This window comes from Phascolarctos cinereus, unplaced genomic scaffold (assembly GCF_003287225.1).
Source record: "Phascolarctos cinereus isolate Bilbo 61053 unplaced genomic scaffold, phaCin_HiC Scaffold_4;HRSCAF=312, whole genome shotgun sequence".
In the NCBI taxonomy this organism is placed as follows: Eukaryota; Metazoa; Chordata; class Mammalia; order Diprotodontia; family Phascolarctidae; genus Phascolarctos; species Phascolarctos cinereus.
The window spans coordinates 449,563,918-450,035,044 of NW_027555847.1; the positions used below are offsets into that span (position 1 = coordinate 449,563,918).

The 471,127-nt window shown below is 38.0% G+C and overlaps 2 protein-coding genes and 2 pseudogenes across 5 annotated transcripts; 2 read left to right on the top strand and 2 right to left on the bottom strand.

Moving 5' to 3' along the window:
- The first annotated feature begins 158,364 nt into the window (after positions 1–158,364).
- TPD52 (tumor protein D52) lies at positions 158,365–292,757 on the top strand. 4 transcript variants are annotated; one of them, XM_020976207.2, is made up of 8 exons: positions 158,365–158,781; positions 264,064–264,179; positions 272,143–272,291; positions 273,611–273,712; positions 274,809–274,835; positions 287,503–287,544; positions 289,653–289,701; positions 291,033–292,757. In XM_020976207.2, exons 1-8 carry the CDS (start codon positions 158,763–158,765, stop codon positions 291,144–291,146), a joined length of 618 nt encoding a protein of 205 aa, XP_020831866.1. In that variant the 5' UTR covers positions 158,365–158,762; the 3' UTR covers positions 291,147–292,757. The 4 variants fall into 4 exon arrangements, with proteins under 4 accessions (XP_020831866.1, XP_020831863.1, XP_020831864.1 ...); XM_020976204.2 differs by lacking the exon at positions 158,365–158,781 and adding an exon at positions 249,932–250,222; XM_020976205.2 differs by lacking the exons at positions 158,365–158,781; positions 274,809–274,835 and adding an exon at positions 249,933–250,222.
- Positions 277,328–282,226, bottom strand: LOC110200818 (myosin light polypeptide 6 pseudogene; annotated as a pseudogene).
- A 9,343-nt stretch (positions 292,758–302,100) lies between the features above and the next one.
- MRPS28 (mitochondrial ribosomal protein S28) lies at positions 302,101–464,331 on the top strand. The gene is made up of 3 exons (XM_020976208.2): positions 302,101–302,383; positions 330,997–331,178; positions 464,031–464,331. The coding sequence occupies exons 1-3, from the start codon at positions 302,174–302,176 to the stop codon at positions 464,194–464,196; spliced, it is 558 nt and encodes a 185-aa protein (XP_020831867.1). The 5' UTR covers positions 302,101–302,173; the 3' UTR covers positions 464,197–464,331.
- On the bottom strand, positions 305,410–328,696 carry LOC110200822 (protein NDRG2 pseudogene; annotated as a pseudogene).
- Positions 464,332–471,127: the final 6,796 nt, after the last annotated feature.

Below are 471,127 nucleotides of genomic sequence, written 5' to 3' on the forward strand. Positions count from 1 at the left end.
AAGCATCGAATGAAATAACAGGTAGAAAAGTGCTTTGCAAACTTTGAAATGTGATGTAAATGCTAGTGATGATGTTGATGATGATGATGAGAAAAGTCAAACATTGTTTCTTAATAGATTTTTTTTCTCCCAATTACATGTAAGGATAGTTTTCGACATTCATTTTTATAAGATTTTTGAATTCCAAATTTTTCTCCCTCTCCTCCCTCTCCCCAAGATGTCAAGAAATCTGATATGGGTTACACATGTGCAATCATGGAAACATTTCCACATTAGTCATGTTGTAAAAGAAGAAACAGAACAAAGGAAAAAACTGTGAAGAAAAAAACGAAAAAGAGAGAGAAAATAGTATGTATGCTTTGATCTGCATTCAGACTCCATAGTTCTTTCTCTGGATGTGGACAGCATTTTCCATCACAAGTCTTGGAATTGTCTGAGATAATTGTAGTGCTGAGAAGAGCTCATAGTTGATCATCTCACTTTGTTGCTGTTAAAAGGCAAACATCATAATGGGAAGAAGTTCCCTATAGAACTTTGTCTTCCAAGGGTGTTGAGGAAGTTAATTAATAAAAATGGAGGTAAGTAGGGTTCTGTTCTAAGGGTTTCAAGAGAAGGGGAAAATGGGAGGATAAAAGGAACATGCAAATATGAAAAAGGAAAAAGAAGGTAGCACTTATTCCTCATAATTGAGGTGCATGAGAACAGTATGAATATACGAAGGGAGAGGTAGCAGGAATGGGCATCAGATGAATCTCACCCTTATCTGAACTGGGACAAAGGAGGGTTGGACACACACACATACACACACTCATACAATCAGTTTGGTGTAGCAATAGATCAAACTCTGCAGAAATAGATGAGTACATAGAGGAGAAGGATGATCAAGAGAGAAGATAATCCTGGCGAAGGAATACTTACAAGCAAAACAAACTTCCTGATCCTGAAGTGAGCATTAAAAAAAAAAACTTTAAAAAAAGAATTGGAAATTAAGAGAGTGCCTGTCAATCGGGGAGTAGCTGAACAAATTGTGATGAGCATAATCGAATATTATTGCAAAAAAATGATGCAAGTGATGATTTCAGATGATTTTAGAAAATATGAGCTGATTTAGAACAAAGTGAGCAGAACCTGAACAGTTTATAGAGGGACAACAACGTCGTAAGGAAAAACAACAAACAAAATTTTGAAAGACTTAAGAACTCTAATCGAAACAATGAGCAACCATGTATGAATTATGACCAATCAGGTATTATGAAACGTTACCCACCTCCTGAGAGAGTGCTGATACACTCAAGGTATAGAAGGCCACATAAATTTTTCAACATGGCCACTGTATTGATTTGTTTTTCATGATCATACTTATTTGTTACATATAGTTTTGAGGCTTTTTTTTTCTATATTTAACTAGGGGGACATGACAAGGCAGATTGAGAGAGTGGGAGTTATGGTTGTGCAGTTGCTAAAACACAAAGAAAACAAAAAATAGGAAGTCCATTGAAATTTCTAAAAAAACTTTTCAGAGGAGTACAAAAGAAAGTTCAGAAGGAAGCACAAACAAGCAGAACAGTTTTGAAAGTTAAGTTGAACATCAACAACATATTAACAACATATATCTACATATATTATCTATAACTGGTATAGAATAGAGATTCATGGTTTCATATACAATCCTTTTTTTTGTTCTATTTTGGATATGGAAATGTGTTGGGGTGGGTTGTCTGTGTTTGTTAGGTTCAGAATTTTAAAAATATAAAATGAAACAACATACAAAATATCTCTGGCAACCTTGGAAAGAACAGTTTAATTTGAGTGGTGGAGTGAAAAGTCATATTACAAGAGATGGAGAGAAATAGAATAGAGAAGTATCTCACTTGTAGAGAAATGAGGGACACAAGAAATTATAGGCATTCTAAATACACACACACACACACACACACCACACACACACACACACACAGAGTGGTCTGCTGGAATCAGCCTATTTTGGCTTGCATTTACACCTCAGTGTTACTCAATTGGTTTCAGTCATGTCTGACTTTTCATGACCCCATTCTTTTTTAAAATTTTTTTTTTAGGCAATTGGGGTTAAGTGACTTGCCCAGGGTCACACAGCTAGTAGTCAAGTGTTTGGTCTGAGGTCACATTTGAACTCAGGTCCTCCTGACTGCAGGGCCAGTGCTGTATCCACTGTGCCACCTAGCTGCCCATCATGACCCCATTCTTGGCAAAGATGCTGGAGTGGTTTGTCATTTCCTTCTACTGCTCATTTTACAGATGAGGAAACTGAGTCAAACAGGTTTAAGTGACTTGCCCAGAGTCACACAGCTAGTAAGTGTCTGTGGCTGGATTTGAACTCAGGAAGAGTTTTTCTGACTTCAGGCCTAGCACTTTATTCACTATGTCACCTAGCTGCCCCATCTATACCTCAGAAATTACCTACAAATGAGAGCTTGATTTATTGCTTTGTTGATTGTCTAGACTCAAGAAAGATATGGAGAAAATGTTAATGCAGATTAAACTTAAAAATGCATTGTATGTACATTTACAGGGTTGGGGAGAGGAGAGTCAGTTAAATATTTACCAGTGTACCTCTGCATAAACATATCCAGAATATATAGTGTAGAAAGACTTTTTTCCCTAGGACTTTAGTTATGAAATGGAAAAAATTCTTCAAATGATATCTTGAGGGTTTGGCAAGGTCAAGTGAAAGGTTTTTAAAGATAGAGGAAACCTAGAGAGCTTATAGGAAGGAAGGAAAGAAGGAATTGATAAAGAAAGACAATGATGAGAGAGAGAGAGAGAGAGAGAGAGAGAGAGAGAGAGAGAGAGAGGGGGGATGATCAAAGATACAAGTTCCTAGAGATGGAAAAGGAAAGTTACTAGCCTGAATAAGAAGACCACCTCTTCCTCTGATATGACAGCAAAGGAAAAGAAAATGGGAGAAGATTATGAAGGAACTTATGGCATAGAACTGGGCAGAAGAGGAAGCTTAGGACAGGTGACTTCAAGTTTTTTAGTCAACATGGTTGTATGACTCTCCAGCAATATCCATTAGCATGCAAGTAGGAATTTAGAAGGCAGATTGAAACATTTATTAAGCTCATGGTTTGCCTGACTATGCATATACAAGGGTTTTGTTTTTTCTTCCATTTTTTCTTTTTCTCTTTTGGTGAGGCAATCAAGGTTAAGTGACTTGACCAGGGTCACACAGCTAGTAAGTTTCTGAGGCTGGATTTGAACTCAGGATCTCCTGACTCTCAGGCTCGTGCTCTACCCACTGCACCACCTCACTGCCCCCTTTGTCTTTTTTTTTCCAGTGGGAGAGGGATGTGGGAGAGAGTTTTGTTTGTTGAAAAAAAAAATAATTTTTTAAAAAGTAGGAGTGCAATTGTGCTGTAAGAAATGATGAGCAGGCAGACTTCAGAAAAACCTGGAAAGACTTGTATGGACTGACGTGGGATGAAGTGAGCAGAACCAGGAGAACATTGTACACAGTAACAGCCACATTGTGCGATGACTAATATTGATAGACTTAGACTTTCTCAGCAATGCAAGGATTTAAGACATCTCCAAAGATCTCCTGATGGAAAATTCTGTCCACATCCAAAGAAAGAACTATGGAGTTTGAATATAGATCGAAGCATACTATTTGCTGTTTTTTTCTTCTGTTTTGTTTTGTTTTCTCTTTCCTCCTATTGGTTCTAATTCTTCCTTACAACATTACTAATGTGAAAATATGTTAAATAGGAATGTATATGTATAGCCTATATCAGATTGCATGACGTCTTGGGGAGGAAGATGAGGAGGAGGGGGAGAAAAATTTAAAACCCCAAAACTTATGGAAGTGATTGTTGATAAATTAAAATAAATTAATAAAAAAAGTATGTCTGAGTGAAAGTTGGAGGGAATCTTTGTCTAACAAAATTATACAAATAAAAAAAAGTAGGAGTGCAATTCAGGGTTGGGGTATGAGAAGGGATGAACAATGAGAAGACGATGTATACTTGATTGACTTAACTGTAAAGTCAAGATTTCACTCTCTCTAGCTAAGCTCTGGCTTTCCCATCCCTGGCAGATCTGTCTGCTCCCTGTTACAGGCCCAAGTCCAAGGCTCAGATCTACAATAGCCAGCCCTGACTCAATCAATCATCTTCAAGTACCTTGTCCACACCTTCCCTGGGGAGGTCTCTTCAGAGGTAGAACAAAGGACAAAACATCCTGCCCTCCACCGTCCCCCAACTTCCATCAAGCTGACCAGGCTGCTCTTATGTACTGCACCTGGAAGATTCATCAAGCATCTCAGTGTTGATGTCCACACCTAGTACAGAGAGATCTCTTTAGACACTCCTGGCTGTACTCTCACTAGAACCACAGTTTTTCGTGAATGGTATTGGGCATATAGCATATAATTTAAACTACAGCTAGACTGATCAAGCCTCAGTTATTAACTGGCTTATGATTCCCCCAAGTGGGAGATTTCCTAGAGAACTTTCTCATTGTGAGACAATCTTACTAAATCCTTTTGTGAAAACTTAGCCTTAAAGAAGTAAAAAGGTTTGGAAAAATGAAACTAGTCTTCATTCTTCAGCAAGTTGACATTAATTTCTTCAAGAAAGGGAAAACATTGACCAAACTGGCCAACAATTAGAGCTGAACCTGAAAAGGAACTTATGTAAATCAATGATTGTCCTCACCCCTCAGATAAAACAATAGGCTGTGCAAAGAACTTGGGCAAATAAGCTTCTTTATTTGTGTATGGATGTCTGGAGACCAGGAAGCTAATACCTCCTTATGCTTCCTGTACTTTGTGATAGGTAATAAAAAGATTTGATTTGTAATAGTGGAAAGAGCACCTCCTCTGGAGACACAGAACCTAGATACAAAGGTCCCCTCTGAAGCTTGCTGTCTGTGTCACCTTGGGCAAGTCATTTACCTTGTGAGGACCTCATTTTCTACTTTTGTAAAATGAAGGGGGTGGATAAGATCACTTCTGATTTCTCTTCTAGCTCTAGAGCTATGATGCTACAGTATAATTTTTCCTTAATAATAAATGTGTTGTTCAACCATGACCGACTCCTTATGACTGCAGTTGAGGTTTTCTAGGCAAAGATACTAGAGCGGTTTTGCCATTCCCTTCTCTAGATCATTTTACAGATGAGAAACTGAAGTAAACAGGGTTAAGGGACTTGCCCAGAGTCACACAGCTAGCAACAATAATAATAATAGCTGGTATTTATTAAGTGTCTCTGATGGGCCAGACATTGTACTAAGTGCTTTACAAATTTTATCTCATCAGATCCTCACCACAACCCTGGGAGGTAAGTACTTTTATTATCCTCATTTTACAGTTGAGAAAATTGAGGCAAACAGAGGTTGAGTGACTTACCCAAGGTCGTACAACTAGTAAATGTAGGAGACTGGATTTAAACTCAAGTTTACCTGACTCCAGGCCCAGTGTTCTATCCACTGCACTAAGAGGTGGATTTACTTGACACTAATATCCAGTACCAACCATCTATATCTTAAATAAAATTAATGGTGATTATGAAACATATAAAACATTGATAAATGTTAGAGTATATCTTAGAGATAGTTGTTGAAGTAATGAGTCAATGTGGCATAACAGTGTACTAGACTTGGGATCAAAAGATTTGAGTTCTGATCCAACCATTCTAGAGAGCAAGTTGGAACTATGCCCAAAGGGCTATCAAACTGTGTATACCCTTTGATCTAATACTGCTGCTAAGTCTATATCCCAATACCATTGCCAAGTCTAAATCCCAAAGAGATTTTAAAAAAATTAAGGGAAAAGGACTGATTTGTACAAAAGTATTTAGAGCAGCTCTTTTTGTGGTGACAAAGAATTGGAAATCAAGGTGATGCCCATCCATTGGAGAATGGTTGAATGAGCTGTGGTCTATGATTGTTATGGGACATTATTGTGCTTTAAGAAACGACAAGCAGGGGCAGCTAGGTGACACAGTGGATAGAGCACCGGCCCTGCAGTCAGGAGGATCTGAGTTCAAATCCGACCTCAGACACATAACACTTACTAGCTGTGTGACCTGGGGCAAGTCACTTGACCCCATTGCCTAGCCAAAAAAGAAAAGAAAGAAATGACAGCAGGATGATTTCAGAAAAACTTGGAAATGAACTGATGCAAAGTGAACTGAGTAGAACCAAAAGAATGTTCTACGCAGTAACAGCAATATTGTACAATGAAGGATTGTGAATGACTTAGCTCTTCTCAGCAATACAATGATCCAAGACAATCCCAAAGGACTAATGATGAAGCATACTATTTGCCTCCTGAGAAAAAATTGATAGTCTCAATACAGACTGAAATACGCTATTTTTCACTTCCTTCCTTCCTTCCTTCCTTTCTTTTTCTCATTCTTTTTTTAATTCAAATTTTCTTGCACAAAATGACTAATATGGAATTGTTTTACGTGATTGCACATGTATATCCTATATTAAATTGCTTATCATCTCAGGGAAAGGGAAGTGGAGGGAAAGAGATTAATAGAATTTGGAACTTAAAATTTTTTAAAAATGCTAAAAAAGTTGTTTTCACATGTAATTGGAGGGGAAATAAAACATCATTTTTTTTTAAAAAAGATCTGGGTTCAAATCTCACTTCCAACACTGAGTAGTAGTGTGATTCTGGACTTGTCATTTAGACTATCAAAGGCTGAGGTTCCTAACCTGTAAAATGTGGGTATTAATGCATCTGCTACCTACCTTGTGGGCTTGTTGAGAGAAAAATGCTTGGCAAGCCTTAAAGCACTACACAAATGTCAGTTATTAGTAAGTTGTAACCATTTGGAAATTCTCAAAATTTCATAAAGCTACCATTGCTTAATGTTAAGTCTGCTAAGTTTAGAGGAAATAATGCGCTAATTCAAACTATTTTGGATGGACTTTACTCATTATCTTTATTGTCAGTCAACAAGCACTTATTAAGTGCTTACTATGTACCAGTTTATGTGCCAAGCACTGAGATGAAAAAACTAAGTCTCTGCCCTCGAGGGACTCACAGTCTAATAGGATGACAACATGCAAATAATTGTACATACGAGATATATATACAAGTCAATGGGGGGACGACACTAGCCACGGAAAAGGTCCCCTGCAGAAAGTGAGATTTGAACTGAGTCTTAAAGTCTTTTTTTGAAAAACTTTTTTCTTGTTCTTTTGATATTTAATTTATGGAATAAAACAAGCATTTCCTAACAGAGTACAATAAAAAATAGATGATTGCATATGCAACTGCAAATCTACCATGTACAACTTGCTATTTCTTCTAAATATACAACAAAGTTATCATGTAAATTCCTTTTTTTCCTTCCCTCCCCCTGCCTCACCCTAGAAATGGCTACCATTAGACATAAATAGGTATAAATATGTAAAATTAGAGTCTTAAAGTCTTTTTTTTTTTTTGGTGAGGCAGTTGGGGTTAAATGATGTACCCAGAGTCACACAGCTAGTGAGTGTTATGTGTTCTGAGGCCAGATTTGAACTAAGGTCCTCCTCACTCCAGGGCTGGTACTGTACCCACTATGTCACCTAGCTGCCCTTAGAATCTTAAAGTCTTTTTTAAAAAAATTTTTTTTTGAATCTTAAAGTCTTAAAAAAAAAAATTCTGAGTCTTAAAGCCAGAAGACAGAGGTGAGGAAAGAGGGCACTATAAGAATGGGGGACAGCCCCTGAAAAGGCAGAGTCCAGAGATAAAGGATTTTGTGCAAGGAACAGCAAGAAGCCAGTGTAGCTAAATAACAGAGTACTCCGGGGAGTGGGGAGCAGGGTGGCATAAGATGTAAGAAGAATGGAAAGGTAGGAAGGGGGTAGGATATAAAGGGCTTTAAATGCCATCAGAGGATTTTATATTTAATCTTGGAGCTAACAGAAAGCCCCTGGAGTTTGAGTAGGGGGGGTAACATGGTCAGAACTTGGCTTAGGAAATTCACTTTGGCAGCTGAATAGAAGTTGGATTGGAGTGGGAAGAGATTTAAATCAGGGAGGACAATCAGCAGACTACTGAAATAGCCCAGGCTCAGGGTGATAAGGGCCAGAATCAGAGTGGCAGCTATTAGAGGGAGAAATGGGAAAATAAAAAGGTAGAGGTATCTCCAGGGAGATGTGAAATTTCAAGACTTTGTAGCAGATTGGTTATGTGGAGTGAGTGCAAGAGAAGACTCACTAAGACGCTAAGAATGGTACTAAGGGTGAAAGTCTAGGTATCTGGGACGATGTCATGCCCTTTTTTAGCAAGAGGGGAGTTTGGAAGAGAGGAGGAATTTGGAGGAAAGATAATGAGGTTTATTTTGGACATATTGAATTTGAGATGCCTACATTGTGACTAGCTTGAGATGTGTTGAGAGAGGGTTGGAGGTCAGAAGAGACTAAGGCTGGATAAAGATCTGGTAATCACCTGCATAGATGATAAGTGAACTTATGGGAGCTGAGGAGATGTCTAAGGGAGATAGTTCAGAGGGAGAAGAGAAAAGGGCAAAGGCCAAGCCTTGTGGGACACCCCACAATTAGTGGGTGTGACCTAGATGATAATCCAGCAAAAGAGACTGAGGAGGGGTCAGGTGGAGAGCCAGGAGAGAGTAGTGTCACAAGGACCTAGGGAGGACAGAGTCTCTAGAAAAGGATGATTGTCAGCATCACATGCAGCAGAGAGGTCAAGAAGGATGAGAATCGTGAAAGCCCATGAGATTTGGCACTGGGGACTTTGAAGAGAATAATTTCAGTTAAATAGGAGAGAAGCCAGATTGCAGAAGGTTCAGAATCAAGTAACAGAGGAGGAAGTAGAGTATAAATGGCTTTCTAGGAGAGTTTAGCAAAGAGAAGGAAAGATACAGGATGAGAAGTAGCAGGAAGGGTAACATTAAGTGAGGCCCTTTTAAGGGTGGCAGAGACATAGTCATATTTGTAGGTATCGGAGAAGCCGCTAATAGATTGGGGGAGATTAAAGATTTGTGAGAAATTGAGATAGAAAGGATAATCTAGAAAGGCTGGAAAAGACAGAATGGGATCAAGGGTGCATATAGAGGGGTTTGCCAAGGTAAGGAGAAGGGCCACCCTTCCATGTAATATGGAATGAAGGAAAAAGGAAGGGAATGAGCCTTCTTTAAGCTCCTAGTATGTGCCAGGTATTGTGCTAAGCATTTTACAGATATTATCTCATTTGATCCTCCCAACAACATTGGGAGTAGGAGGTGTTATTATTATCATCCCTACTTTAAAGTTGAGGAAACTGAGGCAGACAGAGGTTGAGTGACTTGCCCAGGATCACAAAGCTAGCAAGTGCCTAAGACTGAATTTGAACTCAGGTCTTCCTAACTTCAGGCCCCATGTATGAGGAATTATATGAGATATGTATAAGGAGTGTTAGGATTTTATTGTCTTCCTTACTTGTCAGGTTGTGTAACCTTAGTCTCTTTCTCTCTCTGGGATTCAGTTTTCTCATCTGTATGTAAAGGAGCTTAAAGTCTGAAAAGGTTTTAAATTTTGCTCATCTCATGCACAATAAAGAGAAAAATGTGACTAGGCAGAGAGAATATAAAGAACTGGATTCCTGAGCTTAACTTTGTCTCCATTCTTCCTTTCTCTCTCACTCATCTGCGTGGGATAGTGAAAGGGAGTTTGGAATTGAGAAACTGGAACACCTCACATCCCTGAGCCCTGGAAGTTTGTTGGGAAAGCAGCCTATGGAATGGAGGCTGATTTGGTATAGTGTACCTGTTGGGGATTAAAGCCTGAAGGCCTAAGGAATGCCCATTCTAAGCACCAGTGAGGTTTTTGAGGGAGAGACTTAAGCCCTATTGACCAGGAAGTAATGGGCAAAAACTTAATTAAGACAAAAAGTACAATATAGTTGGCAAGGGGTGACCCTGTCCTAAGTTCTAAAGAACTTGGCACCTGGGTCCTAAATTGTCCTTCTGGAAATGAAAAAACAAACAAACAAACAAACAAAAAAACCAAACCAAACAATCTGGCCAAGACTCTGAAAGAATGAGAAAGGCCACTCCCTGAGGAAGATAGCTAGAAAGGGTTTTTTTTGTTTTGTTTTTTTCCAAGAAGAACTTTAGTTGGCCCATAGCTGAGTATGTTAAGAGCATTGCCTTTCTAATAAAGTTGTAGAAAGCCTTGGGACTTTGAAATAAAAGAGCATGGCAAGGCCCATTCTTCTCACGAGGAACGTGTAGCGCTTTAGCCAAGGCAGATACTGGGCGCGCAGAGAAGATCCACCAGCGTGCGGCCAGTGAACCCTAGCTGGATGGCAGGCAGCGGAGCCCGGAAAGCACTCTTCTACAATGGATCTGCATTCAGTGGCACAGACTATGCACCCAGGGTAGACCAGATAAGATCAGGCCCAACAGCAAATGTACAAGAATATCACCAGAAGTCTTCACCATCCCAGCAGTATTACAGGGTTGAACTGCACATTTCCACATGTTCTTTGGATATATCTACTATTAAAATGTGAGCAGGGATTGTTTAGTTCATTGTCTTTGCATTCCCCAGGACCTACATAGTAACTGGCACAGAATAGGCACTTAATAAATACTCGATGATTAATATACATGTGCCCTTCCACATGTACACCTTAGCCACATACACTTTCTACATATGTGTCACTTTATTTGGGTTCTCTAAATATGTTCTTATTGCTGCTGCTGCTGCTGTTTGTCTTTCGTTCTGGAAGAGGACCATGACATCAGGAAGGTGATGCCCTGACAACAAGTGAATTGGATTTAAGTGAGGGAGGGCTGTGGGAAGTCACCAGCCTCACTTTCTCCTCCAGAGCCATCTGCATCCAGTGCTGAGATATAGATCAGAACAACTGGAGATGGCCCAGGATGCAGTGGGGATCTCTGGACTTTTCAAGCTGGGGTCCTCAATGGGTCCCAGTTTGACTAAGGCAAAGCCTATGCAGTGATTAAGGCTTAATAAGAAATGAAGCAAAGAATGGCCTCTTTAAAAAAAAAATAGATCTGAGAGGGGACGACCCTCAGGATTTCTGGCCAAAACAGAAACAATTGCTATCTACATTCATTCTGAGCCAATCTGGGCCCAAACAATAATCAAGTAGGGCTTGGACCTATTATTGGCCAATCAGTGAAAACCAGAGTGATTTGGGGTTAAGGGTAGCCTTTAAGAGAAAAGGAGAAAAAAAAGTTTCAGAGGTCAAAAATTTATATTCCCTTTGGGAAAAAAAAAGAAAAAGGAAGGAAGGAGAGAAGAAAGAAAAGAAAGGAAGAAAAGAAAGAAAGCTGTGTTGCCCAACTGTCCAGTTTCAGTTTGGTCCCCAGTAGGCAGTTCTTTTTCTATTCACAGAGGTTGCTGTTCATCCTTCATTCTGGAAGAGGCCCATGACCATGATGATCATGACCGTAACCATGACCAATCCCATCTCCAGTTGTCTGATCTATATCTGGTCACTGGACCCAGATGTCTCCAGAGGTGAAAGTGAGGCTGGTGACTTTGCACAGCCCTCCCTCACTTAAATCCGATTCACAGCATCACTTTCCTGGTGTCATGGTCTCTTCAGAATGTCCTTATACTGACAATGTATATATTTTGGGGAGAGTTCAACCTAGGTTTATGGAGATAACATCTTATTTTTATTTTTCTTACTATGCTATTTAATTAGATGCCTTCACTTTGAAATAATTATTCTCTCTGATTAATAAAGGTAAACACATTGGTAAGGGCTTGTGAGCTACATTTTTAAGTGTCTATGGACACACAGAATACCATTAATCTGGGGTAGCCTTTTCTCAGGGAGCCACACTACTATTTGAAGATGAGAAAGACAGGTGCTACACTGTCATCTGAGGAGGATAGACTATAACAAGGGTTATCAAATTGTGGTCTAGAGATCCATGGGGATCCTCAATACCCTTTCCTTAACCCCATTGCCTAACCCCCCAAAAAATACCCTTTCAGGGTACGTACAAGGTCAAACCTATTTTCATAATAATAAGATATTGTTTGAATTTTTCACTCTCATTGGAGTTTTACAGAGGCTATCAGGCCTGTGAATTAAAGATTTAACTATAAATATGAAGACTGAGTTACTATTTCATCTGCAGAATCATACTCTTACCTTACCAAATGGCCTAATCTACAGACATGGCTGGACTTGCTTGAATTTGCTTATATTCATCTAGTATCAGCACCAACTAGTCACAGAAGATCTTCTACAAGAATGCCTGGCAACATGCAAGTGGTGCTGATATATTCCAAATGTTGAATAACTTTTTGGAATTTCATGATTTATCCTAGAACAACTGGGTCAATATTTGCATTAAAAGCAATTCGCAATTTACGCTTGCAAAAACATAAAGCAATGCCACCTTTCTCACTCATTTTTTAAAAACATAGCTATTCTATAAAATATGTTATTTATATTAACATGTAATAGGTCTGTTATTATTATTTTAAAAATGAAAACAAAAAGTTTTTGAGGATCATTGAACTAGACAATGACTAAAGTCTCTCCTAATTATGATCTTCCTGTAAGACATTCCAAGTCCTTTGCTTCCCCTTTGAGAGACAAAAGCACTAAGACATTGCTACACTTCTTTATGAAAAATGGAGAGTTCTTCCAAAGCCTCTTTTCCCTTTTATTTAGTAACTATCATTTGTGTTTAGACATCCTGGTATTCAATATGGGAAACTTTTCTTTGGATGATAGAAATAAAAATGAGAGAACTTCAGAGGTGAAAGGGGGCCTTGGAGACCATCTTGTCTAGCCTGTCTTGAACAAGATTCTCTCTATAACATAACCAACAGGTCCTCATCCACTCTTTGGTTAAAGACTTCCAGTGAGTGGAAGCCCACTACTTCCTGAATATTCATTCTACTTTGGCACAGCTCTTGTTTTGGAGGAAATCATCCTTAAGTTAAAACTCGATTTGCCTCTTTGCATTTTCCATCCATTGCTTTAATTCTGCTCTCAAAGGCAAGAACAAGTCTCATCTCTCTTTCATGTGGCATGCTTTCAAGTACTTGAAGACAGTTACCGTGTCTTACCTGAGGCTTCTCTTTTCCAAACTGAACATTCCAGTTTCCTCAATTAATCTTCATATGAGGTAGACTCAAGGTTCTCATCATCCCTCCATTCTCCCTCAAATGTTCTCTTGCTTATCACCATTTTCCTGAAGTGTGGTTTCCAGAGATAAACACAATTCACCACAAGTGGTAATGAGCAAAGCAGACTATAGCAGGGCTATCACCTCTCAAATCCTTAACATTATTCCTCCCAATATAGCCTAGGCTCCATGGGGTTCTAGGCTGCCATATTATACTAATGACCTATATTGAGCTTTCAATCCCCTGAAAGACCCAGATTTTTCAAATGAATGATGTTGATGATGATGATGATGATGATGATGATGATAGCTAACATTTCTAAAGGGCTTAGGGGCAGCTTGGTGGCATGGTGGCTGGAGTGCCAGGCCTGGAGTCAAGAAGACCTGAATTCAAATCCAGCCTCAGACACTTACTAGCTGTGTGATTCTGGGCAAGTCACTTAACCCTGTTTGTCTCAGTTTCCTCATCTATAAAATAAACTAGAAAAGGAAATGGTAAACCACTCTAGTATCTTTGCCAGGAAAACCCCAAATGGGGTCGTCATGAGTCACACATGACTAAAAAACAACTGAACAACAAATATAGAGTGTACTATGTGCCAGGCACTATGCTTAACACTTCACAAGTATTATCTTGTTTGATCTTCACAACAACCCTGAGATACAGGTGCTATTATTATCATCATCCTCATTTTACAGATGAGGAGACTAAGGCAAGCAGTGGTTAAGTGGCTTGCCCAGGATCACACAGTTAAAAAGTGCCTGAGACCAGATTTGAACTCAGGTCTTTCCGACTCCAGGCCTAGTGCCCTATCCACTGCTCTACATAACACACTTACCCTGTGAAGTTGAATTTTGAACCCAAATATAAAATTTTATATTTATTTCTATTAAATGCCATCTTTTTACAGTTAGACCAGAATTCTAACCTGTCAAGATGTTTTTAGAGCCTGACCCTGTGATTCAGCATTTTAGGCAGCTCTCCAGCTTCTTGTCATCTACCAGTTTGATAAGCATATTATCATTGCCTCTTTTCAAGTCACTGATAAAAATGTTAAATAGCATAGAACCAGTCACAGATCCTTGGGCTATTGTACTAGAAACTAACTCCTTCCAAATTTCATTAAACCAGTAATGACTTTTCTTTAGTCCAGGCATCCAGGCATCTGACCAGTTTTAAATTCAGCTAACTGTGTAGCAGACTAGCTATTGTCTCTCCATCCTTTCCATACTATAGCATGAGATATTTTGTCAAAAGCTTTGCTAAGCCTATATCTCTTGCATTTTCCCCTGATTTCCACCTTATAACTGTCACAAAAGGAAATGAGGTAAGTCTGGCAGGTGTTGAAGAAGTCAGTCATGCTAATCATGTTGATGATCACTTTCTTCTTTTCAATTTATTTACTAACCGTTCCTTTTATTAAGCATTTTGGAATTTGTCAGAAATTGTAGTCAAGCTTAATGGCCTATGGTTTCTAGACTGCTTCCATCTTCCATATATGTATTTGAAAAATTCTTTAAAAATTTTAAATTGCTATATATTTTTATTGCTTATTTATTTGGGTTTTCATAACTTTCATTTCCCATATTTGGGATTTGGGAATAATTTCTCATCACTTTCTCACAGAGGATATTTCATAGTCCTCTGCCCTCCCCTTTCTATTGAGCCTTCCCTTATAACAAAACAACAACAGAAAAAAATAGTTCAGCAAAATTAACCAACACATCATCAAGTCCAATATGTAGTATACTACTCTCATAGTCTCCCAGACCTGTCATATATGAAAGGAGACATACTTTCATATCCATTCCTTGGGTTAAGTTTTGTTTTTATAATTTTACAGTATTCAGCACCGATTTTTGCTTTTGTTGTTCTTTCTAATTAAGTTGCAATCGTTGTATAGATTGTTTTCCTGGTTCTACTTAGTTCATTTAGAATCAGTTCATATAAGTTTTCCCCTGCTTCTTTGTAGTCATTGTATGCATTATTTTGTTGTTGTTGTTGTTCAGTTGTGGTCCCAACTTTGTGACCCCATTTGGGGTTTTCTTGGCAGAGATAGTAGAGTTTGCCATCTCCTTCTCCAGCTCATTTTATAGATGAGAAACTGAGGTAAACAAGATTCAGTAACTTTCTCAGGGTCACACAGCTAGTAAGTATCTAAGGTGAGATTTGAACTCACAAAGATGAGTCTTCCTTACTCTAGGCCTCTATCCACTGCACCACCTAGCTACCCCGCGTTATTTCTTTTTTTTTTAAGATTAGAACTTAATTAGAACTTTCTTTTTTTTATTAATTTATTTTGATTTACCAATAATCACTTCCATATGCTCTTGAGTTTAAAAATTTTCTCCCATTCCTCCCCACCACCCTCCCCAAGATAGCCCACAATCTGATATAGGCTATTCATATTAAACACATTTTCACATTAGTGATGTTATAAGTAAGAATTAGAACCAATAGGAGGAACCACCAGAAAGAGCAAACAAAACTTAATAGAAGAGAGAAAAAAAGCAAATAGTATGCTTTGATATGCATTCAAATTCCATAGTTCTTTCTTTGGATGTGGATAGCATTTTCCTTCACAAGGCTTTTGGAGATGTCTTAGATCCTTGTATTACTGGGAAGGGTATCCATAGCAGCTCTTTTTGTGGTGGCAAAGAATTGGAAATTGAGAGGATGCCCATCAATTGAAGAATGACTGAGCAAGTTGTGGTATATGAATGTAATGGAATGCTATTGTGATATAAGAAATGATGAACAGGTTGACTTCAGAAAAACCTGGAAAGACTTGTATGGTCTGATGCTGAGTGAAGTGAGCAGAACCAAGAGAATGTTGTACACAATACAGCCACATTGTGCGATGACTAATATTGATAAACTTAACCCTGCATTATTTCTTACAGCACATTAATGTTCCATTACATTCATGTATCATCATCATTCCCCAGTCAATGGGCATCTACTTTGTTTCTAGTTCTTCACTACTGCAATTTGTGCTACTATAAGTATTTTGGTGTGTATCAAGCTTTTTTTTTTTTTAAACCATTAACCTTCTTGGAACACACATTCTTAGCAATAGGATCTCTAGGTCAAAAGGTATGGACACGTTAGTCACTATCTTAGCATAATTCCAAATTGCTTCTCAGAATGGCTGGACCTTAACTAGCTCTACCAAGAATGCATAGTGTCTTCATCTTTCCACAATCCCTCCAACATACATTATACTCATCTTTTGTGAGTAAAACCTTGGAGTTGTTTTAATTTATAATTCTTTTATTGTTAATGATTTGGAATTATCTTTCACATGATTATTAATAGTCTGTATCTCTTTTTCCAAATGTAGGGATAATGTTCTGAGCTCACTCACTAAAAGGGAGGCTAGATACATCTCCCCTTTAGAGTTCTAGGGGCACCTCGGGAGTTTAAGGTGTCTCTTACCTAATGTTTCTGGCTCAAACTCTCATGGGCTATTAGATGGCTGTTAGGTGCCACTGAGTAGCACCTCAGTTCTATTTAACCATTAGCATGAATGAGGTTTTACAAAGAGATATTTACTTCAAAGATATAGCAGGAACAAAAGTACAAATATTTCCTCATAATACTTTGAGAGCTACACTCTTCCCTATCCCACCTTGGTTTCTGAGAAAAATGGGGTCATTCTTAGTTCAGTTTCTATACAACAGTCTTCCTCTCAAGTTCACTTCCAGGTGTAGAATGGCTCCTGGCTAAGTCCTTATCTCAATTATCACTGGGCTGACCAAAGGTCACTCTTGTTCCTTGAGGTATCTATGCTACCATGCTGGCTGTAAAACTTTGACACTGAGATGTCCAGAGGCCCAGATGGTCATTCTTCTGACCTTTCCAAACCTGTAAGTTTGATAGGGAGCCAAGATGGCAGAGTAGCAGAAAGAAGTACAGAGAGGATCTCCTTCCTGCCCCCAAATGTCTCCAAAAAGATATAGAAAACATACCAGACTGAATTCTGATGAGGAAATACAAGAAAAAGTCACAGTGAGTAAATTTTCTAGCCCTGTCCTCAGGGAGCTCATAATCCAATGCAGATCTATACAAAAAAGGAGGCAATGGGGGTAGGGAGAGGCTGACACTTGAACTTCACTCTCATCTGAACTGGTCAAAGAAGGGAGGAATACACATATAGAGTTGGATGCAGAAATACATTTCAATGAACAGGGAAACAGGAATGAAAAGGGAGAAGGGAGAGTTAGAGAGAAGGTGGATTCTGGGAGGAATTAGTCCTAAGCAAAACAAACTCTAAGGATGTACAAAAATATTTATAGCTCTTTTTGAGGTAGCACGTATGAGAATCTGAGGGGGGTACCCATAAATTGGGGAATGGCTAACCAAGTTATAGTATTTAAATGTAATGGAATACTATTGTGTGCTGCAAGAAATGATAAAGGGGATGGTTTCAGAGAAACCTGAGTAGCCATATGAACTGATGCAGCCTGAAGTTAACAGAAGTAGATCAATTTATGCAAAGATAACAATATGGTAAAGACAAACTACTTTGAAAGAATGAGGAGCTCTGATCAGTGTAATGATCAACTATGATTCCTGAAGGCTAATGATGAAACATGCCACTCACTTCTTGATAGAGAGGTGAAGTGCTCAGAGCACAGAATGAGACATATATTTTTTGGACACGGCCAATGTAGAAATTTGCTTTGTTTTTCTGTATGGGTTTGTAACAAATGCTTTGTTTTTCCTTAGTTCTCAGTAAGGAAGAGGAGATGAGAGAGGAGAGGGGGGAAGAGTAAAAAGGTGGATTTTTGCTCATTGAATAAAATAAAATATAATTTAAAAAAAGAAGAAGAAAAACTCATCAGGTTGGAGTCTCCAATTCCTTTACCCCAAATAGAACAAAGCAAATGTTCAGCCAAAGAGTAGAGGCCCATTTCATGGGGTCACATGTTGTCCTTAGAGAGGCAAGAGGCCCTAGGTATGCCATCATTGAAAAGAGCAACTGAAGAGAATGAGTGGCCAAAGTTGATTAAAACTTTTTAAAAGCACTCTAAATTCCATGGCCACAATTGGCAGCATGGCTGCCATGGATCACACAGACTAATGGAATGAACCAGTTACAGAATGTCTATACATCCTCCAAAGTCTTTCCAAGTCTTTTTATTATACTTCCATTATATTCTATCACAACTCTCCAGCCTTTCCACATGGGGAACTGCTGTCAGAGGTGCTCTGCACAGTGCCAGTCTTTATTATACATACAAATTTTATTATACATGCTTATTATACATACAATATTATATACACAAATATTTTAAAATTTTAAGCAATTGAAAACTTACCTACATATCCACATCAGTTAATCATTATCATAATCATCAATTAATAATAATAAATAGTTCGCCATTCGAGTTTTGTATGTATCCATTTGTCTGTCTATGTGGCCTCAGAACTTCATTTTTGACAACTTCCCAACCTTTCTGGGATGATTTCCATTATAGAGTTTTAGGCAATGGCATCCTACTACTCCTTCTCAGAAGCCTTTGAGACCTGCTCTTCCAAAATCTAGGGTACATGTCAACTATTCCTGACACTTGATCACAAATTCTAAGATGGAGTTGTTTCTCTGGTTCCCAATATATTCTCCAAGCAATCATCTTAGTGAGAATCAGAGTCAGAAAAGAAATTTCTCTCTTTAGTTCTTCAGCTTTTTGATAGATAAAATGATCATTAAGATAAGTCAGAAAATTATATGTTGCTCTGCTTTGGGCAGGAAACATGCCTAGATAACTGAAGTCCCCTGTCACAACCACATCAAGCCTGCATGATGGAGTTTGGGAAGCAGGTGGTTTAGAGTAAATCACTTTTGTCTTCTTTCTCTGTTTATTTTTACCCAACTACTTCCTCTCACCAGTTTCTATATTTCTTCACCTGAGTATATTTTCTTAAATACAATACTATTCCACACATTTTACTTTTTTAATCTATCCTATTTGTTTTTTGTAACTCTCCTCTCTGGACTTTTGCCCCACCTTGCATTTTCATTAGTTGGGTCTCCAAAAGGAAGCTGTTACTATCAGGTTCTAAGAATACTCTACGGGCCCAGGGTCCTGCTCATTAACACCCACTAGTATGCTTTCCACTAACAGCAGAAGACTCAATTAACTCTTAGCAAAAGCATTTACTTAGATAGTAGAATGAAAAACAGTAGTTCCAAATATTCCCTCTACCCAGTAAATTGGGACATGCTGTCCCATAGATATACACTGTGTCCATGGGAACAGTGGGCACACACAGGATACAATGGCATTGAGGTGCAGATATAAATAACATACCTGCCAAGGTAACTCACAACACTATAACTAAAGGGACTTTTCAGTAGCCCAATTCTTAATTGCCAAGACTAATTCTCTCTTGAGTCCATCTACATCCTTCTTTGTTGCTTGCTCTCATGCTCCTTGAAGCTGCCTCCTCCCTCAAATCATTGGTTCTCTGTATCAAAGTCTTCGTGAAGTATGTGTCTCTGTTCCTTAAACTGGGTCTTGGATTCTTTCAGACTGATTTTCCAGCTGTTGGATGGAATCTCTCTTTCTGGCTAAGTAGCCGTGATGCTAGATTACATGGTTGATTAATGAGACGGAAGAAGAGGGAAATTCCCTTTCTCTACTGCAAGGGTTTCATTCCATAATTGCTCCAAAGCTTAATTGACTTTCTTTCTTGAACTATCGGATTTCTTTCATATATATAGATACATATGTATGTGTGTGTGAGTGTAAATATATATACATACATATATATATGTAAATATGTGCCATGCCTCTAGATATAAAGCGGGTATGTGTGTGTATTTGTGCATGTATGTGTGTATGTATGTATGTATGTATGTGTATATATTATATATGGGAAGCTAGGTGGCACAGGGGATAGAGCACCAGTCCTGGAGTCAGGAACACATCTTCCTGAGTTCAAATCTGGCTTCAGATGCTTACTAGATGTGTGACCCTGGGCAAGTCACTTAACCCTGTTTCCTTCAGTTTCCTCATCTGTAAAATGAACTAGAAAAGGAAATGACAAACCATTGCAGTATCTTTGCCAAGAAAATCCCAAATGTGGTCATGAAGAGTCAGACATGATTGAAAAAGCTGAACAACAAAACATATTATATGTATATATATGTATATATACATATGTGAGTATGTGTGTATATGCATGTGTGTACATATACATTTATGTGTATGTATATATGTATATATACATGTGTATACACACACACACACACACCACACACACATATACACCATTTCCAGTTGTCTTGATCCAATGGCCATAGTCCTGTAATTCTCTCAAGTTGATCAAAGAACTTCTCATCTGGTTGTAGTAAATAAGAAAATTTGTAATACCTCCTTTATATTTTAAATAAGACATGCCTCTCCAGAGCCACATTCTAAACAGTGATCCTATCCCATCAAGTCTCAGAGAATTTTCCCACCCTGAAGGGGTGGGGTGGAATATCTGTTATGAATCCTCAATGGATTAATCTGACTACATTTGCCCAAAAAGTAGTGAATTATTAAGCTGATTGGAAGCATTTAAAACTGAGTAAATAGACTGCTTTAGGCAAGCAACTAGTTACTTCCAAAGAGACTTGGAGAAAAAATCAGCATAGATCAATAAGTTTGTAGTCTGCACTGTGGGGATTATTCTGCTTTTGGTGGGAGACATCCCCTGCCCCATACCTTCTCATCCCCTCCCACCCCTTTAGCATCTAGGGGCCAGCAGTGACTGCCTAGATGAAAGAAACTCAGGGGAGACCTCCTGAAACAACATGGCTTATGAATTTGAATCATCTGATGGCCTGCCTATAAAGACATTGAGAGCCAGAATGAGATGATTTTTCCATCTCCTTCATTGACTTTGAACACAGGAATAGGCTTTGCTGAAGGGTAACTAGGTGACAATACCCTGCCAAAGACTAGAGCAGGGTAAATGTAGTTTTCACAACTTTGCCAGGGCAATAGTGCAGCTGAGAGTTTTAATGTCATACCTTTTAAATTCCATTTAGTAAATGCATTCTGATCTATACTGTGAGCATGTATTCCCTTAGATCATGTTAAGTTGGGAAGGACAAAAGAATATTAGTGGGGAGCGGGGGCATGAGCCATTTTAATAAAGTCATCAAATAATTGTCTGATAATGATCTTGGCATTTCAAATCCTCAACTGAGCCAAATGGTACCTTGGCTGGTAGCAGGCACTAGAAGGCTGGGAGTGCTTCCTGGAGCATGGGCAAACATCCAGGCAGGCAGCCCATTTCTGGGCATGTGTGAAAGGAGCTTGGGCTGATAGTTGAACTCAGAATACCACATAGTGGCTAATGCTGGGATTGCATTCTGAGTAGCCATTCCAGACCACACCCCCGGGAGGCATAAGTACATTGCTCGTTTTCTCTCCTGCTTACGAAGAAAAAGAACTTTTCTTTAAGTTTGTTTATGATTCTTGGTTTAATTAGTACTTTAAAAAATTACTTTAGATATAAAATTATTATTGGTCAAAACTGCTTTACGGGACAGCTAGGTAACACAGTGGATACAATGCTGGGCCTGGTGTCTAGAAGACCTGAGTTCCAATGTGACCTCAGACACTTGCTAGCTGTATGACCTGGCACATCACTTAACCTCTGTTTGCCTCAGTTTCCTCATTTATAAAATGAGAATAATAGCACCTACCTCCAAAGGTTGTTGCGAGGATTAAATGACATAATTGTAAAGTTCTTAGCACAGTGCATGCCACATAGGAAAAGCTATATAAATGTTAGCTATTATTATTCCACAACACAAAAAAGGTTAAGAACCCCGCCTTAGCCAAAAAAAAAAAGGGGGGGGAGCCAATTGTTATCATTGTCTTTTGAGAAAGGGTAGGCACTGTTGAGTCACCCAGGCTTCTCACTTTTTTCTCTCCTGAGTTTGTTCAGAAAACACCCCTCCTCAGGGGATGGATAAACGTGGTAACTAATCTGGTCAGATAGGAGGAGAGTGGGAGGGGCTGGGTCAGGATGGTTATGCCCACATTCCAAGGATAGGCTCCAGCCAAGAGGATTTAGAAAGATTTCCTTTCTTTTCACCTTATATAGCCAACCCTGCTAGACAGCACAACTGGTTATACTAATATTAATCTTAGTTTACATTCCCAGAGCCCATACGGACAAATAGGAAGAAGGAGAAGGCCATGGTGGGATTGAAATTTTGTTTACTTAATGCAAATGCAAATGTATATACAGACATATTGTGGGTTGACATATACAGAGATATTGTGGGTTGACTTCCAGACCACCAAAACAAAGTAAATATCACAATAAAAGGAGTCACATGAATTTTTTGGTTTCCCAGTGCATACAAAAGTTATGTTTACTTTGTACTGTAGTCTATTAAGTGTGCAATGGTATTATGTTCAAACAAATGTACATAGCTTAATTAAAAATACTTCATTGCTTTAAAAAATTGCTAAGCATCGTCTGAGCTTTCAGTGAGTCATAATCTTTTTGCTGATGAAGGGTTTTACATTGATGTTGATGACTCTTGACTGATCGGGGTGGTGGCTACTGAAAGTGAAGGTGGCTGTGGTAATTCCTTAAAATAAGACAACAATGAAGTTTGCCACATCCATTGACTCTTCCTTCTACAAAAGACTTCTCTGTAACATTCGATGCTATTTGATAGCATTTTATCCACAGAAGACCTTCTTTCAACATTGTAATCAATCCTCTCAAACCCTGCTGCTGCTTTATCTACTAAGTTTATGTAATTTTCTTCAATACTGTTGTATCTAAGGGAATACAGGGAGTCCCGAGCAGAGGAAGAGAGACAGGGGAATGACTGGTTGGTGGAGCAGTCGGAACACACACAACGTTTATCGATTAAGTTCACTGTCTTATATAGGCATAGTTCGTGGTGCCCCAGAACAATTACAATAGTAACGTCAAAGATCACTGATCACAAATCACCATAATAGATATAATAATAATGAAAAAGTTTGAAATATTGTGAGAATTACCAAAGTGTGACACAGAGACGTGATATGAGCGCATGCTGTTGGAAAAATAGCATCAATAGACTTGCTCAGTTCAGGGTTGCCATAAACCTTCAGTTTGCAAAACAAAACAAAACAAATCCCCCAACTCCAATATCTGTGAAGTGCAAAGCACAATAAGATGAGATATTCCTGTAATGATACCCAGATAACTGGGACTACGAATCTTTCCTTCCTCAGTTCCTAAAAGTGAAGGAGGGAGTCCTTTCTCTAGATGTTTAGGGAAGTAATCCCAAGCAATTTTAATAGCCCCACCCAGACTCCGTGGGGGGATTAAAGTGGAAAAAACAATTTGGGGAGAAAAGTGTTTCTCCCCAAAACTCCTAAGCCCCCAGGGAATACTAATGTGCGTGTATGTGTGTGTGTGTGAGTGTGAGATGAATGACCCCGGTAGCTAAGTGAGAAAGGACATAATCTAATGTACAGGGAGATAATTCCTCTTTTTTGTGTCATTGAGGCCTTTGACTGTCTGGTGAAACCTATGGACCCTTTCTCAGAATAATTTTTTAAATGCATAAAATAAAATACATAAGATTGTAAAGGAAAAAAATTATAGTGAAATAGCTGTTAAAACATTAACAACAACCATAACAAATTCTGAACCCCAGGTTCAGAATTTGTTCTAAACACTAGGAGATTTCGTGATGTGAGGCTTACACCCATGAGATCCACAGTATAAGAGAAGTCTCCAGAAACAAAGAAGTCTGAAATTATTCTTCTGAGCTATGTGATACAAATGGACTCAGTTTAGAGATGGACCTGGTCCCCTGGAAATAATAGTGACTGCTATTTGCTGAAAAGTAAGGAGAACTTGGATTGCCTCTGCCTGGTCCAGAACAGCAGGACATGGGAGATGCAGGAGAAGTAACCATAGATAAATAATAGTAACAATAATATCTAATATTTATATAGTGCTTACTATGGGCCAGACACTGTGCTAAGCACTTTACAAATATTATTTTATTTGATCCTCACAACAGCCCTGGAAAGTAGATGTTATTATTATCCCCATTTTTACAGATGAGGAAACTGAGGCAAATAGAGGTTAAGTGACTTGTCTAGGGTCACATAGCTAGTGAGTCTGGGGCTGGATTTGAACCTGACTCCAGGCCTCAAGGAGCCTTGGAAGGAAACTCTGACGTGGAGAAATCTGGGACAAGTCTAAGGTCTGCTTTGGCAAGCCCAAGGCAGTATCGGACTCTAGGGAACACTGCTCCCTGGTAGATACTGCTTCTTTGCCATGGGCTTTAACATTAGTCCAGTTTTTTTCCTGCAGCTTCCAAATGCATATACTCATGCTTTGTGCCTAATGAACCCATGTGCTTGTGAGGGAATATATTTGCCATACTTCAGCGCTAGGGGTGGAGGGACAGATCAGATAGGAAGTTCCATAATAATTTGGGTTTGGAAACCAGGCCAGAGAAGTCAGAACTCAACCAAAGTATACCTGGACTTATTTTATGAAGAGGGACACTGACATAAGGGTTACATACAGATGACTGAGAGTTGACTTAAACTCTAATTAAAAGAAAGAAAAGAACATGCCATTCAGAAATGCAAAGCATAATGCAAGACTTAAGAATCATAAACTATTTCAGTATAATAAATGGTGGAATCTTTCTATGCCAGTTCAAATGAAATAGAGTAGTTAAAATATAGCCCTGAGGCGAATGGTAGAATGTCATTAAAATACTATTGACTCACTGGACCGATATATTTTCACAAGCTTGATGGTGGAAAGCAGGCAGAGAGATAGATCGTTAGTATCAGGTAAGACAGATCTTGTAAAGGATTGTATTCAAAAAGAACAAAAAACTTCCCATTCCAAACCACCAATACTGATACACCTGAGTCAACCTGCAGAAAAAAAGGAAAAACTTATAGCCCATACCAGCTTGTCCCTGTCTTAACGTGAGAAAATTTTCACATAATCAACACACTGTGCCTGATATTTCATAATGCAGAGAGAAATGTGCAGGTATGTGAATTTTATGTGAATTATGAGACCCATGATGATTTCATTAATGAAGAAAGGAGGGTAGTGTGGTAGAAAGAAAACTGGTCTTGGAAGCAGAAGATATAGGTGAGTGTCTTAGCTCCACCCCTCCCTTGACCAAGGCACTTCACTCCCCCAGCTTCAATTTCCACATCTATGAAATGGGAATAATAGTACTAGTTCTGCCCCATCTCTGGTTGTTAGGATCAAATAAGACATGAAAAACTGCATAACTATAGAGTGCTATATAAATATAGGATAATTTTATTATTTTCACATCAATAGGAATGAATTTTTATAGTGCTTACTATATGTCAGGCAACTGTGCTAAGCACTTTATAATTATATATCATTTGATCCTCACAACAACCCTGGAAGGTAGAGGCTGTTATTATCCCCATTTTACAGATGAGGAAACAGAAGCAAACAGAGGTCAAGTGACTTGCCCAGGGTTACCCAGCTAGTTACGTGTCTGAGGTTGGATTTGAACTCAGGTCTTCCTAACTCCAGTCTGGGTGCTTTATCCCCTGTGCCACTAGCTGCCTTATATGTCATTTTTAGTATAATATCTAGAAAAAGAGCAGCTTTAGTAATGCTTGACTATGCCCTTAACTATGCCTTAACTATGTCAAACAATCTCTTGATTACCAGCCTTCAGTTCTCACCATTTCTTTTCAGGGTACCGGCAAATCGAAACACGTCTAGTAAAACTAGGTGAAAGTTGCTCGGTAGCACATTCGATTTGTTCTAGGGAAAAAACAAACAACCTTCTAATACTCAGTTGTCCAAAATTGGAAGGGACTACAAAGGGAGGAAGTAGGAGGTTCTCCAGCACTAGAGACATTCAAGTGGGAGGGGGGGTGCGGAGTGGTGAATGACCACGTCGGGTACGTTGTATAAGGAATTCTTGGCTCACATGTTGGTTGAAGTCGAAGACCTCTGAGGTCTGTTCCAGTTTCTAGATTCTATGATTGTAATTCAAGGTATTCAAGAAGTGGAATGTCCTTACAGTAAGATGGAGCACCAGGCACTAAGAGGGGCCCTGATATGAGCAGGTTCATATACAGATATACCTTCTTTTACTTGATATGTTAAAAAAAATAGCAAAATAAAGTTAATTAAGAGGGCAATTAGTTGCACTACAAAAGGATTCTGTATTTTGCAAAGGGATTTACTGCAGGATTTCTTAAAATTGTGTTTTCATTACACACAAAAAAAATACAAAGTAATGCAAAAGAATTTAGGTTCATAACGCTCAAAGTTTGAGGGGAGAAATCAAACAACAAGCATTTATTATTAGGTCTTACTATGTGCCAGAAACAGGTGCTAAGCTATGGGGAAACAAAGAAACCAAAAACAGTCCCTGTCCCCAAGGAGCTCATTTGAGAGACTCTTCTCTTGTACTCGTGTTCCATTTTTGTCACTAGCTAACTCATTTAATCAGGGGCAGCTAGGTGGCACAGCAAAGAGTGTCAGGCCTGGAGTCAGGAAGAACTGGCCTCAGACACATACTATCTGTGTGACCTTGGGCAAATCACCTAACCCTGTTTGCCTCAGTTTCCTCATCTATAGAAGGCGATGGAGAAGGAAATGAGAAACCACTCCAGTATATTTGCCAAGAAAATCCCAAATGTGTCATGAAGTCAGACATGATTGAAAAAGCTGAACAACAGCAAGAGTCAGACATGACTAAAATGACCGAACAATAACAGCTAGCATAATCTCCCCATAACTCAGTTTCCTCGTCTCTAAAATGAAGGTGTTGGAATTCTGATTTATTCCTTTGTCTCTAACTAGGAGCTAGAAAAGCCTTACAAAGAAGTGCAAAGAAAATTAAACAAAAGTTGAAGGATTAAAGGAAAGAGGCCAGGGAGTCCTAGGAATGATTGTGAAAAAGCCCCCAGTTTATGCCATCTAGGGCCAACCAGGATAGTGAAGGGCCCAGAGATCATACTTAGTAATGGAAGGAAAAAGAGAGACAGGGACAGAAACACAGAGACAGAAAGAGACAAAGAATCAGAGACAGATCTAGCAGGGTGGAAAGGGCTAGGGATCAGAAATGTCGAACACTCTGATGTCATGTTCTGTCTTGTCTCATGGTAATTTGGGTATGTTTCAAATATACAGTTCAATTCAATAAACACTGATGGCCCTAACTGGAATCTTCTCTACTAGACTGCATTAGTTGGCTTTGCTTAACTGTTTTGCTTTGGTACAAGGGAGGGTATCATGGATGACTTGGGGAGGGAGTAGTTATATCAGGAAGGACTAGTGTGGAAAGGCGCCAATTAAACTTTTAAAATAAAATTCAGGTTAAGTAAAGTGAAGGTGTTTTCCACAAGTAAGCTTCAGGACCCCTATCAGAGAGGGGTTTCTATATGAGTAAGGATGGATTTCTATGTAACTTGGGTCTTTCCAGGACAATTACAAAAAATGACTAGATCAAGCCTATGAATAGTTTTGGATTTCCAGGTTGTGGGAAAGTAGCTGCTGGTACACGTAGATCCTAAACTAAGGAAAATGGCAAAACAATGATGTGACTGTAAATTAATGAAATCAAGGTTGATAGTGTCTCCTTATATTCCCAAACATTAAAAAAACAAAACTTTTTTAAAACAGAGAACTATACATAAAATTGGTTTATTTCCCATTGCTTTTTATTATCCATGCAATGTTCAGAGTTCTAACTGCACTTGTTGGATGGATACCAGATCCATACACACACATACATACATACATACACATACACACACACACACACACACACACACACACACACACACACACACACACATCCCGTACCTCACAGGCGGAAATATAAACTTTGGCTTTATTTTTTCACAGCTGGTTGAGATCTCAGGGAGTACTATAAATACCCCTGAAAAATACAATCTTGCTTTTAAAATGCAAATTATGAAATTCTTACCCCAAAGTTCCAAGTGAACTTGACAATATAATATAATTTCTTTATAACTGGATTGGGAAATAGAATTAACACCACATAGGATAATCTACTTATATCAGATTTTTCAGTACATCTGCTTTTCTGGTTTCTAGGACATATTTTGATCCATAGCTTATCCAAATATGTGTTACCATTGGAAGGGTTGTTTGGGTATCTATTAAGTCAGTTAATTAATCACCCCACTTTGCTTAGTACTGATACCTTTTTCAGGTGAGAAAACAGTCTGGGTTGAATCAATCAATCAATCAATTAGAGATTTAAACTAGGTGTGAACAATGTTTGATATCTGAATCGGTCAAAAGCATTTCAACTAGAAGTCAGTTTGAATTGGTTGAAGGACTTGGTCACATTTCACGGGCTTGTATAAAACCGTCAAGCTAATTTGGAATTTGAGATTTCACTATCTGGCATTCAAGAGGAAGGAGTGGGCCCCTTAAAAATTGAGCTAGGAGGGGCAGCTGGGTGGCACAGTGGATAGAGCACCGGCCCTGAAGTCAGGAGGACCTGAGTTCAAATCAGGCCTCAGACCAAACACTTGACACTTACTAGCTGTGTGACCCTGGGCAAGTCACTTAACCCCAATTGCCTTAAAAAAAATTGAGCTAGGAAAAAAAAATCAATGGTATAGGGGCAACGGGCAAAAGCAGAAAGAAAAAACAGAATTCAGCTAATCAAAGGAGAGAGATTAAGGGGGACCATTGATCCGTAGAGGCATCTTGGAGAAGACTGAGGCAAATCACCAGTGGGACCTATTTCTTCAAAGACTGGGGAAAGTTCCAAGAAAAAGCCTACTCTTCCCCCCACCTCCTCCTCTTGGACACTGTAATATGCCCACTTCTTTACCCAAATGTTTCTGGTAGCCTGAATTTTGCCTCAACATGAAGAGACCAGAAGTTAGAGATAAATACAAAGTTAAAGTGGGCAGCTAGGGGGTATAGTGGCCTTCAGTTAGGAAGACCTGAGTTCAACTCTGGCCTCAGACATTTAATTAGCTGTGTGACCCTGGGCAAGTCACTTAACCCTGTTTACTTCAGTTTCCTCATTTATAAAATGAGCTGGAGAAGGAAATGGCAAAACACTCTGGTATCCTTGCCAAGAAAACCCCAAATGGAGTCATGAAGGATTGGTTATGACCGAAATGACTGCACAGCAATAACAACAAATAAATTTAAAGTAAGGCAGAGAACCATATTCTAAATGTGACATTTAGGAATTTTTCTAACTGGGGGTTCTGAACAATTGGGTTTTTACTCCTAACTTTGTGTATAAGCTCTCTAAATCAGTAGTAAAGAGAACCACTTGGACCTGAGAAGCTATTATATTGTCCCTACGCTGAAAATGAGCTAATTATTATAACAGAGTATAGCTGATTACGTCTCCAGAGACAAGAGGGGAAAGAAAGAAAGGACAGGAGCAATTCATTATCTTTCACCCTTCACATGGACACTCACATGGACTAATGTTATACTAGATTGCTAGCTCTCCCTCCATTATTGGATTGTAAGCTTCTGGTAGACACGAGACATTATAAACATTTACTGAATTTGTTGGACAAAACAAATCATAGTTACAGGAGGATACTCAATCTCTAAGTAGCTGATGGTGCTGGACCTAGAATGAGGAAAATGTGAGTTCAAAACTAGCTTCAGGCACTAACTGTGTGCTCTTTGCTTCAGTTTCTTCGATTGTAAAATGGGAATTAAAAAACACCTCCCTGTCAGGATTGTTTTGAGGATTAAATGAGATACATTTGTGAAAGTGTTTAGCCGAGTGCCTTATGAATATAGTGGGTGCTATATATATGTTTATTCCCTTCCCTTTCCTTCCCTTCCCTTCACTTCCCTTCCCATACTTTCCCTTCCCCTCTAAGCATGACTTTCCAGTCCTTTGGACTGGTCTCCAAACAGGCCTTCTACTCACAACTTCAATGGACTCCAGGGGGTTAAAAAAAATGAGAGGGTAGAAGGTGGGTCACTTCCTGCCTTCAGATAGTTAACTGTAGAACTTGTTTCCAATAGAATTCCATATTGCCCCTTTCCCCCATTATTGCCAAATACTGTCCCACACCCTCTACTAGCATTCAGAGACTGATCAGGGCTCTTAACTTTTACCCCTCTGTGGCATCATCTCTCAGTCATTGTAAACTAACCTTAACTTGGGCTGCCACATGAGTAGCTTCAAAAGCAAAATCGGACATTCCCCAGTAGTGCGTCTCTACCCTCTTCTAATCCCCTCTCACCTTTTGGCTGCATCAGGCATCTCAGGAATTAGTGCCCTTGTATAGTTAGTGGTAAGGAAGAATTCTACCCCATTCTTTTTGTTTTCAGTAGGACTGAGTGAGTGGCTCAGAATGAGCACATATGGATGGGTTAGTGGGGAGGAGTTGCAATCTGTATTGCAAATGACTAACTTACCTTTTGCCCCAAACCTATCCCACTCCAGAAGTCCCTATTTCTGTTGAGGGCACTACCATCCTTCTAGTCACTCAGGTCTGAAACCTCATTGTCATCCTCGTTCAGGTCCTCATCATTTACCTTTTGGACTACTGAAACAGCCGCTTATTTGGTATACTTTCCCTTTTCCAATCTATCCCACTCAGCTGCCAAATTGATATTCCTAAAGCATAGGTCTGACCATGGACCTCTTCTACTCAACAAATTCCAATGTCTCTCTATTGATTCTAAGATCCCTGAACTCCCTCCAAGTTTCCCAGCATTTCCACCCCAACAAGAGTTCAGGGAAGCCCCTCTCAGAATTTGTGATAGAAAAGGTGAGGAAAAACAGGTATAGTCAGATATGCACCCTAGGTTTTGGGGAAACAGATTTCATTGAGTTCAGAGGAAGGATAGATAAGATCCCATGGGCTGAAATTCTAGAAAGTCAGCCCAAAGTGGATGAGAAACTCTCAAAAGTTGAATTTTTGAAATCATTGAGGGAAATAATTCCAGTGAAGAGGAAAAACAGGAGTTACCTGAACAGACCAATGTAGATGCCCAGGGAATTCACCAGCCAACTTAGATTTTTTTTTTTTGCCTTTTTTTGATGAGCAATTGGGGTTAAGTGACTCACCCAGGGTCACACAGCTAGTGTCAAGTGTCTGAGGCCTCCAACTTAGATTTTTAAAAGATTATATGAAGAAGATGAAAGGTAGCTAAGGGCAGGTAATAGAAGATGAATATAAAAGCATGACATGTTCCTATAAAAACAGTGCCCAGAGTGCTAAAGTTCAGGATAAGTTGATGTTGGCAAGAACAGCTAAAGGCAATTAAAGGGTGGGTTTTTCAGCTACCTTTAAGCAGGACTATTGGATAAAATAGAATTGATACATAGGACCATTACTTAAAGCTGGAAGGGAATAGATAGACTGATTGATTGCCAATACAGAGGTCATCTAATACAATGGTTCTCTAAGTATAATCCAGGGATGTGTGTGTGTGTGTGTGTGTGTGTGTGTGTGTGTGTGTGTGTGTGTGTGTATGTGCCCAAGACCCTTTCATGAGGGTCCACAAGGTCAAAAATTTTCACAATACAGCAATAGTAAGATAATTTAATCTCTAATAGAGTAAATATTGATAGATATCACCCATATAAACAAAGCTCTTTGGAGTCTTCAATAACTTTTAATAGCATAAAGGGGTCATGAGGCCATATAGTTGGAGAACTGTTGATATAATCCAATTTCTGATGAGGAAACTGAGGCTGAGATGGTAAAGTGACTCCCCTAAGGTTGTATGGATACTAAAAAGCAGAACCAGAATTAGACTCCAGCTATTATAACTCTAAATCTAGTGTTATTTCTACTTAATCAAGCATAAATTTGAAACAAATCTATGTAGAGATAATAATTGAAACCATTAGAGTGGATGAGATCACTGAGAGAGGAAAATAGAATCCAAGACTGAACCTTACTGGAAAACCAACTTAGGGTACTGGAGATGGATGATTATCCAACAAAGAAGATGACCAAGGTGTGGGCAGGCAGGAAAAGAAACAATACAATAGAGGGTTATTACTGTATTCCTTTCAGGAACTTTCTGAGACAGTATGGATTTCAAGAATTTTGTCCTTCTTTCCCCCCAAATCATCAAAATGATCCAGGAATTCCAATATTTTGCCAAATTGTTGTTCATCTTTCATTTTCAGAGGACCAATGCCATCACAGGGTGATCTTCACTTATACATGGATCGAAATGAGACAGAGTTGCACGGTCATCAGCCTCTCTCTCTCTTCCTAAGTCATCAAAGTCCAGAGACAAGACAAAAGTCAAGATGACTGGTGATGGCCTGGGATTCACTGGATGACATTGGCCTCTTCAATATCTGACCAAGCTCTAAGCACTCCATGGTGCTTGCTTCAGCTGCCTTCATGGCTGTTGGAACAAATTGTTCTCCTCCACCCATTCTGCAGGGGAAAGTCTTCACATGCTTGGGGTAGACATCCCCCTAACTCACTGACAGGTTTGAGAGGTCTGTCAGTTACCTCAACCTGGTTTAGCCTGACCGTAGAGACAGTTTTACTGGCATGTGGTCATTGTGCATGCTACAGTTTCTTGGAGCCACAGGTGAAAATTGAGTGAAGGTGGACACCAAAGGTGGAAGAGCAGCCCTGAAAAAGGACTTGCTTTTTGCCAAATACTAACTGAGTGACTCAAGCCATCATGTATTCCAACAAAAACTGAATACTCTAATTATAATAACCTGAAGAAGAGATAAGAAAAGACACTTCACTCCCTTCTCTGCAAATGTAGGGAACAGTGGGTTTGGAGTACCATATATACTGTCAAACTCATTTCATCCTTTGGTTAATTTTGCTGAACTGTCTTTACAGTCTTCTTACTTCTTACTCTCCCCACATCTTCCATCATCATGTTCTCTGCAATCCAGTGACACCGGCCTTCTTACTGTTCTTCTAAAAAGACACTTCATCTGGAATTGCTCAGATCGTGCAAGTCCAAGGTGAAGGTGAAATATCTGCTCAGCAGTTCCATTATACTCCAGAGAAAGTATAATGAGTGCAATGGGCTATATTTGTTTATATTTCCTGGATTTGATTATACATACTTTTAAATCCTTAGCACTTTGCTCATATTTTGTGGGGTGAATTTAAAGGCTGGTCAATGCCTGATAATCCATATGGGATACTGAACACCTTTTTTAGAGTGTACCCAGTTACTCGTTGTCAAATATATATGTTGCTCTCCAAATATAACAATGGTTCAGCTCTTGTGTGGCAAGATCTAGGAGCTAATCTTTCTCACTCCAAAGGAAAATACAATTTCTACATTTTGGGATGAAGCAGGAGAGGGGCTATGGCTGCCTCCCCATATATCTGCAGCATTGATAGCTCCCAGCAGCCATTCAGAAGTTACTTATCTCTCATGACTGACTCACTTGAAGTTTACCAACCATCTCCAAAGAAGAAATCGTTTCTCCCTCACAAAGTTTCAGCTCAGGATTCTCTAAGGCAATCATTAGCCTACTTCCTTCTCCTGCTTTTATTCATATATAGTATAAAATACAAACTCTTTTTTTTACATTTAACATATTCTGTTTTCTCCATAAAGAATCACAGAACCTGAGAGTTTGAAGAGATCTCAGAAACTATCTTATCCAACCCATACATGAAAGGAATCCCTACTACAAAATGCCCCAGGTGCATTTTCTCATCCTTTCTGTAGGATCAAGCTTGATCATTGTAATTACAAGGCATTCAGTTTCCTAATTTTTTGTAGTTGTTGTTATTTCCATTTACCTTGCTACAATCACTGTGGATATTGCTTTCCTGGTTCTGCCTGCTTCATTCCACCATAGTTCACATAAATCTCTTCATGTTCCTCTGTATTTTTTATATTCATCATGTCTTATGGTAGAGTGATATTCATTCACATCCATTTCCTAAAATTTGGGCAGCCATTGCCCAACTGATGGGCTTTTACTTGGTTTATAAGTCTTTGGCTACCACAAAAAAAGTGCCACCATGAATATTTTTTGCATGTACAGGATCTTTCTTTCCGTCTTTGACCTTCTTGGGATAAATGCCTAGCAGCGGAATCCTTATAGTTCTTACAGTTAGTTAAATATGATAGTAGAAAAAGTTCAAGGCTTGAGGTCAGAAGATCTGGGTTTGAATCCTTTCTCTCCTACTTGCTAGCTGCTCAACCTTACAGTTTAATCTATTAAATGAGAAAACTAGATTACACGATCTTTAAAGTCTTCCCCAGCTCATTAGAACATGAGCTCCTTGAGGTCAGAGACCCTGTTTTTTCTTTTCTTTGTATCCCAAGCACTTAATACAGTGACCAGAACATAGTTTGGGCTTAATAAATCCTTTTTGTCTGATTGATTCTATTCATGGGTAAGAAAATCATTGCATCTTTATGTATTAACGTTTGTTTTTAATTTGAAAGTTTAGTATCCAGTGAATAGTTGGATTTAGAGGTACTATTACTGTCCTTTCTCAGTTCTGCATCAGTGTTAGGAAAAAGCCACATAAAAAACTGACTAGCTTGTTGTGTGTTCCTCTTTAATTAATTATCATGTAGCATTGCACACACATGCACATACACACACACACACACACACACACATCATATCCTCCTACTTCAGAATCTTATCAGTAATTTTTCCCCAGTGTAAAAAATGCTGGGAATGGGATTTTCCCAATGGCACCCCAGCAGTTGCTGTTATAAGCACTGGTTATAACTGGTGAGGGTTAGATTACACCTGCTCTGAGAGTCTGATTCCTGGCTCAGAAAGGGGGAGTTTGCGAATTTGAACAACCAGCAATATTGGGTAGAGTGAGGGATTGTTGGACTGTCATGGGGTGAAATGTGGGTGTGGCTGTGTTAGTAACACACCCTATGACTGGCTATCTGGGGAGGATAAGATATAATCTATCTATATATCTATACAATCTATCACATACCCTTTGGGGTCAAACCACGGCCCCTTCTTTAGAGGCTAATGCCCTACTGGACTATAAGCTCTAATAGGGCAGGGAATATGTATCATATGAATTTTGTAACCTCCCTGGGGTGTTAGCACAGTGTTCAGTACACAGAGCTTAAATGTTTGTTCGTCCAATGGAATGGGATCGAATGGAATCCTTTCAGTTCCACCGCAGTTTTTACCAAGGTTAGGAAGATACTTCCCCGTTCAAGTGAAGGTGTATACTCCTAAACTGTTACTCACTCTTTGTAGCGTAACCTGCATTGCCTTAAGCCTTCTAAAAACTGTTTCTATTGCAAAGTGACATATTGAAAAGACGAGACAGCAGCAGCTTCCAGTCCTTCATCTTACCTTGTCCATGGGCGATGAAATGGCTTAACCTGTCAGCTCCTGCCAATGGGCCAGTTCATCTGGTTTTATTGCACTGTTTTACTGCGTGCCCCTATATAATCTTGTCTAGAACTTCCTCTGCTCAGGGGCATGGCTAAAGGCATCCTGTTTAAGAAAGCCCCACCCAGGAGAGTTAGCTCCCTATGGTGCTGGCAGCTGGCCATGCTAATGGGGAGAGGCACATGCTGAGACTATGGCACACTGTCTACTATCCCAGCCTACGTGAGGCTGAGGAAAGAATCTAGGGGAGGAAGGCAATGAAATATTGAAATATCTGGAATCTCTTCATTGAGCTCAGTTGCTGTTTTCATCTCTGCAAAAGAGGAAATAGGGATGGGGCAAATCTGCTGTCCTATTTTGGGGAGAAGAAAGCTCTAGCAGCCAAATATCCACTGAACTCTGTCAAAAGGGAATAGAGTGTGAAAAGAAAATGGCAAGTGAAAAGACAGGAAGTGAACCAAGTAGCAATAATAAACGGGGTGGGAGGGGCCACCCTTCTTTCCCTTACTTGGCTTGTGGGTTTTTTTTCCTCTTTGGGGGTATAGGAATATCTCTCCTTCTATATCTGCTGCTCTATTTCCTCTCACATGGATCTTTAGGATCATAAGACCAAAGCTTTAATATTAGAAAAGAACTTAGTGATCATCTAAGCCTTTTAGATGATCTTAATTTTACATTTGAGGAAACTGAGGCCCAGAGATGTTAAAAGACTTGACCAAGGTCGCAGGCATAAAAGAGATGTGAAACCTAGGACTGCTGATTCTAGAGCAAGCACTCTATCCATTGCACCACACTGCCTCCCTTGCTGTCCTATAGATTCAAAGGATTTCATAGTATATACTAATGATAGGTAGGATATAGAATTTAGAGCCAAAAGAGACCTTAGAGATCACTCCTTCATTTTTTCAGATGAGGAAACTGAGACCAAATGATCATAAGTGACTTGGTCAAGGACAGCTAGGTGGCACAGTTGAATAGAGTGCAGGCCTGGAGTCAGGAAGACCTAAGTTCAAATGTGGCCTCAGACTCTTACTAGCTGTGTGACCCTGGGCAAATCACTTACCTCTGTTTGCCTCAGTTTCCTCATCTGTAAAATAAGCTGTAGAAGGAAATGGCAAACTACATCAGTATCTTTGTCAAGAAAACTCCAAATGGGTTCATGAAGAGTTGGACACAGCTAAAAAATGACTGAAAAGAACAGAACAGAACAGAGTTGGTCAAGGCCACATAGTGAGTAAGTGGCAAATCCAGGGTATGAACCCAAATCCTATGACTTTAAATGCTCTGTCCACTCTAATATTTGAGTCTTCCCATGGGCACCAAAAACTCAAAGGCCTTTTATAGATCATCCATACATAAAAATCCTTTTTGAATTTTCATTTATAGTAAAATTTGGTGCTGTCTGCCTCTCTGGCTTTTAGATTCCCTCAGACCCATTCTCTTCTTGGTGCCATTTATTTAAAATAAAATCAAACAAAAAGCTTTTGTTTATAGCACATGATTTTGGTTTGATTTGCCTGCTATTTCCCAATCACCTTCACAAAGTTTGCTGCTCTGTCTCCAAGATTTATGGGAAAGGTTGACCTATGCCATGGGCAAAAAGCCCGTTATGTGGGTGTTATGGTGGGGGTCGGGGGACTGTAGCTGCAATGCCTAGGGATTTTTTCAAATTTGTATAATGGTTTGAAATTGGGACTAGTATAATGGAAGAAGCTTAGAGTTAGGAGCCCTGGGGTCCAAATTCTGTTTCCAGGCACTGGAGGTAAAATAGTAAAAAAGAAAATCCCTTCCTGTGCACAAGGGGCTTCTTTCTGTTCTAGCAGCAGCAGCAGCAGCAGCAGCAGCAGCAACAATAATCATAATATATAATTATATCAATACAATTATATGTGATATATAAATACACAATAAATAATACAAACATAGGATTATATAGAAATATAATTATGCTTACAAAATAGTAATATAATAGAGGCAATGATCTTTAATATTTGGTGTGATAAAGAGCAACTGCAAGCTCTCTAAAATAAAATACTTGCAATAATAATAGCTAGAATTGTTCTAAGCACCTTCAGGTTTGCAAAGCACTTATAAAGGTTATCTCATTTGATCTCCACAGCAACCTTGTGAAGTGGGTGCTAGTATTCTCATTTTACAAAGGAGGAAACTGAGGCAGATAGTAGTTAACTGACTTGCCTAGGGTCGCACAGCTAACAAATATCAGAAGCAGGATTTGATCTTGGGTGTTTCTAAATCTGAATCTAGCAATTACACCACCCAGGGGCCAACCTCACTTGCACTACGCCTACTAATTTAGGGAGGATTATGAGGAAGCATTTTGCACACCTTAAAGTGCCATGTTATGTTATTCAACTTGTTGAACTGAAAACATTAAAAAAAAAAGCCTGGGAGGCCTGGTTAAACACAAGATATCAGGTAAAATGAATTTAAGACTACAATATAGAAGGACCCAGTCTTACCAGACAGGTTCAGCAACACCTGAATCTGGTCTTGATCCTAGCTTCATTTCTCTTTCTCTCCCTCATCTGTCCTTCCCCTTCACTCATTCCACCTTCCCCTACATCTCATTTGTGATATAAACTTGTGGTTCTCAAGCTTTTCTGTCCCAAAACCCCTTTATACTCTTAGAAATTGTTGAACAACCCTCAAAAGGCTTTTGTTTATGTGTATTCTATCAATATTAGAATGTATAGAAATGAAAGTGTCTTAATAGTATTATAAAACTAGTTTTGACCTCAAGGACCCCCTAAAAGGGTCCACATATTGAGAACCTCCAATACAAACTATCCCCCTTCCTGGAGTTCCCATTCATTCCTCTTCAAGTCACCTTCTCCCCAGTGCTTTTCTAGAATAATCTTCTCTGACCCAGTCACATGAACAACTTTTACTAACTATCCTTAATGCTTCACTCCCCACAAGTTGGTCAGTCAGTCAATAAACATTTATCAAGTACCTACTATGTGCCTAGCACTGTGCTAAGCATTGAGGATGCAAAAAAAAAAAAAGGCAAGAGAAAGCCCCTGTCCTCAAGGACCTCACAATCTAGTGGGGAAACAACAAAGAGTACCACCATCACCATCACAACCTTAGTATTTGTGTCTATTTCTGCTTAGCCATATTCAACTGTCCATAGGCCGACTTTGCTTTGGTCCTTTTTGCTTATAGGTACATGCTGTTTGTGTTTATATTGAATTTGTCGACCAATATTTATTTATCAACCAGTTAATAAGCATTTATTAAATGTTTATATGCCAAGCACTATGCCAGGCACTAGGTCAGGAGTGGGGAACCTGCAGCCTTGAGGCCACACGTGGCCTTCTAGGTCCTTGGATGCCACCTTTTGACTGAATCCAGGTTTTACAGAACAAATCTTTTTATTAAGGGGATTTATTCTGTGAAGTTTGGATTCTGTCAAAGGGCCACACTTGAAGACCTAAAGGGCCACGGGCTGCAGGTTCCCTACCCCTGCACTAGGTATACAAATACAAAAGTGAGACAATCCCTGCCTTTAAGGAATTTACATTTTATGTAGAGAATGAAACATTCTAGCAGATAAGTAAATAGAGGGAATAGAATAAATGCAGAGGGATTTGGGGAGAGGGCACTAACCACTGTGGGAGTCAGAAGAAGCCTTTTTAAGGAGGAGGCAGTACATGAAATGAGCCTTGAAGAGGGCTAGGTATTCCAGGAAGCAGAGATTAGGAGGGAGAGCCTTCCAGGCACAAGAGAAAACCCTGCTAAGACATAGGAACAGGAGGTAGAACATCCTGGGTAGGGAACAGTGAGTCGGTCAGTTTGGCTGGAAGGCTACAGGCATGAAGGAGAGTAACCTTTAATCGGCCTGGAAAGATAGACCGGAGCCAGATTGGGAAGGATTGTAAAAGCCAGCCAGAAGTTGAGATTGAATACATAAAGGCAGGGGCAGCTAGGTAGCACAGTGGATAGAGCACTGGCCCCGGATTCAGGAGGACCTGAGTTCAAATCCAGCCTCAGACACATAATACTTACTAGCTGTGTGACCCTGGGCAAGTCACTTAACCCCATTGCCTAAAACAAAGCAAAAAAAAGAAAACATAAAGGCATAAAGCAGTTTGTCAGACAGCTAAACGGGCATTCCACATTTCTTCTTGGCTCTGTACTATCCCAACAACTCCTTGCAGGTGTACCCATGTCTTCTAGCAAGCATGGTCAAGGCTTTTGAGCTCCTCCCCGTCTGTGGTCATCCTCTCTGATGCAGATACCTCTTTTGTTGCTGGTTGGTACCAACCATAGGACCCAGACTCTCCAAACGCTGGCATTTGCAATGTTGCCTCAAAGCTTGGCTGCATCCATCTTGGGATCACCTACGTCCCCTATGCTCAAGGATGAAAAAGTGAAAAAGGACTCATGGCCTCTGAGATGCAATCTTAAGCTTGCCTAAACCAACTCATGTGATTTAGATGGAATGTGCTTAAAATTCACATTCCTTTTGAGGTAGGGAGAAAGGCAATTGGACCCTAACCCACCACCCCTCATTGGAAAACTAGTGAAAGAAACTGATGTTCTTGGCACAGCTAGGTGGTGCAGTGGATAGAGCACTGGCCCTGGATTCAGGAGCACCCAAGTTCAACTCCAGCCTCAGACATATAACACTTCTTAGCTGTGTGACCCTGGATGAGTCACTTAACTCCAACCCCCCCCAAAAAAAAGAAAAAACAGTGTTCTACATTTTCTAGCAACAGAAAGGAAGAGGGTATGGTATGAATTGTCCTTTTGAAGCTGATACAGGTCTTCCCTCACTGATCTCACAGGACTAAAAACCAATAGCAGGATTGCTTCATCACTCCAAAGCACTGTCTTTGGGACACTGATTATCGGTGGCTGAAGCAGATAGGGCAGCTTTGTCCAGGCTTCTTGGAGTTCAACCCCCATTACACAAATATATCAGAAAAAACAATGGGGAGGTCAGTAAGGGAAGAGGAAGAAAAATAATAATAAATACAACTTTTTAACTAACCTTACATTGACACACTTGTTTGTGAGAGTACATACTGACAGAGGAGAGGGGCACATTCTATGGGGTACATAGCCTTCCTTTTCAGAGCTATCTCTTTTATGCAAACACAGCAAACACAATTCATCATTTTAATTTTGGACCATATTTTCTTGAATAAAGAATTCTAGAGATCCCCAAATGCAACATTATTCTAGTAAAATTCCAGTCATGCTTTGAAGGCAGGAACGGTTTTTCACTTTGTCAGAGCCCAATGCTGTGAACATAGCAGGCACTTAATATGGCACATAATGCCTGGAGTAAGGAGGGCTGACAGAAGAACCTCATCAAGGTTATTAGGGAACTCGTTCAACAGATCCAGCCCTCCACTGATCAATTCTCAAGAGCTTGCAGTACAGAGGCTGTTCCCCAGCATCTGACATGGTTCCTGGCATAGAGAGGAGAGCAAATGCTTATTAAATGAGGGACTACACCTCTGATGCTTAGTTCCCTCAAAGGAGAGATTAAAAGATCAAGACCCCCTTCTTTTTTGTTGTTTTGCTGGACAATGGAGTTAAGTGACTTGACCAGGGTCACACAGCTAGTAAGTGTCAAGTGTCTGAGGCCGGATTTGAACGTCCTTCTGGACTCCAGGGCCAGTGCTCTATCCACTACACCACCTATCTGCCCCTCTAAGATCTTTTGTAACTCAAACTGACATTCTGCTTTCCCTACTATATTCTTTGGTCTCTTTTTATTTCATCATCACTAGCTTATTGGGGTCTACTTTACTTCTCCCTTGCTTTTGTCTGTCTGTCTGTCTCCCTTCTTGTCTGTTCCCCTCTCTCCCTCCTCACCTCTTCTGTCCTCTTCCTTTCTTTTTTTGTCTCCTCTCTCTCTCCCTCCTTTTTCTCTCTCTTCTCCCTGTCTCTCCCTCCCCCCTCACCTCTCTCTTTCTCTGTCTTCTCCCTCCCTCTCTCCCTGTCCTGTTCCCCCTTCTCCTCTTTCCCTTCTATGCTCTACTCTCTCCCTCCTCTCCTTTTTTCTCCCCTTTTTTTCTGTCTCTCTTCTTTCTTCTTTTTTCTCCTTTTTTCTTCATCTTCTCCTTCTCCCTTCTTTTTTTCTCCTCCTCCTCTCTCAGTCTCTCTCTGTCTCTGTCTCTGTCTCTCTCTCTCTCTCTCACACACACCACACACACACACACACACACACACCCCACCCGCTCTTCTCTATCTTTCCTTTTTTCTTTCTTTTCCAGGCCTTCCTCTTTTGTGTTCCTCCACAGTTGCTTTCCTATGTCTCCCACCTCCACTTTTACCTCTTTTTTTGCTGCTGCTTCAGTTCTTAGCAGCACCACCCTCCCAAGCCCCCTCCCCTCCCTTCCACTCCAACTGAAACAATAAGCAGAGATAAAGATTCTAATAAATTTCCCTTCATGGGCCTTTGCTTACTAACCAAATGGAGTAGGAATGTGACTCCAGCGCATTCCAGCTCCATTTAAATACTGTTAGCAAAGAATGAGCTCTTGCACAATTGGGGGGAGTGTTTTATGGCATGTTATTGTTGCTCTTACACATTCAGATTTTCACAGAAACAAAAGATTAATTATTTACAAAGCTGGGCTGAAACTTTCACTGAAATAGTTTCACTCATTGTGGAAAAGAAGGGGGAGGCCTCAGTAAGCATTTCCAGGAATTAAAAAAAAAATAGAACTCCCTTGGCCATTTAAATTCTGTTTTCTCTTTAAACTCCTGGAAGACTTGTTTAGTGTAACTTTAGAGAGAGCTTTTAATTTATTTTGATCCTTCTAGCAAGAAAGGATATAAATAATGGATTGACAAATGTTTTGTTTTCTTTTTTTTAAAATCAGGAGCTAATTTTTTCTCAGCCTCCAAAATATTCTCCTTGTGCACTTGACATAAATACCTCCAGTCCTTCCAGGGCCACGTCAGTCCTCCTCAGTGTGAAAGGCAGGGAGGATTACACTGTAATGAAAAGAGTCAGAGAAACTTGCCAGGGATCCTGGTTCTTCTGCTTGCTTACCTGTGGACCCTTAGAAAGTCCCTTCAGCTCTCTTTCCGCCTAAATTTCCTCATCTGAAAAATTAGGGGGCTAGGAAAGATGACCTCTAAGGGCTCATGCAGTTCTGAATCTATGTTCCTGCAAAAGGAAGTCTGATTATAAATAATCTGAAGGAAACCTAATGTTCTGTTGTTTCAGTCATGTCTGATTCTTTTTGACTCCATTTGGAATTTGCTTGGCAAAGACACTGGAGTGGTTTGCCACTTCCTTCTATAGCTCATTTACAAAGGAGGAGACTGAGGCAAACGGGATTAAGTGATTTGCCCAGGGTCACACACCTAATAAGTATCTGAGGCTGCATTTGAACTCAGGTCATCCAGACTCCCGGCCTGGCGGATCTATTGTGCCATCTAGCTGCCAACAAAGAAGGTTAAAGCACTAATCAGGGGTGGGGAACCTTCAGCCTCGAGGCTACATGTGAAGGTTCCTCACCTCTGCACTAGATAATACTGAGTGTGTACTACTGGCAGGAAACTAAAGAACCAGGCAGAAAATGAGCGGCATAGCAGAAGATTACTACTGCCATTATTTAAATCCATGAGATTATCTAGAAATTAGTTTCCAAAATCAATCATTTTTTAAAACCACTCAGTATTTTTTCTTTCTTTCTCAATTTAACTGAATTAGCTGTGCCCAGATTCTCCACCACTTAGTCATTCATTTACCGATTCATTCACTGAGCCAGTCATTCAGTTAACATTTAATAGGACTGACTGTGTCTAGAACACAGTGTCAGGAGCCTGAGCTTTCAACTGCCACCTCCTTGCTGATGACTACCCCACCTCTCTTGCTCTCCTCCAGCCACGCCTCCCTCCTAACCTCAAAACCTGAATTCCTAAGTGTTTGCCTCACCCCCAGTGCCTCTCCTAGCATTTGAAACTCACCACTTCCAGAGAAGGGCTCATCATCATCTGCCCTCCTCCCCTCAAAACGTCTGCTCTTCCTAATTGAATCGCATTTGTTAATTGGGCCAGTTCAAAACTTTCAAGTCATTCAGTTCAACAAACATTCCTCAAAAGAGTGAAAAGTTTGGGGTGGGGGAGGTCAGTGTAGCGGGCAGGGATATAAACTTGAAGTCTCTCATCCTTTTAGGAGAAGGAAGCCTGTTTACAGATATGGAAAATGCAAAGTAAACTCTCAAAGTTAAATCACCTTCTTTCCTTTCCTCTCCCTCCCTCCACTTCCTTTTTAAGGGGACCTATGATTTCATCTTAGAGAAGAAACCCCTCTACCAAAGAAGATCAGCACCTTCTTTGCAATTTATAGGCCTAATAAAGAGTTGCCTTGAGCTCTGGAAGGTTAGATGACTTGTCTAGGGTAACACAGTCTGAGGGGTACCTTGAATCCAGGTCCTCCTGACCCCAAGGCAGCCAGGCCCCCACTATTCACTACACAATGGTGCCACACCCTAAGCTCTTTTCCATTCCCACAGCCTTTGCCCTGGTTCAGGTACCCATTATTTGCCAATAGATGGTTGTAATAGCCTTTTAACTGGTCATGCTGATTCCAGTCTTTTCCCATTTTCAATCCTTGTGTTTACTGCTACTAGACTAACCTTCCTAGATCACAGTTCTGATATAGCATTCCCCTGTTCCAATAATTTTCAAGAGCACCCCATTGCTTACTGAAGTAAATTCAATTTCTCAGTACGATATTCGACATTTTCATCAATCTGACTTCATCCTGGGTTGGCCCAATCAGATTAACCCCTAAGATCTTTTCCACCTCTAACATTTTATAGTTCTAGGATGCTTTCCTGGCTGTTTATTCGAATATTTCCCTTCACTAATCCGTGTGCCATGGCCAAATTAGACTAATCTACACTGCCCATGCTTTCCCACCTCCTTGTCTTTGCTCTAGTATTTCTCTCTTCCTGGAGTACCACACTCTACCCACCCTATCCCTCTGTCTTTTCTCATCTTCATCTGCGGTGGCACAGTAGATAGAGTGCAGGGCCTGGAGTTGGGAAATACTGAGTTCAAATCCAACCTCAGACACTTACTAGCTATATGACCCTGCATAAATCACTTAACCTTTGTTTGCCTCAGTTTCCTCATCTGTAAAATGGGGTATATACCTCCCAGAGTTGTTGTGAGGATCAAATGAAATAACAATTGTAAAGCACTTAACACAGTGCCTGGTACATAGTAGTAAGTGCATAGAAATGTTTTTATTATTATTATTATTATTATTATTATCATCATCATCATCATCATCATCATCATCATCATCAAGACCTAGGTCAAACCCAGTATTTCCCTTATTTCCATGATGACTTCCCTGAATCACCAAATCAGAAGTGACCTTTCTTTCCCTTGAACAACTCTCAGCACTTAATTTATACATTTCTTAAAACACTCCTCACACTTTGCTATATATTATAATTATCTATACTCATCATCTCCCTTACTAGATGTTAAGAAATTCAGCAGCTATTTAGCATTTACTATATACTAGGTGCTTAAACTAAGTGTACTTCACTAGCCTTAGCAATTCAAAGATGAAAAAACAAAACACATTTCCTGCTTTCAAGTAACTTAGTCAGAATAAACAAAAGAGGCATATATGTAATGGGGGTCTAGCCAACAAGGGCCCAGTGCTGGGAGCAAGTGCAGTGTGCTCTACTGGTGAGCTTGCTCCAGGAAGTGTATGATGGAGGAACAGCCCTTCATTCCCTCCTTTAGAGCACTGAGAGTAGGTATTCTCTGAGACTTTCCTTTTAGCTTTCTATTTAATGGTCTGCTGAGCTGTAACTGAGTGTGACTACAGAAGGCAAGAAGAGATGAAATGTGTCTCCCTGGCAGCTTTTGGGAGAGAAGGAAGCACTGCTATAAGCCTCTGGGTTCGGAGAGAAACAGCGGTGTCACTGCCTTATTTTTCTACTTGGCATCACCATGCGGCTATGAATGCATGGAAATGTTGCTTCTTCTGTCTCTGTTGTGTTTCTTTCCTGATCTTAGGGGAATGGGTATTGGGAGCAGAACAGATCAGGTCCAACCTTATGAACATCAAAAGGATACAACAATTATTAGAAGTCCCTAGTATCATTTACCAATAGCAAAGCAAAGTGACACACTACTGAGGAACAGCCTCCCGGACCCAGTTTAGCACTAAATCAGCCTGGAAACTGAGGCACTGTCCTACAAACAAAGGGGCCAATTTGTCCATCAACTTATACTACAACCAGAAGAGAACTTGGTGGGAGAAATTTTTATAGCAATCACTTTAATTTTAAGCACATTCCTTCCAGAGTCTAAGGTGGCAGATGAAAATGGACTCCTGATTTTGGTTTCAAAAGTTCTTACTATATCTTCTCAGTAAATAGTACTTTGTAAAAGCTAATTGATGTTGATTATTACTGATACTGAAGAGAAAAGATACCAAATTGATATGGGGAAGTGGTAACTCCCATCTCCCTGTTGCCTGCTCACCTGTTGTCCCCAGACTACTGTGACCTTTCAGGGAGTCCTACAAAAGGCCTGGATACAGGTTCCCAGGCTGGTCTGTGTCCTTCTCTAGCTCTTTAGAGGTCTTTCTCAGATTGGACCTATCTTGAATTGCCTTCTGTCCCAATGCCCCCAGGTCTCACCTTTGCCTGCTCCTTCCTGTTGTAAGGTGGCTCCTCTAGATCTTGCAGGACTCAGCTTCTTCACTGATACTCTGCTTAGACTCATTTCTCAATGAGTAGCATTTGCCCACCCCATTATACCCCCTCCCCATTCCAGTGATGCTGAATTCCCCACTGTCATTGTAGAAACCCCATTCCCTATCCCACAATGCCCACTGGCTTGCTCCCATCTCCCTCAACCCTACCCCCACAAATGTCCCATTCCAGATCTCCTTGCCCCTTCTGCTGTGCTCTCTGCAATAGCTGCTCCAGAGTTAACAAGTGTGTTTTCTTCTTAAAACTTTTCCTTTCCTGCACCTTATATTTTTTGTTGCTAAGAGATCTGGTTCCTTAATATTTTTATCCCCTCCCCTCCTCTTCCCTTTCCTTCCCTCTCCTTCCCTCCCCTCCCCTCCCTCTCCCCACTACTTAGTTGAGGGCCTTGATTCATATTACACAAAAATCTGAGGTCATTTGCTGAGATCTCCTCACTCATATCACTTAGGTGCCTCCCCCCACTATCTCCTCTTTCACTAATCTCACATGAAGATGTAGACCTTGTCTTGCTAAGGCAAACCTTTCAACATATATCTTTGATTCTATTCCATAGCAGATTACCCTGCCCCATGAAATCATCCCCACTTTTTCACTAATCTTCAATCTCTATAAACTGTCAGTTTTCCAGCTGCCTACAAGCATGTCCTTGTTTTTCTCTTCCTTAAAGAATGACTCTTCATTCTGTCCTACTATTCCAATAAGATAATGTTCTATATCTCTTCTACGTTTGTGCCTAAACTCTTTGAGAAAGCCACCCACAATGGTTCCTCCACCTTCCCTCCTCTTATTCAATTCCAAAACCTTAGGATTCTTGCTTCTGACCTCATCATTCAATTGAAACTACTTTCTCTGGAGTTCCCTTAATTTCTTCTTAAATGCCAAATCTAAGGGCCTTTTCTCAGTTCTCATCCTCCTTGACCTCTCTGTGGCCTTTGACACTATTAAGCTTCTTCTGGGTACTGTCTCCTCTCTAGGTTTTCAGGACATTGCTCCCTCATGATTCTCCTCCTACCTATCTGACCATTCCTTCTGTCTCATTTGAGAGATCATCTTTTGGGTCATACCTACCAATAGTAGTAGCCATCATTTTTGTAGTGATTTAAGGTTTGTAAATTACTTTACAGATATTATCCTAACTCAGCTCAAATCTCACCTTCTGCAAGAGCCTTTCCCAGTTCCTCCCCTAACCCATTGCTTGAGTCTTTCCTGTGGGGAATTGTTCAGTTGTTTCAGTCATGTCCAACTCTTTGTGACCCCATTTGGAGATTTCTGGCAAAAACACTGGAGTGGTTTGCCATTTCCTTTTCCAGCTGATTTTCCAGATGAGGAAACTGAGGCAAACAAGGTTAAGTGATTTGCTCAGGGTCACATAGCTAGTGAGGTTGGATTTGAACTTGGGTCTTCCTGACTTAAGCCTGGTGCTCAGGCAGCCACCTAGATGCTCCATTTACATTGTATGTTCACAGTTATTTGCATGTTGTTTCTCTCATTAAAATATGAACTACTAGAAGTCGGGCCATATTTTTACCTTCTTTTGTATCCTCAGCACTTAGGATGGAGCCTAGCATATAGCAAGTATTTAATAAATGCTCATTGATTGACTAATAGGTGGCTGCTGATCATTTTGGTGGAAACAGTGAAAGGGGGGGCTTAAGAACAATAGTATTATAGAGACACCCTGACTTCTCAGGGATACTCCTAGACCCTGGAGGGGAGCAGTAAGGTTCAGGAGATTGGATTGGGAGAGTGATCCCAGATCCTATATAAGGACTGCAAGCACAAATAATTAAAATGTGTTAGATGATGATTAAGCAGGTATCAAATGGAGTGTCATGAGTGATTTAAGAAGGATTGTAGGGAAACACATTTAGAGCTAGAAGGGCCAGTGGAAGCCACTAAGGGAAATTAAGATCACTTCTGGCTGGGGAGAGGACAGGTTTCATTGAAGAGGTAGCACCAGAGCTGGATTTGAAAGAAAAGCAGTATTACAATAGGTAAAGATGTGAGGGAAATTTGTTTTAGGCATAGTGGCATATGTGCAAATGCAAGGAGGTAGGAGAGGGCAGGATGAGACCAGGAAACATCTGGGAGATCAGTTTGGCTAGAGTATTGAACATGTGGGGAACAGCGCTGTAAAAGGTAGATTGGTGACAAACTGTGAAGCACCTTATAAGAGTAAAGTAAGCTTTTTCTACTGGCTAGAAAATAGTACTGAAGCATGAATAGGAACGTAGGCAGTCAGGTAGAAACGATGTTGGCTACTTAGTTTAATTTTCATTCTGACTCAAATTGATTCACATGTTATGGCAAAAAGACTCTTGTGAATATCTAACCCTAAGTTAAATGCTTATCTGTAACAGAAGGCTATGATCTCCTACCTAGACACATGGTTAAAAAAAAATCTAATTTTTGTTTGGTGGGGCACTCTCCCTGGATTTTGTTAGCTGGGTATATGACTAAGAGCAGAGTGTCAAGGCCAACAAAACTCTAACTGCTGCAATGCTTTCCATAATGTCTAATGTCTGTAGTTATACACTCCCTTTCAAAAAATAAAATTTTTATTGCCCTTTTTTTACATCCTCTTCATTTTTCAGTGTATAACTTCCTCCTCTCCTTCCCACCGAGCTATTGCTTAACATGAAGAATTTTTAAATGGAAAAAAGAAGTCTGATGTGGGGTTTCACACCCCTGCAAGAAGTGGGAGGAGGCACCTTTTTATATCTCTTCCTTGGGGATAAGCTTGGTCATTACAATTTCACAGCTTTCAGTTTTGTTTGTTTTGTTTTCTCTGTTTTCTGCTGTAGTTATGTATATATTATTTTGCTGGTTCTATATGCTTCACTTTGCATTCGTTTGTTTAAGATTTCCCATGCTTCTCTACATTCATCATGTTCATAATTTCTTACATCAGAGTAATATGACATTACATACATTTGTTTAACGATTTCCCAATTGCTGGACATATACTCTGTCTGCAGTTTTTGCTACTTGAGGGGAAGGAGAAAGAGATAGAATTTGGAACTCAAAACTTTTGTTAAAAATTTATTTTTAGTTTTTAATATTCAATTTTAAAAGAGTTTAAGTTCTGAATTTTCCCCCTCCCTTTCTTTCCCCTTCCCCAAGACAGCATGCAATCTGATATAGACTATACAAGTACAATCATATTAAATATAAATATATACAACATTAGTCATGTTGTAAAGAAGAATCAGAACCAAAGGGAATTACTGCAAGAAGGAAAGAAAAAAGAGAGAGAGAAAGAAAATAGTGTGCTTTGATCTGCATTCAGACTCCATAGTTCTTTCTCTGGATGTGGATAGCATTTTCCATCACGACTCTTTTGAAATTGTCTTGGATCATTGTATTGCTGAGAAGAGCTAAGTCTATCAAAGTTGGTCATCATATAATGTTGCTGTTACTGTGTACATTCATACACCACAATTTGTTCAGTCATTCCCCAATTGATGGCCATCCCTCAATTTCCTATTCTTTGCCACCACAAAAAGAGCTGCTATAAATATTTTTGTACACATGGGTCCTTTTTCCCATTTGTATCATCTCTTTGGGATACAGACCTAGAAGTAGTATTGCTGGGTCAAAGGGCATGCACAGTTTTATAGCCTTCAAAACTTTTTAAAAAATGTTAAAATTGTTTTAACACGTAATTGGGAAAATTTGTACATACATATAATTTTTGAAAGTGCTATTATAAATATTTTGGTGTATATGGGACCTTTCTTTTTGTCATTGACCTTTTTTATCCTTTCTTATCATGTATTTGGGAATAAGACTTTGCTTCTTAGAATTCTGTACCTCAAAATGTTATCCTTCTTTATTCTAAGGAATGTAAAAGAAATTAGCATTGCTTTCTACAGAACATACACATGCAGGCACATTTATATGTAAGTATATTGCTAAGTAAGGCCTTGTTAGGATATCTGTGTATTAGAAATTTATTCCACTTTGCCTTCAGAATCTGAGTTAGCATTTCACTTGTAGAATCCCAAAGGCAAAAAAAAAACATAAGAACCTCTATAGGCCCTTTTTTTCCTCATGAGAAAATAGCCCAAAGCTATTCTCCTGGCACTTTCTGAATAATTGGCATGTATCCTGTAAGGTTTGGAGGAACAATCATTGCTTGCTTTTTGCTTTTATTCACAAAACACACTAAGGTCTCCCCATCTTTTTTCAAAAGGTAAAATGCGCATCTGATCCCAGATGACCCCAGAACACCTGGCATCATAGAAATAAGACTTTCTTCTTCATCTTGTTAGCTAACCTTTAGTAAATCAGGGAACATTCCAGTCCCAGATGCCCCTCCCCCTTGGCCAATTACTGTATTCAAACACTCTGAAGCATAGATCTCGAAGCAGTAGTAGGAGATAACACCTTGTTCCCCACCAATTGCCATCCTGGATTTCCTGAAAAGGACAGAACATTTCAAATAGATCTCAGGGATGAGACTTTTCCTATACAAAAAGAGAAATCTAGACAGTCATCTCAGGAACTACAATGGCATCCTGGTTTGGGGAACAGTCCTACTGTCATCCCCAATCTGGATGAAGATTTGGAGGACAGAAGTATCCAAATTCCCATCTCTAGCCGGCTATCTTAAAAAAACCAAAAAACCAAAAAGCCCTTTTCTTAAAAAAAACAAACCCTTTTTTTTTGGCATGTAAGTTTTATCTATGATTTTTCCTTTCCCATTTCTTATGCAGATATTTGAGGTACCATATAACCAGTCATTGGGAGAGGCATTTGCTGCCAGCTGAAGGAATGGAAATAGTTTGGAGAAAATAATCAATTATCTTCCTCATTAAAAAAAAAAGTCCTTAAGCCTAGGGAGTCCTTGTATTTGCTACACTTAGTGGACCCTAATTTAAATCTTCAGTCTGCCCTTATGTGGGAGATTTTTAGTCACCATACCCTAGCAGACTGTTGTTCTTCCTTCTTTTTTGAAGAGGACCAAGAGGATTTAAGTGAGGCAGAGTATACAAAGCCATCAGCCTTACTCTCTCTTCCAGAGTCATGCAAGTCCAGATGCAAAACAAAAGTCCAGATGACTAGTTATGACTGGGGAATGTAATGAATGACCTTGGCATCTTCAATGCATGACCAAGCTCTAAGTGCTAAACAGCACCTGCTTCAGCCACTTTCACGGCCATTGGAACAAATTGTTCTCATCTACCCATTTGGCTGGGGGAAGTCTTCACATGTTTGGAGTAGACATCCCCTTCACTCACTGATGGATCTGAGACCTGTCAGTTGTCCTCAACCTGGTTTAGCCCATCTGCCCAGACAGTTTTACAGGGTATAACCATTGTACATGCTACAGCTTCTTGGAGCCACAGGTGACAGTTGGGTGAAGGTGGACACCAAAGGTGGATGAGCAGCCCTGAAAAGGGCTTAGCAGGCCCTCACTCCAGACCTCCCTGAACACCCCATATATCCCACCTTAACAGAACAAAACTTAGCCCCTTGGGGATGAAGAAGGTGAAGAGATGATGCCCCCAAATTGGTAGCTAGTGGCTGGTAGCAGGGCACACAACACCTGACAGAGACTACCTTGACCAATAGGTCCCATAAGTCTGAAAGCAGCATGATGATATCACCAAAAACAGTCTTGAACCCCAAGAAGAAAGTGAAGTGCACCTCCCCAAACAGGCCATGTCTGTTGCCCATGTATGTGTTCACTATTAGTGATCCCTATGCATTCCTATTCTCCCCACTGATAATATATATAGACCCTAAGGAGGTCTACAATAGCCCCTAAAGGGACTTGTTCTATTTCAACTTTTCTTACTGTGCTATTTTACTAAATGCATTTGCCTTGAACTAATTGTGTTTTGTGGCAAACTAAAGAAAATGATAGATTAACTAGATGACCTCTAAGGTCCCTTCCAGCTTTATGTCTATGGTCTGAAGGAAGGAAAAATTACAAAGGACATCGTGAAGTATTTTTTTTGTTTGTTTATTGGTCACGACCCATTCTTTGTGACCCCATTTGGGATTTTCTTGGCAAAGATATTAGGGTGGTTTGCCATTTCCTTCTTGTGGATCTTCATCCAGTCAAAAGCATTGCTTACCATTGATGTGAAATCCCAACAAGGTGAGGAAACTGAAGGAAACAGGGTTAAGTGACTTGCATAGGGTCACACAGCTAGTAAGTGCTAAATTTGAACCCAAGTCCTCCTGACTCCAGGACTAGCATTCTACCCACTGTGCCACCAACCCTTGAAAACAAGGATCAAGACATACAAAAGTTAACAGAAATACATAAATACCCACCCAACAAATGACAACTACAAAAATCCTACGTATTTACATATACTAAGAGAAGACCAGAGTGACCAGTGCTGTAGTGGTGAGTCTCAGCCCTGCTCTTTGGTCCGTTGTGTGACCTTGGGGAAGTAACTTTGTCTCTCTGGCTCTCAGTTTTTTCCTCAGTGAAATTAAAAGGGGGAGAGGAGTGAACTATGTCATCTCTAAGGTCCCTTCTAGAGCTACAGACTTAGTCACAAAGAGAAATAATTACCTCTTCCAGGAGGAGACATGAAAATGTTAATGGCTGATTTGGGTTGGATTGGCAATCACTTAACAATCAGTCAACTTGGGCTAATCTGATCAGAACTATTGATGGGGCAAAAGCAGAGGAGAGTCTGGAGGATCAGGATCAACTTTGGTGATCTTAGACCCTGGATTTTTTGCAACTTTCAAGAAAAGAGAACATACTTTTAGTGAGGCTTTCCAAAAGGAATATCTTTTGTAGGATCTTATGTACTCTGCCCCCCATGCACATATTTTTAACACAAGCTCAAATTGAGATATAGTTTGGGAACAAGAAACTCAAAATGATAGCATGATAGATCTATTTGAGTATTGAGTGAATAGAAGCTTTGGGGTGGGGTGGGGGGTCTTAGAGTGTGGAATTTCCCTCTACAGAAGCAGACAAACAACTGTACAAACTGTTTTGTAATTTATAGTCTTAGAATGTTGCCCAGGGCATGGAAAGGTTAAGTGGTCACTGATTCAGTATGTACCACCGAGCCACACTGCCTGTCAAAACAGGCTAACAATCATGTAAAAGGGTTGTGAGAGGGGTGGGAGGGAAGTGCTGAGATTTAATGTTGAACAATTGTTTTTTGTTTGTTTCCTGTAACAAAGGAGGTTGTAATATAACACAACACCATACTGTTTCCTTCTTTTAAACTCTAGGGTTGGAGTGGAAGGAAGGAAAAGAGAAAGAGAGGGAGGGAGGGAAATAAGGGGAAGAAAGGGTGAGAGGAACGAAGGAAAGAAGGAAGGAAGGGAAAGAAGAGAGGGAGGAAGAAAGGGAGGGAGGGAGGAGAGAGGGAAGGGAGAAAGAAAGAATGAAAGGAAGGGAGAAAGAAAAAGAAAGGAAGGAAGGGAGGGAGAAAGGAAGAAAAGAAGGAAGGAAAAAAGATGTAAATATATAATTTTTAGCAATTTCCAAGTTGAATAATTTCTACTGAATGAGGGGAAGCTTCCTTCCCTCTGGTTATAGCTCATTTAAAGGTAGCTTGATTCTCTCATGCGCTAATAATCCTTTACAATTATAAAGCCCTTTACAAGGCAGCTAGGTGGCACAGTGGTTAAACAACAGGCCAGGAGTCAAGAAGATTTGAATTCAACTCTTGCCTTAGACACTTACCAGCAGGGTGACCTGCTAGTCACTTTACTGGGCAAGTCACTTAACCCTATTTGCCTCAATTTCCTCATTTGTAAAATCAGCTGGAGAAGAAAAGGCAAACCACTCCACTATCTTTGCCAAGCAAACCCTAATTGTGGTTGGACATGACTGAAACGACTCAACAATAACAACAGCAAAATAACAACAGCCTCCTAGAATTGTGAGAATCAAGTGAGATAGTATTGGTAATGTGGTTAGCACAGAGCCAGGCAAATAGTAGGAACTTAATAAATGCTTGTTTCCTTCATTTATGATGCCATGTGTATTCCAAATCTGGTAAATAACATCATTGTTAATGTCTAATTAGTTTCCTTTCATAATAAACTTTGGCAATGAATCACCAGTTAGAACTTAGATGTAACTTTTAAATACCATTAGCCAGAACCATAAAAACCTCCATGGGTTCCCAGACATCTGCCTCCTCCTGAATCTACACTAGGACAGACTCTAGAGCTCTCCACACTTGGAAATGTGAGCCTTTCATGTTTACTCTAAAGCAGAGCTAATCTATGGGGACTTGCCAGAATGACAGTTTGGAGGGAGACAAATGGCCTTCCCAATGGACAGAGAGGAAACCTTGTCATGAGGGCCACTACAAGAGACGCTTATGGGGACTTTAGGAATCAGGTTGGTGGTTTGTTCTTAGAGAGTTTGATTTTTGTATTGCGAGTTGTCAATAAAGTTTTGTCACACGCATTGATAAATCATCAGCACTTGAATTCATAACAACAAATCAGTTTTAGGAATGCACCGTTTTTTATAAGACCTGGCAATGGCTTGCTGAAGGAACACTTCTTTATATTCCTAATATGGAACTTGCTATGGAGAAGATAGGAACATCCACTTCAATGGAGTACAGGCTGGCTCTAATTTCAGGCCACACTACCGATACTTCAAGTCAATTGGACACGAATCATCTCCATTCCCCTACCCACCCAAAGCAAGGTTAATAGACCACTATGGTATTTTGGGTGTAACTAGATTTGACTAAGTAACAGAACAGCAAATAGGGTTTCAAGAGCCCAAAAGAATTTTTGGCCCCAAGAGATAAAACAAGATATGATCCTCTCCTGGTGAATTCCAAAGTAACAAACCCAGAGGCAATTCTGGGGGTTGGGTAGAGGAGCCTGGGAGACTTGAAAGAGGGAGGGTTTTACTTTATCCGGAAGGCTGAGCATTAGATAAAACGTTAGTGCAATATTCAACTCAATTCAACAAACATTAAGTGACTAAGGTTTGTTGGTGATGGCTCTGAAGTGGGTGGAGATGGGGGGTCCTAGTACCTAGTAGGTATTTGGAAATGAAGACGATTATGGGGGTAGTGCATAAAAAGCTAATCTTGAAGACCAGCCTTGTGACCTGGGGCAAGTCACTTAACTGTTCAATGATTCAGCCAACTCTCTAAGCTGCAGAAAAGATATTGACCTGCATTGGTAGAGAGAGTTTCCTCACCTGGGAGTTCCCTATAGGGATGAAATCACAGGTCCAGTCCCTATCAATAAAAATATTTTGAGTATGTATTTATTAAGGGTCTACTACGTACTTGGACCTGAGAATGCATTTATAGTTGCCTGCTCTTGCTGCCTCTCCATTTTCTCTTATATTCCCTTTCTTCTTGGGTTCAAATCCTGGCTCCACCTCTTACTATCCCTGTGACCTTGGACAAGTCATCTCTTTTTGGGCTTTAATTTCTTCATTTATTAAAAAAAAGGGGGGGTAGACTAGTTATCCTTTAATCTTTGAGATCTTGTAATTCTAAATCAAAGATCTTTTGATCTTGTAGTCACACCATCCCTATATATATAATATGTATACATACATATATTATATGTAATATATCATATATCATATAAATAAATATATAAATAAATATATTTATATGCAAATATAATATATAATACATATATAACATATAGAATATGTATATACACACATATAGGTATATCTGTATGTATAAATGTATGTATGCATATACACACATTATTTAAGTAAAGCTCTTCACATACTTTAAAGGCTATTATATGAACATCAGCTATTTTATTTGGCTTAAAATAATAATTATAACATTATAGCAATAATAGCTAATATTTATATAGTACCTATGTGTCAGGCACTGTGTTAAGTGCTTTATAATTTTTATGTCAGTTGATCCTCATATCAACCCTGGGAAGTAGGTTATTATTATTTATCACAATTTTACATATGAGGAAACTGAGCAAACAGGTTAAGTGACTTGCCCAGAGTCACACAATTAGAATACCTCGTGGAATTGTATCATACTGAAACCCAGAGCTCCAGGGCTTCGGCAGCATGAGAAATGATGGAAACCTGTTCCTACATAGTCTTTTCCTCCTTCAGGTTCAAATTTAGCTATTACAGTGGGCACATTAAATTAAAGACCATTATTTCAGGCTTTAATAGGCCTCTAGCACTTTTTGTGCTTGTCGTATGGGAAAACAAGTTTGGTTGCAGTAACCCTTTGACCTACACTGCCCTGAAAAGGGTTGGGATGGAATCTCTGGATTCTCTACAGGATTCCAGAGGAGGTGGGGGAGGAGAGCTGTCTTTTCAAAGCAGCACCATAGGCCTCTGGGGTTTTCAGATAGCTTTGCTTTCAGAAACATTCTAAGGAATAAAACTTCAAGGACAGTAAAATCTACTTTGGCCTGCTCCCTGCTTTTGTCCCAATACTGAAGGGAAGGGAGGAGCCTCCCTCCAAAAACAAAACAAAACAAAACAAAATTCTACCACACAAGCTTTAGACGAGTTTAAGAGACCAAATTGGCTGTTGTTGGGTGAAGTAATCAGAGCTTAGGGGGAGTTTAGTAGAGGACTTGAGTGAATTTTCAAGATTGGGATCCTGAGGGATGGAGGTGGGGGTATGGGTTAAAGGGGTGGAGGGAGATTCTAATCACCCCCCCCCCTTTGTAATGGAAAACTACTTCTACTAGTTCCTGAGTCCCAAGTATCTGCTTTTAATGCATCCCCACCCCGAGATAAGCTAACTGACCTCAAAATCCAACCCTTTTTGGTAAAAATAATTGTTTAAAAAACACATGTTGCTGCAGGCTACCTTTAGCCCACCTGGCAAGTCTCTTGCTCTCTACTTCCTTCCCAACAGAGTCACAGACATTTAAGGTCCAGAATTAGCTTATCACTTCTGCCCCTCTTATCCTGAAGGGCAGGCCTGAAATTTTTATTCCCTCTCCTTCAGAAGTGCTGGCCTTTATACACTTCTCAGCTGAACCCTACCCTTTTACAAATTAGCAAAGCAAAACAAAGTCTTATTAAATGTAGATTTGACCTTGAAGGAAAGTTCATTCTGTGGGTGCTCTTTTTACTTAGAAAATGGGCACCACCCCTCAATGGCTCCTTCATGGTTTAGGATTTGTGTCCTTCAGTTCAATGAGCATTTTTATTAAGTGCCTTCTGTTTCTCTGGCACTGTTAGATGCTAGGAATACTAGATTGCAAGTATGTAATTTTGACTGTAATTTAGCTAGTATTTAAATAGCACTAGACCTGTGATTTGCCAATGATGATTAACTAGTAAAGATAAGAGGCAAGATTCAAACCCATGTTTTTCCTAACTCCAAATTCAGGCACTCATTCCACTATCCAGAGTCAATTCTACTGGCTTTAGGAGAAATGAATGTTAAATTTTTAGCATGAACGTTCACACTCTGGAAATCAGCAAATGCTAAAAATCAGGTTTTGATTTATCTTTTTATTAATTGTCTAATACATTTTAGAAAGTAATGGAGAGGGGCAGCTAGGTGGTGCAGTGGATAGAGGACTGGCCCTGGAGTCAGGAGAACCTGAGTTCAAGTCTGTCCTCAGACACATAACACTTACTAGCTGTGTGACCCTGGGCAAGTCACTTAACCCCATTGCCTCGCCGAAAAAGTGATGGAGAAAATGTTTACAATAATTGTAAATATTTTTATATAGAATTTATTTTATTTGTTTTTAATACATTTCTTTAAAATTTGAGTTCAAATTCTTTCCCTTCCTCCTACCCCTCTGGCACTCCTTGAGAAGGCAAGCAATATGATACCCATTATATATAGATGTCATGCAAAACATTTCCATATTAGCCATGTTACCCCCCAAAAGGCAAAAAAAATAAAGAAAGTGAAAAAAAATGCTCAATCTGCACTCAGAGTTCATCAGTTTCCTCTTTGGAGGTGGAAAGCATTTTTCATCCTGAGTTCTCTGGAATTCTCTTGGATCATTGTATACAGTGGAGATGAAACTTTGATGTGTGCCCTGAACATTGTTTCACAAAGCCAGTTTTTTAATTTACCAGCATCCCACTGACTATGGCAAATAGCCTTTCTAACCTTGATTCCTGTTTCTGATGATAACTTTTATACAGCTTGTGTGCACAAGTGATGATAATGTTCCCTGGGCTATGTAGACTCACAACATAGCTTTCCATTTCCCTTTGGGTTCCCTGTAATCTTGATTCTTCTGAAATCACGACATATTGAGATTATCAGCCACATAGCTTCATTGCAGTTCTGATCAACAAGTGTTTATTAATGCTGGGGAGGGGGTTCCCATTCCATACATCAATGTAATTTGATCAGTACAAGTTAATGTTGAAGTTTTAGTGTGTGTCTCCACCCCGATACCTTCATCAGGTGCTGAAGCCTCTTTGAGTGAGAGTCAATCAATGAGTCATTGGGGCCAGAATATAGTCACTAAGTGCTATCTAGCTATTAAGGATTTTTTCTATAACCCGACCACAATTTGTGAATAATTTCTTAAGTAAATTCAGAAGATCATAGGGATTTTTTAATGGAATAAAGATAAATGTATATAAGATATAAGAACCACCTTTTGATTGATTAGGATAATCAGTCATATCCCTCGTATAAAAATAGTAAGTCAGGTCCAGAGTTCTACAATACAGTGGTGAAGGACACCAAGTTCATCAGGATTTGGCCATTTTGGGGGTTGAAGAGGCAAACCCTTGCTCCCACACCAAAGGGCGGAAGGTGGGGGAAAGGATTTTTGCTGTTCTTATTGTTGTTCAGTTGTTTCAGTCCTGTCTGACTCTTCTTGACTCTATTTGGGGTTTTCTTGGCAAAGATACTAGAGTGGTTTGCCATTTCCTTCTCCAGCTCACTAACAGATGAGGAGGCTGAGGCAAACAAGGTTAAGTGACTTGCCCAGGATCAACGCTGCTAGTGTCTGAGGCTGGATTTGAACTCAGGAAGGTGATTCTTCCTGAGGCCCAGGGCTCAATCCACTGGGTCGTCTAGCTGCCACAAAGGATTTTTTATTTCCTCTTTTCCTCTTCCCCCTATTCACCATACCATCCTAAAGACTGGACCAGTAAGAGACAGAAAGCATACTATATAATAACAACAACAATAACAATTACAACAACTAGCATTTTTACAAAGCATTATGTATATTATACACACAAATACACACACATATATGTCTGTGTGTGTGTGTGTATATACGTATATATTTATATGCGCGCGCACACACACACACATACACACACACACACACACACACATACCTCAGAGATGTGAGTTCAGTGTCAGACCACCACAATAAAGTGAATATGGCAATGGGCCTACTAACACTCCTGATATGTTTAAGTCAACTTCACTTGCCTGTTGGCATCTTGAGATAGATTTAGATAAAGAGATGAAATGAGCCATCCAGTTGGTCAGGGGCTATTGGAGGTAGATAGGAAAAGAAGAGAGCATGGCAGTTGGGATGGAAATGATCCTACTGTTCCCTTCAGCCATTTGTTTACCTGTGATATAACTTTTATAGCCAGGTAGCACCCTTAGCAAGATGCAATATGGGCAGAAAATGTGGGGAGATGAGGTAAGGAGTTCTTCAACTCAGGAGGCAGTGAATATAATGGCAAAATCCATATCAGTGCTTGAACTGGTTCAGAAACCACAGCAAGCAGAGGGGCCTAAACAAAGCTGGTAACTCTAAAACTATGTATATGTTGTAGTACCCACAATGATGAGCAAACCAATCTTCCAATATTTTAGCTATATTCACATTTCCAATCCTTGGGGAGGAGAATGAGGTTGTTTGGGTGGAGAGTTTAAAACTTTTGGTCATGTGAACAGGTAAATCAAAATTAATGCTAATTTTAATTAGCAGATGTAAGGGGGCACCTTGCCCCACTTATACCTCAGCAAAGTTGAAGATTGGAAGTGCAAAAGACAGGGATGTTGAAATATAAAAGTGAAGTCTTCTTAGATACAAACATTACACACGGGAGAAAGGATTTGAGGTTTGAATAACCCAATTGTATATGAACTTGACCTGGAACACAGACTATTTCAATAAATTTCCCCCCAGCTATACATTTGAATAAGACCTAGAAAAGAGTCTTGGAAATATAACTTAGCTAGTTATCCTATGTAAAGGCAGGACCCCCAAAAGGAAGAGCAAACTTAGATGAGTAGCAAAACGACTCATCCATAATGGATACCACAGACATAGCAAACTTTATGAAGATCTTCCAAAGAAAGAAAGAAAATCAAAGCCCTACAGTTTTGGAGTTGTAAATTGCCTTGGCCACATGTATTTCCTACATCTGTGCCTCACTATCCTTATGCTGTGAACACATCCACTTTCCTCAAATGATGAGGTCCTTTTATGTGTTTATGAGTGTGCCACAGATTATTTTTTTGGGGGGTGGGGGGAGTTTGAGTCAGAGATGCCTTGTAATTATAATTCTTGTTATATCATTTGAATAATTGCCTATACTAAAGAACTGAGTGTACTGCATGCTTGTTAAAGGGAAGCACACCAGTGGGGGCCCATGAGACAGAGGTTAGATGGATAGGGCTACTCATGGGATTACCCTTAGAACTCTAGGCATAGTAGTAGTCACCCTTCTGGAATATAACTAGTGAAAGAGTGAGCCAATGGGTATAATTGACAGATATCTCACAAATATACAAATCCAGGCTCCGTATCCCTTTCCTGAGTTCTAGTCTTCCATCACCAATTGCCTGCTGGATATTTTTACCCACGTATTCCTTAGGCTTCTCAAACCCATAATGTTTTCCTCAGAATTTACCCTTCTTCCTAACTTCCTTATTTCTGTTGAATATGCCACCATTTTCCAGGTACTCAGTCACAACCTCATCTTCACTATCACTTGCCTGACATATTCAGTAAGTTGCCAAGTCTTTCTAGTCCCATACCCACAACATTTCTCATACCCCTCCCCTTCTTTCTACTCACAGAGTCACTATCTTAGTTTAAACCATTATCATGTCATCTGAAATACTGGAACTGCCTCTTAATAGGTCTCCCTGTTTCCAGGCTGTTGAAGCATTCTTCTATTTCTATTCATTACTTTCCTATTGAATCTATCTTCCACCAGTGACAAATTTATATTTCTAAAACCTGTGCCTGATGGCACTCTTCTAAAGAAGTTTCAATTACACTGTCTTCTGTTTAAAATATATCTGTGTCTATAAAAACTTTATTTGGCTTTTAAAACCTCTCAAAATCTAGCTCTATTCTATTTTTCTAGATTGATTTCATACTAATCTCCTCCTTCCCAAGATGTGTAGTGTTTATTCCAGACAAATTGATCTACTTGCTGTTCCCTATACCTGTCTTGCCTCAACATCTTTCAATGGGTTATATCCCATGCCTAGAATGCTTTACCTTACTTCCCTGAAAAATGGACATAGATATAGGTGCAGATGACATAGTCAGTCATTCAGTCAACCAGCATTTATTAAGTACCCACAAAATACTATTGTGCTAATCACTGAGGATACAAAAAAAAAGTCCCTTTTCTCAAGGAGTTTAAAGTTCAATGTGGATATAGATGACGTAGATACAGATGTAGGTGATGTAGGTATAGGTGTAGATGATGATTTAGGTGTAGGTGTAGATATAAATGTAAGTATAAGTGTAGATGTAGATGTGGGAGTAGAGGTAGATACAGATACAGATGTAGAGTAGATGTAAAAGAGATGACATAAGAGCCTGGTGGATGTTACCTGAGGGAGCAGAGTTCAACAGTGGTTGACAGCCAGCATACACCTAGGAGTTATTGACAGCTTTAGAGGACCAGGCAGCTTGTTGTATACTCCCACAGTGCCACCTACTGGTTACATTTGTTTAATCATATAATGCCTCAAGAAATGTAATGACCTATGTATTTAACTGCTTGCTCTCCTTCTGTGACTAGTAGGTTTTTTAAAGACCTGAAAATACTAAAGTCACTAATCTCATCTGGGAATGGAACTGAGAGGACACTTGGTCTAACCCATACCTGAATACCAATTCCCTCTGAAACATGTTAAACAACCAATCATCCAGCATCCACTGGAGAGTTACAGAAGACTCATTACCTATTGAGACAGTTCAACCCACTTTGGAAATCATTAATTGTTAGGAAGATTTCCTCCCATTAAACTGAAATATGGCCATTTCTAACTTCTTCTAGTTCTGTTTTCTAGGACCAAGCAGAAAATGTTTGTAATGGAACTTCCATCCAAGTCTGGGGTGTTTTGTGTGCTCCTGGTATGTGGAAGGAGATGTAATTTCAGAATGGCAGAAAGAGAAGGGTGAGAATGATGCCATCTGTATACCAAAGTAAGGGATTTGCTGAGTTGGAGCAGGACTTCTTCAGGAAGAGATAGATGAGCAGAGGATGATTTAGGGAGGAGGTAGAGAAGGAACTTTGGAAGCTGCAGACATTTAGGAAAAGCTGTATCTTCAACACACCCATGATTTCCAGCTTGCCTCTCTAGAGGTTTTGGAGAGACAATTTTCCCTTGGGTGAGACTGATGCTTTCCTTTTCTTTGAGCTGATATCTAGTTCCCAAAAAAAGAGCTCATTCACTCTTGGTTATTTTCTTGTATATCCTAATCTACATAATTCCAATTTCTGTTTGCCAGTTGTTTGGTAAATAGGTTTATTCCCTACATATTGTTATTTTTTTTTGGGGGGGGTGCTAGGCAATGGGGTTAAATGACTTACTCAGAGTCACACAGCCAGTAAGTGTTATGTGTCTGAGGTCAGATTTGAATTCAGGTCCTTCTGCATCCAGGACTGGTGCTCTATCCACTGCATCACCTAGCTGCCTCCCTAAACATTATTTTTGATGGCCTTTTGTGTAACTAGTGTTTGGTAGGAAGGAGCTAATCTAAATAAGCTAAATTTAGGCTACTTTTCCCTTAAGAACAATCAAGAAAATGACTTTACTTCCAAACCCCTAAACATCTTATTCTTAGATCCAAGATATTTGAGAGGACAAACTAGTGTAATTCTAGCCCAATACCTTTCTTGGAGATAGGTGGGGAAAAGAAAAAGTGCTTACCCATGTCCTTTCTCCTGCTTCCCTTAAGGCAGAAATTTTGGTCTCCTTTAGAGAGGGGAGGGTTGGATCCAGACATATATCTATGCCACCCACAAACTGCGTATATACATTTATACAACCCATGTGGACATACCTTATACAAATACATAGTTATCTCATGAGTCTACTCCTTTTGCCACATATGACAACCTTTCAAATACTGGAAAGCAGCCTCACCACTAAAGTCTTTTGCAGGTTAAAACCCCTACTTTCTTAACTAGTCCTCCTATGGCATTGTCTCCAACCTCCTCACTCTATGATAGCCTTCCTATAGATGTGCTCCAGTTTATGTATGTCCTTCTATACTGAAATTCTAAAATTGAACTTAATACTTCTGGGGCCTTTTGCTCAGTCCTGCCCCATGGTGATCCATATGTATCATCCCTTTTGCTCTCTCCACCCCTTTCCCACACTGCTACTCAAAGCATCAGGGATTTCGCTGATATTGTCTACAGCACACAAGGAGAAATGTAACTATGGCAGGGAATGCTATCTTCAAGGTTGGAGATACTAGGACTAATGGCCGAAGCACAGTTCTTTGTCAAGGCCAATAGACAAGCCAATTTGCTCTGTTCTACCATGGGCTTGCCAAGGTTGGTCACAATCAGAGGCTCTTGCGAGGGAACAGACAATCAGGACCAGGGAACAAACTGACCTTCCTGAGTTCTAGTTCACACTGGATTGAAATGCGTGCATGTACATAAAGACGGCAAGGGAGTAGCTATATTTGGGAATGGATCAGACTAGACGTCTGGTGAACAAAGGAAATTTGCCTTGAGTTGCCTTCATACTCCTTCTATAGGTTCAGGGCCCCCATGAGCACAGAACTCAAACATTTCTTAGTAATGAATAGCTAGTATTATGGCACTTGATCATCCAATGTTTCAATCATTTGCTCTTGGTGGCTCATACCAGAAATTACCCATAAAACTAATTTTAGTTGTTTCTTATTACTTTGTCTTTCCATCAGCTTTATCTGTATATCCCTAATCAATTGTTTTGAATGTAGTAGCAAAGTCTTCTTCAAGAAAAAAGAAGTTAAGTCCAAAAGAAAATGAAGCGGGGTTCTACACTAAATTTCTAGATCAAGTTTGTGGAAAAGAATAAAAATGGAGGAAAAGTTTCCTGTGGTTTTAGAGAATGATCTAAAACCTACAAAAGTTGATTTTTATTTGTAGAAAATCTTGCACTTTCGGAATATGCTGCTTTTTATTTTCTGTATTGCCTTCCCTCCCCAAATATCTATCTTAGACTTATTATTATAGATATGAATTCAACTTTTACCAGACAGGCCAGTAAACAATGTAACATGCTGGTATAGAGTATAAGATTTCTGGAATTCTTCATAGATGTGGAAAATACATTTTGTTTTTATGTGCACCCAGGGAACTAAATTGTTTTAAAGGAAAATATTTATTAAGTACTTAGTTATAAAAGACATTTTTTCCCTCAAACTAAAGAAACTAACACTTAGCTAAACTTCACCATACTTTAAAATAAAAAATATGTATAATTAAAGTAAAATGAAAAACCACTTTTGGGGGAGATACTGGGATGTTTATAGGTTTCTTTTTTAATAATAAACACATTAAAATAAAATAGGAACTACATTTAATCTGCTTCAGGCCACAAGTTTCATGTTTGACACCTCCACCTCAGTGTATCACTTTTCAGTAGCCAAGTTTTCGCTCTTCTCATGAGCAAAATACACCTGAATTACAAGGCCTCCAGGGAATTCAAATGTCCAGATCAATTACTTCAGTGAATGAGATTGTTGAAAGCTGGCCTAGTGTGCAGAGCTCCTCACATATGAGGGATAGCAAAGTGATTCAGGACAAGATGTCAAGACTGGCTCCTTTGAGAATAGCACCAGAGCCATGCAATTGAAAGGACAGATAGTCTTTCGCTATAACTGCAGGCAAAATATGGGGGTGGTGGTGTATGGGAGTACATGAGCTAGAGTTAGTTTTCCAGAAAATGAAGACACCCTGGACTGTCAGTGGGGAACTGACACAGTGCAAAAAGGGGCCGGGGAGGCCCCATCAACTCAACCTCTACCCCACTTACCTTTACCGAGTCTACTCTTTTTTGTGGGGTGGGACATGAGCCACTATAAAGTTTTGTTTTGTTTTTTAATCTAATCACTGCTGCTTGGAAATTCTTTTGCTCAATGATTACTGACTACCTATCATAGATACTTTTTAAATGGCCAAGAATGATGGTGCATCCTACTGGGGATAATGAGATCAGCAGATTTCTTGAGTCTAGAAATTCTAAGCTGCAGTGGGCTAAGCCTATTCTGGTATCTGTACTAAACTGTGGTTTCTCCCATTGGTTCTAATTCTTTTTACAACACAACTAATGTGAAAATAGGTTTAACATGAAGTATGTGTTGAACCTATATCAATTTACACATTGTCTTGGGGTGGAAGAGGGGAGAGATGGGGAGAAAATTTGGAACTCAAAATCTTATAGAAATAAATGTTGAAAACTAAAAATAAATAAATACATTTATTTTTTTAAAAAAACTGTCTGTACTAATTCTGATATCAATTTGGTGAACCCCAGAGAGGTAGGGAAGAGGGAAGGGCACTTGGTTGCATAAGGAGGGTTAAAGCTCTGAGCTTTGATGAGGTAAAAGTTATGAGCCAAAGGACTGGGTCTGTGAGTACTCTACTTTCAGCCTGGGTGAGAGAGGGAGATCTAGACTATTTTTATAATTTTTTTTATTTTATTAATTCTTTTTATTCTATTTTATTTAGCTAGGCAATGGGGTTAAGTGACTTGCCCAGGGTCACACAGCTAGTAAGTGTTATGTGTCTGAGATCGGATTTGAACTCAGGTCCTCCTGAATCCAGGGCTAGTGCTCTATCCACTGCGCCACCTACCTACCCCTCCACCCCCCCTTTGTTTTTTAACATACTATTGATACTCTTTTAAAAATATATTATCACTTTCCAATGTCTGCTATTCCTACCCTCACTACTAATAGAACTCTCTCTCTGTAACTCTCTGTATCTCTCTTTCTCTCTCTTTCTCAATCTCTCTCTCTCTCTCTCTCTCTCTCTCTCTCTCATACACATACACACACACACGCTCACACACACACAAATAAGGGCAGTCAAGCAAAGCAAATAAAAACATTGGCCATGTTGGACCATGTATTCCTTATTGCAAATCTATAAGCCATCACTTTTTAATTAAGAGGCAGGTCCTCTGGAGTCAAAATTGGCATTAATTAGAGTACTAGAATTTCTCAGTGGTTTTTTTCCCCCTTTATATTATTGTAGTTCTTGTATAAATTGTTCTCTTGATTCTGCTTGCTTTTCTCTGTATGAGTTTAATATAAGCCTTCCCAGGTTTCCCTAAATAATTTTTTTTGTCTTTTACATTTTATTTTTAAAATTTAAACAAGCATTATTTTTTCTCCCTCCTACCTCCCTCCTCCATTGGAAAAAAAGAAAAACACAATCATTGCAACAAATACACATGGTCAAGCAAAACATATTCCATATTGGCCATGTCAAAAAATGTATCTCATTCTACATATTGAATCTATCATCCCTCTGCCAAGAGGTAGAAATGCTTCTTCACTAGTCTTCTGGAACCGTGGTTGGTCATTTCATTTATCAGAGTGCTTAAGACTTTTTAAAAGTTCTTTATATTTATAATGATGTTGTTTTTGTAGAAATTTTCCTAATTTTACTTACTTCACTCTGTATCTATTCATAAGAAGCTTCCCAAGTTTCTCAGAAGAATTCTTTACATTCCTTGTTTCTTGCAGCACAATAATATTTCATTGTATGCATATATCATACTTTGTTCAGCCACTTCCTAATCTGTACAGACTCACTTTCCTTTTGAGTTCTTTGCTACTAACCGTGGTACCTTGGGAAGTTCACTTAATTTTTTTGAGCCTCAACATGACAAAACAGGAAAATGATAAATGTTGGAGAGGATGTGGGAAAATTGGAACACACTAATACATTGTTGGTGGAGTTGTGAAATGATCCAACCATTTTGGAGAACAATTTGGAACGATGCCCAAAGGGCTACAAAAATGTGCATACCCTTTGATCTAGCAATAGCACTTCTAGGGCTATATCCCAAAGAGATCAAACAAATGGGAAAAGGACCCACATGTACAAAAATATTCATAGCAGCTCTTTTTGTGGTAGCAAAGAATTGGAAATTGAGAGGATGCCCATCAATTGGGGAATGGCTGAGCAAGTTGTGGTATATGAATGTAATGGAATACTATTGTGCTATAAGAAATCATGAACAGGCTGACTTCAGAAAAACCTGGGAAGACTTATATGGTCTGATGCTGAGTGAAGTGAGCAGAACCCAGAGGACTTTGTATACAATAGCAGCCACGTTATGCAATGACTAAGAATGTTAAATTGAACCCTTCTCAGCATTACGAGGATCTAAGACATCTCCAGAGGCCTTGGGATGGAAAATGCTGTCCACATCCAAAGAAAGAACTATGGAAGTCGAATCGCTCTCACTTATTTTTACCTTAAGTTGAATTTTGTTTCATCTTTCTGATGGTTCCTCCTATTGGTTTTAATTTTTACTTACAACTTCACTAATGTGAAAATGTGTTTAATGGGTATGTAAATGTAAAGCTTATGTCAGATTGTGCGCCATCTTGGGGAGGGTGGGGGGGGAGAAAAAGGGAGAAAAAATTTTCAACTCAAAAGCATATGGAAAAAAAAATTAAAAATAAAATAAAATAAAATAAAATATTTTTGAGCCTCAGAGTTGTGTTAAGTAAAAAAAAAAGGGGGGGGGGGTAGAGAAAGGAAAAGATTCCTAGAGAAGGTGGAACCTGAATTAGTTTTTGAAGGAAGGAAAGAGCTCCAACAGAAGAAAATAAGTGATGGGATAGGATGGAGTGGGGGAAGTCCATGTAAAGGGACCATATAAGTGAAGGCACTGAGAAGGAAGGAGAAGAGGGGACAAAAAAGAAGCCAATATGCTGGCATATAAATCTACTGACTATTATAAGGCGGCTGACATAGTGAAAAGAGCACTGACCTGGAGCCATGAATCTAGAACCAGAAGGGAACTGAGAGGTAATCTAGTTCAGTCCATTCTTTACAGGGCATGAATCAGGGGCCCAAGGGAGGCTGAGTGATTTGCCCAAAGTTACATCTGTAGCGAATGTCAGAGGCAGAATTTGAACTCACCAGTCTCTACTTAGGAACCAGGATTTTTATTCCACTCTACCACTCTGCCTCAGAGCGCCTGCAATTTGACTTTCTGAACCTTGTATTTAAATTGGCTGAACTATTTTTTTATCTGTGTGTTTTCTGGGTCTTGGTTTCCTCTTATGTAATACAAAAGGGATTGGACTAGAGGATCTCTAAGGTCCCTTCCTGTTCTAAATCCCAAGATCTATTAATGGAAGAAGAGTAGCAATAATTGATAAGGCTGAAAAGATCCACATTTATAATGCCAGAACTTGAAATGCAATTGACCCAAACATGCAAGTCAAGTTTCTTTTTCTGAAATTTAAGCATTCTCAGGACCAAGACCACATCATTGGATTCTTTCCCCATCAACCACCAAGTAAAAGGACCAACCAAAAATTATAACCTGCAGCCTAACCTTAGAGTGTTCTCAAACAATGCAGTTAGCAACCTGGCCACTGGATGTTACTGTTGTTCCAAACATACCATTTATCTGTGAATGATATCTTGAATTTTAAAGGTAGTGCTTTATCAGTCTGTAAGAAGATCACTTCATCCAGGACTTAATTACTTAATTCTTTAATTACTTAGGTAATTAGAGAAAACCACAGTCTAGTGTTTCCAGGAAAAATCCAGATCCAAAATAGGAAACCAGTTCAGAAAGAAATCAGTTACCTAGATCAGCTTTGATTAATGAACACTTTGCTAAGATCATTTTCCTTTGAAGGATACAAAAGTAAAGTATTAATTAGATATCTAGATGAAATAGAATGTCTTACTATAGCAAAAGTATAATTTAAACCAGCATGTTTATGTAAATAGTCATAAGAATCAGAAGTTATTTCTTCTCTGTAAGAGACTAAAGGATCCCAGGAGTGCCACTAGGGAAATTGAGTCAGTAGGACACTCAAAGTGAGAACTAATGGAGTGTGAATTGGGGCCAGTAGGAAGTTACAAGAGAGGCCTTGGTTTGTATACAGGTATGCAGCTTAGCCCTGCTCCCTTTCTGATCTTTTGTGGATTTCATCTTGGAGAGGGGTTTGCAGATTTGACATTTGATCCAAATCTTTCCATGAAGCCAGTGCAACATTCTATCCCATTTGGGTGCTACTTCTGGGGTCAGAGAAATGAGAGATAGGAATAGATAGATAAAGCATTTATAAACTGTTTATTATGTGCCAGGCACTGTACTAAGAAACCAATATAGCTCCTATTCTCAAAGAGTTTCCATTCTAATAGGGGGAGAGAAAACATAAGAAGGAACTGGAAAGTGGAGGGGGACGAAGGGGAATAGAGTATTGCCATGGCAAGACAAGTGGTGGTGAGGAACATAGGAAAAGAACACTGAATTAAAAATCAGTCATAACCTCTGAACCTCAGTTTTTTTCATCTATAAAATGAATGAGTTAAACTAAGTCCAGGCTGCATCCCAAAAGATTTTCCAATTGAATCTGTTTCCACTGATGGATTATGTGAGCTTCCACAATCTCTTTCCCTAAATCCATGGGGAGGGAATGCTGAAATTGCACTCCAGATTCATAATTCTCTTGGTAATAATAACTCACATTTTATAATAGCAACCCACACTGTTATGGAGTTTTAAGGTTTACAACGTGCTTTCTGTGTTACAATCATGTATGGTGGGTATTATAAAAAATTTCCCCATTTTATAAATTAGGAAAGGGAGACTGAGAAGTTAGGTGTACTATGGTCACAAAGATACTAAGAATCAAAGCCAGGGTTATTAACTCAAGTTTCATATTTTAAGACCACTGCTATTTTTTAAGTAAATTTTTATTATTATCTTTCATTTTTATCTCATCTTTACTTCCCAACATATCCCTCATCCTTCCTCCACTGAACCAGCCATCCCTTGATTCAAAGAATAACAAGGAAAGAAGAAAACCAATTGTGCAAATTGGTGTGCAAACATTACATCAAGCAAGTCTGAGAATATAGGCATATTCCTTGAAGAAGAAGGGAGAGAGATTTATATTCTCATTGCTTCTTCAGGGCTTAGCTTAGTCATTACATTACATAGAGTTCATATTTTTTCCCCTTTCCATTTATATTGTTACTATAACTATGTAAATTGTTTTCCTTGGTTCTGATATTTCACTCAGCATCATCTTATATCAGTCTTCCCATTCTTCTTTGAATTCTTCATAATCATTATTTCTCACAGTGCAGTAATATTCCATTGTTTACATACCCCAATTTGTTTAGCTATTTCCCAGTCGATGCACATTTATTTTGTTTCTAGTTCTTTCCTCCCACAAAAAGTGCTCCTCTTAATATTGGGTGAATTTTTTGGGTCCAATATCTTGGATTTCAAGTTCAGTGCTCTTTAAAAAGAAATAGTATTTTTTCCCCACAAAGCTGACAAAATACAAAGTATACTTCTTGACAACAGTCAAGCAAAACAACTCCAAAGAGTGATTGGGACAGATACTTCTCACAGCTATTTTGTTCAGAGGAACTAAGGACCTGTTCTTTTTTTTTTAAAGGCAATTGGGGTTAAGTGACTTGCCTAGGGTCACACAGCTAGTATGTGTCACATGTTTGGTCTGAGGGCAGATTTGAACTCAGGTCCTCCTGACTTCAGGGCTGGTGCTCTATCCACTGCACCACCTAGCTGCCCCAAGGACCTGTTCTTTAACAAGGTTGTATCAAAACTTTCCATGGTATTTAGATGGAGTTTTGTTGCTGTCTAAGGCTGTCTTTATTTATGTAGTTTTAGTTAGCATATATTGTTCATTTACATCTGCTTTCTTCACTCTCCAGTGCTTTCCACTGAACCATGCTGACTGCTCTACAGTTTACAAAGTACTTTTCTCATAACAAACATTTTACTTTGTACCTTCTTTGACTCTGCCAAGTAAATGTTAACTGCCGTAGAATTCCTTTTAGGATCCTTCTCCCAACTTCCTTTGGACTAGTAGGTTAGGTTCTCCAGAGGGCAGTGACTACTGCTTCCTTCAGGATTCTAGAAGTGACTCTAGAATAACGGAATTTCTATTACTTTTGCTTATAAGCCCCCATCAAGTATGTTCCTATATATTGATCAACTTGTTGACATCAATCATCTCTCATGGAGTAGGTATAGCAAGAACAGTAGTTTTTAAATACCCTCCCCCCACACACACACTAGGGGCCATACTATCCCCTTGCACACATACATAAGGTCTCTATAGAGAGTAGCATCAAACTTAAAGTACGAAGGTAAGCACACACGTAAGAAAGACAAGGGGTACTTTGGAACTCTTGGACCTGGGAGTCCTTTTCTCCTTTTAAGGAATTCCCACTGAGCTCACTTCTGAGTAAGGTGTTGTTAATACATGATCCATTCTCATCAGTCAGCTGTGCTAATCATTGCAGAGTAGGCGGTTTTAGATCACAAGTCAATCATTGCTAGGCTAGGTCAAATAGATCACTCAGTTGCTATGCTGGCTTGTCACTAGACTAGGCTATGGCTATTTCCGGTTCTAGTTGCCAGTTGGAACTCTCTAATGGCTTTGGTGGATCTCCTGATCTCACTCCTGTGGGCCCCCCCCCTCTCAGAATGGCACTCCTCTTGCCTAAGATTAGGAAAAAATAAATGGGGAGAAATGTACATGCTTTTAAGTTAATCCGAATTTTAAACATTTTTCTATCACTTTCAAATCTAGACAATCAAGAAAACAAGAACTCAAGCCCTGATTTGTTTGCTTTCTGATTTGATTTCCTTTCTAGAGCTGTTTTGAACTGGCTGTAGCGTTGGTCATGTATGAGATAGAGCAACTGTCCCTCCTGTCCCCACTGGGTAGCTTACAGAGTTTATGCCTGCTCTGTCAGTAAGAAAAAGCACAAAAAGTCAAGGGAGAGGCATAGTAATCCTTTTGTATTCAGATTTAATTCTGGTTCTTACCTCCTGAGTCATCTGCCTTTCTGAAGATTGATGAAACCATTTTGAAGGCTTTTTATCACCAAATAATATAAGCTCCTAAGATATCATGCGTGGTTGAAACCAGCTTCCAAAATTCCTAATGTTAGATTGGCAGTACTCAGAGACTGTTTGAGCTTCAAAAATTGGACCCTCATTGGCTACTCCCCACATTACATTGATGACAAATTCAATTTTCAAAAACTAGTAACTAAACCCCCCTCCCCCACCCTTGCTTCTTTGCAGAGGTGAGAGATTATGGGTATGTAATATTACATATATTGTCATGTTTTCCCCAATATGTGGGTTAGTTTGCTAGACTGTTTTTCCCTCAATCTTTTAAAATTCTTTATTACTAGGACTTGTCTCTAGGAAGGGGAAGGGGTGGGAGGTGGAGAAAGAGACATTGGAAAGTGTAAAGGATATAAAAACAAAAGGTATCAATAATAATTTTGTATTTTTGGAAGGGATTAAAAAGAACACTGGAGGGGTAGCTAGGTGGCCTAGTAAATAGAGCATTGGTCTTAATGGTCAAACCCCTTTCCTCCATGCTCCTAAACTTCTTTAGGTATTTATAATCTTAGAAGGACTGTAGGGGTGGGAATGAAGGGTTAAAAAGAGATAAACAGGATTTAAAACCGACAGCATTTTGGGGATCTTATAAGTTGTGACATCTGACCTGAAGGCAACCCAACAGAGGAACTTCTTAGTGCCTTCCTTCTTCCAGCCCCCATTTCTCTACCTGCCCCTCAGTGTTCTCTTGAAGTTCATCTATAAGTCTTTCCCAGCCACAAGAGCAGCATTAATTCATTCAAACATTTATTAAATCCCTACTGTGTGAGATCAGGGGAGAAAGCTTGGATAAGCAACGTGTTGTTCCTGCCCTCGTGGTGTTTACAATCCAGTAAAAGAGTAGGATATATGTACACACAATTGTACTATGTAACAATACGTATAATCAATTAACAAGTGTTTATTAAGCCCCTACTATGTGTTAGGAACTGTTAATAAGGACAAAAGTGAAACATATTGCTCTTAAAAACTGACATTCATACAATTTTTTAAAGATTTACAAAGTATTTTGCATGCATTATCTGACTCGACCCTCAGTACAACTCCGTGATGTAGCTGTTGTCTCTATGTTACAGTTGCGATAATTGAAGTTCAGAGAAGTGATTTCTCTAGGTGGGATTCCAGCCCTAGTTTCTCTAAATTCAAAGTAACCACAGTCTGTCACTGAGAAATGTTGTCATAATAATAACAATAGCTCACATTTACATAGTGGCTAAGGTTTACAACATACTTCTCTAACAATAACCTTCTGAGCTAAGTGGTATCAGTAATATTGTCCCTATTTTCCAGTAAGGAAACTGAGGATCAGAAACTGTTTAAGGTCACACAGCTATAAGCTTCAGATGTAAAATTTGAGCTCAGATCTCCAAGTCCACCCCTCTTATCTTCTAGGATAAGACACAAGCAGAGATAATAAATAGGGCACTACATGACATGGATGGGGCTCTAGGGAATTGTGAAACAAAGAGCTATATATGAAGACTTAGGACCAGTAGAATGAAGTCATCCAAGATAAGATGTCAGAGACTTATTGTGCTGCCTCTCAGCCTCTCATCTCTCACAGCATTATTTGCATTTGAAAACCTGTCCCCAAAGGAGCAAAGATATTTGTGCATAATGGATGCTTAATAAACATTTATGAACAGTAATAAACATTTATTTAATAAACATCTTTGTTTAGCAAATGTGAAAAAAGAGGGAAAAGTTTTGTTTATTGATGATTATTAAATTAGTAATAAAAATATTTAATTAGAAAACAAAGAGGGAGAAAAGCAATGCAATAAAAAACAAACAAATTCTTTGTGGTGGAATTTCAGACATAAGGATGTGGGGGGGGCACATATTTGGGGGCAGTAGAGCCATCCCAGTGCCACTCAAATCACACCCTGTCACACATAGGACACCACCCATTTCACTAAGGAATTATTGACCTTGTCTGAACAAATAATCAGAGGAGAGCAGATTGTCTTGGCAATTCTGCTGCTGTCCTCCCTCTCCTAGAACTGTAAGTAATTAGGCTTACAGCAGCTGGTGGAGGGCATAGGGCCAGGGAATTAGCTTTAAATTCTATGGGTAGCAGGTGCAGGGACGGTGCTGAGAGCAGGGGATTCATTGTGCAATAATAGCCTGGAGTACTTAAGCTTCCTCCTCATCCTCATGCTGATATTTATCACGTACCTTTCTGTAGGATTGGACTCCCTCCCCAGAGCATGCTGGAAAAATCCTCAGGATTCCAGGCCACTACAGTTTCCAGTTTCCTTCTGCTGCTTCTCTCCTAGAAAAATGCAAAATGTAGATTATTCACAGGCCAGACTCACAGAGACGTGTATGTTGGGGGTGGAGGTGGGGAGTCCAATTCTGCCCTTCTTTGCTGAAGAGACTTTGACTGTGAGTAGGAGGGAGGGGTCTTTGGGAGCAGCAAATGGTCTTAGAGAATCGTGTATTTTCTCAGGGGGTGGGGGTAGACAGTTTATTAAGGAGCTCAAATCTTTTCATTTAAATGGAGGAAGCGAGAGAAAGCTTCTTGAGCCCCGAACATTTCTAACGATGTCTTATTCCAGAGAGGCAAAACAAGGTCCATTCTGTTCCAAGAGTCCTCACCTAAACCTCATTTTTTTTTTGTCTCTGTTTGGGAGCTTAGTCATCTGTATGCATGTCTAACTGGTTATACCCAAATTTGGTTTTCTGAGCTTTAACTTGGGCACTCTCTCTTTTCAGCAAGGAACAAATAGAAATGTCAGCCTTAAATATTACTTCCTAATTACCAGATGAAAACCAGAGGTGACTGGTTGTAACCTCTTCAAGTATTTATTAAGTGATTTGAGATTGAATTTTTTTATTGCTCCTTTTTTAGACACTGTAGCATATACCCAATATTATTTATAATATACCCATATACCCGATATTATTTATAATATACCCATATACCCAATATTATTTATAGTTGCGCTTTTTGTGGTAGCGAAGAACTGGAAGAAAAATTTTGGGTATTCATCAAGCAGGGAATGGCTCAACGCATTATGATATGTGAATGTGAAGTAAAGCACTGGAGATCATTGTCTGTGGATGGATAGAAAGTCTCCAATGTCTGTCTATGTCAGCCCATGGGCCCAGTAGGACTGTGTCTATACCTAAAATTGTGGACTTCCTCATTTTATCCTAGAAGGATGGGAAAGCTGAAATCTTGAGGGAGCAAGGAGAGACAACTAGGGGAAGAGGAATGGAGAGAAGAGAGAGGGGGAGAGGAAGACAAAGGAGAGAAGGGGAGAAAGGGGGAGAGAGGAGAAAGAGAGAGGAGAGAGAGGGGAGGGAGAGAGAGAAAGATAGGGGAAGAAGTAGGGGGAAGGAGAGGGGGAGAGTGAGAGGGAGAGAAGCAAAACTAACCTGTACTTCACCTGAGTCAATTGTATACACAACATGCCACACCCAGAAGGGAGGAAAATACATTTTCTCATTTCTTTGAGACCAAATTTGGTCATTATAATTACATACAGTTCGACGTCTTCCTTTTCTCCCCTTCTTTTCACATTGTTGCTGTCATTATGTTTTCCTGGTTCTGTTTATTCTTTTTCCTTCAATTCATGTAAGTCTCCCTATGCACCTCTATTCTTCATATTCATCATTTCTTATAGCACAGTAATATTCCACTGCTTTTATGTACCAAAATCTATTTAGCCATTCCCTAGTTGATGGGCATCTATTTTGTTTTCAGAGTTTTGTTACTATGAAAAGTGCTGCTACAAATAACTTCACTGTTTATCCCTGCATGTTAAAAACCCTGCACATCCTTCAGGCTTCAACTCCAAGGCCAGCTCTTCTATCAAGACTTTCCTAGTCTCCCACCCCTGAAATACCTAGTTCCCTACTCTGACCTCTCATAGAATTTCTTGTTACTGTCTCAGTTTATTAACATTTATTTAGGTTTCTGATATTGAAAGAAACAAGCAACTAGCCCTTGAATTCCAAAAGCATTTATCAAAGGCTCCAAAACCTATATGCCACAAAGATACCACACGTTGTAAAGGCATTGTAAAGGTGGGTTCTCTCACATCTTGGTCAAGTGTTCCTTGGACCATCCTCAGTTGGGTTTCTTTCACGATTTCCCAAGAATCCAGTCTGTCTGTTTCTAGAGGCATAGTTGTTTTTGGATCCATCAGGTTTCAAGACCAGGGTCATTGTGTAGCTTCACTGGGTGATATGGAGGTATAGTCTTATCATATTCCTGCAGGTAGTCACTCCACATTTTTTAAAGCACCTAATCCATTTATTGGCAGAATTCATGCCATTCCTATGGAAGTTCTGAATTTTTTTATTTTATTTTATCTTCAATTACAAATTCTCTCCCTCTCCCCTTCCTCTCTCCTAAGGCAAGGCAAGAAAAATAAAACTCACTTACTAGCTGTGTAACCCTGGGCGAGTCACTTAACCCCAATTGCCTTAAACAAAAAAGAATATCACTTAGGGGGCAGCTAGGTGGCACAGTGGATAGAGCACCAGCCCTGAAGTCAGGAGGACCTGAGTTCAAATCTGGCCTCAGACCAAACACTAGGCGCTTACTAGCTGTGTGACCCTGGGCAAGTCACTTAACCCCAATTGCCTAAAAAAAATTTTAAAAAACCTCATTACATATATATATGAAATAAAAAAATTTCTACATTAATCATATTCCAAAAGAAAAGCAAGAAAAAGAAACAAATAGAAGAAACTATGCATCAGTCTACATGTTGAGTTCATCACTTCTCTATTTGAAGGTGGATAGCATGTTTCATCATGAGTCCCAGGAATTGTGGTTGATTGTTGTGTTGAACAGAATAACTAAGACTTTCAAAGCTGACTATTCTTACAATAATGTTATTACTGTATAAATTGTTCTACTTTTTCTCACTTCACTATGCATCAGTTCATACAAGTCTTTCCAGGTTTTTCTGAAACCATTCCCTTCATCATTTCTTACAATAGTATTCCACCACATCCATAAATCATAACTTGTTCAAGTATATTTTAATTGGGCGTTCTCTCAATTTTCATTCTTTGCCACCACAAAAAAAAACCCTGCTTAAATATTTTTGTACGTGTGGTCTTCCCCCCTTCTTTGATCTTTTTGGAATATGCATCTAGAAATATTGTTCCTGGGTCAAAGGGTAGGTACAGTTTAGTAACTTTTGGGGCATAATTCCAAATTGTTTTCCAGAATGGTTAGACAAGTTCATAGCTCCACCAACAGAATATTAGTGTAGCTATTTTCCTACATTCTCTCCAGTATTATCATTTTCCTATTTTGTTGTCTTAGACAATTTTATGGGTATGAGGTAGTACCTCAGAGTTGTTTTAATTTGCATCTCTCTAATTATTAAGATTTAAAGCATTTTTTCATAGGGCTGTTGATAGCTTTGATTTCTTCCTTTAAAAACTACCTATTCATATCTTTTGACCTTTTATCAATTGAGGAATGGCTTGTATTCTTATAAATTTGACAGTTCCTGATATATTTATACCAGGAGTTCAGGGTTGGTACAATATTAGGAAAACTATAAGCAAATTTAACCACATTAACAAAACCCAACAAAAATCACAGGATTATTAGAGCAAACCAGCCCCAACCTCCTGCCTCCCTTTCTGGCTGGAATAGAAATTTCCCTTGAAGAGGAGTGGAGGGAGAAGAGAGTAGAGGTGTGCATTCTTCTCCCTTTACTCCACTCCCCAATTGATGGGCGTAGCCTCAGTTTCCAAATCTTTGCCACCACATAAGAGCTGCTAAAAATACTTTTGTACAAATAGGTCTTTTTTCTTTTTCTTTGATCTCTTTTGGATACAAACCTAGTCATGGTATTGCTGGGTCAAAAGGTATACACAGTTTTATAGCTCTTTCGCCATAGTTCCAAATTGTTCTCCAGAATGGTTGAAATAGTTCACAACTCCACCAGTAGTCTATTAGTGTTCTTATTTTTCCACCTCCAATTCAACATTTTTCATTTTCCTTTTCTGTTATGTTAGCCTATCTGATGGATGTGAGATAATTTCTCAGTTTTTTAGATTTGCATTTCTCTAATCAATAGCAATTTAGAGCATTTTCCCACATAACTATAGATAGCTTTGATTTCTTTTTCTGAAAACTAATTGTTTGTGTCCTTTGACCATTTAGTAAGTGGGAAATGGCTCTTGTTTTTATAAATTTGACATAGTTATCTATATATTTATTTGAGAAATTTGCTTTCCTGTTTCTAGTTTCCTGCTTTCCTTCTATTTTTGGCTGCATTGGTTTTGTTTGTGAAAAACCTTTTTGATTTCATGTACTTAAAATTATCTATTACACTTTCTGTGATCCTTTCTATTTCATGTTTGGTCATAAACTCTTCCCTTATCCATAGATATGACAGGTCCATTTTCCTGTGCTCCCATAATTTGCTTATGATATCACCCTTTTGTCTAAAACATGTACTCATTTTGACCTTATCTTGGTATACAATGTGAAACTTGGTATACAAAGGTATAAACTATACCTAGTTTCTACCAAATTGTTTTCTGGTTTTCCCAGAAAATTTTGTCAAATAGTGAGTTCTTGTCCCCAAAGTCTGAGTCTTTGAGTTTATCAAACACTAGGTTACTACAGTCATTTATTACTGTGTATTGTGTACCTAATCTATTCCACGGATGCATCAGCCAGTGCCAGACTGTTTTCATGATTGCCACCTAGTAATATAGTTTGAATTCTGGTACTGCTAGGCTGCCTTGCTTTATGCATTCTTTTCATTGATTCCCTTGATAGTTTTAACCTCTAATTCTTCCGGATGAATTTTGTTCTTATTTTTTATAGAAATATAAAATAATTCTTTGGCAGTTTGATTGGCATGGCACTGAATAAGTAAATTAATTCAGGTAGAATTGTCATTTTTACTATATTGGTTCAGCCGACCCAGGAGCAATTAATATTTTTCCAGTTGTGTAGATCTGTCTTTATTTGTGTGAAGTGTTTTGTAATTGTGTTGATATAGTTCCTGAGTTTGTCTTGGCAGGTAGACTTCCAATTATTTTGTATTGTCTGCAGTTGTTTTAAATGGAATTTCTCTTTCTACTCTTTCTGCTACATTTTATTGGCAATATATACAAATACTGATGATTTATGTTGATTTATTTTTTATCCTGCAACTTTGCTTAGTTGTTGTTTCAATTAGTTTTTTAGTTGATTCTCTAGGATTCTCTAAGTATACTATATATCATCTGTGAAGAGTTATAATTGCGTTTCCTCATTGCCTGTTCTTTGAGGATTCCTACTACTCTAGTTTTACTGTCTAATTACTCCTGTAACTTATTTGATTTTTCCATTAATAATCTGAATGCTCTGTCATTTGATGCATATATATTTAGTGTTGCTATTGCTTCATTGTCTATGGTACCTTTCAGCAAAATGTAATTTCCCTGATTGTTTCTCGTAATTAGGTCTATTTTTGCTTTTGTTTTATCTGAGATCATGATCACTATCCCTGCCTTTTTTACTTCAACTGAAACATAACAGATTCTACTCCAGCCCCTTATTTTAACCTCTGTATGTGTCTTTCTGTTTGATGTGCCCATCTGTATGTAAACAATGTTCCCTTCTGGTTTCTAATCCATTCTGCTATCCATTTCCATTTGATAGGCAAGTTCATCCCATTCACATTCACAGTTATGATTACTGTATATTTGCCCCCATCCTATTTTCTTTTATCTTACTTTCTCCTTTTTTTGCCCATCCCTCCTCAAAAGTCTGTTTTGTTTCTCTCTTTTTAAAAAATTCTTAACTAATATATTTATTTTTAGTTTTCAACATTCACTTCCACAAGATCTTGAGTTCCAAATTTTCTCCCCATCTCTCCCCTCCTCCCACCCCAAGATGGCATGCATTCTGAATACCCCTTCCTCTGATCAGCTCTCCCTTCTATCACCCCACCTCCTCCTCTTATCCCCTTCCCTTTCTATTTTCCTGTAGGGCAGGATAGATTTCTATACCCCTTTGCCTGTATATCTTATTTCCCAGTTGAATGTGAAAATAATTTTTAGCATTTGTTTTGTAAAACTTTGGATTCCAAATTCTCTCCCTTCCTCCCTGCCCATCCACCCTCATTGAGAAGGCAAGCAACTTGATACAGGTTATACATATGTAGTCATGCAAAACACTTCCATAGTAGTCATGTTGTGAAAAACTAACTGTATTTCCCTTCATCCTATCTCACCTCCCCCATTTATTCTATTCTCTCTTTTGACCCTGTCCTTCCTAAAAATGTTGGCTTCTGATTACTCCCTCCCCCAATCTGCCCTCCCTTCTATCATCCCCCTCTCTCTTATCCCCTTCCCCCTTATTTTCCTGTACAGTAAGATAGATTTCCATACCCAATTGAGTGTGTATGTTATTCACTCTTTAAGCCAAATTCAATGAGAGTGAGATTCATTTATTCCCTCTTACTTTCCCCCTATTCCCCTCCATGGTAAAAGCTTTTTCTTCCCTCTTTTATGTGAGATAATTTACCCCATTCTACTTCTCCCTTTCTCCTTCTCCCTGTACAATTCTCTCTCACCCCTTAATTTTATTTTTTAGATATCATCCCTTCATATTCAACTCACCCTGTGCCCTCTGTCTATATATATATATATATTCCCTCCTATTACCTTAATACTGAGAAAGGTCTCATGAGTTATAAATATCATATTTCCATGTAGGAATGTAAACAGTTCAACTTTAATAAGTACCTTATGATTTCTTTTTCCTGTTTATGTTTTCATGCTTCTCTTGAGTCTTGTTTTTGAAAGTCAAATTTTCTATTCAGCTCTGGTCTTTTCATCAAGAATGCTTGAAGGTCCTCTATTTCACTAAATGTCTATTTTTTTTCCCCTGAAGGATTATACAGTTTTGCTAGGTAGGTGATTCTTGGTTTTAATCCTAGCTCCTTTGACCTGTGGAATATCATGTTCTAAGCCCTTAGGTCCCTTAATGTACAAGCTGCTAAATCTTGTGTTATCCTGACTGTGTTTCCACAGTACTTGAATAGTTTCTTTCTGGCTGCTTGCAATATTTTCTCCTTGACCTGGGAAGTCTGGAATTTGGCTATAATATTCCTAGGAGTTTTCCTTTGGGGATCTCTTTTAGGAGGTGATTGGTGGATTCTTTCGATTTCTGTTTTACCCTCTGGTTCTAGAATATCAGGGCAATTTTCCTTGATAATTTCTTGAAAAATGATATATAGGCTCTTTTTTTTCATCATGCCTTTCAGGTAGTCCAATAATTTTTAAGTTATCTCTCCTGGATCTATTTTCCAGGTCAGTTGTTTTTCCAATGATATATTTCACATTGTTTTCTATTTTTTCATTCTTTTGGATTCATTTTATAATATCTTGATTTCTCATGAAGTCATTAGCTTCTATTTGCTCCATTCTAATTTTTAAGGAATTATTTTCTTCAGTGAGCTTTTGGACTTCTTTTTCCAATTGATCAATTCTGCTTCTTAATGCATTCTTCTCCTCATTGGCTTTTTTGACCTCTTTTGCCATTTGAGTTAGTCTATTTTTTAAGGTATTATTTTCTTCAGTGTTTTTTGGTGTCTCCTTTAGCAAGCTGTTGACTTGTTTTTCATGATTTTCTTGCATCACTCCCATTTCTCTTTCCAGTTTTTCCTCTACTTCTCTTACTTGCTTCTCAAAATCCTTTTTGAGCTCTTCCATGGCCTGGGATGGATTATTTTTCTTGGAGGCTTTGGGTGTAGCTTTGTTGACTTTGTTGTCTTCTTCTGCTTGTATGTTTCGATATTCTTTGTCACCAAAGTAAGATTCTATGGTCTGGCTTTTTTTTTTTTAGGCAATTGGGGTTAAGTGAATTGCCCAAGGTCACACAGCTAGTAAGTGTAGAGTGTTTTGTCTGAGACCAGATTTGAACTCAGGTCCTCCTGACTTCAGGGCCGGTGCTCTATCCACTGCTCCACCTAGCTGCCCCCAGGTCTGACTGTTTTTGAGCTGCTTGTTCATGTTCCCAGCCAATTACTTGACTTTTAAATTCTTTGTTAAGGTAGGGGTCTGCTTCCAGTGTGGAAAATGTACTTTCCCAAGCTTCAGGGGTTATGTGCAACTGTTTTCTGAGATACCTGTAAGAACCTGTAAATTTTCAGTTCTTCTGAGGTGGTATGATCAAGGGTGAGGTGTTTACTCCTTTCCTGGCTTGGGCTCTGGTCTGTGAGTGACCACAAGCACTCTCTTCTGCCTTTGAACTGTGAGGATTCCTTTTCTACCACCACCACAAGCTCCACCATGCCTGTGGTCCTCCTTGCCCCAGGACCACCCCAGGACTGCGACTCAGATCCAAGCAGGGCAAAGCAAGAGAATCTTGCCTCAGTACCAGCAAAGAGATCCCTGCAATCTTCCCTCTGATCAGCCACTTGACCCCCCCACACACACACTCCATCTGTGGGCCAAGAGCTCTGGAAGCAGCTGCTGCCTTGGGGCTATGCCAGGACTAGGGCCAGACTGAGCTCCTCTCTTGCTGAGGACCGACAGACCTTCTAAGCTGTCTTTGGCATTTGTGGGTTGAGAAGTCTGGAAACCACTACAGCTGCCTGTGATTCAGTCCTCTGAGGCCTGCTCCAGGTTCTCTGAGGACTGGTGTTTGCCTGCATGCCCACACTGAACTGCGCTCCTCTACCAGCCTGGTGCAATAGACCTTTCCAATCAACCATCCAGGTTGTTTTGGCCTGGAAATTTGTTTCATTCTGTCTTTTTGTGGGTTCTGCTGTGCTACAATTTGTTTAGAGCCATTTTTAACAGGTATTTAGAGGGGTTTGGGGAAGAGCTCAAGCAAGCCACAGTTTTCACTCCACTATCTTGGCTCTGCCCCCATGTCAATTGTCTGTTTTACTTCTGACTACTGACTCTCTTAATTTGCACTTCCTTCTGTCACTCCATTTATCTGTTTCTCCTCCTAACTACTTCTCTGTTGGGTATCCAACTGAGCATACACACACACACACACACACACACACACACACACACACACACACACACATATATATATATATATATATTCTTCCCTCTTTGAGCCAATTCTAATGACACTGAGGTTCAAGTGTTGCCTGCCATTGTTCCCTTCACTGTAAAAGCTCTTCCTTGCATGTCTCTTTTATATGAGAAAATCATCCTTATTCTTCCTCTCCCTTCTCCCAATGCATCTCTCTTTTTTATCCCTTCATTTTTTAAAAAGATCATCCCAACATAATAGACTCACACCCATGCCCTCTGTCTATGTAGATCCTTCTAACTGCCCTAATAATGATAAAGTTCTCAAGAATTATATGTAACATCTTCCCACATAGGCATGTAAACAATTTAATTTTATTAACTCCTTTGTGAATTCCCTTTCATGTTTACCTTTTAATACTTCTCTTGAGTTTTGTGTTTGATTGTCAAATTTTCTATTCAGCTGTGCTCTTTTCATCAGGAATGCTTGAAACCTTTCTATTTTATTAAAATTCATTTTTTTTCTTCTGAAGGATTATACTCAGTTTTGGTGGGTAGTTTATTCTTGGTTGTAATCCTAGGTCCTTTGCCCTCCAGAATATATTCCAAACCTTCTTCTCCTTTAATGTGGAAGATGCTAAATCTTGTGTGATCCTGACAGTGGCTCCATGATTTTTAATGGTTACTTGCAACATTTTCTCTGTGACCTGGGAACTCTGGAATTTGGTTTTATTATTCCCAAGGGTTTTCATTTTGGGATCTCTTTCAGGAGATATTTGGTGTATTCTTTCAATTTCTATTTTTCCCTCTGGTTCTAAAATATTGGAGCAATTTTACTTTGTAAGTTCTTGAAATATGATGTCGAGGATCTTTTTAAAATCATGTTTTTCAGGCAGTACAATAAATTTTAAATTATCTCTCCTGGATCTATTTTCCAGGTCAGTTGTTTTTCTGATGAGATTTCACATTTTCTTCTATTTTTTTTCCATTCTTTTGATTTTGTTGTATTGCTTCTTGATGTCTCATGGAGTCATTAGTTTCCACTTGCCCAATTCTAATTTTTAAGGAACTATTTTCTTCAGTGAGCTTTTGCACCTCTTTTCACATTACTGTCATTTCTTTTCCCAATTTTTCTTCTACCACTTTTATGTCCTTCTTTCACTCTTCCAGGAATTCTTGTTGGGCTTGTGTCGAATTTGAATTTTTTCTATAAGACTTTGCTTATAACTATTTTTACATTGTCTTCTTCTGAGTTTGTGTCTTGATTGTACCTATCACCATGGTAGCTTTTTGTGATCAATTTTTTTTGTGTTGTCTACTCATTTTTCTAGCCTATTTCTTGACTTTGAACTTTATATATTAAAGTTGGGCTCTGCTCACCTGGGAGTGGGGAGGCACTGTCCCAAGGGTCAGGCTTTTTCACATTACTGTTTTTAGAGCTAATTCTGGGCTTTGGAAGTTTTCAGCATTTTTAAAATATTGTGATCCTGGGAGATCCTCCTCTCCTGGTATGCTATTTGGTCTTTACTCAGGAAGGTCCTACACTCCCCTACAGGTGCAAATGCTAGCGCTCCTCTCTGCCCTAGAACTGTGACCCAAAACTCCTGCACCCTTGCAACTGCAAGCACTCCTATCTGCCCTGGCACCATGACCCAGAACTATGCATGGGAAATGGAGTTGCCAAACAGCATCTAGCTCTGTGCCATGACATCACAGGGTCCCCTGTAATCTTGCGTGTTGTCTAATTCCTTTACTGTCTCTGGGCTGAGAGCTCCTGAAGTTGCTGCTACTGTTGTCACTGGCACTTTCAAGGCCCACCACTGGTGTTGCTGCTGCTTGTGCTCTGGATCAGCCCCAACCCTGATGTCACCTTTTAAGTTGTCTTGAGCTGGAAAAATGTCTCATTCTGACCTTTCGTTGGCTATGCTACTCCAGAATTTGATGTGATGCCTTATTTTAAAGTTGTTTAGAGGGGAATGTTAGGAGAGTTTGGCTGAGTTGCTGCGTCTTCTACGCCATCTTGCCCTGCCCGCCCCCACCCTCCCCAGATGCCTATCTTCTTCCATTTTATGGGTGAGTTCATTCTATTCACAGTTATGATAGCTACTGTGTATTTTCTTCCATGGTATTTGCTTATATTTATCCATCTCTTGTTTATCCTGTCCTATCTGGAAGAGTCTGTTTTGGTTTTGATCACTGCCTCCCTTGTCTCCACTCCTTCTTCTCCACCCCCCACCCCAACATTTTCTCTTAAATCCTTGCTCTCTGACTCCAACTTCTTGGGTAAAATGAGTTTCTGAACCCAACTGTGTATGTATGTTTATTCTTCCTTTATTGAATCAGTTCAAATGAGAGTGAGGTTCAGGAGTTGCCCATTCTCCCAGACTACCCCCTCCATTATATAAATTCTTCCTTGAGAGCCGAGTTATGTGAAATCATTTTCCCCATTCTTTCTCTTTCTCCCTCTTCTCACCTCCCTTCCCTAATCTTCCATTTTTCTTTTGAGATCATCCAAACATAATAGAATCATACCTAGTTCCTCTATCTAACTAGGCTCCCTCTAAGACCCTTGGTAATGAAATATGATGTCTTAGCTCTCTCTTTGTTCATGAGTTTGAGGCAGTCCAATGATTCTGAAATCACCTCTCGATCTATTTTCTGGATCATGTGTTTCTTATGAGATATTTCACATTTCCTTCAATTTTTTAGTCTTTTGACTTTTTAAAAAATATTTCTTAATGTCTCCTGGAGTCATTAGTTTCTGTTTGGCCAATTCTAATTTTCAAGGAGTTATTTTCTTCAGTAAGGTTTTATAGTTGTCTAATCAGGCTGTTAAGTCTCTTTTCAAACTTTCTTCCATGGATCTCATTTGGCTTTTAAAATATTTTTTAGATCCTCATTTAACACTTTCTTTAACTCTTCTAAGAATTCTTGTTGGTCTTGTGTCTGATCTGCATTTTTCTTTGTGGCTTTAATTATAGATGTTTTCGTTGTTTCTTGAAGTCATTGTAGTCATTATCTTCTATGTTTGAATCTTGAGCTTCCCTGTCACTATGGTAATTCTCTATGGTTGTGTTCTTCCCCTCCCCCCCCCAGTTTTCTAGCCTACTTCTTGACTTTGGGCTTTATGTTGGTGTTGGGCTCTGTTCACTTCTAAGGTACATGTCTGGCCTGAGCTTCTATCTTTTTATGTCCTTCTGCCATTTTCACAGTTCAGTCTGGGGGCTACAAGTTTTCAGTGCTTCCCAGGTGGTGCGATACAGGGAGATATCTGTTCACTGCCCTCCCGGTCTGAGTTGTGCAAATTGGGTCTGTTGGTTTGTGTATAGTTAAGTTTCAGTAGACTATTTCCAGATTGTCACTTTTAGCCCCCCAGGAGGTTCTATAGGTTCACAGTAACTAAACTGCTGACGCCCCTTTGGTATTGGTCTCCTGCCCTGTTTGTTTCACTGCAGGCTTATGTGCCAAGCTAAAGGTTAGAACTGAGTTGCTGCTCTGCTCCTTGGCTTGGAGCCACACAGCTAAGTTTCTGAAATTTGTTTTTGGCTCAGTACTCAGTTGAGCCTTGTGTTCTCAACTGCTCCTCTCCACCCTGGATCTATGACCTACAACGGGGTCATGGGTGACAGAGCTGCTAAATGGCACCCCTTATTGCTCCCAGGGTTAGTTCAGGGGTCTCCTGGGTTCTCTTTCTGGCCCAGTGCTTCCTGCCCTTATTTTCGTTCTCAGCCCCATTACAGTCCTCGGACACTAATGCTGCTTGTGCTGCCTGGTGCTCCTTGCCAACCCCTTCCCCAGCATCTGCAGACAAAATGATTCACTCTGAGTTTGTTTTGGCTTTCCCACTCAGAAATTATGCTAGTGAATTTCTAGGTTGTTGTGGAGGAAGAGGGCTAGGGAGCCAAAGCCAAAGTGCTTTTTCTTTCTCCACCATCTTGGCGCCACCTGGACAAACCTCATTAGGGTAACTCTGGTCAGTTAGCAGAATGAGTTGTAGCCAGTCTAGAAAGAAAATGCCAGCCTATGATGAAAATTCCCTCGTTGGTCAAACTGGTGAACATTATGAACATGGCAACAGCAGAATGTGAGTGATGAAAACTGAGGGTCATGAAAAAGCTTATCCACCTAATATCATACACATCTGGTATCATAGATGATGAAGAACATCATAAAGCAAAATAACCAGACATCAAACTTTAAATGTAGCAATACCAGGCAATCCTAGAGATTATACATATTATTAATTTAGGATTCTAGCTGTGCCGATTAACTGTGGGCACAGAGAGCTTTCATATTTTGTCTTTCCTCTCTCATTATAATGCACAGGAATAATATATGGCTGCAACAATGCCCCAACTGCCTTTCTGCTCCTTTGCTCATGTCTTCTTTTATAATTATAATTAACCTTATAATTAAGCTTTAAATCAGGGGTGTGCAGGAACTAGCACAAACCAGTGTGTAAGAGTCAAACCTTCCCTGGTCTCATGCCTTGTATCTTCCATCTCAGGCTGATTGGAGTTTCCTCGAGGACTGGATCTCAAATCATCTCACTTTCTCCCACAGTAAGCAATTCATAGTTCAACAGTCTCAGTTGCTACACTAAGTGACTTTTAGGCGGTCAGAACTGGCCTCAGCTGGGTGCTATCCTCTTCCTTCAAGGTTGGTAGAGTGCTACGCAGCTCCCCACATGCATAGTGTCCTGTCCTGGTGACCTATTCCACTCTCTGTGATCCTCACTGGACATTGGGGAGTTCAAAGCCTGCTTTGCCCAGCACTAGTACTTCTGGGTTGTAGCCCCTGGCAGGCTTCTGCTTGTGGAGGGCTGTGACCAAGTTGGCTGTCTAGGCTTGAACTAAATTGTAAAGCCTGGGCACTGGGAAGAGGGAGAAGGAAACAGGGTGCAGGGGTGGGTTGTGATGTAACCTGTATTGTGTACTTAGGTCTGCAGCCTAAATGCTGCATGAAGAGGCATGCTGCAGTAGCATGGGAGGTGGAAAAGGCTGAGTGAGCTTAGGATCAATGAGTGTCAGTTCCTGGGTTGTTGCTTTTTGGGGGAGAGGGAGCAGAGGGTCACCTTCTTTTGAATTCTGGGTATCTTATACCATAGAGATGGCTGAAGTTGTTGTATCTTTGGTACATAATTGCTATTTTAGAGAGATTTGAAAAGTCATAGGGATCAAAGAAAATGTCTAGTCTGCCGTCTTCTCCGGGCTACTTTTCAAGGAAATTTGACTACTTTTAAAAATTAGATGTGTCATCTATTTCACGGACTTTCTTACTATTTTTCACTTTCCAAAGGCTGATAGCCAACAAATCTATTGTTTCCAGATCTGAGTGATAGGAAGAGGATGCTCATAAAGCTATCTCTCACAATGAAAGCTTTCTATAGTCCTTTATAAACTTCCCTAAGGTTGGAAAAATATTGTGCCCTTCTATGATGAGTCTGGCAAAAAGGTACTGCAAAGGCATTCTTGACATTGGTAAATTCCTTCTTTAATATCCTGATGCTTATGAATACCCCCTAGGAAGCCAGCAAGGACATCTGTTTCCTCGCTTCCAACTGTCTTTCCCACTGTGAAGTAGGCAAGTTGGATCCTTATATTGCTAATGAGTGCTGGTCTGCCACCATTATTTCAACTCAAACTCAGGCTTCTGACATTGTCCTGGGGCCCAGTAAGCAGTGAGTGGTGAAGAAATTGTCTTATTTCTTAAAGGGATAAAAGATTGGTTTTGAAACTCCATTTTTAAACTAGAGGAAAAAAAAACCAACAACCCTGTTCAACTGGACATGCCCAGCTGCCCTGGGGAGCAATTCTCCTAGCCATGTAGCATATGACTTAATGGCTGACTGTTCTCCAGATAAAGAGATAACAAGTAGGCAATGGATTGTTAAAATGGAGGTCAGGAGGACACTGTCATCAGGGTTTTAAATGAAAGAAGTACAAACTATGGTCTTGTGGAACTATGGTCTTGTGGAGTGACCAGTGCAAATCGTTCTCACCATCTCTGTGGTTCTAACTATTCTACCATTTCTCCTCTCTGCAATCTTGTCTAAGAACAGTGTACCATTTTTATGTGCTTTTAATTAATTATTTAAAAGGCTATATAACCCCAGTCCCAAAGCCCATTGGTACAGTTCAGACTGTCACAGAAGATATTACAGAGTAGGGAAATAAAAAGATACACTGATCAGACTCATGAAGATGTTACTTCAGTACTTTAGTGAGGAGGGAATAAGAAAAGGGAATAAATATTTATTAAAAGCCTGCTTTGTGCCTGGCACTATGCTAAGCACTTTATAAATATTATCTCATTTGATCCCCAAAACAACTCTGTGGAGTGCTATTATGATTCCTATTTTACAGTTGAGAAAGTTGAGAGAGAGGCTAAGTGACTTGCCCTGGGTCACATAGGCAGTAAGTGTCTGAGGCAAGATATGAATTCATGTCTTCCTGATGCCAGACCCAGCACTCTACCTGCATCTACACCATCTACCTGCCATGGGATTAGGACCAATTGATAACACCAAAGACTGTCATTTCATCTCTTCTTCCCTTTTATGGCCCATAGTTTATATGTTTATGCCAACACTGTCATCCTTTAGGAAGGAGGTCTGTAAGCCCTCACTAAAACAGACACCACCTAGACAGTATGCTTTCCTTCATGACAATTTGAGACTAATCACCCATACTGGGAAGGCATTGGTAGGCCACCACTAAAGGAAGTATCTCTTCCCCTTCTCAGCTGCCTTGTCATTATACATCTGAAGCCTTTTGACTGAGACTTCTCTCCACTTTCTTCATTCAGGAAATGAATGAGAGACACTGTGGAGGCAGCTCTGGATTTGGAACCAGTAGGGATGGATGGAAGTCCTCAAAGAAAATGCAAAGTGTTCTGCCTGCTGCCAAACCACATGGGGATGTTGAGTGACCCCGCTTCTGAAATTTCGCAATGATGTATAATTGAGGGCCTTAATTTCCACTTCAGAACATACATGAGTATGTTTGTTTCTGAACAGACTGTTGATTGGCTGCTGAACTGGAACTGGGTATGCATTCATAAGACACTCACCAGTCAAAGAGAACATCCCTTTTTTTTCACCTGGTTGTACAGAGAGAATGCATGCTATAAGCTAGGTGGGAAGAGGCCTCATGCTCTCCCTACCCAAGCTGACATGTGGCTTGGGTATGTATTGTGCCTCTATTCTTTGCTGCCTTGCATTTTTTCTTTTCTGCCATTAGGTTAAAGAATATTTAATGAAATTAAAAAGGTCAGAGTGGTTGAGATCCACTGAGGGGAGTCCATGCCAGAGTCTGCCAAGAACTGAGTCAGGTCCAATACAGCAGACACTGAGACTTTTATAACCTGTGGTAAGGGAGCTACTTGTCCAGTGATTTGGAAGTGAACTTGATGGGGCAAATATTATGTAGAAGCTATGTTCAATCTGAGGCAATTCTGTCCCAGACACCAAGGTGGTATAGGAGAAAATATGCCCCGAGGTGTTTTGGGGAAATGTTTGTACTTTCGGTCTTGCTATATCTTCTCAGTAAGTATTTCCTTGTAAAAAGTGAATAATGTTAATTGATTAAATGATACTGGGGAGCTGGTGATTAATATTAAGCAGAAGACACCAGAATGGGGGCTCAAGCATTCATTAGAAAGTCATTCCCATTTCTCTGAGGACCACTATTAGAATTAGTAGAGGGAGATATAGCTATCCTAACTCTGGAAACCTGATCTGTGTGCATGGGGGGGAAGAAGCTCTGTAGTGAAATGATACCTCAAACATTACCTTCTTGAGGCCTTCCTCAATCACCCTAGTCAATGGGATTCAGTGACAGCTCCTGCCTTTAAATTACTGTGGTACACATTTTGGCACTTACAGAATCTCAGAGTTGAGAGGGACCCCAAAGGGCATCTAGATCAACTCATGGCTGACAGAGATACCTTCTGCAACATCTACATCAAGTATTTACCCAGTCTTCACTTAAGACTTCCAGTGAAGGGGAAACCCTCTGCCTCCTGTGGCTAGTACATTCCACTTTTGAATTATCTGTACAATTCTTTCATCATTTAATACTTGCTGCCTTAGACCTTACCTCAGAGGCAGGAAGACCTGTGTTAAAGACCTGACTGTCCCATACCTACCCTGGGCAAGTCAATTAACCTCTCAGTGCCCAAGCAACTCTTTAAAACTAAACTCATTGCCTCCATAAAGTTCAAGAGAAGATACCTACCTGCATGAGTAGAAGGAATTCCCTATATTAATAAAATCTGAATTATAGTATTAAAAAAGTTTTGTCTTGTATTGGTATTTATCTTGTGCGTTATATCCTATCTCCTCTAAAAGAGTATAAGTCCCCAGAGGGTAGAGTCTGTGTCTACATTGTATGGTTTCCTGCCCGTCTCTGTGAAGCCCTTCCGTTTCTTCAGAATCCAGTTCTGCTATCATTTCTTCTATAAAGCCCTCTCTGACACTCTCAGCCTCTTGCCCTTGGATGAATTCTCCTTAAATTCCTCATAGCATTTTGTAGCTATTATATCCTCTTTGGCTTCCTAGTTATCTATATACATAACTTGTCCCCTACCCCTTTCCCATAAAAGTGTAAACTCCTTGAGGGTGTTTCATATAAACTCTTTGAAAGCTAGTATCTCTAGAGCCTAGCAATGTAATTAGCAGGCACTTAATAAATGTTTATTGAATTGAAATAAATTAAATAGCAATTCCATAGTGCCTTGCTCAATCACTATTTGTGTTTACTGGGGAAGATATTGAGAGGGAAACTGAGTCAGAGACAAGAGACTTTGTCTAAGGAAACCAGCAATGGAATTGAGAAGGCTCCAGTCTCTTGGTTTCTAATAAAAATGTCACTAAGTGAGGCTGCCTCATTCACTTAGGAATTTAAAACAAACAAGCTTCTCTGCTTATCCATTAGAAAATTAGTTATGCTGCTATCTCCTGAAATGTGCTTGTGTCAGATGAGAAGATTTATATTTAGTCTTTGTATCTCTTTGGCAGACTCCATATGTTCATGTAGTCTTAACCTGTAGAGGCCAATAGCATCTAATACACAGCTCATTCAGTTAGAACCCTTCCTAAAATAAAAACAAACAAGAGCCTTTGTAATATTCCTTTTCTATAGTAATCAACTCACTGTTTTTGTTGAAAGTAATTTTTTAAAAAAATCAGCATTTATTATCAGCTTTATTTGGAGGAGGAGTTACATTGAATCCTGGAAACTCTTAGAAATTTTTGGGAAAAATTGAATATACAACAAAATGAGCCTTTAATTGGCCTTCATTAGAGAAACCTCAGCAGAATATTCCCCCCTAAATTGCTTTTCTTTGTAAGACCCCAAAGTGGAAACCAACATCTTGTACACCAGCCCCTTACACAGCAGAGGTTTTGCACAGTTCCCTTCTGACTGGTGACCTTGGCACTCCATCTGTTAGCTCTACCACTGACTGTGTTTCTGCAGGAAACTTAGATTTTAAAAACCTTTTCTATCTTCAGTGTGGTTTTTAAATGTATTTTACTGAAGTCATCTTGGTTTCATTCTCACAATTAGTTGCCCCAACATAATAGAAATGAAAATTCTTCTTGGTGTTATTTCAGAGATTATATTAAGCTATATTAAGAAATGATGCAAAGACCAGAGAAGAAAACTACACAGTATCCAAGAGTCGTAGGGAGGTTAAACAATTTACTAGAAAAGAATAAAATGGCATTCACGTGGGGGAGAAAGAACAGGAGTTATCATCTTGCTTTCAAGGATGGCAGAATGACAGAGTAGAAATGAGATGAAATGAAGTGTAAAGGAGATACCTAAGAGTGTGAAGGGAAGGTTTGGTGAAAAGTAGATAGAAAATTCAATGTGAAATTACCTATGCATGCAGAGATTACCAAGGTTTACTATATGATACAGAAGGAAGAAAAGAGAGACAGATGGAATGAGGGTGGGGGGAGGGAGGAAGGGAGGGAGAGAGAGGGAGAGAGGTAGAGAGAGGGAGCAAAGGAGAGAGAGAGGGAGTGAGGGAAAAAGGGAGAGGGGGGAAGGAGATGGGGGAGAGAGAGAGAGAGAGAGAGAGAGAGAGAGAGAGAGAGAGAGAGAGAGAGAGAGAGAGAGATTCTCTCTTCTCAGAGAGAAAGAAGGAAAGAAAATGAATCAGGGAGATGAAAGCAGATTTTCTGTCTCTGAGACTTTGGTGAGATATAGCATGTTAGATCCCATTTTCAGTTCTAGGCATCTTGATATTATAATAAAACAAACACATTAAATGGAATGCAAAGAAAGGCAAGAAATCAGAAGAATAGATGAGAGCACTGACTCATAAAAGAAAATGAAAAATAATATTAAAAATATATGGCATAGATCAGGAAAAGAGGATTAAAATTAACTTATTGGTATTTGAAGAGTGTCAGTTTCAAGAAATGAACAATGTTATTTCATTGGAGGTATAAGCAAATAAAAGTAACCCAAATCTCGTGAAAATGGAAACAATAAAATCTATTTTGAAAGCAGATTATTAATCCTATAGAATAATGATTAAAACATGTAATAGTGTTATAGAAATAATAATTATAATAAGAGTACATTTTACATTTATATTAGGGAAACCTATGTCTTGGCAATAAGCTTCTAAAGACAGAGAAAGAGCTGGAAGGGACATCAGAGAGCATTTAGTCAGTTGGTCTGCCCCATTTTGCAGAAGGGGACAGTGAGTCACAGAGAAGTTCACTGATTTTTACAAGGCCACCTGGGATATCCATGGCAGAACTTCAATGTGACTTTCACTCTTCTAACTCTCTTGTTGTAATCAAGTCTTTTTTTCAGTTGTGTCTGACTCTTTGTGACCCCATTTGAGGTTTTCTTGTCAAAGATACTGGAGTGGTTTGCCATTTTCTTCTCCAGTTCATTTTACAAATAAGGAAACTAAGGCAAACAGGGTTAAATGACTTACCCAGGGTCACACAGCTAGTAAATGTGTGAGGCCAGATTTGAACTCAGGTCTTCCCAACTCCAGGCCCAGCAGTCTATCCACTGTGCCACCTAGCTGCCCTCTTCTAACTAATTCCCACTTTTTTGTCACTGTGCTCTGTTGCCTCAAAGGCAGGGTTTGAGGGTGAGCCCAGCATTAAGAGAATCTCTACTAAACCACACCCTTTGTTTCTATCCCTCCTTCCCTTCATACTCAGTTATTTGTAGGGTGGAACTGGGGAGAGGGGAAAAGCAATAAAAGAGGAATACTCCTAACACCTGATGCAAAAACAAGTAGGATACTTCTAATCTTTGAGAGGTGTTTTGTTTTAAAATCTGGTTCCATCTTTCAAGCCACTTGACCTCTCCAATCCTCTGTTTCTAAGTGGTAGAAATAAACAGACAAACTCATCTTTTTTTGAATATTAAAATAATCTGCAGATGGTTGGAAGGCCTAGGTACTGATGGCTAGGAGACTGAAGAACAGGTTATTACAGTAAGGCTGGTTTAAAGTGATTTGAGTCTGAACCAGCATTTCCTCAAAAATTTTTTTTCTTTTCCTGGCATAAGCAATCAACCATGATAGCAACAAGCTATAAAAGCTTTGCATACATAAGTAATTCAGTACTGTCATCAAACAAAACAACAAATTACGATACATATATTCATTAGATGGAGTCATTACATAATAAGAATAATGGTTTCTGCTTTTTGTAGTATTCACCTGGCTGACACTAGGTGGCACCCATATTCTCTGATAGTTAATACTCCCTAACTTCAAGGCAAATAAGGAAAGAAAGAGTGAAGCTCTCTAGATGGAGGGCTCATGGTCCTCTGGGAAGTTACATTCAATTTGGGCCAGTTTCTAGGGCTCAGAGAGGAACTGGGTTCCCTTTGGATCCTCTTACTTGACTAAGTTAGGATCCTTGTCACCAGAATCACAGCATGCCAGCCCTCCTGAGGAAATAGAGCAAGTCCTAGCCTTGATATCTCTACAACCTTAGAGAATCACAAGAACCCCTCTCTGTCCTGGTATTCGAACTACCCTCAGCCCAAATTTGGCTGTGTGGATTTTAGAATGTGAGGCAGAGGCCAGGTGGGGCTGATTGGCTCATTATTATTCTTAGTTTTTTCAGTTGTGTCCAACTCTTCACGATACCATTTGGGGTTTTCTTGGCAAAGATATTGGAGTGGTTTATCATTTCTTTCTTCAGCTCATTTTACAGATGACGAGACTAAGGTAAATGGAGTTAAGTGACTTGCCCAGGACAGCTAGTAAGTGTCTAAGGTCACATTTGAACTCAGGTCTTCCTGACTCCAGGCCTCAATACTTCATCTGAAAATGCATGCAATATTCCATATCACTAGTATACCCCTCATTTATCTATTTAAAAGAAAAAAACATTTTAATTAACACAAATCTATTTTCTCTTCTTCTTAAATCTCATTCTGCTGAAAAAAAGAGAAAAGAAAAATAAATTCCTTGCAACAAATATGTATGTCAACCATAATGTTGTTTATCCTCTGTTTTCAAGAGGACCAATGACATTATAAGGTGATGTCCTGTACATGAATTAGATTTAAGTGAGGCAAAGTTGTACAAAGTCATCAGCCTCTTTCTTCCAGTGTCAATGAAGTCCAGTGGCAAGACAAAAGGTAGGACAGCTGGCAATGGCCTGGGATGCAGTGGATGACCTTAGCATCTTGGATATCTGACCAAGCACTAAGCACTCCATAACACCTGCTTCAGCCACCTTCATAGCCATTGGAACAAATTGTTATTCACCCATTCCACTAGCAAAAGTCTTCACTTGCTTGAGATAGACACCCCCTAACTCACCTACGGAGTTGAGGCCTATCAGTTACTTTCAATCTGGTTTAACCAGCCTGTCGAGATGGTTTTACCAGGATGTGGTCTGTGCCTGCTACAATTTCTTGGAGCCACAGGTTAGAGTCGGGTGGCAGGTGGACACAAAGGTGGATGAGTAGCCCAGAGCAGGACTTGGCAAGCTCTCACACTAGAGGTACTAGTCCTCCCTGAATTCCCCAACCATAACAAACTCCTTCAATGCCTGTATGCACCCTAACTCTATCACCTCTCTGTCAAGAGGTAGATAGCATGTTTTACCATCAATCTTGTGGAATCATGGATACTCATTGTATTGATTATAGTTTTTAAGCCTTTCAAAGTTGTTTGTCTTTACAGTATGGCATATCTTTTTCTCCTGATTCTGTCCTAGAGATCGTTTGGTCACTCTCTGTATCCACTCAATGTCTTATGCCTGATTTCCTTATACTTAGAAATGAACATCAGTTGATATTACCTTCTTTGGAACATTTTGGGCAGTTCTTGCCCTTATCTTGGCTAGAAAGGAGAAACTTAATACTTCGAAATGTGAACCTAGAATGGCAGGGGGTGAGAATTCAAAATGATTTTCATTTACATGGATTTTCCTGTTCTATCAGTCATTAAAATAGATATTGCTGTTGAAATCAGGGTCCCATGAGATCCTAATGCATGGATAGGACTTATGATCTTACAAATATGTTTTATGTTGTAAATGATACTGTAGTTGATAAAAGGGGGTGGTACATTTCATTTATTTTATCTGAAATTGTATTTGTATATTTAAAAAATAATTTATTTCTATCTACAGGGTAGCCCAAGAGTCTTAGCTTTAGTCTATTAAACCCTAAAAGTGCACTAAGATTTTTTAGATGTCCTGTATATTTCTCCTACCTTCCCTACCCAGAGAACCATCCTGTGTAATAAAGAATAAGAAATAAGGAGAAAAAGTAGTTCAGCAAAACCAACAAGCACACTAACGCTGACAATGTATTCAGTGTTCTATGCCTGTAGTCCCCCACCTGTGTAGAGAGGGGAAGTAGGTATGTTTTCTCTTCTCTTTGTCAGGGACAAATTTGATCATTGTAATTACTGTGTTTAATTTCAGCATTTATTTTGCTGTTGTTCTTTCTTTCTACTTTGTAATCATTGTGTGGGTGAGTATATTTTAAAAAGAAACTTTGCTACAGAAAATGGTAGTTTTTAAGTTACTAATAGTTGATTGTATTATAGTTACTTGGATATGAGTCTTTCCTCCTGTTATGAATGAAAAAGCATTTATCAAACACATTCTGTGTCAGGTACTGTGCTAAGTGCTAGGAATACAAAGACAAAAGCAGAGGCTGTACCTGCCCTTGTGGAGCTTACATTCTAATAGAGAAGACAATAAATATAGGGCAGTAGTAGCCAGGGAAGTTGAAGAAACACAGTCCCAGGGTATAAATTTGGATTTGAATGGCTTAGCTTTCTCCAGGCCTGGTCCCTGGCAGCTCAGTTTGGGAGGGTGGAGCAGCAAAAGTAGTAGGGTGGAAGACGACTGGAATGAAGAAGACTTATCCCTAGAAAGAGAGCTCAGACCTGAAAACACAGAGAAGAGAGCGTATACAAGATGAGAGGGTGATGCTAGGCTTGACTCAGAAAGATCTGACTTCAAATTTAGCCTCAGAAACAACCTAGGTGTATGACCTTGGGCAAATCACTTAACATCTGTTTGCCACTAGAGAAGGAAATGACAAACCACTCCAGTATCTTTACTAGGAAAACCCCATAAATAGAGATCAACAGGGTCACAATGAGTTAGACTCGATCAAAATGACTGAACAACAAAAATGTTATAAGATTCTTGATGGTGCAGTCTATGCCCTATCTATCTTTGTATCCCTGGTGCCTACGATGGTACCTTATACACAATAGTAATGAATTCAATGTTGATTATTCAGTCAACAGCATCTATTAAGTGCTTACTGGGTGCTCCCAACTGGGAAAAGAAAACTTTTAAAAATATATTTTAAAATATTTTAATTAACAAAATTCTCTTTTCTTTCATTTTCAGATTTTAACCCCCCATTGGAAAAAGAAAAAATAAAATCTTTCTAATATCTACATCTATATGTATGTATATACACTACAAAAGAAAGTTGAGGAATATTAGGAATTGAAGGTTTTAGCTAATTTGTAAAGATTAGGAAAATAATCTATCACCTCTATGCTAACTTTTGACTCTCTAATAATATAGCATAGAGGCTTTATTACCATGCCTTCAACTGGTACTCATTGAAAAATATTGAAATATTTTGTTTTGGATGCAACAATCACTTCTCAATAAACAAAACCCATGTAGTACCTTCCCATAAAAAGTTATTCCAAGCACATGTTAACAAAAAGAAAGGAAATGTGTGGTTTCTTTTTTTTAAACATTGAATATCTGGAACCAGCACTGGCCATTGTGATTAATCTGAATTTGTTGTTTTTTAATGTTGTTTTCATTTGCATTATCATAGTCATTGCATATATTGTTCTTTTGGTTCTATATCAGTTCATACAAGTCTTCCCATATTTTTTTAGATTTCTTCATATTTGCCATTCCTTTTTGAACAAAAATATTGCACAATACTCATATTAAAACCTGTTCAGCTATTCCCAATTAGTGGACATGTGATTAATTATTATATGGAAGACAATTATTTTGTTACTTGAAGGAAAGGAGAACAAAAGTGAAACAGAGCAAAAGCCACAGACTCAGTTTTCTCCACATGGTTCCTATTATCGTCTGAACCAAGACTGCCGTCATGAGCTTAGCAATGAGTTGAAATGGATTTTCACACTTTAAGTAAAATAAGAGTTAAGAGTGAAAGAATTCAAAACATAGGCTTAAAATGTCTAAGAGCTTCTCTACCTATGTCTGAGATCTGCATCAGAAAAGCTAAAGATAGCCTCTTGGAACTGGCAAACTCTATTGCCCTATAGGGAAGAAGTTACATGACAGTTGAAAGCCAACAAGTAATAGCAACTAGCAGAAATGGTTCAGTGTAAACACTTAGCAGAGAACTGAGACATCCAGGAGAGAGCAATGGAGAACACTCAGCAGAGACCCTCAGCTGAGGAGCAATTCCTCATCTTATTCTAGGGTAGTACCACAGGTCATCTGTACAAGTCTCTGGAGGAATGGCCCACCACAAGGAGGTGAATCTCTCTACTCTTTGATGAACCCCAAGTTGTTAAAGTTGTTAACCTTTGCTAGGTATTCCAATGAGAGTAGCTCTAAAAGTCTTAAGAACCATATAATTTACTGAGGAGTGGGAGGAGGTAGAGGGGAACAGAAGGAGAATGGGAGGTTTCTTAATTTTTATATTCTTAAATATAAATCTTTTCTGCCTTCTTGACTGTGTAGATAAAATCTCTTCCATGTTTTATGCCTTGTGAACCTGTGTACCTGTAAGTGGGAGTTACTGGCCAATCTTTGGCATGTTCTGTTGATGTTCTCAGGTTGATGTTTTCAGGTTCTACCTAGGTGGTAGCAAGTTAAACAAGCTAGTGAGGTGAATGAACTGATGGACACTCATTGTGGAGTTCTTGATACTGATGTTGCTAAGTTTCACCTTGTGGAAGCTAATAAGCCTGAGGAAAGATGTGAGAGGTGTCCCCCAAGTGTACCTGAGCCAATTATGTCATGATAGAGCCTATGACAGAAAGGATGTACAAGAATTAGCTAGGGAAAAGTCCTGTATTGTTCCTTGATTCAAATTTTTGAGGAAATGGACCAATTGGTCCTGCTTTTCACTCCTCCCAGATGAGTTCTCCTACTCTGTATCCATGCCATTGTGGAACTTTCAGGAACTCATAATTGTTTTTTAGAACCAGGAGTTTTAGGTGTATGAGAATTGTTTAATTAATAAAGTGACTCTGAGACAATCTAGTACTTTCACCACACCTCTGTACTTGACTTTTATTGATCTTTAATGTTCTCATTGGTGGTTCTATATAGAAGCTTCTGCCTTTGAAAGATTGGTCTTGGACTTGTAACTTTAATCTTCTGCACTTCAAATTCTATTACTTCTCTGTATGGCAACTTTGTCTCCTGTTATTAGAAGCAGCATAACTGCACCATTGGAGGCAGGGAAAAAACAAATAGTGCTAATGGATTCAGGAGGTATGCCAGCCGCCTTAGTCTAGAGCTGCCTAAGGGTCGGAATTATTTAACTTAGATAAAAAAATAATTTAAGCAATTAGAAACAAGGTTTTAATTGTAGTTATTTTAGAAACTAGCCCTCAGTATACAACATTCACAGAGTAATTTAGAACTTGGAAAAAGAAGAAAGGAGACAGATAGGCTCTTGCCATAACAGAACAATGCAGATGCAGGGGTGAGGCATTCCTGGGCATCCTTCACTTTGTAGTTCCTAGGAGTATCCCCCGGTTGTGGTGTTGAGTTACTCACATTATAGCCACATATTGTGCCAAAGTGGAAATATCCATGATGAATTTGTTATGTAAGTTCAGCAAAGGTTGTGCCCTCTATTCATATTTCCTGTGATCTCTATCATCGCTCCCCTACCCTTCAACAAATAGGGAATACTTTAAAAAACTAAGAATAGGCGGCAAAGTTAATGGCCTCAGACAATACTCTTTTTGATTCACTATGAATAATGAGGATGTTTAATTAACAACAGAATATCTTCTATTTTAGATATGTATTTTCTCCAACCCCAAATTGGGAAAGCAGCATGCTCTTGCTGCTGTAACTATCACCACACTGTAATGACCTGGGTTTTTGGAAAAAAACCTTTAAAATATATTTTAAAATATTTTAATCAATAACATTCTCTTTTCTCTCATTTCCAGATTTTCACCCCTTATTGGAAAAAGAAAAAATAATATCTTTCTAATATGTACATGTTACATATATACAAATAATATCTTTCTATATGTACATATTACAAAGATTTTATTTTTCCAGTGTAATGATTTCCAGTATAATTTCCAATATATGTATGTATGTATATAGTCATAAACATAGTACAAAGATTTTTATTTTCCTTTATTTTATATATGCATATATATGTGTATACACACACAAAGCCACACTTAGTCAAGCAAAACAATTTTTTACACTGACCATATTAAAAAATATGTCTCAATCTACATCTTGAGTCTACCTCTCTGTCAGGATGAGGGTAGTATATTTCATCAAGAGTCCTCTGGAATTGTGTTTGTTATTGTATTGATCAGATTTTTTAAAAGTTTTTCAGTTGTTTGTCTTTACAATGTTGTTATTATATAAATTATTCTCCTGGTTCTGCTCACTTCACTCTGCTTCAGTGTATATAGGTCTATATAAGGTTTCTCTGAAACTACCCTTTTGATTATTTCTTACAGCACAATAGTATTCCACTACATGCCTATATCATAATTTGTTCAGCCATTCTCAAATTAATGAGTACCTTCTTAAGTTCGAGGGGTTTTTTTTGCCACCACAGAAAGAGTTTCTGTAAATATTTTTGTACATACGGGTCCTTTTCCTTATTTTTTTTTTATTTCTTTGGCGTACAGGCCAAGTGGTGGTATTACTGGTTCAAAGGGGTAGGCACAATTTAGTGACTTTTTGCTCATAGTTCCAAGTTGCTTTCTAGAATGACTGGACCATGGGGGACAGTTAGGCAGCACAGTGGATAGAGTACCGGCCCTGAAGTCAGGAGGACCTGAGTTCAAATCCAGCCTCAGACCAAACACTTGACACTTACTACCTGTGCGGCCTGGGCAAGTCACTTAGCCCCAATTGCCTTAAAAAAAAAACAACAAACCAGAATGGCTGGACCAATCCATAGCTCTGCCAGCAAATCAGGTCAAGTTAGCAAACATTTATTAAATGTCTTCTAAGCACTCTGCCAAGCATTGAGGATAGAAGGAAAAACAAAAAACAAAAAACAACAAAAAAAGACAAAAAACAAAAAACAGTCCCTGCTTTCAATGAGTTTATAGTCTAACAGATATTATTCTGTATGTGTTAGTCTAATTAGTATATTGATGTACTTGCTTTTAGGGAGAAGCTTAAAATGATTAAGGGCACTGCACCCTTTCCCCAAAATTATTCAGCCTACTCTTCTCCTTCTGTTAAATTCTGGGCTCAGGTCATTGTCCATTTGCGATGTCTGTAAAAGTTTCGTGTGATGACAAACCAGCTTTAAATGTTGTCCATCAAATTGAATATCTTAGTTTAGACAACAGACATCCTTCATCTATTTAGTTTTCCTGTGTGAATAGTTAGGCAAAACACTGAGATCTCATTTAGGAAACTCTTCAATTTAATGGGGCTTGATGAAATCAGGACAATGTCATCTGCAAAAAAGAGCATCTTGAGAACTTAACCATCTATAAGGGATCTCTTTTCCTTTTGAACTCTGTATTGGATCTCCTCCAAGACATTGGCAAACGCCATTGAAGTATGCATCAATGTAAAAGATCAATGAAAGTTTGTACTAAAATTAATAAATTTGGGCCAAACTGAATTTGTGCTTAGTAATCAAGAATACAATATAAAAATTTAACATACATTTACTAAGTGTCTACTATGTGTAGAGGACTGTGCTAGGCATTGGAGGAAATAAAAAGTTTAGAGCAAACATAATCTGGTGTCAGAATAAGAATAACCTGATATTTTAAAAAAGAGTAAATATCATTAATTCTATACAATATTGAAAAGGAAATCTATTTAGTATTAGCAATTAGTCTTCCCAAACCATCTGACAGAATAGACAACAAATTTCTTCTTAAATTTTCAAAAGATATCAAATGGGTGGACAATTCATCCAGTGAAACAATCAGTACATCTCAGACCAGTGCTATAGTAGGATGGTGAGCTGGGTTTAGAATTGACCAGAAGGAGAAGAACAGACAAAACTATACTTGAAAAATTGTGTAACACTTTAAATGATTTCAGGTGGCTCTTTATTGGCAAAGTTTGTGTTTTTTTTAAATATACCAGTATTCTCTCACTGATAATCAATATGATATGGTTAATAGAAAGCCAGAACTTCTACTTAGGAAGATTTGGGTTCAAGTACCATCTCTGACACACACTGGCTAAGTGACTATGGAAAGTCACTCATCTTTTCAGTGTTCCCAGGCAACTAAGACTGCAAGCTGCAGAAAAGTTGATAATCTGCATTTCTGGAAGGAGTTTCCTCACCACAAATTCCATACAACAATAGAATGACACATCTGGAAGAAAGAAAAGGAAGGAAGGAAGGAAGGAAGGAAGGAAGGAAGGAAGGAAGGAAGGAAGGAAGGAAGGAAGGAAGGAAGGAAGGAAGGAAGGAAGGAAGGAGGGAAGGAGGGAAGGATGGAAGGAAGGATAGAAGGAGGGAAGGATGGAAGGAAGGAGGGAAGGAAGAAGGAAGGAAGGATAGAAGGAGGGAAAGATGGAAGGAAGGAGGGAAGGAAGAAGGAAGGAAGGAAGGAAGGAAGGAAGGAAGGAGGGAAGGAAGGATAGAAGGAGGGAAGGATAGAAGGAAGGAGGGAAGGATAGAAGGAAGGAAGGAAGGAAGGAAGGAAGGAAGGAAGGAAGGAAGGAAGGAAGGAAGGAAGGAAGGAAGGAAATAAGGAATGGAAGAATGGAGGGAGAATTCCTAGCAATGAAACAACAAGACCACAGAAGAATCAAAATGGTTGACCTGAAGGGAAAACTATCTAATAGGAATAAGTAAGCATATTTCAAATGATGACTTTTGTTCAGTAAATATTATAAAGTACATCAAGAACACGTATGACTGTGAAAAGAGATAAGCTGGCCACATATGAGAGAGGGATAACAAATGGACAGTCTAACTATTGCAATGACATTTTTGAAATATTAAAAGATCCATAGGAAAGCTTCTACTTCACTGTATACATCATCTATGGAAGATTTATAGAAGAATATGGACAAAAATTAAAGAGGATGAGGTGGTATAAATGGGTTTCAATAAACACCAGTTGGAAGAATGCCCATACTTATATTGTTGTTCAGTTGGGTCTGACTCTTTGTCATCCTGTGAAGCATAGCATGACAATGTTGTCCATGGGGTTTTCTTGGCAAGGATACTGGAGTAGATTAAGGAAAACAGAAGTTAAGTGACTTCCCCAGGGTCACAGAGCCAGTAAGTGTCTGAGGTTGGATTTGAACTCAGGTCTTCCTGACTCCAGTGCTAGCACTCTATCCGAGGAGCCACCTAGCTCCCTCAGCCCATACTTACTCATCCATTGTAATATTAAAAGAAGTAGGAAATACTTCCTGAAATGTATATAAATTGAAATAATAGAATTAATTTATATAGCATTTCATAGTTGTAAAGCACTTTGAAAATTATTTCATTTAATCCTTCCAACAATTCTGAGGGTTGGAATTACAGTTATTATTATTATAATATCCGTTTAACAGATGAGAAGGCTGAGGCCCAAAGAGAGAAAATGACTTTCCCAAGATCATACAGGTAATGAGTTTGAGGAACTGGGTCTTCAAATTGGGTTTTCTACTTCCAAATATGGTGTCATTTCCACTATTCTGTGCTGCCTTTTTACATGCATTCAGTGTGTATGTGTGTGTGTGTGTGTGTGTGTGTGTGTGTGTGTGTGTGTGTGTGTGTGTGTTTCATGGATTGCCATGGCTAAAGAATATATTACCTAGCAGCCATACTTAGCTAGGCTGATCCTCAGACAGACTTAGTCTGTCACAGGAACAGCATAAGCTGGATCAGATGTTAAGTGACTTGCCCATCACACCACTAGGAAATGACTGAGGTACAATTTGAACTCATTTCTTCCTTTTTAAAAAAAATGTTGTTTTTCAAAATTATTTTATTTTGATTTATCAACAATCACTTTCATAAGCTTTTGAGTTTACAATTTTTCTCCCCTTCCCTCCCCACCACCCTCTGCAAGATGACATGCAATATGATATAGGCCATATGTTTACATTCCTATTAAACATATTTTCACATTAGTGATGTTGTAAGAAAGAATTAGAACCAATAGGAGGAATCAACAGAAAGAGGAAACAAAACTCAACAGAAGAAAAAAAATAGCAAATAGTACGCTTTGATCTGCATTCAAACTCCATAGTTCTTTCTTTGGACGTGGATAGCATTTTCCATCACGAGGCCTTTGGAGATGTCTTAGATCCTTGTATTGCTAGGAAGAGTTAAGTTTGTCAATATTAGTCATTGCACAATGTGGCTGTTATTGTGTACAGTGTTCTCTTGGTTCTGCTCACTTCACTCAGCATCAGACCATACAAGTCTTTACAGGTTTTTCTAAAGTCAGCCTGTTCACCATTTCTTACAGCACAATAGTATTCCATTACATTCATACACCACAACTTGTCCAGCCATTCCCCAACTGATGGGCATCCTAACTCATTTCTTCCTAATGCCAGGTCCAGAACTCTATCCACTGTACCACCTAGCTTCCACTTGAAGTGTATTCAATGCCTTCCTTACATTGGTAGAATCTGATAGAGCTTATATACCACTGGGATATATTTAATCTATTAAATAAACCAGATTAGCAAAATTAGAATAATATCCTGAAAAATGATACCGTCAACCTGTATGTACAATAATCAACATTCACAGAACCTAAGTGGATTCAAGATCTCAACATCAATTCCAAGATAAAAGGAGCTATAAAAATATGAAAATAACAACTTTGTGCCAGTCGTTTAAGGGTGATAAATTTATGCAATTTTACTTTGAGCACGAAATGGATGGAGATAATGCCAATTCATTAGAATATTCAAAAGTAAAGTATCCTGCCAAGTCAAAAACCATGAGGACCAAATTAAATGTCAAATATCATTTTCAAAATCCAGGGAATCAGACAAAATTAAAAATAATATGAGAATTAATCACAAATATAAAAACAGATTATGTCCAGATTAAAAATGTAGGGAAAGAAACAGGCATTACTTTTATAGTGAAAGAAATTAAGATAATTCAGAAAGCCAGGGAATGAGAGTAGACTTATGATTTCATATTATAAGAAACTTCTCGGTAAAGAACCTCCCTCTACCAGTGCAGGTTGGCATAGTCCCTACAATTTATAGCTTCAGAGAGTCACTTCTATCTCTGAGTCAGTTGTGACTCGTCCAGGGGTACATAGGAAGTGTGTATTAGAGGCAAAACTTGATTGTGTCTTCACCTCTCTGAGGTCAGCTCCCTATGTACTCTGTATTGTTGTCTTTCTAAAGACAGTTATAATGATTCAAAATCTCTATGCTTTCAGGAGATCTGAATAAAATTACTAGAGGAATTACTACATACCAATCTACCAGGTAGCAACAAGGTGTTTTTTGTTTTTTAAATGCTGAAAACTGTAACCAAACTGTAATTTTATTTCACTTTGGGTCAAATGGTAAAAAGTGCAAATGTGAGGGGAAACAATACAGACATACAAAATTTAAGGGTTAAAGACCTACAAAATTAAAGTGGCAAAACATATACCTCTTTTCTCTATATTTGGTTTTATGGGGATGATACTCAAGTCAAAACAATTCAACAGATATTAAGTATCTACTATACACTAAATACTGTGTAGAAAAAGACTAAAGCACAATATTTCCTGTCCTTAGGGAACTTAACTTTCTACAACTGGTATGCAACTTGTGAAATTCACTTAATTCAGGAGATAACATAGAGTTAGTTCAGGAATTAAATGGTAAGGAGAAAGCATTGACAATTGAGGGGTTCGGGGATCCCAGAAGTGACAGAGCTGAGCTGAGGCTGGATGGATGATAACTATGTAAAAAAAAAATCAGTCAGTTTACACACATACACACATATTTGATCTGGACCTGTGATTTTTAAAATTGATTTTTTTCAATTAACAAACATTTATTTTCTCCCTCTTTTCCTCTCTCCCTAATGAAGAAAAACAAAACTTCTATAACAAATATAGTCAAGCAAAACGATATCCCATATTGGACATATCCAGAAATGTATGTCTCATTCTATGTATTTAGTACATTACCTGTTTGTCAGGGGTGGGTTGGTAGCATGCATTACCATTTGGACACTTGATTTCAATGGTATAGGAAACTTCCAGTGAGAATTTTCTCTTTATCAATCCAGATTAACAACTTTCCTGCAACTTAGAGTGTTAGAGATCTGCTTGGATCATGTTGTTATTCAATCGTTTTCAGTTGTGCCTAATTCCTCATGACCCCATTGGGGTTTTCTGGGCAGAGATACTGGAGTGGTTTGTCATTTCCTTCTTCCAGCTCATTTTACAGATAAGGAAACTGAGGCAAACAGGGTTAAGTGACTTGCCCAAGGTCGCACAGCCAGTAAGTGTCTGAGGCCAGATCTGAAGTAAGGAAGATACTCTTGTCTTCCAGCGCTTCCCAAGCCCAGTGCTCTATCCACTGTACCATCAAGCTGCCCCCTGCTTGGGTCACTGAGCAGTTAAGTAAGTGCCTTGCTCAGTGTCAGTGTCACTCAACCAGTATGTTTCAGAGGCAGGATCTGAGCCTGTTTTCTGATTCTACAGCCCAATCTCTGTCCACTGAACCACTTAATTTACTCTAAAACTTTAAAAAAAATGTATCATGAACTTCACAAACAACTAACACAAGCATTTCTACATGTATAAAACACAAAGGAGCTCATATATGAAACCTTTGAAACCCTATCACATTACTACAGTTTTAAATTTATTACCTCCTCTTGTTTCTCCTCCCCTCTCCTCTTCACCCTCTTTTCCTTTCCCTCTTCTTTTCTTTCTCTGTTTTTACTCCTCTGGTTCCTTTTGCTCCTATTCATCATCTGGTGATAAACTAGTTCCCTTCCTGTTGGCTGAGAGAATAATTAGTGACAGCCTGAGGGACCCCTCTTTCATCTTTCAGAGTCAAGACTAGTGCCCTCCCTATGCTAGCTAGGTGTTGTACATTTCGGCATAGTGATGACAAGACTAGTTTTAGGTAAAATAAATAAGGAAAGTTGTCTGTGGAGCTCCCTCACCTCCTCTTTCGTCACCTGTATTGCCCCACCTAGCACTGCATACCAATTATATCCTTAGACTACTTATCCTTTATCTATTCTGCTTCCTATTTCCAAAGAGTCTTGTTCTCAGATGTCTAATGTTCTCTAAGGCTTTCATTGATAGCTTAAAATGTTATTCCTATTTATAGTTTAACAGGAGACCCTGGAAGACCCCCAGACTTTTAAGAACCAACTTAATGAATTGTTGGTAAAATTCAACAAACTATAGAGAGTGGGGAAAACCTTTCAAAGTGAGTCAGTGATCTTAGTGCTTATCAAATCACATTATATGTGCCTTAAGAATTGAAAAATTTGGGGCAGCTAGGTGATTCAGTGAATAGAGCACTGGCCCTGGAGTCAGGAAGACCTCAGTTCAAATCCAGCTTCAGACACCTGACATTTAACTAGCTGTGTGACCCTAAGCAAGTCACTTAACCCTGAATGCCTCACAAAAAAAAAGCAAAACAAAAAAAAGAATTGAAAAATTTGATTCATCTTGAGCCCCCAGGCAACATGGGAGAGTGTTTAGCTCTCTTCTGGTCCCTTCCTCTTGACTTTAAATAGCAAGGAAACAGCCTTCAGTAATTTAAACAAACCTGCTCACTTGGCCTCCAAGAGTTTCTGTGAAGCAAAGGGATGTGTCTGCACGTGTTGCTAGAGACTTTACTAAGCCTCTACACCTATGTGAGATGTGAACACAGGAAGGGGGCACACTGAGAGGAGAAAGGCAAATATTATGCAGTCACCATGACTCAAACCAACAGTGAGGATGGAGACACTCTTGGAAGTAGTAAAGAATGGTATATTTCTGATTTACAAGAGAGCGTTTTTGCAAGCCTGTAGGTCATGGGAAGCATAGTAAGAATCTTTCAGAAAAGAAGTACCCTGATTTAGAGCTGTATTTTGAATTCTAATGCCATGTGCTACAATAGGAATTCTGAAGTACTCTTCTATGGATCCATAAAAGCTGACTCCTTGGGAATAAATTAATGCAATCTGCTGATGGGCTACAGAGAATTATAGACAGAATGATATGAAGAAAATGTTGCAACACAGAATACCATTCTGATGCAGTTGGCTAAAGAAGAATGGGCAGAGCAACCTTGCACAGGATAGGGAAGAACGGCAAGAGTGAGCGACAACCCCACTATTTACTGAGAGCTATGGGGGATTATAGGAAGATTCTCAAGCAATATGTGGCCAAAGAGACTATGAAGTGAAATGCTAGTGAAGATTAACCACAAAGGCCTCAGAAGTACCACATGTAAGGGTTGCCTATCGAGGTTATGAATGTAAGTGATACCAGTCAGCAGTTATGTATAAGTAGATGTCTCTATTTCCTACTAGCTTTGGTTTCTTTCACTTGTGGATACAGCTATTCATTTTTTTTGAGCATTGTAAAGAAATGTACTTAAAATGGAAATTGGGTAGAAATATTGAGTAGTTTCATATAGTAAAGTTCCAAGATTGTTTGGATGAAGACAATGAGCCAGAGAACTGAGAAATCCCTAAAGTGTACATAGACTACAACCATACAAAATGTTTTAAGTCTATGAACTTTGTAAATACACAAACATATTCATCCTGTATCATTTCACTCAAGTTTCATGTTTCCCTGAATTCTTCCATGTTTTCCTGAATTGTTCACACTGGGCACAGCAGAAAAGAAAGTGTAGGGCTCAGCCTACCTACTTTTAAAGACACAGGCAGCCAGTCAATGAAGGCTACCCCTATCTGTGTGGTAGGAGGGGGTGAGCTCCACGTTAGACAAACTGGGTGGAGGGTTCTATGAGGTGTTCAGAGAGGAAAAGTACATCCAGTATGAGGGCTTGCTGAGCCCTTTTCAGGGCTGCTTACCCACCTTTGGTGTCCACCTTTTACCCACTCTTAGCTCCAAGAAACTGTAGCATGTACAATAGCCACAGCCTGAAAACAGACTCAGCACGGTTAAACCAGGTTGAGGGTAACTGATAGGCCAAACCCACTGGTGAATTAGGGGCATGTCTACCCCAAGCATGTAAAGACTTCCCCTGATAGAATGGGTAGATGAGAACAATTTGAGCTAGTAGCCTTGAAGGCAACTGAAGCAAGTGATATGGAGCACTTAGAACTCTGTCAGACATCGAAGACACCAAGGTCATCTATTGCTTCCTGGGCCATTGCCAGTGGTTCTAACTTTTGTCTTGCCACTGGAAGAGAGTGAGGCATATGATTTCATGCAACTCTGCCTCACTTAAATCCAATTCACTGGCAAGTCAAAACATCACCTCATAATGTCATTGTTCCTCTTCAGAAATGAAGTATGAACAACAATAAGACAAACTGGTCATGCTCAAAGGCCTCTCAAGACCTGTTCCGTGTTAGAAATGGGCATGTTCAGAGAACCTTGGGTTACATGTGATTTCTGGGACAAAGGGCACAACCAATTTAACAACCTGTCTGGCATAATTCTAAATGATTTTCCAGAATGGTTGGATTAATTCCTATTTCCAAAGCCAGTGAATTAGCATCCTCAATTCAGATATGCAGACAATACCACTCTGATGACAGAAAGTAAAGAAAAATTAAGAAGCCTCTTGATGAGGGTGAAAGAAGAGTATGCAAAAACTGGCTTAAAGCTTAACGTTAAAAAAAAAAACCCCAAGATCAGTCCCATCACTTCTTGGCAAATAGAGGGAGAAGAAATGGAAGCGGTGTCAGATTTTATATTCTTGGACTCAAAGATCACTGCAGATGGCAACTGCAGTGATGAAATTAAAAGATACTTGCTCCTTGGAAGGAAAGCTATGGCAAATCTAGACAGCATACTAAACAGAGATATTGTCTTGCTGATAAAGGTCCATATAGTCAAAGCTATGATTTTTACAGTAGCAATGTACGACCATGAGAGTTGGGCTATAAGGAAAACTGAGCCCTGCAGAATTGACACTTTTGAGTTGTGGTGATGGAGAAGACTTTTGAGAGTACCCTGGACAGCGAGGAGATTAAATCAGTCAATACTTAAAGAAATTAATTCAGATTATTCATGGGAAGATCAAATACTGGAGCCGAAGATTAAGTACTTTGGCCACATAATGAAAAGGCAGGACTCATTGGAAAAGACCCTGATGTTAGGAAAGATAGAAGGCAAAAGGAGAATGGGACAGCAGAGGATGAGGTGGATAGTGTCATGGAAGCGACAAACACAAGCTTGGACAGATTATAAGAGATAGTGGAGGATAGAAGGGGCTGGCATACTATGGTCCATGTGGTCACAGAGAGTTGGACATGACTGAATGGCTGAACAACAACAACAAAGCTTTCCACAGTCCCTCCAACATTGAATTTTTCCATCTTTTTTACTATCTTTGTGAGATGATACTTTGGAGTTATTTTAATTTGCATATTCCTGCATAGTAGTAATTTAGTGAGTTCAAGGGACCTCAAAGACCATATAGTCCAACCTCCCATTCACCAAGGAGGTTTACCATTCACCATCTTTTCTCTGAGTCTCATTTAATCTCCTGAGTACCCTACTGAAGAAGCATATGATTCCATTAAAAATTTTTTTTCTAGGTAGCTGTAAAGACTACAGCATTTCCCTTTTTGGGCACTTGAGTTTTTGTCCTTCTAGACAATGTTTTATGACATCATCTGATCCCTCTATCACAAATTCTTAATCAGCTGTCTCAGCAGAACTATGCTAGGCCCTCCCATTCTCAAAAAGGAGTACCACTTTTCCCCCACTGCCTTGACAGATGAGGAAACTACAGTTTCGGGAAATGAAATGACTTGCTCAAGGCTATACAGGTAACTAAGGTCTAAGGCAGAACAACTTCTGACTCCAGGGTTAATTTTCTTTCCACTCTCCCGTACCATCACCAAGAATTAGGTTCAATGTTAAAAAAAAAAAAGACCTGGATTTTATACCTGGCTCTACTCTTTACTAGCTGTGTGACCTTGGGCAAATAACTTCTCTTCTCTGGACCTTATTTTGTTTCTCTGTGAAATGGGGGCATTGGACAAGTGGATTCTGTAGTGCCATTCCGCTGTAGAACCTGTGATTTCAAGGTTTTCCAGTGACGACCTGCAGAAATGGTCTTAGACAATAAAGGGCATTCTTGTCACTCACCAACCTTTAGTGAAAAACACTACTTGGCTTAGAATAACAGAATTCACAAATTAAGCTCCAATCAACAACATTTTAAAAATAGCGAATTTGCCAAATTTGCTTATTTATTAATGTAACAGTGACTATACTCTCACTGCCTGACAGCCAGGTATGTTATATCTCATCCCTCCTTCACTGTTCTTGGCGAGGGTTGGGGAGGGGAGAGTTATCCATACCATTGATTCAAATCCCCACTAATGGTGTTCCTCAAATTTTAGGGGGCAAAGCACGCCAATTCCTTTCAACCACTTAGCAATCAGATTAGCTTTTACAAAAGGCTATTTATTTCAAGAGCAACTAGGTGGCATAGGGCAGCGAGGTGGCACGGTGGATGGAGTGCAAGGCCTGGAGTCAGGAAGACTCTTCTTCTGGAGTTCAAATCTGGCCTCAGACTCTTACTAGCTGTGTAACCCTGGGCAAGTCACTTAACCCTGTTTGCCTCAGTTTCCTCATATGTAAAATGAGCTGGAAGAAGGAAATGGCAAACCACTCCAGCATCTCTGCCAAGAAAATCCCAAATGGGGTTTTGAAGAGTCAGATATGACAGTGAAAGTGAACACTAAAATACAATTTACTTCAAAGGTATAACAAAAACAAACATGCAAATGTTTCTATTTAGTACCTCAGAGGCATAATACCCCCATACCACTTCAGCCTCTGGAGATGGGAGGGAGATTAGGTTCACAGCTTAGCTCAGTCACAACATAATATTAGTTCTACCAAGTCACAAGTCCAAAGCACCGCATGTGACCACCACAATAGACTTACATCCCAGGACCCTGGGTCCTTAGGACTTCCTTGCTGGGTTGTCAGCAACACCTGGCCCAGAATCCTGGCCTCCAAGTCCCCCATTGCTCAAGATCTTAGGTCAGAGATTCCACTCCCAATTCCTAGAACTGAAAAAGGCAAATAAAACAAGATCAAAATCCCAAACCTATTTCTTGAGGTCACTCAAGGGAAAGGGAAAAGTGGCTCTTCTCTGACAGGCTTATTGCATGCTGTGAAATGAATGTGAATGAATCTTTTACCCTCAGACACTTTGGAAGAGAGAGAGTTTGTGACTCAGTCATGTAGATTTAAAGATACAGGCAATTCCAGAAGGCAATAGCCGAAGGAAGGAGCCTATTCCCTAGCACATAACAGGCCAACACAGAACGTCCACACATGCACCAGCCCTCACAGAAGCAGATCCTTGGCTTCTCCCATGTAGGTGCCTCCTTAGATAGCCTGGGCATGTGCCAAAGCCCATTACTTTAGCACAAAACAAAACTGCAACAGCCTTCATTTCAGATATTCTGCTTAATCCAGATAGTATAAATGAATATCCATTCATTTCACAAACATTTTTTGAACACTTATTATGTGAGAATCTGTACTCTTACTGACTTCAGATGCTGCAACATGGTTTAAAAGTAAATATTTGAGGACTGTGCTGCCTGCTACCACCCTCTCTCCAGTTTTAACTCTCCCAGTAGCAAAGAAAAAAAAAGAAAAAAACTTACAATACTGTGGCTGTTTTTGACAACGTATACACTATTTTGTCCTAAGAGTCCCTCATCTCTTCACTGTGAGGAAGGAGGTATGTCCTATTGTCTATCCTCCAAGACCTTCGCTGGTTTTTCAGTGACTCAGATTTAGACTTCGCTTTAGTGAATGATTCACGTACATTGTTGGAGTCATTTTATAACTTACTCTAAAATAGTTCATGCACATTTTCCTATGTTCTTCTGAGTCTTCATATTTGTCAATTCTTACTACACAATAATATGTTCCATTACATTTATATGCCATATTTTTTTCAGCCATTCCCTAATCAATGGGTTCACACTTGGATATGAGTTCTTTGCTTTCATAAAGAGTGCTGCTATACCATCAATAAAGGCTAAACAAATTGTGGCATATGAAAATAAGCTAATATTGTGCAGAGAAGATCCCAACTTTCATTAGGAATTTCCTTACCTAGGAGTTCCCTATATCAGTAAAATCAAAGGTCCATTTCCTATCCCTTTCTCTAAGAAATGATAAACTCTAATTCAGAGAAACTGGTAAAATTTGTATGAACCTCATAATGCAGAGCAAAATATACATCATGAAGAGAACAGTTTATTAGATGAACATAGTCATAGAAAGGTAAGTAACTTTGAAAGCCTTCAGAACCTTGATCGATATGGTGAGCAATCATGTCTTCAGTGCACATATGATGAAACACCTCCTATTTCTCAATAGATAGGTGATGAACTAGAGGTGTAAAACAAGATACATATTTTCAGATATGATCAATGTGTTGATTTGTTTCATCTTTTTAATTCATTAAAAAATAGGGCACTCTGACAGGATTAGGGGGATAATTTAGTGGGAAATGGTAGAAATATGAAAAAAGGGAAAAGAAAAGTATATCACTATAACAAAATACAAAAGAAAATCAAGAATTTCAGAAGAAACAGAAATGAGATAACATTGTATAAATTAGATAATATTGTTACTAACTTAATGTATACTCCAAAAAAATTTTGTAAAATAAGTTTATAGTTTCACATACATTCCTCCTTTTTCTCCTTTGTTGTTTTTGTTTTTTAAAAAACATAACATTCTTTGAATGTTTTTGTTAATTTTTTTATTTGTTGAATTTATGTTGTTGATTTCTTTGTTCTTTATTCAAAAAACAAATATTTGAATTGAACCTTTGTTTCTTTGACTTCCTTGGAGTATGTGTTCAGATTGCTGGGTCAAAAGGTATAAATAGTTTAGTTTTCTCACCTAATTCCAAGGCGATATACATAATGATTAAGCTACTTTCTCCCTCAACTAATAGGGTATCAGTGTGTCTATGTTTCTACAGCCCTACCAACATCGTTCCCCTCTTTTTCGCTGCTGAATGTGAGAAACCTGAGAATTGTTTTAATTTTCATTTCTCTTACTCTTAGTCATTTGAAGTATATATCCACTGGTCACTTATGATTTGCAAGTCTCCATTAGAAAACATTATCTGGCCACTTATTTATTGGTAAATAGTTATTGGGATTATATATTTACATCGATTCTCCATATATTTTGAATAAAGGGCATTTATCAGTGATATTTGATGTAAATATTTTTCTTACACTACTATTTTTTCTATTTGTATATTATTGATTATTTTTCTCAAATGCTTTTCAGTGTTACATAGTCAAAATGATTGCTTTTATATTTTTATGTTCTCTTTTATTCTTAGTTTAGCTAAGAATTCTGTCCCCTGCCAGAGTTGTGAAAATCCTCAACCACGTTCTATTCTAAATTTTTTTATGGTAGCCTTTTATATTCAGGTCATGCATCCATTCTGAATTTATTGTGATATATGGTGAAATTTTGGTCTCATCCTAATTTCCCCCATACTATTTTCCAGTTTTCCCAGAAGTTCTTTTCAAAACTGTTCCCTATTCCTTCCCTCAGTGACTTACATTCTGGCGTTTATAAAAAAAAAAACAGTTGGGCTAATGTTTTTGGTTGCTTTTAGATTTTGCTAGTGTAGTCTGTTCCCCTCATCTACTTTGTTGATGTTGTTGTTTTTAATCATTATCAAACCATTTTGAAGACCCCTGCTTTATAAAATAATTTGGGATCTCATAAGCAGAAATGATTACAAGGAACAGAGCCTGTGAAAGCTGCTGGCGAAAATGTGGAACTTTCTAAATTCTGATTCTTCCTGTTGAATAGGATGGGAATTGTGGCTAGCAATATAACTAGGTGGTGCAAAGAATTTAAAATGCAGTTGCTTATGATGCTCCTGTCCCTCCTCCCAGTTGATTAGAACAGATTTGGATTTACAAATCTAGGAATCTAATCAGAAATCTTCAGGGAAATTTACTTGGGTCCAGAATGACATTTTTATTTGCATTTGTTGAGAGATAGCATAGTCTTAAAAGTGTTGGGTTGGAGTAAGGAAGGTCTGGGATCAAAACCTGCCATTGACTTTCACTAGCTGTGTGACCCGGAGCAAGGGACCCTTTGTTAGAGAAAATTGCGGTATGGTGGTGGTCAATTTTTACACCTGGAGTTTTCCATGTTGAAGAAATCATAGTTTTCCATACTGTGGAAAAATTACAACTTAAGAAGGATGAAGATTTGATAAATATTGTTAGCTTGAAAATATATAGAATTTTACTTAATGTTAGTGTGTTGCTTTAATGCTTCATATTGCCTTAAGAAGATGTTCTGTAGGGCAAAGCTGGTATAATTACTTTGAGATGTGACAGTTGTCAAGGTAATCATTCTCATGAGGAACTGGGCAATTAAGCATGCAAAATTCATGGAAATCACTGATTTGTAAATAATTTCCACTCTAGTGCTTCAGAAATGCCTAACACTTTTGTTCTGGTTTTCTTTCCTTTTTTAAAGTTGTAATCAAAATACTCAAAAAAAGATTGAGGGAGATGGTGGCAAGTCACATTTCATATGTCACTCATGTTAAATGGCACAACTGTGCTTTAGGTATCTATAGAGAAGTTCCTTTCTTACTCTTGTGTCTATTCCCTTAAAGGAAGAAATAGCAGGTAAAAAGGAAGGAAGGAAAGATGGATGAAAGAATGAAAAGGGGGAAGGAAAGAAAAAAAGAAGGGGGGAATTTAAAAGCATTTATTAAGCACCTGCTATAGTTCTGGAAAACCAAGCTTTGATAAAGGCCATTATGATTCAAATGGAGCTACCCAACTATGTCTTTAAACCCAGATCACTCTGGCTTTCACTGATTGGCCAATAATAGGTCCCAGCCCAAACCTCAACTCTGAGGGTCTTCTCCTCTCAGATTGATTCTTTTTTTTTCTTTTAATAGTATGTTATTTCCTCCCCCTCTTCCAGTTATATGTCAAGAAAATTTTTAGCATTCATTTTTACAAGATTTTGAGTTCTAAATTTTTTCTCCCTCCCTCACCTCCCCTCTTCTGAAAGTGGTAGGCAGTTTGATATAGTTTATACATGTGCTATCATGTAAAAATATTTCCATATTAGTCACAATTGTAAAAGAAGAAACAGACCCAAAGTGGAAAAAAAAACACGAGAAAGAATAGAGTAAGTGAAAAAAATATGCTTAGATCTGCATTCAGAGTCCATCAGTTCTTTATCTGGATATGGATAGCATTTTCCTTTGTGAGTCCTTTGTATTTGTCTTGGATCATTATGTTTCTGAGAAGAGTTGAGTCCTTCATAGTTGACCATCACTACACAACGTTGCTGATACTGTTTATAATGTTTTCCTGGTTCTGCTCATTTCACTTTCCTACAAGTCTTTCCAGGTTTTTCTGAAATCTGCCTAGTCATCATTTCTTATTGCACAATAGTGTTCCATTACATTGATATACCACAGCTTGTTCAGCCATTCCTCAACTGATGAGTATCCCCTCAGTTTCTAATATTTTGCCACCACAAAAATGGATACTACAAATATTTTTGCACATGTAAGTCCTTTCCCCTTTTTTATGACCTCCTTGGGATACAGACCTAGTAGTGGTGTTGCTGGATCAAAGGGTATGCACATTTGATCACTCTTTGGTCATAGTTCCAAACTGCTTTACAGAGTGGTTGGATCAGTTCACAACTCCACCAACAGTGCATTAGTGTTCCAATTTTCCACACCTACAACATTTATCATTTTCCTTTTCTATAATACTAGTTAATCTGATAGGAGTGAGGTGGTGCCTCAGAGCTGTTTTAATTTATATTTCTCTAATCAAAAGTGATTTAGAGCACTTCTTCATATGCCTATAGATAGCTTTGATTTCTTCATCTGAACACTGCCTGTTCATATCCTTTGACCATTTATCAATTGGGGAATGGCTTGAGGACTGATTCTTTTGTGAAGGCAAACCAGGCCAATCTTTTGTCTTAATTCTTACCTAGCCTTTAAGTACTAAATGGGCATTGCCTCAGACAAATGGAGATCTGGGGAAAGGACCCTTAAAAGGGTCAAGGTCTCCCACCGCATCTGGGACTATCTCCAGTTACCTTGACCTATGTCTTGCCACTGGACTCTGGTAACTCTGGAAGAGAGAGTGAAGCTGATGACTTTGCACAGCTCTGCCTCACTTATATCCAATTCACTTACAAGTCAAAATATTACCTCCACTGAAGTCATTGGTCCTTTTTGAGAACAAAGGATGAATAATAATGCCAGAAACCATTAGAAGATAGGGATACAAATTCCAAAGTGAGACAGTCCTTACCCTCAAGGAGCTCCCACAAAGGAGATAAATAGGGAGAGACAATACATATAGGAGAATGGTGGTCAGGTCACAAGATAAGCAAGATGGAGAACTAGGCTTCTTCTCTGTTATCTTCTACCTCTCAGACCTCTTCAAAACAGAAAATATGCACCAAGATAAAACAAAAACAAAAGAAAACAAAACCAAAAAAACTTCCAGTCATCTCTCTCCATGATTTAGGACACCCAGAATCTAAAAGAAGGTAAAAAACCAATAAACCCATGAACTGAGTTTTACACTGAGATTACTCAGCATCCTCTCCCACATTCCACATTTCCTTCTGTGAGGCTCCACTAACTGACCCAGGCAGGTGCCCAACAAAACCCAGCCCCACAACCTGTCCTTTCTCTCTTTCCAGTGCTGTGGATATTTCAGCTCTAGGTTGTGGAAGTCTGCTGGGACCAGGACAGATAGCCAGCTCACATTTGCAGCGCTCCTGACTATAGAAACTCGCTGAGGTCACACAGCCAGTGGTAGGAAGCCTTCTGTGCTACAAAAGATTTCTGCAGGAGAGCCAGGTACAGAAGGAAAGAAGCAAGACATGTTTCTGGGCTTAAAGTAGAGTTCAAAACTACAGCTCTCCAAAGCCCCTCTGCCCAGAACCTCAGAAACCCAAACTACAAAAAACAACCCCATAGCACCAACGTGACTGCTCTCTTAACTGCCAGTGCCAGGCCAGAGAACCAAGGAAAAGAGATAACATGACAGGACACCAAGACAGGACACAGTGTATGCAGAATGGATGGCCCACCATTAAGCTGGAGGAAAGTACTCAGTACCCAGGTGAGGCCAGTTCTGGCCACCCAAAAGTCACTTGGGGTAGAGACCTAGACTGGTATATCATGAATTGCCCAGAGTGGGAAGAGGCTGAGATGCTTTGAGATTCAACCCCTAAGAAAATCACTATTAGAAGGAAGCAAGTCAAAGACACAGAAAGTGAGTGATAGGGGAAAATAAGAGGAAAAATTCTGAAATTACCAAAGATCTCAGAAAGAAGAAAACTCAAAGACCTTGAACATGAGCAGATAAATCAATGGAGAGATCATTAACAGCAGAAAAAAACTAGTAAAACAGTTCAGGAATCTATGAATAAACACTGCAAAACAAAGGAAAATAATCCAACACGATGAGACTGAGGGCCCTGTAGCACTTAAGGAGAACATGGAACCACAATATACTATTCCTGAGTAGTTTAAAAGAGAAATGAGAATTATGAGAGCAGAATTTATGGCCTGCACAGCAAAAATAATGTGTAGAGTAGAAAAAACTCAACTGAATCTCAAATCTGCAACAGAGAGTCTCACCAAAGAAACAAAAGAGAGAAACAATGGACCAGGAATGTGAATATGCAGAAGCAAAGGACAATCTAGAAGAAGACAAGCAAATAACAATAAATTAAAGAAAATATGCTCAGTGTACAAGCAAAACATATGGCTCTCAAGACAACCTAAGACACATAGGTCTTCCAAAAGAATATGATGGGACAAAAAAAATAACATGAGAATGCAGGAAATAATAGAAGAGAACTGCCAGAACTTGTAAACATAGCAAGTGAAATACCAGTTTTAGGAATTCATAGATTGTCTCTAGAAAAGAAAAAAAACTCCAAGACTACAAACTTCAAGACACATAGTAGTAGTTAAATTAAACAATTCATTTCAGAAACAAGTTCCCAAACCATCAGGAGAAAGACCTTCAAGTGCAAAGACTATTCTGTACTCACTAGAAAAAGGAAGAGGGAATAATTTGTCCTGAAAAGCAGTGGGGCTTAGGATGCAGCCCAGAGTGACCTATCCTGCAAATCTGAGCTTAGCCATACAGGACAAAAGATGGACATTCAGTAATAAAGAAAACCAGAACTGAAGAGATTATTTGCTTCTCAAACACCTCAAACAACAGAATTCAGGAGAAGTGAATAAAGGCCGCAGTCAAGGACAGCAATAGAGTGACAACAGAGAGACCAGTAAGAGACTTTTTTTCCTAAAATTTCACAAGGAGACAGGGGTGAAGGAGGAAGAACAGTGCAGGTAATAGTGAAGAGGCAGGCTTAGGGCATTATGGATGGAATCAGAATCTGGAGACACTGTGCCTACAGATGAATCAATGCTTCTTTGTGACACATTTCAACATAGGAATGTGTGTGAAAGGGTGGAGGGGAGCAGGAGGATAGAGATGAAGGTATGATGTGTGCAGGTCAAATCAAGAGCTAGCAATGACAGGAAGGTGACTCTTGTGGTTGCAGTAAAAGAAGAACCAGCAGAGGAATGGTTAAAGAGGAAGGGGAAAAGGAAGGAGGCCTTGCTTTGGTGGTGCGAGGGAGTTCCACTGATGAACGCTCCTATGGGTGAAGAGAAATAGGTTGTGAATGGAGATAGAGAACTAGCAAGAGGTGTGGTCTGGAAGATCTCATGCTTGAAAAGTCTACTTATTCTACTTTGTGAAGGGAGGAGTTGGAACTTCTAGGGGTAACTGGCACCTGGGGGAGCAGGAAGGCATGGGCCCTAGGAGGGAGATTTTTGAGGCAAATGAGGGAAAAAGGTAAGGAGGGTATAGATAAATGGTAGGCTGCATAATCATATGTGTGGTGGGGGAGGGACCCTACCATGGGGCAGTGTCCTCTCTGACATCTACAATAATTGGCATTGTTCAGGAAGTCAGGCACAATGGAAAAGGGTAATCCATGATGCAAGTTCTACAAGGCATTGAGGGAAACTGCCTTAAGGGAAGAGCCTAGAATGGTTATGCATTCCATCACAATCACATACAACAACTTGTTTAGCCACTCCCCAGTTAGTGAACATCCCCTCAATTTCTAATTCTTTGCCACCACTAAAAGAGCAGCTATAAATATTTTTGTACATATAGGCCCTTTTCCTTTTTTTTTTAATCTCTTTAGGATACAGGCCTAATAGTGGTATTGCTGAGTCAAAGGATATACATGGTTTTACAGACCTTTTGGCATAGTTCCAAGTTGCTCTCCAGACTGCTTGAATCATTATACAACTTTACCAACAATGCATTGTTTTAATTTTCCCACATTTCCTTCAACATTTGTCATTTTCCTTCTCTGTCATGTTAAAGAATCTGATAGTTTGTGATAGTAACTCAGTCATTGTAACTTGCATTTCTCTAATCAAAAGTGATTTAGAGCCTTTTTTCATATGACTATAGATAGCTTTGATTACTTTGTCTGAAAACTGCCTGTTCATATCCTTTGACCATTTGTCCACTGAGAAATGGCTCTTATATCTAATAAATTTGACTCAGCTTTCTATGTATTTGAGAAATGAGGTCTTTGTCAGAGTAACCTGCTGTAATTTTTTTTCACAGTAATGATTACTATGTATTTTTCTCCATCTTATTTTCCCTGTTTATCCTGCTCTTTCCTTTCACCCTGTCCATTCTCAAAACTGTTTTGCTTGACTTTTACTTCCCTCAATCTGCCCTCCCCCTTCATATCCTCTTCCCCCTCTACTTTCCTTTGTGGTAAGATAGATTTCTACACCCAACTGAGTGTGTATGTTATTTCTTCTTTGAGCCAATTCCAATGAGAGTAAGGTTCAAGGGCTTCCTCCCCCATTCTCCACTTCCTCCATCTTCCTTTCCACTGTAAAATCTCTTTGGGGCCTCTTTTATGTAAGATAATTTATCCCATTCTACCTCTCCCTTTTCCCTTCTCCCAGTGCATTCTTCTTTCTTACCCTTTAATTTCATTTTATTTGTTTAGATAATCATCTCATCAAATTCAACTCACACCTAAGCCCTCCATCTATGTATACTCCTTCTAACTGCCCTAAGAATGAGAAGATTTTTAGGAGTTACAAGTATCATTTTCCCACGTAGGAATGTAAAGAGTTTATTTAACCTTCTTGAATGCCTTATGATTTCTCTTTCCTGGTTATCTTCTTATGCTTCTTTTGAGTCTTGTATTTGAAAGTCAAATTTTCTATTCAGCTCTGGTCTTTTCAGTAGGAATGCTTGAAAGTCCTCTATCTCATTTTTTAACCCTGAAGCAAAACCCAGTTTTGCTAGGTAGATGATTCTTGGTTGTAATTCTAGCTCTTTTGCTCTCCAGAATATCATATTCCAAAACATCTGATTCTTTAATGTAGAAACTGCTAAATCTTGTTTTAACCTGACTATGGCTCCATTTTATATTTGAGTTATTTCTTTTTGGCTGCTTGCAATTCTCCTTGACCTGGGAGCTTTGGGATTTGGCTATAATTATTTCTGAGAGTTTTCATTTTGTGATATCTTTCAGGAGGTGATCAGTAAATTCTTTCAATTTCTATTTTACCCTTTAGTTCTAGAATATCAGGGCAGCTTTCCTTCATAATTTCTTGAAAGATTATGTCTAGGCTGTTTTATTGATCATGGCTTTCAGATAGTCCAATAATTCTTAAATTATCTCTCCTGGATCTATTTTCCAGGTTAGTTGTTTTTTCAGTGAGATATTTCACATTTTCTTCTATTTTTTCAGTCTTTTGATTTTGTTTTATTGTTTCTTAATGTCTCATAAAGTCATTAGCTTCCACTTGCCCAATTCTAATTTTTAAGGAATTGTTTTCTTCAGTGAGTTTTTGTACCTCCTTTTCCATTTAGCCAATTCTATTTTTTAAGGAGTTCTTTTCTTCAGTGGATTTTTATTCCTCACTTTCCATTTGGTCAATTCTGCTTTTCAAAGCATTCTTCTCTTCATTGAATTTTTATGCCTTTTTTTTTAATCATTTGCCTATTCTGTTTCTTAAGGTATTTTCATCTGTATTTTTTTTTGTGCATCCTTTACCAAGCTGTTCACTCTTTTTTCATGATTTTCTTTCATCACTCTCATTTCTCTTCCCAATTTTTTCCTCTACCTCTCTTATTTGATTTTTAAAATCCTTTTGGAGCTTTTCCATGGACTGGGTCCAGTTCACATTTTCCTTTGAGGCTTTGGATGTAGAAGTTTTGACTTTGATGTTTTCTGAGTTTGTGGTTTGATCTTCCCTTCACCACAATAACTTTTTATAGTCAGGATCTTTTTCTGCTCGTTGATCACTTTCCAACCTTTTTTTTGACTTTTTAACTCTATGCTGAGAGTAGAGGGGCACCATCCCAAGCTTCAGGTGTTTTGTGCAGCTGTTTTCAGAGGTACTTCTGGTGACCTGTAAGTTTTCTGTTCTTCCAAGGTGATATGATCAAGGGAGAGGTGTGTTGACTTCTCTCCTGGCTTGTACTCTGATCTGTGAGTGACCACAAGCACTCTTTTGCACCCTGGAACTGTGACCAGGGTTCCACCTTCCCTAGGTTTGCAAGCTCTGGTGTGCTAGTGCTCCTTCTCAGCTGAGACCCAGGACTGCAGATCTAAGATCTAAGTATGAGCACTGCAACAGAGTCCTGTCCCTGGTGCCAGCCAAGAGACCTCTACAATCTCCTTCTGAACAGTTGTCTGACCACCTTCCTGTCTGGGAGCTAAGAGGTCCAGAACCTGCCAATGTTGCCACTGATTCAGTTGCCATCAAAGCCTGCTCTTGGTTTGCTGGGACCTCCTGCATTGGATTGTGCTCCTCTCTCTTACCCTGGTGCAAAAGACCTTTCCTGATGACTTTCTAAGTTGTATTGGGCTGGAAAACTGTTTCACTCCATCCTTTTGTGGGTTCTGCCACTCTAGAATTCATTTGGAGGCATTATTTAAAGGGATTTGGAGGGGTTTAAGGTAGAGCTCAGGGGAGTCTGTACTTTTTCTCTGCCATCTTGGCTCCCCAGTCTACTTCTTGATTTTGGACTTTAGGTTAGAATTGGTCTCTGTTCACTTCTTGTTGGGGGGAAGGCCTGAGCTTCTCCTTTTTATATCCTTCTGCTTTCACAGCTCAATCTAGGGGCCTGGAAGTTTGTGGTGCTTCCAATGTATTGTGATCTGGGGAGAGGTCTAGTCACTACCCTCCTAGTCTGTACTGTGGTCCTCACCCAGGTAGGGATCCCACTTTCCTGTGACTGTGATTGCTCCTCTGTGTCCTAGAACTACAACAGAGTATGGATGATAAAGGTGCCAAATGGCGCCCGATGCTGTTCCCAGTGCTAGTAAAGGGATCTCCTGGGATCTTTCTGACTAAGCATTCAGGTTTTTTACCGACCCTGAGCACTGCTGTTTCACAGTCTGAAGCCAGTGCCACTTCTGCCACTGTGCTACCGCCAGCCCCTATCTCAGTGTTGGCAGATCTCTATTTCTGTTTTGCTAAACTACCTTGGGCTAGAAAAAAATGGCTCACTGTGACTTTTTTCTTGATATTTTTAACCAGTCAGAATGCTGTTTGGTGTTTTCTGTGGTTAGTAAGAGGTTTTGGGGAAAATTTGGCCATTGTGATCTTTCACTCTGCTATCTTGACTCTACTCTCCGCAAGTGAATTCTATCACGCATTCCAAGAACAATTGATTCCAATATTACACAAATTGCAAAAATAGAAAAAGAAAAGAGATCCTACCAAATTCCTTCTATGACAGATATGTGGTCTTGATACATAAACCAGTGAGAATTTAAAAAAAACAAAAAAAAAACCCCTATAGACTAATGTGCCTAATGAACACAGAAGCAAAAATTCTGAATAATAGCAAAGAGGCTAAAAAATATCACAAAGATTATACACCATGACCAGGATGGATTTATATTAGGAATGTAAAGTTTGTTTAATATTAGGAGAACTAAGGACTTAATTAACCATATAAAGAAAAAATAAACAAAAATAATATGATTTTATCAAAAGATTCAGAAAAAGCTTTCGACAATACTCATTCCTGTTTAAAAAAGAAAACATAGGAATAAACAGACCTTTCATTAAAATTATAAGCAGTATATATCTAAAATCAAGAACTACCATCATTTGTCATGGATATAAACTAGAATAATTTCCTATAAAATGAGGGATAAAGCAAAGATGTTCATTATCACCACCTTTTTGATATAAAACTAAAAATTCTGGTTATTGTAATAAGACAAGAAAAAGAAATTAAGTGATTAATTGTTGATAAAGAGGACAATATGATGTGGTACCTAAAGAATCCTAAAGGGTCAACTAAAAATTAATTGCAAAAATTAATAACTTCAGCAAATTTTCAGGTTGTAAAATAAATCTACACAAGTCATCAACATTTCTATGTAATGCAAATAAAACCCAACAGCAAGACATAGAAAGAGAAATTCCATTTAAAATTAGTATAGAATATAGGCAGATTTGAGAACTACTTTTCAAGATACACACAAGAACTATACAAATGCAACTCCAAACAATTTTTAAGAGAAAATAAGACTGACCTAAATAATAGAAAAAATATTATTTGCTCAAGAGTGGGATGAGTCAATATAATAAAATGACAATGCTACCTAAATTAATTTATATATGCAATGCTATACCAATCAAACTCCAAAAGATTACTTTAGAAAACTAGAAAAATAAAAAGAAGGTTCCTATCAAGGGGAAAAAAAGGTAAAAAAATCTTAAGAGAATAAATGAAAACAAGTGGGAATGAAGGGGGCCTAACAGTGTCAGATCTTAAACTATACTCAAAGCAGTAACTATTAAAAGCAATTTGGTACTGGTTAAATAATAGAGAGATTGGTGGAAGATTAGGTATGCAAAGATGAGGAAAGGAAGGGAATAAGAACTGATGAACGCTTACTATGTGCCAGATACTGGTTTGAGAATTAACCCTGTGAAGTAGGTGCTACTTTACAGTTGAAGAATCTGAGGCAAACAGAGGTTAAGTGACTTGCCCAGGGTCACATAGCTAATAAGTGTCTGAGACTAGATTTGAATTCATATCTTCCTGACTCTAGACCTATCTTTTTATCCACTGTACCACCAATTGCTACAACATCCAAATGCAAATATATCTAGTACTTTAGTATTTGATAAACACAGAGATCCCTGCTACTGGGATAAAGAATCACTCTTTGACAAAACTGTCTGAAAAAAATAGATAGCAGTATGGAAGAAATTAGAATTAGTCCAACACCTCACACCCTACATAAAGATAATCTCCAAATGAGTATGTAAGTTGGACATAAGAAGTCATGTGATAAAAAAATTAGATAAACATGAAAAAAAATTCCTCTCAGGTCTATAGACAGGAGAAAAGTTCATTACCAAATTAACAATCATAGGAGATAAGATGGATAATTTTAATTAAATAAAATTAAGTTTTTTTCACAAATTATATGTATATAATTTTCCCCCATTACATGTCAAAACAATTTTTTAACATTTTTTTTTAAGTTTTGAGTTCCAAATTCTATTACTTCCCTCCTTCCCTACTCTCCTTCCTCCCTGAGATGGTAAGCAATCAGATACAGGTTATACATGTGCAATTATGTAAAACGTTTCCATATTAGTCATTTTGCACAAGAAGATTTGAATAAAAGAAAAAGAATGAAAGAAAGAAAGTAAAAAACCTCCATGTTTCAATTTCTATTCAAACAACATCAGCTCTCTCTTTCTCTAGATTATATGCTTCATCATTAGTTGTTTGAGTTTGACTTGCATCATTGTATTGCTGAGAATAGCTAAGTCATTTACAATTCTTCACCAAACAATATTGCTGTTACTGTGTACAATGTTCTCCTGGTTCTGTTCACTTCACCATCCATCAGTTCATGTCTTTCCTGGTTTTTCTGAAATCATCCTGCTTGTCATTTCTCATAGCACAATAATATGCCATTACAATCACATACCACATTGTGTTTAGCCATTCCCCAGCTGATGATCATCTTTTTGATTTCCAATTCTTAGCCACCACAAAAAGAGCTGCTATAAATATTTTTGTACAAATAGCTCTTCCCCCCTCCACTTTTTGGATGTCTTTGGGAGACAGGCTTAGCAGTAGTATTGGGGGATCAAAGGTATGCACAGCTTGATAGCCCTTTGGGCATAGTTCCAAATTGCTCTCCAGAATGATTGGATCAGTTCACAATTCAACCAACAGTGCATTACTGTTCTAGTTTTCCCACATCCCCTCCAACATTCAACATTTTCCTTTTTGTCATATTAGCACAGCTTCACAAACAAATCTAACAAAGCTAAGATTAAAATGGAAGTAATTAACTGGAGAAAAAAAATCTTTGCAGCAAGTTTCTCTAATAAAGGTTTCATTTTCAAGATAAAGAACAGTTTCAATTTATAAGAATAAGAGTCATTTCCCAGTTGATAAATGGCCTAATGATATTAATAGACAGTTTTCAAGGGAAGAAGCCCAGGTTATTCATAGCCACATAAAAAAGTTTCTTATCGCAACTGATTAAGGAAATGCAAATTAAAGTAATTCTGAGGTTCTACCTCACACTTACCTGGGTAGCAAAGGTGACAAAAAGGGAAAATGGTAAATTTAGAGGGGCTGTGGGAAAACAGGTGCATTGATAAACACTGTTGGTGGATTTGTGAATGGGTACAACCATTTTGGAAAACAGTTTGGAATTATACAAAAAAGTTACTTCGTGCTCTTTGACCCATCTACACCACTGCTGTCTATACCCAAAAGACGTGAATGAAAGAAGACAAAATCCTTTATTTATAAATATATTTATAGCAGTACTTTTTTATGTTGGCAAAAAAACCCCCAAACACCCTGCAAACTAACAGGATATACATCAATTGAGGATATCTGAATAAATTGTGGTATATGAATGTGATAGAATATTGTTATGTTGTAAGAAATAAGGAAATTGATGACAGAAAAAGAAAAGACTGATGTAGAGTGAAGTGAGCAGAACCAGAACTATTTATATAATGACAACAATTATTATTTTTAAAAATACAGTTTTGAGGACTTCTACAAACTAATGAAGAATGAAATGAGAACCGGGAGAATGATTTTTACAATAACAACATCTCTTTAGATACAAACAACTTTGAAAGCTAAAAACTGTGCTCATACAATGTTAATTCATGATATCATCCAGAGGCCTGATGAAGCATGCTATCCATTACAGAGAGGTGATGGATTAAGAGTGCTGAATGAGACATACATATTTTTGGATACATCTGTTGAGGGAATTTATTTTGCTTTATTATGTGTATTTATTACAAGAAATTTGTTTTCCTTTCCTTTTTTAATGGGGTGGGAGGGAGAAAAAAATATATTTCTGTTAATTTTTTAAAAATAAGTGTGTGTTTGGGAGCTACAGATGTGAAATGTATGTACTTTCAGGTGAGATTGCTGTATTGTTAGTTTTACTTTACTGTTTTACTTTATTAAGAAATCAGGAAGTGAGAGCAATCTATAAATAGCTGTAATGTAAAAACAAGATACATCTATAAAACTTTTTTAAAGTTTGTTTTTTCTTATTGAAAAATATCTCATTTGGGGTGGCTAATTGGCATGGTAGATAGAGCTCTGGCTTTGGATTCAGGAGGACCTGGGTTCAAATTTGGCCTCAGACACTTTAAAAAAAACTTACTAGCTGTGTGACCCTGGGCAAGTCACTTAACTTGGATGGCCTCACCAAAAAAGAAAATCTAATTTTCTCTGGATTCTTTTGTCTTGCCAACACATTCTGCATAGATACTTTCAAGATGTCATTTCAGTTTATTAGATTTCATGCTATCTGCAGCTAAAGCATAAAAGTAAAGCAAACACAGTAGTCTTTCTTCTCCATCACTAACAGTACTTATGAATACAATGGTAAATGGCTGCTTATTTTCTGGATTTGGACTTTTTATTTTGTATTTGTTTTTCTATTCAATTGTTGAAAATTTAACTAATTTCAAGATTTTTTTTTAAAGTTTCAATTTTTCAGGGGTTGGAGGAACCAGCTTATCATATTATGCTTATCAAATGAATGATTTCTGAGAAATTGGATACACATCATAATACTTACAATTTCCACACTGAAAGTTTTTTAAATTTGAATTTATACACCTTACCTTCAACCATAGCAAGCAATGCTACAGAGCAACTTATTGTTGTCACCAGTCGATGCTAAGTGACTGCATCAGTGGAAAGTTGTGCCTGTTTCCACATCCATCTTGCACCAACTCCAATTTGACTTACTTTGCACATACCATTTTAAATAATTATTCTAGTACATTCACTGTCAAATGGAATAAATTCACCGTGTCAGTTTCTCTTGTCCACTTTGATTTGAACTTTGTTTTCATTTTTTTAAAATAAGTAGCAGATTTAAATAGGAGTTGTACAAGAAAATATCCAGTCATTTTAGCTATTACCTCTTTCTCAGGGCCTCTTGTCCCATTCCCCCATATACCTCACAGGTTGGAAAATAAAATTCTTGCTTAGGGATATGCTGGAATGGGAGCACTAAAAAGAAAAGCAACAAGTGGGGGATACAAGCAGGGGAGCAACTAACATCTCCACATTGAGGAAAATTGGCACCTTGTGAAACAGGCAAGGGCTATGGTTTTATAGAGGAACAATTCTGACTGGTGTTCTATTCTTTGTATCACAGGAATGAAGGTACTGGTAATGGAGGTTGGGGGTATACTGCTGTCCAAATATGTAGCATTGAAATTTCTGGCATGGAAATTTCCAGAATGGGTTAATAAGAGGTTGTAGGCTTCAATGGAGGCAGCAGGCTTCAAGAGAGGTGAGACAAAAACCAACCAAACAAAAAAAGACAGGTGGATTTTTTTTTAAGGTAATTGGGATTAAGTGACTTGCCCAGGGTCACACAGCTAATAAGTGTCAAGTGTTTGGTCTGAGGTAGGATTTGAACTCAGGTCCTCCTGACTTCAGGGCCGGTGCTCTATCCACTGTGTCACCTAGCTGCCCCTTTTGTTTTTTTTTAATATTGCTGCAGAGGAAGACCCTCATAATATCTTATTTTGGCACTCACAATTTAGCAGAACTCAAGACCAAAACGCATCACAAGTTCTTTCCCTTGTGACCTAAGAAAGCCAGGCCAGTTTACCTGGCCTCAAATCATTCCCAAGTATAAGACCAGCCCCTTGCTTCACACCATGAAACCATGCAAAGAAATCCTAGGGTGTTAATACCAACAAAGAGTTTCAGAAAAGTTAAGTACAAAACAGGAAGACAGTCATGGATGTGAAAAGTGTTACAATCAGTTCTCTGGACCCAAATCAAGCTAGCTCCACCATATCCCGGGGATGAGAAGCAAAGAGTGGCAAACACCTGTGAGAAGATCGTCAGGAGTGCTAAAACACAAAAGAAGCAGGTGCTTATGATTAATGCTAAAAAAGATGAAAAGAGGTTTCTTTTTAATTTTTATTTTATTTTGTTTTTAGGCAGTTGGGGTTAAGTGACATGCCCAGGGTCACACAGCTGGTATGTGTCAAGTGTTTGGTCTGAGGCCAGATTTGAACTCAGGTCCTCCCAACTTCAGGGCCGGTGCTCTATTTACTGCGCCACCTAGCTGTCCCAAGAACTTTTTTTTTTAATTTATGTTGGGGATAAAAAGAAAAATATATAGGGAATTGGATCTCTGCTTTAATATAGTACATAGTAAGATAATAAGAGATGAAAAAGAGAAGGCAGAACTATTTGACTCTTTACTTATATTTTCTCTACTGAAGAAAATGATCTCAGATCTGGGAAGGACAGAACAAAAACTGTTAACCAGGTAATTCAAACCCCTGAAAAGTGAAGGAGTGGTAAGGAAAAAACCTAACTGCCTTCAATGCATTCAAATCACAAGGTTTGAATAAACTGCGAGATATTGTACTTAGACTACTGGAAGTTGGCTTAGCTCAGAGTGGGTTTGGATTCAGTCAAAAGGCCCCAGTTGAGGACCTAGAGGGCCATGTGTGGCCTTGAAGCCGTAGGTTCCCCACCCCTGGTGGCCACTGCCGATGATCTTTGAGAGATGGTAGAGAATTGATGAAATGAAATCCTGGAGATATACCTAATCTTGTCCCAATTCCACCAATGAAAGCCTGAAAACAGTGATTTTAAAAAAAAGACTAGATCAAGAAATCATAAATGAATGCTGCCCAGATCTAATAGAACCAGAAGCAAAGGGAAGATAGAAAGAATCCACTAATCACTTTTTAAAAAAAAATATTATTTTTAATTTATGGAATAATACAAGCATTTTCATAATATAGAACAATAAAAAGATAAATGCACATGAAACTGCAAATCTACTATGCACAACTAATCACTTTTTGAAAGAAACTACAGAAGAAAAAGTCCCAGGAATGGCATAGCCAAAATCTATAGCTCCCACATCAAATTAAAATACTGCCAAGTATCCAGAAAAAAGCAGTTCAAGAAACCACAGTTAAGATGACAAAAGACCTGGCAACTTTTACTAAAAACAATATTGCAGAAGGCAAAAGCTATAAGCTTACAACCAAGAATAATTCACCTTGCAAAGCTGAATATAATGCTACTCAATTAAAAAGAATCAAATTTTAATGGAATACAGGACTCTCAAGCATTCCTGATGAAAAGGCCAGAAGTGAGTAGGAACTTTGTCAAGAGAACGGTAGCAAGGTAAACAGTGTTGAACAATTGGAAGTGGCTTTGTGATGATATAAAGCTAACGTTTGAATAGGGGGACAAAGGCCAAAAGTCCTTTCAAACCCTAACTGTATTAAAAGAGAATTGAGGGAGTTAAGCAGGAAAAATAGAGGACCTCAAGTTGGACTGGTTCTGGTCTCAGGGTGGTAAGAGAGGAAAGGAAAGGGAGAATAAATATAGTACACTAGTGTAGAAAGGAGGAAGAAAGGGATGGAACCTGGATATTGGGGTTATGGGAAGAGTATAAAGATAAGGAAGAAGTGGTAAGGGATGAACACTACTTATCTGAAATGAATAAAGGAGGGTTGAAAATACACACACACATACACACACACACACACACACGCAATATGGTAGAGAAATACATCAAACTCAATAGGGAAATTGGAGGGTATGAGGTTGAAGGGTTAAGAGGGAGGATAACATGGAATATTCATGAGCAAAACAAAATTCTTAATCATGAAGGTGGAGATTGAAAAGGAAAAACAACATAGTTAGAATCTAAGAGAATGCTCATCAATTGGTGAATGGCTAAACAACTTGTGTTATATGAATGTAATGAAATATTATTGTGCCACAAGCAAAGACTTAAAGAGATTGTTTCAGAGAATCCTGGGTAGTATGAAGAGAATAAAATGAAGAGAACAGTTTAAACAGGGACAGCAACATTGTAAAGAAAAACAACTTTGAAAGACCTAAGAGCTCTGATCAGTGCAATGACCAATGATGTCTCCAGTAATATGTGACAAAACATATTACTTACGCTCCTGACAGAGAACTGATGGATTCAAGTTACTGAAAAAGACATACATTTATGTACATGGCCACCGTGTGGATTTGGGGTGGGTAGGTGGAGTTGGCAGGGCACAGTGGATAGAGGGCTGGGCTTGCAGTTAGGAAGACTTCCTGAGTTTGAATCCAGCCTCAGACAGTTACCAGCTGTGTTAACACTGGGAAAGTCACTTAACCCTGTTTGCCTCAGTTTCCTCATCTGTAAAATAAGTTGGAGAAGGAAACATAAAACTACTCTAAGGAGGGCCTTGGAAACATTTTATAAAATATACAGAAGAGAACAGGAAAAAGTTCAGAAATACAGACAGACACGCAAGACAGTTTTGAAAGTGATGTATAGAATATAGATGTATAGAATGAAGATTCATTTCATTTCAGAGAAGCCTATTTTGCATATGAAAATGCTCTTTTTTGGTGTCTTATGTTTGGAATTTAAAAAAAGTCAAATCATGAAAAAAATGCCTAGAGGAGAACAGAAGGAAGTTCAGACAAGGAGGACAGTTTTGAAGGTAAATTTGTGTGGAATTTATCATATACTTAAAAAAAAAACCAAGTTGTATGAAAAAAATTGTAAGCTCTTTGAGCACAGGGGCTGCCTTTCTTTTTTATATTTGTGTCCCTAGTGCTTAGCACAGTGCCTGGAACCTAATAGGTGTTTAGTAAATGTTTATTGTCTAACTGAAATGGAGATGATAGTTTCATATGCAGTCTTCTTTCTGTGTAGTGCGAATGCTCCTTTCTTGCTGTTTAATTTCAAAACAAAAAAAATTTTGAATCAAATACATGCAAGAGAGCCAGTTAAACTCATGATGCTCATACAGAGGAACCTGGTGGTTGGCTTTCTTTCTTTTTTTAATTTAAAAAATATTTATTTTATTCTGGACTTAAATAAAACAAACATTTCTATAACATAGAATAGGAAAAACAGATGATTGTACATGCAACTGCAAATCTATTATGTATAACTTGCTATTCCTTTTAAATATATAATAACATTATCATGTAGCATTCTTTTTCCTTCCATCCCCCCCACCCAGAGATGGCTACCATTAGATACAAATATGTGTAGGTATGTGTGTATATATGTGTGTCTATGCCTAAAAACGTTCATACCTCTATTTATTATTTCCTACTCTGGATGTAAATAGTCTTTCTTCATAGATCCTTTGTAGTTAATTTAGTATTTATATTAATCAAAATAACTTATTCACTCAAAGTTGTTCTTCAAACAATATTGTTGTTACTGTATACAATGTTCTCTTGGTTCTACTCCTTTCAATCTTCATTACTTCATGCAAGTCTATCCATGTTTTTCTAACATCATTGAGCTCATCATTTCTCACAGCATAGTAGTATTCCATTGCAATCATATACCACAACTTGTTTAGCCATTCCTTAATTTACAGGCATCCCCACAACTCCCAGTTCTTTGCCACCACAAAGAGAGCTGCTATAAATATTTTTAGACCATATAGGTTTTTTTTTCTTTTCCTCTAATCATCTTGGGAAACAGACCTAATAGTGATATTGCTGGGTCAAAAGGTATAGGCAATTTAATAACTCTTTGGGCATAATTCCAGATTGTTCTTCAAAATGTTTGGATCAGTTCACAGTTCCGTCAACAGTGAATGTGTCCCAATTTTTCCACATCTCCTCTCACATTTTTCACTTTCCCCTTCAATCATTTTAGCCAATCTGATAGTTATAAAATGATATTTTGACATTGTTTTAATTTGCATTTCTCTAATCAATAATGATTTAAAGCATTTTTTCACATGACTATAAATTGTTTTGATTTCTTCATTGGAAAACTGCCTGTTCATATCCTTTGACCATTTATCAGTTGGTGAATGACTCATATTCTTATAGATTTGACAAAATTCTTTATGTATTTGAGATACAAGACCTTTATCTGAATGTCTGTTTATAAAATTTTTTTCCAAATTTTCTGCTTTCCTTTTGATCTTGGCTACATTTGTTTTATTTGTATAAAACCTCTGTCTCTTCTTTATTCATAGTTTGCCTACCCATAAATCTGAGAGGTAATATATTCTGTGTTCTTCAATTTTCTTGTAAAATCTCTCTTTTTATCTAGGTCATGTATCCATTTTGATCTTATCTTATTAAATGATGTAAGATATTTCAAGATATTGGCTTTCAAAACCTAGTTATCTACCTCATTATAAAGGAAAGTAGGAGTCATTAGCTGTTTACTGGGGACCCAATCTCCCAGTGCAAGTGCTTATGTATGCTCAAACTCTGGAAGCTTTCAGAAAGCTTAGAAAGAAAGGAGAGGTGGCCCTGAACAACCAGCAAACTCTGTTAAATAGTTTCATTACTCATGCATTCTTATTTAACTTTGCAATACGTTTTGAGAGATCAGTCCAGCCCCATAACTGTGTTTGCTCAGTTGACTGAGATGGGGAAAGAAACATGGTGAACATGTTGTGGTTTGGGTTGCTGGGAACCCTAAAATGTAAGGGTACAGTGCAAGTCTGCTTAGAAAGAATTCAAGCACTTAAGCCTTCTTTAAGTCAAAGTAGCAGGGTTTATCAGGTGAAGATTCTTAGTGAATCTTCAAAATTTAAGGGGGGTAAAATCCGTACTTGTATGCAAGAAAAGACAATGAGAAGATCTGGATGGGATTAAGAAGTGGTAAATGGACTGGGGAGGGCCCGAGAAGACAAAAAAAGAGGTTAAGTGGTTGGAGAGGCACAGTGAAAGGGGAGTTAAAAGGATTACTGAGTATCTAAGAGGACTAGGTGGACCAGATGCCTCAGGAGACCACCAGGGACTGAGCTGTGTGGAAAAGTTCAGGGTCCAGGTCCCAACACCCCATCAAAGCCACCTCCTGCCTCTTTGGATTGACATTTTGTGTTAAACAAAGAGTCACTGGTGGAAGGCTACTTCTGGATTCTTCTCGCAGCTCTGCTCAAAGCAGACACCCCTTGGTTTTTGGACTCCAAAGTTTAGATCACATTTTCCTTCTCTGGATTAGTTACTGCACTAATTTCTCCCTTTGACTTCTGGATTGGTTTCCTGGTTGCTCATCTGTTCTTGTAATGGAGCACAGTAGTTGGATCTTGCTTCTTTAAGAAGGCACCTTCAAGACTTTATCACTCCTGTTTATCATCCTCTGAAGTGCCAGGGGTGGGAAACCTTCGGCTTGAGGCCACATGTGGCTTTCTAGGTCCTTGGGTGTGGTATTATAGAACAAATCCTTTTATTAAGGGGATTTGTTCTGTGAAGTTTGGATTGGACCTAGAGGACCACATGTGGCCTCAAGGCCACAGGTTCCCCATCCCTGCAATCCTGGCATATCATGGTTCCCCCTGCCCTGGCTTAATAGGGGCAGGGCACAAGATAGTCTGTGGCCCCTTAAAAGCACTTCTTAGAATGTGTTGTATTTCCTCACAGGAAGAAAGCAGGTCATGCAAAAATTGTTCATTCATCCACCTCCCTCTTGAGTTCTGATTGCTATGGAATAATTTCGAAACGTAACCTTCTGATTTCCAAGAGGACAGAATCAGATAGACATAGTGTAGGAAGCAGAATGCTGCTGAGGTATTTATCTAGTTAACAAGCAAAGAAATGGCAACTCCGTTCAAAAGCTGTCATGAGCTGTTTTCACTTCTACAAGAAAAAAAATAAGCAGGCTCTTCTGAAAAGATATCTAACTGTGTGTTAGTGCTTCCGTCCATTAACCTAGGTTTTTTTTGTTTGTTTGCCAAAGCCTATGAATTTAGTATTGATTTAATGTCAAAGGCCTTAAGGCTAGAAGCCTTTGGAGAGAATGAAAAAGAGGGAGGAATTTTTCATAGATTTTTATGTCTCCAGGCATAGGTAATGGGAAAGTACAACAAAAACACCTCTGTTATCTGCTTAAACAAGGCGGGAGTGGGGGTGGGAGAGGGAGAACAACAATCTTGCAATATGCAGTCCGCTGACTTCCGAATGTAACTCTTGGTCTGGGTAGAAAGGTACAGAAGGCTTACTAGCAAGTTTAAAGGCATGACTGGTAGCCCGGTTCACTCTCAATCAAAGCAAACCTGATGAATTCTATTTTTATTGTGTGGTGCCGCATTGCTTCCAACCACCAATCCCAGCTGCTAACCGTGTAGGGTTTAATAGGAAGGTGGAGAAGTTAATTTAAGAATTCCTGTAGCATATAATCCTCATTCCAATCCTGACCACTTGGTAAAGTTAAACTCTCTGACTCCCTGTCCTTAGTCATAAGAGGGATAGGATAATAAAAGGTAATAGAGGGGTAACTAGGTGGCACAGTGGATAGAATGCCTCACCTGTATTCAGGAAACCCTGAGTTCAAATGTGACCTCAGACACTTACTAGTTGTATCACCCTGGGCAAATCACTTAACCTTCACTTGCCTCAGTTTCCTCATCTGAAAAAAAAATAATAACAATAGCACCTCCCTGGCAGGGTTTTTGTGAGAATCAAATGAGATAATAATCACAAAGAGCTTAGCACAATGCCCTGGCACACAGTAAATGCTATATAAATGTTTGCTATTTATTATTATTATTATTATTATTATTATATCTCAAAATGTTTTATTTTAGTTGTTTCTGCTAAACTGTTTCCTTATCATAACCCATGACTTATTACTAAGCTCTGAGCTCATTTCTCACTTGGCAGTACTACTCTGGGGCTTCCCTGACTTCTCTATCATGCCCCAGGAAGCTCATTTTGGAGAAACTTGGCTATGGAACCAATGGAAGAAAGGCTGCTCTCGTCCACGTGGTAAGCTAACACAGAAGAGTGATGCAAGTGTCAGTCCCCTAGTCTCCTGGAAGCAGGGCTACCAACGTTCCACATGGGTTCTGCCGTGTTAGTGGCTGAAGCATGTGCCAAAGCCCTATTGCATGTGTATATTGCTTTGTAAATCATAAAATACTATACAAATGTGTTATCATCATTATTATTGCGTAACCTCTTTGAGGGCAAGGACTGTTTCATTTTTGTCTGGATCCTTAGCATGCAGTGGAGAGACTTGCATTTATGTCTGTGGAATTGTTGAAGTAAAAAGATAAGGCAAGCAACAGCACTATCAGTTTGGACTATGAACTTGTTTTTAGCTCTAAGTACAGTACCAGGCACATGACAGAAGCTAAGAAATGCTTGACTTGACTTAACTGACTTGTAAAAATCTTACACAAGGCCATAAAGTAGCTAGAGGCCATGGAAGGAAAAAAAAAATTACAGAAAGCTTGGAGAGAACCAGCTAAACAGAATTCACCCAAAGGGCATTTAGGGATGAAGTTGGAAAGAGGTCCACAAGCAGATAATAAATACTAAATATTCGTAAAGCTTCCATAACAAACTGTTTTCAAGATCACTAAGATTGGAGCCACTATGTTTGGACTTGAACCTTACAGTCCTGAATGTACTATTAAGAGGAAGTGAGGGGGCAGCTAGATGGTGCAGTGGATAGAGCTCTGACCTTCGAGTCAGGAGGACCTGAGTTCAAATCTGGATTCAGACACTTGACACTTACTACCTATGCGACAAGTCACTTAACTCCGATTGCCTCACCAAAAAGAAAAAAAAAAGAGGAAGTGAAAATGTTACTGACAAAAACAAAGAACATCTGGAGTAGGCCAATACATTCAGGGCATCCTTGGTGAAAGATTAACAAGGGAAAAAATGAAACTGCAAATGGTATTCAATAGCACACTACATCTTGACAGTTATACAATTAGCTGAAAAGCAGGCGAGGCACATACACACAAACGCATACACTAGAAGATTCTATTGGGCTTATTGTTTGTCAACTGTAAAAAAAAAGCATTTGATTCAACAGAGCAAAATTACTAACTAACTTAAATGCCCTCCTCAAACAATGCCCTTTCTCCTATGCATTTGTCAAAATTATACAAGATTTCCTGAAAGACAGAGATAACTTTGTTTATGAATCACCTGATTATTAATATCAAATGATATAAAGGAAACATATCATGGTAATGCCAACTTGAACCCACAGATGCTAAATGATGCCTGAGAAGAATGGGGTGCATGTTGAAACCTTTAGTGGAATATAATTTTCTTGAGGACAAGACCAGTCTCATTTTTGTCTTTCTTCCTCTAGCACCTAGCACAGCCCCAGTACAAAGCTGGCACTTATTTAGTGCTTTTTAAATTTAATTTAATTGAATGATAATTGCTTCAGAAACATGCTGAAAAAATACTTTATAAGGCACAAGGGAGAAATGGTCATTACTGATTGGGAAGCATATAGAAGGATTTATTGAAGAGGTAGCATTTTTAGCCGAGCTTTAAATGACAGGTAGCACTTAAAAAATTGTTTTTGACATTTTGTATTGATGTCTTTTGTTTTCAACTCTTACTCAGTTCCAAAAATATCTTTCCCCTGGTCCCTTTCCCTTGTAGCAAAGGTTAAAAAAGGAAAAAAAATACAGTTAATCAAAACCAAAAAATACATCAAATGCATCTGACAGTAGATACAATATTCAACTTGATGTATATTATTTCTTTTTTTAATTTTTTTTTTATTTTTAGGCAATTGGGGTTAAGTGACTTGCCCAGGGTCACACAGCTAGTGAGTGTCAAGTGTTTGGTCTGAGGTCACATTTGAACTCAGGTCTTCCTGACTTCAGGGCCGATGCTGTATGCCATCTAGCTGCCCCAATACACATTGTTTCAACAGGGTCAGGCAATGTATCTGAATATCCAGAAGTATATTTAAATCTTTCTGGCTAAGTGTTAGGAAACAGGGAGTCAATCTAAGTCAAAAAATTCACCAGACTAACAAGTGATCGGGGCACTATCTATGATAAGTCACCACATCCTTCAAATCAAAATTATAAAACAAGATACTAATTCATGAATTCATTACTCTTCTTCCCACCATTGGCATAGTACCTGGCATTTAGTGGATGCTTAATAAATGCTTGCTGATTTATTTATAAATATATAAGTTTATACCCAAGTTTACAGATTTAGTGCCATACCAAAGGGGAAAATTTATGGACTTAGAAAATAATAAAATTCATTTGGAAGAATAAAACGTCAAGAATGTCAGGGGATATAACAACAACAAAAACAGCAAGATAGAGAGGAGGGAAGCTTGGTGCTTACCAGATCTCATACTCTACTACATACAAAGCAGTCATTATCTGGTGCTGAACAAAAAACATAAAAGTAGATCAGTGGAATAAATTAAATGAGCAAGAACTAGAAACAAATGCATTCAGAAATCTAGAGCTCAATAAACTGAAGGACACAATTTACTTGGGAAAGAGCTCTTTATTCAACAAGAACTACTGGGAAAACTAAAAAACAATTTGGTGGAAAATAGATTTAGGTTAGAGTTTTACACTAATTTTTAATAAATCCCAAATACAATCTAAATACAATAATAATAGCTGACATTTGTATAGCATTTTGTAAAGCAACATACTTTACAAATACCTCATTTGATTTTTATTGTAACTTTGTGGTAGGGGGCTGTTATTTTACACATGTGAGAAAGGGGCTGTCATTTTAAATATGAAGAAAATCATGCTCAGACAACATTAGATGATTTATCCTTAGTTTTACTCAGTTAGTGTGAGAATTATGATTCATAGCAGACCAATTCTCTTTTCACTATACCCTGCTGCCTCTTATGTAAATATAAAAAGTCATGCCATTAAAGAAAGTGGGAAGAAAATGGAAGGTTTATCTTTTTTTTTTTTTTTTAGAGTTTGTTGTCATTCCTGTTTGAAGAGGGCCAAAATGGCCACTTTTATCAGGTTCAAGATACAATGTTTCCAACCGAGGCTGATCAGACCTATATGAGCTCAGAAGATGCTACCACACATCAGACTCAAATAGTCCATGTAAACTTTTGGAGCGGAGATGCCACTAAATTCGTGTATCTCACATTTCCTTTCCGCTACTGCAATTCTGCTTTGCTCATAGAGCATAGGATCTTCTTTGATGCAAACTAGAATAGAATCAGCACCAGGTGCTTTGCTACATGAGAGGAGCCTAATGGCATTCAAAACCTCTTTTTCAGTTGGAACTTTGGCTAGGGAGGGATTGACTTCAACCTGAGGTAAATGGTCAAAGGCTCCAGCATTGCTTGATGACGATCCATTAAAATCAATATGGAAGTGTTCAGCCCATCTCTCCAGGATCATGTTCTAGGAAGATTATATCTTTCATGACTATGGATAGCGAAAGAATTCATAACAAAACAAGGGACAGAAGAGATCATGAAATACAAAATAGCCTCAATTATATACATTGTAAAAGCTTTTGTACAAATAAAATCAATGTAGCTAGAATTAGAAAAGTTGGAAAAGGTGGACATACTCATATTAAATAGCCTGAGAAGAATGTGGTATCTATTCTCTATAGGTAAATGACAAAAATGCATATGGGATTAAGAACCATTCTCTAATAGACAAGTAGTCAAAGGAGAGGAACAGTAGTTTTGAAAAGAAGAAATACAGATTATGAGTAGCCAAGAGAAATGAAACTTAAAACAATCTAGAAGGTGTCATCTATTTCTCATTAAACTAGAAAAGATGCTAAGAGATGGAAAATGCACTGTTGGAGAGGCTGGAAGGGGGTGCAGAGGAAAATTAATCCATTGCTGTTATGGCTGTGATTTAATTCAACCATTTTAGGGAAAAAATTTTTTTTGAATACTGCAAGAAAAGTTGCTAAAATGATTACACCCCTGATATAGAGACTGAACTACCAGACCTATGTCCCAAGGACATTATTGAGAGCAAGAAATGACCTACATACGGAAAAATATTAATAGCAGCATTATTTGTGATACAAAAATACATGCACAATGATAGAGAAATGAGTGAACAATGGTAAAGAAACATAATACAATAATAAATTCATGTAATGTTTTTATATTTATAAAGCATTTTACATGTGTCATCTCATTTGATCCTCACAACTCTGTGGAGTAAGTGCCACCATCATCCCCATTTTACAGATGAAAAAAATGAGAAGTGAAGTGACTTGCCTAGGGTAGCACAACAAGTAAATATCTGAGGTAGAATTCAAACTTAGGTCATACCTTCATCTGGCATTGGTATCTGGCATGATTTCCATGTAACTCTACAATACTTGAATCGATGTTTGGTGTACATTTGCAAATCCTACTTATGCACTCAGTGTGATTTGCAGAGTTTTCAAATTGCTATGGGAGAAGAATTTAAGGAGGACAGGGATCTTAAACTATGGGAATTCAAGGCAAAGATTGCTAAATCTGCACCCTCCAGATTCAGTATTGCTAAATCCCTCCTTGATGCTTATTAAAGGCTCAAGGCCATTTGGATAACCAAGGCACTGGCTGCCTGTGGCATATGAGGAGTTAAAAAGAATCCACTCAGCCTAGATAACCTAGTTAGAAGTGAGGGCTGAAAAGGGAAACTGAGTGTCAGAAGGGTTAGGTCACTTAGAAAGCAAACGCTGAGAACAGATCTTCCCAGCTGTAGCTCTAGCACTCTAGTCATTAAATCAAGGCTCCTGTTTTAAGATTGTATATATGTTATGTTCCAAATTCTCTGGCCATTTATGGGTTTGGTAGAAAATCATGTGACCCCACATTGAGTTTTTTGGATGTAACATCTTTCTTTTTCCTTTGTCACTGCAGTTTTTTAGTTGTATGCAATCGGCTGAGATGAGTTTTAAGTTTCTCTTTTCTTGGATTGTATTCATTCTCCCTATTTGAAGACTGTCAGAATTTCACAAAAAAATAACCACCAGATCATCTTTTTTTTTTGCTTTGCTATTTTCTTTTTCTTTTTTTTAAATATAAATTTATTTATTTTTAGTTTTCAATATTCACTTCTACAAGTTTTTGAGTTCCAAATTTCTCACCCCTCCCCCCACCCCAAGATGGCATGCATTCTGAATACCCCTTCCCCTGGTCTGCCTTCTCTTCTATCTCTCCCCCCTCCCTTCTCTTATCCCCTTCCCCTTCTATTTTCCTGTAGAGCAGGATAGACTTCTGTACCCCATTTCCTGTATTTCTTATTTCCCAGTTGCATGTGAAAACATTTTTTTTAAAACATGTGTTTTTAAAACTTTGAGTTCCAAATTTTCTCCCTTCCTCCCTCCCCACACACCCTCACTGAAAAGGCAAGCAACTCAATATAGGTTGTACATGTGCAGTTATGCAAAACACTTCCATAGTAGACATGTTGTGAAAAACTAACTCTATTTCCCTTAATCCTATCCTGCCCTCCCATTTATTCTATTCTTTCTTTTGACCCTGTCCCTCCTCAGAAGTATTTGCTTCTGATTACCCTCTTTCCCAATCTGCCCTCCTCTCTATCACCCCCTGCTCTCTTGTCCCCTTCTCCCCCTATTCTCCTGTAGGGTAAGACAGATTTCCATACCCAATTGAATGTGTATGTTATTCTCTCCTTAAGCCAAATCCTATGAGAATAAGATTCCCTCATTCCCTCTCACCTTCCCCTGTTTCCCCTCCACTGTGAGAGACTTTTCTTTCCTGTTTTTTTTTGTGAGATAATTTACCCCATTCTACCTCTCCCTTTCTTCTCCGAGTATCATCCTCTCTCATCCCTTAATTTTATTCTCCAGATATGACCCCTTAATCTTCAACTCACCCTGTGCCCTCTATCTATCTATATATACATACATACAATTTTTTCCCCTTCAACTACCCTAATACTGACAAAGTTCTCATGAGTTACAAATATCTCTTTCCATGCAGGGAATGTAAACAGTTCAATCTTAATAAGTCTCTTATGATTTCTCTTTCCTGTTTACCTCTTCATGTTCCACTGAGTCCTGTATTTGAAAGTCAAATTTTCTGTTTAGCTCTGGTCTTTTCATCAGGAATGCCTGAAAGTCCTCTATTTCACTGAATGACCATTTTTTCCCCTGAAGGATTATACTCAGTTTTGCTGGGTAGGTGATTCTTGGTTGTAATCCTATCTCCTTTGCCCTCTGGAATATTATATTCCATGCCCTGCTGTCCTTTAATGTAGAAGTGGCTAAATGTGTTCAATCTTGTGTTATCCTTCTGGCAGCTTGTAATATTTTCTCCTTGACCTGGGAACTCTGGAATTTGGCTACAGTATTCCTATGAGTTTTCCTTTGGGGATCTCTTTCAGGAGGAGATCTGTGGATTCTTTCAATTTCTATTTTGCCCTCTGGTTCTAAATATCAGGGCAGTTTTCCTTGATAATTTCTTGAAAGATGATGTCTAGGCTCTTTTTTTGATCATGGCTTTCAGATAGTCCAATAATTTTTAAATTCTCTCTCCTGGATCTATTTTCCAGGTCAGTTGTTTTTCCAATGAGATATTTCACATTGTTTTCTAATTTTTCATTCTTTTGGATTTGTTTTACAGTGTCTTGATTTCTCATAAAGTCACTGTCTTCCAATTGCTCTATTCTAATTTTTAAGGAAGTATTTTCTTCAGTAATCTTTTGGACTTCCTTTTCCATTTGGCCAATTTTTCTTTTTAGGGCATTTTTCTCCTCATTGGCTTTTTGGACCTCTTTTGCCATTTGGGTTAGGCTGTTTTTTAAGGTGTTATTTTCTTCAGTATTTTTTTGGGTCTCCTTTAGCAAGCTGTTGACTTGTTTTTCATGATTTTCTTGCATCACTCTCATTTCTCTTCCCAGTTTTTCCTCTACTTCCCTTACTTGCTTCTCAAAATCCCTTTTGAGCTCTTCCAAGGCCTGGGACTGATTCATATTTTTCTTGGGGGCTTTGGATGTTTGTTGTCTTCTTCTGGTTGTATATTTTGATCTTCTTTTTCACCAAAGTAAGATAATATAGTCTGACTCTTTTTGCACTGCTTGCTCATGATCCCAGCCAATTACTTGAGTTTTAAACTCCTTGTTAAGGTAAAAGTCTGCTTCCAATGTGGAGAGTGTACTGTCCCAAGCTTCAGGGGTTTGTGTAGCTGTTTTCAGAGATACTTGTAGGGACCTGTAAATTTTCAGTTCTTCCAAGGTGGTATGATAAGGGGCGAGGTGTTTACTCCTTTCCTGGCCTGTGACCACAAGTATTCCTTTCTGTCCTGTAACTGTGAGGAGGGGTTCCTCTCCACAGCCACTACAAGCTCCACCACGCCAGCACTCCTCCTCACCCCAGCACTGCCGCCCAGAACTGTGACCCAGATCCACACACGGGCAAAGCAAGAGATTCCTGCCTCAGCCCTGGCAAAGAGATCCCTGCCATCCCTCTCTGATCAGCCACTGGATTCCCCCTCAGTCTGTGGGCCGGAAGCTCAGGAAGCAGCTGCCCCCCCAGGGCCAGGCTCTTGGGGAATGGAGCTGAGACCCCACCTTCCTCTCTGACCACCGACAGAAACAGACTTTTCCCACTGACCTTCTAAGTTGTCTTTGGCATTGGTGGATTGAGGAGTCTGGAAACCTCCACAGCTGCCCGCGATTCAGTCCTCTGAGGCCTGCTCCAGGTTTGCTGTGGCCTGCGCACCCCCGCTGCGCTCCCAGCCCGTCGCGATACACCTTTCTGATCGATCATCCATGTTGTCTTGGGCTGGAAATTTGTTTCACTCTGTCTTTTTGTGGGTTCTGCTGCTTCAGAATTTGTTTAGAGCCGTTTTTAATGAGTATTTGGAGGGGTTTGGGGGAGAGCTCAAGCAAGTCACTGCTTTCACTCCGCCATCTTGGCTCCGCAACCTGCTTCGCTATTTTCTAGGACTCCAATAAATCAACTCAACTCAAGAAACAGTTTTATGTAGTTATCTTGTGCAAGGCACTGAGCTAGACAGTGAGGGTACAAGGATGAAAAAATGCCACAGTCTTTGTCCTTATGGTTGTATAAGTCACGTGGACAGAATGAATACAAAGAAAAAGCAGTGCGTGTTAGGGACAAAGGGGCAGATGAGACAAAATACGCTAGGAGAGAGGGAAAAACATTTTCATTCATGGGAATCAGGGAAGTTTTCTTGGCATTTGAGCTGAACCTTAAAGGGAGATCATTTCAACACAGCGAATGAAGAGGAAGTTCATTTCAGACATGGTAGTGTCCTGTGTGAACACACAGATTCAGGAACTGCCTTCTGCCACTATCTCCTCCAACCCTGTATCACACCAAGAGGTAGCACTACTTATTACCAATGTGAACTCCTCTACCTTATCAAGCAATCTCATTCCATCCCATCTCCTCCAACAGACTGCCCCCTCTGTCATCTCCACTCTATCACATCTTCAATCTCTCAGTCTGCTGCCTCCTTCCCCACTGCCTACACACATGTCCATGTCTCCCTCATCCTCAAAACCCTCATCTGATCCTTCTATCTCCTCTAACTGTTGTCCTATATCTCACCCATCCTTTGTGGCAAAACTCCTTAAATAATCTGTTTTATGATACATACCCTCTAGTTCCTCTTTCTCACTCTCTTCTTAACCCCCTACAGTCTTGCTTCTCACTTCACATTCCACCAAAATTGCTCTCTGACGTGGCCAATAATCTCCTAATTGCCAACTCCAGTGGCTTTTTCTCAATCCTCTGGGGTAAAGAGGTTTCTTTGGCATTATAGAGAAAATCTTGTGGGGATGAGTCAGCAGTGTAGCTCATATAGGGGTGTATTGGGAGGTCTCCCCCTGGCATCTAGAGTGCTTCCCTTCCCTCCAGCTCATTGATCCATCTGGAAACTGTAAGCCCCAGGAAGAAGAGGTTCCTGCAGTCCTTGAGCATTAATTCCTGGTACATCAGCAGGTGCCCCTACTCCTTCAAAGTGAAATCCATAGCCACATCCTAGAATGTCACTGGTGAGCCATAGTGGCTGAGTAAAGGGAGGGAGGTGCTCCATCACACTCTGTGAGACCTGAGTCCAGTAGAGAGGAATCCATGGAAAGAGTTACAAGGGAACAGCCTTTTCTTTGGCTGCTGCAGACTCATAGGTTATTTTCCCTAAACTTCTTAGCCTGAATCGAGTGCTTCCTTGTTTAAAAAAAAATTAAGCAAAACCAATCAATTGGGAGACATTATGTAAACCACATTTCATAGTCATATTCTCCCCAACCCTCTAGTTCTCTGGGATGCAGATTGTTCATCATTGGTTTAATTGTAGTAGAATAAAAGCATCTTGAGGGCAGAAATGTATGATATTTATAATTGTATACTTAGCAGAGGCTCTGGTATATAGTAAGCATTTAATAATACATGTTTATCTATTGACTGCTTTTTAGGGTTGCTACCATTGGCACCATTGTAGTAAATGCATATATTGTTCCTTTGCTTCAGTTTCTAAACCTTGTATCTTTTTAAATAAGAGGGTAGCTGGGTAATGCAGTGCATAGGAGTCAGGAAGACCTGCATTTAAATCTGGCCTCAGATACTTAGTAGCTATGTGACTCTGGGCAAGTCACTTAACCTCTGTTTGCATTGGTTACCTCATTTGTAAAATGTGGATAATAATAATACCTCCCTTGCAGGGGTGTTAGGAGGATCAGATGAGATATTAAATATAAAGCAGTTAGCATAGTGCCTAGCATATAGTGCTATGTAAATGTCAGCTATTATTATTATTATTAAGATTTCCCATATTTCTCTGAATTCCTAATATTTGCTGTTTCTAACAGTATAATAATATTCTTTTGTGTTCATATGCCACATTTAGATAGTTCTTTCCCAACTGATGGACAGCCACTTTGTTTATGTTTGTTTTTTCTATCAGAAAAAATACTTCTATGAATATTTTATTATTATGTTATTTATATGATCATTTCATAAGGACCTTGGACCATATATCTAGTAGTGAGATGATATAGTCAAAGGGTGTGAACAATTTAATGACTTTTACCGCATAATTCCAAATTGTATTTCATATCACTGAACCAATTAACAGCTCTATGAGCAGCAGGTTAGTGCAAGTTAATGTTGTTTCATTTTGAAGCAATAAACATCCTTCCGATTCCTTTCTGCTCTTATAAATCCTGTGCACTCACTAATACTGGCTACTGCCTAAGTGAAATTTTATGTGACTCAATAGTGATAGAGAGCTAAAGCTAGGCAGAGTTATTATTATCTAAAGAAGAGTTCACTGATCATAGAAATAAGTTAAGATGATAACTATATCATGACTGAAGAGTTCACTATGCATACTCTGGTTTTAGAAATAATGATACATCATCATAAACCAGAGTCTAGTTCATAATAAACCATGTTTACAATTGCATTATATATTTTATGTTATAAACATGTACAAGAAATTAGTACATTGGTGGATCCATGTAGACACTCCCTCCATGTATGTAGATCTCACCACCTCTATGACCTCGTTGCTGTTTGGGGTCCAATTCATCTTTCTTTGGGCAATAAGGCTAAAGTGGATTGGGATGAAGAGCTACACATCCTCACCATGGCCCATTGGATCATCAAAGCTCTAAGCTTAAACATGAAGATTGGTGAAAGGAGATAAATTCATTTTATTCACAGCAGACTGAGGTTTTGAAAGGAAAGGTCAACAGGGATAAAAAAATATTTTATATGTATAATCTGCCCAGCCTTCTAACTCTTTGACTGAAGAGTCAAGAGTCCAAGTAATTCTTATTTCTGAAGTTTTATTGGTCTCCTGAGGGTTGGAGGGAGACAGGAGGGGAGGAGACCTTTGCCAGAATATTCCATACCTACCCTTTGTTTTATTGGCATTTTCCTTGGGAAGAAAAAGGCACTAAATAAATTGGGGGATGGGTGGGAGGGAAGCAGGTGAGAAGAGCAATCAATCAATAAACATTCATTATTATTATTTTAAAATTTGTTTTGTTTTTAATTTATGGCATAAAACAAGCATTTCCATAACATAGTATTTTTTAAAAAAGATGATTGCACATGAAACTGCAAATGTATTATGTACAACTTGCTATTCCTTTTAAATATATAATAAACGCATCATGTAAATTTCTTTTTTTTCTTTTTTCCTTTTTTCTCTCTCTCTGCTCCCCCCTTGCCTGCCACCCCTCCACCCCGCCCTAGAGATGGATACTATTCTATACAAACTACCTTGCCAGGTACCATGCTAAGCACTGGGGATACACACATGAAAGAGAAAGACAGTCTCTACCCCCCAGGAGTTTACAATTTAAAGATGGCCGGGAGGGGGGAGGGGGGAGGCGGGGGAGAGGGGGAGAAGGAGGAAGGGAAGGTAACCTGCATTGGGGCATGCCAGAGAAGTCCACATGAGTGCAGAGGAGTAGGAAGTGTAGAGAACAGCAGTTTATTAGTTTTTTTACTTCTACTTTTTCGCCTGTTTCTTAAGAAAGAGATTCTTCCCCTGGATTGTATCCTGGGCTCTAGGAGAGAATGTTGGAAAAGGCTAAGAGATAGCTTTTCTCTCTTTCACTTTCAGGGCTTAATAGAGAACTGGGCTTATGCCATATTTTTTTGAGTGATGCTACCTTTGGGAAATAGAGGAAACACTGAAAGCATGGTGATGATTTAATACAGAAGTGCTAAAGGCATATGACTGGGAAAAATATTTTATTGCTTTGTCATTAAGTTGGCAGTCAGACATGCATTTTTATTATACTGTGTAACTAACAATGAAACAGTACTATATTTCCCCAATCCCATAATGTTTTACTTTGCAATATGCATTAAGATAGAAGGAAGTTTATGGGTTTTAAAAATTCTTTAACTCTTCAAAAGCCCCATTTTGGTTCATGCTAATAATTCAAAATGAAGAACAATCTAGCAAGCACTAAGAAGTGTGTAAAATGTAGAATGACAATGATACTAACTTCAATGAGAACACTTTATTTTCATTCTTATTGTCCACAGGCAGGCTCCATTTCTCCTTCAGAAATGGAATGGGAAAAAAAACCCATGACAATATTTCATAATTGTGCAGCTTTAAGGAGGCATAGTGTAAGGGGAGCGGGATCCCTTCATATAGCAATGTGTAATGGGGTAAATTCTACCTGGAATAATGTCCCTATGGAGAGGATGTGTTGATGAAAGAGAACTCTGCACCTACATCTAATGAATAGAGAGGTACATTGCTTGTACTAGAATGGTGCATTCTAGTTTTTCATGTTTGTCTCAAGGATTTATCTCAGTTAGGTGTACCAGGAATGGCATATAAATTATGTCTCTCTGCTGAAAGGCTCTCACACATGTGGATCAGCATCCATTCCTTCCTATGTACCTCAGGCTATGCTGAAGAGGGATATGTCTCTCATTTCTCTTCAGAGATGAAAACCTCTCAAATTTCAGCCTGCTGCCATCATTAAACACAATAGTCAAGGATTTGGTGGGCTACCTGTTATTACAATTGGATCCAGAACATAGGATTATGTGAGTGGGGATAAAACCCCAGTGCCATCATGTGAGTGCTGATGGATTCTACAGATGCACTTCTCATCTCACTTTCATAGTAATGCCAATGCAGGGTTACACACACAATTTCTCACCCTTCTTGTGCCTTGCTGATCTATTTCCTCAAGACTTTTTAGAGGGATTAGAAACACATGTTACATAAACTTAAAAAAAATAGCTAAAAATTCATTCACCTATTCAATTGCTAGGTTTCTTTAAAAAGAAAAAAAAACATAAGTAACAGAAGCTTTAGGAATATGGTAATTATTCTCTCCTTACTCCTCAATCAAGCATAATGCTCCCTAGACTTAGAAGCTTCCCTCTTTTCCCTGCCAAGTTTCAGAACACTGACTGTGTGATCCTGGGTAGTCACTTTCTCAGTACTCTAAGCAATTCTCTGAGACAGTTAAGTGGTAGAGATGGGGCTCACCTGAATTGAGAGAGGGAAGTTCCTCTTCTAGGAGTTCTCTATACCAATGAAATTATAGGTCTAGTTCCTAGCCCAATCTGAAAGCACTTAACAGAGATAATCTAATTGATCCTCCAAACAACCTTGGGAGGTAGGTACTATTATTATCTTCATTTTATAACTGAGGCTGACAGAGGTTAAGTGACTTGCCCAGGGTCACAAAGCTAGCAAGCATCCTATTCATCTTAGTGCCTTTGCTCTGAGATTACTCCCAATTTATCCTATATATACCTTTTTTGTACATAGCTATTTTCATGTTGTCTATCCCATCAGACTATGAGTTTTTTGAGAACAGGGACTGATTTCTTTTTATATTTTCTTTTGCCTTTCTTTGTATCCCCAGCACTTAGCACAGTGTTGGGCATATGGTAGGTGTTTAATAAATGCTAGATGACTGTCTGAAGCAAGGATCAAATTCAGATCTTTCTGACTCTAAGTTCGACATTCTACCCTCTCTGCCACCCACCCAGGAAAAAGAGAGTTAAGGGGAAAAGAGAAAAAAAGATAGGAAACAGGGCTTGATTTTTCCGAGCACAAATCTCTAAACCAATTATTCTATGTGTGTGTGTGTATACACATATACACATATATGCATATATACATGTCATACATGTGTTTTGTATTTTTAATTAAAATTTCATTTTTCTTTTCGTGAGGGAATTGTAAGTGACTTGCCTAGGGTCACACAGCTACAGAGTATCATGTGTCAGAGACTGGATTTGAACGCAGGTCCTCCTGACTTCAGGGCCGTTGCTCTATCCACAGTGCCACCTAGCTACCCACTAAATTTTCATTTTTCAATCAATGAAATCTGTTTCCTGCTTCCTTCCTGTCCTGCCTCTTCATTGAGAAAGAAAGAAAAATAAAAACCCTGTTACCAACATGTATAATCAGGTAAAACAAATTCCTGTATTGGCTATGTTAAAAATTTAGTTTTCCTTTTTTTTTTAAATCTTCAATCCATTTAATTCTATTTTTTGTACTTAATAATATTTTATTTTTTCCAATTATATATAAAGATAGTTTTCAACATTCCTTAAAAATATTTTTTTTCAATCCGCACTCTGAATCTATCACCTCTCTGTCTGGAAATGAGTGGCACATTTTATCATGAGTCCTCTGGAATTGCGGCTAGTCATCATCCTCTACATCTTCCATGTTGTTTTGTCTTTACCAAATTGTTATTATGTAAAATATTCCCCTGGTTCTGCTCACTTCACTCTGCATCAGTTCATAAATCTTCCCAGGTTTCTCTGAAACCATCATTCTTATATCACAGTTTTATTCTATTTTATTCTATCAATTATTATTTTATCATATTCATACATAATAATTTGTACAGCTATTACCTAATTGATAGGAACCCCTCTTAGTTTCCAATTCTGTGACATTGCAAACAACAATAACAGCAAAAAACTGCCATAAATGTTTTTGTACATATGGGTCCTTTCTTTGATCCTTTGGAGTATAGGCCTAGTAGTGAGTGGTACTACTGGGTCACAAGATATATACCGTTTAGAAAGAGTAAAAATACTTGTGGGGTAGTTCCAATTTGTTTTCCAGAATGGCTAGACAGGTTCATAGCTTCACCAAGAGTGTGTCAATTAGACTAAGTTTCTTTTTTTTAAATATAAATTTATTTAATTTTAGTTTTCAACATTCACTTCCACAAGTTTTTGAGTTCCAAATTTTCACCCAATCTCACCCCTCCCCCACCTCAAGATGGCATGTATTCTGAATATCCCTTCCTCTAGTCTGTTCTCTTTTCTATGTCTCCCCCCTTCTCTAGACTAAGTTACTTAACTAAGGGTACATTAATTCAATTTTTGATTGCTTTTTATTTTAATTCTGATAACATATGCTAAACATAATTGATTTTCTTTGTAATTTTATGTATTTTATACATTTTAAAAATGTTATTATGAGAAGGAGTTCATAGGCTTCACTGGACTGATAAGAATTAGGTGGTAACAAAAAAGGTTAAGAACCCCTGTTGTAGACTATGGGAACGTTCTTCTCACTTCTTGACAAACCTGCGGTGACATGATAAACACAGAATTGGAAATGGACAAAAAGACAGGGAAATTAAATGGTCTGTGGTTTTTATTAACAGACAAAATCAAAACTGTATCTTCTTGTCAGGAAATTACATGTTTAACCTATATCACTCTTAAATACTTGAAATACTTGTCTCTCCATACCTGTCCACTTTTTTTTTTAATCTTCTTCAATTCAGTTTTTATATAACAAGTATTTATTGACAAAAGTCCTTCTACGTTTCATCCCAGTACAGAAGTGTTGGTGCCACATTCTCCAAGGCTGTGCTTGTGGGGAAACAAGCTCTTGCAGGTTCTACCAAGCTGGAGAGGCATTTAATATGATCCCTAGCAACGGATTGTTGTCTTAGGATCAACAGGCTTAGTTAAGTGTGGAGAGGCTCATTTGGTTGGCCACTGGTGATAGATTCTCTGGCCATGGCAACCCATGAAACAAAGAAAAATTCAAATTCACCCTTAGGCCTGGGTAGCAAAATCTCCCAGGAGAAGAAAGTATAAATAGCTTTTATTTTTTAATTTTTTTGCTTTTTTCTTAGGCAATTGGGATTAAGTGACTTGCCCAGGGTCACACAGCTAGTAAGTGTCAAGTGTTTGGTCTGAGGCCAGATTTGAACTCAGGTCCTCCTGACTTCAGAGCCAGTGCTCTAAACACTGCACCACCTAGCTGCCCCGATAGCTTTTATTCTACACCAGTTAGGCCATAGATTCATTGAAATGAACACCACCTATTTTGTTTTTAATCATTCCTGTCTTGTTACATCTGAGGATTTAGAGTTGGAAGGGGACCTGAGAGAGCACCTATTCTAATTCCTTATTTTTATAGATGAAGGACCTGGGGCTCAGGGGTTCAGTGACTTCCCCAAGGTCACATAGCTAGTAAATGGCAGTCTACTGACTCCAAATACAGTACCACATTCTTCCCACAATTCTATATGGCCTGTTAAAAGAATGTAAGAAAGTAGCTCTGGTGTACACAGAAGCAGAAAACAGCTTAATTTCTCAAATAATTAAATTAAATCAAATTTCTTGGACTCCTATACTGTTTGCTCATAAGTTGTTTTGTGGTGTTTGTTGCTTTGTTTTTGCAAAATTGTAATATATTGCAATGATTGTTATTTTTGGCTAGTCTAAGAGGTTTATCATCTCGTTTTGTTCAATTTCTGCAGGCTGCTAGCAAATAAAAACTTAAGGGAAAGCAGAAGAGGCCTTAGTGCTATAATTTTCCAATTGCATTTCCAATGTATTAAATAACTTTGTGTATCTCATGTCATCAAGAGATCCTTTCTTATAAGGGTCTGGTTATGGAAGGAAATTTAGGGAAAAAAAAAAAAGAAGCTTCCAAAGAGACAAGACATTGTAACTCCAGTCAGCACTATGTAATTATAAGATAGATAAATTCATGTCAAGAGTCTATCCCAGCAAGGCGTTTTTTAAATGATGGGTCAGCTAAGTGCATCCAGGCATGTTGTCTAAATATTAGCAACTCTTCCAAGATCCCTCTGTGTGTTAAAATATAAAACCTTATTTATTTTAGGACATGTAACATCATATGATTCGTAGTTATGTTGCAAATATTCTGTTTGTTGACCCTCAAAATGTGGTAAATGAAAGGAAAGGATAAACAGAAAACTTCCATGCTAACATGTTAGATACAGGGTGTTTTTCTCCTCTGTGTGAACATAATGTTCTATCTATATCACTAACATGATTAAGCTAATAATAATTGCTGAGTCTAGGCATTTCATGAACCCATCCATTTGTATTGGAACATGCCAAAAAGATTTTAGAGCATGGTGACATTATGTAAATGTACTCTCTGAAAGGCAAACTTGTAGTTGGTTGCTAAAAGGTAATTTGTAATGTGGAACTGGAATTCAGAAGAGATACTAGAGACAGACATATAGATCTGGAAATCATCTGCATATAGGTAATCATAATAGATCCCCCAGGAGCTGATAAGATCACTGAGAGTATGTAGAGTGCAGAAGGACAATAAAAGAGAGCCCAGGATAGATATTGGGCGACATTAAGCCACAGTGGGTAAGAAATGAATGACGATCTATTGAGGAGACAAGAAAGAGAAGGCAAGTAGCAAAATGAGGAAGAAGCAGTGTCAGGAAAATTCAGAGAGTAAAGAGTATCCTGAATGAGGGGGTGGTCAAATGTTTTCAAGAAGTATTTATTGAGGAAAATCTATTGAGCCTAGTTTATGTGATACTTATCTGGAAAACAGGACCTGGAATCTTAGGTTATGGGTTTGATATAGTAAAAAAATCAACTGAACAAGTACTAATTAAGCATTTACTATATGCCAGGCACTGTGCTAAGTTCTGGGGATACAAAAAAAGGCAAAAACAATCTCTGTTCTCACATTCTAATGGATGAGAAATGTACCATCAACTATGTACATACGAGATGTACATGGGGTAAACTGGAAGTAATCTCAGAGAAACAGCACTGGGAGTTGGGAAGGGGGGAAGGGAGTGGTTTGCCCCAGACCAGGAAAGGCTTCCTGTAGAAGGTAAGATTATAGCTGAGTCTTGAAGGAAACCAAGGGAACTAGGTAGCAGAGACAAGGAAGAAGAATATTTCAGTGATATAGATAACCAATAAAAAGCCCAGAGTCAAGAGATGAAATGTCATATTTGAAGAACAAGAAGGCCAGTGTCCTGAATCACAGAACATGTCCTGAATCACAAGCGTAAGAAGACTGGAAAGATTAGGAAGGGCTCAAGTTGAGAACAACTTTAAAAACCAAATGTAGGATTCTAATTTTTGATCCTGGAGGCAGTAGGGAGCCATTGGAATTTACTGAGTAAGTAGGGGAGTGACATGATCAGACCTGTGTTTTAGGAAGATCACTTTGGCAGCTAAGTAGAGGGTAGACTGGGGTGGGGACACACTTGAGACAAGGAGAGCAACCAGAAGGCTATTGCAATAGTCCAGGAACGAGACTGGCATAAACAAGATATCACGAAATTAGAACTGACAGAACTGGGCAACAGATTGGATATATGGGGTGAGCGCAAGTGAAGAGTTGAGGATGACACCTAGTTTATGAACTTAGGTAATTTAGAGGATAATGACGCTCTCAGTGGGGCAAGAGGGAAGTTTATAAGAGGGTAGTGAGATAGCTAGTGAGTTCTGTTTTGGACACATGGAGTTTAGGACAGCCCAAGGACATCCAGTTTGAGATGTCCAGTAGGCAATAGGAGATGAGAGATTTGAGATCAGGAGAGAGGTTAGGGCTAAATAAACAAGTCTGAGAATTATCTGCATAGAGATGATAATTGAATCCATGGGAGTTGATGAGATCATCCAGAGAGATAACGTAGAGGGCAGAGGACAGAGGACACAGCCTTGGGGTTCACCCACCATTAATAAGTGTGATCTGGATGAGGATCCAGCAAAGGAGATTGAGGAGCATTCAGATAGGTAGGAGGAAAAACAGAAGAGAGCAGTGTCATGAAAATGGAGAAAAGAGAGAGTATCAAGAAGACAGTATTTGATAGCATCAAAGGTTGTAGAGAGATCAGGAAGGATAAGGACTAAGAAGGATGAGGATTACAGGTACATTATATTTATAGTTATTAAGCAAGACTTACTGGATGAATCTCTAATGCAGCTTTCTCCTATAAAAGAGATCATTATCAAGGTTTAAGGAGTTGAATGGTTCATATGGAAATATGCTTTGCATGACTTTTTTATGTGTATTGATGTCATATTGCTTGCCTTCTCAGTGGGTAGGAGAGGGCTGGATGGGAGGAAGAGAATTTGGAAATCAAAATTTTAAAAAGAATGTTAATTTTTTACATGTAATTGGGGAATATTTAATCAAATAAATAAAAATATAGAATTTAAAGATTTAGGGAGCTGAGAATGGCACAGGGTGGACTAATTATTATAAAATACTTTGAAAATGCAAAAATGATAAATAACAAAGATAACAGCCATAGTTGGGGAATTTGGGGGCAGTTAACATTGTTCAGTTGTACCTTTTGTTTTTATATTCATTTCCCAACATATCTCTCCCCTTCACTCCCTCAAAAGTCATCCCATGTAACAAATAATAAAGAAAAAAAATGTGTTCAGCAAACCAAACCAATATGTCAATCAAGTCCAACAGTATATGCTAGGTTCAATCCTCACAGTCCTTTTCTTCTTCAAAGAAGGGAGGTAGGTGTATTTTCCTATTTCTTCTTTGCAGTCAAGCTTGGTTATAATTACACAGGATTCTGTTTTATTGTTATTGTCTATATTGTTTTTCTGGTTCTGTTTATTTCACTTTGTATCAGCTCATATAAGTTTTCCAATGCCCCCCTAGATTCTTTTTATTCCTTTTTAGAGTGTAGTAATATTCCATTTTCTTCATGTATCACATGAATTTGTTTAGCCATTCCCAGAAGGATGTGTATCTACTTTGTTTTCAGCTCTTTGCTTTCTGAGCATTTTTTTAAAATAGCAAATTTTAAAAGATCTCCATGTTTAATTCTTTAGTTAATTACATGTATTAGATTACTTTCAGCCACAAAATAATTACCCTTAATACTGGCTATTCTCAATTAAACAATTCCCAAATGGGTATCTTTCACATTTATCACCTAAAAAATCTATATTTAGCTATCAAAAAATCGGTCTGATTTTTTTTCCGTGTCCTAATGAAAGATGCTTATATTTCACTTACAACTTATATTAGTTACTTAGTGTATTAACTAGTTAATGTGTTAACTAGTTACTATATTAGTGTATAATCACTATAGAAGCAACATTTTTCTATGCATTTTTTAAATGCAAATAACAGAGTACATTTTAAACTTTGTAACTCTTTGGCATTAATCATACATAGGCAGATGTTGATCATAGCAGTGCATTTGTAAAAATCAATGAATCAATACACATTTTTAGGTGCTTACTCTGTGATAAAATCACAGTTCCACTTCCTATCCCTATCTCTACTTTGATGATGATGATGAGGAAGAGGATGATAATAAAAATAACAATAATGCAAAGCCATTTCAAAATAAATCTTCAAAATAACCTTCCTGTTGTGACCAAGTGGATAGTGTTGTACCTAAAATAAGGAAGACCCGAGTTAAAATCCTGCCTCAGTTACTTATTAGTTATATGAACTTGGGAAAGTCATTAAACCTTTCTAAGCCCATTTTCTTGTCTGTAAAATGGGAATTATAATAGCGACTACCTAGCTGGGTTGTTCTTAGGCTCAAATGAGGTACATTTAATATATATATATGTATATATATATGATATATATGATATCTATATCATATATATTATATATATAAGATATATATATATTATATATGTGTGCTTTGCAAACCATAAAGCTCTCTACAAATGCTATTTATTATTATTTTTACACCAGCCATGAGCAGGTGCCAGTGAGACCAGAAGAAGGCTCCACAAATATCAAGTAAAAATCTATGGCTTAAAAAAAAAAGGAACTTGATAAATAGTATGCACACGTCGCCCTTCTCCCCTCCCCCAGGAGCATCCCGTGGTTTCCGCCTTTATGGTTCGCTTCTGCTCCCCTCCCCCCCAGCAGCTGCTGTCACTTCTTCTATCCCATGCCTCCTCCTCCTTCCAGAAGATAACTCTCCCTCCAGTCCGCATCCGTCCCCGCCCCAAGGCCCAGACCCTCCCGGGCGACTGCGAGCTCGAGCTCACTGCTGCCGCCGCCGCTGACTGTGCAGGGCGGATCGCAGCGCAGTGCCCAGGTCTGCCGGGTCAGGTGGTTGGGTGACGCCCCGGGAAGGCGCTCTCCAGGAGGTGCGGGCCTCCCGAGAAGGAGTGGGTGGGGACGTTCCGGAGGCGGCGGCGGCGGCGGCGGGAGCTCTGTCGGTGACCCCCGCCCCAGCCCCAGCTCCAGCCCAGGCGGCAGCAGTACGAATCCAGCCGTTCCGCGCCCACTCAGGCGCTGGCCACCCCAGGAAGCAGGGAGCTGCGAGCGAACATGGACAGCGGGGAGCCAGGTGAGCAGGCGACGGCTGCCCTCCGGCCCTTGCCGTGGCTGCTGCTCTGCTCCGCTCCCCGGGGCCAGAGGGGAAGGGTGGCTGGGTGGGCAGGAAGACAGGGGTGAGCCCAGCCCGCTGGCTGTGCTGCTCCTGCTGCTCTTGCGCCTGGCGCACGGCTTCGGCCGCCCCTCGGCGGGAGGAAAGCTGGGCTGGGGCACCCTCCTTGGCTTTCCAGGTTCGGGTCCTGGAGGAGGGGCAGGTGCGGCTCGGGAGCAGGTGCCGACGCAGGTGCCAAGGCCAGAAGTTGCGATCCACCTGGGATCGGGATCGGGAGTAGAGGGAGGGATTGTGTTGGGTCCGTGCGGATTCGGGGAGCCTGGTAGGGGATGATTTCCAGCAAGGCGTGTGTGTGTGTGTGTGTGTGTGTGTTTGCTTGCGTGTGTGTGTGTTTTTGCGTGCGTGTGTGTGTGTGTTCGTGTGTTCCTTCTATCCCCCTGGAGAGTTTGCTTCCCTCTGCCCTGGAGAACAGGGCCTCCACCATACACCCTCTGCACCTGACGGACCCCGGGCTAGGCTGGGTAGTTGTTGATTGTTCTAAAGCTGGTGGAGAATGGGTTAACTTCAGCTTTCTGGTAATCTGTAGTAACTGAGTTGAGAAGGCTTTTCCTATTTTCGGTGGAGTTTGTTTGAAGTGCATGCATTTCTAGCATTTCAGGTCTCAAACTGAAGGCTTTGGGGATAGGGAGGGTGCTTTTTAGGTGTGGTAGGGAAGCACTGAAAAAAGGGAAGGGGCCCATCCTCTGTCTGCCATGTGCTAACCTTACACCCGAAAACATTGGCTAATTTATCATAGCTTTTAAATCACATACTCTTAAAAACGAGTTACTGTTTATAATAATAAATGAAATCCGTGGTTCAATTCCCGTTAAAATCCTTGTTTTAAAACACATTAACTTTACTGTTGCTTTCAGATGTGTAACATGTATAGTGCCACTTACATGGTCCTTGGAATCTGCTTGTTCTGTGGATTCATGTAGTGATTTTAACTCAGGTAATTGTAGATCTTCTTTTCACACATTGCAAACGAGAAGCCTCACTTTGCTCATATCATTAAATCTGGTCAGAGGTCTTGACGTGTAGAGTGTCTAGTAGGAACAGAACCGTTCTCACCATGTAAGTTAATGTTGTTTTAGCAGGCATTTACTGTATGAAATTCTGTTTAGGGGCACTTGCTTTTTAACTTATAGGACATTTGAATAAATGGAATAAAATACATGAAAACAAATGGTATGGTTGTACTTAAATTCCAGTACTTCCTACTTGTATATGACAAATAACCGAATACTGGAATTCATTATTTTTTTCCTAAACCCATACCTCCTCCTAACTTCACCATTTATGTCCAGGTCACTACTGTTTTTCTGGCCTTCCATACACATTCAGTTGCACATTTTTTCCACATCCTACCTCCCCAAGTACTCTTACATCCATCCCCTTCTTTCTACTCAGATCCCAAGCACCTTAGGCCAAACTCTCATCATCTCGCCACTGGATTATGGGAATAACTTTCTAACTGGTCTTCCTGTATCCAGTCTCTTCTCTGTCCAATCCATTCTCCACATAGCTGCTAAATTGGTATTCTTGAAGTACTCTGATTATGTCTTTCTTCTGCTCAAGCAGCTTCAAGAAGTGGCTGCCCGTTTTTTTTTTTAGAGTGAACTTGTTTCACATTTAAGCCTTTCACATTTTGTCTCCAGCCTGTCTTTCCAAACTGACACATTACTCCCTCGAATGCATGCTACAGTGCAGCTAAATTGACCTATTTGATGTTCCTGGTGTACAACATTCCATCTTCCACCTCCATGCTATGCACTCCCTCCTTAATTCCCTTTCTTAGAACCTCTAGCTCTCTTCAAAGTTTAGCTCTAGAACCCTTTCCTCAAGTTGTTTTTGCTAATTTCTCCTCATAGTTGCTGTATCACCCATCAATGTATGTTTTTCTTGTGTTTACTCATCAATAAATGTGTTGTTTCCCCCTAATAGGAGATTATATTCTATTTCGGGGCAGGGACTGCCTATCTTTTTGTATCCCTTGCACATGGCACAGCACCTGATGTATACTAGGCACTTAAGTGTTTGATAACAATAATAACAATAAATAAGCTAGTATTTATGTAGTGCATTTAAGTTTTTGAAGAACCTTACAAATATGATCTAATTTGATCTTTACAATGACTCTGGGGGGTAGGTGCTATTATAATGCTTATTTTGCAGTTGAGGAAACTGAGGCAGACTGGCCAACTCACTTGCCCAGGGTCACACAGCTAAGTGTCAGAGGTAACATTTGAATTTGGGTCTTTCTGGTGCCACTGTACTGTACAATCTAGCTTCTTCTACTTTGGACTTTAGTATTTGAATGTAGTCAAAGTAGGTTAACAATTCATAAATGGCCATTTTAGACCTGGAATAACTTCTTTCCAGCTCAAAGAGATCCCATAGCAAATGGTCAGCATCCTTTTATGAGGAAGAACTCCTTAGAGTAATAGAAAATAACATCATGAAAATCCACATTCTAGCGTGTGTGAGAGGATTTTAAAATTGATTCTGGAGAGATTTCACTGCAGCTTTGCTTGTAATAAATTGTACACTTTTTATTTTATTTTTACAAATTACAGTTATCCCTTCCACATTGCAACTTTCCCTATAGCAGTTTCCATATATTGTGGGTCGGCATAAGAAATTAAATGGGAATATTTTGGGAATTTTGTGGAAGCTACAGATGACACATGAAGGCCAGCAGATGATACAAAAAAAGTTTAGAGACTCAGAAATGCATAAAATATGTGTATGATATTGTATAACATCAACATATTTTATCTTTTAATACCATAATAATTCAGACTTCTTCTCTGGTGTGAAGGGGGGGCCAAAATATTTTACTTAGATTTTCCAGATTGAGGGGGCACCAATCCTCTAACCCCTGAGATGTTGAAGGGATAACTGTAATACAGTAGACCCAAGTAGTAGTTGTCTCTAGTAGGCCTTTCTTATAATTAATGTGTGGTTAAGGAACTGGAAAGGGAGGGGCCTTTAAGGAGCTCCTATAACCTTTTTCTGTTATATCATTAGTAAAATGACCATATCAGATCAATTGTTACCTAGGAGGGCTGGGATAGCCTGAGGTATAAGATGGAGAAGGAGGAGGAAGATAGTGTGTTACCAGCAAAGGTGTCTTGTCAAATGACTAAAGAGGTGACAGTAGATGAGTGCCCTTGACCTTGGGTTTAAAGGGAAAAGGGAGAACATGAGATCTCTAGACCTGACCTCTTGCACTCCTGTATATGCTTTTATATTCATTTTCCACAAGTGTCCTCACTTCTGATATGCCTTAAAATTAGGACTGTGTTCCATCTCTAGATCCTCCTGGCTCCCACTTACAAATTCCCGTAGAGTAAGTGCTTAGTAAATATTGAGACTTAAAAGCTTTGAATTATATGATGCATATCAGAGTTTTGGAGTATTGTGCTGAGCACAGCATACTTAGGTAGTACCTAATTGGAAAGTGCTAACTAGAGCACGAATAGTAGGGGGAAAAAATTCCTTCTTCCCTTTATAGAACAGGACAGATATTTAGTATTTTGTTTTAACAGTTCTGTTATGACCAGAGGAGAACATTGAAAAGGCCCCTGGTAGACAGATCATTAAATATTTGATCTATGTTTTTATCCTTGTAAATTTTTTTGTTTTTATATCTGAGGAGAGAGACTGGAGTCAAAATAACATTGTGGTCAGGAGAGGTCCAGTGGCCTCAAGCTCACTGGAACTGGAGGAAACCAAAATACTACACCAATTGAATCCTCTGCAAATTTGTTTTCTAATGTCAAGTGGGCCCTCACTGTTGCAAGCCAAACCCTCTGTTCTTTGCTAATCAATTTACTATCTCATTTCCCACAGGATCTGTTCCAAACCTGATCTTTTCTTAAGCTCCGTGGCACCCCTTCCCTGCCCTCAGCCAGTATATTGGGTTTGTTCTGAAACTGGATATCCCATAGGCATCTCAAATTCAACATACTCAGAACAGACACTGTTATCTTTTCCCCAAAGCCCTCCCTTCTTTCCAGCTTCTTTGTCTATTGTCAAGGGCACCATCATCCTCTCAGTCACTCAGACTTGTAACCCCGGTGTTATCTTCTACCCATGATTCTTACTCAGCCCATGTATGCAATCCATTGCCAAATCTTGTCGTTTTTTCCTTCACTACATCTTTTGTGCATGACCTTTGCACTTACACAGCCATTACTGTGGTACATGTCTTCATCATAATTTGGTTTTCTCACTTTATCATTCAACAGATATTGCTCTTTTCAGTTACTGATGGCTCCTTATTGCTAAATCAGTTGGCCTTTCTCAGTTTTCATCTTTCTTGACATATCTACCACATGACACTGTTGACCACTCTCTTAGACATGCTTTCTCTTCTTTGAGTTTTGTGACACTGCTATCTCCTGGTTCTTCAACTTGTCTGACTGCTTCTTGTCTACTACTGCCTCCTCACCTAATGCCTGTGCTATTGCAGTAGCCTTCTGATTGGTTTCCTGTCTCAAGTCTCCCTCCATACCAGTCTGTCCTCCTCTCAAATACAGAGGGTAAGTCTGACACACACACATACGTCTCAGTGATGATTCCCTATTACCTCTAGTATCAAATATCCTTTTCACTTAAATCCTTCCCCCCCCCAAAATCCTTTGTCATTTAAAGCTCTTCATAACCTAGTCCTTTCCCACCTTTCCAATCTCGTCACATTTAATTCTCTTCCATGACTCTACATTTCAGCAGCACTGTCCTACTTGCAATTCCTTGAACAAGACACTTCCTTTTCCCAGCTCCAAGCCTTTGCCCTGGCTGTCCTTCATGCTGGAATGCTCTGGCTCCTCACTATTGCCTTTTGGTTTCCCTGACTTTTAGCAAAACTCAGGTCAAATCCCACTGACTCCATCCCCCAGCTTGCCCCTCTGTGATTGTCATCTGTCTACTTTGTACTTCTCTTCTGTATACCCGGTTGTTTACATGGAATCTTTTCCATTAGACAGTAAGTTCCCTGAGGGCAGGAACTATCTTTTCACTTTTTTGTATTCTCAGTGCATAGTTCTTGGCTCATAGTAAGCAATTAATACATACCATTAACTTGACTCAAGCTAACAAAGAATTTTTGGAACTTTTCCTGAATTAACTCAAAATGGGATCAAGGACCCAAAGAGAGAAACTAACCCAGGTATTGGACAGGTCTCTGTGAGCCCAAAGTCTTTGGAAGGCTCTGGACTGTTGATATATTACTCTCTGTCACATACTCAGTGGTCTAGTCAAAATTGTCCATTTTCTATTGTTCCTCAGTATTTCCATCTCTTTTTTCCATGCTTTTGTCCAGGTTGTCCACTAAACCTGCAAAATACACTCCCTCCTCATCTCTTCTTATTAGAATCCAAGTTTTAGACTTTAAAAATATCTGATTAGACTTGGACCTTATTGTAAAAAATGCAATTAAAGCTCTCCAAAGAAAGTTATCCTTTCCCAAATTTTTTCTGTGACTCAGTCAAGTGACTTATTTCTAGTAACACTGGAGCATTAGTACTAGCTTATGATATGGTGCTAATATCTTAGATTGGAATTTACATTTTAAAAAACATTTTTATTGTATCATTAATATTTAGCATTCACTTCCTATACTTTTCCCAACCATCCTCTCTCCCTCCTACTTACCATTGTACTGACAGAAGACATTACAAATTCCATGTTATTCAACTACAGCAAGGCAGTCCATTTAAACTCCCCTAATACTTTATTCTCCCCTAATTCTCTGACTCCCCACAGTACCTGTTCTATACCTATTCTTCCATTTTCAAGCTGCCTCTTCCCCACATTTCCTTTTCTTTCTTTCTGTCTGACTTTGCCTCTTTACTCAGAAAATTGCTTCTTAAATTACTCCGAAAATTGAAGCCATTGAACATCAGCTCTGTCTTTGTTGTTAAACTCCTTGACATAATTTTTCATGCTATCTTCCTAAAGAGTTGTCCCTTTCCTTGCCAAGGCCAGTTCCCCTACATGAATACTTGATCCCATCACTTCGTGTTTTCTCCAGCAGATTGTATCCTCAGTTATCCAGTTTCTCCCATTCTTTCAGCCTCTCCCTATCAACTGATTTCTTTCTTACTGATTTTAAATGTGCTTATGCTTCCATCAGGTTTATCATATTCCTCATCTTCACTAGATCTCACTATCTTCTCAAGCTATCATCCTCTATCTTTTTTTCCCCTTTCTTAGCCAAATTCCTTGAGAAAGCTGTTGATACTCTCTGTTTCCACATCCTCTCTTATTATTCACTCAGCTCTTTGTAATTTGGCTTCTAAGCTAATCATTCAACATAAGTTACTCTTTTCAGTAATCAGTGGTCTTTTATTGCCAAATATGATGGCCTTTCCTGGTCTTCATCTTTCTTGACATATCTACCTTGTTTGACACTGTTGGCCACACTCTCTCCATACATATTTTCTCCTTTCTGAATTTTGTGATGCTGCTAGCTCCTGGTTCTTCTCTTTATCTGACTACTCCTTTGCTGCCTCATCATCTATATCATGCCTCCTAAGTATGGATGTTACCCAGAGTTCTGACCTAGTTCAATTTCTTCCTCTAACCAAAGAGTTTTCAACCTTTTTTGTGTCATGGACCCCTCTGACAATCTGAAGCATATGGAATCCTTCTCAGGGCAGTTTAAATGTGTAAAAATACAATACGTGAGATTACAAAGGAAATCAATTGTATTAAAATGTAGGTTATTTTTTCAAGTTTAAAGATCCCAGGTTAAGAACTGCTGCTCAGCATTCTTTCTTGCCAACCTTATCAAGTTCACATGAGTTTTACTGTCATCTCTCTGTAGATGACTCACAGATATATCCAACTTCAATCCATTCCAAAGATGTCTTAAGCTCAACATGTCCAAAACTGAACTCATTATCTTTGCCCCCCCATGCCCTTCCCTATTCTACACTCCCCTGTTTTTGTCAAAAGTATCACTGTTCTTCCAGTTACCTATGTTTGTAACGGTGGCATCGTCCTTGACTCCTCAGTCTCCCTCACCCCCACATCTCCAATCAGTTGCCAGACTATGCCCTTTCTAACTCCACTATGCCTCTCACTAAGATACCACCATATTTCAGGCCTTCATCACTTCTTGCCTAGAGTATTATAAAAGTCTCCCTGCCTCAAATCACTCTCTAGTCCAGTCTTTCCTGCTGCTAAAGTAATTTTCCTTAAGTGCAGGTCTGACCATGTGATTCCCCTACTCATTTGCCTCCAGTGACTTTCTGTTGCCTCTTGGATAAAATATAAACTTTTTTCCTTGGCTTTGAAAGCTCTTTACAACCGGCCCCAACTTATGCTTCCAGGTTCACTGTATGTAAACCTCTTCCTGAACTTTGTGATCCAACCAAACTGTCTTTTTACTTTTCAGTATACATGACACTATCTCCAGTTTTCATCTTTGTGCCTTCCCGCATGCTTAGAACACACTCAATCTTATCTCTGCCTCTAGGAGTTCTCTTCCTTAAGCAGCAGCTCAGGCACCATCATCTGCATTTCCTGATTTCCCTCCTTCCCCATCTCCTAGTGGCCTCCTGTCCTGGCTACCTTGAATTTAGCTACTTTGTAACATATTTGTATTTATTCTGTTTATATTTATGCTGGTTATCATTCTTATGTGTCTGTTGTCTTCCTTGTTAGAATTTAAGCTTCTAGAAATTATGGGCTGTTTTGTGTACATGTATCCCTAACACCTAGCTTGGTGCACATAGTAGTTTTTTAAAAAAAATGTTGTTTATTTAAATTTTAATTTATGAGATAAAATATGCATTTCTATAACATAATATAATAAAAAGATTGCACATGAAACTACAAATATGTTACGTACAACTTGCTATTCCTTTTAAATATATAATAAAGTTGTCATGTACATTTCTTTTTTTTTCCATTTTTTTTCTCTTCCCCCTCCAGATGGCTACCATTAGACACAAATATGCATGTGCATGTAAAACCATTCTATATATACTTCTATTTATCAGTTCTTTCTCTGGATGCAGAGAAGTGTCTCTTTCACATGTCCCATGTAGTTAATTTGGGTATTTGTAATAGTCAAAATGACTTATTCACTCAAAGTTGTTCTTAAAAAACAATATTGCTGTAACTGTATGCAATGTTCTCTTGGTTCTGTTCATTTCACTCTTCATTATTTTGTGCAAGTCTATCCATGTTCTGAGATCATTAATAAATAATTATTGATTAGAAGTTGTCTGGTTCAGTTGGCTTGTTTTACAGAAGAAATTAAGGCCCAGAGAGACTAAGGTAAGGAAGGTATAGTGACAGGGCTGAAATGAAAATAATGACATTTTTGCACTTATCCTCTAAATTGGCCATATGTTGTTCAAAAGCTGAACAGTGGCATCTACTTTCTTCATAACCCTTTGAATACAATGAATTGTTGGTTTGATTCTGTTAAGTGCTCAATAAAAAATGTAACAAGCTCATTTTAAAATTCACAAACTTTATCCATTTTGTTTGCCTAGATGGTGAATAAAGTAAATCGATTTAAAAACAGTTGGTAGTGATTACAGAAGTAATTGGAGGGGAAGATTAGAGGAAGGAAAGAAAGCTACCTAAAGTTATGAAAGTTAGTCCCCGAATTATCATCTGATTTGTACTTTAAACTTCCACAGAGCGCTGAAATTGCCTTAAAGTTTTACCACAATACCACATATGTGTGTATGTGTATACATATGTATGTGTGTATATATGCATGCATGTATATATCTATCTATAGTGGAAAGAATATGGGATCTGGAGTCAAAGGCCTTGGATTCAAATCCCACCTCTAATGCTTACTATCTGGGACCTTGACAGTCCACATAATTTTCCTGGACCTCAGTTTTCCTCAACTTTGTAAAATGAAATGATGGAACCAGAGGGCCTCTTAGGGCCCTTTCAGTTCTAGAGCTATGATCAAATTTGATTTTGATAAAATTTGAGAAAAATTCTGATGAAGGCAGACCTTATTACCAGTGAACACATTATATAGAAGTAATTTGATTGTTTTCCCCAACTCCCCAAAACTGTTGTCTAAGATAAGAATCAACAGTGTATAACATTAAAAAAAATCTAAATTACAGTAGTGATTATTTTTAAAAGCTGGTAGCTCTTTGTGGCCATTTATAACCCAGTTCTAAAGGGTTATATCCTTCTTATTGTTTGTTCCATTCTTTCTAGGTCTAGGCTTTAGGAAAGTGTTAGGGTACAAAGTAAAGAACACTGGAGTTGGGGTCAGAAATTTGGGTAGAATTCTGATTTAGTGAGTTATAACCTGTGTGACCTTGAATTATTTACATGGTTTCCCTGGACCTCAGTTTCCTCAATTGTTATAAAATGCAAGAGTTGGACTAGGTAACTTTTGAAGTCTCTTACAATTTTAAAACATCTGATTCTTTGATCTCTGTAAACAACTAAAGTTATAAGGTTACATACAAGTAATTGGAAAAATTCCTGGCATAATATGCAACTATTTGGTTTAAATGGAAAAGTTCCTTTCAGAAATACAAGGATATAATTTGGCAATGAGAAGGATGGAAATTTCAGAGATAGGTGTGTGTTTTTATATACCTGTTTAATGAGTAGAGCTTTCTCTAAGTTTGTGTAAGAAAGATGTATCCGACAACCCTGAAAAATAACTTTCTTAATATGAGCAAAGCTGACAGATAATATTTTTTATCAGGAATCATTTACTTATAATTTTCTCATTTTCATGCCAGAAACTGACAAATCTATTTACGTGTATTTAAATATAGTATGTAAGTATGGATGTAGGTATGTACGTGACAGTGGATCATGCATCACCAAATTTGAGAATCAGTGCTGGAATCCATTAAAGGAATTGTAGACACAGTGGTTTCTCACTTATCTTGCAACCCCACATATCTGAAACATCTGTAAGAACCAGGGAAAAACCCCCAAAGGCCTCTGAATAGTGAGAATAGAGGTAAAAAAGTTGGCATTCTTTATTCACAAATATCTGCTCTTAACCCTACCCCTCCAAGCTCCTAACAGCAGGGGAAATTGTTAACCTCAAAGGAGGGTGTTACTATTTTATAGCACAGCAATTGATTATCATAATGAAGAAATGGTTAAATTCTGCATCATCTGCTTAAGAAAATAGGAAAATGTGTAATACAATTTAGAAATATTTTTCTTCTACAGTGGTTAAAATAAGCTATTGTAAACTCTTATTGTTTAGAAACCTAGCTATTAGATGTGTAGATGAGTATATACTTTCAAATTCCAAATCACCGGGGTATTGCTGAGCCACAGTAACTGTTTTTCAACTACTGTGGCACAACATTCATTCCTTTTAGATGAGAAATAGCAATAAGTTAAACATTATTAGACCTGGCTGTCTGATGTTACTTTCCAAACCAGAGTAGTGTGATTTAGAGTAACAACCAACCTCTGTCGGGAAGAATACACTTCAACTAGAATGTGGTCTGTATTTTTTACCTAAAAATTTTAATGCATAATGAGTGTTTATATGCCAACAATAGATATTTAAGCATATGGGTAGGTCAGTATATCTACATACAGTATTGTCTTTAATTAGTATTCTTTCTGTGCAAAGTCTCTTTTAACAGTGGATGCCAGATGATATGGACAAATGTGATGCATTCTTTTTCCCAAAGTAAACCTGTGAATTTCAAGAGAGAATCTGATGCTTCCAAGGGTTTATCTTAATTATGAAGTTGTCCTGGCACTGTGTTTAAGTTGTAATAGCATTTGTCAAATATGCTTTCTCATGTTCTTTTGAGAAATTACTTTCACTACACAGTTGACAGTTTCCCATCCCAAAAGTCAGTTAGCTGTCTTTCCCGGTTCACTGCCTCTAGAAAGCACCATCACACCATCTAAATTTGAGTCTTTCAGCAATCTTTAAAATTGACTGACTGAGGATGTTCGTTGCAAGTATTCATTGTTCATGTTCACTTCATGTGAAATGAAATTTTAAAAAGCATGTTGGCTCTATTTTGATCTAATTTTTACTTGGTGTTTCAGCACTTTTGCCTATGGGAAAGGTGAGGAACCTCTGCTAGCTTAGGTCTTTTTGCATGATGTCATCTGGATTTTGGAATTTTTTTTAATCTGGTTTTGCCAGTGGACACTCCTACTAGCATTTAGAGACCAACTTCTTAAATCCCTTAGTCATCTCATTTTAGATGGGAGAGCCTATGAATGTTCAGAGAATAGAGAAATTGAAAAGCTGTGTGGCAGGATTAGTTACTCAATCAATATTTCAAAGGTCAGTAGATAACAGATTATTATATGAAACCAACATCTGGACAAAAATCACCTAAAAAAAAAACCCAACCCAATTCAAAGAGCCTGTTCTGTCTCCTTCCCTCTCACCTTGAGTATGACTTTTTCTATTCTCTGGATCTCTTTAATTCTTTCTTTCTTTTTTTCTGTTCCTCTCTCTGTTTCCTCCTTAACCAGCCACACATTTTAAATTAAGTACAGTATGCATATTGGGGTTCATTGTACTAATTTATTAAGCACCTACTATGTGCCAGGTACTGTGGTAAGTGCTGGGGATACAAATACCAAAAAAGAAAGATGATCCCTGTTCTCAAGATGCTTACAATCTAATGAGTAAAGACAACAAACAAAAGGGAGAGAGGAGGGAAGGAGAAATGAGAAGTTTGAGCTGAACTCTCCCCTTAAATGAAGATTTGGAGTTCATGGCCCCACCCTCCAATTAGAGGGGCAAATATGGCTAATGAGATCTTACAGGTTGATGAGGTTGCTCCAATAAGGAGCTTCCTAGGGCAGGGTCAGTCAGAGAAGTCCTAAAATAGTGCAGAGAGGTGAGAAATGGGCTGAGAAGTTTTATGTACTAGGCTCTTTAAAAAGTAGATGAGTAGAAAATGTAAATTTTTTCACCAAGGAAAAACTACAAGTCACTTAATCCTTGGCCCTTGATGGAAAAATAAATGTTTTCTTATCATCATCTAGGTCTTCTTTATCAGAATCCTGGTGCAAAAATTAGGAGAATGTCGTAAAAGTTTTGGAAAATTGTTTGAGCAATGTCTGTTCTGATTTGAACCATTTGAGTCTCCCTGAAGAGCTGTATCTTTACATTTTCTTCTGTGACAGTAGCCTTTTCTTTTCTGGCCTATAAAGAAAAGACTTCCTCTTTACTTCTTTGTTCAACAATGGCGTAAATAATCTTTAAGATTATAAGAGAATGAGGGAGAAACTCATTTTCCCCACCAAAGGAAAAATTTGTTTCAAGTATCAGAACATAGAAGCTTTGATTCTGTCTCAATCAAGAGAATAAACAGTCAAGTTTAATTATTTGTGGATTCCATGGTTCAAATTCATCTACATGTTAAAATTTATTTGTAACCCCCAAATCAATACTAGTGATGTTTTCATGGTGTGTGATCATGAGCAGAGCAGTGGAAAATGTGAGCTACTCAGCAGGCACATTTTCAGCTGAGGTGAGTGAGGCAATGCTCTGACTTCCTGTTTGAGTTCTCGTACTATAAACAAAAGTATCCTTTTCGTGGTCCGGTTAGAGCTGTTTTTCACATTTTTTGTGCTTTTTGTTGGTGATTTCACTGTATGAAATGGCCCCCAAGCATAGCAAGAAAGCTGTCTACTGTTCCTAGCTGAAAGAAGGCTGTGATATGATTTATGGAGAAAATGTGTTAGATAAGCTTCATTCAGGTATGACTTGTAGTACTGTTGAATGTGAGTTCAATGTTAATGAGTCAACAATACAGTATATCTAAAATAAGGAAGAAGAAATTTGCTGATCTGTAAGTGAGGCCACTCTGAAAAATGCTTAAAGTAGTAAATGTGACCCAAGGCTTTGCAGCATTTCCCCTTGGAGCAATAGCAGAATAGCAATTCATTAATTCTGTGTTGAAGGGGACTTTGTAGAATATACAAATGACTACTGCAAATGACAAGAATTGACTGTAATTCCCTTTGAATGGAATATGGTCTGGACAATCTACGTACATATAATCATGAAGCTTTTTCTGGACCTCTTAGTTGCTAATGCCTCTCCAGAAGGGGGGGGCACACCTCCTTTTCTTGGTTACCTTGTATCGCTTATTATGTGTTTCATATCTACAGCTTTCTTATTACTTGTGTACATGCTATTTTCATAGATGCCTTGAAGGCAAGGACTTTTTCTGAGTTTGCCTTTTTATCTCAATTCCTAGCACAGTGGGGTACATAGCACGCATTTAATAAATGCTTGCTAATTGAGAAGTGAACATGTCTAAAGTAAAGATCCTTGGAGGGAGTTCTTCAGAGGAGTATATTAAGGATCTGGTCTTGACTCTCAGATATTCTTCATTTTTATTAGTGACTTATTTTACTTAAATAAAGTTGAAGATGACCCAATGGATAGAGTACTAGCCCTAGAGTCAGGAAGACTTTAGTTCAAATCTGGCTTCAGATAGTTACTAGGTATGTGACCCTGGGCAAGTCACTTAAGTTCTGTTTGCTTCAGTTTCTTCAGCAATAAAATGTGGATAATATCAGCACGTACTCCCAGGGTTGTTGGGAGAATCAAATGAGATAATATTTGTGAAAATCTTTATTAGCACAGTGCCTGGAACACAATAGGCACTTAAATGCTTATTTCCCTCCTTAATCATGTTTGTCTATCATGCACAAAGCTGAAAGAAATGGCTAACTTTGTGGAGCAACATCTAAAATGATCTTGACAGTTTCTAGCAGAAATATTAAACATGCGGTGGTAGGCCACAACATTCCTAAGTATGGTCTGAACCAGATTAAAATATAATTGGGAAATATTAACAAAATACATAAAAACACAGTAAGACATAGATATTGCACTTTAAAACTGAATCAGTATGCAGCCTTCAGGGATCCTTATGTACAGATCAGTGGCCCCCATTTCTTTTTGCGTTTGACAACTCTGGCTGATAGGCCAAATAGAGTAGGATGAAATTTAGTTAGGATAAATATAAGGTCCCATATTCATGCTAAAAAAAAAATTAATCGAACAAATCCAGGATGGAGAAGTTATGGTGAAACTAGAGTTAATATGGAAACAAAATTGGGGGTTTTAGTGTCCTGAAAGCTCGGTAGAAATTAAGAGTATAAGATAGCAATCTAAAAAGCTACTGCACTCATAGGGAACATTAATAGTCAGGTATAGTAGCCAGAATGAGGGAGTAGATAGTCCCACTGGTCAGACTGTATCTGGAGCATTCTGTTCATTTGTCTACTCCACATTTTAGTAAAGACATTGAGAAATGGAAATACATTAAAAGGTTAAGGCAATCATTACTATGAAGGGACTGAAAACCTGCCATGTTAAGATTGATTGAAGGGACATGGGGAATATAGTCTAGAGAAGAGAACATTTAAGGGGATGAGGCATGATAACTGTCTTGAAATGTTCCAAGGGCTGTCATATAAAGTATTATATCATATATACTGTCAAACATAGTCATTAGATTTGTTCATTCTGTTTGGCTTTAGAAGGCAGAATTAGGAGCAATGGATAGAAATTATAGAAAAGCACGTTTTGATTGTAGATGTGAGGAAATCTTCCACATATTTTGAGCTATCTTAGAGCTGAATAAATAATTACCAGTTTTGACTCTGGAGAAGATTTAAGAACAACAACCGTCTTCCCTTCATTGCAGGAATCAGGAACGATGGCTGTAGAATATTACGTATACTGTTTGACATGTTCGATGGGTTAGATTTGCTCAACTGCTTTCCTTTTTTTTTTCCTTCAAAATCTTTGTTGCAAGAGATAGCTTTTTGGGCAGAGTAAGGATGAAAGATGTGTCTGAAGGTTTTTTTTAAGGTATCTTTAAAAATAAAAAAAATATTAAAATATACTACTAGGTTCAAATAGTTGAATGAACTGCCTCAGGAAGTAGTGGGTTTACTCTCAATGAAGGCTTTTAAGCTGGGTCCCTGTCAAGGATGCTGAAGAAGGGATTTCTGTTCGGGTATGGGCCAGATGAGAAGGGCTTAGATTCTGGGGAAATGTGAAACAGCACAGAGGCAAGTCCTGGGTTCTCTGAGTTGGGAAAAATTCTTTTCTGAATAATGTGATACCATGAAAAGAGCATTTGACTTGGGGCTAGGGTCAAGGTGAATCCTGTCTCTGGTGCTCACTAACGGCAGAACCTTCCCTCCACCGAGTACCATTAAAAATGGATTGGATTTATATCAGGTACTTCATTTTCTTGGAGTTTTTTTGTTTGTTTTTTAACAATACAGAATACATTTATTAAGTGCTTGCTGTACAAATCAGAGATTTGAGAGAATTGATTATTAATAACCAATGATTTGGGGAGATACAGAGTATCCCTGCACCCCCACCTTCTTCTAAAGTCTTGATTTCAAAAGTTTAGTCTCTTGAAGGGCATTACTGATAATGTCAGACCCTAGTGAGGTGGGGAAGCCATTGTGCTCTGCTCTACTTTGGGTGGAGATAAATTCTTTGAGTAGATTGCCCAAGGCTAAGTGTAACTTAGAAGTAAATGACATATTCATTTGAATAGGGTCAGCCCCTAATTGTAATATTCATTCTATCTTTAATTGTTAACAAATCAGAGTTGATTGCCACCCTCGGGAACACCTCTCTTCCAATGGGCATATAAGTTGTGAGCTGCCATGAATCTCTTTGGTCTAAAAGATAGATAGCCAAATGCCTACCCTTTTATTAATAAGCATACTGGCATTATTAATAAAATGATTAATTTACCCAGAAGTTACATCTTTTGAAATTTTTAAATGTCACAGTTTGGTGCTAGGTTCAGATAAGACTTGATCCCTCAATACAAGATGCTTGTACTCTACAGGGGGACATGACACACTAGTAACTGTAATACAGAATTGAATATAAATGTAAAAGGAGGACAACAGAACATACTGAAGAAGGCAGTCAGTTGAAAGCCAAGATAAGTGAGGCTGTGGTTGAAAACAAAAGCCAACAACAAGCTGCCCTCCAAATTCAAGTAATCAATTCAAGACAAGACCATGCTCCCTTGGTCACGAATTCCATTATGGAACAAATTTCATTATCACAAAATCCTTCCTGATGTCTAGCCTAAATCCACTGAAAGTGCTTCATCCCAGGTTATCTTGTGGTGTTCCAGTATAAAGGAAGAATAAATAGTTGTCATTCCCTGTACTTTCCCAGACTTTGACCTTGGCTTTATGTAATAGATATTTTCCACAGCTTTAGTCAGTGGTCTTCAAAAGCTTGTGTGTGTGTGTGTGTGTGTGTGTGTGTGTGTGTGTGTGTGTGTGTGTGTGTGTGTGTAAAATCATCAGGGTTGGGGGGAGAGGAGAGGGGAGAGGACAAAAACCCTAGTTAGGGGCCTCTCTGCAACTGCCTAGTGGGTTCTCAGGTAACTTACAAAGCCATTCTTTCACCAGGATCATACTTTCAAAGTCGTTCCAGCTTCATAGAACCATCCAAAGCTTTCCTTCATTGGTATTGACTTGGAGATCATTTCCATGACATGAAGATCCATTGGATCCACTGATTTAGAGCCAGAAAAGATCTTAGGAGCCATTAAGTCCAGTCCCCCTTATTTTTACAGATGAATGGGATGTCCCAGTGAAGACTTCTCAGTGTAATTAAGGTAATGAGTTCAGAAGGTAGGATAGGGTTAAGAATAGATTTCTGTGAGTTATTTTTTTAGTGACATATGTCAGTAGTTAAAATTTGTCTAGTGGTTAAGCTTTAACCTACTTTTTAATCTTATTGAAATGTGTCTTTGCCCCTAAAAGAATCTGGCTCCAGAAAATCCTTAAAAGGTTCCTTATCTACTTCCCTTATCTCCCTTTAACAGGATCTTACTCAGATGTCTTCCAGTTCCCAACATTGTCTGTTCAATCCCTAAGACCTTCCAAAACAATTGTAAATTATCTTTTATGGTAAACTGGTTGCACAGTACAAAGTCTAGCCTAACTGCACATTTTTCATTGCTTCTTTGACATTATCTCAACAAACTAGGAAATCTAGAGATGTATGCTATGTCTTTTGTCTTATGTTAGAGTCTCCTGTGTGAGATTGTGAGCCTAATTAATGGACAGTTGGGGGAGGGAGAGGGAATTGAACCTTCAGGGTTATATAAACTGACTTCTGCTTCTGTGGGTTGTGTCCTCTTCATCAGAGCCCACTGCTGTGAGGATACCCAAATCTCGAGATATGAAATAATAATAATTATAGCTATAATAAATTAACTTTCTGTTTCTCCTTGGACACCTCTGTGTTTTGTTTTATTTTTAATTTGAGTGGCATCCCACATACAGATGAGGACACTGAGGCAAAGAGAGGTTAAACAAGTCACACTGCTAGTAGGAATATGAAGTGAGAGCTAGGTGTAGGTGCAGGTAGGTGGCACAGTGAATAGACCCTGGGACCTGGAGTCCAGAAGTCAGAAAAACTTGAGTTCAAATCCAGCCTCATACACTTATTAGCTGGACTAGTCACTTAACCTAATTTACCTCACTTTCCTCATCTGTAAAGTGAGCTAGAGAAGGAAATGGCAAACCACGTTACTATCTTTGCTAAGAAAACCCCAAATGGGGTCATGAAGAGTTGGATACAACTGAACAACAACAAAAAGCTTCCTGACTCTCACTCAATTCAGTAATATGTCCACTATGCCATACTGCCTCCTGGCATTAGATTAAGATTGTAGTTGTGTTATATATTTTTGAAAATTTGTAAAGATATGAGTCAAATTTTAATGGTACGTGGTAGAGGGGAGGTTGTTATTTAAAGAAACCCTGTAGTAAATCTTTTTGTAAAACAAATAATCTTATTCTCAACCCTAGTCTCCAAGACTATGCCATTTAATTTCTCTGAACTTGTTTCTTCATTCATATAGTCAGGTCACTGGTACTTGCATTCTTTTTTTTCTTTGTGAGGCAATTGGGGTTAAGTGACTTGCCCAGGGCCACACAGCTAGTGAGTATCATGTGTCTGAGGTCTGATTGGAACTCAGGTCCTCCTGAATCTAGGGCTGGTGCTCTATCCACTGCGCCACCTAGCCACCCTTAGTACTTGCATTCTAATGACTTTGTGGAGTTCTTGCTAGGGTTTTACAAACAGAAGTTAATTATCCTCTTCTCAGAAAGAAAGTTGGGAGGCAAAGAGTGGGAAAAGTTTTCATAAGGTCCATTGATTTAGACCTGGAAGGGTCCTCAGAGGCCATCTAATCCAACTTTCTCATTTTACAGATGAGGAAACTGAGGCCCAGGGAGAATAAGTGGCTAGCCCCAAATTGCAGTTGTCAGCATCAGAGGCAGGATGTAAGCCCGTGTTTTCTGACACTGGTACAGGAGCACTGTCCAGTGTACTAGGTTGCCTCTTATGGGTTGTAAAAGTGAAAAAGGGTGGAGGTGAATTAATAGGGTAGTAGAGCACTGTAATACTCAGTATGACTTGGGGTTTGCCTGTCCATCTAAACTTATTTGACAAAAGTCCTCAAAACATGGAAATGTCTTTTTCTTCTGGTAGAAAGATAGGATTTTATAGCCACTTTTGGAATACATCTATTTGTTAAATTAGGCATCCCTTACATCTCTTAATTAAACTATGGTAGATTAGTGCTTGAGGCTTTATTCTGGTTAACTCTAATTACATGGGAACTTTGCTCATCATTTATTAGAAGTGTTTCAATGTAATTTGGTCCATTATTAGCCAAGGGTGTGAGTTATAGCACATAGAGTTCTAAGAGGAGCAAATAGGGTAATTGGAATAATTAATGGCGAAAGGCATGCCTTCCTTTTTGATTAAAAGGAAAACTAACCTGGAGTCTATTCCCAGTTTCCTTCTTTTCCTTTCTCTGAGAAAATTAGGTCCAAAGTTCAGGCTCCTTATCATAGCCTTTTACCTGAAACACATTACTTAACGTTCTAGTATAAATATGACTCTCAGTGCAAGTCTCTTAAGATATCAGGTTTCTTCTAGCTAAAGGGAAAGTCTGTACACAAATCAGAAATCCATTTCTGCTCTGCCCTTGAGAAATTAGGGCATCCAACCTCTTTATTTTAGGATTCACCATTTATTGTTTTGAATATTAAATGGTTTGGAGGGGGGGAGAAGGGAGTAGGAGACAAGAAAAATTTGAAACAAGGAGCTCTTCGGGAGGGACCTTGAAAATTAGCTTTTGCTGCCTTTAGTTGCTAATGAACACCTGAGTCGAATGTTGGGTTTAATTTGAAAGACTAAAAAGTGGGTTGGGGGTGGGCAGGGGGAGAAGGAAAAAAAATTTTACACGATAACTTTGTTTATTTAAAAGGAATAGCAAATTGACATAGTAGATTTGCAGTTTCATGTGCAGTTCTTTTTTTATTATAGTGTGTTGTGGAAATGCTTATTTTATTCCATAAATTAAAAGTAAAATAAAACAGTTGTCCTAGATCAGTCTCTTAGAATGTTCTCCTAATTCCCTGCCCCTCCCCCCTCCTCCTCAAGTGGGAGGTAAAGAGAGCTGGAGAATGGTGCACGAGATGGCCGATTGCCACTGAAGGAAAGTAGGACTCCTAGTCTCAGGTGACCTTCCTCTCCTTAACTCCCCTCTTCCTTCCTTCACCACCCTCTGCCAATAAGGAATATATTTGAACTTTCCTACTGGAGTTGACTTGTAGAGCAGGGGTTCTTAACTTTTTTTTATGTCATGGACCCCTTTGGCAGTCTGGTGAGACCTGTGGACTCCTTTTGACAGTTGTAGTTTCTTTTAAAAGAGTAAAATAAAATACATAGGATTACAATTATGTTGAAATAAAGTTATCAAAACATTACAAATATAAAGTTCACAGATCTCATAGGTTATGAACTGCTGCTTGAGAAATACTCCCCTGGCTCCAAATCCAAAGCAGACTCCTTCTATACCATCCTACTAAGTCAAAGTTTAATTCAACATTGGAAACAAGTTGCTTTATTATCACTTGCCTGATCCTGCCTAGATATTGATTAATATAGGGCACTATTAATTCAAAGACACCACTGTCTTTGAAAAGGGATCATTGATTTAGAGCTGGGAAGGACCTCTCTCAGAGTGCATTTTGTTCAACCTCCTTTTAAAGATGGCATAGTTGATAGAGTACTGGGCCTCGAGTCAGGAAGAACTTAATAGCTGGGTGATCTTGGGTAGGTTACAGGACTTTTGTTTGCTTCAGTTTTCTTAACTGTAAAATAGGGATAATAATAATACCTATTTCCCAGGTTATTGTGAGGATTAAATTAGATAATATTTGTAAAGTACTTAGCATAGTGCCTGGCACATAGTAAGTGCTATATTAATGCTAGCTATTATTATTGTTTTTGTTAATGAGAAACCTCTGAGGCCCAAGAAGTTTACATGACTTGCCCAAACTTATAAAGGTAGTAAGTAATAGTGAGGTACCATTTGAATCCAGGCTTGCTGAGTATATAGCCAGTGGTTTGGTAGCTCTGTTACTAGAGCATCATCATGATGACTTATCTGTTCTGTTTAACTACATTTTAAGGCATTTATCAGTTAGCAGAAGCAAGCCTACCTAGTTGAAACAGCAGAGCACCCTGAGGGAGAGACAGGAGGCAACACATGCCAGGCAAGTCAAACAACCATTACCACCAGTACCAGTTGACCACCATCTCCCCTCAGACCCTGATGGAAAGAGCCTAGGACTCTATGCCTAAGAACTTTGGGGATAGTAATATCACACCAAACCACCAGACCAAACCCTGCAACCAACATTGAGGGGAGAAGTTGTTGTGGAAAGGGCTCCACTTTCCTTGACCACCACCAGCACCAACTACTGTCCAACGGGAAGATAAGGCATAGTGTCCCTTAGGGTGGCATCAGTCCTCGCCCCAGACCACTGGTCCTGCTTTCAGGCCAATCCTTCCCACCATCATCCAGGGAAGTAATTCTTGTGGAGAAGAAGCCAGTCATCCCCACCAACAGCCATTCCCATGTGGGCCAACCTAGCTGAAGCAATGATGCTAACCTGAGAGAGAGACAGGAGGCAAGTTAGACCACCACCACCACCTTGACCACCATCTTCCCATAGACACTGATGGAGAAATCCCATGACTCTGAACCCAGGAGCCTTGTGAACAGTAGTGCTTTTAGCCCAGTCTTTGTAGCCATCAACCCTTATGGCAACTGCTCATGTTGATGCTACAATTGCATCTTTTGAAGACCTGGAAAAGAAAGTTCTTATCAAGGTCCTTGGCCTTGTCCAGTGGTTCACCATTTGAAAGTGATAGGATTTTTATCATGGAAATAATGTTAAAGAAGAGGGATTACTAGCTGATTTGCTGATGAACCTTAAGGACCATAGGACCTTTCAATCTCACATCATTCTCGTTAGTATTAACTCCTTGAGTCCCTTGAGCAGGGACTGTCTCATTTTTCTTTGTATCCTCAATAGCACAGGACTTTGCACATAGTAAGTGCTTAATAAATGTTTCATTCATTCAAGTTCTTAAACATTCTGCAGAAAATAGTGATGCAAATGCAAATATTAGGAATCCTGCTTATCATTTTCTCATTTTAATTTTTAACACTCTATGTAAGAGTAAACCTCAATTTTCTTCTTAGCATTTTATCTTTTAAAAATCTGAACACTTCTGCCTCTTAGAATCCTTAGCTTCTTCCTACTCTCAGCTCAGGTGTCACTTCCTGTGTGAAGCTTTTCATTATTTCCTTTATTATGATGTTGCCTCAAATTTTCTTATATTTACAGGTCTGTTTTTATGTTATATCTTCCAGTAGAAGGTAACCTCAAGGGCAGGGATGCTTCTTCATCTTTGTCTTTCTACCATTAGCACCTAAGGGATAATGCTTGCTTTTTAAGAAGGCATTTAAAAAATACTTTGTGATTTGAATTTCCTGTTAATTGTTTTAGGTATAATCTCTTTAGATGAGGGAAATGAATTTCTTTCTTACTTTTTCCCGAGAAATAACTGTTACCTGATAATAATTTGATTATTAACCCTCTCCCTGTAGGTGGCTATATTAGCCATCTTTTTTTGAGTTTCTTCCTTGAAGGAAAAAAAGCATCAGGGCTTGTAGAAATTCTCCAAGTAGTTGTAAGGTATATCTTTTAAAAGGGAAAAATACAGGATTGGCAGAAGTAGAATCAGTGAAATACAGAAATAATAACAGCTGGATTTTAAGTTTGAAAAGGACCTACATTATTCCTCCTCCTCCACCCCCCAATTGGAGAATCACAGCCTTGAAAAGTTGAATGACATGCAGCTGTTCTTTTATGGTTAACAAATGAATTCAAGCACAGTGGGGTTTCGCTGAGATCATAACCTTAAGGGAATCAAAGTATAAGTGGGCAATGGTGACCTGGCACTAGTGAAGCTCTAGAAGCTAATGGCTCTCAATGCTTAGAAGGAAGAGCTGCCTTTTGTTTGCTTTTCTCTGAACTCTGGAAAAGTCCAGGGTTCTAACATCAGGCAGCAAAAAAGCTCGAGGTTGTTTGAGCTTTCCTAGGTGAATTGTTGATGATAACTTTGAGGTTTTGTCAGATGCTGACTTGAAAATGTTGGGGATAGTGAGTGCCAGGGTGGTATATGTAACCTGAGCCACATGAGAACAAATGCTAGCCATTTTTAGAACTTCATAAAATATGAGGGAGGAAAAATAGTCATCTCTCCTCACAAAGTAACATCATCACTGCTCCTAGTGGCTGTCCTTTGTGGACGTCCAGCAGAAGCCATCAAATGATTGAGTATGAGGGTAGATAAAAAAATAAAGTTAAGTGTAGCCATTTTTACTAGGCAGATTGAAATGAGGGGAGTTACACATTGGAACTGTTAAAAAGTGGTGACCTCCAGTATTTCCTGAAATTTTTTTTCCCTTGCTCTCCTTACCTCAGAAACTGGTACAGCATTTTTTTTTTGCTGGTTCTTAAATCTTGACCTTTCTGAAACCATGAAATCTAGTATTAACTTATATTGTAGTGATGCTTACATGAACAGGATTCTGGTTTCTCTTCCTTCCCCAAAAGACTGACTACTTTTTCCTGAAGCTTCAATTGAAAGTAATAAAAGAATCCTCTACCTTGCTAGCTACAGGTTACCCAAGGACTTTGACAAAATGGGTATGTTTAGAAGTGTTTTCAGGTGTGAAGACATACTAGCAGACTAAAAGGAAAAATTCTATGTATTTTCAGGAGGACTTATAAATAAGTTAATAGAAATGGAAAGAGAGAAATTTCTCTTAATTCTTCCCTCTTACCAAAATTCTCTCCCTTTCCCCCTCTCCTTCCAGATACTTCCCCAGTGTCTTCTATTTCTAATTTTCTTTGAGGGGTTTAGTGAAAGGAAAACGTGTAACTTTAATTCTGTTACATAACTGTTATACCAAATATTCACTGGAAGAAAAATGCTACCTTTCCAATCTAGGCCTGTTTGAGACAGGTTAAGCATTAGAGAAGCAGCATTCTAGTGTTATGATGATCAATGCCCTTAACCCCACCCCCACCCCCATCCCCATCCCTTAAAGCTAAAGGATTAAGGATTCCCAGCTTCACAGAGGCCCTGTTGTAATTATAATGCTTCTAGGTAGGAAAGTTAGACAGTACCTATGTGCAAAGTTAAGTAATACCTACTTCTGAGTTGTGAAAGGGACTCTTGGGAACTATGACTTATTAAATTCTTGTTATTCTAATGATTTTTTACAACAGAGGCAGCAGGATATTGGGGAAAAGAGCACTAGATTTGGAGTTACAGGGCCTGGATTCAAATCTTTCCTGCTATAGGCTCTGTGATGTTGGGCAAATCATATAACTTCCCTGGACTTCAGTTTCCTCATCTGCAAAATGCACCATCACTATCCCAAGACCTTACCTCTCCCTTATTTTTCTTTTTTTGTCAAGAGAACCACCATCCTTTCCATTCTGGGAGTCATTTTCTGCTCTTTCCTTTCCCTAACTTCATATTCAATCAGTTGCTGCATCTTGTTGATTCTGCCTCTACATTATATGTTGTATGTATCCCATTTCTACTTACCACCCTGGGTCAGGCCTTCCTTGCCTCTAATTTGGACAATTGCAAGAACCCAGTTAGTTTCCCTGATACCAGTCTATCTTCCTTACAGCTATTAAATTGATTTTTCTAAAGCACAGAATTGACCATGTCATTCTCTTGACTCCACATTTTAACCAAATTGGTCCACCCTTTCTCCCATCCCTGAAGTGCACCTCTGTTATTTTCTTTAGCTTCTTTTAAAGCCTGGCACTACTGTCATTTCCTATATGATGCATATCATGATTGCCTTAGTCACTAGACCCTCCTTCCTTAAAAGAAATTAGTTTGTATTCACTTAATGTATTATTGATGTGTTCCCTACCCCAGTGTAAGCTCCTTCTGGGCTGGGACTTTGCCTTTATCTTTATATTGCCTTCCCCTGCCCTACCTTCTCCCATCATGGTAGGAACTTAACACATCTTCATTAAATAGGGGTAGAGGTGGGGGTGGGAGTGGGAGATCTGTTATCTGACCTGGCTGCCCAATTAAAATAATATTCTTGCCTGAAAAAAGTTTTCTATAATATTATGCTTAAAAATATGCTTTTACTTCTGCTTTTGCTGTACTTCTCTTCCTGTATGCACGTTTCTCCAGTTTTTTTCCTCTTTGCTCAAATATATTTTCTCTCCAGTCATTTCTTTTCTTGCAGTTGTAAAGGCTGGAGACCATATATCTGGTTGTTTATCTCTATTCTGTATGTAATATTATAATAATAAACTTAGAGACAGAAATCTGCAGTTTTAGAAAAGAAGCTATGGAAATTGATGTTCCATGGAGTAGTGTAAATGATCTGATTGGACATTCAGCCATTAGTTGAGGAGTTTTCTTTTTCTAAATAATCTTTAGTGGATTTTTTTGGGAAGGCCATATTTTTTGATGCCATACTTTATAGACTTCATTCATATAGTTCATAGCCTATTGTGTGTAATCTTTCTAAAAATTTGAAGAAATGTTTCAATTGCTATTATGTATTGATTGTTGGATCTAATCCATGTTCCCTGATCATTTTTTATGAATTAAAGCAAAATTTAAAAAAAAAACAGCCAAATGACCAACCAAGTTGTCTGGTCAGTTCTTCAATAATTCATCTAAAATCCCTTTCTCATCTTTATGATTATACCTTCATTTATTATCACATAGTAAGTCAAAGGTAAACAATGCTTGAATTAAAAAAAAATTCAAATCTATTTAAATAAAGCTTCCCTTTCCCCCATCTTTTAAAAAAATTGATTTGCATCCATCCAGATTAAAAATCTTGCAGGTGATAGGATTATAATCTCATATTTAAGGAAAAGACCTTAGATGCCAACTCCCTCATTTTGCAAGTAAGTAAACTGAGGCTCAAAAAAGTTAAATGACTTGCCCAAAGTCACACAGGTATAGGATAGAGGTAGTATTTGAACCCAGATCCTTTGTTTCCATAGTCAGTGCCCTTTCCATTACACCTTATTGCCTTTGTTATTATTCTGCTATTACAATGTTGCTGCCAGGCACCAGTTAATTTATGTAGAGATGAAGGGGAGGGCATTGCTTACTACAGTCATAGTAGCTAACAAACAATAGAACAGTTTAATAAAGGGGGGAGGAGATTTATTCAGAACAGTGTTTTCATTGTTTCTCTTTTTTCTCTCTCTACTTTTACCATCCCCAACTCTACAGTCATGCAGGAAGAAAGCAGACTAACCGGCAAGGCAGTAAATTTGTTTCGTGCAAGGAAGGAGAATTCCCACTGTGCTTGTTCCTCCTGATCCTTCTGCTCTTTTGACCACCTTCATATTCCCCCAGTTCCCTTGCTTCCTTCTACCATCCCATGTTTCCATACTGAGCCCATGGCATACCTTTTTCAATGCTTCCTCAGTTTCTAGTACCTTTGTCACTTGAACCTTATACCATGCCATTCCCCAAATCTCTGGGTATAGGCTTTTGAGCCCACAGTTCTGGAGAAAGCCACAACCATTTGGACTTTCTATTGATTCTTGCCAACTAAGGCTCTCAATTAGGTTCTCTCTAAGTTTAGCAGTCCTTTTTACCTTTCTAACAAAGGCTGTTCCAAACATTTTCTAGCTTCTGAAAATCCCCATCCTGCCTCTTGCTCTCTCTTTTTCAGCAGAACCCTCCTTTTATACCCTGGCTTTCAAGTCCCATTATGACTGAGCCCAAGCCTGGCATTATAGCCTCAACTCCCTCTAACATTTGTCATTCTACCCTCCCTACATGTACCTCATACTATAGCTAAATTGTACTGCTTGTTGTCTTCTCAAACACATCCATTGCATTTCTTCTTATCTTACATTTTATTTTTAGGCTATTCACTTTGCTGAGAATGTTCTTTCTTTCTTGGCCTTGTTTCCTCTTGTCAGAATCTGCTTCATATTTCAAGGAAAATTTAGCTCAAATACTTCTTCACTATGAAGTCTTCTGTAATGGCCTCATTACTGATACACAGCCAGAAGCTTTTTCTTCTGAACTCTCAGGGCTTTTTACTCTCACCTGCATTATATCACTTAATATATTGTGTTTATATTGTAGTTATTTCATATCTATATTATCTCCCACACTAGATTGTAAACTCCTTGAGGGCAGGCTCCATGTCTGTTAGTAATAATTAAAATAGCTCACATTTGTAAAATGATTTAAAGTTTGCAAAGTGCTTTATATACATTATTTTATTTGTTCTTACAATAGTCCTATGAGATGGGGGTAATAATACCTGTAGTCCAGGGGCTCATAACCTGAGGTCTGTGAACTTTTTTTTGTTAATATTTTGATGACTATTTCAATATAATTGTTTTCCTTTGTGATCATATTCATTTTATCAAATTTTTTTCAATAATTTTATCCAGTAATCAAATGACCAATAACTTATGCACTTAAAAACATTTATTGCAAGAAGGGGTTTATAAGCTTCACCAGACTGCCAAAGGGTTCAGGACTCAAAAAAGAACACCTCTGCTTAATGGTTTTTACAGATGAAGAAGCTGAGACTTAGGTTTAGTGGCTTGTCATCTGTGGTCACATGACTTTATGTTTAGCACCCTGGTGACTATGCCATGCTGCCTTTCATTTACGTCTTCAGATCATTGATCAAGGTGGAGTACAACACTATTGCCTTTCTCACTCTCAGCACTGTTTTTTTATAATTTCAGCCTAAGGTCATGTTAACTTTTTTTTCTGCCATATCATACTCTTGTCTTATGAAACTTGTGGGCCATTAAAATTCACTGTCTCTTTCATACTGTTTTCTAGCTAAATATTCCTTATCCTGTACATGTGTAGTTAATTTTTTAAAGCCTAATTATGGGGGTTTACATTTATCTTTATTAAATTATAATTTTTCTTAGAATCTATCCATCTCAAATTCTTAGATTCTACACCATTTAGGATACTGATTCTGCCAGTATTTATCCCTTCCATGTTCAAATGTGCAAATATGATAAGTATGCCATCTATGCTTCCACTTCAAATGGATGATTAACCATGTTGGACAGTACAGTGTCAAGGACAAAGGTATTGTCATTGTCTACTGATGAACATTCTATTAAGTGGACATTGATCTATTAGTCTTCTTTGGAGCTGGTCTTCCCATTAGCTACTCCTTGAATCAATAGACAGTTCTACAAACGACATATTAGCATACCTCTCTTTCTCTCTAACATCATATTCTTAACTAGCTTTTTTAAAAAAAACTTTCTTTTGGAAACTTATTTTTAAAAATTAGCAGCAGTGATGAAGTTGTGGCCTGTGCTCTTAAAGTATTCTGTTTCTTGTTCAGGATTTTATAATTTTTAAAGAAACTTTCTAGCAGTCTTCTAACTGAATGCTATGTCTCTATACCATTTATGGGGGAGTGGGAGGGCATGCTATTGAATATCTTGGATATCAGATTAGATTTAAAAAAATTTTTTTGGAGGCAATCAGTATTAAGGAACTTGCCCAGAATCACACAGTTATTAAGTCTCTGAGGCCGGATTTGAACTCAGTTTCTCCTGACTCCAGAGCCAGTGCTATATCTACAGCACCACCTACCTGCCTTTCCCCTCCCTTAAAATTTTTTACCAGAACATATCCAACATTTAATTCTTAAAACAGATGATTTAAAAATAGGTTTAGAGCTTCCAGAGCTTAAAGGGAATAAAGAGAGCTGATATTGATACAATGTCAAACAAATGCAAGAAACAGTAAACAAAGTTTAATGTGGTCTCATGCGCCCTGAGGGAGGCAGTACTGGATTTGGAGGAGTAATTGCTACATCCAAATAATCTCCTATTTGGAACTTCTGAGATTGTAGGGTCATGGAGTCATCAGTCCCCTTTCTGCCAGACATAGTACTGCCAATCTCTTTCACTCAATAACCAGGTCTTTTAAGATCCATGAAAACAGTAGCAAAATTGAAGTGTGCCCCCTTCTTTCAAGCTCCTGGGTAGACTTCTTTTACTAAACTAGTCAGTTCATTCAAGGTTACATCCATCCAGGTGACAGCCAGAAGACGGTCACATCATAGGTAGTACATGTCCTGAGTAAATAGCATGCTTCCTGATTTGTCAAGTTGAGATTTGGTCATCTTGGTACCCTCCAGCAGGAACATTATAACCTCATACCTGACTGATAGTGTTTCAGAAGCTTGAATCCTATGACTCATTTCCTACCTAATTGATGTGAGTTGTTGATAAGGGATATTGCTCTGCTTTCCTGAGTAGCATTTGTTGGACTATGCTGTGGTTACAGTGTGGCCTAATGGTAATCCTAATTATCTTCCAATCAATTGACTCAGATGCTTCCCAGCAGATGACACTTAGTGAGTGCATTCTACCAACTAGGGGTTCTCAGCCTTTTTTTTTTTTTTGGTCATGAACTCCTTAGTTTGGTCTCAGAACGTTTTTAAAAGCATAGAATAAAATACATAGGATTGCAGAAGAAAATAGTGATATTGAAATAGTTATCAAAATACTAAAAAGAGTGAGAGGAGAATGAAAACATTGGAAGGGAGGAGTGATAACTCAGGTAATCTTAAAAGCTACATTGCTGCATGAGGAGACATGGACAGTACAGTGTCCACAATCACTTATATATGTGGGCAGGAGAAAAAGTGCGTTAGTAGTCTCTGCTGCAATAGCTATAATCAGTAAAGTTTATAATCTACAGAATGGGTTAGCTTGAATAACTGATTAGTAATTACCAAAGTTTGGTGAATGCTAGGCTGTAGTCAATTAGGAATCAGAGGGTAATCATGATCAAATATGATTGACATTGTAAGGGGGCATGTACCAAAGCTTCCTTGTTGGGGAGCTAGAATAATGAAAAAGCCTCGTTATTTGTGACTTGGTAGGTTGGCATAGTAGGTAGAGAACTGGCTTTGACAGGAATATCTGGGGTCAAGTCCAGAGTGGCATATGCTGGGTATGTGACTCTAGCAAAATTATCTAATGTCTCAATCCTGAGAGTTAGTCAGCAAACATTTATTAAACCTGGCACTATATATTCCAGGCACTGTGCTAAGCACGTGGGATACAAAAACTAGAACTTGGTCCTTGGCCACAAGGAGCTGCCATTCTAATAGAAGAGACAATATTCAAATAACTATGTACCTACAAGGTGTGAATATTGAAAATGGAAGGTACTGGGGCAGCTAGAGGTCTCAGTGGATAGAGCACCAGCCCTGGAGTCAGGAGAACCTGAGTTCAAATCCAGCCTCAGACACATAACACTTACTAGCTGTGTGAGCCTGAGCAAGTCACTTAACCCCATTGCCTAGCCAAAAAAAAAAAAAAAGAGAAAATGGAAGGTACAGTCTAAAGGCACTTGCGCAGTCACTAGGAAGAGTCTTCTGAAATTGGAGCTAAGTCTTGAAGGAAGAAGGAGGCCAGGGAATCCAGGAAGTAGAGGTGAGGAGGGACAGTGTTCTAGAAACTCGGGACAGGCCATATGAAGGCAAAGAGTAGGGAAGTGGAGTGTTATGTTCGGGGAGCAGCATGTGGGCCAGTGTTGCAGAATCATAGAATATGTGGAAGGAAGTAAAGTGTAAGAAGATGGGAAAGGCAGGAAGAATCCAGGTTATGAAGGGCTATAAATGTCAAACAGAGCATTTTATATTTGATCCTAATGGATAAGCATGCAGCAAAGGAGACTGGGAAGGATTTCAGAGAACCCGGAGAAAGCAATGTCATAAAAACCCAGAGAGGAGAGAGTCTTTGGAGGAGATTGTGTGTCTGAGGACACAAGAGAGATCAAGAATGTTGAGGCCATTAGATTTGGCAATTGAGAGATCATTGATAAATCTGGAGAGAGCAGTTTCATTGAATGATGAGGTCAGAAGCCAGGCTTCAGAGAGTTTAGAAGCAAGTGAGAGGAACAGAAGGGGCGTCATGTAATTTAGGGTTTTTTTTGGTTTTTTTTTTGGTGAGGCAATTGGGGTTAAGTGACTTGCCCAGGGTCACACAGCTAGTAAATGTTAAGTGTCTGAGTTTGGATTTGAACTCAGGTCCTCTGGAGTCCAAGGCCAGAACTCTGTTCACTGCGCCACCTAGCTGCCCCTGGCGTCATGTAATTTAGAGGGCCTTTTAAAGGAGTTTATTTGAGAAAGAGAAGAGAGATAACAGGACTTTAGTGAGCCGGTTGGTCCGATCAAGTGAGGGCAGTGACCTTGCATTTACCGAGAAGGATCTGATTCACATTAATGGAGAGAATTTCCTCTTAGGGAGTTCACTATGCTAATGAAGTCACTAGACCGGATTCTAAAACACTAAACTTATGAGCTAGGCATTCCTGCATCTTTCTGTGTAGCGCAAAGCAGCTACTGGAGGGAAAATGAATTTCTTTTGGTCAGAGTGAAAGTGGGAAATTGCTCCTGGAATTAGACCTCTCCTCATGGGATCCCTCTGAATGGGTGATGGAGAATTCCTTTCCAAACCTTCATTTAAGGAGGACACCCTGGCCAGCCATCTCTTTATTTCCTACCTACCTGCACTCCTTTGGACTTCATCATGCCCCTACACCTGGGGACATTTTTTCCTCCTTCCCTTTTCAGTTCCCTTTTGTGTGTTGTCTTTCTCCGTTGGAGTGTAAGTTCCTTGAGGGCAGGGACTGTCTTTCTTTTTCTTATTTGTATCCCCTGTGCTTAGTACAGTGCCTGGCACATAGTAGGCACTTAATAAATGTTTATTGACTTTGACTGTACTGCTGAATCAGATGCCCCTTTCCTGGAGAGAACCATGGGTTCCACTTGGTTCAGATCTGAGAGAATTTTTGATCAGGAGTGTTTTCTTTTTCCTTTCCTTTCCTTTCCTTTCCTTTCCTTTCCTTTCCTTTCCTTTCCTTTCCTTTCCTTTCCTTTCCTTTCCTTTCCTTTCCTTTCCTTTCCTTTCCTTTCCTTTCCTTTCCTTTCCTTTCCTTTCCTTTCCTTTCCTTTCCTGTCCTGTCCTGTCCTGTCCTGTCCTGTCCTGTCCTGTCCTGTCCTTTCCTGTCCTGTCCTGTCCTGTCCTGTCCTGTCCTGTCCTGTCCTGTCCTTTCCAAAACACTTAACTAGAATCTTAGACTGTGAGAACTATGTGAAATAACACAGAGAGAGGCTCCTGGAAGTCAACACACCAACATACACTCACATGGTTAAAGAGCTGGTTATGTGATTTCCCATGCTCTAGTAACATATAGGCTACTTAGTGTTTGGTACATTTGACTAACATGTGCTCCTGGCTGATTCTGTTCAACAAAGAAATCTGGCTTTAGCTGTTTGTTAATTTGCTCCACCCAAATCTAGAGGGACCTCTGGGAATTGCCAGCCTTTCTTTATTTCTTACAAAGGATCATCCTCCTGGCTCCTCATGTCCCCCCCTCCCCCCGTCTCTTCAGTCTAAGGAGTACAATGGAATTTTCATCACAAATAGACATGTTTAACTGTATATAGTGCTTTTTCTTAGACATAGAAGAAATCAAAGATATAAAATAATGCCTAATAGAACACCTATCTACCTTATGCCCACAGACTTAAATAGCTCTAATTGGTTTGGAAATATGGCCCCCAAACCTAGAAGTTATTGGACCCAGCTGCTGCTCCACCAATCATTCCCCTTCCCAGGAGCAAGCAAAGCATATCAGGGTTTTTTTGTTTTGTTTTGCTTGCTTCTCCCATCCTCCTCATCCTCTCTCTTCCCATGCAAAGGAGCCTAGGAAAATAAAACCCGATTCCCAACTGATGTTCAGCCCATGACATCTACAGGGATCATAGTAATTTAATGGAGGAATAGGACACAGACTCCAGCTCCCAGTGCCATACTGCATTTCCATTCAGATTTCTGTCTAATGGTCTCTTTAATAGTCTTCTTCTGGCTGTTCATTAGCTGGGCTGTATCATACTCGATTAACTCTTTCCATTACTGGTGGGTTAATGTGTTGTCATCCAAGGCAGGGCAGGCACAGAATCTGACACTCTACCATGATTACCATCTTGCCTTATTTGTCCTTTTGGGTCTTTTATCTCCCCTTCCTTTCTTTGGGCTCCAATTTTTTTGGCTGTGAGCCACATCCCTTTGTCTTTGGCCTTCCTTTTTAGGTGGGACCTATTCAAGGCACAGGTGTAGTTGTCAGAGATGAGGGCATAGCTAGTTTACCTTTTTCTTTCTTGCCCTTTTCTCCTCATTCCTTCCTTCCTTCCCCCCCCCCCAACCCAATCACATTGGTTTTGGAGTCAGAGGTCTCTGACACTTACTACCTTTGTGATCTTGGGAATGGTGTTAATTTCCTTATCTGTAAAATGAGAGGGATTGAGGGGCAGTGGCCAAATAATACTGAAGTTCTCTTAACCAATTTGGGTAAGGTGAAAATTAGTGTTTCCTAAAGAGATACCATCTTCAACCTCAAGTACTACTTAAGCTTACCTCACCTAAAACAGTTGGTCAGTTTTAGTGCACTGTGGTATGTGGAAACAAATTTTTGAAATGTCTGGGTTTCTTCATGGATTACTTCTTTTCCAAGAGCCTAGATCTAAGCTGTTAGTGAAATTTTAAATGCATGGTTTTCTTTAATTTTTAATAATCATTGCCAAAACCATCAGATGAAGCATCCAATGAATCAGAGTAGTGTAAAAGATTTGAACAAATAGGTTTGCTTAAAATCAAGACTTTTACCTCCAGAGGCTTCCCTAAATAAAAAAAAATGCCCAGTAGACTATTACAAAGGAGACTGCTTTGCCTGTATTTTGATAAAATGGGGATCTCATGCCATAGTTTTTTAATGAGGGTTATTGACCATGAACTTTCTAGGAAAAGCATGATTCTGGAAGGCTTAATCATTGTTCAACATAGGAAGCATTATGAGCTGAAAATCGTTAGATAACCTTGTAAGACTGAGACCTTAAATAACCTTGATAAAAAAGAAGAGTAAAAGGTTTTTTTAAAACTTAATGAGATTGAAGTACCCAGTCAATCTTGATGAATGATAATAATTGCTAATACTTCCATAGTGAATTAAGATTTGCAAAATGCTTTAACAACAGTATCTCATTTGATCCTCAGAAAAATCTTGTGTAAGTTAAGTACTACTAAAATTATCTCCATTTTACACATGAGCAAATGGAGGTTGGGAGAGGTAAAGGGGCTTGCCCATGGTCACAGAGGTAGTAAATATTGTGGGCAGAATTGGAACCCAGGTCTAACCAGTCTATGTTATCTATACTTTTTCACTTCACTTTATTACAATCTTTGAAATTCTACTGGTTGCAAATTCCTTTGGATTAACAAAGCCTTGTCTTTGAAGAATGCTTGCATCTCTTGGAAGGTCAGCATCTACATTGGTCATCCATATTTAGTGAGGTATTTCAGTAAGATTGCATCTTCTAAGCTTTAGCTACATTGAGAGATTGGGGGAGGAAATGGTTCAGTGGGATTCATGTCTCATAGAATCATAGATTTAGAGCTGAAAGAGACCTTAGATATTCTAGAACATAAATCTTTTTAGTACTTAGGGAGGCCTGAGCAGATTATAGAAATGGTGGGCTTTGGGTAGCTTAGGAGTTGTAGAGGTGTGGAATAATATAAAATATAAGTTGACTTAAAAGAATCTTCTTTTGTTCAGTTCTACATGAAAAGAAGGGGAAAACTCTTCCTCCCTCTGTTATAGATTAGTACTATATAATTTAGTTATGTTATGAGTTAAATAGGCATTTGTGTGCTAGCCTGGGACTCTAACTGCTATTTATAACATTCTTTTTTTGGAAGAAAAAAAGGTTTTCTGAGTTTCCAATAATAAGCTTAGATGTATATACTTACACATATATCAGTCAGTGAAGAAACATTATGTATGTTACATATGTTTACACATATAAGCTTGCATATGTATATATATACAGATATATTACACATAAGCTTGCTTATGCACATGTATATACATGTACATGTACGTGTATATGTACATATACATGCATATAGACCCATATGCATATAGATACATACATACATACATATAGACACACATATATGTGCATGCTTTGGAAAACGATCAGTCCTAAGTATATAGTTCACTGTATTTTTGTTGTCCAGTCATGTCCGACTCTTTGTGACACCATTTGGAGTTTTCTTGGCAAGAATACTGGAGTGAGTTGCCATTTCCTTCCCCAGCTCATTTTACTGATAAGGAAGTGAGGGCAAGCAGGGTTAAGTGACTTGGCCAGGGTCACACAGCTAGTAAGTGTCTGAGGCCAGATTTGAATTCAAGAAGATGAGCCTACCTGATTCTGGGCCTGGCCCAGAATTCTATCTGCTGCACCTTCTACTGCCTAGTTCACTATATAGAAATATACAGTGGTCTAAATTAGGGGTCATTTTATAAATGACTAAAATTCTTCTGAAAAGGTAATATGTAAGAGAATGAATACTAAATCCTAGCCTCTAAAATGGTATAATCTCTAACAGAACTTGCTCTGTTTCCTGCTGCTCTCCCATGTTGTAATATGTTTGGCATATTTCCATAATTGTTCAATGTCTGAACTGAAGTATTTGAGTCTTTTACTTCTGTTGTTCTATGGTCTAGATTTGCCCATTTTCATAACAATACCAAGGAAATCTAACTTTGCTGCAGGTAGAAGTGAAATGTATAGTCTTGTTTCTTTAGTGTCTGTCCTAGATTTGCCATGATTGCATGTCTCTTTTGAAAGGGGCAAAAAAGAAAAATTGCGACAAAACAAGGTGGAAAAACTTTTTAAATGGTTAAAGCTATAAGCATTCTTTTTCATGAACACAGCTTGTGCATTTTTGAAAGCTTATTAAATATTTCTATTATTGTAGCATTAATTTAAATTAGATTATCCAATTTATTATACATACTTTGAATTACAAATTAACTCATAAAATAGATAATGAAATATTTTAGATTTTCGTTTGCAGGTTCTGTTTTAATATACCTCATGTGGTGGTATGAGAATGAAAATTGCTTTTGTCAGAAAATTTACTATGCTACTTTATAACCCCCACTGTGCCTAGTTGAGTGTTGTGTAGTAATATCCTAGCAAGTAAAATCACATGTATCTAATATTGTCTGAATAGATATCTTCCTTTTAAGGTTACAATCAGAACTGTTTCTTCATTAGTAATGTTGTATGGAAGCTATAAATAGAATTGTGCTTTATACACTTAACAAGATTGATCAATATTAGAGATTTATTTGACCTTAGTATTCATGCCTAGCCCAGGCTAGACTGTGTGTGAAGACGCAAAGGAAAAATAAAACATAGTTTCAGTCTTCATAATTAGCGTGGGAGCAAACAGTGCTTTGTCTTTGGGTGTTGACATGTGTGAGAGGGGCGTGTCCTCCCTAGAGTGGAAGACTATTTCCCTACTACAGCAACGACTACACCTATGTTTCACTGGAAGATAGTAGTAATCCTCTGCTCATCTGCATTGCTACCCTCCTCCCCCCAGTTCAACAATTTTTGTCCTGGGTGAAGGTCTGCCCAAGTGCCTCTGATATACAGTCTAGTTAGAGAGAAAATATACAGGAAAATCCATCAGAGAATTGTTAAGAACTAACCTGCATGGTACTGAAGAAATGCGACACAGTAGTTGGCATGTGTTCAGGTTTAAATCATAGTTTTAAGCCAAACAGATAGGAAGTTAAAGCTAGCCTGTTGTGTAGGACTTTGTAATTCTAAAGTGCTTTGATGTACATACACACTTTTCTTGTTTGATTCTTTAATAACCCTGGGATGTATAGGCAACTCAAATAGAAAACCAAGAGAGGTATTTACTGACATTTTATCAAGATACAGTCTTCCTCCAGCATTGCAGATCTCCCCTTCTGGCCATACCTTCTCACACTGCAATTCTTGTTCATGTGTTTCTATAAATCCTTCATTCTACCCAGTGGGGGTCTTTCTCTAGGTCTTACGACATTTTGTTGGTACAATATGGTATATATTCTGTCCATCTTTTGTCCCTCTGTCTACAGGTCTGGGCCACCTCTTTTTCCAATCAGTTATTTCTTGGGAACTTCTTTTAAATCATTTCTTGTCCATGTCATGATTTGGTATAGATGCCTACGGATGCCCACCTATATATCTCTTGCTTACCTTTTGGGTCACTACCATTTTTATTCCTTGGAGATCTTTTTTTATTTGTTTTTAAAGGGTTATAGTCACAGCATCACTGGAAGAATATTGGTGTTTCAAAGATAGCTTTTTATTTTAAGAAGAGGCTTGGGATGTGTGAAAGCAGTCCATAGTTTCTCAAATGCAGTCCAACATGTTCTCTTCCTCCTGGTCAGTTTTCAAATTGTGTCCAAAATAGGTGTACTGGTGGTCCAATTCGACAATAGTCATGCTTCATTCACTTAGCTTTTGCTGTGTGGATTCTTAGGTGAACTTCTTGGGAGGCTGCAAATCTCTTTAAGGAAGCACTATAATATTCTGGGTATTGATGCCGTCAGTAGTCTGTCATTTTGGTCATTTTCCTGCCGTGCTGCTGCTTTCCACCCTTCATTTCCTGCTGGACTTCTCTAGCATTTTGTACCTGTGATTGCTGAGAGTTGACTGTCTAGTAGACTTCAGACCCACCATGCTGTACTCTATCTTCCTGTGACCATCCTCCTTCGATGCCTGCATGTGGACCCTCCCTGCCAGCCCTCTGCCCCTTCCCATTTCATTCTCTGGAAGTAATAGTTGCTCTAGAGCTCTTTGCCATTCATATGACTTCCCAGACCAGAACACATTTTATGTGTTGTCTTCACTTATGAGAGTATAAGCTCTTTGAAGGCAGGCACTATTCTTCTTTTTCTATTTATATCCATAGCTTTCAGAATAGTGCCTGGCACATAATGGGTGCTTGATAAATGCTTTTTCATTTTTTTCGTTCATGTAAGCAAGAGCTTCTCTTCCATTTGGATTCTGGAAAGAAGATCTTCTGCATTAAGGGAAATACCTTCATCACTTGATAAAGTGATAATGGAAGATCCGTTAAACAGTTACCTCTGTTTATTGAAGTTATCAAAGAATCTTTTATGATCCTATTATATGCATGACAACACCTTGTTGGAGGAGAGCCTTTAAGGCTGTATTTGCTCTACTAAGTTAAATGCTGTATAATGAATATGATGGGGGCAGCTAGATGGTGCAGTGGATAGAGCACCAGCCCTGGAATCAGGAGGACTTGAGTTCAAATCTAGCCTCAGACACATAGTACTAGCTGGGTAACCCTGGCTAAGTCACTTATCCTCAATTGCCTCACCAACAAAAAACAAATATGATGGAAGTACTGTTTTTACTTTTTAGGAAGTTGTGTCTGCTATAAAAATAAGGTATTTAATGCAGTGAAGAAATACAAACTCAAGTCAAAACGACTTGGCTTCAGAATCTATTTCTGATGCTTACTACCCTGTATGACCTTGGACAAGTCACTTAATCTCCTGGGGTTTTAGTTTCCTCATCTTTAAAATGAGAGAGGTTGAACTGGATAGCATCTGAAGTCCTTTCTAGCTGTAGATTTATGATCCTGTGAAGAAATTGTTCACAGAAACCTGCTTGTTTCCTGCTCATATTTTCATCACATTGTTATAAGTAGAACATTCTCTGGAAGATATTATATACATTATGGACATGTAGTTACTGCTTTCTTCTTGATCACTTTTTTTTTTGGTGTGTGTATGTTTCCCTCCCTAATTATTCTGTATTTTTACTTTCTAAGATATAATCTTGAAATATAAATTCCTCTGTGTTTTCAAAATTTCCTTCTTGCAGCATGGATGTTTTCTATGTCTACTTGGTCCTATCCAGCTCCTCTTCCCTTCTTCCATCTCTTTTTTGCCATTCCTTTAGCGTATCAGGGACACTGGTGCTGGAGTCCAAATGCAGTAGCTCAGCTTTGTTACAGAAATGCTAACTGATCCATTCCATTTTTCATTTACCTGTGGTCCTTCCAATTTCATCTTTAAATACTCTTAGGATAATTTAGCTTAATTAGATATTATGTCAAGCTTTCTGTCAACTAGTTTTCCCTCTACTAATCTTTGCTGTTTATAAGATATAGCCGCAGATAATTTTGTACAATCCTCTTCCATAACATTTTGCAACTGAGTTTTGCTGTTTAAATGTGTTTCCATTGTCATACATATTTCTTTGTCAAAAAGAATAAATGTTTTGATCAGTTAAGCCATTACTGGGTTCCTCGTCATTGTCATGATCTGCTTTACATCACTTAAATTCCATAAGAAATGATAATAATCATAACTCACCCAAAGTCATTAATTAATTTATGGCAAATGTGACATTGCCTCCTGTACTGCTGTGCGTAGGCAATTCTGTCTTAATGATGTTTATGTTCTCACAGATGAGTTATAGATAGAGAAAGCAAGACAGCCTTAATATTGAGATATGAAAACACAGAGAGGTAGTGTGCCATAGTAATAGTACATAATAACAAACTTTAAGGTTTGCTAAGTGCTTTACAACTGTTATCTCACTTTATTTTATCCTCACAGCAGCCCTAGGAGATGGGTGCTACTATTACCATTTTATAATAATTTTACTATTACCATTTTATGAAGAAGCTGAGGCAGACAGAGGTTAGGTGACTTGCCTAAGACCACCCAGCTAGTAAGTGTGAAGGCTGGGTGTGAACTCAGACCTTCCTGACTCCAAATCCACTGCTCTATCCCCTGTATCCCCTACCTGTCTCTCATAATGTGAATAATAATAAATAAATCACAGCTAGCGTTTATAGAGCTTTAAGATCTGCAAAAGCTCTTTACATATTGATCCTCCCAACAACCCTCTGAAGTAGGTACTATTATTATCCCCTTTGTAAAGATTGGGAAAATGAAACAGGTTTAAATCACTTACTTGCTCATAGTCACACAGTGTCTGAGGCAAGATTTGAACTAGTACATTTGAGCATCTGACTCCAGTACTCTGTCCATCACACCACCTGACTGTCTGGCTGCTATAGTGGATAGAGAGGCAGGAAGTGCTAGGTTCAAGTCCCACAGATGGTGATTGTGTGACCCTGGATGAGTCATTTAATTTCTCAGGCCCCAGGCACCTCTCCAGGACTAGAAGTTGCAGAGAAGATATGGATCTGCCTTATGGAGAAAGCATCTCAACCATGGATCCCTACGCCAATGAAATTACAAGTTCATTCCCATGCTTTTCCCATGTTTCTCCCATTCGACCACCAATCCTACCTTGGAACGTTTCCCCATCTGATCTGCATCTTGACTAACTGGCTGAATGATGACATGGAAAGCAGCTTTAGTGAGACAGATTTGGGTTACTTATAAAACTAAAAGCAAAAACAGGTCTAACAATTAGAGCAGTCCAAAAACTGAATGAGTCACTTCAGGAAGCAGGGAGCTCCATCACTGGCACTATTCCAACAGAGATGGAGGCAGTGTGGTGGAAAGAGCCGTGGCTGCTGGGTCAGGTGAGCTGGGTTCAAATCCCACCTCTGATACTTAACTACCTGTGTGGCTTTGGGCGAGTCATGACCGTTCCTGGGCTTCTATCTTCTCATCTATAAAAGGAGAGGGTTGAACTAGATGTACTGTGAGGTCCCTGTCAGCTCTACAGCCGGAATCCTATGAATGTCAGATGATTTGTACTTCCCTTCAAGACTCAGCCCAGGGGGCCACCTCCTCTGAGAAGTCTTTTATTGTTGTCTTCTCTCCCAGATTGGTAATATCCTCTGCCTTCTCAGATCATCTCATATTTACTTAGAGTATTTGGTAATGTTACACACTACCAGTAGTATAGAGGTTTCTTTATGGCCTGGACTTTGTAGCATAGAGTGTTGTGTAATTTTCTTCCTGTTGTTGTTATTTCAATGTAGATTGGCAGCTGTTTTGCAATTTATAGTCTTAGAGAATTGCCTAGGGGGAACTGAAAGATTAAGAAACTTGTCCAGGGTTATCCAGTCAGTACCTGTCAGAGGTTGAACTTGCGCTAAGGTTGTCCAGGCTCTGAGGTCAGCTTTCTATCCATCGTTGCCTGGCTGCCTCTTGCCTTGCACATAGGAGGAATGTAATAAATGTTTGATACATTGTTCAATTAAAGATTTCTTCTTAGAGTACTAAGGATTGAACCTAGGAGGATGATATTAATCAATTAGAACCCCAGCTCAGCATGTAAGTAACTGTGAACAAGTATAGTTAGGTGATAACTGTCTTATAAAAATCATACCTCAGACAGTTAATGACATTCTTTACAATCCCTCCGAATCTGCGAATTTGAATTCTTCTCCCATATACTCGGTCCTAGAAACTTTAAGACTACATTTGGTATGAGATAGAAAACTTGACTCTTCTTCGTATGTGTTCAGTGTTTACTATTCGTTTCTGTTTGTCTCTACGCCATTGTCTTTGGATACTCTGTTAGATTGTATCTCCAGCACTTAGCACAGTGCCTAGCACATAGTAGGTGCTTAATAAATGTATATTGATTGATTTGGATGTTCCTCTGTGGAGAGGCACTCCTTTTGGTCAGGCCCGGGTAGTTAATTGGATCATAGGCATAGGAGTAGAAGGGACCTCAGGCCATCCAGTCCAATTTTCTCTACTGCTCTATGGAATTTAGTTTAATATTTTGTTTCCTACTCGTTTTCTAACAAACTGTTGACCATAGCTCACTTTAACCTATTTATACCTTTTGGTGTTCTTCTTGTAGAACCTGAGGAAAGGAAAGATAGGGAAAAAAACATTTGTTAAACTCCTATTTGTGCCAGACACCATGCTAAACGCTTTACAAATGTTATCTCGTTTTGATCCTCACAACAACTTTGTGAGGTAGGTACTATTATTATTCCCATTTTGTAGTTGAGGAAAATAAGGCAGACAGAGTTTAAGTGATGTGCCCAGGGTCACACAGCTATAAGTGTGTGAATCCTGATTTGAACTCAGGTCTTCTTAATTCTAGGTCCAGCACTCTATATTAATCAGCTCACTGTCAAGGAGGTGATGTTACATCCGTTCTCTATTCTCGCCCTTCTTTACTCATTACTACCATTAATCTTGTAATAGCTCCCGTTCATGGAATTGTAGAGCTGGAAGTAACCTCTGAGGCTGTAGTGTCCAACCTTTTTATTTTCCAGATGAGAATGAGGCTCAGAGAGATCCAGTCAATGAGCGTTTAGTAAGAAGCACTTAGTATGCAGACTTTGTGCTAAGCATGGGGCCATACAAATAGAAAAGAGTTCCTGCCCATCAGGAGTTTAGACTCTAATAGGGGGAGACAGCCTATAACAGGAGGATGAAAAGCAGGAGGAGAGAGTGGGAAGCCTCTGGGACATGCTGCAGCCAGCTTGAACTGGCTTGAGAGAATTGAAGGGCTTGATTTATTATTTTGCTGGAGAAAATGTTAATAATTCAGATTAAATGTAAAAATGTGTCCATACCCTTTTCTGGGGGGACAGGGGAAGAGCTGATTGTTCAACATTTACTAGCATACCATTCTATGAAGGGGCCTGGTACAAGGATGTGGTAGGAAAGTCTGGGAGAGCCAAGGGTGCAGCCTGGACAAGAATGAAGACATGACTAGCTTGTGCATCCTTCTTAAAATGGAGGTTCCAGAAGGAACCACTCAGAGGGAGAGATGTAAGGGGTGGAGGCTACTTCCAGTGTGTGAATTCTAGGGGTGGAGTGAGTTTTTAGGGTAAAAAGGGTTTCTGGAGCATTATAGAGAAAATCCAGGAGAGTCAGGAGTACAGCCTGGATAAAGATGAAAAGAGGGAAAACAACTTGATAATGGTCATACAAGTAGCATCACAGGATTCGAATCCTGCTCTTCTGATTCCCAAGTGCAAGGCTTTTTCCATTGCGTGCGTATGCACGCACACACACATACACACACACACCCCTCATGTTGGTTTTGGGTTGTCTCCACGAATGACTTTAGTTTGCCGTCTTTCTGTGGGTAAACAAGTGAAAAGGGGAAGCAGATTTTGTGGCCTAAGCACATTAGATCTTGGGTTAGAGTCTGTGGGGACCTGGGTATGTGGCGAGATAGATATAGCAGATATAGGTTGTTTCAAGCTGCTGTTTGTACCTTGAGTGACGGGTAAATTGCCAGGGGTTTCACAGATTCAGAAATATTGAAAACTTTTTTTGTGTGTGTGTGCTTTTTGGTGAAGCAATCTGGGTTAAGTGACTTGCCCAGGGTCACACAGCTAGTAAGTGTCAAGTGTCTGAGGCTGGATTTGAACTCAGGGCCTTCTGACTCCAAGGCCAGAACTCTATCCACTGTACCACCTAGCTGCCCCTAATATTGTATACACACACACACACACACACACACACACACACACACACACACACACTAATTTAGATGTTGAGAAAATCACTTAATATCCTGCCTCAGTTTCTTTGTCTGTCAAATGAGTCTTCTACTTGATAATCTCCAAGATGCCTTTTAGATTTGTTTTCTTCTTTGATTCATAACAATATAATTTTTTGGTTCTTATTTACATTTTCCTTTTGTATTCCCAGTGGTTAGCACATAGTAGTAGCTCAATAAAAGCTTGCTGAATACCCTTTAGTCCTAGGATTCCTGGAGAACAGAGTGTCACATCTTTTTCAGAATTGTTTAATGGCTCCTCCTACTCATATGAATTGTCACTGCAAGGTACCTAGGGGGCATAGTGAACACAGCACTGGGCCTGAAATCAGGAAGACTTGGGTTTAAATTTAGCCTCAGACACTTTACTATCTGTGTGACCTTGGGCAAAGCCATTAACCTCTGTTTGCCTCAGATTCCTTTACTGTAAAATGGAGATAATAATAGCACCTACCTCTCAGGTTTATTATGAGGCTCAAACTTTACAAAATATTTGTAAAGTGCTTAGCACAGTTCCTGGCATGTGATAGGTACTACAGAAATGCTAGCTATTCGTATGACAACAACAACACTATTTATCTATATATGCTATATATCTATATACTTATCTACATCTATAACTATATATCTATATCCATATATATACACCTTGCTTCATAGAATGTAAATACGAGGTAATTTGATCGGGGGATAGGGAGGAATGGTATGATGGGAGTGGGTGGTAGGGAGAGCAAGATAGGCATATGGGCAGAGAGTTTCCATGCAAATAAACAAGACTCCCTTTTCTCCAAGATCCTTATGAAAGTAGTGGAACCTGAGTCTAGATCTCCGGACTTGGACTGAGCCTCCTTCCACCAGCTAAACACAAGGTGTCTAATCAGGACTTCTGATCAGCATGGGGTGTGGTAAGGGCAGAGCTGGAAAATCTCCCAATGCTCAGGAAGGAACAGAGGAGTGATTTATTGTGCTAAGAGCATAAAGAGGGTTTGTTGTTGTTCTTAGTCAACTCTTAAATCAGAGCTGCTTATTAATAGTGACAAATAACTCCTGACTAGTTCTTTTAGGCTTGTCCCATTCACTTCTCATAAAAGTTAATAGCTAAATGTTGAATTTTACCCCAATGATAAAATTTTAACTTTTCCCTTTGTGTTGAAAAATCTCTTGGGTGAACCTATCAGATAATGATTAATTTTTTAATTAATCCATATCATATACAGTACAATCTTGGGGAAGTACAGCTAGCCTTCTAGTTTATGAACTAATTGTACCAAGGTTTCGTTTCTAAGCTACACTGAGAAATAGTGGCTCCAGATAGTTCACAAAAGTTTATTTAAATCTCTAGTACAGTGCCTTAACTATCCTAAATGTTTAATGGTTAATTGTTTGACTAAATGTTGAAAAATGTAGCTATAATAATTCTGAGTCTTGATGTTGCTGACAAACACAGGAAGGGTGGAGATCGGCCAGAGGTTTCAGTGACTGGGAAGTCCCCATGGGAGAACAGGCAGGAAAATTCCCTCAACAAAGGGATTTTGTTAACAGTAAAGGATTAAGGTAAAAGTGCTACCACAGCAAGATATGAGCACTGCTCATAGTCAGGGGCTTCAGTGGCTGAGGGTTTTACTTGAGCCAGGACAGATGCCTTCATTTTTATGTTGTTAGAGACCGCCATAGTGTGCTGCTGCTGCTTCTGATATTCTCATGACTAGACAAGAGAGGTGTGTGTGTGTGTGTGTGTGTGTGTGTGTGTGTGTGTGTTTTGGGGGGTGGTCCTTGGGTTTCCATATCCCAGGAAGTGCAAAGGTGAAGATATGTTTGGTCAGATATATGCATATCTGGTCAGATATATTTTTAAAAATTAGAAAAATAGAGAAGTAAACTGAGACAAGAGAGCAGGAAGAAGAACTTGATTTTGGAAAGGTAAAAAAACAAATAGAAAAAAACCCCCAAACCCACCAAAAAACCTCTGACAGCAAAAAGTAAACACGTTTAGGAATTTTTGTTTAATTTTAGTGTCCAGTTTTTATTTTGATTAGTCATTTCTGAAGAATGAATTTGAGATTGATTCATGGTTTCAAATCATCTCTCTGGGCTACAGACCATTGCTATCTGAACTTAATAAAAAAAAAGATGAGAACAAGATGAATAATAATAATAGACATTTAGGTAGCACCTTACAGTTTGTAAAGTTCTTTGCTGTCATTATTTCATTTGATGGTGGCAATAACTTCTTGAGGTATCCTCATTTTATAGCTATGGGAGCTGAATCTGATTGAAGGCAAGCTTTGTTCGTGGTTCCATAGCTAGTGTCAGAGGTGGTATTTGAAACCAGGTATTTCTTCTTCCAAATCCACCACACCAGTGGTGTCTAGTTCAACTGAAAATGAAGGCTGCTGAGCTGTACATAACACTCCCTACAGGCTGCGTATTGACTTACAAAAACCACATGTGGTAACACTTTTAAAAAATTTAATACATGCATGTATTAAAATCTTGGCATATAGCTGCATATTAAAATGTTGATTGATTGAAATTAGATAGAAACTACTTTTTAATCTGGTTTGGGCCACACTTGGGAATGTTGTGACCTGCATGCGGCCCATGGACCTTATGTTTGGCACCTGGAATCATGAATCACCAGAAAAATGGAGAGGCATTGATAGCAAGGATGTTTTTCTTTGTGTTCTAGAATCACAAAAAGCAAGACATGGAATTCAGACCCTCTAAGCCTGTTTTATTTTGTTGTGTTTCTGGAGGTTTTGACATCTTTGCAAAAGCCTTTGGGTAGATAAGTACTGCCAGCCTGAAGAAACTATGAGGAAATGCCTCCCTATGGGACAGAACGCTGTCTGTAGGAAGGACAATAGAAAACATGCACTGGTTTTGAATACTTGTTTCTTCATCAGTCTCTGCTGTACTGCCTTCTCCATTTGTCTTTCAACTCTGTGCTATCTCAAATTTTTCTTCTGTCTTTTCAACCCATTTGTATGACTATACATTGGTCAGCCATGCTCCACTTGGTGGGAAGACATCACCTTAAGATTTATATGTGTGTCCATAGTTTGGTTCTTCCCTTGTGTACACAAATCATAAACATTGCCTTGGCTAAGCTAGGGGGGAAAAAAGTAAAGTACTGAATTATTTCATTGAGACACGCAAATAGCAGCCTGTCTGTGGGTATCTGTGAAATCAGGCTAAGCCATCTGATATCTTTGAATCTGGGAGAGAGAACACTCTTCGGCCCTCTGAATGGTCTTCAGATATTAGATTAGATGTTTCAGTTAGGTCGTTGAGTACAGAGCTGACCCACTTAGGGTACAGTTAGGACCTCAGCAAACATGGATGGCATTCAGAATTTTGCTTCTCTAGATCTGCTATTCCTCTTGTTCTCATCTTTTTTTTTCTTTTACAATGTTCAGATAGAAATAGTCTTGAGATAAGTCACTATCCTGCTGTTATTCTTTTATATTTAATGTTATTCAGACTAACAGGTGGATAAGATAATTGCTTTTTCAGTTGATGAAGCATTGGAATATAAGCTCATCCTCTTTAGGCAAATGCAAACGTTGGGAGAGCTCCAGTAGTAAATAGGATAATGGTCATGTGCATCAAATCCTGTTTTGATAGTTTTGATTTCTTCTGCTAGATCTTTCTGATTTGAGAGATTTTCATTCAGTGTATCTTGAAGATTGAAATTTGGTATGGTATCACCTATAAATATTATTGATAGTTTTGATTTTGTGTTTTGATTTCTTCTTGAAGACTGAGTATATAGTATTACAATTACAACATATATTAAAATTATTCTTAAAATGTTTTGGATCAGGGTAGTATCTGGGAGATGGTGGACACCGGTTTTGTCTATGATGCTGTGGTTCTATTAGAGTTTACTTGTTGAACTCTCAAAAGTATTTCAAGGTCTATATTTGTAGTATGGCATTTGCCATCTTCTTTCCTGAAGGATGGTAAACTTCTGGTGTATGATTCTGGCCATGAGATTGGTGGCTACTTTTTTTGCAAACTGTAATGATACATTGTACATTTTCTGCATTTTCCTTTCATAACCTATGTTGTTAAATAAGGCTGTTATTATCTTGTTCTCATTTTTTTGGATGGGGTTCAGATACAGAGTGCAACTCTGTCCTACTACTTTAAAAAAATGTATTCTGTGGCCTGTTGCATTGATAGATGAAATAGCTGCTTTTTTCAATGGAAATATTGGGATGTAAGCTTCTCTCTGTAGGCTAACTGAAAGCATAGTGAGGACAACTTGAGTAGCAGAAAAAAAATTTCAGAAATGATGTATACAGCATTATGTTGCCACATGATTTTAATTTTTACCCCTGGGGTTCTATATTTTGAAAGCTTTTCATCCCATGTAGTTTGGGGGTTGTTTTTGGAGTAGCAACATCTATTAAAATATTGTTCTTAAATTTTCATGGAGCAGGGTCATGTCCAGGAGATTGTGGGCAGCCATTGTATCTGCAATGAGGCACTTATTTTAGTATAGCTTATTTGGGGAAATTCTCAAGGATATTTCGAGGTTTGTATTTGTAGAATGGGGGAAATAAGTTTTTACTGATGTCTTTTTTTTTTTTACATCATCAGAGTTTGCCTTGGTTTCCCTCCTCTCCCCCTCCCAGAGAGCCATCCCATATAACAGATAGTATTTTTAAAGACAAAAAGAAGAGAAAGAGGAGCAAAAAAAAAAAAATCAGCACAACCAACTGATGCACTGAAAACGTCTGAAAAAGTGTATTGTACAACATGTCTGTACCTCCCACTTCCATGAAGGAGTGAGTGGAGGGAATCATTTCATATTTCTTCTTTTGAGTCAATTCTAGTCACCTTCCTAAAGTACCTTTCTAAGTATCTGGTATACCAGTAACCCCTCTGTTTCTATAAACTGCATGATTCAGCCATTTGTTACTTCCTTGTCAGCATTTTGTTGGTTGGGTACATGTGGATGTCATCCACCGAGTACTACTGATTATGTTCTTAGTTACTTAATAGACACTCTACAGTGATAAATTACTTTTGGTTACACTGAACAAATTCGGTGGCAGATACTTGTTGTTTTTACATGTTAATCAATCTAAATATGTTCTTCTCACTAAGCTTTAGTTTCACATTGCCAATATAGCAACACATACAGCTCTAATGCTATTCCTGATAGCCATATGTTCTATGTATCTTGCCTAGATAAGGCCAAAGTGTTTGCAGTATCACCTTCATCCTTTCATCCACTGGCTCAGTTTGACCCCTGGATTAAGGCTCAAAGCCTCCAGTTTCTGTTCTTCCTTGGCAGACAACATTAAGAATTTAATATTTGTTGAACCTAAATAACATTTTGATGTTGTTAGAGAAAATTTGATGTTGTTAGAGAAAATGAAATGAAGTAACTGTATAATGTGCTTTTCAGTGGAGTCATGTAATTAGATATCATCCATGTATGTCACGTGATTTATACAGTGTTTTATGACTCCCTCTTTGATTTGAAAGATATTCAGGAGTGTGAAGGGGCTTAAGACTAACAACCATCGTGGGTTTAAACTATTTTCCTAGAAGATGTATGCTTTTATGTAAATCATTTTTCACATTATTGTGTTGCCAGCATATTTTAAGTAGAGAACAGTTTTTCCACATGGACATTATTCTAGTGTTCTCAGTACACCTGGAGCCCATATATGTTTGTAGTATGTGATTAAGCCCTGTAGTATGTGAGTCAGAGACTTTGTGATAATCAGTAAAAGTAGTATGTGTTGTGATGCCTTTGGGACACTTGTTCAGTAATTACTGAATTGATAATCAGATGATGTAGTATTCAAGTTTACTACTGCTAGTTCTGGCTAGATTTTGATGTCTTTTTGCAGGTCTTAAATAGTTTTCATTACCTTATTCTCTCATTGAATTTGAAACCTGGCCTTTGAATATTTTTAGGTGGCTCCACCTTTCCTCTTGTGGGCTTTACCATGGTAATGGCTGCAACAAATGCGTATTTTTCCCCACTCCACCCCATCTGCTGCCTTTCCTCTGAGATTACCTCCCATTTACCCTTTATGTACCTTGTTTGCATGTTGTCTCCTTATTTAGAAAGTGAGCTCTTTGAGGGCATGGAGGGTGTTTTTGCCTTCCTTTGTATTAGCACTGGGTCTGGCATATAGTGATTAATAATTTTTTTTATTATTTTCAGGTCCTATAATGTTTTTATGCTATTTGTAAAATATTATAGAAGAGTGCATTCTTTCATGATGGTTATAACAAATGTCAGCTTTTAAGAATTACTCTGTTTTTGGCATAGTTGGTCAGCTTTTTTGATTCAAGCCATCAAATGTCAAAAAGGGCTTTTAAAATCTAGTCTGTATGCCATCTCCTTTTCAAAATCACTTGAGACATCAGTATTATTTTTTTGCCATCCATTTCACCATTGGGTAAAATGTCTGAAGTTTGTGTTAAAAGTAGATTGTTAATGCCTTCAGGCTCTTCATCTTTCTCCCTCTTAGAAGTCACTCCTCAATTTTCATTTTTTAAAAAATCTAATCTGTGTTTCAGAATGAAATTATTTCATGCAATTGCTCTGCCAGTACATTTTTGTGTATCAGGGATATTGTTGAGTAAAAGCATTATGAAGTCTTTGCTGACTAATGCTTCTCATTCTGCTTTGCTGGATCTTCATCCAGGTCACACCTATAACCATGGTTGTCCCCCAGCTCTCTGTCCTGGATCTTCTCCCTCTATTCTGTCTCATCAGCTCTCCTGGGGTCAGTTGTCATCTCTATGCAGATGATTCCCAGATCCATTTCATCCAGTCCAAATCTTTCTCCTGATGTTAGGTGGCCCATAGACACTTTATTCTGCTTATCTAAAATAGAACTCGTTATTTTTCCTCCCAGACCTTCCCCTCTTTGGATTGTCTTAATTACTTTCCAGGATCCCATCAGCATCCCACCACCATTACTCCCTGTAAGTCCCCCAGGCTCACAACTTAGGTGTCATTCTTGACTCCTCACACTTGGCCCACTTTGCCAAGTTTTATTGTTTCTATCTTCAAAACATATATTACATCTGTTCTCTTTTCCCCTGGTGTAGGTCCTTTCTTTGTTTTCCTTGATAATATTGTCGTCATTGTATAAATAGTGCCTCCAATTCTTGTTTACTTTATTCTGCATCATTGACAGTCACATTTTCCCAGGTTTCTCTGATTGGGTCATATTTGCAGTTTCATATAGGGCACTAAATTTGCATTACATTCATATGCCATTATTTGTTCAGCCATTCCCCAATTGACAGACACCCATTTTGTTTCTAGTTCTTTGCTACAACAAAAAGTTCTACTATAAATATTTTCATACATATGGATCATTTCCCTCTTTCTTTGACCTCTTTAGGGTATAAGCCTAGTAGTGGCATTGCTAAGTAAAAGGGTATGTTAAAAATAGTGATTTTTTTGGATATAATTCTAAATTGCTTTTGGTAGTGATTAGACCAGTTCACAGCTCCACTAACAGTATATTGTTCTGCTTATACCACTTGCCCACCCCCAGCTTCTTTAATTGACATTTCAGTTTTTTCATCATTGCCAATCTGTTGGCAAACTTCAGAGTTGTTTTAATTTGCATTTCTCTTTTTATTAGTGATTTGGAACATTTTTTCATATTGTTGTTGATAACTTGGATTTTTCCACCCCATTTCCTAAATTTCATAGAGGAGTTGTAACCCACAGGTTCATCTGTTTTTCAGTCATGTCATACTCTTTGTGACCCTGTTTGGGGTCTTCTTGGCAAAGATACTAGAGTGGTTTGCTATTTCTTCTCTAGCTCATTTTATAGATGAGGAGCTGAGGCAAACAGCATTGAGTAACTTTGCCCAGAGTCACACAGCTAGTAAGTGTCTGAGGCCAGGTTTGAACTCATGAAGATGAGTCGTCCTGATTCTAAGCCCAGTGCTCTATACACAGTGCCATCTACCTTCCTATTGCCTTCTACCATACCATCCCCCTTTTCCCATTGGTTAATTCCTTAATGAGGCCTACATTTTGTGGTTTTTTCGGGCCACCTAGATACCCTGTAACCCACAGGCCAGGGTGATAATTCAATTAGTAATATGCCCAGAGATCAAGTGGAGTGTTTTTTAGGGTTCCTGCTAGTCCATCATAGCTACCTTGACTGTCTCAGAGCATGCAGGGTCCTGGTTATTCATTACTATAGCTAGTATTCTCTTACTTTCCTCTCTGCCCCAATCCATCTGACATTTGACTACTAACACGATTTCCCGAATTGTAGTTTTCTTCGTATCCGGCTCCTGTTTGAGAAACTGCAGGGGGTTTCCTTTTATAATTTAAGATGAATAACCTATTCAATTTTAGCTCATTTCCTTGGCCTACTCAGTGAAAGAACTAGACTTAAGTGCATGGCTAATATTCTATTGTTTTTTTCTAACTCAATAAGTATATGAGTCGAGTATTATTTGCAAGACTCCTGTGTTAGGTGCTGAAGATACTACTATTTTTAGTATGTGGTCCTCCCTTCTCTAGGTTTTTACAATATATTACAAAAATATATATATATATATATATGTATGTGTGTGTGTGTGTGTATATACACACACACACACACACACACACACACACACACACACACACACACACACACAGGAAATGTAACATGATACGAAGAAGTCATATGTACTGTAAGTCCTGTAAGACATTTAGAAGGAGGAAGAAAGGGGAGAGGGGAGGAAATAAAAGGAAGAGAGAAAGGACAAATTTTTAGCTAGATTTATCAGGGATTGTTTCCCGGAAGACAGAGGTGACATTTGAGCTGTGTTTTGTATTGTGCATAGAATTTTGATAGAAAATAAGAGTGTAAAGAACAGCTCTCTAGAGAGGAAAATAGGTAATTCCTGGCACCTGGTAGAAATCCCTTGAGAAATGCTTATTTATCGATTAGTTGAAAGAGAATAAATAGGCTTTAGCAAAATATGAGTGTTAGCAAAGTACCAGATATGTTATTTTATTATATTTTTATATATAATTATATTAAGATTATATTTGACTAGAATGGAGGGGAACAGGATTGGAACTTGAAACTGGAAAAATAGGCAAGAGACCTGGTTTAGAGAACATCTAAACAACACTGGGGCAGAGAGAGGAAAGTAAGAGAATATGGTAATGCATAACCAGGACCCCACATGCTCTGAAACAGTTGAGGCAGCTGTGATGTTGAATTCTAGGTTAAGAAGCTTGATCTTTCGAAGACTATAAAGAGAGAGAGAGGGGGTATGTGTGTGTGTGTGTGTGTGTGTGTGTGTGTGTGTGTGTGTGTGAGAGAGAGAGAGAGAGAGAGAGAGAGAGAGAGAGAGAGAGAGACACACACACACACACAGACAGAGAGAGAGAGAGACAGAGACAGAGAGGTATGATTAAAGTAGTATTTGGGAAAGATGAGTAGAAGTTTGTGGGATGGATTAGAAAAGCAAGAGAATAATTAGGGAGGTTTTAGAGAGAGTTTGTAAGTGAAAATGGAAGGAAGGGATGGATCTAAGTGTGAAAGAAAATTAACTAGATTTAATGGCTAATTAGCATTTGACTGGTTAGAGGAAGCAATCAAAGATTGTAAAATTTTGTTCCTGGATAAAGTTTTTATAGACAAGATTTATAGACAGCAAAGTCAGAAGGAAGAGCTGATGCATTTTGGGGTATTGGGAGATGACTAATTCAGTTTTGGGCATTTTTATGTAGCAGTAGAATGTCCAGGTTAGAGATGTCCAGGAGTTGGTTAGAAACGTGGGAATGGATCTTAGAACATGACTATTCTTTGATACTGTCAGTATAGGAACAAAAGCATGAGAAATAAAGATAGAAAAACTAAAGAAGATTATCAGAAAATAGACTGATTCAATATCTGAAGATGGGAACTCTTTTATAGATGGCTTGTGTATGTTAAATAACTCTAAGCTGTTGAGGATTTTTTTTTCTTTTTATGATTTACTGATGTATTTCCTTTCAGTACAGCAAACACCAAACCAGTTCCCTTTCAAACATATTCTTTGTCAAAATTAGATTATTTACAGAAAGGGGGGATGAGTCCTTTAATTTTGACAGTATGATATTAACATCAGCTGTCGTATTTCACAAGTACCTTGGTTTTTCATTTCAGCTTTATTTTCATTGCTGCAGTTATTCTTTAACACTTTTTTTTCCACTCTGAATCAGCCTATACAGTTTCTTCCAGTTTTCTCTGAGATTTTTTTATTCTGCATTTCTTATGGTACAATAATATTCTATTACATTTATGTATTAATAACTGGCATTTATATAGGGTTAAATATTATTTGCTAGTCATAAATTTGTATCCAGAAAGAAACTTAAAGATTATCTAATTCAGTCATCACTTTGGACTTCAGTTTCCTTCTCCCAGAAAGAGATGTAGGTACTTGCTCATGGGTCTTGAGCATTTTTTGGGTTTAGAGGGTTGGTTTGGGCATTTTAGTCAGTCAGCCAACTAACATTTATTAAGCACCTACTATGTGCCAGGCACTATATTAAGTACCCTGAGGGGATTATGGAAATAATTTACACTGGCCAAACTCACTAAAACTCTCACATGTTGGAATGCTATTCATCATGAGAAGTAATTGCCACTGGACTACATGATAGGTATCAGTTGATGAGTGCATAGAAGAGCCTTTTTTTTTTTAAACTTCTGAGTAATCTTCTGATCTGGTCCTACAGTCAGAATAAAGTGAGATGGGATGAGTTAAGGAATGTTGCCATCATGCCTGATGTACCCATTTCTGTTCTATGCTGAGTAGCTTAGAATATTCCCATTTACTTGTCAGGTGACTCTCTTAGTATCCTTGTTATTACCATTTTACAGATTAAGAAACTGAGGGTCAGAGATGGTAAGTGACTTGCTCATGGGATATAGCTGGTAAGAGTTGGAGGTACAGTTTGAATCCAAGTCTTTCAGCTTCAAATTTAGCCACCTTTTCCACTGTGGAGGTACAGATCACTACTAACTTGGCTGGTTGCAGAGCTATGGGAAATGAAGGAGAGCTTCTTGGAAAACATGGCATTTGAGTTAGGATTCCAGCTGGCAGAGATGCCAGACAGGGCTACGATTATTCCCAGAATAGGGAACACTTATTTCTTGTGTAGGACCATCTAGGCTTGTCATGTTCTAAAACTTGTCATTATCCTTAACATTTCTGCACATGAGGAAACTGAGGCTTAGAGAGGTTAAATAACTTATCTATTATCATATAGCTATTAAGTATTAGAGAAAATATATTAAACTAGGTCTTCTTGATTCCAAGTCTGGTATTCTCTTTATTATGTCAGGCTGTCCCCAGTCTTTGACTTTTCCTTCTTTACCCCCTCATATCTAATTAGTTATTAGTTGTTCATTTCACTTCCTGAATACCTCTTGGATCTGTCCGGTTCTTCTCATGTTTCCACTGCTACCACCCTAGTACATAATCTCATTACCACCTGTATGGATTTTCTCAGTAGTCTCTCAGTGGGCCTTCCCATCTATGTTATTTGCCTCTTTTCTGTTTCCTCCTTCATTTTGCTGCCAGACTAATTTCCCATATGTAAATATCTGGTCATGTAACTTAACTGTACTAAGCCTTTCAATAGTTCCTTATTACTTACAAAATAAATATCAAGTCCTTTGCCTGGCAACAAGGCCCTCTACAATCTGGTGCCATACTACTTTTTATGGTTTTATCTCCTATGACTTGTATCCCAAATATATCCATTCTCTAGGGAAACTGAAGTATTTTCTGATGGGACTCTGTGCTTTGCCCACCTCTATGCTTTCTTTGTTCGTGCTGTTTCTAGTGTTTTTACTTATCTTTGCTTGTTTGATGGCCGCCTTTTTTTTTAATCTAACTGTAATTCTACCTCCTTCATGAAACTTTCTTTAATTTTTCCTTCCCATGCTGATCCCCATCAATAATGAACATTTTACTCAAACTTCCTGGAAGTAGCATGTTTAATTCTCTCAGTATGTTTATTCCACTACCAAACTGCTAGTTTCATACAGACAGGGACCATGTCTTCTCTAAACTTTCTATTTGTACTAGTACCCAGCACAGTTCTTTACATGGAATGGGCGCCTAATAAATGTTTTGTTGAATGAATGAGTCAAAGGGTAAGGAAAGGCATGGTAGAGGATGTGTAATGAAGATGGTGAATAGTCCAGTTTATCTGGCGTATAGTACAAGGGCAGAGAGTCGGTAATTATACCAATGTTTCCATAAACCCAAGTCACCTTTCCCCAGATCCTGGTTCTTTTAGGGTTTTTCATCAGTAGTCACTTGATTGTTTTTTGCTTTGTATTCACAGATATATCTTATCTAAATAGTTTTTAGTTTCATTTTAAACATTTTCAGAAAAGCTGAGTGCACTTCTGGTTTCATAGGCTATATTTGTAACTGGCAAAAAAAAAATATCTTTTGAGACCATAGGGTTACAGATGTCTTGCTCTGCAGAAGTCCTATCTTCAGCAGGCTTCTCAGGCACCAAGATGGTAGAAAGAAACCACTTTGCTCCTTGTAATACAGTGTATGATAACATTAGTTTTTTAAAATTGCTTTTGGTAAACTGACGTAAGGTACCATTGACTTACTGGGTGGACCACTTTTTTTTTAAATTTTATCAATTTATTTTGATTTATCAACAATCACTTCCATATTCTTTTGAGTTGAAAATTTTTCTCCCCCTTCCTCCCCCCGACCCTCCCCAAGACGGTGCAAAATCTGATATAGGCTTTACATTTACATACCCATTAAACATGTTTTCACATTAGTGAAGTTGTAAGTAAAAATTAAAACCAATAGGAGGAACCATCAGAAAGATGAAACAAAACTCAACAGAAGGTAAAAATAAGTGAGAGAGATTCGACTTCCATAGTTCTTTCTTTGGATATGGACAGCATTTTCCATCCTGAGGCCTCTGGAGATGTCTTAGATCCTTGTAATGCTGAGAAGGGTTCAGTTTAACAATATTAGTCATTGCATAATGTGGCTGTTATTGTGTAGAAAGTCCTCTTGGTTCTGCTCACTTCACTTAGCATCAGACCATATAGGTCTTTCAAGGTTTTTCTGAAGTCAGCCTGTTCATCATTTCTTATAGCACAATAGTATTCCATTACATTCATATACCACAACTTGCTCAGCCATTCCCCAATTGATGGGCATCCTCTCAATTTCCAATTCTTTGCTACCACAAAAAGAGCTGCTATGAATATTTTTGTACATGTGGGTCCTTTTCCCATTTGTTCTCTTTGGGATATAGCCCTAGAAATGCTATTACTGGATCAAAGGGCATGCACATTTTTGTAGCCCTTTGGGCATCGTTCCAAATTGTTCTCCAAAATGGTTGGATCATTTCACAACTCCACCAACAATGTATTAGTGTTCCAATTTTCCCACATCCTCTCCAACATTTATCATTTTCCTGTTTTGTCATGTTGGCCAATCTAATAGGTGTGATGTGGTACCTCAGAGTTGTTTTGATTTGCATTTCTCTAATCAATAACAATTTAGAGCATTTTTTCATATGACTATAGATGGCTTTAATTTCTTCATCTGAGAACTGTCTGTTCATATCCTTTGACCATTTATCAATTGGGGAATGGCTTGTGTTCTTATAAATTTGTCTTAATTCTCTATATATTTTAGAAATGAGGCCTTTATCAGAAAGACTGGTTGTAAAAATTCTTTCCCAATTTTCTACCTTCCTTCTAATCTTAGTTGCATTGGCTTTGTTTGTGCAAAATCTTTTCAATTTAATGTAATCAAAATTATCCATTTGCTTTTCATAATGTTCTCTATCTCCTGTTTGGTCTTGAATTCTTCTGTTCTCCATAGATCTGATAGGTAAACTATTCCTTGTTCTCCCAGTTTACTTATGGTATCAGTCTTTATATCTAAGTCCTGAACCATTTTGACTTTATTTTGGTATATGGTGTGAGATTTGGGTCTATGCCTAGTTTCTGCCATACTCTTTTCCAGTTTTCCCAGCAGTTTTTTTTTCAAAGAGTGGGTTCTTATCCCAGAAGCTGGGGTCTTGGGTTTATCAAATAATAGATTACTGTAGTCATTGACTACTGTGTCTTGCATATTTAACTTATTCCACTGATCCGCCTCCCTATTTCTTAGCCAGTACCAAGCAGTTTTGATGATTGCTGCTTTATAATACAATTTAAGATCTGGAATTGCTAGGCTACCTTCCCCTGCATTTCTTTTCATTAGTTCCTTTGATATTCTGGACCTTTTGTTTTTCCAAATGAATCTTGTTATTATTTTTTCTAACTCTATAAAATAATTTCTTGGTAGTTTGATTGGTATGACACTGAATAAGTAAATTAGCTTAGGTAGGATTGTCATTTTTATTATATTAGCTCGGCCTACCCATGAGTAACTGATGTTTTTCCAGTTATTTAGATCTGATTTTATTTGTGTGAAAAGTGTTTTGTAATTGTGTTCATAGAGTTCCTGGGTTTGTTTCGGGAGGTAGACTCCTAAATATTTTATAATGTCTACAGTAAGTTTAAATGGGATTTCTCTTTCTATCTCTTGCTGTTGGGCTTTGTTGGTAATATATAGAAATACTGATGATTTATGTGGGTTTATTTTATAGCCTGCAACTTTGCTAAAGTTGTTTATTATTTCAGTAGTTTTTTACTTGATTCTCTAGGATTCTCTAAGTATATCATCATGTCATCTGCAAAGAGTGCGGACCACTTTTTTTGATATAGGTACATGTCAAAGCCTTTTGCTTTTATTCTTCTTTTGTGTCATGGATCCCTTTGGCAATCTGGTGAAGCTTATGTATTCCTTCTCAGAATTATGTTTTTAAATGCATAAAATGAAATAGAATTACAAAGGAAATCAATTATATTGAAATAAAGTTGTCAGAATATTAAAAGAAAAAAAATTTCATGGACCCCAGGTTAAGAATTCTTGCTCTTGTCCTTTGCATGATGAAATTAGGAATATGGTTCCTGTGATGATTCAGAGAAGAGTTTTCAATGAAAAGTTCAGAAATACTTACCCCATCTGTTTAAAAGGTACCTAGCTCCTCAGTGATTGAAAAATAAGGGTGAAAACATGCTATTAGCCATTGACAATATCCAAGGTCCTTTTAACTTTACAATTTTGTGATAGCTTTTGTCAAGAATGAAGAGTACAAATAGAGCCAACTAAGGCTGAAAAGAAGAAGTTTTTACAGTTTGTTTGGTAGGGCGGCACCAGAATCATGGTCAATTTGCTAACTCCAATCCAAAGTCTGGAGAATTTCATGAATTCTAGAACCTTTGAAGGAAAAAAAAATTACATTTACCACCTGAAGATAGAATGAAGACAGATGGGGCTATTAATGATAGCAGAGTAAAATGAACATTATTAACTTTTTCATTGGCTCATACTTCACTGAAAAAAAAAAGAGGTCATTCACCAAGAGCTCCCTCTTCTCCCCTCCTCATCCTCATCACTCAGATGTTTTCTATGGTTTCCTTCTTCACCTCAGTCTGTCATGAAGAGATAACCCTTCTTGCCAAGGCAGACCCTTTCAACATGTTCTCTTGATCCTTATCTATCCTATCTTCTCCAACAGATTGCCCTTTCTAACATCCTTACTTTCTAACATTAATCTTCAATCACTACCTGTCTACTGGCTGCTCCCTGCTGTAAAGATGCTATAAACATGTCCATGTTTTCTCATACTGAAAAAGAAACCTACAAAACACTCTAACTTGATCTGATGCCAGTATCTCGTCTCCTTTTTGGGGGCTAAATTCTTTGACAGTGCTCTCTCCTTCTCATCGTCTTCTAAATTTTCTGCAGCCTAGTGTCTGACTTCATTATCCAATTGAAAAGATTTTCTCCAAAATTATCAGGGATCTCATAATTTCCAAGTCTAATGACCTTTGCATAATCCCCATCCTTCTTGACCTCTCTGCATCCTTTGACACTTTGATCATCTTCTTCCTTTTGATATGTTCGACTCTAGATTTTCCTGACATTGTTCCTTCCTTGTTCTCTTACTCCCTGTCTGACTGTTCCTTCTCAGGCTCCTTTGTTGGTTCTTAGTCCAGATCATGCCTCTTATTTGTGGGTGTCCCCCAAGGCTCTATCCTGAGCCCTCTTCTCTTCTCCCTCCATATTATCTCACTTGTTGATCCTGTCACCTCCCATAAATTCAAATGTCATTTCTGTGCAGATAATTCTAGTCTCTGTTTACAGAGCCCTGAACTTTCTCCTGACCTCCAGTCTTGTATCTCCATTTGCCTCTAAGATGCCTCATACTGGGTGTCACGTAGATCACCTCAAATCCAACCTCTCCCAAACCGAACTCATTCTCTTTCTCTCCATATGCTTCCCTCATTCTGATTTCCCAAGGGCATCATCATTCTTCCATTCAGTCAGGCAATGAAGGTGTTATCCTCAACTCCTCATTCTCATTTACCCCCACATCTGCAGTATTGACACATCTTGTCAGGTCGATCTTCACATCTTCTCATGTAACTTTCCCTTTCTCTCCATTCACAGAGTCACCATCTTGGTGCAGGCTCTCATCTCCTCCTACCTGGACATTGCAGTAGCCTTCTGGTTGGTCTCCCTGCCTCAAATCTGTCCCCACTCCAGTCCATCCCCCACTCATCTGCCAAGGGATTTTTCTAAAGTGCAAGTCTGATTTTTGTCATCCTGTAGTCAATGAACTCTAATGACTCCCCCTACAATCAAATATAAAATGCTTGTAAACGGTAGCTAAGTTGCATAGTGCATGACGTGTTGGGCCTGATGTCAGGAAGACTTATTTGGTGAGTTTCAAATAGGGCCTCAGACACTTGACAGCTGTATGACTCTTGGCAAGTTACTTAACCTTGTTTGCCTGAGTTCCTCACCTATAAAATGAGCTGGTAAAGGAAATGGCAAACCACTCTAGACTAGTATCTTTGGCAAGAAAACCACAAATAGGGTCACCAAGAGTTGGACATGACTGAAAAACAACTGAACAAGAATTTTAAAAGATTTTAAAGCTCATCACAACCTGATCCCTTCCTGCTTTTCACTTGCACAGTCTTCTTATACTTTTCCTTCCATGTACTCTGTAATCCAGCAACACCAGCTTTCTTGCTGTTCCTCACGTTTCCCAGCTTCGTGCCTTTTCACCGGTTGTCTCCATTCCTGGATTGCTCTTCCATCTTCTGGCTTCCTTGGCTTCTGTTAAGTCTCTGCTCCAGCCCTACTGTCAAGAGGCCTTTCCCAGTCCTGCTCAATGCTTATGTCTTGCCTCTGATATCACCTCCCATCTACCTTGTTTATATTTTCTGTGTACACAATTGTTGGTGTATTGTCTCTCCCATCTTAGAGTCTGAGCTCCTTGAAGGAAGCACCCTGTGTTTGTCTTTCTTTGTATCTCTGGTGCTTAGCATATTGCCTGGTCTATAGTAAATGCTTACTAAATGCTTGTTGACTTGACTTGGCTGTGAGCTATTAATAAGGTTGTAAAGAATAGAAATTAAGGGATTAATGAATACAGATGTTTGTCCTAGATTTTTTATTTCGTCAGGGTAGGGAACTCCTGGCTGATGAAGAGCAATCTGAAACTTAATCTTAGAGAATTCTCTGATGGTCCTGAGGCATTAAATGAGTTGTCCATGACCAAACATGTCAGATATAGAACTTGAACCCAAGGTTTCCTGAATCCAAGGTCTGTTTCCTGTTGTCTGTATTAAAAGTTCAAAAATTCTGATTCTTTATTTGGGTTTGGTTTTATAAAGAGTCTTCTCTTTACTTCCTCTTTGAGGGAAAATATTATGTCATACTTCTTTTCAGACTCTCATTTCACATGTGCTCATCTCTAGAGAGGACAAATCTCATGTACACAAAGATCCCCATCTGCCTTTTGCCTTTCCTCTTCTCTGACATGCTAGATGGGGGCGCTTCTGACTAGGGGAATGTTGAATGAAGGCCTGTGCCTTTGGGTGGCAAGATCTCCACAGATTTAAGGATCCAACAGGCTGTTTTTTTTTTTACCAGGCTGTTTTTAAATATTCTGAAAGATATACTATATGTGAACAACAGTGTGTAGGTGGGGAAAGAGAAGGCTGTAACAACTTGGGGAATATCTGGGAACTTCTCCTTAGATAAATCTGAGAAAGTAATTTAAATTATTTACAGTTTAGGTGGGAAGCTTATTTGTATTTGTATGAAGTTAAAAATTTGTACTGCAGTCTTATTCCTTCTTTTTCCCCATTCCATTATCATGGGAGCAAATATTTCAATGTTCAGGCTTGATTCAGTATCATTATAAGTGAAAGAGCATTGTCAGAGTTTTATTAAGGAATGACAGAAACTGTAACATCTTCTAAGGGCAGGATGATCGGGCCTTGACCCAGGGTACTGAGGGAAGGCTCACATTGGTAGCATCTTAGCACTCCTGAATGTCCAGCCTTTTCCCCAGGGCTCATGGGAATCCCTCTGTGTGGTGCCTTCCCCTCCTTCTGAAATATGAGGGGCAGTTAGTTATACCATGGGCACTAGGGCCAAACTGTCTGGAGGAAAGGCTGCTCTTCTCCCATCCTGAGTGTACCTGATGAGACAGACTGTCCTACCCCTTCCCAATTTGCCCCCAGTACCAAAATTCCTAATGACGACTCTGAGAGGAGTCTGATATAGTGGCATGAGTGTTGGGGACAGAATGAGGAAAGATTTGAGTTTGAATCCCAGCTTTTCTATGATGGGCAATTCTTTTAGCTTCTCTAAACATCATTTTCCTCATCCCTAAAATACTTAGAATACCTGTCTCCCAGGGGTTGTAAAGCTCAAATTACACATACATACATACACACATACATACATACATACACACACACACACACTTTATAAACCTTAAATTGCTATATAAATGTCAGCTATTATTATTTATTAATGGTAACATTCATTCATTCATCTATTTATTTATTGGCATTTGGGGTTAAGTGACTTGCCCAGGGTCACACAGCTAGTGTCAAGTGTTTGGTCTGAGGCCAGATTTGAACTGAGGTCCTCCTGACTTCAGGGCCAGTGCTCTATCCACTGCGCCCCCTAGTTGCCCCAGTGGTAATATTTAAATTTAGGTTTCTGAACAGTTAGAATAAGAGTAATTACTGATATTTTATATAGTTAAAATGGATAAGGCTTGCCTGATGATTTAGGTTGGGATATGTATGTAGGATTATATATAGCTCTAGGGACCTCAGAGTCATCTAGTCCCACCCCTTCATTTTACAGATGAGGAAACTGAGTCCTAGGTAAGTTACATGACTTATCTAAGTTCATATAGGTTGTATGTGCCAGAGGCAAGATTGGAACTTGAATTCTACAATGTAGGACCAGTGTTCTTTCCCCCTGTACCTTGTTGTGATGAAAAAGAACTCTTTTTTGAAGGTTGTAGACTTAGAGTCCAGTCCTCCTTCTACCACCTCCTAGCTGAATAACCACAATAACAAGTCACTGACATTGTTATTACTTTTTCTTCTAAACCTAAACACCTTGCCCCCCCCAAAAAAACCCTTCATTTCTATATGCAAAGTAGAACACAGAGAAGATTGTATATGAAACTCTGAATCTTTATTCCAAACTGCTTGCTTTAGGGGGAAAAAAGGCATATAATAAATTCAGTGTTTTTCTTTCAAAATTGTTCTGCTTTTCTGTGCTTTCCTCTGAACTTTTTCTCCTCTGTGCACTTTTAAAAATATATTAATCACTCACCTTTCCCCCCCCCTTTTTTGGCATCACCATCTTTACCTTTCTTATTCTCCTCTTTCCCTCCACAATTAAAAACAGAAAAAAAGCAAAACTCCTTGTAACAGATAAGCATAGTTAAGCATGACAGATTTATATGATAGCCATCTCCAAAGCAGCCAGCCTCCTTCTGCACCTTGAGTCAGTTTCCTCTCAATCCAGAGGTGGGCATGCATTGTCTTCCTGGTTCTCACTTTTCTCTATGTCAGTTCATACTTTCAGGCTTCTCTGAACTTTCCCATTTCATCATTTTTTATGGTGTAATAGTATTCCATTAAATTCGCATACCATAATTGGTTCAAACAATCATTTCCTTATTCTAGTTGTTAGTTTTGAGTTCTTTTCTCTTCTCTGCCCTTTTTAGCTCCTTCGCTGCAAGATCAGGAATACTGTTTTGCTAACAACTGTCCTCTTCCCAATATTATCCTTTCTCTTATTCCACATTTCCCTATTCCAGTTTGTTTCCCTGTTGATTGGGATGTATTTTTTACGTCAGACACGTTATATGTGTGTGTGCATGTGCTCATATGTATATGTGTGTGAAACTCTTTTTTGTTTGGCTTACATAGGAGTGAAGTTCGGCTTATGTGAGCTCTTCCCACCCTTCCTCTATATTTGTTTACTCTTTTTCTTATACGTCTCAATTATGAGAGTAGCAAGTTTTACTCCTTTCTTCCTCCTTTCTACACTAATACATTCCTTTTGCTTTCCCTTTTCTTCATACTCTTAAACAAATCTTCAGAAAAGAGCCAGTCTACTACCTCTTACCAAATATGCACCCAAGTCCTTTGTTTTCCTAAAATAACAATAATAACAACCATGATTTATGTAGCAATTTGAGGTTTGCAAAGTGCTTAACAAATATTATTTCACTTGATCCTCAGAACTGTGGAAAGTAGGTGCCATTATGTCCATTTTACAGATGAGGAAACAGAGGCCAGCTAAGGTTAAATGACTTGTCCACACTTAATAAGTGTCTGAGACTGGTTTTGAACTTGGGTCTTCCTGACTCTAGGTCCAGCACTTTATCTGCTACACATTATACCTGCCTCTAGTAGTTGCTAACTAGATTTGGGGAATACATTGTTCTGATTTAACTCCTTCAGTACCCTTTGAAGACATTAAGGTTCTGAAGAGATACTTGTTTTCTTCTCTCCTATTAATATAGGGGAGAATCATTCATCCTGATACAACTTCTTCCAATTGCTCAAATAAATTCACCTTTCTAAGTTTATCTTGAGTCTTGTGTTTGCACTTCAAAGTTCCTACTCAGTTCCAATCTTTTCCTCAGGAATACTTGTTAAGTCCTCTGTTACATTCTTCACCCCTACCCTTCCCATCCCCCAGGATTATACCTAGCTTTGTGGAGTAAGTTATTCTTAGTTGTAAGCTTACATATTTTCTTTTCCAAAATATTACATCATGGGGCAGTTAGGTGGCACAGAGGATAGAGCACTGGCTCTGAAGTCAGGAGTACCTGAGTTCAAATCCAGCCTCGGACACTTGACACTTACCAGCTGTGTGACCCTGGCAAGTCACTTAACTCTGATTGCTTTGCCAAAACAAAACAAAACATTATATTCTAAGATCTCCTTTGTAGCACAAGTTGCTGTGTCTTGTGTGATCTTGGCTATAGTTCCTTTGTACTTGAATGCATTCTTTCTGGATCCTTTCATTGGTTTTCTTTGATGTGTAAGCTTTGGATTTTAGCTATGGGATTCCTGGAAATTTTTGTTTTGGGTTTTCTTTCAGTCAATGATCAGTGGATTCTTTTTATTTTCCCTTAGATCTAGGCAGTTTCATTTATGATTTCTTGAAATATGGTATTTAGCCTTTTATTAAAAAAAATGCTTTGATTCTTGAATTATTCCTTCTCAGTCTATTTCCTATGTCAGATACTTTACGTTTTCTTCTGCTTTTATCTGTTGTTTGATTTTGTGTTAATATTTCTTATCTCATGGGGTCATTTATTGCTGTTTGATCTATTCTAATTTTCAAGGAGTTCATTGCTTGGGTAAGATTGACCATGTTCCCTTCTAAGCTGTTTATTTTCCTCCTAAATCTTTTCCTTTAGAGTTTTTGTTTTATTTTTGATCTCTTTCTTTCTTTGAGTATTCATGTATTCCTTTTGGAAAATCACCCTTTAAGGTATTACTTATGATTGTTATGGATTTACCTCCTTCTAGGTTGGATTTTTGAATATCTCTGATCTAGAAAGATCGTGTATGGTAGTTTTTTATCTTTTTCTGTTTCTTTATCTTTCCAGCCTTAGTTCCTGAATTGAGGCTTTGTGCCAGGATCAGGCCCAGGCCCCTAATGGCCTTTTGGGTAGGGACTTATTTGGTACTCCATGTGGGTCACCGTGGTTCCTGTGCTGACCTCCACCTCCTGGCGTGTGTTTATGCTAAGAATTCTAGTAGATGTTAGGCCTCCTTGGATCTTTGAGATTTAGAGCATCTTAAGGATTCTCTGTGCAGTCTCAGAGTGCTAGGGACTTTAGAGCTTCTGGGTCTGGGATGTCTTGGTCTGAAGCACAGCTGTACCTGGATTGGTCACTGTTACTTTGGTTTTCTCCCAAGGTCAGTTCTGTGGGTTTATGACCACTCTGGGTTTTCTCATGGGATCAGTCTCCTTATGCTGCTTCAGATACAGAGCCTTACAGGCTGCACATATCTCTGGCTTTGCTCTGCTCACACTGGGATGCTTCTGTCTTGTTTATCTGCATTAGTGTGCTGGCTTTTCTTTCAGACCCTCTTTTCTATTGACTTTGAGCTTCTGGCTGACTTTTTATGTACCTTGGGGATCTATGAAATCACCTACTGAAGTTTGTCCTTGGATTTCTTAATCTTTATTGGGTTTTATGTTATTGTTAGCTTTTTTGCTGGACTAGGTGCTACCTGCCTGGACTTTTCAACAGCACTTGAAAAATTACAAAGTATGTTTAACTATATTACCTCATTTGAATCTTACGACTGCCCTATAAGGGCAGGTACTACCAGTACAAGTATTCCTGGTATATATTGATTAGGAAACTGACAACCAGATTGCAGCCAGATTAAGTGACTTGCACATGGTCTCAAAGCTACTGGTTTTGAAGATTTTAACCCAAGTTTTTGAGATAACTGAGTTCAGACTCTATCCATTGTACCAAACCACCCCACTAGATCACTTCTTTAAGACTTATTTTCCACATTTATAAAATGAGGTAATTGAATGCTCTGAAAGTTTATAATTCTATGTACAATTTGTCCTCTTTCCTCTGAATAATAATTGCCTCTTACCTCTTCCTGGTGCCTCTGTCTTATCCTATCCTAAAGTCCTGTGGATCCTTCCTTCAGTGTCTATAATATCCATCTCCCCAGCCCTGACCTGTCTTCTAAATTTTATTCCCACATCTTCAACTGCCTGTAGGTTAGCTATACCTGGTGTTCCCCAGCTTCTTAAATTCAAAATATCTAAAACCAAACTTCTAATCCCACCAACTCCCAAAATTGCTCTTGCATTTTTTTTTATTGTTATAAGTGGTACTAGATGTTTTACCCAGTCTCCTCTAACACTGAAACCTTGGTGCTGTTTTGGGCTCTTCATTTTCCTCTGCCTCTTCTATCCAATAAGTTAAACCTCTGCAGTACCTCTTGAATCTGTTATGTTCACTCTTTTCCCACTGAAACTATCATGACAGAAGCCCATATTATCACCCATCTGAGCCACTACAATGATTTTTGGAGAGAGCTTTTCACTTGCTTTTTCCAATTATTCTTCCTACCACTATCAAAGTAGTCTTTATGCAGTGTTTTGGTTAAGTCAATTCCTCTGTTCAAAAATCTTTAGTAGCTTCTGATTGCATGCTGGCTACAGTTTTCTCTTCTTCACCTTGCCCCTGCAGCTCTTCACTGTTTGGTGCCACCACCTTGCAGGCCCATCTGATCTTACTCTCCTCCACAATAGGATATTTCAACCAAACTGAACCTCTCCTCTGTCTTCTGAACACATATTTCACTTTCCCACCTTTGGGTCTTTGTTCATGGTGCGCCTTACGATAGGGGCGGGGCCCAAGCCAAGATCTTTGCCCTTTGCCCCAAAGGGAATCTGACTCACAGGCCCCAGACCCTCATCTCCCTGGAAAGCCCTAGCTTACCTTTAGATCTTATTCAGATGCACCTTCAACCCTTGCCCTGAATAGAATCTGGCTCCTGTTTGTCTACCGGACCCAGAAAACCCTTAAACCTTCCAATTTCCTAATCAACTCCCCTCATCTCCCTTTGAAAGCCTTAGCCTCCCTCTTGTCTATAGGCCCCAGAAAGGCCTTCCTTTATCTCCTTTTGAAAGTCCTAGCCCCACCTTGATTTTGTGCAGATGCCTTTCAAACTTCTGCCTTCCTGTTCCCTCCATTATCTATTCCCATCGTCTATTCAATCTCTCTGACCTCCCCAATTAGAATTCTTACCTAGACCCTTTCCCCAACCCCCTTCTCTGGCCACCCAATGTTAACTTTAGTATTTAAGATCCACCTTGGCCCTCATTCAGATGCTGAGAATCTCAGGCCCACAAGGCTGAGAACCTCTCATGCCCGCTCGTCTTTACGGGAGTCACCTAGCTGAGAATCTCTCCTGCCCCAAAAGGCTGAGCCTTTCTCATGCCCACCTGTCCTTATGGGTGTCACCTGGCCTCTGTGATTTATCACTAATAAACTTTTCCTCTGGCTGAAGAAGATTTGAGTTGAATTCATTCAGCAGGGCCCAGTACCGCGATCTTGGGGTACCAGCACTCCAAAACCCCTAGACCTCTTCACTTATACCTTTAAAGTCTTTGATTTCCCCCTCTTCCTATTAACCCTTTAAAATAGTGAAATATCTCATCTTCCAGGAAGCTTTCCCTTGACGACCCACACCCTAATAAAGACCTTCCCCCTCTGGACCTCATATAGCATTTTCTTTTGCATATTTGACATATTAAATCATATATAAGCTCCATGAAGATAGGAACCCACTCTTAGCCAATCTTTCCATCTCTTTCAGTATATAACCCAGTCAGTGCTTGGCACACAGTAGGCAACAGGGCCCAAAAACTATTATACGACTTCTCAGAAGTCTCATAAAAACTGAAAACTGCACTAAGACTGGGACACCCTCCATGAATGCTGATTAAAAGAATTGGACGTCTTTCTCTTGGAGAAGAAAGGACCGGAGGAGCATGACATCTTGCCAGTTATTTGGAGAACTGTTATATAGAAGAGAGGTTAGACATATTGTCTGCTGAGAGAACTTAGAGCTATGATTAGAAGTTGCCAAGCGGCAGATTTCAGCTTAAAGTAGGAGAAAACATCTTCTTAACAATTACATCTGGCCAAAAGTATGAGGGCTGCTGCCTCATGAAATACTGTATACTTCCTCATAGGCATCCTTTAATCAGATATTGGATAACTCCTGTAAGATACATTGCTGAGGGGAGGGAAGTCCTTTCCAAATCTGAGATTCTGTGAACATATCTAAATGTTTCTCAATTCCCAACATAGCAACATAAATTTTGAGCTATCAGGGACCTTAGAAGTCATCTTTTCAAACTTCCTTATTTTACATACAAGGAAAGTGAGGCTCACAAAGGTTAAGTGATCTGCCTCTGGAATATTCATATAAATAATGCCTTCTAGGAGTGTCGGGATTTGAACCCATGGCTTCCAACTTCTAATCCATTACATTGTACCGTATTACTTCTCCAATTCTACTTCTTGTCTTCAGAGCATGTCTTGTTCATTTCTACCTCTATGCCTTTGCTAATTCTTTTCTTTCATGTGGAATGTCTTCTCTGTTGTTGGATTTTGCCCAGAATATGCACATCCTTTGAGATCCAATTTAAATGTTAATTCTTCGTAATCTCACCTGATCTCCTCTCTACTCTGAATTCATGGAGCACTTATTGTCTGTATTAAGTTATTTGACATTTATTTTATCACCTTGTATTGAGAGAAAGTAGGAGAATAGGAATTAGAAAACTTAGGTTCTAGGCTTGTTCCTAGCCAATTGATCTTAGTCAGGCAGACCATAACATTCTGACATCAATTTCTTTCTTTCTTCCTCTCTTCCTCTCTTCCTCCTTTCCTCCCTTCCTCTCTCCCTTTCTCCCTTTCTTTCTTTCTTTCTTTTCCTTCCTTCCTTTCTTCCTTTCCTTCCTTTCTTTCCTTTCCTTCCTTCCTCCCTCCTTTCCTCTTCACACAGCTAGTAAATGTCAAGTGTCTCAGGCCAGATTTGAACTCAGGTTCTCCTGACGCCAGGGCTATTTCTGTATTCACTGTGCCATATAGCTGCCCCCCCCCACCGCCCCTCAGACATCAATTTCTACATCTACAAATGGATGATTTTGAATGAATGTGGAATAGTGTATATAAACCTGGCCTTGGAGTCAGAAAGACCTGGGTTCAAATCCTGCCACTTAGTAATTGTGTGATTATGTCTAAGGCATTTAACCTCTCAATCCCCTAAAACAGATCATTAAGACTAAGTTACAAATAAGTCATGGAAATGATGTTCATGGAAAATTTTTCTGTATTGATGAAAAAAATCATAGGTCACATTCCATCCTGCCTCACTCCCACCAAACAAACAAAAAAAAAGGAAACGAAAAGAAATAAAAAGAAATGCTAATATATTATCTGCCAATCTGGAGAGGGTGGGTGTTTGTGAAGATCAGACAAGATAATGTAGAAAATTGCTTTGAAAAATGTAAAGAGCTGCCAAAATTCAAGATTATTGTTGTTTAACTTTTCACTATATCTTTATCCTCCTTTTGTCTCTTGGCTTATAGAAACTCAGCAGACACTTGATAAATATTTGTTGCATGAATGGCATGAGGGGATAAAGCCTTAGGCTGAAGTTCAGCTTTCCCTCCCAGAAAGGGGGACACTGAAAAGGGCAGCATGTTAAAGAGAGACTTGCATAGTCTTGGGCAAGATCTATTTTCGAATTAATTTCAGGCACTTTATGCTAAGAAAACGCGATCACAGCAGGAAGGCTCAGAAACCAACTTGCTCAATCTCGGAGGACATTGATATGACATTTTCTGTATGTCCCTACTGTTTTTGGAGGATTAGTTTGGATGGAGTGCTTTGCTTTGACTGCTTTAAATTATACAAGGCATTCATTAGCGTTGGGAAAGTGTTTACAGAGATTAATGTCTACATTAGGAAGAGTAAACGCCAGACTACTTGGAGTGCTTGTTAAAGAAAACATTCGGAGAAAATCCCAAATCTGGCTGGCCATAATCTCTTAATTGAGTAGAATATAATGTGGCCTTTTTTCCTGTATAGGAACCAGGAGTCTTATCCCTTTCATGTTCATTTGTGCCTATTCTTTGTCTAACCATTATTTTTCTTAGTTCTTAGTTCTGAAAGCTTCATTTTATATGACTGAGAAAAAGTATATCTTCATCTGAAAGTAATCACTAAATGAAAATTTATACTTCTTTACCTTTTTTCTAGGAAGGAAGGAAAAAGAATGTTTTTTGGTCAAACTTGACAGGGTTTGGGGTTTGTTTCTTTAAGTTTGTTCAACAGTAAAGACTGGAACTAAAATGAAAATGAAAAATACTAATCATAAAACTGAGTGACATTTTTCTATTAGGAACTATTTCCTCACCAAGGTACAAAATGAAAACAAATGTAATTGCCAGGCACAGTGTCCTTGGGCTGGGGATAAACTGCCAGGGATAGTGTTTCTGAGGGCCGGAAAATTGGGGTCCAAGCACAGCCACCCCAAGCACCCCATCAAGGAGAGGTTGAAAAGAAGGTACTGATCTGCATAATTAATGGAGTTTCCTCGTTTGTCAGTTCCATACAACAGTGAAATCACAGGTCCAATCCCTATCCCTAATGGTATTAAAACTCTTAAATGAATCTGATAAATTATCTGATAATAATAAAAATTATTTTTGTGTGTGCATATTTCTGTGCCTTTAAACAAAGTTTTTATATTTCACTGAAGTCTTCTTTAGCATGAAGGAACCCCAAAGGTTTTCAGAGACCAACAGATCCCAAGCTAGAGCATAGCTACTACCAAGCCAGAAAGACACTTAGAATGTGTACCCAGTGCATCTAATTTCAAAGTTGTGAGGTTGCCTTTTTTTTTTTTAAAGCCGGAATAGCAACTTGTCTAAAGTCAAATAAGTGCTAGATACTGAGTTCAGGACTGGAATTGAAATCCGGGTCTTCTGACCAGCTTTCTTTCCACCATGCTATTCTGACTTGAGAATTTAAGATGAAGAGATAAATATGACATATGTAGTCTAGGTAGAATGGAATTCGAAACCAGAATAGGAGAATGGAAGAGTATACTTAAGTTAGTAGAAAAATGTCTGATGGAAAGTGAGATGTGTCCAAATAGCCTTGCATGTGATGAGTGGAACTTGGAGATAAGAAACCAGTAAAGAACATTTAAGTGGGGACCAAGGGAGAGAGAAATTGAAATGATATAATTGTGAAAATGTACCATCCATAACCTTCCTGATCCCTGATGATGACTCACAGTATTGGCATAGAAGCAAGATATGATAGTGAATGGATATTTTATATTTCTGGAAATTAACTGGAGGTCTCATTCTGCCCAAATCAGAAGGTCTGATAGATAAATTCTTGGCCTGCCTTACTGGCAGCTTCATCTATCAAGAAGGTAAAAGTAGAAATGAGGGAAAGTCCTATCCAGAAACTAATTTTGTCCAATAAGGAGGACTTAGTTGACAAGGTAGAAGTGATGGTTACATATGGAAAAAGTGACCATGTAACCAGATATTTTGCAGTAGGGTTTAATAGACTATAAATTCAACATAAATAAACGTGTGTTATGCTTGCCCCCACCAAAAAAAAAACCCAGCTGTCATCTCCCTTTCTCTCTCTGTCTTCCTCCCTCCCTTCTCTTCCTCTCCCCCCCTCTTTTTTCTTTCCTTCCTTCTTTCTTCTCCCTCCCTTCCTTCCTTTCTTCCTTCCTTCCTTCCTCCCTTCTTCGCTCCCTTTCCCCCCCCCTCTCTCTCCTTCCCTCCCGAGCTCTGATTTCATTGATATAGGAAGCACCTAGTAAAAGACTTCCTTAACCCTGCAGATCTGGGCCTTCTCTGCCATTTGTAGTCTGAGAGAGTTGTTTGGAGCACTCCCTGATGGGTGAAGTGACTTAAGCTGGTGTATGGCAGAGTGAGACTTGAGCCCAGCTCTTCCTGACTCTGAGGCCAGCCCTATAATAGCTATACCAACCCTGCCTCACAGTAGAGACTTAGAAATATAGCTTCCTTCATATGAAAGATAGATTTTTATCAACACAGGCTAAGGTCTGTGCTAGACTGTGTAAATAGAAGTATATTCTCCCTGAGAAGGGAATTTCCTAAAAATTAGAGCCAAGATGGGATAGACTGTCTTTTGAAGCGGCATGTACCTCATTATGGGAAGAGTTTGAATAGAGGCTGGATGACTGCCTATCAGGGATCCTGTGAAGGGGCTTCACCTAGGTGACCTCCAAAGGCTCTTCTGAAGATCAGATGGTGCGGCTATATTCTGAAACTGTGTCACAAGAACAAACAAAAAACCAGTCTGTAGGAATTGTCATCTCTTTTCTTCTTTTTCAGGAAGTATATTCCCTAAGATAACAAACCTATGTGTTGCTGGTCAGGAAGAGATCATAGCAAAGAAGGTCAGAGTTTGTGAGTCTAGTGAGTGTGTGTGTTCAATTTAGCTTCTCTCTAATTTTATAGCTGCAGATGAACTAGACCATTTCGTGGTGTCATTAACTGGTTATAAGAGGAACTTGGTGACAGTCTGTAGATGGTTCAGCACAAATGTGCGGGGCATGCACTCCTGGACAAATCTTTCAGTACATGCTTTGTTAATGATGAGTAATTTGCTGTGAGGGAATAGCACTTTAAAAAAAAGTTTTTCTGGATATTGTATTTTTATATGAACTTTAATAAACATTTCAACCTATAAAGAGCAAAAAAGAAAATTTTATATGAAACTGTGAACCCTTTTATAATTTTTTAAGATTGAAAATTTAGCAAGGTAGTAACAAAATTGCCTAGTTCATATCTCCTTCTATCCAGATTTTTTTTTTTATTAATTAGTAGTTTTCACTTCTATTATTGTTGTTTGGGTCTCTCCCCCACCCCAATTGCTTTGTACATATATGTGTATGACAATCAATAATAAAGGTTTATTTAAAATTAAATTGGATTGAATTTTTATCTCCACAAGTTTTGTATTTGTAGACTCACAGAACATTGTAGATCATCTTTTCCCACTTCCTCACTTTATATTCTGGAGGGCTGAATTGTCAGGTTGTGTTGGCTCTCTCCCCTGAGGCTCTAGAGCAGGGATTGGGAACCTGTGGCTTTGAGGCCTTCTGGGTCCTTGGGTGTGGGTTTTTGACTGAGTCCAAGTTTTACAGACTAAATCCTTTTATTAAGGGGATTTTTTTCTGTGAAGTTTGGATTCAGTCAAAGGGCCGCACTTAGCTTAGGTGTTTCAATTGGATGTGTACTGATAGATTCCTTATGTCTGTCTTCTCTTCTTTCATTAGTAAATTTTTGGCTGGGTTTTTGCCTTCAAGAAGTATACAAATTATTTTTTCTCTCTCTGCGTACTGGGGAGTAATTGTAAGCCATGAAATACTGGATGATTGAAATGATCTTACCTTGTTGATTTGTGAGACAGCACATGGGGAAATGGCCATCCTTTACTAGATAGAAAGAAACTTTGTCTAGGACTAGGTAAATGTGGTTATTAGTTCCACTCATAAGAGTCCCGTTTTTATTTGGGAGGAAGTATGTACTTGTGTCCATACTGTCCTTCTAAAGATAAGAGTTATGTGACTCCTTCTGCTTGTCCTCAAACAAGCTGAAATCCACAAAGGTAAGCATTATCGATCTTTTCCCCTTTTCCATTTTCTGAAAGACAAAAGTGCCTGAGAGATGTATAATGGGAACATCAGGTCTCTAGACAGACTTGATATTATTCATGCAACCTACATTCTTGCTATACTGGAGCTACTTGTGACCCCCCTTCTTGTCCCCAACTGGACACCCCATGTCCTGTCTCCATGCCTTTGCATATGTGCTCTTCCCAGTGTCTGGACTGCAGCTAAGTGGTCAAGCGGATAGAGCACTGGACTTGGAGTCAGATCTGAGTTCAAAATAGGCTAGCCCTGTGACTCTGGGCAAGTCACTTAATCTCTTTCAGCCTCAATTTCCTCATCTGTAAAATGGGGACCACAATAACACCTACCTCACAAGTTTGTTGTGAAGATCAAAAATGAGAAGATATGTAAAGCACTTTGTAAACCTGTAAAGCACTATACAGATATTAGCCATTATTAACATAGTCTTTCTTCTCTTTTGCCTTTTAGATCCTTAGTTTCTTCAAGGCTCAGTAATGGTGCTATCTCTTTTAGGAATTCCTTCCTGAGTCTCATTGCTTTTAATGTTTCCTGCTTCCTTCCTCGGATTACCTTATGTTTACTTATGCATGTGCATGTTATATACTGCCTTAGTTGAATATAAGATTTTTGAGGACAAAAGGCTGTTGGATATTTTTCTTTGCCTCTCTGACATCTGGCACACAGCAGGTGCTAAATAAATATTTTTGTTGTTGAATTGTCATGTTTTTCTTTCCCTAAGTTGTTTCTCAGATGGATATGTTTCTGCATCTTTTTGTGGTTAAACTAATTTTTTTCCATTTTGCAAAATTCAGAAGCCAGAAGATAATAATCCCTTTCTGTCTGGATTGAATCCTCTTAGGATTCATCTAAATTTAGAACTTGTCATCATTTTGATCAACATGTCTATGTAAATGATTAATGATGTTTACTTTAGTTCCTTGAAGAGATCTGGATGATTTTTAAGGTTCCTTCCAGCTTCTGGGTCTTATCCTAGAACTCCCAAGTCATTCGTGACATCTTTATTTTTTGCTTTTCTTTTTTGAAGTTAGTTTACTGACAAGAACTCAGCTGTTTTTAGTGACACACCTGGACAAAGGTACAGAGCTTTCTGGGATGGGCTCGTCTAAGCTGAATTCTTGCCAAGCAAAAGAGACTTGAAGGACCAGGATCAGGAACTTGATCTTGGCATCATATCTTTGCTTGCAATAGGCCTCTGAATTCTAACTTTTTTAATTTTTTAAGTTTTAGAGAGTGGTTCAGCCATTAGTTAATTTTGTAAAATCTCTTTCACCTAGGTTGGCTGGTTGGTTAATGATCATTAAGAACTTACTATAAATTTATATCTGCTCCAAATGCTTAAAGTATTTACCATTGAATATCAAGCTGTGGCCAGACTTGACCTTTTCAATTACCTCTCCTCTCCTCCAGGCTGCTCATCCTCCTAAGTTCCCCCTTTCCTATTGAAGGCACCACCATTTCTCCAAGGCTCTTGACACTTCAGTCTTTCTTTCCTCTCTAATTCCTTCCCCACTCTTAATATAATCAGGCCTGTCTCTTCTATCCCTGAAGGGGTTTTTTTTGCATTTGGTGCTTTGCACTATCACTGCAACTATCTTAGTCAGGCCTTTGTTATCTTTCACCTGAATTACTGTAATAGTCTTCTAGGTCATCTCCTGGCCTAAAGACCAGGACTTCTTTACCCTGGGGTCTGTGAACTTGTTTTATAAAGTATTTTGACTGTGTTCAATATAATTAATTTCCTTTATAAATCTATGCATTTTCTGAATTAAAAAAAACCAGAAACAAAAACCACATACATGAGGAGTCCAAAAGTTTCACCAGACTAACAAAGGATCTAATATATAAAAAAAGTTTTAAGGAATCCTGCTCTAGACACTGCTTGCCACACAATGGCCAAAGTAATCTCCATAATACATATTTGTTGTTCAGTTGTGTCAGACTCTTTGGGGCTTTCTTGGCAAAGGAACTTGAGTGGTTTCCATTTCCTTCTGTAGATCATTTTACAGGAACTGAGGCAAACAGGGTTAAGTGACTTGCCCAGGGTCACATGGCTAGTAAGTGTCTGAGGCCAGGTTTGAACTCAGGAAGAAGAGTCTTTCTGACTTCAGGCCAAGGACTTCATCCACTGTGCCACCTAGCTGCCCCATCTGACTATATTACATCATTGCTTCAAAACCTTCATAACCCTTCTTCATTGTCTGCAGAATAAGGTACACAGATTGATTCTTGGTATTCAAGTAGTCAAGCCTTCTTGCTGCCTACTTTTCCAGTAATTTGCCTTAAGACGATGACATTTGTCTTTGATTTTGTTGGTCCCCTCTTCCCAGCTTTCTGTTCTACAGTGCCTCCACGATGTAGCCTGAAGCCCTTCCCCTATAGCACTTGGCTTGGGACCTGCATCCCTCAGATGTTACAGATTCCAACATAAGCCTATGATCCTTCTTCATCTCCCCTTAGATGATTAATCTAAGGATGAATAATAGGTTCAACTGGAATTATTTAATATTTGAAGGGAACCAGACAACCCCTTAGAACTACTCATTGGTGGAATGTGTGTTGAAGGTGATTGAAGCCATTAGACACTTTGTCACCCCAGGCTTTCCAGTTTAAAGTAATAGTGGGAGGGCAAGAAAGGGAATAGGTAGTTGGTGGACCTCTCTTCTTCTTCTTGGGGCCTCATTTCCCAAAGGGAGGAGGGAGAAAGCACCAGCATGTAAAGGTATGGTACAGTGGAAGAAACACTGGACCAGGACTCGGGAAGACCTAAATTCAAATTAGACCCTTTAGACATTTAACTTGCTGTATGACCTTGGGCTTACAGCCCTCAACGGTAAATTGGGCATAATAGCATCTAACTCCCAGGATTGTTGAGAATCAAACGAGATAATATTTGTAAAGTGCTTAGCACATTGCCTGTCACATTGTAGGCACTTAATAAATCCTTTGGGTTTTTTTGGTTTTTTTTAAGGAAACTTTTCTATCTCTCCACAAAGAGTTAACCCTGTTGCTGTGTCTGACCTTTTCAAAATAAAGAAGGACCTACTTGGAAAGGCAGGATTTAAGAGCTCAAATGAGTAAACCCAATTGTGAGGATTAATACTTATTCAATAATGAGAGTTCACAAAACTCTCTTTGAGGAAAATCTGTAAATAATAAATGTCAGATTTATCATAATGGGAAAATTCAAAAACAAGAAATCTTTAGTTTTTAGCCAAAAGATTGGGAGATAACGTCTGTAGGTTTTTTAGTTCCCAATTTGGTTTCAGGGCAACTTGCTTAATTTTGTTTACTTGTAGCACTAATATTTTTAAAGTTGGCCTTCAAAAGAAAACTATTTTGTCATCTGGCCTCATATGTTATAATTTTTAGCCAACATTAGCAACGTTGCTGTTGCTTGTCCTTAATGACATGTGGAGGGTGGTGTCTTGACTTGCAAGTGAATTGGATATAAGTGAGCAGAGCTGTACAAAGTCCTCAGTTTCACTCTCTTCTCTAGAGTCATTCAGAGTTCAGTGACAAGACATAGGTCAGGACAACTGGAAGTGGCTCAGGATGCAATGGGAGACCTTGGCCTTTTTAAACTCAGGGCTTTCCTTCTAAGGCAACACTCATTCAGTAATTAAAAGGCTAGGTAAGAATTGAGGCAAAGGATGGTCTAGTTTGCCTTCTCAAAAGAATCAATCTGGGAGGGGAAGACCCTCAAGGTTTCTGGCCAGAACAGAAACAATCACTATTTACACTCTTTCTGAGCCATCAAAACCCAAACATTGAGCAAGAGAGGCTTGGACTAGGACCTGTTATTGGCCAATCCATGAGAGTCAGAGTGATTTAGATTTAAATGCAGGGTCAAGTAGCTCCATTTGAATCAAAATGGGTTTATCAAATCCTGTTTTTTCAGAGCTATGTTTCAAGAAATCATAAATGAAAACTACATGAGACAAAAGGGTTAATTGCCCTAGTTTTTTCGGGGAGGTGGGGAAACAATGATAGAATAAATAAGGGGGGGGAATCTAGCTTCCAAACCCCGAGATATCTTGTGAAGTATAAGTGATCAAAATTTATAATCCTTTGAACAGAGCACCCACATGTATGACTCCCCATGTAGACAGAGGGAGAGGAGGAGGAGGAGAAAGGAAGGAAGGAAGGAAAGTTAAACAATTTGCTTAAATATAAAGGAAGATGTAGAATATTTATGGTATATGCTTTTAATACGGATTGCTCCAGGTTCTGTATATGTAAATATTTTACTGAGATGTACAAATAACCATGGTTATTTAAATCTGTGTCTTAGAGTTGATTTCATGTATACTCGACATTGAAGTAAACTTGGTTTTAAGCATATGTAGTGGTGGAGTATTATTGAAACATGCCTGATGTTCCCTTGCTGGTGGCAGAAATTCGTAGTCAAACTTTAGTTACTAGTTGGGAAGGAGTTCTTGTGGTATATTTTGTTGTATGAGGCCTGAGATTCCTGGAATAATTGTGTGGGAATATTTTAAACAGAACCAGGGCCTACTTATCTACCATGTCTTTTTAGGATTTTGTAGTTCCTACATACCTAACAGAGCTCCTTTTTGAGTTTTTAATGTCAGCCAACTGAAAACATTTATTTTGGAAGGCCTTTTTTTTTTTTTAAGGCAACTGGGGTTAAGTGACTTGCCCAGGGTCACACAGCTAGTAAATGTTAAGTGTCTGAGGCAGGATTTGAACTCAGGTCCTCCTGACTTCAGGGCCAGTGCTCTATCCACTGCACCACCTAGCTGCCCCTTGGAAGGCCTTCTTAGAGTGATATGTTGACCTGAATTTCAGAGACTCTATCACACATCTGTCTTTCAAAGAGTTGATTAAAACTTGATGGACAGGTAAGTCATGACAAGTCATGTTGTCTCAAATGTCTTTCCTATGGACACTGGGAAATGATGACAGAAAGCCTTTTTATTTAAAATAACTAAAGTCATTGAGTGGACATTAGAAGATCTTTGAAATTTTTCCTTTATTCATAAGACTTATATTTCATCAGGCTTCCATGATATTTTAATGGTAAGTTCAGGCTTTTCTATTTCAATTGAGACACTAAAATGGGAACAGTATTAACCACATAAATATACTATAAATCTGTTTCAGAGAAAGATGGAGTGAACGATGTGTTTATCTAAATCTGAATTGCCAAGGTGTATTTACTTGTCCATATATAAATCATGCTGGATCTTACGGTTGTTGCAATGTTAATGCTGTGAGCTTTACATTTTATGTCTGTTCATTTTTGGTGAAATCAGGTTACTGCTTTAAGTGATAGGGCAGAACAGGAACCAACCACCAAGACTTTGGAAGATGAACCAGTGGGGAAAAATGGGTACTGATGTACCACTAATACCAGTTATAGAACTATTTGTAGCAATGGTAGAGGAAATGAGATTTTGACCTTGGTTGGAGCTATTACAATTAATAGCTCTAAACTGAATCAAATTTATAAGAATATAAATCATTCCCCAATTGATAAATGGTAAAAGGATATGAATAGGCAGTTTTCAGATGAAGAAATTAAAGCTATCTATAATCATATGAAAAAATGCACTAAATCACTATTGATTAGAGAAATGCAAATCAAAACAATTCTGGGGTACCACATCACACCTATCAGATTGGCTAACATGACAAAACAGTAAAATGATAAATGTTGGAGAAGATGTGGGAAAATTGGAACACTAATGCATTGCTGGTAGAGTTGTGAACTGATCCAACCATTCTGGAGAGCAATTTGGAACTGTGTCCAAAGGGCTATAAAAAATGTGCATACCCTTTGACCCAGCAATACCACTTCTAGGTCTTTTCCCCAAAGAGATCATAAAAATGAGAAAAGGATCCACATGTTCAAAAATATTTATAGCAGCTCTTTTTGTGGTAGCCAAGAATTGGAAGTTGAGGGGATGCCCATCAATTGAGAATGGCTGAACAACTTGTGGTATATGACTATAATGGAATACTATTGTTCCATAAGAAATGATGAGCAGGCAGACTTCAGAAAAACCTGGAAAGACTTGTATGAACTGATGCTGAGTGAAGTGAGCAGAACCAGGAAAACACTGTACACAGTAACAGCAACATTATGTGATGACCAACTTTGATAGACTTAGCTCTTCTCAGCAATACAAGGATCTAAGACAACTCCAAAAGAGTCATGATGGAAAATGCTATCCATATCCAGAGAAAGAGCTATGGAGGCTGAATGCAGATGGAAGCACACTATTTACTTGCTTGCTCGCTCTCTGTCTCTCTCTCTCTCTTTTGTTTTGTCTCTTCTTTCTTTGTGTTTCCTCCCATTTGTTCTAATTCTCCTTTACAACATGACTAACGTGAAAATATGTTTAATAAGAATGCATATGTAGAGCCTATATCAGATTGCATGCCATCTTGGGGAGGGGGAGAAAATTAAAAACTCAAGCTTATGGAAGTGAATGTTGAAAACTGAAAATAAATTAAAAAATAAAAGGATGGAAAAATAATAGCTCTAGTAGCATTAAATTTGCTTTTGGGGTTTGAAAAAGTAGCAGTTCCAGTATTATCTAGCAATCAGTTCTTTTGGCCTCATTGGTTTTATGACCTCAATCTGGAATTTTTGGCTCTGGTATTGGTGAGTGGGTTGCTCTTTGGGTTAAGGATTAGGTGTCCCAGTGGCCTTGAAAGCCCCTCTTTCAGTAGACTTTATCATCATTGCATGAGGAATTTCTGTGGCCCATCTGAGATCTCATGGGAATTGTGCAAAGCATCATATGGTATTGCCCCAATTTAAAAATATTTTCTGTTTGCTACCATTCAATTCATTTTCCTGAGTTTTGTTGGTAGGTGACTTAGGGCCATTAGAACAGCTTTCCTACTCCTCTGCTGCTCCTCTTTTGCAGAAACCATCAGCCCTAATATTTGCCCCCCTTCTTCTTTTTCTTCTCCTCTTTATTTCCCTCTTCTCCCCATTTTCCTGTTGATCTCTCCCTTTCCTCCTTTCCCAACCCCTGAAAATTTTATGTTGATACTCGGTTGTAAGCTGTAAGATATATAATCGTAAGTATGATTCATTCTTGTTAGCATCAGCCTAGATTTTCTTATCTTTTGCATCAGGTGCTTTTTGAAAAAGATAAATTTAGGTGGTCCTTGAAATAGATTTTTTTTTTGGAGGAAGGAGTGTCTTAAGCCATTTTGTCTTTCCTTTTTGTGTATATGCATAACTCTGTTGCTTATTTAGAAGTTTTGACCTCATCTACAAATATATTTTGGCCACAAATTTCCCTCCCCAGGTTGGTTTAAAGCAATTTGTTGTGCAGTAAAAGCACAAATATAGAACAAACCATCATCCATATTTTTGGATGAGGCTGTTTCCTTTTGTCCCCCCACCTAACTTTAAGCAGAATTCTGAATCCCAAGTTGTGTTCTCTCTAGAATATGTGCCTAAGGTCCTTATTAACCTCTACCAGTTACATTTTTAAAAAGTTGATTTAAAAAAAAATTCTTGTTCTGTCTTGGCTAGATTGTGAACTTCAGAATCTGTGTTCAAGAACAACTGTCATTTCAGTTGATCTGAATTAACCCTTGCCTTAATTGTTTTATTATGCAAATACAATTACAGTAGTCCCAGTTAGAAAGGAAAGAATGGCCCTTCTAATTTCCCTCCCTAACCGACTTCATTACTGCCTTTGGGATTGTTGTATTCAGAGCCATCCTTAAAAGGCCCCTTCTTGGGAGACACAACATTCTAAATAAGTGAGGGTTGTATAGATCCATATCTTAATCCAGTACCTGGTGTGTAAAGTGTGATTTTTGTCTCTCAGCTTGACTCACTCGCTTAGTGGAATTTTGAGGTTATCGAAAGAGAACTTTTGCAAGTTATGATCTATTTCCTTTGCTCTGTTGCTTTAACTGTTGGACCATGATGAGAATTGCAAGGGTTTATAGTTGGTTTTAAGAGGGCCATTGGGAACACAGATAGCAGATGTTATGTAAAGCAACAAATACACTTGTGTTGGTAGTCAGGGAACTTTTTAGCAAGTTTGATTGGCAACCTTAATATTTTAATACTAATAGCTAGTATGTATATAGTACTTCAATGTTTGCAAAACACTTTACAAAAATCATCTCATTTAATCCTCACAATAACCATGGGAGAGGTAGGTGCTGTTAGTAGTCCCATTTTACAGATGATGAAATTGAGGTAGATAGAAGTTATTAAGTGACTTGTACAGTGTCACATAGCAAGTAAGAGTCAGAGGCCAAATTTTAACTCGGATCTTCCTGACTTCAAGTACAGTGTTCTATCTGTGTGCCATCTACCTGCCTCTAGGCTTTAAGTTAAAATATTCTGTTTTGGTTTAAAAAACTAAAGGCCATCCATTAGCCAGTTGTCGCAAAAATTAACCATGCATGATGCTTAATGATAAAAAACTCCTAATTCTTAAAAAACAATGGTTAAGTTTCTAAATAGATAAGAGATTATCATGTCAGAGTAGTATGGAACAGTTTTTTCATTCATATGAAATTCATTCTTCAACTGTATTGATAAGAGACTGTACATGAGTTCCAGTGACTCTTCATGAAGTTAGGATAAGGCAGACAAATTTTTATATTGACATAGGCAACTTATGATGCCAAGATGATGATGAATTTTATGTATCCTCATTTATATTACACTGATTTAAAACATTAATTTTTCCATAATTTATCCTTTTTATTAACGTTAGGAAATTTATTTTCTTTATGAAAGCATTTCTTTAAATAGCAGTGCCCTAGTGCATTTTTAAAAAAGGAGATCATTAATTTTGGGATTCATGCTTGAGGTATTTGAGAATCCTAGCAGGAATGGAAAGGACCTTAAATCATCTAATCCAGGACAGTTATTTTATAGATAAGGGAATTGAGACTCAGAGATCTTTGCTCACTGTCACAAAAGTGAAACTTAGGGATCAAGTTTAAAGAGGAATTGCCAGTTGACATGTAAAGCATACTTGAATAATAATATAAATCAATGGGAAAATAGAAAATGACTCTTCTAATATGGAAGGTCAAATATGCTATACTTGAATGTATATATGTATGTATGTATACCACACAGACCAGAGGGCAGCTAAATTCCACAATGGATAGAGCACTGAAACTGGAGGCAGGAAGACCTGAGTGAAAAACTACCGTCAGACACTTGTTAGCTGTGTGACTGGGCAAGTAATTTAACCTTTGCCTGCCTCAGTTTCCTTATCTGTAAAATGGGGATATAACAGCACTTACCTGCCAGGATTGTTGTGAGGATGACATGAGATAATATATGTCCAGCACCCTGCAAACTTTAAAGTACTATATAAATGCCAGCTATTATTATTAATAGCAATGATAATTAGTAATAATTTTGTTATTTAGGTCTCAATAACTTGAATGATTTGGTAGCCTGTTTTATCTCTCTTGAGAGATAACAGAACATATTTGTTTCCTTTTGAGGAGCTCCAAAAAGGTAGCTTAATTTTTTTTCATACCTTTAATAAAACTCAAGATCCATATGCATTATGAGTCCTTGAGAAAGGGAAAAGAGAGTATGAAGAAGCAGTTTTTAGATTGTCTATGAGCTTAGCTGTTTTCACTCTAAATGTGGAACTCTTTCCCAGTGATGAACGAATGGACATACTTCTGTAGGAACTAAAGCATATCAATTTTGGCATTACTTCTGTAGAAAATGAACCAAAAAATTGAAAGAAGTTGCACCTAAATGGAAGGACACCTTACAGGTTTTCCTTGGAGAAGGATGAACCAAGCAATTTGTTATTTTTTAAAATTAAATTGTATTTAATTGGAAAAAATCAGTTTTCTTTCACTCCTCCCAACCCCCCACACTATTGTAAGAAAAAACAAAGAAAGAAAGAGAAGGAAAAAAACCCCTTGTAACAAATAGGTATAGTCAAACAAAACAAATTCCAGTATTAGCCTTTTCAAAAAACTGTATGTTTTATTCTGCACACTCAGCCATTCTGCACACCTCTCTGTCAGGAGGTAGATGGCATGCGTCATTATTGGTACTCTGGAACCATGGTTGGTGATTGTATTCATCAGAGTTCTTTCAGCTTTCAGAGTTGTTTGTTTTTCCTGTGTCATTATTATTACATAAATTTAAACCAAGTAATTTGCAGAGTTGGTTTTATCAGGCATCCAAAGGCAACAAGAAGTTTCATTTCATTGGACATTTGGTGCCAGGCAGCATTCCTGATAAATATTTTCAAAAGATCACTTTAAAAGTAATTGCACATTTTGTAATCACATCTGTTGCAAAGGATTAAAAGGTAGAGAAATGTGGCCAAGAATTCAGTGGAATCCTTACAATTAGATCAACATATAGTTTAATACCCAATGCAAGGTTCGATGCAAAGGTAAGCATAAATAAATGAGGGTAGTGAAAATTATGTCAGACAATATAGTTCAGGTATAAGGAGTAAGAATGGCCAAAGACTTCTAGATTTTAGAGAATCTGATGAAGACTGGTGCCTGTACATTGTGAGCACTTTCTTACAGAAAAGAATCTTGATGTGTTACATAGGTGAGCATTGAGTAATGTCACAGAAAATGACATTGCATATATTTTAAACATGCTAGAAACCAACCATTCAGCAAGTTTTTATTATGAGTTTACTGCGTGCCAGGCACTGTGCTAAGCACTGGGGCAATAAAGGTGAAAACACAGACCCTGCCCTCAAGCTATTCACATTAGAATGGGGGAGACAATATTTAAGCAAATAGGTTTGTTTCTTGTCTGTCTGTCTGTCTGTCTCTTTCTCCCCTTTTAAAAGAGAGAGATCACTAGTGACAGGGACCAAGAAAGGGCTACTGCTGAAAGTGGTATTTGAATTGACTCTTGAAATGACCTGAAATTAATGCAGCAGTCATTCCTAAACCAGCTATGGCTATACAATCAGACCACTGATAGAGCAAAGATAAAAATGAATACAAAACTGAAAGCATAAAAATGAAGAAAAAAAGCAACATGCAATTTAATCCAACTCTGCTTGATCATAGTGAATGTGGAAAATAGAGATTTCTTACAGACGTTTAGCCAGTATAAATCAATTGTCATAATAAAGACACTTGTAAGAAATTGAAAAGTGCCTCAAACAGCAAAGAAAACTTATTTGCTGAATGGAGATTTATGGTGTCTAAGGACTACACTGATTTAGAGTACAAACTCATTTGTAAAATCTTATGAAGGATGATGTAAGATTATGAAAAGGATTGCCTCATAAAACAGAGAGGGAAAAGGGAAAAACAAGTTTAAAGAAAGCTTAATGAAAACCCTGCCCCTAACAGTCATCTAGAGGAAATTTAAGGGAGAAAGTGAAAAGAGGATAATAAATAGATGAAAGATGAAAAATATCTAAAAAGAATTTTAAAATAATCTCTTTTTTCGCCATCCAGAACACTGGAAGTTCCATTTATGCTCATCTCAATCCTCGGTAGGTAAAGAACTAGAAAAGCTACTAAAGAGAACAAAGATGGGAAAAACAGTTGGATTAGACCAAGCTTACACTGAGGAGATCTTTCACAGAGGAGACAGAATTTTTAGGGCATTGAGAGATAAATTCTAAAAGAATCAGAGGGAAGGAAAGACACCAAAACTGTGCAAAAGAATCTCAAATATTATTATTGCCCTAAAAAAGGTGACTGAGAAAACTCCAGTAATCACCAACCCATCTAACCTATATAAAACATTTTGTGAGAATATAATTTGATATGCACACACTTAGGAGAATCAGACAACATAAATATACAGATCTTTATGCACCTTCTCTGATCATTAATATCTTTTTTTCTTTTTTCTTTTCTTTTTTTTTTTACTTTTAGGCAATTGGGGTTAAGTGACTTGCCCAGGGTCACACAGCTAGTATCAAGTATTTGGTCTGAGGTCGGATTTGAACTCAGGTCCTCCTGACTTCAGGGCCGGTGCTCTATCCACTGCTCCACCTAGCTGCCCCTCTGATCATTAATATCAAGGGATAGGTATGTTTCAGGAGTGTTCTCATGAGTTCATTGGTATAGGAAAACTCTGAGATGAAGAAATTTGCTCCAAAAAATGCAGACCAGCACCTTCTCTGGAGCTGATAATATTGGAGAGTTGCATTGAAAAGTTAAATGATTTGCCTAGGATCACAGCCCTTATGTATCAGAGATGGGCCTTGAATCTGGATCTTGCTGGCCCACTATCAAGTGTGTCATGAAACAGAAGCCCTTAGAATTGCCAAAAATTTTTGCTATTGTCATGGAAGAGGTCCAGCAGAAGTGAAAGAAGCATTGCCTATAGATGGTGAGGTCCTCCATATGTTCCTGTTTGCAGACGATGTTGTGCTATTTGTGTCAAACCCTGGATCATTGCTGAGCCTCCTAGATAAGATCCATAATCACCAAAAGGAGTTTGGCTCAACTCTTAGTGGATGAAATGTACCTATTGTCCAGGTTATGATATGTAGTTGGTTAGACAGCTTATGGAGTTTATGAGCCCATAGTTCTTAAACTGACAGCAAATGAGTTGGAGCCATGGTTGGACAAGAGAACAGCACAGGTTGGACTGTTTTTGGGAAGTTGTATTATTATCTTGATGACCGTAAGATTCTTCTTGAAACAAAAGCCTTACTGAGAGCAGCTAGGTGGCACAGTGGATAGAGCACTGTCCCTGAAGTCAGGAGGACCTGAGTTCAAATCTGGCCTCAGATCAAACATTTGACACTTAACTAGCTGTGTGACCCAATTGCCTAAAAAAAAATGAGAGAAAACACAAGCTCACTTTTTAAATGAATTTTTTGGTGTTATTAAATGGCTGCAAGGGATAGAACGCGACAGCCTCTGAAAAATTAAAATTTGATATTCACTTGGAGACATGTGGTGGAACTAAGACAGAAATATTACAGTTTAAGAATTAGAAAAATAGAATAAAGAATTTTTTTAAAAGTATAGGCAAAAAAGATGAGCTGAACATGTAGCAAGAGCAAAGGCTAATTTACGAATAGCCTTTGTACTACATGGTTATCTTCATGATGTCAAGAGAAAAAGAGGAATAGAAAAACTCTGGTGCCATGGGTGGATCATCTCTGGCCAACGTAGATGGTGACGTGGCCAAGAGTCACACAGGATGGATAGGCATGGATAAGTTTCAGTCTGCATCAGTGGAATGAGCTCACAGATGCATTTTAATATCATGATTAAAACAGTTGATGTGGCAATATTTCTCAAGTCTGAAAAGAGATACACCAGTCTTTACAATATCACACAACCCTCCTTTTCTCCTCCAAGAAAAGTTTCTTGGTGCCATTTAATTTCAATTCAGAAATTAAGAAATGGTTAGGAGAGCCAAATTACCCTGGGCTCAGAGGAGCACTTGTTTGCCAATCTCTCTATACCTGTTCTACAATATATGGTCCCTTTTACTTAAGAAATAGAGAAGAAATGAAACACACTACTTCGTATTAATTTTATTATTCAGGTTGCTGTTCCAAATAGGGAATATGTTTCAGGACTAGACTTACAATTTCATTGGTATAGGGAACTCCCAGCTGAATGAGGAAACATGCTCTAAAAACAGACCAGCACCTTCTATTCAACATACATACATACATATATATCATTTTATATATGTGTATGTGTGTAATATGATATTAGAGAGTTGCCTTGAGAGGCCCAGGATCACAGCCAATATATATCAGACATAGAACTTGAGTGTGACTCTCAAGAAGTGAATAGTGACCAAATAGTCTTTATTTTTACTTTTTAAACCTGAAAATATGGAGTTATATAGCTTTGGAACTCTTTTTAATTAGAAATAAAACAAAAAAAATTAAATCTGAGTTATAATTTTCTTGTATCTACAATTTCTAACTATCCTTTCTTGCTTTGCAGTTTGTGATTTTTAAATGGGTTTTGCTCATTTAGTTCTGTGCCCTGCATCTGTTGTAGTCATGGTACAGGTGAAGTGTTTGCTGCAACCTGTTCCATGTCTGCCCCCTGCTGGCATTTCAGGATATGAGCATTTTAATTTTTTGAATCTGTACATGAATTTCTACCCTACACTTTTCCTCTGTTAATAGATACTACCAAGCATGTTTGCTGATAGGTCGATTTTATGTTCTTGGGTACTATGCCTAAATTTAATTTGGTCTTCATTATTTTCCTTATCTAGGCACTTTTTTAGACATTTAAAATTTTTTTTGTAGTGTTTGCTAACTAAAACAGCTATACTTGACAAAGTAGGTCACTTATCACCTGGACTACTGTGAGTGGCTTTTACCTGGTTTTTCTGTGCCTCAAATCATCCTACATACTACTGCCAGATTAATTGCTCTAGAGAACAGTCTTAGTTATTTTATTCTTCTTCTCAAAAACCTTTCATGGCTCCACATTGCCTGTTGAATAAAATCCAGACTCTTTTGCATGGTATTTGAGGTTCTCCTTGATTTTGCCCCAACTTCCCTTTTCAGTTTTATCTTTATCACTATTCACCTTTTAGTATGAGATAAATTAGATTATTTATCATGCCAAAACTTATAATTTTTAAACAATAATTTATTCATTTTTTTCAGCATTCATATTTTAAAATTGAGTTTTAAATTCTCTCCCCTCCAGCCCCTCCCCTACTCATTGAGAAGGCAGCCAATATGATGTCAATTATGCATGTGAAGTCATACAAAACATATTTCCATATCAGCTATGTTCATGCCACAAGTTGATCTGTGTTTCTTACCTGCTATATAATTTGCACATTAATTCCTTTTCCTGAAATTCCTTTCCCTTTCCTATTTTCCAATATCCTTTTCTATTTTCCAATGTGCACTGTGCTGTAAAAATTCTAGAAGTCCTTTAGGGACCAACTCAGATGATCCTTTTTCTTTTTTCCCCCGGCTTTAAAATTTTTTAAATTTATTTATTTAAAATTTTGTCTGTTCTTTTGGCTCCAGTGCACCCTTTTCCATGAAGATATTCTTGATCACCTTGAATAAAATTGATGTTTCCTTATAATTAACAGTATTGGTTTTTTTACAACTCTTTAATATACCACATTCTGTCTTGTATTAATTATTGTAGGTGTCTTTACCTATAACTTCTTGAGGTTATTTAGTTTTGTATCTCCCACAGCATTTATCACTGTGCCTTTCACATAATAATTATCTGTATCAACAAAAACTGCCACCTTTTTGTAATTTGGGAAACAATTGTCAAGTTTCCCTGGGCAAAAATTTCATCTCACTGTGGTGAACCTGGGGATAAAGCTCTCCCATTTTAGCTAGGCTGATCCTCAGACAATAGGCATTCAGTCCATCATGGCACCCATTCTTGAAGCCTCTGTGTTTGGGTAGACATTGCCAGAGTGTGTACTCTGATGGCATAGAGGTTGAGAATCCAAGGTCACTTCCAGAAGTCCCACATAATAAGTAGGAGCGCAATAAATGTCAAGTAAATGAATGGTCAGTCAATATTCAAATGCCTAGTTCTTTAGCTTTCTTATAGTATTTGACTTCCATAAATGCTGGAATGAGCCTGTAGAAGCAGCAGGTTTGCTTGTAGTAAATACACACTCAGACAGGAGTTTGGGCAGATGCAATTAAAAAAAAAAGTTCAAATCCCAGAATGTGGTTTTTTTGCAGAAACTTTTGAAGATATTATGCAGCGTTTCCATAAATTATACAATGAAGTATTAATGTGCCTTTAGTTTGCTGAGTCCAGGATTTTCTACTAGTCATGTAGTTTTATGAAGAAGAGTAATTTGTGGTGCAGAAATGCTTCCCCCCCCCCCCGTTGGATCATTGGGTGACTAAAAAGCAGGGTTAAGAATAGGATCAGGGATTCCATTAGCCGTGCCGCAATTCTGTGCCATCTCCTTGCTGAGGGCTACAGTGACAGATACTATGATTGCAGATGGAGGTAAGGTGGTAAAATCAGAGGCCTAAAATATAGAAGGAGCAATGTTTGTGCAGGTCATGACTCAAACTTTGCGTTAGAGCACTTAGCATAGTGCCTGGCACATAGCAGACCCTTAATAAATGCTAGTTGACTGATGGACTTGAGCAGGCTAGGTAGTGCTACCGAAGGTGATGGTAGGAATACCAAGATAAGGATGATGAGGATGGTGATGATGTTCTGTCATTTCAGTCATGCCCCACTCTTTGTGACCCCATTTGGGGTTTTCTTGATACTGGGGTGCTTTGCCATTTTCTTGTCCAGCTCATTTTGCATTTGAGGAAATTGAGACAAATAGGAGTAAGTGACCTGCCCAGAATCCCACAACTAGTAAGTGTCTGAGGCCAGATTTGAACGCGGAGAGATGAGTCTTCCTGACTCCAGGCACTTTATCCACTGTGCCACCTTGCCGCCCTAGCAAGATAACACACATTTTTAAATGGTTGGAGTAAACCACATCTCTTTTTTGCCTCTAATCCAACAGATCAGTATGTAGAATATTTTTTTTCCTGCTATGTAGGTAAGAAAAAATTGAATGTTTACTTTATTCATTTCATAGTTGCCCTGTGCCTATTTATGGATAGCCAAGCCTGCTTTATTTTTAGTGTCTTTCCCTGGATAAATAATATTAGATGAATTGTGTGTTGAAAAACCACCAGAAACCCTGAGGGCCATAGCCTAAACAAAGTCCTATTTGAGAGCCTGGAGCTAGTTTCAGTGCTCATTTTTAGCTGAGAAGTGCTCTGTTAAAAGATTGCTGTCAAAGGTGATGAGTTACAGCTTAGATTCCTGTTGGCTAACTGTAGATGATGGTCAAGGGACTGCTGTGCAAGGAGAAATTCATTTTTCCTGTGTGGTTTCACAAGTTTGTATAATTTGGCAGGTTAACTTTGGCACCTGCAGAGCCAAAATTCCCCTAAACAAAGAAGGGCCACGATACTGGTAGCTTTGTAGCAGCAGATAGTTTTATTTAAGAAGTTAACCCATAGTGTTTTGGGACCCATGACTAAAATACAGCAACCCTACCCTCCCTTACAAATAGAATTAAAACTGTTTATGTGTTAGAAAAAGTCAATTGTAGAAATACCTATCTTTCAATTCCATGAAGTTAAGCTTTTAGAAAGGTTTTTGAAGAACCAGGAAGCTGCTATATATACTTGGGATTTTAGCCATAATGGGGGAGGGGGTGGCACTACCCAGATGGTATTTAGAGTAGATTACTGACTAGTAATCCTTTTCTGTCCTAGAAGATTAAGGCTATTCTAGTGGAGTTGAGGTCAGCTGACATGTTTGTTTAAATAAATAGAAATGTCTTGGTCACTGGCAAAACTACACTAAGATTTTTTAGAAATGTGTGCCTATACCTTAGGTTGAAGTTTCCTTCTCTTTGTTTACTGAAGAATATTCATTTTAACCCTGCCCAGGTTATTCATTGTTGACAGAAATTAACTGCTACTCCTGGGATTGCTCTGGACCAGTCACTTATTAAACAGGTGTTGTATTTGCTAGTCATGTGGATCTCAAGGGTTTGAAAAGGAAATAGAATACTTTGCGGGGACAAGCAGGATATTGAAACACTGGTCGCTTTTATTCATGAGGCTCTTACAACCTAGGGAGCAGAGACTAATGTGCCTCAGGCTAAATGGAAGAAGAAGCATGCTGTCATGAGACCACGTGCTGTCCATTTTCCTGGAATGGATCGAGGAGAGATGGACTTATATGAGGATTATAAATCACCCTTTGATTTCGATTCAGGAGTGAACAAAAACTATCTCTACTTGTCTCCTAGTGTAAATACATCTCCACCTGGATCACCTACACTACAGAGACTCGGTAACTATTTTACCTATTTCTGTGCAAACTTAAGTTTATTAATAAAATTCGTACCTTGAATGAAATTTTGGTGGGGTCTTATCACATGTAGGGACATGCATGCTTTGGTGGTAGGGAGATGACATTGCTATGAGTCAGGACAAATAAGTGATCCATCTCTGGATTTCTGGAAGCAGCACACTTCATTATGATAGTGTGGATGTTGTAGTTGGCTTTTTTAGCCTAGAGCTTCTTTGCTGGATTATTATGAATTCATGGAGCTGATAATTAAAAAGTAAAGAGAAAGTCCTGAAAGCCTTTGTCTTAGAGCAGAATGCTGTCTGTTGTCATGTTCCAATATAAAGTTGCAGCCTCTGGGTTTTGGCAAAACTGAAGTTCAAATAATGAGTGTATTTAGATTTGAGGACAGAGAATCAAAAGTGGCACAGATAAATCTCAAAGCAAGGAGTAACAAAAATGTTATGATCTCTTGTCTTTTGATGGTAGTTACTCTTTATGTGCCAGTATATATAGAATCCACATAAATTAACTGTGAATACTCTGAGGTTAGTACTAGGAGCACAGATATCTGACTAGGTAAAGTATGTGCCAAGTTATTTTTCAAATTTACAAAGAATTAAATTTGAGTTTGAATTGGTATTCTTATTAATGTAGGGAGGTACAGGTTATATAATGTATTTATATAAGTATGAAAACAAATATAAATCTAGAGAGAGATGGTAAAGGATAAAGTAAAAGGTCTAGTTGCAAATATTTGGTAATTGTATGCTTGCAATTTTTCCTAAAGTATAGGTAGGTATCACCTGGATTATAGTTGGAGTCCTAACAATGGTATATGTTATGTCTGACTGAAGACTACATGTATGTGGATGCCAGAGGGGATTATAAAAATGATGGGGATTTGACTAAATGACTGCCACGTTTCCTAGGGAAGTCAGTCCAGCTCTGTCATTGGTTGTCTCCTTTTCTGGCCTCCCCCCCACTGACAGTGGGGACCATTTTGGATCTCAGGAATTAGATCAGAGACCTAAAGCTAGAAGAGAGGATACAGGCCACCCTGTCGGGCCACCTACTTCTATGGGTGGGGGAGTGAGGCTCAGAAAGCTTAAGCAGCAAAGTCCTACTAATAGTAAGTAGCTGAGCTGGGATTTGAACCTACATCCTCTGACTTCAAGTCTAGTGTTCTTTCCATTGTACCATGCTGCATTTAATCCAGTATCATTTAAATTGGAAAAAAAACCATTTGAATTTAGCAGCATGCTTGAACATTGAGTCCTGCATATAAAAACATAAAGTTACATCATTTTTCTTGGTGCTTATAATTTGAATGGGGAAACTTTAACTTGTATGAAGCACAGAATCCGTAGTAAAAAATGGCTTTCATGGTAGGAGTTGCCATTATGCTCCTACTTGGGTCAGTTTCATTTTGTGTCATTCTTGCTCTTCAGTGGCCCATTATTATGTGTTATTTGTGTACTGTAGATAAGGGTGGCCTACCCTAGAAAGCTAACAATCCCTCAACAGATTGTGTATAGGACCAAAGCAAGGCTGGGCAAAATCTAATTGGCAGTTCTAATTCTCTGGGAAGGTTAGTTTTTAGTTATTGCTTGAGGTGATGAATGGAAAAACACCTTAAAACAGAAGGGCCCAACTGAAAGAAAGCAGTTAAGTGGAAATGTGCAATATGTAATTTTAAAAAAAAGCAAAAAACAAAAAAATGGAGAACAAAAAAGGTTGTAGGAGGAGAGAAGATAAATGCTTGTAGTTGGCAGTCAAGGGACATCATGAAGGTATAGCAGCTGGTCAGTCAGTACAACAAGCATTTATTAAGTGCCTACTACTGTGTTCCTAGGCACTATGCTTAGTGCTCAGGATGTTAAAAAAAAAAAAGACCAGCCACAGTTCTTGCCCTCAAGGGGCTCATAATCTAATGGGAGAGAGAACAAACATATGCACAAACAATGTACAGGCTAAATAGGAAATAATTACTCAATCATCAAGCAATAGTCAATAAACATTGAGTAAGCACCTGTTGTGTGCCAGGCACAATGCTGAGCACTGGAGATACAAAAAGAGGCAAAGTACCTGCCCTCAAGGAGCTTACTGTCTAATGGGGGAGACTACATGCAAACAAATATATACAAAACAAGCTCTCTACAGGATAAATGTGAAATAATTATTAATTATAGAGGGAAGGCATTAGAATTAAGAAGAGTTGGGGAAGGCTTCCAGTAGAAGGCTTGATTTTAGTTGGGACTTAAAGAAAGTCAGGGAAGTCATGCCTTGAATTGAGGAGGAAGAGCATTGCAGTCATGGGGGACAAGCTGAAAAAAATGCCTGGAGCTGGAGTGTCTTGTTTGTGGAACAGCCAGGAGGTCCGTGTGACTGGGTGGAAGAGGACAGGTTGAGGAATGAGTCATAAGAAGAATTGGTAGGTAAGATGAGACTAGCTTATGAAGGGCTTTGAATGCCTAACAGAGCATTTAATGGAGGGAAAGTACTAGAATTAAGAGGGATTAGAAAAGGCTTCCTGTAGAAGGTAGGATTTTAGTTGGGACTTAAAGGAAGCATGGGAAGGCAAGAGGAGAAAATGAGAAGGGAGAGCATTCCAGACTTGGGGGACAGCCAGAGAAAAGGCTGGAGCTATTGGGTCAGGAATAGGTAATGAAGGTCCTCACTTGAAGGAGGGGAAATAAAGAAAAAAGAGAGAAACATCTAATCTGGTGCTCCTACATTAGGAGAATTCTGCCACATTGCTGGAGCCAAGAATTTGAGTAGCACTTCAAACCTTATTTATTTGTGGCATAGATTTATCTCCTGGTGTATACCAGAGGGAGGAGGATATCTCCTCTTCTGTCACAAAAATTCTGAATGGAGGTTTTGGGGTGGGGATAGAGAGGACCAGTGTCTCTGCATTGGTGGAAAAGGAAGAGAGACAAAATTCTAGACTAATAAATTGAATTAAAATGTGGAAGAATGGCTCATGGCCCAAATAAAAGGAGAAAAAAGGATTTGACTAAGATTGCTAATTGTAGTAAATTCTTAATTTCTTAGGGCTTGCTTATCCCATTAGATGATCATCTAGAACAGAGGAGTCGAATTCACACTGATGAAAGCAGCCTGGAAAACTCCAAAATGGGGCCTGAACCAATTGAAGTGTAATTGAGAAATGTTTAAATGTTAAACAAAAATAAAATACAACATAGATATTGTTAACTTGTGGTTTTCTGAGTCCATGTGCATCAGTTGGAAGGATCTGTTTGTATTTGAATCTATTGTTCCGTCATTTTTCAGTTGCGTAAACTCTCTGTGACCCCACTTAGGGTTTTCTTAGCAGAGATACTGGAATGGTTTGCCATTTCCTTCTCCAGCTCATTTTACAGATAAGGAACTGAAGCAAATAGGGTTAAGTAACTTGCCCGGGGTCACATGGCTAGTAAATGTCTGAGGCCAGGTTTAAACTCAGGAAGATGAGCCTTCCTGACTCTAGGCCTGACGCTCTATCCGCTGTGTGAATCCGGCACTGTTGCAAATTGAAACTTCTTTTCAATTTACAAAAATCGATTTTGTCTTTCTCCTGCCTTCTTATCTCCATTGGAAAAAAAAAAGGAAAGACATAAATCCTTGTCACAAATATTCATAATCAAAGAAAACAAATTTCCAAATTTTGGCCATGTTCATTCTGCACCCTGAGTCCACATCACCTCTCTGGCAAGAGATGGGTAGCATGCTTCCTCTTTGGTCCTCTGGAATTGTGGTTAGGCATTGTATGGATCAGAGTTTTTGTTTAACCTCTTTTCAAGGTTGCTTGTCTTTATCGTCATTGTTATTATATGCCTTGTTTTCCTGGTTCTGCTCACTTCACTCTGTAAAAGTTCATACAGGTCTTTCCAGGTTTCTCTGAAACTGTCCCCTTCATCATTTCTTAGAGCACAATGGTATTCTTTTCATTCATATATCATAATTTGTGAAGCCATTCCCCAAATGATGGTTACCCTCATTTTCAGTTCTTTGCCACTACAAAAAGAGCTGCTATGAATACTTTTGTACATTTGGTATAGGCCTAATGATGGAATAAGAGCACAGTTTAGTAACTTTGGGAGTGTCGTTCCAAATTGTTTTCCATAATGGCTGTACCATTTCATTGCTCAAATAGAGGTGTTTTAATATGCCTGTTTGCCTGCAGTCCTGACAACATTTTTCATCTTCCCTTTTTGTCAAGTTTGTCAGATTGATGGGAATGAGGTAGAACCTCAAGTGCTGATTTAATTTATCTAATTATTAGTGATTTATAGGATTTTAAAAAATGGATATTGATAACTTGGATTTTTCCCTTAGAAAATCACATATTTATATCCTTTGAGCATTTATCAGTTGGGGAGTGGCTCTTATTCTTACAAATTTGAATCTGTTCTTTATGTATCTCGAAGATAAGACTTTTACATAGAAGCTAACTGCAGAGATTTTCTCCCCAGTTACCTATTTCTCTTCTAATATTGGCTGCGTTAAGTTTTATTTATGCAAAAACTTTTAAATTTTATGTAATTCAAACTGTCCATTTTTCTCTTCTGTGATTTGGTCTTGTTTGGTTGTGATTTGTTCTCTTATTTGTATATCTGAAAGCTACAATACATCTCTAGCTTTGTGTGACCATGGGAAATCATTTTACCATTTTTCCTTTTGCTGTATTTGCAACAATCCTGTCAGGTTGGTACTATTATTCTCTCCATTTTACAGATGATGAAACTGAGGCTAAAAGAGGTGACTTTCAACCCCAATTTAATCATCTGTAAAGTGGGGATAATAATAGCACCAACTTGACTGGGTTGTTGTAAATATAGCAAAAGGAAAAATGTACATAAAGCCATTTAGAGAACTTAAAATATCATATAAATGTGAGCTATTATTGGGATGCTTATTATTTAGACTGGGAGTCAGGGGGTTGGCTTTCTGTCACGGCTACCCTCCAACCCTCAGGGATCTTCTGTGCTGTAGGGGAAGTGAAGTTAGGGAAAATGGAGGAAAGAAACATTTATATAGTGCCTACTATGTGACAGGCACTGTGCTGTAAGAGCTTTAAAAATATTTTCTCATTTTATTCTCACAACAGCCCTACTTAATTTGAGCTATTATTATTCACATTTAACAGCTGAAGAAACTGAGAAAAGTCAGGTATCTAGGGCAGCTAGGTGGCTAGATAGAGCACCAGCCCTGGAGTCAGGAGGACCTGAGTTCAAATTCAGCCTCAGACATATAACACTTAGTAGCCGTGTGACTCTGGGCAGGTCACTTAACCTCATTGCCTAGCCAAAAAAAAAAAAAAAGTCAGGTATCTGCTGGAATAGGACAGGAAACCCTGATGGAAGCTTTTCTCCTTCTGGGCCTTGCCTTTGAGTATCAACCTTAGAGAACAGGTGTTAACAGAGGGCAGATTTTTAAATGGCTACACCAATTATGAGTTTCAAACACAACTTTCTTTTTTCTTTCATTTAAAAAAATAAGCTTTTATTGTTATCTTCTGTTTCTTACATCTTTGTAGTCTTCCAGGTATCCCTCTTCCTCCTCCTCCCAGACACCCACCCCATGGAACAAGTAGTATTTTTTGAGAGGGAAAAAAAACCCAGCACACAAATGATTAATACGTAGAAAAATTCTGAAAATGCATACAGTATGTAACATCACACACATCTTTCTACAAAAACTCATTTTTTTTTTGAGGGAGGAGGCAATTAATGATGTAATTAAATATTTATAAATAGAGTTACAATAATATACATAGTATTAACATGCAAAAATAATATAATATATAACACATTAAATGTTTAATGGCCAAAAATCTTTAGGGAGATTATGCAGAAGTTTCAGTTTCCTTTACTTGTTTATTCTATTTTTCCTGTTGTAGTTGAAGAGGAAAGTAGTCTTTTAGAACTCAAACTCTGTACCTGTGCTTCACGTTCCTCATTTCCTTCTGACTCATCCTGGTCCTTGTTCCAACTCTCCCTCCCACTCCTGCATTGTTAACCTTTTGTTTTTCATTGGCCACTTTCCCTTTCATTCTTTTAACATGTTGCAGATGTCTTATATACTTGAGGAAACAAAAAACAACTGAACTGTGAATTCAGTTGCTTTTCTTTGCCTCCCACTTTGCTCAGCACAGTGCCTGACACTTAGTAACAGGTAATTACAGCTTGTTGAATTGACTTGGTGGCTGAATGTCTATTTCTTTTCTACATTCAATGGTTAAACTTAAGTGGGTGACCACGGTCTGTTCTTCACTATTTGACTGTTTCATTTTGATTTCTTCTTGGAAGTCCTTGGTGACCTTTTTTTCTGGCCAAATCCAAGTGGCCTTTTTAGTTTTCACCCTCTTCAAGTTTCTTTGCGGCATTTTATCCTCTTAAGCATTTCCTCTTTTCTTAAGTAAGTTTTTTTGTACTTTACTTTTGATCTCCTGAGTTTCCTCCTCCCCAGTCTTTCTTTTTACAAATGATGTACAAATCTAGAACTCTGGCCTTGATCTTTCAAAGCAGCGGTGGTGCCTTTGAAATAACTCTTGATTATCAGAAGACCTGGGTTAAAAAACTAACTCGGCTAGTTGTTACTGGTGTGGTCTTGGGACTAGCTATGAAATGAAGGAATTGGGCAAGAGATGACTTCTGAGGCCTCTTCCAGCTCTAAGTCTAGAATTGTGTAAACTTGAAGGCCACTTACAATTCCAAATTTATGGTCCTTTAATCCCTTTCTTTTAGTATCCTATCCTTAACTGTCTCTAGTAAATTTCTGAATGAATGTCCTAATATCACCCTTCCCAATTTCTGTTCTACCATCTTTACAATAAAACTGGTACCGTCATTCCACATTTCTTAAGTTCTGAATCTCGAAGTCATCTACCTTACCATTGCTCCCTTCCTTTCTTTTGCCTTGTTTAGTACCATCACTGGTTCTCAGTTGTCTTTCTTGCATCCTTCATTTTTTACTTACTATTTTGCCTCAGTCTGTAAACCTGCTCTCGGGTCTCTTTTCCAAATATGACCCCCACTCCAAACAAACAAAACAAAAATAATCTTCAACATTTTCACACTCTCTAGCTGCTCTCTTTTCCTTCCTTTATCGCTAAACTTTCTGACAAATTACCAACAGCTGCTCTTTCTTCTTTCTTATCATGCACTTTCACTCCTTGAGCTCTTTTAAGTTGACTTTTGCCCCTCATCACTCTGCTAAAATTGCTCTCTCATGAGTGACCTAATTGCCAATTTTTTAAAACCTTGGTGTTGACCATCTTATTTTTTTTCCTATTTGCAAACTTCTTTTTAATACTCTGTGACGTGTTGGTATTCTGGTTCTCCTCTTACGTCAAGGATTTCTCCTTTTGGCTAATCTTCTTTCTCTCACCTCTTAAATGTTTCTCAAGGTTGTGCCTCCTCTTTCTTCCTTGGTGAACTTACCTATTCTTGGGATCTCCGTGTTGGAGGCCTAACTCATCTCTAACTGCAACTTTTCCTTCTCTCCTAAGCTCGCCTTGAACAAATTATCCTCTCAGGTCCAAACTCTTTTCCTTCAACGTCTTCCCCAAATAACGCCCCATACACCTGATCTTCCTTTCTAACAATATCTTGGCACACAACCTGTGCTGCATTATTATGGATTCGTCTTATGCTCTGTAATCTGCCCCCTTTCTCATAAAACCTCACTTTCTAGAAGCACTCATCTAAATGCTGCCTTAATAAAAATAACTCATTTATATAGAACGTTAAGGTTTACAAATTGCTTTCTTAGTAACCTCATTGAACCCATGAGGTAGGGTAGTGCCAGTATCATTCTAATTTTATAGATGAAGGAGCTGAATTCAATTATCACGTCTATAATGCACCAGGCACTGTCATAGACAGTCAGTAAACATTTTTAAGTGCCTACTCTGTGCTAGCACTGTGATGGGAATACAAACACTAAAAGGAAGACAGCCTTTGCTCTCAAAGAACTTAACTTTCTAATGGGGGAAGACTGCACACAAAGGGAAGCTGAAAAGTTGGCCAGGGTGGAGGAGGGAGGGGAGAGAGCAAAAGATACGCAGTGCAGATGTGATGAAGACATCCAGAAGAGTGCTGAGAGGTGGGAAATGAAGAGATGGCTGACCTAGACCCCCACCTTCCATGGAAGTTATGAGAGACATTATCTTTTCGTCAAAGGGAGGGGTCCCAGGGACAGAGGGTATTGATGAGTTATAGGTTCCAAGGCAGAAGTGATTTTCCAGCATGAAGAGATTCCTGGGGCATGATGGGGAAGTTCAGAGGAGTTGGTCCATGTAGGAAAATAGCACTGGGTATACAATGACAAAAATATGTCTCTGTCCTAAAGGTACACGAAGAAAGAGGAAAACAGTATGCATATAAATAGGTCAATATAAAACAATACAAAGTAATTTTAAAAGGAGGCACAAGGAACACTAACATCTGGGAGAATTGGGAAAGGTCTCTTCTAGGAGGAGGTAGAACTGAGCCTTGAAGGGAATGGGTGAGGAGGGGATGGCATTCTGGGCTTGGGAGACAGGCCTGCTAAGGGATGGACATAGGAGACGAAGGCCTCAGACGAGAGACAACCAGGTTGGCCCGCATATAAAGTGGGCGTAAAGTTCAGAAAAATAAGTAGAACTCAGATTGCGAGGGACTTGAAATGCCAAAAAGAAGAGTTTGTAATGTATCCTGGAGGGAGTAGGGAGCAACTGAAGCTTCTTGAGAAGGCAGTGAGGCTTTTTTAGGAATGAGGAAGCTGAAGCGCTACCAAATGAAGTGATTTCACCACAGTTGGACAAGTCAGCAGGGTTTCCTGGCTTCTAGTCCAGCCTTCTTTCCCCTGCTCCTTGCCTCTCTTTACTACTATGAAAGTTGAAACCAGGTCTATGATATGCTCAATCTATCTCAACCCACAGTGCATGAGCCCCCATTTCCCTTGAGTCTCTTCTTCCCAAGAGGAATAAATTACCTTATATACTAGGAAAACAAAGGATCTTTATTTAAAATAGAATACAGTGCAAATAACTAGGAGTTAAATCAATCATCAAGTATACTCACCCCACCAACTTCCCAAAGCTACATATATATCTCTTGGGGGAATGTGGGCCTCAGTTCCTTACTAACCACTGAAGGCATATTCTATTCTATACAATAAAGGGGAAGGAAAATACCTCAAATTATTCATGACAGGGTGCTAAATTAGCATTACCAGCAGCATTATTGGATGTTCTGGGTTTGGGTTTTGTTTTTGTCTTTGACTTGGGCCTGAGGGCTAGGGCATTCATGTAAGGGTGTCTGTCAGGGAATGGGAGGGGAGTAGAGAAAATTGTTGTTTCCCAAAATAACAACCAGACAATCAGGAACTCAGAGCTAGGTCCTCGTTAGGGTTTCCGCGTATTTCTTTTCTCTCTCTTAGTCCATGTCTATACCCATTTGGGGGATTATTTTCCTTTGAACTAGTTGTTCTTAATTTCTGCTGTTGAGATCTGCACTGGCTTCCAGGAAATACAGTTTCCAAAGGAAACAAAGAGTGGACCAATGCCCACTTACATTTATAACTTGCTCATATTGCTCATGAATCTTTCTCCTTGTTCCTTTTTCTCTGACTTTACACGTTAAGGAAGGGGAACATTTTTTCACTGGCTGTAGAAGGCAAGCTGCCTGTCTTCCTGGTACAGCCAAATTACATAGCTGCCATACTAGGTTGGGCTAACATTTATATAGGGTCTAACTATGTGACAGGCACTGTGTACAAATATTTTATTTGATCCTCACAACAACCCTGGGAGATAGGTGCTGTTATCCCCACTTTATAGATGAGGAAACTGAAGCAAACAGAGGTTAAGTGACTTGCCCAGAGTTACAGAGTTATTACTAAGTGTCTGAAACCTGATTTGAATTTGAGTCTTCTAGACTCCAGGTCCAGTGCTTCATCCACTGTGCCACCTATTTGCCCCTAATAATAACTAACTTTGATCCAGGATTGTTCAAATAACAAGGACTACTTTTTTGGGAGGGGATGTAAAAGGTAGGGATAAAATCTTCAAAAAGAAAAAGAAAAGTTCAGAAAGCCGTGTTTAGGAATTTTAGTTAATTTTGATGTTGCTTCTGATGCATTCCTTCTGTTTTAGTGTATAAGGGAGAACCCTCATTTTCATTGGTTGATGAGTATTTCTAGAATATGAACTAGGTTGGGCAGTCAAACCTTTGTCCTAGGATGGGTAATTAAAAGGTCTCCTGAAGCTCTTGTCTTCCCCCTAGGAAGAGGGGAGGAGAACCAACCAGTCATAGAAGATGAAAGGAGGTTAGGAGTAGGTCTCTTTGGGAGGGCATTTCATCTCTAGCACTGCTGCTTCTGACTTCAGAGTCTGTTAGGTAAAAGAGGCTGGAGAGGGACAGAAGGCAGAGAGGCCTTGGCTGGTAGGACTCAGGCTTTGGCTTGGCCTAGGGCTAAGAAGGCAAGAGTAGCTCTGGTCCAATGAGGCAGTCCCTTTAGTACTAACAACAGCAACGACTCTTTAGGAGTCATTTTACATGTTTTTTTCTGTGGTTAGAGGACTAGTAGTAGTCTGGAAAGTGGATTTTCCCCATTAAGAGGTAATCCTTCCAGTGGGGCAGCTAGGTGGCGCAGTGGATAGAGCACTGGCCCTGAAGTCAGGAGGACCTGAGTTCAAATCCGGCCTCAGATCAAACACTTGACACTAGCTGTGTAACCCTGGGCAAGTCACTTAACCCCAGTCGCCTTAAAAAAAGAAAAAGAGGGAATCCTTCCAGCAAAACAAGGGAAGGGAGACAGCCTCAGGCTCTACTGGAAGACATGCCTTTTGGGGGAATACCTTTGCATTTCCCCATTCAAGGGACCTTTTCTTTCTCAAAGTTTTGTTCTCCCTTGCTTTTGTCAAATGAGATAATCATGTAAAAGTGCTTTGCAGACTTTAAAGTGTTAAGTGGGGGCAGCTATGCGGTGCAGTGGATAGAGCACTGGCCCTGAAGTCAGGAGGATCTAAGTTCAAATGTGGCCTCAGACAAAACACTCACTAGCTATGTGACTCTGGGCAAGTCACTTAACCCCATTGCCTAGGCCCCCCCCCAAAAAATGTGTCACGTGAAGGCTTGTTGTTCTTGTCATTCGCAAGCTTTTCTGACCACAGGAGCCCAGTGGGAGGGAGTCAGGGGAGATAGAATCCTCAGTGCACCTGAAAGGATGTGAGGGCCAACTCACCTGCCCAGTTATTCACCCGTGGTTGCTGGTGCTTTGGAAAGGTCAGTGCCCATGAGGAATGCTAAATTTATACAACATTGCTAAAAAATACTAGGAGTCAGGAGGTCTGGGTCACTAACTTGGCCTTATTTGCCTTCTCTAAGATGAGAGTATTGGACAGAATGGTCTCCAAGGATATCTGGGATTTGACCTGTCTTAGCTCAGCCTCAGAATTAAGCTGACCTTTCTCTGTGACCCTGAGCAAATTGCTTTCCAGCTCTGGTACTTCATTTGCCTCCTATAAATTGAAAGAGTTGGATTAGATTATTCATAAAGTTCTTCTTGCCCTCTCATGATACATCAGAGGTTTTATTTTTCTCTTGGTTGGTATGATGTTGGCCTAAAGGCCTGCTTTGGGCTCTTCCACTCCCTTCTGTGCCTTAACCCCCAAAGCATCTGTTTTGTTTTCATTGCTACTACTTTACTTCAACTCCCAGTAGTGAGGGTTCTTAGATGATGATGAATAATAAGAAAAATGACAGCTCTATTAGTGTTTGCAAAGTGCTTTAAACAGATTATCCTCCAGTGGCCCCATTTAACAAATGAGGAAACTGAGACTCAGAAGCTAACTACCTTTTCCTAGGTTATTTATGTGTCTACGCAATATTCAGAGGTGGGATTTGATCTTAGGTCTTCCTGACTCCAAATCTAAACCTTTGCATACTGCCTCATGCTGACTCTTATCTTACCTTTGACATCTCTTTGAAGAAACAACTGACCTTGGTTCCTGGTTATTAAGAATAATTAGTGAAAATGAGAATCGGTAAGCATTTTAAAGCTTCTACTGTGTGTCAGACATTGTGCTCGGCGCTGGGGATGCAAAGGTGAAAGATGAAACAGTTTTTGCTCTCAGGGAGCTTACATATTGTTGGGGGATAATCCATATGTGTATACAGAAAAAATACTAAACAAAACACAAAGACGTTTTGGGAGGGAAGGCACTAGCAGTCATGGGACATCAGGAAAAGCTTGAGATGTGACTTGAAGGAGGTGAGAGATTCTGTGAGTGTAAGGCAAGAAGGGAGGGCATTCCACAGGCATGGGGGATGGCCAGTGACAAGACATGGGGGTGGGAGATGGAACACTGTGTGTAAGGAACATAGAGAAGGCCAGTTTGGCTGGATTGTAGAGTGTAGGAAAGATAGTAATGAATAAGGAGGCTGGAAAGATAGGTTGGGTCCAAGGTAAGTTGATCGCTCACTTCCTTTGGGGAATGAGCAGCCTCCCCAGCAGTGATCAGATAGATTGGTGTCCTGGGGTCTCAGTCTCCCCCTTAGCTGTGAAGGTACATAGTTTGGGGTGCTTGCCTCAGGTACAGAAATGTCTTTTTGTCTCTGGGTATCCCACAAACACTCAGCTTCTGTCAGCTCCTTTTGCCTGTGTTCACTACCTGATGACATTTAGCCTAGGTGGTCTTTCAGTTTTTACTTGGATGTTTGATCTGTTTCACCACTTCCTCCTTGCCTTTAAATGGCTATATTTTTGGTGATTTGCTGCCACCTCATGGTTAACATGGAAAAGACAGAGTCTGACATTACTGAGTTTTATCTCCTAGACCTTTAGCATATAATCTTGGGTTCATTCTTGGTGTGATCAGTCAAATTACGGACAGTTCTGCCTTTGTGTTCTTTGTAGCATCTTTAGGTCCTTTATTTACATTGATAGCTAAAGGGAATTTATATCATCAGTAATCTAACCTTTTCTCCTAAAGCAAAAACAAAACCTCTATTAATGTAAAAACCCTCAGCAGTGTCCATCTGCTTTCTGGAGTAGCTTTCTGGGCAGTTCTGGACAGCACACTTGGAAAACACAGAAAAGAGGTGGATGTAAAATAAGAACCAATGAAGAAACATATAAAGGAATTCAGTTGCTCAGAAGAAAAATTAATCGTATTTGTAGAGTGGAATGGACCTTAAATGTTATCTGTTCCAGCCCCTTCGAATGATGAGACTGTGAGGCCCATGGAAGTTAAATGACTTGCTCACAGCTGAAATATGAACCCAGGTTCTCTGTCTCCAAATCCGCTAGTCTTTCCTTCCTCTGACATCATGGTTTATTTTTTTACAGAAAAAAAATCGCTAATTCAAATCCTTCCCAGTCTTCAAAGCCTAGCTCTTTATCATCTTCTCAAGAAAGCCTTTCCTGTTATTTTTTAGCTAAAATAAAATTTTCTGCCTCTCATATTTTGCCATAACATTTATTGTTTAGGTCCTGCATTTTAGCAATGCAAATATATACATTTTGTTATATGAGAATTGTTAATGTTGTTATTATCATATGCTGTTTGATTTTGGTAGTCATCTAAGTCAACTGAAAGTTTTCAGAGGCAAGACCATCTTGTCAGAATGCCCCAACAGAAACCAGGTCTGTTGAGCATCAGGAAAATTTTATTGTGGGCACAGGTATTTGCCAGTGTTCTGGTACTAAATGGGAAGAGGGCAAATTCCTAATCTGGCTATCTTTATTCTAGTCCTTTTGCTTGGAGTTCAGGAGCCCAGTAGCACAATTTTTACCTCCAAGAAGCTCAGTTTTACAAATCTATTTTTTGCATTTTTAAAAACACTATTAAGGTCTACTGAAAACGGACCAAGTACCTGAAGAAGGGGAAGATGCTGCCGCTACAATCAGTGCTGCAGAGACCCTGTCAGAGGAAGAGCAGGAAGAACTAAGAAAGGAACTTGCCAAGGTAAAGAACCATTATTTTGATAATGTCTTGTGTGCTTCCCCCCCCCATAGGTCTATCTTTTGTGTTGCAAAACAAGCTGTAAAACCTAAAGTTAAAGGACTAGTTTCTCTTATGAACTAAAATTTGACCCAGCTAGAAGAGCTGAACAGTAACCTGAAGAGAGAAGACCAAACTCCAGGGATAAGGTAGAACAAGGTCTGTTCTTGCCAGAGGAGGAAACCATGGAACAAACTTCAACCCATTTTATATTTTTAAAAAGTCAATCCTATCAAAAGACATTGTGCATGGAAGGTTCTAATAAATGAGAGCTGTCTTGATATATACCAGAAAATTGGCTATGAGGTGATGATTTTTTTTTAATTCCACCACAGCAATCCTTTAAGACCATTTGCTCTGGGAGGTAATACCCACAGTGATGAAATAATCAAAGTGTTTTTTAATTCAATTTTATTTTATTTTCAGTTCTAGTTTCTCTCCTTCTGACCTCCTTCAAGCTATAGATAAGACAAGAAATATAAAACCCATTACAAATATGAAATCATACAAAATACATTTCTACATTAGTCATGTTAAAAAAAAAGTATGGAAGTGTTAAAAGTTGTCATGGACAATAGCAACTCACCTGTAAGTAGTGTGGAATATATGGATGAATAGTGGATTTGGGGGATCAAAGGACTGCTTTCAAATCTAACCCCTGCTGGTTATTTCCTGTGTTACCTTGTCATTCAAGGCACAACCTCTCTGGTATTAAGTTTTCTCAGCTGTAAAGCAAGGAGGTCAGGCAATATGAACTCTTAGGATGCTCCCTAGCACTAAGAATATGAAATAAAAAAGATACGAGGAAAGACAGGTGCTTACATCAGCTGGCATTTATTAAGAATGTGGGATGATACTAAAATTATACTAGCCTTGATATGTTAGAAAAGGGCTCCATAAACCAAAGCAACTGTTTAAAAAATGCAACATTTAATCAAAATCAAACTAGTTTTCTAGAACCGTGCAGTCATCCCCACCCCAACAAACAAGTAAATAAACAAAACAAACAAACAAAAATAAATAAAAATAAAAAGTCAATCTTAGAGGCAGCTAGGTGGCCCAGTGGATAGAGCTCTAGCCTTGGAGTCAGGAGGACCTGAGTTCAAATGCGGCCTCAGACGACTTGACGCTTACTAGCTGTGGGACCCTGGGCAAGTCACTTAACCTCGACTGCCTCACCAAAAAGCAAAAAAATAGTCAGTCCTCAGCATTGTCCTGGGAAGATAGGGTCACATGATGTAGAACTTAGTTAGACATCAGGAAAATATTTTAAGAGTCTAGCACAAATTTTTAAAAAAATTTCTGCACATGCCCAGTTTATCTACCTATTAATTTACTCATCAAATGTTTAGTGAGTACCTATTACATTCAGTCATACTCTGAAGGATACAGATGCATACAACACAGTCTCTGCCCTCGCAGACTTTACAGTCTAGGTGCAATAACGCATAAACATGTTGTCACAACCACTGTACAAAGTACAATGTGAAAATGTCACACAGGAAATACAAACAGTATTATGATTTTTTTTGGGGGGGTGGAGGAGAGAGAGAGAGAGAGAGAGAGAGAGAATCTGACAGAACAAGAGATGGACTCAGAATAACCAAAAGACAGTAGAAGGAGAGGCATACTCCCCACACAGACAAACACTGAGAAAGAAATATAGACAAACACACACAGACACAGAAATAAAAATTGTCAGAGACAGACCCAACATACAGAGAAGTTAGATATACATACACACAGAGTCAGATCTACACAGAGACTGAGAGACAGACATGCATAGAGATGGCACGTGTGCATACAGAGACTTATGCACACACAGAGGCACATGCACACATATGCAGAGAGATATACGTGCGCATGTGAACATACATAGATCAGTTCCTGCTAGGCATAATCAGGGAAGACTTAATGGAGGAGATAACACTTAAATAGGCTTTGGAGGATGGATTGCAATTGAGGTGGACTTTGAGAGAAATCTAGAGAGGCTAGGAACTAGGACATTCCAGGCAGGGGGAACAGTGTTAGCAAATGCATGCTGGTGAGAAAGTTCATGCATGTCCGCTTATATAACTTTTTCAATGTAATGCTTTAGAAACATTGTCATTGTTTCTTTGGACTACCACCTTGTAATTTTTTATATCTTTTAGTAGATGTTTTCGTGAGGCATATGCTATTGCCTGTCTTTTGGAGGCACTGTCATGTCATTTGAATCTTACAAAAGAAGTTAGTTAACTTTCTCATTTAAAAACTCACAGTAGATAACGATAAAGTGTGTGAAACCTGTGGGAGATCAGTAAGAGAAAGATCAGAAGTAGGACAAACCAGAGAACAGATTGATGTATCTAAGTCACCGACTGTTCCCTTCAAATCCCCAAATTTAACTTTGTCACTTTCAAAGCAGGAAAAGATACATTGGTGGTGAGGCCTACCAGAATTAGTTTGAAAATATGAAGAATTTAATATAGATAACATGTTATTATTATCCTTTAATTGAATTTTTAAAAGCCTCCAATGCCTTGTTTGGTATTTGTAGCTTTTCAAAGTGTCTTTGTCTATGTTGTTATTGTTGTCGTTTAGTTGCTCAGTCAGGTCTGACTCTTCATGACCCCATGGACCATAGCATGCCAGGCCCTTCTATCCTCCACTGTCTCCTGAAGTCTGTCCACACTCATGTTTGTTGCTTCCAGGGCACTATCTCTCCATTTCATCCTCTGCCATCACCTTTTCCTTTTGCCTTCGATCTTTCCCAGCATCAGAGTCTTTTCTAATGAGACCTGTCTTCTCATTATATGGCCAAATTATTTAAGCTTCAGCTTCAGTATTTTGATTTTCCAGTGAATAGTCTGAATTAATTTAAGTATTGACTGATTTGATCTCCTTGCTGTCCAAGAGACTCTCAAAAGTTTTCTCCAGCATCACCAGAATAGAACTGAATTATTTTCACCAACTACAAATTTATGGTAAATAATCTTGGGTAGATAGCAATGGCTACTCAAAAATTCTCCTTTTCACCTCATTCGCTCCCTTCCTGGTCACCCACAGCACCTGTTCGGAATCTTTTCCTTTATCATTTTTTACCTGCAGCAGTACCTCGACCCTCCACCATTTCAACAGATGACCTAGCTTCGTAATTCACTGAAAAGATTGAGACTGTTTTATGTGAGCTCCCTTCCTCCATTCATCAACATTTTTAGCATCATGCCTCACTTTCACCCTCTTCCCTATGATTCCAGAAGAAAAAAGATCATTCCCCTTTACTAAAATTAATTCTTTCTGCCTGTGTCCTTGATCCCATTTTTCCTTGCTTCCTCTAAGACTTTCCACCTGTCACCCCTGATTTCGTGTTATCTTCAGTCTCACTTCTTTTCTGTTCCCTTCAAAGGCATACATAGAGTGTTGGTAGGTGTATGGGCACACCCTAGGACAGCTTTCACATTCACCTATCATCTAGGAAGGGGAAGAACCGTTGGGAATGTTTCCCCAGTGTGTGCTGGTGTACCTACTGAAGGTGGTAGTAGGTGCATCACAGACATATAAAAGACAGCCTGGGGAGTTTAAGCTAGATAACAGGAAGAATTTCCTGTTGTGATAAACTGCAGTAGAGAGCAGCCTGTCAAGCCCTTTCTTTTGGAAAACAGTTTATTCTTCCTCATGAACAAGTAAAGAAGGCAACTATCTTGCTCAACCCTGCAGCTTGCAGAGGCAAAGTCAAGAATCTTTTTAAAAAGAGTGCTGCCCCAATTTTACACTTATCTGGCATCAATGTGGCTGTAGTCAAGATTAGTAGGGACAAGCTAAGAAACTGCCAGAATTAATAAGTGGAAAACATGCCTGCTAACATGCTCAGTTCTTCCTGGTCCTAAAAGAAAAAAAAAAACCTTCTCTTGACCTTTCTATTCAATCTGGCAACTGTTTCAGGTTTTTTACCCTTTGTTGCCAAACTTTTAAAATGTTTTCTACACCCATTCCTTCTGCTTCTTAACTACCCACTTTCCTTTTGGCCTTTCTATTTTCGTGGAGCCCTCTATCCATTCTTTCAAAATCACTCTTTTTTGAAGGTCACCAACAGCCTTTTCTAATACATGGTCTCCAAGGCTTCTGTAGCTTCTGCTAGATACTTTGTCTCTCTTTGGCTTCAAAGACAGAAGCTCTTTTGGTCCTCCACTTGCTTTTCCAGTTACTTTTCTTCTCTCTCCTTTTCTGGTTACTCTACTGCCTTTCCTCTTATAGTGAGTATTCCTCAGAAGTCTGTTCTTGGTCATCTTTTATCTTCATATTCTTTCCTTTAGCAATCTCATTCACTTCCATGGTATTAACTAACCACCTCTTTGAAGCTGGTAATCTACATCTGCATCTATATCCCTCACCTCTTTTCTGAGCTGTTGGCACAATTCTGTCTATAGGACATCGTCATCTGGATGTCCCATTGGCACTTAAGCTTAACATAGGATAGGCAGCATGGAACAGTGGGAAAATGTTGACTTTGGAGGTCAAAGGACTTGGGTTCAAATAATGTTTCTGAGACTTAATTGTGTGACCTTGGGAAAATCAACCTCTATGAGGTTTAGTCTGTAAGATGAAGGAGTTAGACCAGAAGGCCTGAGATTTCTTCCAGCTCTAGATTTGTGATCTTCTGTTCAAAACAGCTTGTTATCTGTCTCTCTAAACTTGTTCATCTTTCTAACCTCATTGTTTTTGTCTGTGGCATTGCTATTTGCTTAGTCTCCTGATGAAAAACTTTAAAATTATCTTTCACCTTCTTATCTTCCTCAGTTTTGTGTAGTCAGGCAACAGTGTGCCAGGCATCATGCTAAAAACTTATCTTTGACTCTTCTTATCTTCCTCAGTTCCCTGTAGCCAGTCAGTCAACATATATTTATTCAGTGCCTACCATGTGCCAGGTATTGTGCTAAGTACTGGGGATGCAAAGAGAGGCAAAAGACAGTTCCTGTTCTCCAGGAGCTCACAGTCTAAAGGACAATGTGTACTAACAAGTTATATATAGGATAAATTGGAGAAAATCTTAAGGGGAAGGCACTAGCATTAAAGGGGATTGAGAAAGACTTCTTGTAGAAGGTAGAATTTTAGTTGAGTCTTGAAAGATGCTAGGGAAGGCAGGAGGTGGAGATGTGGAGGGAGAAAATTCTAAGCTTGGAGGACACCCAGAAAAAATGCATAGAGTCAGGAGATGGAAAGTCTCATCATTTACCAATCCTAGTCTATTCTGGGGGCAACTAGATGGAGCAGTTGATAGAGCACCAGCCCTGAAGTTAGGAGGACCTGAGTTCAAATCCAGCCTCATACCAAACACTTGTCACGTTACTAGCTGTGTGACCCCGCGCCAGTCACTTAACCCCAATTGCCTACAAAACAAAACAAAACAAAATCCTAGTCTATGCTGCCTCCACCGCATCTCTTGTGTCTGTCTTCTCTTCTCTCTTCCCTCTGCCACCACCTTAACTCAAAAATCTCAAAGAATGCCCTATTGCCTAACAATTTTTAAAAAAAATTTTGTTGGATATCTTTTGTTTTTACATCACCTGCATTTCCCAGTGTATTCTTTCGCATTTGTCTTCCCAGAGAGCTACCACTTATAATGAAGCTAAAAAGGAGCAAAAAAAAATCAGTTCAACAAAACTTGATTTAAAAAAAAAGTCTGGCCTTATATGCCATGTTCAACAATTATAGTCTTCCACCTTTGTAAAAAAGTATGGGAAGGAGCCTTTTTATTTTTCTTCTTTAGGGGCAACCTTGTTATTATAATTTTGCAGCATTCAATTTTGATTGTTTTATCCCATTCACATTGTTGTAATCCAACAGTCTTTTCCAGTACTTGCCCTCTGACATCTCTATAGCTTCTGCTAGATAATTCTGTCTCTCTTTGACCTTAAAGACAGAATGCCCTTTTGGTTCTCCACCTACTTTTAAAATTTATTTTATGCATATAATTTTCCTGCTTCTATTACTTCATTTTGTATTAGTTTATAAGGTTTTTTATATCTCTATATGTATCATTTCTTATACTACCATAATATTCCATTAAATTCATCTATCATGATATTTTTAGCCATTTCTCAATCAATAGACATCCATTTCCCCCCAGTTCTTTTATTACTATAAAAGTGCCACTATAAATATTTTGGTGTATATTGAACCTTTCTATTTTAGATTTCTCAGGGGGGTACTTAGGGTACCCACAGGGGACAAACTGGTCTAGGTCAGAAATGGAACAAGTTAAAGCTGCTTGATCGAACATTAGTGTGATAGGGACTGTGAATAGTCTATGTGCTTCCAGCCTAGTCAACACAGGGAGACGGTCTTAATTTTTTTTTTTAAATCATGTTCTACCTTTTAAACTATGATGAATTTTTATACTAAGAACTTTTTTGAAAATTCAGATATAGTGTTGGATTATCCAGAGGGTAATTCCAGGCTTTCCTAAGGGCTTGTGGGGCAATCTCCATTTTTCCAGCTGAGGAGATAAAGGTCAAAAAAATATTGATGGTGTGTGACCCCTTGGACTCTGCCCAGTGCTCTAGCATCATGGGACTCTGCTTGGCCTTCTTGTGAGAGCAAATTTATTTACTTTACATCTAATCCTGGTTGCATATAACATAAATCAGGTAAGTATTTCATAAAGTTCCATGTAGTCATCTGGTATTTTTATAGCTGGAGAAATCTAGATCCTTAAGAATTAAGCCATGTGACACACTAGAAACCAAAAATCTTAAGCCCGTGTCTGGTTTCTGAATCTCTAAACCAAGTAAGAACACTACTGGGTTGTGTGCAGAGTAAAAGAGCAAAGAGATTTGGACCAGGTGAAAGATAAGTGCTTCACTAATACCATCTAAGGATTTCTCAGACTTCAGAAAAGTAGCTTTCTCTCACAACACTATGCACCAAACTCATATACTCTACTTTTTTTTCTTTTTCTGTTTAATAGAAATAAGATGATAAGGAGTTATCAGGAAAGAAGGAGATGAGGTCAAGTTATTACTCATTTTTCATGAGCAATATGAGTAATTGAAAATAATCAAAAGATTGAATTGAATATCACTTTAGAAATTAGCTGGAAATTATTCAAGGCTTGTCTTTTGGAAATATGGGTAAGATGAGACCCTGATGCTATGGGGAAAGGTAGGAAAAAAGTCAGAAATGCTATTGCAAGCTCTCCTTCATTTTTCCACATCTCTAGCTTTCACCCAAGAATATCCCTACCCACTGGTGGATGACCTTGAAAGTTATAATCATATCCCAGTACCATGCTCGGACTATGTGCAACACAGTAGGATAATGCAGATTCATATTGAGCCCTAGTAGAGTTCAAGGTTTTGCTCTATCAACAATCTCTTAATCATACAAGCTTCCCACAATAGTGGAACTGGGATATTTCATCTTAGGGTAAAATGCCTGGTTTCCCTTGTATATCAAAAGACCTATTTGGGGAAAGAGCAGTCATTCCTCCAGACTAATAGGTTGCCTGTATTTTTGATAACTGTTAATAGCAATCTTCCTTAGGTACTGTAATTAAATCTCAAAAAAGTATTTTTAATGTCAAAAAGAAAAAAAATAGCTGAAAAAGCAGCATGACACAGTGGATGGAGAGCTGGCCTTGGGTTCACATCCATACCTTTGATGCATATTGGGTGTGGCCCCTACTCAAGTTGCTTAAGCTCTCAATATTCTGGGCAGCTCTTAAAGACTCTAATTTGCAGAGAAGGGGCTGTGTTGCTTTGATAGAGGGAGTTTCCTCTTCTGGGAGTTCCCTATATACCAATGAAATCACAAGTCCAGGCCTTATCCCTTTAGATGAAAAAAAAATTTTTAATTAGATAATCTTGAAAATCTAGAAGATTTTGCACATATTCTGTTCCTAACTTGTGTTTAATTCTTGTTATATATTTCCCCCTCTTTCTTATAGGTAGAAGAGGAAATACAGACCCTATCTCAAGTGTTAGCAGCCAAGGAGAAGCATCTAGCTGAGATCAAGAGAAAACTGGGAATCAATTCACTACAGGAACTAAGGCAGAACATTGCCAGAGGCTGGCAGGATGTGACAGCCACATCTGCGTAGGTTCCTAACGCCCTTCGCTCCTTGGGAGTGCATTTTCTTCATTCTGATTCAGCTTTTGAGATAAGAAGGGTACATGCAAAGGCACCCCTGTCCCTCCCCCAGCCATTTCCAACTCTACCTATGTATCCCTGTGTGTAGCCACAGAATCAGTTTCCCAAATCTGCTCTTCTTGCTCATTAGTCTTAGATAACAGATGAAAAATAGGCCCAGGGGCATACTGTTTGTGCCTAGTGCAGAGACAAATGAGTATTTATGCCTGGATCTGTCCTTTCTGATGAAGTGAGCGGTAATTTTATGTATCATCTAATCAACAGCATGACAAAATAGATTTTTTTTCTGAAATTGCATTGCCATAATTCCTGCATCTCAACTCTTACTCTTCTCCCCAAACTGATAACTGTAAGCAATTCTATTTGTTTGCTTTAACATTATAGCCTTTTGATTATGATACAGTAAGTGAAAGTAGTAGAGAACGTCATTTATAAAGATTTGGAAACTATGCTGTCTTTGACATAGTTTCACATTTGTAGTCATATAGAGATGGGCCACACACCAGGATTCTCTCCTGAGAGCCATGAGTCTAACAAACATTTGTTAGCTCTCATGACTTAAAATTAATTCTATCGTAGCCTTGTAAATAGTTTTCAGAGATCATTTAGACCCTCAGATTTCATTTAGGTTTCAACACTTAGTCTCACCTACCTCATTCCCAGTTCTTTCTGTTGGTTAAGGTAAAGAGAAAATAAGCGTTTGCCCATAGCAAACACTGAGGTGTTTGACTGGATTCTCTTTTCAGTGTGGTTTATGTGGGAAAAGGAAAAGAAGACCAAGTGTACACACACACACACATACACACACACACACACACACACACACACAGAGAACACATTTTTGTTTTGACCTTTGCCTAAAGTTAAAGTTAGGTTGGCTATATGGTCATCTTTAAGATTGCCTTGGTTTCTTTAGACTGTGACCTTGGCAAGGCCATTGGTCTATCATGGCTATTCCTGGGGTATCTTAGAAGTTCTAGATCTGAAAAGTCGATGGACTGACCTTTTTTTCCCCCTTGGTTCATGATGTGGTGAGGGGAAGGTTGTTAGGAAAGGGGTGTGTGTGTGTGTGTGTGTGTGTGTGTGTGTGTGTGTGTGTGTGTGTGTGTGTGTATGTATGTGTGACTTCAAAAGTGTATTTTATTGATGCTCTTGAACTTGAGATATCTCCACACTTGAAATGAGTTATTTGAAAAGATTAATTTCCTTCTGTTTGTCTTGTTGAACTTATCTTTGTTTTGCTCTGTTCTTATAATTGAATATAGATACAAGAAGACTTCAGAAACTTTGTCTCAGGCTGGACAGAAGGCCTCAGCTGCTTTTTCTTCTGTTGGGTCTGTCATCACCAAAAAGCTCGAAGATGTAAAGTATGTCCCCACTTTCCATAGTTTATCAATAGTCCCTTCTAGTGTTATCTTAAGGCTTCACTATTGTGATTGTGAACTTTCCCTAAGACTTTTAGGTAGGGTATGAAAGTTCTAGGTGGTGATGGCAAGTATTCTACTTTTTAAATCTTGCTGGTTTGAAGGAGCAGCATCTTTGAGACCTGAACCAAAATATTTTGAGGCATCACATTCTTAACCTTTTAATGGTAATCTCATTTTCACAGTCTGCCAAATTATAGTTGTGAATTTCATGTTTCCCTTCTAAGTAGGTTAAATACAGAGTAAGTATTTCACTCAGAGTAGCATTTTTGTGATCATGAGGAAATATCAACATTGAATGGATGTGCAAGATTATACTGAAGCGCACGGTTAGTAGGTGGCTTGACTTCAGTACGTCCCTGTTCATACCATGGCATATTTTTAGCTTGTCATGAGTCATTTGTCTGTATTAACTTATGAGCTGTAACTTGCCTACATGCTTAGAGTCTAATCTTGCTAACTTTGAGCCATTGTCATTTAATTTGCACTTGTACTTTAGATAAATCCATGGACTTCGCCTTGCTACTTTGATGAAATTGTGTCATAGCTTTTTCTTTTTTGGTTGCATTTTTTCTCATGTGTAGATTAGAATAGTGCTGAAATTGGTGGGTAGCTTGGTTTTAATCTGTTGTGTTTCTGTCCGCATGCAAGATTTTAGTGTCTTCAGAGTGCATGAATTTCCATGTTTTCCATTTGCAGGAAAAGTAGTTTTGCAATTAGAATTGTCTTGGCTGAATAATTTTGGGTGGATGTGTGTCTGTTTTGTACTCTTGTTTCACTCTGAAAGGACTAAAATTTATTGATTTTTATTATGATAAATCCAGTTTTAAACAAAATTAAGCATAGCTTTATAGTAGTCAACTATATGCCTTTAAGCCTTCTTCCTTCTCTTTAACTCTGCCTTTCCCTCTCTCCCATTTATCTCTGTCTCTGTCTCCCCCAGTTAAGACATATTACATTTTTTACTGTAGGTCATTTAACCCTTTTAGATTTATCAGAACTTCCTTTCTTTTTTAATGCTTACTCTGGCTTCCTGCAGATTGCAGGCCTTTTCACATTCCTTTAGGTAAGGAGAGCTTGAAAAATCTCTGAGGTTCAGCAGTTGCATAAAACAAATGTGATAAGTTTAGATTATTCTGATGTATAGGAAATTCAACATCTTATTTGCTGTCTTTACCATTTCCTTGAGTTGTGAAATTATTTTTCTGTAGTTTATTACTAATTTTAGGGGAAGGTTTCTTGGTAAAAACCTGGGTAGCAGTGGTATTGAGATAGACTCAACACTGTATATTGGTACATTGGTTCCTTTAAAAAAGAAATGATTTGGCAAAGAATTCCCTTTTCTCCCTAAACAAAGGGATGATTTTCACAACATACAGAACTTTTCCCCTCCAATGTCTTTCACTTCTGTCATGTCCAATGTTTTCCTTTGACATTTTTGGAAAGGATATTGGGATTTTCTTTGATATAATTCTCCTCAATATAATCTCATCTAAAATTGGTTACTTTGTATTGTCTAAAATGTCTGAATAACTCCTATGAAATATTATTAAAATAATTTTATATCTTGTGTTGATTAGTTACCTACTAAAAATATGGATGTGAAATTTTCTTAAATTTTGAAGAAGTGAAAACTAACAATATTTAAAGGATATCAGCACATGATTATGCCTTTCTTAGTTAAAATACAAGTGTGTTTTGTGTGTGAAAAAATAAGCCATAAAGATTAAAATGCATTCAGTACCTAGTTTATCAAATGACAATAATTAGGGGCAAAAACCATGATAAACACCTTGTTAAAGGTAAATGTCTTTTTTTTCTCCTAATGCAGACCAATCTTTTAAATAATTAATTGTCTGTGAAAGGTGAGCAAAAGTAAGGCTCTAGTTGCAGTGGGGCCAGGTTGATTCCACAAGTAGTGTTCATGTATAAGGACCCAATGAACATTTAGCGAAACAGACTAGCTTAATTATAATAATGTATAGATGCTGAATATTGAACTGTTTAAATTACAAAGCAAGCTAGTTTTTTTTAAAAGGAAAAGCATCTCTAAATATAAGTAAAATAGTTATTCATTAAAAGGATTATATCTCCGCAGTTTTGAATATCATACTTGGCTATAATCGCCCAGATTCACAGTGATAGATATCTGTTAAGGCAATCTTAATTGAAATGAGCTGCAGAACTGTGGAAATGATTGATTAGAAACTCAATCAGTACTCATATGCTTTTTTCTGCTTAAGAGTTATTAGGAAACAATGCTTTTTAAAATTAACATACAGCACTGTTCCAATCTTGCCTATTTAAAATCATAAATGCATGTTGGTGTAACTTTAGTATTTTTTTCCTAAGAAGATGGTAGTGAATCTAGAATCTGATTTATTTATTAGATTTGAAATTAAAGAAGAAAAACTCATTTCTCTCATATGAAAGAGTCATTGTATTAATTACACTGCAAATTGAAGTTTCTGACCTTTATCATATAGACACATAGCTCTCGAGAGATACTTTTTCATAAACCAGCATTGTTCTCCTATTCTAATTTTTATGTAAAAATATTTTATGAGTTCATTTTGACTTTGGGCTACTTAAAGAAAGTAAGAAATACTTTAATTTCCTCTGCTTTTTTTTTACTCGAAGGAAAATTTGTTCCTTGTAAACTTTCTGTTGTTTTTATCTAGTTTAGTCTTACTGTGACATAGGAATGGACATACTTGATAAATGCATAGCCTAGTACCTTTGAGCACTCTTCTTCCCTTTGCTTAGGATTTTCCTCTCTCCCTCCAAGATGGTGATGCTCCAGTCAGAAATAGGGAAAGTAAGGTGGGTTTGGGGAGGGAGGAAAGATAATTAATTCTGTTTTAGACTCACATGCCAAGCCTGTGAAGACTTCACCTGGTGGAATGGATGGATAAGAATAATTTGTTCCAGTGGCCATGAAGGTGGCTGAAGCAGGTGCGGTGGAGTGCTTAGAGCTTGGTCAGACATCAGAGATGCCAAGGTCTTCCACTGCATCCTGAGCCATCAACAGTCATCTTGACTTTTGTCTTGACACTGGACTTTCCTGACTGTGGAAGAGAGAGTGAGGCTGATGACTTTGTGCAACTCTGCCTCTCTGCTGCTTCCTCAGCCTGGTACAGGTGGCAGATCTGGTGAAACAAATGATAAATCCCAGAGGCTGTTCCTTTCTCTCCTACTGACTTTCCAACCCCATTATCTCCTCCTTCCTTCTACTTTGGTTCTGATTTTGGCTGTCACCAATACCTGACCTATCTGTTCATTCAGAACTTTGGCTTTCACCTCTGAACTTGCTTCTGTGATGAAATGTCCAGAATAACCTAAGGGTATTTTGTGTGTGTGTGTGTGTGTGTGTGTGTGTGTGTGTGTGTGTGTGTGTGTGTGTGTGTGTAGGAGCAGGTAGAAAGTTTATTTGGTGAAAGCAGAGAGCAAATAGGCCAAATAGGATATATGGTGGGGGTTGGAAGTAAGGCTGTTGGTAACCCTGAAAATGTTGTTAGTTGCTTTAAGAGTAAGAGGATGATTTTAACACTAAGAAAGTTAGGGGGATCTTTTGTGGAAATGGGAGTTGTTAGAGTCATTTATTGCCATTAGGACTATCTCTTCATAGTTGATACAACCGTTGCTGTCTTTATGCCCTGCCACCAGCACTTCACCCGGGGTGATGAGGACATGTTGTATTTCAGCTCCCATGACTATGCCGTTCCCTTCTGTATCAATATAGTCTTCATATGTGCCCTGGTCCTTATTCTTTGCTACAGTCTGAAGCATTGGCAGAAAATATTCAAAGTCCAGCACCTTCACTTTCATCTCATCAGTCTTAGGATTCCCTAAGACATTGAGCACCTCAGCACTGGTAGGTTTCTGGCTGAGGGCTCACATCATGCCCCCACACTGGCTATATATGGTTTTAACATCCCCTGTTGGGTCAAACAGCTGGAAGGCCTCCTTGAACTCTGCCATCTCATCCTCTGTGAAGTCACATTTCTTGGCTGTGCAGCTCAGTTTTACTGCTGCTGCTGTTATAGCTGTATATCTAAGGGTATTTTTTTTTCCTGAAATCTATTCTGTTTACTTTTATATACCTGAACTCCTTTGGCACCTCTGAGCAATTTTACTTTTAGGCTACAATTTAAAAAAAGACGGGTGGGTTGTAAGGGCTGAACCTTCAGCACTGAGGAAGAGCCTGAACCCTTGGCAGTGGAAAGGGAGTTGGTTGGCTAATGGGAAGAAAGGCCAGGGAGTTACTGAGGAGCCAACCTGGGATCTAGAAATGACTCTAGGGCAGGGGTGAGGAACCTGTGGCCTTGAGGTCACATGTGGCCTTCTGGGTCCTCAAGTGTGGTCCTTTGACTGAATCTAAACTTCACAGAACAAATCCTTTTATTAAAGGCTGTACTTTGGGACCTAGAGGGCCATATGTGGCCTCAAGACTACAGGTTCCCCACCCCTGCTCTTGGGGATTATACTGACAGAAAAACATCCTTCTGTACCTCTTTACTGTTAACCCTTGAAGTAGCTGTCTTTGCCCTTTATCTCCACCCTCATCATCTTTTCCTTTCAATCCATTTCTTTACTCCTGAGAGGCATTCTATTTTCCCAACTCACCAGTTAGTTGCTTGGAGTTGGGGGTGGGGGTGAGAATAGGGAAGGGAGAAGAAATAGGAAGGGGAGGGAAGTCCTTCTTCCTTTTGTAGGTATAGGAAAAAGTGTTTATTGATATCCTAGATTAGAACTCTAAATGAGGTACAGCATATTGATTCTTGGACTAGGAGTCAGCCTGGGTTCCAAAAACAAGTTTCAAACAATTAATATGTATAAACTTTTGTAATGCAACCTGTTTGTAAATTGTAAAGTACCTCTATGTGATCTTAAAAACTCTAATGTAGAACTCTTGTTAATTCTAGATTGACATAGCTCCAAATCATAACTGATTAGCCTTTTGGTTCAAGACTATGGCAGCCAATGAGGCAGAGATACATTACAGCAATTGAATGATGAATTCAGGATTTAGCCACTTCTGTACTGTCCATAGCTATGTCTGGTGCATCTCACCATACAATTTAGCATAAAGAAATGGTAGAAACTGATATAGATACAAAATATGAGATATAAAAGCAAAGCTAAAGTTTATGATTCCTTCAGGAAAATCTGGGTTTGAATATTGCCTCAGACTCCTACTAGCTGTTGTAATGTGTCACATCAATAAAACATCCTGGAAGACTTAATAAATTTGTTAAATTTAATTCCAGGTTTCATGGGTTTCGCTTCATTTTGAGTGACTGACACATAGCTAGCAAGAGTCAGAGGTCGGATTCAAATCTATGCCTTTTCGACTCCAAATGCAGTACTTCATTGACCACACCATGCTGGAAAAGGACTTGAGTGACCTCTCAATGTCACAATGATCTGTGAGAGCCTGGTTCTGTAGGCATAGTGCAGTGCTGACAATGAAATAAAGAATCTTAGATCATAGGATTTAGAGCTAGAAGAAATGTATTCCAATCCTACTTACTTTACAGATATGAAAATTGAGGCCCCTAAAGGATCATAAATTCAAAAAGAGGCTTTAGAAGCAGCCTCAAAAAAAAAAGTTTATGATTCTTTTCTGATCCCTCCTTCTCTAGGCCATACATATACATTGGACCATCTTTTCCCTGTACTGTACCTGTTATTTTATCCTATCCCACAGAACTCCCTGACTGCAGACCCCAATCACAATGGAGCAGCCTGGGAGGGGAACTCTTCCTTACCTGTCTAGCTAGCATTCTAAGGCCTGAAGTAACAAAGATGTTATTCTTTCCTTTAAGGGATATGGCCCTGGCTGATGGCCTAGGTTGCATTCTCTTCAGCCAATCCCTTTGGAAGAAATAGGGCCTGTGTTTTCTCTCAGGAGTTGTTCTTGGACTGGAGTTCTTGTCCATACCTAATCTCTCAAGCTCCTCTGGCCAGTTTAACTCCATTGTCACCATCACAGAAGTATTTACTTTGATATTTTGCCCTGTTTAGGTAAAAATAAGAATTTCAGTGCTTAGTTTTGGAGGGCGGGTTTATGAATATCAGTTAAGTACAAAATTAGTGCCTTGTGACTGGGATTTGAAAACTAGTTTCATTCATTTTTCTTCTGTCTTACTTTAAATGTTAATTTTAGATATTAAATTGGGAATTAAGAACCAAATGTCCAAGTATCAAGAATGCATATACATTACAAAATAGCTACCATAGACGTAACTCTATTACGTCAAAACTTAAAGGGCAGTAAGTTAATTCTGCCTTGTTTTAGAATGAGTTGGGATATATTTTGTTACTTTAACATATACATATTTATATTTTTAAAAATATACTAATACTCTTTCAGGATATATTTATTGAACATTGAACAAAGCACTTTGTTAGGTGCTGTGAGGCATAAAGAGAAATATAAAATTTGGTCTCTGCTTTTAGGAGACTTACCCCATGTAAGAAACTAAGAGAGTTTATATTAATAAAGCAAGAGTAAAATATAAGTATGAAAGTGAGAAGTATTTGGTGAGGCTTAGGGGACCAGATTGCCCTTGATAATAATTTCTTCTTGTTAGTGTTGTGCTGAGAGGTACACATTTCTATTTTCCATACTGTGTTTCTTGATTAGTATGATTTGGGGCAGCAAGTAAAACATGAAATAATTGTAGAGGTATTTTATATTTATATCAATAACACCCATTCCCCTTCTTATGGGCATCCAGAAAGCTATCCCTATGTATGCCAAAATCTCCCACCTAAACTATTAAATGCACATTTGCTTGCCTGGACACCTCTCCCACACTAGGGTATGATTTACCCAAGAGAAGGGTACAGAAACTAGCCAGTGAGAGCCACTGCCCACTTGGAGGATCACAGCTTCTATGAATTTCACTTTACTATTAAGATACCTGAGTACTTAGGTAGAATGGGGGAAATGGGAAGAAGCATTAAGCTTAGCAGAATTTAAAAGGAAATGGACTGGTTTGAGCCCTGTAAATTTAATTAATAATGACAGAGTCCCGTTTGCTTTCGGTGAAGCCCTCTGTGATATAATTTGGTCTATTTTCCCCTTATTAACTAAAGCTAGCATGCAGCAAGAAAAAGGCTTTTGCAACTGCCACTTACATGAGGTAGTTGAACATCCTAACATTATGCCTCAGACTTTACCTAAGTATATAAACTGCCAGAAAAGTCATAGAATTTTTAGTTTTAATCTCTGAAATTACTGTGAGAAAACAAAAAACTCAATTATCTGACCGCTACCCATCAGCACTGGAAAACCAAATGACAAAGGTTTTGCTTAGATAATGACAATAACTCACCTTTTTTTTTTTTAAAAAAAGATACCGGTACAGTAAGATTCCCATTTGGCATCATGTTGTTGCAGCGGGTTGCTGGAGTAACTTAGATCAACATTATGCATCTTGCATAGCTCCCCAGTTCTGCAGGGCATGTCATGATCCTGTTTTCTAGGCACTGGCTACTTGTCATGCTGTTCCATTGGAACTCTAATCAAAGAAAAGAAAATGTCAGGTTTCCTTTGAAGAATTTATTGAAAAGATCCTAAGTAGAGGTTGGACCACTCCTCAGGATAGGCTAAAGCAAGCCAAGCCAGGCTATTTAGCTCTGATATGTACTCAACAGTGAGGCCACTGTGAAGCTAGCACCCCAAATTACTAGAGATATAAGGATTCACACTTATTTGGAAGATCTGCTGACAGGGGGCAGAGCTGGGGCAGTATATCGGGTCATGGAATTATTTCTCTTAAATGGCTATTGCCCACAAGACCTATGCAAACATTCTCTTTTATATGTGGCCCGAGCAAGTGGAACACTTTGTGGTTTCAAGGCTGCACCCCCTGACAACTGGTAAGAGTAATCTAGCAGCTGCAGGATCACATAAGTGTGGGCTATATGGCTGTATTATTTGAACACAGGAAAACTTTCCATTTAATGATTGTGTAGATAGGAAGTTAATATGGTGGGAGAAAGGAAAACTGTATTATAGAGAATTTGGTGGAAGCTGCTAAAACTATCTTGTTTGATGTTCCATGCCTTGTGGACAAGAGAGGTGAAGAAAGTAGGGAAGTATCAGCACCAGCACAAACTATTAGCACTAGTGATGTGATTGTAGTTTACCAAGGCAATGTTTCTAGCTCTGCCCACCAGACTGTTCTATGTGAGCATATAATTAGAATCCCTGACTTCCTGCAGATGGGGGCCAAATTAGACCAGAAGAGATTACTGCCCTCTTTCAAAAGAGGTGTGAACTGTGGGAAGAGGAGTGGTGTTGTGACATGACTTTTAATGTAGAGAAGTTCTAACTTTGCCTAGATGCTCAGGCTACAAAGGAAGAGTCCATGGAGCAGCTGTCTCAATGTCCTTTACTGTTCACCCTGCCAGCATCTCCTGTGTCCTACTGCTAACACTAGCCATCCTGATTGGCACAACCATTCTGATTTTCTGCCTGCTCTACTAGTACCAGACCTCAAGGATGAGGCAATATAGCATTCCTATCCAATGACCAATGGAATAGGTGCCATCCTCAAAAAAAGAACTCAAACATAAGCTCAACCACTGCACCACCAAGGGTACTCCTAGCCACCAGAGCTGTGGCTGCTACTGCTGCTCATTTTGGACTTCATGCTGCTGATGCAGTTAAAGGAACCTCCAAGCTATACAACACAGCTTTTGGATGCATCAGGACTGCCTCCATGATTTCTAGTTCTCCGGGCACATTGAGAGCTGAATTGAATATGGATCCCTAAAATGTGCCTGTGAAAACCAGAACTTTGACCTCCTGATCCCCAACTTATTCCAGAGCCAACATCCTTTATAGATACTGCCATAGAACAATTTAATCAGGACATTCAGGACTTCCCAAAACAGGTGTTCCATGTTGAGCCAGATTCTACTATCTCAGACTCCCCATCCCATCAAGAGATCTCACCTCACACTGATTCTTCTAGCATAGGTTCCCAAAGTGGGTGATACCACCCCTGGGGGGTGCTGGAATGATCCAGGGAGTGGTAGTAACCTTGGGTGTAGTTAGGGGGTGCTGAATAAAAATAAGGGGGCAGTGGAAGCATAAGGAAAGAGAAGAGAAAAAAAATTTTAAAAAACACTCATATGTGTTTCATCTGTTGTGTAACAGAGTTAAAGTCATACTGATCATGTTATTTTCCAAATAGACACACAAAATACAAGTTATAACCAACCAGTGATTAAGTCTGCTGACAGGTCTTAACATGCAAGTGTTGGCAGGCGAATGTGTCACACGTTGTTGGGAAGTTCAGCATGCATCAGCAGGAATATGTGTGTGTAATGTCTTGTTTACAATACGATACTATACGGTTACATGACACAATATTGCATCATCAAAATTTCAATGCATGAAAAAACTCACAAATTTATAATAACTTATTAAATTTTAGATGCATCATTTAAAAAAAATTATATTTTTTGGAAATGATCCAAATTTTAAAAAACCATTAAAGGGTTAAACAAAGTAGATTTCCAGGGTGCTGAGTAATTTTTTTTTTTAAAGAGGGCAGTAGGCCAAATAAGTTTGGGAACCTCTGAGGAAGGAATCCACTAAATCCAAAGAAAAGGAGCCAGCCATTTTGTGGCCTCTTAGGTTAGCATGGGTCCAGAAAGCCTCAGCAGGAGGGCAGGGGGCTTGGTGGGGCACAGCTCTGGTGAGTGGCTACAGGCTAGTCCCCACTGGGGCAACTCATTTGTCAGGTGAACACTACCAGGTTGTGTTGCTTGGAGCTGTCTCTGCAGAAGACTTTGAGTATATATTGAATGGGCCAGGAAACCCTCAAAGGGTAGGCTAGAGTCCAGACCCCCACCTCTGTGCTGATTTCTGTGTTGATGTCAACTTCATGCCCCGTGATTGACATACCTGACAATGGGAGCATTGGGAGTATTTGCTGAGGAGCATTATACTTATAGTATCCTTAAGTGCCTAGGCTGACACTCTATCTCTCCTGCCATGGATGGTCACCAACTTGCCCCGTACTCTTTTTTTTTTTTAATTTAAAAAATTAAAAAAAAAATTTTCCCCCCATACTCTTAATATGTTGATACCGATAGTGATGGAGAGCTGGGAATTCATGCTGCCTTTCATTGTCCAGACAATCATAACTTGAGAATGCTCCACATAGGATATGCTTTTAGCTTTAACTGGTCCACTGAATGCTGTAGATGGAGTAGCCTGAAACCAATATTGAGCTCACTAGGAATCCCTTGTACAGCCAACATTTTGACCATTGGCTGAAGTGCACAACAGCTAATTCTGGCGGGGTGGGGGAAGGTGTCACATCCATGGATACTGCTGTTTCAGTCAAAAGCCACTGATAGTGGGCAATGTAAGAAGCATTAGCGGTGGTGGGAGAGGGGGAAGTATCCATTAACATTCAGGATTCCCATGAGGATCAATCTGACAACCCTGATTTAAAAGGACTAGTGACTGCAGTCAATTTCTCATTAAAACTAAGGTTTCTGCTAGCAACCCAGACGTGCCTTATCTTGGGAATCAACCAGATTCTATTGCTCCTTCAGTCTTGCTCCATGTGACTCATCCAACACTTCTTGGTGCTGGTTCTGTCATGGTTGGTTCATTCTGAGTCGTAATGAATTTCATACTTTGTTAGATGATGAGGGAAATCACATTAATTCTTTGGCTAGAGGGGGAAGGTAGAGGAATATGGTTCTGGTTTACAAACTACGTATCTTCTACAAGGTATGCAACCTCGTGGTGTGTCTATCAATAGAGATAAATGTCTAAATAATCCCATATGGAATAAACCTCCTCAAGCTAATACTGTTCTGCATGATGGGTCTAGTAACAAATCTAGTAACATGGGTCTAGTAACAAAGAATCCCTACCACAAGTATTTATAAATGTGGTTCCTGTATCAGGACCCCCAGATTTTCAAGGAGGTGTAGCGAGTGTAAAGTTTTTTATGACTAGTTATGGGTATTTTGATGTGACTTATATTTTAGAGTGGGAAATTGTGCCCTGCCATCCTAGCCATAAATTTAATCCTCTTACTTTCTATGACCCTATGAAGAATTTTTTTATGCTGTGGAAGAAAGATTCAGGTGGTCATCTAGGGGAAATGTAGATAGAAAAATCCAAGATCTCACTGGGGATATGTGCCTACAAACTAATTTTTTGCTGTGATATTTGAATTCCATTAAAAAAATTATGGCATTGTTTGAAATTTACTCAATATTTTCTGTATCCTTCTTCTCTAGGGCAAGGAAGGGTCCAGGGCAGGGTGCGTACTGATTTTTGCCACGATGGCTTTTCAAATTTGTATTTTGGTGGGCTCTAGAAGTAAAATCAGCCTGACCTGCTAGAGATAGGGTTAGCACTGTATCCTTAGACACCTGGTTTACTTGTCAACCAGACAATAATAGCTAGTGTTTATATAGTACCCTAAAGTATATAAAGTGCTTTACCAGTATCATCTCATTTTATTCTCATGAAACCCTAGGGAATAGAGAAGTTTGAAAGAGATGCCATACATCTAATAAGTGTCTGTGGAAATATTCAAATTCACATCTAACTCTAAATTTAGCATTTTATCTACTATGCTACATTGCCTCTTTTTTTAAAATGGTAGCTTCCTTGAACCTAGCATTCCATTCATAAAAATGTGATATCATTCATTGTGAAGCAGTGTGGTATGCTAGATGGAGCATCTCTCTCAAAGCCAACAAGACCTGGGTTCAAGTCCTGCCTCAGACATTTTCTGGCTTAGTAACCCTGGACAAGTCACTTAACTGCAACTAAATCTAGTGCAGTGAGACATTATCTCACTCCAATACTTAGCAGTTGTGTAAAAGGTACCTTACTGAATTGGTAGAGGAAATTTCCTCACCCAAGAGGTTCCTATACCAATGAAATCTCAGGTTTAGTCCCTAGTCCCTCATTTATTGTATTACCTTGATTAGAGGGAAAATGCCAACTTGATCCTTGTGCTACTTTTTATACAGTCCCTGACACAGATAGAGAAATAGTAAGCATTGAATAAATCCTTGTTGAGTGAATGACATAGGAGAAATCATTTCACCTGTCTCAGTCCCAGTTAACTCATCTATAAATTTGGTATAAAAGCACCTACTCACCAAGGTGGTAAGGATCAAATGAGATAATGTGTGTAAAGCTGTTTGTAAATCTTAAAGTACTATATAATTGTCATTATTATTGAAATTATGATTAGTAATAGCAATGACTGTTTTATGATTTAGCATCTAAAAGAAAATGTACATCCATAAAATTTAGAACAGACATACTTTGACTAGCCCTAACAAATAGGACCAACTTTCAATCATTGATTGAAATACTGTAATAGCGTTTCCAAAATCAGCATACTTAGGGATGTAATGAACCTAGAGACTGGGCTGTCTTAAAAGGTAATCAACACACATGAGAGTTGAGGGTATAGTCTTATCTGTGAATGCCTTCCTATGATAAGGGATCTATGCCAACTACCTTTAATGAGAGGTTGGCCATTATAAAGAAAGATGTTGAGCTTGAAATGAATGGCCTTGAACCAGAATAGAAAGATCACTTACAAGAAAATTGACATAACTCCGTAAGACTGATGCAGTTTAAATAGGTACAGTAAATTACAAAAGCAGTGTTTATAGCCAGCTGATTAATTTAAAAAAATGAAAAACAAATTGTTTGCTTATTTTTGATCTTGGCTTATTCTTTAATAACTGAGAGCAAAATGGGAGTTATGTTAAGAATGATGGTTAAGCTTTATTTTAAAAAAATTACATGTATTTTCAGTTAACACGGATTTATTTTCTTTTCTACTTCTTCCTAGTCCCTCCCCCCCAAAATAAAAATCTGTGTATCAAAATATACACAGTCAAACAAAACAATGTCCCATATTGGCAATGACCAGAAATGTGTTTTATTCTGCATATTTAGCTCATCACCTCTCTGTCAGGAGGCAGGAATTATTCTTTATCATAAGTCTTCTGTAAATTGATCATAGTTTTTAAATCTTCAAAATTGGTCATTTTTACAGCATTGGTATTACAGTATAAATTGACTGCTCACTTTAGTCTGCATCATTTCATCGAAGTCTTCTTGGGTTTCTCTGAAAACTGTCCCTTTCATCACTTGTTAAGGTACAAGATGCTTAAACTTTAAACAAAGTTGTCAAATAAGCAAATATTGTGAAATATTCCATCTATTGAGTAGATTGTTGCCACCTTGTATACAGGGATTGCAGCTGCCTCACTTTTTTGACTTGTCTTTCAGTTTCTGTATGTCACGGATCACTGAACTTTTAAGTCGGAAGACTTGTGTAAATCATTTACTTGTGTAAATGATTCTCAGAGGCTCAGTTTACTCATCTGTAGAGTGGGGACAACAGCATCTGCCCTGTTTACTTACTCTGTGGCATTGTTTTGATGATCAAATGAGAGGATGTATGTGAATGGACTTTGAACACTGTAAAGTGCTGTTAAATTATATTCACTTCAAACCAATTTAATTGAAAGAAAAATGTTATTGGAAGCTTTCTTTCATCTGTCTTTAAAAAAGTAAATACTTCTTACATTCAACTTTATTGTACTAAAGCAATAAGGCTCCTAGTAAACAAAGTTTCTTTTGATTTTAGAAATGTCTGCTGGTTTGGTAACTAACTAAATTTCTATCTCTCTTTAATGCTGGCCCTTAGTATTCGCTCCATTCAACATTCAATTAGCATGCCTGCTATGAGGTAAAGTATATTATTGTGAAAACAAGTGATTGCAATGAGTAAATGACTCTTGAATACGCAATTCATTCTAAACGAATAGGATTCTTGGACTTGTTCTGTTTTTAAGCAGAGCAGAAGTGGTTTACTTTAAAAAGTAGATGATGACAGAAGAGATTCATACTATTGAGAATCAAAGAAATCAGCACAACTTGAATGGCCAGTATGAGGTTTCAAAAGAAAGAAATATTGACATTCTTAGTTATTGATTCATGTGAGATTGGGAAGTGTGGCAGGAGTTTGTTTCACCTCCTAAATTTTTTCTCATAACAGTTTTTCTTTTTCATGTATATCCTAGAACTTTTATCTTCACAACCCTTTTTGAAATCTGGAGAGAGGCTTCTTCATTGTTTCCTTAGTTACCTTGTAGACTGAAGCTGTGTGTTGCTTTTCTTTCCTCTCTCTGGAGCTGTGAAGTGTGCCAAATGGTTGTTTCTCACACCCAGGAGTCATGTAAAAATGCAGTGAATACCATTCCAAAGTAAAGCTGAGGTTTACAAAAGCAGTGTTTGTAGCCAGCTGATAAGCCTTGATTTATTTTCATGAATATGAAAGCCAAATTATATTCTCCTATTTTGATTTGAACCTCTGACATTCCATTATAACTGAGGGCAGAATAGGAGCGTTATCAAATTTTCAGATCTCTGAGGAAAACCTATTCAGAAATACAAATGTGTTTTCAAGCAATTAAAATAAGGTAATAATAAGCACATTCTGTCCCTTCAGTTCCTAGCGCAGGGTCTGCCAGTCACTTTGGCCTCCTCTGCCTTGAATACTCTGCTAACCTTTCACACATTAACTCACCCTTTGCTTTGGCTAACAAGCCAACCTAAACCCTGCTGTTTTGCTTTCCTCTAATCCTAAGTGAGACACTTGGAGCCATATACAATGTCATAATCCTTCTCTCAGCACCAGCTCAGTTACCCCATGTATGATTACTCTAATTTGTAATATGAAGAGAATTAGAAGGTCTTGGCAATGAGGAGATGAGTGTGTTTACTCCAAGTGTTCCATCTATTACAGTGAAAAATGGGAGGAGCGTTTCTTCCTCCCCCGCCCTCCTTTCTTTAAGCTCTCAGAAGCAGGCAGGATACGCAGAAGTATATGTGCATAATATAAAAATATTACTGAATTCAGTAATAGGAAAATGGTCCTGAAATAATGTGAGTAGCACCTGATGTGCTAGCAGATATTTCATGCAGATAGACGGAAGTGTCTGTTGAAAGGCATATCTGATTTTTTAGGCACACTTTGAGAACGCAGACTGATGGACGGATAAATAAGCAGGGCTTATCTCCTCAGGGACAGGCTAGCCAGAATTAGTCATCAGCCTCTCCTCCCTTCTTTTGATGTCTTCTCTCTACCTTTATGATGGCCCATGCCTCTTAAGGACTTCCTCATTATGGTACCTCACTAGGACCTGTCTGCTGTGGCACAGAATCATGGGTTAATGCTCCTAGGTTTTAATGGGCTTTATAGTTCAGTAAAAAGGATGTCAACCCAAAGAAGTGATTCTAATAATCAGCAGGATTGAATGATGAAGGAGATCAAAGAAACTGTATTTCAGAGCAGGTATCTCTCTAATCACACTACAAAAATGTTTTTCTTTGCTTCCATTATGCATGAATGGCTCCAGTCACAGTCAATACTGAAAGTAAAAACGGAAAAGAATGGACTTGCTTTTAATGATACACACATGTGTTGTGTATATGTGCACATACGTGTATAGTGAGGAGACTTGAGGGAATGGGGACAAACAGGGGCCAGGATGCTTTTTGCTTTCATGTTAGATAAATTCCTTTATGATTTAGGACTTCTTTGAAATTATTTCAAACTAACTTACAATATTATAATGTGTAATTAGATATACCAAATATATTTGGTTATTCTGCTGCTCAGGAATAGCTATCAAGTTTTGCCTTGTAGTTAAAACTCTAATTCTTATTTGGACTAGGGAAAATAAGGTATACAAGTTACAAATGCTATTTCAAAAAAATTGTTATTTTTTAATTTTGTGTAAATTTATTTTTCATGTCAGAGATTTAATCAGAACCTTTCTTTCCCTCTCATAGAAACTCACCTACTTTCAAATCATTCGAAGAAAAAGTTGAAAACTTAAAGGTAAAAATTATGATTATCTAGGGCTTAGTGGTATTTTGGGGGCCTTGATTTTTCCCCCTTGTGTAAATCATTCTCTTCAGTGTTTCTGGAGCATACGTTGTTGCATGGCAATTTATCAGATGCTGATTAAAGAATGCTTTAAAAATATGTGTTGGTCTTTGTCTTAGACTTACTGATTTATTTATTGGTCTTATTTATTTATTGCTCTTAAAGATTATGTTCAAAGTGATGTTTATAATATGAAGCATTAGGCATGTATGATAGTGCTTTTTAAAGTTTTCTGTGGAAATACAGTGTTCTCTCTGATGCCACTTGGGATCTGTTGAAGACTATTTGGGGATGTACATGTTTATAACTTCTGCTTTCTAGGCCCCATACTAGTATTTTTTTTTTTTTAGATTACAGCCTCCTGACATCTGAAAAAGCTTACTATAAAAAAAAATTCTGATTTGAGAAGGCAGAACTCAGTTGTTCAAACATTAAGGGATGCCAACAGTTATGATTCAGCTGGACAACTAGAGGTCTCAGCATAAAATCTGTTCGAAATGCTGTTCTTCATAGTCTCTGGAAAAATCCTTGCAGTGTTTGATTTTGTCAGTGAAGACCTAGAATTAACTTTCTGGTCACTTATTCTGTACTACCACCACCCCCTTTTTTGGGGGGCACTCGTAACTTCCACATAGTCTTCCTACATTATAAAGTCTGCTCTCAAAAAGCACTTTCTTATCTCATCAACCACCAAATTACTGTGTTAAGGAATTTTTTCAAATTCTGGTGAAGAGATACCTAAAAATGAATCTTTAAAACTTAGCTGCGTGCTTTGGAATGAGGTTGGGTCCCAGTTTTCCAATAAACTAATACTTCCATCTAAATTAATAACTCCATGAGTAGATAATATTTTTCTGCTAGCACAAATTTATTTTAGATTATTGGCCACTCTTCTTATAATTGATTTTTTAATTATTATTTTTATTTGTAACCAGACCTGTGGTTTCATTAGTATATGATACTCCCAGTGAAGTACCCCCTATCTTTACCCCCTATCTTCTCTACAATTTTTATATAGTCTTAGAGCAACTTAAATAATATTATTTATGGAGGATTAAAAAGTTTATTGTTATGGCTATAATTCTTTTATGTCTGTTTGGTTAGTTACAATGTATCGGATTAAGATCAAGTCTTTGAAACTCATAGTTTCTTTGTATTTCAATGGTCACAGACCATATCCCCAACTTTGCCACTGTTTTAAAAATGTTGGTCAAGAGGGGACAAAGTATATGTGAATGTTTGTATTTATTTTTTTTCCTTTCCTTTTTTCCCCCTTTGTTAAGTCTAAAGTTGGGGGAAATAAGGCTGCTGGAGGTGACTTTGGAGAAGTCTTGAATTCCACTGCTAATGCCAGTGCCACAGAATCCCTGACAGAACAGACACAGGAGACCCAGTGAGATTGTTGCCTTTGGTTCTGCTACCCACTGCCAGATGCTGCAAGCAAGACCTAAGCACATTGATAGAATGGCCTTGGCTATGAGTTTCCACCAAATGTGTTTTTGTTTAGCTTTGTGTATTCATTCAAAAAACAGTTTGTGGGGTTAACTTTTTTCAAATTAAAATGTAGTGAATGGATTTAACCTGTTTTTGTTTTTTTCCCCTCCTCTCCAATCTTCCAGGGAAGCACTATTTAAAGATCAAACAAACTGCATTTTAGGATGTTTAATTGAGATCAGCTTATGAAAAATGGGTATTTTCTGGAAAAACTCAATTGAATGATCTGAGAAACTATAATGGTATAGTTTCGTTCCAAGCTTATGATTCCTATGTATGGTACATTGATTTATTTTACTTCTGAAAGGTTTATTTTTCCTTTGTATTTGTATTTATTTTGTTGCCAAACTTGAATGCCATCCTTTCCACTTTTTCAAGTAATTCCTAATTATTAGATGCTTTGGTGTACTTATTTTTTTCCCTTTCTTGTAAGGACTGCCAGTGATAAAAAACAAAACAAAATTCCAAATGAACTTATTTTAATTACTGTATGAGATGGAATTCCCCTAGGCATTGTATGTAATTATGTTGAATCATATAAATGAGTCATATAGTCATGTAATACTTGATTTTGTAATTTGTACACAATAAGGTTATAAAATCCTACATGACCTGAGTATGTGTAGTATCCACATTCCTGGTTTCCTTTGTATAGATTTATTATTCTTAGTAAAAGAGTAGTAATTTTTTGTGTTGGTATACCATTTCCCCAAATGTCTATTTCACACTAGATTAAAAAAATAATTGGAGGGTAATTGGCATATGGCAGTTGGTATATTTCATATTTGTGTTCATTTGATCCAGAATGTTGTTTTAACTTTTTTTTAAAAATTCATAACACTAAGTATATTTGAATGTCAAACTCAAAAACTTGTGATTCTTAGGTGTAGGTGGTTACAAAATGTTATAGTTAGAGAAACTTTGCTGACTTCATTTATTTCCTTCAGTTAGCACTGTTTAAAATAAAATGTAAAGCACACAATGATGCACAACAATTGCAGCATGGATTTTTTTTTATACCTATTACTTTGCAATGGTTCTTTTGAGGATGTAATGGATGAACACAACTCAGCATCTCCACCTCAGTGATTTTTAGTGCTAGAGTCTTCAATTGATTTTGTAACTATTGCCTCTAACTTTGAAAACTGAGCGGTGGGATTGAATATCTTGAGGCCTCTGGAGTATCCATAAAGAGGCTAATAATGTTAATTCTAATAACCACTTAATCATTTCCAGTCTCTTGTGTTCTGTAAGTTTATGGCATATAGTATTGGTGTTGTTTGTTATCTAGTTTGTAATTGTTTTTGTTGTTGTTACAAAATATTCATTTGGAGGCATGACTTGATTTATTGAAGGATAAATTCTCATATCGAAACCAAATTTCAAAACTGCCACAAGTGTTGTTTTAAATAATATGCTGCATCCTAATAGCTAGAGCTTTGTTAGCACTTTAGATATCATTGATAAAATGCTCTATTACATGTGAAATGCTTAATAAATTCTCTATCTCAGCAGTGTAGGTTGTAGTGTTTATTATGATACCTGTGGTTTGTTTGTAGCTTGTTTTATTGTATCATATATATATATGTATATATATATGTATATATATATATGTATGTATATGTATATATATAAGTATATATGTATGTGTATATATATATGTATGTGTGTATATATATGTGTGTGTGTGTGTGTGTGTGTGTGTGTATGTATATGTGTGTGTGTAGGTAGGACTATAGGAATTTGGAGGTGGAGAGCAACTTAGAGATGTATCAGAAAGACTATTTGATATTAATTTTACAAATCAGAAAACTGAAACCCAGCAGGAAGTGACTTGCCCAAGGTTATATTCAGCTAGTTAGTTGTAGAGTTAGCATGTAAAACCTAAGTCTTCAGATGTTAAGTTCTCTATTCCTGTTACTGTCCCAGGGTGGCACCCCCAGTCTTTTTGTCCCTCATTCTGGACAGGAGTGCCTACCCTTACTTCTACTTAGAGGTAGATGCCTCCCCATAAGGACCTTTGAAACTCTTGAGTTTGACAAGAGTGTCTGCCCTGCACTAACCTTTTCAAACTAGGGAAGAAGGAAGTATTTTTTGACCTCCCTAAGGAAGATAACTGTTGTAGATGTGAGGAAGCTAGGATGAAAAAAAGTGAGAAGTTCTCTTCTATACACTATTCCTTATTCTAGAAGAGTATTCTGACAAGACCCCTCTGATCCTCAAAAGTGCCATAATGATGGGGAAACTTTTTTTTGCTTTAAATAGTATTTTATTTCTCCCCCAATTGCATATCAAGAAAATTTTTAGCATTCATTTTTACAAGATTTTGAGTTCCAAATTTTTCTCCCTCTCTCCCCTCCCCTCTTCTGAAAATGATAGACAATTTGATATAGATTATACATTTGCTATCATGTAAAACATATTTCCATATTCATCACAGCTGTGGAAGAAGAAACAGGTCACAAGGGGGAAAAAAAAACCATGAGAAAGAATAAAGTGAAAAAAAATGCTCTCTTATGCATTCAGAGTCCATTGGTTCTTTAGCTGGATATGGATAGCATTTTCCTTTGTAAGTCCTTTGTACTTGTCTTGGATCATTGTGTGCTGAGAAGAGCCAAGTCCTTCATAGTTGATCATCCCATGATATTGCTGATACAGTGTACAATGTTTTCCTGGTACTGCTCATTTCATTTTGCATCAGTTTGTACAAGTCTTTCCAGGTTTTTCTGAAATCTACTTGTTCATCATTTTTTATTGCAAAGTAGTATTTCATTACATTCATATACCACAGCTTGTTCAGCCATTCCCCAATTGGTGGGAACCCTGCCAGTTTCCAATATTTTGCCACCACAAATAGGGCTGCTATAAATATTTTTGCATATGTAGGTCCTTTTCTCTTTTGTATGATCTCTTTGGGATACAGACTTAGCAGTGGTATTGCTGGATCAAAGTGTATGCATAGTTTGGTTGACCTTTGGGCATAGCTCCAAATTGCTCTCCAGAATGGTTAGATCAGTTCACAACTCCACCAAGAGTGCATCAGTGTCCCAATTTTCCCACATCCTCCCCAACATTTATAATTTTTTCTTTTTTGTCATATTAGCCAATCTTATTGGTATGAGGTAGTACCTCAGAGTTGTTTTAATTTGCATTTCTCTCACCAAAAGTGATTTAGAGCACTTCTTCATATGCTGTAGGTAACTCTGATTTCTTCATCTGAAAACTGCCCGTTTATATCCTCTGGCCATTTATCAATTGGGGAATGGCTTGTGTTCTCATAAATTTGACTCCGTTCTCTATATGTTTGAGAAATGAGGCCCTTATCAGAGACATTTGCTGTAAAGATTGTTTCCCAGCTTTCTGCTTCCCTTCTAATCTTGGTTGCATTTGTTTTGTTTGTACAAAAGCTTTTCATTTTAATATAATCAAAATTATCTTTCTATCTCTTGTTTCATCATGAATTCTTCCCCTCCTCACAGATCTGACTTTTTAAAAACTTTATAAAGTATTTGATGTAATAATAGCTTTTGATACTAGAGATTTAATAATGAAATGAAATTAGCAGAAAATAATAGAAATTAAGGCACAGAGGTAAGAAATAGTTACTAGTTATAGCATCCAGAATGGAAATTAAGCTCTTCATCACTTCATGTTCGTTGTCTTTAGTGTCAAAAGATAGGAGGTACCTCTAAAGAAAGAATTCAGATATGAGAGTCTAGAAATAGTTTAGGGGTGATCCTGAAAATATCCCCTAAAAGGGAATTTACTAATTGAAAGTTTCTGAGTAGAAAAAGGACTGGATCTGCAAGATGACAACCAAAAAATTAATATATAAAGATTACCTGTCATAAGTCTGATATGCTGCTAATTGTAGTGTCAGTCCTAGCAACTTGAGGAAACTTTAGATATGCACAAAATCTTATTTAATTGGGGATCCACTGTAGTTATGTCTTCTTATAGTACTTGAAAAAAGTTATAAAAGTGTAGCCCTGTAAGAATAGTCTTCCAATGTTTAGGCATGAGTACAATTGTAGAATATTTAATTTTTCCTATAAACCTTCATGTTATTGGGGGGTTTTTTCTTAATGGAGGCTACTTTTTAGGGATATTGCCAATTTTAGACTAATGTCCTCAGTTGCTGTATTGTCTTAGTGAATATACAAATGAACTACTCATTCCTTCCTTGGTTATCAAAAAGTGTTTATTAAGCACTTATCTGTGTAACTGTCAGAATAGATCAGAATCATATATGTTCTAAACCCCAAATCCTTAAAAGCTTTAGTTCCCTATTTATACTGAAGAAACAGTAGATCTTTCTTCAATCTTTTTGTCTGTTGGCTACTAATTACTTTTAAATATTTTTGATGTCATAATTTTTAAAGCATTGTCACTTTATATGCATTTGCAAATCTTTCTGTAGCATAATGCAGAGAATCTTGCACTTGGAGTCAGGAGAAACTTGTGTTAGAATCCCACCTCAGACACTTACTGTCTTACCACTGGCAAGTCACTTAACCTCCATAAACCCTGGTGTCTTTTCTTTCTAACATAAAGATAATTGGAGGGGTTCTACTGGAATGCTCCAAGAATCTGTAGTATTTGGAACCATGCTATTTAACATTTTCATCAATGATTTGGATAAAAGAGGAAACATATTCCTATCAAATCTTTGGATGACATAAAGCTAGGAGGGATAGCTTTGTTTTTTCAGTTTCAATTGTGTCTGACTCCTTGTGACCCCATTTGAGTTTTCTTAGCAAAGAAACTGGATTTGCCATTTCCTTCTCTAGCTCATTTTATAGATGAGAAAACTGAGGTAAACAGGGTGGTAACTTATCGGCTCACACAGCTAGTAGTATCTGAGACCATATTTGAACTTATGAAAATGAGTCTTCCTGATTCCAGGTCCAGCATTCTATCCACCGTGCCACCTCGCTGCCCCAGGAGGGATAGCTCATCTATTGTGTAATATGTTGCAAACAGATCTCAGCAAGTTTGAGTATTTGTCCAAATTAAGTAAGATGAAATTTAACAGGAATGTGTGTGTGTGTGTGTGTGTGTGTGTGTGTGTGTGTATACAGAGAGAGAGAGAGAGAGAGAGAGAAGTGTAAGATGGAGCCAATATGTCTGAACAGCTTTTACTAGAAAACTTCTAGGGGACTTAATTCCTTGGTATCTTCAACTCCTGTGATTTTCACTTCAGCCAAACTCAAGAAAAATTGCATCCTTGATCTCACTGTCTACCACCCAACCAGTTTAATGATCAAGTATTCTAAAATTCCTTTATCTGACCATATTGATGCCCCTCTGGGGGCAGAGGACTTTGGTTCAAATTCTTCCTTTAAATGCTTTCTACCTGTGTACCCTTGGACAGAAGTGGACCTTTGGACCTGTTACAGATCTATTAAATGAGGGCCTAACACAAGATAGCCTCTGAGGTCCTTTCTTAGGTGTGTTTCTGTCCTCTACTCTTGAATTTGTCCCCTTATTGTTGCTCACTGTTTTGCCTAACCTTAGATCACTCACACTATCTGATTGACTTCTATTTATGTGCTGCTGAATGGTGCTAAAAAAAAATACACAACAAAGTTGACTAAACATACTACAAATTTATGCTATCTATCCTTAATTAGGCTATCAATGTAATAAGGCAATCCTTTTTACTGACTCTTTACGATTTCATTATTTATTTATTTTTAACATTCTCTTTAAATTTTGAGCCCAGATTCTCTCCCACCCCTCCTCCCACACTGAGAAGACAAGCAATATGATATCAATTAAATTAAAATAAATAAGATTTCCACTTTAGCCATATTGCAAAAAAAGAAAAAGAAAATGAAATTCAATTATCAATTTGCACTCAGAGTTCATTGGTTCTTTTTCTGGAGGTGGATAACAATTTTTCATCATGAGTCCTTTGGAATTGTCTTGGATCTTTGTATTGATCAGAGTAGTCAAGTCTTTCATAGTTGATCATCATTACAACATTGCTGTTAACTATGCACAGTGAAATCCTGGTTCTTCTCATGTCACTTTGCATCAGTTGATATAGGTCATTTTTTTTTCTGATATCACCCCCTTCGTTGTTTCTTATAGCACAATAGTATTCCATTACAATCATAGGCCACAACTTGTCCAGCCATTCCCCAGTTGATGAGCATCCCCTCAGAATCCAATTCTTTGTCACCACAAAAAGAGCTGCTATAATTAAATATTTTTATACCTATAGGTCTTTTTCCTTTTTCTTTGATCTTTTTTGGGGGTACAGACCTAGTTTTGGTATTGCTGGATCAAAGGGTATGCACAGTTTATGCCTTTGGGCATAGTTCCAGATTGTTCTCTGGAATGGTTACATCAGTTCACTATTCCACCCGCAGTTCATTAATGTATGTATTTTCCCTCATCCCCTCCAGCATCTGTCATTTCTGATAGGTATGATGTGGTATCTCAGAATTATTTTAATTCGCCTTTCTCTAATCAATAGATTTAGAGCATTTTCTTTTCATATGGCTATAATTTTGATTTCTTCCTTCTGAAAAATGCCTGTTCATACATATCCTTTGGCCATTTATCAATTGGGGAATAGCCCTTTTATAAATTTGACTCAATTCCCCAAAAATTTGAGAAATGAGGCCTTTATCAGAGAAACTTGCTATAATTTTTTTTTACTTCATTTTCTATGGTGCCTTTTAGCACAATGTAGTTTCCCTGCTTTTATGTCTTTCATTTAGGTCTGTTTCTGCTTTTGCTTTGTCTGAGATCATGATTGTCATTCCTGTTCCCTTCACTTCAGCTGAAGCATAATGGACTCTACTCCACCCCTTCATTTCAACTCTGTGTCTTTTTGTCTCAAGTGTGTCTCTTGTACACTATGTATTATGGATTCTGATTTCTAATCTCTTTTGCTCTCTGCTTTCATTTTATAGGTTAGCTTATTCCATTTACATTCACAGTTATGATCACTATGCTTTTTTTCTCCATCCCATTTTCCCATTTCTTCTCTTTTTATCCTGTTCCTTCTCAAAAGTTTGTTTTGCTTCTAACCATTGCCTCCCCAAATCTACCCTCCCCTTAATCTCCCCCCCCATGTCTTATTCCCTTACTGTCTTTTAACCTATTGGGTAAGATAAATTTCTATATGCAACTGAGTGTGTGTGTATCTTCCCTCTTTGAACCAATTCTGATGAGAATAAAGTTCAAACATAGCTCACCACCCCTTTCATCATTTCCCTCTCCACAATAAACGTTCTTGTGTGACCCTTTATGTAAGTAAATTTGCCCCCATTTACCTGTCCCTTCCCTCTTCACCCAGTGCATCCCTCTTTCTCACCCTTTCATTTCTTGTTTTTGAGATCATCCCAATATAATCAACTCCCACCCTTGCCCTCTTGCTATGCAGATTTTTTCTAACTGCCCTAATAATGATATAGTTCCCATATAGGAATGTAAACAGTTTAACTCCATTGAGTCCCTCATGATTACTCTTTCATGTTTACCTTTTTATGCTTCCCTTGAATCTTCTACTCCAGTCAAATTTTCTATTCAGCTTTGGCCTTTCCATTAGAAATGCTTGGAAGTCCTCTGTTTCATTAAATATCCATCCCCAAAAAGGATTATATTTAAGTTTTGATGGGTAGATTATTCTTGGTTGTAATCCTACTTCCTTTGCCCTCTAGAATACCATATTCCAAGCCCTCTGCTCCTTTAATGTTGAATCCACTAAATCCTCATATGATCCTGACTGTTGCTCCACAATATTTGAATTGTTTCTTTCTGGCTACTTGCAATATTTTCTCATTGACCTGGACCTCTGGAATTTGGTTATTATAATCCTGGTTGTTTTCACTTGAGCATCTCTTTCAGGAGGTGATTAGTGGATTCTTTCAATTTCTACTTTACCCCTTGGTTCTAAGCTATTGGGACAGTTTTCCTTTATAATATCTTGAAGTATGTCTAGGCTCTCTTTTTGATCATGGCTTTCAGGTAATCTGATAATTCTTAAATTATCTCTTGTTGATCTATTTTCCAGGTCATTTTTTTCCCCAATGAGATATTTCATTTTCATCTATTTTTTCAGTCTTTTGACTTTATTGTTTCTTTGTGTCTCATGAAGTCATTAGCATCTATTTGCCCCATTCTAATTTCTAAGGAGTTTGGGGTTTTTTTTTTTGTGAAGCATTTGGGGTTAAGTGACTTGCCCAGACTCACCCAGCTAGTGTGTGTTATGGTGTTTGTGTCTGAGGCCAGATCTGAACTCAGGTCCTCCTGACTCCAGGGTTGGTGTTCTATCTACTGTGCCACCTAGTGCCCCAAGGAGTTATTTTCTTGGAGAATTCTTTTCTTCTATGAATTTTTGTACCTCCTTTTTCATTTGGCCTATTCTGTTTTCAAAGGAGTTCTTTTCTTCAGAGAAGGGAAGGAGGAAGGAAGGGGCTGCTTTGCCCAACTGGAACCAGTCATTTGGGTTCCCAGTGGGCAGCTCAGACTACATACAGGCTGTTGTTTGTCTTTCTCAGAGGACCATGACATCAGGAAGGTGATGCCATGACTTGCAAGTGAATTGGATTTAAGTGAGGGAGGGCTGTGCAATCACTTTCTCCTCTGAAAGCCTCACTTTCTGCCCTGAGTCATCTAGGTTCAGTGGCAAGATGCAGATCAGCATGACTGGAGATGGCTCCCAGCTTCCTTCAAGACTCAGCTCAAATACCACCCTCTGCTGGAGACCTTTCATTTCCTCTCCTACAGTCCTTTCCTCAGAAACCTTCCATTTATCTTGTGTGTAGTTATTTGCATGTTTTCTTCCTCATTATAATGTTAGCTCCTAGAAATTTGAGGCTGTGTTTTTGCCTTGCTTTGTATTGTTAGGGTTTAGCACAATGCTGGTACATATTAAATTTGATAAAAGCTTGACTGACCTCAAAGCTGTGAGCACTAAATACATACACAGAGAAGAATGTATTTTATCAAGCCTGTTTTAAAGATGTTTTCAAAAAAATGGGCCACATGCTTGTCTTAACAAAAGACAGGCTGAAGTTAATTTAGAGAGGGGGGTAGAAAGGGGAGGGGGAAAGTAAAGTATAATGTCAAATTTATTCTCATTTATTTATTCTCATCAGATTTGGTTCAAAGAGGGAAGACACCCACACACTCACACACTCAGTTGTGTATAGAAATTTATCTTACCCAAATTGGGAGGTTATGTTATCCTGGTAAAGGCCTTTATTGAAACAAGCAGAATGAGGTTGTAGATTTCTAAATACAGGGCTGCTAAAGCAAGAAAAAAATTTATTAGAGGGAAACCAGTCTTGCTTTTTTTGTAGAAATTAGTGATGATAAGAGGCCAAAGTGACCAGATGAATCAAAAAGGAAAAAAAATCTACTTGATTTTTTCCTGGTCTGGGAGGCCTTTGGTGAGCAGATCAAGAAAGGGGGCAGACATTCTGTCAGATCTTTGCAGGAACTGGGCTCCACCAAGCAGCAGTACCAGTGGAGTAAATAAGGTAGCGCCTTAGAAATAATTTTGAGGAGTGTCATAGAAGAGACTCTTTCTTCCTCTTAGCACCAGAGCCTGCTAGAAGTAGCAGAGAAGGAAATGGAAAGTGGAGGAAGGAAGGAGTAGCACTGGTGGCAAACGCTACAAATAGGGGTCTCCAGAGCCTGAGAAAGCTGATTATGATTGCCCCCCCATTTTACAGATGAGGAAACTTAATTTTTAGTTTTCAACATTCACTTCCACAAGATTTTGAGTTCCAAATTTTCTCCCCATCTCTCCCCTGTCCCCACCCCAAGATGGTGTGCATTCTGAATACCCTTACCACTGATCTGCCCTCCCTTCGATCACGCGCCCCCACTTATTCCCCTTCCCCTTCTATTTTCCTGGAGAGCAGGATAGATTTCTATACCCCATTGCCTGTATATCTTATTTCCCAGTTGCATGTAAAAAAATTTTTAACAATTGTTTTTAAAACTTTGGATTCCAAATTCTCTCCCTTCCTCCCTCCCCATCCAACTCTTATTGAGATGGCAAGCAACTCGATACAGGTTATACTTGTGTGGCCATGCAAAACACTTCCATAATAGCCATGTTGTGAAAAACTAACGATATTTCCCTTCATTCTATCCCCCCACCCACTTTATTCCATTCGATGAGAAAACTTATGAAGAAACTAATGTGCTCGTGGCCACAGAGCCGATGTGTGTCTGGGCCCCAAACCCGGTTCGGTGGCAGTGAGGGTAAGGGGCCCAGAGAAGCGGAGCCTACGGAGAGGAATACCCCCGGCTTTCCAGGAGAAGTTGTACAATTCCTACTGAGCCATTCTAGGGGTTGCTATCAGTGACAAGAAGGGGACTCAAGGGAGGCAACGCAGGATGGTTACTTCGCTTTGCGTCTGCTGGGGAAACTGAGGGATTTCTCCTGTGGACAATAGGGTCCTCGCCCGTAGTATCGAATCCCGACAAGGTGCCTATGAAGAAACAATTCGCATAATCCCGTAGTGGCAAAATTGCTGGATCCATTATGTGCCTAGGACTTCACTGTTCCGTGCCTCACTTTCCTCATCTGTAAAATGAGGCTGTTGGCTTGAACACTTTTTCAGTCGCCTCCAGCCGGGGCATTCTATGATCTTTATAAAGACTCGTCTTCATCAAACACCGTTTGCTGGCTCTGAGCTCTTTTCGCTTCCCAAAGAATCTTCCACCCGCTCGGGGTCATCAGAAGCATAGATGGACCGTGCGGAAATCCCGCCCTTCCAAATCAGCTGCTCAGGAAGTCTGGCCACTAAGAGCGTAAAGAGAGCGGACGTGACGTTTACACTTCTCCCACTTCCGCGACCTCTCTAGCTTTCACACTGCAGTCCGCCTTGGTGGTGCGAGGTGGGCGGTACTAAGAACCTAGAAGTACGTCATAGTTCAGAGGTCACTTGGAACTGTCATGGCAGCGCTGTGCTGGAGCCGTGTGGTGGCCGCCCAAGGCCGTTTCTCGCGACTTCATCTCTCAGTCCGTGGATGTCACAGTGTCGGTGCCAGCACGGAGAGTGAGAGCGGGAGTCCTTCCCCAAAGGAGCCGGAAAAACGGTTGGGAGGCTTCGCTAGCGCTTTTGAACGCCACTCGAAGCTGCAGGAGGAGGCTGAGCCCCAGCAGGTGAGCGGCAGCCGTCTGGCCAATCCCTAGAGCGGCGGCTCGGTGACGCATGCGAGTTGTGCGCGGGGCGGAGCCTCAGGTAGGGGGTGGAGCGGAGAGGTCTTGGAGGCGGAGTTAAAGTTTCCTGAATCCCACGTGCTCGGGTTTGTAGGCAGTGTTTGTGCTCATGTGGAGAGGCAGGGCAAATGTTCGGTTTCGGAAGGAAGGGGGAGCTCCAATGCCAGCAAACAGACGAAAACTTCTGTACCAAGGCAGTTCCTCTTTTCTTGGCAGGTAGTTGACACACACAGTGACTAGAGTGCTGGACTTTGAGTTGCAGTCAGGAAGACCTGAGTTAGAATTTTGCCTCAGACACTTGCCCGCCCTCTTACCCATGGCAAGTCGCTTAATCTCTCTCCCAGCCTCGGTTTTCTCAGCTGTTAAAGGGGAAATAATAGCATCTCCTTCATAAGGCTGTTGTGGGCAGCAGATGTGAAAACATTACGTGCAGCGCATTGCAAACCTTTATAAGCGCTTTGTAACTGCAAGCTCTTATTATTGTAATCTTTCCTTCCTCCACAAATTCCAGACTAAAAATACGATATGAGCCGCATTCAGGCTCCTGGAAACATACTCTTCACATCCCTAAAATGGTTTTAAAAACCTTATTGCAGAATCAAAGAAAATAGGGATTCCTGCAGTTTTAATCACAGTGAGACATGGTGGCTAGAATGCTGGCCATGAAGTCAGGAAAACTGAGCATAATCCTGCTAGATAAAGGATTCTAGGGCAAGTTGTTTAATCAATTTTAGCCTCAGTTTCCCTTATCAGAAAAATGTTAATAATAATCCTAGGTGTTCTTGTGAGGATCAAATGAGATGGGTAATGTGCTGGACAAACTAATTTATCTTTATAAAAGTTGAGAGACCTAGTCCATAAGAGATTAATCTTTGAGGACCCAGGATTCCTAATTCTAATTTTATGACTTGTTCATTTGTTACTTTTTTTTTAGTACCTTGTGATTGATAGGAGAGAGGATGATTGTTTTTAGATGACTTTGCAGACTAAACATACACATTGGATTTGCTAGGTCCATAGCTGCTTTCTGTGGACGATACTTTGGAAAACTATGTTTTATTAAATGTAGAGAAGGCCAAATGTGACTATATATGCTTTCCACTTGTACCGTTGAGGGGAGGAGAGGGAAGGAAAAAGGATTATGTTCCTGAATTAATTGGGAGAACATTGAATCAGGAGTTTTGGTAACCATAGTTTTTTTGTTTTGGTTAGGCAGTGGGGTTAAGTGACTTACTCAGGGTCACACAGCTAGTGTTATGTGTCTGAAACCAGATTTGAACTCAGGTCCTCCTGACTCCAGGGGTTGGTGCCCTATCCACTGCACCACCTAGCTGCCCCTTAGGTGACCATAGTTTTTGTCTGGCTCTGTCACTAACTGGCTTTGTGAACCTAGGAAAAGCATTTTCTCTGTTCAGGACCTTAATTTCCAGTAAATTGAGGTTTTGGAGTAGTTGATTCTCTATTTTCCTTCCAGATTTACATTTGTATTTCAGAAATGGCCATGCTTGGGGCACCTAGGTGGCACAGTGGATAGAGCACCAGCCTTGAAGTCAGGAGGACCTGAGTTCAGATGTGGCCTCATACCAGACATTTGACACTTACTAGCTGTGTGACCCTGGGAAGTCACTTAACTCCAATTGCCTAAAAAGAAAAGAAATGGCCATGCTCTTGTACTGCAGGCCTGACATGGAAGAAAGGTGGATTAATGTCCAGTGTATGGCTTTTCTTTCTTTGCTCCCTCCTTCTTGTTTGGTTAGATTTCAGGTAAGAGTGAAGACTTTCAGGGCAGCTACAGCTTCTGCTTTTCTAGCAGTTTCTAGCCCAAGTAAGAATTTTGTGGGGATACAGTAATTATTTTTGACATTTCTAAGTGACATCTATGAACCCTTCCAGCTTTAAATCTGTGGTTTATAAGGCGTTGTATAGTTTATAAAGCACATTTATAATGTGCTTTATAATGCACATGCATTAATTATTGTATTTGATTGCTTAGCCAATAATTGATCTTTGAAAAAGCAGGATGAAGAGAAAAATTATTTTAGGAATGGAGACAGACAAATATGGCTTGATTTTCTTTTTTTTTTTAAAACATGTAAGTTTTTTTAAAGAAAGTCATGACTTTTGTTTTTATGCCACAATCATTCCATTTTTTCCCCCTACCAAAAAAAAAACCCAAACCATTGAACTTTGTCTTCTATTTTCCTCTTGTCTACACTGTTTATTGTTAAAGGGGAGCTGTGGGGGACAAGGGAGTCACAAGGAGGTAACCTCTCCTCCACTATAATGTAGTCAGAGCCCCCAAAATACCTTGTTCCATGGGCAATCCCACCCACCCATCATGCCACCTCTTAACAACCCTGAATTGGCCCCAACCCTTATCTGGCCCTATTAGAGGTAGTCTAACCAAGCGGCCCAGGGCCCTCCGTGCACCTGCTTGTGGCTCCAGCCTTGTTCCCTGGGCTTTACTGATGCTCATCACCTCCCGCTTCTTCTCTGTCCTTTGGACATCCCCATTGCAATCTTAGGGCCTTTGCTGACCCTGAACACCCAAAAAGCTGTCACTCATATACCCATTCCTATTAGGGGTATAAGAATTGAATCAGCATTTGCAACTCCAAATCCACAGGGTCCACCAGATACCCTTATTATAGTACTTCCTCAGGTAGGAAAGAAGAATCTGAGCTGGGATGCATTAACCCTTCCTCCCATTCCTGGATTAAGGAATAGCATGCATTCTCCAAGTTTTCCTCCAAAAGAGGCAATCCAGGAGTGAGAAGTCAGGGCTCTGGGTACCTAAGAGACATTAGGATCTTTTTTCCAGGGTCTGAGGGGACAGGTCATAGTTTAGAAGTCAAGGTTAGGGTGGCAACAAAAGGTCAAAGTCATTTTCCTGAAGAGTCTTATTTTTCTCTTTTGTTCTCTCTTTAGCCTGTTGCTCTTATATACCCCTCTAGGTAAGAACTGGGGCTTTAGGTAATAGGGAGGTAAGGACCAGGCCCTAGGTTCTTAAGGTTAGGGGCACAATGATATCTTGATACTATTGCACCAGCTGAGTGACCAGACCACTCTTCCTGACTGAAGAGGTGTCCATGGATTATCTCAGGGTTAGAGGAAGTGAAGCCAGTCCATTTGTGGGCATCTCAGTCCATCCAGCTCTTAGCATGGGGATCAGTGTTGATGAAAACAAAGCCTTCCACTCTGTCTGGGTGTGAAAGCATATCAAGACAGGATAAAGGGTCCAGCTCCAATCCGAACTACAGTTATGGTGGAAGAGTATAAGTATTGTAGGATACAAAGGATTGTATCTGTAAACTGGTCCACAGATGGATGCTGGTTGCCTAAAGGGAATACAGGTGCCTCTTCCTCCAAGGGCCAGAGGCATCCACATGAACTCAAACAAAGTTCTTAATAATTTCTTGTATGTCTTTGAACTGAAACAGTGCCTGGAAGTGAATCTTAGAGTTGAACCCTACCTTATAGTAGATGAAGATTACTGGGTACGTGGGTTGGGGAATGCCTGAGATGGTGAAAGTGACCGAGCCATAGTAGGGCTCCACAGAATGCGTCTTGGCAGCTTCAGGAGTCTGTCCTGGTAACTGTGGCTTCTTCTTAGTGATCTGCACCTCCTGTAACTAACTCAGCTAGGGTGGCTGGATTCTTATTGGTTGGATACAGTGGGGTTAAGGGTGAGTGTTCTCACTCCTCTCAGTCCAAGTTTCTGTCTCTTGCTTCCATCCTTGCAGCTTTCCGTTTATGACAGCTCTGCTGTTATTTCCCTCAAAAAATAATAGTTAAGTAAAACAGTAAAAACAGAAGGACCATATCTGTCAGTATATGAAGCATTTAGCATCCTAGTTCTTTCCCTCCTTTGAGAAGGGAAGTATGTTTCATCATTTGTAAGTAGTATTAATCATTACATTTAATCTAAGTTCAGCTACCTTTTTAGTTTCTTTATAGTTGGTATGTGTTAATGTCCTAGTTCTTTTTTCACTGTATCTGTTCTTATAAAACTTACCATGTTTCCTGAATTCCTTATATTTTATGCATAGGGAGTTCTTAATAAATGCTGTTTTATTCATTCATTTATTGTGACACAACAGTGCTCACTTATATTCACCCACTACAATTTGTTCATTCATTCCCAATTGTTTCCAAAAAATTGCTGCTAGGAATATTTTCTCATATATATATATATATATATATATATATAAATGTTTTCATATAGATACAATATTTTCATATATATAGAATATTTTCACACACACACACACACACACACACACACACACACACACACATACATGTGTGACCTCCTCAGGAGACATGTCCAGTAGTAGGATATTGTGGTAAATGGTATGAATAGTTCAATAACTCTTTTCTTCACAATTTCTTAATATTTTCCAGAATGTTAGGATCAATTCACAGTGCAACCAGTGGTTTATTATTATGCACCATGTTCCAACACTGGCTTTTCCCATTTTTTATCATCTTTTTTCATTTTGTTATGTGTGAGGGAGAACTACATATCTGTTTTATTTGCATTTTTCATATTGTTGATTTGAAACTTTTTTTTTCTAAATAGTTGCTGATGGGAAGGAAGTCTTTCCTGATCCTCTTAGTTGTTTGTGGTATTTCTCACCTCTTCTTCCAGTTATTATATATACAAATACAAGAATTAATTACCTGGTGGCCAACATGTTAGTGATGAACCTCTTCATTCTTAAGCAGGTTACTCAGAAAGCAATCGTATTCTGTTGCCAGAACTATTCCTAGAGCTGTCTCCATCAAGGTCAGAGGAGAGGTGGTGGATAAGGTGGTTGTGGTGGTTTGACTTGGCAAGCACATGCTGGCTCTTGTCTCTCCCTCAAGGGAGCCTTTTTGCTTTAGCTTAATAGTAATGGGCACTTAATAAATTCTAGTTGACTGGTTGACTGTCATATTTGCTTTTTATAGCCCCATGTTCACAGTAGGCACTTAAATTTATTGATTAATTGCATTGGGTATAATAGGCAGTTAATCAACATTTGTTGAATTTAATTTAGTAAGAAAAATTATAATAGTAATAATACATTTTTAAGTGTTTGGAAGTTTATGAAACACTATTTTTGGAGATAGACTTGAAGGAAAGGCGTTAAGATTGAAGAGGACTGGGAAAGGCTTCTTGCAGAATACGGGACCATAGCTGAGATCTGAAGGAGGCCAGTAGGCAGAGATGAGGTTGGTATCATATGCTGATGGTACATGGCAATGCCTGGTTGCCTCGTGGGGCTCACAGCACCACAGACAGGATAACAGAGGCAATGAGGAATCACCAAGTTTCACTTTTAATTAAGAACATATTTCATCTCTCAGTAACTTTTCTATGTTCTAGTTCCCAAGGCTTCCAGGGCAGTGATTGGCTTGGTGGAATACAGAACCCTTTTATCTTCATGGTCCCAGAAATTAGGGTGCTATAAAAAGGTACTTCCTTTGGGTTTAGATGAGCATGATCATAATTTTAGAAATGTGGAGAGCTCTTCCCAGCAGTTTAGGGGTATAAGTCATAATGGTGAAATTATAGTCTATTTTATGGGTAAGGTGAGGGAATTGAACGATCAAAATATTCTAAGGAGTTTTCTTTATTTTCTTTTTTCTCTTGGTAAGGGAAGCGATTTTGAGGTAGGTCCCTTGTTGGAGGACAAAAGAACCTTTACTCTAAAGGGTGTACAGCTTTCTCTTGTGATGCTATATGTGAAGACTGACCTAATTAGGGCAGGGAAAAAGGAATCTTCACAAGAATCCTAACAGTTGGAGAAGTGTGGCAACTCATACTGGTATAACTAACGTAAGTGTGCGTATTCACAAGTGTATGTTTTCTCTAGCAAGCATTTTCAGTTCATTTACAGTGATGGAAGAAAGCTAGCCATTGCAGTACAGAAATCTTAAATAGCAAATTTATCCTTATGTCATAGAAAGGAGTATAAAGATTCAAAAAGCAGGCCTTGTGGAATATTTTGCTGTACTTATAACTTTGTTGGTTATTTATCTTAACCAGTAGAAATAGGGAGTGTTATGTTAATATATAAGGAGAAGGCTAAATTCTTTGTTGAGTGAAATGTGCTGTGCCGGTATATTCATATCACCAGGAAGTGGAGACAGCTGAGTAAATAAATAGATCTATTCTTTAATAATTTCTTCTTTCTTCCAGTAGAGGGTGCCATGTCTCTTTTCAGTATATTAAAAGTGGGTTATCTGGGGAGTAATTATGATGCCATACCACAGAATATTTCAGCATTATAAAACCACAGATAATATTTTATGGTTTTGATTTTCCTTTAAATATATGTTCATGTTTATATCCAGACTACTTATACTGTCTCTTGAATCCACAATTTTAAGAGGACTATTTATATAAGATTAGTATTCTTTGCTAACATATTAAAAATTGACCTTTTTCTTTATTGAACTTTTATTATAAATCATTAAACCTTCCCTTTTAAACCAGGTGTTTCAATATTAGAGGAAAACCCTTTACATTTAAATGAATTAAATTCACATAGCTACAAAGTTTACCACAATTTTGTTAAACCACTTTGTTTTTCTCAGAAATGTTGACATTCCTTAGGCCTTGCTATGATATTCTTCAGTCTCCATATGCAAATTTCAAATGTTATATTGATAAATGTTGCCACTAACATGTCATGGAACATTCGTTTTATTGAATTCAACATTAATTATTGAATTAACTATAGAGGTATAACACGAATGAGCCCTAATGCTGTTTTAAAATATATTTAGTTGCACACTAAATAGTAAGATTCCTAATATAGGACTAAAGGAAATAACCAGTTAACTTCAGAATAATAGAGTGGATTGTAGTAGATAAAATTCTCAGAGGAAAGTATTTATTATAATTTCTGATATCCTTATGAAATAATACCTTAACACATATCATAGGAGTTAAAAGACCACGTTTTGTAAAATATTTTTGTTCTGTGGGTGGTCACAAATTCTGACTTTATATCCTGTCCTATTACTTCCCAAATTAGCATTTAGCTTCCAGTATTAGTGGTATATGTCTTTTCATTTTATATAGGCATCTTCCTCCCTCTGTAATTACTTTAATTCTTCTTTTTAAAGGAACACGAAATTTTCCTTATTCATATTTGTATTATTAAGGTACATAAAACATATAGCAGGCTTATCTGTTTACATTGAACATGGGAAAAGAAAAAAAACTAATCAAATTTTGAGGTTACCTATCTGGGAATAAAATGAAAACTTTTTGGTTTGATATGGATTTTGCAATCCCCTTCCATATCCCTTTTAAACATTTTAAAAGGGTCTTCTATTGTGATTGATTTCTAATAAATTTAAATCACATGGAACTTAACTCTGCTTTTAACAGCTCTCAAATATTCAAATATTCCAGTGGCTCTTTGATATCACTGACATTGGGTATTCATTCCCTGTAGTGACAGAGATCTCAGTGCATTCACTCTAATTCATGTCCTTCTATAAGTTCACTGCCAGAGAGGGGCAGGGCAAGGTCATCTATGCCTCATTCTGGCAGCCTTTCTTGGTTTTCCTTGCCCGACATCAGGAAGACACCATTAGAGCATGAGGGATGTCCATAAGTTAATGCTTTGTTCTCACCATATGAACAGCTCCTCTTTTATTTCATTGATATTAAGCTGTTTAAAAAAATGGATAAGGAACCAGTGGTGAATATTATTGAAAGAAAAAGTTGTGAATTATATCAGATTCCAGAGAAATAAATAAAAATATATTTGAAGACTAAGTAAAATAGGACTTAAAATATGAGGAATTGAATGCAGTAGTAAAAAGGCTGGGGGGAGGGGCTATATTAACATTTATAAACATATTTTCATTTTTTGTTGTTTCAGTTCTTTCTGATTCTTTGTGACCCCATTTAAAGTTTTATTTGGAAAGATACTGTCTTTTACTTCTCCAACTCATTTTACAGATGAAGAAACTGAGGTAAACAGGATTAAGTGATGTGCTCAGGGTCACACTGCTAGTAAGTGTCTGAGGTCAGATTTGAACTCAAGAAAATGAGTCTTCCTTACTCCAGGTCTAGCACTCTATCTGTTGTGCCACCTAGCTGCCGTTAGCATTTTTAAAGCTTCTACTGTATGCCAGGCTCTATGCTAAGCACTTTACAGATATCCCATTTGAAAAAAAAAAGCAGTTATTTACTCTTTTTTGATATCATACTTCAGTGTAGGACTTATATTTCTGTTTAATAACTGTTTATATGAACTTTGCTGTTCATTATTTTGAAGCCTGTTTTCATAATTTTGCTTATACTAGTTGTGAGAAATAACTCATTTGGACTCAGAAGGGATGAAGTTAAAAGCCCAATTTATTACGCAGTTGTATCTGCGGTTGTCCTATGGACTAGGACACATTGTACCAAAGCAGGAGTTCACTATTTATCTCTAATCCCAGCCGCATTGTCCCTCCTCTGTTTCTTCATCGGCTGAGTACTCCAGAGTGTGCACCTTTCTGGTACACCTATTACACATCTACTCCTTGACATGTCATTCTTCCTTCTTCATACATCTCATGTTCAGAAAATGGTGTCTTAACCCCTTCTGGAGGTGGAGAGGCTAATATTTCTAAGTCTATTAAGCATGTGCATTCTAAGCAAAGCTTAATCTTTGTCCTATTTACTATGAGCAAACTTCTAACTTCTATCAGCAAAACAAGATAAGACCAGCTTTACCCTCTTTTACTTATTTACTTTTAGCAGTTGTTTCAATTTTATAGAATCTTTTGTTCTGATTAACTAACTTCTATCAGTAAAACATGAGACCTACTGTATCCTGTTTTATTTAGTTACTTCTCTAGCTGTTTGCTCCAAATTTATGGGAACAAACATTTTCATTATACCTCTCACTAGTGGGTCTTTATGTTATTGATTTAATTTTTATTCTACTGAAGAGAACATGCCATTGATTTCATAGCACTTATATTCCTTTTTTGTGCTTATAATCAAATTTATATTGTAGTTATCTGTGTACACATATCACTTCTGTTCAATTGTAAGCTTCAAGGCAGGCGCTGGGTTATTTGTATTTGTATCTCTTACGGTGCCTAACACAAAGGAAGCCTTGCACATAATAGGTGGATAATACGTGTTTGAATGGATGAATATGTTTTTGTATCCCCATATGAATGAGTTCTCTTCAAGAATACTGTTATATATTGATTCCCATAGAATGACTCATATCTTGTCAGAATATTGTGTCAACCTGCATATTAAATGCAGTTCAACAAGCATTTATGTGATCTTGTACTAGTCATTCTTCAGTGAGAGCTCTATATTCTACTGGTATTTCACTCACCGAGTGTGGCCAATCTGTTGTCAAGTCTAATTGTTTTTACCTGCACAACATCTCTCATACACACACACACACACACACACACACACACACACATATATATGCATATATATGTATATATATGTATATATATGTATATATATGTATATATATGTATATATGTATATATGTATATATGTATATATATGTATATATACATATATATACACGTGTATATGTGTGTATATGTATATATATATGCACGTGTGTATGTGTGTGTGTGTATATATATATATATATATATGTATATATATATATATATATATATATATATATGTATGTATGTATGTATATACACATTTTTTTTTCTTTACCCTCCACCCTATTCCAGGCCCTCATCACTTTACACTTGGACTGTTGCAATAGCCTGCTAATTAAATGATTTCCTTGCCTTGGGTCTCTCCACTACAGGCTATCTTCCACTCAGCTATGAAAGTAATTTTCCGAAACACATTACACCTCTCCCCTGCCACCCACCAATAAACTCCAATGGTTCCCAGTCACCTCCAGGATCAGCTATAGTGTTCTCTTAGAACCTGGCCCTTTCCTATATTTTCAGACTTCTCATATCTCACTTCTCTCCATACCACCTGTACTCTACCTGCACTGGTCTTTACTGTAGTGTGCTATTACACTCATTATCATGAGTGTAATTACAGCCATTATCATGACTCAAAACCTTCTCTCCTTATCTTAACTTCCCTGGCCTCCTTTCAAACTCTTTTCTGTATGAGGTCTTTCCTGTTTTCTCTGCCACTTTATCCTAGTACCTTCCCTTCCCATAATACCTTACATCTAATCTGTATGTATCATATGCTTACATAGTTATTGATATGTTGTCTCCTCCATTTGAAAGTAAGCTCCTTGGGGGTAGGGAAAGTTTTTGCTTTTGTTTTCTATCCTCATAGCTTAGTGTAGTGGTACATAGTAAGCACTTAATAAATGCTTGTGAACTGACTAGAAGAACAAGTAGAAATGGAAGACAGATGTTTTCTGTTATATGGCAGAAAGTACTTTCTGATACCGAGGGCAGAACTGAAAACTGATATGTATAGAAATAACCTTACATTTATAAAAAGAGAAAACATGCTTTTCTGTCTAGGCTGTTATAGGTAAAGAGAGGTAACTAAAGGTAATAAAGTCACAGGGATAGGATATATGACTTCTCTTTTTGTACTGTCAGTAAATTTCTACTTTCCTATTTTCAATATTTACTTATTATATGAAAACAAATCTGCATATATCACTTTGCAAATGATATGATGGTATACTTAGAGAATCAGTTTAAGAGGTAGTTGAAATAGTAACTTTAGCAAAGTAGCAGAATATAAAATAAACCCCAAAATAAAATAAATCATCAACATTTCTATATATTACCAACAAAGTCCAGCAGGAAGCAGTAGAAAGAAAAATTCTACTTGAAATAACTACAGATGCTATAAAATTCTTGGGAGTCCACCTGCCAAGACAATCTCAGGAACTATATGAACACAATTACAAAACACTTTTCACACAAATGGAGTTAGATCTAAACAATTGGAGAAATATTAATTGCTTGTGGGTAGACTGAGCCAATGTAATAAAAATGACAATTCCACCTAAATTAATTTACTTTTTAAGTGCCATACCAATCAAATTACTAAAAAATTGTTTTATAGAGCTAGAAAAAATAATAATCTGGAAGAACAAAAGTTCAAGAATATCAAGGGAATCGATGAAAAAAATGTGATGGAAGTAGCCTAGCCATAGAAGATCTCAAACTATATTATAAAGTGGTAATCATCAAAACAATCTGGCACTAGCTAAGAAATAGCTTGGTAGATCACTGGAATGGATTAGGTTCACAATACATAGTAGTAAATGACCATAGTAATCTAGTGTTTGGCAAACCCGAAGACCCAAGCTTTGGAGCAAGAACTCACTATTTGACAAAAATTGCTGGGAAAATTGGAAAACAATTTGGCAGAAACTAGGTATTTATCAACAACTCACACTGTATAGCAAGATAAGGTCAAAATGGGTATATGATTTAGACATAAAGGTAGGTACCATAAGTAAATTAGGAGAGTGTGAACTATTTTACTTGTCAGATCTGTGGATAAGGGAAAAATTTATAACCACAAAAGAGATAGAAAGTATTATGAGATGTAAAATGGATAATTTTGATTATATTAAATGAAAACATTTTTGCAGAAACAAAACCAGTGTGGACAAGATTAGAAGGAAAGCAGAAAACTGGGGAAAAAATTTTTAAGCAATTTTCTCTAATAAAGGCATTGTTTCTCAAATATATAGAGAATGGAGTCAAAGTTATAAGAATATGAATCACTCTCCAATTGATGAATGGTTAAAGAATATGAACAGTCAGTTTTCAGAAAGAAATCAAAGCTTTCTATAGTCATATAAAAATGCTCTAAATCACTATTGATTATAAGAATGAAAATTATAACATGCCATAGGTGCCACCTCACAGCTGTCAGATTAGCTAATATGACAGAAAAGGGAAATAACAAATGTTGGAGGAGATGTGGAAAAATTGGATTCCAGCGCATTGTTGATAGAGTTGTGAACTGATCCAACCATTCTGGAGAACAATTTGAAACTATGCTTAACAAAACTGTGCATACCCTTTCATCCAGCAAAACCATTGCTAGGTCTATATCCCAAAAGAGATATTTTTTCTTTTTAAAAGGGAAAAAGGCCCATATATACAAAAATATTTATAGCAGCTCTTTTTGTGGTCACAAAGAATTGGAAATTGAGAAAGATGCCCTTCAGTTGGGAAATGACTGAACAAGTTGTGGTATGTGATTGTCATGGAATACTGTCATGCTATAAGAAATGACAAGCAGGATGGTTTCAGAAAAACCTGGGAAGACTTATATGAACTGATGCAAAGTGAAGTGAGCAGAACCAGGAGAACATTGCACATAGTAACGACATTATTGTGCGATAATCGATGTGAATGACTTAGCTATTCTCAGCAATACAGTGATCCAAGATAATTCCAAAGGACTCATGATGAAAAATGCTTTCCACTGCCAGAAAAAGAACTGATATTATCTGAATGCTGATCAAAGCATATTTTTAAAAAACTTTAACGTTCTTATCTTTTTTAGTTTTTGGTCTGTATTTTCTTTTACAACATGGCTAATAGAGAAATATGTTTTGCATGATTGTACATGTATAATCTATATTAAATTGCTTCCCTTTTCAGGAGGGGGGAGGGAGAGGAAGAATGGAGAGAATTTGGACCTCAAAATTAAAAAAAATCAAATGTTGTTTTTATATGGAATTGGAAAAAATAAAAGTTAAAAAATTTGCTCGTGAATGTAGATTAAAAAGCAAACCAGTAACTAATGAAATAAAAATAATTCTGAAGAAAAATAAACATATCCTTCAATGTTAAGTTTTATAATAATAGGAATTTATGTTCTGTTTCACCTGAGTCCCTTAGTTATCTATGTAAGGAGATACGAGATGATGTCTCTCCAGTAAACAAAGTGAATTGCCTTTTTGGTTATCTGCAATTTTGGTTCTTCAGAGATTTCGGTGTTCTATGATTTTAGCCATTAACAAGAGAGTATCAGTGCTAAAATGATGGATTTTGGTATTAGAGAATAGCTTGGAATCTTTCATCATTTCCCAAATGCAATCCAATTCCTGTTCAGTTTGGTGCCAAGGAAATTTTCTATCCACAGTGCTATATATTTACTGATAGACTAACTCAGTGAACTGACTCTTCATTTTTATATTGTTGTCTGGGGTATTGGCAGACTTCATTGATGTGGTCTTCCCTATTTGGATTGTTACGCCAGGCTCATTTGAGTTGCTGTGGATCTCCTTGGGGAAGCCCTATGATATCATGGAACTTGTAATCAGAACAGTTTAATAGAGACAGCAAGCAGCCTTTAGAGGCCCTACCTCTGCCCTGTGGACTCTGTGTGGGACATTTTCCATTAATCATAACTGCAAATGTCTTTGGCAACATTGCTCCCTATTTCTATGCCTGCTTGATATTGATATCACTGATTCAACAAAATTAATCTCTCTGGCATCTGTTGCTTAATCATCTGTGATCTTAACATATGTTGGAGACATCTTGTTGAAACAATGTCTTTAAAACTACATTTTGCTGTAGAATCTTTTTTTATAACCCCTGAACAGCAACATAGTATAATCTTATATTTTTGAAACTTCTCAGTCAGTTGGTTTGACTGTGAAGATGGGTTTGCCGTAGAAGGTTTTTTGCTAAGATGACAGTTTCTTTTCTGTAGTTTTATAAAATGTACCCTAGATGTTATCTGTTGATCATTCTCATAAAGCTTTTTTAGAGATGAGAAACTATGCCGAAGAAATAGTTGCTTCTGCTCTCTTGGTTGCCTTTTTTTTTTTAAATGAAGCCAAATAGTACTTCATTTGGTTCCACTGTAACCTGTTTTGAAAATGTGAGTTTGTTTAAATGCAATTGATATATTAGGGAAGGTTTTGAATATAACCTGAATTTTGAACTTGCTTCTCCATGATTTCTTTTTCAAGAGACAGTGAGAAAACTCGGAAACATGTACCACTTCATAATAACTAGAAAGCTACAACCCTTTCTAAACCCACTTCCACAAGGTCTTTGTTGAGGTAAATAGCTGTATTTATTTTATATCTTCTGGTGTCGTAGGAAATGTGAGTGGAGAAGGGCTGGTCAGAACCACTGGACCACCTCCAACCTCATTGCCTTCTGTGTTGTCATAGGCTGCTCCAAGTCATAGCCTGTTCAACTTACTCATACAGCCTGGGGCAAAAGGCCTGGGCTGGGCCACTATTTATTGTAGCATTTATGTATTTCTTAACCATATGACATATATAAAATTGTGCTAATGGTTTTTATTGGGTTCCTAATCTTTTTTAAATGTGTCACTGATTTAAGTTTTTGAGCACTATTCCTCTAACCCCATTTCCCCCATAAGTTCTGTGGTTTTAATTGAGCAATTTTGCATGACATAGTGCTTTTGGGGAACGTGTATGTCATGCCTCTGTTTCCATTCTTTTGGGATCTTCCGTTCTTTGAATTATCTTGAAAATCAAAATTGGTTTGCTTTCAACACAGATTTCTTTTATTTTTATTTGGTCAGGTATAACATACCTTTCTAATTTAATGTTTTTAAGTGCCACTGCTATTTCTTCAAATAGCATGAGATGGTAGAATCCAAGAGCTGTGGTTCTCTTGTCAGTTGCTGAAGAGAGAATAGGCTGCCTTCAAAATACTAGCAGATCTCTTCCATTTCAAGTCTTTTTGTTGCCGTCTTCAAGTTTCACCTATGAATGCTCTTGGGATCATCTGGTCTGGCTGGTTCTCACGTCAAGCTTTTAGTGGCTCATTGGTCCAGTTGCCTTCCAATATTTTGTGAAGTGGAACTGCTCATATTCCTTCAGTTTCATCTCTGATATTTTACATATAACCTTGGAGAGATCACTGTTATTACTCTTGTTTTGCCATGTGTCTTTGTTTGACAAAGAGATAAGAGTGTTTGCTGTGTTGAATTGGTTTCTGGACTCTGGTTTCCTCATTGTGAGAGATATTTTGTTCCATTTAAAGTATTCTAAAAACAATGACAGTTCAGTATCTCTACTTTTGTATATTTCCTAATTTTTGTAGTCAACAGTGGACCAACTTGCAGCTGTTGTAGACTCATGCCTTGTCTTCTTATGTTTATGCTTTCATCTAAATTGGTAAGCATATATCCCCCTATTTTAACCTTTATTTTAATGACTGCAAATGTAGCTGATTTTGAACTTAGTTCTGCACAGGCAGCCATCCATTTTTTGTCCATTAAGAGGCAGTAGAATAGAATAAAAAGACACTCCATTTGGAGTCAGAGGACCTGGGTTCAAATTTCAGCTCTGGTTCTTGTTCCCTGTGTGAATTTGTGTGTTATCCTGGTATACCAGCTAAGGCCCTGGAAGTAACTTACATGGGACACTTACAAGTCGGGAGATGTTTATTGAAAGGTTCATAGGATCGGGTGGAAAATAAGCTCTTAAAGTGAACTTTATGCCTCAGCTTCTTTCACTCTAGTATGCCAGAAGCACCTCTGGGTACACAAATGTAGAGTATTTTACTTTTGCTGATCTGGCCCAAGGCTCTGTGCAAAAGAGATGTTTTTATATACCATGAAGGGCTGATTGGAAAAATATTAACAGTGTTCTCCTAACTTCTTTTGGGATAGTCTTAGACAAGATACCATAGGAGGCAAGGAGATAGGAGAAGAGTAGGCTAGGAGAATAGGAGAAATTTTAGTTTCTTACTTAGTCTTCTTACATTTTATGTCTGTCTGTGCTCTCAGCAATCCAGTGCCTCCTTGCTATTCCTTGCACAAGACACTCCAGTCTCCTGACCTTGAGCACTTTCAGTAGGAAACCCTCATTCCTATACTTTTCTCCCTCTCATCTCCATCTCCTGGCTTCCTTCACATCCCAGCTAAAAGCTTACTTCTGCAAGAAGCCTTTGCCAATCTACCTTTATTGTATAGTTTGAAATTTGATACTGTCAGGACCCATTCCTTCCCACTTTTTTCATTAATTCAGTTTGATATTCTTGACCTTTTGTTCCTCCAGATGAATTTGTTATTACATTTTCTAGCTCTCTAAAGTAATCCTTTGATAGTTTGATTGGGTATGAGACTGAATAAGTAAATTAATTTAGGTAGTATTATTTTTATTCTATTGGCTCTGCCTACTCATTGACAATATTTCTTCAATTATTTTTCGAAAATATTTATTTATTTTTAGTTTTCATCATTCACTTTTATCAGATTTTGAATTTTCTCCCCCCATTACTCTCTCCCCTCCCCAAGATGGCATGTAATCTGATATAGGCCATACGTGTACAATCATATTAAACATATTTCCACATTAGTCATGTAAAGAAGAATTAGAACCAAAGGGAAAAACCACAAGAAAGAAGAAACAAAAAAAAAGAAAAATAGTATGGTTCAATCAGCATTCAGACTCCATAGTTCTTTCTGAGGACGTGGATAGCATTTTCCGTCATGAGTCTTGAAATTGTCTTAGATCATTGCATTGCTGAGAAGAGCTAAGTCTATTGAAGTTGGTTATCACACAATGTTGCTGTTACTGTGTACAATGTTTTCCTGGTTCTGCTCATTTCACTCAGCATCAGTTCCTGCAAGACTTTGCAGATTTTTCTGAAGTTTGCCTGCTCATCATTTCTTATGGAACAGTAGTATTCCATTATATTCATATACCACAACTTGTTCAGCCATTCCCCAATTGATGGGCATCCCCTCAATTCTTGACTGTGAGAAAAAGAACTGCTACAAATATTTTTGTACATATGGGTCCTTATCCTATTTTTATGATCCCTTTGAGATATAGACCTAGAAGTGGTATTGTTGGATCAAAGGGTATGCACATTTTTATAGCCCTTTGGGCATAGTTCCAAATTGCTCTCCAGAATGGTTGGATCAGTTCACAACCCCATCAACAATGCATTAGTGTTCCATCCCAATTATTTAAACCTACATTTATGTAAATATGTTTTGTAATTATATTCATATAGTTCCTTTGTGTGTCTTGTAGGTAGACTGCCAAGTATTTAGATATTTTAAATGCAGTTTTTCTTTTTATCACTTCCTGCTGGATTTTATTGTCAATATACAGAAATGTCTGTGATTTATGTGGGTTTATTTTATATTCTGCAGCTTTGCAGAAGTTGTTCATTGTTTCAGTTAATTTTTTAGTTGATCCTAGGGTTTTCTAAGTAATCCATCATATTATCTGCAAAGAATGATAGTTTTGTTTCTTCTTTGCCTATGTTATTCCTTCAGTTTCTTTTTCTTATCTTATTGTTACAGCTAGCATTTATATACTTGCTTTACCCCTGGTCTTACTGAAAAGGCCTCTAGTTTATCCCTATTATAGACAAAGCTGGCTCTTGATTTTAGATAAACACTATCACCTTAAGGAAAGCTTCATTTATTCCTGTGCTTTCTAGTGTTTAACAGGAAAAAATGTTGTATCTTGTCAAAAGCTTTTTCTGCATCTATTGATATAATCATATGTTTTTTGTTGTTTATGTTATTAATGTAGTTAATTATGTTCATAGTTTTCCTAAAGTTGAACCAGCTCTATATTCCTGGTGTAAATCCAGACTGGTCATAATGTATGATCTTTGTGATATGTTGTTGTAGTCAATTAAAAATGGTTACATGACTTGGATGTTGACAGTCATATCATAAAACATTAGAAGGGAAGCAGATCAAAATGAATAAAACTAATAAGTCTAGGATAAGAAGGTAAATGGTTAACTGGGGAAAAAATCTTTGATATCTCTGATAAGGATTTGGTATCTAAAATATGTAGATAAATAATAGAAATATGTAAAATCAAAAGCCATTCCTCAGTATATAAATGCTCAAAGAGTATTTATTAATAAACAGTTCTCAGAAGTAGAATTGCAAACTATTAGCAGTCATATAAAAGGATTATATATATATTCACATATGTGTGTGTGTATGTGTTTGTGTGTATGTGTGTGTGTGTGTGTGTGTGTGTGTGTGTGTGTGTGTGTATTCATTAGTGATAGGAGCAATGCGAATTAAAACAACCCTCAGGTTTTGGCTCACACACATTGAGAAGAATAGGGGGGGAAAATGTCTGGTCAGTGTTGAAGGGATTATGTGGAAAAGATGAGAGATACACTAATGCATTGTTGGTTATGAATTGGCACAACCATTTTGGAAGAGTTTGGAATGATGCAAAAAAAGTGACTAAAATATCCATACTTTTTAACCCATGTATTCCACTACTAATCATATACCCCAAGAAAGGCCCATAAATAGCAAGATATGTATACAGCAGCCTTTTTTTTTTATAATAGCAAAGAATTGGAAACTAAATAGATACCCATTAATTGGTGAATGATTAAATATATTGTGGTACATGAATGTAATAGAATATGACTATGCTGTAAGAAACAATGAATATGCTGAATACAGAGAATAGCAACATACATAGTATGTGAACTGATGCAAAATGAAATAAGCAGAATCAGGAAGACAGTGTACATGACTGATAGTTATATAAATAGAACAGTAACCAAACAATCAAGATTTTTGTTGTTTATGTTATTAATGTAATTAATTATGTTCAGTTTTCCTGAAGTTGAACCAGTCCTATGTTCTTTTTTCACCTGTGATTTTTCAAAGGGCATAGATTTATCTGTATTATTGAATCATTTTAGTCTATTCTTAGTGGTGATAATGTGCAGGATTTATATTTGTACTGTTTTGAGTAAACCTTTCATGAGGCTTTACCAAATTATAAGACTTAATCACATTAGATCCCCATTAAACTACGAACTTCTGGAGGATAGGGACTGTCTTTTGCCTTTCTTTGTATCTCCAGTGCTTGACATAGTTCCTTGCACATAGTAGGTGCTTAATAAATGTTTATCGGCTGACTGCTTATGCATAGTAGACAGTTAATGATTGAATTATTAGATTGCTTGAATGAAGCTAAGAAGCAGATCTTTATCCAATGACAGATCAGAAGATATTCTCCTGTATCACCCTCTATTCCCCTTCCTTTTTTTTTTTAACACTTTGGATTTTTTGTGACAGGAAATATTTGCTAGAAATCAACATGCTTTCTAGCCTGAGTGAAGTGACGTCACTATACACTGACTGGTCTAACCCTTGAATTTTTCTACTTTAGAAGAAATCGCTTGCTCCTTCATTTCTTTATGTTTGCATCAAACACACTCAATTAGACTAAGTTCTTTCAGAATCATTGACTAGAAAGAACTCTTTCTGAATACTAAGGGGAAAAGAAGCCAAACTCTCCTCATTTACCTGTCAGAGCGCTTCTAAAAATAATGAATGTGGCAACTCCCACAATCCATGTTTACAGCAGGGAGTCGTATTTATGAAGTGTCTAATCCAACACTGATCGTTCTTCTCATGCTGGTACAAATTGCAGAGAAGGTTGGCATACTGTCAGTGGTTGGTGATTGTTACATCATGTAATTCAGTGTCTTAGACTGTTTATGGAAAATGTTGATACCAAGTTTGTCAGTAATACTACCACAGGTAACATTTTGTTGAAGCAGCTAGTTGGCTACACCTTGAAGCTGATAACTTCTATTTATTGTGCATGTATGTCAGGGTCTAAGAATGCTATCTTATTATTTGGCATCAGAAGTTCTAAATCTCTAAGAAGTCAAAATGTGTGTGTGTGTGTGTGTGTGTGTGTGTGTGTGTGTGTGTGTGTGTGTGTGTGAGAGAGAGAGAGAGAGAGAGAGAGAGAGACAGAGAGAGAGAGAGAGAGAGAGAGAGAGACAGAGACAGAGAGACAGAGACAGAGAGACAGAGACAGAGAGACAGAGAGAGTTATTAAACAAAGAATAAGCTGGAATAGAGTGCTACGTGCAGGTGAGACCTCAAAGATTAACACATTTTATTTTACAAGGATACTGAGGCCTAGACAGGTCAAACAACTTACCCAAGTTTGTGTGATTTAGTACTTGGTAGATCGAAGGCTCTAACAAATTTATACTAGTTTATCTCAGCTGGGTCCTTTCTGCAGCATAGCAATACTACTTTTCCTCTCCATTTGAGTCGCTATCTTACTTACCACAGCAACTGTTCTAAACCTTCACAAGGCTCCCATGACAGCGCTGCCTTTTCTCTCTTAGTTAAGTACTTGTTTCAAAAAATATATAGGCCATTTACCAAGAGTTCTTTATTCTTTCCTCCTCTTCATCTTATATCCCTCTGACATCTCCTACACTATCCTCCTTCACTACTTCACAGGTGGGGTAAAATGAGCCTATAAGATAGTAATAAAATACTGGTCTTTGATGATGAGGTGACTCTTCTGCCTGCCAATGCTAACTGTACTGTATGTACCCTTGATCCTCTTCTCCAACAGATTACCTCCTCTGTGCCCCTACTCTAATCTTCAATCTCTGTCTATTGGTCACTTCACTACTTTCTTCAAACATGCCCAAATAGGCATGCTTAGGCAGCTAGGTGGCACAGTGAATAGAATGGTGGGCCTGGAGTCAGGAAGAGCTGAATTCAGATCTAGCCCCAGATACTGAGTGACCCTGGGCAGGTTATTTGGCTTCTATTTGTCTCAGTTTCCTCAACTGTAAAATGGGGATAATAACAGCACCTGTCTTACAGAGTTGTTATGAGGATCAAATGAGATGTTTGTAAAGCCCTTAACACAGCACCTGCCACATAGTAGGCACTTCCTTCTGGATATGCTCCTCTGAGTTTTCATGGTTCTGCTCTTTCTTCCTTCTTCTCCTATATGTTTTACATTTCAGACTTCTTTGCTGAATCTTCACCCATGCCATGCCCACTAGCTGTGGATGTCTCCTTAGGGTTTCTTTTAGGCCTTCCTTCTCTTTTTTCTCTATACTCTCACTTGGTGATCTTATTAGCTCCCAGCAGTTCAGCTGTCATCTCTATGAAGATAATCCCCAGATTTATATATTCAGCCCCAGTCTCAGTCCTACATCACCTATTGCCTATGGGGCATTTCAAACTGCATGTGCCCCGGCATCTCGAACTCAACATATTCAAAACAAAAATCATCATTTCTCCTCTCTTCAAATTGCCCACTCTTCCAGATTTCCCAGTTAACTGTTGTCAATACCACCATCCTTCCTGTCACCTAGATTTTTAACCTTGACTGCTCTTTCTCACTCACCTCAAATAGCCAGTCAGTTGTTTAACATTGGAATTGTTTCTCTGCAACATCTCTTGCCTATGTCCCAGTGGTAGGCTGTGGTCAGGTCTATTCTAAACACGTTACAGTGGAGGTATTAGTCCCTGAGGAACTTATAGCCTTGGCTGGGGACAGGTCAGAGGGAAAGGATCTGGAACTCAAAATTTAAAAAGAAAAGAATGCTAAAAATAAATAATAAATTATTAAATCATTTAAAAGAAATGACAAGAGAGATGATTTCAGAAAAACCTGGGAAGACCTACATGAATTGATGCAGAATGAAGTGAGCAGGACCAGGAGACACAATAGCAGCAATATGGTAACAGTGATCACTGTGAAAGACCTAGCAACTCTGATCAATGCAGTGATCTAAGACAATTCCTAAGGACTCATGAAAAAGTCTATCCACATCCAAAGAAAGAACTGATGACCTCTGAGTACAAATTGAAATAGTAATTTTTATCCCTTTATTTTTTCTTGCTTTTTTTTTTTTTGCAGGGCTAGTATGGAAATGTTTTGTGTGATTTCATATGTGATTTCTCAATGGGCAGAGGAGGGGTCTGAAGGGAGAGAAAGAATTTGAAACTCAAAATTAAAGAATGCTAAAAAATAAATGACAAATTTAAAAAAATAATTTCAAGGAGGAAATCTAAGCCTTTAGGAGTTGAGGGATGCTGATAGACAACAGCCCCTGCAACATAGATAGGTAGTGCATAAAGATTTCTTTTTTTCTTTTTAAAATGTATAACAGAAGGCCTTTCATTGGTGACATCCCTGTGACCCTATTTTTAAAAAGCCTCTATTGAGGCAGTTTCCCATCTCCTCAGTCCGGGTGGATTTTCCACTCTGTGCTGATCCTATTTGCTACCACACAAATATAGTCTCCATGGATTAAAACAACAAACAAACAAACCCAAAGAGATCTTGGTATTCAATTCAGCAGAGCAAGAAATAGAACTATCAGTATGCATCCTTAACCCTAGTTTGACACTTATAATTTTTGACTTCTAGCTAAGAAGACTTGTTCTTTTATATCCCTCTTGCTTGTGCAGGGTCAGTAATTTATATCATCACCGTAATCGTCATATGAGCTAGCATTTACATAGAACCTATTTTGTGCCAGATACTGTGCTAGGAGCATTATAAATATTATCTCATTTGATCCTTACCAACCCTGGGGGTAGGCTATATTATCATTCCTATTTTATAGTTGAGAAAACTGGGGCAAACAGAGGTTAAGCAGTTTGCCCAAGGTCATATAACTCCAGTAAGTGTCTGAATGTGATTTGAACTCAGTTCTTACTGACTCCAGGTCCAGCATTCTATCCCCGGGTGCCAGATAGCTTGCTGTCAGTGGCTGAGATGACTGCCAGCAGCTGCCTCCTCCCCCACAATAGTTCTCTCCAGTCACATGGCCGTAAGCCTAGTTGAGGATCTCATCACCTTGTGGTTGGGCTATTGCAATAGCCTTCCAATTAATTAGACTTATTGCTTTAAGTCTTTCGCCTCTCAAATACAGGCTGTGGGGGCAGCTAGGTGGCGCAGTGGATAGAGCACTGGCCCTAAAGTCAGGAGGACCTGAGTTCAAATCCAGCTTCAGACACATAACACTTATTAGCTGTGTGACCCTGGGCAAGTCACTTAACCCCACTGCCTAGCCAAAAAAAAAAAAAAGACAAAGAAAGCCTCTGCAGAGCTGCCAGAGTGATTTTTCTAGATATTAGCTCCAATCATGTCATCCCTTAACTTAATAAGCTCCAGTGACTCCCTTTTACCACTATCATCAAATATAAACTCCTCTGTTTGGCATTTATGGCTCTTCACAACTTGATGTCCTCCTGTCTTTCTAATCTTTTAACAGATTATTCCCATTCCATGCATTTTACAATCCAGTCATAATAAACTACTTGTTGTTCCTTGCACTTGGTATTCCATCTCCCACATCTGTGTCTTGGTACTGACCATCTATAATGTTCTCCCTCCTTATTTCTGCCTCTTGGAATCCCTGGCTTCTTTTAAGATTCAATTTAAGCAACACTTCCTCCAGGAGACCTTTCCTAAGATTTCTAACTGCTATTGCCTTCCCCCCTAAAGCAACGTTCCATCTTTTCAGTATTTATCTTGTGTGTTTGATTTATATATACACTTGTTTCTCCCATTACCATGTAAGCTCCATGTGGGCAAGGACTTTTCTTTTTTTTTTTTCTTCTGGACTATTTTGTATTCCTAGCATTTAGCACCATCACCTGGTACATAGTAAGCTCTTAATAAATGCTTGTAGATTGATTGGTTGATAGAACCCAGATGTCTTACCATTCAATCTAATATTCTTTCCATTATACCATGCTGAGTTTATTATGTTGTTCAGTTGTGTCCAATTCTTAGTGATTCCATTTGGGATTTTCTTGGCAAAGATACTGGTGTGGTTTGCCATTTCTTTCTCTAGCTCATTTTACAGATGAGGAAACTGAGGCAAACAGGGTTAAGTGATTTGCTCAGGGTTACACAGTGTATAAATGGCTGAGGATGGACTTGAACTCAGAAGATGAATCTTTCTGACTCTAGGCCCAGCACTCTATCCACTGTGCCATCTGTAGATGCTACAATAATCATATTATTCCATACAAATAATAATTGAGCATATTCCATTTACTTTTTAAATGATCAGTAAGTATTTCATTGATATTATTACATAGTAGCCAAGGTACCCAATCATAGATTTTGATGCTGTTTCTGAAGAACTTAAATACAGTGAGTCAAGCTTATCTGTTGGAGGGAATTGCCCTTTTCTAGACGAAAGCTTTGAAATGGTCTTCTTTTAGACCCTTAAATTTTTAGGGAAGATAATTCATTTTTGTAGCATTGGCAATGTACAGACTGATTGAGCTAGAATATACACATACATATGTATATTTACACACATACATGTATGCATACATATACCCATATGTACATATTTTTATATTTCTTCTTTTTTACTACATATGGATAAGTTACTTCAACTCCAGGACCATCAGTTTCTTTATCTATAAACTAATAACCTTTCTGTTTCTAAATCTCTGAATTCCTAATTTTAAAACTGATAAATTAGTCATTTTAGCTATGAATTATGGAGACTTGTTGAATTAAAAGTTTTGAAATGTCCAGAAAGATATTAGGATAAGGTTTTTAGTATCTTGTCTTAAATTATATTTAGTTTTTAAAGTAATAATTCTTATTCAATTCAACAAACATTTATTAGTTTCTATAGTAAAAATCCCAATTTAACAAACATTATTTATTAAGCATTTACAACATACAACATGCTGGGTTAGATAAAAAAATGATACAAAGACAAAAATGGAAGTCTGCCCTCAAGGATTTTCAGGTGAGGAGATGCAAAATACACCCATAAGTATTTATATGTAAGGTTGTTATGTAAATTCAAAAAAGAAAAAAACAAAACAAAACTGAGAAGATGTGGAAAGGCTTGCTGTAGGATTTGGAATTTCCAGTGTGCTTTGAGGAAAATCAGAGATTGTGTGCAGTGGATGGTAAAGAAGGAGTGCATTCCAGACAAGGGAATCATCCATGCAAAGATGCGGAAACCAGGAATTGACTTGTTATTGGGGAGCAGCTAGTAGGCCAGTTTGACTGGGATGGAGAGTTCCTGAAGGAGGATATTATGAAATAAGACTGGGAAGGTACGGGGGAGTTATTTTGAAGGCTTTCAATACTAGCCCTGGAGATCTTGCATTTTATCCTAGGTGCAGTAGAGAGCAATTTAAGATAGTTGAGTAGGGAAGTAGCTGATTCAGATCTATGTTTTAGAACTATCAGTTTGGCATCTATGTGGAAAAGGAGACCAATTAGGAAGCTACAGTATTGAAGTTGTGGAGTAAAAGGTAGAAAGAAAGGAGGGATGAGAGATTTGCTTTATAGGTAGAATCAGCAGGACTAGGCAAATCATAATATGGGGTAGGGGAAAAGAGAAAATTCAAGAATAGCACCGAAGTTGGGAGCATTTAACAGTTTATTTCCTGTGAAATTCTAGACTGATGTTGGTAACCTGTGGCCCCATGACAAAGCTGGCATATAGGATGACTTTCTGTGGTATCAGGTCATCTGTCACCTCTGCTGTGGTTCCCCTCAGTGAGCCCCTATGTGCTGCCAACAATCACCAGCCACCCCTGCAATCTTCTTGAGGTTTAGCATATTTATTACCACCCTCCCTGTCCTGCCCTGTTTACCCCAGAATAGTTAAAAATACTGTTTACATGGGAACCCTTAGGAACTCATGCAAAATGATATAAGCAGAACCTAGAAAATGGTGTACTACCACACAGTGACTACCACAGTGTAAGTGAAAAGAACCACAGAAACAGCAACATCGAAACCAATGTTGTATAATTTGAGGATGTCCTTCCTCCCTTTGCAGAGGACAGGAATTATAGTTGTGGAACATTGCTTATACTGCTGGACTTGATTAATGTTGGTTTGTTTTGCTGAATTCTTTTTTTCTTTTTTTTCTTTGTTATAAGGGATGGCTTTCTGTGTGAAAGAGAGGAGAGAAATATTGGGGGGGAAAGGGAATATAAAAATAAAAGATACTAATAAAATAATGTAATATGAAGCCATCATATACAGCAGATTACTTAGCATTCCATTTCATTGAAAAGATCGAGCCCATAGCTCGCCTTTCGCCATTACTCAAAATTTCTTGCCCTCATGACCCTTTCTTTTGTTTCCCTCAAAATACACAGAAGAAAATATTCCATTTTTCCTGCCTCCTCTGGTTTTTTTATCTTGCTCTTATAGTTAAATCACTTTGCCAATGCTTTTTAATGCTCCTCTTTGCAGCCCCATTCTCACCTCCTTAGGTTTCCTCAAACTCAAAAACATCTTTCCCTTGGTGAGGCTATTTCACTATCTTTCCCCTCCAAACCCTGTCTTCCAAACTTCCCTAGAACTCTCTAGTCACCTAGGCTCACAATCTAGGGGTCACCAGTATCACCCACCCATGCACAGCACAGTGCCTGGCATGTAGTAGACACTGAATAGAACTGCAGCCTTTCGTTGCCTCTGGGGTGTCCCCGTTCAGGTTTCCAATCTGTTTACCTGTACTCATAATGACTTCCATGGCCGGATTCGTCTTCAGTTGCCCACAGGCGTCTAGCTAACTTTTTGTGCCATCCTGCGTGGCATGAAGATACTTATTAGAATAATTTTTCCTTGGATATATCAGTTATTTAAATTGTCCCTTTTAGATTTTTGTTGAGTATAGGTAGGAGAATTGGGCTCCTTTATATCCTTTTATGTTACCATCTTACCTGTAATCTCCTAGCATCTTTAAAAACTGAGCTCAAGGACCATCTTGTTCAGTGGAACTTTTCCTAATTCTCCCAATACTAATGTGTCCTGACCCTTAGCCCATGAAGTTACTCTGTGTGTGTGTGTGTGTGTTTTATATTTATATGGATACATGTTATTTCCTCTAATAGAATATTAATTCCTCGAGGACAAGGCTTGTTTCCTTTTTTGTCTCAATATCTTTGGCACTTAACATAGTGTTTGAAATACTGTTGTTGTTCAGTTGTTCTTAGTGACCCAATTTAGGGCTTTCTTGACAGAGATGCTAGAGTGGTTTGCCATTTCCTTTTCCAGTGTATTAGGGCAAAGGTAAGTGATTTACGTGTCTGAGGCCGGATTTGAACTCAGGTTTTCTTCACTCCAGGCCCAGCACTCTATCCACTGAGCCACCTAGCTGTGTCTGTTTGAAATACAGTAGGTTCTTATTCAAATGAATGAATTTTTTACAGTGTTACTTGACTAGGTAAATCAAGGAAATGCTGAGGAATATAATATAATTCACCAAGCATTTATTTTGTTGTTAGTCATTTTTCAGTCATGTCTGACTGTTTTTAACTCCATTTGGGGTTTTCTTGGCAAAGATACTGGAGTTGTTTGCCATTTCCTTTTCCAGCTCATTTTACAGATGAGGAACTGAGGTAACCAGAGTTAAGTGGCTTACCCAGGTCACACAACTAGTAAGTATCAGAGGTCACATTTGCACTCAGGTCTTCCTGACCCCAGGCCTGGCGCTCTATTCACTGTGTGACCCAGCTGCCCCAATTTTAGTTATTAACTATTGACTATTACACTTAGGTTAAAATAAAAGTATTTAAGATTAGGATTGGGAGAGGCATAGCTAAGCACCAGTTTATATAAGAAAGATCTGTGGGTTTCAGTGGACTGCAAGTTCAAAATGAGTAAAAATGGCAGTTAAGTAGAAAAAAAGTAATATAATCGTTGGCTTCATTAATAGAGGCGTGGCATGCAGAATAAAAGAGCTAACTTTCCCAATGTACTCTGCCCTTGGCAGACATCTGGAATATTATGATCACTGCTGTATGTTGCATATTTGAGTGCTGTCACTGAACAGAGTAGTGTCCCAAGGTGGGGGTAGCTGGCTGACTTGTTTTTTGGGCTGCAGCAGATTGTGATCAGGTGTGATCATCCAGCTCTAGGTAATGTCAATCCAAGTTGTATATACCTCCCTCTTCTCTTTCATTCCTCCCCTTGTTGCATTTTGCATTCCTACCCCACTGGACTGCTGTGTATAACATTTCCTTTCCTGCTTCTGTGCCTTGGCAGGAGTGCTTCTCTGTCCCCATCTCTCCATCCTATAGCATCCCCTTGAGGCTTGAACCTCAGTGCATGTGCTGCTCACTCTCTACGTGAGGCCTTTCCTGATTGTTCTAATTTGTTTTCACATCTCCCTCTTGAAATTACTTTATTTGAACTTGTTTATACTTTATATTTGATTATTTGTGTACATGTTGCATCTCCCTAGTAGAATATAAGCATTTTTAGGAGAGAATCTTTAATTTTTATCTTTGTATGCCCTATGCCTAGGGTAGTTTGTTTCATGTAGTTGGTGTTTAATAAATGTTTATTGAAATTTAAACCATTGATTAATTCTGGCACTTTGCCTAGTTAATAGCTTAGAATATGATTATTTAGTTGCTTTAATTTTTCAGGTATAAACAGTATTTTGCTTTAACAGTCAAAGTGTCAGGTATTTTTTTTTTGGCATACCTAATATGGTATCATGTATGGAGATGAAACTCGTTTCTCCATGAACTTAGAGCACCATAACCTTGGTTGGTCTTCAGACACAATCTAAGCTGAAAGCTTTGAGCATAAAGTGTGAATTTTCCCTCTTAAAAATCAAGCTTTTAGGTATTTTCTTTGATTTGCCTGTCACAAAATAATAGAAATATTTATCAAATTGCCTTTCTTGGTTTTGTCATTTTGGCAGTACTTTGAGTTATATTATATACTCTGACTTAATGAAGTTATTACACTAATCTATTTGAATTGTGTTCATATATATGTGTAGAGAGAGGTATGAATATTTTTTTTTCTTTCCCTATATAGGACTCACCAAGGAATGTGAAATCCTTTGCATCTCTGCTGAGACATTCTCCTATAATTCAGATGGGACCTGCCAAAGATAAAATTGTCTTTGGACAAATCTTCCATGTTGTGGAAAATGACCTTTATATAGATTTTGGTGGCAAGTTTCATTGTGTGTGCAAAAGACCAGAATCAGATGGAGAGTAAGTAGTAGCATGATTAAGTATGATTAAGTAATACTGTTTTAAAAAATGTTTTACTGATGCTTTTAGAAAAAGATTTCTAGTCCTTCCCAATACTGCACTCCAGTAGAACTTTTTCTTCTGATAAAAAAGTCCAGTTAAACAAAACCAACCAGCATGCTGATCACGGTTAACATAATATGCTCTTTTCTTTCCTTTAATCTTTACCTGTTTCCTGAGAGGAGGCGTCATCAATTCTGCGTGATCGAGATTAGTTAGTACCTCCAACTGAGTTTGGGTGTGTGGTATTGTTGTTTTCCTTTATATTGTGTTCCTCATAACTGACTGCTTACTTTCTGCTTACTTCATTCAACATCAGTTCAGTTTTCTTCATTTCAGCAGTCATTTATTAAAGGCCTATCATGTCCATGGCATTCTAAATACAGAGAGAAATGGAGGGTCTTTGCCCTTAAGGAGTTTATATTTTCATTCTTGCGAATCTTTCCAAGTTGCTCTGAATTCTTCATAATCCTTATTTCTTTTGATGTAATAATATTCCATTACATTCATATACTATAGTTTATCTCATGCTCTTTGAAACTCAGTTTCCTCATCTATCAAATAGAGGTAATAATACCCCTTGTTCCTACCTAGGGTTGTTTTTAAAGATCATTTGGGGGGCAGCTAGATGGAACAGTAGATAGAGCTCTGGCCTTGGAGTTGGGAGGACCTGGGTTCAGATCCAGCCTCAGACACTTGACACTTGCTAGCTGTGTGACCCTGGGCAAGTCACTTAACCCCAATTGCCTAAGCAAAAAAAAAAAGATCAATTGATATAATGTATATAAGGTGTTTTATAATCCATAACACAGTATTTTAGTGTCAGATGTTAAGATGATTATGATTTTCTAGTCATTTCATATCTTTCCCTATTTGAGTAGCTTCAAAATCAGTTCCCAAATGATTCCACAATTGTGTTCTCCTTAGGATATTTTCTGTGCCTTGATCAGGTCAGCCATTCTTTCCTATTTCATCTTAAATGCCATTTTAGTTTCATTATATGGCACATTGGGTATTATATTTTAGTATTGAAAGGAATACTATTTGATAAAACAGGAGAAAAAAAGGCTTATTTTTTTCTCCACTGTTTTTTGCTCTTTGTGAAGCAAATACTGATCATATAATCTGGGCTCTGAATTGAGCAGGAAGAATAGGCTATACTGATTTTCTTCTGGGAAATTGCATGCTACTTTCAATTATTCTCAGCTGCATACCAATGCAAAAGCCTATTACTTTAATGCCGATGGTCTGTTGCTGCAGATTTTAAAACTCTGCTATCTCAGAAAAATTAAACGAGCTGCCCCAAAGGCAATGAAAAAATATTACTTAACATCAACAGACTGCATCATGCTACAAGTGAAAACTTACATACACGAAGTGATATACAGGACATTATCAAATATATTTATGACCTGAAAATGAGGAGTGGATCAGAAATTGAAATAGATGGACAGCCTGAGTGGGAGCCCTGAGATATTAAAAGAATATGAAAATAGTCTTTGGACTATAGAGTAGACTTTCAGTTGTTGATAGGGGAAGATACAGTGACAGATGGCTTAGAGGACAGATCTAGAACAGGGGGTAAAGTTAGCAGAGGCAAGTTTGGTCTTGATATGTAAGTAGAAACTTCTGAACAATTAGCAAACATTTATTAAACATCTACTCTGTGCCAAGTAGTGTGCTAAGCAATGGAGATACAAAGAAAGGCAAAAAACAGTCTGCCCTTGAGGAGTTCTCAGTGTAAAATGGGGGAAACAACATGAAAACAACTCTGTAGAAACAAGCTGTCTACACCATCTTTGGTCATGTGGAATCATAACTTGTGATGGCATTGATCAGAGTTCTAGAATCTTTTAATGTTGTTGTCATTGTATAAAATGTCCTAGTTTTCACTTCACTCTGCATCAGTTCATACAGATCTTTCCAATTTCTTCTGAAACCATCTATTTCATTATTTTTTATAGCACAATAATTATGCTCATATACCATAATTTGTTAGTCATCCCCCAATAGGTGGGTACCACCTTAGCTTCCAGTTTTTGCTACTATGAAAACAGCTACTATAAAAATACACACACACACACACACACACACACACACACACACCACACACACACACGTTTTCTTTGATACCGAGGGCATATGCTTAGTAGTTGTATGTAATGCTATTTTGGATAATTTTTTTTTTATCATGACATACCAAGGAAATCTCTTTGCCCTGTGATTGATAGAAAGAAATAATTCTGGCCAATCAGAAAAGAATTCCTCAGCACTCCCTAGAGGAGCTCTCTTTCCCTCACAGAGGAGAAATGTTTCCATTGTGGTAGAATGTATCTAACTTTATTTCTCTATTCTCCTTATATTTTAAAAATGTTATAATTCTAATTTTGGTCTTCTAGGAGTTCATGCACCATTTGTAACAAAGGAACTATTTGCCTCTTTTAATATAATGCTGTATTTTTGCAAAACTAACTGAAGCATTGTGACAATTAAAAAAGTTCCAAGAGACATAGTTTCTGAATAATTTAATAATTTATTAATAAGGCCAGCATGTTTATTAATAAAAGGATGGTCATTTGGCTGTTTCTCTTAGACCAAATACCCCTCCTAGTGGTGGATTCACAGTTTATCTGCCCTTCAAAGAGTAGGTGTTCCTGAGGGGTGGAAATCAACAACTGATTAACAGTTAATTAGAAAATGAATATTACAATGGAGGCTGGGCTATATTACAGCAAGGTTCTTGGGGTACATGGCTTGGATCAACCAAATCTTGATGAAAGAAACTTAACAGTTTCCGTATCACTTGTCTGACAAAAGAGAGAACCAACACTTCCCCAGACTTGTCTGAGCAAACACAATGAGCAGGAATGAATGCGCCCATGAGCCCAAACTTAAAATTTCTTTTACTGTCTATTAGATCTTGGCCTGGGTATATCTCTGCCTAAGATTTCCTACTCAGATTGATTTCTAGATGAGGAAGTAGAAAATAGTTATTATTCAATAATCATTTTTCACAGCACTATCTCCTTAATGAAGTCTTACCTATTTATCCCCTATACATAGTAACCTGTCCTAATTACTAGAGTCCATAATTGACCACTGGGCTTTACATAACATTTTTTATTATGTCTTTTTAATGTATTTGTCATGTATTACTAATGATAGACACTGTGATTATGTCTTGTCCCTCCACTATTCTGTCAGCTCCATGAGGGCAGAGATGTCAAGTTTTATATCCTGCAAGATGTAGCATAGAAGTCTCTGCATAGTAGGGGCACATACTTAATAAATGTATATTGAATTGAATTGATATTGTTAGGCATCAAGTGACTTATTATTAATGAGGGGAGTTGAACTGGATGAATGACTAACAGGGTCACTTGAGACTCTTAATCTACAATACATTTTTGTAGACTTTGTAAAATATGTTTTTCCCTTCTTAAGCCCCCTCCCCACTTTTTTTGGGTTGTTTCTTGATACATCTATTGGAGGTATCTCTAGTGATAGTATAACTGACTTCGATGTAAATTATGTGTTACCGAGATTGATTGTGCTTTGTTGAGAGTTTATTAGTTGTTACTGTTAATACTGTTAATAAAAATTAATAGTTTTAGTGTTTTAAATGTGTTCATTTGTTCAGAATATTCTCCTAAATTATATAAACAGTTTAGATGTAAGCCTTTGATTTATCAAAAGTTATTTTGGAATAAACCAGTACAGTAATACAGGTACTTACATAGTCCTGCTTGGGTTGTTGTAGTAATATAATAAGTAGTATTTTTTGCTGATGATATAGGAAAAATCAGAATACCTCAATGTGTCACTTTTTGTTTCTCCTATCCTCACATGATACTGCCCTGATTAATGATGGTATGATCATCAACGCTGTTCACTTAGGGAAAACATCTGTTTTTACTGGAACATAAAAACCTTATAATTAAACCATTTTTTATTCTTCTTAGTTTGGGTTTAAAAAAAACCAACACCAGTGGGTTGCTTTTAATATTCAGTGTACAGATGGTTCAGTTTTTTTTTTGGTAGCTAATTTTTATATACATTTTTTGTTTTTATTTTGTACAGAATGGAAAAATACTAGTAAAAAGACATACAATTTTAAAACTAAGGTTCATTTATTAACATTTTAATAAGAATTTTGCTTTCAAACATATTATTTCTGTACTAGTATCCTCATCACAACGACATGATTGACAGCCCTTAAGTACTATGAGTATCAAAACAAGCATGATTGGCAGCTCTAAAGCAGTTACCACGTGCAGTGAATATCATCTGTACATTTGTTTGACACTGAGGTGGAATAAACAAGCTAATTTCACAGTCTTTGTTTCTAATTCAGGCTATGGTATATAGGGTTAAATGAAAAGTGGAACATATATTGAATGTTTAAAGATGCTAACATTTTCAAAATAATTGAGAAAGAAGGGAAAATCAAGTATTTCAGTTAAGTACCTCATTATGTTTCAGTACATAGCTGTTTTTAAAAAATAGATTTACTTTTAAATGGACCCTTTAAAACAATGATATATATGTATATAGCTATATACACATATACATTCATGTTTACATAGATATAGTTATAGATATATATATAGAGATAGATATATAATAGAGGGGACCTATAATATATATTTATATACAGAAATATTACATGTCTATGTATATATTTTTCTTACATATGTATATATTTTCATATATTTATATTTTCAATGGCACATGTGTTTTTTTAAACTTTAGACAGAAGACTTTTATTATAATACATCTGTAAATGAAGTGGGATAACTTTTAAAAAATTATGTCACAAAAGGTTTGACTCCATAGGCATCAAGTAATTTAAATATTACACTAGAATGTAAGTTATTTCTGCCAGAAAAAATGGTATAGAAATTTTCCATTGGCTCATTTTTATTTTATTTTTTTATTTTATCTTGCATTGTTTTCCATGTTATGTTTATAATAAAGCCAATAACTTCTACAGCCAAACTAAATTTGTGGTTGTAGTCATTTTATCTTCCACCTTCCCAGGACTTTAAAGGTTAAAAGTGAATCTTGAAACTACTGTAGTAGCTGTTTGTTAAAAAATGGTAGCATTTAACTGGTCACAGGAAAGCTTTGAAATTAGTGCCTATGAAGATGAATAGGCAGAATCAGAATTCTGCTTGTTCGGTTGTTTTGGGCTGTAGATTTTAAAATATTTGGAAATTTAAAATGATAAAAAGAAGAGGAAAGTATTTTAATGGGTAGAGATTTGTACAGATTTTTATTGCCCTCTGGATAAAATCTAGAACATGGTAGAATTCAAAAATCTATTAATCTAATTTTTTGCCTCTCTGGAAGACTTCCTATTTACCTATTTTTTTTGTTTTGTTTTTAATTTTTTAATGCTTGCTTTGTGTCATTTAATTGTTACTTCAGTAAGTATGTATTGAATACCTGTTGTGTGTTCCACTCTCTTGGGACTGAAAAAAAGATGCAAAGGGGAATGAAAAACACCTTTTGGGTATTAAAATCTTGTTAGGGAGTTGAGAGGACAATCAGAAAAGGGGCTTTAAAAATATTCATTACTAAGATTCATTCTAGGAATTGGTGGGGTTGGGGAGGGAGTGTTATCCTGAGGAAGGGACAGGAGAGTTGTCTCAAAGTATCTGAGAGTCTGTCATGTGGAAGTAGGGTTAGATTTTTTCTGTTTGGCCTTGGACACACAAAACTAGGAACAGTGGATGAAAGCTATAAGACAGTAGATTTAGGCTTGATAAAAGTAAAAATTTCCTATGGGTCTGCCTCTTGAGGCAGTGTGAGCCCCTTTTCTGGAAGTATTCAGGAGAAGACTTAATGACCTATTTGGATTGTTGTGGAAAGGATTTTTATGCTGATATAGGTTAGACTAAATGTATTACGAATCTCTGATTCTGTGATTTAGTCCCATGAGAATATAAGCTAATTGTGAGTAGAAGTTGTTTCATCCTTTCTACTTGTATTCCCCAGCACCTGGCACAGTGCCAGCCCCATGGTAGGTGCTTAATAAATATTTGTGAATTAATTTTTGAAACCTAATTAAGGAGATAAAACAAGCAGTCATGTCAACAGATAAAACTGTTAAGTAACAATAAATGTTAACATCTCAGAGTTGAAAGGAATGGTCAACTCTTCAGTTTGATTGGTAACTGAACAAGGAGGGGGAGAGCCTTTTACATTCCAGAGCAGCCCATTCTACTTTTAGATAGCTCTGACTGTTAGGACATGTCTCTTAACATAGGTCAGAAATCTTCCTCTAACTTCTGCCAATTGTTCCTTCCTAGTTCTGTCCCATGGGGCCAAATAGAATAAGTTTAGTTTGTCTTTTGCATGACAGAAACAAAACAAACAAAAAAACCCCAACAACATTCAAACACTTGAGAATTAAGCTAAATATTCTTAGTTCTACAAACCAATCCTCTTATGGTAGGTATCCCCTTGCAGCCTTTCCCCATCCTGGTTGCCTTCCTCTGGGTTCTTTTCCTTATACATGACTTCCCATCTTCTTTCTAACTCTGGGCCTTGGCATGGGCTATTTTTCTGGATGGAATGCACCCCTTCCTTACCCTTGCCTCTTAAAACCCTCGGTTCCTAAAGCTTAGCTCAAGTGTCACCTCTTACATGAGTTTTTTTTTCCCATTTCCCTAACTGGTGGTGATACCTTCTTCCCCAATTACTTTATGTGTTTTTTGTTTCCAAGAAGAAACACTTTTGGTATAGTGTGAACTCAAGGTCTGCAAAACTCCTGAGTGTAGCAGCACCAGTAAAAATGTAATTGGGAAACGTTTAACAAAATAAATAAAAATGCAGTGCAGTATAGATGTTAAATTGTGGTTTTCTTAGTCAATATGTTTCTTGTCAGGGATGAATTTCACAGCAGTGACGTAGAAGATAGAACGTTGTCTTGAAATTAGGAAACCCAGGGGCAGCTAGGTGGTGCAGTGGATAGAACACTGGCCCTGAAGTCAGGACGACCTGAGTTCAGATGCGGCCTCAGACCAAACACTTGACACTTACTAGCTATGTGACCCTGGGTAAATCACTTAACCCTGATTGCCTCACTAAGAAAAAAAAAAAAGAAATAAATTAGGAAACCTGGATTCATATCCAGTCTTTTACATACAAGCTCTGTGACCCTGAGCATGTCATTTAACTTGTTAATGTCCTGGTAAAGGGCATTACTATAAGTTGCAGATGCATATTGATAGAGCGGGTTTCCTCATAAGTAGTTCCCTACATGAATGAAATTGCAGATTCAGATACTGATAACATTTTATATTTACTTACATATGTAGATATGATTTCCCCAAATAGAATATTCCTCAAAGGCAAGAACTGTTTGGTTTTTGCCTTTAATATCCTCTTCACCTAGTACATTGCCTGTATCAAGCAGGTGTTTAATAAATGTTTGTTGGTTGATTCTTAAAATGTGCTGCCTAGTCCTAAATACAATATTCCCATTGGGATTCCACCAGGGCAGAACACAGTGGGACTGTCAGCTTTACTTGGGTTGATCACATCCTTATTCCTAGAAGCTTTGTTTTTCTTAATGCAATCGAGTATGACATTGCCTTTATTTACTGAAACTAAACTTATAGTCTGTTAAAACTCTGTGATCTTTTCATGTGAACTGCCCTTTAAACATTCCTCTCCCATCTTTTACTTGTGAAGTAGTTTTTTTAAGCCCAAGTATAGTATATTTTTTATCCCCATTAAATTTATTTTCATTAGATTCCTTCCCCCCCCCCTTATGGTCTCTTGAGATCTTTTTAGATCTAAATTTGGATCAGTTGAAGGAACTGAGCATGTTTAGCTTGAAGAAGAAAAAACTTAAGGGAGACATGGTAGTTGTCTTCAGTTACCTGAGACCTTGTCACATGGAAAAGTCATTAGATTTGTTCTGCTGTGTCTCAGGAGGCAAAACTAATCAGTCAGACAATCAACATTTATTAGTACTTTCCTCTGACTAGGTACTGGGCTAAGTGCTGAGGATATAATAAATATAATAAAATAATAAATATAATAACCTAACAAAGAGGTCCCTGCCTTCAAGAAGCTTGCTTTCTAATGGCAGAGATAACATGCAAATAACTAGACTTTCACAAGATACACTCAGAGGAGATGGGAGGTGAGCTCAGAAGGTAGATAGCTGAGGTACTTAGGATAGGTCTCCTGGAGAAGGTAGGAGTTGAGTTGGGTCTTGAAGAATACAAGGAAAAATAAGAAGGGGGCAGCATTGTAGGTGTGGGGGACAGTCTACCTGTGCAGCCACAGAGACTTAAGATGGAGACGTATTCTGGGTGAAACAGTAAGTCAGCCAGTGGAACCAGGTTGCAGAGTGCAAGAAGAGGAATAAATTATAAGAATGAAAAGATAGGAAGAAGCAAGGTTGTGGAAGGCCTTAAATGTGAAAGGTATTGAAGTTATCCATCTAGTCTGTCCTTTCTTATCATTTGTTTGACCTTATAGGAAAACTGTTAGCCTAGAGTAGGGGGTCTTAATCTTTTTTGTGTCATGGACTCCTTTGGCAGCCTTGTGAAGCCTGTGAACTCTTTCTTAGAATTATATTTTTAAATAATGGAAGGAAATGTGAAATTTCAATTAGGAGTTTGTGAAAATAAAATTTAATTTTTTCTCCCATCCAAGTTCACAATCTCTCTATAGACCTGCACTTTAAAAACTTCTAACTTAAGGTGATTTGTTATCAGGAGCCACAGGGTACAGCTGTACAGGGAAGGAGACCCTCTATTCTGTCTCTTAATATAAAATTCTTGACACTCTTTTTGCGTGACAGGTGCTAATTCCTAAGTGGCCTAATGTCTTAGTTTATAGAACTAAAACCAGCTAATTTAAACACTGCTGTATTTCATGAGGTTTAACTTACATGGGACAATGAAACTAGACTGCTTTGTTCCCAGCCAACTACAAAATTAAGAAAGCTTTTCTATTTATACTATATTTGTTTTCTAAAAAGTTTTAATTCAGAACCCCAATTTTGGACTTAAAATAAGACTACTTCATAGTGTTCCTTTTTAAAATGTAAATTAGATATTAGATGAGTATAATTAAATACTTAATTAGAACTGATTGAGCATATTATACTGTTCCTGTGCATTTTGTGCTATTTCCTGTGTCATTTTTGAATTTATTAAGCAAATGGATCTTTCCTTCATGAATTTTCCTTGAAAGCATTTTCCTTCTTATACAGTATGTTTTTGAAAAGGAGGGTTATGAACTGTTTGTAATCATATATTATGGAAACAGATGCATTTGATTCAGGGTGCAATGAGTAATTTGAAAGTACTTGGCCTTAAAAATGTATTGCTATAGATTTATGTACTGTATGAGACTCAGTACTTTTATTTAAATTAAACTTGCCTCAGCACCCTTATTTTTATATTCTGTATTCTGTTTTGGGCTGAAAAGATAAATATCAAAATATTTTGAAAGTTACCAGTAAGATAAAAAGGTAAACTCTTTTTTAAAAAAAATCTCTAAACACAGTCCACAAGCAGAAGTCTTTCCCTCCAGTCCCATTCATAATCGTGTTTTTATTACAAAGTAGGTGGATTTTGGGGGTAGGAAGGAACTGGAATAATCCTTAAATGCATAGTTTGATTTGAAGTCTCTCTATCTCTAGAAACTTTCTAAGAATAGCAGTAATTTTTGTGATGTGATTTCCAAATTCTTTGCTCAATATGAATCTTAAAAAGTTTTGTCTCATTCATCACTTTACCATATGAAGTATTTCAAAGAAAATCTGACATGTACTCCCTATTTTCTGCCCCTTTGACTTGATGTGCCTTATGTACCTTCATAGTACATTGGTACCCTTATTTTTAGTAGGCAGAATAAAGATTTTAGGTTTGATAGATGACATGAAGTTTACTTCTTGATTTAAAGCAGTTATTCTTTACTCTACTTTTTCCTTTTCCCTAAGGAACTCATTTTACCTCATGTATCTCATATAACCTCACATATCATCACAGGGATATTAGGAAATTCTCCAAACATCATTTTCAGTCAGCAGCAGTACTACTTATAAGTACAGTTAGTAACAATAATGACGATGTGTAAACATTTTTGGCGAGATAATTTAAAAATTCTTATCACAACACTTTGTACATATGAATTCCTTAATAAACGCTAGTTGAATGACCAGGATTTAAGATTACTCTAGATGATAAAATGAGAAAGACATTCAGCTTGGTACGTAGAACCCCAGTGAATTTATGGGAGGACATGGATAAGAGTCTCACAGGATGGGCAGGCAGGCAAGAATGATTTTTCAGTCTACATTCTTAGAAAAGTATACAAATCAGCAAGATCACATATCCATTTGAATCTTTGAAAGATTCCAGAACCCTGCAGTTCAGTCAGTCTGCTCTGTCATATGAGGGCACGATTCTAGGCCTGGGGATACAAAGATAAAATGAAATTGGCCCTGTCTTCAGTAAGGTTACATTCTATCAAAGGAGACAACATGTACACTTATAAGTGTATCCAAACTGTTAAAAACTAAATACAAGCTGTTTAGGTGAGAGAGAGACCAAAAGGCCTTATGATGAAAGTGGATCTTGTATCAAGCTTTGAAGGAAGCTAGGGATTCCAGAAAAGTTAGGAAAGAATGAATGGAGGACAGGCTTATACAGAGGCATGAAGGATACACAGGGAACATCAAGCACAAGAAACAGTGAGAAGGCCGGTTTGACCAAACCAAAGAATTCATGAATGGGAGTAATGTGTGATAAGCCTAGAAATTTAAGATAAGTTGAAAGTATTCTCTTTGTCCTCAAAATTTCTTTCTTTTTCTTTCTTTCTTCTTTTTTTGCTATGTAATGGGGTTAAGTGACTGGCCCAGAGTCACACAGCTAGTAAGTGTTATGTGTCTGAGGTCAGATTTGAACTCAGGTCCCCCTGAATCCAGGGCTGATACTCTATCCACTGCACCACCTAGCTGCCCCTTTCCTCAAAATTTCTTAAAGCACTTTGTCAGGATCCCTTCTTTGCCTCCACCACCTTGGATTATACTTTATTAGTATGTGTCACATCCTCTCTTCTTGGGGTAGGTGTTATAAAAGAACAAAGTGCCTTCTTGGGTAGATATGAAGGATATTTGTATTGGGCTCAGTGAGGAAAATAGCAGCCAATTCAGCTTTAAGGAAAAAAAAGTTAAACCAAAAACAAGAATTGGCCAAATCTTTAAAAAAATCCAAGATTAAGGAGTTACAGTGATCCCGGAATTACAATGTCATGTTGACAGCATTTTAGTTGAAACAACATTTTAGTCACTTTGAAAACCTCTTCTACTGTGGTTTTCTCCCTAGAGTGTTTTATTTTTAATGGTAAAATTGTTCACAAAATAATGACATTACTTTTACAGGCCTAATTTTGAAGGAATAGGTCCAGTTTCCTTCCCTGTCTTCAAAATAAAACAGCAACAATGATAACAACACAGTAATGACACCCTTTTTTGTATTAATAATTACAGTTAAGATATGTTTTTTACACAGAATTTTTGGTAACATTTTCTAATTTTCTTTAATGGGAAAAAAGTATCATATGTAAAATAACTAGCTTTCATCTCTTTCCATTCTAGTTATTGTATTTAACTCATATTAAATGAGCTTTGTTCCAAACTCATTTCTTAATGGATGGTTATCTATTGCTTTCGTTTTCTGAGGGGGAGGACTGACACAATTCTTCAACACTACATTTTTGCAGGTTTTATTTTAGGAGTGTGAGGGATAGGAAGAAGCAATTTCATATATTTCAGATGTCATTTTGTTTCCTAAAAAGACATAAAACAAACAGTACTTAGTGTGTTCTTTTTCAAATTTAAGAAAAATCATTCTTGCCTGCCTGCCCATCCTGTGAGACTCTTATCCATGTCCTCCCATAAATTCACTGGGGTTCTACGTACCAAGCTGAATGTCTTTCTCATTTTATCATCTAGAGTAATCTTAAATCCTGGTCATTCAACTAGCGTTTATTAAGGAATTCATATGTACAAAGTGTTGTGATAAGAATTTTTTAAACTTTTGGCAATTACTTCAAAATAGTCCATTATTTGAAGCAAATTTCCTGGTTATCTATATGCTGTTTGATTAAAAAAATATTGTTAGCTAATCAAAATTTGTTTTACTCAGTGTTAGCCCTGAGTTTCAGATTAATGAGGCTCTACACCTATCCCATTCTATGTGATTTTTAAAAGATCACAGAAAGTTATTCAGCAGTCATTATAAATCAGTCTCTTTTCAGTACTGTGGGATGTTCATTTTGTCCTGGTTACTTGAATTCTTTGAGAGCAACTACATTTACTCTTATTATATCCTTATGCATTTTTGGTTTCAGACTATTAACCATTGTTGTCCTCAGTCTGAAGATCATTCTTTCCACTATTGAAGGCGAAGCAAATTAAAATTTGAAAAATTTGGCCTTGTCTCTGTAGTTAGTTATCATTAAATTTAAGCATCTGTGTTCCAGGCACTGTACTAGGCACTGGGGATACAAGGCAGAATGCCCTTAAGGAACTTCTCGAAATGACACATATAAATGAGTGTAAAATAGATACAAAAGAAATAGAAAATAACTCAAGGAGAGAGTAAACTAATACCTGGGAGACTCAGGAAAAGCCTCTTGTAGGAGGTGACATCTGAACTGAGCTTTGCACTTGGGGATTCTAAGAGTTGGACCTGAGAAGGGAGAGCATGCCAGGGATAAAGGAAGACAAGGAGGCAAGAGTTGGAATATTGTGTGTAGGGAACAGCCTCTAGGAATGCAGACTGAATGAAAGGTAGTATGGTGTAATCAGCCTAGGTTCGAGCAAGGTTGTGAAGACTTTTTTAGTCTCAAACATAGGAGTTTGTAATTTAATCTAGAGGAAATAGGGAACCACAGGAGCTTCTTAGAAAATGGTATGCAGAAGCCAGACCTGTGCTTGTAGAGGATCGTTTGAGAAAGGGAAGGGCTGGATTCAGAAAGACCCATTAGAATATGATCTGTAACTGCTGCAAAAATCTGCTCAAGAGGTGATGAGGGCTTGAAGATGTTTGTGGTATGAATAGACTGTATTTACTTCCTCTTGTTAGCATAACAAAAATAACCTTCCCCTCCCCTCCTTTTTTTGGTTGTCCTTAGCATTTATCATAAATGTTACATTTGAAGTTTTTGCCATTCTTACAGGGTCATGCCACTCCTGCATTTGTCTTTAGTTAGCTACTCTTTTGTTGTTGTTGTTGTTGTTGTTGTTGTTTTGTTTGCAAGGCAGTGGGGTGAAGTGACTTGCCCGGCTACTAAGTGTCAAGTGTTTGAGTCACATTTGAACTCAGGTCTAGTCCTGAATCCGGGGCTAGTGCTCTACCCACTGCGCATCTAGCTGCCCCAGTTAGCTACTCTTGCTTCCAGTATATGTATGGTATGTCGTGGGAACTAAGGATTAGCAAGTTTAGTTGATCCCTTTGCTATGGCAAGAAGCTCCATTTTGATATGTGAACAGCCCCTAATGGGCTGTTAAAATAATCAAACCACTAAGTCAAGAACAGAAATGTCACGACAAATATAATTTTCTGACTGATAGACGTTAGCCTTCTTATCCATTAGTTAAGTTAAAAAAAAATCACACCTGTAAGACTTTTTTTTTTTTATGGCTCAGTAGACCTTAAATTGCTAGACTGGAGCAGGAATCTCATAGCTATTCTTTTTGGTCAAATGACCTTTAGTATTTCAGAATTAATGACTATGACCACAGAGGATTCATTGTGAATTCTATGGTAATTAATGAAGCCAACATAGACTAGATAAAGCTGCTGTCCTCAGATGTGTAGTTTTTGAGGAAATCGTGGTGTAGTCAGTAGAATGTTGGACTTAGAGCCAAGAGGGTCTGAGTTCAGATCTAGTTTCATTAGACATACTAGCTTTGTGACCCTGAGCAGTTTCCTCATCTGTAAAATGGGAATATTAAATAGCACCCATTTCCCATATCACTTGTGAGGTTCAAGTAGTAGATAAAAAGTATGTTCCAAAATTAAAAATGGTATATAAGTGTAGGCTGTTATTTCTTGAATAGATTCCTCCTTACATAGTTATATTTTTTCTTTCAGTGTGATTTTAGGGAGATGAGTCTATTATTTCTCATTTTAAAGTGCTTGTCATCTTTTCACCTAAATATTAATGTTTTTCCCCCAATGGTTGAAATACCTCAAGAAAAAGATCTTAGTTTTTGAGATACTTTTATATTACACTCATAATTTGAAATTTTCCAGTTTGTATCACTTTCACTTTTATGATAATTCAGGTATATAATTTCCAGGTAAACATAGTTACATGTGTTAAATATTATTTCAGTAATAATGTTAAGCTGGCATAGTCTTCCAGGGAACTAAAAGCTGTATCATCAGAGGATTAGTTGAAAGAACCATAAATGTGTAGCCTGTAGCAGAAGAGATTTGAGGTAGAAAGTGAGGGATGAGATGGTAATCTTTAGGTATTTGAAGGCTTTCTGCTTGATGCCAACAGAAAGATTCAGAAGCTGTGGGTAGAAGTCACAGCAGGGCAGATTTTGATTCATCTTAGTGAGAAGTTAATAATAATCAAAGCTATCCAAAAAGTGGAATGAATCACCTCCGGAAATGGTTATCTCTTTATCACTAGAGTTTTTCATACCAAGACTGATACCTCTTTTACAGGATACTGCTTTCTCCAGTCACCAGTGATCTCTTAATTGACAAATCTAATTGCCATTTTTCAATCTTCATCCCTCCTGACCTCCTTGTAGCCTTTGATACTGTCGTTCACCCTCTTCTCCTTGATACTCTCTTCCCTAGGTTTTCATGACCCTTCTTGTTGTTCTCCTAACTGTCTGACTATTTCTCCTTTGTTTCCTTGTCAGGATCTTCATTTTCCAAGTCATGGCTGCTAACCAAAGGTATACTACTTGATTCTGTCTTGGGCCCTCTTCTTTACTTCTGTCTGTTTCTCTTTAGTTCTTTTTAGGTTCTCATCAGTTCCCATGAATCCAGTTAATATCTGTATGCTGATGATTCTTAGATCTTTTTAGCCATCCCTAGCGTCTCTTCTTACCTCTAGACTCACATCTTCAGCTTTTTATTGGTCATCCCAAACTGGGTGTCCTGTAGACATCTTAAACTCAATATGTCTAAAACTGAACTTATCTTTCTCTCCCTTTCTTCTGGACTTGTCTGTTACTGTTGAGGGCACCACCTTTCTCCCAGTCACTCATGCTTGAAATCTCAAGGTGTCATCTTCAACTCTCTCTCACCCTTGATGTCTAATCATTTTGTCAAATCTGTTGTTTCTAATTTCTTAAAATCTTTCACATATGCACCCTTCTCTCCTCTGACATTTTTAGCAGCCTGGTGCTGGTCCTCATGATGAAATACTTGGACTGTTGCAGTAGCCTTCTGGTTGATCTTGTTATCTCAAATCTCTTTTTATTCCAGTCTGTCTTCCACCCATCTTGATCTTCTTAAAGAATAAATCTGACTGTTTCACCTTTCCTGCTCAGTAAATTCCAGTGGTTTCCTATTATCTTCAGGATAAAATATTAGATCCACTATTTGGCTTTCAAAGACCCTTATAACCCTCGCCCCTTCCTACTTTTCCAGTCTTCTTATACCTTGTATTCTGTGATCCAGTGACATTGACCTCCTTACTGTCACATGACACACTTCATCTTTTGACTCTTAGTGGTTTCACTGAGAGGTGAATGCTCTCCCAGTTCATCTCCATCTCCTGGCTTCCCTGGCGTCCTTCAAATTTCAACTTATATTTCACTTTCTATAAGAAGCCTTCCCTGATCTCCCTTAATGCTGGTCCCTTCCCTCTGTTGATTATCTACAATTATTCTTGTATAGTATCTTGTTTGTACATAGTTGTTTTCATGTTTTCTCTCATTATATTGTGAGCTTTTTTGAAAGCAGGAACTGTCTTGCATTTCTTTGTATTCCAAAGGTTTTGCACAGTGCTTGTCTCATTAGTGCTTAATACATGTATGTTGACTCTTAGGAAGGTTGCCTCTAAGGAATGTTGAAGAAAGAATTATTCATGGGGTATTTATTGTACTACATGTCCTTTGAAGCCCCTTCCAGCTCTGAGATTCTTAATTCTTCATATACTGACTGTGTGTTTTTAATATATTTATAAATGTTTGGATTCTTTCATTAGGCCTTTTTAAAAGGAAAAAAAATGATTGTCCGATCCCTATGATCTTATAAAGTAGTTGTGATTTGAAATGCAATATAAGCATTCCTCTTGGGGGAAAGGAGGAGAGAAGTATGAAGCAGTTAATGGATAGAACACTAGGTTAGATAGGAGTCAGGAGATGGTATTATAGTCCTGGTATCCCACTAATTACCTTTATGGTTTTGCAGGAGTCATTCAATCTTTCTTGACCTCAGTTTCCTAGCTCACATTTTTTTTTTAGCATTTTATAGTTTGTAAAGCACTTTACTCATAACCATCCTATGAGGTCAGTAATATGAATAAAATGTCTCCTAGATAGCTGAAGCATAGTGAGGTTGGATGATTTTCCTTATACTTTGGAGCTGTGATTCGAATCCAAATCTTCTCACTCAAAATCCATTCTACCATGCTGCCTCTTCATCTGTTCAATGAGGGAGGAGAGGCAAAAAATATTAGGTTAGATGATTTATTTAGTGATCTTTTGATTCAGTTATTGTAATTCTAAGTGAAATTGAGCTGGCTGTAACGGTTATCACATTTGCTTTCTGGCATACTAGTCACCCTCTGTTAACATTTTGCCTGAATCCCAGACATGCTTCTTTTGTAGGACTGCTCTTGCTGCCCTCCCCTCCTATATCATCGTTCCAGCTTTTTTAAAGGAAGGTTCATTGTTTGTATTAAAGGAGGCTAAATTCAGGGAAGTGACATGAATTCCCTTTTTTCACAAAGCTCTTACACAGTGCAATTCACTCTCACTTCTTAGCTCAAACAATACGTGTGGTGCCACCAAGTCTGCTGTCAAAGAGCTGTAGCTTTCCTTTTTAAAAACAGTCTCTATAGTAGTGGCCATGCTAATGCAAAGTTAATCAGTGCATTTCAGCAAATGACCATCATCACATTTATAGCAGTGTATATTTTGGAAATTATAACATTTTATCTCCTATAGGCATAGTGTATTATTTGCATGGTTACTTTGTAATTCTGACAGTTTCTTGCCACCCTGTGGAGGTCATTTTTCAGTGGTTGTTTTTTACCACAAATTAAGGAGTTATTTTTCTGTGGTTCAGTAATGCACAAGGATTGTGCTGCCAGCATTGCTGGAGCCCTGGTTCTCTAAACAGTTTTATGTACGTTTTTTAAAAGAATTTTTGGTTTAACAGACAAACATTTGGTACTGCAATCTTTAGAGGATGGACATTCATATAATAACCATGTAGTGTTTAGGTGGTTGAAGTGTATGTAGCTTGTCAGTTCTAAAAATGTGGGCCATTGTGGTACAAAATGTCTAATGAAGGGTTTACTGCCAAGTAGTATCCATGCTATTATATCAGCATGCCTGCCAATAGAGTAAATCTTCTGTGACTTTTGTCCCTGAGCTTAGAGATTCTGATGCCCAGAAGTAAAGGTTGGTTATACCCTCTGAGGTAAGTCATTATTGGTTTTGGTTTGGGTGTTTACTGGCTGACCTATTTTATTTTTATGGCAACATGGAAAGCACCAGAATGTTCTGCTGATTGTTTTAGGGGTATCAGAATGGGTGGGTAAATGTTCCTATGTGGTGGTGGCTTTGGTGAAGCCTGGTGTGATGGGGAAAGCCCTGAAATTGACAACTTAGGGATGATATAGGTTTGAATTGCCCCTTATTGGCTGTGTGTCTTTTTATAATGCACTTTATCTCCTCTCTAGAACTAAATTGCCTCATCTGTAAATTGGGGCAAAGAGGATTGGACTAGGTAGTCTAAAGTCTATTTCACTTCTAAATCCATATTTTTATTCCTGACCTTGCCTGTATTTTATAGATCTAACTGGATAGAATTGTGAGTTCTCTGTGGGATAGAATCCCACAGTAATTGAGCAGAGACATTGCAGAGGATAGGAATGATGTTTGCAAGAATGAGAATCTTTGTTCTGAGATGAATTGATCATGGGCTTAACTTCACTGTCTTTTTTTTTTTTAAGGCAGTTGGGTGTTAAGTGACTTGTCCAGGGTCACACAGCTAGTAAGTGTCAGGTATTTGGTCTGAGGCCGGATTTGAACTCAGGTCCTCCTGACTTCAGGGCTGGTACTCTATCCACTGAGCCACCTAGCTGCCCCCAACTTCACTGTCTTTCTAATCAAAACCATAGGTGTCTAACTTAACAGGTTTCACTGTGTCTTGCTTCTATCATTCATTTTTAGCTGATACCTCAGGAGCCTACCAATCTAACTTGACTAACATTACAGAGCAATGTATAGACTTAGAGAAACTTGAACCATACAATGGATTGTCCAGTCTAAAAAATAATTGCTAGCATTTATATATTGTTTTCAGGTTTTCAGATTATTTGTATCTGTTTTCTCATTTGATCCTCATAACATCTATGAGGTAGGTACTATTATTATTGCCATTTTACAGAAGAGGAAATTGAGGCCAAGGGAGTATAAATCATTTACCCAGGAGCACACATCTAATAAATATGTAAGGCAGGATTTGAACTCAGACCTTCTTGACTCAAAAGTCTGATACTGTCATCTGTACCAATTATTTGCCTTTGCATAACTATGTTTTTTTGTGGTTGTTTGATTGTAAAATTGGACAATTCTTTGTAGAAGGACTTTTGTCATATTTCCATTTCAGTTATTTCCTTAGTATTTGTGATAGAATGAATACCTACTAGAATTCCACCCACCTCCCACCTCCTCACCCTCATCATGGAGTAGACTGGTTTTCCCCAAAGTCACTGGCTGAATTGACATGCCTGTCTGCTTACCTAGGGACGTAAAAGACCCACTCATATGGAATCTGGGCCCCTCAGACCTAGCTGGTGCATGTTCCAGGACTGTGGGAGTCACCACACTCTGTTGGCCAGATGTGTTTCCATAGCAAGGCTAAATGCTTTAGCATAGAAAGGATAGTCAACAAGGATACAGTAAGGCCTTTTGTTAACCATTCAGTGGCCTACAAGAACTCTCAACCCAAATTAGCAGTGTTCCCTTAACAGTAGTCTTAGAGAAAAGGAGAAATTCATAGAAACTTTTCTCTCTTCCCTTCTCTAATAAATGTTACATGATGTGTCTTGTAATGTCTCATTCGATTCATGCTTTGTGAGATTTTTTTTCTTTGATCCCTCTTTTCTTGACATTTCCATTCACTTTTTTGGTGGGGAGGAGAGGAGCTGATAGAAGAAGGGTAACTGAGGCCAAATGTAGTATTACTTCATTTTATATCCATATGTTTGCTTTCTTTTTTGAAATTAACAGATACTCAAACTTGTCTTGTTCAAACAGGTTGAAAAGATCATTCATAGTCTTTCCGTGCAATTTTTCTTAAGTTCATAATTAATATAGTTTAGAAGCTGGTAAAAGGCAATCACATTAAGTTGATGTAGCTTTGTTTCACAGGTTGGGATTATTGTTGTTGTTAAGTCATTCAGTCATGTCCGATTCTTCATGACTCCATAGACCATAGCATGCCAGGCCCTTTTGTCCTCCACTATCTCATGTGTTGGACATCTTCTGACCTGAGGGGCTCATGTATCGCATCCATTATCATTTTAATACTGTCCATGGGGTTTTCTTGATAAAGATACTGAAATGATTTGCCATTTCCTTCCCCAGTGGATCACCTTTTGTCAGAACTCTTCTGTCTTGGGTAACCCTGCACACCATAGCTCATAGCTTCACTGAGCTACACAAGCCCCTCCACCACAACAAAGTAGTGATCCAGGAGGGGACATCTAGGGATAGGAGTACTTAAAGTGTTGTTTGGTTTCCAGAGGAGATAGAATCATATTATTTTTTCTCTTGCATGTTCTCTTCTTGAGTTAGTAGCAGAATAAGGTCACTATTTCACCTTTTTCAGATTAACTATTCCTGTCAAATTGACAGTATTCTGTACCTCACTGGTAACCTATATAACCTTACTGTGCAGTAATGTATTATTAAAGAAGTGAATGTTTCCCAACAGCACATTTTTTCATCAGAAACTTTATTTTCTGAGTTAGAAATAGCATAAAAGTAATATGAAGTAATATAAATTAACAGAAAAGTTATAGAAATTAATTCCAAGAGATCAGAAAATGGCTGTTAACACATCATATAGCTCAGCACTATACAGAATTTCTTCTTCTTTCTACTTCTCTACTGTTGCTCTTTCCTCATCTTTTTTTTTCTTCTTCCTTTCATTCCCCCTCTTTCTTTTGCCCTGTTTTCCTCAGAAGAAGCTGGAAGAGACTATCAGTCCCTTTCCTATCATGAATTCTCTCTGCAACATCTACAGTAAGTGGTCATTCAACTTATGCTTGAGAATTTCTAACAAAACTTCTAAAGACTCATTACTTTACGAGGCAGCCCATTCCATTTTAGGAACACTTTAGTTGAATAGAATTGAAAAATATATATTGAACAATAACTTATCTCCTTATACCCATTGGCCCTTATTCGTTCCCCTAGAGCTATATAGAAAAACTCAAGTCCCTTTTATGCATAGGTGTATGTGTGTATAAAATATCCTTCAAATATTCGCGAACGATTGATTGCCTTTTTGTTCCCCCTAAATCTTCATTTCTTTAGACAAATATCTCCAGGTCCCTCGCTTTTTTAGTTTTTAGGAATTCCTCTGGAATTCTATTATCTTCTGTAGCATTCCAGTTTATAACTTTTATCTGGGCAGTTTTATCTCCTCCCCAGCCTCTCAGCTCATCCCCTAATTCTTGTTTATCAAGCTGGCACATCTTTGGCTGAACATCTTTCTAACCCTCATCAGAAACACATTATTCCTCTCTAAGATCCTGTAATTGACCTTGTGATTTCTTCTGTCTTTCCCCCTGCCCTGTTATCTCATCACCACTTACCCTGCCCCATTTCTTCTTTCTGTCACCTATTCCTCTGTTTTTTGTGTAACACTCCCTTTCTTCCCGAAGATTACTCCTGCCCACCCCCAGTTTCCATGATTTCTAAGGTTCTTTCTTCTGATAGCTTGGTTACCTCCCTGAAGTCTTTCTGCCCAGTTCTCTAATGGCATTAGCAGATTAGGGATTTTGTCTAAAAGTAACTATGCATCGTGCTTACCCTAAAGAGCATCTTCACTTAATTACATCCCAACTTAACATGGTACTTAACTTATTTAATTATAAAGAAAATTTGCTCCCCGAGGTTTTATTAATTGAATTTTCACCTTAGTTTTCTCTTCGTGTCTTTATTTCATGATTATTTCTGCATCCTGTCAGCTGAATATAACTAATAAATTTTAGTTTTCACCAATATACCTTCCAGGTCAATGATAGTGGGCCATATATTTTTAGCTGTTTGTGACTCTTTCATGTACAAGATTTCCGGTTTCTTTATTAGATTATCATATTATTATAGATTCTACTATGCAAACATTTATAAGTATGCAGATGGATTCAGAAAGGAATATAGAAAATTTATATTCTCTGTCAATGTAAATAGTTTGACTTGTGTTTTACTTGGAAACAAATTTGGTTTAATTATTTATTGAGAATATTATAATAAGTTTATAATAAAACTTTTCTTGGATATTGAAAACAGAAGTTACATGGTTCTGCTTTCAAATATAACTTGAATAATTTTCAGCTCTTTTAAGTGTTATTGCTTCTTGGACTGGAGAAAACAAGAGAATTCCTATACTCACCTCCTATTTTGGAGTCAGACTGGTAATAATTCCTGATTTGCAAATACATATAACATAGAGATATAGGAGACATGGAATTCTGAGTCACTCTGCCTTCATGGAGTCTATTGCCCTTTCTTCCCCAACTTAAAAATCACTAGTTTGTAATTATCCTAGTTTTCTCTTAGAAAATTAACAAGTGTCTAGGAGTAACTATGCCACTCTTGAAAGAGCCCTGATTGACCTTAGGAAAACTTTGTTGCTGGAAAGAAGCGAAGATGGGGACCAATAAAATTCAATATAATACAATAAACATTTATTAAGTGCCTGCTATATGCCAGGCACTGGGGGCAAATAAGAAAAAGACAGCCCCTGTCCTCAAGGAACTTATAATCTAACGAGGGAAGACAGCACACAAAAGGAAGCTGGAAAGGGGCAGGAAGGGAACCATCAGGGGGTGCCCATTAAGGAGTATCATGTTCTGTGGAGTTGAAACCAAGCAGAGCTGCAGATTGAAAGTGGAGAGTTAGCTTAGGAATTCCAGGTCCCAACCATTTATAAAGGAGTGTAGTGCTCCACCCTCCAGGCCTTCAGTCAGAGGAATCAGGATCAATGAGAGAGAATGTGATTGTTATATACAAATAGAACTCATGATGTTAACTTCAAAACCACCTTTTTTTTTTTTTTTGGTGAGGCAATCAGGGTTAAGTAATTTGCCCAGGGTCACACAGCTAGTAAGTGTGAAGTGTCTGAGGCTGGATTTGAACTCAGGTCCTCCCAACTCCAGGGCTGGAACTTTATGTACTGCACCACCTACCTGCACCTACCCCTTTTTTTCTAGCTTCATGGGTCATACCTCCTTCCTTCCAGCAATCTTGCTTCAGAATCTTGGAGCCACCCTCAACTCATCACTGTCTCTCACCACCCATATCCATTCACTGGCCATGTCTTGTTGATTTTTACATCCATAATATTTCTTGCACTCATCCCCTTCTGTCCATTTACAGGGTCACCATCATAGTTTAAGTCCCTTATCACCCTTATCACCTAGGCTACTTCAGTAATAATCTTATTGGTCGTCTGGGATCCTTCCTTTCCCAACTTCATTTCATCCTCCACATGGCTTACAAAATGATATTCCTAATATCGATATGTTCACAGGCCTCACTATATCACTTCTCTTCTGAAGAAGCTTCAGTGGCTTCTTGTTGCCTTGAGGATAAAATACAAACTCCTCTTTTTAGTATATAAGACTTTTTGCAGTCAAGCTTCAACTTATTTTTGGAATCTGATTTCCCATTGATCCTACTCACCTACCCCCACATTCCAGCCAAACTAGTCTATTTGACACTCTTTATACACAGCCCTAGATCTTATACCTTCTTACCTTTGTACATGCTGTCCTCCATGCCTAAAGTGTTCTCCTTCTTGAATACTTAACTTCCTTCAAGGTTTGGCTCACGAACCACCTATCAATCACTTGAAGCATCAAGAGGCCTTTTCTGATTCCCTCAGTTATTAATACTCTCCCCCTCCCTGCAAAAATACACACACAGACACACACAAAGGTATTTATTTATATATGTGCATATATACATGTATATATATTATATATATCAATTTCTATTTATCTTTGTACATGTTTTTTCTTCAGTGGTGTGTTTGTTCCCCTGAGATCAAACTGTTTTTCTTTTTCCTTTTTTTTTTTTAATCTTTGTGTCCCAGGCTCTTACCACAGTGCCTGGCACATAGTTGATACTTATTAAATGCTTGTTGAATTCAATTGAATTGAAGGCAGTATAGAAATTTTCTTAGTGTGCTGAGTTGGAACTGAGAATCGAATTGCCCAAAGAAACTCTGTTTGGAGTGATGGTTAGGTGCCTATTTTAGATAAAACCATATTTTGGATGCATTCTGGGTTAGAGTTGTTTTTTTTTTAACAGTATAACCGGGGAAACTTAATAACCGTTTCTAACAGTTTTTCCAAGAGGAAAATGTGTTCTCAGCTGCAGATTTCCAGCTCTTGGAATATAGTTCATTTATTAGTTGGGGACTACCTATAAGCTTTCCAGTAAAGGAATTTTGTCATTCCCATGTCAGTGTAACAAATGTATAAATAATATAAATAACATCTCAGTTTTATTGGAAAGGGAAGCTAGATTCAGATAAGATACCTTGTTATAGACATTAACTTTTGACATATTAACATTCTAGTTTAGTCCTCTGCCCCAAGGATACATAGTAGGATACATTGTAGCAAGATATAGACTTACATATAATATTTATAGAAAGACCAGGTCAGGTAAAGTCAACAAGCATTTATTAAGTGTTTACTATGTGCCAGGCATGGTGCCAAGCTCTGGGGATACAAATACAAGCAGGAGAAAAGACAGCCCTTGTCCTCAAGTAGTTTACGTTCTGTCTGGCAAAGCAACACATAAAAGGTAACTGAAAAGTGGGATAGAGGGAGAGTACCCAGACAATGGCGTAGTAGAGAAAGTCTAGAGAGGAATGAAGACGTGACTGGCCTGAGGAGTTTCATTAAAAAATGACTGTTCTGAAAGGAACCAGCCAATCAGAAGGGGGACTTCAGAGATAAACTGTGTTTTCCCATGTGAGAAGTCCAGGAGTAGAGTGAACTCCTGGGATGAGGTGGTTTCTGTGGCATAGTAGAATACGTCTAGAAAGTCAGGAATGGAGCCTGTAGAGGAATGAACTAGTAGGCAAAATGAGCTGAAAGTTGTATCAGTCTACACTTGGAATTTAATGGGTGTGTGTGTGTGTGTGTGTGTGTGTGTGTGTGTGTGTGTGTATGTATGTATGTATGTATGTGTGTGATTAGTACTTTCAGTAAGGTACTCCGTGTAACTGACACGTAAATCAGCCACTCAGTAAACATTTATTCAGTGCGTGCTATGTGCCAAGTATTGTGCTAAGCATTGGGAATACAAAAAGAGTCAAGAGACACTTCTTACCATTAAGGAGCTTGCTATCTAGTGGGGCAACAACAAGCACATATATACAAACAAGCTATTTACAGTTTAAATAGGAAATTAAAAGAGGGAAGGCACTAGAATTAAGAGGGAAAAGACTTCCTGTAGAAGTTGGGGTTTTAATTGGCACTTAAGGGAAGCTGGGGGGGCCAGTAGGTGGAGATGAGGAGGGAGAGCATTCCAGGTAGTGACAGACAGCTAGATAAAATGCCAGGAGCCAAGAGATGGAGTGTGTTTGTTTATGGAACAGCAGAGAAACTGCTGTTACTGGATCAAAGAGTATGTGGTGGGAAGCACAGTATAAGAAGACTGGAAAAGTGGGAAGTGGGTAGGTTATAAAGGGTTTGGAACACCAAACAGAGGATTTTATATTTGATCCTGGAAGTGAGAGGGAGTGACTGGAGTTTATTGAATAGGACAAGCGACATGGCCAGACTTAAGTAACTGAAACCCTTTTGTACATACCTTCCCGTCCCCTTCCTCCTATTTTTGGAGACAGTGAAAGGCTTAGCCAGGGAGAGCTAATGCCACTGAGAAGAGTCAAAGACCTGAATTGATATATTCAAAACTGGAATGCCTCAAAGAAAGGCAAATAAATATTCCTGTGACAACTTTGCACATGTTAATTGCATGTCATAAAACATGAATTTGTTCCTTTTCAGGAAAACTCAGGTATCTGATTTTTATTCTGTTTTCCTTCCTCCCTCTTGAACCTTCATTACCTCTTTACCAACATCCATTTCAGGTAATTCAGAAAAACACTGCAAGTGGTGATGTTAATCTTAATGCAAAGTTTTGTACTCATTAGCAAAAAAAAAAAAAACATTTGCCTATAGTTTTAACCATGGTTTATGATAGACCTTGTGAGGCAGATATTCAACTGACATACTGGAACTATTGAAAATAGAGCTCTAGAAAAAATAAAATGAGTAACCATTGCTAGAATTTATTTACAAAGTGATAAAATTGAACCTTGAGGTTATAAATATAGGCATAAAAATTTGTATTTTTCTCATTTTCAAATTGTAGGGGGAAGCTAAAATCCTTCTCTTCAACAGTAAGGTCACTGGGATGGAATCTCTTTATATCCTGAAAGGTCTACTTTTATGGGGAGCATCCCCATCTTGTGGACTTATGGAATATTGCCACTAAAGACAATTGTTGCCATGTTGCATTATTACAATTGGGGGCATAAATGCTTTTACTCAACCAGAAAGTCTTTTTACCTAAGCAACCCAGTTAAACCAAAATTTTACCATATTGTAATTTTTCCTTCTCTTAGGGAAAACTGTTGTTATTTTTTTTTCTAAAAAGTGTTCTTTGCTGAATCTCTGGAAAATTTTTCAACATAAATTTTTGTTCACAAAATCTTGATGATAGACATCTGATTTTATATAATCCTCAAGTTCTTTTTGATAGGTCATGGAGATAATAGTTTTTGCTAAATAGTAATTAATTTAAAGACTAATTTCTAATATGCTTAACAGAATTCTTATACCAGGCTTATGTCTCATTTAATGGTATATAATTTATCAGCTAGATTTAATTTAATTTTTAAAAGCCATGAACTTGACGTTGTATGAAGAAGCAATCTTTTTTAAGCCTTTTGCTCTTGCTTTCTAGTAGAAAACTGCCAATTTCTTTTTAAAAAGGAGGAATATATGTAGCCAGCTTTTATGCCTAATGAAAATGGAATTTATTATTAGATTACAGAGTATTTTAAAATAAATATATGTAGTTTAGTTGAGAAAAGAAAGAAATCCAGTTTTACATTCCATAGCAGCTGCTCAATGAATGTTAAATTGAATTGTTTTACAATTTGAAATCCAAAATGTAAGCTCAAAAGATGTATGTATAAAAACCTTAAGGTTTTAAGTTACTCATCTAATTTGGTCTTCATCTTTTGTTCCCTCCCACTCTTTATTTGTAGACTAGGAAATAAAAATGAAGTTTCTCCTTTTCAATTTCCTAATGTTGTCTCACCTTAGAATGTAGCTCAAAGGAAGAAAAACTTTTGTCCTAAAAAAAAATAGGAAAATGAAATATTAGAGATATAAGAGATCATTTGACCCAACCCCTTCATTTTATACACAACAAATAAAAGACCTAGAGAGTCACTTCTTCAAGATCCATTTGTCAGAAGAGAAATAAAAACCCAGGTTTTTTGATTCCCAAGTCTCATGTTCTTTCCATTTCTCAGCGTAGGTGTTTTAAGTGGCTTTCATCAGTCCAATGATGTGATTGTCTTTAAAAACTTGTGGATGTAATACATTTTTCCAGAATGGTTTGATTTATTATTCATGTTGTTTTGTTGATGCATATTCCTTCAAAAAGTTCTTCAGGACTTAAATATTTTGACCTGGCTACTTTATCAGTCAGTCATTCAGTATTTGTTAGGCTTTTGCTGGGGATACAAAGAAAGGCAAAAACACTGTCGGTGGACTCAAGGAACTAACATTCAAATGAAGAGGTAATCTGTTAATAGCTATGTACTTACTAGGTACATATGGATTAGGTAACCTCAGAGGAAAGGAGGTAGCAGTGGAGATTGGGAGAGGGGAAGACCCTGGGAAAAGTCTCCTGCAGAAAATGAAATTTGAGCTGAGTCTTAAAAGGATCTGTGGAGTCTAAAAGGTGGAGGTGAGGAGAAAGAACACCAAACATAGGGGACAGCCAGTGAAAAGTCATGAAGCCAGGAGATGGAGAGTCATGTAAAAAGTGCTGCAAAGAGGTCACTGAAGCTAAATGATAGAGGTGTAGAGAGAGAGTAAGGTAGTATAGTAATAATGATGATAATAGCTAACATTTATGTAGTGCTTACTGTGTGCCAGGCACTGTGCTAAGAGCTTTATAATTATTGTGTCATTTGATCTTCACAACAGCCTTGAGATATATGTGCTATTATTATCCTCATTTTACAGATGAGGAAATAGAAACAAACATAGATTAAGTGAGTTGCCTGCCCAGGGTCACCCAAGTAGTAAAGTGTCTGAGACTGGATTTGGTTCAGTGTGCTATCCACTGCGCCGCCTAATGTCCTATAAAAAGACTGAAATGGTAGGAGAGACCTTAAAGATAAAAAAGGGGTTGTAAAGAGCTTTAAATGCCAAAACAAAGGACTTAGTATTTGATACTGAAAGTACTAGGGAGCCACTGGAGTTTATTGAGTGACATGGTCAAGATGCCATTTCAGACCAGTGCTTTAGGAAAGTCATCTTGAAAGTGGAATGGAAGATAGATCAGAGTAGGGAAAGACTTAAAGACAGGGAGACTAAGGGACAGCTAGATGGCACAGTGGATAGAGCACCAGCCCTGAAGTCAGGAGGACCTGAGTTCAAATCTAGTTTCAGATACTTATCAGCTGTGTGACCCTGGACACTCACCCTAATTGCCTCCAAAAAAAAAGAAACCAGGGAGGATGATTAGAACACTTTTGCAGTAGTCTAGTCTAGTGGTGATAAGATTGTAGTAGGATGGTGGCTATGTGAGTAGAGAAAAGGAGACATGTCTGAGAGATGTTGTGAAGGTAGAAACAACAAGATTTGACATTTGCATGGCTATGTGGAGTGAGTATATGTGAGGAATTTAGATTGACAACAAGGTTTGAGCCTAGATTGCTGGAGGATTGTGGTGTCCTTGACAGTAATAGGAAAGTTTGGAGAGAGGGGTGGGAATTTGTAGGGAAAGATAATGAGTTCTCTTTCGGATGTATTGGGTTTGAGATGACTACAGGACATTGTTTGATATGTCCAATAGGCAATTGGTAATGTCTTGGGAGACTTGTTTTTTTTTTTTAATGAGCAAAAAGATAGCATATAATCTTTTGTTATCTCTTTGTAATCATTTTTTTCAAAATGATTCTAAGAATATGTTGTCTTGTCCTAAACTAAAATTATAGACTTTATGTTCTACAAGGTGTATTAAAACTTAAATATAAATGAAAACCATCCTTATATAGTTTTTTGTTTGCTTTGTTTTGCAGTTCAGGTTGTCGGTTTGTTAGGCTCTGTGTGCCAAGCACTATGCCAAGTGCTGGGAGTACAAATACAAACAAATTAGGCCCTGTCCTTCATTCTAGTGGGAGGACACTACATGTAAAATCGAGGAGTGTGGGGAGGCAGTCATACAGGGAATAATGGAAAAAAGTCAGGAGCGGAGCTGGAGGAAAATGGAGGAATGAACATGACTGGTTTGAGCACTTCCTTAAAATGGACGTGCTAGGTGGAGCTGACTGTTCAGAGCTGGGCATTATAGGGGTGGAGGCATTTTCCAGGGTGAGAAAGCTGCTGGGAATGGTGGGAAAAGAAGTCTGTAAGTTAGGAGTAGATTCTGAAGAATGAAGGAATGAACATGGATGGCCTGGTTATTTCCTGAAGATGGATATTTTGTGAGAATAAAATCTTTTCACAAATGGTACAGTTTATCTCATAGAAATCTCAAACTCAATATAGCCAAGACATAACTCTCGTTATTTTTCCTTCCAAAACCCTCTTCTCTTCCTAACTCCACTGTTTCTTTCAAGGGCATTACCATCCTTCCAGTCACCCAGGTGGGTAACCTTGAAGTCATTCTCAGCTCTTCCCTCTCCCTCAACTCCCATAATTGCCAGATCTTGTCAAGTCTGTCTCCACAACATCTTTTGCATCTGACCACTTCTTGCCATGCACATAACCAATGTTCTAGTTCATGTCTTTATTAGCTCTTTCCTGGACTATTGCAATAAACTTCTAATTGGTCTTTTTGCTTCAAGTCTCTTGCCCTCCCTAATCCAGCCTCCACATCTCTACCCAATTGATCCTCCTCAAACTCAGTTCTGACCCTGTCCCTACTCTGTTCAAGAAACTTTAGTGTGGAGAGGGCTTCTTAACATCAGGTCTTTGAACTTCTTTTTTAAAAATATTTTAGAAGGTAGCTAGGTAGCTCAGTGCACCAGCCCTGGAGTCAGTAGGACCTTAGTTCAAATTCGGTCTCACACCAGATACGTGACATTTACTAGCTGTGTGACCCTGGGCAAGTAACTTAACCCCCAACTGCCTCACCAAAAAAAAAAATTAATAATTGTGCTTCAGTGTAATTGATGTCCTTTAAATCCTGTGGTTTTATTTTCTGCGTTTAAAAACATAATTCTAAGAAGGGGTCTGTAGGCCTCACCAGACTGTCAAAGAGATAAGTAAAAAAAGTAAAATAAAGTAAAAAAGTTTTCATAATAAGGGAAGAACTGCTGCTGTTTGGCATTTATGGCCTTTTGCAGGCTGCCTTAAGCCTGCTTTTCAGAGCTTATTGCATTTTACTCCCCTTCACACATTTTACCGGCTTGCTAAACTGGCCTCTTGCTGTTCCCTACACAGCATTTCTGTCTTATCTCCTGGTGCCTTTGTGTGGGTGGTCCCCCCTTCACTACCACTTCTAAGACTCCCCAGTGTCCTTTGAGGCTAAGCTGCTCATGAACCACTCCTACATGAGACCTGTCCTGATTTTACTTTCACTTCTCTACTCCGTCACTGGTGCCTTTTCCCCTAAAATTACTTTGAACTTGCTTGATATATATGTTTTATATTTATTTGTTTGTATGTGTGTTGTTTACTCTCGATAGAATGTAAGCTTCTTGAGGCTGAAGTATTTCATTTTTGCCTTGTATCTGCAGTGCCAAGCAGAGTGCTTGCCATATAGTTGGTGCTTAATAAATGCTTGCTTAATGAATGAATAAGTGAACATGAGCTAAAACGTGTAAAAAATAGTTACAGCTTTATTAAGAAGGTTTTTCCATTTTAACCTCTGCCAAGAGAGACAGTATGGTCTGTTGATTAGAGCAAGTCTTAGATTAGATTAGATTCACTAGATTAGAGTCACTAAGGTCTGGCCTCAAGTACCAGTGAGCCTGACACATCGGAAGCATAGAATGAATTCTTTTTTTTTTTTTTTTGTGAGGCAATTGGGGTTAAGTGACTTGCCCAGAGTCACACAGCTAGTGAGTTGTTACATGTCTGAGGTCACATTTGAATTCAGGTCCTCCTGACTTCAGGGCTGGTGCTCTATCCACTGTGCCACCTAGCTGCCCCTCACAGAATGAATTCTTTCCCACTGATTGATTAAAGCGCTGCCTCTGACACATGATAGCTACATTGGACAGAATTTCTAGTGCAGAAATTCCTTCAGACAAATCAGCAGCTGGCTGGTAACTTAAAGTCTCGGAAGAGCTGCCTGGGGACTGAGTTAGGGTGATTAGAAATAAATATGAGTAAGGCAGAAGGCAGTTTAATTAAAGTCTGTCTCAAAGGCCTTATCTTCTCTGTAGATATCCTTGATCCCTGGCCTTTCAATCACATCATACTGTAAATAGACCTTTCTTTTGTGCTGAACCTAAATTATTTTGTATCATAGTTATTTGTGTGTATTTCATCCCCTCATTCAGCTGTAAGTTCTTGAAAAAATGGATCTTATCTCATCTCAGGCTTGCATTTCTCTCAGAACCTGGTCATGATCGGCACATTGTAGAAGTCTAATAAATAAGCCTGGGTTTGATCTAGTTGTTGAGAGGTCTCAGTTACTTAAAATACATGCTTGATAGTTATTAGATACTCCTATGAATACTAGAAGTCTTTTACAATAAAAAAATTATCAATGTGAGAGTACGATAATCAAAGAACTAGTTATATAATTGTTGATGAGTTCCCATTAAAATGCTTTGTTGGAATATAACATGCCATTTATTCCATAGAAATTTTGCAACTTTGTTAATCTGTGTACAGTTTTAATACATAAGGAAGAAGCTTAGGGAAAGAGAAACAGGGAATTCACTTTCAAGTAAAAAAAAAAGAATTCTTTTGACAGCATAACATTTATTGTCCTTTGAAAGTGAGACTTGAAATGTTCTTCATTATCCTGTAAGGGTGACAAAAAAGTCATAAGGTATTGATTGCTTCTTTAGAGAGATTACATGATTAATCTATTTTTTCCTGGATAATAGACAAGATTAGTAGCTTTATTATATTCACATGCCTTTTCTTCACCATCTCACCACACTTTACAAACCAGGTAATTATAATAAGATGGATTAGACTCTACAAATGGAAAGGCAGAAGTGTTGTGGGTTAAGTGCATTGCGTAATATTGCACGGTGACCCTTTATTTACTCCTCATTTCAATCTATTCTCTAATATCTTATATGTGTCAGTTGATGTCTGTGTTGTTTCCCTAATTAGCATGTAGGGCTCCTTGAGAATAAAAGCTGTTTTTGCTTTTTCTTTCTATCTCCAAAGCTTAGCACAGTGCATGGCACATTTTAAGCACTTAATAAATGATTGTTGATTGATTGATTGATTGATGTCTTCATACTCTGACAGCTGCTTTAACTATGTACAGATTCAGGAGCCTTTTGTAGGAAAAGATGGTTAAAAAAAGGATATAGGAACATGGCAATTCTTTCACAGCTAAATAATTAAAGGATTCACTAAGTAAATTTAAAACTAATCCTAATGATATATATTTTCATTATAATTTCACAGTTTCTCAAATAGCAGAAAGAATATTTTGTTTTATTTTGTTGGTTTTTCTGCCTGGTCATTCTTTCAGAGACAGAGACAACACCAGGATACTTGAATATATAAAAAGCCTCTATAGTTCATAATCCATCTATAAGTTCTAAAGACTTGTCTGAAGCTCAGAGGTCCTTGCCTGTGAGGATACAGCCAGTCAGAGGCAAAATCTGAATCAAGGTTAGACACAGTTTCCAAAATCTGAAATGGTAAAGAGAGTCTTGGTTTCCTTTTTGGCTATCTTAATATAGCAAACATTCTTTCTTTTTATCAACTATTTCATTAAGGGCTATTCCCTTGTTTAGTTGTTTTTGTTAGCTGGTATTAACATTCCCTTTTCATTGGAGTAGAAAAAAAATCCTTGAATTATAATGAAGTAAAATATATCTAAACTAGAAATATCCTGAAATAATTTTTGAGGCTTATAATTTATCTCATTTTAATCTTAACAGTATTAAGCTATATTGAAAAGTACCCACACTATATTTAAAGTTTCATTTATGCATTAAGTCATGTATTTCATTATAGAAATTTCTCTCTTAAGTCTTAAAATAATAGAATCTCAAACTTGGAAGGTATCTTAGAGGTGATCTTGTTCAACTCATACCAGATGGGAATCCTGTCTAAAATATCAATAAGAAATGGTCACAAAGCCTCTTGAAGACTTTCAGTGACTTGGGAACTTTGTGCTTCCCAAAGTAGCCCATCTTACATTTAGATATATCTCATCAAATTTCCTCTTATTAGGTTTAGCCCACTGATCTAGTCTTTTGAAACAGTTTTTTAGCCTTCAACTCCGTCTTATAACTCCCTTCATTCCATCTGTTAATTTGATAATCATGTCATTTTTACCTTCAAAAATAGTGAAAAGCACAAGGAAAGAACTTTGTGGTGCTCCACTGGGGAACTTCCTTGTCCTGGATGACATTGTTCTATTAATTACTCTTTGGCTTTTGTCAGTTAACAAGTTCTGAATTCAACTACTATTATCCAGTGTATATTTCTACCCAGCTAGGTCCTGATTTGTGTGAATAAAGAATCCCATGAAGAGGTCTCATCATTCAAATTTGTACTGCATATTTCCATTGAACTGGAACCAATTACCATATTTTACATAATTACAGTTTCAAATAGCAGGAATTCAAATACATGCAACTACTTCATGGGATTCATTATTCTCACTAAATAGTACCCAGCTTTATTCTATCTACAGGGTTCTTATGAGATTGTAAAGTCATAGCTTTAGAGCTAGAAGGAACCTTAGATTTCAGTCCCCTCATTTTACAGAGGAGGAAATTGAGGCCTAGAAAGGTAAGGATCACACAGCTAATAAGTATCTGGGTAGAATTTGTACTCAAGTATTACTCTGCCTTGCTGAAATATAGTCAGGCAGTTGGTCATTTGACATTTATTAAGTGCCTAGTAAGTGCCAGGTACTATGCTAAATGTTGGGGATACAAAGAAAGTCAAAAGATAATTCCTGCTCTCAAGGAGTTTGCGGACTAAAGGACTATGAAAACATACAAATAATTATGTTTAAAAAAATTATTTACATGATAAATGGGAAATAATCAATGGAAGGGAGGTATTAGAATTAAGGGATATAGAAAGGAAGTAAGGAAAGAAGGAAGGAAGCAAACAAGCATTTATTAAGTGTCTATTATGTGTTAAGCACTTTTACAAATATTTATCTTATTTTATCCTCGTGACAACACTGGGAGGTAGGTGCTATTATTATCTTCATTTTACTGTTGAGGAAACTGAAGCAGACAGAGGTTAAGTCACTTGCCCAGGGTCACACAGATGGTAAGTGCCTGAGGTTGAATTTAAATCAGGTCTTCCTACTCTTTGGAGGGCCTAGTGCTCTATCCGCTCCACCACCAAGCTTCCTAGAGAAGATGAGATTTGAGCTGAGATTCAGAGGAAGACAGGAGGCAGAGGTGAGAAGAAAGTAGCATTTCAGAAATGAGGAACAGCTAGTGAAAATGCCCAGAGTTGGAAGATGGAGTGTTTTTGTTCAAGGAACAGCCAGGAGGCCAGTGTCACTGGATTGCAAAATACTTTGGGAAGGGGTGGAGAGGTGTAAAGTATAACAAGACTGGCAGGGAAAGGGGGTGGGGCAGGTTATGAAGAGCTTTGAATGCCTAGCAAAGGATTTTATATTTGATCCTGAAGGCCATAAGGAACCACTGGAGTTTATTGAGTAGGAGCATAACATGATTAGGCTTGGGCTTTAGGAAGATCAGCTGAGTAGAGGATGGACTGCAGTGCAGAGGCTTGGGGCAAAGAGACCAACCAGCAGGCAGTGGAGCAGTCCAAGCAGTAGTCCAGTAAACATTTGTGTCTACTATGTGCTAAGCACTGGGGACACAAAAAGAGGCAAAACAAAGTCTCTGCCCTCAAGGAGCACACAATTTAACAGGGGAGACAACACGCAAACAAATAATAGCCAAAGCAAGCTATACACAGGATAAATAGGAGATAATTAAGGGAAAGCACTGGAATTAAGAGATGTTAGGGAAGGCTTCCTATAGAAGATAGCATTTTGTTTGGGACTTAAAAGAAACCAGGGAAGTCAGTAGTTGGAGTAGAGGAGAGAGAATAATCCAGACATGGGGGACAGCCAGAGAAAATGCCTGGAACCAGGAGATGGTCAGTGCCACTGGATCATGGAATAAGGTGTCAGAAGACCGGAAAGGTAGGAGAAGGCTAGATTATAAAGGGCATTGAATGCCAAACAGTATTTTGCATTTGATCCTAGAGGCAAAAGGAGCCACTGGAATTTATTGAGTGGGTGTGTGTGTGTGTGTGTGTGTGTGTGTGTGTGTGTGTGTGTGTGTGAAAAACAGACCTGAATTTTAGAAAAAGCACGGTAGTGGCTGAATGGAGAATGGATTGGAATGGGGAGAAACTTAAAGCAGGCAGACCCAGCAGTAGCCTATTGCAGTAATAGAAATTTTAAAAATTGCAGTGAGGTGATGAGGGCCTGCATTAGAATGGTCGCAGTGTCAGAAGATAGAAGGGCTTATTCAAGAGCTATTAGAAAGATAAAATCAACACGCCTTGGCAGCAGCTTGAATATAGAGGGAGGGAGGAACGGGGTGAGAGTGGGGAATCCAGGATGACTGCTAGGTTGTGAGCCTGAGGGACTAAGAGGATGATGTTACCTCTACAGTAATAGGAAAGGTTGCAGTGAGGGGAGGGTTTAGAGGGAAAGATAATGAGTTCCATTTTGGACATATTGAGTTTAAGATGTCTACTGGACATCCAGTTTAAGATGTCTAAAAGGCAGTTGGAGATGCGAGATTGGAGATTGGCAGAGAGATCTAGGCAGGAGAGGTAAATTTGAGAATCATCAGCATAGAGATGATAATTAAATCCACAGAGTTGATGAGATCGCTAAGTGAAGTTGTGTAGAGGAACAAGAGAAGGGGGCGCAGGATAGAACCCTAAGATACAACTGAGGTTGGAGAGTGTGAGCTAGAAGAGGATCCAGCAAAGGTGACAGGCAGGACAAGAACAGAAAGAGTGGTATCCCAAAAACCTAGAGAGAAGGTATCAGGAGAGAGTTTTCAGTAATATCAAAGGCTGCACAAAGTTTTAAGTGAATGAGGATAGAGAAAAGGCCATTGGATTTGGCAGCTGAGAGATCATTAGTATCTTTGGAGAGAGTGGTTTCAGTGGTCAGAAGCCAGATTGTAAGGGGTTAAGAAGAGAAAGGAAGGAGAAAAAGTGGGGTCACCTATTATAAATGGCCTTTTCAGGGAGTTTAGCTACAAAGGGCCCAATAAATTTTAGGACAATAGTTTGTGGGGATGGAAGAATCAAGTGGGGTTTTTTTCAGGATGTGAGAGATATGGGCATGTTATAGGCTGAAGGGAATGAACCAGTAGATGGAAAGTTTAAAAATAAGTGAAACTGTGGGGATGATAGAGGAGGTAGTCTGTTGGAGGAGACAGGATTAAATGGGATCATTTGAACAGGGGGTTACTCTTGGTAAAGAGTAAGGCCACTTCATTATGTCAAATAAGGGTGAAGGAGAAGAAAGTGGCAGAAGGCATCTGAGTAATAGGAGAAGAGAAAGAGGTGAGAAGAGGGAGCTCAGGATGAATGGCCTCAGTTTTTTCTGTAAAACATGAAGCAAGGTTCTCAGCTGACAGAATGGGAGGAAGACAAGCCATGGGAAGGTTTGAGAAGGAATGAGTGGGATAGTGAATTGATAAAGGAGGTATATTAGGATTATGTAGCAGCAGTGAGGGCCCACTGGAGTTTGTAGAACATAAATTTGTTGTGGACTCAGTCAAAACAGTTGTATGATTTTCTCTATTGAGCAGCACACGTATAAGAGTGAAGGCAGCAAATGGTGGAAGTGGTCCAAGGCTGAGGCTTGGCTAGGCATTTATCAATAATGTGATAAGCAGACTAGGGGTTCAAGAGAGGAGGACAATGTAGAGTTGAATTGGCTGAACAGAGGTCAAGATGGAGAAAGAAGAGAGTGGTTAGTGCAGGGGAGATAGAACCAGAGGGAATTGAGAGGTCAAGGGATTGGAAGTTATGATGTGGATAAAGAGGAGGGTTTTGTAAGGGAGGGGAGAAGGAAAGGTGAAAAGCCAATAAATCGTGGTCAGATAGGGGGATTTCAGAATTCTTGAAAATTGAGGTGCTTGTTGTTTGTCCTTCATTTCACAGAAGTGACACCAGGTGATATCTTGACTTTCTTTTGAATTAGATTTAAGTGAGGAAGAGTTGTACAAAGTCATCACCCTCACTCTCTCTTCCAGAGTTATCAAAATCCAGTGGCAAGACAAAAGTCAAGGCAGTGGCACAGGATGCTGTGGCTGACATTGGCATCTTTGATTTCTGCCTAAGCTCTAAGTGCTCCACAGTACTCACTTCAGTCACCTTCGTGGCCATTGGAACAAATTGTTCTCATCTGCCCATTCTACCAGGAGAAGTCTTCACATGTTTGAGGTAGAGATCCACCTAAGTCACCAATGAGTTTGAGGCCTATTGGTTACCCTTAGCCAGATTTAGGTTGTATACTGAGGAAGTTTTACCAGGGTGTGGCCACTGCAGAAAGTACAGCTTTTTCGAACAACAGGTGAGAGTTGGGTGGCATGTGGACATCAAAGGTGGATGAGCAGCCCTGAAAAAGACTAGTTAAGCCCTCACACCAGAGGCTCTAGTCCTTCTTGAACACCCTGTACAATATAATACAACCACATAGAGGTGGTACATTTGTGGGTGATGAGCTCAAAGATATGACCATTTTGGTATGTGACTGAGGTAAGGTGGAGGGGTAGTTCAATGCGAGATGAATAGGTTTGAGGAAGAGTCAGTATGTATGTTGAAATCTCCTAGTATAAGGGCAGGGGTTGGTAGGAGGTTCTGAGAGAATGAGGATGAAATACAGGTATTATTAGAGATATAATGTGGTTCAGTGGAAACAGTGTTGAGTTTGTTGGGGTCAAAGAACCTGAATTCATATCTCAGCTCTACTATTTACAACTGAGTAATCGTGAGCAAGACATTTAACCTCTCTGGGCCTCTTTCCTCTGCCATAAAATGAAGGAGTTAGATTAGATGAACTTGGAGGTCTTCCTGAGCTAAATCTATGACCTTTGCTATATTCCCTTAATCTGTTCAATTCCTAGAAAAATTTAAGTTTAGTATGTATTATTAAAAGGGTGGGTAATGAACATGTAGAAAAGGAAGCAAGGATCCTGAAGACCTAGCATAGCCTCATCCAGGATAGGTCATACCCTACTAACTTCGTTTTCTTTTTTGACAAGGTACATCAGGAGCAAACTATAGGTATAGTTTACTAGATTTTAGCAAAGCACTTGACAGAGCCTCTCATGATCATGCAATTGGGTGGATTCAGGATGGGTTGAATATCCAGACCCAAAGAGTGGTACAGATTGATGTCATTTTGGAGGGAGCCAAAAAAGCTAATGTGTTCTTAGACTACATTGAGAGTACTAATAGTGCCTGTTACTAAGGAGGTCACAGTTTCATTGTCCTCTGTCCTAATCAGACTGTATCTGAAATATTGTGATCCATCCCAGGTGTCCCATTTAGGAAGGATGTTGATAAACTGGAATACACCCAGACAAATGCTTGTGGCATGGTGAGAGCATTGGCAAGAGCATTGGCGACCTTTCCCTATGAACATTGTTTGAAGGAACTGGGGCTTAGTCTGGAGAAAAGAATACTGGGGACATAGGAAAGCTGTCTTTAAGTATTAGGAGGTCTGTCATAGTGGAAGAGGAATTATACTTGTTCTGCTTGGCCTCAAAAGACAGAAGTAGGAACAATGGATAGAAATTGTAGAGAGGCAGCTCCTATTAGATATAAGGAAAAACTTCCCATTACTTAGAATAACCCTAAAGTTGATTGGACCACCTTAGGATAATGTAGATTATCCTTCACTAGTAGTCTTCAGTCATGGTGGGTATGTTGCAAATGAGATTGATTCTTGGTTAGTTTTATGTTGGACTTCTGACCTCTTCCAAGTCAGAATTTGTGATCTGAATATTTTTTCTTTTCATTTAGTAGTTGAGCTCTTTTCTCCTTTTTTGATACTGTATTAATGTAGTTAATGACATGCTTTGTTTCAAAATGTACTGTGAATGTTTAACTTTTGAGCTTAAAGATTTTACATAGCTTAACAATATCTAAATTTTAAACCCTGTTTACAAATATATTTTCACAAACCATATTTGCATATATTTACCTTTATGCTAAATTTTCTCTAGCCCTTGGCACATACTAGTATAACTGTTGATTTGTTTGGTCACAAGCCCATTGACTTGTACTTTTCTGGAACATCATAAAATCGTATGTTCTTTTTTTTTTTTGGCTAGGCAATGGGGTTAAGTGACTTGCCCAGGGTCATACAGCTAGTAAATGTTATGTGTCTGAGGCTGGATTTGAACTCAGGTGTTCCTGAATCCAGGGCCGGTGCTCTATCCACTGCGCCACCTAGCTGCCCCCAAAATCATATATTCTTAAGAGCTTTAGAAATCATTTAGTCCAGTCCCCCATCAAATTCAAATGTGGTGATATTTTTATATTTTTTTTATTTTTATATATTTAATATCCTGACTATCATTCAACCTTGGGACTTTACACATAGTCATTAAGCATTTATTAAGTAGCCAGACAATGTATGAAGCACTGAGGGATACAAAGAAAGGCATGACAGTCCCTACCTTGTATCCCCACCATTTAGCACAAGTTTTGTATCTAGTAGGTACTTAACTAATTTTCCTGAATTGAATTTTAGGGATAAAAGGCTAATGAAAAAAGGCTTTTGTAAAGTATCTCATTACATTATTGGACAGTTCATCTTTATAAAAAATTTTTTCATTATTTGAACAGAAATATAACTTTCCTGTAACTTCCCAGTTGTCCTAGTTCTTTCCCCAGGAAAATATGGAAAATATAAATATTTTTTCCTCCTTTACTACTTTTTGAGATTTTTATATGTAATAATCATGTTTCTCATAGATTTTCTCCTTAGGCTCCTCCTCTAAGGCTTCCTATCACAGGCTATGGCTTGTTAAACCAATTTGATTATCATCTCCCATAAGCAGTCTGAGCCCACTCTGCAACATGGGTTGGTACATAGTTTCTAGAAGCCCAAATAGAACCTGAGAGATGCATAATTCATAACAAAATGCCATTTCCATGCAAATCTCTAAGCACAAAAAAAGTGAAATAGAGCATTTATTACATTTTCTTGGGTTTTTGCATTTTTTTTAATTCTATGCGCCTTTGTTAATTTATATAACCTTAGTTTTGTTGGTTTTTTTAAATTTCTCCCTGATATTAAGATTGCCTATGACTGTTTTCATAGGCTTATAAGCTTAGACCCCGAAAAAGAAACTAAATCTGGCCTGAAAGGAAAAAAGTTTCTGGGCAAGTAAAATTATTAATTGCATTTCAGTTTAGGCATTGATGTTCATAGCCCAGTTGCTATTGCACAATTCTTTTTCTTTTCTTTTTTTATTTGCACTAAAAGATTAAATAACCCACCTTCAAGACATAGGCTTTTTCATTTATTACCTGTTTTCCTTATCAAATTCCGTTCAGACTGTGATTTTATGATATGTGGAGAAGTAGGAGCCACTCACTTGTGCCAAAGCCTTGTATCATCCAAAGTTAGTGACCTCTGTGGGATAAAGTAAATCTACAGTTGATACAGAAATGGAGATTAAAGATAGGTTTAAGCAGAACAGCTAGTAATTGCCATATATTTTTAAGTGTAACAAAAGTTTTAATTTACATCCTAAACTGATTTATGAGAGTATTACAGGTAATACAGTTTTGACTGACAGAATTTGAACTAATAGAATGACTTTTCATTTCCTAGATACTATTGGTACTATTACTTGTTGTAATAGATATTTTACATAAGAAAATATAATATCTGTAAATAATGGTTTTTGCTCTATTTTGAAGTAAATTACATCTATATTAGGTCTATGTAACACAAACTTTTAAAATGAAAATACTATGAAAAGGTTTCATTCCCTGTGTAGCTGTACTAGACCCACAATGATTATACCTATTTTGGAACTTGGAAACTTGGGTTCAAATTCCACCTTTGCTACTTGTTACTTGTGTTGCATTGGGTAAACTACTTAATCTTTCGTGCTTTCAATTTCCTCACCCCCAAAATGAAGAGCTTAGACTAGATTATATCCCATGCTCATTCCAGCTCTAAATCTTAATGATCCTGTTTTGCTGGGGACAGCATTGATCACTTGGGCGAAGAGAGCATTCTAGAGGATTATGAGATGATTCTTTGCTTGTTGATGCTTGGAGCTGTGATTGCATCAATGTAGAAAGCTGTGTGAACATCCTTCCTGAAATCAAATTAGTATCCCATCTATAACTGACACATTTAAAGAGTGTCCTGGGGGTGCTGGAGGACGAGGGAAGAATAGAAGTGAGAGGTTCTCCATGGTCATATAGCAAATTTATGTTAGGGACAGGCAGGATTTGAATTTAGGATTGTTCCCGTTAACCTTTGTGGCATCTGTTCTTTTTGGGAAGAATGGCCTAGTGGCTAGCTATAGTAACTTAGTGTCTGCTTGGGGTTAGGTAGAGAGAATTTGTGTCTGTTCTTGGGATGTGGAAACCACCATAGTATAAACAAAGAACAAAGAAGTTTGGTTTTTTTAAGTGGGGAAATTGGAGGCAGATAGGTGGCTACATGGATAAAGTGCTAGGCTTGGAATCAGGAAGACTTGAGTTCAGATGTAGCCTCAGGCATTTTCTTGTTGTGTGACCCTGGGCAACTCATTTCCCCTCAGTTTGTCTCAGTTCCCTCAAACATAAAATGCGAATGATATCAGCACCTACCTTTCTGTATTGTTTTGAGGATCAGATGAATTAATAATTATAAGGCACTTAACACAGTGTTTGGCACATGGTAGGTGCTATATAAATGCTTATTCCCTTCCTCTTTCCCCCTAAACAAACCTCTCAAGCTTTTCCACTTAAACGGCATCCCTGACGTTTCCCTTCTCTTTTTGTACTCTTCTGTTCTTGAGCCCCACTCTCTTAGATAAGGGGCCATCTGCCTGCCTTATTCACACTCCTCCTTAAGCTCTCACTGTAGGTCTGGTCCTATAAAGTTGGTGATGGTTCCAGCATTTTGGATACAGATGGACAGACACCTTAATCAGTCAGTGGATGATTGGGTGATAAAGGTGGCTACAGGGAAATGGGGGCAGCGGAAGGAGAGGAAAAGAGCTAGCCTTAAAACCCTGAGCAGAGGGAGGTCCTGCTCATTTAATATCAAGCTGTCACTGTACTGAATGACCCTGTTTCAGTTTTGTCTTGTTTGAATTTTAACTAAGAAATAACTGTACTGTGTTTATTTTAAAGCTAGAAGATGAGACAGTTTTTTTCTAGTGACTTTTTAGTTCTCAGTTGACCTGCCCTGTGCACATAGATTTGCTGCTGGCTGCAGGAGAGAGTGTGGAGCCATTCTTCCGCCTTCACTTCCTAGGCTCTTTAGCCCCATTGAGCTGAGAACAGTGGCTGAGGACAAAAGCTGTATACACTGTACAAACAGAGCCCCAAAGCAGCAGTACACTGAGTCATTCTTCGCTCTGTGTGAGAACTGAGGGGGACTCTATTCACTTCCTTTGTGCTGGTGTCTGTCAACAGCGCTGTTTGAGGCAAGGCCTATTGTGCTGGCCAATGTTTCTTATTGACCTAAGTCTGTGCCTGCAATGTTCCCAGGGTCGAAGTTGCGAGTGAGAGAATGTTTGAAAAGGGGTAATCATAGGCTAAATGCATTTTGCTGTATTGTCATTTGACCTATTAAATCTAAACTGTGGTCTACGTTAATGCAAACAGGTAATTATGTAGTCACAGCTGCACCTATTGACATCTGGTTACCGCCCCATGGAAAAAATATATGTGTTTTTCTCTTCTGTGTCTAGGTTCTTGTATGCTGGACTTTAGTGATTATTAACTGAAAATGAAAATGAATTAGGAAGATTGACAGGTTGACAGGATGATACTTTATCCACATAAGCAAAAAAAAAATAGTTTTGGCCACAGCTATTTGCATACTTCTCTCTTAACATTGCAGAGCTCAGTGGTGCTTCTTGGTTTCAGTATCGTTTATTCATATTCACTTATTTAATTGAGTGAGATAAGAACATTTTACATTTTCCACCTCTCCATTAAAGTGTCCTAAATTATAAAATAATTTTTTAAAATCTGCATCTTAGAATATAAATTTGCTTGCCTGTGGCCTTACTGGTTATATTTGTTGTTTTGTTGGCAGCTTCTTGGAGCATAAGACATTATTAGCAAGAAATACATATTCTTCTGATCAAGTAGAAAGTATATTGGGGCAAAGAGAGGTTTGTGTCTATCAATTACATTATCAAGGGTAATCCTTTTTCGTTAAGCCAGTTTTTAGTATATCTTCTAAGTCCCTTCTTCTTTTGCCTCTGTTTATCATGCATGTATAAATTAAGGGAAAAAAGTTTTAGAAGAAAATTTCCTCCGAAAGATACTGTGAAGACCCAGTTATCACAACTGATGGCACCTTTTGACTTCTTAAGAATCTTTTAAGTCTTTTTCATAAGTAGTTATTTAAATGGAAATCTGTATTAACCTGCCCCCCTTTTTCTACTTAGAATGAGTATGGTCTTGAGTATGGTCTGTAACAAGAGTGAGCTTCTATGGGATTTTTGTAGATGATAATTATTGTAGTAGTATTATCAAAAAACGAACAAGTTTGAAATCTGTTATTCTAAGCCATTTTGTGGAATTCTAACATGCCTACCTCATCCTCTGTGACCTCAAATCTAGCAAATATTTGACATGAGTGAAATGCATTTCATAATATACAGCTGAAAATATATACAAAATATGTACCTATAACATGTTGAGTCTTTGAAAATGTGAGTGAACTAATAAAAATAACTTTTTAAAACCACTTTAAAATCCTTGTTAGGTAGGTCTCCCTTTATTTAGAGTTGATGCTTTCTATTTGGAATGGTGTATGGAGAAAGGGAAATGAGACTTGCTTAAAAACTATTATTCTGGTGACCTCTAACACATCTCATAACTTTTTTAGACTCTATTACAGCATTTTAATTGTTATGAGCAGAATGTTAAGGATTGCAGAGTGGATGGAATTTATCTTCTTACCCCTTAAATGTGTAAGCTTTAAAAATTCTTCTTTTTTGCAAATAAAAATGATTTTACTTTTTGGTGCAGTTTTTTTTAATTATTCTAAATTGTTTGGACAGTTATTAACAATTTCTAAAGACTTTACAGATTTGTAGAAAATAATGGGCCATATGCTGTCTTATAAGAACCCTGATTTGGGAAGGATGGGGCTCTTTGCCAGCAACTAATTAAGACTCTTTTGTTCTGGGATGGTTAGGGTGTTATGTAGGTGTGAAATGCACCACCTCTATCTGAGAGAAATGCTTCCATTCTCTATACCCTGGTAGTTATTTGGGAAGGCATTTAAAAAATTAAGTTGTCTGCCTATAAAATAGAATCTGTTTTAATGACATAATTGGAATCCAATGAGGGTGGAATGGTAAGACATCGAAATGAAATGAGATTATAAAAGCATTGTGTCATACTGAGGTGCTACTGCTGATGGCTTGTTTTGACCTATTTTAAATCATATTACTATTAACATGGGGTAGAAGTAAAACAGAACATCTCTATCAGGTATCTGTTGCCAATTAATGTGAAATAAGAATTATTATATAATTGCATGTTAGGGCGAATGAGAGAGTCTTTTATCATAAAGAGAAAATAATGAATCCAATAGATTTCCTGCATTTTTTTTCATGTGCCTAAGTTCGATATTCTTAACATCTTAAAATGGAGATCCTTTCTGATAGCCAGGTTGAATGGGCTCAATTAGGTACTCTGTGTTCCTCCTTTGGTGCAACTTCTCTTGCTTACCTCATTAGAGCAGAATTAACTTTTTATTCAGGATGTAGTAGTTAAACAGAGTTATGGGCCATGGGTCTAAAGATTGCAATCAGTACAAGCTAGCCTCAACAGAGAGCTTCCTTTCACCCATTCTGACTATTGTCACTGCTTCCCCTCATTCATCCTCATTGCTGTTGATCATAGCACGAGACCCAAAGACACTATTGCTATGCCTACAAATAAGGTTTTATGTTTGATCTTTTCATTTTGTAAAAGATAAAGCATTCAAATCTTAAAAGGGTGCTTTCTCTTTTTAATGAACAGAAATGGCTCTGGGAATTTCAAAAGCTTAGTAATGTTTTGTTCCTAGGGTAAAAAGGATTCACAACAGACATTGTGACCAAAAGGCTTTTTCCTCTTTTTATTAATGGAAAATTATTTCCCTAAGATCAAACTTGATTAAAATGTAGAGTTATTTGTGTTCTTCCTCTCCAGAAATAGCCCTTCATAGTTCAACTAATAAACCCAACCTACACATGTAGTTTGGGGAGTTATTTCTTGAAATGACTTAGCTTTTCTATAGTAAGTGAGTATTGTAATGTGTGTACTCACCTACACTCATCACTCATCCTATTCAAAGTTCCTTTATATATTGGTACTGACTGGTACATATCTCTAATCAGGAAAAGAACATGATAGTGTTTTATAAATGATTGTAGGTAGAGAGAGGGTTAACAATCTGACATTCTCAGTGGCTTAATTAGACCTTGGCGAAAAGCCAGCAATAGTAGAAAATGGGCCGCCTGAGACAGCAGCAGAAACCAGTGGGTTTCAGCCTCTTGGCAAAGTCTTGAGTATTCAGCAGCGTTCTGTGCTTGTGCCTACCTGTTGTGGGAAAGTGAGATGCTGTCCAGACAAGAGACAAAGCAGCCAGGCATTTTCCCATCCAGCCTTGCTATTGTATTTGTGCTGCAAAAAGGAAAAAAGGTACCTGTCATCAAACTCGGCTTCTGCAGTGATTCACTGCACATAGCCACACTCCATTCAAAGAGGGGCTAGTTTAAATATACTGAGCAAATCTCTGCCGGCTTTCCTAGACTGGTACTATGCAGAAAGCAATATTCACAATAAAACAGGATGTTGTGGGGATTTAAGATTTTGGAATTAATCATGCTGGGACAATTTTCACTGTGTTGAATTTTGAATCAATCAGTACTTATTCTCTATGATTTTTCTTGAAAGCAAAGTATTACAATTTTTCATCATCTTCATCCTCATCCTCGTATAAGACTGTGATCTTTCAAAATGAAAAAATTGCTTTGAATTAATGGTTTTTAAAACAGCTTTAAAACTAGTGCAAGAAAATGTTTAAATCTGAGAGAGTAAGACTTTTCTTTGATTGTTGCATGTTTACTTGATCCATGGAGACTGATTTAATTTAGTTCAGCAAACATTTATTACACACATGCTACATGGATTTGATATTCTAATAATTCAAGTTTAAAAGAAGTAATATATTAATAAAAATTTGAAGCAAACTTACTTTCATACTTAATATATAGATCATGTATTCTTAAGAAATTCACTACTTAGAGTCCCTCCAAGGAGAGGCTGCTTTAAATACATACATATATGTGTGTGTGTATGCATGTATGCATGCTAGTATATACTTAAGTGACTAGTACACATACATGTGTGTGTGTAGACATGTATACATATATGTATGTCAGTTCTTGTGCTCAGGGAGCTCACATTCTAATGCAGGAAACAACTTGCAGATGACTATGTACATAGAAGATATAGACACTGTACATGGAAGATAGAATTTGAGCCAGAGGCAGAGGTAAGGAGTGAAAACATCTCAGCATGGGAGATAGCCAGTGAAAAGGCATAAAGTCAGGAGATGGAGTATCTAGTTTCAGAAACATCAAGGCCAGCGTCACTAATTTGTAGAGTACAAGGAAGGAAGTAAAGTATGAGAAAACCGGAAAGCTAGGAAGGGACCCAGCTTGTAAAGAACATTAAATGCCAAACAGAACCTTCTATATGTATATGTGTATAGTATGACTGACTGAGTGAAAAAAGCATTCATAAGTGCTTATTTGTTCAAAGCACTGGGCTAAGTGCTAAGGATACAAATAGAAAAAACAGATAGTCCCTGCTCTTAAGGAGCTTTTGTTCTAATGAAGGAGCCAGCATGGCAGGGAACACATGGAAAGTTTCAGCTGCAGATCAGATGAAAAGGTCCCATGGTCCATAGGGTGCGATGGCAATATGAATGCTAATATCTTTCTTCAAATTTCCACTGTTAAAAATCATGACAGTATGTGATGTGGAATCATGTGACAGTACCAAGGCCTATAGTGGCAAGATCTTTTTTTTTTTTCCCCTCTGGGTCTTTAGTAGCTGTGGTTATTACCTGCAGGGGCAGTTGTTAGGTTGAACAGGAGTTTCTTCCCAGGTTAATGACTATGGGCCCTGGGCTGGAAGAGTTGCTATTTTTAAGGCTGTTGGGTTCAGGGTCCTGGGCTATCTCCATCAGGGTCTGAGGGGAGATGGTGGTCAAGGTGTGGTAGGTAGTGGTGGTTTGTCTTGCCTGTCTTTTATCTCTCCCTCAAAGTGCTTTGCATCTTTAGCAGTTGGTTGGAATTTGGAGGGGATGGCTGGCCCCTTCTCCCCAAGAGTTGCTTCCTTCCATGGTGGCTGTGAGAGTTGGGCTGGGAGCAGGAGTGGGGTCTGAGAGGTGCTGCTACTCCTGGGATCTTGTGTTATCTGCCTCCTGATGGTAGCAGTTATTCAATAGTTATTGCTGCTGATGGAAGATCATCCCCCCTCTCCGCAGTAATCTATCCTCTCAATAATGGCTGTGGGTACTGGTTGGAAGCAGGTTGGGTAGTTTGGAGGACACTGCCACTGCCAAGCTTCTTAGGTTCACATCCTGGGCTGTTTCCACTGGGTTTGAGAAAGATGGTCCCAACGTGATAAGAATGGTTTAACGTATCTCTCATGTGCTATCTTCTGTCTCTTCCCCAAGGAAGAGCTGCCGTGCTACTTCGTATGCTACTAATATGTGTTGTTTTTGTTGTTCAGTCTTTTCTGTCGTGTCTGACTCTTTGCAACTCCTTTTGGAGTTTTCTTGGCAAAGATGCTAGAGTGTTTTGCCATTTTCTTCTCCAGCTCAGATGAGGAAATGGAGGCAAACAGTGACTTGCCCAGGGTCACACAGCTAAAAAGTGTCTGAGGCTGGATTTGAACTCAAGAAGATGAGTCTTCTTGACTTCAGACCCCACATTCTATACACTGTGCCACCTTGCTGCTTAGGAGTCAGGAAGACCTAAATTCAAATCTGGCCTCAGACACTTACTAGCTATGTGACCCTGGGCAAGTCACTTAACTTTTTTTGTCTCAGTTTCCTCATCTGTAAAATGAGCTGGAGAAGGAAGTGGCAAAATACTTCAGTGTCTTTGCCAAGAAAATACCAAATGCCGTCATGAAGAGTTGAACACGACTGAAAACAACTGAACTTCTGACTCTAGGTCCATCCACTTCACCACTTAGCATTCTGTAAGTATGTGTTTGGATTTATAATTTCTGAAGAGGATCTGTGGATTTTTAAAAATCACATCCTGGGGCAGCTAGGTGGTGCAGTGGATAGAGCACCGGCCCTGAAGTCAGGAGGACCTGAATTCAAATCCAGCCTCAGACCAAACACTTGACCCTTACTAGCTGTGTGACCCTGGGCAAGTCACTTAACCCCAACTGCCTAAAAATGAAAAAATAATTTAAAAAAAATCACATCCTAAAATCTTAAAGTGAGAAGGCACTTTATAGATCATAGTGGACCCCATGGGCAGTCTGGTGAAGCCTGTAGTCCCCTTCTTAGAATAATGTGGTTAAATACATAAAATAAAATACATAGGATTACAAAGGAAACCAATTATATTGAAATACAGTTATCAAAATATATTTTAAAAATAAGTTCATAGACTTCAGATTAAAAACCCTTCACTAGTACAACCTTATAGAAGAAAAAAATGAATGCTTAGAGAGGTTGAAACGTCCTTAATGAATAGGAACTAGAGGTGATATTTCCTGGATCCCTGTTAAGCCCTTTTATTACAATGCTGCCTTAATTTAATATTTTTAATATTAATACTTTAATAGGAAAAGGCTATTTTCTGATTTAATTGCATTTTTTTTACTTCATTTGTTCTGTTAAGTCCTCTTGGGAAAAATACAAGTGTAAAATAGCTGTATGTAATATATATCAGCTCTAAGAGAAGCAGGGTTTTGTGTGTGTGGTGTGAAATGGGGAGTTTTAAAAACTTGCATTGTTCAAACATTGCAAAATTTACTTGCAGCTTAATTTCGATTTACATATTGCAATATGTAAACTCACATTAGAAAGTTAGAAACTCTCTTGAGCAAAGGCTCCTTTATTCTTCCTTGTGATGCAAGCCTCAATACCATTCATCTCCTCAGTGGAAAAGCTAGTTAGAAAGGAGAGAAATCTCCTTAGAATACTTTGTTTTCCCAATTATACAACTTTTTGCAATTCCACAATTTTGAATTATATTCTTTAACTATTAAAAAATGTTCACTGTTTCCACCATTGTGATAATGTTTATCTTAGCACAAGGGAAATACTTTTCAAAAATTTTTAAATTCATAGTCACTTTCTATAGAGAATAAATTTTCTACCTTCTAAACATGGATTAGTAAGAAGCGCCTTCAATACCACTTCTACCAATCTGTTGAATCAATCACTGCTAGAGTCGATGGCCACTGAAGTCCTTTCTAGTTCTAGATCTATGCAATCTATCTATTATGTGATGTAAGAGCTATACTTGTAACCTGTTTCTTTTTCTTCCTTGGGTGCAGGAGTTAGCTTATCACAAAATTGCTGGCTTAGAGGGCAGTTGCTGCTTAATGTAGGAAATAATATGAATAAGAGATTGAATAAGTAAAAAAGCAGTTATTAAATGTTTATTGTGTGCTAAAGAGTTTGCTGTGTGCTGGAGATATCAATACAGAAGCAAGATATTTCTTTTTGTGGTATAATTGCCTGGCTTTTGATCCCCAAACAAGATGAAACATAGTTATTGGTTTGGGCCTTGGGAACTTCCAATTTGGGTGTATTTTATCTACAAATACATAGCAGTAGCCTGAGAGTAGGCAGTTTTGGAGACATAGGTAGTTCTACATTGCTTTCAAGAAATGCTATACAAATTCACAGCTCCTCGTATAGTGTGTTGATGTGCCTGTTGTCCTATAGTCTCTCTGACATTTGTTATTGTCTTCATTTCTCATGTTTGCCAATCACATGGGTATGAGGAAGAATCTCAGAGATAATTTATTTTGCATTTTTTTGAATATTAGTAATTTGGAGCATTTTTTAATGTAGTTATTGATGACTTGGACTTCTTCCTTTGAAAACTACTTGTTCATCTCCTTTGACCATTTGTCTATTGGGAAATGGCTCTTGTTCAACAAATTTGAATTAGTTCCTTGTATATTTTGGATATGAGACTTTTTGTCAGAGAATCTTTTCACAGAGATTTTTTTACAGGTTATTTCCATGGTAATTTTAGTTGCATTAATTTTAATTGTGCCAACATTTTAATTTCATGTAAGCAAAATTGTCTGCTTTATCTTCTGTGATCTTCTCTATCACATATTTAGTCCTGAATTTTTCTTCTCTCCATAGATTTGAAAGGTAATTTCATTCTCACCCTTCTGATTCGCTTTAAATGTCACCATTTATGTCCATGTTTTTTATACATTTGGAGTATCCATCTTAGTATATGCTGTGATATGTTGGTCTATAACTCATTTTTACCAGACTACTTTTTAGTTTTCCGAAGTTTTTGTTGAATGGAGAGTGATAAATTTACTTTCCTTGAATATTGAATTAGGCTAGTTTTAGCAGAAAACAGTGAAAACATCTCCTTAACAACAACAGGCAAGCAAGCAAGCGCAGGGATATTTTTCTGTCCCTGAGGATAGAGGCTGGAGAGTCCTGGGCTTACTTACTGTTGCATTTAGCTGAGATGGAACGTGGAGCAAGGACAGCTCTCAGCCTATGTAAAGATTTATATCCACCTATTTTCTTATCTGTATATTATGGGTATGTATGAGATATTTTGTCATTTTCCACCTGGAGTAGATAGGTGGCAGAATGCACAGAGTCTGAAATCAGGAAGGCCTGAGTTCAGATGCATCCTGAGACACTTACTAGCTGGTTGACCCATGGCAAGTCACTTAACCACTATTTGCCTCAGCTTCCTCTACTGTAAAATGGCACCTCCTTTCCAGGGTGGTTGTGATGATCCAATGAGATCATCAGCACAGTGCCTGGCACATAGTAAGCGCTATGTAAATGTTAGCTGTTATCATTATTATTATTGTTATTATTATTATTAATATTATTATTATTATTTTAGGACTTTATCATGCCCCTACACCAGGTACCCTCCCTAACCAACCTCTCCTCCTTGCTTTCCGCTTCTTTTTGTCTTGCCTTCTCCCATTAGATTCTGGGTTCCTTGAGGACAGAGACTGTGTTTTGCCTTTCTTTGTATTCCCATGCTTGTCACAGTGCCAAGCACAAAGTAAGTGCTTAATAAATGTTTACTGACTTACTGACAGTGCCATTATAAATTTTAACAAACAAATATCCCTGTTGAGGTTATTAGTGGCAACTAAGTGGTACAATGAATAGAGTGACTAAGAGTCAGGAGACCTGAGTTCACATCCTGCCTCACATTTAGTAGCTGAGTGATCCAGGGCAAGTCACTTAACCTCTCTCAGTCTCAGTTTTCTCATCAGTAAAGTTGTGATAATACTAGCACTTACCTCTTATGAGAATCAAATAAAATAGTGTATGCAAAGTGCTTTGCAAATCTTAAAGCTGAGGAGAAGCGATATAGACTTTCAAATGAAGTAGTCAGCCTTTTAAGTGATGGATGATCTTACAAGGTGCACTGGATTGGGAGTCAGATTACTTGTGTTCAAGTGCTGGCTCTGCCAATTATTACTTATGTTACCTTGGACAAGTCAGCATTTTTAAGACATTTCCAGATCTAAATCTGTGATCCCATAGTGCCAGAGTAGAAAGAGCAAATGACAACTGTTTCCTCCCATGATTTGTCTCAGATGTTGAAATAAGAGCTAAGTAAGTGTGGAGTTGGATATACATGAACTGATTAAATAGCCAGATTGAAAGAGCTGTCTAAAGGTTCAGTATTACCTTGGAAGGAGGATTTTGATAGATCACTTCAGGGATCTCTGCTTGGCCCTGTGGGGTTTATCATTTTTATTAGTGATTTGAGTGAAAGCATAGACAACCTCTTCCTCAGTTCATTTTCAGGTTTATTTAACTAAAAATTTAATATGAAAGTGAGGGGGGAAAGGCCCCACTATGTGTTATTCACTACTGCTTTCCAGAAAAAAGAAATGATTGCAATAGGTAATTGCAATTGAGACTGAAATGTGATGGACTCGACCTCTTTCCAGAGTTTCCAGAGTTGAGAATTTAAATCCAGTCTGAAGAGATTACACACAGCTTAGTATGGCTTACATCTTTGAAGTGGAGCAGCAGACAAGTCCAAGAGGCTGGACAGACCACCAGCACAGGTACTGTATGAAAAGGGTAATGAACAACAAAGCTTAATGTAAGTGGAAGTTGGTCAGGAAAGCTAAGGACACGGAAAGGAAGGGTTTTAAAGTTATCTTTTGGAAAAGTAGAGGATCCCTGAAGGTCTGGGACTGCTGCTCAGAATGAATAGGAAGATAATCACAGACAACAGAAAAGATACAAAGCAGTCCTTTTTTTTTCTTTTTTGCTTCTGTTTTCTCTGCCATAAATAATGACCTTTGTACTGGAAAGAACAGAACAAATATGCCTAATAGTCAATTAATAAAATAATAGAGAATGGGTAAATTATTGATGGTAGTAAAGATTGGATTTGATGGATTCAAGTCACCTGGTCCAAGTGAAGTGCATTCCCTGGTCCTAAAAACTGACAGATGTGATTGCTGAGATACTATCTTTCATAATTGACAGTTGAACATGGGAGAGATACTACAAAAGGAGAAGGGCTAATGTCCCAATTTTCTAAAAAGGGCAGAGAACCCAGCCTGCAGCCAGTGGAGGCTGTTTACACCTCTCCTCTTCTAAACTCTTTGCAGTCCAGCTTCAAACCTCATCGTTCAATTGAAACTGCTCCCTTCAAGGTTACTAATGATCTCTTAATCACCAGATCTAATGGACTTTTTCTTCAGCCCTTGTCGTTCTTGACCTCTCTTCAGCCTTTGATGCTACTGATCATTCTCTTTTTGTTGGTTCTTTCTTCTCTCTGGTTTTCTTAGTGTGGCTCTCTCTAGGTTCTCCTCCTGTCTGATTGCTCTTTCTCTGTTTTCTTTGCTGGATTTTCATCCAAATCATGCCCACTAACTCTGGAGGTTCTACAGGACTTTATCCTGGGCCCTCTTCTTTTCTCCTAATATAATTTCACTTGGTTATCTCATCAAACCCCATGGTTTTGTTAATCATCTCTAGGCAGGTGATTCTCAGATTGACCTGTCCTGCTCTGACCTCTCTCCCGTCTTCTAATCTCACATCTCTGGCTGCCTTTTGGACATCTTAAGCCAGATGTTCTGTAGACATGTGAAACTTGACATGTCCAAAACTGAATTTCTCTTCTTTTCCCCAAACTCTCCCTTCTTCCTAACCTTGCTATTACTGTTGATGGTAATGCCATCCTCCTAGTCTCCCAGCCTCAACTCCTCAATTTCTCACTCCTTTCCAGGCAATTCTCAGGTCTTGTGATTTCTACCACTCTTTTTACACTCTCACCATCCTCAGCAGACCCTTATCACCCTGTGCTTGGACCTTTCCTGGTTTTTGCCTCAAGTTTTTCCAAACTCCAGTCCATCTTCCACTCAGCTGACCAGTTGGGCTTCTTAAAGTGCATATCTAACTAGGTCACTGGCCTTTTACTTGCTTCCCCAGTTCCATACAGGAAAGTCTCTCAAAACAATCAATATGGCATGATCTAATACAGTCCCACTTGTTACAGGAAAAAAATTACAATTTCCTCCAAATATAAAGTTATGCAGATTCAGTAAACAAAGAACAATTAACAATGCTTTATACTCAATTAGGGCATGTCTTGGTGCTTAAGATAGCCTTCCCCAAACCCACAGGGAATAAAGAAAAAGTAAAAAGACAAGAAAATCAGTTTCCCAACTGAGTGAAAACTTCCTAGACTTTACAGAGCCCTTCCCAAAGCATTTAGAACCTGAGCTTGACTGGCCCACCAAAGTTTCCCTAAGGAGTCCTATACCATAAGCAATCTCCCTTGAAATCCAGGCAGATTTCTTCTGGGTCTCTTTTCCAAAAGGCATCTGAAATTTACTGGAAATCCAAATACACCCAATAACAGGAAAATTGGGCTGAGTGAGCTATAACAGAAAATAAGATCAAATAAGCCCTGAACAAAGTCGAGTCTGTCAAGCAAAGGGAATAAGCACTTAGTGTTGATTACTTGAGAGTTCTAGGTCAGCAGGCAAATCTGATTTTTCTAAAGCACTGTCACCAAGTCATCACCCCCAATTAATAAATTCCAGTTGCTCCCTTTTACCTCTAGGATTAAATGTAACACTTCTTAGTGTGACATTTAAAGCTCTTCACAACTTGACCCCAACCAACATTTCCAGCTTTATTATACATAACCACTTTCCATGCACTTCATGGTCCAGTCAGACTGGCCTTGCCATCTCACACATGACTGGTTGTACACTTTACCACCACCACCACCACCACCCCCATCTCTGCCTCTTGGGATCTGTGTTTTCCTTCAAAAGTCAACATAAGAAGCACCTTCTGTGTGCAGCCATTCCTGACTCCTTTAGCTGTTCTCCCCTTACCTCTGTTTTTTATGTAATTCTACATGTACAATCTGTTTCCCCCTGTAGAAGGCAAGTTTCTTGATTTTTATTCTCAGTGCCTGGCATGTACTAGGCACTTAATAAATGCTTCTTGATTGATACTTTAAATGATTGGAGGCAGAACATTTTGTGGTGATGGGAATATCAGTGGTATGGTCTAACTTGAGTTTGACTGAGTTGGAGTGAAGATGGAGGTCATAGAAGTTGACATCTTTGATGCAGTGGGAGGCTATGGTATTTAAAGGAGCATCAGAATGTATAAAGAAGTCTCCAAGTCTAATTTGGGAATTGGAATATAAACCATGAACTAGGTATTAAAATCCTTGAGAATGGAAAAGAATGGGGAGGGGATGTGTGTGGAGATAAGTTCTCTTAGAATCTGGATGTGGCAATATATCTGGATACAGCAGCTCTGTAAGAAAAAAAGGTTCACGAGGTCATAGATTCAGAACTAGAAGGAGCTTTATAAGTCATCTGGTCCAGCTCCTCTGTTTTACAGATGAAGAAATGGAGACAGGGTAGGGGGACTGGCAGGGAGGTGGCATGAACTGACTTGTTCTGACAAGGTTACACAGGTGATAGGTGGAAGACTCAGCATTAGAACTCGGGTTTCTGACTCCAAATCCAGTGCTTTTTCTTCTGCAAGACTGAATTGCTGAGTGATGGCAGGATGGTTTGTAAATTTTTTGAGGAACCAGAAGAATGCATGCTTTATGTCTCCTAGCCTCATGTTTTCAGGGCCCTTGAGAGAAGGTGCATCCAATAGTGCAAAGGATGACCAGTTAATGTGATCTTGGACTGCATTAAGAAAGACATAATTTCAAGGAATAATAAGGTGATGGTCCTGCTGTATCCTGCTTTGTTAGATCACATCTGGGCTACTCAGTTCTAAGGAATCATGTTTCATTTATTTTTTAAAATAAATCTTTATTGCTATTTTTGTAAAGTACCATTATGCTATATTTTATTTTTGCATTACCTGTATTTCCCAATGTATCCTTTCTCACTGCCCCTCCCAGAAATCCATCCCTTACTACAGAGAATAAAAGAGTGAAAAGTAGTTCATCAAAACTAACCAATATGTTGAAAAAATCTGACCTTATCTGTAGTGTCCAAAGTCTACAAAGAAGGGAAGGTGATACTTTCTCGTATCTCTTCTTTAGGACTGAGCTTAGTCGTTATAACTTAACAACATTAATAGGATCATAGCTTTAAAGCTGGATAGGGACCTGCTAGGCTAACTAATCCAATTCCTCTTTTCCAAATAAGGAAGTTGAAGCCCAGGGGTATTAGGTGACTTACACAAGGTCACAGAGAGGGAGTAAATGTCAAAGGTAGTATTTGAACCCAGGTTATATGACCCTCTCCAAGCTCATATTGTTCTGATCAGCTACAGTCAGACACACTGTGTCTTGACTCCAACATAGTGATGCCATTTTGGTCCTCTTCAAGAATGAAGGACAGGAACAAATCATAGCCATGTAACTCTCATACCAGTCCTTTCCATTAAGCTTTACTTATTCTGTTGGCTTTTCTTTTTTTTTTTTCCCATTTGCATGGCTGTAATCATACATATTGCTTTCCTTGTTTTGCTTACTTCACTTTGTACCAGTGTTCATATAAATCTTTCCATGTTCCTCTCTGTTCATCATATTTATCGTTCTTTACAGCTGAGTAATATTCTGTTACATTCGTATACCACAATTTGTTTAGCCATTCCCCATATGATGGGCATCTATTTTCTTTCCAGCTCTTTGCTTCTATAAAAATTTTGTTGTATATAGGGCAGTTCTTTTGTCATTGACTTCTTTGAGTTAGGTTTAATGGTGAAATCTTTGTGTCAAAGGGCATAGGCTTTTAAGTCATATTTCTTTGAAAAAATTCCAGACTGCTTTCCAGAATAGATAGGCCAGTTTGGAGCTCTCCCAACAGTATGGGCAAGCAGTTGAATGAATTGTGACATTATGAGGCATGACTCTTGATTGCTCTTTTTTTTTTTTTGTATTCTGAACTTAAGAAATAAAACAAGCATTTCCGTAATGTAGTAGAATAGGAAAAAAGTGATTGCACATGAAACTGCAGATCTATTGTATACAGTTTGCTATTCCTTTTAAATATATAATAAAGTTATCATATAGCTTTTGGGGGGTTTTCTTTTTTTTTCTCATCCCTTGCCCTAGACATGTCTACCATTAGACACAAATCACGTATATATGTACGTATGTATGTATATATATATATAGGTATGTATATATTTAAAATCATTCTATACATACTTCTGTTTATCAGTTCTTTCTCTGAATGCAGATAGCATCTTCATAGGTCCTTTGTAGTTAATTTGAGTTATTTATAATAGTCAAAATGACTTATTCACTCAAAGTTGTCCTTAAAACAGTATTGCTATTACTGTATTTAACATTCTCTTAGTTCTGCTCATTTTGTTCTTCATTATTTCATTCAAGTCTATCCATGTTTTTCTACAATCATCGGGCTCATCATGCCTTATAACACAATCATATTCCATCATAGTCATATACCACAACTTATTCAACCATTCCCCAATTGACAGGTATCCCTGCAATTTCCAGTCCTTTGCTACCATAAAGAGAGCTGTTATAAATATTTAAGAACATATAGTTTCTTTTCCTTATTTCCCTAATCATTTTGGAAAACAGACCTAATAGCGGTATTGTTGGGTCAAAGGGTGTAGGTAACTTAATAACTCTTTGGGAATAATTCCAGATTGCTCTCCAAAATGGTTGGATTAGTTCACAGTTCCACCAACAGCAAATTAGTGTCCCAATTTTTCCACATCCCTTCCAACATTTGTCATTTTCCCCCTTCTATCATTTTAGGCAATCTGATAGGTATAAAATGATATCTCAAGGTTGTTTTAATTTGCATTTCTCTAATGATTAATGATGTAGAGCATTTTTTCATGACTATAAATTGTTTTGATTTGTTCATTGGAAAAAATGCCTATTCCTATCCTTTGACCATTTATTAGTTGAGGAATGACTCATTTTCTTATAGATTTGATATCATTCTTTATATATTTGAGATATGAGACTTTTATTTGAGAAACTGTCTATAAAATTTTTCCCTCAATTTCCTGTTTTCCTTCTGATCTTGGCTACATTGGTTTTATTTGTACAAAACCTTTTAAGTTTAATGTAATCAAAAGTATCTGTTTTATATTACACAATGCTCTCTATCTCTTGTTTATTCATAAATTGTTCACCTATCCAATTGTTCACCATCTGATAGGTAATATATTCCGTGTTCTTAACATTTTCTTGTAATATATCCCTTTATATCTAGGTTATTTATCCATTTTGACCTTATCTTGGTAAATGGTGCAAGATATTGGCCTGTGTTTAATTTCTGCCAGACTCTTTTCTAGCTTTTACAACAATCTTTATCAAATAGTGACTAAAGTCTTTACACTTGTCAAACACCAGGTTACTATAGTCATTTGCTGCTGTAAATTGTATGTTTGCTCTGTTTTACTGATCTACTTTTCTATTTCATAACCAGTAACAGATAATTTTGATAATTACTGCCTCATAATATAGTTTAAAATCTGGTACTGCTAAACCTCCTCCCTTTACATTTTTTTAATTAGTACCTTTGATATTCTTGACCTTTTGTTTTTCCAAATGAATTTTGTTATTATTTTTTCTGACCCAGTAAAATAATTTTTTGGTTCCTCTTAATAGAGGATGAGTGGTCCAGGTACAATTGACACATGAACAAGTCTATGGAGCAATATTTGTAGCTTCCCAAAGTGATGCAGTGGATGGAGCACCTGGCCTGGAATCAGGAAGACTCATATTCCTGAGTTCAAATCTAGCCTCAGGTACTTACTAGCTGTGTGACCCTGGGCAAGTCACTTAATGCTATTTGCTTCAGTTTCCTTGTCTGTGAAATGAGCTGGAGAAGGAAATGGCAAACAACTCCAGTATCTTTGCAGAGAAAACCCCAAATGGCGTCTTGAAGAGTTGGACATGACTGAAAAATGACTGAACAACAACAATTCAATGTAGATAGACAAACTAAGTAGAAAATAGCTCTCAGCTCACAGTAGAGAAAGATGATATCTACACACTGTACAAGTTGCTCTCCGAGACAGTCAAGTCCCAGCTATCAGTAGCCTTGGATACATGCTTTACAAAGATCTTCACAGAGGACATCAGCAGTACACAGAGCACTGGGCCTGAAGTCAGTAAGACCTGAGTTCAAATCCTTACTAGCTGAGTGATCCTGGGCAATTAACTTCTGTCTGCCTCATTTTCTTAACTATGAAATAGAGATAATAATGGAATGTTGTATCTACCTCTCAGAGTTGTTACAAGGATCAAACAAGATATTTGTAAAATGCTTACAATTTACAAAGTAGGTGCTTGATCTTGGGAGTTTCGCTACCAAGACAAATCAGGAACTTCTTGTTGTTGTTTTATTCATTTTCAGTTGTGTCTGACTCTTTGTGACCCCATTTTGGTGGGTTTTCTTGGCAAAGATCCTGGAGTGGTCTGTCATTTCTTTATCCAAATCATTTTTATAGATAAGGAAACTGAGGCAAATAGGGTTAAATGATTTACCTAGGGTCATGCAGCTACTGAATTTGAACTCAGTTCTTCCTGACTCCAGGCCTAGAACTCTATCCCCTTTGCTACTTGGCTGCTTAATGGGGTTTTTAAATTGTCCAAGGAAAACTAGCGCTTTTGGTGTGAGGGCTTGTTGAACTCTTTTAGGGCTGCCCATCTTCCTTTAGTGTCTACCTTTTACCTGAGGTGACTCCAAGAAGCTGTACTGTATGCAGTGACCATACCCCAGTAAAACCCCAGACAGGCTAAACCAGGTTAAAGGTAATTAATGGGCCTCAAACCCATCACTGAGTTAGGGGGTGTCTACCCCAAGTATGTCAAGTCTTCCTAGGAGGATGGGCATATGAGAACAATTTGTTCCAATGGCCATGAAGGTGGCTGAAGCAGGTGCTGTGGGGGACTTAGACTTGCCTTGACATTGAAGACACCAAGGTCATCTGCTGCATCCTGGGCCATCTCCAGTGGTCTTGACTTTTGTCTTTTGCCAGTGGACTTTGATGACCCTGGGAGAGAGAGCGAGGCTGATGATTTTGTGCAACTCTGCCTCATTTAATCCCAATTCATGTATAAAACAAAGGACAAACTGTAACAAGGTGCTTAACAAATTCATGTTGTTTTCTTTCTTTCTTTCTTTTTTCCTTCCTTCCTTCAATCCAGTCTGTGTATCCTGTATGTACCTATTTATTTACATGTTTTCTCCCCTAACATATAGGGAAGGGGGAAGGAAATAAACATTTATATAGCACTTATTATGTGTTAGGAACTGTGCTAAGCACTTTCCAAATATTATCTCATTTGATCCTCACAACAACCCTTCAAGGTAGGTGGTATTATTACCCCCATTTTACAGTTGAGGAAACTGAACCTCCAATAGAACCCCAGTGCCAAATAAGAATCCTAATGAATGCTGTTTAATAGTCAAACTTGAACCTTCTGGTCCTAGGCTCCATTCTCCCGTTGTTGAGTTCCTTCCACAAGCTCCATTTTGAGGAAGGACCCAGATCAGGTATCCTTCACTCACAGGGCTTTGCCACATGCTTAAGTTGCCTTTTCTCTCTTGCCTTGGTCTATTTTTGATGAATTACTCCAAGAACTTCCCTTTTAAGGGAGGGTCCAAACCATTCATGCTTCATTCTCCAGACTTAGCCACCATGTCCTAGTGGGTACCTCTCATTCCTCTTTCCGCTCCCTTTTATCTCTCTTCCTCCATTTAGAAAACAAACACCTCTAGGTCAGGGAATGCCTTTCTTTTTGCTTATGTTTGTATCCCCAGTGCTTAACCAGCACCTGGCACATAATCAGTGCTTAATAAATAATTGCTGACTTGAATTGAATTAAATATTTTTGAAAATAAGCAAACTGGCATTGTGATTTGTTGAACCCAGCGTTCCAGTTCAGAGAGGCATTTCTGAATGTAACTAATTGTGAAGTTTTTCTAAAGAGAGATACAGTTTTAGTATTTTTTACTTTATCTGGATTTACATGTCATGAGACTAAATGATGAACATTTCTCTCATAGCTGTTCTTCTCAGGTTTATTTGAAATGACTTTATTTCCTTTTCCCTGTTTTCTTATAAATGTTACCCTTTCCTTAGTCATTTTCCGCATTGATTCTGTGAGAGCAGTGATTTTGTTTTAAAGGATGACTAATATTGTTTGTTTCAGAAAATTTTAAATACATTCTTTTCTTGTTCCAACATAAAATGCAGTGCAATTATCCTATTATCTGTATATATTGGCATTTTCAAGAAAAATTCAACTCTGCATCATGTATTGATTCTAGCAGTTGTTTTTAACTGACACTGTAGCCTACTGAAATTCAGTTGCTCACTGACCTTTGCACAGTGCAGGAAAAGGGCATGGGGCACATGGCTATGTGTTTTATGCAGTCTCCATCTAGAGTGCCACTATATTTTTTAAAAGAGAAGAGGCGGCTGCAGCATAGTGAGCATAGGCAGCTGCTGCCTGATGTCTTGTACTGTGAGAGCACCTTTCTGACAGGTTCTCAGGCTCAGTTCTGAGGTCAGACCAGGATTAAGACAAGAACCCACTTTGCCTGCACAGACAGCTGCTGTGTTTAGTCAGTGCTCTGACTTCAGCTCCATGGCTTCTAAAGAATGTTTAATTAATTTTCCCACTAACAAAAATTGTCCCTAGCAAAGATAAAAACTTGTGTTAAAGCTGGAGAAGAAGATAGATTTTTTGAAGGGATGATATGTTGAGATTTTTACTGCTCTTTTGGTGATGTGATTTTATTTCCGAAACTCAAATACATTTTTTTTGTCTGTGACCAGCATTTGTACATTTCATATAATATAAATATGTGAAGTTAGAAATGATGCTTTGTAGTCAGTCAACTTGTCTGATTCATGTCATGATTGAATTTTATTTGAATTGTGAAGGTGGTAATCCACTTCTTTGGAAGAGAGCTAACTACTGCATTACCTTGGTGATTCTGGGCTGTGTCATACTCCCATAGAGGAGTAAGGAACTTTTATAGACCCCATGGTGGTGGGAGCAGCAGGCAGTACTGTAGCCAGGTGGTGGATTGGACTCTGCTGATGAGAACAAGGTTCATTGACAGCTGTTGTGCCACATGGAGACTGGGCCCAGAGCCCCGGGCAGTTGGTATGTGTGGCATCTTGATGCCAAAATCCCAACACAAATATTCTCCTATACCCCATGGAGGTGTTCAGTGGAAAGAGTCTTGGTGGTACAATCAGAAAACCTAGGTTTGAGACTTCATGCTGCCACTAGCTAGGACTAGCATTACTTATCTTGTGAGTTGTAATTATAATGGTGATCATTTCTTTCTGGTAAGGAATAAACAGCTTCATTGGGCTTAGAGAAGGGAAGAAGAAAAAGATTGAGTTTCCTAGAAACTTAGTTGGTTTCCTTCTGAACTCTCCCAGGCTAGATAATCAAAATAAGGAAGTACATTCAAATGTTGCATAAAATTAGAGCCAAGTTCAGATGGCAAAAGCTATTTCATTAATAGCACAGTTATGTTAGCACACATAGGTTTTTTATTGAGTCATTTCCAATTAAATTGTTGCTCATCATTTCTCTCTCATAGAGACAGGATATAGTCTAAGGATTTCTCTTAACATCTGGTTTATATTTTAAGTGCTCACTTTGAGAATTTCTCAATGAAACAAGATATTCTTATCTCAATAGTGGTCATTGATAAACTTAGGAATCAAACGATTTTAAAGTACAATTCTTAGGTAAGCCAGTAAGCCTTTATAATTAACAAGACAGATTTCTATATGTTATGAATTCTAGTAGCACAATAATCCATCAACTTCAGTGCAAATTCATACTGAATTTTCAGGTTTTATTGGTTTTGATATTGCTATATTGTCAAAGCTTACTGAATCTTCAAAATGGGCAGTATATTGTGACCTGAAACATGTTTTATTGGTTTTGTGATAAACAGCTAAATCTACACAAAATTTATGGGCATGCCCCTTTGTGACATCTAAGTACTGTGTAAGAAAACAGTCTCCATTTTGAAGTGTAAAAACCGTACACTATGGATGAAACGTGGTAACATTGGTCAGATTTCATGGTCGTGTACAAGATGTTATCTGTAGCTAGTGGTTCCACTAAGCCAGACCCCTGGAGACTGGTGTTCATTGCCAAAGGCATTTTCCCACCAACAGACTAGATTCTAAAAAGAGCTCTAATTTGTGTAGCATATGAGCTGTTGAATATTTAGATCATATGAGAAGAACAAAGATTATATGTTGGTATACTATATCAGGTGCAATCAATAATATTTTTTTTTTTTAGGAAAAATGTACAATGCAAAATGGTCCTAGAAGATAGCTAACAATTATAGAAAGCTAAGTCTCAGTGACTTCCTAAGGAAATAATAGTTGTGACAGCAGTAGTGGACTCAATAAATGCCTAACGGAATTGCTGTTACCAATGAAATCACTAGTCTGTACCAAAAAAATTGTGCATGTTAAATTTGTTTCCCATTTTAGCCATTTTTATGAAGTGCACAGATTGAATTCAACAGCTTAATTCAGCAAACATATATTAAACTCCTTATGTGAGACCATGTTTGGGTAAATATTATACATATATTTCTCTCTTTTTTGTGAATTTTTAGTACAGTTTTTAAAAAAAGTTACCAATTATCTCTTAATGCCCAAATCTAATGACCTTTTTTTCAGTGTTCGTCCTTCTTGACCTCACTGTTAATTAAACCTCTTCTTGACACTCTCTTCTTTCTAGGTTTCTCATAATACTGCCTTCCCATGTTCTCTTCCTACTTGACTGATCATTCCTGTCAGTCTCTTTGTTTTCCACCCAGGTCCATTCAATAGAATGACTTCTCTGTTATGCTCCCAGGAACCTCATCACCAGGAACCTCATTATCTTGCAAGATAGCATCACCCTGGTACTCACATATTAACAGTATCCCCTGCCCATCTACTTGGAGAATATAGCAAAAAGCACTTCCTCAAACCTCCATTTCATGAGTACCCAGGCCAGCTATTTCTTCATTTCCCACCCATGTCTTCATATCTCACTTGAAGCTACTCTTTTGGCTATCTTCATCATGCCCTCAAGCTGGGTATCTTCTTTCCTACTTCCTTTTTCAGCTTCTTTTTATGTTCTGTCTTCCCTCATTAGATTGTAAGCTCCTTGAAAGCAAGGAGCTTTCATATTTGTATCCCCAAGCACTTGGCACAGTACCTGGCTCATAGTAGATGCTTCATAAATGTTTACTGATTGACTGATTTTGCTGAATCTTCATTTAGGTTAGGACTGCTAACAGGGTGACTTCCTAGTCTGTCTTCAGTGTAGTAACCTTACTATCTTTATTTGTACTGTTGAGCATTTTTATTGATGATTTGGATAAAGAAATAGATGGCATGCTTAGATATTAAGCTGTGACAGCTAGCTAGTTTGCTGGGTGAGATGTGGGTATTCAAAAAGTTCTCTTTAGGCTAGAGCAGTAGGCTGACTCTAATCATACAAAGTTTAATAGGTATAAATGTAAAAGCCTTATACTTGGTTTAAAAAAATCTACTTCAAAGTACAAAGTAGGGGAGGCACGACTAGATGACATTTTGTCTGAAAAAGTTCTGGTGCTTTTAGCTCAAAATCAGTCAACAGTGTGCTATGTAAACTTGGGCTACATTAAGATAATTTTGCTATACTCTTCCCTGATCATACCACATCAGACAGCATCTACAATATTGTGTTAAGTTCTCAGCACCCCATTTTAGGAAAGACGTAAAGATGAGGTGGAGAATGTGCAGAAGAGGACAGTCAGGATTGTGAATGTTGTTAAAATTAATGCTGTATAAATCATTTGAAGGGAACCAGGATCTTTAGCTTAAAAAACAGAAGGTCTGGAGGAAACATAATAGTTGTCCTTAACTACCTGAAGAGCTATCATGTGGAAGAGGGATTAGTCTTATCCTGTGTGACCCCAGAGGTAGAAGTTCCATTGAGGCAGATTTAAGTTTGTTGTCAGAAAAAACTTCCTAACAATTAGAGCTATCTTAAAGTGGAGTGGACTACCTCTGGAAGTAATGGGTTCCCCCTCACTAGAGGTCTTCAAACAAAGACTGTATGACCTTTTGGTATGTTGTAGAGAAGAGTTTTATTCAGCTTAGGTTAAACCTAAGGGCAAGGATTATGTCCTTTCTTCCCCTCCTCTATTTGTATTTCCTAGCGTTAAACCCAGAGAGCCATGCATATAAATAAATTTTAGTCAAATTGAATGATTGGCAGAATCATGTCACCTTATTCTTAAAATATATTAGGTATATTTATATATTCATATACATACATATATGTGTAAATATGTATATCTTTACTTTCACAGCAAAAAAAAAGAAAATAAATAACAGGTAGTCAGAAATAAGGAATTTTTTTTTATGTTTCTTATGTCTTTTAAAAAATGTTTATCATGTCCCTCTCAAACTATCATGTATTTAACTACTTGTATATTTTCCACTTTTATTCACTTTCTATTTATGCTATGTGTATGTATATGCATATATACATTTACATATATGTATGTATATTTGTTGTCTTCTCCATTGTAATATAAACTTTTTCTGAGTAGAAATTATTTCATCTTTTATACTTATACCCACAATGACTACCATATATTAGGCACTTAATAAATACTTGTTAGCTGATTGATTAATGCTTTAAAAAATCCACGATTGCATTAATTCAGATACTTTTATAATATAGGTTGCAACTTCTCTGCAATCTAGTAGATGATTTTATGAGCTACTTTGCCAGTATGTGCATGTGCTTGTGTGAACACACACACACACACACACACACACACACACACACACAGAGTTATCATCATCGTCAATTGGCGCCCTGTCTCATACTAATATGATTTACCAAACTTTCCTGAGGCTGGTCCTCATCACCAGGCCATATATCAAATTCACTTTAGTAGGGTCTGCCAGAGTTTGTGTTCTACCAGATTAATCTTAGAGAACCCAGGGTTATCTCCATTTTGGTCACATATAAATTTTTCCTTTAGTACTTAGGGGAAATAGGAGTAAAAGGACATCTAACACTTGATAGAGCTAAAACATTAGAGAATCGTAGTTGGAATGACTTTAGCAATGATCTAGTCAGTCCATCTACAAGCAGTTATTAAGCCTGGGGACAAAAAATGTGGAGAGCAGTAATGTATAAGGAGACTGAAAAGGTAGGAAGAGGCCAAGTTATAAAGGACTTTAAAAACCAAAGGAATTTCTGTTTGATTATTCATGTAATAGGGAGCTACTAGAGTTTATTGAATGGGGGAGAGGGAGAGAGGTGACAAGATCAGACTTAAGCCTTTAGGAAGATCCTTTGATGGCTGAGGGGAAGATGAATTGGAGCGGAAAGATATTTGTGTCAGGAAAGTCAGCCAGAAAGCTATTGCAGCAGTGCTGGTGTGTAGTGATGAAGGCATGTATCAGGGTGGTGGCAGTGTCAGAGGAGAGAAGGGTTCATATTCGAGAGATGTTGAGAATGTAAGATTGACAGCTCTTGACAACAGATTGACTAGAAGGGATAAGAGAGAGTGAAAAGTCAAGGGTTATATCTAGGTTATGAGCCTGAGTGACTGGGAAGGTAGTGGTACCCTCAACAGTAATAGGGAAGTTAGGAAGAAGAGAGGATTTGGGGGAAAGAGAATGAGTTCGGTTTCGGACATGTTGATATTAAGATTTCTATGAGATATTCAGTTTGAAATGTCCAGTAGTCAGCTAAAAATATGACACTGGTCCTCAGAAGAGATGTTTGCTATTCATTTGTTCAGTCACATTCAATTCTGTTTGACTCCATGGAGCCATACTGTCCATGAGGTTTTCTTGGCAAAGCCACTGGAGTGGTTTGCCATTTCCCTCCCCAGTGGATTAAGGCAGAGAGGTTAAATGACTTGCCTGGGTCACACAGCTAGTAAGTGTCTGATCCTAATTTGAACTCAGTTCTTCTTGATCTCAGCACTATCCACTGAGCCCTTTAACTGCCTCAGAAGAAATGTTAGAGCTGGATAAATAGATCTGAGAATCATATCATGTATAATTTCTATCTTCAAGATACAGGTCTTATAAATGGAAAGCAATTTTAGAGGAGAAGGCTATAGCAGGTGAGGGTTGGAAGAGAGGCCTTCTTCAGAAGATAGGATTTGAGCTGAATCTTTAAGGAAGCCAGGGAGACCAAGGGGTGGAAATGAGTGTGGCCAGCATCCCAAGCATGAGGGACAGCCAGTGGAAGAGGCAGAGAAACAGTATATGGATTGTATTGTATGCAATAAAATGTAAGGATAAATGTAAAAGTCTCACATTATGAGTTGGTAGAGTCCAACTCATAGCCCCCTCAAAAAATCATATTTTTGTCGTGCAAGGATGATTAGATCATAGATTTAGAACTGGAAGGTTCTTTAGATTTCATTTAATCTGAATCCCTCATTTTACAGATGAGTAATTGTGGCCCAGGGAAGTTGAGGAGATTATTGCTCCTACCTATTCACTTCTGACTTACTAGTTTTGAGACTTTTCTTTTTTTTTTCTTAAAGTTTGAAAATATGGTGTGCATCATGTATATCAGCATTTCATATTCCCTTGTTGAGGGTGAGTCATAAACAATACAATTCTTCTCTTTCCTTCCTGTTTATTTTCTCTTTTGCAAAGCCTTTGGAAGAAACAAAAAGAGTATAAATTTTTTTTTACTATAAATGAATCTCCTTGCCTTTTGCTATATATTTTCAGTCTTCTTTGGGGAGGAAGAGAATGGAGAAATTATCCTATTTCTGGGTCCAGACTGCAGCTACTTTTATTAATCTTTAAGGTTTTTGCCATCAGTCATTAAAAAAAATGATTCATCCAGAGTTATACTGCAGTGGTGTGACTGATTAAAATCCGTATTTCCACACATTAATTCATTCATTGAATATTATTTCTAGAAACTAGAGGTGGAAAGGTGAGAGGGGATGGAATGGATGGATGGGATGGATAAGGAGGATGGACCAACAATGGTGCGAATAAGGCCAGAGTGTAGAGTTGTGTTAGCTTCATATTGGAAAGAAATGATGAAATCTCACAAATCAGAAGTCAAGATACCTATCTGTAGTAAGAAATATTGACATATTTAACTACCAAAAAAATGTGGTAAATACAGTTTGCATTGAGAAGCAATTGTCTCTTGTAACAATTTCATACTTAAATGATTCAAAACTTCTGGAATTTCTCAACCCTCCCCCACTTAATTTAACTTTTTAAACTTACCCTTGCTGCACAAAGTTGTTTTTGTTTGTGAAGGTAGCCATCACTGAAGTAAAAAGAATGTGGAGAGAAATACGTATTTTATTTATTTCTGTAGACATAATTTTAATGCTTCTCATTTCTTCTTTTTATGATAACTAAATTAATCTTTGAGATATCCAATAGGAAAACAGATTGTTTATAATAATTAATTTTGCATATTCAGACAAATTTGAACAATTTTACATTCCAGTCATAATTTATGTAGTTTGCTTTTCCCACTCATGAAGCATCAGTCAACTAGCATTTTGTCAGCACTTATTATAAGAATATAAAGAAGAAAAACAGCCTCTGACCTCAAGAAACTTATTCCATTCTAATGAGAGATACAACATATACATGAATTGGAAGAAGTAAAATAAATACAGACTACATAGAAGGTAGTTTTAGAGTAGAAGGCTTTAGCAGTTGTGGTTTGCAACAAGAAAAGCCTTTGGCGAGAGAGTGAGTAGGCACAGTGCTGAGTGTGGGTGGGTTCCAAAACAATAAGCAAGACAGCTCTTGCCCTCAAATAGCTTATGTTCTAACAAGGGAAAATAACTCATAAAGGGGAGCTGGAAATTAGAGTTGGGCAGTATGTCCCAGCAGCATGATGAGGGTAGGTTGGGGTGTAGAGGCTTGGTTCTGAGCAAGATAAGGCAAAAACTCACCTGTAAAGCAAGGGGACTCAGGGACCCCATCCAAGGTTTCAGTGCAGAAGGGAAAGGAGAATTACAGGAGGAGTATAGGTAGTGCAGGGGGAAGATGGAAGGGAAGGTAGCGCTTGAGCTGAGTCTTAAGAGAGCTAAGAGGCAACGGTTAGGAGGAATATTCCCTTAATATAGGCTATCTTCCTCTCTCCTGCCCCACAATGTGCTCATTAAATATAGTTGTGTCACTATTGAAATTTCTGTTTTCAGAACATGGTGGGATACCCAAATAGATTGCCCTAATTTAGTCTGTCTCCTGAGCACCTGTGTTCACGTATCTGCTATAAGCATATATGAATTCTATATGATGAAGTTGCTTAGAATTGTTGTTGTCAGTGCATTATAATCTTGCCTCTTTAATAGCAGGTATCCATAATCAGAGCAATCAGGGTAGAAAGATAGCTTTTTTGGGACCAGATAGCCTAAACACAGAAGACATTAAGGAAAAAAGTTCTCATTTTAGAACTGGATCTTTAATGACAGTGACTGAAGAATTTAGAGACAGCGAACATCATCTCCATGTGCTTCTGGTACATAGACCAGGACCCAAGTGCCTAATCTTGGGGGAGTTACGATCCAGATCTGCTAGTATGCCATTTTGCTGAAATAGTCACTGAATGAAGGACTCATCAGTAAGGGATACCCTTAGTTCCATTTTATGAAGAGAGTAATTTGGGAAAGAATTTCCTGAGGGAATATATAACTACTGTAGGATTTCTATCTTTCTGGGCCTTTCCTGATATCCTGGCAAGATTATGAGGCCAGCACATGGTCACTGTTCTCTATAATGGCCAAATAACGGTCCTAGAGAAGGATTCATTATACTCTTTGCTCCTCACTGCTACTTCCAGAACTCATCCTTTACCATCCTCATTCAGCAACATCTTCACATTTGAAGTACATTCAATCAAAAATTTTCCTCCCAGTCCAAATTGCAGTGGCTATTGTGTACTGGTCCCCAGGTCATTCTTTCTTAAGCAATTCAGTATTTGGCTCATTATCTTTCTCTGTTCCTCAGCTTCTGCTTTCTAGGGAATTTTTACATTCATATTAATTTTCCCTCAAACTTCCTAACCTCCCATTTCCTCAACATCCTTAAATTCTGTATTCTACTTTTTTACTTCACCTTAATCTCAACCTCAGAGGTTGGCCACACACTGGATCTCACTATTACCCATGAGTCCCACTTCCTCAATTAGAAGCTCTGACATTCCTCTATCTGACCATAACCTTTAATCGTTCCATCTCTCCCTATGCCTCACCTTTCCTAAACCTACTCCTTACCTTCATTGAAATTTCTATTGCTTCTACTCTTAGTACTTTTTCAGACCATTAGCCCTGTTCTGACTTACCTTTCTTCCCTTCCCAATCTTATGTTTAGCCATTTTGACCCTAGAATGTCCTGTCAAATCTCTCACCCTCATCCTGTCACCTCTTCTCTTGCCAAATCCCAGCCCTAGATTACTCCTACCATCTGCCATCTCCACATCTACCAACTGCTGAATGGAAATGGATAAAATCAAACAACTTTGCTCACAAGATACGTTATAAATTTTTGCTGTGCAACTTCACACAAATCCCTCATTGCAGCAGGGAAGGTAATTCAAGAAGGGAAGGCACCAGCAGCTGGGGGCAGGGAACAAAAAGTCCTTCTGCAGGTGGGATTTGAGGTTTGTCTTGAAGGAAACCAAGGAAGCTGAGAGGCAGAGGTGAGGAGGGAGAGCATTACAGATGTGGAGGACAGCTAGTACAAAGGCATTTGGTCCACGAGTAAGCCAGTGTACCTAGGTTGTAGAGTATGTGGAGGGAAGTGAAATATGAGAAGACTGAAAAGGGAGGAAGAGGCCAGGTGGTAACAATGTTATTTGCAAACAGAGGACTTTATATTTGATCCTGAGGGTAGTAGGGATCTGCTGAAGTTTATTGAATAGGGAGAGGTGAGAAACAGGGCAAACCTGTTTTGGGAAAATCAGTATGGCAGCTGAGTAGAGGTTAGCTTGGAGATCAGTTAATTAGTAGTTTTTGAGAACCTAAACAAGAATTGTGGCAGTGGAAGTGGTGAGAAGGGGACATGTGACAGTAGAATGACAAGATGTAGCAATAACCTGAAACTATGGAACAAGTCCAAATGAGCAAGTGAAGGGTCAAGGATGATAGTAAGGTTGTGTGTGAGGTTGTGAACCTGGTGTCTTGGAAACAGAGGAATGAGGAGTTTTGGAGAAAAGATAATGAATTCTTTCTTGTGCCTCTTGAATTTGAGGTGCATATGAAACATGCAGTTTGAGATACTCAAAAGCCAGTTGGTGACACAGGGACACAGGCAGCTTGAGAGACTAGATATCTAGATATGGGAATCAGGTCTGTCACATAGAGAAGATATTTGAATACAGTGCAGCTGATGAGTTCACCCAGTGGGAGAGTGAATAGGGGAAAGAGAATAAGAACCAGAGCAGAGCCTTGGGAAACAGACAGCTGACCTGGTTGTGGTCCTGACTAATGCAATGGAAAACTCTCATCCTGAGGGTTCAAACCAGCAATAATCCTCTTACTGAAAACTGAAAACATATTTCACTATCCTCAATTAGAAGCCATTCCCAGGGTGGTTAAAAGTTCAGGAAAATAAAAGCAGATAAGACTGACAAGGAGGTTAAAAGTAGTTGACAAGAATGTTTCCTAGAGTCTCAGGGACTCCCCACCTAAGTCCTAAATTCCGATTTTATACTCTTCTTGTCCAAAGGGTCCACAGCTGGGTTGCAGATCAGTCTAGTTCTGGGCGAAGTTAACCCAAACTGCCCCAGATTTGCACCACAATTTTCTTTATTCACAATGTTCCCTGCTGGTATTATGTGACTTTAGAGGGTTAACTCAAGCCTCCAAAGTTCCGTCAGTAGGCTGGTCTAAAACAATAGCCATGTAATCATGAGCATAACATCGATGAAGAACTCGGAAAGGAGACAGAGAAGGACCAGTCTGACAGGATAGTATATGAAACCCCGAATCTCAATTGTGTGTACCTTTTGTGGGTTTTTTTAAAAGTATATGACAAATTCATTATGGTATTTCCAAACTTTTCAGCTAATGTATCTTTCTGGATTTTTTTTTACTCTCTTTTTTTAAATATGTTTTAATGATTTGAAAAAGAAAGTTTCATTGACTCTGTTTTCTTTCTTTTTTTATGACCTTTAATCTTTATGTAAGGTTACTGTCCCCTTCTTCTGTGAGCAGTTTGGTCAAGGGAAAATGTATTTTGGAGAAGAAAGTAAACTTTTGTGTTTTGAAAAAAAATAATAATTGAATCAACTGGTAAAGGATACAAAGTAATGACTCTTTTGTTTGTGAACAGTTTAGTAGTAAAAATGGGCTTTCTCTTGGTTCAAAAAAGAACTTTTGTTTACGAAAAACTAATGAAGCTAAAAGTGTGAAGAAAGTTTTCATGGACATGTAGAAGAAACACCTAATAAAGAACTAACCAAAAAAAAAAAAAAGAACTAACAGTGTCTGAGGACAGAGAAATAACTTGAACCTGCAGGGCATTTTGGTCCCATAGCTCATTTGTATGTAACTGTTTTTAGGGTTTGAGAAGTTAAATCTCACAAAGTAGTAAATCCAATAACTGTTTGGAGACTATAGGATGATTAAGAACTGTTGGTTTCATAACCAAAAGGTGCATGGATAGATTGGGGAGTTGGGGAGAGCGGGAGCTGTGACCCTTGCATAGGAAAAAAAAAATTACATCTTTATTTCAATATGCTTGGTTTCTTTTTTAACACTATGTATTTTATTTTGTGCATTTAAAAGTATTATTCTAAAAAGGATTCCCTAGGCTTTACCAGACTGCCAAAGAAGTCCATAACATAAAAAAAGATGAAGACTCCCTGAGCTAGAGGAAGCTGAGTTGAGAAGACAGCCGGAAGTAGTTAAGAATGGGACAGGAGAGTTAGCTGGCTGGAATTCGTCAGCTGCTAAGCTGGGAGTTACTGACTGGTTGGAGAAGGGCCTAATGAAACTTGTTCCAAGAAAGCTCAATTCTGCCAATTGCTCTTCGATACTATCTCTAGCTTAAGAGAACTGAACCTTTCCGGAGTGCTGGTTGAGCTGTTCTTCCATCCCTGGTTTGATATGAGAAAGAGAAGTGAAAATACTGGCTCTGCATTTGCTTTGCTTTTTGGAAGATACTTGGAGCTACTTGTAGGAACCAGAATCCCATTTAATCCACCCTTAGTTGGGCTGATCTTGCTTGCTCGAAACACCAACCTGAGGAGCTTTGTAGTTCCCTGGCTAGATGGAACCATTAGTCATTGCTGTAGCAACACTTTCTCAACACCTATATAAGGATGATTGTGAAATGAAAAGCTTTATTAGTTCCACAGTAAAATAGGAGTGTATTTGCCTAGCAGGGAATATGCTGAGAACCAGGAAGGGAGTAGTTAGCAGAGAAATAGTTTGATGTACATATCTTTCTGATGGGACATCAAGGCTTGAAGTCCAGAATTGTGAATTGTTTTGAATACATGGGCTGTCCTCAATAATGTATATTCTTGCTAGGTTTTGTAAGGGTGTGCCTGCTCTTCCCTGGAAACAATGTGTGTATTGGATGGAAGAATGTGACAGACTTATGTGTCTTGATTATTATTGCATTTCCTTCATCTTTCTTGAGAAACTGATTTATCGATCAATCTTAATTTTGCTTTATCATTAAATAAGCATAATTATGTTTCAGAGATAATGGTAGCCAGTCTATACCTATAAGATTGGCTAACATGACAGAAAAGGAAAATGACAAATGTTGGAGGGGATATAAACAAATAGGGACACCAATGCACTATTGGTGGAGTTGTAAAGTGGCCCAGCTATTCCAGAGAACAGTTTGGAACTCTGCCCAAAGGGCTATAAAACTGTGGATACCCCAGCCATACCATTACTAAGTTTGTATCCCAAAGAGATCAGAGAAAAGGCAAAATACCTGTATGTACAAAGATATTTCTAGCAGCTCTTTTTGTGGTGGCAAAGAATCAGAAGTTGAGAGGATTCCCATCAGTTGGGGAATGGCTGAAGAAGTTGTGTATATGATTGTGATGAAATGCTATTGTGTTTATATGAAATAGCAAATGGGATGGTTTCAGAAAAATTTAAGAAGTCTTGTATGAATTGATAAAAGCAAAGTGAGCAGAACCAGGAGAACATTGTGCATAATAACAGTGATATTGTAAGAATGGACAGCAGTGAAAGACTTAGCTATTCTGATCAAGACAGTGATCTGAGACAATTCCAAAGCACTCATGGTGAAAAATTATGTCCACCTCCATAAAGAGATCTGATGAACAGTGAGTGCAAATTGAAGCATGCTTTTTTCACTTCTTCATTTTTCTTAGGGTTTTTTTGTATGTTTTCTTTTGTAACATGGCTGAAATGAAACATGTTTCACATGAATTCACACATGTAATCAAGATATATTGCTTGTCTTCTCAAGGGCTGTAGGGAGGAGCAGGAGAGGGGAGAGAATTTGGAACTTAAAATTTCTTTAAATGCATGGGTTTTTTAAATGTAATTGGGAAGTATTTAATGAAATAAATAAAAGTTAATAAATAAGTTAATAAATAAGAGTTAATGATATCATTGTGACTGGTTTCATGTTAGATGGGAAACAAACTTGTAGGCTGCTTAGGGCGGGAGTATATTCCTTTCACAAAAGGTTACCCCTAGAACACTAAGAGATCTTGAGTTCTAAATGGTGCAGTGGACCTGGAGTCAGGAATACCTGAATTCAAATCTGGCCTAAGACACTTCCTAGCCATATGACCCTGAGCAAGTCACTTAACCCCTGTCTGCCTCAGTTCCCTCATCTGTTAAATGGAGATAATAATATCCTCATTTGTTGTGAGGGTAAAATGAGATAATATTTGTAAAGAGCTTTGCAAATCTTAAAACACTGTATAAATGCTAGTTATTATTGTTCTTGTTGTTGTTAATTATTATCTGGTGGTGATCCTTTTCTAGGAACCTAGAACTGTGAGTGTAAGAACAGGTTAAGGTGAGTGGGCTAGCCAAGAGTGAGAGTGGGTGGTGTATGCCCCAAATGATGGATTATTCTGTGAGGAACTATGCCATGCACACCACACAGGGATTTCATTTATAACAAGATGAGAGTCAGAATTTGTAAATGATTATGATGTAATATTATGAAGATCAGTCTTCTTAGAGGTAGCTTTATTATATGCTTCTCTTTCTAAAAAGAATGGATAAAGATTTAAGAATTAACTACCTGAAAGTTCCCATCATAGCAATGCAAAAGTGTGTGTGTGTGTGTGTGTGTGTGTGTGTGTGTGTGTGTGTGTGTGTGAAAGCAAATTAGGAGATGCCTACAAAGGTTCTTTAAATTTGTCTCGGGGCAAGTAAAGCACTAGAACTTCCTAAAAATCACATCGGCTCCCTTAAAACTTAGTTTTATATATATTGTTGTTATTGTTTAGTCATTTTTCAGTTATATTCAACTCTTCATGACCCCATTTGGGGTTTGTTTAGCAAAGATACTGGAGTGGTTTGCCATTTCCTTCTCCAACTCATTTTACAAATGAAGAAATTGAGGCAAGTAGGGTTAAGTGACTTGCCCAGTTTCATACAGCTAGTAAGTGTCTGAGGCCAGATTTGAACTCAGGTCTTCCTGACTCTAGGTCCGACCCTCTATCCGCTGTATCACTTAGTTGTCATGTTTACTAAAGTATGGAATATGAGATTATGATGATCACTCTACTTCTGTATCCTTAGCAAGAATAGTTGTTTAGGTTCGTACTTAACTATGAGGAAAATTTGAATGAATAAAAAGCGTCTGTTAAGCACTCACTATATGCCAAGTACTGTGCTAAGCTCTGTGGATATAAATAGCAAAAATAGTCCCCAGTGTCTTTAATGATACTGTATTCTTATTAATAGAGAGAAATAGCAGAGGAGGGTAGTGCCCAGGGATGGGTATTTCAGTTTGGAAACTTGTAGTGATGGTGAGTAAGGCCTTAGAGCAATAGATTGACATGTCGTTTCCAGGAGCAGTGACAGAGTTGATTTGATTATTGCTGGGAAATGGTGGAGAAGTGCATATGGCTCCTGGCAAGAAGACAGAAGGAGAGTAAAGTGTCACTGGGGCCTGGCCTAGATGTAGGAGTTCCTGGAGGTTAAAGGATTAAGTTCTCCCAGGCACATTAATTGGTTGATAGACTTTTTACCAGGACAGAGTTCTTTGGCATAAAAACTTAGAAGAAAAATTTTAAATATATTGATTTTTGCCTTTCCTCCATAAGAATTTGATCCCTGTTGCATCTGAGGGGAGAGGACCATTTGAAGGGATAGACATATGTTTCCTGCAAGTCTCAGCTCCCACCCCGATTCACTTGCGTAAAATCAGGTGCATCTTGTTTTTGGTTGTGAAATGATTCTACAGAAGTTGTGTAAGTGTTACACTGAAGATAAGTTGCAATTTTTGACTTCCAAATTTTTGGTCATGAATTTAAAGATCCTGGCCTCTTTAATGTTATCCATAGCACATAAAATAGAGCATATATAATGGTAGCATTTTACTTCAGTACACACACTTCTGAGGAATTAAAAGCCAACAGCAGCATTAAACTAACATTCTGTAGTATAAAGAATTTTACATAATGCCTATCTCTTCAGTGGTCCAATATTTTATATTTAATGGTGAGTATACATTTTTCTAGTAGATGTTGCCACTTAAATACTTTAAACCTTTTTGTATGAGCAGGCAAAGCAGCTGCTTTCACAACCAGTGCCATTACTGAATATTGGCCTAGGCCTCCAGTGCTCTTCTTTCAGTTGTAAAGACAGTCAAGCAGCTGCCTTTATATATTAGTGTAAGGTTGGCATGGTTTGTGAAGGCAGCTGCTCTTCCAACAGAAGTAGAAGGAAGAAAAATCAAGGAGGGAAAAATTTTGGTTCTTTATTCATTAGATGAAGACTATTCAGATTGGGAACAATGATTTTGGTTGGTTACTCTCAGAAGTATAAATAATTAATGGAAGTTAAATATAAGTAGTTCATATTAATAGTAGCTAACATTTAACACTTTAATGTTTGCAACACACTTTACATACATTATCTCATATGACTCTAACTATAGCCCTGTATGAGGTAGGTACCTTAGGTATTATCTCCATTTTCCAGATAAGGGAACTGAGGCACAGAGAGGTTATGATTTGTCATGGTCATAATAATTATCAGGGGTAGCATTTGAACTTTGAATTTTCCTGACTTCTAGCACTCTTTCCAAGATCCAAAACTGCTTTTCATTGATATTAATAGAATATACTAATAGTCTTTTTTCTTCTCTTCATTTAAATACTCATAGTTAAGAACATTACTGCCCATTGGATTTGTTACATATTCCGTGTTGCTTCATAGCAGTGTTATATTATATCTTTAAGTAGAATTAAGATTCATTTAAATTTGTCAACATTGTCATCATTTTCTAATTACATAAGCACAGAATCATTGTTTGAGTACTCTTCATAAATAAGAAAAGTAGTTCAAGTCCAACACCCAGCTATAGCTGAATGTATGGATGCAAAATGTCAGGTGACTATTATCTGGGTAAGACCTAGACACTTTAGGAGGACTGGATTGGTTTGAGGCTATTCTTAAAGTTTTTTTTTTAACATAGTTTATTATTTTTTTCCAAAGTGACAAGTAAATATTTTTGTTACTCTGCCCTCCCACTGTCTTTTACCATCACCACCACCATCCCTAAATTGAGAAAAAAAAATTTAATGAAAAACATTTCTCAATAAATAGCTACATATCTGGCAAAACAAATCTCTTTATTAGCCATACCCAAAAATAAATGTCTCTTGCTGCGTTTTAGGTTTATTACCTCTTTATCAAGAAGTGAGTAGCATGTTTCATCCTCATTGTTTTGGATTCATGATTGGGTATTGCATTGACGAGAGTTCTAAAGTGTTTCAAAGTTGTTTTCCTCTATAATATTGTTATTGTATAAATTGTTCTCCTAGTTCTACTCACTTCACTCTGCATCAGTTCATAGAGGTCTTACTAATTTCCTTTGAAATTGTCCTTTTGATCATTTCTTATGGCACAGTAATATTCCATTATGTTCACATACCACAATTTGTTTATCCATTCTTCAGTAGTATAGGCCTTTAGTTTCAAATTTTTGGTCACCACAAAAAGAACTGTTATAAGTATTTTTGTGCACATAGGTCCTTTGATTTCTTTGGGATGTAGACCTAGTAGCAGTGTAGCTGGGTCAATTCAGTGGGGTATTTCTGGGCAAAGTTCCAAATTGCTTTCCAGAATGAGTGGACCAAGTCAGTGCTCCACAACAGTGTATAAGTTTTCCCATAGTCCCTCCAATATTTGTCACTTTCCTCTTGTCATCTTTGCCACTGTAATATGTGTGAGGCAGAACCTTAAAGTTGCTTTAATTTTCATTTCTCTAATTATTAGAGATTTAGAGCATTTTTTTCATGTGATTGTTGATTGTTTGGTTTTTTTCCTTTGAAAAGTATCCATTCACATTCTTTGATGGATATTAGGAAATGGCTCAGTCTTAGAAATTTGTATTAGTTCCTTATATATCTTGGAAATGAGACCTTCATCAGAAAAATTTGTTGCAAAGATTTTTTTTCTACTTACTCATTGCCCTTCTAATTTTTAGACAAGGCAGCGAGCATTTTTTAAGTACTTCCAAGCTCTGTACTAAACACTGAGGATATTCAAATATAAGTAAAAAGAAAGGCCCGTCTTCAAAGAACTTGCATCCTAATAAAAAAAAAAAAGATTACACATAAAAGGGTACCAAAAATCAGGGGTCGGGAGTGTCAGGGTTGGAGAGAATGAAGGTACATGGGTGGGAGCATATTGTTGAAGTCAGAAGCACAGCTACTAGGGCAATAAAAATTGGCCAACCTGCGTCCCTCTACGAAATGGAGGCACCAGAAAAAACTCACTAATGAGAGAAGGAAGCCAACATGGTAGAGAAATATTGCAGAGTGTGACAGCCACATAAGTGGATGGATGTTCCAGGGTAAGAAGGCTCCAGGTGCTGAAGGAGGTTCCATGGTGAGACTGCAACTAAGGGCTGATGCTGAAGTCCAGAGAGGCAGAAGTACAAGTATGTAATATTCCATTACTTGCGTGTATTGCAACTGTGTTAGTCATTCCCAGTCAATGGACATCTTTTCTTTTCCAATTCTTTGCTGTCATAGGAAGTGTTAAATATTTTGGTATATATTGGGACATTATTCTTATTGATTGAGGTATAAGCCAGTAATGTAGTCTTCAAAGGGTTGGGACATTTTAGTCATTTTATTTGCATAATTCCAAATTGCTTTCTAAAATGGTTATACCATTTCACAGTTCCACCAACAATGTATTAGTGTGCCTATCATTCCTCTAATGTGAGTATTGCCATATTTCAACATTTTCCCTGATTTGCAGGGTATGAGGTAAGCCCTCAGGTTTGTTTTGCTTTGCGTTTTTCTTATAAATGATTTGAATCATTCTTTCACGTGGTAGTGAATACTTTGCAATCTTATTTTGAGAACTGTTTATTCATATCCTTTGTCCACTTATCTATATGAGTTGTTCAGAATATCAAAAAGTATCTCCAAGTGGTATCTAAGCTCACCTGAGGGTAGGGAGTGGTTTTTTTTGTTTTGATTTGGTTTTTTGCATCCCCAGTGCCTAGTACTTTGCACATAGTAAATAATCAATGCTTGTTCAAATGAATTACTGAATGTAGTGTAATCAGAGTAAACACCTAAGCCCATTTGACATTTAAGTTTTTATTTCAGTATTTATGGCAAAAATAAATAAATAAACAAGTTGCATCTGAGATTGTTTAATCATTGATAGGTGACAGTTTCATTCTGAGGTACTTGAGCCAGTCAGCAGGAACTTGCTGTAGATGATATCTGGAAAGTCTTGTCCATATGAAACTTCCTTCCAGTCAGATTCCTAACCAACCGATAAGGCTTAGAAAAGAGAAGAGTGATTAGTGAAAGGCCAGAAATTGCTGCATTTGACACAGAGCTGTGCCAATGGTGTGATTGACAAAGGCTTCTTTCCTTTGAGTTCCTTTGGCTATAATAGTTTGGGAAATTAAGTAAAGACTCACTATATCTAAAAAGAGAAATCTTCACAATTACTTTTAAAATCTTATGGCCAAAAAAATTTAGAAAGAGAAGAATTTAAAAAAATGTTTTAAATAAAAATGTTAAGGGATATTATCTTTTTTGCTGTGCCTTTATTCAGTATATTAATATTATGTTCTGAAATCTTAATTTCTCTACTTTGACTTTTGAGACACCATGCATCTGTCCATGGCAAATGGATTCCTTAAACGTTTGTATTTAGAAATGTGTTGTTATTGTTTAGCCATTTCAGTTGTGTCTGACTCTTCATGACCCCATTTGGGGTTTTCTTGGCAAAGATACTGCATTGGTTTGCCATTTCCTTCTCCAGTTCATTTGACAGATATGGAAACTGAGACAAACAGGGTTAAGTGACTTGTCCAGAGACACACAGCTAGTAAGTGTCTGAGGCCAGATTTGAACTCAGGTCTTCCTGATTTCAGGCTAGGTGCTCTATTCACTGCTCCACTTACCTTCCCTATATTTAAAAATTCCTAAATCTTTAAAATAGTAGTTCTGTAGATAGATTAGTCAAGTGACTGCCAAAGCTTTCTGCATTTCTACATTGCTTCTACAATTATATTTGCAGCATGTATATTTTTAAAATTAGGAAATCTTTCCCAATTTTAATATTATGTTATTCATAACTATTACTTTTTCATAGATATATTAACTTTATTTTCATATCAGGGTAAAAATTTAAGGACCTTGTATTTATAGTACTCAAGAGTGCTCAGTTTTTCAAAGATAATTAAATACCAAATATGGTGTGATAGGAAGTTTTTGTTGTAAAAAAAAATTGCTTCATGGATTTTTTTTTTATCATTAAGAAAAATGGCAATTTCTTGTTTTAGGTCAGATGCCTTTAGAGGTACACTTTGGTATAAGAAAGCCCAGTAGTGTGGAGTGGACTGGGGTGGGGTAAGGGATAGTCATCCTGATCTATATCTTGCTACTGGACCCAGATGACTCCAGAGAAGAAAGTGAAGCTGCTTACTTTGCATAGCCCTCCCTCACTTAAATCCAATTCACTTGCAAGTCAAGGCATCACCTTCCTGATGTCATGGTCCTGTTTCAGAACGAAGGACAAACAGTAAAACAAAGCCAGGTTGTTTCACTGCCCTATGATCTCCCCATAGTGTTGTTGTGGTCTAGGGGTGTTGGGAACCCTGAAATTCAAGGGCAAAAGGCCTGGATCTGCCTGAAAAGAATTTGACTCAAGTCAGAGACAAGATTTATTAAAACACTGGTTGGAGTGGGCAAGATTTTAAGAATCCACCCTATTTGTAACACTAATACAATCAGGCCAGACTCTTAAGGAATCTGAGTAATTTAATGGGGACAAGATGGATGCTTATATACGGAAAGACTATGGGAAGATTCGAATGTGATCAAGGAGTGGTCAATGGCTTGGGGACTGGGAGATAACAGAAGGGGTCTTGATGGAATAAAGGAGTAGTGAAATAGCCTGGAGTGGGGCCAGGTGTAGACAATGAGGGCTACAATGAAAGGGCAGTTAAAAGGATTATACTGGGATGGATTGGGTGACTCAGGCAAATGCCAGAGACTTGGTTCAGGGGCTTTGGGGTCCTTTTAGGGGTCCAGCATAAATCCCAAACCCCATCATTGTGTCATACAATTTCACAAAACACCTTCCTGTTAATGATTTTTTTAAAAACAAAGATGATCACTCTGATAACTTGAAAAACTATATGTGACTCTTCACTCATATTTTTTTAAGTAACATGTAATATTTCTAAATTATACAAGTACTTCTGTTTTTTTAACTAGTACTTGAAAACCTGTGTTTCATCCCGACATCATTTGAGCTTTTTCCAGAGCACCAGAGACAACTGGTAGGCCTACAGTCAGGATGCCCGAGTTCAAATCCAACCCCAGACATTTGCTAGTGTCACCTTGGGCAAGCCACTTACTCTGAGGTTTGCCTCAGTTTTCTCAACTATTTGAGAACTATTTCTCAACCTACCTCACAAGGTTGTTGTGAGAATCAAATGAGATAATACTTGTAAAGCAGCTACAGGGGTGGGGGAACTTGGGGCCTTGAGGCCATATCTATCTTCTAGGTCCACAAGTTCAGCCCTTTGACTGAATTCAAACTTCATAGAACAAATCCTTTTAATAAAAAGATTTGTTCTGTAAAACTTGAGTTCGGTCAAAAGGTCACACCCAAGGACCTAGAAGGCCACAGGTTCCTCACCCTTAGCACAATACCTGCCAAGCTATATTAGTGCTTATTCCTTCCCTCTCTCCCTTCCCTCTTTAATCATTGCAATGTCAAATAAAATTCTCCCACATTATATCATTTTTGCTTTTTAAATCCATCAGTTATATTGAAATTTTCTCTTAATATTAGTGAGTAGATTTGCAAAGTAACGAATCTTTCTTAGCATCAGTTTTGACAACATATTATACTTGTGTACTCCGGTGAACATCTTATTAACAACTATTTTTGCTTCATCCATTTAAAATTTAAAAAGAGCATTTTCCATAATTAGCTGACCACAGAAATTTTCAGGCATGGAGAATTCTCTTCACTATATTATTTTAAATTAGAACTTTTGGAAATGGTCCTCCATGTCCTCCATGTGAGTTGCTAAGCATATTTGGAGCATATATTAGCTATATGTTTTTCCTATCAATTGAGGTTTTTAAAAATTACTTAATCAGTCAATGAATATTAGAAATTCTATAAGTCATTTTTTATTTTATACAGTGCAAGTAATGGTTTTGATATCAAAGACATGTTTTTTGGAGAAATGTTTTTACTTTTTAAAAGAATCTGATTTTCTCTTGTAAATTATCTTATTTTGCCAATATTCTGCATTTTCTTTTTCTTAAGTGTTTAAGGATGTCTTTTTGCTATTATATTCTTTTCTAAATATATCTCTTCTCCTTTCTGTTTCCCATCTCCTAATAAATCAAAAAGAGAGTTCATCAAAAAGTTAATCAAAACTGACCAACACATCAACCACGTTTGACAGTATTTTCCATGTCCATACATACCCATAGTCCCACAAGTCAGCAAAGAAGGAAATGGGGCATATATTCCCAATTCTTCTTTGAGGCCAAGTGTGGTCATCATAATTATATAACATTTTGTTTTTAATTGTTTTTGTTCTCTTCCTTTACTGTATTATAGTCATTGTCTGATTTTGCTTACTTCACTTTTCATCGGAACGTATAAATACACATTTCTTTGTATTCAAGGTGTAATAATATCCTATCACATTCACATATTAGCTTGTTTAACTATTTCCCTATTGTTGATAGGCATTTGCTGTAGGGTATGTACAATGTATTATGTTTCATGTTATTTCATCCCACTCCTGGTACCTTCTCCAATCACCTGCAGCTCCACAGGGCTTTTTGCCTTGTCCTTTCCCATGCACCCTCCACATTCTGCCTTACCGTGCTACTTGCTTTCTTGCCACAGACAGCTGCCTGTTGCCATAGGACAACTTCACTCAAAGCTGAACCCCTGTGGACAATGACAGCTTACCTGAACTCATTCCTGAAGGATTAACATTCTTCCACTTCTTCATACCAACCGTATCCCAGTAATTCTAAACCTTACTATTTTTCAAACCAGGTTCTCTGTTCCTCACTGACCATTCCCTTATTCCCATCTCCCTCAACCTCCTTTCCCCTATTTCTAAAGGTATTCAGCCCTTCCACTATACACTCTGGAATGCCTGTTCCATGTCTAATAAGCTAGATTTTATCTTAAACCTTTTCCTTTCTCACTCCTTCCATCTTCTCACACTCTGGTGGCACAGCTTCCTTGGATACTCTACATCATTGGTTGCATTTTCACTCCTTTCCTCCAGTGAGTTATAGTTGTGGTAGGGAAGTTGCATGTCTCCTGCTCTGCATTGCCACCTCTGGGTACTTCCTCTACCACCATCATTCAGTAACCTCTCCTCATATAAGGTTCATTCTATCCATATTTATCGCCTAATCAAGCTTCTGCAAGCTATTATCAGCTAATCTCCCAGGCACTCTCCTCTTTCCCCAGTGAGTAGAGTGCCTGGCTCACAGTCTCTCCCTCCTCACCAAACTCTGCTCTCATACTAGGTAACTTCAGTATACATATTCCTTCTCCCAAAATTACCTCAGTTTCCCAATTCCTCTACTTACTCATTTCCTGTGACCTACTCCTCTACTTCTACCTCATTTACACACAGAGATGGTCATACCCTTAATCTTGGAATACCCAGAGGTATTCCACATCCATGTTCTGAATTTTTTAAAAATCATAATCCACTGTCATTTAATCTTTCACTCTGCCTTGTGACTCCAAGACCTGTTCTTCATCCTCACCATGCCCTCAATCCCTTTATCCCTCAGTTCTTTCACAGGTTATCACCCCTACACTGACTACACTCTCTTCCTTTCCCCCTTGATGAACCAGTTCAGCTCTACACTGTCCTCTCTTGAATCCCATGTCCCTTTATCTTATCAAAGATCTTTTCCTGCCAAGGCTTAGCCTTGGCTTACTCCTACTGTCCACTGCCTTCACTCCTACTCACATGCTCCTGAACAGAGCTGCAAAAAAAAAAAAATCACAAAACCATGCTGGCTGGATCCACTATAAGTTTAAAATACAGAATCTCAGCTGGGTCCTCAGTACGGAAAGGCAATGCTTTTAAAACTTCCTAAATGACTTACTATCCCACTCACCACAGGAGCTTTTCCAAACCTTTTCATACCTTCCATGACTCCCTCTATCCTCTCAGCTGAGAATCTTGACTCTTATTTCACTGAAAAAATTGAGACCATTCACAGAGAGTTTCCTCTTCTCTCCTGTTCCTCATTTCACATCACTCATGTCTTCTACTACTGTCTTCTCTATCTTCTCCTTTACCCATTTTACACGAAGTGGCCCTTCTTATTGCCAAGACAATTCCCTCTACATGCACGAGTGATCCCATTCTATCCCATCTTCTGAAGCAGATTGCCCCCTCTATTATCACTGTTCCCTCACTAATTTTCAATTGTTCTGTCTCTTGGATTCTTCCCTCTTGTCTATAAACATACTGATGTGTTCCCCATCCTCAAAAATCCCTCACTCCATTCCTCTGTCTCTGGTAGCTATAGTCCTATAACTCTCCTCCCTTTTGTGGCTAAATCTTCCACTTCTTTTCCCCTCCTTCAATTCTTAGCTAAAAGCCCCATCTTTTATTTTAAATGACTTTCCCATTCTTCTTTAATCTTAGTGCCTTCCCTTTGAGACTACTACCCTCAATATATTCTGTATATATCTAATTTGTACATAGGTAGTAGAAATTAATGGAGCCTAGAAAGATGAAAGATTCTGAGAGTCAGAGTAGAAGAGGGAGTTTATTCCCAGTACAGGGAGTTGCCTTTTGTATGTGCATGTAAGCAGGAAGTAGAATGTCCGGTTCACTCTGTTTCTTCCTTGTTTAATGCATCAAAAAGTACTCAAACCATCTTCCCCAACACACTTCTACTGGAGCCATATGGACTCTGCCTCCTGAGATCCTGGGCTCTGATAGGGAACCAGACCTTCCTGTCACTTACTGGCCATTTCCAGAACATGTTTCCATGGAAATCTTTTTTCTTTTCCCTCTTATCTCTCCCCTTTATGTGTTTGTTGGTCTTATCCTGTAGAATGTAAGCTCCTTGAGGACAAGTACTATCATGCCAGCCTGTATTTGTATCCGGCACTTAGCACATTGCTTGACACAGTCAGGCTTGATACATTTTTACGTTTATATACAGTACATTTTTTAAATGTATTCATTCATAAAGAACTTATTGTTTGTCAAGCAGTGTTAAGTACTAGGATTCAAAGAAAATAGAGTCTGTGTCCTCAAGGAGCTCACATAATGGGGACACAATATCACCATGCTGCCCCACTCTGGTCATGTTTGATAAATCTTCTTAATATACAGTGCTTCTTCCCCCTTTCATCTTTCTGTTCCTTTTGAATAAGATGTGACTTTCTGTAGCCATAGACCCAGTCAAGAGCCCTCTTAATTTCTCTAGCTTCCTTCTGGTCTCAGCTCACACGCCACCTTCTGCAGGTGGCGTTTTTCAGTCCGCCGCCTGCCGCAACTTAATATGTCTCCTCTCTGGAATTACCTCCCATCTACTCTGTATGTATTGTCTATGGACCTGGTTATTTACATACCATCTGCCCATTAGAATGTGAACCCTTTAAGGGCAGGGACTGTTTTTTGTCTTTATTTGTATCTCCAGCATTTGGCACAGTGCCTGGCACATAGTAAGTGCTTAACAAATGTTTTTTTGATTGTTTGGTTGATTGACCTAAATCTCATTGGTAATTACTGCTTCTGCTCTAAGACCTCTGAGGGCAATTAAAACCTGAGAACCAGACGTAGCCAGAAGCAGCCACACAGGTGCCACCATCTCCCCAGTATACTCTCACCCTTCTTCCCAAATCAGCTCCTGCTGCAGCCATTTTCAGCCACTTGACATATCCAGGCAGTTGCCAAATTTTGTCATTTCTTTCTCCATATCAATGTAATGTCTCTTTCTATCTACTCATATAGTTATCTTAGTTCAGGGTCTCATCACCTCTCTTCTACATGATTGTAAGAGCCTCCTCATTGTTCTCTGTACTTCAGTTCTTTTTAAAAAAATATTTTCCCAAGTTATAAACTTTACAAAATGTTTTGGTACAATAGTACATGTATATAATTTATCAATAAATATACACATGTTGTGAGTGCATATTCAAAAAAATTTTTTGATGGAATGCTCAGTCAAAAAAGCCTGGGGATCACTGATCTGATGAAGTTTAAGAGGAGGTATTATTTTTCATTTTGTTATTTCATTCCCTACTACCTGGTACCTTGCCTTAGAAATAGTTGGTTCTTAAGAAATGCTTATTTATGATTAGAGAAATGCAAATCAAAACGACTCTGAGGTCACACTTATCAGATTGGCTAACATGACAAAACAGGAAAATTATAAATGCTGGAGAAGATGTGGGAAAATTGGAACACTAATGCATTGTTGGTGGAGTTGTGAACTAATGCAACCATTCTGGAGAGCAATTTGGAACTATGCCCAAAGGGCTATAAAAATGTGCATATCATTTGACCCAGCAATACTACTTTTAAGCCTGTATCCCAAAGAAATCATACAAATGGGAAAAGGACCCACATGTACAAAAATATTTATAGCAACTCTTTTTGTGGTGCCAAAGAATTGGAAATTGAGGAGATACCCGTCATTTGGGGTATGGCTGAACCAGTTGTGGTATATGCATGTAATGGAATACTATTGTGCTGTAAGAAATGATGAACAGGCAGACTTCAGAAAAACCTGGAAAGACTTACATGAATTGATGCTGAGTGAAGTGAACAGAACCAGGAGAACATCATACACGGTAGCAAGCCACAATGTGCAATGACTAACTTTGATAGATTCATCTCTTCTTAGCAATGCAAGAATCCAAGACAACTCCAAAGGACTCATGGTGGAAAATACTGTCCACATCCAGAAAAAGAACTATGGAGCCTGAATGTAGATTGTAACATATTATTTACTTTCTCTCTCTCTCTTTTTTTTTGTTTGTTCTTCTTTCTTGTGGTTTCTCCCATTGGTTCTAATTCTTCTTTACAACATGACTAATGTGAAAATAGGTTCAATATGAATGTATATGTAGAGCCTGTATCAAATTACACACCATCTTGGGGTGGTGGGAGGGGAGAGATGGGAAGAAAATTTGGAACTCACAACCTTATGAAAGTGAATGTTGAAAACTAAAAATAAATAAATGTTTTTAAAAATTCTTATCTATTTAATGAATCCACGTTTTACAGAAGAAGATAATTGAGACCAAGAGAGGTTAGATTTATTTCATGACTTGACAGTGACTTACCTGCCCTCATGCACAACTAGAAAATGTCAGAAGCAGAATTTGAACGCCATTGTTAGATTTCCTTCAAGACACACCTGCTTTATTCCAGAACTTGGTCCTGTGGTAATTGTGATCCAGGGATGCTGGGAACTCTGAAATTCAAGGGCTAAAGGTGTGGATCTGCCTTGAAAGAATTCAACTCAAGCCTTCTTTTAGTCAGAGATAAGGTTTATTGTGTAGACAATAGAGTGGGCAGGATTTTAAAAATCTGCCCATTTGTGATGCCAATACACGTGGGCTAGATTTTAAGAATCTGAGCTATTTGTGACACTTATACAAGCTGGCCAGATTTTAAGAATCTAAGCAATTTAATGGGGGCAAGATGGACACTTTTATAGAGAAAGACTGTGGGATGATCTGGATGTGATCAAGGAGTGGCCAGTAGCCTGGGCTAACAGATGAGGCAGGGTTGGGATGGGTCAGAGGTAACAGAGAAAGAAGGGTTGGGCAGAGGGCCACAATGAAAGGACAGTTGAAAGGATTATTGACTGGAATGGGCAGGATGCCTCAGGCGAACTGAGTTCAGGGGCTGGTTGGGTAGGAATGTTTCAGGGGCTTTTTAGGGGTCCCATCCCCATCAGTAATTTCATGACTTGTAAAAACATCAGATCTCATGAAGTAGAGAGCTTATACATCCCGAGAAGTCTGAAAGTGGCATGTGGGTGACCACTTGTCAAGGATGTGGTACAAGTGATTTCTCTTCACGAATTGGTTAGCCCAACTCTTGGCAAATTTTTCCAGGTTGCTTAAGCAAGTTCTAAAAATCATAATTAAGTTTCTTACATTTTCTTAAATATAAAACCTTTTCCCTTTTGGATTTGTTCTTTTGTTTTGGTTTACCTTTTCTACTAAAACATGTTTGACTTTGTACTTTAAGCTGAATACACAGGGCTTCTGTATTTTTAATTTTTTAACTGATTCTTCTTTTCCTAAGTCCTGGATTTGATAATTATTTTTTTTTCCTTTCAAAGGGAAAGAAATATTCTGTTTACGTATGTATGATGATGTTTCTATTCCAAAGGCCATAAAAATAATAAAAATGGATTTGTATATTTTATGATTATAGATTTAGATCACAGGGCTGGAAGGGAGCTTAGAGATCATCTAGTTTAACCGTGTTCTTTTTCAGATGAGGAAAAGGGTCCCAAGAAAGTAAATGACTTGCCCAGGGTCATTTTGTTCCCAAGTAGCAAAGCCAGAATTGGAATATAAATTCTTTGTTTTCAGATCCAGAGGTGTTTTCTTTTTATTGTGTGAGAAAGCTCTAAATAAATTTTTTATCCCTAAGGGTACTATAGATTTGCTTGTACTATCAATACTTTTCTCTGATTCTTTTGTTTCGTACAATATAACCTCCTTGTCCTTTTTTATTGAGTGGAGTGGTAGAATTTCACCCACCATTTTAAATGTAGATGATGCATTGTTTGGAGAAGTTTGCTTTGAAAAAGTAGTTTAAATCTAAGTGAATTGTCACCTGGGTTGTGTGTGTGTGACAAGAGCATGCGAGTGCCCGTGTGTGCAGAGTTGGCAACTTGATACAGTGGGAAAACTGCTAGCCATCTTCAGAGGTGGTGAGAAAAAAAAGATTTTGCTATGGAAGGTAATTTTTGCCGTGAAACAAAGGCAGGACATTTGTTATCATTTGTTTATGAGCTTTAATATATCTTTACTACAGCCAGCAAAACTGATGGTCATGACAGCAATAAGGATGTCCGTAGTAGACTTGTCTCAAAAATAAAACTTATAGGGAAATTTGGGAGCTGCTTTTCTTTTCCTTCTATTTTCTTGCCAAATAATACTATTTCCTTGACTTTCCTGAAATACTTATCTGAGTATTTGTATAATATTATGCACATTATTTTTAGGAAAACGTGTTAATGAAGGTTAATCCAAAGAACCAAATTTTACGTACAGTTAAGCACCCTAGTTAGCTAAAAGTCACAACTTCAGTGTTCTAGAAACAGGAAGTCAGTCGGGATTAGAATCGATGTCAAGCTGGTGTTTACTAACACCTTTTACTCCTAGCTCAAAATTTCATTGACTCTAATGTAACATTTTAAAAAACTGATTATCTGTTTTCCTTAGAAACAATACACCAGAGATGAGGAAGTGAAGATGAGGTGTAGTAAAAAGACCCATAATAATAGGGAAGGGGAAGGAAAGAGAATAAGCCCTTACTGTGTGCCAGACACTGTTCTAAGCACTTTACAAATATTTCATTTGATCCTTGCAACAACACTGAGAGGTAGTTATGGGGCACTAATGATGGGCCCTAAAAGGCCCTGGACTTTCCCCATGTGGCCCAGATCCCCAACATTGGCCTGGGGTACCTGGCCCTTCCCCAGTTAATCCTTTCAACTGTCCTTTCATTGTGACCCTTATTTTTACACCTGGCCCACCCTAGATCCCCACTCCTTCATTCCATCTAGACCCCTTCCATGCAGCCCAGGTCCCTGTGTTCACCTGGGGCACCCAGCCCTTTTGGGTACTTCTGTTACCTCCCAGTTACTCAAGAAACCGTTGGCTACTCCTTGATCACTGCAGATAAGTGTCCATCTTGTCCCTGTTAAATTGCTCAGATGTCTTAAGAGTCTGGTAGGATTGTGTTGGCGTCACAAAAGGCTCAGATTCCTTAAGAGTCTGGCTTGGTTGTATTCTCTTTACAAAGGCTCACATTCTTAAAATCTGGCCAGTAGGGTGGATTCTTAAAATCTCATTCACCTCAGTTGGTGTTTTAATAAACCTTGTCTCTGACTGAAGATTTGGATCTAATTCATTGGAGGCAGGACCCACGTCGTTTGCTTTGATTACCAGGAAAATTTACATGTGGAACTTGACAATGTGCCAAATAAATTGATACATAAATGGGGAGGTATAGAACAGGGTGGTTATACTTGCCAAAATTATTTACCCCTTTGTTGAAGGAGATCAGGGACAAAGTCCACACTGAAGAAAGATTATCTGTGGATGGTAAGGTCCTCTAGATTCTCAGGTTCAGGAATACTATCTTGTTGGTTGGATCAAGCCCTGGAACATATTTGAACTTCTTGGAAGAGATTCATAACTACTCAGAAAGAGTTTATTCTTGTCTATCCACAGAGGAAAAACCAAGTGGGTGATGAATGTGTATTGATTAATCAGATTATGACATAGAGTTAAATGAACAACCTCTAGAGCTTCTCCAATAGCATATATGTATATTCTAGTCAGATAGTATAAATTGACAAGTTGGGTCAAAAATTAAGTAGAAGATTCTTTTAATGACTCTCAATTTTCCCCAGAAACATTTTTTTAAATGCGAGTATTCTAGCATTATTTTTATATGGCTATAAAACGTGGAATATTACTGTTTCCAAAGAATTGAAAATTCTGAGTATCAAATAGACAGAAATGGAAAGGTTCGTAGTGGCTGTGATCAGGCAGTGGGGAATAGCAACCTTTTAATTCAGTGATTTGTCTAATTTGCTAGTGTAGTGGTGAGTATTTCCAAAGAACATATCTTTTGGGGTAGGTAGGTGGTACATTGTATAGAGCGCCTGTCATGGAGTCAGTAAGATCTGAATTCAAATGTGGCCTTAAACACTTACTAGTTGTGTGGTTTAACCCTGTTTGCCTCAGTTTCCTCATCTGTAAAATGAGCTGCAGAAGGAAATGGCAAACCACTCTGGTATCTTTGCCAAGAAAACTTCAAAGAGTCTGATGCGACTGGAAAAGAGACTAAACAACAAAAAATTCAACAAAAGTTGAAACCTATTTCCAAAGCTCTATGTACTATATATGCTCTTTTTATGTTGACTGCAATTTCAAATAACATCAAGAACTCTATGATATATAGCATTTTTCTTCAGAGACATTTAATCAGCTAGGTGGTATAGTAGTTGAGCACTAGACTGAGAATCAGGAAGACCAGAATTTAGATCTCTTTTAGATAGTTACTAGTGATATAACCATAGGCAAGTCTTTAATCTCCCCAAGCCTCAATCAAATCTGTCAAATAAAGACAATAATAGCACCTACGTAACAGAATGATTGTGAGTACCAAATGAGAAAACATATGTAAAGCATTTTGAAATGTTAAAGTGTTACATAAATGCTAGTTATTATTATAAGTACAGAGCAACCAATACATTCATTGTCTTTTCTATGATGCTTAAAGTTTTTGCTTTTATATGTCCTATTATTGTGTAGTAGAGAACTTTGGACAATTAAATTAATTTTCTACTGTGTAAGTAGCCTTAAAAATGATTATATTGCCTTTCTGTATGTTAGTGCTGCTGAAACATGTGACAGTATTTATATACATTCTTGTCTTGGACAGTTTGCATCATATGCAACAGGAAGTTTAATTTATTTCTCAAGGACTGATTTTTAAATTACTGTACAGTCCAGAAAATTGTGTTGTTCTGGGGGCTGCTAGGTGGTACGGTAGAGTGCTAGGCCTGAGGTTAGTGAGACCTGAGTTCAAATCCAGCCTCAGACACTTACTAACTACGTGATCCTAGGTAAGTCACTTAACCCTGTTTGTTCATCTGTAAAATGAACTGGAGAAGGAAATGGCAAACCACTCCAGTATTTTTGCAGAGAAAACCCCAAATTAGGTTACAAAGCATCAGACACAACTGAAATGGCTAAACAACAACAGTATTTGATCTAAGAAACTAAAACCACTTTTTTGTTCTATAATTTGTTCTAACATTTTATAAAAGTATGCTTTGAGAAGAATTCTAGATAATGTAGTTCTAAAAGAACTAAGATTTATAATAGTGCTTTATATTCACTAATTTTAAGAAATGAAAACAAGTATTTACACTGGAAGTGATGCTTGCAGTTTTACAAATTAGATGATAAATTATTTAATTCTCAATTCCATTTTTATCTTGCCTTCCAAGGAAGCTCTCCTGTAATGAAGAGCCAAGGGCAGATATATTGCTTTTTATTCTCTTGTTAGTATTTGTCAAATAACATTTTGGGGGGTGTACAATCTTAATTCTAAGGAGAATATGTTGTAAGGAAATGATAGAATGAATAAATCAGTGCCAAAAGAGGTTTGTCTGTTTGGTTTTTTATAGCAAATAACTTAGCAATAGTATTTAAAGATCCCTTTTATAGACATTACAGTGAAATTACAGTTATTGGATTGAAGAGGTTATGATACATGACACAAAGATTATTTGTGCACATGAACAGGGTTTACTTCAAGTCTTAGGACTATAACCTTCTTGTATAGTCTCAACATTCTCCAACATATATATGTATATATATGTTTAATTTCATGTTCTACATATTTAGTCTGCCACAGGGAGCAAAAATCTACAGTTGTTACTATCATATAACTTGAGAATTGGGAATAAGTAAGTGGTATGAGAATGAGAAGATAGAGACAATGGTTATAAGAATAATTATTAAAGGAGTAAAAGAAAAAAAAGAAATTTTTTAAAATAACCATAATCACATAAATAACAGAAAGGGGGAATCAATTTGGGGAGCTAGAAGTGACCTTAGAATCTTATACAATATCCTCATTTTGCAGATAAGAATTGGAAGATTTAAGTGACTTATCCCAGTCTAGACAGCTAATTGTAGCAGAATTAGAGCTATAACCTAGTTGTCTTATGTCCCTTAGATTGCATTTTGCTATTCCCACAAAATTTCTTTTTATAAGGAAAAAAATAAGAGAATTTCTGTTTGTTGCATGAGAGGAATTGTGTGCAAATCAAGAAAAAAGATAATCCAAAGACTTTGAGATAAGTAAGAAAAGAAATACAAAATTCATTTAGTACATACCAGTTAACTTTGCAAGCAGGATGAAGTGTCCCTAATCTCCGAATGGGGAAAGAAAATAGATGGTGGAGTTGAAGTAATGGTTTACACAGTTCCCTATAAAAGACATCAGGTGTCACCATCATTCCAAAACAGCTTAGATGCTATCCAGAAAATCCTTGAGAGAATTGAAGACAGGAGGAAAAAGTGTACAACTGACAGTTTTTATGTATAATTTAGGTGATTATATACCCTAGTTGTTTTGCATATATACATATATATACCTTGTCTTTATAATTAAAAACAGTATCATTATCCTTTACAATGTATAATACAATGAATATCAGCATAGGTAAGACCCCATGTTGTAATTCCCTCCACCAATACAAATTGCATCTTTCTGTGACTTAATAAATAATCCAAACTTTCCCAAAGACATTCATCTAGGAAATTGCAGAGTGAGGATTTGAACCTAGGTCTTCCTGACTTCAAGTCTAATACTCTACGTACAACCTATTGTCCTTATACCTAATATAGCACTCTGCATTTTCAGTATGGTCAAAGAGCACCTATCATGTGCCACACATTATATGAGGGGTTAGAGAAACAAAGAGTATGGAAAAAAATGTTATATAGAAAAAAGTTATGTCAAAAATATTTACAAGCAAGTTTTCTCTGATAAAGGCCTCATTTCTGAAATATATACTGAGTATAGAAGTGAGTCAAATTTATAAAAATTAAAGCAATTCCCCAGTTGATAGAAGGTCAAAGGATATAAATAGACAGTTTTGAGAAGAAGAAATCAAATCTATCTATAGGCATATGGGAAAATGCTATAAATCACTGTTGACTAAAGAAAGCCAAATTAACTCTGAGATGCCACCACATACCCATCAGAAATGACAAGTGCTGGAGGGGATGAGTGAAAAATAGGTACATTAATGAACTGCTGGTGGAGTAGTAAACTGGTACAACCATTCTAGAGAACAATTTAGAACTAGACCCAAAGGGCCATATAACTGTGTATACCCACCCAGCAGTACCACTACTAGGTCTGTATCCCAAAGAGATCAAAGAAAAAGGAAAAGAATCTATATATACAAAAATATTTGTATCAGGGAAGGAGGGAAAGAATTTGGAACTTAAAATTTAAAAAGAAAAAATGTTTAGAATAAATATATGACAATTTTTAGAAAAAGAAGACCCTGTCTTTCATCCTGCCTGACTTCCTTGCTGCTCCTAGTGCTCAGAAATCTAGCTCCTGCCTTTTTGCCTACGCACAGATTGTCTTGTGCTAAGAAATGTCTTTCACATAATTTGAAAGTGAAATAAGACTTCAGTAACCATCTAGTCCAGAGAATCCCCACTATAGCAAAATAAATGGCAATCCAGCTTCTACTGGAAGACCTCCAAGCAAGGAAAACTAGTCATCTCAGTAGGTGGCCTATTCCACTTTTGGACAGCTTTAATTGTTGAGAAATTTTTCTTACTATCAAGCCTCTATTTATCTCTCTGAAGCTTCTACCCATTATTCTTGGGTTTTCCCTCTAAGGTCAAACAGAACAAATCCAGTCCCCACCTCCTCGCCATAACAGCCCTTCAAATACTTGAAGAGAGTTATAATTTCTCCCATCTTCCAGCCCCAGACTAAATGTACCCATTTCCTTCAGCTGCTATTCATATGGCTCAAAGCCCTTTACCACCCTGGTTGCCCTTCTCTAGATGTTATCTAGCTCATCAAATTGTGGTGCCCAGAAGTGAATACAGTGCTCCAGATAAGGTCTGACAAGGTCAGATGCAGAGGGACTATCACCTCCACTTTTCCTAGAATCTGCCCCTCTTTGCAACCCCCTTACACTAGCTTTTTTGACTGCTTCATCATACTGGTGACTGAGCTTATAATCCTCTAAATCCCCATTATTTTTTCAGAACAACTGCTTTTTAAGCATGCTTCATGCATCTTATACTTATGAAGTTGATCATTTGTATTAAGTTGCAGAACTTTATATTTGTCTTAATTTAATTTACTTATTTGGTTAAGCTTGGTGTACTAGCCTGTCAGGATCTTTTTGGATGCTGATTCTGTTATTCATTTTGCTAAATATCACTCCCAGCTTAGAAACATCTCAAATTTAATGTTCTTATCAACCCTGCCTCTATCCACGTCATTGATTAAAAAAAAGACTGTACAGATAGGACAAAGCATAGTTTCTAGGGGCACTCCAATATCGATCTGTGGTAATTTGCTATTGCTCTTTGAGAGTCCAGCCATCCAAATAGTTATAATTCTATCTGATTGTATTATCATCTCATCTTCATCTCTACATCTTTTCTACAAGAGTAGTCTGAGATTCTTTATCAAAAGTTTTGCTAAAATCTAAGCAAAACTCTATCCACAGAATTCCCCTTATCTCTTAGTTTGTCAAGTAGTACATGAAGTTAGTGTGGCTTGACCTATTCATGATGAAGCCATGCTGGCTCTTTTTAATCACCACTTCCCTAACTAGATGTTTGCCAAACCTTTCTTTAATGACTTGTTCAAAAAATTTCCCAGGAATCAAAGTCGAGCTCGCTAGACTATAGTTTGTGGACCCTATTTTCTTCCCTTTTGGGGACATTTTCCCTTCTATTCTGCAGTACCACTCCCATTTTCCATGATATTCATATATCACTTCTCTCTCTCTCTCTCTCTCTCTCTCTCTCTCTCTCTCTCTCTCTCTCTCTCTATATATATATATATATATATATATATATATAAAATCACTTCTGTCTCTTGGACTTTCTATGAAGTTTTAGCTCAAGTGGCATTTCATGTTGCATATGAACTTTACCTGAACATTTAGTTTGTACCCTCCTAAAGCTTCCCACCCTCAGAAATTACTTCATATTTGTGTTGTATATATTTTGTTGTATTTATGTTGGATATATTTTATATTGGCTTATTCTATATACAGGTTTTTCCCTTGCCATCCCTCCAAAGAATGTAAGCTCCTTGAAGGCAAGAACTGTTTTATTTTTGTTTTTGCATACCTCTTGCCAAATAGTTTCATATGGTAATCACTTAAATGTTCATTGAATGAATGGACGAATCAAAATGATGGAGTATCGAACATGATTAACTTATAAAAGTCTTGAAGAACATGAATAGTACGCATACTGACTTGAAAGGATAAAGTTTCATTTTTCACATACTACTTGTGGAATTCATTATCCGAAAGTAGTAAAAATCCTTAAGCAACATTGGAAAAGATTAATTTTCAATGAATTTAGAGATAGTTGCATAGGCTGAAGTACACACAGTTTCAAGAAGTATTTTGCAATCAAATTATTGATACGTAATTGGTGGTTAAGAGGAATTAGGGATGTATGAAGGCCTGGGGCCCTCTTCTATGATAGTATTCTAGGTATTTCCAAATTCCAGTAGTTTAATAATTTTACATCTGCCTGCAAAAAATCATTTGTTTATATTGTTATTTTTAATAAAAACTTTTTCTAGGGTAGTTATTTCCTTGGGTGTCCAAATTTAGAGTTCAAAGGGAACTTCCCCTGCCTACCTAAGTGCATTGCTAAGTTAGGACTGCCTGGATATAATTTTCAAGAGTGTTTTTCAGCACACTGAGTTATAACTTCCATCTCTCCTGATGTAGTAGTGTCATCTCCTTTTACATTGTATCAGAAGAGGTAATATGGTATTATTACTATATATTATAATGCAAAACACACCAGTGTTAGATTGAAGCCTTATGTTTTAATCTCAGCTCCAACAGTAATTATGTGACCACACACTTAATTGTTCTCTACCTGTGTTTCCTTATCTGCAAAATTGGTATGATATCTGCAGTGTTACCTCAAGAGGTATTGTCAGAACCCAGTGAGATAATCATATATGTTAAAAGTACTTTGCAGATTTTAAAGCATAAATGTCACTTGTGGTTTTTTCCTCTAGGAACCAAAAGTTTCTTATAGAATAGCATAGTAACAGTTTACCTTAAAGTACTATAACAGTGAATTATGATTGCTGTTATTAATATTGTAATTATTGGCATGTAAAATTAAATGTTATTTCCATGTATTTTGACCACCTAGTTTTTAAGAACTTGGCCATCTTTTTTGTGTAACTGTTATTATTTTTGAAAGATAAATAATTGTTGTTAATGTTTGCATGTGAATATATCAGTAATTTGAGATAAAATGAGTTTATCCTCTTTTGGATATATATTAATATTTTCCCCACTTTTGACAATAAATATTAATAAAATCTTATCACCTTGTTTGAGAGACAGTGTTACACAATAAAAAGGAAAGCTGTAATTTCTTTTTCCAGCTGACATATTCATTGTGTCTATAGACAAAGTTCTATGCATCTTGAGCCTAAATACCGATGAAATATAAACCTAGGGAAAGCATTTTTATCATAGTAAAAAAAATGCATTTTTTACAGAAACATTATTTTGTTAGCTCCTCAGCAAAAAAAGTGTCTTACACATTTATTATTCTTAGGAGTATATAGCCCATTTTTAGTGTTTTTCTCATTCTGTGCTTTGGATTTTATTACTATCACTGTAAAAAGGAAGAGCAAAAGGGCTCTGAATAGTTGGTAACTACTTTTTACTACCACCTGTAGGGATCTTTATGACTAAAATCAGTATTCCACTATTGGTCACCTCAGTATAAATGCAAGTTAAAACACAGAATAAACTTAATTCTATTATTTAAGATTTGAACTTAAAGTAATAGTGGGTAGCAGATGTGGTTGTTTGACTGTAGTATTTTAAAAACAAAATAAATAAAAGGAAGAGGAAGGGAATGAAAGACCATTTCCTTACTAAGCAATCACACGGCCTATTGTTTAAAAAAGGGGGGGGGACCAGTTTTGTGTAGTTTCAAGCACACAGATGTTCCTCTTGGCATCTCTACAGTACTAGTCAGGATTGGGGTTTTTGCAGACATAGAATGTGAGGCTTCTTTGTTGTAGACAAAGTGTTGCCTGTGGTGGGAATTGCCGCAGTGATGGGAAAGTATCGTAATGTATTGTTGGATTACTGTGATTTTGAATAGAGACAGTACATTAAAGTAGCTTTGTGGGGAGTGGATTGTTTCAACCAAGCCTGGCTAATAACGTACTCTTCTTGGCAAGCTCTCTTGACAAGGTATATAGTTGGCAGAGTTATATGGTCATGGAGCCTTTCCTGTATGTGGGCATCAGAATGGGTCCTGCAAGCTCAAGTTTCAACAGTCCAATTTATTTAATAGGGTTTTACAAAAGAGTTTGGGGTATGAAGTGAGAACTGTAACACTTTTGCCAGTGTTTAAAGTGATCTCTGTCTAAGTTATTATAGAAAAATACCATTTAAATTGAGATTATGCAGAGTTGAGTTGTTTCTGAGCTGCTTACTCAAAGAGCAAGATTTTATTACAAAATAGAAGGGTACATGAAATGAAGAACAATACTATATTTCCCACTTTTTGTGAACATCAGTTTGTCTTAATTTTGACATTCCAAGTCCTTTTTTAAAATGAATTTGCATATGTGCACTGCTTGAGCCATGTTTAGCTTAGTAACTTGAAAACATGGTATATATTAGAAAGAAAGGTTGCTTTTAGTTATGCATTAATGCTGTACTCCGGAGTCCCTTGAGTTTCCAATAACATGATCACTTGAAATCAAACAGTGAGCTATGCTCCCCTTCCCAAGATAAAAACATAACTGTGAGTAGGAGCCTTATACTTGAATGCTTCTTAAGTTGACTGGAAATGTTTCTGGTCTCCCTTCCTTTTTAATGAGAAGTTAATACTTAACTTCTTAGTTAAGTATTAGCGAACTGTTAGCTCACTAAGTTATGTCAGAAGAGGGAGAAAAATGTCAGGGGAAGGATAAGTAGGATATTTGTTTAGGATAGACCCCTAAGAATACCCTTTCCCTTTCAAATCTTTTACTTTGTTAGGTCTGAACTTTTGCGGTGGTGGGAATTGAATACAAGTCATTTTATGTTTTTCTTTTGGTCCTAGAGAGTGGAGTGGTGGAATGGGCCTGTAATTTTGTGAGTATATGGAAACTCCCCATTTGAAAACCCTCTTTTCTACTGATGCAAATTGGCCACTCATCTGTAATATATAGTCTTAGAGAATTGCGTGGCGCACTGAGAGGTTAAGTGTTGGCCAGGGTCACACAGCTAATGTATTTCTGAAGCAAGATTTAAATGGGTGTTTTCCAGAATTCCAAGTTCAAGGCCATCCCACTACTGGCTGCCTTTCCTGCTTTTTATAAAATCATAAAATAGCATATTAGAAAGGACTTTAGAAATAATCTAGTTCAACCCCTTCATTTTACATATATGAAAATTTAGACATTTAGAGGCTAAATGATTTGTCCAAAGACACACAGCGTATTAATGGCAGGGCCTTGACTAATATATTACCAAGGCTGCTAATTCAAAGTTTAGTGTTATTTTCATTCATCTGTACTACCTTACCTCCTGAAATTAAAGCTGCAAATATTCAAATATTTTTGAGGTTTCTACTATGTGCAAGGCATGAGAAGAGGGAGAGAAATGCAAAATATGAGAGTACAGTCTAGTTCTAGAAATGACATATAAGCTTGTGAAAATATGCACAACAGGGGCAGCAAGGTGGCACAATGGATAGAGCACCGGCCCTGAAGCCAGGAGGACCTGAGTTCAAATGCAACCTCAGACCAAACACTTGACACTTACTAGCTGTGTGACCCTGGGCAAGTCACTTAACCCCAATTGCCTAAGAAAACAAAAGAAAATAAACACAACTTCAAGACAACTGAAGAAAAATGTCTTAGAGGTAATATATTATTATTTGCCAAATTAACTATGAATAATTGCTATTGGATTTCAACAGAGAGAGATAGCACTTCAAGCTAGGGACAGGATTTTTTCAGGAAAGAAGTTATGGAGAAAGTAGTTTTTGAGCCAGATCTGGATTTTCTGTGGTGCATATGGTCACACAGATGATTTAATATATAGTTATATACATTTTGAGAGAGAGCATTACATAGAAGGTGGAGGACCAGCCTTTAAAGTCAGGAAGATCAGGGTTTGGGTCCTTGTCAGATACATACTAGAGAGTTTGGTCAAGTCACTTAAACTGTCATTGCCCTAAGCAACTTTATTTTTCAGTTAACAAGTGTTTATTCTTTCTCTCTCCTGCTAACCCTTCCCATTAAAAAAGAATAAAACCTTTGTAACAGGTTTGTATAGTCAAGACAAATTTCCCATGTTGGCTGTGTAAAAATAGACATCTTATTCTGCATCACCTCCTTGTCAGGATGTGGGTAGTAACATTCATTATCATCATTCTTCTGAAATCATAGATGATCATTGTGTTTATGAGAGTTAAGTGTTTCAAAATTATTTGTCTTTTACAATATTATGGCTATTGTAGAAATTGTTCTCCTGGTTCTGCTCACTTCACTCTGCATTAATTCATACAAATCTTCCCCAGTATCTTTGAAATTGTCATTTCTTTAATCATTTCTTAATATGCAATAATATTCCATCACATTTTAAAGCATGATTTATTTTAGCTGTTCCTGAAATGATGGATACCCCATTGGTTTTCATTTCTTTGCTATAATAAAAAGAGCTGCTGTGAATGTTTTGTATGTATGGTTTCTTCTTTCTTTGACTAGTTTGGGGTATAGGAGTGATAGTGATTTCAGTGGGTCAGAGGGTATGTACAGTTTAGTTACTTTTTTGGCATAGTTCTAAAATGTCTAAAAGAATTCACATTTCCACCAGCAGGACATTAGTGTGTCAGTTTTCTGGTAGCCTCTTCAACATTTTTCTTTATCCTTTTTTGTCAGCTTTGCCAATCTGATGACTGTGTGGTGGAATCTCAGAGTTGTTTTAATGTGTATTTCTCTAATAATGATTTGGAGCATTTTTTTTATCTGAGTAGTGATAGTTTGGCTTTCTTCCTTTGAAAACTACTTGTTCATACATATCCTTTGAAAATTTATCCTGTGGAAAATGGCTCTTATTCTTATAAATTTGAGTCAGCTTTTAATTTAGAAATGAGACCTGTAGTAAAACAAAGATGCCCCTTATCACCAATACTGTTCAATATTAATAATATTAGAAAACCTAACAATAGCAATAAGAAGAAAAATAAATCGAAGGAATCAGAATTAGGCAATGTGGTAATAAAACTGTCTCTCTTTGCAGACAATATGATGATATACTTAGAAAATCCTAGAGATTCAACTAAAAAGTTAGGTGAAACAATTTTAGCAAAGTATCAGGATATAAATTAAACCCACATAAATCATCAGCATTTCCATATATCACCAACAAAACCCTGCAAGAAGCGATACCCCATTTAAAATAACTGTAGACTGCATAAAATACCTGGGAGTATATCTGCCAAGACAAACCCAGAAACTACATGAAATAATTATAAAACAATTTTTATATAAATAAAGTCAGATTTAAGTAATTGGAGAAATAGTAATTGTTCACGGTTGGGCAGAGCCAATATAATAAAAATGACAAGTCTACCTAAACTAATGTATTTATTTAATGCCATCCCAATTAAACTACCAAAAATTTTAATTAAGCTAGAATTGATAAATGATCAAAGTATGAGTGGGTAATTTTTTGATGAAGAAATCATATGAAAATGTTCTAAATAATTTTTGATTAGAGAAATGAAAATTAAAATAACTTTGAGATATCTCACACCTATCAGATTGACTAAAATGATAGAGGGGGAAAATGACAAATGTTGGAGGGGATGTGGAAAAATTGAGACTTTAATACACTGTTGGTAGAACTATGAACTGATCCAACCATTTTGGAGAGCAATCTAGAATTATGTCCAAAGAGTTATAAAATTGTGTATACCCTTTGACCCAGCAATACCACTGGTCTGTTTCCCAAGGGAAAAAGGAAAAGAACCTATATGTTATAAAATATATATAGCAGCCCTCTTTGTGATGGGAAAGAACTGGAAATTGCAGGGATGCCCATCGATTGGGCAATGGCTGAACCAGTTGTGGTATATGATTTTGATGGAATACTACTGTGCTATAAGAAATAATGAGCTGGTAAATTTTAGAAGAACATCAAATAATGAAAAGTGAAGTGAGCAGAACCAAGAAAATGTTGTATACAGTAACAGCAATATTGTTTGAAGAATAATTGTGAAATGTGCATACCCTTTGATCCAGCAATATCACTTCTAGGGCTATATCCCAGAGAGATCAAACAAATGGAAAAAGGACCCACATGTACATAAATATTCATAGCAGCTCTTTTTGTGGTGGCAAAGAATTGGAAATTCAGAGGATGCCCATCAATTGGAAAATGGCTGAGCAAGTTGTGGTATATGAATGTAATGGAATACTATTGTGCTGTAAGAAATGATGAACAGGCTGACTTCAGAAAAACCTGGAAAGACCTATATGGTCTGATGCTGAGTGAAGTGAGTAGAACCAAGAGGGCTTTGTACACAATAACACTCACGTTATGTGACTACTAATATTGTTTGACTGAACCCTTCTCAGCACTACAAGGATCTAAGACATTTCCAGAGGCCTCGGGATGGAAAATGCTGTCCACATCCAAAGAAAGAACTATGGAAGTTGAATCGCTATCACTTATTTTTACCTTCTGTTGAGTTTTGTTTCATCTTTCTGATGGTTCCTCCTGTTGGTTTTAATTTTTACTTACGACTTCATTAATGTGAAAATATGTTTAATAGGAATGTAAATATAAAACCTATATCAGATTGTGCGCTGTCTTGGGGAGGGTGGGGGGGGGGGGAGAAAAATTTGCAACTCAAAAGCATATGGAGGTGATTGTTGATAAATCAATACATTAATAAAATGGGGGGGAAGAAAAAAAAAGAATAATTGTGAACAACCAAGTTATTCTAAGTACTATAAATACTCACATCAACTATAAAGGACCTGTGAAGGAAGATGCTAACCCCTTCCGTGAAAGAACTGATAAATAGAAGTATGTATAGTATGGTTTTACACATCTTTACAAATCTTCTTCAAATGGTGGCCTTCTCTAGTGTGGGTTGGGGAGGTAAGGAGAAAGACAGTTCAGATCTTAAAAATGTAACAAAAAAATTAAATTAAAAAAAGAAAAAAGAAATGAGACCTTTGTCAGAGAAACTTGCTGCAAAGATTTTTTTTGGTAATTTTTTTATTGGTGTTATCCTTCCCTCTTCCTGTCCCCAAAAGCCATTCAATATGATGTTCATTTATTCATTAATTAATTTTTAGAGAGGAAAAAAGTCAGCACAACTGATCAGTGCACTGAGAAAGCATAAAAACATGTGCAATGTGTAGCATTTCCAGGAAGGGGAAGTTTAGGAGTGTCTTCTCATATCTCTTTATTTGAATCCCACTTGATATTTATAATTTTGTTAACGTTTGCTTTTGATTTTTTCGTATGTAGGTCTTTCCATTTACATTATTGTGGCTGCTATGTATATTTTTCTCTGTATTCATCATATACATTTCTTTCAGCACAATTTGTTTAGCCATTCCTCAATTGATGGGCGTCTGTTTTGTTTCTAATTCTTAAATATCTGTTAAAAGAAAAATTCTGTGCTTGGGCCTTTGCACTGATTAAAGAGTCAAAACTTGGAAGACAAAGTTTAAAAGGAGTTTATCGAAATATCAGGTTGGTGGGCCAGCCAACTGGGCCAACTCCAGTCAATGGGTGATATGCTTTTATAGACAGGAATAAGCTTCTTCCATATAAGGGGAGAATTATTTTGATTGGATCATGTAATTGTGAGGAAGTAGGATTAGTGCCACTTCAACTTCTCTTTAAGTATTTTGATCGGCTCACATTTCAAATGAGGAGATAGGTTAGTGAGCATGTGTGGCAGCTGTTACTGCATACTCATTATTAGGAGGTAAGATTAGTACTAAGGAGATAGATGCCATTAGGACCCTTTCCTCCAGGATCATCCTCCCCTGGGCCCTCCCTTGCAGTCTGACTATAGTAGCCAAAGTCAATCAAAGTTAAAACATGGGGTCACTTCAGAATGATTCTGCATCACTTACTGATTTTACACAATCACAAAAAGTGCTGCTTTAAATATTTTGGAGTTTGTAGGTACTTTTTTTCTTATTAATGGCTTCCTTGAGGTATAAGCCCATAATGTGCTGGTTCAAAGCATATGGACATTTAGCCATTCAAATTGCTTCCAAAATGATTGTGACATTTCATAGCTCCACCTACAGTGTATTAGTGTGCCAGTCTTTCCACATCCCTTCCAACATTGACTATTGCTGTTTTTGTTTTGCCAATTTTAAGGATGTGAGGTGAAATCTCAGGGTTGTTTTGACTTGCATTTCTCTTATTGGTAACGATTTGGAGCATTTTTTTTTCACATGGTTGTAAATGCTTTGCAGTTTTTCCTTTGAGAACTGTTTGTTCATTATCCTTTGAGAAGCATTAATTTATTGGGGAATGAGCTGCAAAGAGATTCCCACCCCCCCCCCGTTAACTTTTTCTGTTTTGTTCTTAGCTGTATTGGTTTTGTTGTGCAAAATCTTTTTAATTATATGTAGTTAAAATTGTCTGTTTTTCTTCTGTGATCTTTTCTAGCCATTTTTAGGTCACAAGCTCTTCCCCTACACATAGCTCCAAATGTAACTTACTACTCTAGCTTGTGCATGACCTTTTATATCAAAGTCATATATGGTTGGAGTTTTTGGTAGAAGTCATATCCATTTGGCATATTATGGGAGGTGTTGGTTTCAGCTAGACTTCATTCCAGTTCTTCTAGCAGTTTTTTTTTCTTCAAATAATGAGTTTTTACCCCAGTAGATGGGTTCTTTGGGTTTATTGAACATAAGCCTAATAGGTTAATTTGGTTCTGCATGTTGCGAATCCAGTTTGTTCCACTGATGGACCTCTTTATTTATTTTTACCACTATCAAACCATTTTGATGATGATTATTGCTTTATAATATCATTTGAGGTATAGTACTGCTGGGCCTCTTTCCTTCCCACTTTTAAATTTAATTTTAAAAGGAATTTTTCTTTTCCTGCAGGATTTTGTGGGTAATTTATGTGTATTTATTTTATATCCTGTTTCTTTGCTGAAGTTATTAATTTTTAAGTTTTTTTTTTAGTTGATTCTCTAGGGTTCTCTAACTAAACAGTCATATACTAAAAGAAGTAGTTCTTTCGTCTTTGCCTATGCTTATTTCCTCAGTTTCTTCCTGTAGCTTGCATTTCTGTTACTATTTCAAATAGTATTTGTAAAATCAGACATCCTTTTTTTCTTTACCCCAATCTCATTTTTTATTAATTTATTTTAAACTATCAATAATCACTTCCATATGCTTTTGAGTTTAAAATTTTTCTCTCCCTTCCCCCCTACCACCCTTCCCAAGATGGCACACAATCTGATATAGGCAATACATATACTTTCCTATTAAACATATTTTCACATTAGTGATGTTGTAAGTAAAAATTAGAACCAATAGTAGAAACCACCAGAAAGAGGAAACAAAACTCAACAGAAAAGGAAAAAAATAGCAAATAGTATACTTCAATCTGCATTCTAACTCCGTATTTCTTTCTTTGGATGTGGATAGCATTTTCCATCACAAGGCCTTTGGAGACGTCTTAGATCCTTGTATTGCTGGGAAGGGTTAAGTTTATCAATATTAATAGCACAGCGTGGCTGTTATTGTGTACAACGTTGTCTTGGTTCTGCTCACTTCGCTCAGCATCAGACCATACAAGTCTTTACAGGTTTTTCTGAAGTCAGCCTGTTCATCATTTCCTATAGCACAATAGTATTCTATTACATTCATATACCACAACTTGCTCAGCCATTCCCCAACTGATAGGCATCCTCTCAGTTTCCAGTTCTTTGCCACTATAAAAAGAGCTGCTATGAATATTTTTGTATATGTGTGTCCTTTTCCCATTTGTATGATCTCTTTGGGATATAGCCCTAGAAGTGCTATTGCTGGGTTAAAGGGTATGCACATCTTTATAGCCCTTTGGGTATAGTTCCAAATTGCTCTCCAGAATGGTTGGATCATTTCACAACTCCACCAACAATGTATTAGTGTTCCAATTTTCCCACATCTTCTCCAGCATTTATCATTGTCTTGTTTTGTCATCTTGGCTAACCTGATAGGTGTGATGTGGTACCTCAGAGTTGTTTTAATTTGCATTTCTCTAATCAATAACGATTTGGAGCATTTTTTCATATGACTGTAGATGGCTTTAATTTCTTCATCTGAGAACTGTCTGTTCACATCCTTTGACCATTTATCACTTGGGGAATGACTTGTATTCTTATAAATTTGACTTAATTCTCTATATATTGTAGAAATGAGGCCCTTATCAGAGAGACTAAGATTAGAACTAACTTCAACTAAGATTAGAAGGAAGGTAGAAAATTGGAAAAGAATTTTTACAACTCTGATTTCATTAATACCTTTACTTTAGCCAAGATCTCATTGTTAAGACCTCTAGTTTATTCCCATTATGTATCATGCTGGCTTTTGGTTTTAGATAGATCTTAAAAAGTCCATTTTTGCTTGTTTTCTAGTGTTTTTAGCAGTAGTGGATTTTATCAAAATATTTTTCTGCCTCGATTGCTATAATCATAATTTTTGTTGTTCTTGGTATTAATGTGATATTTTGTATTTATAGGTTTTTCTAATATTGAACCAACCTTTTATTCCTGGTATAAATCCAACCTGGGAATACTGTACAATCTTTGGACATGTTATTGTAAGCTCTTTGTTAATATTTTATTCAATTTGTTTTTGCATCAATGTTCATTAAGGATATTGGACTATGATTTCTTTTCTCTGCTTTTACTTTCTCTAATTTAGTTAACAAGACTACATTTGTATCAGAAGGAATTTGTTATAATCCGTTCTCCTATTTTTGTGAACAGATTACGCAATATTGGAATTGTCTTTGAATGTTCACTTGCAAATCCATATAGTCCAAGGGGTTTTTGTTGTTTTCTTTGAGAGTACATTTATGACTTGTTCAATTTTTTTTTAAGATTGTATTATTTAAATTCTTTATTTATTGTTATGTCATATACTTCCTTTACCTGGATACTTTTATATTAGTCTAGACATTTTAAAAATGTTTTAATCTTGAAACTTTGGTTCCAGAATTCCATAGCTTGTCTCTCTAAGCATGTGCTGTATTTTTTTTTACTTTACTTTTCTACTTTTCTGTCTACATCAATGGACCATGTTGTATCCTAGTAAGTTAAATTCAATGATTTCACCTTTTTTATTATTAATAAAAATATCTTTGTATGTTTGCCCTGGTGTACACTCACTATAATTTTTTTTAACTATTGTCATTCCATAGAACTATGACTTTACAAACTGATACTCATCTAACCGCATTTCTTGTTGTATTTGAATTTCAGTAGCACTTATGACTTTTTATGTTATTGTCTTCAGGAGTTCTCTATTGCTATATATAATAAAGTCCAAATTCTTAAGCATCACATTCAAAGCCCTCTACAATTTGACTTCACCCTCTTTTCCCAATATTCCGACAAAAGTATCCCCTGCCATTCTCATTCTCCTTCTTATAACTAACTATATTTCAGCCAAACCAGACTACTTGCCCCTTTCTGAATACTTGGATTGTTTTCTTGCTTCTGTTCTTTCGTTCACGTTGCCTGTTCCATCTTGAATGCCTTTCCCTTGAATACCTTCCCTGCTCATCTTTGAATTCCTACTCATCCTTCAGAATTCAGCTCTTTTGCCCCACACGGAGTATCCCAAAAGTCATAGTACAGTTTTAAGTTATTAAAACATTTCTTCCTTTGTATTTCTTCCCCAGGATGTTCATTAGCATATATCAAGCTATCAGCAAACTTTTCTGACTGCAACTGTATTCTAAATGTCATATCCCATCTTTGTGTTTTTGCTGTAGCCATTCCACATTCTTGGTATGCACTCCCTCTTTACCTCCATCTCATAGAGTCACTTTCTTTTAAGATGGAATTCAGACACCGTCTTTGGGGTAAAGCCTTTCTTGATTCCTACCCCCAGATACTAGTGTCCTCCCTCCCAAAGTACCTTATATTTAACTACTGTAGATAACTCTGTATATTTATGTACTTGCTGTCTTTTCCCATCCCTGCATTAGAATATAAGCTCTTTGTAAGTAGGGATTGTTTTATTCCATTGTATTTGTATCCCCAGCACATGATATAAAATTTTGAGAATTCCGAAAGTTTTTGCTTCCTGAAATATATTAATGTGTTTTATACAAGACTTTTCTTTAGGTTTTTCTTTGAAACTATTAGCTGTCTATGCTAGTGCATTGCTACTTGGTTAAAAGTGATGATGATAGGTAGATTGTTTCTGACTCATAAACTTTTGATCATGAGTGATTTCACTAAGGAAAGAACCATAACACTCACTAATATTTACTGAATCAGTAATGGGCTAGCTGTGGCCTGCCATTATGAGACTACAATTTAAAGTTCAGAAATTGGATGGATGCAGTAAGCACATATTGTGCTTAACTTGTGCTGTGCTGAGTCCTTTGCAAATATTTTCTCATTTGATTCTCAAAACAACCCTGTGGGGTAGGTGCTTTTATTATTCTCATCCTTCAGTTGAAGAAGCTAACCAATGAGCTGTTTCTCCATTCTACCTCAGCCACACAAAGATAGTCATATTCTTGATCTTGCCATTACTCACAGATGTCCCTCCTCCCTGTTCAAGAATTTCAAAATCTCCTTATTTGACCATAATCTCTTGGGTTTTCACCCCTCTCTCTGCCTTTCTTAACCAAACCCTCCCCTTCACCTACAACTTGACTTCCAATCCCTTGGTCTTCCAAGCCACTCCACTAGCCACTCTCTCTTCTTTTCCCCATCTTGACCCCTTGATGAACCCAGTTCTATATTGTCCTCTTCTCTTAAGTCCCCAGCCCCCTTATCATATCACTGATCGGTCCCTGCTAAGCCTTAGCCTTAGATAGCTGCCATATTTTTCGAACATCATTCCTACACATGTGTCGCTGAATGAAGGTGAAGAAAATTACACAGCCATTTTGAGTGGGTCAACTACAAATGGTACACCACTTTACCTGGACCCTAGTTGCTGCTAGGCAGTGCTTCTACACCTCCATTACCAGCTCACTATCCTGTTCTTCATAGCGACTCTTCCAAACTTTTTCATCCCTTCTTAAACTTCCCATGGTTCTCCATCTTACCACCCTCCCAGTTGAGAAACTTGCCACGTATTTTTGCAATAAATAAATAAATAAATAAATTTGAGGCCCTTTGCTGTGTGAGATTCCTCTTTTTCATCTCATATCAGGTTTGGTGTTTTTTTTGGCCACTATCTCCTCCTTCACTTGTCTCACACAAAGGTGGCCCTACTTCTTACCAATGTAAACCCCTCTACCTACACAACCAATCCCATTCCATCCCGTCTCCATCAGATTGCCCCCTCTTTCATCCTCACTTTCTCATTTATCTTCAGTCTTGTCCTATTTGCTAGTTCATTCCCTTCTATGAATATACCTATGTCCTTTGCAACTACACTCCTTTAGAAGGCCATCTATTTTCTATCCTTTCATTCTTCTTAACTCTTTCCTTTCAACTTTGTATTTCATCATTCCACTGAAACTGCTCAAAGATGCTAACGTTCTCCTAATTGACTAATCCAGTGTCCTTCTCTTTGTAGCCCTTGGCACTGATGATCACCCTCTTCTCTAAAGATTTTCAGGACACTACTCTCCCCAGCTCACCTCCTGCTTATCAGACTGTTACATTTTGTTCTCATTTGCTGAATCCTCATTCAAGTCACACCCTTTAACCATAGGAATCCCTCAAGGCTCTGTACTACTTCCCTTGGTAATCTCATCAGCTGTCCTGGGTTTAATTACCATCTCTATACTGATGATTCCCAAATCTACCTGTCCTGCCCTCTCTGCTGACCCCCCCAGTCTCACATTTCCACCTGCCTTTCAGACATCTCAAACTGAATGTCTAGTAGACATCTTAAACTCAGCATGACCAAAACTGAACTCATTATGTTTTCCTTTAAACCCTTCCCTCCTCCAAACTTCCATATTTCTGTTGAGGACATCACTATCCCCTTCTGGTTCCTCACACTCACAAAGTACACGTCATCCTGGATTCCTTAATATCTCTCACCACCTATCCTCTCCCCCTGAACTCCACCCACCCAGTCCAATCTGTTGCAAACACCTGTTGAGATCCCCTTTGCAACATCTCTCAAATGTGCCTCATTCTCTCCTCTGATGTTGCCACCACCCTGCTACAGGCCCTCATTACCTCATGCTTGGACTGCTGAAATAGACTTTAAGATAGATCTGCCTGTCTTAAGTCTCCACCTACTCCACCCTGTCGTTCTTCATTCAGGCAACGAAAAAGATCAGGTCTGACCATGTCATCTGGCCCCCACTTCAGTTAACTCCAGGAGCTCCCTATTATCTCTAGGATCAAATACAAAATTCTCTATTTGGCATTCAAAGCCCCTCATAATCTAGCACCATCCCCACTTTTCCAGACTTCTTACACCTTACACCTCTTTGATCCAGCAGTACTGGCCTCCTTGCTTTTCCTCAAAGTAACGGCGTCTCCCAGCCCTGGTACTTTCTCTCGCTGTCTTCCATGCCTGGAATACCCTCGCTCCTCATTTTCACCTCCTACCTTCCCTGCCTTCTTTCAAGTCTCAACTAAAATCTCATCTTCTACAGGAAGCCTTTCCCAACCCTGCTTAATTCTAGTGCTTGCCGTCTTTTAATTATTTTCTATTTATCTTGAATATAGCCCATTTGTGTATGCTTGTTTGCTTCTTGTTTCTCCCATTAGACTACTGTCACTTGCCTTTATTTGTATCCCTATCACTTAGCATAGGATTTGGTACATATCTTCTTGCATAACTCCATTTAATAAAGTCCGCATTTAATAAATGCTTATTGATTGACAGGTTAAGTGACTTGCCCAGGGTCACACAGCTAGTGAGTGTCTAAGGCCACATTTGAACTCAAGTCTTCCTGACTCTAGGCTAGCCTTCTATCTATTGAGCACCACTTACCTGTCTCCAAATTGAATTTTATCTTTAATACCAACATCTTTGATAACAGTAAATACAATTTTCCTATTTGTGTAAGTAACTGCTATGGGGTTGTGAATATTTTTAAAGACCAATGATCAATTAAAACTTTGAAACAGTTAGAGTAGTTGCACTTTTCTATTATCTCTTATTAGAAATATGAAGAAATTGTTTCCATGCATATTTATTTCAAACCCCACCTCTCTCCTAGCTGTATATCTATAATGCTTTGATTGTATGAAATGTGTATTTTCATATAAATTTTGTTAAGCCAAAAAAACTTTTAACAGGATTCTGTAAATATCTCTTCACAATTTCAAATTAAAACACAGTAGTCATATATCCAGCAGAATACAAATTCATTAATTAAACAGGTAGTTTTGTATCATCTGTAGATTTTATAAGCCTGTCATTGTCAAAAGGTATTAAGCAGCATGGGGCCAACCAAAGGTCCCTTGGACAAGTCCCTGTAGTGCTCCTTCTTAGTTGACATGGAATAACTAATGACTTTTCACAAGATGATAGAATTAGAACAGGAAGGAACTTAGAGGTAATTATGTCTGACTCCCCTCTTTTTTTTTCCTGAGGATATAAATATATATATATATATTTTGGTGAGGCAGTTGGGGTTAAGTTGCCCAGAGTCACACAGCTAGTGAGCGTTATGTGTCTGAGGCCAGATTTGAGCTCAGGTCCTCCTGACTCCAGGGCTGGTGCTCTATCCACTGTGATACCTAGCTGCCCCAATGAGGATATATGTAGATGAGGCTCAGAGAAGTTAAGCAACTTGCCTTAGGTCACACAGCTAATACATGTTAGAAGCAGTATTTGAACTCAGATCTTCCTGGCTTTTCTATGGATCCAGTCATTCAACAAATTCCAAATCACCTAATTTTACTTTCTTCTAGTCATGCTTTCCACAAGAATAATATGAGAGATTTTATCAAACGTTTTGCTAAAATCAAAGTAAATATACATAAAGCATTCCTTTTCTACCAATAGAATAAGGCTGTCAAAAAGGAAACAGGGTCAGTCTGCATTACTGGTTTTTTTTCAGCCATAATAGGTCTTTGTGGTCACTGCTTCATTTTCTGTATTCTCACTTTCTTGTTGTTCAGTTGTTTCAGTCATTTCCAGCTCTCCATGACCCCATTTGGGGTTTTCTTGGCAGAGTTCCTGGAGTGGCTTGCCATTTTCTTCTCCAGCTCATTTTACAGATGAAGGAACTGAGGCAAACAGGGATACAGTATATTGCCCAGGATCAGATTTGAACTCAAGAAGATGTCTTCCTGACTCCTGGCTCAACACTGAACCCAAACTTCACAGAACAAATCCTTTTAGTAAAAGAATTTGTTCTGTAAAACTTGGACTCAGTCAAAAGGCCGTACCCAAGAACCTAGAAGGCCACATGTTGCCTCAAGGTCGCAGGTTCTCCACCCCTGCTCTGCCTACTGTTCCACCTAACTGCCTGTCCATTCTCATTAGCCATCCTATTAATAGTGTTTCAGAAGTTTGGTAGATATACATAAAGCTGTTTTCCTTTTTAGTTTTTTCAAAAATATATTTTATTGATGCTTTTTTGTCTCTGTGTCACAGTCATTTCCTGTCTACTTCCCATTAAACCTTCCTTTGTAACAGAGAAGAACAATTAAGCAAAAACATCCAATGGAGAAACCTTATCTGGCAGTCTGTGCTTTATTTCCATTTCTTTGTTACCATGAAGAATGCTACTATAAATATTTGGGTATTTTTGAATCTTTACTGTCATTATTGACTTTTGGGGGCATTTGTCCACTCTTTAGATCACTATGGGTCAAAGAATATGGGCAGTTTTATTCACTCTTCTTTCATAACTTCACATCACAATTCAGAACAGGTAGACCCAGCTCCACCAATAGCATATCAGCATGCCTGCCTTCTCACAGCCCCCCCAACATTGAGTCTTCCCAGTTTTTGTCATATTTGCCAATTTGCACAGTGTGAGGTGAAACCTGAGACTTATTTTAATTTGTATTTCACTTTTAATGATTTGGAGAATGCTTTCCTCTGGTCATTTCATGGTTTTCAAATCATCTTATGAAAACTCTTGTTTATATCCTTTGAGCTTTTATCAGTTGAGGTGTGGTTCATGGTGTTATATTTGAACCAGTTCCCTGTATATTTTGGATTTTGTAGGTGACATTTAATGCAAATTTTTTCACTCAACTCTTTCTTTTAATGCTATCTTTGATTTTATTTGTGAGCAGTTCCTATTCAGCTTAAGGTATTTTTGATTAGATTTAGAGGGAAAGTCTTTTCTTCTCCCAATTCAGTTCAATTCATTAAACACTTATTAAGCACTGTACCAAGCACTGTGCTAAGTTCTGGGGATGAAGAAAGAGGCTACAATCTAATGGGGGAGACAACATACAAACAGATATATACAAAGCAAGCTCCCTGGACAAGCTAAATGGGAAGTGGTTGTTTGATTGAAGAGGCTGGAAGGAGGACAAAGGTTAAGCTTTACTTAGAGTGAGCATGCTTGAAACTTAGCTAGGGGAACAGGTGGTAGGCAATTGGGGAAGTCTGTGACCTGTGCTGACTACTACCTATGAAAGTTAGTTAGGGACTTGCAGCTTGGAATATCATTAATATTAATTAATGTAAGGTCTGTTCTTGCTTCTGTAGGGGGTATGTGCTCCTCTCGAGTACCACACCCACTTCTTGCGGGAAGTTTATTAAAGGTTTCATTGCTTCACTCATCCTGAGTCTATCTAACTTACTGTGCCTGTTTGGGCACCAGAGGTTATTTCCAGTCAGGGGTTAGGGAAAGCTTCCTGTAGAAGGTGGGATTTTAATTGGATCTGAAAGGAATCCAGGGAGGTCAATAGTTGGAGCAGAGGAAAGGGAGCATTCCAGACACATGAGATAGCCAGAGCAAACATCTGGAGCCAAGAGATGGAGTGTCTTGTTCATGGCACAGCCAGGAGTCCAATGTCAGTGGATCAAAGAGTAAAGGTTGAGAAGTAACGTTTAAAAGACTGGAAAGTCATAAAGAAGCTAGGTTATGAATGGCTATGAATGCCAAGACCATTTTGTATTTGCTACCGAAGGCAATTGGGAGCCACTGAAGTTTATTGAATTGGAGGGAAGGGGGAAGGTAAAAAATGGGGGGGGAGGTGTGACATGATCAGACCTGTGTTTTAGGAAAAGCACTTTAATAGTTGAATGGTGACTGGATCACAATGGAGAGAGACTTGAAGTAGACAGACCCACCAGGCCAGCAGTAGTGGTAGTTGTGTCAGAGGAGAGAAGGGAGTGTATTCAGGAGATAGTGCAAAAGCAAAATCAGCATATATATGCCTTATCTCAGAGATTAAAGCTATTTAATGTGATATGTTTTCCCTCTTGCTTTAGCTTACTGGGAAACTTATTATGAATTTCAATTTTTTAATTATAATAATCAGCTTATCTCAAATGCCTGGTCATGTCTACTCTCTTCTTACTTTAGGTGAAGAGGCATAGTGGAAAGAGCATTGAATTTGAAGTCAAAAGAGGTGGGTTCAATCCTTCCTCTGCGGTTTACTTACTCTCTGTGTGACACTGCAGATCTCTTGATCTCAGTTTCTTCACATATAAAATGAGAGGACTGGTCTAGACAATATCCAACGTCACTTGCAGCTCTTTATATTCTGTCCTTATCCTTCTGAACTTTCCTTTTTCTGTTGAGAGTCCCATCATTCTTCTAGTCACTCAAGTTCCTAACTTCAGCGATATCCTTGACTTCACTGTCCCTCGCAGCATATACCAATTGACATCCAAATGTCATCTCTACCCTCTTGGCCACTGTTTTCATCCAGGTCTTCATCACCTCTCCTCTAGCTTATTGCAGTTGCCTCTTATTTTGTCTTTCTCCCTCATCTCTCCTTTGTCAGATACATCCTCCACACAGCTGCCAGAGGAATTTCCCTCAAGAGTGTGTCTGACTGCGTCACCAGCCTAACAGATAAGCCACAGAGGTTCCCTGCTGCCTCTAGTATCCTCAATAAACTTCTGTCTGACATTTAAAACATTTCACAATCTGGCCTTATTATACCTCACTTCCCTTCTGCACAGTGCAATTCCACTAAGCTGATGTTCTGGATGTTCCTCACATAACATACTCCATCTTCTTTCTCTAAGACTTTGGATTGCCTACTACACATGCATGGGATACCTTCCTTCCTTGTCTTTGCCTCCCATACTCCTTTGTTTCCTTCAGAAATCAGCTCAAGTACCACCTTCATCTACATGAAGCCTTTCTTTCCTGATGCCCCAGCCTTCTCCACAACATTTTTCTGTGTGTGTGTGTGTGTGTGTGTATGTGAGAGAGAGAGAGAGTGGGTGTGTGTGTGTACACATACACAGTTTATATATGTGTATGTGCATATTATATGTACATATATATAAAATAAGCTTAGTTGTCTCCCTCTATAAAATCCAACTGAAGGACAGGGACTGTTTGCTTTTTGTCTCTATTGTCTAGCTAAGTATCTGGTATAAGACAGGTACTTAAGAAATGTTTGTTGATTGATTAAACTCAGGGATCATAAGATTTAGGGAGGGCCTTAAAGATCATGTAGTCTGACCTCTTCTTTTTACAATAAAAGTTCTGTGGCCCAGGAAGTTTAAGTGTCTTGTTTGAGGTCATGAAGTTTCAAACTCAGTTCAAATTCTGCCGCTACCATTTACTAACTCTGACCATAGATAAGTCACTTAATCTCTCACAGCCTCAGTTTCTTCATTTGTAAAATGAAGAGTTGAACCAAATGAACTCTAAGGTACTTTCTATGTCTATGTTCCTAAGATTTTAAAATTAAAAGACAAAATAAAGTTACGTTATGATTGTGTAGGACTGAGGATGGTTAAATGAATATTTGTGTTGCAAACTAATGTAATTAGATAAACTAAACCTTTCATGAAGAGATTTTCGTTTTGCTAGTATTTGGGTAAAGCTCTATATTTATGCATTCATGTATATATTTAATAGAATAGAGAATACAATATAATTAGTCTGGAGAGATCAGAGTCCAACACCTTCATTTTAAAGAAGAGGAAATAGAGCAGCCCCCAGGTAATTCATTTAATAAAAAATAAATATGTGTGACTACTGTTTGTATATGTAGATTTACTAGATTATTGAGCAGCAGTAAGAGTAACTACAAAAAGCATTGGTATTGTTAATTAGACCTAATGAATGGCCTTTTATTTTTGTTCTTTTCTTTTAAAAATAAAAGAAAGATTGGCAAATGCCGAAGTCTTCAAATTTAAAATAGGAAACGGTGAGAAAACCATAGGAGATCTTTAACGCTACTATATTAAAGCATTGGGACGAAAACATTGAAGGTTAATGGTTTCAAAAGAACTATTTTGAAAACCTCAAGGCACATGATTGCAGCAGGACAGCTAATTTGCTTAGCAAAGTCAGAATTTCTCACAGCATTCTCTGTGGATACTGTGGTTCAATCCCTGCCTTGTGTTTAGTCGGCTTTGTATTATTTAATATATTTATATCAAAGACCTAGTCAGAGAGATTGTCTCTATTTTAAGTCTATGAGAACCATCACTAGAATGCCCTGGCAGATGTTAAAGAATGTCTGTGGAAAGAATGTCAAAAACCTCTCCAAAGGAAAGCCTTTAAACCATGCCCTTAACACAGAAATGCAAAACCAGATTTAATTGCCCTTTTCCTATACAGCTCAGACAGGCAGGCTCGTTGGCTACCGCGGATGGTATGAGAAAGTGTACTGTGGAAGAGAGCTGTCATGGTAAAGGCTGGGACTGAATCCATTTAGCTTTAGAGTTCACAAAGATCAGTCAAAGGAAAGCACTTGAAGTTAAAAGGAAAGAAGCACAGCAAACAGCAGAAAGAACAGGCTATTTTCATTTTGAATATGTCCTTTTGAGACATCCTCTTTGCCTTTCAAGACAGCCCCCGTACATGTTTTTAATATGGAATACAGAATTTCTGAAGAATACTATCAGATTTTTTTCTAATTAAAATAAGTAGAAACAGCACTGCATAAAGCTTTGGGGGTTTGCTTTGTTCATATTTGCTATATTTGAAGTAAAGTCATTGCTGGCTTAATGAAGACTAGTTTTTAAAAGATCTGGATGCCGACAAGATGGTTTAGTTTTATTTCTTCAAAGAAGAGACATTGTAGAAATATATTAAAGTCATAAATTCTTACAGTTTCTAATCATCCCAGCATAGAGCTTTTGTAAGAAGAAATAGTCAACTGATAAAGTTTTCAGGGAAATCCCAAGACCCAGAGATCCTCTGTGGGGGGAAAAAAAAAGTCCACTTTGTGGCCTTAAGGAAGGGGCTTTACCTTGGTGTATCTTTATATTTTCCTCTATAACCAACAGAGGAGAAAATAACATTTAATATGAGCTTGATTGTCATTTTTGTGTTCTAAGATGAGAGACTTCAGTTGCAGGGCTAAGTATGGTATCATGCAGAATTGAAAGAAGTCGCAGAAGGAAAGCAGGAGGTGGGAGAGTGCACAAAGACAAACAAGCAAATGTACCACAGCACACCACTGCTAGAGCTAACTCTTACTAGTCAATTATAAGGCACAGAGTTTATGCTGAAGCACCTACTATGTGTATAGTGACTTGCACAGAGTAGGTACTTAATAAATGCTTGTTTAGTTGAATAGTTTTCCATCTAAAATTGGCCTTCCTTTCTCACACATGTAAATATAACATATATGTTATATATATATATAACATATATAATACACATATATGTGATATATTTACATCATTAGAAAATTAAATGTTAGCTTTAGTATTGACGTCTGTTTAATATTGGTTGCTCAGTGTTGTTTTCTTGACCTTTTAATTAGGCCCTGAATGGTATTTTTGATTCAGAGGTAAGAAGAAAAAATGTAATATTTTTGCAGACATACAGTTAGCATTTATATAGCACTTTATATATTCATGGATGGGCATAGGGGAGCCTTGTCTCATCACCACTGGGAAGCTTGAACCAAAGGGTATATATAAGCTGTAAAGAAGACAGATTTAGAGCCCCTTGCTCCACCAAACAAAAAGAGTAAATTTTTTTTTATCATGTTCAGTTCTGTTTATTTTCTTCATCCTGCTGGCCTACAGCACCCTGAATACCCCAGAGTTCTTAAGCCTTTCTTTTCCATTCACTGCCTGCCTCCCTGAATAGGTTTTTAGACAACGGAGAAGGCTCTGTTTCTTTCAGTCACAGCTGGAACCATACTTGTAACCTTCTGGGGGTGATGTTTGCCTAAACTCTTCATTCATTACTCCTCTGGGACCTTGAGTGCCCCTGGGGAATCCAGAGGAGTTTCTTGTATTGCTGTTTGGTGTTCTGGTAAAATGCTAGCACTTTTGATAAGTACTGTTAAAACCTATACGAGACAATTGTCTTCCAAAGAATCCACGGATAGGCTTTAGCATCCAATTTCAGTTGCTGACCTAAATAAAGCAAGTCTGTGACTAATCGTAGAAAAATGTCACTATTTTAATATTATAATAATTGCTGTTATTACACTAGTCAATAAAATAATAAATAACAATAATAATGTCTTATTGTATACTGCTTTATAGTATCTTTGCATAATTTTGTCACTTGATCTTAGGATCATAGAATAAAAACCAGAAACCCCCTTAGAGATCATCTTGTTCGATTCTCTCATTTCCCAGATGAGGAACTTTATATAGAGAGAGGGTCAGTGACTTGCTGAGGGTCACACAAGTGGTAATAAAGCTTCAAAGCCAGATCTTCTAGTTCCACATTTGGTGCTGTTTTCCACTATGCTGTACTGTAATAACCTTATGAGGTAGATAGGTCAGATATCATTATAGCCATTTAGGAAATGAGAAAATGAAGCTAAGCAAGGAAAAGTGACTTGCCCCAAACCACACAGCTAATAAATAACAGAACCTAGACTCCAGGCCTTTTAATACACCATGCTGTCTCTTACTCCATCCATTCAACACACTTCAATAGAGCACCTGCTGTGCCAATTGGTAAAGGTTCTAAGGATAAATAAGACTTCATTCCTATCCACAAGGAGCCTATGGCCTATCAGATGAGTTTTTTTTTAAATGTACACAAATAACTATAACATAAAGCAGAGTGTGATAAGCACTTTAGAAATTAGCAAGAGTTAGTGATCACTTCTGGCTGAGAGGAATCGGGGAAATCTTCAGTTGAGTAGGTAAGATTTGTGTGGTGCCTTGGAAGGTGGTTAGGATTTCAACAGTTACTGAGAAAAGTTTCAGTCAGGTATTGGAGAAAGAAGCCCAATTGGATAGAGAAAATGTGTGCTTAAGCAGTAAGTATAGGTTATTGTTTCAAAAAGTTTCACCATGAAAGGAAGGAAGTAGTTTGAGGAGGTAAGAGGGTTGACAAATTTTTTAGGATAGACAGGACTTTTGTAAGCAGAGTAGAAAAGTCTTCTGTCTCTCCTGAAACAGATTGAAGATTAAAGAGAAGTAGAGATGGGGAGGAATGATCGATGGAGCAAGGCCTTGGAGGAGGCAGGAGAGGTTAGGATTGAGGAGTTAGGCTTGGCAAGGAGGGAATGAAGAAAAGATGAAGATAATAAGAAATTTTTGTATTTTCATGTACTATGTTGAAGAGGTTTAGGTGGGAATGAGTTAAGGAGAAAGTAAAATGTTTGTGATAGTTGTTATGGGGAATGTACTTAAATGTAATGGAAACAAATGAAATGAGTCATCTCCTAGGCTGGCCCCTACCTGGCTACAAGGGACAGAGGCACTATTCATGCTGCTCTTCCTAACACTTTCCTTGGCCTGCAGGGAAGGGAGAGAAACACCATTGCATCAATGTTCCCCACTAATCTCTTCTCCCTACCTGCCTGACTTCCTGAGAATATACCCCTTTCATCAAAGTGTTCCTAAAAGGCCTTGAATAGACCCTGTGGGCAGATCATTCCATCTCTCTGAGCCTCAGTTTATCCATCTGTAAAGTCCAAATAAAATTGTAAAACTAAATACCATGAAGGACTTCAAGCTTGACGTAAAAGAAACTTATTTGAGGAGGAGCCCAGAAATCCATAATGGGAAATAAATGAGTAAAGAGTTGGGACTGCTGCTTCTGTCCAAAAAATCGTTATGAGAATGGTCTACCCATGTTTTAAAGGACAAACTGAAGGATAAACAGGATGGAGAGGGAACTCAGACATATTAAAGAAAATGGAGATCTTTTACTTTCAGGGGAAGAGAGATGCCATGCCATCCTGTCAGTCTCCTAGGCTGGCCTCTTCCAGCTTGCAGGGAGATAGAGCATGCTGGTCTCCTGGGCAGGCCTCTTGCCTGCAGAGGATCAGAGAGCGAGGCCATTCCATCCCGCTTCCTCCATCTGCTAACCTCTGGCTTGCCTTATCTGCAAGGAAAGGAGAGAAAAACTATTCTACCAGCTCCCCGCACTGGTTCCCTCTCCTGAGCTGCCTAACACCCTGAGAGGACTCCACTCTGAGGCATATGCCCAGCAATGTTGATGAATTTGTGAATGCTTAACAAACATTCAGTCATATTCTTTCCATCCCAGTGATTCTGAACTCTTAGATATCATTATTCAGACCCCATTCTCTGCTCCTCAGTGCCCACTCCTTTATTCCCTGCCCCTTCAACTCAACCCCCAAAGTCCCAGTGTTCTACTCTAAAGCTGCCCACTCTCTCCACTGTGCTCTCTGAACACTTACTCCATAGGTAACATATTTCCTTTCATCATAAATATTTTCATTTCTCACTCCTTTCATTTTTTTACTTCCTCCTAATAACACAACCTCCCTGGCCACCCCTTCCACTACTGGTTGTGTACACACACATGCACACACACACACATACACACACACACCCATCAAGGTGAGGGAGTTAAAATATTCCTGGTTCTTCATTGCCAATTCCAAGTTCATCCTCTCTCACCATCACTGAGAAACCTCTCCTCCTTTGGTGTTCATTCAATCCATATCTACCCCTCAATCAAAACTCTGGTGGCTATTTGTCTACAGACCTCCAGGATAACTCACTTCTTTCTTCAATGAATTCAGTGCCTGGGTCATATTCTCTGTTCTCCAACTCCTGCCCTCCTACTAGGGGACTTCAGTATACATACTGAAACTTCCTCAAACCCCCTTTCCTCTCCATTCCTCAACTAGCTTATTTACCATTACCATTACTCTTCCACCCCAAATCATCCACATGTAGAGATCATCATACCCTTGATCTTACCATTACCTATGATGCACCACTTTCTTGTTAGTGAACTCTGAAATTCCTTTGTCTCATCACATTCTGATGCCATTCCATGTCTCCTCCTGCCTTGCAGCACCAGGCCTTATTCTTCATCCTCACTGTGAACTCCAATCCCTTGACCCCTTTGTTCTTTTCCAGGCCATAATTCCTACACTGACTACATTCTCCTCCCTTCTCTGTCTCCATCCCTTGATGAACCAACCAGTTCAACTCTACACTGTCCCCTTCTCTCTAATCCTCATCTCCTGTTAAAGATCTTTCTCTGCCAAACCTTAGCTCTGTATTACGCCTATCACCTTCTGCCTTCACTCCTACTCACATGCTACCAAATGAAGCTAGAGAAAATCACAAAACCATGCTGACTGGATCCACTACAAATTGATGTTATGGAATCCCAACTGGGCCCTCACTACAGCAAAGCAATCCTTTTACACTTCCCTAATTGACTCCCTATCCCACTCACCACAGGGGTTTTTTTTAAGTCTTATTCTTCGAGTGTCCCATAACTTGCCTTCCCCTCTTCTCAGCTATAAATCTTGCTTCGTATTTCACTAAAAAAAACTCAAGACCATTCACTGACAGCTGTCCTTTGTTGTGCTGCTTCACTTTGCCCCAGTTTCACATGAAGAGGTGGCACAAATATATACGCAGAAGTGATTCCATTCCATCCCATCTTTCCCAACAGTGAACCCCCTCTAACATCCCTACTCTCTCACATGTCTTCAACCTCACCCTGTCTACTGGCTGTTTCCCTGCTGTCTACAAACATGCCCATATATCTTCCATCTTCAAAAAACTCACTTGATCCACCCACCCCCACTATCATCCATCCTACATCTCTCTTGCTTTTCTATCACCATACCTCTTATTTATCTCTTGCTTTCTTCTTAACTCTCTACAGTCTGGCTTCCAGCCTCATCATTCAACCAAAACTACTCTCTCCAGTGTCAGCAATGATCTCTTAATTGCCAAATCTAATGTTCTTTTCTCCATCCTCATTCTTCTTAATCTCCCTATAATTTTTGACACTGTCAATCATTCTCTTCTCCTCAATACTAACTTTTCCCTAGGTTTTCATTATACTATTCTATCCTGGTTCTCCTCCTATTTCTCTCTGACCACTTTTTAGTGTCCTTTACTAGATCTTCACCCATATCACATCTGCTAACCATGGGTATCCCAAAGGATTCTGTATTACTACCACTTATCTTCTCCCTCTAAACTATTCCACTTGGTGGATCACTTGGTGATCTCATCAGCTTCCATGGATTCATTTATCATCTCTATGCTCATGATTCTCAGATCTCTTTATCCAGCCCTAATCTCCTCTAGTCTAAGAACTCCAGTTGCCTACTGAACATCTCAAAATGAATGTCTCATAGACATCTTACACTCAGTATGTCCAAAACTGAACTCGTTATCTTTCCCCCCAAACCCTCCGCTCTTCCTAATTTCCCTATTACTGTCAAGGGTACTATCATCCTCCTAGTGTTCAGCCTCAGAACCTTGGTGTTATTATCAGTTCCTCACTTTCTCAACCCCCATGACCAATCTGTTGCTAAGTTCTGTTGATTTTACCTTTGCAGCATCTTTTGAATATGCCCTCATTTCTCCAGTGATATTGCCACTAGGTTCATGCAGGCCCTCACGTCTGGACTACTACAGTAGTCTAATGCTAATTGATCTGTCTGCCATAAATCTCTTCTTACGCCAGCTTATCCTCTACTCAACTGCCAAAGTGATCTTCTTAAAGCACAGTTCTGACCCCTTTATCTCCAATTCATTAAAGTCCACTGGCTACCTCTTACGTCCAGGATAAAATATAAATTCTTGGTTTCCTAGCTAAAAAAATCCTGCCTTCTACAAGAAGCCTTTCCCAATCCCCTTTTTATGGTAGAGCCTTCCATTTGTTGATTATCTCCAATTTATCTTTTATGTATCTTGTTCATTGATAGTTGTTTTCATGTTTTCTCCTCCCATTAGACAAAGCTTCTTCAGATCAGGGACTGCCTTTTTCTTGACACATAGTAGGAGCATAAGAAATGTTTACTGGCTGACAAACTGAGTCCCAAGATTGATTTCATGACTTTCTCCAGCAATACTTACTTTTGGCAGCCTAGAAGTCAGACTGTGTGCATTACCCAGGATTAAAGATTGTCAGAGTTCATATATCAAAGAAATATGTCATTGGAATAACTGATCATAATTGTTCACCTGAATAGGGAGGCAAAGAAGCAAAAAAAGGTGGGGGGGCAGATGGGCTAGGAGAATAGGAAAACATTGAAAAAGTGAGATGAGGTTGAAACCATCAACAAGCATTGATTCAGCACCTACTGCATTCCAGGTACTGTCCTACGTACAGGGGAGAGAAATAACAAAGAGTGAAATAATTCATATTCTCAAAGAGTGGAAAGAGTAAATTCTTTAATGAGTAAGGGAATAGGATAAGCAGAAGTGGTGGTATAAGAAATTTCAGTCATAGGAAAGAGGCAAATGGTGCATTGGATAGAGTGTGGAGCCTGGAGTTAGAAGAACTGAGTTCAGTTCAGCTGCAGACACTTACTAACTGCACCCAACCCTGGACAAGTCACTCTGTTTCAGTTTCCTCAATCATGAAATGGGGATTATCATAACACTTACCTCCATTGTGAGGATTAAATGAGATACTATCTGTAAAAAGCATTTTGGGGGGGGACAGCTAGGTGGCACAGTGGATAAAGCTCCAACCTTAGAGTTAGGAGGACCTGAGTTCAAATCTGGCCTCAGACACTTGACACTTACTGGCTATGTGACCCTGGTCAAGTCACTTAACCTTCCCCCCAATTGCCTCACCAGAAAGAAGGGGAAAAAAGCATTTAGCATTTGGCAAACAGTAGGTGCTACATAAATGCTTATTCTCTTCCCTTTTCCTCTATCTCTTAAATATGTTACAATACTTACCTATGTCTATGCTATGATATATATGCTATGATGTTTTAATATTTCCAAAGAAAATAATCAAGGAAGAAATCCATAGATGATGACACAAACTTAAAAAATGTTGTCACTTGTATGATCAGAAGGGGAAAAACAGATTAGGAACTTTATTTAGGTAGGATTTAGGGTCAGGAAAGAGACAGAAGCATTGCTTTAGTAATTTATGTGAAAAACAGTTCTATTTGGTTATATTCAGAGAACTGGTTATTTTAGGAGCTGAGTTAATTTTTTAGTTATCATACTACCCAGCAAATGCCTTCTTCATTTGCTTAGAATTCCCAAATTATGCCTTTTTTCTCCATAATTTTGTGGACAGTTGTCTCACGAAGACCTCCCTTTACTTGGCAGTAGTTCAGTCAAAGGTCAAATGAAGAGAAAGAACACGAATCAGGACAATCTTTTTATAAACCTAAAGTAGTTTATCATTTCCTGTTCCCTCATTCTATTTGAGGATCGCTTCAGGTTTTAATGTATTTAGGGGATGGCTTTGTCACTTTAAGGAAAAAGTAAGTAATCTTTAAAGGTCTCTTCCTGTAATTCTGTGATGTCACCAAGTCATCTCTGTGGTCTCCACTAGCTTTATGAACCTGTGAATCCTGATGTGTGTATGTGTATGTATGTATGCGTGTATGTATGTATACATGTGTATACATGTATGTAAATAATATATACTTACTATGAAATTTCCAGAATTCATAGGTTTTTTAATATGAATATTCCTTCACCAACACAGATGACAACCCCTCTACCTCTTACTGGATGATCTCCATGAGTTGGTGATGAATTTCTCAAAATTCACACAGGTTGATTCTTGAATAGCAGACATACTGAGCTCTTACTAAAAGCCTTTCTTGCTTTAGTAGAACTTGCCATGGCTAGTGCTGCATGGCAATCAATAGCTGTCAAGAGGCCTAGATGACCTCTATGCCATGATGAAACATTAAAGTGGGCCTTAAAATTAAAGTTGATACTTTACTGTCGAACAAAGATCATTCAACAAGATAACGGAGATAAGTCACAGAGCTGATGGAACACTTGAATCAATTCCTTGGGCATCCTCAAGGGAAGAGTTTAAGGTGTGTTGGGGGGGGGCGGCAAAAACCTTTAGTGGCTGCTCTGGATTTAATGTGATGCCCACACCTAGATTTGCCTGAGCCTGTGTCCTGATAGCCCCTCCAAGGCTGCCCTGGATCTAAACTGGTCTCCTTAGGAGAAGAGGGATAGTTTACAGATTGTCTCTTTATACTACAATTCTAACAGTAACAATAGGTGGGTGTCTTACTTAAATCATGCAGATTAAGCTATCATTCATTCCTATTTCCCTAAGTTCAGAGTTTAAAAGGGTGTGTGTGTGTGTGTGTGTGTAGTATATGTTACAAGGGAAAGTTCAGAGTGAATATAAGAGGAAAAAGAATGATAGAAAAATGGCTGGCATAAAAAAGTATCAATAAAACTTGATATTACACACATATATATAATTAAAATATTTTTTAAATATTCCCCAAAAAATAATAGAATAAGCTTCTTTTCCATTTTGAAAAACTTACATTAAAAAAATAGATCCTCAGTATAATATTATTTTTCATTGTGACTTCATAATTTTAACAAAGACAAATAATCAAATAAACATACTGTATAGGCAATAGAACCCTGTGCAAAACCATTTAATAAAATAGAACCAAACAAATTAACAGGTAAGTAAAAAATGCACTTTTTCTAGATCTGTTTTTAAGTCTTAATGTTCCAGTTACCTTTGGCTTTGTTTTCTTTTACTATTATCAATGTGATGGATAATTTTAAATGTAAAAAATTTATAAACTATAAGGAAATGCCATAAGATCTTAGTGTCTTACAATTTATAAGATATATGCTTTGAGTCTTTCACAGTAATGATGAAATATTTATGTATAAAGGGATACCAGCTTTCTCTTTTGAATAATAGTAGAATTTGTTATTGCTTATCCAGGATTACAAGAACAGATCTGTCCATGACACACAATAAAACTAACTAGCCCATGTAGGGATTAAACCTCTAAGATTACCTTCATTAACAGTGTCTTCCAACCCAGTTAAACAACCATTAACAATGGAAAAATTTCAGTAAACTAACAGTGGGTTTGTATAGTCTAGTTTTATAGTTTGGCAAATCCATTGGTTGCTTTCTGTGAGTTAAGAATGGTTTGTACATTTCCTTTATTGTATTTTAAAATGTGAAAACAAACAAACAAATTCTTATCTCTCAGGTCCTACAGACGCAGGTAGCAGACCAGATTTGGCTCAAATACAGTGGTTTGCCACCCGTAGTACAGTTCCCAATCAACTAAAAACATTTATTAAGTGCCTACCAGGTGCTAAGCACTATGTTAAGGGCTCCGGGTACAAAAAGAGCCAAAAGACAGTCCCTGCCCTCAAGTAACTCACAATCTAATGGGGGATACAACATGTAAACAAATATATGCAAAGTAAGCTCTCTACAGGATAAATAGGAAATAATTAACTGGAATTAATAGGGGTTAGAAAGAGCACTGGATTGGGAATCAGGAAGATATTTTTAAAAGATGTACATATATGTATTGTTAATACAACTAAACCTTTTGCTAAACCTTTGCTACTTCTCCATTCTGAACTCAGTGGTTCTTTAATCACTAAACATTTCTGACTACAGAAATCTAGCATCCCTCTAGTTTGTCATCATACTTCCAGAACTGAGAAAATCACTGTTCAGATGCTGTCAGATCAGTAGGAAGAAAGGGAACAAACATTTATTAAGCATTTACCATGTACCAGGCATCGTGCTAAGTTCTGGGGATACAAATACAAGCAAGGAATCTTCTACAATACTGATATATGCATATCTTTCTCTGGGATGTTGGGGACATGAAGACAAAATCCAAAAACAGTCTTTGTCCTCAAGGAGCTTACATTCTAATGGGGAAAGATAACACAGCAAAGGCAGCTGAAATGGGAGGTGGACAAAGAAGGCACCAGGAATGGCCACATGGTTTTGAAGTTCAAAAGCCAGGAAAAGGCCAGGAGGGCGATGAAGGGTGGCCTCCACAAAATGAGTTCAGGAGGAATTCACCAGTGGAGAAGGGTATAGCCTTTACAGAGAGCTGAACAGGTTGAGAAAGCTTTAGGAGTGGCTGGATTCTCATCTCCTTATGCTGATAGCATTTTACCTTTTTAAATCAAGCCCTTAATGTAATACTGACCTTCATTGCTTCAGTGTAATGTTGAAAACATCCATTGAAGATAATTCTTCTTTAGAAGGTTTTTATTATTATTTTGTCATTTTCTCCCATCTCTTGTGCATCTAGACTTTAGATTACTTTTTCCCAAGTATATTTTTTGTTTTTTTACTAAAAATAGTAATTTCGTATTTCTGTAAAAAAATTTTTTAAATGCTGAGATTTCCTTTACCTTGCAATTTTTATGAGATGATGGAAAATAATATTATAAATTTCTGGGAAAAAAAATCTATCCATAAAAGAAGGATATAGACCATGAACTTTAATGAAATGTGTATTTTCATCACATTTTATATTTAATAGATATTAAGAGTAAGGATTTTAATTTTGCAAAGGATAAGTAAAATGGCTGATTAATTTGACCTTTAACAAGTGTTATAAGCATCTCAAAACTCTGAACGTAAAAGCTTTTCTTATTTAGGTAATCCTTTAGATGTCAGGGGAAAGTCCCAATCCCTTAGCCTTGTTTTTAAGGCACTTCACAGTTGATTTCCACCCTACCTTTTCAGCTTTATTTTTCATTACTCCCTTATATGAATCTTTTACTTTAGCCCAGTTGGTCTGTTCTTGGCACTATGCTGAACCCCTGCCCCAAACTAGAATGCTTTTTCTTTCCTTTATGCCTCTTTAAATGTTGTACATCCTTTAAGGCCCAATTCACATCTCCCTTCCCTCTTACTTCCCTAAGCACCCCAGCTGGAAGTAACTTGTCTGTCCTCTGAATTACTACAGCAGTTTTAAAAATTTTGTTGTCTTTCCACTTATCTCAATACTGCCTTATTTTGTATTCTTTTTTCCTATACATGTGAAGAAGTGGTCCCTCTGACAGCATGGTGTAAAGGAATAGCTGTGCATTTGAAGTCAGAGGGGCTAATTTCAAATCCTGGCTCTCTGTCAATTACTGCATTTGACTTGGGGCAAGTCACTTGGCCTTTCAGGTCCTCAGTTTCCTCATCCACAAAATAAAGGGAGCAAACAAGGTGATCCCAAAGCCCTTTCCAGCTCTAAGATCTTTTTTTTTTTACTTAGTTTAAACTGTGAAAGCCTTTGGAGAGGAAATACTATGTCTAGTACTTCTTTGAACCCCCCCCTGCCCCAGTACTAAGTAAGTATCTTCCACATAGTTGGGACTTAATATTTGCTGATAGTGATATTATCATTTCTGGCAGCAGAGATTCTAATAGAAGCATCCTTTGTCCTCCCCATCTAATTCCATTTCCAAAAGAAGGAGTACTCACATATAGAAGTACCAAGACCCACAAAAATATCAAAGTATTTCTGACATTCCTCCCTTGCCTGAAAAAAAATTTCTTTAGATGATTTGATTCCTTGAAATCTTATGATCTGAATGAAGGTATTTAAAATTGTAAAACATGTTTTATATCATTGCTAAAAAGTATTTACTGTATTTGTAGTTCTTTCCTAGACTGTGAAAAGAAAATATGGTTGACATGTCATTTATCTGGCCAAGTCTAGTCTCTTGAAACAGTCCTCTCCCACTTTGTACCTTTTGCTGGATAAAATTCACTCATTTTCCTTTTCATACTAAGTTTGTAGAAAATTGGCACTGCTATATATTTACTTGAGATTCATAAATTTAGTTCTAGAAGGGATATTATCATCTACTCCAGTGCCCTAATTTTAAAATGATGATAGTAAGACCCAGAGAAGTTAAGTGATTTGTTTATTATATTTCTACTGTAGCATACACCCTCAGCCCCTGAGGGCTCATTGGCACTACTCTGAATTGCAAAATCAAACAATTTTGAATTGGAAAGGAACTCAGTAACCATCTAGTCCAAAACCAATACCCAACAATGATTGCCTGCCCTCTGTGCAGAGACCTACAAGTATGGGGAACGTCCCACCTCCTGAAGCAATCTATTGCATTTTTGGGTATTAACTGTGAGGACATTTCCATAACATCAAGCCTATTTCTCTTCTGTATTATATACATGAGATGACAAGAAAGTTTTTATTTTAATGACTCATTAGCCAATTTCAAGCATAAAACCTATCAGATTGTGTGTATGTTTCATGTAACCAGCAATCCAACTTTTTATAACTATTGTATGTTAGCTAATGTGTATTCTGTGTAACACAGGTAGTCAAAGGAGAATCAAATAAAATTACAGAATCATGGAATTTCAAAACTTAGAGGTTAACTAGTTATAGGATCATAAGGTTTTTGAGCTGAAAGGATGAGCTAGTTTAGCTCCCTAAATTTACATATGAGGAAACTTAAGCCTAGAAACATAGTTATTTTCGCAAGTTCTCAAGACAATAAGGAGCAAAATTAGCATTTAAATTCTAGCTATGAATTCAATGCTTTTTCCATCATGCAAATTTTGTGTTAATACCCTAACTTTTACAGGTGATAAAATTTAAGACCAGAGGTGTCAAATGATGTTTAAATGATATTATTGCTTCTTTATCTTACACTTTTCTCATTCAGTGAGTATAGCCATTTCAACAGGAAATGGCAAGGAGTTGTCCATATGGTGATTAGAAAAATACAAAGCTTTATCCTACCCCTGAACTAAATGGTAGTCTCTGTAAATGCTCTGTATATTCTTGTTAACTATACCTCCAAAAAGACATAGTAAGTTTGGAGAAAGTATGGAGAACATCTTAGCCTGACCATGAAAATAGTACATACTAAGGGGGGCAAAAACCATTCTGCCCCAGTCTGGAAAGAAGACCAGGAGAGGGGAGAGTAGTCCATGTTTTAAAGTCTATAAGATCTTGAAGGAGATGCATAGGACAAATAATAGCTTACTCATTCCATTCGTGTATTCACCTTGAACTGGAGGTTTTTTCTTTAAGGCAGAAAGCCTTTCCATACACAGACCCCCTTCCCTAAGTTAACAACCTGTGGTTTAAAAGCTGACCCAATCCAGCATGACATTATACTTATATTCTCATATTAGTTTGTATAGTTGGCAGTATTTCTAGTTACACAGTGGTTCGTGCTAGGATTTTGGACTATATGTGCTCATTGTTAAATGTTACTTTTTCCACACCATAGAAGATGAGTATATTCTTATTAATTTACAAATAACTTTAGTTTTCCTTCTTTTAGAACATTACATTTATAGTATATTTAAGACATAAATATTTACCAACAAAAGGTCAACTAGAAATTTATTTAAAGCCAGATTTTAACCAGATTTCGATAAAGTTTACCTTTTCTAGGAAACCTGTAATAATTAAACCTATCCAACTAAAATGTCTCCTTTATTATATTCACTATCATCACTGGAGTTCCAAGGGGTTTTTAGATTATTTTTGGACAAAGTTATTTAGTTAAATGACTTCTTAAATTTTCTTTTTTTATTATGAACTTAACAGATATCAGTGAACATGAACATTTTCATGTACTGTACAAAGAACTGAATATTAAATACAAAACAATGACTTTTGTGTACAGCAGAGCTGTCAAATACAAATGGGCCCACTAAACCGTACATACCCCAAAATGCAAAGGCTCCTTTTAGGTCATATTGACTTGGAAAACCACATGTTAATGTTATTTATGTTTTGTTGGATTTTTATTTATTTTGTGAAATATTTCTCAGTTACATCACAGTTAATTATATGTGTTGATTTTACCAGTTCTGTTTTTTAAAGGGGATTATTTATCAAATAGCCTTCAGCCAGAATTGTGTTATATGTGTAATTGTTTTAGATTGTGCTATACTGACAATATGGCTACACATATTTTTATAATAATATATAATGTATTATAAATAGTTTTGCACATTAGTAATTTGGTCTTACTTTCCTCTTCTGCTCTTATGTAATATGCAGAATTTACCTTTAAAATCATGTTTAAATTGTAGGCAAATTTTAAAGTATCTATCTGAAAATTTTTCTCCATTAAAAGTCTGACGTTAAAATGGAATTAAATTAAAACATAAATAATATAAATTAAAAAGAAAATACTCCTATCCAGTGCTAACTTGTACCACTCGTCAGCCAGAAATGCATATTTATAAGTGAGTTATTTAATCAGAAAAATTCAGCTTTTAAGATGAAAATGCATAGTTATAGCAGTGCTAGCCAATGGTCCTGGGATATGCTTCATGGAGATTCTTTAGGGAAGTGGCATAGTACAGTGGAAGTAGCAGTTGTTACGGAGTTAGAAGACCTGACACATTGCACCTCTGACAGTGATGTATTACCTGAATTCCTTGGGCAAGTCATTTAACCTCACAGGGCCTCAGTTTTCTTTTCTGTAAAATGAAGAGGTTGGATTAGATGAGCTCTGAGGTGCCTTCCAGGTCTAAATCTGCGATGCCAATTTATGAGCCAATTTACATTAAGTATGACAGAGTAAATTATGTTGAGGTTGCTATTGTTAATTTTTCTATGCCATCACCAGGTAAAATGCCTTTGGCTTTGATTTTTAAACTAATTGTTCACAAGATCTTATGCAGAACTGATTTTTTTTTCTCTGTCTCTCCGCTCCCCTCCCCTTTTCCCATTTAGAAAATACCAGAAAGGAACCAGAGTACGCCTGCGACTGCTGGATCTTGAGCTCACATCCAGATTCCTGGGAGCAAAAACAGATACAACTTTACTAGAAGCTGATGCTGTGCTCTTGGGAATCCAGGAGGGTAGGGACACAAAGTCCAAGGAATCAAAAGACAAGTAAACTTTGGTGATTTCAAGGCTTTAGAGACCATTTGTTAAGCTCAAATGTTCACCAAATGTGTAATTAGTACAATGTCTGTGAATGAAGAAATGAATATAAGATACAAATCTCAATAAATAAAAGCCTTAATTGTAACCACTACTTACCAGTATTTTTTTCCTCTTCACCCTTTTTCTTTTAACCACTGTTCCTTACAGTGATATTAATTTAAAAAAAAAAATTCTGAAGAATTATTGTTGGAGGATTGAGAGTTCTTGAGAATTTTGGGAAACCCAAAGAAGCTTATGAGTAGATACTTTAATAAAGGGTAACATAAGCAAATTAGGGAAGCATGGAAAAAATTAGCTTTCAAATCTGTGGATAAGAGAAGAGTTTGTGACCAAACAAGAGATAAAGAGGATCACAGGAGGTAAAATGGATAATTTTGATTACATGAAATTAAAAAGGTTTTGCAAAAACAAAAATGAAAGCAGCCAAAATTAGAAGGAAACCAGGGGGTGGGGGAGGGGGGAATTTACAGCCAGTTACTGTGTTAAATACCTATTTTCTCAAGTCTATAGGGAATTGAGCTAAATTTATAAAAATAAGAGCCATTCCTCATTTTATAAATGATCAAAGAATATAAACAGGCCGTTTTCAAAAGAAGAAAACGAAGCTATTAATAGTCATATGAAAAAATGCTCTCAATTACTACTGATTACAGAAAGGCAAATTAAAACAACTCTGAGGTATCACTTCACATCCGCTAACTCGACAGAAAAGGAAAATGACAAATACTGGAGGGGATGTGGAAAAACAGAGACACTTAATTGAACTACTGGAGTTGTGAACTGGTCCTACCATTCTGGAGAGCAATTTGGAGCCATGCCCAAAGAGTTACAAAACTGTGCATGCTCTTTGAATCATCAGTACCACTACTAGGTCTGTATCCCAAAAAAATCAAAGGGAAAGGAAAGGGACTTATATGTACAAAAATATTTATAAGCAGCTCTTTTTCTGGTAGCAAACAATTGTAATTTGAGGGGATTCCCATTAATTGGGAAATAGCCGAACAAGTTGTGGTACATGATTGTGAGGGAATACTATTGTGCTTTAAGAAACAAAAGGGGGGACAGTTTCAGAAAAACCTGGGAAGACATGTATGAACTGATGCAAAATGAAGTGAGCAGAACCAGAACACTGTACATAGTAACAGCAGTATTGTAATAATGATCAAGTGTGAAAGACTTAGCTACTCCAATGAAGACAATGATCCATAATGATTCCAAAAGACTCGTGAAGAATGCTATCCATTTCCAGACAGAGAACTGATGAACTCTGAGTACAGATTGAAAAAGAATTTTCTCACTTTCTTTATTTTTTCTGACTTTTTGATTTGTTTTGATTTTGCAACATGGGTAATATGGAAATATGTTTGCATGGAAGGAAGAACAGTAGGTACTGTGTAAATCATTGTGAAGAAAGTCTTCATTTTAAAACAAAAGTTTAGCCCAAAACCTTTTAAGTATATAACAAACACACTCATTATCTGACTCTTTTTGACCCCATTTGGGATTTTCTTGGCAAAGATACAGGGGTGGTTTGCCATTTCCTCCAGCTTGTTTTACAGATGAAGAACTGAGGCAATCAGGGTTAAGTAACTTGCCCAAGTTCACACAGCTAGGCTGTGTTTGAGGCCAGATTTGAACTCATTAAGATGAGTCTTCCTGACTCCGGGCCCAGCACTCTATCCACTGTGCTAACTGGCTGTTCGTCACTAAAATATAAGGATATAATTTACCTGGTCTTCTCTTTCTAGTTCAGACCTGTGATTTCATGAGTGTGGGAAACTCCAAGTGTGGAAACTTTCCATCAATAAGGTCACCAATTCATTTGTAACTTAAGAGTCAAGGTGTTGACAGGGTCACCAAGAAGCTAGCTGAGAGACTTGCCCATGGTCCCAAGCCCAAATGCTTCTTTGTTGTCTTTCTCATTCCATTCTTGCCTTAGCCCGTTCCTGAGTTTTCACATTCTTGACACTGTTCTCATGGGACCACATGATGAGGGTCAGTGCTGACTAAGGGTATGATGGTGGTTTAGGCTTAGGACTGAATCAAAATGAGACACTCATAATCCAAACAAACAAGCAAAAAGTTTATTTAAAAGGATATTTAGCTAGCATTCAACACTGGTTCTGGTAGACTCTGCCCAGCTTGTTTCTATGCAGAACTGCGTCTGGTGTTAGATCAGAAGATAGCATTGACTTCCCTGGCAGTGGGATATTAATCCAAGTCAGACAGACACTGACTCATTGTAGGCTGACCTTTTAATATTCTAGATGTCCAGGAAGCTGTATCAGGCTTACTGTCCTAGACTAATCAAGTCTTGAAACAGCTTCCCTGATTCATAGAGGAGAATTAGTCCAGCCTACATGGCATGTACTCTAATAAATCTTGTTTCTGGCACACCATGCATACCTTTCTATTAATCTTATTGTTACCTTCCCTCACTTCCATCTTCTGTAAATGTCTCTTTAAAAAAAAAGATGGCCAGTGTAATACCATATAGATCTTTCTTGTAAGCCATTGTAAGAAGTTTCCATTTGGGTTTTAGAGTTTCAAATGTCTCCCAAGGTGACTTTTCCTAGAGAATGTTAGTTCATGACATCTACCTTATTCTTTCTCTGAAACCTGAAATCTTCCCCAAATCATGGATATATATATCAGACCACACTCAAGAGTTTTCCTGTCTTCTATGACAAATTCTGAGATGGACTGATCACTTCTCAAGGATCCCATCATTTCCACTCCAGCCACTAGTTTTTACTTGTTGATATCAGAATTTAGATTTAGAATGTCACTTCCTCTCCCTGGTTCTTCCAAATTTTGACAGATGAAATTTTCATTAAAGAAAGTAATTATTAGTTGTTCTGTATTGGGCAGAGAGCAAGAGTCTGCTCAAGAAAATTTTCAGATAATTGGCATTACCTGTCACTACTATGCTAAGCTACTAAGCCAGGCTTGTTATCTGTTTCCCAAATTTTTCATCCATTTCCTTTTTCACTCCAGTTAGTTTGTAATATGTTCTGATGACAATATTGCTTCTGTTATTGCTTTTATTAATCTTCACCCAAATCCTCCCCACCATGCTTTTGCCATCTAGTTCCTAAAAGTCTTTACATGGGGAAGACTTTCCCTTGTCCCATCTATCCTCCACACACCTGTTTAAAATTATTTCCCTAAGACTAATTAGTTGGACTATGTGAGTCCCCTATTCAAATTAAATCCAGTGGCTCCCTACTGACTCTAGGGAGTCAACGTTTTTAATTTATATTTTCATGTAAGTTTTGTAACATACATAATCATTATGGTAGTACATGTATATAATTTTTAAGTAAATAAATATACATACCTTGTGGATAAATGCTCACCCATTTTTACTGAAAGAATGAATCATGCAAAAAGTCTTGAGACCACTGGTCTGTATGTCTCTTTCTCAAACACCATCTGTTTACTTCCCAAATATGCCTTTCTCTTCTGAAGCTATTTCTGTAATTTGGCAACAATGTCACTTAATTTCTCTGGGCCTCAGTTTTCAAATCTATAAAATGGGGAAGTTGAACCTCTAATGTCTCTTTCAACTCTATGAACACCATGATGTGAACACCAACTATGGTGGTCTCATCCTTGAAAATAGTTTCAAGAATGGTTTAGATTAATTCATAGATGATAAATGCCTATTCAGTTTCTGAAGAAGGCCAGAAATTTGGAAGGTATATCCCTAACATCCTGAAATGACATTAGAGAGAATTAAAAAAAATAATAATTTGTGCCACTGTAAGAGAATACTGGGCTTCTTGGAGCACTGATCTGAATTAGCATTGCATTTCTTGAATCAACATTTTTAAAAAGTAACTGCCAAATGAGCCAAAAAAGAATTCTCTTTAGGCTGCACTTTGGACTGTCCTCCAGAGCTTCTCTACTATGCCATAGAAACCTTTTCATCCTAAAAGTTCACTTCACTCTGAAATCCACACATTAGAAGTACCTTCTGCCTACCCCACCCCACCCCAGGCTTTCTCTCTCTCTCTCTCTCTCTCTCTCTCTCTCTCTCTCTCTCTCTCTCTCTCTCTCTCTCTCTCTCTCTCTCTCTCAAGGTTGGTTCCTTTCCAAAATTCCATTTTAATAATGGTGCCCAGGCCAACCTTGTCTTAATTCCTCTCCAGGCTGCACCTCTGACAACTTTCTCTACCATGCCCCTATTCGGCTACCTTCATCTCTTCCCTCCCTGCCCCCCACCTTTTAAGCTTCTTTATTATGTGTTGTCTTCCCCCTGTTAGAATGTAAGCTCCTTGGCATCAGGGAATTTTTTTTTTTGGCTTGGATTGATATCCTTAGTACTTATTAGTACAGTGCCTGACACATATTAAGTATTTAATAAATCCTTGATAGTGTGTCCAGAGAGCAACCAGGATGAGAGAACTGGGAACTGAGCCAAGCAAGGAACCATTTCTAAAAGGAACTGGGAATGCCCAGCCGAGAGGTGAAAATACTTGAGGGAAGAGATTGGCGTGGTACTTGTCTTTAAATATTTGAAGGGCTGCCATATGTAAGACAGATTGGACTTTTTCTTTGTAGTTCCACAAGAGAAAACTTAAGACTAATGATTGGAATGTATAGAGAACAAGAAAATGGCAGCTTACTATGATGAAGAACTGAAAAAATAAGAAGAGCATAAAAATGAAATAAGCTGCCTAATAAGATAGCAAGCTCCTTTACTACAGGTATTAAAACAGGTGGGACAGCCCCTTGTCAGAGATACGATTGAAGGCATTCATGTATGAGAAAGGGCCAGATCCACCTCTAAGTTTGAACTCTGCGATTGTGTGGTTCAGTGGTAAGAGTGATTTCCTGTTGATAGTATTCAAATTGGAAATCCTCAGAGACAAAAAAAGGAAGGGAGGAAAGCTAGATTATATGAATTTGCCTTCATTTGAGGTCTTGTGTTAGTGTTTTACATGAATTTGAACACACAGGTTTCACGGGGTATTACCCTCCTTCCAGGTAAGGAATTATAAGGTGATGAAATCACCATGTAAATAGGCAGACTCTTTAGAAACCAGAAAAGCTACCTGCTCCCAAAATTGCCTGTTTGAAAAAACAATCCAGAAGTTTAATCATATGATATAGGCTTCAAATCATTATGGTTTCAGAAAAATGCCCTTGAGATTTTGATAACAATAATTATTTCAAATGAGTGAATAAAAGAGCACAAGATACTTTTCTCCAGGCAATGCTTAAAGACATGATCTTTCATTAAAGATGCAGTAAACACCACAGAAGCCAATAGATAGAGACAGAACATATTTTGGCATCCCAGACCCCAAAATCATGCTTAAAGAAATGGGAATGACACTAACAAAGCAGGCAGCTCTAAGTAGACTGGCATCTGCTGGCAAATGAAGCAGACTATTGGGAGGAAATAAGAATGCGCTGGGGTTATATCTTTGTATAAACACCATTTAAGTATTTTCAGAAGTAGTCAACGTGATTCTTGTGCATTTCCAAAGCAATCTCCAGACAAGTCTCACTATCTTTGGTATGCCCTCTCCTAACCTTCTTTCCCACTACCCACAAAGCAATCTTCCTAATGTCCAGGTCTGGACACATTATTCCCTGCTCAAAAACTTTCAGTAGCTTCCCATTGCCAACCAAGTAAGTCTACTAACTGCATATCTTGGCATTCAAGGTTCTCCATAATTTTAGGTGGCACAGTGGACAGAGTTCTGGACTTGGAATTAGGAAGACCTGAGTTCAAATCCTGAGTGAGTCACTTAACCTCTCTCGGACTCAATTTCCTCAGCTGTGAAATGGGGATAATAAAGTACCTATCCCCCACCCCAGTGTTGTGGTGATCAGTGAGATAATATATGTGCTTTGTCAACCTTTAAGACTATATAAATGCTAGCTACTACTACCCACATGTTATGCTCCAGCCAGATTGGATCACTTAATGCTGCCTGATTTCATCCTGCCTCCCTTCACACCCCACACCTCCACCCAATTACATGGGATACATGACTATTTTACCAAAAGAACATGAGGAGAAACTTTGAATGTAGTGAGTTCCTGGGAGCCTTCCAAATAAAAACATAAACTTTTGGTTTAGCTGATTCTCTCCCACACTCATGCCCATTCTGTCCTGTTCTCTGTAAATCAATGTTCCAGTTGGTGGCTACTCTGGGAGTTTTCCACAGATGTTTGCACATCATTCTCCTGACAGTGAAAAACAAAATAACCCCTAAGTAAAAATGACCAGTCACCTGTGTTCCATTCCTCTCTCCATACTAAAATGGTGTTCCTTCTAGTTCCTCATTCCCAACAAAGCTTGCTTACAAAACACAGTTACAACCACTGCCAAAGCATCTTTTGAAATATCTGAAGGGCCACAGAAAAAGCCAAGACCCTCACCCTGCCTTTCACCCCCAGCAAGAAATACAAAATGTTTGTTTAGAATTTAAACTCTCCATTGCTGTGCAGGGCGTCCTCCTTTATGGTCCTTTTTGACAAAAAATCATTTGGGGAAAAGGGTTTTTTTAAAAATTCTTTTAAGAAAGCAAAGTACAATTTGATGCAACTCCAACTAGACCAAAAGTGTAATTACTATCAAGAAAAGAGTTGGGGTTTTTTGAGGCAATCAAGGTTAAGTGACTTTCCCAGAGTCACAGCTTATAAGTGTCAAGTGTCTGAGGCTGGCTTTGTACTCAGGTCCTCCTGCCTTTAGGGATGGTGCTATATCCATTGTGCCACCTAGCTGCTCCCATCAGGACGTGATTTAACAAATATCCACCTAATATGGAAATATTAAATGATAGCATATGTATAAATTATACAAACTTCCTACCATTTTCAGAAGAAGGGAAGGGAGGAAAGGGAGGAAGAAAAATTTGGAG

Coding starts and splice junctions, on each gene's coding strand:
- TPD52 (XM_020976204.2), top strand. CDS start 250,054: ATGAGACCACGTGCTGTCCATTTTCCTGGAATGGATCGAGGAGAGATG. Junction 264,180..272,142: donor TAAGAAAGGAACTTGCCAAG/GTAAAGAACCAT, acceptor TCTTTCTTATAG/GTAGAAGAGGAAATACAGAC. Junction 272,292..273,610: donor GATGTGACAGCCACATCTGC/GTAGGTTCCTAA, acceptor AATTGAATATAG/ATACAAGAAGACTTCAGAAA.
- MRPS28 (XM_020976208.2), top strand. CDS start 302,174: ATGGCAGCGCTGTGCTGGAGCCGTGTGGTGGCCGCCCAAGGCCGTTTC. Junction 302,384..330,996: donor AGGAGGCTGAGCCCCAGCAG/GTGAGCGGCAGC, acceptor TTCCCTATATAG/GACTCACCAAGGAATGTGAA. Junction 331,179..464,030: donor AGACCAGAATCAGATGGAGA/GTAAGTAGTAGC, acceptor TTTCCCATTTAG/AAAATACCAGAAAGGAACCA.